This window comes from Antechinus flavipes, chromosome 3 (assembly GCF_016432865.1).
Source record: "Antechinus flavipes isolate AdamAnt ecotype Samford, QLD, Australia chromosome 3, AdamAnt_v2, whole genome shotgun sequence".
Classification (NCBI taxonomy): Eukaryota; Metazoa; Chordata; class Mammalia; order Dasyuromorphia; family Dasyuridae; genus Antechinus; species Antechinus flavipes.
The window spans coordinates 348357865-348934580 of NC_067400.1; the positions used below are offsets into that span (position 1 = coordinate 348357865).

The following is a 576716-nucleotide window of genomic DNA, read 5'->3' on the forward strand; positions in this document are numbered from 1 at the left end:
TTTTCCTTTTTTCTCAGCATTTTCTTGACAAGATCCCAGAGAAATTCAGTGCTTTACCTTGAGAACAATGAGAGAGGAAGAAGAATAGACAAAATTACAGACTTAGAGCTTTTTATGTTGGGAAAGTCTTACTAAATCAAGCCTTCGATCTTGATAAATTGAACTTGATAGTTAAATTTCTAATTTTACAGATAAAGAAACTGAGACCTCGGGAAGTGTAATAACTTGTTCAAAGTCACACTGAAAATTAATGTTAGTCGAGGCTAGTATCCAGGTCTCTTGACTCCTGAACCAGGGTTCATTCTAACTTGCTAGGGACATCATTAATGCATATGTACAATTCAGCATAGCTCAGCTGCAAGGACTCCCATGTGGTACACTTGAATTTTTAATGCCTCTCAGAGTAGACCTGAACAACTTTTAAACATCCAGGGGCTTTCTTTTCTTTTCCTCCATCAGAAAATATTACTCATTTGCTTATTTTTTTCCTTGCCTCTGATCTCTCCTCATTTTAGTCCATCCTACTCACAACTGCCAGACGGATCTTTCTCAGGCACTGCTTTTAATATGCTCCTCTCCTATTCAAGAAATTCCAATGGCTACCTACTACCTACAAAATAATGCACAAACTCCTTAGCCTGGTATTCAAGGTTTGGCCCTAACTTACTTTTCTGGGTATATCATTCATTACTCTTTTTTAAAAAAGGAGTACTATTCTCTAATCTCCAGCTTCTTAAATTATGGATTGCGCTTCCATATGGGGTCTTGTAACTTAAAGGGGGGGGGGAATCATGAAATTGTGATTTATTATCAGTAAATGTTTGCTTTGAAATATCTATTTCAAATACCTATATACCCAGGGCCACATAAACATTTCTTGGGCAATGAGTGGAAAAAGTTTAAGAAATCTTGCTCTAATCAACCCTATCTATTCCCTCTTCCCTCCCCAATTATTTATAAATATTTTAAATTTAACTTTAAAATTTTTTTATGCTTTTAAAACTTTTCTTAATTTACAATCCATCTTTATCAGCAGGTAAAGCTGATACCCTGCTCATCTTTGAAGTCCTAACTCAAATAGTATCTCCTCTTAGACATTTTTACTCACCTTAGGCCACTGTGCTCTTTTCTTTGTCTAAAGGCCTATACTTCCCTGTACTACTTGTGTTATTTATTGCTTGGTATAAAAGATATTGGGCTTCTAGGTGGCACAGTGCTAGGCTAGGCTAGCTAGAATGCTAGGCTTAGAGGTAGGAAGACTCATTTTCCTGAGTTCAAATCCACCCTCAGACACCTTCTAGCTGTGTGATCCCTGGGCAAGTCATATAACCCTGTTTGCCTCAATTTCCTTATCTCTAAAATGAACTGGAGAAGAAAATGGCAAACCTGTATCCTTTCTAAGAAAACCTTAAATAAGGTCACAAAGAGTTGGACACAACTACAACAATGAATATCACATCACATTATAGATTTTTGCTTATATTTTACCTCCTTGACTAGACTTCAAGGTCTTTCAGAGCCTGGATCATGTTTTAGTTTTCTTTACATGTCCTTAAGGGAACACAATAAGTGCTCTGTAAATGCTTGATGAGTACAAGAATGAACATGTCTAGCTCCTAATTGAGAATTTCCTGAGTTTTGTTGTTATAGGAAGACAAGAAACTAGGAGATCCATTTTCTCTCTACACTCCCACTCCCAAGGCAAGAATAGCTGTCCAGGATGTCTTATAGCAGATATAACATCCCCTCTGGAGTAGAGAGTTTATGATGAAACTTCCCTAGAATTCCCAGTTAGATTCAATAGGGGACTTTTAAGAATCCTATGAAGCTCATGTAATAGGAGCAGGGACAGCTCTATGAATAGGCAAAGTAAGTAGTAGGATAATCTCAAAGGCACTGGAAATGCAGAAAGCTGGATAGTGTCCAAAACTGAGAAAAACAACCAGTAAATCTGTTAACTTGTGTTTCTATTTACACTTTTATCCTCAATTGTAATTGTTCATATACATAAAACCCTCTGTAATTTTACTACTATTAATAAATGAAAGGTTTGTCCAAGGCAGCCTCTCTGGTATGAAATACAAGGATTTTGAAATTCAAGCATATCAGACCTATAGAAATGCAAACATATTTTCATTTTAACTGCTAAAGTCAGGAGAGAAAACACAGTTTTAACAGTGTTTTAAAAGATAAATATCTTGGAGAAGTAAGATCATAAACACAATTCATGTGTTTGATGATTTTTCTTCCTTTCTGGGGACGTTAGCTATCATTTGGTCTTTAGTCAGGATTTAGGTGTTTATAATATTTTTTCAGATCATAAAAGATTCTTCTATGTTGTCAACTTCAACCTAATCCTGAATTCATAATTTAAAGACAGTATGATATTGAGGTCACCCTCATTTAAAGCATGAGATGTGTCTCTGTAATAAGTAACTAAGTGGACACGTGAAGTCAACTTTAGCATTCTTAAGGGCTGACTTTTCATCAGACCTCCATAGTCAAAAGAGACCAGATCAGTGTACATAAGGACAGGGGATACACCATGATACAGGAAGGAAGATACACCAGGATACAGGAAGCCAATGTTTCCGGAAGGTTAGTGTCTGCAGTATGAGCTGCCTTAAATGGTAGCTTCTGAATTGAGGGAAGCACTGATGGAACTAAAAATATTACCTGGTGAATTGAGAAATAAAAATCAAATGTCAATGTCTTGGTCAAGCAGATTCTACATAAGGTCAATACGTGTGAAACCTGGTCATACTTATTGATTTTATTAACAGAAGGCTTACGTGAAAAGTCTTGTTGGGTATGCCTTCTACATAGAGTAGAGAATTCATGAATTCAAGGGCACTAGGAAAGTTCTTGCATTTCCCATTCTAGTTTCTTCCCAAATGATATGCCCAATATATTGATACATCTGAAATTCCTTTACCAGGAATAAAGACTTTCTTTTTATAGTGAAAAAGAGATTGTGTAGAAAGCAATTTCCTCTAGGAGCAATATATTCATATTAAGGTAGAAATGAATGATGATAAATCTTTTCTTGATAGTAAGTTTTTTTTTTTTTTTTGAGGCAGGGAAGGGGCTCTATATATTGATAGGGTTTGAGATACTAGAACATGATGAACTGTGAAAATTAATGAAGGATGGAAAGCTTGGATATCAGAAGGCAAACTATTTCCTTTTTTTTAATCAGAAGAAAAGTATTTATTTATTTTAATATCTTTTTATTTACAAAACATATGCATGGGTAATTTTTTTCAACATTGACCCTTACAAAACCTTCTGTTCCAAAATTTCCCCTCCTTCTCTCTACCTCCTCCCCTAGATGTCAGGTAGTCCAATACATGTTAAGTACGTTAAATAATATGGTAAATCCAGTGTGTGTGTGTGTGTGTGTGTGTGTGTGTGTGTGTGTATACATACATACATACATATTTATACAGTTATCTTGCTGCATCAGAAAAATCATATCTAGAAAGAAAAAAACCAGAGAAGCAAAACAAAAATGCAAGCAAACAATAACAGAAGGAGTGAAAATGCTATGTTGTGGTTCATACTCAGTTCCCAAAGTCCTCTCTCTGGGTAAACTACTTCCTTTTCATCTTTGCCAGCATCAGACACTGGTTGTAGAAAACCTTGATCTGCAACACAAAGGATCTAGACATGTGTACATATGGAAGGAAAAGAGTTGGGAGGGGAAAGAAGTCATCAGGGCCCCCTGCCTCCTTATCTATGGCCCTAATCCAATCTACATTTTAGCTTCCATAGAAAAGAGTTCAACTATACCAAGTACCACCCATAGCCAAGTCTTATTATTGAGCTATGCACAGAGCTATTTCTTGGCTCCACAGTCAAGTAAGGATTCATGAAGGAAGTTGTGGTAGAGGTAAAGACTAAATTATGGATGGTACCAAAGAACAGATGAGAATCCTCTCTCTGTTGTCTTTCTCTATTAGAATGTATACTCTCCAATAAATCTTTTGTTAATAAAATCAATAGAGATGGCTAGTTTCACAAACATAGACCTTATATGGAATCTGCTTGACTAAAACACTGACTTTTGAGTTTTATTCCCTAATTCATCTGATGATTTTCTAATTCAATCAGTGCTTCCCTCAGTTCAGGACTATCTTGCTTTTGTTTTTGTTCCCAATTTTGTTCTCAATTATTTAACATAGTGATTTGCCTTGATATGTGTTTAACAAATAATGGAGTAGCTAGGTACCTAGCCTGAAGATAAGAAGATCTGAATTCAAATATGATCCTAGATACTTCTAGCTGTGACCTTAAGTCACTTAATCTCTGTTCATCTCAGCTTCCTCATTTGTGAAATGAAGATCATAACACATATCTTCTAAGGTTGTTATGGAATCAAATGAGATAATAATTGTAAAGCATTTAGCAGACTGTCTGGCACATTGTAATGCTATATAAATGTCTATTATTATTATTATTAGGAGCTAAGAGTGCAAGTAGCTCTATTGCTCTTGTACGTGGTTTTTAGTAGAAAGAACCTGGACTTGGAGATGAGAAGACCTGGGATAGAATGCTTCAGTTTATCTACATGACCTTAAAGAACTCACTTATTGCCCTCGTTCTCTTTAGTCTTTTTACCTGCAAAGTGGACATGTCAATACTAACCCATCTTACCTGCCAGAGCAGCTGTGAGGATCAAATAAAATAATGCATGTGAAAGTGCCTTGTAAACCAAAAAGGCCTGTGTAAAATGTAAACTAACAACAAGCTTTGGTGAGCTCAGAGCAATGATTTATGATCAATAACTCCACTCAACAGGGAGACTTACGAAGAATTTCCACAGTGGAAAAACAGAACCAAACTAAAAAAATGACCCTTTCTAGTGGAAAAAGCAGGATTCAGTCATGGGCAAAATTTAATAGCCCTTATTTAGGTGGTCACTAGGCCCTGAGTGATTCACTTATAATCCTGTGCCAAGGGGTCAGATTGTTAGCTGTATGTCAGCCCAGAGTTCAGAGGTAGAAACTTTGGATATGGCATGTTTGGGCCTGATCTTGCCCTTTGACTTACAACTACATAAAGATTTATAGCACAGCCCCTTTCCTGATGAGGGAAAAGAGGGCCCTTGATGAAGTATTGAAGTTGTATTGAAAGTATAAAGGATTAAACTCCAATTTGTCCATTAGGAAATAATTCTAACTGTAGTGTTTTCTGACCTGTCACTTCTCCAGCATCAGTTTTTATCTGTAAGGTCCCCAGTGAAATTTCTAAGAGCCAGGGAACCCCAAAGCAAAAGTTGCCACCTTGGTTTTTTCTCTTTCCATGAAAAGCATTTCCATTTTGCCCACCTTGGGTGGTAGGATCTGAGGCTCCATCACAAGAGAACATTAAGGTGAGAGCTTGGGAGGCATGTTGTACTCTCATGATGTAATCTAAGCTCTGAATGGCTTCTTTTCTTTGGGTCTTATTTTTACCTTCTCCACATTTTGGAGGCATTGAAGGATAAGGGAAAGCTTGATTTGGAATGTGAGGGTTCAAATCTTGAATCTGCCACTTATTTGTGACCAAGGGCGAATCCTTTCCTCTCGTAGTGACTTAGTCACTTCACCTATAATAAAAGGCATTGGATTATGGCTTACAAGGTCTATTTCAGTTCCAAAACTGTAATCCTATTTTCTTTTTACTCAGTAAAAGATTATTTATTAAATGTAAGCAATCTTTCCATCTATCCTGCTGATGCCCTATTTCCTCTTAACTATACTTCTCCTTTCTACCAGATTTTTAGAAACTATTATTCTAGACCACGGGGGAAATTAATCCACTCAGTTTTGGAGTTCCCTTCCCGGGCTACAGACTGTTGTTCTGTCATTTTTCAGTCATGCTCTACATATACTCTATGACCCCACTTGTGATTTTCTGAAATGGTTTGCCATGTCCTTCTCCAGTTCATTTTACAGATGAGGAAACTGAGAAATTCAAACAGAATTAAGTAACATATTTGGGCCACACAGCTATTAAGTATCTGAGGTCAAATTTAAACTCATGAAAATGTCTTCTTGACTTCGGGCCTGGTACTCTATCTACTTTGCCACCTAGCCGTCATAATTAGTGTGTAAGAGTGTGCCAGATCATCTTCCACATCCCATCTTTTCCTCTTCTCCCCATTTATTTCTCCCTTCTCCTGCCCTATCTCTTGACTTTCTAACATTTGCTCTGGATACGACAATCAAGCTAATATTACCATTAATTTTGGAAAAACCTGTGCACCATCCTTATGACTTCTTTAATCAAAACTTCCTTGGCCACCACTTCTCATATTGTATATGTCATCTCCTCTTATGCGAATATAAGCTTCTCAAGGGCAGGGAATGATATTTTTATGTGAATAGACCTAAGCACAATATTGGGACTTAGTAAGTGCTTAGTCAATATTTTTTCAGTCATTTGACCCTAAAATGGATCAATAAAAAGGATTTTATAGCAAGCTTCCCTTTTCCACAATTTATGCATCTTAAAAATATAATCAAATAGAAAATCCCTACTTAGTAGGTGTGGTGAGCTTTTTCTTCTCAAAAACGCAGCCAGGTGATAAAAGTTCAGATCTTTTATTATCCCAATATAGCCCGGTTAGCTTAGAGGCCTATCTCTCTGCTTGGTTCCAAGAGCTCTCTCCAAATGTCTTTAAATCCAAAGGTCTGGTCCTTCAGCCTCTGCCTCTGCTTTCTTCAGCCTCCAGCCAGCTCCAGTCTTCATGTCATTCCGGTGAAATCTCGACTTGTAGCGTCTTCCTCTGAAGAACACTTCTGCCACCAGCCAGCCAAGTGGAAAATATTCTGCCTTGCCTCGAGAGAGGGCTTCTGGCGTAACTCTACTGAAATCTGACCGAGAGCTTCTGTCTGTTTCTTTTATCCAAGAGGGAGGAATTGTGGGATACGAGAGAGAGGGATTATGGTTTTCTCCCATAGTGCTCTCTGGCCCAACGAGCTTCAAGGGAGGTGTGAACTCATTGAACTCCAATGAGTAAAGGTGTGGACACAAGCCTTGTATTAATTAGTTCTACTTAGTACCTTGTTTCAGGTTCTGCCCAAAACATCTTCTTGTAAGATTAGATCAACTCTAATTCGTTAACAGTTAGTAAGGATTCCAACATCTCCCCCTTTCTTTTGTTTTAAAACATAGGGGGTTTCTGAGGGGGTACACATAAAGCCATCAATATGGGCCAGAACTTTGTAACAGATATATATGGTATACATAAATCCATCAATATGGGAGGCATTATACATAATTTACATAAGCACATAGCAATATAACACAGGCTAGTAGTAATGTAACAAATAACATGAATCAACATGAAAATTAACTACTGCAAAAGTCTCATCAACAATCTTTCATCTCAAGAAATCCAATGATTCTTGCAATTGCTTAAAATACATAAGCACATAGTAATATAACACAGGCTAGTAGTAATGTAACAACATAAATCGACCTGAAAATTTACAAATGTCCATAAGTCCTAGAAATAGTCCATAAGGAATCCATTGTCCATTAGTTCATGTGCCAGGAATCTAATAATTCCTGTAAGCTCTGAAGTACTGCAAAAAGTCTCATCAACAATTTTTCATCTCAGGGAACCCAATGATTTCTGAAGATTTTAAGAATCCTTTTGACAGTCTCATTGTCAGCCATCTGATTCTTTCTTCATCTGTGGAAATATAAGCAGATCCTCTTCCCCAAGCACTTAACCTATCTAATTCTCTTCTATTTACCAAGTTTGGGATTTCTCCTCATCATCTGGTAATTACATTGGAGTTGTTTGCATTGGATATTGTCTTGTTGTCTTAAAAAGCCTGTATTCTTCCCAACTGTAATCCTGATTGCTTTTCTGTTGGTTGATGACATCAGAGTCCTGAATTTCTAAAGTCTCTCTGGGTGTAACCTCAGCTGCTATCATGCCCCACCTGTCCTTTGATTGATACTTTGGAGCTGGGCCTTGCCTCTCATTCCTCTGGGTCAATATACATTTAGAGGCCCAATGAAAGCCTCCGTTACATTTTGGACATGGGGTTTTGGGTTTTCTCTCACCCTGTCTTCTCACTCTATCTCCATATCTACAATGAGCTCTCAAATGTCCAACTTTTCCGCAGTGAAAACATCGACGAGTTTCTCTAGAATTCCTCTGCCAAGAAGGACCTTGTTTTTCCATGTTCATCATAGTCTGGGCATAATAAGCATTTGTGCCTACTGTGGCACAGCGTCTAATGATTTCTTCTAAAGGAGCATTTTTGTCTAGCCCCCATATAATTCTCTTGCAAATCTCATTGGCATTTTCCTTAGCCAAATGTCTAGTCATTATTTCTGTTGCTGCATTGTCTCCAATGGTTCTTATTACAGCTGTTTGTAAACGTCCCACAAAATCTGCAAAAGGTTCATTGGGACCTTGCTCTATTTTTGTGAAAACATTATTTCCATCTTCTGTCCAGGGAGAGAATTCCAAGCTTTTATTGCAGCCTTAGAAATTTGCTCATACATTGTTATGGGATAATAAATCTGTTCTGAACTCTCTGCATACTGACCTTCACCAGCTAGTTGGTCAAAAGCAACTTGTACAATAGCTCCTGTTTGCCTATTGCGTTGGGCTTGAATCCTACATAATTCATGAAACTCTGAAAGCCACAATAAATTTTGTCCTGGTTCAAGACATGTTTTAGTGATGGATTTCCAATCATTCGGGGTTAAGATTTCATAAGACAAATTATCCAGTAACATCTTCACATAAGATGATGTAGCCCCATAAAGAGTGCAACCCTTTTTCAAATCTTTAATTTTTCCCAAATTAAAAGGAGTGTATTTTCTCTCTTTTTGACCTGAGGAGTTGAGCTCTTCAATCACAGGATATGCATTTATAAAATCAGATATATCTTCTCCTTCATTTTTTGCTTTAATTAATGCCTTTTCTAATCTTGTCAAATTCTGCTTTACAGGAGAAGCTGACTGTGTTTCTGTCTCTCTCCCTCCCCCTTGTTCCACCCATGAAGGGTTAATTGTGGGGGGAGGGTCATGAGATGTGGAATCACCTAATTCCTCCTGCTGTGAAGTATCATGCTCAGAATTGTAATTAACTCCATTCTCATCTGATTCATCCTCCTTTTCACCTAGTAAAGTTGGCACTTCTTCCTCCTGTACTTTCCTTTTCATCATTCTATCACTTAAATAACTTCTTATAGCCAATTGTATTACATTATATGTATTAATTATTGAGTTAGGCCCATTTTTATCATAGAATTGACAAAGATCCTCTCCAACCAATTTCCATTCATTTAGATCTAATTCCTTATCAAGAGAGAAACAAGGACATATGTCCTTTACAGTTTGTAAAAGTTCAGTGATTTGCTGTAAACTTATAATTAAACCTTGGCTTTCCATAATTTTGACAATGCTCTCTAAACATTTTCCTTGAACAGAAACAGGCTGTTTTCTAAATATCTGTCCCATCTTAGCTGAAATTCTACTTTAACTCTTCCAACAAAATATCTTTGTTGCACTCACCCTAATTTCTGGGTTGAAGTCTTTTCCACTGGATCAGGATCAGAGGCTTTTCCACTTGAATCAGGATCGGAGCTTTTCCACTTGAATCAGGATCGGAGCTTTTCCACTGAAATCCACTGAGGAGTCTGTTTGTCCCACGTTCAGGGCGCCAAAATGTGGTGAGCTTTTTCTTCTCAAAAACGCAGCCAGGTGATAAAAGTTCAGATCTTTTATTATCCCAATATAGCCCGGTTAGCTTAGAGGCCTATCTCTCTGCTTGGTTCCAAGAGCTCTCTCCAAATGTCTTTAAATCCAAAGGTCTGGTCCTTCAGCCTCTGCCTCTGCTTTCTTCAGCCTCCAGCCAGCTCCAGTCTTCATGTCATTCCAGTGAAATCTCGACTTGTAGCGTCTTCCTCTGAAGAACACTTCTGCCACCAGCCAGCCAAGTGGAAAATATTCTGCCTTGCCTCGGAGAGAGGGCTTCTGGCGTAACTCTACTGAAATCTGACCGAGAGCTTCTGTCTGTTTCTTTTATCCAAGAGGGAGGAATTGTGGGATACGAGAGAGAGGGATTATGGGTTTTCTCCCATAGTGCTCTCTGGCCCAACGAGCTTCAAGGGAGGTGTGAACTCATTGAACTCCAATGAGTAAAGGTGTGGACACAAGCCTTGTATTAATTAGTTCTACTTAGTACCTTGTTTCAGGTTCTGCCCAAAACATCTTCTTGTAAGATTAGATCAACTCTAATTCGTTAACAGTTAGTAAGGATTCCAACAAGTAGGCTTTTGAACTATCAAAAGTTTTTGAGTATTTCAAAATATTCAGAAATCTCATAGTTTCCAGAACAAATCTTAGATCCTATCCAGAAACATGGAGTCATTCCATTAACACATCTTTATGGAGTACCTACTGTATATTAAACTTTTAGGTTAAGAACAGTGATCTAATCAAATCCCTCAAGTATTTAGTTGAGAAGAAAAAATTACAATATAAACAACTTTTAGAGAGTCAATGTGATATGGTAGTTATAAAACTGAGTCCAAGTCTCACTTCTGACACATACTGAATGTGGAATGCTGGCAAATCTTCTTCTCAATGTTTTGATCAACTTCTGTGATTATAAATTGAAGAGAAGGTGCCAACTTCCATTATTGCAAGGTTTTATTATCAATGAAATCCTCATAGCCTCATCATTATAATCTTCCTTATCTTAGCCTTATAACAATAATATCATAGATTTAGTCCCCATTCCATAACAAGTTTAGAATTACACATATGGTATGGATTATCAGTATTATAGTACTTCAGTAGAAAGAGAGATTAATCCAAATTATAGTTAGAGAAGAAAGGCTTCATAGAGAAAATGATATCTTGATAGATAGAAAAGATATGTATAGATGGATATAGTCATATAGGTGAAGGATATAACCCCACTCTGCCCATATAATTTTATCTCCTCTTTCTCTCTAGGTGGGAGTAGTATAGTATAGTTCTAGTTATCATGCTTGCATTGAGAGTCAGAGGATTAATGTTCTTATTCCAGCTTTTCCTAAAGGAAGGCAATCAGAGTTGTAAAGGGTCTGGCAGTCATACCATGTGAAGATCAGATGAGATAATGGGGGTATTTACTCTGGAGAACAGAACACTGAGTGGGATGTGTTAGTTACCTATAAAGGCTTGAAGGCTTGTCATATTGATGGTAAAAGTTATCCTGCTTTGTCTCTGGAGGGAAGAAACCAAAGAAAAAGGTGAAAGTTGCAAAGGGACAGATTTAGGCTTTATATAAGGGAAAAACAAAAATAACATCAACAGAGTTATCCAATAGTGAAATGAGAAGTTAAAAAAATAAAAAACAGCTTGTGAGGAAATTGGTCCCCGTTATTTTTTTACTTTTTTTTTTTATTTTTTAAAGTTTTTTATTTACGAAATATATGCATGGGTAATTTTCAACATTGATCCTTGCAAAACCTTTTGTTCCAAATTTTCCTCTCCTTCTTCCCACCCCATTCTGTAGATGGCAGGTAGTCCAATACATATTAAATATGTTAAAATATATGTTAAATGCAATATAGGTATACATATTTATACAGTTATCTTGCTACACGAGAAAAATCAGATCAAAAAGGAAAAGAAAAAAAAACCTGTGAAAGAAAACAAAATGCAAGCAAACAATAACAGAAAGAGTGAAAATGCTATGTTGTGAACAACATTCAGTTCCCACAGTCCTCTCTCTCTCTCTGGGTATAGATGGCTCTCATCATCACTTAACAATTGGAACCGGTTTGAATCATCTCATTGATCAAGAGAACCATGTGCATCAGAATTGATCATCATATAATCTTGTTGCCATGTATAATGATCTCCTGGTTCTTTCTTAGCATCAGTTCATGTAAGTCTCTCCAGGCCTCTCAGAAATCATCCTGCTGGTCATTTCTTACAGAACAATAATATTCCATAACATTTATATACCATAACTTATTCAACCATTCTCCAATTAATAGGTATCCACTCAGTTACCAGTTTCTGGCCACTACAAAGAGGGGTACCACAAACATTTTTGCACACGTGGGTCCTTTTCCTTCCTTTAAAATCTCTTTGGAATATAAGCCCAGTAGAAACACTGCTGGATCAAAGGGTATGCACAGTTTGATAACTCTTTGGATATAGTTCCAAAGTGCTCTCCAGAATGGTTGGATCTGTTCACAGTTCCACCAACAATGTATGAGTGAAAGTTTTCCCACATCCCCTCTAATATTCGTCATTTCTTTTCCTGTCATCTTAGCCAATCTGACAGGTGTGTAGTGATATCTCAGAGTTGTCATAATTTGCATTTCTCTGATAAATAGTGATTTGGAGCACATTTTCATATAGCTAGAAATAGTTTCAATTTCTTCATCTGAAAATTATCTGTTCATATCCTTTGTGGGTCCCCATTATTAATGTTCTTTAAACAAAAGCTAGATGATCATCTTTCTTTGCTATGATTGATGTAGAAGGGATTTTGATTAGACAGGAATTAGACCTGATTTTCTTTCCAACTCATGAAAGTCTGTGCTTTCTGGGAATGAATTAGTGCCACTATTCAGTGAGTCCTTACTCTGTATTTAGCTCTCTGCTTGATGTTGTAGGGATATAGGGAAGTATAAGACATATTCTCTGCCCTCATGGAAATTACCTTCTTATTGGAGAGAGAATTGGCAGAAAAATTCATAGCACTATATATTTCATTACCCAGCTGAATGCATGGTCTAGATTATAAGGATAATGAGAATCTGGAAAAGAGAAAGGTCAGTGTGGGCAGTCACTCAAAGTAGGAATCATAGAAAAGATGGTACTTGAGCTAGACTTTGAAGTTTGGTATTCTGATAGTGTTCTTTTCCAAATAGTCAGAGAAGGTGATCTGTACATTTCTAGGGTACTTCCACCTCAGACCTCAGAAACAGTTTGAAAAAAGAACAGGAGAAAAATTAAGCAACTTGGGCTATTAGTTCTACAATTCTCCCCTTGTTCATTGTTCATACCCATATCATAGAGGAGAAAACTGAATCTCAGGGATGGTTTGCCCACAGTTTCATAGATTGGAAGTTTCCAAGTCAAGACTGAAATTACTTCTCTGGATATCTAAGCCAGTCCTTTTTCCACAGTACTACATTGCTGCACAGGTCCAGCCTAGTCCTGTGAGAGGCTTGAGAAGTTTCAGGGAAATCTCCCCTCCTCCCAATATAAATTTATTTCCTGATTTTTCCAACAGTCATTCATTTGGGGGACTTTTTTTTAGATGGAAGCAAAGTGAAGTTTCAAGGAAGTTCAGAAACCAACCATTGTGGGCTGAGCCATGTTCTTTCCACTAATAGGCATCTTTCATTATCATTATCCCTATTAGCACTTTATTGTATTAGTTATAGTTAATTTACATTTTACTGAAGCATTGAAAACAGATTGCAGATGTTTGGAAACAGATGTTATTTTAATGTTAAGGCAAAATCATGAATATTTATGGGGATTATTGCCTGGATCAAATTACCTTGCTTAAACAGTGAGGTATGTTCTAACATCTTTAGAAGGAACACTTAAGAGAGGAGACAGAAAAGTATTGATGAACTCTTGGGCTCACTTCAATTTTCCTTCACGTGGAATTCATTTTTTTTTCTTTCCTGTGCTCTTAGAAACAGAGGGTCAGTTGTTACAGAACCAATTTAGGGATTTTCCTGTTGCTCATATTAATTTGGCCAAGGCAGGATTTTCCATCTGGATTTTTCCACCTTCTCCTTCACAAGAATGAGCCTGCCAAAGTCATTGGTACCATACCTTAGGTATGTGGGTGGATAGACCATTCACTTCTGCTTTACTAAAGATGTCCTTTAACAGAGCCCTAGAATATAGAAAGACTGGTTAAATGAGCTAGTCTCATGGGAAGAGGAAATAAGATGTTCTGTAGTTAGGATAATCAGAGGGTCAGAAGACAAAACCTCAAATATGCCTCCAGTCCTTGTGTTTCAATTCTAGCATGAAATATTCATCCTTTTCGATCTTTAAGTATCTGCTACTAACATATGGATATCCTGGAAGGAAATCAGCTTAACTTCTCTCTGTTCAAAGGCAGTTTGGTCGCTCAGAAAAAGCAAGAGTTGCATGCAATCAAAAGCTCTCATTTCGCCCTTGGCTTCTGATATTACTTAGGTGATCTTCATGTCCCATCTCTACTCCCTGGACCTCAGTTTCTTCAACTTTAAAATGAAGGAATTAGGGCTAGAAGTCTTCTGAAGTCCACTTTAGCTCTAGATTTGTGAGTTTAAGTTTTATTTCAATTTAAAAACTTTTTTCAAGTAACAAATAAATTTTCAAAAAATTAATTTGTCCCTTTTACTATCTTCCTATGTTGATCATTTATTCTTCAATTACAAATTCCCACAATAGCTATGTCCAAAAATGTTTGTTTCTTTCTATATTTTAAGCTCATTATTTCTGTCAGAAAATGAGTGGAATGTTTCATTTTCATTCTTTTGGACTCATGATTTATCACTGCATTGATTTAAGTTCTAAAGGTTTTTTAGTTGTTTTTCTTTGTAATTTTATCATTGAATAAATTGCTCTCCTAATTCTATTCACTTTGCTTTGCATCAGTTAATACAGGTCTTCACTGTTTCCCCTAAAAAAAATTCATTTCACAATTTTTTGTGGCAAAGTAATATTTCATTGCATTAATATGTCACAATTTGTTCAGTCATAATCCATAAGAGAGCAGCCTCTTCATTTCCAGTTTTTGACTACCATGGAAAGAGTTGCTATGAGTCTTTGTATTATTTTTCTCTTTCTCGGCATAGGCCTAATGATTCTATAGTTGGGCTAAAGACTATATAAAATTTGTGAACATTCTGAATAGAATTCAAATTTGCTTCTCAAAATGAATGAGTCAATTCACAGTTCTACTATTAAGTATATTAATAATGTCTATTTTCCCACATTTCTTCCAACCTTTTATTATTTTTACCAGTCTGATAGGTATGAGGTAGAACCTCAAAGTCACTTTAATTTAAATTTCTCTAATTGTTAGTGATTCAGAACATTTTTTTCATATGATTGTTAATAGCCTTGTTGTGTTCCTTTCAAAACAGTCTGTTCATTCATATCCTTTATTTGTCTATTGGGAAATGGCTCTTAGTTTTATAAATTTAAATCAGTTCCATATATTTTGAAAATAAGACTTTTATCAGTCACTTATTAAAAAGATTTTTCACAGTGCTGTTTCCCTTCTTATATATCTATATATCTATATCAATATATATATTTTTTTGTTGAGGCAATTGGGATTAAGGGACTTGCCCTGGATCACATAGCTATGAAGTGTTAAGTGTCTGAGGCCACATTTGAACTCAGGTCCTGCTGTTCTAATATTTACTACATTAGCATGTTTGTACAAAACCTTTTAACTTTTATAGGATCAAAATTGGAATCTCCAGTGATCCTCTATCCCTTGTTTATTCATAAATTCTTCATAGCTCCAAAAAGTATGTTCTTCCTTGTCCCTCTAAATTGTCTATGCTGCGACCTTCATATCTCATCCATATTTCCATTTGAGCTTATCTTCGAAGACCTTACATTCTAATGGAAAAGACAACAGAAAAAAGGGAGTGGAGACCCGGGAAGAACATTTCAGTAAGGCAAATGATAAGGGATATTAAGGGAGGTTATAGGAAAGTAGACTCAATTTAATCATGTTTCTTGGTTCCAGAAATGGTCTTCTCCATATCCATGAAGCCTTTCATTGGCCCCTAGAGATGTTCTTGCCCCTTTCTCTCAAAATTTGGTTTGGAGACTTCTGCAAACAGCCTTCATAGCAAATTCAGGTGAATTGGGTAAAATTACACTACTCTAAGCCCTTTTTCCTTTGAATAGTGTAATTAATTCTGAGAAACAGAAGATGTGTCCCCTTGGGTATTTGCTACTCAGTAAACTTGGCCAAAGGGCTGGACTTGAGTTCATTCTAGTCTCTCTTTGGCCTAAGACATCAATAATAGCTTCCATTTACTCATATGTAAATATTTTTAAAGATTTGTGATTTCATCGGTGTGCTTATTTCTTTCCCTAGTGTGAATTGTAACTCCTCCACACCTTAGCAGATGATTTTATGAGTTTCTATGGCCAAAAAAATAATTCATCACCTTATGGTCACCCTTTCACTCACTGATGAGCCTGGCTAGACTTTGTCAGGTTGTCCTCAGAAGACAGAAATAGAGTTTATTCCTGATCTGTGCTTGAATGTTTCCATACTTTCCAGAGTCAACACTCTGCTAAAACAGCCTTCAGAAACTAAGTTCCCCTCCACTTCCAAGTTATTAAAGCATTTAGCCAACTATCCTGCAGCTATAGTGTACTCCAGTGGAAAGAGCCCTGGATTTAAAAATCAAAAAGCCTAAGCCCAAATCTGTGATATGCTGATTACTGACTTGGTGGTATAGTGGAGAAAGTGCTGGGTTTAAAGTCAGAAAGATTTGAGTTCAATTCTAGCTTAAGACAACTATATGACCTTGGGCAAGACAGTCTGCCTTAATTTTTCAGCTGTAAAATAGGGATAGTAATAGTGGCTACCTTGCAGGGTTATTGTAAGGCTCAAATGAGAGAATATCTGTAAAATCCTTAGCACAGTGCCTGGCACATTTTAAGTACTTAATGGATGCTTGTCTCTTTTTTTTCCTCTTTACTACCTGGGTGAATTTAGGCAAGTTGGTTCTTCCCAGGACTTAGTTTTCTGAAAATGTAACTAATTGATCTCTAAGGTTATTTTTGGCTCCAAATGATGCCCCGTGGTGGAGAAATGAGAGAATTTTTTTTTTTTTTTAACATTTCTTTCCTGCTTTAAGTTTAGCTTCTTGCCTTCCAACCAACATTTATTAAACATCTGCAGTGTGCATGCCAAGTACCATATGAGATGCTGAATTTAAAATGACATATACTAAGTAACAACTGGAAAACACATTAGAAGGGAAGTAAAAGAGATATAATTCAATGCTGACAGAGCACCCCAATGTTCCCTGAGCTGGGCTTCAGAGACAGATAGATGGCAGGATGCTAGAATTTACAGCACTTACAGATTTTTCTTTCAAATTGGCAGCTTGAATAGACTAAGACATCCCAATCACTCCATTTCAAGTGTCATGGAACTCATGCGAAGAAAAGTTGCTTGTTCCCTGCTGCTATCCAGACCTAAAGGGTCTGAAATACTCATATATTCATGGAGTAAGAGAATTCTGGGAAGGAGGAATGTGAAGGAGGTTTTGATTATGAGAAAGAATTGTTATTACTATTTAAATTTTTTAAAAGCACCATTTCCTCCTCCTCATATCAGTATGAGTGCAACCCATGAGTGCATGGGGTTGCAGAAATACATGGCAAGGGTCACCAGGGCCAGGTTTGCCAAGAATCTTTTTTTTTTTTTTCCCTGAGGCAGTTGGGGTTAAGTGACTTGCCCTGGGTCACACAGCTAGAAAATGTTAAGTGTCTGAGATCAGATTTGAACTCAGGTCCTCCTGACTTTAGGGCTGGTGCTCTATCCCCTGAGCCTCTCACCAAGAATTTTTTTTGAGGTTCCCTAAAGCTCCAATGTGGTTTGTGTGGTCCCAGAGTCAACCAGGGGGTTTGTGGGAATTGAAAGCCAATTCCTTCACCAATGAGGGGCAGGTGAAATTGTTGGGAAAGGAAGGATGAAGTAAATAAATGAAAACGCATTTAAGCATCATCTACTATGTGTCAGACCCTATATTAGGTACTTAGATAAAAATGCGAAAGTGAGAAAGTTCCTCCTCTAAAGGAGCTTATATTCTAAAGAATAACAAAAATCTTCCTTTGGTAGCCAAGGAAGGGAGATTTGGTCTAAAAATTACAAAGAATGATAGTGGACACATAAGGCAATTGCTTATATTGCTCTTCCCAGTAGTAAATAATAATTATTTGATTACTGTTTGCAAAGCCAGAAGTCAAACATAGGTGAGTCATAACAGGGTGTACAAAACTTGGACAGATAGTAATTTGTCCAACTTAGGCCAGGTTTCCTAGTGCATGGCTGGAAGGGATATGAAGCATGGTCTGAGACTAGATAGATATAATTGGTTAGGCAAATTTGTATGCCCTCACTTACTCACCAAACATGTAATTTAGTCAAGATGAAGAAAGATCTTAATTTGAGATGCTCTTTTCTGTACCAGTTGGGTTTTACTGTCAACCTAATGACTAAAAAAGAATGGAAATGTGTTGATTTAGCTAGACTCACAAAAGAATAGCAATACTTCTTTGTGGAAAAAGTCTGAGAACCAAAGCCAAGCTTCAGAAAATGGCAGAAGTTTGTTTGAGGTAAAATGCAATAATAGAAGCTTATTAGAGAAGCATCCCAGCAGCAGAAAGTAAGTTAAGCAGCAATAGTATAATCTTCAAAATAAAAGCATACCTGACATACTCTTAAGTTGCATTATTAACATTTTTCCATAATTTTCTTAAGCCTAGAACAATAAATCACACCCTGATTTGTAGGATTTGCCAATTTCCAGAGTGTAAATGCCCACGTTGGACATTTAGCAATTAGCTCAAGCAAGGCAGGCTCTAGTTGACTCAAACACATTTCTGAGTTAGAGTGACATCTCACACAATATACCACAATAAGCTTCACATGTATACAGGATTTAGATGAAAAAATAGCATAAACAAATCAGAGAAAGAGATAGATAGCTTTCATAGCAATGGATGAGAGAAGAATTCTTGACCAAACAAGGAATAGGAAAGATCACAGAAAATAAGATGATAATTTTAATTGCATGACATTGGAAAGCTTTTATACAAATAAGATCAATGAAGTTAAGATGAAAAGGGAAACAGTTCAATGGGTGAGGGGAGAGAGAGAAATCTTTGTCACAAATTTCTTTGACAAAGCTCTGATATCCAAGGTACCTAGAAAATTACATAAAAAATATCCAAGATATCTAGGAATTATATATAATACTAAGAGTCATTCTCTAGTAGAAAAAAAAAGGCAAAAGATAGGAATAGATAATCTTCAAAGAATATAAGCTATCAACAATCATTTATTAAATGTTCAAAATCATTAATAAGAGAAATGCAACTTAAAACAATTATAAAGTTTTTACCTTACATCAACTTACCCCCACCATAAAATTATCAAAAATGACAAAAAATGGGAAATAACAATTCCTGAAATATTTCTAGGAGGACAGACATAGTGATACACTATTAGTAGAATTGTGAAATAATCCAACCATTCTGGAAAGCAATTTGGAATTATACTAAAAAAAAAAAAAAAAAAAAAAAACCTCAATTGTGTTTGCCCTTATACTCAGCTATAATATTATAGTGCTTATTTCCCCCCATCCCCAAAGGTCAAAGACAGAAGGAAATAACCACAATTACAAAAATGTTTATAGTAGCACTTTGTTGTTTTTAGCAAAGAACTAGAAACAAAGTAAGTACTTATCATTTGGGAGAATGGCTGAAGAAATTACAGCATATAAATGTAATGGAATATCATTGTACTATAAGAAATAATGATAAAACAAATTTAGAGAACTTAGAAAAACTTCTATGAGCTTAAGCTGAGTGAAAAGATCTAGGAGAAAAATTTATACTTTTACTACTACATTGTAAGGGGCAACAACTTCAAAAATCTTACAAATCTCTGTTTAATGCAGTGACTAATCTTGATTCCAAAAGATTGATGGAAAGTCTCCCTTCTCTTGGTAAAGAGATGATGGATTATAACAGGACCTACATTTTCAGATATGACCAATACAACAGAAATTTATTTTGTTTAGTTAATTTGTTAAAAGGGAGGGCTTTTTGTTGTGGAAGGGTAATGAAGATTGTGCTGATAGTGATAGAAAGGAAGGAAAGAGGAGAGGAAGGAAGGAAGGAAGGAAGGAAGGAAGGAAGGAAGGAAGGAAGGAAGGAAGGAAGGAAAGAAGGAAGGAAGGAAGGAAGGAAGGGAGGGAGGGAGGGAAGGAGGGAGGGAGGAAAGAGGGGAGGAAAGGAGAAAGGAAGGGAAGAAAGGAGGGAGGGAGGGAGGAAGGGAAAGAAGGAAGGAAGGAAGGGAGGAAGGGGAGGAGGGAGGGAGGAAGAAAGGAAGGAAGGATGAAAGGAAGGATGAAGGAAGGAAGGAAAGAGGGGAGGAAGGGAGGGAGGGAGGAAAGAGGGGAGGAAGGGAGGAAGGAAGGGAAGAAAGGAGGAAGGGAGGGAGGAAGGGAAAGAGGGAAGGAAGGAAGGGGAGGAAGGGAGGGAGGGAGGAAGAAAGGAAGGAAGGATGAAAGGAAGGATGAAGGAAGGAAGGAAGAAGGGAGGGAAGGAAGGAAGGAGGAAGGAAGGGAGGGAGGAAGAAAGGAAGGAAGGATGAAAGGAAGGAAGGAAGAAGGGAGGGAAGGAAGTCCTTTCCAAGGACTGCTAGAAAGTAGAGTTAGATGGCAGATTAATACAGATTTGAAAATTAATTGTATCTCTTTGTATATCAAGGGTGTGCAAGATATTTAATTTTGAGGGAAGGGAGGAAGGGAGGGAGCAAAGAAGGGGAAGGAGAAAGGGAGGGAGGGAGGGAGGAAGCTTTTAAACTCTTGTACCAATTTGCAGGTAGAGCAACCCTTTAGCTACTGGAGTAGTTTCTGTTGGTAGGCTTCAATGTTAAGACTTATAATATCAATCTTAAGATTTACTGGCTAGATTTTTTTCTTAAGAACCAGGCCTTAAATCAAAACTAATCTGATTCTAATTGGCCACCAATAGGTCCTAGGCCAAGCCCCATTTGGTCATTGTTTGAGTCCTGATTGACTCAGAGTGAATGTAAATAGCAATGATTTCTGCTTTGACCAGAAACCCTGAGAGTCTTCCCCAATCAGATTCAATCATTCATTCATTCATTCACATTTATTTTTTTATTTAGATTTTTTGGACTAGATAAAGGAGGAGATTCTTTGCCTCAGTTGCTATCTAGCCTTAGTCACCAACTTGGTGCAATTTGAGTCAGACTGAGACCTGTTGAAGGTCTTAACTTAAAAAGTCCAAGGTGGGGAAAATATATATATATATATATATATATATATATATATATATATATATATATATATATATATATATATATATAATGCACATGTTCTCCCACTGCAGCCAGGCCAAGTCCAGTCATCCTGGTCTAAGTCTGGCCTCCGGACCCAGATGGCTCTGTAGGAGAAAGTGAGGCAGGTGACCTTGCCCAACCCTTCCTTACTTAAATCCAATTTACTTGCATGTCATGGCATTACCTCCTTGATGTCTTGGTCCTCTTTGAGAAAGAAGGAAAAATAGTTATTATACTTACAACTTTGCAATAAAATGTCCTATAGGTTTAGGCATAAAATTTTCCATAGAGTCAACTTTCAGCTCCGTTTCCTTGAAAACCTCCTCTTCTGAAATGTTACAACATTGCTTTCCAAGGACTGCCAGAAAGTAGAGTTAGATGGCAGATTATTACTGATTTGAAAATTAATTTTATCTCTTTGTATATCAAGGGTGTGCAAGATATTTAATTTGTAATAAGTGCAATTACAAAAAATGAATGAGCTATCAAAAATTTTAAAGTATGATCTATCAATATTGGCATGATGTGAGTTGCTGGTCATTATGAATAAAATAGGTCTTTGGCAATATGGAATTCAATTTCCTCCACAGTGTGTCTCATTACTTCTTGGCACATGGGTTAACACTAAATTATAATCCTTAATTTCCAAATCAGAGCTTAATTTCTAAATAAGAGGTTAATATAAATAACCTCTCCAGCTGTGGGCCCTTGGGAGACTTGAGGAAGAGAATATCTGATTACAACATCTCTTTCTTTTTTAAATCCTTATTACCAATTTCTTCTTCATGAATTCTATGAGAATGGTTCAACAAAGCACAGGAACCCATTCTTTTGAGATCAGAATCAACAGATATTGATTAAACACTTCTGCATCATGTATTATACTGGACTCTATCAGGAATATCAAGGAATAAAAGACATTCTTTGACCTCCAAGGGACTTATAATCTTGTTGGATCACTACACTTTTATATAAAAGAGATAATTAAAAATACAATATATTATATGTCAAATTAAAATAAGTGCTACAGGAGTTCAGGGTAGAGATGAGAATCATTCAGGTGGTGGTTAGGGAATTTAGGGAACTCTTCCTGAAAAAAGTAGGCTTGAGATGGGCCTCAAAGAAAAGGTAGTACTTAATTAACCTGAATGAGGAAGTATATTATATTCAAAAGAATATAACCATTTATTAAGTACCTATTATGTACCAGACATTGTGATAAAAGCTGGAAATGCAATCACAGTTATTCCTTTTGCATCTCAGGGATTAGGAATGGGGCACCCTACTATCTGGAAAATCTGAGTCAAAATTTTTTGATCCTCCCTTCATACCAGATAAGAAGACTGAATTATTATTATTATGGTATTAAGAGATAAAATATGTTAGCATTACATAATACTATATATATATATTTTATGCATTTGAGAGTTTCTAAACTTTTTCTGTATCATCTGTTGGCCTTTGCATTCACCACCATCAAAATTCCTGTTTAATTTCTTTTTTTCCCCTGTTTAATTTCTTATGCTATCCTGCAATATATTGAAACTATGATGGTAAAGTTGCAATATGGAAGTGATAACTGTACAAACAAATTAAAAAAATATCCCCTGATCTCAAGGAGTTTACATTCTAATGAGGAAAGGCAACACATAAATAGAATCTGAAAAGTTAATGAGTGAGGGGATATAGAGGAGGGGATGAAGATACTTGCCAAGATATTGTGGGAGGAAAAAGTAGAGAAGTCCAGAATATAGCCTGTAGGTGAAAAAATGAAAACATATCTCATTGGCGAATCCTCCTTAAATAGAGTTTCTGGAAGGAGCCTTCCAATCACAGAGGCCAAAGAAGGTATTTCTAAGCGGTGAATTCCCAGGACTGAAGTGATCTTCTAGGATGAAGAGGTTTCTAGGACATGTCCCTGTTCTTATCACTTTATGACTTTTGGCAAATCACTTTATACCTTTATGAAATAAAGGTTAGATTAGATAAATTCTAAGGTTACTTGCAACTCTAAATTCTATAATGCACATGTTCCTTTCAATAAATTCAGAGATGTCCTCCAGAGAGCTCATTTCCCTTTTTATCATGGCAGGAGAGGGAACCTCATATGAGAATACATTTCATCTACTATCAGAAGAGAGGGACATAAGAGTGGTTTGTCTGAAATAGATTTGGGAATTTTAGATGTGTTAAGTTCAATATTAATCAATAGGGTTACATGGTATCCAAAAGATTAATGCTAAGTCAAGTTACCAAGCATTTATTAAACACTTCCTTTGTAGAGGCATTGTATTAAGCACAGGAATTATCAATAAAGGCAAAAACAGTCTCTGATAAAAATGAATTCAAAGTCTAATGGGGGAAGATCTCATGTGTAAGCAAGATCTATACAGAATAAATTGGGAATAATCACAGAGAAAAGACACAAAGACTAAGGAAGAGTGGGAAAGGCTTTTTGAAGAAAGTGGTATTTTAGTGAAATTCGAAGGAAACTAAAGAATACAGGAGGTAGAGATGAGGAAGGAGAGCATTTTAGGCATGAAGGGATAGTTAGTAAAATCACACAGATTCGGTATTTAGGGAATAGCCCAGAGGCCAGAGTCCTCAAATTTCTGAGCACATGAGGGGAGTGAGATGTAATAACACATTAATTATACATTTAGAGAAACTTGGCTTCTAGCAATTGTTTCTAGCAAACAAAGTGATTTTTGCTGTACTCTACCCTGGTTAGATACATTTAAAGTATCGGGTAATGTGTTCAGTTCTGGGCATCTTGAAGACCATTGATAAGCTGAAGAGCACCTGCAGGAGAATAACTATAATGATGAAGAAGCTCAATTTAATGCAATATCGATACACTCAGAAGGAAATACAAAAGAGTGGGATGCAAGTGGGATAGAGATCTTCAAGTTCTGAAGGGCCACCATGTGGAAGAGTCATTACAGGCACATCTTGATTAGTGCAAATAAAGAATTCCATGAAATCGTTGCATTGTTAGAATTCACACTGCCTATCTCCATTGGGTTAGAACTAGTTGCTATAATTTATATAATTATAACTTTGAATAATTTGAATTTGAATATATTCAATTACTTCTTGGAATTTGTTATTTCTATTAATCGGGGCCTATCTATAGACTTGTTCTTTTTGGCCCCCAAAATGGGAAACAAACAAACAAACAAGTTTAATCAATGCAGAGAAAAGCTTCCCAATAATTCTCAAAGCTTCTCATTGCCTGTCTTGAAGTAAAGGTTGTGTGTTCTAAAATGTTTATAATAGCTCTCTTTGTGGTGGCAAAGAACTGGAAATTGTAGAGATGCCTATCAATTGTAGAATGGCTGAATAAGTTGTGGTGTATTGTTATGATGACTATTTTGTTATAAAAATTATGAGGTCAATGATCTTAGAAAAACATGGAAAGACTTACATGCAAAAATGAAGAACAAAATGAGCAGAACTAAGAGAATATCATACACAGTAATATCAATATTTTTTAAGAATGACTTTTAAAGAATAAGTCATTTTGTTTATTATAAGAACTCAAATTAATTATAAAAGATATATGAATAAAGATACTATCTGCATTCAAAAAAAGAACTGACAATAGAAATATGTATAAAATAATTTTACAAATATATACCTATTTATCCTTAATAGTAGTCATCTCTAGGGTGGGCAGATGAGGAAAAAAAAGAAAAAGATCATTATATAGAAATTATATATATATGTTTATTACATATGTAAATGGTCTAGCAAGATGAACATAATAGATTTTCAGTTTTATTTGTAATCATTTTTATTATACTTTATTATAGAAATTCTTGTTTTATCCCATAAATTAAAAATAAATGAAGTGAAGACTGAATGACCACTTTTCTAATCTGTTGAAGTGAAAGTTCTTGTCCAAGTGTGTATTGGAATTCATTGTCAAAGGATCTATCCCTTTCTGAAGTTCTGTGATTTTGTTGTTGTTTGTCCATTCTGGAAGAGAAGGATGATGTCAGGGAGGTGTTGCCATGACATGCAAGTGAATTGGATTTAAGTGAGGAAGGGCTGTGCAGGGTTGCCTGCCTCACTTTCCCCTCTAGAGCCATCTGGGTCTGATGGCAATTTATACTAAACAAGGGCTATGTCAAATCAACTTTTATCCCCCTTCCTCAGAGTGGAAGCAGAAGTGATTAGTTTGGATAGAACAAAAGAGTCTGCATCCAGTCCCTTAAGGCTGCTTAATTTCTCCCTCTTCCTTGGCTTCATTCACACCTCTTAGATTGCTAAAATGGCACTCCTGAATTTTTTATTACTTCTCTTAGCCTTAGTAGTGAGTAATTTAGACAGTAGTCAATGTCTTACATCATATAAGTTTCAAGGACAGCTCGGTGGTTCAGTGAATTGAGCACTAGACAACTACCACCATCCCTGACTATATTCATTTTTACTTTGTATGCTCAGTTTTTATGGATATCCAGTGGTACAGTGGATAGAGCACTGGGCCCAGAGTGCAGAAGACCTGAGTTCAAATCTGACCTCAGATACTTATTAGTTACATGGGCAAGTCATTTTACTTCTGTTTGCCTTAATCCATTGGAGAAGAAAATGGTACACCATTCCAGTAACTTTGCCAGGTAAGTACCATAGAAATTATGGTCCATAGGGTCATGAAAAGTTGGTCCTACCTGACCAAAAAATAACCACTGACAATACTGCTGACCTAAAATTCCTCTATGAGTATCACTATTTTGCATTTGAAGAAAGGCAGTGTGTGGAGTTGGTTGAAAATTGGTCTAGAAGCTAGGGTCTCCAAATTCAAACCCTACTTCTGATGCATTCTTTCTGCTCTGGGCTAATCACCTAATGTCTTAGGGTTCTAGCGTTAACCAGAACAGCAGAAAAGGTGCAAATATAATTATACAGGCATAGAAAATTGCTTAGTGGGCACTCCCTAGACAGGAGAAATTACCAATCTAGTCCCCTGGGACAGAGATATTATTTCCAAAATGGCCCTATGAAGTGATTCCATGACCTTGGAGGGTTCATTTTAAAAAAATTTACATTTATCTATATTTAAAGAAGGCTGAGGGTAGTTCAGTAGAGATGAGCCCTGGGTGTCCTAGAATCCAAAAGAAAGAAACAGCTTCTAATTCCTGTGCTTGGTTTAACGACTTTTCTTCATGGAGCAGAATGGCAGGGATTGTTTTACTGCAGCTATTTATGTAGCCCTAGTGTCTAATATCCATCCATTGTGATCTTTTTTGTTCTCCTTGGTAAATTGTGTTGATGCTCTGGGTGTTCATTCTTTTGGCGGCTTAATCTATTTTATTGAATTTCCAAATTCTTAAATCAATACCGATAATAGCAGGCGGTAGGAATAAAATACAGCTTCAGGCACTTAGCCAAATACAACTTGGTATTTAGATGTTGTGGATTTCATTTGGGGTGCTCTCTGGTAGGAGCAAATCCTAACTCTTGCAATTAGTTATTCAATTAGCAAATATTGCCCGAGTAATTACAGTGTGCTCAGCCCATAAGATCTAATGTCTGCCCTACTGGAACTTACAGTTCAGTTGAGGAGATGAGAACAACACAGGTGAATGAATTAATGTACGAATGAAGAAATTAATGAAAAAGCACTTGTTAAGTACTTACTATGTGCCAAGAACTATGCTGAGCACTGAGAATAAAAATAGAAAAGCAAGATAAGAGGCTTTAAAGTATCTTTGGAAGATCAAATAGCTAGGTGGCCCAGCTCGCAGAGGGCTGGACCTGGAGATAGGACAATCTGAATTTAAATCTGGCCCCAGGTACTTCATAACTATGTGATCCTGGCCAATTCACTTAGCCTTTGCCTCAGTTTCCTCAAATGTAAAATTAATATTTTATAGGTTAATAATAGCACCTGCCTCCCAGGATTATTGTAAGATCAAATGAAATAATATTTGCAAAGCTCTTAATACAGTGCCCGGTACATTTGTTGCTTAGTCATTCTGCTTGTTTGACTCTTTGTAACTCTGTGGATCATAATATCCATGGCATTTTCTTAGCAAGGATACTGGAATGGTTTGCCATTTCCTTCTCCAGTAGTGTCTTGCCCAGATAATCAATGTCTGAGGCTGGATTTGAACTCACAACTTCCCAATTCCAGGCTCAATGTGCTATTTACTGAGTCTAGCTGTTTTTCTTCATATAAAGTAGATGTTTAAGAAATACTTGTTCTCTTCTCTTCCTTTGCCCAGTGTCTAGGGAATCCAACAGAATCTGTTGGAATGGAGATAGCTGGTAAGACCTACTGGACTTAGAATCCAATGGTATGGCCCATAGGAAGGACCTGGTCTCTTTTATTCCATCTTATGAAAGAATTGTATTTGGTAACACTCTGTTCATTCATGGAATTCAAGTAGTTATGCCTATTGGATGAGAAGAGGGACAATAATGCCAATGAATCCCAATTCTAGAGTACTTTATATTTGCAAAGCACTTTCTTCAGAGTAACTCTTAGAGATAGATAGTAAAATAAAAGCATCTCTGTTGTACTAATTATAAAAACAGAAAAACTAGAGATTTAACCCGACCTGCACAAAGTCACACAACTATTCAGGGGGTGGGTAATTGGACCCAAGTCTTCAGATGCCATGCTGTCTCCTTTCAACGAAATAAGGAACAAGATATGGCTATTTTGCATTTTTCAGTTTTGCTCATTCCAGGTTCCCAGATCAAGATCCATGCCTTATTTCTCCTTACCTTGACCCATTCATTTAATCATTTCCATCAATGAGATGGAAGGATTTTTGTCTTTGGACAGTTCACTAATCTGAAGCTTTCATTAACCCATTGGGTGCCATTTATCTTACTGAAACTGTATTGACTAAATTATACCTTTTCTATGGGACAGCACTTCAACTATGTGAAAACAACTCTCTGACTACCAAGTTAAATTTAGCAAACATTTTATGAAGTTCCTTCTGTGTAGAAGATACTGTGGTAGGCTCTGGTAATACAAAAACCAAAATGAAACAGTCCTTTCCCTAAAGGAGCTTATGTTATCTTTGGGGGGAAAAAGCTTTCCTGGGTAAACATTCCATCTTCCTTTACTCATTTCTTATATTGTAAGCACTTCAGAACTATTTACCATTCTGGATATTCTCCTCTAGACACACCACAATTCTTAATGTTCCTTTTAAAATATGAAAATATTATTCCAGGTGTGGTCTGATGAGGGCCATGTACAGCAGTACCTCCCTTCTTCTAGAAATTATACTTTATTTATGCATCAAGTACCACATTAACTTTTCAACAGCCACACAAAACTATTGGCTCACAATGAGTTTGTGGGCTAACAAAACACTCACAGGTTCATATGAATTCTGCCAAATTAAGTCTTTCTCCCTCCATATTTAGGCAACTGATTTTTTTTAACCCCAGGATAATTTCTGCAAAATATTAGTTTTAGGCTCTCATTCCAACAGAATCCTAATTCTGCTATTCAGTGTTTTAGCTACCCCTCTTAGATTTAAATGATCTGCTGATTAAAAAAGCTAGAAGGTAACAAATTGCTGTTATCCATTTATTTGATTCAAAAAATGTGTGGAATCAGCCAGGGATGAAGACAGTCTGGTAGCATAACTAGACTTTTCTTCAGGCTGACATTGATCCATTAATCAGCAATTTTTAAAGTATGAATTGTTTAGCCATTTGTGAACCATCTAACATTTTTACACCTTGCCCACAAGAGCATTATAATGCTGTCCTATGCCTTGCTGAAGACAAGATGTAATATGCTTATGACATTCTACCAGTTTAGTAGTCCTGTCAAAAAAAAAAGGGGGGTGAGAAGAAATGAAGTTAGTTTAACATAATTTTATGTGTGGAATAGAGGAAAGAGTGCTAAAAAAAATTAGGTTGTCGACCCTTAACTATTCAAGTTACTTAATCTCTCTGTGCCTCAGTTTTCTCCCTTGTAAAATGAGGGAGGAAGAGTCCTTTCCAGCTCCAAACTTCTATCAAGATGCTGCTAGATAGCATAACAGAAACACATTACAGAAATAGTCTTATCTTCAGTAGGCAATACAAAGAGAGTTTAGAGGTGTGTGTGAAGGGGGGGAGTATTTTATTTCAATTCATTTCATTTTTATAGCAAACATATTTAAAGTAGCCTTTCCTGGTTTTACACACACTATATATCAGGTGGGTGAAGTCTGGGCTTTGAGTCTCTCTCTCTCTCTCTCTCTCTCTCTCTCTCTCTCTCTCTCTCTCTCTCTCTCTCTCTCTCTCTCTCTCTGTCTCTCTCTCTCTCTCTCTCTCTGTCTCTCTCTCTGTCTCTGTCTCTGTCTCTCTCTCTCTGTCTCTCTCTCTCTCTCTCTCTCTCTCTCTGTCTCTGTCTCTCTCTCTCTGTCTCTCTCTCTCTCTCTCTCTCTCTCTCTCTCTCTCACACACACACACGCACACACACGTTGTTTTGTGGCTTCCAAATTTCTTAAGTGTTAGGTCATTTTCCTTACCAGCTAAATGGCTGTCTGCAGAAGGCCGTGGTTGGTCATAAATTGTCCTGCCCATAATATAAAACACACCACTTATTTACAGCGGGTACTCTCTTCCAAGTAGTTCCAACTGCTCGTAAAGCACTGGGCTCCCGTGTCATTCCCACCGAGGCTGAAGCAATAAAGGGCGCAGGGGAATTACCTTCGCTCTGCCCGACTGAGACAGCACCGCCAAGGCAGCAGCCGATTTAATGGATTTTTTTCCCCCTCAAAAAGCATTAAATGCAGACATAATTCCTCTTCCACCCCCGTCTTCCCTCCACATCCCCACATAACACTTTACTTCGGTGATAGAGGCAACAAGAGAAAAAGGTGAGCGTGGAATCCAGATGTGAATTGGAGCTGTTATTATCCTTGGTTACGTAGCCCACATCTGGAATTTTCATCCTGAATACGCAAGTCAAATAAATAAATAAATAAAGCAGCCCTGGCTCCCCTGCACCTTATAACAGCAACGTATCGTTGGGATTATTATTATTTATGACTGCTTACTGAATCATGTGCATGACGGAGTCCCTGGCCAGGTGCTCTGCAGAACTCTGCCGACTCAGGTCCCGCCATGCTGGAGCCGCCCCCATGAGCAGGGCTATAGGGGGCTACACAAAGACGTACTGTGTAGAAAATGTGTACTGACAATTTGAAAATGTCTTGGAAAACGACAGTTACCTTTCCATTATTCAGGGTTAAGGCTAGCCAAGTTCCAAATTGCTGAGTGGAAGAAGTTTGTTTTCAATTTAGCATCGTGGAAGGAGAGTTGACACTTGGGGTCAGGAGAGTCTTGAGTTCAAAAACTGGTTCTGATGCTTGCAGGGTGGGGTCTTGGGTATGGGTGCATTGCTACACTTCTCTCTGTCTTAGTGTCCTTATCTGTAAAATGGGAGCTATTCTATAGCACTAACTACTTCACATATTAATTTAATTTAATTTTATTTTCATAGCTTTTTATTTACAAGTTATATGCATGGGTAATTTTACAGCATTGACAATTGCCAAACCTTTTGTTACACTTTTTCCCCTCCTTCCCCCCATTCCCTCCCCCCATGGCAGGTTGACCAATACATCACATGTTAATTTTAAGGAAAGCTGCTGTCTTTGTAAATCTTTGTAAATTTGAACTACTATGAATTCTTACCTTTCCTCCTGTAGTTCCCATTGGCTTCTTGGATCTCATCTGTTCTACCCCTCAGTAATCTCTCATTTCCCTTATTATAACATCCTGCCTAGGTGTGCCTTTCCCTAAAAAAGTGACCATGTTTCAGAATCATCAGCTTGCTCTTCCTCCCTCCCTTGTCATTACAAACCCTCTTCTCTCAGGGAATGTGATTCCATGTAGTTGCTATTTGACTAAATTAATTCATGCTAGTGTGTAAATGTCTAATAGTGGTGTCACATGAGATAGCTATGGTGCTGGCAAATAAATTATAAGTTAGGAAAACAGCATTTAAGCCCAGGTTCTGCCACTTAATGTTTGTATATAACTATAGATAACTTGTCTGACCTTCCAACCTCTATTTCCTTCAATATAAAATGGGAATAGTTACTTGCATTACCCATTTACAGAGTACTGTGAGGAAAATATTTTGTAAGCTACATAACGATGAATTGTATGAGTTATTATAGGTCACCTTTTGGAGTACCTACATTTAAAAAATAGTTGATCCAGAGGAATGGCTTTTTCAAGTGGATTCAAAGAAGAAAATTCCTAATAATGGAATTTCATGAGGCATTTGGAGAGAAGATACCAGAAATCATACCATGTAAGTGACTGCCTGATTTGTCTATGGCAAAGACTTTCCTTGTCTATAGTTGTCAAAAATCCTCCAGCTGAAAAATATGAATAGTTTGTATTTACATAACATTCAAGTTTTTAAAAAATGCTTTTTACTTTGTATCTGCTGCCCTGCTTGATTTCAATTCTATAGAACAAGATATTCTTCCAAGGTTGAGCTCACTATTTCTAAACTCACTACTAACCAAAGCCTTGATTGACTCTGATTCCCTACAGGCTCTTCTTTTCTCTGATTGAAGGCAGAATACCAAACTCCTCCTGATGACTTTCTTTGTTGTTTGTCCTTCCTTCTGGAAGAAGACCATGACATCAGGGAGGTGATGCCATGAGATGCAAGTGAATTGGATTTAAGTAAGAAAGGCTGCCTCCCTTTCTCCTTCAGAGACCAGTGGCCAGCTATAGATCAAGACAACTGGAAATGGCCCTGAATGAAATGGGAGACGTTGGTCGTTTTAAACTAAGACATTCAAGTGATCTGTTTGATTGAGGCTGCACCCATTCAGTGATTAAGACTAGATAGCAACTGAGGCAAAGAATCTCCTCTTTCAACTAGGCCAAAAAAAATCTAAATAAACAAATGAATTTGGGAAGGGAAGATCTTCAGGATTTCTGGCCAAAACAAAAATGACTGCTATTTACATTTAATGTGACCTAATCAGGACCCAAACAATGACAAAATGGGGCTTGGCCTAGGACCTATTGGTGGCCAATTAGAATCAGATTGGTTTTGGTTTAAGGCCTAGTTCTTAAGAAAGAAATCTAGCCAGCAAACTCCAAGATATCTTGGGAGGATTCAGAGGTACAAAAGACAAAAAAAGATGCTTTTAAGGGCATTGGAAGGAAGGCAGGAAGGGAGGAAGGCAGGAAGGCAGGAAGGGAGGAAGGCAGGAAGGGAGGGAGGGAGGAAGGAAGGAAGGAAGGAAGGAAGGAAGGAAGGAAGGAAGGAAGGAAGGAAGGAAAGAAGCAGTCTCTTTTTCTTTTTATTACTAGTACTTCCATCACTCAGAACAGTGCCTGTCATATAATAAGCATTTAATAAATATGCATTAGATTGGATTACTTTCTTCACATCCACCTAGTAAGATAAGAGCCTTATATGCCCATTTTACCTGTGAACAAACTGAGACTCAAAGACGCTAAATTCATGGCTCAAAGTTACACAGTTAGTAAATGGCAGAGTTAAAACTTTCTCTCAGGATTTCTGAATGCAGGACAGTACTCTTACAATACTGTTCCAGTAGAATGTAAGATCTTTGAAGATTGGACCTGTTTCATTTCTACTTTTGTGTCCACAGCACAAAATAGACACTAAATAAATGTTTGCTAGTTATTCAATAAATGTTTTCTGAGATTCAACCTGACTCCAAGCTCGGTACTCCTTCCTCAGCAACAAGCTGGAGATAAGTTCCTTCTACTTCATAATTGAATCACTGTTCTAGAAAGAAATGACCAAGTTTACCAGGAATACAGAGCAAGTGGGGGACAGTGTTGGGGAAAGGGAAAGTGCAGAAGCCCTCCTAGATAAGGTGCATTTGGCTCAGGGTATGGTTAGGGGCAAGGGATGTGAGTTGGCAGAGGACTGAAGAGGTTATGGGGCAGGGGAGGGAATTCCAGGAACAATGGAACTACATGTGGGGAAGGGCAAGTGAATGGCTTTGGCAGGAGAGCTGCTAATGATGAGCCAAAGAGGCTGGCTTGAGTTTCAGCATTTTTTCCAGGCCAAGGTGCTAATGAGCAGGGCTAAAATGGCCCAAAGGCAGGCTAAGGAGGAGGCTCAGGGGAAAAGGAGCCCTATTAAGCTATGACTGGATAATAAGTCATGGGGAATTGGTTGTAAAATGCTGTTAGGTCTCAGAGGCTGAAAATTAGATTGGTAACCTAAAGGTAGAATCTCTGTTCCCTCAAGCTCAAAGCACTTTGCTATTAATGGCTTAGATGCTATTAGGTGAGAAAAGTTTCCTGGGGGCAGGAACAATCACAAGGAAAAATCCTCCGATTGGGGAGCAGACAATTTCCTGGGGTAGAGGCCCATTCCTCCTGTGACTGTGGGCAACTCATGGCACCTCTCCATGTACTATATCCTTTCCTTTAAAAGAAGGAGATGCTTTGTAAGGTCATCGCATTAAAGGGCTCCCATTTCCTAATTGCTTCACAGTTGACAAAGTACTTCTGTAGTGATGAGGTTGGTAGGACAGGGATTCAATCAACTGGACTCTTTCTGCCTTGGATTCAACAAACAATTTGTTTCAACCAATATCTACATAGTGCACAATAAATTGGTATAAAGGGGGCTTTCTTAGGGAGTGTCTGTCCAGGATTTCCCTGGAAACTTGCAGAGATTTCAGTGACACAAATGACTCAGCATTTGGTCACAGATTCTTTACCTGCTAGTGCCCTAACCCTGAAAGGACTTTAGTTTTAGTATGATGGGAAAACCCTGACAGATCCCTGGGTTGCAGCAGTGTGGAGTGCTAAGGCCTTAAAAGAAACACAAAATTTATGGCTGGCTCTCTTCCTTTGATTCTCCTGATGGCATCATATAGCTCAAGATTTTAGATGAATCTACTATGATAATGATCCCCCCTGGGTGAATTCAACCAGGCAAGCTTGCACCTGAGCCTCTGGCTTCTTTTTTCTGATTTTGTGTTTGTTCTGTGTGGATTTGGGGATGCAACTTTGTGAGTTCCAGAGAGTTGAGGTCCTGGGTCCAAAGAGTAGAGCAAGGCATACCCTAGGAATCTTCTGCCTCGATGAGGGTAGCTGCTGACAAGAACACTAGCCCACACTAGTTTTACAAACAGGTATGTCTCATGAATTTCTTGCACTGTGTAAAACCAAGGTGAAATGTAAAATACTTGAACAGCAATACCATAAATTGCTTTATATTTTGATCATATTTAAGTATCAGCCTCCCAGAAGACTAGGCCAGCAATTATAAATTAAATTAATGAATCTTAAGATTTAAGTTTGTTTTTGTCAAATTGGGTTGAATGAAAGAGCAGAGAGCCATTGTTACTTTACAGAGCTAAAACACTTATCATCTTAAATTTTCATTGTTGGATCATTAAATATCAGAACTGGATCAGAGGTGATCTGGTCCAATGATCATTTTATAACTGAGAAAACTGTGACTTGTCTAATGTTAGAGAGGAATCAGTGGCAGAAGCTTGACAAAAATACAAACCTTTTGATATCCTAGTCTTATACTTGAATCTCTACCCAACCACCAGAAGCTTGAACCCTTCTCTCCCATCACTCCCATTTTTTGGAGTTTAGGATTGGTTCTTATATGACTCTACCAGAGCATCTGGTTCCCTAAAAATCATTATGCCATGAGATTAGGAATGTTGAGAAGTTATAGGACCACTAGGGATTAGGAAAAAAAAAATAGAAAAATAGAAAAAGTGGAAAGATAAGACATTCTTTAAGTTCTCTTTCGAAGATTTATTTATTCATTTGTTTATTTTCCCTAATGACTTTCAAGTACTAGCTTAATAGTTTATCTTTTGAACGCATTTAAGGTAATTCTCACTTATTCTGGGATGGATTTTACCCTTTGAGGGATATCAGTACAGGATTACCTGGGGCTAACTTTCACAACCCCTATTTACTTATCTCTTCATACTATTTTCTATGGTAGCTCCACCTCTTCCTTAATCCACCAAACTATTGCCACCTATCTTTGTGGGGAAGCAGAAACATATGCTGATTATGCTTGGCCAGTGGGAACTAGCATTTAAGAGGCAATTTCATATATTTGCAAGCCACTCTGGAATGGGTATTTTCCTTGATGGAGAAGGGGATATGCCTGCTGGGAAGCCATCAGCATTTCAGTGCAGATTTCCTGGCTCTTTTTAGGTATTGTCATTGCAAGCCAGATGCAGCTAAAGTCATGCTGGCATTTCAACAGTGAGGGTATTTGCTCTTAGTTTCTATTAATGAGGTTTTTTTTTTTCCTATTAAGAACTTGGTCTGGTACAAGAGATCTATGTAGGAAAGGTAGATGTGAAAAGCAGGAGATGGTATCTGAAAAGGGAATTTGGATTTCTAAACTGTGAATTAAAATGGAACAACAACAAATTCCTGATCAGGAACAAAATGCATCTTACAAATATGTTAAGAATCTATTTATCTGGCATCCTCCAAATATAAAGAAAAGGGATTTAAACTGAAGAAAAAGAAGAGGTAGGGATAGTAATACTACAAAATCCACTAAGCTAGATTCCTTGGACATGACTACAATGTAGGAAGAATAGAAATACCTAGAAAAATGATAGGAGACAAAAGTTCAAGAAAGTAGCCAGCAATTAAAACCCATGGACTCAAATGCCTCTGCACAAATACACAAAATATGAGTAACAAGCAAAATACATTAGAGATCCTAATGTTGGAAGTAAGTGAAATTTCATTGAGACTGGGGAGATGAGATAAGTAGTTGGAATATTCCTCAAAAGGTATATGCCTTATTCAAAAGGAGTTTGCTTATTCAAAAAAGGACTTTCAATCTGTGATGTCTCCAGGGGTGCAGATCACAAGCCATCATGAGCTATTCTTGTTTATATCTGCTAATAGAGGGTCTCATAGGGATCTCCAGAGGGGGTCCAACCAACAAGCTAGGTGACTTCCTCTAAATCTTTTGATACTACATACCAAAATAACACAAATTGTCCATACAGATAGTTCTTAACCTTTCAGAGATAAATTTCAATTGATCAGTGGAGTAAGAAGTCAAGATGAAGAATAAAGTCAATAAAGGCGGGCCTCTAAAGCTATCTTGAAGAAGAAAGGGAGATGAAAGAAAGGATAGAATTACTTCTCAGAATTACTGATGATGGAGAGAAGACAGAAGTATCCAATTCTCATTCTGCTTATTTTTTTTCTTTTTCTTTTTCTTGATGCTAAGAAAAATAGAAAAGATAGACCAAAAATGCCTAATAAGAAGTATAAGGAGACAGTAAGAATAGTTCTTGCTTTCAATGACTTCAATTCACAAACCATAGCTAAACTATGTTACAACATAGTGAAACAACTGGTGGAGGTGACTGCTGAACCACTACCAGCAATTTTTATGAGATTGTGGAGAATAGAATAATTGGGACACAAAACATACCTTTTTTTTTAAAAAAAAGAAGAGTGAGAATCAAGACTGAAAATCACAATCCAGTGTCTTGATTATAATTCCTGCCAAAATTTTACAACTTATGTTTAATGAGCATGTGAGTGAACATTATTTGTAAATGGAAGTAGCACTTAGAAAAGAACCTTAGAAAAAGGTCATCAGGAACAAATGATGATACACTAATGGATTAGATGAGAATACAGTGAATTAGGTGTATTCAGCGGTGGCTGAATGAGTATACCTAAAATGTAATCATTGGCTCAGACAAAGCTTGGAAGGTCTCTACTGGAGTGACCTGTCCATAGTTCTATTGTAATAATTATTTTTAACAATGATTGAGTTAAAAACTTGGCATAATCATCAAATTTGTAGATTATATAAGTAATATATTTGTATTAACTTGCTGAACAATTTTAAAAATCAATAAACATCTGTTAAGTACTTATAATCTGTTAAGCATCATGCTTGGTACTGGGGATGCAAAGACAGAAGTGAATCAGGTGCTGACCTCAAGGAATTTATATTCTATTGGCAGAGACAATATACACACATACACACAGATGTATGTGTGTATGTGTGTGTATATATGTGTGTGTATGTATAAAAGATATAAGATGAAGTTTTATGGAGGTAGAGACTTGTCATTGGGGATCAAGAAGGCTCCATGCAGGTGATGCTTGAGGACAGACTTGACTGAAACTAGGAGTTTTAAGAGACAAGATAGATGATAAATACAAAGGCACATAAACAGAACATAGAATGTCACATACAAAGAACACTATAGAGAAGATTGACTGGATTGCAGAAGAAAGAAATCAATGAATGAAAAAAAATATTAGAAGTAACAAGTTGTATATAATAGATTTACATTTTCATGTGCAATCATCTTTCTTTATTACACCATTATGGAATTGTTTGTTTTATTCCATAAATCAAAAATAAAATAAAGAAAACATTAAAAAAATAAAGAACAAGGGGAAGCAGAAGTATGGTTATGTTCTTGACAGTAATAGGGAAAGTTTATTAAAAGGTTGGATTTTTGGGGAAAGAGACATTGAGTTTAGAATGTCTATACAACATTCAGTTCAGAATATTAAATGGGCAGTTGGTGATGTGGGCTTGGAATTCAGATGAGAGACTAGGTTTAGATATATAGATCTGCAAAGAAATGCAAATTAAGATAACTCTGAGGTATTACTACACACCTCTCAGATTAACTAAGATGACAGGAAAAGACAATGATGAATGTTGGAGGGGATGCGGGAAAACTGGGACACTGATGCATTGTTGGTGGAATTGTGAAGTGATCCAACCATTCTGGAGAGCAATTTGGAACTATGGCCAAAGAGTATCGAACTGTGCATACCCTTTTATCCAGCAGTGTTTCTACTGGGCTTATACCCCAAAGAGATCCTAAAGAAGGGAAAGGGACCTGTATGTGCCAAAATGTTTGTGGCAGCCCTGTTTGTAGTGGCCAGAAACTGGAAACTGAGTGGATGCCCATCAATTGGAGAGTGAGTTATGGTATATGAATGTTATGGAATATTATTGTTCTATAAGAAATGATCAGCAGGATAATTTCAGAAAGGCCTGGAGAGACTTATATGAACTGATGCTAAGTGAAATGAGCAGAACCAGGAGATAATTGCATATGGAATACGATGATCAATTCTGATGGACGTGGCTCTTTTCAACAATGAGATGATTCAGATCAGTTGCAATGGTCTTGTGACGAAGAGAGCCATCTATACCCAGAGAGGACTGTGGGAACTAAGTATGGATCACAACATATCATTTTCACTCTTTTTGTTGTTGTTTGCTTGCATTTTATTTTCTTTCTCATTTCTTTCCTTTTTGATTTGATTTTTATTGTCCAGCAAGATAACTGTATAAATATGTATGCATATATTGGATTTAATATATATTTTACCATGCTTAACATATATTGGGATTACTTGCTATTGAGGTGGGGAGAAAAAGGGAAAATTGGAACGTAAGGTTTTGCAAAGGGTAATGTTTAAAAATTACCCATGCATATCTTTTGAAAATTAAAAATCTTTAATAAAAATAAATAAAAAAGAATATGAGAGTCAGAAAACAGTCACATGGCATAATTGGTAGTAATACTAATAATAAATATTTACATAATGCTTAAAAAATAAAAAATAGATATATAGATCTGTAAATCATTCATATAGAAATCATAATTAAACCCTTGGGAGCTGATGAAATCACCAAATGAGAAAATACATAAAGAGAAAAGAAGGGGAGGCCAGGACAGAAGGGGTATGATTGGATAATAGAATAAGTAGCCTTAACAGTATAGAAGCAATTTGGACCTTAACAGTATAGAAGAAGCTGAATCAAATAAGATGAAATTTATTAACAATAAATGTTTCTTTTGTACTTGAAATTTAAAAATCAACTTCATAATATAAGATATAGTTAGATAGAATCCATCTGAAAAAATTCTTTGGGCTTTTTAGTTGATTGAAAACTCAATACAAGTTATCACTGCACTATGGTAATAGAAATAGAAATATGATCTTAGGCAGCATGGAGTATGGCATAGTGTTTAGAAATAGGATGGTTATTGCCCTATTGTACCTCATCCAGGTTAGTCCACATCTGGAGCATTTTAGGAAAGACATTGATAAGCTGGGAAGTGGCCAGAGGAGAAGCACCAAGAGAATAAGGAATATAATGATTGTGCCATGAGGACCAGTTAGAGGAACAGTGGATGTTAACTCTAGAGAAGAGACGTAGAGGGGAACAGGACAGTTGTGTCCTAGTATTTGAAGATTTGTCACACAGAAAGGGGAGAAAGTTTGTTCTGTCCCTCCCCAAACAGCAAAATTAGAAGCAAAGGGATGAAGGTACAGAGTGACAGATTTAGATTCAATGTACAAAAAAAACAAAAACAAAAACAAAAACAAAAACACAAAAAACACTTACTAACGACTAATTAATTAGTGATTTATAAGCGTGGAATAAACTAAAAATCTTCTAGTAAAGATTGGATGGCTAATGAGTCAGGCAGTCAATTAGTCAGTCAATGAACATACAATTATCAAGCACTTACCATGTGCTAAATATTACGGATACAGAAAAGCAAAAAACAATAAGCTTTGCCCTCAAGGAGTGTACATTTTAGTGAGAGAAAGAACATGTAAGTAATTACACTGAAGATATAGACGGGGTTTATGAAGATAATCTGAAATAGGATGGCATTAATAGCTAGAAAGATTGGAAAATAACTTTTATAGAAGATAGAACTTGAATCTTGAATGAAGTTATGAAGTGGATATGAGTGCAAAGAACAGCAAATGCAAAAGCAGAGAAAGGACAGGAATGTTCTGTTCAGGTAACTGAAAGTAAATTGGGATACCTGGATTGTAGAGTTCATGGTGGTGATGGGGTGTGTGTGTGTGTGTGTGTGTGTGTGTGTGTGTGTGTGTGTGAAGGTGTAAGCAGGCTGAAAGAACAGAAAGAGGTCAGGAGATGAAGAGTTTCAAATATGAAACAGAAGCCCTTCTATTTGATGCTGGTTGATTGGTAGATTATTATCCTTTGTTCTCAAAGAGGACCAAAATGAGATCACTGTTGGATTATGATGTTATATTTTTATATATTATTTGGAATTAAGATATAGTGTGATTGACTATGTCAAATTAGACCAATATGAGCTTGGAAGGTTCTACCCAAAGTTGAGCACATAGTCCCTATGAAAATTTGAGGTAGAGCTGCCTCTAAATTGGTGAATCTCACATTTCTTTTAAGCTGATGTAATGCCGCGAAGTCCTTTGGTGCAGACATACCAAGCTGGGTAGTCCTTTGCCAGCATTTCCCATATCATGCAATTGATTCCCGAGTCTTCAGAGAGAACTTGAGAGTGTATTTGTATCACTTTTCCTGACCAACATGTGAATGCCTGATCCTAGAAGTGATGGAGAATTACTAGAGCTTAATAAACAGAGGATTAGAGGATGGAAGTGGTCTGTGACACGGCCAGACATGAGCTCTAGAAAACTATCATTTGGCAGTTGAGTGGAGGATGAATTGGAGAGAGGAGAGAATTGAAGCTGGGAAATCAGAGAGAAGGTTCTTATTGCATCAGTTCAAAAAGGAAATGATGAGGACCTGCAGCTCTCTGAGCATTGTGTGTGTGGGAACATATGTTGTGAAGGTAGAATGAGGTTTGGCAATAAATTGAATATGTGGGCTGAGAGAGAGAATGGTTGTGAGATAGGAGGGCTTGCAGGATGATATCCTGAATATTAATAGGAATAGGAAAGTTCAGAAGGGAAAGACTGGACAAAGATAATGACCTCTCAGGGGGCATATTATAGAGGAAATTCTCATTCAAGTACAGATTGGATTAGAAGGCCCTGGAATTTTCTTTCAATTCTACATGTCTCAGATTCTGTGAAACCTGTCAGAACTAAATAAAATTGGGGAAAAAGACTCTTTGATAAAAATAAACAAAAAAGTGTTTTAAATCCCAGATGCAAATTATCAAAGATGATAAGTTTGCATTATGATCTCAGATTCAGTTTAATAGCAAAGAATTAGTAAAATTATCAAGATTGATTTTTACAAACGTTTGTAAGCAGACTGTTTTGGAATTGGTTTCTATCCTAAGAGGACTTTTATGAAAAGCTCCATGGGGAGCAGTGTAGTATACTGACTAGCTAGAGAGATCCAAATTCAGGATCTGCCTTTGATATTTTGGAAAATTTACCCTCTCTGATCCTCCATTTCCATATCTATTATGGATATATAAGTAAGTACAGTAAAGTTTATTGTGAGATCCATATCAGATGATGTATGAGAAATACTTTAAGACAGTAAAATGTTCTATCAATGTATATTTTTATTGTTATAATTAGGATCTTGATTTAGAATCAGGGTTACTTTTTGGTACTGATGACTAGTACCTGATACTGATTTTCTTGTCTGACTTTAACTGATTTCTGACCTCTACTTTTTATGCTAGGAAAACTATTGTCTGGCTTGCTTCCTACTCTACCCTCTACCTGTGACCTCTGCCCTGTTGCTATTCAAGTTTATGACAAAAGGGCTTTATTCTATTTCCCAATAATATTTTTTTGGTTTCATCCTGCTTAGCTGTCTGACATATGGTCTTCTGTCTTCCTGCTATCCCTTTTTCTGTCATGGGAAAAGAATAAATCTCCCAGTAGAAATTTTTCCTAAAAGTCTCTGGATGGTCCTACTTGATTGTATCCCAATATTCCTACTTATCATTTGATTTTGAACAATGTTTTTTCCCATGCTGCTTTCAAGAAGCTGTGAATTATCCAGGATCCTGATTTCAAAGTGTCTTCTTTTCTCTGCACAGTTCAGTAGGAGACTGACTGACTTATCTCCTTCCCATCTCTACCTGGGGCTATACAAGTTTCACCAAATGGTAAATCTTTTTATTATTATAGCTCTTTATATACAAAACATTTGCATGGATAATTTTTCAACACTGACCCTTGCAAAAATGTCTGTTCCAACTTTTCTTCTCCTTCCCTCCACCCCCTCCCCTAGACGGCAGGTAATCCAAAGGGTAAATCTTAAATCAGCCAACAGGAGAAGCGTTTGTGGAAGAAGAGGTAATAGGAACATGGAATTTGGAGCTGGAAAAGTAGACCACCTCTCCTTTTCTCACAGAATCATAGCTCTAGAGACAGCAAGGATTTCCAGGTCCATCTGGCCCAGTCTCCTCAGTTTACTACAGAAGAAGATGAAACCTAGAGAAATGAGGTGGTTTGCTCAAGATCATATAGGTATTGATTAGCATGGTCAGGGCCATGAAGGCCTTTCAGCTTAAAGTCACAGAATTTCAGATTAGGCCATGTAGTCCAACCTGTACTTGATGGAGAAATCTAGCTTTTTTACCTCACTCTATTACTTTGTGATGGTCAAAACTATATATAAAAGTGTATGGGGGGAGCTGGCAAAGAGTCTTAAGCATTTTTTCCTTAAGCATTGTAAAGTACAATTCAAATAAATGAGGATCACCTTTAAAATGAAGATATATATTGAAAAGCCCTCCATAGAGGTATTTTAAGAGTGTGACAGCTTCTAATGGGAGAGAAGGCAGGGAATCTTCAGTTTGACTAGGTGGTTGGTTGCTGTCCAAGGAACTAGACTGTAAGGGACTCTAACAGAGCCTTTGGAGAAAACATTAAGACTGGAGGGGAGAAAAAGGAAAATGTGGAATTAAAAAAAAATTTGAGAAAGGATGATAATGAATTGAATTGATGATGGATGTGAAGTTAGAAGCTAAGGAACAGCTCCAACGATCAGTGGTGGGGAACAGAAGTACTTTATTATAGGAGGAAGTATAGCTAGTATCTCAAAACAGAACTTGAAGGTGGACTCAAAAGAAACATAATTTAAAGGTCAGATCTTCGAAGAAAGACCTTCAGACTAATTTTGTTTTTTAAAGATGAGCTATTACCTTTAGTGAGACTTGGTATTGTAACTGAATCATATTAAATTGGAGCTCAGTAATTAGCATCAGAAATAGGATCATAGATTTTGAGATGAAAGAAACCTTAGAAGTCATCCAGCTCAACCCCCTTATTTTACAGACTAGGAAACTGAGACCCAAAGAGCTTAAATGACCTTTTTAAGGTCAGCCAGGATTAAATTTTAGGTCTTATGATTTCAAGTTCAGTGCTGTCCTCTGCACCATGATGATTCTACAGTTCCCTCAATGAAGTAAAATTTAGCTGTGTTAGCTGAGCTGTTGATATCCTTATTCATAATTTTGAGGAAAAGGACACTAGAGAAACCCAGGGTGTGAATGAAAGGCTAAGACCCATGGCATGGATTTTAATGGGCTAAATCTTCCACCACTCCACTTTCTTTTATCATTTATCTTACAACTTGTCAACAGTTACTTGCCGTGAAAATTCTTAAGGAACTAAAAAAGATTTCCTATGGAAGGGAATGGAGCTGGATAACTAGAAACTGGTTCATATCCATAGTGGTTCAGGAAAAACAAATATATAGTCCAGGGATGGCACTGAAGAAAAAGGGGAAATGGGCTATCTCTGGAACTAAGAATCAATTATATGTATGACAGTAATTTGTTGAGGACTAAAAAATTCAAGATTGTATCCCTGGAAAAATATATCCTCAAAGTATTGCACTATTATTTTGTGGCATGATGTAGAAAAAAGATGGGATTCAGTAGACCTTTGATTATAGTTCCTCTATTTAATGACTGTGTGACCCTGGGCAAGGCATCCTTTCAATCTACATTTCTTCACCTGTAAGAGTATTTGTAGAGAGCAAATTACAGAAATCTATATAAAATGTCTTGAAAAAGAAAAGTACTTTAGAAAGGTAAGCTATTTGTTATCATGCTATACTTAAATGTATACTCACATATGTGCATGTATGTATATATACATGTATATATAAATACATATATTTAGTATATACATAAAAATATATATAAACACATGTATAAACATATATATATATACCTACATATTTACACATATCTATGTATTTACACAGTTTCACAGATGTACCATAGAAAGTAAAGTTCCACATCCCTTCCTTTACAAATACTTCTTAAACTTATATGAACTGATGCTGAGTGAAGTGAGCAGAAGCAAGAGAACATTGCACACAGTAACAAGATTATGTGATGATTAACTGTAATGGACTTGGCTCTGTTCTTTCTTCCTTTTTTTTTGGGGGGGGGAGGGCTAAGGTAATTGGGATTAAGTGATTTGCCCAGGATCACACAGCTAAGAAGTGTTAAGTGTCTGAAGTCAGATTAGAACTGGGATCCTCCTGACTTCAGGGCTGGTACTTTATTGACTGAGCCACTTAGCTGCCCCTGGACGTGGCTCTTTTCAACAATGAAGTGATCCAAGGCAATTCCAATAGATTTGGAAGGGAGAATGTCATCTACATTCAGAGAGAGAACTATGGAGCCTGAATGTTGATCAAAACAGTCTTTTCACTTTGTTGTTTCTTGCTTGTTTTTTTTTTTCCCACTTTCTCATGGTTTTTACCTTTTGATCTGATTTTTCTTGCGCAGCATGAATAATAAGAAAATATATTTAAAAGAATTGCACATGTTCAACCTATTTTGGATTGCTTACTATCTTGGGGAGGGAATGAAGGAGGGAGAGATAAAATTTGGAACACAAGGTTTCACAAAGGTGAATGTTGAAAATTATCTTTGCATGTGTTTGGAAAAATAAAATACTATTAAAAGGCTTCTTAAGTGTCTACCTGAGGATGCTTTCTTTGCTGAATTCATTAAACCATTAGAAGACATATTGTGGCAAAGCATGGTTGCCCTCCATGATATCTATCTTTAAAAAGTAGGGACACATTCCAAACATCCCTAGCCTCTCTTAATAATCCAATATCAATGTAAACCATGCATCTTGGACCTGATTCTGTTTTCAGCCTAGCCCACTTTGGGTATCATGAAAGTTCAGTCTTATTTGTTTTATATTAACACTGGTAAACTTGCCCCTTATCGTTTTAAGGGTTCCCCTCCCCTTCCAATTCACATACTTGGGCTTTTGTTTCTTTAGCCCGTGTTCCTCTTTGTTCCTGTGATTCTATACCTGGTAATGCAATAGACAAAGTGTTGGGTCTGGAGGAAAGAACTAAATTCAAATCTGACCTAAGTCACTTATTAGCTGTGTGAACTAGTCATTTAACCTACTACTGCCTCAGTTCCTTGGACTACAAAATGGGGGTGATAATAATAACACTTACTTCCCAGGGTTGTAGTGAGGATCAAATGAGAGAATATTTCCAAAGCATGGAGTACAGTGCTTGGCACTTAGTAGGTGTTATATAAATGCTTATTCTCTTCTCCTTCTATCTCCTTTCAACCAAAATCTTTGTAAATGAATTCTACTGGCAGAGAAAAGTCCCATTCTCAGTCCATGGCCTTAAAGCTCTAGGGATTCTAAATAAGAAGGTGGCACAATTTAGTAGAAATATTAGTCTGGGGGCAGCGAGGTAGCACATTGGATAGAGTACCAGTCCTGAAATCAAGAGGAGCTGAGTTCAAATCTGGTCTCAGACGTTTAACATTTCCTAGCTATGTGACCCCAATTGCTTCAGAAAAAAAAAATATTGGTCTGGAAATGAGGAAACTTGAGTTGATTTTGCTACCTTTCTTGGCTTCTTTAATATCCTCCTCTCTAGAAAGGAGAGTAGATTATCTCCCAGATCTTTTCCAGTTTTAAGAATCTACAAATTGACTCAGTTATAAAAACTGATTATAAAACTACTTAGTGTTTAGAATCATGCCCTGATGAGCCACCAAGCTCTCAGCTGCAGGAACCAAATTGGTTAGCCAACACTCCAATTTAAAATGTTTCTTTGGCTAGAAAGCAATGTCAATATCAAAGAAAAAATATAGTCTCATTTCATTTCAAATGCAAAAATTACTGTCCTGGTTTTCATTAGCTACTGCCTAGGAGTAAGCAGACAGACAAAATAAATTATGAAAAATTATTTTTAATGTACAAAAAGAGTTATTTACAAGTTGAGTGTGTCATCTCAATTTGTAGGATGTAGAAAACAGCTAAAAATGTTTCTGAGATATAAATCTGACCCAACATTCACCTACAGTATTTTTAGTAATGGTGTCTTCTATACAGAATATGTACAAATTCGGTATGGTTATCATAATACTATCTCAGTAAATGAGTGAACACCATTAGGAAGCCAGAGACTCTTCGGGACCTTCGGAACATCCAAGATTTGTGCATTTAGAGCTGACCTTTTAAAAATAAAAAGAGTTCAGGGCACTGTATGATAGATAGTAAAGCACAGGATCTGACTTTATCCACTGATCCCCTCAGCAGTCACAGGGCATAAAAAGGCTTAAGTTATGTCAGAGGATGAGAAAATATCCCATATCACTGATAACGGAGTAGTAGGTTTGATTTTGACTGCTGCAAACCCCATTATAAAAGTTAGGGGACACAAGTGTTACCCCTGGAAATCCAAGCTCCAAATGCATTCTTCATATTCCAAGTTGGGCCAAGCCCCTCTGAGAAGGAGAATTTAGTGACAGTCTCTCAGTGCTCCCAAGGGCTGGTCCAGCCCAGCCTCTGAGCTGGCATACCATGCAATACTCATCATTCCTTTATGAATGAATGGGAGATGGGAGGAGGAAGGGGTATTTTGGAGATACAGCTGGTATAACCCATTTGTAACTCAGCTGAGAGTAATGAGCACTGTCAGAGGATTGGACGCTATCGTTCTGCTGGGAGAATAAGTGCCCTTCAGAGACTTGGGGGGTGGGGTAGGGAGGGGCTGTGAGAAAGCCCTACAGCATTTTTCATAGCAAAGAAAGAGGATAATGTATTAGGAAAAGATAGAAGCTTTTGGTAAATGCATATTTCTCTCTTTCTTGACACCAGATTTTTAAGTAGACTCCTAATATTCTTCTTGAGTAGGATGACAATCCTAGGAAGGAAAAAGAATGGTTTCCCACCAATGGTAGGTATCCTTGCCCCTACCCATCCCCTTTGGCAAGTACAATTCCAATGTGTCATACCAAGTTTGGTCTATTCCTAATATATAGGATCATCATTACCTTAGAGGTATGTAAAAATGAGTGTTCTTCTGGATGGGGTTCATTTTAAATACAATGTCAACTACACTGTAAACACACTGGATACAAGGGAGCCACCATTCTGAACTCAGCCCATGGGTATGTCATTCTAGCAACACTGGAATGTTTCGTTAATGTACACATATCTTACAAAGATTGCAGGCCCTATAATTTGGTGCCTTCCTAACATCAGGCCCTATATTTTGATACTTCCCTACCAGAGCATAGTAAGGCACTTTTGGAGTGGTTGGATGGAATTGATAGTTTCTCCTCTGTGGCAGGGTACTTACTGATCCACTACAGTATTCTTAAAGAAGAATTGGGGAGGGGACTGGGGGGTAAAGAATACTTTACCTCACTGGTACCATAAGGATCACCTAATTTCATAGGAGCTAAATATGCATCATAGCTTTCAAATTCACACCAAAATACAACTTCCTTTCCTCACCACTTCTCCTCCCCAAATTTGCTTGGAAAATAGTTTAGGAAAAAGCTTGTGGCTAATGAGAAGTTTTCATTAGTCAAATAACACAAGGGAGGCAGCCAGAGAATAGTTGTGCATTTACATGGAAGGCTTGAAAATGCTTGTAGGAGTCCCCCAGCCCCTTCTCCATTGTAACATTTCTCAGTGTTCTGTAAAAGAAGTCAAAAAATGACTAGAGACACACCACAGAGGTACAAAAAATGCCTCTAAAAAGTTTATGAAGTCTGTACAGATAATTTGTTAAAATCCCTTTCATGTATTTAATACTTGTTGGGGAAAAAAAATCTCTATTTTCTAGCAAGTGATTATTTTTCAAAAGCACATTCATCAGATTGCTTGGCAAACAGCCCCTCCCTCCTTGCCTCCTTGTGCTTTGTGTTAAGACATCATGTTAAGGAACTTGCTCTCTTCTGCTAATGTTGTTAGCATGGAGCTCATGTCCCCAATAGCCATATTGCTTATCCCTGCTGGGATTGAGGGCAGGGTTAAGGAGTTCCGTGGAGTTGTGAGGCGGGAGGAATTCTGGGAGAGATTCTGAAGAATGCTGGGGCTTAGGGTCCCCGACATTAGGCTTGAATGATCACCATCATCCATGATGGCATCAAAATCGATCTGTGGGGGCTCCAGTAGCTGGGAGTCCACAGTGCTCGAAACCTGATTGGCTCCTGGGGAGGCCATGGCATGTGGCTTGATGCTGTTTAATGGACACTGTTGCTGCTGCTGCTGCTGCTGCTGCTGCTGTTGCTGCTGCTGTTGCTGTTGCTGCTGCTGCATTACCCGGCAGTCCACATGATTCTCAAAATTTCCATTCTGTTCATACATATGGATCTGCCCGTAGTAGTACATCATGCTGTTATCCCGGGGCCCATTGGTATTCTGCTGTGGCAATTGCTGTTGCTGCTGCTGCTGCTGTGGTGGTGAGACCATGTCATTTATTGATTTGGGAATAGCTTCCCCAGTCTCCTGGCCGGGGGTTCCAGTGGCCATAGGATATGCCGTGGTTCTCATGTACCCCAGCTGTTGTGAAGAGCGTACCCCTCGGTGTCTGTTGGCTGGGCTTGGCTCCGGGGGCGGACGTGGCTGTACTAGGCCTGGTCCAAAGCTCTGTCCCACTGACCCCATCATGTTCTGCTGGGGGTCAACAAAATTGGGTTGGTGGGAGCTCAAAAGAGCCGGGGACTGGTGGTAGCCTTCCTGGCTCATGGAGGGTGGCAGGTGATGGCTTTGCTGTGAGTAGTTCTGTGGGGTCACCATATGCATAGCTGGGTTGGGTAATGTGTGCTCCCTCCGGTTATTTACCATTAGGGAAGGGTCAGAGGCAACATCCATTTGCTGAGGGAGGCCCAGGTGCCCTGCCTTGACTCCCATATTGCTACAGGATGGGGAGAGCTGGCTAATGTCTTCCCCCATCGTGTTTGGGCTCAGCATGGGGTGAGGCTGACTATATGCGGTGTTGGGGCTCAAATCTGGGTTCATGTTGGGGCAGGGATTGGCCTGTAGTGGTTGCCGGACCTGCATGTAATTGACCCTGGGCCCAGGAACAACCCCATTTCTTGGAAGGAGGCTGGACTGAGTGCTGTCGAGATCACTGGGGCTTGTCTGCATGACCTGCTGATTGTAGCTCTGGTACTGCCCAAAGGTCTGCTTCTGTTGTACCACAGCTAAGTTGCCCTGAGCGAACTGTTTGGCCTGCTGGTTGGAAAGGACATCCACAGAGCCTGAGCTTACCTCATTCCACTGCACAGGCATATTGTTTTTGTTCAAATTGGTGGGGTTACCATAGCCAAGCTGGCAATCAGCCATCATGGGGGCTGGCTGGCTCCCAGGAGAGTTGGAAGCCACCATCCTGCGTGGGCCGTGTAGACCCGGGCTCGGCAGCTTCAGGCCCCCAGGGAAACTTGGGGCTTCTCCATGGTACGTCAGGGAATTACTCTCTTCAGGGGCACCGGTACTCTGTGACTTGATATACTGTACTACGTCATCAGGCAACATGATGTCATCCTCCCCACTGGGGCCATCTACCTCACCCACCACTGTCTCCATAGCAACATTCTCACTGATGCTTGGAGGGCGGGGTGAATACATGTGGCGAGGCAAGGTTCCATCTGAGCGGGTGTAATTCTGGAGGCTAAAGTTCCTCCGCTCTGCACAGGGTGGCAGATGAGGCGGGTTCATGCTGTTGGTGCTGTTGAAGCGCTGCACCCGGGGGAGGGACAAAGGCTCAGTGGCCAGTCTCCTTACAGGATCGCTTGCTCGCCTCGTCCCATTGCCTGTAACCTCATGGGGGAAGGTGGGGGCGGCACCATACCCGTACGCAGGTCCATCGCTCCCACGCCTTGGCCCCAGTGGACGCTGGAAGGGAGGTGGCAGAGAAGGCTCTGATGGATCAAGGAGAGACATCTTATTCTTGAGGCTCATCCTTTCCATATTTGGGAGGGGAGTAGGTGGGGGACCGCCGGTGGCTGCAGCGTACTTGGCTTTCAGGCTGTACTGCTGAGCCGGCGTGAGGTTCAGCAGCCCCGGAGCTCCGCTGCACTGGCTGGCCTCGCTGGAGCGGCGGGAGGCATCGGTGGAGATGGGGTCGTAAGAGTCGGCCGAGCTGACATTATTGGGGCGGCTTCCAAAGGGAGAAGCCTCGCTGGAGCGGCGGCTAGACAAGTACGGGGAGATGCCGGAGGATCTGCGGCTAACGGTGTAGGCGGAGCTCACCGTGCTGGTGGTGCTGTCCCTTCGCTCATTCAGTTGGTTGAGCATGGTCACCTCGTTCACCGACAGCTCCATGATCCTCGGGTTGGGCAGGGGGGCTGTGGGCCCACTGAAGTTTTCCATGATAGAGCCTGGAGGAAAGAAACAAACCAAAAACCCAAGTTGTAACTTCGTTTATTGCATTACTGGATCCACTAGAAATACTCCTGGACTAAGGCTAAGGAAAACGGTGTCCCCGTTTCTGTTTGGTTCTTAACTCGTGGGAATTTGAGAAGGTCACCTGAGCTCTCTTTCCTTCACTTTCCTTACCTGTCAACTTAGCCACAGTTGCCTCACAGGATTTTTGTGAGACTTTGATGAGATAATTAATGTCAAAGAATTGTGGAAAACATGTTACTTACGGTCCCTTCACTGGAAGTCTTCAAGCAGAGGCTAGATGATTGGCTATTAGGGATGAGGTAGAGTGTATTCTTATTCAAAAATTAGCCAGTTAAAAATTTTTGCAATTCTGAGTTCCCGGCATGCTGAATTAAAATGTCTCTTAATAGATAAAGAACATACTAGAAAACTTAAGAGTTCACTAGGAACTTCCCCTATCTAGGAAGTAAATGAGGGAGGAGACATAGCTTGGCTATGTCAAATCAACAAGCTTTTAAGTGCCTACTATGTACCAGAGTTACAGAGAAAAATAAAGGGGGAAAAAATCCCTGCTCTCAAGGAGCTCACAATATAATGAAGGAAAAAACATGCAAAGAGTTATTTAACAAGATATTTAAGGATAAATCCAAGATAATTTCAGAGGGAAGGCACTAAGGTGAGGAAGGATTAGTGAAGGCTTCTTGCAGAAGGTGGGAGGTCACTGGGACCTGAAGGGAACCAGGAGGTGGAGATAAGGAGGAAGCAGGCTTTCAGATTATGTGGAAGGGAGTAAGGTAGTAGAAAGGTGGGATGTAGTTTTAAGGATAGTAAAGGGTGTTAGAGATCATCTGATACAACCTCTCATTTAAAGAATGAAGGAGCAAACTAAGTCCCCATGATTAGAACTGGATTTAAACTTAAGTGCCTACTATGTACCAGAGTTACAGAGAAAAATAAAGGGGGAAAAAAACAAACTACCTCAAGGACACCAAATTGTCCCTGGATTTCAGATTATGTGGAAGGGAGTAAGGTAGTAGAAAGGTGGGATGTAGTTTTAAGGATAGTAAAGGGCTTTAGAGATCATCTGATACAACCTCTCATTTGAAGAATGAAGGAGCAAACTGAGTCCCCATGATTAGAATTGGATTAAAACTCAGGTTTCCTGATTTCTATTCCTTCTCTATTATGTTATGTCCCTCCCCCTAAGTTGCAAGGAGAATGTGAGTTGACAGCTTACCATTTCCCGGAATAGGAGGCAGCTTGGTGTTTCGGACTTGAGGAGCCGGGTTTGCCCATGAACAGGAATCCTTGACTGTCTTAAGCTTCTCCTTCTTGAGTTGTTCAAGCCTTTGCATGGTTGTCATATGTTTGCGCAGCTGCAGGCTGACCGCTGACGTGCCTGAGGGGACGGTCGAGTCAGCGACAGGAGCGTTGTCATCCAGTGTGGTCAGGTCTCCCAGGCTACCCCCGCTGTGCATGGTCATCTCTACTCCACTGTCATTGTTGTTGGCGCTGCCGAGGGGTGAGGGCTCACTGCTGCAGGATGATTGGCCCCCGGGGCTGGACTGATACAACTGTAGGAAAATAAACCAAAGGATCAGGAGCTAGTCAATCAAGGACCAGTACTTCTCTGCTCCTGGCTTCCTTGTTGTGACCTTGGTACATAATGAATAGAGAGATTAAGCTGGCTTGTGGTTTTAGGACCTTCTGGACTTTGCTTTTGCTTTCTCTTCTGCTAAAAGAGTGATTGCTGAGATGACTAAACTGGATCTGTCAAGTTCACAGGTAGAAGGCATCCTGGTCCAGAAGGGCTATTTACCTACATTCTGCCCATTCTAATTCCTATTCCCCACCTTGTGCATCAGAGGACCTGAACTAACAGGGCAAGATTTCTGAGTCCACTGAATAGAGACCATGATAATTAATTTGGATTAACAACATCTCTTGTATTTGTCTAAGAATCAGCAGTAAGAGATGCAGCTCCTTGCTTTATCAATTGATCAAATGACAAAAATGAATTTATTAAGCACTACAATGTACTAAATTCTGGGGATACAAAGGCAAAGGCTAACCATTCCCTGCCTTGTATACTATCAGGGCTTGTATATTATCAGGGATACACTAGGTACATACATAGATTTATTGAAAATATGTTGAAGATTAATACAAGATGATTTTGGAAGAAAGAACTCTAGCACCTAGGGAGAACAGGAAAGTCTTTGTAGAGAAGACAGCATTTAAGCTAAGTCTTAAAGGAAATGGGGGACTCAGAAGCACAGTTAAAAAGGATAGATATACCAAGCATATAGAGCAGGCAGGTTAAAGGAATGGAGACACTGAAGGGAGTACTGGGTATGAGAAATGATAAAAAGGCTCATTTGACTAGATCATGGCATCAGTGAAGGAAGGCAGATACTCTTCAAGGAATACAAAGTGAAAAAAAATAAGAACTATTATTTACTTGTATTCCTCTCTGCTGCCTCTAATTTTAAGACCTCAAATGGGTTAATCAAATCAATCCTTTGAGATCCCACATGCATACACACACACACACACACACACACACTCACACACACATGATACCAGTTTCTAGTACATCACATCTAAGATACAGACAGTACTTGTACAACAGCCTAACATAAAGTGATACTCTGCTCACCTTAGTACCGACTATCCTTAGAGAGGTATAATAAGAAAAAGAAGAAGAGACAAAGAACAAGTGGTTAGAATTAAGGAGTCACAGCTGAAAGTTAATTATGCAACACATAAAAAAAGGAGATACATAGCTTCTAAAATATTTTAAACTATTTAGATATCATCACATGAAACATGGAGAGACACCTGTCTCAAGATGTTTTGGCTCATGTCTCACTGTGACACTCTCATGGTCTTCTTAGTCTGTTATGGAAAATATAGCAACCAGTTTTTAAATTTTATTTTGTTTTTTAATTAACTGGGTCCTTTGTCCCAGAAAGTAATAATTAGTTGGGTTCTTATATCCCAGGCCCATCATATGAAAATTTGTTAAATAGTTTTATAAGTCAAAATTATAAAAAGAGAAGAAATGGAATTTATTGGCAAGGGCATGGATGAAAATATGGAATTGACTTGAGGTGCTCTTTGACAGATTTTTAACCAAAGCTCATAGGTTTCAGGCCATTCTGTAGAAGCTGAAGACAAAACTTCCTTGAATTATATTGCTTAGCTTTGTGATCTGGCTAGTTAGTGGAATAAATGCATAAGATTTAGGGGTATTAGGATGAAAGGACTATGTTGATACTTACCACCGAGTTCTCGGTCTTGATAGCTTTGACATGCAAGCAGTCCTCCACTGCCTGATTGGTGCTGTTTGCCTCAGCGTTCTCTTCTAGCCCTGCTCTGCCCTGTTTGGCACTTGCTTCGTTATCACCATTCTCCTTGAGTGGAGGTGCCCTTGGGTGGACATCATTGCGTTGCTTCTTGGTGACATGGGCATCAGGACCATGTACTGTCTTCACATGTTTCCTGAGGGAGCTAGGGTCTGTGTATCGCTTTGTACAACCAGGTATCTTGCAGATATAGGGTTTCTGGGGAAAGGGGAATTTGATGTTAATGATACAAGAGATTGTTAAATCCTCATGATATTATTAAAAGAGGCCTTCCTCATATGTCATGCTTATTCCCCATAACAATTTCTTGGAGGTGGTGTTCTCTCTGACTGGATTAGTCTCCCTGCCTCACCTTTTCCAAATTCAAGCCATTCTCTATAAGATAATCATTAATGACTCTGGTTCTCCCATGAAATTTCTGTAGTAAAGTCCAGACCACGCAATTATAACATATGATTGTATAATGCTTTATGTTGTTTTCCTTGTTGTTTTATGCATGTATATATCTTGTTATACCAACTGTGGTATTAGTTTTTCCAACAAAGACTGCATCTCTATTTTCACTTTTTTTTTTCTCAAGGTTTTCTCTCTTTTGTTCTGATTCTTTTTTCACAACATGAGTAATATGGAAATACATTTAATATAATTGTACATGTACATGCACAAGTCTATATCAAACTGCTTGATGTCTTGGGGGGAAGAAGGAAGGAGAAAAATTTGTAACTCAAGTTTACAAAAATGAATATTGAACACTATTTTTTCATGTAATTTGAAAAAATACTATTAAGTGCAGAAAAAAGAAAAACCTGACAAGGACTGTATCTTGTACTTCATTATTACTATACATCTTCCCAGTTACCTCCTCCTGGCTCTCGCCCAAGGATTTAGCACAGTGATGGGCACAAAGACCATTAGCTGAATGGATGAAGGAAGGGAAGGACTATTTTGGTGATCGTCAAATATTCCAGATGTATTCCCATTATTCACAAATGACCAGTATCTCAGCAACAATTGTGATTGATTCCATTCTCTAAATTTTACTATGCACATGTGTAAGCGATCAGCAAGAAGTAAGTTCATTCTATGTGCCAGGCACTGGGCTAGGAACTGGAGACATGCAAACAAGAACAAAACTATCTTCATCCTCTACAAGCCAGTCAAAACCTAAGCCTCAAATCAACACATCTTAGAATTTATCAGACTTGGTAATACTAGGTTCCCAAGGACAAATCACATATTCATTCTAATCCTACCAATATCTTCATTTTATGGATGAGGAAATTCAAGTCAAGCAAAATCACATACCATGACAATGGCAGAGCAATGACTGGGATCATAGCTCCCAGTCTAGTAAGCTTTTCACTGCGCCACAAGTGATTACATTTAAACTGTTACATTTGTTACATTGTTAAGCCTGTTAAATGGTTAGCTACCATTACACCTTTCCTCTTTCTCAAATATTGTATGATATCTGGTGATTTTACAATTTTCAGGAATAATACCACATTTTTTTAATGGTAGACAATTCTGAAACTCACTAATAATACATCCAACAAACTCTTATCAAGTGATGATTTTTTGGGGCAGTGGTATCCAGCTCATGGCCACAGATCACCAACCTCTGAAGTGTGACTTGAACCAGATTAAGATATAACTGAAAAAAGTATAACTGGAAAATGTTTAACAAAAATAAATAAAAATATACTACAACATAGATAATGTTCATTTGTGCTTTTCTAAGTCTATTTTTCTTTCTATTTGAGTTAAACCCTACTGTTCTATATGCTTACATAGGAAGTTTTCAAAATTGAATGTAAGTTTTCCAAACGAACAAATAATAAAGCATGTATTAATAACTTTCTATGCATCAGGTACTGTATTATATACTAGAATACATATATTAAAACTTATATTCTAAGAGGGGAAGATGATAATCTAGGAGATGGGTGACCAGGAAGGGAAGCATGTTTTATTCTTGAGAAATAGAAAGCAGAAGGTAGATATGATGAGGGTAGCAAGCAGATGGTAGAAGGGAAGGAAGGATGATTGAAGATGATGTGGTCTGTTGTCTAAGACTAGCCAGTCAATGTATGCCCTAAGTGGCCCTAGGTTGCATATATTCCTTGAGGGAAGAGACTTTCATTTTTACCTTGAGATCTCTAGCACCTAGAATAGTGTCTGGATCATTTCTCCCCCTCACCTGATTTCCTAATAAAAAGTCCTTAGTGAAGATAGTTCAGTACCTTCTTGGCAACTGAGAATTTTTAAGAGTTTTCTGGGGGCATCTGGGAGGTTAGGTAATTTGGTCAGGGTCACACAGTCAGTAAGTGTCATGGGGAGGACTTGAATCTAGGTCTTAATTCTGAGCTAACTACAACTACTCACTGAAATATACTATGCATAAAGTGGGCACTTAATATTTGCTAAATTGAATGAATTCCTGACCTGGGCTTTTGGGGTGGAGTAGGAGAGGAGGAATGACTTTTTTAAGGTCCACAATAGATTTCACATTATTATATCAACTATTTTCCCTCATTACTTTCTCCAAACACAACCTTGAAAGCTTCAGTATTATGATGAAGTCGCAGGCCTTGAAGGACAGGTAGGATTTACTTCAGTAGGGAGTAAGGGAAAAGGTGATTTGGGGATGGAAACGGGTATGATCCAAAAAACAGATGTTGGAATGTACATGCCAGGTTTGGGGAAACTATAAACATTTTATCATAATTCTTTCTGTTCTGGAACCTCAGGGGATACTCTATCAATTATTAGACCAACATGGCCAGAGTGGATAGCTAATAGAAGGATCATCTGGAAATATGATTAGAAAATGCAGGCTAGGGAGTTAGTAATAGATATAAGCATGAAAGCAGGGGTTCTTAGTTGGTATGACCCAGAGAAAAAGAAGTGTTTGGGGTATGGTAAATGTCAGGAGCTATTTCTTACTACAATTGGTTCTATAGAAGGTGATAACTCATGTTGGTATTTATCATGTGTGAGGATTTCTAGTTAATTGAGAAATTCCATTGTTCTTGCCAGATCCTTTCATTAAAGCCAAAATACAGGTAATGAGCACATCAGAACTGCTTAGAAAAATCATTAAAATATTCCAAGGGGGAAAATAGTGACATGAATTCTCTGACAAGAAAGAAACATTTCTAGGACCAATCACTCCTCTAATTTCTAATTCCTGCTAAAGCTGTGGCTCTTCCTAGTAGGAGTTTGACATAGACTTCTTGGGGTAGTTCATGCAGTGACCTCAGTGTCTTGATATGTTCATAGACAGTTTAATTGAGGGCCTTAGACCCAAAACATGAGCACCCAGGAGGAACTGTAAAATAATCCTTGAGAGTAAAGATCTAAGAGAAAACAACCATGACATTAATGTCACATGGCCATCTGCGGCTGTCATTCCCTGTACCCATCTGCCAACTGCTTTCAGTTTATTTGTCTTTTTTTGTTTGCCTTACAGAAAAATAATAAAAGTCTTGGAGTTGTCTTAGCTTTAAAATTTTCCAAATGCTTTATTTCCTTTGACTCACAACAATGCAGTATTTTGCTTTATACATAAAGCAAATATTATTCCCATTTGATAGATGGGAAAAGTAAGGCACAAGGAGAGGAAGGGATTTGCCTTAATGTACCCAAATAATTAGGGTATGAAAAACTGGCCTCAGAAATGAAAGAAGATCTAGTTTTAAGTAGTCCTTCTGACCAATAAAATTTTTTAAAATTATGATTAACATTTATAATAGCACTCACTGTGTGCCAGACATTGTATGAAGCATTTTTATTATCTCAGTACACTTTCACAACAACCCTGTAAAGTAGGTGCTATTATCAAGCAAACCTGTGGTCATAAATGCAAAGAAAGTGCTGACTTACATTGGTAGAGGGAAATGCCTTTCCCTGGGATTCCCTACACCAATAATCCCACAGGTGCACCTTCATTCCCTATGACTATAAAACACAGATGAAACCTCTGTCAGAATTTACAAAGAACTTTCCCACCCATTACTGCAATATCTTACTTAAGCCTTTGGATTCTAAGTCTAGGATTCCTTCTGTTAAAGGTTTCTAAATGGATTTATATGATCCATACATGCCATCTTTCTTCTCTGATACCTCATCCTGGCATGGGAGTGAACTTCCATTCTGAACAATTAAGCCAGTAGAGGTATAACTATGGTAAGCCCTGAAGCCCAGGAAAGTCTTTGAAATGGGCCATAATGTCTGGCTTCCAAGGATTCGCTTACTAAGAGCTGCAAGGCTTTCCACAACAATCAAGTGAAGAATTATTTGATTCACAGCAAGTAATGAAGATATGGTTCTTTTGCTTGTCTTTATGACCACTGGTTCTGCATCCATAATATACCTTCTCTAATTGTGGGCAGACCCCAAGCCTCTATATTAAACCCTTTCCTCTTCTCTCTCTACTCCTTTTTTCACTTGATCATTTCATCAACTGCCATGGACTTAAGTATAATTTCTATGAAGATGCTACTCATATGTGTATATCCAATCATATTCATTCTCTTGAGGTCTAGTTCAATATCACAAACTGCCTATTAGATATTACAAACTGGATATCCCATAGATATCACAAACTCATTATATCCAAAACAGCTAAATATTCCTTACCAATTCCCACCTCTTACATTTTCCCATTTCAGTTAAGGGCAGCACCATCATTCTAGTCATCTGAATTTGCCACTTAAATAAATCTTGTCATTTCCATATACTTTGCCATATCTTGTCATTTCCTGTCAGTTTTTCTCGATTCATATAGCTTTCCTAGATTATTGTACTAATGTACCATTTGCCATTCCTGCTTCATCTTTCCTCAGTCTAATCCATCCTCCAACCATCTGATAAAAATGAATTATGTAACTACTCTTATTAAAAAAAAAAAAAACAAAATCAAAAAACCCAAAAACTCCAATCACTCCCAATTGCCTCTACAATCAAATACAATTTCTTCTGCTTGGCATTTAAAACCTTTTACAACCTGGCCTCAATATACCAATCCAAATTTTTTTATGCCTGCTATTATATATTATTTCCGTTCCTGCACTTCATGGTTGAACAAAATTTTCCTTTGTGATTCCCCTGATTCATCCTTTGTCTCCATGCCTTTGTTCTGGTCATGTCAAGAATGTACTTCTTCCTCTTCACTTCTACTTATTACAATCCCTTGTTTCTTTACTAGCTCAGTTTAAATTTCAAGTTGTTTTTTTTTTTTTACAGTTTTTTTTTTGTCCTTTCAGCTGATAATGCCTATACTCTTCTTTCATTTGTTACCTTGTATTTAGTTTGCATATTCTATATTTGTACAGTTTGAATAGTTTGTACACTTTAAATATGTATATGTTGTTTCCCTTAATAGAAAGCAAGGAAAGTTTCATTTTTGTGTTGTATCCTCAGGACCTAGCAGAGTGCTCACCACACAGTAGTCACTTAACAAAGATTATTAATCTGTTGATTGACTGCCATGTTCTAATATTTGATTAGGTTTGCAATCTCTATTCAAGGAAAGAGTAGACACAACAATGAAATGATTGAAATACATATCACACATGCAAAGTTTATGTAGCTCCACATTCATATGAATTTAATAGCTATAGTTTAAATTTCTTTCTTGAATGATAAATACCTGTTATAGTCTAATAGCAAATTTTCTAAATGGTCAAAAACATTATTAAACACTAGGAGATTTTCTTTAGTCTGTTAGACTAATGGCAATATAAAATTCAATCCACAGGTATTCACTTGTTGCAGCAGACCATCACATTCATTATAATAAAGCCAATTTTCTGGATTCCCTAAGTACTGGTAGTGGGCTCAAATTAACTGGAGTTAACAAAGCATGTATTGTGCTTCATCATTTTACATCAAAAGGCCAAGGCGTTATTTGCTTTTGTAGAGTGTCACTACCAGGTGCAGAAAGGTTCCATAGAGAAATTAAATATAAAGTTAAATCATTATGACAGTCCATTTTCCTATTATGTAACAATTTGGATCACACCTTCATTGAATAAGCTGATGGTAGCTTTCAGAGTAATAGAATACATTTACAAAGTGCTTAAATAATCTTTGTCTTTACCATAATCTTGTGAAACAAGTTCTGGAAATCCCATTTTATAGATGACATAATTGAGAGTTTAAGTAACTTATTTAATATCATGTAGAAAGTCAGCAGCAAGAGGCTGGCCATGATCTGAAGTCCAGGGACTCTAAGCAAAGTATTTTTTCCATGATTCCATAGTACTTCACTTTATTAATTTGGGTTTCTTCTGAACACCATTATTCCACTTCCCCTTCCCCACTCTGTTCCTTTCAGGATCAGACAGTAAAGTTAAAGGCTCTTGAGTATAGAAACCTCAGAAGTCCATCTGGAGAGATTGCTCTTTAACCTCAGTCGGTGTTCTCCCTACTCTGACTCTACCCACTTTCCAATATATTTTCCAAAGGCCCAAACCTAAAAGAGATACCTCATTGGAATGAGTTCGGTTTTGGTGCTTGGCCCGGTCTGAAGCATTAGAGAAGGCTTTATTGCATCCCTCATGTTCACACACATAAGGTTTCTCGCCTGTGTGGGACCTCAGATGCGTCTTTAGGTTTTCCAGTCGAGAGTAAGCTTTTGAGCATCCTTCAAACTGAAATTGAAAAGATAAAAATTAAATAAATGATGAGGAAATCAATAAACGCATAATTTGAAACTAAACTGAAAAACAGGGACCCTGTTTAAAGAAAGGCAGTATGCTGCAGGTGAAAGGGTCAGAAGTATTTATTGGGTTTTAGCTCTAGGAACTCTCTAGTTTGATCCTTGCATAGGTAATATAGTCTGTTTCTTCAGATATAAAATGAGAAGGGCTGTTTGAAATGACCCATAAGTTGGCTTGTAGCACTAATATTATAGGATTCTAACTGAGAAGATTTTCCCTACTCCTTTCTCTAATGCAAATCTCTTTCAAACTTTTTTTTAAGGTTACATTGGATTGCAAGTTCAAAGTCTTTAAAGCCTAAGACACATTTCCTATTCCTCCATGAATCCTTCATTGATAACCTTGCCTTGAATAACCTTGTTTTCTCTTATGAATGACAATAATGTCGTTATAGTTCCTTTGATAATTAAACTTTCTTTTTGTGTATGTTAGCCTTGTTTTCTCCAGTTGGGTTTTAAGTTCTTTGAATGTATATTTACATGCACTTATCTCATAGTGTCAGAGCTAAAAGCAACCTTAGACAAAAACTGAGGCTTTGTTACATCATGTGTTTTCCATAACATCTAACATAGGGCTTTGCATGCAGGAATAGCCTGATAAATTAGCTATTGCTTGTCATATCTATTATTCTTTGCAAATTTCCCTCAGCTGTTCTGACCATAAACAGTAGCTTTCAGTTTCTTTGGTTATGAGCCTGTTCTACCACTGGGGTTCATTTCCTCATGTGACTGACTAAAAGAATAATTAAAACTGAAGATGGTTAATTCCTTAATCCTAGAAGGGGCAGGGGAGAGAAAGCTGTATATTCTGAGAACAATTGGATAGGACTGAAGAAGTGATCAGATCTCCTATTTTAGCATTTTTCAGATTACTGAATTTAAAGCTGCAAGGGACCTTAGTGGTCAACTTGTTCAAGCTTGTATTTTTAAGGGAAATTTTTACAGGAGAAAACAGGCTTAGTGGGGTAGAGTCCTCTTTTCCCCACCTCTACTTTTCTACACACCCTTAGCACCTAATCTAGTGTCTTGCATTTAGCAGATCCTGGGAAAATTTGAATTTCTGCCAAGGTCCCACAAGCAGAAGTGAAACTAAGCGAGACTAGAACCTGGGTTCTCTTGACTCTCAACAGAGAAAGAGAGGGAAAGAGAGAGAAAAAGAGAGAAGAAGAGACAGACAGAGAGAAAAAGAGACAAGGGAAGAGAGAGAGAGAGAGAGAGAGAAGAGAGAGAGAGAGAGAGAGAGAGAGAGAGAGGAGAAGAAGAAAAAGAAGAAGGAGGAGGAGGAGGAGGAGGAGGAGGAGGAGGAGGAGAAGGGTAAGAGAGGGAGAAAGGGAGGGAGACAGAAAGAGAGGAAGGAAGGAGGGAGAGAAGAGAGAAAGACAAAGACAGACAGAGGGAGAGACTAGACACAGAGGGAGGTAGAAGAGGCGAAAAGGAGAAGAGAAGAGAGGGAAAAGAGGAGAGAGAGAGAGAGAGAGAGAGAGAGAGAGAGAGAGAGAGAGAGAGAGAGAGAGAGAGAGAGAGAGAGATTTTAAAACACAAAAAACTTTATAAGAATTCTCTTCAACCACAATCTTTTTAATTATGTAGCTTAGTCAGGATTCAAGATAAGAGTCAGGAAGGCCTGAGTTCAAATTTAGTTTCAGACATCGTGTGATCCTAGACAAGTCACTTAACCTCTGTTTGCCTCAGTTTTCTCAACTGAAAATGAGGAATCTGAACAAAATAAATACAATCATTAACAGATTATCTTATTTTCCCCCCGTAGTGTCTAGCACTGTGCTGGCCACAGAATGGGAACATAATAAATTTTTGATTTTTTTTTAATGTTTCCCCAGATTGGTGACAATCTGGGTTGCAGCTTCTGCATATGGAGAGTGCTTTGATCTGTTTAAAAACTGTAGAATCTCATTGTCAGAGGTCAGATAACCCCAGAGGTCATCCAGCCCATCCTGCTCTGGAGCACAAATTCCCTTTTATAACATTTGAAACAGCCTCTGCTTAAAGACCTAGAGGGATGAAGAATTCAGTATTTATCAGGGCAGCCTGTTCCACTCTTTGACAGCTCTAATTGTTAGACTACCTCCTCATAGTGAGCCAAAATCTCTACCCCAGTAACTTTTCCTGGGGAAAAACAAGTTTAATTCCCTTTTCATATCACAGCATTTCAAGAGTTTCAAGACAGATAAAACAACTCCTACTAAGTCTTCTGCTCTATAGACTATGTATACCAAGTTGCTTCAGAAAATTTATTCAACAACTATTTAGTAAGCAACTATTGTGTGTCAGATACTACATTAGATACTGGAAATACAAAGACAAATAAATAAAACACTGTCTTCTTCCAGAGCTTATGAACAAAAGGGAGAAACTAATATGAACAAAAAATATCAAATGTGTATGTATGTATGTTACATATAAATTTCTGTATTAGAAATTTGAGGGATTAGAAACTGAGTTTTGAGGTCATTGGTCTTTAAAATGAAGGGGTGGGGAGGGAGAGGTGCCTCCTGGTCATGAAGGAAGGATGGCAGCCTATGCAAAAGCACATATTTCTGAGTCCTTACCACCAACAATTTTCTTTTGGATAACTTCTGGTTTCTTAGTGTCCTTCCCAAAATGTAGTACATCATAGGGTCAGAATGTGGCAAATATAGAATAATCAGGGCTAGGTTTCTAGGAAGGGCATAATTAAACTATGACAGACAGGAGACTCACTCTTCTTTTCAAATATGTCCCTTAAAGAGAATTCTGAAAGCTCTCCTGAACATTTATTCCACATCCCAATGTTCTTTATTAGGAGAAAAAAATCAACTTCTTCACTATTTATGTGCCTATATATAGTACTTCTGGTATACAGGTCACTGGGCTTGTTTCATAAGTCAGATATGAAATTTAGATAAGATATAATCTTTTCTCTCTTTCTAGAAGAATAACACACACACATATTTTAATGAAATATTCCAGGAAACTACCACTTAAAGAAATTGCATGATTGATTTTTTTGGTAAAATGAATTATTTTGGCAGTGTAAATAGAGCTTCCTCTCCATTCTCTCCCCTACCCCAATTTGGTCTATTTAGTAAGTTTGGATTTTTTTGATTCTTCTCATCTCATATAACAGATCCACCAATTCCTGCATCAATCGATTTATCTATCCCCCAGCTCAAGCGTGTGTGTGTGTGTGTGTGTGTGTGTGTGTGTGTGTGAGAGAGAGAGAGAGAGAGAGAGAGAGAGAGAGAGAGAGAAAGAGAAAGAGAGAGTGTCACTTAAAATGCAAGAAACTTCAGAAGAATTGTCTTTAGCCATCTTAATTTGTAATTTAGTTAGGGCTGAAGGTAAGAATTGAGTCAAGAATTGAGTCAAATTAAGTTTCAGAGACTACTGGCTGTGTGATTCTGGGCAAGCAGCTTAACCTCTACTTGTCTCAGTTTCCTCAACTATAAAATAGAAATAATGATAGTATCTTTCTCCTAGGGTTGTTATGAGAATCAAATGAGATAATAAATGAAAAGCACTTAGCACAGTGCTTGATACAAAGCAATCAATATAAAAATGTTTATTATTATTACTGTTATTATAAAATTAAAAATAGAGGTTCCCAACCTATAATAATGCATAACCTTGGGAGGGATGGCATGAGAAGCTTCTCAATGGGGTAGGGAGAATGTCTGATAAATAATTATAGTTCTCAGTGAAATTAATATCTTTTTTTAAATGAACATTTTAACAATAAATTCTAGATTGTATTTCCTTACTTATTTAATAGGGAATATAGGAAGGTTAACTAGAAGCCAAGAGGAACTAGAATGAAAAAGTTGGGAACCCCCACTTTAAAACATAGTCTGTTCTGTCAGTGTCTGACACTAAGAATATTCTTACCTATAGACAGAATAATTAACAACTATGGTGATATTTAAAGGGTTGGGAACCCCTTCTTCAACAGATTCTTCTCATCTACTTGCAATTTCAAAATTAAATATTTATTCCCTCCATTTGATGTCTAGATGCCTAACTTCTATATCTTCTCTAAAGAGATGGGGGCTACTACTTTGTGTGGTGTACTGCATATCAGGAAAGGCTGATGTGTTGGTTAATTTTGCTGATGTATTTTTTCTCTTTCTTTTAAATTTTTAAAATTTTTTTAAAAAAAGGCACAGCTCACTAGGTAAAGGAAGAAAAGATGGTTTCACAAATGAAAGTGATATAAAAACAAAAGATATCAATACAATAAAACAACTAAAGTCTCAGGGCTTCTAGGAAGCATCTTTTAAAATATAATCATTTTTCATTGCGCACAGTAACAGCAAGGTTGTAATAATGATCAACTGTGAAAGTCTTGGCTATACCGATCAATACAATGATCCAAGACAGTCCAAAAGGATTCATGATGAAAGAATGTTATCTACCTCCAAAGTGAGAACTGATGAACACTGAGTACAAATTAAAGTCTTGGTCTTGCTGTTTTTGAAATATAACTAATATGGAAATATGTTTTTGCATGATTTGACATGTATAATTAATACCATACTGCCTTCTTAGTGAGTGATGTGCAGGAAGGGAGGGAGGGAGGGAAAGAATTCAGAACTCAAAATTTAAAAAGAAAAGATTGTTAAAAATAAATAAATTTAAAATCTAATTATTTTTAGAGTGTGAACTCAAGTTGTCCCTCATTAAACCTAAATGTAAATTAATCTGAGATGATTTCCTTAATGATAACTAGGAAATCACAGCCCTGGGCAAGTGGAAATTTTTGATAGGGAGAAAGGTCAATTTGGAACATGAGTTAGTCACCAGAGAGGCAGGCCTTTGGCAGCTAGTGGGGAAGGTGGGAGAGGGGTGAATCTCTCTGGACAGTGGGAGGGGCAGGACAGCATGACGGGGCTGAGCAAACTGCTACTGGGGAAATATGAGAAAGGAGAAGAGGGCAGGGTGAAGGAGGATACCTGGCTAGACTGACAACTTTGGGCTTGATTGACTTCGCTTCTGTTTGTAAGGAAATGACTTTGTGGCACTAACGGCTACCTGTAATGTTTGAGGAGAAGGTAATATCAAGCTAAGAGTCCTTTACCCAGAAGCTTTGGTCAATAGGTCTTCTTAACAATTCACATTTTGCTTCTTTAAAAGGCTATCCATAGAGCCTTAGTTAGGGGAGATAAAAGTAATGGAGTGGAAGAATTTCAGTGACCCAGATACAGGTGGGCTACAAGAAGGTACACTCTAGCTTCCTCTATCACCAGACTGGGGGGATCTTTGGAGGAATTCAAGTCTTCTGAGGGAATGTTGGGAAGTTGGTTGGACTGCAAGAAAATTGTAGACTAATGAAAACCATGAGTCGAGATGTGGGGTGGGCTATATGGGGGTTGTTAAAGAGAGGAATGACATCATTTCTTGTCTCCCCATATACCCACCCCAATATCATCATGCTGGAGCAAAGTCTTGTTTATCCTTGACTTATTTGAGGGTTGGTAGGGAGACCTACGGATGCAAAGGCACCACTGATTTAAGGTAAAATATCTCTGTTTTCTTTTGGGTAGAGAACTTCAACTTGGTTCATTTTTTAAAATTTGCTTGGACTATATTTTCCTATAAGATAGTGTGAAGTCCTCTTATAAAGTAGCACAGCCAGGCCAATCCCATGAGTTGATGATGGCATCAAATAAACAGCCCTCCCCTAGTCTTTTCTTATGCAACCTGCTTCCTCTTTCCTTGTTTTTTTTATTTTTTTTATTTTTAATTTTTTTGTATTAGCTATGCCCCATTTTTAGGAGAATGATACCATTAAATGATGGGATTTTGTGTAAGACAACAGCATGGAATCACTGAGAACACTGAATAATTTCTTAGATGAAATACAATCTACTTTCTTGCTCCTTATTCAGTTCTGTGCCCATCTGGCATGACTGTATAAGGTATGTGTATACTGAAAGATTTATCTTTATTTGCATGGTACAATCTGGGAAATAAATACTTTTCTTCCATTTAGTTTTTTTTGGTGAAGATGATGAGTCTAATCTCAGGGTGAGCATTGATTTCACTGAGGAGGCCCTATCTTATTCTGGGACTACTGTCATCTGCAAACAAGAAAATCTGGAATACCTCATCATCTTAGAAAAATCCCTCTTCCCACTGATAATTTTTGCTAGATATCCTCTGAAGTAGCACTAAGCAGTTTTGGAAAGCACAAGTGTTTTTGTTTTATGCCTCATTTGATATTGTAATCTAAGGTAAGCTTTATCATATGCATGGGATATACAGTTTTACTTTTTTACTTTTAAATTACTTTAAAATTTTTTTACTTTTAATTACTTTAAAATTATTTTTAAATTTTACTTTTAAATTACTTTTAAAAGTATATATATATATATATATACATATATATACATATATATTTTTTTACTTTTACCTTTAATTACTTTTAAACTATATTTTCCTCTAAAGGGTGAAATGCCTCTTTCCTTCCCTCCTACATTCAACAAACAATAAATATAGTGGAATTTCATATTTTCTACATCTTTCAGTCAACTGTAAATTTTGAATCAAAAGAAAATTGTGATCTGCAGCATCTCTCTGTTCTTTTCTCACATTTTCCATCAAGTATTAGGCAGGTAGGTGATACAGTAGATAAGGCACAGGTCCTAGAGCAAGGAAGAACAAATTCAAATACAGCCTCAGACACGAGGAGCTGTGTAATCCTGGGCAAATTACTAAACTTTGGTCTGCTTCAGCTTCCTCAATTGTTAAATAGAGATAATTGCACCTACTTGCCAGGGTTGTTGTGAAGCTTAAATGAGATAATATTTGTAAAGTGCTATGAAAAGAGCTAATAGGTACTTAATAAGTCCCTTCCTTCCTTACTTCCTTTCCTCCTTCCTTCCTTCCTTCCTTCCTTCCTTCCTTCCTTCCTTCCTTCCTTCCTTCCTTCCTTCCTCTATGTGCAGATTATTTTCTTATACATTCTACAGAAGATATCTTGGCCAGATAGAAGCAAAGGAGGACTCATTTTACAACAGTTAACATTCTTTCAATTGTGCCCCGCCTTTTAAAATGACATCTATGATTTTTTTTAATTAAACATTTTCTTCTTTTTGAAACAGCTTGCAAATTGGTCTTACAATACTTCCAAAACTGTGTTGCCTCCAGGGCATATTTCTTTTATGCCTCCTCCTCCTCTTCCTCCTTCTCCTCTCCTCCTCCTCCTCCTCTTTTCCTCCTCCTCCTTCTCTCCTTCTCCTTCTCCTCCTCTTCTTCCTTCTCCTCCTCCTCCTCCTCCTCCTTCTCATTCTTCTTCTTTTAAATTTCATCTTCTTAACCAACATTTCTAGTTCCTTGTGTAATACACCAGAGACTGAAGTTTGGAGCCTAAATGTGTTTTTCTTAAACATTGATTAAGAAAAATATTTCTAAGTTCTTTTTTTCCCTCCCACTCCTCTCCCACCCATTGAGAAGAGAAGCAAGATGCTGGTCTTAAATGTGATGGTTTCACTGTCATGGGTTATGGGAAGGGTTGCTATAAAACCACTGGCAAATGTGCTCCATTTTCCATATATTTATTGCAATGATACACAGTCCATTAGCTATCCTTAAGAGATTAGGATGAGTAATAGGTTCAGTTGGTTCATGGATTGTTGAACATGAGAAAAAGAGAATGATTTGAGCAGCAGCAGGTGAAGACTTAAAAGAAGTGACTCAAGTGGCACTTAGAGTAGGAGAATCAGGGAAACTATAAGGGATTTCTAAGGAAAAAAGTCTAGAAAAGAAAATGTTTTCAAAATACAAAAGCATTCTTAATTTCTAGTTAGTTCTGTTTGCTTAAAAACTCAAAATATTTTGTGTACATAATTTCTGGTAACAAATTTAAAACATTCTAGTGAGGAAAGATCCCTAAATAGTTTAAGACATCTTAGTTACACTATATGACAGCAAAAAGAAAAATTGGCCTATGAAGACCATTAGTTTTACCGTGCATTTATGTGGCTTCTCGCCAGTGTGCCTGCGCATGTGTACCACCAACATATACTGAGCCTTGAACGGCTTCTGCTCCCGGGTACAGTCCTGCCAGCGACAGACAAACTCTTTCTTCTCTCCATGAATATGGTCGTTGTTAATGTGCTGCAAAAAATAAGGAAGATGATTAAGATGACTCAAATCCAGTCTAATAATTTTTTTTGACAAGTTAGAATGATGGGTTGAATAATAAGCTGAAGTTTAATAGGGATAAATTTCAAGTCCTACACTTGTGCTTAAAACAACTCATTAGTTGCACTCATTAAATGCATCAGTTCATGGAGAAAAGACCTGGATATTTTAAAGTACTGTAAACTGAAAATGAATCAACGGATAATATTACAGCCATAAAAGGAACAGTAGTTTTTACCTTAAACTAAATTATGAGCAACATACCAAAACAAAAACAAAAACCAAAAAAGATAAGTTTTATTGTTTGCATTTTAAAAGGTTCAAGAGACATAATTTCTGGGTGATTTAATAATTTTATTAATAATAATTAGTATGTATATTAATAAAAGGATAATCTTTTGGCCATCTCTCTTAAACCAAAGATCCTTTATGGTGGTAGCTCCCAGTTTATAGGCCCTTGAAAGAGTAGGTATTCTTGGGAATGGCAATCAATTCTAACAATTAATGATAGAATGAATATTACAATGAGAGGATAGGTTTATAACAATGAAGGTCTGGAAGTATGTGATTTGGGCCACTCAAATCTTGGTCAAAGAGACATCAGTTTCCATATGACCTGTCTTACAAAAGGGAGATTCAACACTTTCTAGACCTAAGTAAACCCAGTGAGCAGAAATGCATCTATTAGCCCAAACTTAGAATGTATTTTACTGTCTTTGATTAGGCCTTAGCTATCCTGGCTGGGTAAATGTTTTAGAAAGATTTCCCACACTGACTGATTTCTGGATAAGAAAGTTAAAAAGGGGGAAAACATTGGTCCTAATATAATAATTAGTTATTAAATACAAGAGAGGAATAATAATTTCTAACAATTATCTTCTACTTTGGTTGGTACTTTGTTCATTTCTAGGGACTGAATTTCTAGAGATAAACTGGCACAAGTCCAAGAGATGGTGATTAGGCTGATTTGAGCACCTGAGACTATATCACACAAAGTTTAATGGAAAGAATGAGGATATTTATTACATAGAGAAGAGAACACTTGGGGAAATAATAGCTATCTTTATCAGAAGAGCTGTTATGTGTTAAAGGGATTAGATTTTTTTTTTTTTTTTTTTTTGCTTAGCTCCAGAGAGCAGAACAAAGAGCAATGGGTAGAAGTTATATGGAGACTAATTCAGAGTTGACATAAGAGACAGCATCCAAATAAGAAAAGAAACCCCAAAAGAGGATGAACTCCTTCTGTAGTTCACCATCATAATTAATATTTAAAGGAAATCTAGATTATTACTAGTTGAGAAAGTTAGGAGGGGTCTCTGAGATCCCTTTCACCTTGAATATGCTGTAATTCACATAAACATAAAAATTTATTGAATGAATTAATAAGTGTTTGTGATGAGCATGGCACCATTTGTGCACTTATCATCTGTACAGCCTGTGTCAATGTCTTTCTTTGAAGGGGAAAAAAGAAGCTCCCTTTCGCTCAATATCTGGGATACAGATTAGGAAAATATCATCCCCAACATGATCTCCTATACTTGCTGATGCATGACATATCACTGCCCGAACTTTCTATCATTATTTTAAATCCTTTATCCCTTTTCAAATAGATTCATTTAACTTCCCTGGGACTCAATTTCCTTAACTATAAAATGAAAGAGTTGAATCAGAAGACCCCACTCCTAGCTTCTCTTTTCTGTGATTCAATAGTCATTTCAAAGCCAAGACTATACTCAACAGGAAAACCATAAAATACATGAGTGTCTACCCATGTTTCTTTGTTTTACTTTTTTTTTTCATTGTGTGATGAAAGGAAAACTGACTGGACATAAGATTACCTGGGTTCTCATCCTATTTATGATCTTCACTCTTTGTGACTCACTTAAATTCTTTTTTAATGAGGTTGCAGAGTTGGCAAGTGTTGGAGGCCAAATTTGAACTCAGAAAGATGAGGCTTCCTGACTCCATGTCCAGCCCTCTATCTACCAAGCCACCTAGGTGCCCCTAAAATCTCTGGGTCTGAATTTTTCATAAATATTTTATATTTCATAATTTTTATAAATATTTTATAAGATTATTTTATAGGATGATATTAAGGAGACCAAATGAAATGAGATCTGTGAAAGCAATTCTCAAAAAGTAAAGCACCATATCAAATTAAAGTATTATGGAACTTCCCTCCTCCCATCCCAGTTTTTCTCTTCTTTCTCCTCATCTTCCAACTCCTTTATGTATTTTGAGAGAGTCCTACTCCATGTTGTTCTTCTCTCCTCCCCCCCAAAAAAACCAAAAAAAAACAAACCTTCCTAATCTTTTAAAATTCTGTCTTTCTAGAGTTAAAATTTTTTTTTTGTTTCCTATTTAAATATAAATCCCACTGGGAGGTTCACTGCCCAAGAGTGGTTAGTGTGGACGAGTCTGTCAAATCTTTTGACCAGAACAAGTAGAGGAAGGATAAAAGAAAGGGAAGAAGAAGAGAGCAAGAGGAAGGCCCTGAGGCCATGGGCAGACTACTTTGGAGTAGTGGTAAAGGGAAGGGTAAGGGTGCAGAACAGGGAGGTTGGGACCCTGATGACAGACTCAGTCAGCTTCATAATTTTACCACAGACTTACACAACTGAGATGTAAGAAAAGAGAGAAACTTGCTGGCACTGCTGTACCTCTTGCAACAACATTCCGTGATTTTTCTTCCTTGGTGATGAGAGTGGTATCATTGCCACAGCAAATTCCTTTTCCTATTCCCACTTCCTATACCCATTGACAGATGTACACATACCACCAGGAGTTTCACACTGAAAGTTTATTCTTCTGTCATATAAATAATGTTTCTGCTTTCTCATTTTGAATTAAGAATTTATCCATTTAGTATAATAATTCTGGGAAGCAATTTTGAATTATGCAAAATAAAATGATTAAATATCAATATCCTTTGACTCAGAGATTCCACTGCTAGGAAGGTATATATATCCCAAGAAGGTTACTGATAAAAAAAAGAAAGGCCTAATATACTAAATTATTTATTGCAGCATTTTTTTGGTGACATCAAAGAACTGGAAACAAAACAGATGCACATTCATTGGGAAATGAATGGCTAAACTGAAGTATATGACTATGAGGGCATATTGTTCTATAAGAAATGACAAATATGATGAGTACAGAGAAAAGAAGCAAGGAGAGACATAGAAATTGATACAAGTTGAATTAAGCAGAGGCAAGTAAATACATATACAAGGACTACAACAATGTAAATCAAGAGAACAATAATCACAAACAACAAAAATGAATGTTGCAAAATTATAAGAATAAGCTTTGTCCCAAATAAGAGCTATTAGAACACATCTCTCCCCACTCCTTTCCTGATGTTGGGGGAAGGGTTTCCTAGATGTGGAACACTGCACATGTCAGATTTGGTTTTGATGTATTGTTTCATTTTGCTGTTTGTTTTTTCCTCTTTCTCTTAAAAAATTATTTGTATATGAGATGCCTCACTGGGAAATGGCACGGAGAAAGTTTTGTGGGAACTTTAGGCAATTTAAAAACAAAAGATATTAAAAATTTATATTTAAAAAGAAGCTTATTTCTTCATTAAGATGGGGCTTGAGTTGTCAGCTCGATAATGCTTAGATAATAATGATCATAGCTAACATTTATATAATGCTTTAAGGTTTACAAAGTGCTTTACATAGATTGTCTAATTATATTGCTTTGAAATTAAGGAACACTGAATTATTGGCTTTCTAAAATCCTTTCTCCCTCATTCTTATCTCTCCTCCCCCTTTTTAGTTTCTTCTGCCTGTCCCTTGTGTCTCCCTTCCCCCACTTTTTCTCTCTTTTCTTTCCTCTTTCAGCCTTCCATCCTCTCCCTTCAGCCCTCCCCCTTCTACAACTTCTATAACTTTGCAACCCTGAGGATGAATGGAGGACCTGCCCACACTCAGAGCTCCATTATTACCCCACTGAAAGCATAGGCATTGAAAAGTATTATGGTTTCAGTGAAGAGGGAAAAAAAGCAATGAAAAGCAGCCTTGCTTTCTATGGTATAGGACTGAACTTCATGAATATGAATATGGGCATCCCTGGCAAGTGAAATCTACAACACTTTGAACTATGGCAGATAATCTCATCATATTAGCCCCACTTTCCATTTTTAAAGCCTTTCAAATGATAAAAATGCTTCTTGACAACTTTAAACATTTTTTTCTTATTGGTTTACTTAGCAACAAATTGTTAATAATCTGCCCAGCGCCCATGCCTGTTCGCCATGTTCTCACTCTGAACTAGAGTGAACTAAATCACTGTCCATTTTTGAAGCAAAGAAAAATTCAGTTTTGTAAATGGGCCACCATGTTATCATGCAAAGGCTAATACCTGCCCATTAGGAAACCCTGGGGAATTCTGGAGGTCTTGTCATATATCAGGAATGATAGTTCTCGCTTCCTTTTCTTCTCCATAGTCATTTAAAGGCTCTCTGGTGGAAAATTTCTTATATGAGGAGCTAACCTCTAATTCTGATTATCTAAGGCTTTCTATTATTTTATTCTAGCCTATGCTTTCATCTCTATTGGTCCATCAACAAGCAGTTATTAGGAACCTACTATGTGTCAGACATTTATCTAGATACTAGGAATATACAGAGAAAAGCAATCCCTCAAGGTAAGCCCTTTCTATCCTCCCAACTCATCTAGCATTTTCTTACAACTACAACTACATCTTGGCTGTTTGATCACATGGAATTGATTTCTGCTGACTTCCTCTGTTTATTCAAATGTGCCTATTCTTTAAAATGGTCTAAAACCACCTTTTCCATAAAGCCCTTTCTAACCACCTAAGCCAATAAGGTTCTTCTCTCTTTTCTCTTACTATTATCTATGCTACTCATTGGGTGATTATATTATGCATTCCTTATTGTTAATCTCAGGTGCCTTATCTCTCTAACTATGCTTTATACTACCTAAGGGCAGAGACTGCATTTTATACTTCTTGTTTCCCACAGTACCTGAAATATTGCCTTGTATGGGGCAAAAGCCTACTTAATATCTGTAGAAATATTAACCGTCTGTTTCCTATTTTCCCTAGAGACAGACATATTTCTGAAGCATAAAAAAGTACCTTTATAAGTTAATGACACTGAGTTTAGGGGAAAAATCTAGAGCTAAAACATTTTAAAAACTCAGATTAATTCTCACATCCTCCTGGATCATTTTCCTTTGCAGGGAGTAAGGAGGAACTGTCTATATCTCGCTTGGATTTTTCTGCTGACTTTAATAATTTCAAAAGATTCCTTATTTCATCACTGTGGGTATTTCCTTTACCAAATGCATATTACATCTCTTCTACACCTTAGGAGACAATACTGTAGGAACTGTTATGGTCCAAGAAAATCATTAGCTATTGGCCAGTGTTCTGGGGATGATCTTCAAATTTGGCTAGATTACTCTGAATGATAGTGGGTCTCTCCCTACTCAAATATAACTCTGCTGATTAAACCCCCCAAATAGCTGTGATCAGACATGATGCCTTTGGAAAAATTTTAAGTTTGCATTTCTAGATTTCAAGCCCTCACATAGGGAGAAGGCAAGCAAATTCTAGAAAGAGGAGATTGAAAAGTTGGGGAACGGGGGCAACCTTTGAGAATGTATTTTAGGCAAAGAATAGAAAGTCTTACTTAATATAAGACTATATATAATATAGTGGATAAGAAATCTACTGTACAAAAATGTGGGATAAATCCCAAATACATTTAATTTTCAAAAGTTTAGATATAATTTATAGGTATTAGATCCATAATTAATTAACTTTTCTTATATCTCCAAGGAATGGAAAAGATGTCTTTACTGAGAAGTTCTAGTCTTCCTGGGCAAAATTTTCATGAAGTCTTTGTAAAAAAAAAAAAAAGGTAAACAAGCCTAGAGTTTTCATAAGAAGGGAAAGGAGAAAAAACCAAAGGGAATGGATAATTTTGTGAAAAACTTGTAAACTTTGCTATTTAATAGCTTTAAATTACTAGAACTAAAAGTATTAATTATGTCTTCTGGAGATGGTCTGGGGAGAGCAGCCTAGTTTCTTCTAAATGATAACAGAAATCTTCTAAGTGAATATTTCATTCAATATGAATCACTTTAGCCCAGGATTCTTAAAAGCCACACCACACCTGCCTAATAATCGTGATTAATTTCATTTCAAGAGGAATGTCTATTCAAGAACTTATTGAGGTCTAAGTTTTGGGAGCCAGTGATGTTGAATAAGGTGTCATTTCATAAGAATACTGTTTCTACAGTATTTCACCGAAAAATCAGTGAGGAAGGGAAAACCATTTTGGGCTCAATGTTCTCTATCCCCATAGCACTCCTATGGATAAGATAAGATAATCAAATAGGAGGCCAGGTGCTGAATGCTTCCCTCATCCTGTGGCCTTCCTGGAAGCTCAACAGCATCAGGTGATTCAAATCTGTCATCTTCTAATGGCAGGTGCTTTCCTGGGGGTAGGGCAGCCTCTCTCCCTGTTCCAATTATTCTGATACAAACATTCATACATGTGTGTACATGTACATGAAGGTAATTCTATCCCAGCCTGTCACTGAAAATGTTGCTAACATCATGAAATATGAATGTATCAATGTCTCCCCTCTGCAGACAGGTTCATCCCTGCCATGTCATATTGACTCCATGACATAATTCTTTTTTGCATATGTTGAAGTCCCTAGCTCAGACTGGTGCTGTCTGGAGCCTTCTGACAAAGAGCTGACCGGCTGTGGTCGTCCTGATTTATGCCAAGGGCCTTTCTGTGCCATCACTTACATGGACAAGTTGCTCCTGGGTGTCGTATTCCTTCGCGCAGCCTTCCCAGTGACAGTTGGTCTCATAAATAACCTCAGGCTCTTGTTTGCATTCATCTTTATCCAAATCCTCTTTGAGGTCTGTCAGATGCTCCTGGGGGAGGAGGGTAAAAAACACATAAGTGAGCTTGTTTCACCTGGAGACATGAATAATGTTTGTGGAGATGACTTCATCAAAACTTGGTCCACAGCAGGAAAAGAAGGTGTTGACCTGGCCCTCTCCCTTTCCCATTTGGAATATGAAGGTGGGTGGGTGGAAGGATAGGGGATGCATTCTATAGAGTCACTGAACTGCAGAAGAGCCTCTCTGATCCTTATTCCCATTTTCATTTCAGAGTATTTTATATGTTAACACAAAAAGACAAGCAAAATATCAGAATGGATATGAAGCTGGCTTTGTAATCTACAGCATCTGGGCCAAGTCAGTCCTCTCTGATTTAGAATCTCCATGTTACTGTGGGTATCTTATTCTTCAGTATCCCTGGTTACTGCAATCCAGGAGTAACTTATAGTTAAGAAAACTAAATTTAACTCTGAGGTCCATGAACTTTTTTTTTTTAATTTTAATTGTATCAGTACAATTGGTTATTATTCTGAGAAGAGATCTGTATTCTTTAACAGACTGCCAAAAGGGGTTATGACCAAAAGGAAAAAAGAAAAATTAAGAACTCCTAATTTAAGATTGTAAATTGCTGATTTTAAATTACTGTAAATTATTGATTCTTAGTTGCTATAAGTTATAAGCTGCATTGATAGTGAAGTTCTCATACTGAAAGTTCCCATTTAAGATTTAAGACTGTAAATTATTGATTTTAAGTTACTATAGTTACTGATTCTAAATTGCTATAAATTATAATCTGCATTGATAATCTTATACTGAAAGTTCCCAGTACTGACCAAGTGAATAAGTCTAACCTCCTTAAAAATATGACATAACCTATAACTACACTTGTCTCTCTCTATAGATATATGTAAATGCCAAACACACATGTATTATTCTGAGGACCCTGAAACACTCTAAAACAGCATCATAAGGATTTGTATACTTGTTCTAGCAAAGACTCATTTAAATAAGAAAAACAAGGTTCTAAAAGCTAACAGTAAAAATTATGCCACTATGGTTGGAGGTGTTGTAATGTCATCGCTCATTTTAACCATTTATAAATTAGGGATTCTGGAAAAAGACAAAAAAAGCTTAAGAAACTCTAGGCTAACTTTAAACGCTTTTCACAGTCACAATATTAAAGTCTACTTGGGTCTCCATGCATAACCTGATAGATTAGGTAGCACAATGGATAGAGTCCCGGGCCTGGACTCATGAGTTCAGAGATGAACCTCAGACACTTAACGAGCTGTGTGAACACTGGAGAAGTCACTTAATTTATGTCTTCCTTCTTCATTTATAAATTGGGGGATAATAATAGTACCTACCTCCCATTATTGTTATGAGCCTCAAATGAGACTTTGTTTGTAAAGTATTTAGCAATCTTTAAAATGTTATTATTAATCATAAACTTAGAGATAGAAGGGAAGCTCCAATGTCTTATGTTTCAACTCCATCTTTTACAGATGAGGAAATATTCACCCATGAAAGTGATGAGCTTATTATCCAGAGTTGTCTAGAGTCTGGTTAAATATCATGTTTCATTTAGCCTGCATAAGGACAAGTTTGATTGAGATTAGAGGATTCAGTTTTGCTTCAAAGGTAAGAAATGTAACAGCTTAGGAGGCATTATTATCTCTATCTTTGGTTAAGCTCCATTGTAGTGGCAAGTAGGCTACTGGATTATGAAAAATAATCAGGTATAGAAAAATCAAGACACTTGCCTAAAGTCACTAAATAAGTTGATATGAAGTTTTTCTTATCATCGACAACAAATTTTACTTTTCTTAGTAGAAAATTACTTAGGAAAGAAGGGAAGTATAAGATTGGCAGAGATGCAAGGTGGACTGTGTTCTTTAAAGATCTTTAAAAAAACAAATGTCATTAGTAAAAAGAGAAAATAAATTTATTTATTGAAAGAATACAGCAGGAAACAGGTTTTACATGACTCACATGTATAATAGGTATTATATTGCTCATCATCTCCCTGGGTAGGGGAAGAAGGGAGAGAATGTGGAATTTAAAAATTTTTTAAATGAATATCAAAAACAAATGAATCAACCACAAGTGTAAAATAGCATGACATACAAGTGCTTAAAATTTAGACAAGGGCAAGGTAGCTGACGTTCTGTAGTCAATAGAACTGAGCTGTCCAGTCTTATGGCCTAAAACAATACTAGGTTCTAGCCAAGGAAGCCACTCTTTGGGGTGGCTTTGGGGTGGGGTAGACTATATAAAAGATCTTAGAAGTCCCCTCAAAGTCTGTGATTAATATAGTTCTTTAAGGTTCACTAAGTACTTTACAAATGTTATCTCATTTGGGATACCTGGGAGATAAGTGTAATTGCTATCTTCATTCTACAGTTTAAGAAACTGAGGCAGATAGGAGTTATGGATTATAAGCACACAAGGCAGTAATAAGTCTCAAGGTAATCTTGAATGCTTGGTGGAATTGGGTGGAGAAATTGAGAGGCAAAGAGGGCACTTTTACACAAAGAAGGAATTGGTTATGATGTAAAGAACAAAAGGAAAACTGTCATGAGACTAAAAGATGGGGGGGGGGCAGAAAAAATGTACTCCTGAGCTTCTCCCACCCCCAGTTATTCACTGTGATATTAATATTACAATATTATAGTCAATTGTGTCTGACCTTGTCATTTCAAATGTATAAGGAGATTCCAATAAGGGGACTTCATCTTTCAGTGAAAACTGTCAACTGCTTTGCAGTATAATCTTGGATTGTTGCTTAGGGCATTCAGAGCTTAAATTATTGGCAAAAGGTGACAAGTGCAGTATGTGTCAGAGGTGGGATCAGACTGGAATCTACTTTTTTCAGATTCTTTATTCAGTATACTATATACTATATTGCCTCTCATGTAAAAATTAATATTACTTTCCTAGTCCCTAAGTAACTCTAAGAAATATGTTATTAAAAACAAAATGTATATACTTTCCTTTTTCCTATTCCCTTCTTCCCTTCCCAAATTTAATGAAGTAAAAGGTCTGATTTTTGTGATACAAATACAAAAGGGAAAATGTTGCTGTTCTCTTTATAGAATGGAAAATTGATGATATAGCATCTAATGAAAATTCGCTCACCAGATGAATTCAAAGTGGCTGACATATGACAGCTGAAAGACTATAATAAGCATGGAGTAATAATCGATGATGACAAGAGGTATCTACTGTGGTGACCCAGGGGTTGGTGGATAGGTCTACTCCCTCTTATCTTTCTAATTAATGCTATATGGATTGGGGTCAGGTAGAAGATTGCAAATAATATGTTAATGAAACCTGCAAATGATGCAACACTGACTAATGTAAAAAAGGACTGACAAAAGCAATCCTGTGGACTTCAGAAAGGAAAGGACCACAGGTGGGAAGAAAAGGTCCTTACCCTTAGAACAAAGGTTGGGTGTTGAGACGATGGAAAAGTTCGGTGGAAACAAAACTAAAAGGCATGATGAGAAGCAAATTAAAAGCAAAGGTGAAGTGTGTGTGTACATGTGGGAAATCTAGCAGCCTACAAGTGAAAAGAAATCAATAATTCCCCTCTCTGTGGTCTAACTCTGTTTGCTTGTCACTGATAAATAACAGGTTAACCATAAAAGAACTGTCTGGAATGAAAAGGAAGAGCTAAAGGAAATAAAATGAGTCAAGCCATTCCAAGTCACAGCTCCAAGGAAAGAAGCAAGGACCTTTGGACATTTTGTTTATTTTGTTTTTTACTTTTTAAAGCATAGTCCAATGAGGCTAAATATTTCTGTGGAATGGGAGGCAGAGAAGGCAGAAGAGAGATAATTGGAGAAAGAAGCCCATTATGGACTTCAGTATATAAACTATTCACTTTTGCTGATGCTATTCTTTCCTTCTAAAATGTTACCTCCAAATTGTCTCTCCTTAGCCAAGTCTTCCAAGGCCTCATTCAAGTGTCACCTTTTCTTTGGAGCCTTTACTAATCATTCCACAATGCTCTCTTCCATTTCAATCCTCTCACTGTCTGTAACATTGCATTTGGTATTTGGTAATATATTGTTTTATGTTGCTACTATTCTGAATAGATTAGATAAGCAAGCTCTTCTAGGTCAGAGGCTGTGTCTTATATTTATTTTTCAATCCATCATAGCAAATATCTACAGAGTCTCAGACACAGCAGGTACTCAATTTTTGGTCATTTAACTTAGAAGAAAGAGTCATGAATTTGCTTTTTTTTTTTTTTTTTTTAAAGCCACACAATCTTTGGCATGGAGTGCTTTAAGTAAATTTTACTTATGTTATCCCACTTGATCATAGTTATTATACTTCAGAATGAACAACTACTTTTTGGTTACAGAGTTCCTTGTTCTCTTTCCTATATCCATTCATTCACCCACCCACCCATCCACCCATTTTTCCATCCCCTTATGTGCCATTCTTTTTCCACTGATCAGTTAAGTTTAAAAGTAAAGACACTGGATATCCTTTATGGCAGACTCACTGAGACATATGGTCATAGGTCCTTTCTATCAGTCAACTGCCTTTTATATACATATGTAATTATAGAATCAGACTGGAGCCTAACATTCCATTTTAATGTCTAGTTCCCATTATGAAAGAATATTTAAAGATGATTTTTCTTCACTTGCTTGAATACCCATTAAATGAAGGAAGTAGCTATGTTATTTGACTATTTTTACTTTCTTATATGGTCTCTGATTGGAAATGTGATTTTGGATTTGTCTGCAATATTAACAGGAGCATTTTCTATACTGGTCAAGAGGACACCTAAATTTGTCATGTAATCATGAGTTAAGTCATTAGTTCTCTTTGGCCCTCATCTCTTCTTCTGAAAAATGATAGGCTTGATCTACAATCTCTAAGGTTCTTTTTTGACTCTTTCATCCTATAATGTTAACTAGAAAGGAAGCTCGATTCAAACACTCTAATACAGTGACATAAAATTTCCAATCAAGTGTAATGTCAGAGTCTCTCCTAGGCACATGTTTTGATGCAAAGAAGGAGAATAGAACTTAACTTCACTGAGTGGCTGAAGATGGAGGGGGGTGGGGGGGAGAAGGGGAAAAAATCAGAGTAGAGAAAAAGGCACTTCTGCAAGCTAGACCTGCTTTTTTCACTCAAGCCAAGTGAGCTAGCTAGTTTCTGTCCAGAGCACTACAAGGAGCTACCTTCTGCTCTCCAGGGACAGATTTTTTAAAGCTTGTATTAAATTTAAAATGATCTTCAGATGACAACCAGAAAATGTTTTGCTTTTGGAATAGCCTCCTGGGAGAAGCATTTATTTGGGTTTTAAGAGGACAACTCCCAAATGAGATTAAATCCATAACTCCCACTGATTCCACTGGGACCAACAATGGAAGTTAAAGGCAGGATCTGACCACCCAGGATCTTATTTTGCCAAAATTCATTGGCTCACATTTAATGTTCAGATTCTGCTTTCAAAAGGAAAGGATATTGAAATTAAAGTCTCTTTAGTGAGCATTGATTTTAAGCAGAATGATAGAGAAAAACAGATCTTCTAAGATTCATTCCTGTTTAGTTCCTCAAAAGAGCCTGTTTTAGTTGATACATTCTTTCTGAAGTGTCATTATAAAGACAAATGCTGATATGTTAAAAAAACAAAAAGCAAAACCAGAAAAACTCACAGGAAAGTAGAAAGCAAGAAGTGTCATTATAAAGACAAAATGCTGATATGTTACAAAAAACAATACCAGAAAAACTGGCAAGAAAGTAGAAAGCATTGGATCATTATTAAACAGAACTGGTGAGAGGAGAAAGCTCTAGGAGTTTCTTGCTCCAAAGTCTTTAGAAATGGGATCAATGCCCATGTGTTTAGGATGACTTAAGTGCAAGCTGCCTGAGAAAATGACAAGATGTCTTCTAAAAATCCTCTATAGATTTAACTTTATGGATTTCCAAGAAAATTGTAAATAACTTTAAGTATATTTTTTAAAATTCTGAAATGATAGGAAGTAGTTTATAGATTAAAATACAGTTTCAGAAAAGGATATTAGTCCATCTAAAGATAGCAGAGAGAAATAAAAGCACTCGGGCACATGTGTTGAGTTTCCCTAATGCCTCAGTGTTAAAATTGTCCCAGGTTTGTTTGTTTGTTTGGTACCAAAAAAAAAAAAAAAGGAAAATTTTCTTTTACTTTCTTTTTCTCTTTAAGCAAAAAGAATACAAATTTGTCTTCAGAAGCAAAATTTTTACCTGGAACTAAACTCAAGCAAGAATTTGTCACATGAGTTATTGACAAATGCTTAAAATGAAAAGTGACCATTCCTTCTGAGTCCGAGATTTTAGAAGGTTAGATGACAGAGAAGGTTGGGGTTCAGATCTCATTTTGATTATATTTGGTTGGAAGGACCTGGGAGTAGTAAGAAAAGGTCCTGGTAAGGGTATGGCCCCAAGTTGGCTGGATGAATTTGTCAGGTTGTATGGTTTCTGATGTGTTTTGAGATTTCCCTCAGGAGACTTGCCTCCTTCCCCTAATCGTGCTGACTCTAGCATGTTTATCTTTCACTGATACGCTATCTTCATCAATTTTGCCAGCCCCTTGATGATGGCCAGCCTCACTGCACCCATGCATCATGCTGAGACCCACTTTAGATTCCGTGAGGGAAGAGGAATTTGTCACAAACACCTCTGTTCGCCTGACAATAACACAGCCCAATATTTCATGAAAATGAAGTGCCCAGAGCACGCCTGATAGTTTACAGTTGTGATAAAGGATGGTCCAATGGATTCAATTGGCGGCAGAGTAGCTCTCTGTGGTAAAGCAGGGGAAAGAAAGCAGAGGCTAGAGGGGCCTTCTGGGTGTCAAATGTGGTGTCCTTACTGCAAAGGCTGGTGTGACAAACAATCTCAACCTGAGCTGGGAAGGAACCCTGACTAAGAGCTTGGGACCCATGTTTCCTTTCCTCCATGATCTATGTCTGTTTAGAGACACAAGAACTGCTAGCTTTGCAGTCCTGGAAAGTCAAGTCAAGTAGTACACTTTCTGAGGTTACCCACATAAATGTCCCATCCCTCTTCCTTCCTGGGCCACACATCAGGCATCCAAATTCCCAAAGAAACAGCATTTCATTTAATGGATGGAAGCGGGTAAGAGTCTTTGACCAGCATGCTTGTGTGTAATTCCCACTAGGAGCTGGAGCTCTCTTGAAAATCAATATAAAACCAACCCACCAAAAAGGGAGGGGCAGTGTATCTGAGGTGGGAGCGTGCTATTGGTAAAATCTCTATCACTCTGCTACAATCTCAGGAATCTTGTTGGGGGAGGGGGGTAGAAAAAGGGCTTTGTAGCCTGGGAAGAAGGGGTTACCTGTGTCAGTGGGGATGCTGGTGTCAGCCCCTCAGTCTCAGTCTTGACTTTGCTGCGCTTGTTAATTACAGGATTGACCGTGCTGCTCACTGCTGACTCACTGCTTTGCTTGTTCTGGAGAGAGCAGAGGAGAACCCATGTCAGGGTCAAACTCTGAAAAGTCCAGGAAATGCAGCCAGCGACTGTTCGGCTGCAAGAGGTGATTGTCAGCAGTGGATAGAAGTGGGTGAATGGAGGAAGGGACTGGGAGATTTGTGGATCATCAATATTGTTTCTAAATAGGACTGCAGTGTTACAATGTACTTTCTTCAAAACAATCCCCATGAAATGGGAAGTACACATAGTATCAAAATTCCCATTTTACAGAAGAATAAGCTGAGACTCAGACTGGAGAATGACTTGTTCAAGGTCACAGAACTCTTAAGAAGCAGAGAAAATCCATGTCTAACTCTTAAGATGCATGCTCTCATGATAATTGTGGAAATTTGTATAGAAGAATTATACATGTTTAACATATATTGGATTACTTGCCGTCTAAGGGAAGGGGTGGAGGAAAGGGAGGGGAAAAATTTGGAACACAAGATTTTGCAAGGGTGAATATTGAAAATTATCCATGCATATGTTTTAAAAATAAAAAGTTTTAATAATAATTTTTTTTAAATTCATGCTCTGACCTGTGAGCCATGAAATGGGGGGAGGGCCCTTTGAACTCATAAGCAGGATTTTGGAATTGTCCTTTTGATAACCAAGCCCATGCATGCATTTCTCAATCTCTCTCTCTCTTTCTCTCTCTCTCTCTCTCTGTATGTGTGTGTGTGTCCATGTTTGTGCAAGCATGTCCATGAGGGAAGAGAAGAAAAGGGAAAGAGAGAAAGGCAGAGAGACTAGTAAATCAAAGGACAGATGACAAAAAGCCATTCTGTTTTTCTTTTCTTTTTCTTCCTTCCTTCCTTCCTTCCTTCCTTCCTTCCTTCCTTCCTTCCTTCCTTCCTTCCTTCCTTCCTTCCTATTCTCTTTTTAACTAATATACCACCTTTATCTAAAAAGTGACCTCAGAGGTCATCTAGATCACAGTTTTTAAACTATGGTTGGTGACCCTATTTGATTTGTTATCAGTAAATGTTTGCTTTGTATACCTATTTTATATATCTATATATCTAGGGTCTTGTAAAAATTTCTCAGGTGAAAAAGATTTGCAAGTGGCAAAAGTTTAAGAAGCCCTAACTAGACAATCCTGGATATGAACAGAAGTCTCCACTATGACATGCTCAGGAAATGGTTATCCATTTTAAAATGTCAGGTAAGTGGGGACCCACTACTTTTCAAGGTAGCTTAGTCTACCTTTGGACATCTCTGATTGTCAGGAAGCAGTTTTCTGTTTTTAAATTAAATCATGGTATAATCTATCTCTTAATTTTGTTCCTGGGGCAACACTGAACAAGGTATATCCCTCTACCATATAACAGCCCTTTAAATATTTGAAGACAGTGATCATATTTCCCTTCATTCTAGTCTTCCTTAGCTTAATATCCCTAGTTCTTTAAAACCAGTTCTAATGTCATGATGTCCAGTCATCTCACATTTTGATTACCTTTCCTCCAATGAACATATCCCAAAATTCATTTCGGTTGACAGATGAGAAAATTAAGGCAAATGTCTCTGCTCGTGTCCACTCCACATCTCTACTCCAAAGCTTTTTTCTCCCATGACCATGGGAATTTAAAAAATTAATTAAAGGGTAAGTTGTGAAGAGATGATAGTAACTCCTTACAGACATCTTGACAATTTTGCAGAGTTCCTAGAGTGACCTTGAAAGCAAGAGAATAGTCCATCCTGGTCTTTACTCAGTACTGGCTAGGACTGACCAAGAGCCCAGCAGCTTTTTCCCATGTGGCATTCAAACTTATGTGGTATCTTAGATATTGATAGAAATTCACATAATAGAGACAGTCAGATAGACTATTTTGAGTTTCAGAGAGATATTTTTTGAGTTAGCATAGAGAGAGAAAGACTGTCAGAATGAAGGTAAGGAAAATTCTTGTGCAGACTGGGACCTGGACTAAGTACATAAACAAAATTTTCCTTGCTCACTTGAATCCCCCAAATTTTTAATAAGATCAGATTCTGCTTGTTGTTCAACTATTTCAGTCATATCCAGATTTTTCATGACCCCATGTGATGTTTTTTGACAAAGATACTGAAATGGCTTGCCATTTCTTTCTCTAACTCACATATGAGGAAACTGAAGCAAATGGAATTAAGTGACTTACCCGGGTCACACACCATATAATCTTAGGACATCATATATCTTAGGACAGATTTGAACAAAGATGAGCTCCTGACTCTAGATCAGTCACTGTACTGTACCACTTAGCTGCCTCTCAGATCCTATAGACCGTTATCAAAAAAAGTTCCCCAACAATTCATTGGCAAGCTTCATTAGGTTGATCCTAGGGCCAGCTGATAAAGGATAATAAATTTAGATCTGGGAGTGAGTATAGAATCTACCAAGTCTAATTCTCTAATTTTACAGAGAAAGAAACTGAGATAGAGAGAGAATTATTTATTAAGTACCTATCTGCAGATGCTATGCTAAATACTTTACAAATATTATCTCATTTGAGAATGAGTTTCAGTGACTTGATCAAAGTCACACAATGAGAAAATATCTGAGGTGGGATTTGAACTCATATGTTCTTGGCTCAAATTGCCACTTAACTGCCCATTCAAAACCACTTTCCTTCTGCCAGTCAATACCTCTACCACCTCAATAATAAAGTATCAGTATTCTTCTATTTCCTCATCTCCCCACATTGATTTGAAATGCCAAAATACTTTTCCTTCTCTCTTTTCTTTCTCTATAACTAAGAGAATTTTAAGGAATAGCTTGTATTCTTATAAATTTGAGTCAACAGAAGAAAGAGAACATTATACATAGCAACAACAAGATTAGATGATGTTCAATTCTGATGGATATGGTTCTTTTCAAAATCGAAGTGATTCAGGTTAGTCCCAGTAGTCTTGTGTTGGAGAGAGCCATCTGTACTCAGAAAGAGAACTGTGAGGTCTGAGTCTGGATCACAATATAGTATTTTCACTTTTTTATTATTGTTTGCTTGCATTTTTTTTCTTTCTCATTTTTTCCCTTTTTGATCTGATTTTTCTTGTGCAGCACAATAATTGTAGAAGTATATATAAAATTGCACATGTTTAACATATATTGGATTACTGGTTGTCTAAGGGAGAGGTGAGAGGGAGAAAAGGAGAAAAAATTGGAACACAAGGTTTTACAAGGGTGAATATTGAAAACTATGCCTATATTTGAAATTAAAAAAACTTAAAAAATAAAAATAAATTTGAGTCAGTTCTTTATATATTTTAGAAATGAGGCCTTTATCAGAAACACTGGCTGTAAAAAAATTTCCCCCAGATTTCTGCTTTCCTTCTAATCTTAGCTGCATTAATTTTATTTGTTCAAAATTCTAGGAATCCTTCCTCTCAACCTGGTGGGATCTAAACCAATTTTTTATTTATAAAATCAGCAGATCTAGAAGCTGTCTCTTTCCCTATATCTTCCAATTCTATTATCCTCATGACACCTAATGTTCTCAGTTCTAAAAATCTCTTAGTTGAACTAGAGAACATTCAGGTCAGGACCTATGTAGTTGGGCATAAGTTGTACACAACCTTTAATCAGCACTGAGGAAAATGGAAGTGAGCCCTTGGAGTATTATTAGACTTAGAAGGCAAGTAAATCAGAAAGTTTTGGGAATTTTCCCCTAAAATGTATACAAATATGATAAGTGACTGGGGGCAGACTGGCTTATAAATTGGGGGCTATAATTCAGAACATTATAAAATCCTTTCCAGCTCTCATAACAATTCTTTACAGTTGTACAATGCATGTTTTATGTGTTTTAAAGTGTTTTCAGAACAATCATTTTTTTTCATTCTCACAAATTGAACAAAAGTAGAAATTATTTTATCATTGTTTCACAGATAAAGAAACTGAGTTCCAAAGAGATTACATGACTTTTCAAGGAGAACTGGGGCTAGAATTCAGTTTTCCTGATTCTAGTCTAGTATTCTTTCCACACTTTACAAATCATCTATATCAGGAAATTCTAAGTAACTGGCATCCCAAGAAAAAGTCCAAAATAAAGCTTGACTGATTCTATAAGGCTTCTTCTCCTACAGGTAAAAAAAAGACAAAACATTTTTTTTTTCCATTTTAGCCTTGGATACCTTCTCCCTTTCCAGCATCCTACCTGGTTTGAATCAGCTAGGCAGTTGTTGCTGTTGCTGAGCTGTGTTGGTGTGGGGTTGACTGAGATGACCGCCATGTGCTGCCTGCTAGGAAAGGTGGGAGAGGGTTGGATTAAGGGTGGGGTGTGTCCAAAGGCTGAGCTCAGTCCCCTTTGCTGACTCAGGATCTGCTGATAGGCCACTGGATTGATGGGGTGGGGGAAAGTGAAGGCTGGGCTGCAACAAAAAACATGAATTGATCAATTAATTACTGAATCAATTAATCAAATATTAGATTCCTACTATAAGCCAAGTATACAAAATAAAAAACAGCTCAAGACTTATACATTATATTATGAGAGACAACATATATATCTAAGGATATTCAAAATAAATATTTAATACATAATTTGATACAATAATTTAAACATTAAAACAAGATAATTTTGGAGGAGAAAAGCACGAATATCTGGGAATATCCTAAAAGGTGGAAGGCAAAAAGTCCCATGCTTAAGTTAAGTTTTGAAAAAAAACAACTAGGGATACTAAGAAGAAGTGGTGAGGAGGAAATACTTCTTGGTAAGAAGTTATCATTTTGGAACAATGGAGAAAACCTGTAGCTGATCTTATAGCAGCCAGATTATGGCAGAAATATTTCCCTCATGGGAATTATCCTTGAATAAATCCTCCCCAAACCCTGTTTTTATTAGGTCACTTCTCAGATCAACAACCCACAATAACTCCTTATTTTCTACTCAATCAAGTTCCAATCCTTTTGCTTGTCTCTGAAGGTCCTCTATGTTTCTGTTGCTGAACCTATCTATTGCTGTTCTTTTCCTGTCTCTCCCTACCCCTCCTGCAATTGGTTTCCACAACATAGCTTGCATATGCCACCGTTCCTTTGTGTTTTTTGCTCTTTTGTTGCTTCATCTGGAATTTCCTACTTCCTACAATCTTATTTACATCTTCTTTCTAAGGCTCAGCTCAAAACCTTTTTATTCCAGTAAGCCTTCCCCTCCCTTATTGGTTCCAACTTATATTGATCAATCTCTTCCTTTTCTGAAGTCTTATTTTAAAAAGTCCAGTTCTTTTTGCTACACAATTGTTTTCTAAATGTGACTTTCATCTCTTTAGTATATTATTAATGCCTTGAGAATATAGGATGATAGTATCAGATTTAGAATTGGAAGAACTTTAGAAATATGATTTAATTCTCCCCCTCATTTTATAGACAAGGAAACCAAAGCCCAGGGGTTAAATAACTTGACCAAAATTACACAGTTTATAAGTTACATCCTTTATAGCTCTTTGATTATATTACATGCTGGACACATGGTTGATGATAAATAAATACTTGTTGGTTGGTTGACTGACTCATAATGAAGATGCAATTAGTCTCCATAGTTATCAGGCAGTGTACTACTGAAATGTCAAGCTATAAAAATCACATTGCAAATAGAGATTTTCATTGTCCAGGGATTGAGGGGGTCCTTTTCTTTTTCTTTTCTTTTCTTTTCTTTTCTTTTCTTTTCTTTTCTTTTCTTTTCTTTTCCTTCCTTCCCTCCTTTCCTTCTTTCTTTCTTCCTTCCTTCCTTCCTTCCTTCCTTCCTTCCTTCCTTCCTTCCTTCCTTGCTTTCCTTCCTTCCTTCCTTCCTCCCTCCCTCCCTCCCTCCCTTTCTTCTTTCCTTCTTCCTCCCTCCCTTCCTTCCTTCCTTCCTTCCTTCCTTCCTTCCTTCCTTCCTTCCTTCCTTCCTTCCTTCCTTCCTTCCTTCCTTCTTTCCTTCCTTCTTCCTTCCTTCCTTCCTTCCTTCCTTCCTTCCTTCCTCCTTCCTTCCTTCCTCCCTCCCTCCCTCCTCCTTCCTTCCTTCCTTCTTTCTTTCTTTCTGCTGAGGCAACTGGGGTTAAGTGACTTGCCCAGAATCACACAGGAAGTGTTAAGTGTCTAAGACCATATTTGAATTCAGGTCCTCCTGACTTCAGTGCTGGTGCTCTATCCATTGTGCCATCTAGCTGCCCCAAGGGGGTCCTTTTTATGGAATATCACAGAAGACAGAATTATCTTGTGTATTTTATATGAATCACTGAGTTTCAGAGAATTTAGATGCATAAAAAATAAACAAAATACACTCTTAAAATGATCCAGATAACTGGATCTTGCATCACTGAGACACTTCAAGGCTCTTAGAGCCATCACTTTGGATATGTTACCACTGTATGATTCTGCAAAAGTGAAATTGCTGAAGATGAAATTGGGTCTGTGTTGCCTTTGACACCCCCTAAAAGTGGCTTATTTGTACAAATGTTATCAGTTTATTTGCATATTGTTTTCTTTTTCAGAAAAGTCCAGAATAAATACCATAAGTAAGATCATAGTTTCAGAGCTAAAAGGAATCTTAGAAGCCTATAACCTAGTCCAAGCTCCTAATTTTATAGATTTTGAAACTGGTTAAGTAAATTGGACAACTTCACATAACTAGTAAAAAAAAATTTTTTTTAATCCTCAAACATTTGATCATTTGAATTTTTAGCTGCTTGATACATAGTTCTCTGTGCCTGGCTATAAACTGTTGGTACCAGAGGTAGTTGTAAGCATGGAACTTATCTCACACTCTAATTAAAAAGCAAAACAAATAAACAACATAAAAAAAAATCTTTTCAGACTTTTGCATGTTTTGCCCTGGCTGCAAAATCTACTCATTAACCCTTAACCCTTCTCACTTGTCTTCTACCCACAAGCCACATTGGTTCTTCTTTTCGTTTCAGTTCTCTGGGCTAAGAGTATACAAAGGTCTGCTAATACTGAGTACACAAAGTTTTTCATTAAGCCAAACAAAAAAAGAATAAGGAAAGGAGGGATGACTTACTAAATTTAATTTAGTTTTCCCTACCTGGTTTTATTTAAGCCTTACTTCCTAATTTTCCTTAGAATCTGCAATGTGATTTTTTTTTTCTTCTGGATCATACAGGCCAAAGCTAGGTAGGAGGATGTGAAGGTATGGGGACAGAACATTGCATTTCTATCAGTTCCTACCTCAGAGCTCTCACAAATGTCCTTTCCTCTCCCCACCACGTATATGAAACTGAGATAGCCTTTATTTCTCTTCTAAAGCATGAGGTGAGAACAACATAGAGATCTTGACATTCTATATGTGAGAACAGAAAGAGGGGGCTCCAGCCATTTAGCTACTATCATCTTGTTTCCCATATTACAGAAGAACATGTCTGATGGAGATTCTTGCCTACATCACTACTTCAGGTACCATTTATAACAGCTGAGCCGGACTCCCAAGAATAACTGATAATGGATTATAATCGATTTTACCTTCAGGTCAAAGAGCAGAAGTTCATTAAGGTTCCTAGCATTTTTTATTGTCTCCCTGCTCTTCAGACTCTGAAGAATAAGTTGACTTTTTTTTAGTCTAATGTGTTATGAAGTGAGATTCTTAATAAGAGAATGACCAAAGACTACACAGACAGGAAGGGAGGAAGAAAGGCGGATTCTTAATAAAATTTTGTCAATAGGATTTGGACAGGTAGTTTGTTATATAATACAATGGGATATTTGTTATTGGGATAGAGAATTTCTTAGTGTAAATTCTATGGTTACGGTCCAACAGACAACCTGGCAGCTTAATGACCCAGTTAATATTCAGTGGAAATTAAAACACCCACCTGGGGTGTGTACCTTATTTCATAATTGTATCTCTTGTCATGGACTTGGCCAATTTCACCATTCACATTAAAAGGGAAGAGTATAGATTCAAAGGTAGATTTTACCCCTACCCCCACCCCAATAAGTCAGAAGTGAGGATGAATTCCACAAAAGGCTATTGGATTCTTTATCAATAATCTTCAAGGAAACATTAATGGGAAAAGTTACTTTTATGCTGATCTGTAAAAGCATTTGCTGTCCATCTTCCACAGTTCAAAGAACCAATTAAATACCACTCCCACCATATTCCCCCAGACCAAAGCTTCTGATCTCTGAGGTATAGCAGTTAAACTTACTGAATTAGACTGGCACCTGAAAACTTGCTCCCCTGACTCTGGAGATTCCCAAGTTCAAGAGGTACTAGGTATTAATCCCTTAACCAAAGATCAAATATGCGCCATTCTCTCTCTTTTACCTGATTGCCCCTGCAGACAGATGCCCATAAGAACCACTAGCTGCTGAACTGCTTCGGGAGTTATTAATGTAAGCCACCAGAGAGTTCGGAGAGGTCCTAATCATTGTCTGGAGATCAATGCTGGCGTCTGAGAGCGGGGAGATCGACAGAGCCCGCTTGCGACTTAACCTTGGGGTCACCCGGGGACTGGAAAATCTGGACACTGCAGAAGAAAAAGCAAAGGCAGAGCTAGTTAGTCTGAAATGCTTTCTGTGGGGATGAAAGAAGAACCTTTAAAACAAACCACCCAGTCAATTAACTTAAATTCAACAAACATTAAGTGCTTGTTACATGCCAGGTACTGTCTTCAGTGCAAGGCATATAGGGACAAAAACAAAGAAGTCCTTGACCTTATGGAGTTTACTTTATACAAGAAGGCATAAGACCCAGTCCCTGCCAAACAACAGAGACTCTATTAAAAGAATATGTAGTTATAGCTAGTATTTATTTTGTGTTTGAAGGTTCACAAAACAATTTATGAATATTATCTCACTTAAAACTCACAACAACCTTGGAAGAAAAGTGCTACAGTTATCCCCGTTTTAAGATGGGGGACTGAGGCAAACAGGCAAATTCTAGGACTTGCCTAAGGTCACATAGCTATTAAATGTCTGAGGATGAATTTGAAATCAAGCCTTCTTGCTTCTAAGTACAGTGTTGAAGGCACTGCTTCACTCATCTGCAGATGTGCTGGATCATATATAAGCCTGAATTTTTATAATATATGTTATAATAATACTTTCCATTTCCATAGTGTTTAAGGTTTACAAAATGCTTTCCTTTTTTCCCAGTAGTCCTAAGAATTAAGTACAGTTACACATAGGAACCGGAGTCTCAGAGTTTAAACCACTTGCTTATAGTTACAGAGATGTTAAATGGTGGAACAAGTATTGAATTCAAATAAATTGACTGTCAATGTTGAGGTATTTTCATTAAGCAAAGCTCAAACTTGTCTCTCTTCAACTCTGGCTCTTGAAAACTAATAGCATCCTTTGCATCTTCTCAAATCATCATTAGTTCTTGAGGATCCAGAACTATTCTATGCTATCTTTCCTTTTTATTTTAGCAAATAAGATGCACTAATAAGTATCAATTGTTTGAACTCAGGTTCTTCTGATTCCAGGGCTGGTATGATATCCACTGTACTACCTACTTGCCTTAGTACAATACACTTCTAATGCTTATGCTTCCAAATGAAAACTTCACTTTTATAAGTTACAGATTCATAGAGCTGGAAGACACTAGAGAGATCATTCAGTCTAACCTCTTCCCTGTTCCTCCCATTTTACAGGTGAAAAAACTGAGACTTCAGCCTTCTTTAAATCTCAATTAAAATTTCTTCCACCAGGAAACTTCACCATTTTTTTTTTTTTACTAGAATTCTTAAGTCTGGTGCCTTTATTTATTCATTTTTCCTATTTATCCCATCTATTGTTTGCTTTGTATATATTTCTTTGTTGTCTCCCCCCATTAGATTGTGGGAAAGGATTATCTTTGCCTCTTTTTTGTATCCTCAGTGCTTCACAAGGTACCTGACATATATTATGAACTTAATAAATGTTTATTGCTGATTGACTGACTAGAAAGATTCCCAAGGCTATCAAGGTAGTAGAAAAGTTTAGACCAGAACATGGTTCTCCCAAATCTCTATCAAGTACTCTTGCCTTTTCACCACAATTTCTTCTGATGCTTGCTCTGCTTAATAAGGACAGAAAACAGTGTTAAAAGAAGCAAAATAAAATGATTTAGGTTTTCTCTGTTAGAATTTTCCCAATTAGAATTAGAATACTAGGTCTGGAATCAGGAAAAACTGAGTTCAAATTCAAACTTAATCATTTATTAGTTGTAGGACTGGGTAAATTATTTAATCTCTGCCTGCTTCAGCTTTCTCATCTCAGTGTGATGAGAATATTTACTTCCCAGACTTGTGAGGATAAAATGAAAGAATCTTTGCAAAGTGCTTTCCCAATCTTTAAGTACTAATCGTCATCATCCAGCATGAAAATTTCTGGAGGGTAAGGTCCATAACAAATGTTGACTTTTCTGACCCGCTACAACACCCAGCATATACATAATTGATACTCACTAAATCTTTGTCAATTATTAAATTGTGCTTATACAATTTATGTTTTTTAGTCTAACTATCTTTTAAAATATTCTCATATCTAAAAAGACCTAATTGGCAGAGAGTTTATCATATTATTGAACATTTGAAACCTTCTCAATAATTTGAATACCTTTCCTTTATAATAACACTTATTTAATTTAATTATGATTTTGTTGATGCTTGTTTGGAAAAGCAGAAACAACATGGTTTAGTAAAAATCCCTTGGAAATAAGAATCAGGTGACCTTAGTTCTTCAGTTCTATGTATTACTGGGGGCAAGTTAATTCACTTCATATATCAAATAAAGGAATTGATTTCCTCTGGATCTACCATTTTTGGACTTAGCTAACCAAAATTTTTAACTCCTACGGATTTCACCCAAACAGAGGGGAACATAACTTAGTGGCTACTGATGCTATAAATGTTTGATTATACCTTAGAAAAAACTGAGTGAGAGAAGAAATAAAGTGCTTTGCTATTGTTCCATCAGGAGATGGTCAACCTAATATCAGTATAAAATAAACAGTAACCCTGGGAACTGTTACATATAGAAGAAAGTTGAAACAATGATAGGGGTATTGTATAACAGCAACTGCGAACAAAAGAGTTTAGGATTTGCATGGAATTAGAAAAAGGGGATACAAATAGTTAGAATTTCAGAATCACTCTTCCTAAGAGAAAAATATATGCCATACAGCCCACTGACAAATATAGAGATGTGCTTAGCACATTTATCTTTATCGAGAAAAAGGCGGGCTAACCAAGCCAACACCTTAGTTTGATTACTATGATCTTTTATCATTTATATCTCCTTGTTCTGGCTCTTGATCTTTAAGCCACCTTCTGATCTTCATTCAGTTTACCAAAAAGGTTTCTCTCTTCATATTAGTAGTTTATAAATATGGAGGTAAAAGGATTCTTTGAGATCAAGTCCAACTCCTTTTTTATTTAAGAAGAGAAAATTGACAATTTTAATGACTTGCCCATTTAAGTCACATAGGTAGTAAATGTTGAAGGCAGGTTTGAACCCAGGTTCTTTTATGCCATTGTGTGACTGCCTCTGGGAGATAGTTGACTAACTCACATATTCCAATTCCCATGAAAACAGCACCATTTTCCCCTATAAATTAATAAACTGGCATTTTGGTTTATAAATCCATCTCATGTGACTATGGTTATCATGAATCAACTTCCCAGGACCTAATTACCCTTAAATGAACTAATGAAATTTGGTTTCTAAATAGGTTCTTTACTCATAATGACCTTAGGAGATAATTAGTCCAGAAAAAGCCACCCCTTAAACAGGCCAAAGCTAATACTTGGTTCTTCTCTTTCACTGGCTGAACCGCATGCTTAGAATACTCTCATTTCTCCTCTCTGCCTTCTTCCTTTAAGACTCAGCTTCTATCACAAGTCTTTCATGGTCCTCCTTAATACTTTCTCTCACATATCTTATTTTTATATTGTCTTTATATTGCCTTCCCCATTAGAACGTGAGCTCCTTGAGAACAGGGATTCTTTTTTTTTTTCTTTGTGTCCCTAGTACTTTGCACAGTACCTACTATTTAGTAGAAACTTAATAAATGCTTGCTGATTCAATTTGACTTTTATTCATATCCTATGGGGGGGTTATAATATAGCTAATTATGATTTTACGGTAATATATAGGTTCACAGGAATGTTTTAAAGCATGCTATTGGATCCCCTAGTTTTATAAAGAAACTTAAGTCCAGAGAGCCAAGTGCCAACCCAAGTTATACAGTAAGTAAATATTACAACTGATATTCAAATCTAGGTTTTAAAATTCAAGATTTAGCCCTTATTTCTACTACACTATGTTTCTGAACATGTTTTGTGCCTCAGTGCTAGATGACAAACTCAATAAAAGCAGGTATATTTTAATTATCTTTGTAAATTCCCCTGGATATTTAGCAAAGTGCTTTGCTGAAAACAGGGTACTTATATCATTCCTTAATGAAGGAATGTTCAGTGCTACTTGAATAAGTCAGTCTAGAATTATCTTGTAGAGAGAGAGCTTTTCCTTAGCCTGTTGCTCCCACCTCCAGAAATAAAAGTGGGTATGCAGGGCACCCAGGGACAGCAGATGTCACATGGCTCTTAGCATGGCTTCCATTGTTAAAAACACCAGCTAATCAAGAGTCTTGGCTGGCCTCCCGATGCTCTTGGCCAGCAGATTGGGTGAATGGTTGAGGTTTTTAGCCTTTAAACGGTCGGCCCTTTTAGGGATGCAGAGAGAATTAGAAAGACAACAAAAGGCCTTTCCATTGATTATGAATGAGAGGTTGGGAAAGGAAGCCAACTTACACAAGGTGCATTTGGGACTTGCTGAAGACTTGCATGAGCTTGTGTGGGAGGAATAGAAAGGGAAGGAAGTACTTGCACTATGCTGAGTAATCAATTCATGAGAATGTTGAGACTCTGGGAACTTGGAAATAAAAGTATATTTAAACACACACACACACACACACACACACACACAATCTGACAGCTCAGAGTTTAGGCTCTCATCTCTCATCAGCTGCAGTTTGTGGCTTATTATCAATAGTTATTCTGTAGAAAAAAGCTATTGACCCTTCCCCCCCCCCCCCATACTACTCTCCAGCTCTGCTGTGACTCCCATAGTATCATCATGTTATACTTTTGAATAGTTCCTTTCCTTCAAGAGGGGCAAATTTTATTCCTGCTTCTCTCATTTGGAAAACTAAGCAGCCTTGAAATCATTTGTAAGTATAATGCTGACCTTCTCAAACTTTCAACTGGCCCAGTGGATTTTCTTTGTTCTTCTCCCTTTTTCCCTTTCTCTATCCCTAACCTCCCACATTTATGCCTTTATCTCCTTCCTCACAGTTTCCTGTCTACTTTTCACCTCTTTCTCTTTCTCCCAGGATTCCCAGGCTCTCAGGAAAAGTCTCTGCCTCTCTAAAAATTACAGTATATCTTTCACTGAATTCCTAAATATACACTCCATTCCATTAAGAATAAGCTTCTTACTTTCTCTTCTCATCTTTGTACCACTGATACTGATAAAAATTCCTGATTGTGCATAAATGCATGTGTATGCTCACCCCCCACCCCAAGTAAACAACCTCTTTCCTCTTTATGCAATGAAATCCCCCAAATCCTTTCAAGTTCTGCTCAAGTTCTGTGACATCTTCCTCAACTCACCCAACTTATTCCTTTCTCCTTTCAATACACAGAATACTTGTTACTTTTACTATTCTTTGGGCAATAATACCTTACTAGCTTCAATTCTGGGATTGTTATTTGACCCTTCTACTGTCTTGGCTTTCCAAATAGCCTGTAAACTCCTGGAGTCAGGAATAACTGACTGAGTTCAAATATGACCTCAGACACTTAACTAGCTCTGTGATCCTGGGCAAGTAATTTAATCTATAAAATAGAGAATAAAAAGATTAACACCTTCCTCTCAGAGTTATTGGGAGGATCAAATGAGATCCTATTTACAAAGTGCCTTGCAAAACTTAAAGCATTATAAAAACTATATTTTCCCCTCATTTTCTCTCTCTTTCACTGAACCTATCACAGTGGCCCTTTTTACTTTTACATTCATAGTACTTTTTACATTCAAGCTTTCATTTATTATATCTCATTTTCTTCATTTTATAGAAGAGGCAATTGAAGATCAGAGGTGGTCAAATGGATTGCCCACACTACACAGCTAGTTGGCATTTGAGCTGGGTAAAACTCAAACCTTGATCTTCCTGACACTAAGCCCATGTTCTATCCATTAGGCCATACCATTTTTCTAGGATTACAGGCCTAGAACTAAAAAAAGATTTAAAGATCATCTAGTCTAGACTCTTCATTTCACAGAGGACAATGAAACCCAAAGAGATTAAATGACTTATTTGCCTGAGAACACACAATTATTAAGTGGCAGAGGCAGGAATCAAATCCAGTCCTTCTGAAATTTTAAACCTAGTACTTTTTGAACTATGCCTCATTGTTGAATGACAAAATAAATAGTCACAAATAGTCATCATATTATCTTGTACACAGTATGGATTTAGTCACTCACAAGGATTCAACATGGAATCAGAAGGGAAATGGGAAAGAAAGAAAAGAAGGAAGAAAGGAAGGAAGGTAAAAAAAAGACTGATAGAAGAAGGGAGGAAGGGAGGGAGAGAAGAAGGAAGGAAAGAAGGAAGGAAGCAAGCAAAAAAGAAAGGAAGATAGAAAGAAACCAAGAAAATAAAAGAAAGAATATATTAAAGGAGAAATTAGTTCTAAGCAAAAAAAATCGACAAAAGCAAATTTTAAAATCCTCAAAATTCTTAAGGATGCACAAAAATATTTTTAGTATCTTTTTTTGTTATGCCAAAAAATTAGGAATCTGAGGAGTTACCCAATCATCTGGGAAAAGGCTGAGTAGGTTGTGGTAGGTGAGTATAATGGAACACTATTGTGCTTTAAGAAATAATGAAGGGAGTGGTTTTGGAGAAATCTAAAAAGAATTGCATAAATTGATGCAAAAAGAAGTGAACAGAACTAGAACAATAACAGTACTATTGTAAGTACAAGCATACTTTGAAAGACTTAGGAACTCTAATCAACACAATGATAAATTAGTATTCCAGAGAAAAGTTGGAAAAAATGTGGAAAAATTAGGACAAGAATTCATTATTGATAGAACTGTGAACTGATCCAACTATTTTGAAGAGCAATTTGGAACTATGCCCAAAGGACAATCAAACTGTATATGCCAAGGGTATATTTTTATCCAACAATATCACTATCAGATCTGTATTCCTAAGAGATCAAAAAAAAAAAAAAAAAAGGAAAAGAATCTACATTTAAAAAAATATTTGTAGCAACTTTTTTTTGGTAGTGGCATAGAATTGGAAATTGAGGGAATGCCCATCATTGAGAAATGGCTGAACAAGCTGTAATATATGAATGTAATGGAATACTATTGTGCAATAAGGAATGATGAACAGGCAAATTTCAGGGAAAAAAAAAAAACCTGTAAAGACTTATGTGAACTGATGCAAAATGAAATGAGCAGAACCAAGAAAACATTGTGCACAGTAACAGTATCACAAATGATCAACTATGATTATTCAGTCCTTCTCAGTAATAGAATGATCCAAGACACGTGCAAAGGACTCTCAAAGGAAAAGGCTATTTACATCCAGATAAAGAATTTCTGAACCCTCAATGAAAATTGAAGCATACTTTTCCCACTTACTCTATTCTTTTTCATATTTCTTTCTTTTGATCTTTTTCTTCCTTCACAATTGTGACTAATATGGAAATATGTTCTTCATGACAGCATATGTATAACTTATATCAATGTCCACCATTTTTGGAAGAGAGGAAGAAGAGGGAGAAAAATTTGTAACCCAAAATATTGTTAAAATGAATGCTAAAGAACCAGGAGATCATTATACACTGCAACAAGATTATACAATAATCAGTTCTGATAGATGTGGTTCTTTTTAACAATGAGATGATTGAGGCCAGTTCCAATGATCCTGTGATGAAGACAGCCATCTATATCCAGAGAGAGAACTGTGGGAATTGAGTGTGGATCACTTCACATTTTCACTCTTTTTGTTCTTGTTTGCTTCATTTTGTTTTCTTTCTTATTTTTTCCCTTTTTGATCTAGTTTTTCTTGTGTAGCAAGATAATTGTATAAATATGTATACATATATTGGATTTAGCATATATATATATTTTAACACATTTAACATATTTTGGATTATTTGCTATCTAGAGGAAAGGGTGGTGGGAAGGGGAAGAAAATTTGGAACAGAAAGTTTTACAAAGGTCAATGTTGAAAAACTATCCATGCATATATTTTGAAAATAAAAAGCTTTAATAAAAGCTAAAAATTGTATTGGGAAAATAAAATGCCATTTTTTAAAAAAGGGGGACTACTCTGTTTTGGTTTTAAAACCCTTTACATCTATTTTTATAGTCTTTTTTTACTTTCTTCTTCTCCACATACTCTGCTATGCAGTGAAACTGGTCTTTTTACTATTCTTCATATAGGTAATTCTGTCTTGACTTTGTTCCAACTTTTTCATTGTTTATCTTGCATGCTCGGTTATTTTCTCTCCTCAGTTGTCCCTCCTGGCTTTTCTAGCTTTAAGATTCAGTACAAATCTAGTCTTCTACAGGAGTCCTTAATAAGTCATTTTTTAACTTTACATATCTCTTGTATATATACAGTTGTTTGTATGTTGTTTCCTACATTAGAATATGAGTTCCCTAATAACAGGTGTGGTGTTTTGCCTTTCTTTTTTATTTCTAATTCTTAACAGAGTGCCTGACATTCAGTTAACTCTTAATAATGCTTGTTGACTGACTGACTGACATTTGGACAGGAAGAGAGCAGTAGAGAGGTCATTCTACAATATGCTTTATATAGAGAGCAGTGGGAAAAGCCCAAAATGAGTGGAGGGATATATGGTATGTTCACGCACTATAAACAGATTGCCTTGACTAAAGAGAATTCAAGTAAGGGAGCAATAGGAGATAAGACTGGGGTGAATTGTTTGCTGATTCATTCATCCATCCATTCAACAAATATTTGAGTACCTACATAACCTATAGTCTCTGAGTAATTTTAAAATGTTATGAGGAAAAAAAAAAACCTGATAACTTCTACTGATCTTTAATTACCAATTTGCTGAGAAATATGAAAAAGAAGAAAGATTGACACACTCATTCCCCTACTCCATGGCTAGGCATAGTAAGGAAATAAGCACATTTTAAAATCCAAAAACTATTAAGATTTTCTTCCTTGCCTTTGGATTCCCACAGTCTCATGCTCCTTTAACTGGGGGAAACAGGCCAGATCTGACAGTGATATTTATCTCTGTTACTCCCACACCTCAAGGGAAATATGTTTATTAATGTGCCACTTCCCTTGATAAATTACTAAATAGAAAGAAAAGCCTTGTACTCATTTCTCCCTGCTTCTCTCATGATTTATGTCCCCAGGGCTGGCTCAGCCATTGGTCCCTATTAATTTGTGGAGGGAACCCATTTCTAATATCTAACAGCAGCCTGGGTTTTGTTGGTACAACTTCACAGTTTCTTTTCTTTACTAGGTCCTGGCCTGGAAGCTCTTGGACTCCCTGAATATAATGAATAATTTTCATTAGCACTTGAGTTCAATTGTGGATTCTAAGCTTATGTTTATATACTCTTTAAGGTTTATCAAATACTTTCCTCATAAAAACCCTATGAGATAGGTAATACATTTTTTTTTTAATTTTACAGTTGAGAAAGCTGAGGCTTGAAGAGATTAAGTGATTTGTTCCAAACTCATGTTCCTTTAACTGGGGATTTGATGGAGCCAGAATTTTAATCCAGGTCTCTGCCCTCCCAGCCTGTACTCCTTTAATTACAATACTGTTAAGTATTTAGAAAACAGAATGGGAAGTTGTTTTCTGTTTCTGACCTCAAGTTAGTCGATAAAATATTCCTTGAATACCTGTTATATACAAAGAAGGTCCCAACTTGGCAAGGTGAAGAATAATACAAAGAAAAATAAACCCTAGTTCCTGCCCATGAGGAGCATATAGTCTATTTGATGTGAAAGGATGAATATACATGAAAAGTTAAATAACAATGTCTATGCTCTAGAAGTTCAGTGGAAGAAGATGTCAATGCAGGTGAGCAAAATGGGCAGAGAGGCAGGGAGAGGACATTGAGGGTAAACATGCATATTAGGGACTTGATTTCTGACCTTTTTCTCCACAAACAAAGAAAGAGGAAAGAAGACAACTTTAAAAGGAGTCATTTAGCAGGAAACCCTGATACTGGCTGACAAGCAGAAGGAGAGATCCTTTCAGTAGTGATGATTTGTGATATGATCTGTCTGGAGGTAAGGCACATAGTATATGATCAATGAGACCTTTCCAGTCTATAATTCTGACACTGTCCTTTTTATTTGAAGATAGTTCTCATGATTTAACTCCCTGAGTATATGTCTCGATCACTTTTACATTCTGCATAGCAGGGTCTTGTAATTACTTCCTATTTGTCCTGCATATAGCTTTGCAAAGATACTGAAATGGTTTGCCAAATTGATACACTTGCCACTTAAACCTGTTTGTTTCATTTTCCTTATCTGTAAAATGATTTGGAGAAGGAAATGGCAAACCATTTCAGTCTCTTTACCAAGCAAACCCCAAATAGAGTCACAAAGAATTAGACACAACTGAAATAACTGAATAACAAAAATATAAATATAAAACAACCATAAGAATGGGTCAGATTATGGAACCAGGATATCTCTTTAGCTAACCTTCTATGATCCAAGGCAAGTAGTGTTTGTAGGCATTCTGCCAACCTAGCACATAAGTTGTTGCTAAATATGATGCCAACTTACTTTTTTGACATTTTCTTTTTCAAATAAAAATGGTAACAACAACAAAATGCTAGCTAATTGAGCATCCTGATCATTTGGACTCTGATTAATCATAGCTGCATTGGTCTAGTCATTTAACAAATATTTATTTATTTGCTGCTCTCTACTTTCCAGGAACTGTGTGCTAAGTGCTGGCAAAGAAAAGCAAAAATCTCTATCTACCCTCAAGGAGCTCACATTCAAATTAAAGGAACAATATGCAAATAACTATGTACATATATATTTTCTACAAAGTAAATAGAAAGTTATCTCAAGAGGAATGCATGATTGTTGGAAGTGTGGAAGAAACTTTAGCTACTCTCTTTAGTCTAGCTGCCTTTTCACCATTGAGAAAATGGAGACTGAAAAGATAGTGACTTGTTTAACATCATACAGTCAATTACAGCCATTTCATTCTACTGACCAGCTTGCTTTCCTCCTGCTATGTATTTTCCCAGTGACATACTGCAGACTCACCCTGGAGATATAATCTGAAAAATCTGTAACTTACCCTATTTGAATTGGGTCTAGCACCAAATTTAATACCCCAACACATGTACTGTAAATACTCACTCTAACTTATAGCTCTCCATTCCATGTATTGTGTTAATAGAACACAACAGAGATGCTTAATTTGTTCTCCAGCATATTGATTTGTGACCAAATATTGAAAGAATAAGAAAACGAAACTGATTTATGCATGGTAGCACAGAATAATGAATTTAGATTGAAAGGGTGTGGGTTCAAATCCTGCACTTATATCTCACTTTCTTCTTCTGAAAAACGAGATAGACATGATAATCTTCCTAAAGTCCCTTGTAGCTCCAGGTCTTATTATATTCTTTTTCAGATCTGAAATCTAATTTCCTTTAGATCTGGCTTAGAATGATAGAATCATAGAAAATCTTAACAGGGAAGAATCTCAGAATTCAAGTAACTCTTTCAGGTAACAAAGATAGCCTACTTTCTTGTCAGCCAGGATTGTAGCTTGATTTACCTGAGTTGGGATACATAGGTAGCCATTTTCTCTGGCTGTGCAATGCCTCTCTCTACATTGTGATCAATGTAATTGGTTTCTGAAAAATCCTCTGGAACAGCATGCCAAATAAAGAACGGTATTAGTATTGATGTGACATCCTGAGTCGAATTAGTGTCAATATGACAATGAAATATAAGACTTAAAGGAAATATGGGATGTAAACAGACAACATTTCAAATGGAAACATTTCAATCTTATGGATTGGTGGGGGTGGTGAAGTGCTGCTGTGGTTGTTAAAACACCAATATTCAACAGCATAATATAAGGGAATTTCATTTTAAGGCCCCAATGACAAACTGCAAATACTCTGTTCTCCAGAGAACTACTCAGTGAAATTATCACCTTGGATTACCTGTCTGATTATCTATTACCCTTATAATGTAGCTTTACTCCATATTCTTTTTACCATAAATCATGACCTTTTATGGACTAGAGAACATTTGCCTTCTCCAACTACTAAAAAACTAGAGGAACTGGTAGAAAGGTTAGTTTTCAGTCAAGTTATTGTAAATAACTTTTATTATTACACAACTAAAAATTATGGCACAACTAAAATCTTGCCTTCTATGGACTAAGGCAGATTTTTGGGGAGTTTATGTAATATAACAGGATTTTTACCTTCTTTCTCTACTATCCTATGTTTCCCTCAAATCAGGTTTTCTTTATGTCATATCTCTGCTTAAGAATCTGCAATGATTCTACTGCTCATCAGAAAAAAGTCCAAACACTACATAATCAAGACCTTCCATAATTGAGATCCTTCTATAATTGAGGTCCAGTTTACACACACAACATGGTTTCTCACTAATAATTAATCAATCAAGAAATGTTTAATAAGCATAATATACTAGGTCCTGGGAATATAAAGACAGAAATTAGACCCTGATCTCTAGGAACTTTCGTTCTATCAGGGAAGCAACATTTGTATGTATATATACACAGAATGAATGCAGGGTAAATTCAAGATAGTTCAGGAAGGGTGAACATTGAGGGGATCAAGGATGGTTAAAGATAGAGGGTTCTTTAAGATTGATGAAATATTTTTCACAATGCTTTTGTGAGTTAAGCAGTTGTTTACTTTTAGTTGTGTTCAACTCTTCATGCCCCCTTTTTCTTTGGTTTTCTTGGTCAAGAAACTGGGGTGGTTTGTCATTTCCTTCTCCAGCTCTTTTTATAGATGAGGAAACTGAAGCAAACAAGGTTAAGTGATTTGCTCAGGGTCACACTGCTAGTAAGTGCCCAATGGCAGATTTGAACTCTGGGAGATGAGTCTTTGTGGCTCTAAGGCAGATACTCCATCCAGTATGCATTCCAGCTAGTTATGAGTTAAGCAGTAAAAATATTATCTCCATTTTACATATAAGAAGATAAAAGCTCTCTGAATTGAAATAACTTGCCCATAACCACTGGACTAGGAAATAATTGATTCAAAATCAAATTGTAGTTTCATAGGATCTTATGTTTAGATTTAAATGGACCATTTATTGGAAATTTTTCATTTTACAAGTGAGTAAACTGAGGCCCAAAGAGTTACTTGCCCAAAGTTACATAATTATAAATAACAAATTCAGGATTCAAAATCCACTCCCCTCACTCCTTTTGTAACCTCCTTCCATTAAAAAACAGATTTCCAACAATGCTCTACCATCACTATCACCTTAATCTACATGCTCTTCTATGGTTGAGGTATGACCAATAATTCCTGTCTAGCTTTCAAAATTATTTCAAGACTTCCCTAGCTACCCCAAACACTAACTTTTCTCTTTCTTTCACATAATATTTTTTTATTTTTATTTTCCCTACTTACATATAAAACAAATTCTTTTTTGTTATACATGAACATTCATTTTTCATATGTTTCTATATAAGTCATGTTGGGAGAGAAAAATCAGAACAAAAGGGAAAAAACCACAGGGGGGAAAAAACAAAAAATGAACATGGCATGTGTTGATTTACATTCAATCTTCAGAGTTTTCTGTCTAGATGTGGATGGCGATTTCCATCCAAAGTTTATTGGGAATGCCTTGGATCACTGAAGTCCTGAGAAGAATCAAGTCTATCACAGTTGATCATCAGACAATCTTGCGGTAGCTGTATACAATGTTTTCCTGGTTCTACCTGTTTCATTCAGTATCAGTTCATATGAATTTTTCCAGGCTTCTCTAAAATCATCTTGTTAATCAATTTTTATGATCCAGTAATATTCCATTATTTTCATGTACCATAACTTATTCAGCCATTCTGCAATTGATGGGCATCTACTTCCATATAATGTTTTTGTATGTGACAAAGTATAAATCATTGGACCTGGAGTTTAGACCTAGCTCTGAAAGATTTTAGCTATGATCATAGGCAACTCATTTTTTACCTCTCTAGTTCTTAGTTTCTTCACCTAATCCTAGCACCACCTACCTCATAGGGTTATTATGAGGAAAGCATTTATGCTGTACAAAAATGCATATCTGTTTTATTATAAGAATATTTATAGGCTCCTAGGATCAGGATTCAGTGGAAGGGTTATTGACTTTTCTGTGTCATGGGCCCCTTAATTTTTTTTAAATACATAAAATAAAACATAAAAGAATACAAAAAAAACCCAATTTTATTGAAATATAGTTATCTAAGTAGTTTTTAAAGCCAAGTTCATGGGCCCCAGGTACAGAACCCCTCATTTAGTCCAATTTCCTTAATTTATAGATCTTGAAACTGTGGATCAGAAATGCTGCGATTTGTTTAATTTTATACAGCCAGGAAGTGTCAAACTTGAGGTCCTAATTGCCCATCTTCTCTTCTATTAGCTTCTTAAGATAAGGAACCTAGTTTTAAAGTTTCTACACTGAATAGTACAGGGCTGGGCATACATTAGGTGTGTAAGAAAAATCTAATGAATTTCACCAAACTTGGTTTCTCATCCTGCATATGAAAATTTTATAGGTCTGTGCTTTTCTTCATTCATGTTGCTCACCCAAATACTTTTCCATATCATGTCTCTATGACAGCTTATATTATTTTCACTTTGTAAGGCCTCAGGAAAAATTGACTCAGTGGAAAAAAACAGTTCATTTCCTTCAAGTAAGCAGGAGTAAAATTTCCAAGGAGAGAACACCCACAGAGCAGCACAGTTGTGACCAGCAAATAGGACTAAGGAGCACAGCATTACAGAACACTAAAAAATGGATTCTAAATTCTATACATTACCTAATCTAAGTTATTTGATTTAAAGAGGCAGAAAATGATACCAGACAAGAAGGTGTTTGAAGGACTATCTTCTGAGAAGAGCTGAAATAATCTGTGCAGCTTGATAGGACAAAATGGGTACCAATTCATGCTTAGAAATTACAGGGAGGGAAATACGGATTCAAAATAAAAAAGGATGCTCTAGAAGTTAGTAATGTTCAAACTAAGAGAAGTCTGTATTGTATGTGGATAAATTCCCCATCAATAGAGAATATCCAAGCAAAGTTAGCTTATGACAGAAAACTTTCCTGTTTGTTTGGATTGGATTACTCTATATTCTTTTTTTTTTCAATTTGAGAATTTCTGCATTAAGTCTCAAAGTAAAGTGACTCGTCTAACAATTAGAAAGAACTAGAATCCAAGTTCCTAGCTTCCCAGGCTACTAGTTTTATCTCTTCTTGCCTACATATAATCAGTATCTTGGTTTATTTGTGTTTTTCTTGAACATACTCATGAATAACATATAAATGTACAAGTAAAACCAAAACAAAAATGTATCACATATTTTTAAAGCCAAAGGAAGGGTCCTGATCATAATTACAATTTTTAAAATGTATGTTCTCATTAGTACAAATATTTCTCTCTTTTATATTTTTCTGACTTGCAACAAATCAGAAATAAAGGTAAAAAGATTTTGTTTTTGAACAATGAAATGCTTTAAACATTTCAATGAAATGGTTAGGAAAAATAAACCAGTTTTCTAACCTTTGCAAATATATAATGGGAAATACTGAAATTTAGTGAAATTTCATAGTAATTTGATAAGTTTATCTAACAACAGTATGGGAGATAAGGAGGTTGGGAAGGGATGTGAGGCTAAAGCAAACAAAAAGACTGTTGAAAGACCACATGGCAGAGTGGATGGAGAGCTGGATTTGAAGGTAGGAAGACCTAAATTCAATTCCCATCTCTGATATACTTTGTGATTCTGGGTAATCATTTGGGGCTTTAGGTGACTCTAAGACAAAGAAGGTACCAACCTGTATTGTCAGAGGTAATTTATCAGGGAGTTCCCTCTACCATTAAAAACACAGGCTCAGCCTCGATACTTATCCCTTAAACTAAGAGAAGAGAACTGCTCATAAAAAAAAGGGGGGGGGTAAAAAAGGAAGAAAGTAAGCATTGTCCTGAATCCCAAATCCCTCGGGCAGATCAAGCTACTTATTGTATCTCCTCTCTTTGAAGTAGTAACATTGTCAAAAGTGTTATCTACTATTGCCTAGAAAGTCTCTGAATCACCACTAGTATCATTCAAGTCCCACCTGAAACAGACATTTGCTTTTTAATTTTTTAAAATACAATTTTCTTTACTTTTTTATTTTTAAGTACAATTTTCTCCACTTTTTTTATTTTGTTAAACACAGTTTTCTCCCTAGTTTTCATCACTGCAGGCATCTTCTTCATGGACTTTTTCTCTTATAACTGTCTTTTGGTGTTTCCTTACTACATAGAGGATACAGTGTCAGCTTCTTGGTATCATGAAGTCTGTTTCCCACTTCTCCCTTATGAAAGAGACAGGAGGGAGCAAGAAATGTAAGAGTTAGAATATCTGATTTGGATCCTGGCTCTGATACTTAGCAGCTGTGTAATTCTGTGCAAGTCATTGAATACCTTAGTTATTAATCAGCAAAGTGGTAGTCGTGGTAGCCTCCCCCTCCCAGATTATTTATTTACTTATTTAAATCTCTGTCACTGTGTGTCTCCCTCCCTCTCCTTCTCCCTTTTCCCATCTCTCTCCCTCTCGTTCTCTTTCCCCCTTGCCCTCCTCCTTTCCGCTCTCTCTTTAATCTCTCTCCCTTTTCCTTTCTCTCCCTCCTCCCCCCCACCCCCCTCTCTTCTCACTAGGTGAAAGAAGCCTTTTTTTTTTTTTAACCTCAATCCCAACCTATCATTGAATCATTGAATGTGTTTAGCCTCAATAAAACTGAGATCTGTTGAAGACCTTAGGCTTAAAAAGGCCTGTTTCCCCACTACATCCAGGGTCATCCCCAGTTGTCCTGATCTACCTCTGGCCCCTGGACTCAGATGACTGGAGAGGAAAGAGAGGTAGGTGACCTTGCACAGCTTCTCTCACTTAAATCCAATTCACTTGCATGCATGACATCACTTCCCTGATATCATGGACCTCTTCAAGAACAATAATTTGTGGTACTTACCTCATTGGGTTATTGTGAAGAAAGTGCTTTGCAAAATTTGAAGTGCTATTAATATAAATAGCTCTTATTATTATATCCACCTTATTCTCCAGGCAGACTTGTCTACTGACTGTATTATGAATGCCACTCATGAATTCCAGCCTTTTTCTCTTAGTTTCCCCTCTCTGCCACTGTCACCTCTTTTAGAACACCCTTCCAGCTTCTTCACTCTTTTCACATTTATCTAAATTCTATTTTTCAAGGCCTTAGCAAAAACTGTGTCTTCCATGAAACAACTTCTAATCATTCTAAGTCAGGGGTATTCTCTGACCTTTCTGCTCTTCCAAACCTCATTTTTCTCTTTACAGCTTTCTTTCTTTTCTTTTCTTTTTTTTTTTTTTTTTTTTTTTGTCTTTCTATCACTCTTTGGTCACTTGACAAATATTTCTAATCTTTTAGGATCACAAATTTAGATCTGAAAGATCTTAGTCTCCCAGCTGTATTACCATGGGTAGAGCCTTGGACACAGAGTTAAGATCTGAGTTCAAATATGACCTCAGACAGTTACTAACTGTATGACCCTAGGCAAGTCACTTAATCCTGTTTGCCTTAGTTTTCCTCAGCTGCAAATTGGGGATATTAATAGCATCTACTTAAAAGGCTATTGGGAAGATTAAATGAGATAATATTTGTAAAACTTTTAGCAAAGTGCCTGGCACATAATAGGTGCTTAATTAAATGTTTCCTTTCTCTCCCAAGTTCAGCACCCTGTCTCCTGCTTCTCCTATTGCTTTCCATTGCCTTGTATTCCTTATTTTTACATAGATAGCAACCTTCATTTAGGTCTTTATGAGAATGACTTGCCTTACATAGCTGTTTACTCCCACCGGGCTGATTAGATAGTGCTTTGAGTGATGATGGCTCTGAATCCCTCATGCTGCAACAGAGACATAGAAATGCTCTAAAGTCACTCTGATTTGTGTGTTTACATGATCTTGTAAAAAAAAAAAAAACTAGAAAGAGCTAATGTCACTCAAAGAGAACCTACTCTCAGCCAGGAAGAGGCTAAGGTACATCTTCTCTAAAGCTCCTTCAGGGAGAAGAAGGGTTAGACCTTGGATTCTACTGGAACCCCCAGCTGTCACTGCAGATCAGCTACTTGGGAACTGGCAGTTTAGAGAGCCACTTGACACTTTGAGAGAGCAAGTGAATTGCCCAAGATCCCAAAGTCAGAATGCAGAAGAGGCAGGACTTCTTGGTCAGTGGACAGAGCCCTGGGCAAGAAGACAAGAAAAGTCAAATCCAGCCTCAAAAACTCACTAGTTTTGTGATCCTGGGCAAGTAACTTCACCTTTTCTTGCCTCATTTTTCTCATTTGTAAAATGGGATAATAGTAATAACTGCAAAATGGGATAAGAACGCTATCTACATCCCAAGGCTGTTGAGATGATTAAATGGAATAATAATTGTAAAGCACATGCCTGATGCACATTGTGTGCTATTTAAGTATTTGTTGTTGTTGTCTATAAAATGAGGGCAATAATAACACCTACCTCCCAGGTATCAAATGAGAATATCTGTAAAGCATTTTGTACAGTGCCTGGTACATAGTACTCACTATATAAATATTATTAGTAGTAATAACAGTAAAATGGGGATAATAACATAGATCTACCTCTCAGGGTTATTATAAGAATCAAATGAGAATATTTGTAAAGCATTTAGCACAATGCCTAGCACATAGTCACCATATAAATATTGTGTAGTAGTAACAATAGAAGTAGTAAAATGGGGATCTCTTCTCAAGGATATTGTAAGGATCAAATGAGAACATTTGTTCGATGGGGACCCACACACATAATGAGAAGATGGGACTCACTGGCAAAGACCCTGATGTTGGGAAAGATTGAAAAGGAAAGGAAAAGAGAATGGCAGAGGATGAACTAAAAAGACAGTACCAAGGAAGCAAAGAACATGAGATTGGATTCTATGATCCATGGAATCACAAATGAAGGACTGAGAAACAATACATATATACCTATAAAAATACACACATCAAATGACTTTTTGTATGTAGTATTGATTTCTCCCTAGGGTTAGCAGTCCTCAAAAAGATAACGGTTTTTTATTCCTTTTCTAAATCTTTTTAAACTTGTATTTAATTTTTTAATTTATGAAACAAAACAATACTTTCCAAAACACAATACAATAAAAAGATAATCATACATGAAAATGGCAAATCTATTATGTATAACTTGCTGTTCCTTTAAAACACAGTAAAGTTGCCCATTTTTTTCTAAATCTGGAACAAAGCTCAGATCTTTGGAATCTTGGATTTCTTAGGTCCTTTTGCTGGCACACCAATCCCTGGTTCACAAGATGAAGGGTTCATTTGCTTTCCTGGCCCCCAGACAAGTCTCACGAAGCTATAACCCTTAGTGTCAGAGGAGTCACAAAAACCAAATGGTAACTGAAAGGGGTTCTTTAATGAATCCTGGTGTCACATAGAGCAACCACAGGATTTGATTTCTCGGAAATTTGTGCAGGGTTTAAGTGCTAAGGAAATGAATGCTTGATTGGGCCTGGCCAACACCCAATCTCTCCTGGAATGATTTGTATCACTTTCTGTAGGGGATCAGAAACCAGAGCAATACTGCTAATAAGTTTCCTTATTTTCTTTTGGGGGAATCAAGGAGTTTTAATTCTTAAGTCTGAGATCAGAGAAAATCTAGTCCAGCTGAAAACAAACCTGGGGGATCAATGAAGGGACTACTGAACACAAATCTCTTTGGCTGATCTGTGAACAATATCCTCCAGACATGGTAAAAGCAGCCACTGTGTATGTGAAACCAATTAGGAAGGAAACTTTCAGTAGGTCCTTGTCCAAGCAACTAGAATTCAACTGGTTGATAATAGTATAATTTGTGGGGGAAAGCACATGGAATTCTATTACAGAATCTGAGGGCTAGATGCACCTGAGAGGCCCTTTTAACTAGGTTCAAGTAGCTGCCTTTGAACTAGAAGATTATATTTTAATTATTTCAGATCAAGTTTTTCTATTTTATTCCAAATGTCATCAACCTTTTTTTTTTTTTTTTTTTTGGTGGCTTTACTTTAGTGTTTGACTCCTGAGATCTTCTTATGGGTGTCTAACGTGATCCTTTTATCATTTCCCATCATTCCAAACTATATGATTAGCAGACTATTTCTGTGAACTTTGGTAGGATGATATTACTATAATACTAGCACACCTCCATTTCCCATTTTAAAGTTCTTAATGTTTTAGACTACTAAATGATACTCAAGGAGATTGTCAATTGTCAATCACTCATTTATTAAGCATCTACTATGTGTCAGGCACTCTGCTAAGTGCTGGGGACATGAAGAAACTTAATAGTTCCTGCTCATGTTGCTACTGGAAGGATATATCTTCTGATAATTGACTCTGAGATAAAACATACCTCAATTCCTCATACATTGTGTGCTATGAACAGTGATTATAAGTTTCAGCTCATATCTAATTTCTTCCTAGAGAAAGTCTTCTCTGTTTGGGTCCCAAATCTCTAGGGCTCTCTCCTTTCCAGAAATTTCATTGGCACCTATCCTTTTGAATGAATGTATAAATAATATTCTATGAAACAATAATCAATTAGTATTTATTAAGCAATTACAGCTTAATTATTTCATCTCCCATCACAATGCCTTCGAAGAAATTGTCTATTCTCCATGCTTCATTTCCTATTGGAATCCCCAGCTGTCTTCAAGGTTCAGTTTAGATGCCACCTCCTGATTTTCCTAATTGTTACTTCCACTTCATCTTTCCTGAATTTACATGTTTATTTCTCTGACTATATGCCCATATCCTCCAGGAAAATATGTAAGCTCCTTAGAGACAGGAATTGATTTGGTTTTGTCTCTATAACTCTATTACCAAGTACAGAGCATTTAAGTGTTTGTAGAATTGTTTCCGTGTCTAGATCAGAAAAGGACATTCGAGGTCATCTCATCCCCAGCTTCTTAAACTATGGTTCATGATTCCATATGGGGTCTCATAACTAAATGTGGGTGTTGCAAAATTATGATTTATTATTAGTAAATTTTGATTTGTATACTTATTTTATATATCTATACACCTGGGGTCACACACAAATTTCTCAGGCAAAAAGAGGCTATGAATGGAAAAAGTTTAAGAAACCCTGATCTAATCCACAAGCGGTTCAGGAAGAAGTGACTTTCTTGATTTCATATAATAGTCAATAAGTATTTGTTAAATGCCTATTATGTGCTGGCCACTGTACTATATATTGAGAACACAATACAGAGAAAAAACCAATCCCTATTCTAAAGGACTTTACATTCAAGTGCTTATTAGATGATGTTAATTAGTGGGAGAGATTAGTTCCTAGTGTGGGTTCTTTCCTCTATGCTATATAAATCAACTTATCCTGCACTATTACTTTACTATTTTACATGTATATATCATGAATGAATGAATGAATTAAAGACAAAGCATTTACTAAGCTCTTTGCCTTGATCTACTGGAGAAAGAAATGATAAATCACTCCAATACCTTTCCCCCACAAACCCCAATATGAAGTCAAAAAGAGTCAAACATGATTAACAATTGAACAACCACAAAAGCTCTTACTGTGCCAAGCACTATACTAAGTGCCAGAGTTACCAACAAAAGCAAGAGAACAAACTCTGCCTTCGAGGAGCTTACATGCTAAGGAGGAAGACAGACACTAAAGGGGAGCTTCAAGAGGTGGGAGGAGAGGAAATGCACAATAGCATGGCTTGGAAATAGCTGGAATTACCATTAAGGCTTGGTTCTGATAAGGTGAGAGGTCATCTCTCCTGTACAGTGGCCCTAGTGAGATGGAACACTCTTAGAAGGAGTGTGGACTCTGTCTATCCTACAGTATCCTTAAAGTACCTTACCTACTACTATGCATCTAGAAAATGGATCAATTAGTTTACTATGATAGATAAATGAATGAATGTCACTGGTATAGGTGGTAGAATTTCCCAGTAAAACAGAAATTGCATCAGACTATGAATTAAAGGAAACCCACAAACATGACAGGAAAACATTTTACGGAACTATCAATCAATCCATGCCTCCTCACAAAGAAGCAACCAGATGCAAAAAAGCCAAGACCTTCATCTTCTCCCTTTTTTCTAGATAGGACAGGAATCTAGAATAACCATTTAAAGATTCAATTCAGAATGTCATCATTGAGCTTATATAGCATTCTTAGCAATACATAACACACATGAAGGATGCCAGAAAATACTATAACAATTTCTGATCTTTGTATACAGTATGGTTGGGAGGATATATCTCAAATGACAGCTTCTGCCAGAAGGTTTTCACAACATGACACCCCCCACCCCGAATTCTCCTCTAAATTTACATTTTACCTTCTCTGCATATATCTTATGTGTACCTATTGTAAACAGTGTTGCCTCCCTCATTAGAAAGCAAGTTTCAGGAAGCTTAAACAGGAAGTGTTTTTATCTTTCTGTGTAGTTTCAGCTCTTAACACAATGTCTGGCACATGGGAAGTATTTAATAACCCAGAGATTTTTAGCCTCAGTTCCATGAACTTGTTTTTATATTTCAATTATTCTATTCCAATAAAATTAATTTTCCTTGAAATCCTTTTGCATTTTATTTTATACATTTAAAAACACTATTTCTAAGGAGGAATTCATGGGTTTCTCCAAAGAATTACAGTGGTCCATGACACCAACAAAGTAAAGAATCTCTGTAATAAGCACTTGTAGAATAATCAATTGATAATCAGAGAATACAGTATACAAGAAAGTGAATTACATGGCGCAAACTATGAGTGCTATAAAAAAAATCAGAAAAAGGGGGATATAGTGGGAGCTAGAGGAAGAAGGTATTCTAGGTCCAAAGAAAGACATGAGCAAAAATATTGAGAGAAGAATAGACAATGCACGTGTAGGGACTTCAGTGAGTAGAATAGTCAGGCTATATCAAAGGGATCATACAAGGCTTGACAGCCCATAAAACCCTTGTTTCAGACCTCCTGCCGTGGCCCCTGGCTCTTGACCTGGCTACTGTTCAGCAACATGTGTGTAGTAAAGAACAAGCCAAGATTCCCCTACGAGATTTGTTTCACTGCCAGTCCCAACATCTGCACCCTTTATGGTGCCAGGCAGAGGTAGCCAAACTTCCTGGGTCTGATAGTGGGTCAGATTTGATAGAGAAAAGTTTGTCCTATTTCAGGGAGACTTACTGGCTCTCCAGATGACAAGCAGCTTCCTCCCCTAGCTCTGGTTTGGTGGACAATTTCACTACTCTTACCATTGGGAATACTACCCTTATGGAGTCTTTAGATAGAAGGGAATGAAAAGGTTCCACTATAAGGGCAGGGTGTCCTGAAAAGTGTTCTAAGAAGAAAGCAAAAGATTTTGATTTTATGTGCTAACTTCATTACTCACTGGTCAGGGGGCTGGTAGGAAGAGTAGCATTTTTAATTCTAAAATATGTGGAATGTAAAATCAGTCACAATTTTTTTCTTTCAAGCCTCTGTTTCTCTTTAGTTCATCTCATATTGTCAAGCTGTATAATCTACAGGCTCAAACCTTATTTGCCAGTTTATAAGTATAGCCAAAGAGATCAAAATTGAGAAAAATAAATAAAAATACAATACAATGTAGATAATGTTAATTCGTTGTTTTCTAAGTCAATATGTTACCCACAGGGATCCATTTCTGTTTGAGTTTGGTATCATTGGACCACCAGCTGTCAGAGCTGGCTACTTCATTTTTGAATGGTTAGTTCCCTGAGTTACTTTTGCTCATCTACCAGGAGCAGATAGGGTCACAACTGTGCCATAACCACAGAAGCAATGTATACAAAGCTTTGCTTTGCTTCATCTGGAAGTCTTATATATGGGAAGTTGAACAAGATTTTGTCAACAAAACTGAAAAAAAAAGAGGGGCATAGCAGATTCACTACTCCAAGAAAATGGGTTTTTTTTTGGGACAGATAGGTGGTAGAGTGAGTATATTTCTGAAGTCAGGAACACCTGAGTCAAATCCAGCTTTGGACACTTACTAGTTGTGTGATCCTGGGCAAGTCCTCACCTATAAAATGAGGTGAAGAAGGAAATGGCAGAACTCCAGTATCTTTGCCAAGAAAATCCAAAATGGGGACAAAAAGAGTCAGAAAGACTGAAATAATTGAACACCAACAACACTGACAGAAGGGGGCTGTGATGATGTGAATTTTCAATCAGAGGACGAGTTCAAGTTTTACCTTATCACTTATTAGTTATGTAATCTTGGGTAAGTAACTTTATATCTTGAAGTCTCAGTTTTTCACAGAGTGAAATGGGTATGGTAATACTTGTATTATCTATCTCATGAGGCTGTGAGATTCAAACGGAATAATTATGTAAAGCATCATGTGAAAGTCATCTAATAATATTAGGCATCAAATGATGCAAATTCTCTCCTACAGAAACAAGAAATCAGGAGGATTTCTGATAATGTTCCCATATTTACAGGGTTAATTATTTCTTGCTGTTTTTGTTTCATGATTGATTTCCAGAGTATTCCCTTTATCCCCTTAAAAAGCCACTCCACAAGAACAACAGAAGGAGAAGTGAGATTTCAAAGATCTAAATCCTGACTAGAATATCAGGCTAGATCCTGTATTATATGACCAAAAGAAGAACCTCTTGTGGTCTTATTTTCTTCATCTATGAAATGGATGTTCTGAGCCCCTTAATCCATATAACAGGGCAAAGAAAATGGAAGCATCAAATGTGGTTAGTGATTTCTGCTCTGCTCCACACTCTGAGATCTGACTTGAGGTACCAAGCTTCATCTAATTAGAAGATATTCCGTAGGAGTTGCCTTTTATGGATTATTTATAAGGGGTTTACACAATTTATTAATAGCCTTGATGTTTACATCTCCCCACTGGCTGATCTAGTGGTTCTCTTAACAAGGGAAAACAAAATCTCTCTTTTATTTTTCCTTCTAAGGAAAATCATAGAGAGAACTAAAGGCACATAAAGCTGTTCTAAGGAATAATGGGTCAGAACCAGCTCAGATTCCCCTAAACACAATCATATTTGGGGGCAGAAGAATAAGGCAAAAAGACTAAGCTTTCATTTCTATGAAAATGAGTTCAAGTCACTTAAAACTCTTTAGGTTTCTGTTTTCTCACTTGTAAATCACCTAATCCAACATTTTACAAATGAGACTAATTGAGAGATGTTAGGTGATTTATCTAAGGTCCTTTTGATAGTTTGGGGGTAGAGTAGCCACAAATGAATTTTAAAGGCCCAAACATCTCTAATATCCCATAATTCAACAGACTCATAGAAATTAACTGGGAATGTATAGTATCTGAGTCGGCACAGAACAGAAGAAATAAAGGAAATTCCAGAACTGCAAATTCTCCTAAGGTTTATTTTCCAGCTAATGGGTAGGGCACAATAATGCTGGGAAGGTGACCAGATTTAACTAATCAAGTACTCGCCAACTGAGGCTCTGCAGGCCTATAGCCAAAGTCTACATTAGGCCAATTACTCTTTCCTGGATGGTTTAGACATTCCCCTGACTGGAAGCAGGGGTTAGACTGGATGATCTCCAGAGGTACTGTCCAACTCTAGCATCTTGTGACTTGGATCCAAGAAGTCACTCATGTGGCTCTTTTCACCAGCAAGTGGACCCCAGTGCTAACCTGAACTGTTCATTAACGCCTGTGGGAGTGTCCCTAAAAATCACCCTCTCTGAGTGGAGCTGGGCAAAGGAGGCCAAATTTAGTCAAAAATTGTAAATAGCAGTATTAGTTTCCCAGCACAGATAATTCTCTGCATCTTAAGTTTTCTTCTTGAAAATGCACATAAGCAAGATGCAATTTCACAAGGATGTCATGGGTAACCAATCAAATTTATCTCAGAATCATCTACAAGTTTTAGTTTAAAAAAAGATGAACTTTTATTTTAAAAATCATTCAAAATAGGATTATAATACTTGAATCAACAATGGTAAACATGCTTCAGCCCCTTTTCTGCCATAAACATCAAGACATCCTTCCCACCTTCCCCATATCCACGGTATTGTTCTAGTTTTAGTACTTACCATCCACTGGGTTGAGGTAGTCATGGAGATGGGGGGCACCTGTTGCTCCTCCACCTTGCATCAAGAGGTCCCCATAAGGGCCTGGGTGGCTCGCCATGAGTGTCATCTGATGGTAATAATCTGAAGGGTTTGCACCTGGAGGGGGGAGGCCAAAGAGGCCTCTCTCTTTAAGGTGCTCGTGGGCCACTGGGGAAGGGAGAAAGGAGGGGAGGGAGAAAATTAATTAAAATCTGACACCAACCCTAATTTTCCCCCTTGAATAAGGCAAAAAATAATGTCTATGAAACATAGTAGTCTCCATTCAGTTCCCTTCTCTTCTTCCTTTCCTTGAACTCCCCCAGTGCCTTCCTCCCCATCTCAAGCATCCAATTCAGTGCTCTGCTGATGTTCCATATGGGGTGTGTTTCTGTCGATAAAAGAGACCAGGCCTGGCCCTCCACATTCCTCCATTTCCTCAAATTTATAAACAATTTCTCTTTTGCTCCCTGTTCTACCACCCTCAGAAAACCAGGGCTCCAGTAGAAACTGGGAGCTAACGGGCTGTCAGCATCCACATCCTAGCTGATTTGGTTTCTAAAGAAAAAAGAAAAGGAAAAAGAAAGTGCTGTGGACGCCAGACGATTGTAGCCCGGTCAACGATAGCTATGTCTGAAAATTCGAGTAGAGACTTAATGCTTAGTGCTTGTTAAGTTCCTTGGCTAGATAAAACCTCTCAGCTGCCAAAACTCATTATGGACAGCTGAAGTTTTTCAATTCTGCTTTCCCCAGATCCTACAGTCCCTGGCTGATCAGGGAGGAGCAGAAGAGAGCAAAGCTCCGTTTATCAAAGCAGATGATGGAATTCATGTAAAAAATATGGAGTCAGCATGCAAGGGCCCAACCCACCATTCTAACTTCTTCTTTTACTCCCCTAACCAATCACCACTCCAGCGGAGCTTGTCTCCTTACTAACTCAATGGATTGTGAATTAGACAGTAAACTGTTCACTGCCATTTAAAAAGGTATGTGTGTGGGGGAAGCATTTTAACTACTCATGTTCTATCTCAGAAAGAAATAAATATGATTCTATGTTTGCAGGGACTACCCCAAGACCCCTCAATTTGGCCCATTACTCACCCTCAGCTGGGCTGAGGCCTCGTGCTGCTGAAATCATGGATAGGGTAGGACTGCTGTGCATGGAGCGGAGGTAGTGTTCCATGTGAGGGTTCACGTATGGGTGAGGGGGGTTGAAGGGTGACTCTCCAGGACCTGCAGGATGTGGTGAAAGCCGGATGAGGGAGATGTCAGAGATAACAGGGCTGCCACTCAGAGTAGGAGGCCTGTAGGAAGACCAAAAAAATGGATAAGAAAGCTTTGTATTGATATATTGGGTGACATATTAGGGGGTTAGGGAAAAGAGGTATATGTTCTCCCCCCACAACTAAGAATCCTGATGCAGTCATCCAACATCACAAAACTTATAATTGAAAGATTAATTATTTTCACTATAAAGGGATCACGCAGCACTGGAAAGGACCTTCAAAGTCATTGAGAACTTGCATGAACTGATGCAAAATAAAATGAGCAAAGCCAGGAGAGCACTGTATCCAGTAACTGCAATTCTATAGATAATCAACTGTGAATGACTTAGCTATTCTCAGCAGAGGGCAGCTAAGTGGTGAGGTGTCCTCATACACTTCCTTGCTGTGAGACTCAGAGCAAGTCACTTAACCCTATTTGCCTCAGTTTCCTCATCTGTAAAATAAACTGGAGAAGAAAATTACAAACCACTTAACCCTATTTGCCTCAGTTTCCTCATCTGTAAAATAAACTGGAGAAGAAAATTAAAAACCACTTAACCCTATTTGCCTCAGTTTCCTCATCTGTAAAATAAACTGGAGAAGAAAATTACAAGCCACTTAACCCTATTTGCCTCAGTCTCCTCATCTGTAAAATAAACTGGAGAAGAAAATTACAAATACACGCCAGTCAAAATGAGTCAGTATGACTGAAACAACCCAATAACAACAAAAGTTCTCAATTATGTAAAGATCCAAAATGATTCCAAAAGACTTATGAAAAATGCTGTCCACCTCCACAGAAAGAATTCTCAGAGTCTGAATGAACATCGAAGCATACTTTTAAAAAACTTTGTTATTCTTAAGGGTTTTTTTTTGTCTGAATTTTTTTTTTGCAACACAGCTAATTTTCTTTTGCATGACTACAAGTGTAAAATCTAAATTGTATTGTTCATCTCCTCAAGAAATGAAGAGGAGAGGAAGAAAGGGAAATTTAAATTTAAAAATTTAAAAAGAATGATTTGAAAAACTGTTTACAATTAATGAAAAATAAAAATTAAATGGAATATTAAAAAAGCCAAAAGATACCAACTACCTAATTTTACAAATGAGATCACTGAAGTCCAGAGACATTAAGTAACTCATGTAAAGTCAGATAATTCATAGGTATCTAAGACAAACTCTCAATGTTGGTCTTTTTTACTCCAAATCTAGTACTACACCATGCTGCCTCTCAATATAGTCCATGTTTCTGCTTGGTTCTGAACATGAGATGTGAGCAAAGATGACAGTCACTGTAATATTTTACAAAAATATTTTTAAGGGTTCTAATAAATAATAACTAGCTTTCCTTCAACATTGTCCACAGTTGTAGGCCAGACCCAGTGAGTTACTTCTTTCACATTTGCTCACCAAGATTTATCTTTAAGTCTCAAAATATTTTACAACAGTAGAATATTTGCTTCCCAAGACAATTATGTGGAAAGTGCTCTGCAAACCTCAAGGTGATTTATGTAAATATGAGTTATCACTATTGCTTTGTAAATCTTTTGTGCCATAAATTTTCATAAAAAGTTTTCTTCCTAAATTATGACATTACATATGGATTGCATATTTTTAAGTATGAAACATACTATAGTGAGGGGGAAGGAGGGAGGGCCTACAATTATCCTCAAAAATGTTGACATTTACATAGATGATTCTTCTCATATCATATCATCCCACTGTCTTGAATTCTTCAACTTCTATGATTTCTACCTTGACTCAATTTTTTTGCTATCGATCAGGATCCCACACTACATCTCTTGAAACTTTTCTTCCTCCAAGATCCTAAACTCTAAATTACCTTCTCTCCAAAGCTTTTGCCCATGTTTACAACTGTCTGATGAATATTTCCACCTAGATGGACATCTAGACAGAAAACACATAAAACAGAGTAAATCCAAAACTGAACTCGTCATCTTTCCCACAAACTCACCCCTTCTATTTATAGTTCTCTCTTTGCTAATTGTACCATACCCTCCCCATCGCCTTTTAATCTTAGGGTTCTATTTGAATGGGGACTTGAGGAAGAAAGGAAGGGTCATGAAAGGGGAAATAGGCATTGCTAAAGATAAAATTTAATATACATCTTTGCCAAACATGACACCCTCTTTATATAATTTGTTGCAAAGGATAATATTAGCACTAATCAACAGGACATTTATTTTGAAAAGACTTAAAGAGAACAAAATGGCTATCTTCAAACATGTGAAAGGCTTTCATATAGATAGGGAAGTAGATTTACTCTGTGTGGCTTCCAAAGGCAGAAGCACAAACAATGGAATGAGGTTAGATCTCAAAATGGATTGAGATGGTGTAATATAAAGAGGGATAAAGATAAGGCCTGGAAGCGGATCTATGCTTTCATTAGAAAGAGAATTCCTGAGTGAGAAAATTCCATCTACTAATGGTACCTTATCTCTAATTTATGATCTTAAGAAATTGCCTCAAGTTAAAGGTATCACACATACCAGCAACAAGTGACCTGCAGCTCTCCAGAATGCAGCCTGAACCAGATAAAAGTCTATTTTCTGATTTTCATGTGTTGCTGTATTAATAAAAAATATGTATATATAAAAGTGTGGGGATTTTTTATTTACCTATCATATTTATTTGTTTATGATATATCAACCTGGAACCACATTTTAGTTAAAAGTTTTTTTCACTAAATCTCAGTAATAACTATGATAACATATTCATCTTTTTCAATCTGACAGTATAAGCAGTATTCCATATTCATAATTCCCTGCATTAGTAAATATTACAAAATACAAAAAATTATAAAATATTACAAAATACTAAAGCTTGATGTATCAAGTAGCATCATTTTATTATGATTCCAAAGTTCCTTATTACAGTTTTAAAATTTGAACATATTTCTACCACAACCTACTATATAAGAATGCAATATTCTATTCTCTAAGTTTTGGAGCAGTGGAACCAATAGGTTAGTGAGTCAGTTTTCCCAAGAGGTCCCCAAGCCAGAAGACATGGAAAGTTGAAGTACCAACTCCCATGGAATATTGGAAGAGTTGATTTGTATTTTGTAATAATCAGGCTTAGTATTGCCTCATATCAAACTTTATAAGAACCTACAAGATAAGTCTATTTTTTCTTTTCTTCTTTTTGCTTTATGAATCATTTTGGGAGAGAGGGAAAAAGCATGGGAGAAAAAAGAATTGAACATAATATGTATTGATTTACCTTCCATCTCCATAGTTCTTTTTCTGAATGCAGATGACATTTTCTGTCCAAAGTCTATTGGGGTTGCTTTAGATCACTGAACAATTGAGAAGAACCAAGTCTTTCATAGTTGATCATCACATAGTCTTGCTGTTATTGTGTACAATGTGTTGAGTTTGTTTCACTCAGCATCATTTGGTGTAAATCTTCCCAGGCCTTTCTAAAATCAGCTTTTTCATCTTTTTTAATGGAACAATAATATTCCATTACCTTCACATACTACAACTTGTTCAGCCATTCACCAAGTGATGGATCTCATTTTCCAATTCTTTGCTATCACAAAAAGAGTTGCTATAAATATTTTTGCATATGTGGTCCTTTTCATTCCTTTATGATTTCCTTAGATACAGACCCAATAATGGCACTGTTGGGTCAAAAGGTAGGCACAGTTTTATAGTCCTTTGGGCATAGTTCCATATTGCTCCCAGAATGGTTGGATCATTTCACAACTCCACCAACAATGCATTAGTGTCCTAGTTTTCCCACATCCCCTTCAAAAGTATTGTTTTCTAAGTCAATGTGGATTCTGGGTATGTGGCCTGCAGGGATTCCTCTTTCTCCTTTTCTGTTTTGATTTACTTTGATTTTGATGCCACTGACCTAGAACATTGAGAAGTTAAGAGTAGGGGCTCAGAGTAAAACTATCAATATCAGGCATGGGCCTTGAACTCAGGTATTCTTAGCTTGACTCTCTTTATATACCATATTCTCCTCTTAATATGACAAATTTAAATGGTCAGAAATGAGACAAATAATATAATATGATATAATAAATTCCCTTTTACTAGAAGTATTTAAGTAAGGTTAGGTGGTCAACTCTGAGAGGTGTTATCAAGGATATTCCTGAAGAGGATGGGATTTTGGGGTAGATAATCTTCAAATTCTATGGTTCAATCTCCAGTAAAGGGAGAGGGTTTACAGTGATCAATCCCCAATCTCCTGGCTTCCCTTGTGACTATGGTTCTGTGTTTGTGAGACGTTGGCTGGGATCTGGGGTGCAATCTGTGGCTATGGAACAGAGCAGAACTAAGTGGCCCACACAAGAATCAAACCTAAGAATCTTGGCCTCCTTAGCCCAGGGCTCTAACCAATAGCACTCAACAACCACAGAAGAGCTTTCGCATGACAAGCTGATGATTACATGGTGATTTAAAGCCACCTAACCTCAGTCTGTGTTACTCTAAAGCCCTGGAATTTCATAGATGACTCAGGCCCTTCCCAAATGACCCATTTTTAAATGGGATGGCCTGGAATGAAGTGAGTTCATGGCACCACCCTGACTGTAGTTAGGATCCCAGGAATGGGGCCTGCCACTGACAGCAGAACCAGAGACCAGATTTCCTGAAGCTATTTGCTTCTGGGCTTCTGACAAGACTGTATGAAAAGCCATCAATTCATAAGGGGTAGGTGGTAGGTAGAAAGAGGGAGGAAGGGAGGGAAGGAATCAGAGTCTAGATTATAGATTGGTTGGGAATTTTGTTTCTGCATCAACACAGCTCCATGTGGAAAAAATGAAACTGGCCCTTTTCTCTTCCTCTTGCTTCCCCTCCAATGTTGTCATTAAGAAAACAGTTAGCTAATTTTTTTTCTAATGAAGACATTGCAGAAATGCTTTTCTTTCATGAAGCTCCTTGGTCTCAATCCTGCTTGGCCTAAGGACTGTTGTCAGATCTGGCCTTGTGCCTAAAATCACAAAATCACAGAATCTCAGACTAAGGCTATGTAATCCAACCCCCTCCCCAACATCAAGTGAAATGACCAAAATGGTGGAATGGAATGGTAGCGTGGGGAGCAGGCAAAGAAATAAAGAGTCTACATAACTCCCAATTTTGGTAACTGGTTATAGAATAAACAAGCATTGGCTACAGAGGATGACCAGGTTTAAGAAGAAGCTATTTTATACCATGAAGAAAGCTTTGGATTTGGAATTAAGTGGTTATGCTTAGGTTTAGGGTTCATTTGCCTAAGATTCCACAGTGATTTAGTGGCAATACTGGAATGAGAATTAGAGAATCCCAGCTCAGTGTTTTCTCCTACTAAGCCACAGAATTTTTTCCCTCTCTTGAACTTCTAAAACATTTAATTGACTCTATTATTTATTAGCACATATTTACTATTTGTCCTTGTTTTTTTAGGTTTTTTTCTTCTTTCTTTGAAGAGGGATGGATACATTTGTATCATCTTCACAACCAGACTATAAGCTCCTCAAGGACAGGGAATCTACACTGTATCCCCTACCACACCTATTAGTGTTCTTTTATTAACTGAATTCTTGATCTATATAATCTAAGAAGGTCTAAGTGGCTCTGATGGGACACTTGAATAGAGATCAGCTAGAAATCAGGAAGCATATGTTGTCCAAGGCTCCCATTAGAGCTGATATTATTTGTTTCCTTTTAATCAGGAACCAACAATGAGATCCTCATATGTAACATATGTGTTGCCTGAACAAACTCTAAAAATGGTAGCCTTGTTAACTATTAATCAATCAATCCATAGACTAGAGTAATTAGGGCTGTGAGACTAAACATTCAGGGGTAGGATGACACAGAACAGCAAAAGCAAAGGTGGAGATGAAAGACTCAATAAGACATGCTCAGGCCAGTGGGAATATCAGCTTGACTAGAGTGGAATTAAGCTATTTGTAGAACTTCAGCTCTGGAAGGGACCTTACAGGTTCAACCACCAGCCTCTAACTGGCTTATGCATATGATTTATTTACTAGGAAAAAAATCTGTTTCTGGGAGAGTTTTTTGGTTTTTTTTTTTTTTTTAGGATAGAAGCAAGAGGAAGGAAAAAAATGACCATGTTTTTCTATTAGCTGCATGCTGGAACTCCCTGATTTTCCATACTAGTTCCCAGTGGAAAAACAATAATATATTAGAGACTTGCTTCTAAACAGATTCCAAGAGATTCTAAAAAATGTATAAGATGGCTGGGATACCCATATTATTAGCAATCCACACATTTCAGGAAAAAATGAAGTGATTCTTGCATTCTCTTCTCTGTGGATTTCTTTGGAATCAGTTGATATTTCTGAGATCTCATTTCTTGTGCATTTGATCCTTGAGTCAAACACAATTCTCTTAGTCCATAGTTTATGTGTGGCTTTAATGAGGAGGCCATCATTAATCTGAAATCACTCCCCAAACTTGAGAACCCAGTGAGACAAGTAAAATGAGCTTTTTGTCCACTGTCCTTTTCTCTGAAGGGTAATATTTAAACTTCAGTGCAATATGGTACATTGGACTGGCAATCTGAAAACCTGGTTTCCAGCTAGTCCTGGCTCTACCTCTGACCTAGCTATGTGACCTTGGGAAAGATACTTCCCTTTAACAATCCTCATCTTAAAATTAAGGAGCTGGACTGTATGATCTTTCAGATCCATTTTGACTCTATTATTCTATCACCAATTCTCTAATCTGACCTGGTACCCATTGTTGGATATTACCCATAAACAAACAGCAAGAAGGGTAATGGAATTTAGCTCTTCTCAGAAATTAAGGAGGTCCAAAGTCTGATTGTTGAATCCTAGCAGAGGTTTAGGAAATTTGGAGGGTATGAGAAGTGTAGTAAAGAAGAGGGAGAGAATAACAGAACGCTTTTCTTAGAAAAGCTAGTCTTTTTCTTCTGGATCTTTATTTCCATGAGATTCTGACTAGCTCTTACAACAAATCTCAAATTTGTCTATTTCCACTGTCACTGCTCTAGATACATCATTATTATTATATTAACATATAATTCCACTTCTCCATAGCACTTCATTTTTCATGTCTGAACAGAGAATAAAGAATATTGTTCTCCAGTAAACAACAGCAGCGAGTCTCCCCTGGCCCGCCAAATATACTCCTGGATACAGAGTGGGTTGTGTTATGAGGTGAGGAATCTAATTGTAGGGAAACCTCAGAAAGGAAGTTTAAAAGATAACTGAGTTCATGACAAATGTAGAATATGTTTAGAACTGCACCTGTTTAATGTATATTGGATTACTTGCTGTCTAGGGAAGGGACAAAAATTTGGAACACAAGGTTTTGCAAGAGTGTGTTTTGCAAGTATTTTGAAAAAAATAAAAGGCTATTATATGAAAAACAATAACTGATAGGAAAAGATTTGTCAGCAAAGTTAGAGAGAAAGAAATCAGGAATGAGACAGAAGAGAGGAATAGATGAAAAGAAATGTATATGGAGTGGGCCTCCATGGCATAGCATCACCAGGAGGCTTGGTAGAATTCTGATAACCCCAGAACTCATATCAAAAACATCTACAGATGACCATTTACCAGGAGCTGGAACAGAGAATTCTATTCCCTGAGAGAGTGCCATATATCTCCATGAGCCAAATAGAACATGTTTGTTATACTGGGTAGAGAGTCTCAAAGGAGGTTGTGTCCATTCCTTAATACACTATGGCATTAATGAGGCCTTTAAAAAGATTAAATTATAATCTGTTGGGAGACAGTAGTGCATGGGGTAGGATGAAGAATGATTCTATTTTCCAATTATTTCCTCTTGTTATTTACCTTAATTAAATGCTTTACTACAGGATATTTGATTTTTGCCTGCTTCACAGATATAATATATACTGGTATGAGGGTTTAAGCTATATTCTAATAGTAAATTTTACTGCAAACATCTTATATTGCGCTGGGATAGCAAGAATATCCAGAGTAGAGGACCACTCTACCTACAATTGTAATTACTTTAGCTTATTCTCTCTTCTCCAAATTTAGGTAAAGGCCTTAATTCCTTCCTCACATATTCTTTGAACTTTTCCCTTTAAAACCTGTGTTTGGTGCTTATTTTAGCTTATTATTATATTATATTTATATTATTTTTAGGTTTGTTATATAGGAAACATTACATTATATAATATTATAAAGGAAATTAATATTACATAGGAAATATTACAACAATATTTATTATTATATTGTTATTAATTTATTATATAAAATAGAGAGGGGGAAGGAGGGAAAAGAAAGGGGAGCTGGGGAAGAGACAGAGAGAAGAGAGAAGGATGGAGAAAGGAAGGGGAAAAAAGAGATAGACAGAGAGAGAGAGAAGAGAGTAAAGGAGAAAAAGAGAGAGAAGGGAGAGAAGAGAGAGAGAGAAGGAGGAAGAGAAAGAGAGGGAAGGAAGAAGGGAGGGAGGAAGGGAGAGAGAGAGAGAGAGAAAGAGAGAGAGAGAGAGAAAGAGAGAGAGAGAGAGAGAGAGAGAGAGAGAGAGAGAGAGAGAAGAGAGAGAGAGAGAGAGAGAGAGAGAGAGAGAAAGAGAGAGAGAGAGAGAGGAGAAGTTAGGGGGGGAGAGATAGAGACATTGAGGGGAGCAGAGAGAAGGCTCTTGGTTAAAAATTCCTGAAATCCTTAGTGAAATGGCCCAAATTCTAACTTCCATATATCTGACAAGATAGTTCTAGTTTTATCTTTCTAGGACCTCCACTTATGGAGTCTCCCATGTTTAAAACCATTTTGTTGTATATATCTGTTACTCTTTCATTTCCCTCTAGAACATATTATTACCACTTTCCTTGTCAATTAAGATTGCTTCCTAACAGGTTTTCCTAGCTCTATTGTCTCCTCCCTTTTTTCTTCTCTTATCCTTTTTATTGCCACCAAACCTGTCATTCCTATGCATAGTTTTTCTATTGTTCCTTTTCTTGAAAAAACTTTGGCGATTTTTTTTTTTTTTTTTTTTTGCTTATCAAGTAAATTCAAACTCTTCCCTCTGTCTGACATTCAATGCTTTGCCAAGTTTGATGCAGTCCTATATTTTCAAACTTATTTAAGACTCTCCCTTCATGCACTCGATACTCCAGCCAAAATATATTACTCACTGACTCCTGATCAAAATCTGGAAAAGCTTTTCTGCTTCTGTGCCTTTGCTTGCACTACGTCTTCCTTCCTTCTTCTTGTTGGGTCAATAGACAGACAATATCCTTTAAGGTCTAGCTCAGGTGCTCTTTCCTTTACTAAGTATTCCTTGATAGCCTAAATCTTGACTTTCTCCTCTGAATCTTACATGGCCCCTTATTTCACAACTCTCTAATCTACTTATTTAGTATAATCACTTATTATAGTTTTCTATAAGTTTCTCATCCCCTTATATGACTATAAAGTTCCAAGAGTGCAGGTACTACGTCTTACCTAAACTTTTTATCCCTTTCAACTCCTGCCAAAGTTCACTGAACACAGTAGGTGCTTAATCAAGTTTTTGGAACTGAATTTTATTGATAGTCACCTTTGCAAACTTCCCTAATTTGATTTGGAAAAGGGGAGAGGAAGGGGGAAGGAAACAAACATTTAGTAAGAGCTAACTATGTGCCAGCTCATCTGGGACAGCTCGATGGTAGAGCATTAGGCTTGGAGTCAGAAAGATTTGTTCAAATTTGACCTGCAATACTTGCTATCTGTATGATTCCAAACAAATCACTTAACCCCTATTTGCCTCAATTTCTCATCTGTAAAATGGGGACATATTGGAGAAGGAAAGGCATATTACTCCAGTATCTTTGTCAAGAAAAGCCTTTAAATCCATGTAGCATTGGACACAACTAAATGACTTAACAACATATGTCAGCTCTATGATGTGCTTTACAAATATTATCTCATTTGATCCAGGGGCAGGGAACATAGCTTGTGAATGCAAAGACTAAATCCAGTGAGGAGACTGATGTTATCACCCAATAGATAAGGGGCAAACAGAGGATCTGGGTTAGAGAGGGTAACATTTCAATTAATTGAAATCTCAAACTTTAGTCACCCTGCTCTATAAAGAAAGAGATGTGTCTAGTCAACATGACTATGCTCTGAGTGTGTGTATATATAATATATTCATGTTTTAATAAACTGATGGCAACAACTCTGGGAAGAAGCCCAAATTTCCTAAGAGTTGTTTATGATATGAACTGGGAGCCTGGACGTCGGAGTCCGTAGTCAGTTCTGCCTGACTTGCAAGGCCTCAACTCCCTTTGCAAGGGCAGGGGGAGGGAGTGTCACAAAAATGGTCTCAATTTAGGGAACCCAGCACTCTATATTTCTTCTCCTTGTTTGCTTTCAAATGCCTCTCAAGATGACAGCTCATCAACTCAACCCAAATGTGCATGGTTGCCTGTGGGGAAGATGAGATAATCTAGCCAGTCTCTGTGAGGCTGAGAAGAGAAGAGCTAAAATGAGGACAAACAATGGTCTTCCCCATCTTTCACATGGAGGCTCAGGTACCATTAGATACTATTTTACAGGAATTATGTCCTATTCATCTTTGCATCTCTCCCCCCCATCCTCTACCTCTCATTCCCAACACAGGTACTTAATAATATTTGTTGAATGAAAGCTCATCAGTAGAATTATTAAGGATTTACCTGAATTTAGAGCTGTGCTAGGCTCTCTTGAAAGAAAATCAACCTTATCATAATCCCTGCTTTTTAGGACTTTTAACTTAAAAGCAGAGCCACTGGTAGAGATGATCAGTTAAAAGATGTGAGTACAGTGGCAGCTAGGTGTGCAGTAGATAGAACACCAGCCCTGAAGTCAGGAGGACCTGAGTTCAAATCTGGCTTCAGATATTTACCACTTCCTAGCGTTGTGACCCTGGGTAAATCACTTAATCCCAATTGTCTTGGGGCGGGGGTAGGTGGAAGAGGGGGAAAAAGATGTGAGTATGGTAAAGTAAAAGCAGTCATTAGCACTGTAACAGTAAAGTGAATCCATCACATACAATATACATATAAGGAGAGAGTAGAGAAAATAAGCATTTAAATAGTGCCTACTGTGTACCATACTCTCTATAAAGTGCTTTTTACAAATATAATCTCATTTCATTTTGACATCAACTTTAACAGGTGATCCTATTATCTCTATTTTATAAATTAAAGTTAAGGAAATTTGCTCTGGGTCACACAGCTAATAAATATACATGTGTAAATTTGAACTTTAGTCATCCTGACTCAAGAGCTATTTATCCATTGTATCACCAGATGCCTACCTCAATAGAGACACACAGTGTGTTATAGTGGAAAGATATCTGGGCTAAAACTCTGGCAAGTTAGGTTCAATAGCTCAGTCACTAATTAGACTGTGAATCATTTTTCTTCTTTGTGCCTCAGTTTCTTCTTATGTAAAATTATCTCCATGATCCTTTTCAGCTCTAACATTCTATGACACTAAGTATGTTTTGAGATTTGGTAGGAAATGACTAAAGATAAGCACATAATTGTTAAGGTGAAGTTGGGAAGAAACCTTTTGAGTTCTGTATTCAGATAGCATAAGTGGAGAAATTGTCAACTTTATGGAAAACATAAGAACTTGGGAACTTTTTGAAGTGAGCTGGGTTGATGTTTCTAAGGGGGGAGGACATACCAGGCATATGGGACAGTTTGAGAGAAAGCAAAAAGTTGAAATTTGTATGAAATAGAGAGGCACATTTGCTATAGTCTGTGCCCCAGAAGTAGGCAAAGGGATGAAAAAGAACAGCGACAGAAAGAATGGTGACTCATATGTAAAGCCTTCATGTTGGAACTTCCCATCCAGGTGTTAAAACTTGAGATGAAAAAAGCTTAGTGAACAGCAAATGAAACCCAGCAGGGTCTCATTCAGGTGAAATCCAGGGCACTTCCCTTTTTACTGAGGCTGGATAACTGACTACTCCACATGCTTCTGCTAGGGATGAAGAGTATATAATGTCAGCCTCAAAATTACTTAGCATTGCTAATAAAGACATCCCAGCATGCATGAAATCTATAATCAAGTCAGCATAATACCAAATGACCTGGATTTTTAGCCTAAGGCATCAGGTTTTTGTAGGGTTCTATAAAGAGCACTGAACTTGACATCAGGAAATTTGGGTCCTAATCCTGCCACTAATCAGTTGAAGTGACTAGTCATTTCATTTCTCTGTACCCATAACAATAAAAACAGATTTTTAAAAATAGGAATTCTATATCATGTGTGATTCTTATTTTCTTCATCTATAAATGAGGACCATAAACCATAGCATCTCTAAAGTCCCTCCCACTTCTAACAACATAAGTTGTTTCAGATGCCAGTATACAAAAAAATTTGTGACTTTAATTTAGGGAAATCCCTTCACCTTCCTTAAAGTGAGCAAATTAAATTTTAGAGAACTGCCTAAAGCATTCAGAGTTTAAGTGACTTGCCTTGCCACAGAGCTAGTAAGCTTCAAATGTGAAATGTAAACTGCAAGATTTCTGATGCCAAACCCAGCACTCCATCCACTATATCATACTTCTCATAAGAGAGCAAAGAAAGTCAATGTATAACAAAGTGAAAGGCTTTGTGGGACAGAATAGAAATGGTATGACTGTTTAAAGGAGGGAAGAAATTAGTGGGGGCTCAAGGAGCCAGGGAAAGTTTCATGGAAAAAGTGGGACTTTGATTCACTTAACCTCTTGAGGTCTCAATTTATTCATCTGTAAAATAAGAAGGATGGACCAGATGGCTTCTGAAAGCCCTTTCAGCTTTAAAATCTACAGTCCTATGATTCTATAAACTTAAATTAGGTCTTGAAAGATGTATAAGATTAGGATTTGTGAAAAAGTTGAGCAAAAGCTTTCCAATTAAAGAGATCAGCATAAGCAGAGGAATGAAAAAAAATAATTTGTTATCCTAAGATCATTTTTAAGCTATTGAAAAAAGGATAAACTTCAATGAAAATGGGCGGAGTCCAAGGCAGATTTTTTTTTCTGAGGGGTAAAAATATCTATAGATCTGAAGACTTTTTGAGATTCTCATTATCACTACTGGGAAAACAATTCTAAGTGTATTCTCTTTTGAGGATGGATCTGGCAGATTCCCAGATCACATAAATAAAGGGTGGTATATTATCAGTAAGGGTTTGTTTTGGGATTTCTTTAGTGGAGGCAAAGGACATTGTAAGTCCTCACTGATTCTATCTATCTTCCTCTGGAAAAAAAGCTATAGGAGGAGGGTTTCTTGTACCTAAAAGAATCCTGACAAGTGTTTAACAACTGGCTGTGGGACAGAAGGAGAAAGAGGAATACATGACACATTTTTAATTTTAATCTACATTAACATTTTCCCCATAACTTTCTTAACTTTAGGTAACCAACAAAGCAACAAATCAAGTCAGGATTTGTAGTATGCTAATTTCTGAAGTGCAAACTCTTGCACTGAAATCTTAATAATCAGTTTTTGTGAGCCAGTTTCACTTGGCTCCAGCACACTCCTGCTTGTACCCATTTTATAAATGAAGCTCCACAGAGATGAAAAAAATAAGTTCTCTAATCAAGAATATGTGTTAGAAGACAGTAAAAGGGCTGAAAAAAAGCACTGAGCGACAATTTTGTTCAAAATTCTGAGGGGCAGTCTTTTTGGGAACCAGACCATGGTCTTTCCAGACCAATCTCATATTAAGAATTACAAAGCATTTTTCCTCAGTTGCCTTGTGTGGCATACAGTAGAGTTATTAAACTTAGTTTGCAAATCAGAAAATAAACTCAACTATAGACATACAATTAGTGTTAGGGCTGGGATTTGGAGAGCACTTTTCCCACTACACAAATGCTGAGGTCCAGAGAACTTATGGTCTATAAAATCATACAGCAGAACTCAGAATGGAATATAAAAATCTTGTCTTATACTTAGTACATTAAGCAAAGAGGTCTTTTGCATGTGAAACAGAGACTGTAACTTTAAAAATGATATCTCCTTACATCCTCAAAGAAAAATGGGGAGGATTCAATTAGTGGAAGATGTTTAGATTAGATAATTAAGAATCATTTTAGAGGCTGCCATGTCACACTGTTGACTCTGATCTTGTCTAGATGTCTACCAGATGTGCATTTTGATTTTGTAATTCAAACAATATTCTCTTTCCAGCTGCTTTCCAGAGAATAGACAACTGTCACTTTGGGATGTAGATCCGGAAAAGACAGCAGGAAGGATGAGATAGTCCCCAATAGTGTTACAATTCCTAATAGTGTCCTGGTAAAATGTTTACCAATTGACTATCTGGCAAAATAGAGGCAGCTAGATAACTCAGGAAATAGAATACTGAGCCTGTAGTCAGGAAAATCTGAGTTCAAATTCAGGCTGTGTAACTTTGGGCAAATGACTTAATCTCTGCTTGCCTTATCTACTGGAAAAGAAAATGGCAAACTACTTCAATATCTTTGCCAAGAAAATCCCATGGACAGTACAGTATTCAGGATATACTGTCAAATTTAATCTGTATTAATAACATTTTCTTCATCATTTTTTTCAACAATCAACAAAACAATAAACTGATCCCCAATTTACAGAATTTGCTGATTTCTGTGGTGGAAATGCTTACACCAAAAATTTTAATAATCAACTCTTGAGAACCAGTTTAAGGTAGCTCTAGCATATCCTTGGTTTTGGTTCTAGATTTTTGTGATTCCCTTTCTTAGTCCTCTCCCAACCTAGGAACTGGTAATTTTTGTCTTTAATATACCAGAAAAGATGAACATTTTAAGCTTTGGATGTGAAAATATTGAGGGAAGGATATCATTTAGATAGGCTCACAGGGATTAATCCATTCAAACTTCTTATTTTACAAATGAGGAAACTGAGTCCTGAAGAAGTAAAGCATCTTGTCCAAGGTCACTTAGATAGATACTTCAAATTATGTGTATTTGTATTCATTCTGAGTGCCTGCTTCCACAGATGCAGATTACAACTCTTCTGTGCCTATTAACTTTCATAAGTTTCTTTGGTTAAAAAAATAATCATAAGCAATAAGTTTCTCCAAAAATGAGAAATGATACCAAGGGATATGCAAAACCTCATCAGTTTATAGGAATTCTTCCAATATGCTCTACAAAGTTGGCTTCCTAGAAGCTATGGTCACTACCACTCAGTGATAAAGCATCAGAGAAGACTGTCTGTGTAGAGCTCAGACATGGAACAAATCCATAATAGGAAATGGATTTGAATCCAGGTTTCTTGATTCCCAATTTGGTATCCTTTGGATTGTTCAAATAAAAGTGATGTTCAAAATTTTAAGTACTACATAAATATTAGCTAACTATTGTTATGAAGCAGCATATTATTATGAGGCAGTCTCTGAGCCAGAAAGAACTGGGTTCAAATTGGCTCTGATATATAATAGCTCTGTGACCCCAGATGAGTTGCTAGAGTCTCTATAGTCCCTAAGATTATAATTTACAGAGAGGGGGCCGTCTTGCATCCATAAAGAGAGTGTCTTCACTCGGAAGTTAAATTGGAGGTCCATTTCCAATCATCATCATCATCGTTGGTATTTTTTTCCACTATAACACATCACTTCTCTTAAATAGAAGGCAACCAAGAAATTAACTTTTGATTCAAGACTCTACCTAGCTTCCCATTTGGTTGCAGACTTTTGTCAACTCACATTCCAATTACTCCAATTAAATACAGATGCAGTGATCCTCTGGTATTAGGAAAATCTACACCATTGACCTTACAGGGAATGCTTTTTCTTATCTTTGATCATCAGACTTGCTGTTCCTTTTATCCAAAATGATGTGTGTATCATGATGTGGTACAAAAGCCATTAGCCTAGAAAACAGGAAACTACCAAGTTCTAGACAAAACTTGGCTTCTAACTAATCATAAAACTGAAGAAGTTATTCTGAACCTCAGTTTCCTTGCCTCTAAATGAAAGGATGAAGAGATAATGAGCCTAAAGCTGGAAGAGATCACAAAGACCATCTCCCTCATTTTATAGGTGAAGAAACTGAGCCCCAATAAAGTTAAGTGACTTGCCTAAATCTTTTGTTAAGTTATTATATTGAACTTTATGAACTCTATAGTTTTTAATATCCCTTCCATCTTTCAGAATCTATATCATTGAACTCCGACATCATTTATGGTATAGTCTCCAAGCAGTATCACTTAATTATAGATTTGTCTTGTGTTGCTTGATCTGTTCTAATCATCCCAACTAAACTTTCAACTCCTTGAGGGGAGGGCACCATGTCTTTCACTGCCTGGTACTCCACATAGCAGCTACCATAGTGCTTTGATCATGGGAAGAGCTCTCTAAATAAGAACTGGGCAACTCATAGATCATGTTATAAATCCCCTAAAGAGTTATAATATGTTGGGGAGAGCTTCTTGACCAGGTCCTCTAAATGGTCTGATCTGTCCACTTAAACAAAATGTTCATGGTAACAAGGGAAAAGTTTGTTCTTTTTTCGTCTCCTAGCTTTCACACACACACATGTACTCACCCGCCCTCTCTTGGATTACATGGTCATTGACTTTACATAGAGTTGAAGCCATGCTATGGATGATAGCTCTGGCTTAAAATTTTTCTCCCTTCTTGGTGCCAGGAGATTACTTACTGAGGGTGTGTTTTTTTCTACCTTCAGGCAAGATGCCTGCCTCCCACAAGGATCACAGAACCTGGGGAATTTTGACTGTGGCAGGCCATGGGATAGGATATGAGGAGTCATCTGGCATAAACCCAAGTGGAAATTACTTCATCCATCTGAAAAATGATGTTCTTTCTTTTAGAAAATGCTGCCACTGAAGATTTTGCTATCATTACAGATGAACAGTTGTAATAAAGCAGAAAATACATTAGAATAGCAAACTTAGGTTCTGGCCCTAACTCTGTCAATAATTAGTTAATTTTAAACAAATGATTTAATGTCTCTGCACCTTGGTTTCCCAATCTGTGCCATGAAGCACATGAGAACATCTCTCTTATCTATTTCACAAAGTTGTTGGGAGACTCAAAGAAAGCAATGTCACACATAAAATTCATTATCTTCTTTGCCAGAATAATTATTCTCTCTAAATTCCTGATCATAGTTAGTAGCACCAGGTCTTCTCCTTGAGAGAATGTGGATAGTGAAAAGTATTTGAGACCTAACTATGAAACCTGCTTCTCACACTTCTAGTTATGTCATCATGGGCAAACCACTTATTTTTTTGAGGCTCAGTTTTCTCCTCTATACAAGAAAGATATTACACTAATCTATAGTACATAGGTAGTCAAAGTACCCACCTAAAAGGGGATAGGGATCAAATAACTATATTACTTTGTGTGCTTTGCACATAGTAAGTGCTTAATAAATGTTTGTTAAGAGCAGACTGATTTCAGAAAAGCCTGAAAAGATTTACATGAACTAAATGAAGTGAGTAGAACCAAGAGAACACTGCACACAGCAACAAGATTACACAATGATCAACTGGGATGAACTTGGTTCTTTTCAATAATGAGGTGATTCAAAGCAATTCTAATAGACTTGTGATAGAGAAAGTCTTCCATTTCCAGAGAGAACTATGGAAACTGAATATGGATCAAAGCATAGTATTTTCATTTATTTTGGTGGTGATTGTTTGTTTTCTTGTTTGTTTTTTCTTTCTCATTTTTTTCTTTCACTTCATTCCGATTTTTCTAGCACAGCATGACAAATATGAAAATATGTTCAGAAGAATTACACATGTTTAACCTATATTGAATTACTTGCTGTCTATGGAAGAGGAAGGTGGGGAAGGAGAGAGAAAAATTTGGAACACAAGATTTTGTAAAGGTGAATGTTTAAAACTTTTTGTGTATATTTTGAAAAATAAAGTGTTATTAAAATAAATGTCTGTCAAATTATTATTATCTATAGTTTCCTAAACTGTCTCACAAATGTCAAATTGATAATCCTAGAAGACAAATATAGTCACATCATTCCTTTGATTGAAATTCTTTTTTTTTTTTTTTTTTTTGGCTGAGGCAATTGGGGTTAAGTGACTTACCCAGGGTCTCACAACTAGGAACTGTTAAATGTCTGAAACCATATTTGAACTCAGATCCTCTTGAATTCAGAGATGGTGCTCTATACACTGCACCACCTAGCTGCCCCTTTGATTGAAATTCTCTAGTGACTCCACACTACTCAGTAAATGAAGTCCCAATTCCTCATCCTGAAATTCACAAAATCTGGCTCTTTTTCTGTTTTAGGAGCTGAAGATTTCAACTTCCAGCCTGTACCTTCCATTAGAGTACAGCCAAATAGAATGACTCAGTATTCTCTGAACAAGCCAAATTTTCCTTCCTTTTTTGCATATCTACTCATATTACTTCTTTTGCCTAGATCTTGATGATGGTCTCACTATCTTTTAAGGAAAAACTAGTCTAACTTGCCATGAGCGGGAGAGGGAGAAGTATATTGTTCCTACCATAACAGTCAGAAAAATACTGAACTCATGATATCTCCCTTTTTAAACTTTCTTATTTTCATCAATGGTGAAACCATTTTTGTAGTTAGTCTACAACCCTTAGTCATCCTTGACTCTTGCCTTCATTCTCTATAACCACCCAGTCACTCACACTTCTTAATTCTTTCTTTTACATTACTCACCCTTTAGTTATGGCAAAGTTTTGGAAAAGTGATCTGGTCAAATGCTGGGGTCTTAAAATAAAAGAGATGTCCACAATAAATAATCCAGAACCATTAACTAAGTATGCAGGATGGGTTCCAAAATGCATGGTGCAATCAGCAATGAATCTAGGCAGGTTCTCAGTGATGTTCTTAAAGGCAAAGCAAAGGATTTTTGGTCTAGTGTTTTTCCAGAACTGTCTGCACATCTATCCATATAAAGATCTTCACTTCTTAAAGGACTTGGGTCATTATGGCAGCTGAATGCATCAAATTATTCCCATTGCTACCACTAGTCATTGGAAAACTAAATTTCTAAAATAAAACCAATGCAAAACATAGCTACTTCTCAGAAGCTTGTCTTATTTTTGTCTATTCTATGCTATCTACTTCTTCAGCTATTAGTTCCATATCATCGCTCTTCTGTTCAGATCTTCATTAGATCAATCCACAAACATTTATTAAGTACTATTATATGTCAGAGACTATATGAAAAACTGGAAAAAAGTGAGTCTAACAGGGAAGACAATATTCAAACAACTATGTAGAAGCAACACATATACAATATAAATGGGAAGCAATTTCAGAGGTAAGGTGCTAAGTGGGGGTGAGGGGAATGCAGTTGGAGAAGACAGAAAACTAGGAAAGACCTCTTATAGAAGTCAGGACTTGAGTTGATTCTTGAACAAAACGAGGAAATCCAAGAAGTGGAGGTGAGAAAGTAGATGTGCAGACAGAAAGTAGATCATTTTATTGAGGACAGTTAATTAATTATATCAGTTATAAGATAATATCATATAATTAATTAGCAGTATTAGTTAGTTATATTAATATTACATAATATACATAATTGACTTTTCACAGAAAAATACCTGAGTGACATTTGGGGGAATTAAGAATATGGACATTTAAAAGGAAAACAATATTAAAAGGTCTATCTCTTTTCAATATCACCTAGATTCCCATTATGCTGCACTCGTCAGATACCTACTTTATCTACCCTGTTCTCTGCTCTGATGGATGAGTATTTAAGATATATATAGGGAAGAGTTAGTTAATTAGGAATGGGAGTGAAGAAATGCACACATTGGAGAAGATTGGATTTATATGAACTACAATAAGATCTAAATTTGAGGGTAAATGAGTGTTTAAAGGAAATAATAAATTGGCTAATAAAGTGACCATGAATGCTGGTCATATGTAGTTGACGTTGGAAGAGATGGTAAATATTCTGTGGGTTCTCAGATTTCTTTTTCTTTTTCTTTACAGGGCATGGCCAAACTGGGGGCCTTACTTGTCTCAGACGTCTGAGAAAGCTTTCAATACATTTTTTACCTGCTCACTTCACATTTCTAGTCCTTCGCTAGTCAAATAGCTCTGGAGTCCTCTTCCCTTATCTAATGGGCCTATTCCTTATGCAGACACATTTCTGTATACAAAACCAATTATACTTGACCTTGAGTTCACCCTGTTTCCATTACAACCCTGTAGACTCAACCAGACTTGCTGTCAATTCTTGCTCAGTGTAGTAATAAAGAAATCACTGTTTTCAACTGACAAAGGACAGATTTCTTGCTAAGTAAACACTGATGTTTTGGTAGGAAAATTAAGTTATAAAATTGTGCCTACAAAGGAATCCATACAGATGGACTTTGTTAAACTTCTGCAATATAGTCAACAGTGGTTAATTCAATTGCCCACTACTTACGAAGGGCATAGGGAGGGAGGAAAGGGAGGAAAAGATTTATAAAGTTTTTTGTAAATGTGAAACAGAAGAGGGTACAGAAATCGAGGTGTCTCCTGATGTCAAATTGATGTCTTTTTTTGGGAAACATGGGAAGTCTGGTTTTTAAGAATGAATTTTGATCAATTCCTCCTGACAAGTCTGGAATGCAGAATAGTTGGGTGACAAGTAGTCTTAATGGAATGTTCAGAAGGGCTGAAGCCTGTTCCTGATTTTGCTTTTCCATTGTGACCCTAGTTTAGTCAATTGACCTTATCTTGCCTCAGGGAGCCCACCTGTAAAAGCTGTAAAGACTGTGATATTCAGCTCTTTTCTGTAGGCCTTCTGAAAATCCCAGAGACTTATAGTAGAAAAGCAATACATACACAAAGAAAAGCATGACATACTTTGTCAAGAACAGGACAATGGGGTGAAAAGGAGAAAAATTAAGATGAGATAAGCCTGAAAGGAAACTAAGTGCAAATTGCCTTTCTCAAGTCTTAAATGAACACCTAAAAGGGATAAATAGTGGACAAGGATTGCAAAAAGAAGGTATGTAAAATGCAAGAAAAATATCTCAATATTGGGGATTGTGAAACACTTAATAGAAATTGTCAAGCAGTTTATAGAAACTTCCTTTCCTAGAAGACTTTCAAAACCAAGATGCTCATGGAATAGTTCAGAAACAAAATTTCTCTTCCCTTCCCTTTAGGTCTGTTTTTTTTTTTTTTTTTTAAGGGAAGGAAGGTACCTTTTTGATTTTTCTTTCCCCCCTTTTTTTCTCTCCCTCTCTCCCAGTAAAAACAAAACAAACACAAAAGGAATAGAGACCTCTTACTTAATATTTAGAAGAATTCCAAAATGTCATAAAGACCAGAACCACAGAACATCCAAGATTTATTTGTTAGTAATAGATCTCTGTTTTCTCAGTCTTCCTATTATTCCATTTATTCTATCTTTAAGATTTCTGATAATGATGAATGAATATTTTTTGAGCATATCCTTAATCTCAGAGCATTATGTGTGTCACATTGAAGGCAGATTACTATGCATTTCCATCAAGAATCCCTTACCCCTAGTTTCTAAGAACAAATCCTGGGCTGGCTAGATCAATAGTATGAACTACTGAAGCATTTTTTTATGTTCTTACTTTATTTGCATTTATTTAAAAATAATTGACCTTATATTGTGCTTCATGTGAGAGGTAGCTGGGTGGCGCAGTGGACTGAGGGCTGTGTGACCCCAGACACTGATTAGCTCTTAGCAAGATGCTTATCTCTGCCTCAGTTTTCTTACCTGTAAAATTAAGATAATAATGGCACCTATCTCCCAGGATTGTTGTGAGGATCAAATGAGATCATATATGTAAAAGTACTTGGCAAAAAAGTTATTCTATGATCACTTTTAGTATCCTGTGAGGTAGATAGTGCTGGTATTACTCCTCTTTCAACATGTAAGAAAGAGTAACATCTGAGAGCTTAAATTACTATCATTTCTTTTTGCCCACATATAATATATTCCTAATTAAAGTCATTCTGCATTTGATCTTTTCTGTCCACTCCATTTTTCATACCACATGGGCTGGTTGACTAATTTTTTGAATGTACAGAGTAATCATGGCCCTCCTTTACTTAAAAAAAATTAAAAATCAGTGGTTCTCTATTGCCTACCAAGTCTGGCATTTCAAAATCCTGCATAATTTAGCTCCTTAGTTCTTATCATCTGTCATCTAGATTGATCTTCCATCATTTTGCGTCTCACATTCTATGATTGTGAGTCAAACCACCTCAATTCTTTTCTTGTCCTGTCTTCTTTAATCTCTGTAGTTTGGCTCACATCACCTCCCATTTCTAAACTGTTTTAATTGCATTTTTCCTTCAAGTCATGAAATTCCACTTCCTTCACTGCCATCTTTGAAGTATAGATCTTCTTAGCTCTTAATCCTGAAGCTCTCTTCTGTCTTGGAATTTACACAGGGGAAGTACTCTCCACCCTTGTGGCCCTTCCCTGTGATTGGACAGCCATTAGAATGTCCATTTAAGGAAAGTTTCAGAACCAGCCATATCTCTTTCTCTCTACCCTATACTTTGGACTTTCTCTACTATGCTTTATGCTGTGTACCTTTGTCCCATTTCCCTCACTCTTTGGCTAACATTTATTAGACTGCAAGCTCCTTGAGGACAGATGCTGTCTTTCCATATTATGTGTATTCCTGGGTCTAGCATATATGAAGTGCTTAATAAATGCTTGTTATCATCTCTAGTGGTCCAAGTAATGACCTTCTTCTCAAAATTCTCAAAAGACTTTGCTGGGATCTTTCTTTGGCTCCTCATTCTATCTTAAAGAAGTAGCATATTTATTAGTGCACATACTCTTGCTTTTCCTATTAGACTATAAATTCACTAGAAGACTGTCTCTACAATATGTCTTTTCCTTCTCATTGTCTACCATTATACTCAGGATATTGATAGTGACTAGAATTGTGACTTCACCAGTATTCAGAATTCCCATGTGTGGGAACATCCTGTGTCAGTGTATGTGTCTTCTCTTAAACTTATAAAGTCTTAGAGCATTTCCTGGAGCAATGAATAAAGTGAATTGTCTAGTGTCATATAGACCATATATGGCAGAGAAAAGAAGGAAAGAAGAGTTAGTGCATGATTTTTCATTCATTCATTCATCCTTCCACACACTCATTCATCATAAAATCCCGGGTTCTCAGGAGATCATTATATACCTCAACAATGATATTGTATGAGGATATATTCGGACGGAAGTGGATTTCTTTGACAAAGAGACCTAACTCAGTTTCAATTGATCAAAGATGGACAGAAGCAGCTATACCCAAAGAAAGGACACTGGGAAATGAATATAAACTGTTTGCATTTTTGTTTTTCTTCCCGGGTTATTTTTACCTTCTGAATCCAATTCTCCCTGTGCAACAAGAAAACTATTCGGTTCTGCACACATATATTGTATATAGGATATACTGTAACCTATTTAACATGTATAGGACTGCTTGCCATCTGGGGGAGGGGGTGGAGGGAGGGAAGGGAAAAATCGGAACAGAAGCAAGTGCAAGGGATCATGTTGTAAAAAAAATTACCCTGGCATGGGTTCTGTCAATAAAAAGTTATTTAAAAATAAAATTAAATTAAAAAAACAAACAAACATAAATCCCGGGTTCTGTTATAACAAACTTAGATTTAAAGAAAATTTGCACTGATTTTCCAGAAGACATTAAACTATACATTGGGTTTTCACAGTGGTTTTTCAGAATACTAGAGATAAATTTAAGTAACATAATACTAGTTGCCATCTTTGCTATAAACTCATTATTTGACCCTGGGTGCTACACAGTTTCTTTTGTTAATACTATTTCTTTATCTGTATAAGGTCAACAGTAACTTCCGCTCTACTTCCTTAACATGGCAAAGTTCAAAAACAAACTAAACAATAAATGCAAAAATGATTATGCAAAGCTTTAAGTCCTAAATAAAAATTAAGGTTTTATATCAATTTTGGACTTCCTTAATTTTTAGAACCACTTCAGTAACTCCATGAAAGTTTTACTGTTTCTGCCTCATATGCTTTGGAGCTGACCTTAGTTTCTCAAAATTTGGCCATTAGAATTAGAAGTGCTGTAGCAGATGTTACCAGCCAGGAAAAGCTCATTGCATGGGCCCAGGGACTACATGTGCCTGTTGCCTGTACCAACTTCACTCAATTTAGAGGAGCTTATCATTGGTATTTTTCTTTTCTTTTTTAAAATACAAGATTTAATCCCCCAATGATATATATTTCAGCTGTGGTAACTCATGAAACATAGAGGATTGATAAAGGTATATAGGTAAATGGATAGATAGGAAATATCAATACAAATGAAACATAGCAAACTTAGACTTTAGGATCATAAGACCTAAGTTTAGATCTTGGTTTAGACAGTTATTAGCCCAGTGACTTTAGACAAGTCATTTCCCCATTCTGAACATCAGATTCTTCATCTTCAAAATTAGAAATTGAACCATATCTTAATTTCAGTTCTAACATTCTATGCTCCTTTCATAGTATAAAATTATTCATTAGATATAGTTATAATAATTTATTATATACCTATAATAAGATAATCAAAGAGAATACTTTGGATTTATATTATCCTTTATCTATCATCTTCTTTGAAAATACAGATCAGCCTGAAAAAAAGAATAAAATATAATGTTTCTAGTACTTTGAAGCTAAAATTCAGCACAGCCTAGCCAGTAGAAAATAGCCTCAGAGTCAGGAAAAACTGGGTTAAAGTCCAGATTCTGTCATACAGAGTCTATGAGAATCTGGGTAAGTAACTTACTGTCTCACTGTCTCAGAAAATTCTTTAAGATTACAGATGAGTTGCAGATATGCATGGAAGGAAAGTTCCCACAAGGTAGTGGAAGTTTTTACAATGGCCATTCCCCATACCAATCATAGGTCAGGATCAAAGAAGAATCAAACCAAGAAACATATTATCTTTCCCCCAACTCTTCCTTTTAAGATGGGTGGGGAGGTAGTAATGGAAAGAATATTGAATTTAGAAGATTTGGGTTTGGCCCTTTTGACTCTACCTTTTCTGTTTACTCTCTAATATGGTATTGACCTCATTTCCCTCTTTGGGCCTCAGTTTTCTAGATGTAAGATAAAAGGGTTGGATTAGCTGATCTTTCAGATCCCTTTCAACTATAAACCTTATGATTCTGGGATGCCATTTTATTCAGTAAACTCAGTCAGATTTTTATTCTCTTAATCTTTTCCCATCCCTGTATATGAAAGCACCCAGACAGATTTCATTTATTTACTGTTTCATTCTTTCTGTTTTCATTCAGATTTCTTTCTTGTAAGATGCTAAGTCTAATACTCCTCTGCATAAAAGCAACATCATTTAAAAAGAGCTAAGGCAGCCTGGGACAGAAAGATCAAAGACTAGATTGTCTTATCAAACATATCCCAAATTAAACTTTCAAAGTTCCAGTTCCATTATAAATGGCACTCAATGCTACTGTAGATAAATGTACTGTTCTTCCAAAACAAGGAGACTGCTGCCCTATGGCCATTAGCAGGGCACACAGTATATAATCATGGGATCATAGGATTTGGAGCTGGAATTCACAATAGTCTCTAAGGTGATAATAGCCCCAAGTCAAAGATTTACTGGCCATATAGTACAATTACTAAAGACAGCTAAATGTCATGATATTTCAAAATCTAATTATTTTATTTCTGCTTGCCTGAATTTTTTCATCTGTAAAATGGGGAAATAATTACACCTACCTTGCAGAGTTATTATAAGAAGCAAAGGAGGTAATATTTATAAAGTGCTCAGCATAATAGCTAGCATGTGGTAATTGTTTTAGAAAAGTGTATTCCATTTTTTTTTCTTTCTGCCTGTTTCAAAATTAGAGTAACCTCCTCAGTTCACATCCATCTTACCATCTCAAAAATGTGTACATATTGTTAGAAAGGATAATCATAAATGGTTATCATATATCATATATATCATAAAAGGTCATCATAAATAAGGAGCCTGACTTTTAATATAGGAGGAACTGCAGCAATAACATGCCTTGCCCAAGATCACACAACAAATTAGCAGTAGAGTTATTTGGCTCAGTTTAGCTTATGCTATCTTAACTGGGTCCCTGGGAGTCAAGGGCACACATTTTTTGAGATGGTGGGTTGAGGTTGAAATTAAGCAGGAAGGACTTTGTAGATCAGAAACTGAGGGAATCAAATTAAACCATGTGGTATCCAAACTCTTCACCTTTACCCAATCATCACTAAACTCTAGCCAGCCACTTGGGCTCTGTGGCCCAGACTATAACCCCAGGCACAACTGGTTTCCCTCAAATCTCTTTTCCCATGAGTATTCAACTCGACTGTTAATTAGGGTGGGACTTTACAGAACTCAGTACAAAACTGAACACCTAAGTTATAAGCATGGGAGGTAACCCAAAGTTAAAACTATTAACCTTTTGATATTCTAATAATGTGATCTTGGCACTTACTCTTCCCTCAAAAAGCTACAGTTGTTCAATAAAGCAGTCTGAAGTTTCCAGAGGCAATGTTCCAAACAAATCTTCAGATTTAATTGGGAAATAAATAAGCAACATGCAAGTCTGTGTAAGTATCATCGCCCCAACTAGACTCTATGTTCCTTAAGGTTAGGGGTTATGTCATTTCATGGTTGTCTTCATCTTTTTTGACTACTTTGCAGTTTGAGACAGCAATTCATCTCTTCCTCTCCTATTTCCCCTCCTCTCATGAGGCTGGCTCAAACCTGGTTTTCCAACTTATCTGATCCCTCCTCAGTCTCTTCTGCTAGATAATCATATATCTTCTGCCTTATTATGAATGGAAAAGGAGCATTTAAACCTTTACTTTGGGCCAAGTGCTAGCAATACAAACAGGAAAACAAGATAGTACTTGTTCTCAAGAAGCTTTTTATCTAATTGGAAAGAACACATATTAGGAAAATTCCACCACTGGACAAATGGAAAAGTTCACAAGTTCTAAGGATATATGGCATCAGTGTATTGAAGAAAAAGAATTAGAGTAAATGGTAATGTGTTGTTAACCCTAAGGTGCAGTGGCAGAGAAGATGGTACAATCCAATAGTCCTCCATCTTGCTTGAAGGACTATGCTCAGTGATTATCTGCTCATGTATGTTCCATGAACCAGGATGGAAGGGCTCAGCCTATAACTATCAGGAAGGGTTCAGTGGCTGAAAATAGAGCAGGGATTTTAGGTTCTCTTCCTTAGGGTTAGGGATGAAAGCACTGTGTCAAGGAAAGAGGAGAAAAAATAGGGGGATTAGCAAGAAGGTTGAGGGAGAAGTATATCCTCCTGTTCTTGCTCTTCTGGTTCCCTAATTGGGTCTGAGCAGCCAGGATGAGGGAGAAGAGATTGTTCTCTCTATCCTTTCTAGATATTTTTTCTTAATAGTTTAGCAAATGGCCCTAAGTGTGGTTATTTCTTCAGCCCTTTCTTCTAATCTGTGTACACTTTTTCTCTTGGTAATCTTTTATCCTTTCCCTCACCCTTTATATCCAATAAGCTGCCAATTCTTGCTGATTCTATGTACACAATATTTCTTTAATTTGTCCCTTTTTCTCTATTCTCAGTCATCATCCTTGTACAATCCTTTATGACCTCACACCTCAACTACTGTACTAGCCTTCTGAAATATCTCTTTGCTTCATTCTTGAGGTCATAATTCACATAGTTTCCAACATAACCTGACAGTATCCTTCTTGAGTACAGAGATGCCTCATAGAAGCAGCAGAGACTGGAAGCTGCAAAAAGTCTCAAAAGCCATGTAGTACAGTCCTGTCAGGTTACAAATAAGGAAATTGAGGCCCACAGGAGTTAAGAGATTTGCCTCAAATCATACAAATATTAAGTGGCAGAGCTAAGATTGGAACCCATGTTCCCTCACTCCAATCCAGTGTTCTTTTCATAGCACCATATGCTTCCTTTGGCCTCCAGGATAAAAAAAAAAAACAAACTCCATAGCCTGTACTTAAAGCCCTCTATTAATTTGGTTCTAATCTCCCTTCTCAACTTTATTTCATATTATTGCTCTTCATAAGTTCTATATATTCATCAAAATGGACTATTCACTGTTCTCTGACCTCAACACGGAATCTATTTCTTCTCCTATACCTGGAGTGCTCCCTCTTCATCTTCTTATCTTAGGAGTCTTATATTCCTCAAGTGTTCAAGTCAGATGTCATTTCCTATGGTAAGTCTTCCCCCCCCACACACACACACATTGTTAATAATAACAATTACTAACCCACCTAAAATTTCCTTATACTTATTCCTCTATTGTATCTCATGATAGAATTAAGCTCCTTGGAGGCAGAGGCTGTTTTGTCTCATCATTGTATTTCTAATGCCGAGCAGAGTATTACAAGCAGAGTAGATATTAGATAAGCATCTTTTGAAATCATTTCAAATATTATTGATTGTTTTGGAGATTCTTAAATCCTGGGATTTCTGCTTCTCAAATATCATCATTAATCTGGAAAGAGATCTTCCTGGTTTTGGACCTCAAGAGCTTAAAATGCTACTTGGATGACAATTCTAGTTAATGATATTATCTCAGGCATAAATAAAATGGGGGAAATTTTTGGAAATTCTTAGAAGAAAAATACGATGTCAAGAATTAGACAAAGTCCTTTTTTTCCTAGATGATGGGAAGATGAAGGGGACTATTAGCTTATGGACAGTCTTACTCCAAGAAGACTCACTTGAGGAGCAAGAAAGCAGGTGTGTCATGTTACCTGACAGTGAACACTCAATCACATTAAGCCTCAGTTTCTTCATCTAAAAAATGGGGATAATAATCCCTGCAGTGTTTACTTTGAAGATTGCTTGCAAAGGCTAAATGAAATAACAAGAAATCTTAACAAACCTTAAATCCAAAAATACATGTCACCTAGCATCATAATTTTTAGAAGAAATCTTGGAGATTGATTGTAGAATATTGATAAACAGTGACTGGCATAGAGGAGGAACTATAAATGCACATGCTATAAAACTAGCAGGATCAGAAGATCAGAGTTTGAATCAGTCTTTTCCATCTGTAAAATGAGTGATTTGTATTAGATGTTCTCTAATACACAGCTTTTCAAGCTCCTATGATCCTTCCTTCTTTCTGGGGCTGAGGCATGGATGCTATGACCTCATGAAGTCAGCCATGGATTCCACTTTGTAAAATGCGTGTGTGCCAAAGGAGGGGGAAAGGCTTCAAAAACTTTTTTTAAAAGCAAAAACCAAACAAAACCAATCCTTTAAAAGTCCTGACCCCATGTATCAGTGCCAGGAACAAAACAAAATAAAAAGAAAGAGAAAAGAAAACATCCTAAGTTCTTTCTGCTCCCCACGATGATTGGCTCTGGGCAGGGTTGTTAGGAGTATGGAGAACAATGCTCGTGAATCATGGGCTGAGCATCTTAATATGTTTATTAATCTCACGACTTACTGCTGGAGTCTTTATGGTACACTGACCTTGAAATGAGCTTCTTTCAAATCCCCTCAGACTAAAAAGTTTATGTGCTTAGCCCAGAGAGCTCAGAGAAACTACCTCCTTGAGGTAAGGGACACAAATGTTTGGGGTAAAATAGCTCCATTAATATGCAGTCGTTAAGGCAAGGCAGGAAATCTGGACGTTATTAATAGCTCTCTAAAGGGGAATCGGGGTAATTTGCACACCCTGACAAGGTGCAGAGTACGTGCTGATGGTAGTCTAGGTGAGGAGTCCCTTATGTCCACCAGCTGGAGTGCTGACAGCTCTCTTTAAACTGCCTGGGCTACTTTTCCATAGATTACATTTATAGCTTAGACCCACAACCATCTGTCCTTAACAGGAATCCCTTCCCCCAAGTTCTCTTTGTCATCGTGGGATTGTGGGTGGTAGAGGACAGGTAGAAATAGGGAAGGGATCAAGGAGTTGACAAGAGGAAGGAAGGGATGATTTACATAGATGATTAGATGGCATAATAGAGTGCTAGGCTTGGAGTTAGGAAGATTCATCTCCCTAGGTTCAAATCTGCCTTCAGATACTAACTATGTGATTCTGGACAAGTCACTTAATTGTTTGCCTCAATTTCTTTATCTGTCAAATGAGAAGGACATGGCAAACCAATCTACTATCTCTGCCAAGAAAATGGGGTCATGAAATGTCAGATGTGACTAAACTTATTTAGATAATATAAGGAATGTCTGTTCTCCCATAAACCTGTTCCTAGACCTTCTGCAGTCTGGGAATGAAAATAAGTTAAAAGAGAAATTAGATGGCATCTGCTGCAATGGAAAGAACACTGAATTTGGAGTCAGGGACATAAGGTTCGAATCCTATTTCAGCTTACAGACTATGTGATTCTCAAGACCTCAGTTTTCTCCTGTGCTTGTCATTATTCTTAGCAATAATAATTATAATAGCTAGTATTTAAATAATACCTACAAGTATTATCTCATTTTATCATCATAGCAAAGTTAAGAGGTAAATTCTAGACAAAGGCTAAGTGACTTGCCTAAAGTCATACAACTGGTTAGCACCTGAGCTTGATTTTGAACTCAAGCCTTCCTGACACCAGGTCCAGATTTCTCTCTGCCATGCCACCTACCTGTTTAAATGAGAGGGTGATCTCTAAAGTTCATTCCAGATCTAACTATAAGGATTCTTGAATTAAATGAAACCAGTAAGTTTGGTGAATAATAATACCACTCTTTGAATATAATATCAGGCAAAAGAAAGAAATTCTACTACTAACTCACTATGTAACCTTAGACAAGGGCACCCTACTTTATGAGCCTTAGTTTAATCCTTTGAAAATGATTGGTATAAGATTCTAAATTCCTTCATATACCAGGAAGGGACAGGAATACAAGATAAATAGAAGGGATTGCCAATGAGAGGCATCAGATACCAGAGTGGTCAAAAGAGATTAAGGAATGAGCTTTTTATAAAATATTTGGGAACCTATTCATCAAGAGAAAGCCAGGAACTATAAGAAAACAGTTACAAAACACTTTTCACACACAAAAAAGTTAGGTCTAAACACCTGGAAGGATATCAAGTGCTCATTATAAAAATGTCAATTCTACCTAAATTAATCTACCTATTCAGTGCCTTACCAATCAAACTGCTAAAAAATTAGTTTATAGAGGAAGAAAAAATATAACAAAATTCATCTGGAAGAACAAAAGGATAAGAATTTCAAGAGAATTCATGAAAAAATGCAAAGGAAGGTGGCCTAGTTGTACCAGACCTAAAACTGTATTATAAAGTGGCAGTCACTTGGTACTGGCTAAGAAATAGAGTAGTTGATTAGTTGAATAGATTAGGATCACAATTCAGAATAGTCAATGTTTATAGTAATCTAGTGTTTAATAAACCCAAAGATTCCAGTTTTTAGGATAAGAGCTCAGTATTTGATAAATATTGCTGGGAAAACTGGAAAATAGTATGGCAAGACTAGGCAATGACCAACATCTCATACCCTCTACTAAGATATCGTTAATATGGGTTAATGATTTAGACATAAAGGTGATACTATTACCAAATTACATAATATAATTTTGACTACACTAAATTAAAACGTTTTTGCATAAACAAAACCAATTCAGCCAAGATTAGAAAGGAAGCAGAAAGCAGTGGAGGGTGGGGAGGAAGAAAGTGGAGGAGGGAATTTTTATAGCAAATATTTCTGATATAGGCCTCGTTTCTAAAATATATAGAGAATTTTATTCAAATTTATAAGAATACAAGTCATCTCCCAACTGATAAATAGTCAAAGGATATTAACAGACAATGAGAAAAAATACTCTCGATGACTATTGATTAGGGAATACACATTAAGACAACTCCGAGGTACCATTTCACATCTCTCAGACTGACTAAGATGACATAAAAAAGATAATGACAAATATTGGAGAGAATTTGAGAAAACTGGGACACTAATGCATAGTTGGTGGATTTGTAAAATGTTCTAGCCATTCTGGAGAGCAATTTGGAACTATGTAAAAAGGACCCTAAAACTTCATTACCGTTGATCCATCAATGTCTCTCCTGGATCTGTATCCTAAAGAAATCATAAAAAACAGAAAGGACCCATATATTCCAAAAAAAAAAAAAATGTAGCAGCCCTTTTTGTAGTAGCAAGGATCTGGAAATTTAGTGGATGCTCCTCAGTTGGGGAATGGCTGAATAAGTTATGGTATATGAATGTAATGGAATATTATTGTTTTATAAGAAGTGATGAGTCTGTAAGAAAAATCTGGAAAGACATGAACTGATGCTAAGTGAAGTAAGCAGAATCAGAAGAACACTGTACACAGTAACAACGAGATTATGTGATCATCCGCTGTGATGAATTTGGCTCTTTTCAACAAGAGGTGATTCATGGCAATTCCTTGTGATGGAGAGAGCCATCTGCATTCAGAGAAAACTATGAAGATTGAATGTGGATCAAACCATAGTATTTCGTCTTTTGTTATTTTTTGTTTGCTTGTTTTTTTTTCTCTTGTGTTTTTCCCCTTTCTGGCTGATTTTCTTGCATAGCATGATGAATATGGAAATATGTTTTGAAGAATTGCACATGTTTAACCTATAGGTGATTTCTTGCTCTCTTGGGGAAGGATGATGTAGAGAGAGAAAAATTTGGAAGACAAGATTTAGCAAAGATGAATGCTGAAAACTATATTTGCAAGTATTTAGAAACAATAAAGTACTATAAAAAAAGAAAGTTGACTTGTTATGCAACTGAATCATTAAAAAGAAAAGAAAGAAAGAAACGACCTTGTTGCTGAATAAGGAGCATCTGATACACTTTGTAACAAGGTAGCCTGGAGACCCTCATCAGCTACTGTTCCCATTTTAGATATGGGGAGGACAAAACTAGATTTAGAAACTCATTCACTTATGAGGGGTTATCATTATGCTTCAATCAATTGTACGAGTATTGGAGTATACTCTGTGTTTAATATCATACTAGATTGTGTTACTACATCTTTGTTATTAGCAATAAAATAATACTACCTCAATCAGAGATGGTCCCAAACTATTAAAGAAGTTCTAAGACAAAGGAAAGGGAAATTGTTGGTTGAGCTGGTTGAAAAAAAGGAATAAAGGGACAGCAGATAAAATTAAATACTAATACTTGTGTTCTTTACCTCCAATTTTTTGAAAGATCCTGACCCGGCCTCTCTAAGGAAGGGATTAGTTCAAATCTGCTACTCAGCTCATTCCTTCAAATCAATTTTTTAAGGAGTATGGAGTATTGGTTGATTTCATTTATGGAGGAAGCTCTCTCTTCTCTTCTTAGATCATCAGTATGTCAGAACTGGACAATACTTTTATTGAAAAATACAGGAGAAATAAACAAAGATTGACAATTGCAGCTGGTCACACAGATTTCTCAACATTATACTGCAATCTATACACCCATATCCATGAGTGAGAGAGAGAGAGAAACAGACAGACAGATAGACAACGAGAGAAAGAGACAGGCAGAGAGAGACAGAGACAAAGAGAGACACAGAGAAAGACAGAGAAACTAAGAGATAGAGACAGAGAAAGAGGAGAGAAAGAGAGAGATACAGAGACAGAGAAGAAGAGAGAGACGACAGGGAGAAGAAAAGAAGAGGGTGAGGGAGAGGAAAGGGGACAAAAAGAGGAAGGAGGCGAGTGAAAAAAGAGATAGGGAAAAGGGAAAGTGAGAATAGACACCTTTAAGATTTCCTAAAACAAATCTAATCCCCCAGATTCACTTAGTCTTCAGAACTTTTGAAGACATTTATAAGTAGTTCATTTACATTGTGCTGGCTCTGGTGGGGAAAGTGAGACAGGTGACCTTGCACAGCCTTCCCTCATTTAAATCCAATTCACTTGCATGTCATAATCTTCTTTGAGAAGGAAGGACAAACAACAACAATAACACCTGAGGACATGAACCTATTAGCTCTAAAAGAGGACTTGACACTTTGAAGAGATAAGACTCAGATTATTTCCCAGTTTAGGACTAAACAACAAAGCCATATTTGGTTGGAAACCTTCCCATGTCCTTCTCCAAACCTGGAAGCAATCTCTCCTTCAGCACATCATCTCCAGATGTGTAGGAAGGAAACTTCCAAGACTCATTATGAGACACAGAATGGAGATATGTGAGCATGGGCCAGTCAGCCTGGAGATCCTCGTTAACCATTGTCCCATTTCAGATGTGGGGTGGACAAAACTAGATTTGGAAACTCATGAAAAGTTGTCAGGGTTCATAGTTATTGATCAGTCAATCAATTGATATGCATGTGTGTTGGAGTCTGTTGTGTTCAGTACTAGATTAGAAAGTGTTCCTGTTTTATTTTTACTGGTAATAAAATAACAAACTTGATTAGATATGGTGCCAAACTTGCAAAGAAAACTCCAAATGGAGTTAGAAAGAGGAAGACACAAATGAATACACAAGGAGAAATCCTACTTTTATAAGAAAGAAATTGAACAGAAGCCATCTTCTTGATGAAGAATAAGAAGTTAGGCAGTAATAATACCCATGGGAAAGGTCATACATGTCTGTTTTGTATGCTGCTAATGATTTCAAAACTGAAAAATACCCCCAACAATCCAAGGAAGATTCATTTACTGTGGTGGCTGTCTTGCAATGCCAAACCCTTTTGGATGTGAGGAATTTTATTTCCTCTGTTCCTAATAAATGATTGGAAAGGTTGTTGATCTTGCTTTCAATGTGTTAAAAAAAATTGTATCAGTTTCAGCTAATTAGACTAAAATCCCTAGGAGGGAAAGGGCTGGATTGTCCATAGTTCTGTACCACCTCAGTTCTCATTGTGCTGCTTACTAAGGAGTACTTAGCACAGTCAATAAATCAAGTAATCAATTTCTGAAGTTTTGCCTAGAAACTGATTGGTAAAGATGAAAAGGATAGTTATCAAACATCAAACTGTATAAAGATAAATTGTTCTACCTGATCCTTTTGGGGGGCTGCCAATAGATAGAGATTCTAAGCACAGATCATTAATACTATGTTATAGCTGATATACCACTTAGAACTCATTCATTTCTTTTATTCTTTCATTCATACCAAAAAGGGGAACGTATTTTGACTTCCTTCTATGCATCAGCATTAAGGGATACACATAAATATAATACATAGTCCCTATCCTTACAAAATCTGTAAACTATTAAGGGAGACAAGAGAAACAAAAATAATGATACTACAAAATATATTGGGATGAGATTTTTCATCAGTCAAATATAAGGGGGCTAGAATCAATGGCCATTTCTTCTAGCAATATCTAAATCTATCATTCTAAGAGTAGGAATTATATCTCCCATATATTATATTCTATACAGAATAGATAAATGCCCAGAAAAGGAAAATGACAAATAAAAACAAAATTCTACCCATTCTTCAAAAGCTCCCTCAAATTATATTTACTTCATGAGTCTTTCCCTGGCCATCCTAGTCCACTGGGATTTTTCTATCACTGAATATGGGACTCAACAGTCAGTGAGACTTGAGTACAAAGGTGATACCAAATGCTTACTAGCTATGTGATTTTGAGAGAGTTACTTAACTTTACAGCCTCACTTTCCTTATTTGTAAAATGGGGGATAATAATAACACCAATTTCTCAGAGTTGTTTTTTAAAATGTTCATCGTACTTTGCCTGGACCTCTTCCCCATCCTTGTATCACTTTATCTTTATGGTGGTTCTTTACCATGCTCAACCCCCATTCCAGGTCCAATAAGTCATAGGTGCCTTTAAAGCATTTTTTCCAACTGCAGCTTGGCTTGGACCGAACTCCACAACATCAAGATACTTTTCCCAGGATAAGTTGATCACTACAAGTCTCTCCATCATGATTTTTTTTACCTCATCCCCAGATATATTCACCTTCCCAATTGCCTCAATATCCTCTTTCCTTCACTTGGGGAACTAGAGAGTACCAGACTGCCCAGAGTCTTACTGATAGAGAGCAGAATCTGGACTTTGGAGCTCACTCTACTTTCTATCTACTACTCTGCTTGGTCTGATCTCAACAAAAGATACTCCCTGGTGTCCACCCCCTCCTATTTTCCTTCTGTATGCTGTCCTCCCCCATTAGATTTTAAACTCTTTGAGGGCAAGGATTATTTTTTGCCTCTTTTTGTATCCCCAGTGCTTAGCACAGAGTAAGCACTTAATACATGTTTATTGATTTATTTGTTGATTAATCCCAACATGGAAACAAACATACAATAGTCCTCAGCTACTCAATCCTAATATATTTTCCAAAGTGGGGAATCATGAAGGCAAGGTAAAAGGAAAACAATTGACTTTCACTAGAAGCAATGCAATGGGGAAACAAAATTTAGTAATATACACACTGAACTTCTTTTTCCATTCTATCTTTCAAGCAAGTAGTACAGAGCCATCGATCAGAAACTGCCACCAAAAAAATTTTTTTAGAAAAGCAAATAATAACATACACATATGCTTTTTAACAAGTCAGTTGAATCCAGAACTGTCTTAGTATTTTTTTTTAACCTTCAAAAATAAAAAAAAATATTCTCTGAAATTCATTAAAATTGCTTGTGGAACTGAGTTTCCACATGCTAAACTCATGGGAGGAGGTCAAGCAGTACCATGGGAGGATTTAAAATCAGGGGACTTGAATTCCAATCCTGATTCTAAAATTTAGGGGTCCTCAAACTACGCCTGCGGGCCAGATGCAGCAGCTGAGGATGTTTATCACGCTCATCCAGGGCTATGAAGTTTCTTTATTTAAAGGTCCACAAAACAAAGTTTTTGCTTTTACCATAGTCCGGCCCTCCAACAGTTTGAAGTTCAGTGAACTGGCCCCCTATTTAAAAAGTTTGAGGACACTTGATACCCTTCAACAAATCATCACCCCCTCTGAGACTCAGTTTTCTGATCTGTAAAAAGGGAGAGCTGGAATAGATGATTCCAAAGTCTCTTCTAGTTCTAAATCTATGGTCCACGAGGCATTAAACCTTATAATTTATACACACCAATTTGGATAATACAACAGATATTACTTAAAGTGGTATGTTACCCATTCATTGAGTCTAAAATGTTTCTTGAAGAATTGTCCTTGGTATTTATTTCTGAGCTAAGCTCCTGGGCAGATATAGTGGAACTGGATTTAGGGCATTATTAATTTCTGGGAAATGAATTTATTCTGCTTAAAATCTATAAGTAAAAAGGTAACTAACTAGATTTGAGCTCTAAAAATCTAGCTCTCTAGCTATGTACCCAGGAACGAAAGTGTAATTTTAAGACCCATGTTTAAGACCCAAAATCTGTTAGTATCTATCCCAAATGGACAGAGAAACTTAATCCTGTGAATATTCTGGGCAGATATCTCCATCTCTTACATTTCAAGTCTGGCCCCATTCACATGAATATTCTAGATCAACAGGCATAGAATTGATCCTCATTTAATTCCTACCAGACCTGTATCTTAAATGCCTTCTTTTCCATTTTACCTTCTATAAAGTCACTGATGGCATTTCAAGGTAAGGAGAGGAGATGTAAAAGAAGAAAAGAGAAACAGAAGAGAGGGAAGAAGAAGGGAGAGAAAGGTCAGACCCACTAACTTAAGCTTTTTTTCTGGGGACAGATTCTCTTTGAGAACAGAGACAACAAGGCTGAGGGAAAGCAAATAGGTCTGGCAAGTAACAACCTGCCATTTTTGGAGGTGACTCAGGGTCAACAGAGCAAACCACCTCAAAGCCCAGCTTCAGGCTAGAAGCATTCAGGCTGGGGCTGGAGTCAGCCAGGGAAGGGCTACCAGACACCTGCATATTAAAGGGAGGGAAGCAAAGGTGGAAAATGGAGGCCACAAGAATAGACAACTTTTTTTTTTAATCCTGTCCAGGAGAAGAAATAAGATCCTAAGTAGTTTCAGCATGAAATGGGACTAAAAACCTTCCTAATTTTCAATTAACCAAGAGCCAGGGGCTGATCTTCTCAGAGGATTTGAGTTGGGAGCCCAGAATGTACAAACTAGGCCACTGGACAACAACCTTGCTAGTTTCCTCCTGTCAGCAGCAGGGACAGAAAAGCAAGCACACTCATTTTGTGACACCCCAACAGCACTCAAGAAGGATGTGCAGTCGTGTCACTTGGAGCAATCAGAAAACCAACCTTTGACATGAAACAGCAGGCAGATAATAAGACTCAGGCTGACGACAAATGAGACGGCATTTAATTTGCTGTGCAATGTTCATGTAATTAGATACATTTGATACAGACAAGGAAGGAGATAGCTAAAATATGGGCTTGATAAATTGGGGCTCCATCAAGCTCTGATCACATTAATCATAAAGCCAAAGCTCAGCAACTACACTTTTTTTCCCCCCTGAATATTGCTATTTTTTTCAGGAGTGAATGAGTAAGTAAATGTGTGAATGTGTGTGTATGTGTATGTGTGTAAGTGTATTATGGTACATTTCTTTTAACTAAAGCAGGTGACTGTCAGGTACTGTCAAATACTTGTGTCTCCTTTTGGCACACAGATGATACGAGCTCATTGAGGAAGGAAAAATTCTAATTGAAATATGCATTTTGGCAGCAATACAATGACTTGGAGAGAATTTAGGTTTCTTACAAATGTTCATCTATTTTAAGTGGGGAGGTCCAGTTCTTTGGTGTTCTCAGTGTGAAAAGTCCCAGTTCTAATACAGATGATCTAAATTGAAGAGAACTATTAAAAGGTCCATGAGATCACAGGTTTAAGGATGGAAAGGAACAAAGATGTTATATAGTTTTTTTTACTATAAACAATGTATATAATACTACTACTCCTAATAATACATAATATTATCCAAGGGCCAATAACTGGCAGGAAATAATTGAGAGGGCCAGTATTTGAACTAAGGAGTGAATTATGATAAAAATAGCCATTGTGAACAGTAATACTTTGCATGCAAATAACTGTTATGTGAAAAAAAAAAGAGGCTTTACACATTGCTTCACAGAAGATATCTCTAATTTTTCCATAGATAAGAAAAATGCAGCCAAGAAAGGCTAAGCAGATATAAGTGATAGAAGCCATTCATTAAAAAGGCACATACTATCATTAGGGCCTTAAAGATTCTATAGATCAACATTTTCCAACATCTCATTCCTTTGCAAAACCAAAGGTTCAAGAGCAAAGTGACTCTCCTTTACACTTTGGGGCCTGAATGAGATGGACTGCTTACTTAATAGCTGCAACAAGTAGTTTTGAGATTGTGCTACATTTTAAAAGAAACAAGAAACATGATATAATTCAATTCAACAAGTATTATTCAAGTACCAACTATTTGCAGGTGCTGAGCTAGGCAGTGGAGAATATAAAAAATGAAAAAAAAAAGATATAAAATCTTCAAATAAGCTTACAAACTAACAGAGATGATAAGATGCACACATGGAAATTACTATTACATAAGGCAAAATGAGAGCATAATAAGAGAGATCTTGATCATTTCCAGCTAGATTACAGTAGAGTTTCATATAAAAGGTAACACCTGAGATGGACTTTGAAAGAATGAAGGGAATCCAAGAATACTGAAGTTATAAACCAACTTTCAAATAATGTAGTAGAGCTCTCTCATATAATTGAGATAGACAAAAGATGATTTTTCCAAAATCAAAGACCTAAACAAGACTGAAGCTCAAGTCTTTTCTATCATACCATATTACCTTTCTGTATCACTTTCCCTATCTTTAGAAAGATGAACTCCATTCTAGACATAGGGGATAGCATGAGCAAAGCAAAGGAAATGGGAGCAGAAGAGGGGGGAAATGAATCAAGAATGGAGAGTAGTCTCAGTTTGGCTAGAACACAAAGTACCTAAAAGGCACAAAAGCTAGAAAGACAAATTAGATCCAAATTATTTATGGCCTTGAATACCAGGACAGAGAGTTGAAACCTTATGTGGAAGACAACTGGGAGCCACTGATGGTTTCAGAACATAGTAGTGATATGATCAGAGCTTTGAATTAAGCAGATAGCATGAGTAATGATGTAAAAAAAAAAAAAGATTAGAGAAGAGAGAAACAGAGACAGAAGGCCTGATATAAGGGTACAAGTGAGAAGTAATGGGCATAGACTAGGGCATCAGCAATGGAAATAGAAAGGATGCAAAGGATACATGTTCACCAGGTTGAACATCAGGTAATATTGTTCAGGTAGGATCACCAGATCACGGTATCTAAAGCAAGAAGGTATCCCAGAGATGATTTGTTAGAATAGTATTTCCAGAGGGTTTTGGTTCCTGAATTAGCAACACTGAAGTGACTTTAGAATTTGGTCCTGAATATTTCTCTTTGCCAGGGCAATCACTGTTGCAAGTTTCAGTAAGTCCTTGTTTATGACCTTCTGGGAAATAATCTCTAGAATTCAAAGTCCTTCACATTTCCCCTAAACTGTGATCCCGGTATTGTCAATTATTCCCTTTCACAGACACTATGCCTTATTTCAAGACACCAGCCTTATTCTTTTTCATCTATGGCACTCCAAATCTTGATTCCACACCTTTGTGGCCCCCATTCCTGTAGTTCTTTCCTTTCTCACCATTGTCTCTTGAGAACTTGAATTTATTCAAGATTCGGTTTAATCACCATCTCTTCCTATATAAAGCCTTTCCTGAAGATTTCTTTTATACCTACAACTGGGTAGTTGTATATTATCTTACATTTCCCTGGGTTGAATTGTAATATCCTTGCAGTCAGATGCTGTTTTGTTGTCTTTAGATTCCCAACACCTAGTACTGTTTGGCATCTATTAAGCATTTAGGAGGCATCTAGCTAGCACTTTGTTGACCTTAGAATGAGGAAGGCACATTGAAATTCAGCCTCATACACTAGCTATGTAATTCTGGGAAAGCTACCTATTAACATTTCTCACCCTCAGTTTTCTCATCTGTAAAACGGGGGTTATAGTAGTACTTGCCTCCCGAGGCTATTATGGGGAGAAAATGAGATATTTGTAAAAGTGCTTTGCAATCGTTAAAGCACTATAAAAATGCTAGCTAGTCTTATTATTGATTTATTTTTGCAAGCAGTCTAGTGTTCCTAAGTAATAACTAATAGTGTACTGAAGAGAACCAATCATCTTGCTCCTGTTTTTGTTGTTATAGATTTGGGATAAAATAGCAGGGGTTTCTAGACTGACTCAGTGAACATAAGGAAGTGGTTTTCCTAGCTAGTGCTAAAAAAAGATCCAAGATCCATATGCATAAAATTAGCTCATAAACCTTCCAGGCCCTCTCCTGCTTTTCAGGTACCTTCAACCTGAATATTGCCCTGTTTGACTTCTCTTCCTCTTCAAGTATTCCCCAGATACTAGTTTTCATAAGGTTTCATCAACTTGATGGTAGCCTCAAGTGCTTAGCTTTCAGAGAATTTGCAGTTCACTCACATTGAAATTTAGCTCATCCCTTTCAGAGCCTTAGCCAATCAGAGCAATTAAGTTAACCACATTCTGGTATAGAAGACCCATTACATTCTGTTCACAATTTAACCTCTCCTATTAAGCAAAAGTCAAGCTTAAAGTGATGCAAATAATAATCCTTTATGTTCACATGGTACTTTTGGATTTCCAGAAATACTTTTCATTGTCTCGGTTGATCATTAATTTGGTACTAGTGTCCTCCTCTTGAGGGTAGTTAGGTAGGTGCAGTGGATAGAACACCAGACCTAGAATCAGGAAAGCTTGAGTTCAAATCTAACCTCAGACACATACTAGATGTGTGACCCTATGCAAGTCAATAAACCCTATTTTCCTGTTTCCTCATCTGTCAAATGAGCTGGAAAACAAAATAGCAAACTATTCCAGTATCCTTGCCAAGAAAACTCTCAATGGGGTCCAATCATATATGATTCAATAACAAATTCTTCCCTTGCAAATGAGGAAGCTTAGTTATGAAAAGGCTGTGTTTTGCCTAGGAACCCACGGTTAGTTTGTAGTATGTTTGGAATGAGAACTGAGTTCTCCAGATTCTCAAACTTATGCTCAGTCCCCTAGACAATAGCTATATGAATGACATGCAAGTTTAAAGTTTAGATTTACTAACAGTCTGTTGAAAGCAAAGTTTGTGCTTTTACTCTTTTGGTTTATTTAACTGGGATTCATTAAAGATGCTTAGCATCAAAATGGTGTAACTGGACCAAAATAATAATCAATTCATGATTTTGGTCTTTTGTTCCAAGGCTCATTGTTCACTTTTGAAAACACTCATGAAGTATTTAGGTTTTCCCCCTCCTCAAGTCTAATGATGACCATTAACCAGTTTCTAGTTGTTAGGCATACATAAAATCCACAATGATCTCTCCTCTCCTCCATGACTCTTAAAGCACAAGTATTCTTCCTTCTTAAGCTCTTTGGTATAACAAGCCCTATGTTGCCAATTGCCCAATGAACTATAAAAATATTGTTTCTATGATGGATTTCCTGGGAGACCTAAAGCTAAGCTTAAGGAACACATCTAGCATCACATGTATAGGAACCAAAGAAGTTCTCCAAAGCAAAACAAAACAAAACAAAAACCTCCCCCTAAACCCAGATGAGGGCCTCCAGTTACAGCTCTCAGGCTAGAATCCCCAATAAATGCAATCTTGCAGAATCCTGCTTAGCTAGCATGCCAAATCTGCAGAGATGATCACTTAATTACCATGTCCTTGCAGCTGATAAACCCCAACTGAGCTTTTCAAAACCGTGGGAGCTAAGAAGGGTTTAATAGACTGACTCAAAGGTCCACCCTGAAACAAAATGAATTGAGCTCACTTAACAGCCTGAGATTTTCCAGTCTTCCTGAATTAACAACTCTTGGCTAGTACCACTTTTCCTAACCATGACAATCCTTTAGAGGCTTCCCAGGCAGATGTGCAATGATGTCTTCACCTAGAAGAATAACAGGCAGTTAGGTGGCTCAGTGGGTAGAGCACCATGCTTGAGGTGAGGAAAATATGAGTTCAAATCCAGTCTCAGATACTTACAAATTGTGTGGGCTAATTGTTAAATCTCTGATTGCCATAGTTTCCCCAACTATAAAATGAGAATTACAGCTGCACCTGTCTCTCAAGGTTAGATTGTTGTAAGAATAAAATTAAATAATATTACTAAAATTGTTAGCACAGAAGCTATATATATATATATATGTATATATGTATGTATATATATATATGTATATATATGTGTATATATATACATATATATATATAATCACAATAGGTAGCTAGTGACTTGGACCAGTTTCAATATCATAGAACTGAATACTATCCTCAACTAGAGACAAGGTTCCTAGTTCTCTTAAAATATGTTTCTCCCCACCCCATCTCCTTGGAAGGAAATCCTAAATATCAGGAGAAATTGGAAAATGGGCTACATTCTCTACAGGCATCTTAAGTTTTCCAGCAGGACTCCACAAAGTAAAGGGAGACATTTAAGTTAACCTGCTTAGAAACTTTTGCAAGAAGAAGCCAGATAGGATGGACAGGAAGTTCAGAATCTTGGAGTTAAGAAGGGCAAGATAGGAAAAAAACAGGAATCAGATTTGAAAACTAAGCAAAGAGAGTAAGTAGCCAATGTTAGAGAAATTACCTAGGACAGCTATACACTTTTGCACCTATGGTTATAAAAATAGAGAATAATAGCATGTATATAAAACTTTATATGGCTCTGATGAAAGAAATCTCACATCTAAAGCAATCCCATTTCACAGATGGGGAGAAATAGAACTGAAACCTCTAGTGCCCTAGAATAAAAAACACAAGGAAGTTAAGAGACATTGCAAGTAGCTGATTCATAAGAAGGCTACTTGTTTCTTAAACAGTCAGAATACTACAAACATATACACCCACACATATTTATAATATCAATTCAAGAAGGCCAACAGTAGATAGAAACAAATACTTTTAAAAAATTGTTAACTTTGTTTTTTCCTTCAAAGACAGCAAAGAGGGACGTATCCAAAGTCAGCCAACTCTGTCTCAATTCAGGACACCTTAATGACAGCATAGAGAGAGATGGAAAGACCACACTGCAAATTCAGGGTGGGGAGGTTGGGGGTTGGGGTGGCAAGCCGTCCATAGCCAAGATGCAAGACTTACCCATGAATAGCATGGATAGAGTGAGGTTCGTAATGATATCTTCCCTCCTGATGTCGCATGTCAATCGGTAAGGGAGCGTGGAACGCTGGAAGTAGGTGTTGTGGCACTGTGGAAGGGGAGGGGGGAAAAGAGGAAAAGAAAAAAAAAGGAACTTCAAAAACTCTTTTTTTCCCCCTTCCCTTTTAAAGCAATTTTCAAAGGGACTTAAAACTCCTTGAATTTCAGAGCAAGTGCAATACAGGACAAGGGGGCTTCAGGATCCCGGTGCTATCATATACCAGAGAAGTGGAATAAATAAATAATCAAAGACATCCCGAGAAATCCTACATCTTCAACATAAAAGATCTCCAACCATGTTTCTGACAAAGACAAGCAGCTAAGCGCTCTTTGAACTTGGAGAGATTATAGGAAGTACCATGGAACACTAGACTGCCTACGCAAATCAGAGCTGACAGATTCCCATTTCTAGGGACCTCCAACCCAAGCTGGCCTTGGCTGGGAGCAGCTTCTGCAGCACCCTTCTCCAGCATCCGTACACAGCAGAGCGATTAGGCTGGAAATATTTACCTAAGACCATCTGTAATATCAAGCCGCTTGCACATAAATGGCATGCCCATTAGCAGCCGCCAAAAAAAAAAAAAAAAAAAAAAAAAATCTGTGGCTTGGCTTCTGAGAAAGGCTCCTAAATTGCTCCTGCTTGTCAGCATTCGCAGCTCTATTTCTTATTCATCTGAGGAGCTCTCTTCATCTTTGATGGAGAGATAAAGTGGTCTCCAAAGGCCCAGGACACCTACGTTGACTTATGAATTCTGTGAGTTTTAATATTTATTACTGACCCAACATGAGATGTTGGGAACCTGTTGGAGGAAAATGCTAACAGGCTCAGGTGATATTCCAAAGGTTATTCTCTCAAGTGCTTATTTTTGCCCTCACCTTTCCTTCTAATCACAAAGATTATTTGAGAATATCTTTTGCTAAAAAGAAAAATGCTCCCCCTATTTTAATATTTTAAATTTATATATAATCTATATTTTAATATAAAATATTGATGTTAATTTTAATTTTAATCAATATAATAGTTTTGATTTTTAATATAAAAAAGGCATTTGAAAAATAATGGGAAATTTTGTTGTTTTGTTATTTTAAACAGATGGGAAGCTAGATGGACAAAGTATAATTAAAAACCTTATTAAATCTGTGGAAAAAACACTGGAGTAGCAATCTGGGATAATTTTAATTTTTTAATATTCAACCACTGAAGTCTCAGAGCCTCAGTTTCCTCAACAGTAAAAATGACAAGGTTGGACTAAATCAGGCATTTTTAATCTGAGGTGAAGATTTACAAACTCAGATGAGGAAAAAAAATGACATCTTTATTTTCATAATGTTTAGTTAAAAATTAGATTTCCTTTAATTATGAATTTTAAAAAACAACATTATTCTGGGAAGGAGTCCACAGCTTTCACCACACTGGCAAAGACATCCATCATAAACACAGATACACACAAACACACAAATATTAAGAACTCCTGGACAAGAAGGTTTTAAGTTTTTTCTTTTACTTATGACCGGTAACATTATTAACAGACAAAGAACAGCCTGAAGAGTGATAAGTTTTAATTCTTGAAAACATTCAATGACATCCAATTGTTTTACAGAATCCAAAGATTTATATCTGGAAGATATCTTGGGGGGCTGTCTGCTCCACCCCTGCCTATAACAGATATGGAAAACTGAGGACTCAAATGTTTAAGTTATTGCTTAAAAACAGCTCAATGAATAACAGAACTAGGAGTTGGGCCTTGATCTTGTATGACATTGTAGGATTTATCATCTAGGCATCTAGGTGGTTCTGTGGTCCTGAATAGACTCAGGAAGTCCTGAGTTCAAATCTGCCTGAGATACTTTCTAGCAGCATGACCCTGGACAAGTTACTTTACCTTATTTTAAAAGTTCCTCATTTTTTACATATGCCTACACTACAGTATCTTTGTCAAGCAAACTACACACAGAGTCACAAAGAGTCAGATCTGACTGAATGATTGAACAAACAATAAATACCACTGGGAGGAACTTTAGAGATTCTCTATCCAATCCCATCATTTTATAATTGAAAACCTTGAGGTCTAGAAGATAAATAACCTATATAATTTGAAATATAGTATCTAGTGCTCTTTCACAAAAGAAACTACAAAGGAAAATTTCAAAGAAAAATGTTTTTCTGAGTTTGGGACTACAAGGTCTCCTAGAATCTTTTATAATTAGTCACATGCATTTGGGCAAATATAAAGTGTTGATAAAACACATTAAAAATAATTCTAGTTGGCAACTAAACTATTCCCCTTGAAGCCTTACTTGTATTAGTCATTTGATTAATGAATCTTCTGTTAGAGATAATACAGGTGTAAACCTTAGCCATCCAGCTTTAGCTCTCTTAGCAAAAATCCTAAATCTTGATTAATAGTGAGGTTTATCTATAGGCATTTAATGTTGTTGTTCAGTCATTTCAGTTATATCTAACTTTTCATTATCCTATTTGGGATTTTCCTGGCAATGACACTGGATTGGTTTGTCATTTCCTTCTCTAGTTCACTGTACAATTGAGGAAATTGAGGCAAATAGCACTCATTGTCTTGCCTGGGGTCACACAGGTAGTAAGTGTCTGAGGCTCTATTTGAACTCAAATCTTCCGGACTCTAGGCCCAGGGTCCTATTTACTGCACCACCTAGTTGTCTGATGGTATCTATAGGTATCTGACACCAAAATCAGGGAGCAGAAAGGAGCAGGTTAAGCCTCCTAAATTGATCAATCAAACAACTGGCCAAACCCCAGGCAGGTCCACAAATTGCAAATACAAACAAGTATCACTGTGGAGTACAGTAAGAAGAAGCTACTGGATATTAGATTAGTCATTTCGCTTTTCTCATCATCTACAGATGAGTTTCCTCATCTGTAAAATGAGGCAATAAATAAGACTAAACAATCTTGAAGGTAATTAATTCCAATTCTAACATTTCATGATCCTGAAGTCTTTGTTCTTCCTTCCAGAGACCCTCCAATCCCTGGTTGTGTTGGAAACAAAGTTTGGTAACAAAGGTGTTGACATCCACTGCCCTGTTCTCAACTGTCCTCAGAACATATGCAAACAGCTTAAAAGAATATTGCTACCTCTGGAAGAGGCAAGAGTGACTTGTTAAGTCACAGTTTTTTTTTTCACAGAGTCCTTAGCTCTGGCTACAGCCCTAATCCTTTATCCCTTATTCACAAGATCATTAAATCCAAAACAAAATGAAATCAATGAAATAATTTTGGAGGTAGGCTTCCTATTCCTTCCCTAAAACAAAAGGTGAGTCAGTTTTTCCACAAATCATTTTTTCACTCCTGGTTTGTCAGCAGCTCCTGTTGACATAACACACACATTTTCCCCTTTTTTTCCATTGCATTTTTACTATAATTGGAGATTTAGAAAAGCTGCGTTTTCAGTTGCAGGAACATCTCCAGTTCTTTGCTAAGACTTGTTCTTAACCACCTGTCCACATTCCACGGGTTGGCAGGCAGGCATCCCAAACAGAAACTACAATCCTTTCAGCCTTTTGCCATCTGAATAACAACAACAACAAAAAAAAGTCTGTTTTTGCTGTCCGCCTTTTGGAGGAATTCTGAGGTTCAGACCATTTCCCGTGGGCAAATCTAAACTTCGTTGAATTCAATGGAATGAGTAAATCTGGACTGGGTTTTTGATAGTTCTGGCAAGAAAATGCAAAAGAGACTAAAACTCAGCATGGCTCCTTGGATTTAATACTGAGGAGGGAGACTTTTGGTGATATTGGAAGCCTTCTAGGCTCAACAACAGACTGGATCTGTGCTGGCACTCTTGAGTACCTGATGCAATGGAAGAATTTTCAATGCCTGACAAATAATAGGACACAGTACTGACACCGTTCAGCTTCTAAGGAGGAAGACATAATAAATAATGGAATATCATTAACACATATCCTTTAGGGTGTTTCTCCCCTCCTTCTGATGAGAAATGTGTGATTCTTGTTTAATACCACACAACATACACCTATTAAAACAAACAAACAGAAATGCCAGTCATTACTGCTAAATCATGAGGCCTTCCGGGTCTGTGGGAAAGCAGAATGAAATGATGTCTACTTTATTTACTTACATAACAGGTATGCCTTTAAAAACAAATCTTTTACTTCAAAAGTTCATGATTATATGCAGAAATGCATGCACAAAACATATGCATATATGTTTTCCACAGAAATATTCCACATCTTCTTTATGAAAGGTGTGCATCCCGGAGTTGACTATAGACAAAATATGATCTGAAAAGCTTCCCAAGTCTTGTCTCCCTAAAAAGCTCCCCCCTACACACACACACACACACACACACACACACACACACACACACACACAGGCTGACCTAATAATCCCTGAAATTCTACTATTGGGGTTACTGTTTTTGTTATCTTTTAAAACATAACATATTTTGAGCTACATCAAGCCACTTGCATGGATTAGTATCCTGATGTCACATAGGCTATAAATCTGAAGCCCCAAAGGCATAAATCATTTTGATGGTGAGAAGGAAAAATAAAAGTTTAAAGAAGAGGTTCTTAGCTTTCTTTTGTGCCACAGGTCTCATTATCAGTCTGGTAAAGTCTAAAGACCCCTTCTCCGAGAAATATGTAAAACAAAACACATAAGATTACAGAGGAAATATTAAGATAATTATAAAAAAATATATATATTTTAAAGTTCACAGACCTCAGGTTAAAAATCTCTGATCTAGAGCATGAGGTGCTCTCCTTAGAGGGCAGATTTATATGGGGTGCCACAGCAGAGAATCTGATGCCTGAGAGAGCCAACCAGAGAAAACACAGAAAGTGAAAGGATTAAACACCCAACTAAACTTACATGTTATGGGTATCCCCCAGGTCAGTGCTTAGAGCAGCAAATGTTAGTCAACAAAGCAGCATCCATCTGAACTGAACTGCAGGAGATCAAAGAAGTAAGACATATGACCTGATATTGAAAAGCTCATAACCAAGCAGGGAAGACATAAAAGAGCATCATACAATTCAGTCCACTCACACAGCTCTGGGGGAAAACTGCATGCGAATGGCCACCTGCATCCTGGGCTCTCCAGAACTTAAAACTTGAGACATCTTCAAGACCTTCTCCTTAAGGTATTTAGTCTTCCCTGAGTTTTCAGAGTCTACCTCCTCTACACTCACTCTTCACTGTCTGTGTGTCGCTGTCACCTTTAATTTCTATGACAATTCTCAGAATGTGATTTGTAATCAGTTTGTTTAATAATTTTCATACAACATATATGTGACTTGCTTTATTTTTCAAATTAGATTGTAAGCTCCTTGAAGGCAAAGATCATATCTCATATCTTTCTACATCTCTCTACAGCACTGGAATAGTTATATGCATATAGGAAGAATTCAATAAATAATAGATCCTTATTTTTTGGTTATGAGGTTGTTTTTCTCTTCAGCAAGAGTTCTTAATCTTCTTTGTGTCATGGGTCCATTTGACAATACAGGTGAAGCTTATGGACTCTTTTCCAGAATAAATCCTTTTTTAAATAATAGAAGGAAATGCTAAATTTCATTCAGAGGTATTTTGCAAGAAAATATGCAATCTTTTTCCCATTCAAACTTAGAGACTCTCTAAAATCTACTCACAGATCCTTCCATATAATATTCACTTCAAAAATGTTTGCTAAATTTAACTGAATTGAATTAATAGAAAACCTGCCTCTGCATGTATGGAGATTTCCAATAAGGAACTTAAGACAAGAGCTGCAAAACCCATTGCAGAGAAAAACCATTCTCCAAAATGGCTATCTTCATTTATTAAACTAATGGGTTATTATTCAAATCTCTACATAGCCTGAGAAGGTTGTTTAAAAAAAAAAAAAACAACAACAACAAACGAAAAGGATGGAGGTCAGTCCTGGGTCAAAGGAACCCAGACTGCTAAAAAAGATCGTTTCTTGCATAAGACTAAATTCCTGGGGGAAAATTAATAATAATTATTATAATGACCCTTTGCATCTGCAGAACACACTTCTGAGAATGGTTAGAGGTGCCCTGCAGATATTATGTTATTAACTCTTGCTCCAAACCTGGGAGGGATATGAGGGTACATATTATTCTGCCCATTTCAGAGATGAAAAAAACAGATGCTGTGAGTCAGCACCAAAGTTAGCATTCAAAACTTGTTTTCTTTGAATCTATATGATTGGGATACCAGTCTGAACTGTTGTTAATGATAATAATAATAGTTTAATAATTGGGTTTTCAAGAGATAGCATGGCCTAGAGGATTTCATGCCATCTTAAATTTAGAAGACCTGCTTCTGTATGACTATAGGCAAATTACTTAATATCCCAGTGCTTTAGTCAACTTTCTAGAATATTGATGAAGTTACTTATTTAGTAGAAGGAGTATACACATAGAGATTCCCCACATTAATGAAATCACAAGTCTGAACACTAAAAAGTGGGTTGCTTTAAGGTTATTCAGCACTTTCCTATGCATTATCATATGTAACCTTCACAACAATTTTTTCAGGTAGGTAATATAATCAGTCACTAAGCATTTATTAAGTACCTACTATGTATGAGGCTCTGTGCTAAGGGTTAGGAAATATAAGGCAAAGATAGTCCCTGAATTCAAGGAGTTCACAAACTATAGATAATATTTTATTTTACAATATAAAATGACCTTTTTTTTCTAAGAAAAAATGAGTCATTAAAAAAATAAATAATAGAAAGGTATATTGGGGGGGGGATTGGAAAGTGAGTCATTTATTATTGTATGGCTAGTAGGTGACTGTGCCTTGACTCAAACCCTACTCTATTTGATGTCTAACTCAGTGCAAGAGTTTAATTTTTGTTTTTGTAACTCCAGAACCTAGCGTGAAATAGAAGATTAATGTATGTTTGCTGAATTGAATCAAATCTTTTCACCAACTCATTCTGTGTCATCAGTGGTTCTTTTATTTTGGACTTGGAATATTCTTTATTCTCTATTGCCACATTTTAACTATCTCTCTTTGACTATCATTAGTCAGCAATCTCTCCCCTTGTAGGTTTGATTCATCCAAATATATCATTAAATAAAAATTCTTCTTGTTATATCAGTAATATACCAGTACCCTGATCACTGTTCCTTTTTTTATCAAGGCATTTAGTATCTAGAATAGACTTTTCTCCAACCTCTCATCCATATATTTGAGAATTTCAATGTTATACTGTTTTCCCTTCAAACAATGGCTTCCTAGGTTTATTAATCTCCTAATTTCCTTGATTAGAATTTAAGTCGATTAAACCTATCAATCCCTCTGCCCCTCCTCTCCCCTACTCTTTTACTTCTTTCTCTGGAAGCTTAGGTAGTGCAGAGAAGAGACTGCCAGACCAGGAGTCTGAAGAATCATTTTAATAAGTTCAAATCAGGTCCCCAATTCTTACTAGCTGTCTATGACCCTGGCAAGTCACATAACCCTATTTATGTCAATTTCTTCATCTGTAAAATGAGAAGGAAAAGGCAAATTTCAAAGAATACCCCAAACTGGGTCATAGAGAGTCAAGCATGACAAAAAAACAACCAAAAATTCTCCCTCTGAAGAAGTGATTTTTCTCTTTGCCAAGGCTAAACTTTTGCTCTCAACTATATACATGTGACTGTGGTTAAATGAATTTAACCCTTCAAGTCTCAGTTTTCCTCTCATGAAAAATATAGGGATTGTATGAACAAAGTCATCCTCTTTTAATGTGCTCATAGCCCCTTCCATAGCCATCTCCTCTGGTTGCCTCATTGAGCATTCCCTTTCTTTCAACTTTAATCTTTATCTACTAGCTCTTTTGCTGCTATCTGAAGATATATTCATATCTACTCTCAGCCTTTTAAAAACCTTCCCCCGAGCTTTCTATCTCTTTAGATTATCATTGTATTTTTCTCTTTTCTTTCACTTACAAAACTCTAAAAAGACTTTTGTATCTATACTTGCTTCCTACTATCTATTCAACTTTTCAACCCTGTGCAATCTGGCTTTTCTCTCTCTCTTCCCAATTCCTTCTGACATAAAACATCTTTCTCCAAGGTTACTAGTGAGCACAATTGCTAAATTCTGGCCTCTCTTTCCTCTCCCCTGACACCCCTTTCTCCTGCTGCCATATCCAATTAGCTGCAAAGTCTTGTCCTCCCCAGCATTTGCCATATTCATGCCTTTTCTCCTCTCAAAAGTTACTGCCCAAATGTAAGCCATCATCACCTTTGGGGTCCAGCACAATAGCTTCCTGTCTCTATGATATATGTCATTCTCCTCACAAGCCATGATCCACACAACCACCAAAATACAGTTCCTAAAGCAGAGGTATAAAATAATAAAAAGTACTCTGCCTGGTATTTAAAACCCTTCACAATCTAACCACCAGAGGCTTTATGTATGACTTCAGAATGATAGGGCTCATGTAGTACTCACTACAGAGTATTATCCTTACAATATGTGTATCCAGAAGGATTCATCCTAAAGCTATGAAGTTAGTTAGCACTGTTTGCTTTGGAGGATCTTTAGTGTGGTGTGGTGGAAAGAACACTTTTTCTCAATTTAGAGGACCTGTGTTCAAATCCAGCCTCTACCAGCACCTCTATAACCTTGGGCAGGTAATAGCATCTTTCAGAATGTCCATTCTCCTTCCAGCTCTAAATTTATGACCCTACAATGCTTTCCCAACATTTCCTTAATTATTCCCATTTTTGATGAAGCTGTCTATTCAAAAAGGCAACCTCATGGCCATTTCCCCAGGGAATGGCTAGAAGTCAAAAGTTCTGAGTTGAAAGGATCTGATAATTCTTGTTCAGTATTAGTAGACAAAGTATCATTCTCCCTGGGACTACCTGCAGTTGAACACCATGACACAAGGACTGAAAATGATCTATTATACAAAGTACTGAACTATATTGGTGATATTATGGGCACAAGTGGGTAAAGAATATAATTAGGGTGAGGCTTCTTAGAGCCCTTCAATTTATGATTAACTAATGATACCCACCGCAGTTATTCCTAAGGCCATCCCAATCAGATTCGATTTTTTACAAAATTTTTTATTTTCCCCCAATGGAAAGATAATTTTAAATTCTTTGTGTGGCTGTTTATACTTGGTCACGTAAGGTCTCTCCTAAACCTCCAACTTATGATCCTTTGAAATTAAGTGAAAAATAAAGAGACCAGCTAGGTGGGACCATAAATAGAGCACCAACTTTGGAATCAGTAGGATGGGAAGTCAGATCCACTCTCGGATATTTACTGCTGTGTGATACTGGAAAAGTCACTTAACCTCAATTGCTTCTCCAAAAAAGTGAAGGAGCACAGAATAAAGAATAAGAACAACAATGGAGGATAGTCTAGTATAGGGAATAGAGAGCTGGCCCAGGAGTTAGAAGGAGTTCAAAACCTGCCTCTAAAATATTTGGCTAATTGTATATTGTCACAGTGTCCCAGAAAATTCTCTAAGATTGAAAAGTGCAGAGGAGGTCCTGAGAAGCGTTGGTAGAGAAAGTTTCTCTCCAAAAAGTTATCTTCCTACACCAAGGAAATCAAAATCCAGTTTGAAATAATTTATTATAACTGGGAAAACATTTTTTACAGTTAAAGGTTCTGATAAAGGCCTCATTTCTAAAATATGTAGAAAATTTACTCTAATTTATAAGAAATCAAGCCATTCTCCAATTGATAAATGGTCAAAAGATATGAACAATTTTCAGATGATGAAATTGAAACTATTTCTACTCATACAAAAGGGTGTTCCAAATCACTATTGATCAGAGAAATGCAAATTAAGACAACTCTGAGATACCACTACATACCTGTCAGATTGGCTAAGATGACAGGAAAAGAAATAACAAATGTTGGAGAGGATGTAGGAAAACTGGGACACTAATGCATTGTTGGTGGAGTTGTGAACAGATCCTACCATTCTGGAGAGCAATTTGGACCTATGCTCAAAAACTCATCAAATCGTACATATCCTTTTGATCTAGTAATGTTACTACTAGGCTTATATCCTGAAGAGATACTAAAGAAGGGAAAGGGACCTGTATGTGCAAAAACGTTTGTGGCAGCTCTTTTTGTAGTGGCTAGAAACTGGAAATTGAATGGATGCCCATCAATTGGAGAATGGCTGGGTAAATTGTGGTATATGAATGTTATGGAATATTATTGTTCTGTAAGAAATGACCAGCAGGATGAATACAGAGAGGCTTGGAGAGACTTACATGAACTGATCCTAAGTGAAATGAGCAGAACCAAGAGATCATTATATACCTCAACAACGATACTGTATAAGGATGTATTCTGATGGAAGTGGCTATCTTTGACAAAGAGAACTAACTGAGTTTCAATTGATAAATGACGGACAGAAGCAGCTACACCCAAAGAAAGAACACTGGGAAACAAATGTGAACTATCTGCATTTTTGTTTTTCTTCCCGGGTTATTTTTACCTTCAGAATCCAATTCTCCCTGTGCAACAAGAGAACTGTTCGGTTCTGCACACATATATTGTATCTAGGATATACTGCAACATATCTAACATATATAGGACTGTTTGCCATCTAGAGGAGGGAGTGGAGGGAGGGAGGGGAAAAATCGGAACAGAAACAAGTGCAAGGGATAATGTTGTAAAAAAATTACCCTGGCATGGATTCTGTCGATATAAAGTTATTATTAAATAAAATAAAATAAAATATTTTTTAAAAAGGTATTATGCAAAATTATTAAGGCTCTCTCCAAGCTTTAAGTTGCAGAGAAAGGGTTAATTGCATTCTCAAGGCAATATTCTTATGTAGGCCTTTCTTAGACAAAGCAAATCAGAAATCCAATACCTGCCTCTCTGATAGTGGTGACCATGATATGGTAATGTCATCAAATCTATAGAGATGTTGACTCTAGAGGTGGTTTTCTTCAAGGCTTGGCATCCTTTGAGAATGAAGGGATAAATATGTTCCAGGGGAAGAGAAGTGGTCTTGGAATAGCTCATCCATTCTCATAACTAGGTCTATCTGAGAATTTGGGGGATTTTCTGGATTACCACAATAAATATCAATCACTGCCTAATTCACCACATTTTGCCACACTTAGCTTTGGGGGTTTTCTTTCTCATTTAGGATATAGACCACTAATGTATCTGGTCCTGGAAGACTATAATGAATGGGAAAATGGTTTGGCGGCCTTCCAAAAAGAGGAGGGATATTCCCTTCAATGTCTTCTGCTCCCCCCTGCTGGACTCTCAGCTGCTGTCACCATGTCCTCTGACAACAGAAAAATATGCAAACAGTTCTTTTTTGCCCCTCTTCTTCAGCTAAATCCCAAGAGAAGCTTCTAAACATATGTTAGTGATTACTTTGTGGTCTAAATGATTCCTCTTCCCCTGCTCTGGCCCCCTGGTATTTATGGGGTTAGGCAAGTTTGTAAGTAGGTATTGTGACAAAGTTTATAGCACCCTGTCTCCCTGCTGGGGCACAAAGCTTATGAAGTACAAGCTAAGAATTTCTACATTATTAATGACATATTCTAGTACTCTGGGATCTATACATTCTACACAGAATCACAGAATTTCAGAATTGGAATGGTTTCAGTGGCCATCTAATTCACCTCCTACTCAAACGGAATCTTTCCCTGATGACACACCTAACACTGGTCATCCAACTTTGCTCTCAAGACTTCCAATGAGTAAAGGAGCAACTAGTTCTACTTGTGAGCAGTACTAATTGTAAGTTTTTACTGACTTAAGCCAAAATCTGCCTCTTTTCATCTTTTACTCACTGCACTTGCTTCTAAACCCTAGGACAAAAAAACAAAAACAAAACAAACAAACAAAAAAAAACGAGGCTTATCTCTCCTTATAAGCCTATTCTCTGAATATTTCAAGACAGCTATCATGTCTCCTGGATCATCTGTTCTCCAGGTAAAAAATTCTCAGGTTCTTTCAACTAATCTTCACATCCAATCCATAAAATTAAGGCTCTATATTATACTGGTTACCTCTCCCTGGACAAATCCTGGTACTGTGCCACCCTGAAATATGTGTTCAAATGTGAACTGATTTGGACAATATACAAGAAGACTGTTACTTTATTCTTCTTGAAAGCTAGTCCTAGAATAAAGAGATATGCCCACTGTATTCTGACTCAGACTAAATATGAGTATTATAGTAGGTTATTCAGAATTCTATGAATCATTCAAAATAGCGTGGTATCTGTGCTTGTGAGATCTGGAGAATTTATCAGCTTAGGCTAGACCTGAAAGTCAATCAAAATGTCCATGGCTACAATTTTTAGCATGAATTAAGGAAGATTTAGATCATGGATTTAGGGCTGGAAAGAATTTTAGAGGCCAGGAAGTCGATTTTTTTTTTTTTTAGTTTTATTGATGAGGAAAGAGGAGACTGAGACCTATGGAGACAAACTTGCTTGCCCAAGATTGTATGATATGATAGATAAAGCACCAAACTAAAGGCTCTGCCACTAAGTACTCAGTCTTGCACCCTTGGGCAAGACACTTCTCTGGGGGCCTTAGGTGACACATCTTTAATGAGAAATGAAAAGGTCAAATAAAATCACCTCAAACATCCTTGCAGCATTACACATTGAAAATAGAATTCATAGTAAGGGGAGGAGGTTAGTGTCTATAATGTCTTTTAATTCCAAATACTCATAACCATTGCTAGTTAAACATAAGTGAATAAAAGAGAGTGACTTATTAAATCATATAAAATTCAGTAAAAAATCAAGCTGTCTCATTACTAAAACTTAAAAGAGATTTCATAGAAGAATCACTGGAACCAACCTATGATGAAGGTAACAGATCTTTTTGTCTGGCACATTTCATAGGAACTTAGGATCATAAATTTGGAGTTGGAAGTGGTTTGACAGGTCATTAAATCTAAGGCCATCATTTTAAAGGTGAATAAACTGGCTTGTCCAAGTCACATAACTAGTAAGCATCTGAGATGGCATTTGAAGCTTCACTTCAAGTCCTATGAGCTATATAACATATTACATTGCTTCTCCAGGTAATTTAAATCAAAGCATTCAAGGACACAAAGATGTCACGTAAGGAAGATAACCAGAATACTTAGGGGAAAGGGTATTTAGGGTCTAGTCATAGCCACCTGAGGGTCAAGGGTCAACAGACTCCAATAGAGACCTCGGGGTACTAGGATAAATGGAAAGAGCAAGGGTCTGACTGTTGGACTAAATGTATCATTACTGCAAACTCTTTCGACTCTTCACATTACTCATGTATCAGAATAGCTCAGGGATGCTGAAGGAAGAAAGGTGTTTTATATAAGCTAGTGCAGGCTCTCACTGATTGGTTCTCACCTCTAAGGTCAGAAACAGAGAGAAGCCAATTGGGAAGGTTGAAAGAGGGAAGAGTTTCCAAATAGATTCTACAAACAGAAAGGGATGTCAAGTCAGAGAAGGAGAAGGGATAAAGAATAAACAGACAAATAGAGAGAAATTTTTTTCAGCAACTAGAGCTCACCATAAAACTGTAGGTTTAGTTATAGCCCATCCAATTTTAGGACAAGTCACTTGACCTCTCTTGGACTCAATTTACTCATAATAAAATGAGAGCGTTGAACTAGATGACTTTAAAGTCCCTTTTACGTTTAAATCCTATGCTCTATGGTACATCGTACAGTAGATTATATTAAATTCAAATTATACTGAATGCATAAACATTAGCATAAGTCCACCTGAACTCAATCATATCTTTAACAAACAATTTATTTAAAGGTGTGTATTCAACTCATGCTGAAACTTTTGTCTTTCACTTATGTGCTCATAGCAGTCAAGTTAATTAAAGGCTGAGGTAAACAAAGTATCTAGAACCTCAGAAGGGAAAGCTTGGAGACCAAGATTAGCACATCAAGCAGCAGAGAAGGACAGGAATAAGAAGTGAAAAGAGTTGGCTTTATATGAAATGAGAGTCAAACTGATCCATTCACACATTGTTTTCATGATGAGTTTTATGGCTTTTTTTCTTATTTTAAATAAAAAAGAATCCTTACTAAATCATGTGCAGGAAAGGAAACACACACACACACACACACACACAGAGCACCATATGCTATTTCAAAGGAAAAAGCTTTCTTTTCAAGTTTCTGAGGCAGAAACTCTTAAAAAGAGAAATTTCAGGGGATAACCATCCTTTTTCTCCCCTCCTCCCACAAAAATATGCATTTTGTTTTAAGATCCTTCATAGAGAGACTAAGAGATACAGAACAAGAGGTGTTCTTGTGGAAGGTGGAAAGGTGGAAAAAAGAATAGGTCAGGGTAAATATCAGGTTTTTTTTTTTTTTTTTTGCAAAAGGAAAGTAAGAGTTGGGGGAATTTTTACATTGTTATCACGCTCCCGATTTACATGGTAAAATCTCCTGAGAGAGAGGGGCATGTATTTTGAGGGCATGTTTTTGATGGTTTTAGTATAATCATCTCATTGTTTAAATGAGTTGGGATACTGAGAAAATACACAAGAAAAAACATCTTCCTTGAAAGCAGGATTCAAGTTTATATGTCATTAATAATGGCTATGGTAAAATATTGGTGAAGAGAATAAGATTAAGAGTCAGAGAAAGAACCAGGAAAAATGGGTCATGGAAACATGATCAGACAGAACACATCAGAAGCCTATGGAATTCTCCTCAGATGAAGTCATATATTATTACTACAAAGAATAGTAACTGCTCTGTGGGTAGAGTAACTACCAGAACACCAATTGGAATCACTGTCCTCTTAGGCAAAATGGGTGGGATGGGAAAATGTAAAAACAAATGCCTTATTGGAAGCCTAGTTCAAAATTGGCAAAAAGCTTCACTATATTAATATGAGGGTTTATGTGATTTTTTTCTTCAGTTAAAAACAGCAAATACATATATACTTTAAATTTTTGTTTTGACTTATGATTACAAAAGTATAGGTGACTCCATATTTATAAAAATAATTTGAACTTATGCAGAATATTGAAGGAATATAAGTTCTTTGAGGGGAAAATTATTATTATTTTTTTTTTGTCTTTGTAGATGTAGCTTCTGGAATAATGCATGTCACACTATAAGTAGTTAAAATTTTTTAAACTGAATTGGTGTATGGGTCTCTACAAAGAACCTTGCTATTCCACAATGCTGATATAGTCAGGCCTGCTTTACATGTAAATTGAAGATAATTGCCTATTTGGTATGATTTTAGAGAGAGCAAAAAGGATCCCCAAATATCTGAGTGCCTCAAGTATTTAAATTTAAGTACCAGAGATACGTTTGGGGGTTTCTTTGAAATATAAATATTTGAGAAAGGAATTCTGAACATTTTTCTCTCTTCAGATTCCTAATTCATCAAGTCTTTTTCTCAGCAGATAGTCATCCACTGGAAGCTCCCTTACACCTCCTTTATACTTCAAAACTTCTATGTGTCTTCACCCAGTCTCTTTCCTTCCTTCCAGCCTCAGATAAGATGACATTTGTCTTGCAAAAGATTATGTCCTGGATCATACCCATTCCCATAACTCATAGCACCTTGCTCCACAGGTATTTTTTTCTTATCTTAAATCTCTGACTCTTCATTGAATTTTTATTTGTTGTCTGCAAATATTCCTACTTTCCCTCATCCTTCAAAACCTTTCCTTTGACTTTACCAATTTCTCAAGTTACTATCCTATATCTCTCCTCTCCATGCAGAGGTAATTCCCCCTTACTGCTTTAACACTCATTAACTTCATAATTGAGCTTACATGTCTACCACTGGGAAATTGTTCTATCCAAGCTTGCAACTTAGCTAAAAGTCCAATGGCCTTCATTCATTCCTCATCCTCCTTTATCTTTCTGCAACATTTGACACTGTTAGATATACTCCTCTCCCCTTTAAGTAATTGCTTCTTTGGCTTCTGTGACATGGTTCATTCCTAGTTTTTCTCTTATCTAACCCCTCAAATTCAATCTCCCCCTATAATTCGACTTTCTCTTTTCACTCCTCAAATCTCTGCAGTGCTCTGTTACTGTATTCTGTACTTTTCAGCTGGAATTTGTAATCTCATTCATTAGGCAATTCCTAAATCTACATATTAAGACTCAGTAAAATGAGACTTAGATTGGAACATGCCATCTGCATCCAAAGGAAGAACTATGGAGACTGAATGTGGTTCAAAGCACACTATTTTCACCTTTGTTTGTTTGCTTTTTTATTTCTTATGTTTTTTTTAACCTTTTGTTCTGATTTTTCTTACATAACATAACTAATATGGAAATGTTTAAAAGTATTATAATCTATATAAGATTAGTTGCTGTCTTGGGGAGAGAGAAAAAAATTCAGAATTCAAAATCTTACAAAAATGAATGTTGAAAACTATTTTTACATGCAATTGGAAAAATAAAATACTTTTGAGGAGGGGGAAAAAGATCCAGTAAACTCAAGCTCTCTATTTCTAGTCAATGCTAGACATTTCCATTTTGATATCCTGATCATACCTCAAATTCATTCTTTCCCAAATTGAAAGTATTGGCTACCCTTTAAAAATCTGTCTCTCCTACCAACTCAACTTCCCCATTCCTGTTAGAATTCATTCATCTTCCCAGTAACTCAGATTTAAAATTTTAGCCATTCTTGGTTCTTAATACCTTTTGCCTGGACAATTATAACAGTACCTTTTCTATTCTTTTCTCTTATACTTTTCTACCATATTTCATATGTAGTGATAATAGCAAAAATAATAATAACTGACATTCTATTAACAAAATCAAGTTTACAAAGAACTTTACCATAGCTACTTAGCTTGAGCCATATGAGTAAATAGTATAACTGTTATATTTCTGCACATTTTCATTAAAATATAAGTTTTTTAAGCAAAGGGATTATGTCATTCTTTTAAAACAGTATAATGCCTTGTCTCTTATTCTGAAAATTTATTGAATTGAATTGCAAGGTGACATTAAATTAAGTCATATTAGGGATTTTAATGGAATATTTTCTTATTTTGATCCTAATAGGAGCAACTAACCATGGTCACATGAAAAAACAAAGTGTCTTCAAGAAAAGGAAGGCCATTAAAATGGGGAATGAGGTAGGAAGGGAAACTCAACACAAAGGAAGTGGAGAGTCATGATGATGTTATACTTTATATACATTCAAATTAACTGAAAGTTCTGGTGATTCTACTGCAATCTGAATCAGAACTCTCATGAATATAGTAAATTCTACTCTTCATTCTCACCACAAAACTGAGAGTCGATAAGCAGATGCAATCCATTTTTTCTGATACTAGAGTTATCAGGGAATTCTTCTGCATTCTTGTGATGTAAGATGGACACTGGTTACTTTAGAATGAAAGAATAATTTTGCAACAACCAATCTTAGGAGATTCATATCTTGGCTTGTAATATCACAGGAACCATTTGAAGATAAGTGATTAAAATGACGAAAGTACTTCTTTGAACTTAAGAATTCTTTGTAGAAAAAGATTTACATAGGTTTATATGGCCAAAATTATATTTACTGTTATTACTTCATCAGTGTCAATTCAAGGAAATGTATGGCAGAAAAAAATTTCATAACTTGGTAGTCAACTCACTAGTGAGGAATCCCTTGTACCAAGACTGGTTTTCATACAAAAGAAACAGTCTGAAAGGGATCTTAGAGGTACCCTTAGGTTATTCAATTTAGCTTACAACTAAAGAAAATATGGGCCAGAGAGGTCATTTGCCGTAGATCACACAGGTTTGTTGGGGAAAAACTGTAACTTCCATTGCTTGGTTCTCATTTTAGTAATGTTTCATAAGATCACTGGATTCAGAATTGGATGTAACCTTCAAGATCCTCTAGTCCAGGGCTTTGTAACCTTTTTTCTACTTATAACCCCTTTTCACCCAAGAAATTTTTATACAACTCCAGATATGTTGGCATATAAAATAGATATATAAACCACACTTTTGATAATAAATCAAAATTTCATAATCCCCCACATTCAGTTACAATGACCCCATATGAGATGGTGAGTCAATTTAAGAAGTTTTGCTCTAATACAACTCCCACCCCCTTATACAGATGAGGAAACTGAGGTCAGGAAAGATTCTGTGACTAACTCCAGATCCTTTAGATATTAAGTAACAAATCTGGTAGCCAAGCATAAGCCATCTACTTCCAAATCCAGGACTCCTATAATATAATACTATGATCTACCCTAAAAGATTGTCCAATAAATTACCAAAGTAAATCATCCAGAGTTTCTTCAGCCTTCAAGACTCAGCATCCTAATATTCACAATCATTATTTCTAGTCTCCAAAATTTAGACATATGAGAGAGGGATTCTGGGAAGATGGCAGGGTAGGTTAATAAATTTCAAGCTCTCATGATTTCCCCCACAAAACAGAACAAATTTGCACCTCAGGGTGAACATAGACTCTGTGAAAAATTAAAAAGACTTGGGGCAGAACTGGGGTCCTCCCAATACAAGTGAGAAGATCTGAAGAAAGGCCCTGGGCTGGCGATTAACCTGTCTGAAGTACTAATACTTCCAGGCTAGCTCCACAGAAACATCAAATGGGGAGCCCTTGGGCTAACTGGGTGTGGCTGAAGCTCTGCAGGAACCACAGAGACTTTCACCTCCCAGATTGTTTGTGAAGTGGGGGTTTGAGTCTGGGAAGACAGAATGAACCTCTATTGATTGGAAACATCAGGCTCAGCTGTGCTGCAGAGCAGTGGCTCTAGGAGAGAAGGGGCAGCTCTGCACTCAATCAGTGAGTGCAGAAATAGTGAGGCAGGGATCCTGGCTTCAGACACTTGCAGAAGGGTGGAGCTCTTGGTTTGGGGTTCCTAGTCAGAGGGGAGAGCTGAAGGGAAACTAGAGGCACCATCCCCTCCCCCCACACACAATTAAAGGTGCTTACATCAATACCTCTTATTTAAAAAAAAAAAAAAAAAGAACCAGAAAAAGAAGAAAGAGCCCCACCATTGAAACATATGAAACAAATAAGAACAGGATAAACTGGCATTCATCTTCAGAGGAGAACATTTTAGTAAAAAAACAAAAACAAACAAAAAAAAAGCTTCTACACCAAAGGATAATGTGAAATTGCTCCCTGCCCAGAGAGAATCTGTAGAACTCAGAAAAGTATTCAAAAACCAAATGAGAGACATTGAGGAAAAAATAAAGAAAAAAATTAAAGATCATCCAAGAAAAACAAGAAGCTTATGAAAAAAAAATTTTAACCAATTAGAAAAAGAGGTACAGTCTCAAAGATGAAAATAATGCTTTGAAAATTAGAATTGGTCTAATGGACCTGGCCATCTTCAGCAATGAGATGAACCAAATCAGTTCCAATGGTGCAGTAATGAACTGAACCAGCTACACCCAGCAAAAGAACTCTGGAAGATGACTAAGAACCATTACATTGAATTCCCAATCCCTATATTTTTGCCTGCCTGCATTTTGGATTTCCTTCACAGGCTAATTGCACAATATTTCAGAGTCCGATTCTTTTTGTACAACAAAATAACAGTTTGGTCATGTATACTAATTGCGTATCTAATTTATACTCTAATATATTTAACATCTACTGGTCATCCTGCCATCTAGGGGACGGGGTGGGGGGAAGGAGGGGAAAAATTGGAACAAAAGGTTTGGCAATTGTCAATGTTGTAAAATTACCCATACATATAACTTGTAATTAAAAAGCTATGAAATAAAAAAGAAATTAGAATTGGGCAAGGGGAAGACAGTGAAGCTATGAGAGATCAAGAAATAGCAAAACAGATTACAAAGAATGAAAAAATAAAACAGAATGTGAAATATCATATAAGAAAAATGACAGATCCGGACAACAGATCAAGAACAGAAAATGTAAGAATAATTAGACTGCCAGAAAGTTCTGACCAAAAAGAGAAGCTTGACACAATAATGCAGGAAATAATCCAAGAAAATTGTCCTGGAGTGAAAGAACACAAGGGGAAAGTAGAAATAGGAAAAAAAAAATACATGGATCACCACCTCAAAGAGATCCTGTGTGGAAAATGCATAGGAATATTATTGCCAAATTTCAAAGCCCCCAGATTAAAGAGAAAATTTTACAAAAAACAAGAAAAAAAGCAATTCAAATATGCTGGAGCTACAATTAAAATTGTTCAAGCCTTATCTGCAGCTACAATAAAAGACCACAGGTTTTGGAATCATATCTACTGACAATCAAAAGAACTAGGCCTGTAGTCAAAAATATCATATGCAGCAAAATTATCTATGATCCTGAATGAATTAAAATGGACATTCAATGAATTTGCAAATTATCTGGACTTCCTATTAACCAAACACAAACTTAACAGAAAATTTAACATGTAACCATCAATACAAAAGATCAATTTTAAAAAATTTATCATGAGCAAACTGTTTTAATATCGAGAAATTATCTGCATGTATGTATGTGTATATATATACATATATGTTTGTGTGCTTGTACACATATATACACACATGTATGTAGATAAGATTCATATCAGTAGGGTAGCTCAAAAGAAAGACTGACAGAGTTAAGGTAAAAATAACAAACATATTATACACACGAGATACAGAGAAAGAATAGATACAGAGACATTAGAGGGTGGAGAAGGGCTCATAGTTCTGAAAACCTACTCACATCAGAAATGGGTTCAATAGATAATACTACATGTATACCATGAAGGGTATAACATCCTCCAAAATCTATAAAGAAATAAGGAGGGAGGGATGGGTGGATGGAGAAACAAAGGGTGAGAGAAGAAGACAAGGGAGGAATCATTAGGTGGGGGGAGGTTAAGTAATAAGGCAAGTTATGGAGCAGAATTTTATTAAAGAGGCAGCAAGGATAGGAAAGGCATGTGGGGGTGGTGGGGTGAGTGTGGGTATGTATGTATGTATCTATCTATCTATCTATCTTTTCTTAAATGTAGCTTGTTTGGGAATAGTTAAGGGGGATGGGGAGGGGAAGAAAAAAGTAAATAAGATGAGCAGCAGAAAAGCAAAGAACAATTTATAAGAAAGTAAAGAAAAAATGGTCATTCATGAATATAATTTCCTCTACTAATATATATACTTTCTTGATTTGGTAATTTGTTGTTATATATTTTGAATTCTTCCTGATGTTCTGCTGGGCACATGACAATGGTATCTTTGATTTTGTTTCATATTTTTTCTCTTTTCTTTTTTTTTTTTTTTTTTTTACTTTTTTTCAAATAAAAAATAAAAAGGAAAAAAGATTTCAAAAAATTTAATTAAAAAAATTTAAAAACAACAAAATTTAGACTTATTTTTCTTCTTGCTAGCTTTTTATGGTGGTATGTTTTGGTTCAAAGTGAAACCAAGGTTTTGAAAATTCAAGGAAATAAATTAATATCTTTTTTTTTTTTTTTTTTTTTGCTGAGGCAATTGGGTTAAGTGACTTTCCCAGAGAGTCACACAGCTAAGAAGTGTTAAGTGTCTGAGACCAGATTTGAATTCAAGTTCTCCTGACTTCAGGGCTGATGCTCTATCCATATAAATTAATATTCTAAAGATTGTTTGAATCTGATCACATTTCAACTTAAATATCCTAGAAAAGTCTACTAAATGCTATCTAAATTTTTGCTATTCTGTCCCAATCATTTCCATATATCCTACTGTTTACCATTTATTTCACTGTGACCAGACTGAGTAGAAAATTTAAGTGGAATATGATCAGATTCAAATAACCCTTAGAATTTGTCCACTCCAGAATGTAAAATGGTCCCAGTTATAGCCTAATTATTTATTCATCAAAATAATTAATAACTATATTATATAGGTTTTATATAATATAGTGCATTAAGGCTTGCAATATAGTTTATAAATATAATCTCATTTTATCATCACAGCAATCTAAGGAGGTGGGTATTATTATGACCTTTATTTTTACAAATGAGGAAACTGAGACAAGCAGAAATTAAATGACTTGCCAGAATCACACAACTAATGTTACTATATTTATTATTCACAGAACATTTCACATTTTTCATTGAAGTTGGCTAAAATGATTGGAGTTGATTGAACTGATGTAAATTTTATTGAAAGATTTTCCCCTGGGCTTGATTTCTTTACCCTTAGATTCCCCAACATCCAAGAAATAGAAACAATAACAACAGCATCAGCAACAAATAGTCATCCAATAACAATGAAATCAGGGAAGATTTCAAAATAAATGCAGGTTTGAGGGTAAGAGGAAAATGACTTCTTCCAAAGAAAATTAATTTCATATCTGACATTCTCTCAAGTCCCCTCAATTAAGAAACACTGCCATACCCCACTTTATTAAAATTAAATAAAAAACTAGAACTGTAAGGAATATTAAAGAAATTCTAGTTCAATCATTTTCAAACTTTTGGGTATCACAACTCTATTATGCCATTTAAATTACTAAGGAATCTCTTTAGTAAGGAACCCTTTTCCCTCCCCCAATCAAGAACCTTTGCTTATGTGGATTATATCTATTAAAATTAAAACAACGTATAATGATAATGAAAAGAGCTTTAATTGTGTAGATCCCTCTGAAAATGTCTCAGAGAACCCTAGGGGCCCTGGACCATACTTGGTGAATTAGTGTTCTAGTCTAAGCCTTTCATTTTACCTCTCATCAGTCCAGACAAATGAGATAACTTGGTTAACATCAAAAAACATATTCTTTGTCAAAAGTAAAATAAAAATATAGTTGTCTTGTCCTGCATCCGGTACTCCATTCTCTTAAAAATGATCAGGAGTTGGAAGCAATAACACTAAAAGTTTAGTCCAAAGTCCAATAGTGATATACTTAATTTTTCTGTGCCTCAGACAATGAAAGCAGTAATCTATGCCCTTCTTCACTGAGTGAGCCAAGTGATATCAAATAGGTGGGATCCTTTTCAATTCTTTAGAATAATTGGGCTCAAGATTGATACAATGGTCCTCTGATATATACATACTCACATATACATATATGTGTGTGTACATATCCTTATGTGTATATATGTGTGTGTGTGTATGTATATTTAAAAGATATTAACTTACTATCAATGCTTATTCTATACATTCCCAGTGTGCATGCTTCAAAGAAGCGATTTACTAGATTGTGGTAATTTTTACTAATTGTTGGGAGGTAAGAATGAGAAAGGGACTCTGATCCTGACCATCATCAAATTAAATGTGTTTCATGCTCAAGGGTACATAGTTTTGGACTCAGTAAGAGAAAAACATCAGAGGTTTGTTTTTTTTTTTTTTTTAAACTACAATACCAACAGTTCCTCCCCAAATCAAATTACCTTATATCTTTTGTATATGTACTTATGCATGTACACAATGTTTTCCTCAGTTAGAATGTAAGTTCCTTGTGGACAGAGACTTTCATTTTTCTCCAAGTATTCCCAGCACGTAAGAACTTAAGAAATTCTTGTTGATTGATTGATAAATACATACTGTACATCTGCACGGTAATTGGTACTTAAAAATGTATATTTTCCCACCTTTTTCCTACCATAGTCATCACAAATATAAATTATTGAACCATCCAAAAATTGGCAGAGGAAAGCAATCTACCAAAAGCATTCTTACTGTTAACGTGTCCCAACACATTGCTTTTAAAACAATTATATTTGTTCAATATTGGTTCACTAATCCACAGATATCTTATCTATGTGAGATATTTTTTCTCTTTCAGGAAAAGCAATGAAGCCTAACTGCTCTAGCTCTCCCACACACACACATACACACACAAACCACACATACATACATATATATATTTGAGCAAGTCATGAAGTGTTCAACATAGTATGTCTATAACAGTTTTGAGGACATTAAGTCTCCTTTTGGTTATAGGCTAAAGATAATTCTATTATATCTAATCTAGCACTTGCTGTCCCAATCTATTTTGATTAGCTCTCTATAAAACTGCAGTAATAGGGCAATAAACAGCAAGTGATTTCTCTTTAATTTTCAAAGCTCAAATTTTCTTTTGGAAATCAAAGTTTAACTTTTTACAAAATTTTCTTTTTGTTCTATTGGAGAGTGTTTGTGAATTTTAAGAACTCATACAGAAACATAAATTGTCTTTAACTTGCACAAAAATGACTTGTGAGTGATGACATTCTGATCTAGGTGATTTTCTATTCTATCTTATTCTTGACCACGACTGACAGGTATTTCTGATAACTGCCAGACTCCTCCTAAAATCCCAGCTACAAAGTGGGATTTCCAAGGCACCTAAATTTCATTTCTACTTTATGTTCTAAAAGCCAAGCTAAAACCTAGAGTTTGGGGGAGGCCCATAGAAGGCTGCATGCATACTTATCCTAGATCCTACCTGGTCTTGACCCAGAAAGCAAAAGGCCCCATCTTCAGGCATGCTGATGTTGCAGCAGCTGTAATTCCTTTCCCTTTTTCAACACCTCCACAGTACTGGCACTCTCCTGGCACCTTTAAGACTATTGGTATTAAAATATCACATTGTAAAAATGCCTGTAGCACAGTGACCCAAACAGGCCCCCAGAGCCACAGCTTTCAAGCCATAAAATTTTAAAGAGCTAGAAAAACTATTGAATAGCCAGGGTGTCAGGCAAACTTGGATTTTAAGTACAAATTCAAATGCTACAATTATTTCTGAAATAACAAGGCCACAGGCCTACGCTGGAGAGAGAAACCTTCTACCTTCAGCCCATGTGCTTCAGCCTTACAGGAAGTACTTAATAAGAATAATAATATCCTGAAAGACTAACCCACGGCAGTGTAATTAAAAAAGCTTTTCTGTCTCACTTTGAAAAAAAAAAAAGGGGGGGGGTAGGGGGTGGGAAATTAAAAACAGACAGGAAATTCCACAACAACAAGCTGGCTTATATCCTAATAACACAGTCTTGTGCCAACTCTTCCAGAAAGTGGAGCACTACAGCTTGCGCGCGCGCGCACAAACACACACACACACACACACACACACACACACACACTCTCACCCTCAAAGACCAACTCAGAATCTGCTGCAGAGGCAACAGCTACATCCATCTGACTAAAACATCAATGCTACAAACACATAAGAAAGAAGTTTGCTTTTCTAGTAAGGTGTTTTTATAGAAAACAGTTGAATGAAGAGGGGCCACTGGGGCCTTGTCCAGAAAACATCACCCACAAGGCTGAGCTACTCAAAGTAGAAGCCAGACTTTTTGAGATGTTCTTTCAGCAGCTGCTGTGACACAATTGATAGAAAGGGGGGAGGGAGGAAAGATGCTTTCACAGGCTTGCAGAGTTTCTAAACCACATGGTGATATGGAGAGAACTGAAAGACCTGAGACAAATAAATAAATAAATAGGTGGACATGGTTCAGATGCAGGAATATTAAAGAGACAACCTTTCTTTGATAAAATGAGGTGAGCTAGAAAACAAAAAGAACAACTAAAACTAGATCAGTTTAATGAAGGAAGTTTAAATGTTGGCATAAGCAACAGAGACTTCCACCAGCCTGCTGCTCCTATTCTTGATCTTATGCAAAGTAAAAGAGGTATTGGAAAATGTCTCTGAGGAGCACAGACTTTCCAGGAAGTCATTGGGAGAAGGGGAAGAAGCCATCACTTTAAAATACGTTATAAACATAGATTACAAGAGTAAGAGTTAGAAGGATCATGAGATTTGAAGATGGAAAGGATCTTAAAGTAGTCTAACCCAACCACCTCATTTTATAGATTGAAAAAAACTAAAGCTCAAGGAGTACAGGAAAGAGAGATGATTTATTGATGGCAGCTCTGTGACCAGATCTCCATTTACTCTTGTACAGTGATCCTATTACTAAAGACCTTCTAGCATGCAGGTTTGAACACTCATACCCCAAAATTAAAATGTCAATTTTATATACAGGATTTAATCCATTAAGTCAGAGAAGAGCTTATATGAAGAAAACGATGTATCATCCAACTTTCTCCCTGAATTCATCAAATCATGATTACTAGGAAAAGGCACTGGTAAAGTTGGGCTACAAAACAGAAGTCTGGCTCAGTTTATCTTCAGGAAGGTAAAATAACTTTGCTTGCTGTATTAATGTCTAGTCCATTCATGAGAGTAGCAATTCTGTATAGTATTAGAAATGCTATAATCAGGCTACTTTCCCCTTCACTTTTCAATAGCATTTTATCTTTTCAAATATATGTAAAGATAGTTTTCAAAATTCTTTTTTTGTAAGACTTTGCATTTCAATTTTTTTTCTTTTCTCTCCTTACCTTTTCCCTCCCCAAGAGAGCAAGCAACCTGACACAGATTAAACATATGCAATTCTTTAAAAAAATATTTCTGTGTCAAACTTCATTTTAAGACTCCACAAATAATTTGAGAACATCAAAAGAAAGCATGTTTAATTTTATCCATCAAGAAACTCCAACCATTCCTAATCATTATAGTAATCCTACAGTCCTTAGTATACTTTATTTATCCTCAAAGCTTACACAGATCTTATTTTGTAGTTATTAATTTTTTTTTTTTAAGGAAAGGCTTCTCAGTACTTCTTGATCTCAGTTTATTCTCAAGAAGGCAACATAAATAACTTTTTCCTTACTGTATTAGTATTCCTCAGAATAATAGTACCAGATAGTATTAGAAATGCTATAATCAAATCATATGTCAAGATAGCACAAAGTATAAGAAGTGTTGAGACATAAGAATTTATGTTCAACATAATACTATTCAATTATACTTAATTAATTTAAAGGAGGCTCAATAAATAGAGTGCTGGGCCTGGAATCAGGAAGACTTATCTTCCTAAATTCAAATCAGGTCTCATCTACTTATTTGCTGTGTAATCCTGGGCAAGTCATTTAACCCTGATGGCCTTATTTCTTCATTTGTAAAATGAGCTAGAGAAGACAGTGACAAACCATTCCAGTATTTTTGCCAAGAAAAATCCCAATGGGGTCACAACTAAAAACAATTCAACAATTTGAACTTTACTAACTAATTAATATTTTTAATCACTTATGCACTGATTTGGTTCAAGATGACTTTTATGGTCTCTAAGAAAGCAGGGTCAAAAGATCCCTCATTTTATGGGTGTGGATAACTCCCCTCTTTACCTTAGCAGACTATTTCTAAAGATTATTGGTTCTCAAACTATTTTTGTTCTTGACACAGTTTTATTCTTTGTTATGAGGAATTGTAGCATTGTGAACATTTAAATTGGTGACTCATTTGATAATGCTATGGGAGAACCAAGAGACTTGCACACATGTATACAATAGCAAATTTCATATAATTTAGGTACAGAGTGGGAAAAGGGCTAGGATGACCCTTTTATGATCCAATGCAATAGATTGTATGATATGGCAAAAAAAAAAAAAAAATCATCACCTTTTAGCACATCTGCTGCCTCTGAGTCAAATTACAGGTGTGTGTGTGTGTGTGTGTGTGTGTGTGTATACACACGTATGTAAATTATAAAATATATACTCTGTAAAGTAGCCTAGTGTGGTCTTACATGCATGTTCTATCTCTGTCTCTGCCTCTCTGTTTCTGTTTTTCTCTCTGTGTCTCTTCCCCTTTTTCCCTCTCCTTGGACATTCAATAGTCTGATTTTTTTTAGTTTAGAAGAATCTGTCAGATACTACCTTCAAAGACAAGTAGACGAGCATAGCTTTGAAAAACTCAATCCACTTCCATACCCTGTAATCCAAAAAGGTCTTTAGTAGAGAAAAAGCAAGTTAACTGAAGACAACTGAGGATCATAGGATCATGAGAGATAGAAGGGGTTTTAGCAGTAATCTAATCTAACCTCCTCATTGTATTAAAACCTAGAGCTGTTTTAAGTGATTTTTCAAAGTCACAAAGGAAATAAAAAGGTTAGGATTTGAACTCGAATCCTTTGATTTCAGTCCCAGTATTCTCTCTACTTTGCAATACTTCCATACTGTTAAGATAAGGGAAAGTATTTAGAATGAGAAAGCAGATTTTTTTGAGCAACAATTAGCATAAAAAAAACTACCTATTTATCAACAACTCACAAAGTAACTCAGAGATCATTTTTTTTTATCCAAAGTATTTCTTTCAAAGATTCCTACAATTCATTCCACAAAGGAGCTACTTATGCATAGAGCACTGTCCTAAGTACTGGAAGAGATACAAAGTTTAGAAGAGATATGGTTTCTGTCTTCAGTCTAGCAAGGAGACAAGAGATGAATAACACACAATATAATATGATAAGTAAATTAGAGAGATACAAAATAAACTCTTGCATGAGGTCTCAGGGGGAAGACTGTTACCAATCAGGGGGATCTTTTGTTAGTCTGTTTCCAATAACTATGTACTTATTTCTTTACCAAAATTCCACAATTCAAATCTTTCCCACAGCTCCACCTAATTAAAGGAGATTTGACTTGGAATTCTCTGCTCTTAGTATGAACAAAGTGCCAGAGACATACAGAATCCAGTACTGAGGAGAATCTTTCTTTGGAAAATTTTGTGAAGCTTCTAAAGTCAATCATTTATTAAATCTTAATACTGCTGTGAACCTAATGAAGGATCTAAGACGAGTTAAAGATATAAAAACACTATCCATAATAATAGCTAGAATTTATATAACAGTCTAAGTTTTATAAAGTACTTCTAAAATTTTCATTTAATACTAAATACAAAGTAAGAAAAAACAAGAAGAAAATAAAACAATGTTGTGTGCTCAGCAGCATATCAAGAAGGTTCAATATATGAAACAATAAAATTCCATTTCAAGAAAGCATATATAATAATAGAAGAGATTATATTCATGACTGCAAAGTCCTTTTTAAAATATGATCTCATTTGATTCTTATAACCTTGGAAGGCAGGTGCTACGCATTTTCATATTTTACAAATGAAGAATCTGAGGCAGACAGAAATTAATTTACCCAGAGTCATAATTAGTATATGTCTATGGTTGGATCTGACCTCTCATCTTCTGCACTCTTTCCATTATAAAGTCATTTAGCTACCTCTAGAACTAGTAACATATGGCCTAGTTGGTCTGGAACCTAGTAACATTTGGGAGAGAAGATGTACTTGTTTGAAACAACTGTAATGATGATAATTCATTTTTATTTTGCTTTTTGGTTTCCTCAAAGCAACTTTGGAGTACACGGCACAAAAATCCACATTATCCATATTTTATAAATGAACTATAAACTGGAACAGAGTTCAATTCTGGCCTTCCAAATATCTGAAGTCAAATTCAAATTCAGGTCTCTTGATTCCAAGTCCAAACTTCTATCTACTCTTCCACCTGCACCTCTAATTTCATCAATTACAATGCTAAATTATATGGTAGTAATAGTAAGTACATGAAGAATTGAGGGTGAGTCCATCATGAAATGGAAGAGTGGGAAAAAGCCTCCTGAAGAAGGTGAGACATGAAAGGAATAACTGCATCCCATCAGAGCACTTCATTTGGGTGGTCCCCCTTCCAGTCTCACAATGGAATTGCCTTTCTAGTAAGTACATTTGTTACTTAAGGCAACAGATTTTACTGCTTGGAAGTTTAGGTGCATAGCTGTTCTCCAGAAGGCAAACTACCTCAAAATGCCAATCAGTTCATTCAGAGATCTACGATATTTGGTCCACATGCAGCCAAATGGTTTAAACAAATTTTGCACTGGAATTGATTTCTTGATTCTGTAAAATGACTGGCCAGATGCCCTGGAACTATATTTTCCTGAAATGTCATTTCTCTTCTTATCCCATGAACAACTCTATGAAACCAAAGTAGTAAGGGATACAATGTTCTAATCATTTAATGACTTTTAACTTTTAATTTAATAACTTTTAACTTTAAGAGACATTTGATCCTGACATGGTGGTACTGCCACTGTACCAAGCAGCATATACATCCAACATAAAGCACCCATTTTGCATATTTTACAGATGGAGAGACCAGAACATGGAGAAAAGTATTGGTAATCTGACCAGAACTCCAACTCACTCTTGACAACACATAGCATCTTGTTTCTAAGAATAAGACTGTCTGTAAAGCAGGGGGCTGGGTGAGAGTTGAAGGGGGAGTAGGACTCCAAAGGCTTCCTGAACATCAAAAAAGCCCTTGCAAAACAACATTTTGATGAGCTAAGTGTGTGAATTAAAAGCAGATGGATTCTATTTCCTTTAAAATAAACAAGGGAGTTAAAATTAAGGGGAAAACTCCCACACAAAATGTGTTTGGGGTCTGGTGAACATGGAACCACTTACAAATAGTCCAGGCCATTTTAGTAACCCCACTTACAATCTGACCCATTCCTCTTAATTAAAAGGTGTCTTCAGAGAAAGACCTAACTCCCCTCTCCTTCAGGTATACCCAGCAGAATGCCAAACAACTACGGAATGAAAGGACATATTCATTAATGCATGGTTTGAGTGATGCTGCCTTCTTATATCTTTATTTCTGCAAATTAAATCAGAAATATTGAAAATCATGGACCTTGGAATTATGGATCTGAGAGTCTGCATATAACAATATTTTCTGAGCACAATAAAAGGCAACCAGGCCACATACATGGCAAACTTCCTACCTTGAGAGGTAGGACAACCTGAAAGTACAAAGAGATTCTAGGAGGGTTCAAAGAGGACAATTCCATAGTAGTTAATAAAAGGAAGATATATATTCCTGGCATATCACTTATCACTAACCTTTCAGGAAGAGATCATAGCACAAAATCCCCATCTCTCCCCCTTATTCACCTCCCTCAGGCTGACCATTTGCAACTATTCTTTTCCTTTCCTGGCTGCCATTGACATTCATTTTAACCTGATTTCTCCTATATAATTTTTTTTGGGGGGAGGGGCAGGAAGCACAAAGTGTGACTTGCCTCGGGGTTCTAGATGAGGCAAGAAGAGGACAAATATTTCTTAAAAATAAAAAAGGATGAGATTGAGTTTCATTTAACTAATTTTCTTCTGGCCTCTCAAAAGTGATTGCAGCCCATAAAGATTTAGAGGATAGGTGCTAGATATGGTAGTTTTAAAATCCTTTTCAGTAAAATCTGAAATAAAGGTGAAGACTGTACTGGGGGGCAGAAAGGGGGGAGTAGAGTTATCAGTTTTCCCCAGCTGTGTTTCTGGTGGCTGCTAATAACCCCCATGTATCATCCTGTTCAGCTAGGAAAACGGTCTGACTGGTGTTAAAAATGGGCCCCTGCATAGTTTGTGGCTCATTCCCTTTGTAGCATGTGCAGAAAGCTTGTTGTTAGCATGCTGTTTGTGTAATTAGGGTGGTTAAGATTGTATGGGGTCTACCACAGGTCCTGAAGAGTGATTGCAGTTCAGAAAAATCACCCACCTGGCTTTGCGCTGATTTATGGCCTGCTTGGTTAATAGCCCTGCTTAACACAGGAGTTTGTCGAGATTAAGTAATTGCCTTAAACAAAAGTTTATTATCTTTAAGACTCTGCTGATGAATGTTGAGGAAATCAGGTGATAGATGGTCTGTGATTTCCAACCCACTCCACCCTACACATATATTTAAATAAATTAAAATATGCACTTTGATGAGGTTAAGAAGTGACCACGAAATATTATCTTAAGGACACCAAGAGGGATCTGGGCAATTGAAGGCAGAGCTGATTGATAAGTCAGCAATTTGAAACTACTCCACAGCACAAAATGGGCCACTTTTGACAGAAAGACTTGATATCACTTCTCAATACAAATCAGTTCAATTGTTTCTATTGATTCTCTTTATTTAAAGGTGCCATATTTCCTGAGTAATGCTAAATATGAAGAAAAAAGCCTTGGGATAGACTTAGAAAGAGACTTACTAGGCAAATGCTTCCAGTCTCAAATGGTCAATCTTCCATATATCCTCTTGAATGAAAATATGAAGTACAAAAGAATTAGCAATCCTATAAATGACTCCTTTCCTCTAGGGCCTATATAGAAACTGCAGTCACAGAGCAATGCATGGTTAGTTTTTGCATTGAAAGCTTTCCATAAACTTCCTTTTTCTCCTATTTCCAACTCTATATCTATCTAATGAAAACATTATTTCTCTACTTTAGATAATGTAATTCTGTTGTTGCCACTTCTATGCCTAGATTTTCATATAAATTGTTCTTGGTCATTTTCATCACTTCCCTGTTATTCCATATGCATCCATTTCTTCAAAAATTAGGTCAAAAATCAATTCTACAAAACTTCCTTGAGCAACTTTGTCCCTCTCTATAATCATTTTCTTGCTTTGTACACCCTTAATTTATACTTAATTTTCATGAATTTACTTCAGTTTTGGGGTTCTCCAATACACACCAGTTTTGTTTCCCAATTAACTGTGAGATCCTATGAGGAAACCCTAAGTCTTCTACTCCTCTATTTCAAACTACCCACTCATCACTTAACCTCTTGCAAAATGGCTTTCATCTCTACTACTATTGTGAAATTGTTCTCTACAAGATCATCTGTGAGCTCAACAATCATAAACAATGATCTTTACTCAATGTTCATCCTCTTTGATTGTCATAATATTTGAAACTACTGACCATTTTTTCCTTGCTACTCTCTTCCTTTGGCTTCTTTGAAATGCTTCTACCATTGAACTTCTTCCTCTCTAAGCTTCTTTCTTAAGCTTCCTCCACTGCTTCCTCTTCATCCTTATACCCTTTTTGTTCTATTCTTTCCATTCCCTCCCTTGATGAATTCACCCAACACATGGTAAAATATCAGAATTGAAAGAGACCTCCAAGATATTTGAGTCCAAACTATACTTGAAAAAAAATTCCCTCTACAACATTCCCAAGAGGTAGTTGTTAGCCCCCACTTAAAGAACTTTCTATCTTTTCAGGCCGGTTATTCCACGTTTGATCAGGTTCATCTTTTAAGAAGTGATTCTTTATATGTATATTTGCAACCTCTTAGCTCCCAAGTCTTCTCCATTTGAAAAGTATCTTTATACCATTAGTCCTAGCTTAGGCACAGTAGCTTGCATCTGCACAAAATTGGAAACTATTTTTCCAATTTACTATTTAAAAAAAAAAATCTTATTTTAAGCTCAAAGAATCCCTTATCTTAGGAAGACTGGATCTGCATCATCATTCTCATTTAACAGATGGTGAAAATGAGATTCAGAGATGTTTTGTGATTTGCTCAAATCATAGACTGAATGGGTTAGTGGCAATGCCCAGACCTTAATCATTCGTCCCAATCAGGTCTAGCCTCTTGTGCTCTTAGTTAAATCAATGCTGCTTTCTACACAATTACCCTCAGTTCAGTACAATACATATAAACCACTATGCCAGCAATCTATTAGTATATATTAAGCATACTAACAGAGTAGTGGAAATGGCACTGTTAACTCATTCTGAGTGGTGTGTCAACTTTTTTTTTCACAATCTAGCACAACAGGGAAACAACACCCTTGTAACTGATGACTTCAACCATCACTTCTGGAAGAAGACTCCAAAATTTCTATTTCTAAGCACAAATACTTCCTAAGCTGCAGACCTTAAACTTCAAATGCTTGTTAGACAGCTACCCTTCCAACTCAATATGTTCAAAACTAAATACTCTTCCCCAAACTCTGTCTCATCACATATCATACTGCCTCTCAAAAACTTTTAATATCTATAGAATAAAACCTGGCATTCAAAGTCCTTCCCAATGTAGCTTTATTCCTCATTTACCCCAAAGTTGAGCCAAACTACTCATCGCCTTCTCCTGCCTGTATCTAGAAAGGACTCACTCTGTCTCCCTCTATTGACATCCTCTATCTGCTTCTCCTAAAGCACAACTTATTTTCTATTTCCTTCTTTCCTGCTTTTTAGGATTCTCCTAGCTAGAAATTATTCTTCCTTTCTTAAATTCATCATAAATTCAGCATGAATGCCTCTAAGCCAGAAAGTCGTGTTTAAGACATGCTTCTGGCACACCCTAGGCTGTGTGACTCAGGTCTCACTAGGAGCACTAGGCTCAGTGCTCCAGGTAACTTTCTAACACTAAGTATGAGGAGGTGCCAACCTGCAATGGTTGAGGAAGTTTCCTCACCTGAGAATTCCCTATACCAATTCTATTTGTCATTTCACAAGAGCTCTCTGGGTGCTGTAATAGATGAGATTGTATGAATAATTTATATTATCTTCTATAATTACAAAGTTCCTTAGATATGTTGTTCCATTTGATATTATGGATATATACATATACATATTCACATATATGCCTATATATATATATATATATATATATATGTGCATATGTATACATGTGTATGTATACACTATATTATGTGTGTATTGTGAGTAGACACATACATCACACACAGAGAGACACATATCTAGCATTCAGCAATGGGACAGCATATAAACATATTGTCTTACTACTTGGTAGTTCTAGAAATCTGAATTGGGGGAGGGGGGGAATATTATTGGATGGTTTCATAGCTGTGGTCAGATATAACTGCATCAGGGCAATGGCTATGAGGTAGGTGGTTTGGTCTGGGGAGTTATTTTATTTTTTAAAGAGGAGGAAAAAACCACAGAGTTATGGAATACATGATTCTTGATGGAATGTTTTACTGTTTACAAAAACAAAATGCAAACAAGAAGGTTGGTATCATGGTCAGGGTCTCTACTTCCACATTAGTTCTCCTACCCTACCTCACAGCTAGGCTGTCACCTCCTCCCCCTTCCTTTCCTCTCCCCCCCCCCCATTCCAATGCATGTGAGTGCTTCAACAAGTGCTTCCTGAGAATATAACTGCATAGGTGAGTCAATAAGAGGTTTCCCTTGCTTCCTGAATCAGTTAAGTCACCAAAACCCTCATGACTGCAACACTGTTATTATTTAATAACTGCCAGAGATTAAACAAACATATTACTGGTAAGTACAGCCTGAAGAGCATCTCTTCCAGAATCTTTGGCCTCTATAAGGCAGTCTTTATGCTATTTCCTTTGTAATAAAAATCTGAAAATATTGGTATGAAAAAAGCTCTCAATAGATATCCTGTTCAAAGGCCACATTGTATTGACTGGACTAGGTCTGAAATTGCAAAAGATGTGACAACAGAGAATAAATTTCCAACAAGTTCTTCCAAATTGAAAGGGCTTTGAATGTCAGTCCAGAAATGGAGTATGTCTCTAGACCAAGAAACTAGCCTTTCTATGCACACAAAGGGTCATCACCAAGAGCTGGCCACAGGCCCTTTTGCTTTGTTTAGTTTTTTTTGCTGCAGTAGCTCATTAACCCATTTACTCTGGGGTGGAGGAGATTGTGTTAAATATCAATAGACAGAATAACTACATAGATGAAATCACAGATCCTTCAAAATGAAAATTTCCATAGCTGTTTCAATTTCTGCTAACATGATGAGGGGTTTAGTCACCTAAGCCTAAAACCACACCTTAGCATCCCAGAACTTTAGAGCTAGGTCAGTCCTTTAACAGCTATGGAAATTAAGGCCCAGAAAGATTGTATAGTTCATGAGTGGGGGAGATGTAACTAAAAATCAGGTCTTATGATTCTAAGGTCAATGTCTTCAAGGTCATCTAGAGTCTCACTCCAGTTTTAAAATAGAAAATCTTCTCTGGATTAGTACTATGACTACCACCATTACTCATGCAAAGTTCATCCCTGCAGATTCTGTTATAGAAAAAATTTTTTCTCTAGGTTGCAAAGTTTTGCAATAGCCCATGCCCAGTGATAAATACTATTTTTTCTTTTTACTGTTTCCTCATCACTAGGCCCAAAGAATCCAACACAGAGAACACACTTTCAGGAAAACTTAACCAAAATATAACAAGAAGTAGAGTTTAACTTATTTATGTTCGAGTGTATTTCTTTAAAAACAAAGAGAACTAGGAGAAGGCAAAGCAGATATAATGTAACAGGGGAATGAAGAGTTTAACTTGGGGGTGCTTTTTAATGAGAGCCCATTTTGTTTTTCATAAATGCACACATTATACCAGAAAATTACATATTTTTTAATATCATGCTGCATATATAACAATGAAGGCTCTAAACTTCCAGTGGCCAGTAAAACACTAGAAGCACAATTTTCAACCTTGTTTATGGAGCACAAATGCTTTATACATGGGCCCAGAGCCAAGAGGTGCATATATTCATTAGCAGAAGTGAACTACTTACAGAAACCCACATCTGATCACCATTGGTCTGGTCCACACCTTAGCATAGGGTAGAAGAAATCTTGCATTCCCCTCCAGTGTAAGAAGTTCAATCTTCTGATTGAATAGAATTTTAGAGCTAGAAATCCCCAGGCCCAGAGACCTACAAACTCTGGAATGCCTTCCAGATTCCTGCTTTGCACATACAAGGCACTCAATAAATATTCATAAAGCATCTAGCATTGTTTAAGCATGCAATATATAAGTTTTAAATTTTCTTTTTAATTAGTTATGAGAACTGGAAAGATCTTTAAACTGGGAAATTAATTGAATTAATTTCATAAATGCACATACTATTGCATTAAATGCATTAAATTAGCAAACTTATGGGTCCCAATACCTGATTGTTCCATATTTTGATATTAATTCCTTTGTTTTAATATTGAGATTTCAATTGAAATGTGAATAGAAGGCATATCCCCATTGTGGATTAATTTATCAATCAAAGCATATTTATTAAAGGACCATTATATGACAGGCGCTGAACTAGATGATGGGGATAAAAAAGACAAAAATAAAAATATTTTATCCCTCAAGGGGCTATCAGATCCTTTCCAAGGAGCAGTTTTGGGGAAATGGAGAAAACTTAAGAACTAGGTGCCTAGGGAGGCAGAGAGGAGACAATGACATTTGGTAAAGGCTGAGGATGGGTGAGGGTAAGCATAAAAAAGACATCTAGGAGACACCTGTGCTCTACAATATTGCCAAGGCCCAGCCTTCCCTGATTGGGTTCTTTTCCACTGTGATTATAGCAAGTGGCCTAATGCTGCCATTAGCAGCAGGCCTTCTTGAAGTACAGCTTGAGCTTGCTGAGGTTGCAAAACTGAGCTTGTTTCCCTTTTCACAACAGATATTTACCCTAGCTCTCAAGACATGTACTCTTTCAGGAACATCAAAGATGCTGGGATATAACTGAGTCCTACTAGTCCCCCTCATTCCAGAAGCAAAAGAAAAACTGATTTTATTGGCATAGCAGGATTCGTTTATTAAAAACTGCTGCTGTCCAACCATTGTGCTCCTGGGCCAACTGTCCCCTTCTCCCCAGCAACATTTGGGCTAGAGGAACTGATAAACAGTAAGTATATAAAGCTTGGCAAAGAGTTTTAGGGAAAAGAATACTAAATGTGAGGTCAGAGGACTTGTGATTTGCTCTGCCACTTACTAGCTATATGAGTTGACCTGGATGATTTCCAAAGTCTCTCCTAGTTCTAAATGCTGTGATTCTGACATGTTCCATCTGGTAATGGAAACCATGGTGTGTTTCTGACCCCATATCTCCATCATAACTCTTCTTCCTTCAAGATCCCATCAGCCATGAAGTTTACTTTAAGACCCCTATGATTGGAGGCTGGAGTGAAGAGCTCTTCTCCAAAGCTCTACTTAAAGAAGGTTCCCAAGCCAACCTTCAACTTGTATTTGGGGCTAGGTAGCACAATGGATAGAACTAGTCAGGAAAACCTGAGTTCAAATTCAGTTTTAAATACTTATTTAATATGTGATCCTGGGCAAGTCATTTAAACAGTGCTTGCCTCAGTTTCCTTATCTTTAAAATAAGCTGGAGAAGGAAATGACAAACCATTGCAATCAAAAGCTCCAAGCAGGGTCAGGAAGAGGTGGAGACAGCTGAATAATAATAAAATTTGTATTCCCAGCACTTAGCAAAATCCTGATACATTTAATAAATGTTAACAGTCTGCTCCACCCCTATCTATCCACATGCTTGGTCTGACAAGAAGGGAAAATAAATTTTGGTAAAACTTAGCAAAACTGTCTAAAAAAGAAGAAAGGAGGTGGAGAGAAAGGAGGTGAAAAAGAAACAAGCATTTTACAGCACTTTGAGGTTCATAAAACACTCTACATATGTTATTTCACTTGAGCCTTACAATAAAATTATCGAACAGGTACTCTTACTATCCCCATTTTACTGATGAGGGAACTGAGTTAAAGTGACTTGCCTGGAATTACACAGCTCATAAAATATCCAAGTCTTTGTGAACTTGAGTCCCATGTTCTATCCACTCCACCACCTAGCAGCCCCATTCACTTGCCTCTTGCTTATTTTATGCTTCAAGACAACCAAGAAAAGGATCATAAATTCAAGTGTGGTATTATTCAACTCACTGGAGTATTTAAGGATTTGGATTTAGAAGGAGTTGAGAGGTCATCTGGTTTGCTCCCTTCATTTTAGTTGAGGAAACAGTATCCTTTGGGATCCCAACTTAAACTGATAACAATAACAGCAACAACCACAATCACAAAAATCTGTAATAGCACATCTCTGCTGAGCTCAGCTTAGCACAAGACCTTTTATTTGGCGATGGATTAGATCATCCGACAGTAGAAAGGATTGAGGAGGCTGGCTGAAGGGTAAGATCTGTTGGCATTTTAATAAGCAGTCTAACTGGGCTAGCTTCTTAGTAGATTGACAAATGATGGCACTTTTCCTGTCAGATATAAGAGTCATCTTCAAGGCCCAACTGGCATCTCATCTGTGCCTTGGCACTTGGCTAAATGGTTTTAATTAGCACAACAAAAGGAATGTTCACTAGACAGCAAACAACCCCAAAGGGATCAGCTGTATTTAATAACTGTCTTGATGGGAGAGCTTAGACTAGTAGAACAGGAGGTATGGGAGAATATTGGGTTCAACCCTTACTTTTGTTAGGGAGTGATTTACAGCAAAGCTCAGCCAGCGTATCATCTATTTATTAAGTACCAACTGTATGCTCAACTCTGTTTTGGTTACTAAGGGAGAATAAAAAATAAAGAGAAAATAGAAATATAGTCACTGTCCCTGAAGAGCTTATAGTCCTTTTGAGGAGACAAAACATTCCCAGCCAAAATGTCCACTCAAAAGTTAACCCAAGGGGCAGCTAGATGGCACAATGGATAGAGCACTAGCCCTGAAGTCAGGAGGACTTGATTTCAAATCTGATCTCAGACACTTAATACTTCCTAGCTATGTAACCCTGGGCAAGTCATTTAACCCCAATTGCCTCAGAAAAAAAAAAAAGTTAACCCTTTAAGTCTTTGCTGGAAATTACTTATTCTAATTTTATGCATAATTCTAACAAAAAAATCAATGAAATTGAAAACTAAAAGAAAACTTGTAAAATTATCTAACCACATGTTTTTTGTTTTGTTTTGTTTTGTTTTTTTTTTTACAGATGAGGAAATGGAAGTTAACTGGATTACATATGGGGAAGGAAGAATAGAAAGGAAAAGAGAGGCAAATATATTAATAGCATTGAGCTTTTGGCCTACAGTGAAGAAGATGACAGAGAAATTCTAAAAATTAGTTTGAAGAACTCAGAATGTATAGTTTATTGTTGTTCAGTTGTGTCTGACTCTTCACGGCCAGATTTGGGATTTTCTTGGCAAAGATACTAGAGTGGTTTACCACTTCCTTCTCCAATCATTTTATAGATGAGGAAACTGAGGCAAATATGGTTAAGTGACTTGGCAAGGGTTACACAGCTAGTAATCGAATGAGACCAGATATGAACATTTAAAGATGAGTCTTTCTCATTTTAGAGCCAGCACTCTTATCCACTGCACCATCTGCCTGATAGTTGAAAAGACAACCTCCATTTGAAAAGCTCCAGTGAAGTAACTCACTTCTCCCTTGGGCAACCAATTCTATGTCTGCATAACTCTATTATAAAGCTATTCCTTTTATCAGCTTCTCAATAACTCTGTGCATTGATCCTGTGCAAAACTATTCTACATGAAAACTTTTCCCAAACTTAAGGACAACTAAGCCCCTCCTCCACTTTAATTGTTTTCTTCTCCAAACCAAGTAGCCTTGTTTCCAACTGATCCTGGTATATCATGGGCTCCAGTACTCATGGCACTTTCCTGCTTTTCCTTATCTGGTTTCTGAAAGTGTGTCAATGTATGGACTAAAAATATATTGCCAAGAATTGAATATATGAATCCAGATGTGGTCTAAGGCCAGCCACCAAAGAACTATGATGTGCTTTGTTTTTACAATTTCAATTCTACTAGTGAAATCCAAGGTCCTATTACTTTGTTGTTTTAACTGCCACATTAAATTATTGACTAATTCTGGTATGTTAGTCCACTAAATTACTCAGATTTTTATCAAGTAAACTGTTGCTTCAGCAATGCCTTAGCCATTCCACACTTCTGCATCCATTTTCTTTGTATTCATGTAAAATTATCACTACTAAATGCCATCTTGTTAGATTGGGCCCACTGATTTCATCTATAAAAATAATCTAACATATTAGCATTCCAGTCAAGATTCATGGAGTTCAGAAATGTGATAAGCATTGCCATCCATATACTCAAACAAGTTTCTGATAAAAAAATATTCAATAGGAATTGGAGCAAGAACAATCTCCTATGGCAATCCTCCCAGTTTCACATTGATTTATTAATCATTACTCCAAGGGTCTGATTATCAAACCTACTCCCATATCATCTAATCACTTTATATAATATGTATATATTTTGTTTACAAGTCTGTCATGATAGCCTTTGTCAAATGATCTGATGAAATCCAAATATAGCATGTCTTTTGCATTATCATGATCTGCTAGTCTAGCAAGTCCATCATAAAGGAAAATTTGCTTTTTCCTAATATACTTTATCCTTAATAACCCCATACTGGCTTAAAGTGACAACTGCTTCCCTTTTAAAGAAACCAGAATCAGAACCAGAACCAGAACCATGCATTAAAGAATTTTGCCTAGGGATCAAAGTCAAGCCCTCCACTCCCTAGTGCAAAGACTTCACCTTCCCCTTGTTGAAAAGTTAAGCACCATATTTGTTTATCTTAAGTCCTTCACATCTCCATTTTCTTCACATTTTTCAAAAAAATCACCAAGGTGACTCAGTTATCACATCCACAACCTCTTTTAGCACCTTGCAATGTTGTTTATCTAGGCATTATCTAGCATAGTAGAAAGTGGTGTTCATTCTCTTTGAAATTGGAAAAATTGGGGGTAAACAAAAGTGAATTATCAATTTACACACTATAGTGAAAGGACTCTGTATAGAAGCCAGAAGACATGAGTTCATGTCTCACATTTAAGACTACCTACATAAATAACTAAAGGCAAATCACTTAACTTAATCACTTTATCTATCTCAGTTTCTTCTTCAGTGAAATGAGGAGACTGAATTAGAGGTCCCTTCTAGTTCTAAATCTATGACCCTAAGAGGTGAAGAGATTAAAATAGAATTTCAAGGAAGTTTAGAGAAATTATAAATATCTGAACCCCACTAGGCAATTAAAGAAAATATGGAATATCGAGGAAATAGCCTCTAATTTTGAGATATCTTCAGAGAACACAAGCATGGTCTCCCACAACTTGTTGATGCCTTATTAGCCTAGAGAAAAGAGGAATACTGTGGTAGAGATTTAATATGGAAGTTCTAAAGGTTTTTATGTACTAAAAAACAACAAAAGAAAATATCTGTTTAAAACCTGGTCTTGATGCTTCCCTGAAGTCCCTGGGGGTATAATATTAATTCTTTCCTTCAGAGTCTTAAATTCTTCATTCGTAAAATGGCAGGGTGGACTTAGAGTCCCTTTCAGCTTTAAGGTTAATGTCTTATTAAGCTTAAAATCACTGAGTGATTCTCTTGCTCTCTTCTTACTGATCTTGAACTTCAATGCCTTCCTTCTCTCTCTCCTGCTCCCTCAAACTCCCAACACACATATACTCTTAGTCTAATACTCACTCTCTCTGGTAAAGAAAACAGAAACCAAATAGAGGGTAAGTATTCTGCTTTTTATCCAATGTCCATTATCACCACCACATCTATACTAAAAACAAGGGTCCTGCTCCCTACATGATCCCTTATCTTCTCATCAACCTAGCTCAGAACTATCCTTCCTTTGTGAAATATAGGACACTGACTTGGAGTAAGAAAATTTGAATTCAAATTCTGGGTTCTGCCACTATCAGGCCCTATGGGCAAGTCATAGGGTTGGTGTAAAGAACAAATGAAAAAATGAGAAGCAGTTAAAGGTCTAACGAAACATAAGATACATTTATTAATTTTAGTCAGAGGGGTGCTGGCATATTTTTATATATATTCTTATAAAATATCATTGCCAAATCAGAATCCTGAAAGTATTTTTTACATCCAACTCTGTGGTGAACAACATGCTATCAAATGTCTTGTCAAATGATACAACATCTGCCCTCAATCATGGGGCTGAGCCAAGAAAATGAACTTTACCCAGAGTGATGTGCCACAGATTAGTCCAGCTGTGCAGACCATCACAAACACAAAGACAAGAGCAAAAGGAAAAACTATCTCTATAGACATGTGGTCATAAGCTGACACTAACAAAGAAATCTGAATTGGTCTGTTCATGTACAAGAATCATTCATGGAATGATCCTGAAGGTTATGGAATAGATAAGTCGTTCAACAAATATATAGTACCTATTTTTTCATTCTCTTGACTTTTCCACCATGCATCAGCTGACTTCTCCCTTCCATCTCTGATGTTCCTTGCTTTCATTAGTGAATGCTCTTGAAACCACCATTTAAGTAGGGATCCAGACCATGGACTTTGCCATCTTCTTGTTTCTCTTTTAAAACTCTCTTTTATATGATAAAAATTAATTATAATGTAACCTCCTTGAAGGGAGATAAAGTCTTTTCTTTTTATTCATATTTGTATCCCAGCACAATCCCTGGTACATAGCAAGTACTTAACAAATGCTTGTTGACTTGACTGGACTATGTACTAGGCACTAGCTTAAGCATTGTAGTGAATAAAAAGAAATAAAATATAGAACTATTACCTTTAGGAAAACTACAATCTAGTAGAAAAGGAATACTCATAAGATCCAAGGATATATTGCTAAGACCCTTCTAATTGGTAGGTAATAGGAGAATTGTAGAAGAGAAAAACACTCTACAGGAAGACTACAAAAATAGGAGAAATTGAAGGAAAATTTAAGGGGAGAGCTGTGACTAAAATCACCCTAGAAATTTTAATCTTTTTTTGTGTCATGAACCCCTTTGGCAATCTGATGAATCCTATGATTCTCAGAATGTTTAAAAAATGCATAGGATTAGAAAGAAAACCAATTATATTGAAATAAAATTATACTTTCCTCTCATCTATGCTCTCAGATCCTCTGAAATCTATCCACAGATCCTGGCCACAGATTAACAACCACTATCTTAGAGAATATAGAACTGCTATCAATACAGGTGCCAAGGATTCATGGGGCAGATGAGGATATATATTCTTTCATAAGATCAGGGCCCTCTTAATGGCCATAGGATCTTTAATTTCTAAGAAGACTTACTTTCAGGATGGGCCTAAGGACTATCTCAGCTAACAAAAATTTTAAAAAAGCAATAGTTACTCCAAACTCCCTTCCAATAAGCAGGCTTCTCTGGGAGCTATCCCTGGTGCTTGTCTCACACATTGACCCCAATCTGCCTTGTCTGGTCCATCTAGTCCAGATGTCTATTTGTTGAGCAAGTCTTAAATCTGCTTTAGTTTTAGTTTCTGTCAAGATACCAACCCATTTAACCAAAGTTCCACTTCAGTCCTATCAGTAATATTATCTAGGTTTTGGTCTGATTAAACATATTTGCTCATTTAAGTTTGCCAGATCCAGGATTTACATCAACTACACTTTGCCTGGTTTTCTCTGCTCTAGTTCTCAACACCCTATTTTAAGACCACAGAACATAATTATATCCAGCCATTGCAAAGTGACTTCAACATTTGCTGCAATATCTTCTCCAATTTATTAGATGACTACAAGATGTTCATCAATTGGGGAAAGGCTAAATCAGTGTAGTATGTGTTTATGATGGAATATTATTGTTTCATAAGAAATGATGAGCAGGATGCTCTCAGAAAAACCTGGAAAGTCCTCCATGAGCACAATTAAAGGGAAATCTACTATGTAAAAAGTAAGCAATATTATGGGATGATCAGCTGTGAATGACTTTGCTATTCTCAGAAATTCAATGATTCATTTATTTTATGAATTTATGAAGGATTTATGATGAAAAAATATTATCCTATTAGACCACAATACAATCATTTATATAAATCACAGGGTTTTTTTTTTTTTAAACACTTTTGTGTTTTAACTTTTTTGTGTAATGCATCCATTTGATAGTCTAGTGAAATCAGACTAAAGTTTTTAAATGAATAAAAATCAAATGATAAAATAACATTATGTAATAAGTATTAATAAATAAATAAATAAAATTAAAGGGTTACAAAGGAAACCAATCATATTGGGATGCTTATCAAAATATAGTTTTTAAAAGAATTCATGGTTTCAAAGTTAAAACTTTGATCTAGATTATAGTTTTGTTTATTCTTAAAATCCAAGGGTGAAATAATTCATTTTTGCAAAAAACAAAAAAACAGTCCCACTTCTGTAAGTGTCAAATTTATTTTGACATTTTCATGGGACCATCTTGGGAACCATAACATTTCAGAAACAAACAGAATTAAGTCTAAAAGACTTCTCAAAATCCCCTAATTTTATTTATTGAGAGGAGAAAATAGTATTTTATTTTTTCCAATTATAGGTAAAGATAAGATTTTGAGTTTTAATTTTTTTTCTCCTCTCCCTTTCATTTCTCTTCCTCAAGACAGCAAACAATCTGATAGAGGTTACACATGTGAAATCATGTAAACATCTTTCTGCACTAGTCAAGTTGTGAAAAAAGAAATAGAACAAAAGGGAAAAGCCACAACAAAAACAATCCCCAAAGTGAAAATAGTATGCTTTGGTTTGCATTCAGACTCCATAGTTCTTTCTCTGAATATGGATATCATTTTTATTCATGAATCTTTTGGAATTATCTTGGATCATTGTATTGTTGAGAAGAGCTAAGTCACTCACAGTTGTTCATCATATAATATTGTTATTACTATGTACAATATTCTCCTGGTTCTGCTTACTTCACTTAGCATCAGTTCATGTAAGTCCAGTTTTTCTGAAATCCCCAGCCTCTCATTTTTAGGTGAGAAAAGTAGATTTTGAAAAACAAACATTTCATTGACTTTATGCTATCCTCTCTAAGACAAGAAAGAAATGTACAATTAACACTGCAAGTAGCTTTAAAAATCAATCAATCAGCATGCATTTATCAAGAATCTACTATGTGATAAACACTGTGCTAAGGAGGCCAAGGAAATACCAAACTTAGTATTCTTCATTTTTTCTGAGAACTTCCTGAGATTATGGATATTGAAAACACATAAAGAAAATGGCTTTTTAGAGTTGGAAGGGACTTTAGAAATCACATAATCCAATTACCCTTAATTTTATCAATGAGGAAACTGAGGCCCAGAAAATTTAATGAGTGGATTAGTGGCAGAGCTGGGGTTTCCTAAACTAGATCAGGTTTCTTTCCATTGTCCTTGCTAGGAGGTAGGCTAAGAGGTTATGATATACTTTTTTGTAGAAATGTCCTGAATGAGCAAGCACTGGACTAAAAGAGTAAACAAATTATTTTAGCCCAAATACAATATAAATGTTGAAAAGTCATGTACCCTGAGCCTGTATATGCAATAAATATATATATGAATCAGGAAATATGAATCAGGAAAACCTTGGAAACCTTGGTTTGTATTCTATCTCTAAAATATATGGTGTAACAGACCCTCCCAAGTAACTTATTTCCTCAGTGCTCTATGCAAAGTTCTGAGACTCTAAGTTCCATAGCATAGGACCAATATGCATTGGTAAAGAGATGTTCCTTATCAGGAATTCCTTCTCTGTATATATATATATGTCTATACCCATATGTTTAGATGTCATGTATATAGATACATGTGAATCTATGCTGATCTATGTAGATATACATATTATAACTATAACTTGTGCTAAATGATTTATAAAGTCCTTCTGGCTTTACCATCTTAAGACATCTCAGCCTTTGGTATTAGCAAAATTGTGGTCAGTAAAGTTTGCCTTAATTAATGGTAGGCTCTCTTTTCCTAGTAGCATTCTACTCTTTGAAAAGCTTCCTCCCCTTTCCTATTCAGGACCCTAGCATCTTCCTTCTTACAAAACCAATTCTCAGGAAAACATGTGATACCAGTCATTTACATCTCAGCATGAATTTAAGTCACTCCTTCCTCTCTTCTAGGAGTATTTGAATGTTAAACCTTATTCAGCTTTCTATGTTAAATAACGAATTTCCTTCCATGGTCTGAATTTCTGGTATTCTCAAAGAGCAGATGGTGTAGGAATTTGGGAGAGAGGGATATGGGATGAACAGTTTCCTTGAGATCTAAAATCACTTTACTCTGAACTTTCTGTACCCTATCCGTTATTGGTCAAGCTAGAAGGCAGATGTGATCTAATTAAGTTTAGGATAGGAAATTATAAGGTAGGGGTGTGTGTGTGTGTGTGTGTGTGTGTGTGTGTGTGTGTATGTGTGTGTATGTATGTATTCAGGTGAGGGGAAAGGAAGGATGAGTACCTGATATGGAAAATACTTTTCCTCTGTCTTGAATATCATATCCATGAGATCCAAGAGAAGCCCCAAACTCAAAAACAAAAACCACCACCACCAACAACAACAAAAAACCCTGAGATTGATCCAATATTGACAGCTACTCAAAATCAGTTTAGATTTTTATGAATTCAACCAATTCATCCTAATTCAAACTCATAATCCCTAGAATCTCTACACATGAGTGCCTCCACTTTTCAAAGTTAGAACTTCAAGGTAAAGGAGGAAGGTGAGAAAAGACTGAGTATAACCTGCTTTGAAGATCTTATAATGTTGCTTCAACTAAAAAATACTCAAGCCTTTTTACTCCCTCCTACTAAGAACTAAAAAACCCCCTTTTATGGGCCCCATCACTAGAGGCCCTGGGGGGAGTGAAAGGTGACATAAATGACTGCTAATACTTGCAGGCACATTTACTGAAACCTTTTGACACAAAGGATATTTTTATTAGATAAGTGCCCTGTGTCGGTATCAACTGGCAAGTTTCATTGCTCACATTTCAGTCCTGCAAAAAGCCTTTTTCAATCACTGTCTTTGGTGGCGATAAACCTTAATGGCTGAGGGAGAGCTCCAAGCAAAGCACTCAAAGGTGCCATCAGACTTGATAGTAGAAAGGGTAAAAATGCTTTCCTTGCCCAAACCAGCAGAGAAGTTTCCCAGAGAGGATGACGGGCACAAAACAAAAATAAAACAGTTAAGAATATGTTTTAAAGAATCTTTTCCTTACTAAATTATTCCATTCTCTCCTCTTCTCTCTTTGAAGAACAATTTTCTATCCCATTTTAAAGAGTCCAGTATTTCTTCTTCCATTTTCCAAAGGTTCTAGACAATATAGTGGGAGGAGGATGGGCTCAGAGAGGGAGAAAACAAAGAGGAAGATTGTTGGCAGAATATAAGAAACCTTTCCATACTAATAATAGTATTATTACTATAAATAATAATAATTAATAGCATTAATAATTAGAATTAATAAATAATATTTAAAATAATAATACTTAATACCTGCAAATAGATAGTATGGCAGAGCAGTTAAAAGATAGGACTTTGAATTAGGAAGATCTAGGGAATCAAATCTTACCTCTGTGTGACTAGCTGGGCAAAGTACTTAAACTTTTATATTCTCCAGACTTAAATCATAAGAAGGTTTTACTCTGTGATGAAATCACAGATCACTATCTCAGCAAAATCCACACCTACTGAGCTGTTCTTCCAGGCTCCCTTCCTGCTACCATGTTCTTATAACTCTAGCTTACCTTACTCCCTCTGCCTTCCACCCTGAGCTTCTTGGTGTTCACAAATCTTAACAAAGATCCAGACTCACCACTGTAATCAAGTGATATTCACACCATGCCACCAGCTATGCATAATTGGTCTATCTCTCTTACTCATTATTTTGCCTCTAATTATAACTGTCTACCTCTAGTGATGAGAACAGTCATCAAAATAGGGCTACCATTCCTAGAAAGGACATGGACAGCCAACCGCTCTATGATTCTCTGACCAAAACATCTCTCTTTCCTTGGCACCATTAGGATGTCTTTATGATAAAAATGTAAGTTTCTAGAGGGCAGAAATTTTCCTTTTTATATTTGCATTTCCAGTGCTTTACATAATTCCTGATAGACAGTAAATGTTAGATCAATGATTTTTTTTATTTGTTTACTGCTCACCCAAGTAACATCAATCCTCTCTTTCTTTTTTGAAGGTCTTCATATCTCCTAAGAGTCAATTTGGTACTTACTCCTATGCTATTACTACTATTATTACATATGCCTTATGAGAAGAATGTAAATTCCTTTTATGAGAGACATCAAGTAGTATCTTTTTTTAAAATCCCCATAAAATAAAATAATAGAAGAAAATAAAAGAATAGCACTAGGCATGTGGTAGATAGAGGAGGCAGGTCGGAGACTCTATGAATAGAGCACTGGGCCTGGAGTCAATGATTGGGTGGAGTTCAAATCTGACCTTAGATACTTAAGAACTGTGTGATCCTGAGTAAGTTATTTAACCTCTTAATACACTAGAGAAGGAAATGGCAAACTGTCAGCAAATAGTATGGTCCATGCAGTGATAAATCATAAAGAGTTGGATATGATTCTATAACAACATAGATATAGTTGAAGCATAATCTAGCTCTCTCTAGTTTTGAGGTAGCTAGGTGGCACAGTGGATAGAGAAGTAGGGCTAGAGTCAGCAAGACTCATCTCCCTGAGTTCAAATATGGCCCCATACACTTATTAATTGTGTGGTCCTAAGCAAGTCACTTAACCCCATTTATGTCATCTGTAAAATGAGCTGGAAAAGAAAATGTCAAATATTGCCAAGTATCCTTGTCAAGAAAACTCCAAATAGGATCACTAATACGACTGAACACCAACATTACCACCCAATGGTAGATACTTAAGGAACACTTGCTAAATGAATGAACAATGGTTGATGACAGATTGATTTCTCATTGTGTAATCAAAATTTCCCATCATTCTCTAATGAATGAATCAACTTTTCTCTAAATTTTCATCAAAGAGACTTACAGTTAAGGGAAGTAAATAGGTTCTAGGATATTGAAGAATTTTTTTGCTAAGTTTAAAGGATAAAGTCACTGCATTCTTACTGATATCCAGACCCAAATATGAATAGGCTCAAGGAATTTGGAAGATAAGCAACAAGAGCACTCCCTAAGAACAAACCTATCTAGTTAGTTCAATGTTTTAGAAAAGCTTGTGAATTGGGTTAGTTTTGAGCAATAGTCTGAAACGGGTTCTTATTTGAGTTCTTCTGATTAGCTGTCTTCTATCCCCAAAACTGCACCTTATTTGGGCTGTGGGAACCTAGCCCAGGCAAGTTTCCTATTTTCATCTCATCTTATATCCTTCCCTTAAACTTAAAAAATAGTTTTATTATCTCTAGTGTTTTGGATCCATCAAAATGACCATCTTTTGCCACATGCAAATATCCACATAAAATACTGCTCATCCTCCTTTATACAACAAGACCAAAAAAAAAAAAAAATCATTTCTACTTAGGAGATGAAAAGAAGAACAGCATTGGGCATCAATTAAACATTCTCTTTGAAATGCATCTGCATTGTAGATTGCTGAGAATGAACTTCAACCTCTGACAAGATATGAACCAGATGCCAAAACGTTTGATTTGCACAACATCTCCCAATCACAAATTAGTTATCAAGGCAAAATGCCAGAATTCTAAGGCAAAGTAACCTGGAACAAGTCTGTCTGACATTAAAATTAGAAGCTCATGGCATTAGCCACAATTCAGTTTTCAATCCTTACACACACATGTTATGGATTCTACATTAGACTGTATTGTTTCCTGTCTCTACAGCTTTGTTAACAATGCCCATTCTTGTCTGAAATGACTTCTTCTCATTGCTCCCTTCCATTTACCCAAGCGCTATACATTCTCAAGGTTCATCTTAAATTTATAGCCACATCCGCAAAATTTTCTATGACTCTAATTTATTTCTCTCATAGATTTCTATAGTACTTAGAGTCTGTATCACATAATTGAGCACTTAATTATAAACTGGGTTTTTTGGTGTGTGTGTTCATTTGTTTTGACACTGCTTACATTTGTCTGTGTGTTAGTCTTTTTTGTTGGAGTAAGACTATTGTTTCACACTTTGGCATTCCTCAAAACGTTCAACACAATTCACAATAAATGTAAATATATCTACATATTGTGTATATGTATACATATATGTATACTGTGTATATATGCATGTGTATGTGTATATATATTTTCAAAATGTTTCATCTGTAATAACTAACGTCTTCTTTGAAATAAAATGTTTATTTCTATATAAATAGTAGAATGTAAACTCCTTGAAGCCAGGGATTGTTTTGGGTTTTGTTTTTTTGGGGTTTTTTTGCCTTTATATCTCCAGTGTCTAACATGGAGTAGGCATTCAATAAACAAACTGAATAAATGTATTATATTTAATAAATATAAATATTCAATAAATAATCTGACTGATTGGCTGCTTTTCTTCCTAGCTTCCATATCTACAATCCATGTCTTCATTGAATTCTGTATAAAGTTTTAAGCCTTTATACACTAGTCTGCATAGAATCTTTACTCATTTAGAAGACAGAACCAGGACTAAATAGGTGCTAGCCATTTAAGGCAACTGCACACTCTCATCAGCTGCTTCCTTTCATCCATGTCAGAGACTAATAGCAAAATAATTAAGAGAAAACACTCTTGATCCAGACACTCTATATAGTATGTTATATTATTCTGACCCTTTTTTTCCTCCATTCCATCTTCACATTGTGTAAGCAATCTTACATGCTTTTTATTTCAACACTCAATTTATAATGGAATGATTTAATAATCATGTCTAAGTTCAATTATAATTCATATTTTATGTTTTAAAATTCTCTCTTTTTAGGTCTAGATTTGTAATTTCTTTAGTATAGGGAACTCCCAGTATAGAAATTACTTGCACCTGATGCACATATGCCAAGTCCTCTATAACTTATAGTCTTAAAGAAATGTCATTGTAGCCAGTTTATAGAAGGGGCAGAACTAGCAATACTGGGATCTTCCTTATTGGACTAGCCCACCCAACATCATCCCAGCATACTTAATTGCATTAAAAAGGTAATGGGTGACTTCAGTTAATTTACATTAGAACAGGATCAGTAAAATATGGATGGCATTAGGGTTTTCCTACTAGGGATTCAGCTTCTCATTTAGGGAATGTGGTTGGCTTTTTTTTTTTTTTTAAAGAAAATGCAAATGTCAAAGAAGTTACCAAAAAAAGAGATTAAGAGTGTGTGGGACTTTGTGAAGGAAAAAAATCTCCATAACCTGAGATAAACAAATCATATGTCATTTCTGCAACTCAAATGCTGTGCAATGAAGACATCTTAACTTTTCACTTATATGGAAGTACAATTTCAAATTTTATAAAATTCAAAATGAATTGTATGATTTTCTGTTCAAGTCTCTTGTCAATTTCTTTTAATATCAATTGTATATAATTTAACAGAAAGAAATTTGGACAAGAAGTCAAAGGAATTAGGCCACGTTTGGTGACTGAATTATTTAATTCATTTAACTTTGAACTTCATTTGCTTTCTTAAAACAGGAAAGATAATTGCCATCTTCTATGGGTATTTGCTAAGATGTTTCGAGCAGACAAAATTGAGCTAAATGAAATGAATTAAGTTCTTCAAAATTAAAATGTCAATAAGGAAGCAAGATTTTATTGTATTGTTAGTGTGTAAAAAGTTCTCAGTGGAGAGGCTTGGATACAAAAGAACTAGGAATGAAAAGAAATGAGAAAAATGGAAAAGGAGAAGTAACTACAGGTTTTAGGGACTAAGGATTATAGTAGTTAAGCAGAGAAATTTACAGCACCAGGCTACCAACCTTTATCTAACACTAGAGGAGCATTTATGGAATACTAAACTATAATTGACCAAAAAAGATTTTTTAAAGGAAAAACTGTTTAGATAGTGAAATACTGTAATCACAGAATCTTTGAGTTGTAAAAGACCTCAGAAAGCTGGTAGTTTACTCTTCTAGCAGAAAAGATTGTGCTCTACAATATTTAGTGACAGGAAGCTCCCTACCAATAGAGGCAATCCACTCTACTTTGGGACAGCTCTCCTTCCAAAATTTTGTCTTTCTATAGTGCCAAAACCTGCCTCCCCTCCCCCTCGGTGCTTCTTACCTAAAGCCCAATTCAATTATATTTAAAAGAGCACTTATTACCCAACTATGTTAATACAACAACAATGCAACAACAAACTTGTATCAAGCTTTTCATAACTTTTAAACAATTATTTTTTCCCAATCATATTTCATTTTTGTTTTAATAACGATCCCTTGAAGAAAGCTAAATTGTTATCATTCCTATTCAGCAGATAAGGAAAGTAAAGTCCAGAACTAACCCGAGAAACATCAGAAGTTAGTGGCAAAGTATGAAAGAACATGGAGGTCTCCCGAGCCCTAAATTACTGTACTTTCCATTAAAATGTACATAGCCATTCCCACACAATCACTCTCTCAGATCAACATTTACAAGGAAGCGTGTTACTGTATTCTAACAGCAAAGTTGTGGCAACTGAGCATATAGTCACTCACTCCAAGCGGCAAAACACCTTTTTCTCTAGGCCCTGGAAAACAGAAAACAGAGACCCACTTACAAGCCAAAGAACAGTCTTCAAAAGTTGTTTTTAACGTTCCGTCGTTGCATCACTCGCCCTTCTTGGGAAATCTTTTTCAGCAGCTGCAGCCATCGCAAGAGTTGAGACGGAATCAAGAATAGTTCAGCCTGTGTTTTTGTTTTGTTTTGTTTCCAAAAAAGGAAAGTGAACGGAAATGAACCCCTTTAGTCAAATATGTGCCCCCTCCCCAACCTTTCCTGGGGTGCTTCTATATCACAGAGATCTGCAAAAACCATTTCCCACCAAGAGACCTGCTTGTAAAACACAAATGAGGACCAGCTGCAGAGCTTTGCTCACAATACACCCGGTCTCTTTAGGCGCCGCGTGGATCTTCAGGAAAGTAGACAACCTGGCAGGGTGCAGGATGCATGCCTGTCTGGAGGAGATGCCGGCGGAGTTCCCAGTAAAAGACAGCAGTGTTTGTCAGAGAGGTGTAAATGTGCGAGCATAGAGTGTCCAGCCACTGGCTGAAGTGGAGAGAATCTAACGTTTTTACCTTCTCAACATGAGATCCTTTTCCTTTCTCCCCCGGCAAAGAAACACGCCGATTATACTTGCATAGCAGACACTGCCGCTGCACCTAGAATTTGGCTTTGGGGGGAAAAAAAAGGAAATTTTCCCATTGCAAAGACCACATGTGTTTACTTTGCCCTTGTAATGGGCTTGTAAAGAAGGAAGAAAGATACAGCTACACTATGAGTAAATATGGGAAATGGACTGAAAGGGGGGAGGGGGGGGAGAATTGCCCAGATTTTGAAAATCTTCTTTTGAATTTCATTGAAAAATTCTTGATAGATGCAACAGCAGAGATGATTCAGATCAATAATCTTCTGATTATCATTATTTAGCATTGCAAACTCGTGCATGCTTACCAAAGGTGCTTGTTCTGTAATAAAAGAAATTGAGTTCACCATCTAAATGAAAGAAAGATTTCCTATAGATGGTGAGATCCTTCAGCTTCAGTTTGTGGATAATATGATGTTTATTACATTAAACTGAAAAAATATCATAAAGACTTCTGAAGGTAATTCACAACTGCTCAAAAGAGAATATATAGTGTCCAGAATATGGTACCCAGTTGAATGGGCAGCCTATTGAGCTAGTGTATCAATATAAATGTATGTGGATGTCCACATAAATATATATTCTTAAAAAAAATTGTGCATGTGCATATATTTTTATCATTTTTTTTCTCTATAACTGTATCTTGGACAGATATTTAACATAGACAATCAACTGAGCCCAAAATTGAATCAGAGAAAAAGGATGATCTATATTGCATTTGGGCAACTGTGTGATGTTTTCAATGACCTCAAGCTTTTCCTTGAAATTTAAATTCACTCTTTTAAGAATAGTCTTTCAATTTTACTCTCTGGCTACAAATCATAGAATATCATCATCTGAAGAATCAAAAGTACAGCATCACTAAAAAGGGCAAAGGAAAGATGTGGGTGAGTATAAATAAGCTTCCATATATTATCAATAATGAAGAGTGTGCAAGAAATAGTATAAAACTTAACATCAAAAAGATACACAATGCAGAAAGAGATGGGCCAATGATATAGAGAGAATGAGAGATAAAGATGAACGGTTCACTGAGAGCATAGATGTTAAACACCTCTCCACCCATCCTATCCCCATCTCCATTTTTGCTCTAACTTTTATGGAAGTACATGAGCAAGAGTTTCACAGTAGCAAAGGATGAGAGGGTTTAGATGGGTTGCAATCTATACCATTGTAGATTGCACCAATATCAATAAGATCACAGCACTACTGATATATAGATGAAAGAAACATAATAGACTATTAGAACAAGTTAAAAATGTTTGAAGCATATTTCTATTCTTTGGAAATAGTATTATGGAAGATAGCTTGCTCCTTAGGTACATGAGGTTAAATGTCTATCAGAGACAGAATAATATTGAACTGAAATGCTATGGTCTGATCTAGGATAACTGTATATAGACCCTTCTACCCTTAAACCACCTATTCCTCAAGAGCTCAAAAATATGTCATGTACATTAAGGAAACAGCTCACAGAAAGTCAAACAACTTCTTTTAACATCAAGCTTAGTCACAAGTAGAGAAAGAACTAAAAATGAGATCTGGTTTTCTCAATAAATCAGGCTGAATAGTTAATTCTCAATTATTCAGGTGATGATTATCCAGCTTGGGGATTATGCCAATAATCCTACTACTCTAATCCTATGGCTGTAATCCAGCATCAAAGTCCAGATTCCCTAAAGCAGAAGAGGTGCTATTCAAAGTCAATCACTTTAGCTCCTGGCTGGTAACTCTTAAGGTTGGGAGGTGCTGGGATAAGGCAAATAGAGAACTAAGGGGAAAGGATCAGAAAAAGAAATAAGGAAGCATTAGAGGGAGGGGAAAGCAAGAGAGGAAAAGCAAGAAAGGAAAGAAAGGAGGGCCAACTTTTAAGATGTCTGATGATTCCGTTTACCTGTGATGGAACTTACTTCCAACTTGTTTTATATATATATATATATATATATATATATATATATACACACATATATGTATACATATATATGTGACAAAAGTAGTTTGTGTTATTTTGCCAATGATTTTTTTAATCTTGCATTTATGCAACTTTAACATAGTTACCCCTTGCTTCATCTCATTTGATTTGAATTTTCCTAAAAACCTCTGAAGTATTGAGATAGTGATGAATATGTTCATTTCACTGGTAAGGAAAGAGAGAATCAGGTCAAGTGACTGGAAGATGATAAAATAATAGAAAAACCACATCTCTTGACTCCTAATCCAATGTTCTTTCTACCCTGTAGTTTGCCAAAATGGGTATGAGGGGAGTGGCTATCTCAGCTGTAGCTCTTACAGAATACAGAGGAATCTCTGAGACACAATAATATGCAGGTTTGCATAGATTATCTGCAGAGACCACATGCAATTTTGTTTCTTCATGCACAAAATAAGGAAAATAGTAAATAACTCAATATTTTAATTTTAAACAAAGTTTAGAAACTATCAGATTTTGAGCTTTTATTTCACAGATGAAAAAGGTAAAGGTTCAGTTAGGAAATGTCTTCAAAATCATCAAAGTACACCAATTTAGAAGGAAACTTCAATGTGACTTAGTGCATTTTACAGTTAAAGAAACTGAGGCCTAAAGAGATCAGATAATTTCCCTAAAGTCACTCAGGTAAATAACAGAGTCTAGATTTGAACTCGGATGCAGCAGTCTTTCATTGTCATCATAGTATCTCCTAACTGTTTGGCTGATGTATGGTCACCTTGAGCACTCCTAGTTATGACAACTGGCTAATTCATCACAAGATATAGAAAGCATCCCATTCCACATTCAGACACCTTTAATTCATTTTTTAAAAATTCATTTCAACTTTTTAAAAAGCCTATGAGGTGGGATCACAGTGTCATGTGATTAGGCCTTTGGTTTCCCCCTTGGTACTATACCTATCCCCCCAAATTATATATCTCTGTGTGTGTATATATATACATATATATGTATATATATATATGTATATATACACACACTTATATATGTATGTATATGCATATAGTATATGTCTATTTTAGCAATATATGGAAGTAAATGGCCTATGCTTGGCTACCAGATCTGTTACTTAATATCTAAAGGATCTGGAGTTAGTCACAGAATCTTTCCTGACCTCAGTTTCCTCATCTGTATAAGGGGGTGGGAGTTGTATTAGAGCAAAACTTCTTAAATTGACTCACCATCTCATATGGGGTCATTGTAACTGAATGTGGGGGATTATGAAATTTTGATTTATTATCAAAAGTGTGGTTTATATATCTATTTTATATGCCAACATATCTGGAGTTGTGTAAAAATTTCTTGGGTGAAAAGGGGTTATAAGTAGAAAAAAGGTTACAAAGCCCTGGACTAGAGGATCTTGAAGGTTACATCCAATTCTGAATCCAGTGATCTTATGAAACATTACTAAAATGAGAACCAAGCAATGGAAGTTACAGTTTTTCCCCAACAAACCTGTGTGATCTACGGCAAATGACCTCTCTGGTTCATATTTTCTTTAGTTGTAAGCTAAATTGAATAACCTAAGGGTACCTCTAAGATCCCTTTCAGACTGTTTCTTTTGTATGAAAACCAGTCTTGGTACAAGGGATTCCTCACTAGTGAGTTGACTACCAAGTTATGAAATATATATGTATACATGATGCATCTCCTAATTTAAAACATGGATTATTTTCAGTTTTTAAATTTTTTTTCATTTTATCTCTATCACTTAGCACCATTGTATCAAATATAGAAGGCAGTTAACAAAAGCTTCTAGACTGACTGAATATGCAGTACTGGGCACTGAAGATACAAACATGAAACAAAACATAAGCCCTAGCCTGAAGGAATTTGCAATCTAGTAGAGGGGGTGATTTTAAAAGAAGAGCTTCTATATATTGAACTGAAATCGTCCTCCCTAAAAGAAGATACATAACTCATTCAAATACACACAGCAATCTAATGACCCAACTAGGACTTGGACTCAAAATTTCTGAATTCCATTATAGGATAACAAACTTTGCTCACAGTCAGCCCTCACCCAAATTTGCAAGAAATTGTACCATGAAAATAAATCAATCTCAGTTAAACATTTTAGCTGTATGAGAAGGGGAAAGGGTTTTAGGATGAGCCAAAGAACAAAGAATTACAAAGGATCATGAAATATAGAAATGAAGGACCAGGAAGAGAATCACTGAATCAAGAGGAAGAAGGAGGGAGAGAAGTGGGATGATTGAGAATATTTAAAATGTTGTTTTTGTTTTTGTTTTGTTTTTCCTCTAGATTACACTAGTACAGGTAAAGAAATGTTTTATCATTTGACTTCCCCCTCCCCCAAATAACTTCTCCACTCAAATTTTAAAAAATTAAATTCCCCTACCTTTCTCCTATCATCTATCTCACTTCCTTTCACCTATTCCTTCTTGTAGCTTTATCTTCAAGGAAAAAACTTTTGTAGCATTTTTGCACTTATTGCATTTTTATTCTATTGGAGTCTTTGTTCCATCAGGCTCATTTTTCCCACTCACAAAGAGAGAATTAAACTCTAAGTCCCACTTTCTAGGGAAACTGGTAAGGAGGTTATTGATAGATATACACAAATTCTACTGTGATAGGGACCCAAAATTCAGGTACCACTAAAATGGAAAAGTTTTTTTGGGGAAAAGATGAGACAAAATGACTTTTCTTAAACAACTTTGCTCCTCTCTTTCTTTGGAATCAATTTTGCTTATCCTGAAAAAAACAGAAAATGCCTTCCTTTCCTTATCTCCACCACATCTTTAGGCTAGAAGACTGAGCTGTATATAAATACTGATTGTGGTCAATCCTTGTAATATAATCTCATAACATGGGAGAGTAAATGTGGATTGGGGGATAGGAGGAGATATGAGAAGTGAAAAGCCTATAGGTAAAAAGAGCACCATGAAAGTTTCTAATAATCAGGTGTGCCCTACATGACTTACTCCCCATTTTTTCCAAGTATCTTGAGTCTTGCAGGCAAAGTCCAAGCTTCTTGTAATCCAGGCAGTTGTCCCAGCCCCAGCTTTAGGTGGGGAATCTCCTGAAGGCAAATGTAGTGACTTCCATCCAAAAAGTCATTTTTCTGAGAACAAATTTTACTCTTACAGAACCCACAGATCTGAAAGGACAAGTCTTGGAGAAGAGCAAGGAATGTAAAATGGCAAAAAACAATCATAATAAAATCCTTACTGGAAAGCGGGATTTTCACTGGAGCGGTAAAGAAAGGGGCAACATGAAACGTGAGTGGCCCGACCCAGCACGGAGCCGCCACAAAGCTGGGGCAGGCCAGGACCACCCCTTTCAAAACTTCTCCCCTCCACAATGGGCCTATTTCAATCTCCTCTGCTTTTCTTTGAGTGATTAACATGCAGGCCAGGCTTAGAAGAATGAGAATTTATTCTTCGGTTAAGGCTCAAAAGGTGCAGGGAGGTCAGGTGGCTAATCATTAAATCAAACTGCTGTCATCCCCACACAATTCTTCTCCCTTCAGGCCCCGGGTTATTACTTGGGTTTATGCAAAATAAACAGCTTTGCTAAACATTCCCCCTAAAAAGAGGGTCAACAAAGGCACGGACTAGGGAGGCAAATTGCACTGGGCACCCTGCAAACTTGTTTTTTCCCCCCTCCACACTGGACTACTCAGAAGACAAAGTTTGGGAGTTTTTTTATTCCCCTGCCTTTCCCTTTCTTTTTTTCTTCTTAAGGTTTTTTTTTTTTTTCTTCTCCTGTCATGCCACTCAAGACACTGCCATGAATACTGTTAACTTACTCTTGTCTGGTTCTTGCTAATTCCCGTTCAGTTTCTTTCTTGGGCTACGTAAGACTTACAATTCCAAGTTTTCTATAGGGGAACTCAGCCATGATAAATCTCTTATAAACTCCCCCAGAAAGGAATGAGTTCTCAGAAGATTCTTCAAGACTAGCCCCAAAGTCGGGGTTTGCTAGTGTTCGGAAAGAATCTTAATTGTACTGGGCGCCACACACGTATACCCTGGGTGGGGTGGGGGTAGGGTTAAGGGGGTAAAGTGACTATGTTTTGAAAACAACTCTATACCTCAGCTCATGGAGGTGTTAGGCAAAGGAATCCCACTGGTTCCTTAGAGTCAGCTGATTCATTGCAATTTTATTTGGTCAGGTCCCAAAATCTATGTAGATCCCTTTGACCACCCCCTCCAATCATAAAACCCAAACAAAACAAATACATACATATATCTTGTCCTAACCTAAATACGTCAACCACTGAGACCCAGAGTTGGGTGTGGACAGGTGGGAAGACACTAAGGGGCAAAGAATTTAAGGCAATTGGACTAGGCTATTTAAATATCCTAGATGAAACAGAATTACAAGAGTTTTCTTGGAAAAGGCCTTAAAGATGACTTCATATGTATAATGAGTATCGTATTTCTTGCTTTCTCAATGGTTGGGGAGGGAGTGGAGGGAGAGAATTTGAAACTGAATTTTTTAAATTCACAAGAAAAAGAAAATGTTTAAAAGAACTCGCTTCTTAATTTCAAAATGGAAAATTGTCAATATGGCAATTTTCTTAAGAGGGAAGTGGAAAAGTATCCAAAGTACAGTAACTCAAGGCAATATTAAACAATGCCTGCAATTCAACTCTTCTCCAATAGAATGAGAAGTCAACACAGACCTAGCCTTTCTACTTTTCAAAATGCTTTTTTTCAAAAACTGCCTCACTTTAAATTTGTGATAACCCTAGGGAAAGATTTTATTAATTCCATTTAAAAGATTTGTTGCGGAGAAGAAACCTATCTTCATTGACACAGGGAATTACTTTATCAAGAATTTCTTATATTAAAAAAGTCATAATATCCTCCTCCATCCCACTCCCCATTATGAAATTTGCGGCCAGAGAGGAGTCAGGGTGTAGTGGCAAAAGCATTGGATTTAAAACCAAAGGATTTGAGTTCAAATCTAGTCTCTTTTATTTATTGCTGTATGGCTTCGCCATCTATAAAAGGTGGCTCATCTGTAAAATAAAGGATCTCTAAGTTCAGTGGATGAGCTCCAAATGGTAATAACATGAGTTTCATATTTTGGAACTAGTGCTGTCATTAGAATCAGTTAATCTAAATTCAAATTCTAGTTCAAAAAAAAAAGCATGTTATTGTTGTTATTATTATTATCATCATCATTGTTATTGCCTGAGATCACACAGGAAATCAGTGACAAAACTAACTTTTTAAAATGTCTTCACATTAAGCCTAGTGTTCTGTCCACTAACACAATGGCAGATTGCTACTAAATTTAGACCTTTGCCCCATTCTAGGTCTCCAGATTAGCAGAGGCTTCACTATCATTAAAAAAGGTCTCCTAACCCCCGCATCAATCTTTCCTGGGCTGGGGGGTTAAAACAACCACCAAAAAAAAAACAAAAAAAAAACAAAAAAAAAAAAACAAAAAAAAAAACCTCTAGGAAACTTGGGATCATTTTGTAAAATCCTCAAGATTTTAGCCAAAATATTTCCCTTCTCCAGTTCTTCCTTCTTCTGGGGGAGGGGTGTTAAGGGAGTTACTTTTATTTAATACTAGTTCAAATGTCAAGCTTGGCATTTTTTTTTTTTTACGTGAAGTGTCAAATATACAAGCAGTTGAGTAATGTGAGGGCATTCAAATCATTTACATGGCCCAGCTGGAGGTCACAATGTGGGCTTTTGTGTTGGAGCTCCTCCCTCTGCATCCTGGGGCTTCAGATACTGTAACACTACAAAACCCTATCCCCCTCGGGCGCACGTGCAAAGGGGGAGGGGAAGGGCGCTCCTCCCCCGCACGTTGCTTACGTGGCTCCTTTCGGGAGACCAGCAAGGCAGCTAGTTCTCTAAACTCAGTCTGACTGGTCAAAGACCAGCTTTAAAAACACTTCTTTGGTCCCGCATCCTCTAGCTGCTGTTGGAGTCAGATTGCAAAGCGTATTGCAAAGTCGGGGAGGGGAGGGAGAAACGGAAGAAGGGAAAGGGAAAGGAACAACCCCTTTTCTATTCACCGACTTTCCTACTTTCCTATAAGAGAAAAAAATGATTGGCCCCAGGCATTGAAAAGTAGTTTTCACCCATGAGAAAGAATTACCTCAATATAAAGGCAGAAAGAGTTCCCTGTATAGTCCTGGCTAAGCAGGATCACAGAAGAAAATTAAAAGAGGGTGAAGGATCTCTGAAAGAAGAGAAATGATAACAAGAAAGAGCCTATAACACTACCCATCCTACATATCCTTACCTCCCACCCCCAGCCCACCCACATATTCCGACCCTCTCCTCTTTTCACCTTTGCGGGGTTGCCATCTCTAAGAAGACTGGTCACCTGGGGCATTCTGCCCAAAGGGCTGACCCAGACATTGTTCGAGGCCCCTATCTAGCTTGGCAGATAAGTGGATATATCAGGGAATTCACACATCCGTTAGATCTCATCACTGCCCGTTCCTCTCTCCTCTTCTCCTCCCTCTCCCCCAGTGTCTCTGACTTCTTGTTAAAATAGGTACTAATATAAAGAAGTATGATTTAAACCAAATTTTAAAATCATGACAGGAAAATGAAATACAAGCCATTTAACATTTCCCATAGTATTTTTAGGTAATATATCTCAACAACCCCTAAATACTTCAGAATAAATTGGCTTTCTTATATAAAGAGAGGAAGATGGGGATTCTTCTTATATAAATGGCTCCCATTTCTTCCCCCTCCAGACAGAAATCAAATGTTTTTTAGAGTTTCTTGATTTCTAGTGGCAGGTCCAGGGGTTAGTCTGAATTTTCTAAATTGAATCCTATCCTTTCTTCTTCCTCCTTTCCCATTACACTAACTTTCTATTATATCAAATGACCCGAACAGTTGAATATTTGGCTACATAGATACTTTATCTTTGTATCCTTAGCATAGCCTAATGCCTGGCACATAGTAGGTGCTTAATGCTTGTTTGCCTTCCTTCTAGCCAGAATCTCCTGGAAAAGAAAGTAAGGGAGTGAATCATGACGCCATCAATAAACTTCCAAAGGAATGTCTGCTAATTGTCTTGTAAACTTTAAGAAAGACTTGACCAAATTCTCAGGCAACTAGAATTGACCCCAAACTGCTAATTACTCTGAGACTACTACTGGCTCTTAGGAGATGGAATCCATGGAAATACTAATGTTAGGTGCTGACCAAGAGCACTAACAGCCACTCTCCCAAGAGGGCATCTACCTAACCTTTTCTGAGTGTATAATAAATACTGCTTGTTTAAGTTTCCCTATTACAGAGCAGGTCCTCTTATTAGGGTCATGTCTAATTTATGATCTGCCATTAGTGGCTGCAGTTCAATTAGCACAATAATAATAATGAATGGAAATAATACAGAGACTGTGATGAAGGTGACGATGACGAAGTACAAGATAATTTAGAAATCTCTGATTTTTTTAATTTCACAATAGTAACAATTCCTCACCAAGGGAAATGGAATTAAAAAGTCTTATAAATGATACAAAACTGCAAACAAAACAACAGTAAAACACACTTTATAGAAAATGTATTCCCCAGAAATTCAGAAACTTTTCTTTCCAGTTTGCTGATTAATGCTCCCTCTCCAAACTTCCTCTGAAGGATGTTTTCTCTTGGACACATAGCAGAGAAGGCCATTGGTGAGTGGAGATAAGGAACAGAATCGTTTAAATGTTCACATTCTGAGGTGGACTGGTGAAGACCAACATAAAGCAGTTCTGTAAACTTGAACTCAGTAGAGGCAGAGCCATAGCAACTGGCAAGCCGTAACAGAAAAACAATCCTGCATCAGCCCTAGCAGACCCGCCTTAAGCTGCTGGAGTTCTTGAGAAGCGCTCTCCTCTCTGCTACCACCTTCAGACTCTCCGGATAGAATAAGCCAATAAAGAAAGTTTGTGAATGTGTGTCCAAAGCTTCTTAGTCAGCTGTCATATTGATCTAGCACTGCCTAAGGAAGTCTCAAAGCACTCAAGGAGTTTGGGCAAATGCTGGTATTAGTGTTCCCTTCCTCTTAAGAGTTTGCTGAGACGCCACTCCACAGCTTCCCAAGTACTGAACCTCCCGACCCTGGCAATCCATCAAGTGCATGCAAATTGGGGACCAGACAAAACCAGGCAAACAGCACCCTGCTTTGGAATAATGTGCTGCAAGGAAGAAGGGCCTTCCGCAACAATGATTGCTGTGTACACATTTAAACTAAATACCCAAACTTCTTATTAGGCTCATAATGATTTGTGTTCTCCCTCCCTTTGAAATGCTCCAAAGTAAATGGTAGAAGTTGACTCAAGACTAACCTCAAACAGTAGGCTTTCTGAGCTCTACAAACGGAGAGAAGTTGGGCTATATATATAGCTCCCGCTGCTGTTTATTACAAGGCCCTTTTGAAAACGAACACCCAGCCTTGGGAAGCAAAGGACTAGTTTCAGATCTTGATAATCACAGGCTATGAGACCCCACTGGAATTGATCTAATTTGGTGAGTATCAATTCAGGGATCACTGTGGGAAAAATATTCCCAAATGGCCACTGATCTGTATATTTATAGAGAGGGATTAAAAGCAACAAAATACGATGTTCCTTCAAATTGGCACTTAGGATTTAAAGCACTCTCCTCCCCTACCCCCAACTGGAGTCCTTCAAAGCCTGCCATTGGCTGGGGCCAATCCATCTCTCATTGAGTCTGACAGTTAATTCATCGTTTCAATAATCACTACAAAATATAAAATGGTAATGTTTTATTCTTTGTTTTCATTGATCCAGAACCATCAGCTATTCTTTGGGGGAAATAGGCACTTGTTCCATAAACTGTATATACCGGACAATTGTCCAAGTTTTTTCAAGCCACAATAGTACTGGTAAATACTTAAGCAAAGAATCACATTTGTGTTAGGGTCACAGAATCATAGCTCTAGAGCCAAGAGAGGAATCTCAGAGAACATCTAATCACAGAATTTGAGAGTTGGAAGAAACCTCAGTAACAATTCTAAACTATGCCACCTTTCCTCTAGTCCTCCTCCTCCTCTTCCTCCTACAGTAACCTTGGATTCTTCCCCTCGAATCACCCTGGGCTAAGGTGATTATTTTCTAGAACCAGGTAGCCATAATATCCACCCATTTCCAAATCATACCAATGGGATGTGTCAAATCTCTCCATCCCTCAGCTCCCTTTAATGTATTGTCTCCTTCTGTTAGAACGTAAACTCCATGAGTGCAAGAACTATCTTGCTTTCTTGTATTTTGTATTTGTATACTGAATGTTGAGTCAGTGACTAGTACATACTAAATACTTAACAAGTGGCTTTCTATTTATTCATTCATTCATTTAGCCCAATCCTTCCTGACTCTACCTGACTACCCCACTAAAATCTACCTGCCAGGTAGTCATGCAATCTCTGCTTGAAGACCTCCTAAGAACCTACAAGCTGTTTGGGGAGTCCATTCTACCCACTGTTTGTCAGATCTAATTATTAGAAAGCTTTGGTTAACATTGAGCCTAAATTGTCCTTATACAAACTTTTCTACAGGATACTGGGCTCAGTGAACTTTGGGTCTGACAAAATGTGATCTAATGTTCTTATATTTCTTGAAGTTATTTTAAGGATGAAATCATGTATTTAAAGTTAAAGTTAAAAATATCGAATAGCAACAAAGAGGTACAATGGAAAAGAAACTGAAATGAGAATGAGGCAGTATCTTAAAGTGGAAAGAACAATAATGGAAAAAATAAATATAGTATTATAAAGTCAGTAGACTTGGGTTCAAATCCTACCCCAAAAATTATTCTCTGAATGACCTTAGGAAGGTCACTTACATTTCTGTATCTAAGTTTCCTACCTATAAAATGAAAAAAAAAAAATAGAACCAGATGGTAGCTGGAATGCTTTCCAGTTCTCTTACTATGAATATACTACTCCTGGTCTTAGATTTTTAGCCTTATATATAGAATTTAACTTCTCTGGGCTTCAGCCTTCTCCCATATAAAATAAAACAGACTCTGATCCCCAAAGGCAAGCCTAGCCCTAACATTCTATAATTGAATAATTAATGGTAAAGGAAAAGGATTTTACGTTATATGAGACTGGGATACCCATCAAGCCAAGAACAGATTTACTCTGATTATATATAAGTGGCATGATCTATTGTGGGATAGAGTAGGACTAAGAATAAAATGATCATTTATATCAAAATGGTCTGGCCTAGCCCATATCTCTCCAATATAACCCCCTTAACCCTCAGTCTAAGACCTTTCCCTCCCATCCTCCCTAGAGACTGACTTAAACATAAACACAGAAGGTGTTCAACCTATCTTGATAGAAGCTTCTTCTATGGGATCCCCTATCTGCCTAAATTCAGAGCAAATAATAGGTTATTTACTCAGGATTTCTGGACTGAGGGGATTTGCATCAGCTAACAGACTCCTCCTTCTATTTCCCATCTGTCACCAAGTCCAATCAATTCCTCCTTTGGAATGTGTCTTGGATGAGAACCTTTCTTCTCATTTCTTCTTACACTTAAAAATATCCAGATCTCTGTCCCTTGAGAACAATAGTCTCCTCTTTATAGTATTTTTCTATCTCTGTCTCTGTTTATCTCTGCTATGTTCCACTGACAAACAAATCTTTCTAAGACTATTTCTAAGACTTTTTAACTTTTTTTTTTGCACATTACTCTTTTTAGTCAGTTACATTATGTAATAGTTTACATTCCCAAGCTCCAACTCCTCCAAATGACCAGAAACACCTTTATAATAATTTCCTATCCCCATTATCTAAATTTATTTCTCAATAATTTCCTATCCAATCCACTCCACCAGTTTAATGACACTGTTCTCCCCTGAATTGTCCATACTCACTGTTGCCTCTTTCCTCAGATGGAAATCCAGTTAATTTTTAGAGCAAATTGAACATATTCTAGACTCCACTCCCAAATATGTGCTCTCTTTCCCTATTAGATTTTGAAGCTCCTTAAAGGCAGAAATATCTTTGCTGTCTTTTCTACCTTCTGCTTTTCCACTTTCTCCCTTCAAAACCCCAGTTAAAGTCTGACTTTCTTCATGAAGTTATCTCCAACAAATTCAATTCAAAGTGTTCTTTCTCCTTCCTGGAAATGCCTATAAGTAATATTTATAGTCCTTATCATACAATTTAGCACTTAATTATTCTCTGATTGTTTAAGGGTTTTTTTCATCTTGTGTCCACAACTTGAAAGTAGAGACCCCAATCTTATCATTCTCTCTAACTTCCCTCCCCCAATCCTAGCATCTACAGCAGGTCTGGGAACCCTGCAGGTGATTGATCCTTTTGCCTTCTAAGCCAGATAGACCCTGCCGGTTTCCCCAATGTCACTTGGATTATGAGTTGGGTCAGGCTGCTGGAACACAGCCTGGCAGTGCTGAGCCTGATTAAATCCATCGTTTGAACACTGGCCGGTGAGCCGTATATCTCTTCCTTGGTGAGAATGACACCTCACAGCTTGCACACACAGCTTCATTTCAGGAAAGAATGTGTGAGAGAAGGGAGGTCAGAAGACAGGCACAGTCATAAATTTGATGGAAGGTTTAGCTGGAAACTCCATTAAATACACCCACTGCTCTAAGCTGGGCAATGTCCTTACTCTGAGCTTGCTGAAAGGGGCCAGATAGGTGAGGGACTCAACTAAGTAATGTCCTCATTTTTTGGTGTCTCTTATTACTCAGGGGGATAAGAAACTCTGTTAACCACATTAGGTTGAGTAGACTGGTTCCCAGGGCTTTGATATTGTCCTTTAAGTTGAGGCTATATTGGGCCAACAACTCTCTTGCAAGTTCCTAATTTGCTTAGTCTTTAGTTTAGAAGTTTAGAAGTTATAGTATCACATATTTAGATTAGGAAAAAGCTTTAGAAATCATATATTGTTTTGGGGCTTTTTGAGATCTAAATCTTTTCCCCATTCATTGAGAAAAGCAAGAAATATGTTACTCATTACACATATAGAATCATATGAAACATATTTCCACATTAATCATGTTGGAAGAAGAGGAAGAAAAAGGAGGAAAAGGAGGAAGAATACAAAGGAAGGAGGGAAGGAAGGAAGGAAGGAAGGAAGGAAGGAAGGAAGGAAGGAAGGAAGGAAGGAAGGAAGGAAGGAAGGAAGGAAGGAAGGAAGGAAGGAAGGGGAAAAAACTCTATTTTAATCTGCAATCAGAGTCCATCAGTTACCTTTCTGGAAGTAGATAACATTTTTCATCACGAGTCCTTTGGAAATGTAATGGATCCTTATATAGATCAGAGTAGCTATCTAAACAGCTGATCATCATTAAATATTACTGTCATTGTGTATATTGTTTTCCTGTTTCTGTTCATTTCACTTTGCATTAATTCATATAAATCTTCCCAAGTTTTTCTAAAATCATCCTTTTTATCATTTCTTATAGCACAATAGTATTCCAGTTCAATCATTTGTTATAATTTGTTCATCTATTCCCCAACTCTCCTGATCTCCCCATCATTTTCTCATTCTTTACCATAACAAAAAAGAGTTGTGATAAATATTTTTGTACCTATGGATCTTTTTCTTTGTTCTTTGATGTCTTTGGGATATGGACCTGGTAGTGTTACTGCTGGATCAAAGGGCATGTACAGTTTTATAGCCTTTTGGCCATAGTTCCAACATTCTTTTCTAGAATGATTGGAGTAGTTCATAGCTCCAACGACAAGGCATTAGCATAACAGTTTTCCTATATTGCCCTAGCATTTGTCATTTTTTTTTCTTTCATCTTAATCAATCTGATAGGTGTAAAGTGATATGGAAATCATCTTGTACAATTCTCTCATTCTTTTGGTGAGAAAACTGAGACAGACTAGACCCAGATGCTTGAACTTTGATGCTTTTGATAAAGACACCAAATATTAAGTTGGATATAATACTGGACTTGGAGTCAACAAGACCCAAGTTCAAATTTAGCCTTAGATACTAGCTGGGACCCTGGGCAAGCCATTTAAATGTTCTTTGTCTCAGTTTCCTTATTTGTTAAAAAAAAAAAAGAATAATAATATTACCTGCCTCCCAAGATTGTTGTGAGGATCAAATGAGAAAATATTTGTAAAGCACTTTGTAAATCTTAAAGTGACATATATGTATGCATATATGTGCTAATTTGAGTGGTTCTTTGATTGGAGTTAAGGATTACAAGAGATAAGGTAAAGAAAGGGAGCATTCCAACTATAAGGCATAGCCTGGTCATAGACATCAGGGTCAGAGATGTTGTTTCCCATGCAAAGCAAGTCAAGAGATTTATGAAATAGCATGTCAATGATAATGGCTATTTTAGTAGAATCTAGTACACAGAATAAGAAATAATTCTGTAGAGTGCATATTTCTGTTCCAACTACTGTATTTTACTCCCTATTTCCATTTCTCCAAAAAAAAAAATTGTTATTGACAGTTCAGAATATTAGAGAACCATACTAATAAAATTTCTATGCCCATAGAGGCCAGTTAGCTTGACTTGGTTTCATGGCAATAAACAGCAATCCTAACTTTGGAAATGTATGTCATTAGCCACAAAAAGAATCCACTAAAAGAATATGGATGCATCAGTGCAAATTCATCCCTGCTACTAGAAATATAATTCTAAATATCACTCCTACTGACACAGCCAGGAATTTCAACTTTGTTGGGAGAGTTGTGCAGACTTCTTGCGAGCTATTGAGTCAGTTCTTCATATGGTTTTAAAATTTGTTTATGGGCTCTCTAGGTAGTCTTTTGCATTTCCTATGAGGAGTAATAAAGGTCATCTTTTACTCAATAAATACAATGGTATTTCAAGTGTTTTAATGAGATCTTACTTATGTCATTAGAGGTGAGATATTTTCTGAAACTTCCCAAAGTAAACTCTGGGTGAGGACAAAAATCAAGTGATTTTCAGTCAGTCTCTAACATTAACCCTGCTACATGTAAAGCCAGAACTCAAAGTTTTAAAAACAGTTATTTTTAGTGAGGGGAGATGAAGAAAGAAACAATTTCTAGAATCAGGAAAAATTGGCTGTTGATGGCACTGCATTAATGTATCAGAAGTGGAGAATAATGTTATGTCCTCACCCCAATGCACCATTACTTATTCTGCATTTTAGCCAGAAGTACATGCATGAAATGAAATGCATGGGAAACAACATCTTTAACCCCATGCCTAGAAGCAGGCTATATCCCTTAGACTAGAATTCTCTTCCTCTTTACCATTTCTCTTGTATCCTTAACTCCATTAAAGGTAAACTCAAATGCAGCAAAGTCTTTGATAATCCTTATTGTTATTATGCCATCCCCAAATTCCTCTGTGTTCACTATGGATATAATTTATATTTACTTATCTCTGTGTACTTATTTATTGTTACCTCCCACAATCTTTCTTCACTATCACCCCTCCCACCATGGTTGACTACTCAATTTTACTTTGTAGCCCAGCTGCTACGGGAATCCACTGGCATGGTGGATTATAATGGCTGGTCCTATAACTATGTCTCAGACAGACACTAGGGAACACAGAACAAAAGTGAAGCTTATGGTACCTTTTTTCAGATACTTAAACTAGGGACCTTTATTCTTCCCATCTCTAACACCCATATGGTTCTCCGTGATTTAAGAAAACATTCTTATGGCACCATGGTATTGACAATGATTAAGCTATTCACTTCATCCTGCTTTGTCCACTTCCTCCAGGCAGTCTTCTTTCCCACTGGCCAATTGATGATTTGATTTCTTCTTTTCCTGGCTTTCTAGATAATATTTTTGTGTATTCCAAGTGGCTCATGAGTAAATATCGCTTTCTACTTTTTAATTGTTTCATTTCTGAAACAACTTTTCCTTTTATCTGAATTCTTCTTTCTAGAAGACATAATTATCTATTATCTATGATTTATTTAACTACTATTTTTAAGTTTTTTTCAGATATATTTCTTGTCTTTTCAAGTATATTAGCTTCTAAAGGACAGGGTCTGGGTTTTATATGTCTTTGCATCTCCAATATGCTTAGCACATTGATAAGAATATAACAGATATCCAAGAAATATTTGTTGAATAAATCAATCGATTTCACCAATAGCATTATACATTTTTTTGAGATAAAAGAACCTATGTTTTCTTGTAATGCATGCTGTATAATTCCTAGCACAGGGTTGGATGCTCAATAAATATTTATTGATGATTTGATTGCATTGTGGTATAGTGGAAAGAGGATTGAACCTAGAATCAGCATGAGAAGATATGGGTTTGAATTCTAGATTTCCTACTTAACATAGTTGTGTGATTTGAGGCAAATCACAAAATTTCAGGGAATTTTAATTTGCCTATTTGCAAAAATAAGGTTGTTGGCAGCTATTTGGCATAGTACATAAAGTACAGGGCCTGTAATTAGGAAGACCTGAGTTAAAATCTGATCTCAGACACTTAGTAACTGTGTGATTTTGGACAAATCACTTAAGTCTATTTGAGTCTCTCTCAACTTGGGGGGGAGGGGGAAGGCAAACCACTTCAGTATCTCTGCTAAGAAAATCCCAAATGGAGTCATGAAAAGTCAATCATGACTGAACAATCATCAGCAAAATAATATTGTTAGACTAGGGGCTTCTTAACCTTTTTCTACTTATGACCACTTTTCATCTGAGTACAAAAAAGTATACGAATCAAACATTCACTAGTAACAAATCATAATTTTTCAACCCCCACATTCAGTTATAAAATCCCGGATGGGGGCTGTGAAATACAGTTTAAGAATCTGGGGAAAATGACTTCTCTATTCTATGATCCTCTGATTAAGTTATTTTCCAAGATCATTCTAGATAATAATGTTGAACTTTAAATTCCTGATACTACTCACATGCATCTCTACCCAAAGAATACCTGAATCAAAAACTGGAGGGTCAGAAAGAAGAGAAAAGGCAGTAGGAGAGGCAGCTAGGTGGCACAGTGGGTAGAGTACCAGCCCTGAAGTTAGGAGGACCTGAATTCAAATCTGGTCTCAGACACTTAATACTTCCTAGCTGCGTGACCCTGGGCAAGTCGCTTAACCCCAATTGCCTCAGCAAAAATAATAAAATTTAAAAAAGACAGTAGGGATAGAAATTAAGATGTACAAGTCTAATCTAATATCACTAAAATCAGTAGCCAGGAGACAAGCTAGGATTGGGAGCAAAGCATCAAGAGAAGCCATAGGCATTAAGAAAGCTAAGAAAAACCAAATCAAATCAACACCAAAGGTTTTTATTGAGGGATAATTTGCTATGCTCAATGTGAGCTTAAGCTTAAGCTCTTTGAAAGCCCAGCCCTGTAAGACAGGGGTAAGACAACCAGGTCTTGGGGCTTGTGCAACTTGAGTTTTATTGGAGCCTTTCAAAGGAATCCAGGGCTTGTAAATAAGCCAAATATTTCTACTAGTTTATCCTCTCTTCCAGGAGACATATACACAATCCAAGAAATGGAAGCATCATGCTTCATTCTTCTCTAGGTCTTTCCTACACTCTCTGTAATATCAACTTATTACTTATGATTGGGATGCAAAAAGGTCATACAAAAAGGCCTTTTCTGCTTCAACCACCTACCTAGTCAGAATCCAACCTTTTTGAATGAAAATGTTTTTTATTCCCTATAGTTTCATGAAGAAAAGAGTTCCCTATGGTCCCATGCACAAATTGTTTCATTTGTGGGGGAAAAGGAACTAAAGAGTGACAATTTGCCAAATATAAGCAAGGTTTTCATAAGGATCCTGAGTAGTTGTTCTCGGCATCCATGGAGGATAAAATAGTATAAAATTTTGTTTGTTTTTCCTTCTCGAAGAATACCAGACATCAGGGAAGTGATGCCATGACATGAAAGTGAATTGGATTTAAATGAGCGAGGACTGTAAAAGATCAATTGCCCCCCACCCCCTTTTACCCTTCAGAGCTGTCTGGGTCCATTGGTGAGATGTAGATGGACATGGCCCTGGATGTGGTGGGACCTCTTGGCCTTGTTAAGCTAAGGTCTTCAACAAGCCTCAATTTGACTGAGGCTGCCCCCATTTGGTGATTCAGGCTAGGTGGTAATTGAGGTGAAGAATTTATTCTTTCATCATCAGAAAAAAAAATCTAAATAAATAAAATGAGTAAATGAGGGAAGACCTTCAGAGTTTCTGACCAAAGCAGAAATTACTGCTATTTATATTCAATCTGAGTCAATCAGAACCCAAACAATGACCAAATGGGGGTTGGTCTAGGATCTTTTGATGGCCAATGAGAATCAGATTGGTTTCAGTTTAAAGCATAGTCCTTAAGAAAGAAATCTAAAAAAGCTGGATGGGTTTCAGTAATACCTTCTTGACCAGTGAGAAGAAGGCAATACAAATTGCACATAAATGTACAATTGAGTAAAGTTGTAAGCCTCCTATCTCTGGTAATCTTTCAACAGAGGGCACAGATGATCCTCTGTCCTGAATGATTTAAAGGAAGTGGGTTATTGCACCTGAAAACCTTCCAGTTTCCTACCAGTTGCCTGATGCTATGATTTCATTGAATCCTCTGACTGGTTTTCTCCACAGAATCTGTATTTTTCTGGCCTCTGCCATCGAAAAGAATTTTCTTTACTAAATGCTATTTTCAACACCTTTGGCTCTGGGCAACTGAGTCAAAACACACTCAAATTCAACAAACATTTATTAAATGTTCACTGTGTCAAAGGTATTGTGGCAGGGATCACAGATATGGCATAAATATAAGACACTATAGCAGTACATACAAGTCTGTCTATTTTATATACAACAACATTCTGGCATAATCTGTGCTGGTTCACCCATATATTTGTACTTTTTCTGAACTACTTTCTCATTGGTTTGATCTCCCAAATGCCTTAATCTACTACTTATAGACATCAATGCTTCTCACTTACTATGAATTGGAATCCATTTTCCCCTAATTTCCTCTGCTACTACTGTCTCTGTCCTTCCACTAAAACTTCCAAAGGCCTTTTGGAAAGGGACCTTCCAGATGGCCATCATATTGCTTCCAGCAGATTGGGACTTATCTTTCTAGCCTCATCTGCAAGAGGAACTTCCTCTAGTCTGTCCACACTACATCTCCCAGGTACTGTCACAAAGATGTTTGGTTGGTGATCACCTTGTCTCAACTGTCAAGGCAGCAGAAATTCATACACACAGTACTAAGTTTGGAACTCCATATAAAGAAAGCTTGCTTTTTATCTTAGGCAATTGTGTTTGCAGTTACATTTCTTGAAACCATCTAATATGTTGAACAGAGTATAACTTCAAGATCTAAGAATCTTGAGTTTCTTTTCCCCTATTTACTATGTAACTACAGGATCACAGGTTAGAGCTAGATGTCTTAGAAGTCATCTAGTAGAGTCCTAAGGCAGCTGGATGTGAAATGGCTAGAGTGCTAGACCTAGAGTTGGCAATTCTCATCTTCCTGAGTTCCCAATCTGGCTTCAGACACTTATTGGCTGTGTGGATCCTGGGCAAGTCACTTAATCCTGTTAGCTTCAGTTCCTCATCTGTAAAATGAGCTGAAGAAGGAAATGGCAAGCCATTCCAGTATCTGCCAAGAAAACTCCAAATAGAATCATGAATAATCAAATAGGACTGAAAAACAACTCAACAACAAAAAAAGTCTAAATCCTGTAATTTTATAGAAAAGGAAGCTGAGTCCTCCAATTTAATTTTTGTGATTTTTTTTCAAGGTCATAGAGGTAACAAATGACGGAAATAATTGGATTCAGGATTCAAAATCAGCTCAGCACTGGATGTACTGCCTTCAGAATAGGCTTTTGATCATGTTGTTCCTTACTTCTGAACGACCCTCTTGTGACCAACCATTAAGATCTTACTCATCCTGAGTTCAAATGTCATTTCAGAGTTTCTTCCATGACCTTCATTCCCCTTAAATGATTGATCCCTCCCTTAATTCTTGCAATTCATATCTTCCCACTGCAGTTATTTTACATTCTGTTCTCTATTATAGATGTTCATGTAAATACAGAGTTTATTATCTTTCTAGATGATAAGCTCCACAAGGTTTGAAAAACATAGGTCTTATTATCTTTGTATCTCTCTGAGCCTCTGGCATGGCTTTTTGTACAAAGTATAAGATTAGAGATACATTGCTGTAAGGAACCTGGAATATTCATCTAGTTCAAATCTCTTCATTCTACAGATGAGGAAACTAAAATCTAGAGAAATCAAATGATTTTTTTTCCAAAAGCACATGGTTATTAAGTGGTAGGGATGGGACACAAGTTCATATCCTGATTTCAAATATAGCCCTCTTTCTTCTGAACACAAAGCCCATCAACCTTCCTTTAGCCACTCTCCTATCCAGATTGCATGTCTCTGGAAAAAGAAAAAGCTATTAAAATTAAATTGGAAAAAATAAGTTTTGGGGTAGGGTTTATATTGAGTTATTTCTTCTTCTGATTGATAATTAAGATTAGATCCTTATTCTCCAAGATAATAGCCATAAAATTTATTCAGTTAGGTGGCTCAGTGAATAAAGCATTGAGTCTAGAATCAGAAGACCTGAGTTCAGATGTGACCTCAGACACTTACTGGTTGTATGACAGAAGCAAGCCACTTTAAAAAAAAATCTGTTTGCCTTAGTTTCCTCAAATGCAAAATAAAATAAAATAAAATAATAAGGATGATGACACCTAGATCAAAGGGTTGTTGTGAGGATCAAATGAGGTGATATTTGTAAAGCACCACAGTATGAAACACAAAGTATGTGCTATGCAAATCCTTATTCCCTTCCCTTCCCTCCCACTTTTGACTAATGATCAGGAATAGAAATAAATTCAGGCTAGATTCACAAAATTTGTTTTCTCTTCAAAAGAAACAAATGACCTGTAGAGGAATCAAACTCCACAAATATTAGCCTCATTGACCTAATGTGTAAACTATCTAAACTTACTGGTCTTGATGGATGCATCTGCTTAGAAGACAACTAAATAACTTAGGGTCCAATCTTAAATTCAATTGGAGGGTTAGGAATACAAACCTGAAGCTCCAAATTTAAACCCTCTGTTCCAAAAAGAAAATAAGTTTAGCCTCTCAACAAGGCTTTTTAACAATACTGGCTGTTGTAGTAAGTATATGCAGGAGTGGCTAATATCAAGACTAATTTCTTTTTCTCCCCCTAGGGATCTGATTTTTCACCCATGTAAACATTCTGATAAAATAATCTGTACTTTAATGTTTAAAGTTAGTTTGAAGGCCTCTTTTAAAAAAAAGTGTTCCTATAAGACTTTGTTAGGAAGATTAAAATGCTTATTCAAAGCTACAAATTAAGCTCAATTTTACCCCCTACACAGCAAAGCCTTAATTTTCACAACCGGTTCAAATCATGCTTCCCCTTGAGAGCTACATAAATTTGCTATGAGGTACAAATTTAAAATCTTTCTGCTAATATGCAAATAACTTTGCTGTCGCTGTATTTGGAACTTTTCCTGGAAGCTGTCAGAGATGCTGTGAAGAGGGTTTTCCTATACTGAGAGGGAGGTTATTCTAAATGATTTCTAAGGTCCCTTCTAACTCAAAACAGTTTGGTATTCTATGCCTCTTAACCCAGCCAACAAGTGTTTTATTTTATTTTATTTTTTTGTTTTCTGTAGAAGCCAGTACAAAAGAAGGGAAAGAAATCTAACTTAAACTTTACATGTAGCAAAGAAAAAAATGCTTTAAAAAAGACCCATTCAATATAAAATAACTTTATTTTTCTTTTTCCTTTGGAGGTACAGGGCTGGAAAGAAGGCAGGTATGGAAAGAGAGGAAAGAGAGTACTTGTTTGTGTAGGCATAAGAGCTTAATGAAAGATGCCTAGGGATTGAGTTTTAAGACACTGGGCTAAAACCATGAAGATTGGAGCAAGATAAAGAGGCCATGCAAAGACTAGAAAAGACTGGGGAATTAATCAGACCCTTTGCTTTAAACCTGAATAGAAAGTAATTAAGTTCACCCATTCTCTAATTAAAATTCCCACTTGCAAAACTCCAATAGCTCTCACTAGAAATTCATGTAAAACAAAAGTGAAGAAAGTAAGAGAACCCATCACAAATTTAACCCATGCTAATGGATTAAGTGGACATGTTTCCTGATTGCTATTGAGATGTTTATGGACAAAATCAGGTTCTCTTCTTTCACACTCAGTCTCACTTGGGAAAATGAAGGATTTTTCAACTAAATAACCCTTAAACTCTCGTCCAGATTAACTATTCTATGGTTCTATGACTCTATAAGAGGATATGTTAGATATATTTGAGGGTTCTTAAAGATAATGGAAGAGAAACTGCAATCCCCACACCTAGAAACTACAACATTTGTGTTTGTTAAATCATGGGGAAAAAAAGACCTTGATACTGCATTGCTTTCCCAACTCAACCCCTCATATTCACCCACTGTTTGTAGATGTATAGGAATAAATATTCACATATTCTGTAAAAGAACTTAAAAATCCTAAATCCTGAAATCTATCTTACTGTAGAAACACAGCTGGATGCTGAATAAAATTATTGGCTTGATCTGCAGGCTGAGAGTACTGTTTAGCATGATATAATGAGCACAGGCATTTATAGGTTAAAACCTTCTCATTAGAATAGACACATACAAACAAAGTTTAACGCACTGAATTGGCATCTAACGGTTTTCGTCCACACAACTCCTAAGTAGTAATTATGGGTTATTGCAGGGTGACAGCGAGGCAGTTAGTTTACTCTGGGAACGGAATTTGCAGTGAGCACTGCTCTTCATTCTGCAGGCTTAAAATCATCCAGGAATAAAGCATATGTGGCAGAACTCCAACTAAGAGAAATCAGTCAAATAAATGTGCACCACTGGTGATGATCGCTGCTGAACTGCTTTTTGCCCAGGCTGGCACACAGACCACAGACAATCACAGAATGTAAGGAACTCTCATCTCATCCAACCTTATAATTTTGCAAATGAGGAAACAGAGGCTAGAGTAGTGATTTGCCTGTGGTCATACAGTGGGTTAGTGGCAGAGCTAACACTAGAACCCGAATCTCCTGACTTTTACTCTTAATACTCCCCTCTTAATTAGTCCCACTAATAAGAATAATAAATCACAATTTTCATAGCTCCTATGCAAATATTCTAGGCTTAGCTTTGTAAGCTCTTTGAGAAGAGGAGCTGTGTTTTGGTTTATCTTTGCCCCCTTTAACACAGTGCTTTGCACTTTGACAAGCACAAATGCTTGTTGATTAGGATTAGATTAGTTAACGTTAAGATGTACCTACTGAAGATTTTATTATCAATTCTACTTTACAAATAAAAAACCCTCAAAAGTTCTAGAGAAGGTAACCAGGCCATTTATTCATAGTCACAGAGTTTAGAAAGAGGAATTGAAGCCAAATTTCTGACTCATAAAATAATGAAATCAGAATTTCAATTCTTTTTTTTTTAATTATAACTTTTTATTGACAGAACATATGCATGGGTAATTTTTTACAACATTATCCCTTGCACTCACTTCTGTTCCCACTTTTCCCTTCCCTTCCTCCACCCCCTCCCCTAGATGGCAGGAAGTCTTATACCAGAATTTCAATTCTTAAGCACATCCATGATGCATAACCATTCCTTTCCAGCCTTTCAATTCAACCCACTTCAAACCATCAATCATTCCTTATTGATGACACATTATAGGTAATACTACCTAGGTGTTAAGATGAAAATAAAAGAAATAGAAACATGGTCTCTGCCCTCAAAATGTTTATGAACCATTTTAGCAAAAGAAAAACATAAGAGACACTCAACAGTACTAAAGTGGAAAAAATAGAGTACAGCAATTCAAGAGATATCACAGATTATTACCACCAACAATGAAGGCCATTTGGGAGTTTAGAAGAAATGGATTATCAGTCCTAGGACTGGGGAAGGAAAAAAAAATACTGAGGATGAGGGTGAGGCAGTAAGGCAATCTTTAAATGATAGACCAAGTTTGGATAAGTGAAGAGTAAGTGAAAGATTTTTTATATGGCAAATATAAACATAAGGGGACACAGTCTTTGGAAATAAAAGCCTTTAATTTCCATCAAAATATTATTTTTTAAACTTTTAAGTTTTTACCAATATTCCTTATTTTCACAAAACCTTCATTCCTTTATATATCTCTTCCTCCCCTGCACCCATCACCAATCTTTTTTCCTCTAACAAAATAGAAAGAATAGAGAAAAAAAAGCAATTTTTACCAAAATTAATACATCTGCCTAATCTGTCAGTTTATGCCACATTCCAACCCAGTCTCCCCACCTCATGAAAAGGAAAAAAAAATACATTATTTCCACTTTCATTGTTGTAGAAATTGTATATATTCTTTTTCCTAGTACTGCTTACTTAGCTCTCCATCAGTCATCTAAATCGTTTAATGATTCTATATGTACTTCCTGCTCATTGCTTCCTAAGACTATTACATTCATGTACCAATATTTGTTTTGCTAATCAATCAGCATGAGTTGCATTCTAGTTCTTTGTCACAAGGCTCTGACTCTGAACTACTGCCCACATGGGAAAGACTGGAGAGCCTGCTTCCCAAAGAATCTTGATGGTGTCTAATGGACTTTCACTACAGAGATCCTAGAGCATTGAGTAGACATCCAGTAACTCTAACCTCGTGGTTGAAAGAAGCCATTTTTTAAAAAGTTATATGCTACTGCAAAAATAGAACTAAGGGTGCTTTCTGAAAGGTCTTAGCTTCAGACATTCTCCTCTTTAGCCACAAACAGTGAGATCCGATAACAAGACTGTGGACTTTCTAGGAATTAATGCTGATACATGTCCCATAAAAATGAGCTCCAAGGTTTTTGCCTCTGCATTTGCTATTTGTGTTTTAGATAAAGTAATTAAAGTTAGAGACTCGAACCTTGTAAATTTTGAAAAGTTGGGAGAGCAAATCTCCAGATGTCCTGGCATCTCAGGATCTGAGTTTTATAGTCAGCTAAATATCAATGCTCCAAGGAACAAAGAATGAGTTTTGAGAGTGACTTTTGAGATCTAGCTCAGCAATAGTTGAAACAAGTATTCATGCAGAAGCACCCCCTCATTTGAATATGAACTTGGAAGAACCTGAGCTAAGGTTTGAGCTCACTCTCTCCAAAGACCCAGATGAGAGAGGAATGTGAATATGCACCTGAGGTACTAGGAGAAAATATTTGTACATTTTTTTTTCTATATGTTCTACGTAAGTAAATACTCTCTGGTAAAACTTAGTTGTTGCTAAGTAGTTAAATGTAACTAGGATACAAGTTACAGGTGTCTATATATATCTGGTGAAGGCTCAAGTCATTGACTAATATTAGCCCCAAACCTCTAAGGGTATCCCTAGAAATCTGAAAGAAAAGTGTATTAATCTGGTTCTGGGAAAATATGCCAAGTAGTATTCATTATATTATTATTGAAATATTTTAACATATTAACAGTTTTGTTATTATGGGACATTTTGTTATTTATATGGGACTTTTTGTTATTTATTTCTTTGGGGAAATTTAAAACAGGCATCCATTCTATTATTCCTGAAATCTTTCCCTTTTTTATATATTTGAGTCTCCATATCCATCAATGGCCTTTTTCCATCATTGAAATGGGCCCCTCAATAGATATTTACTTTTCATTTCCCCTACACACATGCATGGCTACTATTGAACACTAGCCTACACATCTGCAGGACAGGATATGGTAGTACATTCATCAATTAGTGCAAAGGGTCATTGCTTCTAGAATGAGTCATTTTAAAACAATTCCAAAATATAAGATGTAAGATTGTCAAACAAAGATATTTTTAGGGAATTGAAGAAACCTTAAAACAATTAAAAAAAAAAGTCAAGAACCAAAGAAACAATGTCATTTTCCCAGAGTTATATGCCCCAAATTAGAGTCTAGACATTCTAATTTCTAATCTGTTCCCCTTTCCAATTTACAATGGAGTTTCCTCCATCCTTCAACTTAATCATTTGTTTAAGGGAGATTACTCTGTTTAAGTATACTACTGCCCAGGAGTAATTGACTGCATTGGTTGACTTTTACTTAGCTTCCATTTCACTGCAAAAAACCAGGGCCAATTATCACTTTAATTTACTGATATGATACAAGCTCTATGATATTGTTTATGTTAACAAATGATCATTAGCCTTTACAAAGCATTATAAAGAGCATCCTGATTAATGAGTTTGCTAATTGTTCCTTCCTTCTTACAAAGATTAACAGGCATTAAATCTTTACATACGTTAAAATAATTTTGCAAAGTAAAAAAGTTAAAAACAAAAAAGATGACCCAGCCTAGGAGAAACTGTTGAATATGCTCTATGTTAACTCCACAGGGACTAAAACAAATGACAACTACAGGGATTAAAAACAAATGATATCCATAATCTTTACTACTCACCTGGTCACACCATTAGGCACTCTTATCGACCAATTAATCAATCAACAAACATTTATCAAACAAAAAGCAAATATTATTACCATGTACAAAGCAAAATGAATAGATCCAATAATGAAATAGTAAGGTCTAGAGAAGTGCATCAAAGTCTTGTTATATCTGGGTATTTTGTTGTTAAACTGACTGATTAGCCAACAGTGGAGCATCTGGATTTTCCTCATAGCAACTGATTTGGTTCCAATAAGTCAGAAGCATATATGAAGTTAGTATCTGGGAGTTTCCACCTGAGCAGCAGCCTTGGGGTTTGGCTTTCTTTCAAAAATCCTCTCCAGGCCCCTACTCCCTCCTTTTCCACGGTTGTTTGCAGCTTGCTGGCTCTCTCTGCTCCTCCTCCCTCAAGCCCTCACACAGCTTGGGCCCTCCGACATACTACCACAGTCTTTCTTCTTCTTTGGCCCAAAACACACAACCACCTCACCCATGACCTCAAACAACTCCGCCACTGGGCCCTCATTCATTTTGGGTGCCAGCTCAGAATCTACTTTTCTTGTCCTTAAAAGCCTTCCTGAGACTAGCCTCACAGACCGTTTCCCTCTTTCTCCACCCCTTTCCACTCTCCAGTACTGGCGGGCTTCCTTCTAGCCCTTCATACAGTCACACCACTGTTGCTGAAAGGGGCCTTTTCTCTTTCAGTTTCTACCATCTGGAACGTGTCTGTGCATCTCTCTGTGTTTTGCTGGCTTCTCCATCCATCTTTTAAAACTAACAGGAAAATGAAAATCCCCTCCCACCTTGTTTAGACACCTTGTGTCTGTCACTGCCTGATTCATTTTTAATATCAGGATTTAAATAATATTAAGTGACTGAAAACTTTTCTTCCAACATAATTTTTGTAACCTTTATTTTTAAATGTTAAGCATATCAAATGAATTTTGGCTATAATTGGCAGAGAATATACTGCTATAATATAATAGTAAATCAACTTTTTAAAAAAAATTATTGATTTATTAGTAAGTGATCTCAAGTTTATCTCTATAAGCAACAGATGTTTAGGGCACTGCAAAAAGAGCTTCAGTTATACGTACTGTAACTTTCACCCCAAAGTCCATTTGTATAAGACTATCCTCATTGGTGGAGACTGAGTGTTCAAAGCCCCATGCCTGAGAATCTGAAACCTTGTGTATTCTTTTTGAAGCTTGAAGCTAGAAATTTAGGATGCTTTTTCTCCCATGCTGGAGCTGACTAAGACATGCAACATTGAATGATCAATCTCTACTAATAAGGAAAGTCTTACACAGATAGGCTTTGAGTTAGACTGTTATAATATAAAGACTTCTGGTTGGTAATTTCCTTCTTGAGATAAACTTCTAGAGACATGCTCCAGGACGCGCAGACAGGTTGGTAGAGAAACCATCAGAGGATTCAATTGGAGCTCAGGGACCCAAAGTTCCAACTTTTACGACAACCAATTTCCCCCCTAACTCCCTGGATTCCCCCCCCCCTTTTTTTCTTTTCTGGGCCAACAGCTGCCAAAGTGCAGGGCTGTTGACAAACTAGGCTGAGTGCTACCAAGGCATCTTTCATGAACTGCCTACATTCATCTGAGCAGATAGATACCTCATTAATGTGCTATATTTCAACCCCGAGAAAACAATGCATGCCAAGAGACTATAAACAACAAGTACAAATGATACAGGTCACAGATGATAAATGTTGCCAGCATACATGCAACACAGGCTCTTCTTAAAAAGACAGGAGTGTGTCTGACTTCCCTAGTGTATCGGTCTTTTCCCAAATGCTGACACAGTCAACGAGTGGACATGGCCCGGATTGCACAAGTTGCCTTTGCTCCCCTACATATACAGGTCTGCCTTTTTCTCCAGAGAGAACAAGAGTATTTTTCTTCTTTGCCATTTAACGTGTCCATAGCTTGATGATGCTCCTAGTTACAGGTTCCTTGACTTTATTTATTTTTTTCCCTTTATACTACTCAAAGCTGGGAGTTTGGGGGGGAAGTGAGGAAGAAGGTAATAAATTTTACCATTTGAAAAATAAAATTAAAAAAAAAATCACCACCACAGACAAACAAAGAAAAGGACTGGGCAGTTGATGGAGCAAGTGAGGAAAGCCAAGTCAAATAGGTAACCTGCAGGTTTTGGGAGCTCTCACAAACCAGGGTCTGTTGGTTTCAAGAGGGAGGGGTATTACCAAGAAGAGAGAACTGTAGGGGGAAAAATTCTCTTTGGTTCCTTAATCTTTCACTGAGGGAAAAAGTTGAGACTAACTTGGTGCTGGTTAAGGAATCTGTAACTGAAAGACTATGTATTGATGAGTATTTTTAGGTATATCTGAGTTATTATGAAGGGCTGAACAGAAAGTATATTCTCTTGATTTCAAAAAAGCACCTCCATGACAGGGTAAGGAAAACAGACCTAAGAGCAAAGCAAGTGGTTTTCATTTTTGTATCCCCAGTGTCTTGTATATAATAGGCAATTAATAAATACTTGTTGAACTAAATTGTCAACAGACCATAGAGATTAAGCAACTTTATTTCATTAGTGCAAGTACAGAGGCCTCTGCAAAAGTTCAGTAAACCTTCAGTTAGGAGTCAGATCTGTCTTAGTCTTAGCCATACCTTATGTGCTCTTGGCAAGCATAAAACTTAAAAAATTTAAAACAAAAAACTTAAGGTTTCTTTAATCTTTCAAAGAAGGATGATATAAACTTCCCTATTGATACCAATAGAACTGCTGTCCAGGTTAAATGGGTTTATGGGATACAAAAATGCTTTGGAAAATACACATTATTATAAAAATGTAAGAGATTAAAATTTGGGGTCTCATTGGAGGAAGAAGTCTCTTGAGATACATCATAGATATGATTTTGATTAAGTAGGGAGGAAGGTAGGGTGACACTGTTGCATTGTAGGCTGTTGGATCTCACACTGACTATATATCGATTATAACTAAAGTCAATATGTTATTCTCTGGGACCCAAGTCCATTTACTTCATGGTGGGCTCAATTCTATCACACATAAGAATTCATAACTCAAGGAATACCAGAAGGGGAGCTGAGTACTCTGTATACAATACAATACAATGCTGATTGAATGAATAAATCAATAAATAAAGGAAGTCATCATCCTTCTGCTACCCACTGGCAAATATGAATCTGTTCATCCTTATCATTTGTTGTTCTTTCTATAGCTTTCAACAACCATACTCCTCATTTGGCACTTACATAGTACTTTGTAATATGTTATCTCTAATCCTGCTATTCTTAAATTCTCATAACATAACTTTAATCTTTTATGTGTGTGTTATATCTGCAAGTAGATTATATGCTCTGGAGGTCAGGTGAGATGTGTTAGAGTTCCGTGTATCCCACAGTGCTACATATGAAGCTTTAACTGTTAGTAGACATTCACCCTAATTATGTTTGCTAATTGGCTATTAAAGGATCACCAGTGTCAACAGTGATAGAGGCTAGTGTCAATCAAAGTGGAGGATGGAAAGGCAGTGCCCTGATGTTTCAATCACTTCATCATAGCTTTGGTTCAAGGTTTTATTTCCACGATCTTAATTTTAGAATGGATTAATCAAAGAAGGTACAGACTTGAGATTCAAGTATTTTAGCCATTTTGAAGCTCAGGCATTTCTCTAGGACAATATTTCTCACCTTGGTCCCTTTAACAAGTGTCCCAGAAAGTCAGCATCTTAGACCTAGGGACTAGCTGCTCCCCCTTAAGAGCTCCAGGTGAGGGCCTCTACACCTTGTGACTTCTCTGTCCATTTTCAATTTCCTGAGGTACCTGTCTAAATAAAGTTGCACTTTCTTCTCTCCTTCAAAGACTGTGAAAAGTTACACAGCAGCCAGGTTCTGAGACTACCTTCCTGCTTGCCCTGGAAAAGGCCAGAACACCATAGCTGATTTTTGAACTGGTATGAATGCTGCAAGAGCAGGGAAACATAATAAATGGGCACAGCTCCATTTGCAGCATCTAATTTGCAATAATATTGAAGTCTCCAACAATAACTCATTTACTCTTATAATAAATATATAAAAAAAGACAAATTGCTACATTGAACATGCATTTTCTTCACTGCAAGTAGCTGCTACCCCAGGGAGAAAGCCTTGTGCTGCTAACTAATAGTAAATCCTTTGGAAAATCATGTGTCATAATGATGGACAACCAGGGAAAGGGTATTAAATAGATTTAGAGGTTAGAGACTCTAACAAGAACAAAAGACGCCCTTTGCAAACCAGTACCTATCAGTTGTAGAATGGAGAGCATGATTAGCACCTAACAGTATGACAATCCCAATCAAACAGGAAAAACTTCCTAATACAGGACAAGGTATGGTAAAGTGTCACCCAATCAAAAAAAATAGAGGGCTGGGGTAGGGGATGATAGTGAAAGTAGAAAGAAAAAAACTGATAATGATCAGGTGAGTTGTTATTTAATCAAGTCTGACTCTTCATGACCCCAAATGGGGTTTTCTTGGCAAAGATAATGGAGTTTGCTATTTCCTTCTCCACTCATTTTAAAGATGAGGAAACTGATGCAAACAGGATTAAGCGATTTGCCCAGGGTCACACAACTAATAAGTATCTGAAGGTGGATTCAAATTCATGAAGATGAGTCTTCCATATTCCAAGCCTCACTTCTCCATCCACTGAGCACCTAGAGCTAAGAGTAAAACTTCAGCAGAATCATGTGAGACTAACCCCCCAAAATCTGAATATCACAATGTGTGAGTACGATAGATCGTATTTCTCTTTTATTCCTACTCTTATTTTCTTTAATCAAATTCCAAAAATCCAAGGAGTTTAAAAAATGGCACAATTCAACTATTCCTTAGACAACTTGTTAGGCATCAATTTAACAATAATTATCACTTCACATTTATGTTGGGATTGATGGTTATTATTCATTCATTTGATTCTCACAATGGCCCCATAAGATAGCTAGTTTAGGTAATATGAATCCATTTTGAAAATGAGGGGACTGAGGCTCAGAGAGATATAATGATATATTAAAGTCCTACTACTGCTAAGTGAATGAACCAGGGTTCTATATATAGAGAGAATACAGGTCGACAAACTTAAAAGTACTGTTATATTCTAAATTCCTTACCTCTCAAGATCAGGAGGTACAGGTGAGATAAGGAAGAACATACAGAAATATACTAGCCAGGAAAGGTGGGGACAGGGCTGTAGTACCCACTGACTAGCCACTTGTATAGCTGGGGTAAGAAACATACAGCATTTAGTGGAAAATTCAACTGTTCTGTATGCTAAAAGAAAATCAGCCCATAAAGGAACTGGAAATTGAGTAGATGTTCATTAGTTGGGGAATGGCTGAATAAGTTATGATATGTGAATGGAATTTTATGTAAGAAATGATGAGCAAGATGATTTCAGAAAAGCCTTACAGGAACTGATGCTGAGTGAAATGAGGAGAACTAAGAGAACATTGTACACAGTAAAAACAAAGTTATAGACTTAGCTCTTCTCAACAATGAGATGATTCAAGGCATTTCCAATAGACTTGGGACAGAAAGGACCATCAGCATCCAGAGAATTATGAAGATTGGGTGTTGATCAAAGCATAGTATTTTCACCTTTTGTTGTTGTTATTTGTGTGCTTGTTTGTTTTTCTTTCTTGTGTTTTTTTTTCCCTTTTGATCTGATTTTTCTTGTGAAGCATGATGAATATGGAAATATATTTAGAAGACCAGTATATGTTTGACCTATGTTGGATTGCATGTTGGGGAGGAAAAGAGGAAGGGAGAAAATTTTGGACACAAGTTTTGGAAAAATAAAATACTATCAATAAAAAAGAAAGAAAATCAGCTCATTTATCATCTTTGACACAAATGCCAAATGCTGGCAATTTTTGAGATAAAACACATTTGCACCGCATTATACAGTACAGTCATGTAATATAGAGGTATCTATGCATGTGCATGCAAACTATGGAGCATGTATAAATGTTCTTTATTTTTATTTATTCTTATTGGACAGATACCACAGCTACATCCAAACAATTTAATGTCAGTATTCTACTGAAGACTAGCCTTTACTTAAAACCAAGCAAAGAGATAGTATATTATTAGATTGTGAGTACCTTGAAGGCAGGAACTATCTTTTGCTTTGGGTTTTTTTTTTTTGTTGTTGTTGTTGTTGTTGTTGTTGTTTGTTTGTTTGTTTGTTTGTTTTTTAATTCCTAATGACTGACACAGAGGAAGTGCTTAAGAAATGCTTATCAACTACTTTTATCTATCTAAAATATTTGTTCTTCAATGGTATGATATAAGATGATAAATATTTATTAAACGTCTACAATGTTCCAGGCACTGTAATGCAAATATAAAAAAAGACAGACAACCCAATTGTCAAAGAGCTTAGAGTTCAATACCCTAAGTTGGCTAGCTTTCCCAACATGATTTATCAAGAAACATGTTTTTAAAAATTAATGTACATGTATAACCAGAAAAATAAAACAATATAAAAATACTAATAAAAAGTTATCTAGCTTTGCACTGTAACCCCTAATAAAAAATATGATTGTACCATCTCCCAATATCTTTCATCTGAAAAATACTAATGTGTATTCATAAGATGGACACATTAAGAAATTGTAGAAAATGAGATGTGAAAACTTTCATGAAAAGTCAACTTTCAAGCAATTTTTGCCAACTATGGTTGAAAAATGATATCTGAGAGAGAAAATAGAATACCATTTGACTTTTTGGAATATGTTGGCTATGACTTTTCCTAACTAACTATTGCCAGCTCCTGTGTCCTTTTTTTCAGAATATTTTGTGTGTATATATGTGTGTGCAGACATGTATGCATCTCTTTCTCTCTCCATATGTGTATATCCATATATGTGTATGCATGTGAGTGTGTGTGTGTGTGAGTGTGTGTGTGTGTGTAGGGGAGAATTTCATTGCCTTTGGAGTTGCCAAATTGTTCTCTTACCAACTTATGGCTTTCACTTCTGGAAAGATTTCAATAGTTTAAAGCAACAATGCAAGGTGATTTATGGGTATTCTGCAATTGCTATCAGTTTACTATTTTAACCAATCTATCATAAATCAGGAAGAGGAATGTTAAGCCAAACTTGAGAGTGTAGCTTTCATTCATTACCTGGGAAGATTATAGCCATTTCATAAAATCCATTATCTAAGGAAAGGATCTTATTGGCAAGGGCCAGCAAAATTCATTTCATGCTTCAAAAGTTTGTGATTGGGCTGGCTAGAAAAACTAAATTGTTTGGAAGGTGAAAATCATAATTTGTTTAAAAAAAAGCCACAAATGCCTAAGATGGAGTTGTGTCAATTATAGCAAGTGGCACTTTCTACTCAAATGCACTAAGCACCATACCAATGCTGCCCCTCACTCTTGCATGATTGCTCATGGGCTTATCAGTCACGAATGGTTGGGCTGAAGGCATAAGCTCAAAGGTGCTGTGACCCACAGTTTGCAAGGCATATTGCCCTGATGTGCTAAAATCTGGCATGTTGGGGGAAGGAGAAAGAGGTAGGAAGAAATGACCAAAGGGATATTTGGTTGATTATTTTGAGAACCTCCTAAACATTTAGACCTTTTTATGTTCTTTAGTCAATAGGCACCTAATGTAGAAAGGCTAAGTGAGCCCTCTCCCTCATACCCATAACCCAGAAAAATCTGGTCTCCAAAGGTGTCTGTGGATGTACTGTCCAGTAGGGAACAATTCTTAACTACAAAATGAACAGAATTGGTGCAATAATGGACCCCTTCTAATCTTTAAATGTTAAGATTTTACAATTCATCTTCCTTTTAAATTTTTCCCAAGTGGAGAGTTTAGCCTATGTAAGTAAATTCTGGCCCTAAGCTATGTAATTAGGGCAGTGAATTGGGAGAAGAAGAGTAATAATGACCCTTTTTAGAGAGGTACAATATCAGAATAGAATGTTGTTGTCGAGTCATTCAGTTATGTCCAACTCTTTGTGACATTGTGGGGCTTAGCACACCAATACTATTCATGGGATTTTCTTTGTTTAACGTTTCCTTCTCCAGCTCATTTTGCAAATGAGGAAACTGAGGCAAACAGGGTTAAATGACTTGCCCAGAGTCACACAGCTAATAAGTGTCTGAGGCCAAATTTGGACTAATTCTAGGCTTCTATCCACTGAGCCACCAGCAGCTTTCAACCCCATTTGGGAGCTTTCTGGGTAAAGATACTGGAGTGGTTCGCCATTTCCTTCTCCAGTTTATTCTATAGATGAAGAAACAGAGGCTAACAGAGTTAAATGATTTGACCAGAATCAGCTAGTAAGTGTCTCTGGCCAAATTTGAATTCAGGTCATTTTGATTCCATGCCCCATGTTCTATCTACTGTATCACGTAACAAACCTCAAACTAGAGAACTTAGAAGGTTCTGAGTAACCATATCTTCTTCATCTCTATCAATTGCTGGAAAATAAATATTGAATCATAAAAAAATAAAACAAAACAAAAACTACGAGGGACAGTCAATAGACTGAGTTTTGTTGCTGGTTTTGACACTAAAAACCAGTTGGTCTTAAGAAGGCCTTGTCCCTTTCTGGGATCCTCCCCTTATTTGAAAAATCAAAAGGGAAGAGACAGATGAATACCTCTGTCTCAAAAGTCCTTTATAACTCTGAAATTCTCTGATTCTCTTTTGATCTGTGTAATGAAGGCTTTTGCAAATAGAATAGTTTTTTAAGTCAACATCTTCTCATTGACTTCCATGAGGCATAATTGTTCTCTGCCATATTTTCCACAAATCCTCACCTTCATTAATTCCTGTTTTTCCTTTATGATATTCCTTGATACATAAATTTATTATTTTTTACTTTTACTTTTCCCAATGATAATTCTCAATGATATTTCATCTCTTAGGGTTTATTTCTTTCTGAGAAGGTTTTTTTTTTTTAAATCTCTTATTTCAGACTCAAGCATTGAACTTGGAGAGCAGCACTGTTGGGCTTGGAGGAGAGCCCTCAGGTTGCCAAACTATTCTCCTCATTCTAGTCTTCTTCTAAGCAGCACACAAAGCTTTCGGGACTTGGAGACCTGTCCAGACCTAACTTTTTGTTACAATAGGAGGATGAGGATATCCCCTACCCTGCCAGAATTCTCAATATTTCCCAAATGCCAAAGGGGAAGTGGAGTATGGCTTTTTTTTTTTTTTTTTTTTTTTGGAGGGGGGGAGGTGTGAAACTCTATGTTCTGCCTGGTAAGGACTATTAGGTAACTAAAAGAGGGAGAATTTCAAAAGATGTTAAAAAAGAGAAGAAAAAAGTTTTTTGTTTTTTTTTTTTTAAAGGGCTAGAGAATCAAGTGTCTTCCAGATTTTGCCAAACCCTCGGAACGTTGTTTTTTATTTTAAACTTGTTTCTTTCACTGCTAAACTCAACTTTACTCAAATATGTTCCTCATGTGAAAACAACATTTCCCCCAGGGAAACTTAATTTTAACACACACGTGTTTTTCTAAGTAACTCAGAGCTGGTGGTAGGCAGACAATAAAGATTCTTGTCTTAGAGTCTTCCTTCTTCTGGGACCACCGGGGGAATAGAATAGCAAGAAACACCCAGGGACTCAAAACTCCTTCAAATAGAGGTTTGGGGCTCCCAGTTCTCTTTTTAGGTCACTGCCTCAGAATTTTAAGAGGATATGAGTGTTTAGGGTTGGAGAGGTCCCAAAGAGAGTAATGCAAATAATCTTGCACCCTCCTTCTATCCCCAACCTTTCTCCAATGCACAGAACAATTTGGGGGTAACATTCCTTGGTTTCCCCCATCAAGCTCTCCTTCCCCTTGTCTCCAGGCTCATCCTCTTTCCTCTTTTCTAAGGCATGCTACCAATCTCTGCCTTTGCTTCACCCAGTTATTGGGAGAAGGGAGTAATGCTGCTTACAAACTTGAAGTCCCCCCCCCCCAACCCCCTCAAAAAAAAAAAAGGCAGCTGAAAGTTTGTACTATACAAACAACAGTTCCTAATTTACACTTTAAGCAGCCAGGTAAGAAGGTTTTTTTTTTGTTGTTGTTTTGTTTTGTTTTGTTTTTTCCCCTTCTACTTACCATTTGTTATTTTGGAATGTGTGGCACCCTGTCACCATCACTGGGAGAAAGCTGCAATACTCCAGTCAGAAAACTCAGAAGAGGTGGTTTCTTGATATATCAATATGGACTGAACATCAAGTGGTCCCCTCAGCTACAAAGGCGTGGTTATTATGAATCATTTATTACCCTAGCTAAGGCTTTAGGAACAACACTCACTAATGTAAAGGATGACTTGACTTAGGGAATACTGCTGTCACGGTGGCTGAAGATCCTCCTCCCCCCACTCCCTTCCCCACCTCCTCTCTGGGGGAATAGCTCTCCTTGAGGTTCATCAGTGGTGTTAACCCTTCTTGGGTTATCCTGGTGCTGTAGTCGTTCCCAACTGAATCTTTCAAGGATGAGAATGACAAGCAAGGGGCCCCTCAATCCCTAGGGTCTTCCTCTTTCCTTCCCTCCATACCCCTCCACAGACCACACAGAAGAGGAGGTAAAGGAGATGACTAAGTCATAAACAGAGGATAATCAAAAGAGTTTGTGGGTTCGGGAGTAAGGGTGGGATATACATAAAAGAATCATAAATTTAGGGCTGAAAAAGATATTAAAGATTATGGAGATTATAAAGTGCCCTCATGCCTTCCAAACTATTTCCCTCACCTTTGGCTTTCTTCAGAGCAGCACTTAAGGCCTTAGGGATTTGGGGCACTGTCTGTAGTTGTAACCCTTAGTCAATACAAAAGGATGGGAAGAAAAGATACTGGAAACAGAGAGGAAAACTAACTTGTCCAAGATCATACAGCTAGTCATTTTCCCATGAAAGAGGAAATTCACAGCATATTAGCTAAGATAGCCCTGATATATATGTGAGTAAATGTTACTTCCTTCTCCTTATTCCCCCTCTTAAACTCCCTCTCCACTATTCTAGTTTGGAAAATTAAAAAATATATATATAGTTTCTTCTGCCAAAAAGGCTGAGACAGCTACCCTGGGGAAGGCAGATGGGACACAGAATAAATACATAAGTGTAGGTAAAGGAGATAAAAAGGAGAGGAAAACATTCCAAACTTCTCTATAAACTGGTTGAAAAATAAAAGCATTCCAAGTGTTACTCTAAAAAACCCAAGTCTATTCACTTTCAGTAATTCTCTTTTTATTTTTCTCTGGCCTGGTTCCCTGAGGAGTCAGACTATAATCCCAGGGAAGAAAGAGTGACAGATTTTGGATGCAGTAAACTCGGATTCAAATCTTAGCTCTACCATTTACTGCTTCATGTGACACCAAGCAAGTCATTTCTTTTCTAGTCTTCAGTTTCCTATTTTGTCAAATGAGGGGCTTGGGTGGCCAAAATCTTGGCTTAGCAGACCTGGAGCCTGGATGTCAGGGGTCAAATTCTGCCTTTGACACTTGCCAGCTGTGTAACCAGAGGCAAGTCAAAACCTCTCCTAGACTCAGTTCCTGGAGCACCTATTTCCCCCTGGGGGATTGTGAGACAAAAAAGATATAGGAGATGTTAAAACACATATTAAAAAAAAAAGTCTTTGAACAGCCTTGAAAACATTCCAGGTATGATCTTGACTCTAGAAAAGAGATAAAAAATGTATCTTGTGCCTTTTTTCAGAAAGGTGGATGTCTATGGATGGGAAATATTGCATATTCTTTCAGATGTTGTTAGAATGCAGGGAGTGTGACTGATGGTTTTGTTACACTTAATAAAAATACCCCCCCCCCAAAAAAAAAAACTTACAAATGAATGCTTACTCGGAAGAGGAAGGAATATATTTAGAAAAGTTAAATAAAAACAAAGCATCAATAATTCAAAATAAGATAAAAATAAAAATAGGAAATTGGCCAAGATTGCCTTTGAGGTCCTTTCTAGTTATAAATCTATGTTCTGTTCACCCACCCCATTCTCCATTCCTCATTTTCTCTCATTGAAATTTCCTGCTGCTAAAAATTTACAAACGAGACCCAGAAAGAAAGAAGGTGAAAGGGAAGTAAACTTTTCCACTACAGAATAATCCTGAGAGACTCATTCTTAAACCATAATAATAGTTCACTCTGATATAGCAGCTTGAGGTTTGCAAAGCCTTTTCCTTATAACAATCCAAGGAAACAGGTCCTCAGGAATCATTTGCTTTACCAGCGGGGACCTACAGTTCAAAAGGCTGAAGTTGCTTGCCTACAGTCACAAAACCAAGAAGTCAGGACCTCATCTAAATCTTTTCAGTGGAGGATCATGATTCCATTTTATTATGCTATGAGAGGTTCAGTGAGAAGCCCGGACCCATTCCTTCATCAGATCCTGGTCACAACCTCTCAACCCATGGACAGCTCTTACTTTCACAAGAACTCATTGCCTAATACTCAATAAAATCTCAGATTGAGTATGTTTCACACACACACTTCCTCAGTTGAACCTATCAAATGCTGGGTAAACAGAATCATAGAACTTCAGTGCTGAAAGATACCCTGAACATAATTTAACCCAGTCCTTTCATTCAGTGTGAAGATACTGAGAAAGGATCCATCCCAGAGGATAGATACAGCTAAGCTATAGCCAGAAAGATTAAGATTAGAAACCAGATTTCCTAATGTCAAATCCACAGTTCTTTCTACTTAGATTGTACTGCCCCCAATCAATCACCAACCAGGCAGATCAATCAGGTGATTGGAAGGATAGCTAGAGGGGAGGTGGTGGTGGTTAGAGGTTAAGAAGAGAAGGTGATGGCTAAACCAGATGATGTTTCAGTAGCTCTCCCTTTGGTACTGGTTAACTGCAAAGGGGTCAGAGGTTTGACTCATTGAACCACACAAAAGCCATCCTGAAATCGATGGGGTCAGCAAAATTAGAGAACAGACCCCCTTCTTGGGTGGCATCCTCAGTCTTCCTGCTCTCGGCCAGTACCACAAAAGCAATGAGGCAGCACAAAAATACGACAAGGGAACTTAACTAAACTTCCCCTAAACCTCAAAAAGAGAGAAAAAAAAAAACACATTCACCATATTATTTATATATATATATATATATATATATCCACAAAAGTGAGGCTTGAGTTAAATATTTTAGCAAAACTTTTGACTTGCCATATTTGTGATCAGAACTCATAAAATTTTCTTCCCATGAATTGTTGTCATGCTTATTAAGGGCTCCATGAAGCCTCCCTAATTCACACACCCAATAATTCCAAATTTGTGAACAGAGCCACCATTTACATCAGTTTATATTTCTATGTCTATAGAAAGTTTGCTAGAAAAATTAATCACCAAAATAAAACATGCTGGGGGTGATGGTGAGGGGGTTTAACCCCCTAGGGAGAAGAAATAGTACTCAAACACTTTAAGAGTTTTCATTTACATATAAACAACATGCTAATTACAAGTGATATTTATCTAGTCTCAGGATCAGCTCTGACTGAATCTTCAGTTTTCTTCATTTTGTTAGACTGGATGAGGACAAGACAATGATGGCATATCCCTTTAAAGTTGTTTTAATTCATTCCTCAAAAACAGACTCTGGAACAACCAAGATATAAGGTGGGGAAAACAGACCTAGTAACCTAAAAGCAATTATTATAACCGAGAGATAAACATTTCTGGGGACTGGCTTAGCTGAGCCAGCCAAGGAATGGAGAGTGGATGATCTCAGACAACTGAACAGACAATGATGTTCCAGGACACTATGGTGTGTTTTGCTGATCCTTTATTAATGAACTACAGAACATCCTGTGAATTTAGAAGGAGTATGACTGTAAAAGTTGAATTTCTTTCAAAACATTTTAAAATTCTGAATTCCTAAGTAGGAATTAATTCAGCCCAACCCTTCTCTCACTGATAGACATAACGATTCAAAATCACTGCTCTTAAGAAGCTCAAAGGCAAGGAATACCAAAGATATATGTCCCTGTCATGAAATATCAGAAGTTCTTATTTGGGAAAGACAGTGAGTTTTTCTCTTTTTCAGTTTTCCATACAACTAAAAGGTAATAAGAATTGCCATACCAAGCCAGAAGGCTTTGAAGATCTGTCAGGAAAGGTACACTTTGTGGTAGACTGTGGCAGCTGTTAGCCATAGAATGAACTTCGAATAATTTAGAGATTATCCCCAGCTTGTTAATAAGACTGGTTGCTCTTTATTTTTCATTCAGTTTCTCTCAATCTCTCTCTATGTCTCTGTCTTTTATCACAATATGCTCTCCCACACAAACTCTCAGAGGTTCCAAAAAATCAATTTAACAGAATAACCTTCTTTAAGACTGTTAAATTACCCTGTTAGTTCAATAAAAGGTTAAGTCAGTAGAAAACATTAAGCCCAATAAATAAAATCAAAACCAACTTCTTTTTATGCATCTGAGTCACTTTCTGTTGCAAATGGGACCCAAAGGCCAAGGTATTCTTAAATTTTAAACCTAGACGTCACTTTTTTAAACTATTTGATGTGGATAGGCCACACAGTTCCCCCAATACTATCCCTGACTTCTAGTCACTTCCCATTCAGTCTATTCAGTGCACTATTCTTAGACCGACCTTTTTCAATCATATGCAACCCCTCTGCATATAGTTATTCAATTATGCAACCCCTTTACTCAAACTCTCAGTGTCTACCTGATGAATTACAAACTGTTGATAGTGGCATTCAAGGGCTACTATGATCTGGCCCCAATCTATTTTTCCAATCTAATCACTTATTGCTACAATCAAGGAGGTCAGAGACAATGGAATAAATAACATTACCTATGACTAAGAATACAGTTTGTGCAGATCTTTAATCAGATAGCTAGGTAGTACACTGACTAGAATGCTAGACCAGGAGTCAAGAAGACTAGAATTAAAATCTTTCCTTAGATATTTACTAGCTATATAATCCTGATAAGTCACTTAAACTCCATTTACCTTAGTTTTTCTTTTTAGGGAATATCTACCTCCCTGAGTCATTTTAAGGAAAAATGAGGTTATTTTTGTAAGACTCTTTGCAAACCTTAAAGCATTATATATTTTGTTGTTCTTCTGTTATCTTTCAGTTGTATCCAGCTTTTTGGGATCCTATTTAGGGTTTTCTTGACAGAGATATTAAAGTGGCTTGCCATTTCCTTGTCCAGCGCATTTTACAATTGGGGAAACTGAGGCAGAGTTAAGTGACTTGCTCAGAATACATAACTAGTAAATATCTGAGTCTGGATTTGAATTTGTCTCCCCGATTCTAGGCCCAGCACTTTATCTGCTTCACTCACTAGCTACTCTTATAATTGCTAATCATTAGTATTGTTATTAGTGAATGACTGAAGCTAATATAGAGGAAAGGAAAATGGTAAGAGGTATGAATTTAAAAAGGAAATGAGTAGTGAGTCAGGTCCAAGATGGGCCAAGAAGAAGCTAAAGAGAGCTCCATACTCAGTAGAGAAAGGTGATAATATCTGAGCAGCATAAACATATGCAATCAGAAAATCAGATCCAGATCAGATATCCAAAAGGGAGCAAGTACCACCCACATGAAACTGAAAACATTACTTAACCTGTCTAGTCTTAGTTTCTTCATCTGTAAAATTAAGAGTCTGGATCTAAAGAAACTCAAGAAGATCCTTTAAAATAGAGTGATCCCAAGTTGTGCCAAAGCAGTCTTTTAGGAGTGAATTCAGAGACCTTGAAGCTGTCTTCTCCCTGGCAGGGCAATCTGCCTCAAATTCAGAAGGCTTTGGCCTCTTGGGAGGGTTGAACCCACGCTGGTATATCATTACTGATTGTCTGTAGACCTGAAGATCTCCAAGCTTTAAGAATGTGTAACCATAATCCTCAGCTTCGTTCCTAAAATTAAGAAGCTGTATAGTTTTCATGGCCTCTGAAGTCCTTTCTAATGTCATAATGGTAACCTTTCTTCTCCACTACACAATGCAAACCGTGGTCTTAACCAAGGGGAAGTTATTTACTATAATGAGCAAGAAAGACAGATGAAAAGATTAAAAAAAAAATCAGCCCTTAATATGTGGGGTTACTTATAAAGAATAAAGAATGGATTTCTTATTCTTTTCTCTTCTCTCCAACTAACCTATAAGCTCCTTGAAGACAGGATTCAGGTGTGATACACTATTACAACCCCCTAGTTTTGAGTATATGATGGGTGACTACTCAATGCTTCCTACTTTATATTCCACCAGTTCTTATCCATATGTGCCCATTACCTTCACCTCCTATCAACCAACCTGCTAAATTTTTAATTGAGCAGAGTTTAAGAACTTAATTCCACTCTCACTGCCAATAGGCAAGCAAGGGCAACAAGGAACAGACCGTTGTTTTTCTACAAATCTGTATCTCTGTATGTGGAGGAGGGAGGTGGAGATGTGAGTAGAGGAGTAGGAAGGAATTGTGTGAATAGAGAAACTAAGTTTAACTTTATGCTACAAATGTTTCAAAATCTATCTTTATATAAATGACAACAAGATTAAGAGTAGAGCTTCTTGGCACTGAGTATTTTATTTAGAAGTTCTACTGTTCTAATCAAGTATGGCTCCTTGAGTAAGTACCAAATCTTGTTTTGTTTTTTTTGTTTTGTTTTTTTGTTGTTTGTTTGTTTGTTTGTTTGTTTTTTTGGGGGGGGGTTCATTTCCAATAGACAACGAATCCAATAAGCATTCATTAAGCTCCTACTATGTGCTAGACACTATGCTTAGTGCTAGGGATATACTTAGTAAAAATAAAGTCCCTGCCCTCACAATCTAAAGGGAGAGACAACACACAAAAGAAGACAGAAAAGCAGGAGGGAAGAGGGTAGGGAAAGGACAGGATCCCAGAAAGTATGTTGTCTTACAGAGCTAAAACTAGGCAGGGCAGCATTTGTAAAGCAGATCAAACCAAATTTAGATTCTACCTTCAATATAGAAAGGCATTGGGAGGGGATGGCTATTCCACTTTCCCCTAACCTCAGTACCTTTCACATATGAGATACTTTAGAAACACCTGACAGACTAATTGCATTTGTGTAATGCTTTTCAATTCTTAGTAACATGGTGTAAGTGGAAAAAGGAAAAGCCTCTCTGGATCTCTGTGTCCTTATCTATAAAATGAGGGGATTGGAATAAGAAATCCTTAAGCCTCTTTCTAGTTCTAAACATACTGTTATTATTATTGTTATTGCCTTCAAAGTACTGGGTCACTTAACAAACTTTAATTAAAGTATCCCATAAATCTGGGTCATTATTATTACTATCATTATTAATCTTATTTGAGCTATAAAACCAAATGGGGAAGTACCTAGACATCCCATTTTAGAGATGAGGAAACTGAGGCCCACAACGAAGTGAAATAACCTGGGTAGACAGAGAAAAGACTGGAATAGGAGTCTTCTGATCTAGTATCTCTTGTAAGAGGAAAGATTTCCAATATATTCTTAACAAAGAGAAAAAAGACTGGCTATACAGTCAGAAAACCCACCTCAGGTGAGACCTGTGTTAGGTTGAACAAGTCACCTAACCTCTGGAGGTCTTGGTCTTCTCACTTTTTAAAAGAGAGCTGCTCTACTTGGTCCTGAGGGTCCCTTCTAGCCCTCAGTCTATGAGCCTATGCCCCTATGTATACTCTTCTCAACTCATAAGCCTTTCTCATTAGTAATCTACCCTATGGTTACTCTCTTGTCAAATCTTACAGGCTAGGTTGTGGGAGCTGGCTTTCCATTCACTTTCCCCCTCAAATATAAAGGGAATCACATGTATGATATAAAAAGAGAAAGGATTAGGAGAGGGAAAAAAAGAGAAAAGGAAAAAAAAAAGCTGGAAACAATACCTTCCTAGTATATGCTTACTTGTAATCTACATCTAGATGGAAGATCATCTCATCCATTCTTCTGCCTCCATATCACCATATTTATTGAGCCATGTGGACCAATGTAAAATTTTCTAACTTGTTTCTGTGGGAGGTGGAAGGGTGGGGGACACAGGAGGAAGCACATGGGGGAAAATGGCCCCCTTTCTGGCAGATGCCATGTTTATGTCCCCCTCCCTCCTCCTTTCGGGGTGGTTCACCCCTCAGATGTATAATGAATCAGGCACTCTCTCATTAATAAAAAATGACAAGCTATCATCTCATTGAAATCCTGTGTGCTGGAAGTGCCTGCAGACAAAATCCCTGCCTTGCTCTCCAATTCCTCTGTGGTCAGGCAGTAATGAGGCTTTGGGGTGGACGGGACAAAAGTGAGCTGCTGAATAGAGCTTAACTTGCAGCAGGAGGAAGTAACCTTTTCATTACAGTCACAGGACTTTAATTTTAATGACTTTTTCATCTATATTAACAAAAGGACCCAGATCAGGGGCCTGGCTGGGGCTCACCAACAAGGTCACCAAGTTATAAGAATGTCACGGGGTAGGCGAGAGCTAATCCGGGCCATAGCAATGAGCTATTCACGGCTTCCAAATTCCCAAGATGTCCTGAAAGCCAACTGATTTGGAAACACGACCCATTTGAATATCTCTCTTCTTTTTAATAATTTTCTTTAAGCAAGTGAGAGAAGGAACAGATAGAAAAAGTGGACAAGAGGGAAGTGAAGAATGGATTCAGGCACTGAGTTTGAAGGTCATTCTAAAGTGATGAGTCAGGTTACCTTTGCATTTCTACTCTGTATTTCCACTGCACAGAGATCATTGAGGAATCAAGGCTAGATAATAAAACAAACACGCCTGAAAATCTTTTCACCAGGAAACCTTTTCAACAATAGCAGCCTCTCCCACCCCCTCCCAATGCCACCTAAGATCTCTGTCTTAGTACAATCTATTACACTGAGTGTCTGTATAATGAATTTTGACCATGAATTATACTATGTTTTATTATATTTGCCACTTGATTATATAGTATTGAAGTTCTCTAACATTTCCATGGGTTTCATCATTGTCTCCCCAGCAAAAGTCTAAGTTTCCTGAGGGCAGAGAACATACCTTAATGAATCAGTTTCTTAGATGTTTCCATCTAGTCTTTCCCCAAATGTTCCATCATTCACACCACTGTCAGACTAATCTTCAAAACATCACCTATTCCTCCCCTATTCAAAAATCTTCTCTAGATCTTTTTAGCAATAGAATTCTCGCTCAAGGTGTACTAATATTCCTAACCCACACTCTTTGTTGCTCACTGCATTGATATTGAACTGATTTTCAGGATTTGCAAGATCTGGCCTAAATGGACTGTCTGAACTGGTTTTTTTTTTTTTTATAACTTCCCAATAAGTAATCTCTACTACAATTGAGAAGGCAAATGCATTGCTACTTGTCTCACCCAACAGGAGAGCACATACATGTGAACCTGCATGCATGTATGAACACATACACACTCACACTCCACTCTTTTTTCTTCTCTTCGATTTGTTCTTGATACCTCCTCTCCCCCCCATCACCACATACAATACTAATTTGTCAAATTTACTCATCCCTCAAGTTATAATCCAAATCCCACCTTTTTCCATGAAACCTTCATGGACTTCTTGAGCCCATGCCAAGGCATCGTTTCTCAATGAATTTAGGATTATGGTTGCATTTATAGTCAAGAACTACATAACAATGCACTCAATATTCTCAGATTGTCATTTTTTTTTTGCCTCCTTAATTAGATTGTAAGTATCTTGAGGGCAGGGATTATATATATTTTTAAATTCTTTTCTATTTTAGTGTCAATAATAATGCAAACCCATAAGAGATACTCAATGAAGACGTGCTGAATTCAGTGGAATAACCATATCATGTTACATATTTCCTTAGGTCATATGCTCTTAAATTTAGAACTACTAGAGACCTTCTGGAAAAGGAAATGGCAAACTACTTCAGTATGTTTGCCAAGAAAACCCCAAATGGGGTCACGAAGAGTCAGATACAATTGAAAACTGACAGAACTGAAAAGGAACCTTAGAAATAATATAATCAGGAGCAGCTAGATGATATAGTGAATAGAGAACTAGCCCTGGAGTCAGGAAGTCAAATGTTCAGGAGTTCAAATGTGGCTTCAGACATTTAACATTTCCTAGCTGTGTGACCCTGGGCAAGTCATTTAACCCAACTATCACAAACAGCAGCAGCAACAACAACAACAATGTAGTCCATGTACTAGATGAGAGGAGTGAAGCCCAGAGAGAAGTGACTTGTCCAGTTATACAGATGCTGATAACTCAGCACATTTCTTATTTACACAGATAGCATTTTTATTTGAGTAGGGAAAGGAATACTATTTGGGTCATTCAAACAAGATAGGGTAACATTACAAATGTCAAAATGACCCAGACATCTGGGTGTAATTGGAAGAAGAACTACCTAGGAATTAAAAGATGGGAATTCTATTCCTTAGTCTGCCACTAATTATCTATGTGACACTGAGCAATTTGCTCCATTTCTGCAGGCTTCAGTACCTACTCTAAAAAGTGAAGGTTGAACTAGATTATTTCTACCCAGCTCTAACAGTAGCATGAAGAATCCTGAACTTGGGAGTTGGAGAAGCATGAGTTTGAATCTTTTTGTTTTATTTTATTTTAAGCTTTTTTTTTTTTTTTACATTTTCAAAATATACACATAGTTTTCAATATTCACCCTTGCTAAACCTTATGTTTCAAATTTTTTTCTCCCTCCTTTCCTCTCATCCTCTCCCTTAGATGGCAAGTAATTCAATATTTGTTTAACATGTGCAATTCTTCTATACACATTTCTACATTTATCATACTGTACAAGAAAAATCAGATCAAAAAGAAAAAAAGAGAAAGAAAACAAAATGCAAGCAACCAACCACATAAAAAGTGAAAATACTATATGATCCACACTCAGTCCCTATAGTCCTCTCTCAGTGCATATGGCTGTCTCTATCACAAGACCATTGGAAATGGCCTAAATCACCTCGCTGTTGAAAAGTCATGTTCGTCAGAATTGATCATCATATAATCTTATTGTTGCTGTGTACAATGTTCTTTTAGCTCTTTGAATTTGAATCTTAACTCTAATACTTAGCTGTACAACAAGGAAGTCACTTAACCTCTCTGAGACAGCAGCTTCTTCATCTGCAAAATGGGGATAATAACATTTATACTCCTACAAGGGTCCTAGAAAGCATTATGCAAATGTAAGGTATTATAATTATGATGGCACAATAGATGGGCAGCCAAGGACAAGTGCCCAGTGAAAGCAAGCTAGTCATTTCTGGGACTCCGAGAGCCTGCATGGCCACCCACATACAAGATACTTTATAACAGCTATTAAGAGAGCATTTCTAATGAAGTTATTAGCCAGAACATCACCGGGAAAAGGGAAGGCATCTCTCTCTTTGTGCCTCCCGGTTATTCTGAGCTAGCTCATCCAAAATACTCATGTGGAGGCAAAACCAGGCAATGCAGTTCTTATCCTGCCCAAACCTGGAACAGGAAAACACTCTAATTGCAAAATAGATGGGCCCCCAGGGTGGAGTGAGTTCTATATTATGAAGTACTTTTCAAAAGAGATAATTGTTTAATAAGTAAAAATCGAAGGGGGGAGGAAATTAAATGCAGCTCCTAGCACTCCCATTCCCCTCGCCCAATCTTTGTTTGCCCTCTCCATTTTCTCTCTTCCCTCACTGCTCTGATCTTGCTCTGGCTTGTCTTAACCAACTACCCTTTCCCTCCCAAATAGTCAAATATTGATTTTCCATGATTTACCAGCAAAATCTATGTTGTTGTTTGGTCATTTTTAGTTGAGTCCAATTCTTTGAGATCCCATTTGAGGTTTTCTTGGCAAAGATACTAGAGTGGTTTAAAATTTCCTTCTCCAGCTCCTTTTACAGATAGGGAAACTGAGGCAGGCAAACAGACTTGCCCAGACTTGTCTGGGGCCAGATTTGAACTCAAGAAGATGAGTACAACAAGGAAATCACAACCTCTGAGACAGCAGCTTCTTCATCTTCAAAATGGAGACATACACATTCCCTTAAAAGGTGTTATGCAAACATAAACTGTCATAATGATGATGCTATAACTCATGGAAGTCAAGACTCCAGAGGTTCTATCCACTGTACCACCTAGCTTCCCTCAAATCTACAGGGAAATCTCTACATTTAGTTTGTGCTATTAAGGCATAACACAATGAGAAAGAACTGGATTTAAGACTCCACTATATACTAACCATGAGATTGTGGGCAAGTCAATGGTTTTCTCTGAGTCTCAGCTTACCACTTGTAAAATGAAACTAATAATCCTTGAATTACCTCCCCCTTTCCCTCTGTGCAAGGGCTGTGGTGAAGAAAACACTCTGTGAATTGTGAAGGACAAAAACTCTTTTATCTTCATATCTGCCCCCCCCCCTTCAAAAAAAAAAACAAAAACAAAACCCTTTTAGCAGAGAAACCCAAAAGCAGAAGAATAGACTATATGAGTCATGGATCTCATCTGGTCCCCTGTCTGCTTCTGGGGACTCTCCTAGCCAGCAGCACTGAAAGGTGAAGAGAGGTACAAAGGAAGAAGGCCTAAGGTGGGGGTTTTTAATCTGGGCTCACTCTATGGATCCACAAAGGGTCTGAAGATAGATTTCAAGGGATTCATACATTTGGATGGGGAAAAAATACTACTTTATTTCACTTAACTTTCATCTCCTTTGAAATCCTACTTAATTTATTTTATGCATTTAAAACTACTATTCTGGGGAGTTCATGAGCTTTACCAGACTGCAAAAGGACACCATGAAATAAAAAAAATAGATGAAAAAGCCTTGCTTTAGGTAATCTTCAAATTTTCCCCTTGACTTCAAGTAGAAATAACGATTAAACCAGCCTCAAAAGACTTTATTAGTCAATCCTATTCTGGAGGCCTCTGAAGTCTTCTTCACTAACACCATCAGTCAACCAATAGATATTGACTGTGCCCTTTATTCGGTGCTCCATACAAAGTGCTACAAGGAAAATCCGAAAGTCAGAGCCATGGTACCTACCTCTCAAGGGGTTTATAGTCTTACTTGGGGAAGCACAATGGACACAAATGAAACAATTAGGAAATATGATATGACAGCATATAACCAATCATTTAAGAAGCACTTATTAAATTATTGGCACCATACTAAGTGATAGAGACAAAAATATAGTCTGAATTTTAAGTGTTAAAAAGAGTTTGCAGAAAGGGGAGATCAGTGAGAATCAGAATGGTCAAAGAAGGCTTCATAGAGATGGTGGCACTGGAATGCTGGGTAGGATTTGGATTGAAATGCATGATTCTCAAAATTAAGAACTCTGTCTCTATCTCTGATAGACTGATAGAGATATCTCTGTCTGTTCAGTTTCTCTCTCTCTCTCTCTCTCTCTCTCCCTCTCTCTCTCTCTCTCACTCTGTGTGTGTGTGTGTGTGTGTGTGTGTGTGTGTGTGTGTGATGTGTGTGATGTGTATGTCCTTCCCTTCCTCCCATTTCAGCCCAATAATTCTTGTTCTTTCCTCTGTTTCTGTCCAAGACAGCTGGCCAATATTCTTGATTTAAAGTCATTTCTGACTTTATAACACTCTGGCCACCCTCACTAAAATTAGGAGAGTGCTCAATAAGGATTCATGCATATCATGATGAGAACGATTCCTCTTCTCTCTTCTCTCTCTCTCAATTTTGTGTCCCACTTCAACACATGTTTTTTATTTATTTTGTCTGCTGAGGCAATATTTTGCCTTTTAACTGACTCACAGAAACCATAGGCCTAACCCAGCCCTTCCACAGGAAATCCAGTTCCCAGCCCCACCTAGGAAGGGCTGCAACATTATTTAGGAAACAAGACACGCATGCTAGTGCTGCACGTGTGTGTGTGCGCGCACACACACACACACACACACACACACACACTCATACAAAGTTAGAGATGCTGATATGTTTTTCTGGATTTCATCTCATATTGAGTTTCACTGAAGCTCTCTCAGGGTGGCTCATCAGGAATTCAATGAGCTGGCTTAGGGAAGGTGACCAAATTAAACATGAGTGAGAATAAAATTATTTTTTAAAATAGGAAATGGCAGGTAAAATTATAAGACAGCCCCTTAATTGTAGGCCACCTGAGCTCCCCTCAGTCCCTGCAAATTTCAGACATTTCTGGGACTTCTCCCCAACAAGGGAAATTGCTGACACCACTTTCTTTGTCCTGCTATGCACTCAATCAGAGGAGGCCAGCCTGGGAAGCTGGAGGGATAAACAACAGTGACTTCGAATTTCTTGCATTTGATCAGAACTCATCTTTTTTCAAGCATTAAATGCCCACGTCATCCTTGGCCCCTTCTAGACCCTTTGGATTTTCTTATATCTTCTAGATGGTACAGTGGATAGAATGCCAGGCCTAAAGTTAACAAGATTCATCTTCCTTCCTGAGTTCAAATCTGGTCCCAGGAATTTTCTAGCTATGTGACCCTGGTTAAGTCACTTAACCCTATCTGCCTCAGTTTACTCCTCTGTAAAATGATCTAGAGAAGGAAATGGCAAATCACTCCAGTATTTTTGCCACAAAAACCCCAAACAGCATCACAAAGAATTGGACATGACTGAAAGAACTGATCAATAACATCTTCCTAGAACAAGGTAGCATGGCTGCCTTAGGAGCTGCTTGGGACTACTTTGTTCCTAAGGGAAATTCATTTCCCAAGGTACAAATTTCAAACAGAAAATCCATGAAGTAACATACAACAAAGATTTCTGAGTGAAGAAATAACAGATTAAATGTAACAATCAAAGGTTCAGAAGTCTTTTGGAATGGCCTTCAGAACATATGTCATAGTATTTTGATTATTCCCAGGAGTGGTAAATCTATGCTCCCCAAGGACAGTTTTAAGCTTTGAAAATAGTCAAAAGTTATTTAGAGCTAAGTCTGAAGGAAAAGATGATTGATCAGAGTGGATGAATCTATGAATAAGTACAAGGTGATGATATTAGAGTGTGTGTGTGTGTGTGTGTGTGTGTGTGTGTGTGTGTGTGTGTGTGTGCTTTTAAGGGAATCCATGGGATAATACATTTAGAGCTGAAAGAAAGGGGCATTAGAGATTCTTTAATTGAACACCTTCATTTCACAAACAACAATAAGATCTTCAAAAAATTTAATGATCTATCCAAAGTGAGCAAAATAGGAAACAATAGCAAATTTTGAAATCATGTTCCCTGACTCTAAATCCATGTCTCTTTCTGCTCCACTACCCTGCCTCTTTTTCCAAACAAGAGTTCCAAAAATTATTGTATGAACAGTAATAATATTAGAATATACACATTAGCCTTCCAGGGGAAATATACATATATATATATATGTATGTTAATGTAAAAAAGAAGGGGAAAATCAGTCTCCTTAGTTACAGCACTGTTGTTGGATATTATCATATGTATTCATCTTGTCTTCTCAGACCACCCTGGGAAATTTGAAGAGCTTCTAGCTCCTTGTAATCAGTCCTCTCAGCACCTAACAGAGGGCTGGACACATTGGAAGGTTGACATGCATACTTCTGGATTAAATAGCAGTAGAGATTGAGGCCATGACATGACTCTTAGCTCCCATCATCTGATTCTCATTGGACCTGCTGCCTGGTTTTCATTAGATCATGTTGTCTTGGCCCCAAAGAATAAGGTTCATTTTCCTGGTTGGAGCTCTGGGAAGTATAAGAGGTCAGGGGTCCATAGCTTAATGTCCACAAAGGGTGGCCTAAGAGACAGTTGGACCAATGAGCAGCCCCTTGTTGGGAGAGATGAGTGACGCTCTCAGGAAAAATTTCCTCCAGTTTTGCCTAGAATAAAAACCCAACTTGGGAGGGCATCCATTGCTTCCATAAAAAGGGAAAAGTGCTGACTGGGGGGTTTAGAAGGGATGGATCTGGACCCTCCTCATTTCATTGGCATAGAGATTTCCCAATGGTGAAACTATGGCTGCTCCCACTACCAATGCCAATTAGTACATTCTCTGGAATTTAACAGTGTGGCCTGGGGTACTTGGAAATTAAATGATTTGCTCTGGGTCCCTTAGATAACAGTGTCAGAGAGGACTTGAATCCAGGTTTTTGTGATTCTTAAGTCTGTCTCTCTATCCATTATACAATGCTGCCTTCCAGAGAAATCTGTAGATTTGGATTCAAATCTTGCCTTTCTTTTTTTTTTTTTTTAAACTTACTGCTTGGGCAAATCACTTAACCCCAGGAAAGACCCTGGACCTCAGCTTCTTCATTTGTAAAAAAAGAAAGGTTAGACAAAATAACCTCAGAGGTCCTTGGTTTTTCTATGAAAATCAGGCAGAACAGGCAAACAGTATATATATGCTAATTAGAACAATGTACATGGAAAGAAAAGATATGAGATAACATGTCCCCCTGCTCCTCTGCAGAAGTGAGGGACTATGGGTATTATCCACCATATATCACTTAGATTTTAAAAATACATTATGTAGTTTTGTAGAACTTACTTTTTTCTTTCTTCCCTTATTCATATTTTATCATAAGGGATGGCTTTCAAAGAGGGGACAGGGAAGAAATATGATGGAAAATATAGATGACAAAAATACACTAATAAAAATATTTTTAAAAGAAATAAAAAATTAAGCCAATTCCTACCTATATTCTCCCAACACATCCAAAAATGTCATGCCACATGTCCGCTTTCCCTCTACTCTCATAATTGCCCTTTGGGGAATGCCTAGGTAGTAATAATCAATGCTACAAACTGTCTCACAAGTTATTTAACTGTTTTATGTGTATTAGTATCATCTCCTCAATTATATGATAAGGTCAACAAGACAGGGACTACTCATTATTCTTCACAGTGCCTAGCATAGGGCTGGAAACTTAACTGAGTACTCAGCAAATAATTGTTAACAGAACTGAAAGCTAAGTTAATGCATATAACAATGTTTTTAAGCAAATAACTGTCTGATTTAGAACCATCTACGGGTAGCAGAGATTGGCTCATTTTATCTTTTAATAAAGCACACTCCAGTATGTTTCATATAATAGGCATTCATTAATTTTGGTCAAATGAATAACTAAATTCCATAAAAGGATATGTAAAAAACACAAAGGAAATATGGTCCCTGTCTTCAGGTAGCTTCAACCTAGCAAAAAATCAAATATGAAACTTGTAGAAAACTATGTAACTATATATCAAATTTTAACTTGTATATTTATTTTTGTTTAGTCATTTTTCAGTTGTTCCTCTTTGTAATCATATTTGGGATTTATTTGGCAAAGATATTGGTGTAGTTTCCCATTTCTTTTTCCAACTCATTTTACAGATAAAGAAATGGGCAAACAGGGTCAAATGATTTGCTCAGTCATACAGCTAGTAAGTATCTGAGGCTGCATTTGAATTCAGATCTTTCTGCCTCCAGATCTGGGGTTGTGCCATCTATATGCCCTGTTATATAGTATAGAAAATAAATATTCAGACAAGGGAAGCTTGGGTAGTCCAGGGAAAGCTTTATGGAAAAAGAATGCTGTATGAAATTTGGGTAGGATTTATATAAGAAAGGAAGGAAAAAGGAGTACTCCTTGGGCAAATTTATATAATATCACATCATATTCTTTTTCTCTGTCTCTCTGTCTCTCTCTCTCTGTGTCTCTCTGTGTGTCTCTGTTTCTGTCTCTGTCTCTGTCTCTCTCTCCCTCCCTCTGTCATCTATCATACCTCTCTCCCTGCCTTATATATGCACACAAATGCACATACACACACAATGTTTTAAAAGTTAAGCCATCTCCATGTATAGGACTGCTTGCCATCTGGGGGAGGGGTGGAAGGAGGGAGGGGAAAAATCGGAACAGAAGTGAGTGCAAGGGATAATATTGTAAAAAATTACCCTGGCATGGGTTCTATCAATAAAAAGTTTTTTTTTTAAAAAGTTATGCCATCTCACATCAGCTAAAACCCTATCTTCTCTAGGAATTCTTTCCCAAAATCTTCTTAATTCTAATGCTTCTCTCTGTTAATTATTTCCTATTTACTCTTTATATAGCTTTTTGTACATATTTGATTGTCACCACATTAGACTGTGAACTTCTTGAGGACAGGGGCAATTTTTCCTCTTATTGTGCACATAGCCTAAAACATAAGTAAGCACTTAATAAATATTTGTTGACTGAATAACACCAAACATTTTTAGCTTCAGACAGAGCTGTCTAACTTGTGTATAGGGATTCAAAGTTAGAGATCTTAGCTTGGAAATGCCCTAGGATTCATACATCTCAGGAATGCATTGTCATTTCAAAAGACTATGTCCTCTCTACCACTACACAATTACTGGTAGAGTCAACCATGAACTATTTGGTCTCTTCATCCTGGACTGAGTGCCACCATGAACAATAAAAATACCCACTGTCCATTACTAAAGACAGAATCTCAGGAAGATAAGCAATATGGATCAGAGATGAACAACTCAGGTTTCCCTTGTGATCTGTAAAGACAATGATGGTGTATTTGTTTTGTGGAAAACACGTGTCTTCCCTTTCTTTGGAAGAGAAAAAAAAGACATGTTTTCTTTGTTTTTCTTTCTTTAATATGGAAAAACATGATGGGTTTCTTCTTTCCTTTTTCTTTCCCATGATGGTCAATGGCTCAGTGATTTTGAATTCTTACAACAACTAAGCAGCTGACACTGCAGATAGATCCCCTGTTCCACTGAGACCAAGAAAGATATGCTCTTCCATTCTAAAGACCTCCGCCCTGGAGTGGGGAATGGATAGCTAATGAGACACAATGCCTTTCACTCCTGGCTGGGGAGTAGGGAATTCAGCCCAGCTCTGTAAAGGTCAATTCAGACTGCTTTCTAATGATACATAGTGAACCCCTACTGCACAAGCTAATGGTATTTTCTACTTGCTTCTCATCAGCAGGCTTGTTCTTAGAAGAAATTAAGTAAGGTAAATAAGATCATGAACTCCTTTTGTCCCCTTAAGACTTCTCTCCCTTTCCCAACTCATCTATTTTAGGCAGTCCAGAGTCTTTTCTTACTATAGTTTGGCTATTTAGGACCTCCAACCCCAGAACAAGGTGTGTTTTGTCCTGAATTTAACCTTCTAGCATCTTCTCCTCCAATCCAAACTGCTCTCATGTTAGTTATTTGTCCTATAGGAAAGGATCTGATAAATTATTGCGTATTAAGGTGTTAATGTTTGATCATAGTGGTTATTATTTCCCAGAATATGTACATCTCATTGCAAAACTATGCCTTAATTGAAAAGGAACAATTATTTGCAGTCAGAGGACATGGGTTCAAAATTCTTAGATCTTTTTCTCACTATCAGTCAGATGATATATTCCATAGAGTACTAGATTTAGAATCAGAAAGACCTGAATTCAAATACTACTTCACATTCTTAATAACTATATGATCCTGAATAACTCACTTAACTCTTTTTAGCCTCAGTTTTCCTTTCTTAAAATAGAATAATAAAAGCCTCTCTCTTCTAGAAAGGTAGTGATACTTACATGAGATAAATATGTATTTTGCAAACCTTAAAAATATTATATAAATATTAGCTTTTTTTTGCTATTTTTTTTCTATTATAAGAACTTCAACAAGCCATTTAATTTCAATGGGCCTCAGTTTACTTATCTGTTGAAAAAGATGGTCTTAAAAAACTTTTTCTAGCTTTAAACACACGACACTAAGGAAATGAGTTTCTCTAATAACTGAGTTTTAGCAATTAGTAACAGGCTAGAAGAGCAGGTTATTCCACACATCACAAAACAAAAAAAGGCTGATGAAAAGAGCATTTGCTGTGGAGTCAGAAGATCTGAGCAACAGTACCATTTCTGCCCCTAACTAGCAGTGTGATCTTGGAAAACTCATGTAAATCTATAAATCAAAGGCCTTGAATTAGATTGACAGACACTAAGGATGCCAAGAAAAGAAGACTACTGTTCACCAATCCTGGGGCCAGAGATGCATGTTTTCCTGGGATGTCCATTTATCAATGGACATCAGGTTATCCTCAAAGATAGTAATGTTTTGGGCAGATAGATGGCACCATGAAAAGTGTACCAGTGCTGGAGTTCAGATCCAACCTCAGACACTTGAGTGAAACCCTAGGCAAGTCACTTAATGCCAATTTACAAAATCCCCCCAAAACTGTTACTGTTGCAAAATAGCCTAGGTGTGGTGAAAGGAATATTGATGAAAAACTTTCATTTGATTTGACAATACTTGTAATTCATGAATTGGTACAAAAGGGGAAGAAAGATACAGTGACAACCCAGAAAGAATGAGTTGCTGTGTAGACTATTACAAGGTGTGGTCCTTGAAAAAAAGAGATCTCTTGAAAGAAAGAACTGGTAATGAGAAGATTCAGTGAGAATGTACAGTAGAGAGAATGACAAAGTAAGTGGGTCACTGGGTAAGCATCAGAGCACACCCTGGTTGTGTAATGAAATTTTCATGCAAGGGGATTTTGGATATCTATTTCTTATCCACCCCTTCTCCTATCAACTTTTCTTTTTGAGCATCAAAGAATAGTGATGAGTGGTTGTTCGTCCCATTTTTTTCTCAAAACATTTACCTGAATCCAAAATTTTCTGAGTGTTTTTCTAGTGTGCTAAAAGGATAAGAGGATGGGCTGACCTAGAGCACAGGACATGAGTGACAATGAATAATGCTACATGACACTACCAGTGACTAAAGTCCTTTCTACCTTTAAAGTTCTCCTGGTCTCTTTCACTTTGCCTATTGGCTAGGAAATAAAAATGAATCTCTCAATATACTACTCTTCTAAAAAAAAATCAACCCAGAAATCAATTCTAGGTATTCTTTACAGCAACACAAATTTGTGGGATGGTCAATCCATGTAATTACAATACTTATATTATCTTGTCTTATCTTATTTTCTATCTGTTTCAGGTGTCTTAAGTCTTATCTCCCCACCTAAATCATCAATTCTTTAAGAATTCTTTCATATAATACTTGGTACTGGGCTAGACTCAAAACAAGTCTTCTGTGTAATGAATTCTTATTGCCATGGATATTGTGCTTTCATGGATGTTGTAAATGTTTTATATTTGTATTTAATAACTTCCTCTGATGAACAAATGAATGAATTTAAAAAAAAAAACCATTTATTACGTTTTACTTATTATAGGACAACCATTGCTCAAAGTACTGGAAATACAAAGGAATATAAAAGACAGTTCCTACTCTCAAGGAGCTCCTACTCTAATTAAAGGATCCAATATCACAAAGAAAGTTTAGCTACATGGATGGCAGAAAGGTTTGGAAGGTGTGAAGAGCAATATCAAGGCTAATGGCAAGACTCAGAGATCTTTGGGTTGTATGAGTGATCTTCCATCTCACTGAATTACAATGTCACTCATCTCAATTAAGTTATATGAACAGTCTTATACTCTTCTCAACTGACTGCCCTTGGGACCCCCATCAGAAGTGTGGTATAAATAGAAGGAAAGGCAAGGAGGGGAAAGCACCCTTGGGCTGATGGTAAATCTTCCTGCCCCCCATAACTCTTATTCTATGTTTGTGAGTCAGGGCCCAGAACAAAATAATCATCCCTAGTCAAGTCTGTACACTCATTCCAAAGACACTGATACAGAACCACTAAATCCTCAGAATCATAGATTTTGAGCTAGAAGGAATCTTGGAGGTCAGTCTAACTCCCTTATTTGACAGATAAAGAAACTAAGGTACACAGACCATTTAAGTCATTTTAGCTAGTAAGTGCCTACATAAGGATTTGAACTCAGGTCCTTGCTTGTCAAGCGGAGAACAGCCACTTAAAGAAAGTTACTTCGCACTTTGGTTTTCTCATTTAGTAAAGCTAAATATTTATTTCTGTTTTCCCAATTCTCAGAGGTGCTATGTCACGATCAATATGTGAAAGTGTGTATAAATATAAGGTTTAAAAATTATTCTATAGGTATATAAATAACTTGGATGATTTAAGTTTTCTTTTAATAAATTTGAGAGCTTAGAAGTCAAGTAGTCACCTAATGCAATCTCGTATTTCAACCATCTAAGGAAAATCTAGTTTCAAAGTGGTTCTCATATATATATATATATATATATATATATTATAGCTAAAGATATAAAAGTACTTTTCATGAGCTAATTGGTGTTTGGTATAGTATTAAATTAATAATAGCATTATGCTAATACTAATAACTATTATAGTTAACAGATGCCACCAATAGAGGCACTTTTAATTGGTTAATTGTATAGTTTCATTAATTAATTGGTTAATAGTATAGTTTCATTAGTTAATTGGTTTGATTATCTTTTTCTCTTCTAACTTGTGTCTGGAATATTGATGTTATAGATTATTCATTTGAACATTTTTTTTTCCTCCTGGATGAGTATGAATTCAATTGAATAGCTCAGAGAATAAAATGCTAGAACATATAGGATCAGGGTTGGATTTCGGCTCTGACACTAATAATTAGCGTGAGCCCATATAGTCAAATCACTAATTTTTCTGAGTCTCAGTTTCCACATCTATAAGAGCAGAATCATAGATTCTGTCTCAAAAAGTTGTTGTAAGACTCAAATGAGGTATTTTTCTATTAAGTGCTTTATACTTTAAATCGCTATACAAAATATCACTTATTGTTGCTGAGTTTTTATTGTTGTCTGTCATTGTTATTAAAATATTTCTGTCCTGTCCTTGAAAATTTCCAAAGAATAAGATTCCATAGACATCCTTGGCACTGTGAAGGCACTGACCTTCTTTATTCTAAATTGTAAGATAGTCCTTCCTGTAGCTTAACTGTTACATTTTTTTTTTTGCTAGAATTAATGCCCATTTTGTCTTAAGCCAAATCACATCAATGTTTTTCAGTGGAAGAAAAGAGAAGCACATACCAATAGACCATCAGTATCTTCTACAAGTGGCTGTGCTACCTACAATTTTGCTGAATTTCCAAGATGGTGATACAGAACTACTCTTTGCTCCACTCTATAACTTCTTCCCCAAGTATCGTGTCTCTGTGTTGCCAAGCTGTTCCACAGACTGTGGGTGGGACACAATGGCCCAAATATTCATTTTCCCAAAGCTCCCAAACCATCAGTGTGGGTGGTATTCCTTTTTTGAATATTTTTAGCGGCAAAGAATATTTGCCACCATTTCTGTCAGAAAAAAACTGAAGAGGGCCAAAGAGAATTTTTATACCTCTCCCGCCCATGGGATTCTTTGGGGGAAAAAAATGACCTAAACACAGTGAATAATGGAAAACAGACCTAAAGCACATTTGTCTGGGCCCTTGAATCTTGCCCTCAAACCTAAATTAAAGTGATAATTTTAATCCTAATGATTCAAAACCCATGTAAAGGGTATTGCTTCAAAATGTCCACCACTATGGAGGCGATCTGGATCCTAGTCCTGACTGTACTGCTAACCTGGCCAAATTTCTTGTGACTCTCTGGTTTCTTCATTGGTATAAAATCAGTAGTCGCTAAGGTGAGCCAAAGAGCCTAGGAGTCCTTCTGTGAGACTGTGCCTTGGCAAACAAACCCAGGGAGCTTATTTACAAGACTTTCTGTTGCTTCTGCCGTGCCAAAGATAGTGGCTGTACAAAAACCCAGGCACCCATAACTCGCAGCCTTCCGACTGGGAAAGAATGGCTTTCCACGCTCAGAGGACGGCAAAATTCAAAGCCCTTTCTTCTGTGAGCTCAACCCAGTCTGGGGTTCTGCTCCACAAGGCCCATCAATATGCAGGCCTGTATTATTCATGCCCCTTTTCTCCTTCTCCCCACAGCTTCTGAGGGAGGCCTGCTGTGGCTGCTGCCGCTGCAAACTTGTAAGCTCTGCTCTGAGAGCTGCCCCCATCTAAGTGTCTGCCATAAATAAAAGATAAACAAGAAACATCGCTCTGCTACATCTGCGGCTCCCCCTCCCCCCAATCCCAACACATCCACTGGCAGTCTCCTTCCCCACCCCCACCCCTCACCCCCTCTCTTCTTCTCCTTTTTCAAACCACACAAGGCAAAGAGAAAGAGAGGAGGGGTTTGGGAGGGTATGCAGCTGTAAGCCGAGCCTCCATGCTGGGTCTTGGCTTCAGCTGTATTAAATAAACTCCCTGGCTCTGAACGGGGAACATCCTTCTGAAACACAGCAACTCCAAAAAGACATCTGAGAACCAAAATTCGGCTGCTCAGCACCAGGAGATCCGCGGTTTACAATGCTAACATTCCTCCGACTATTCATCATGCTCATAATCATCATTATATGTTTTGGCAACTGTCAGGAAAAAACACATCCATTGTCTCCTTCCTTTTGCTCTCTTGAAGCTCTGCAGATCTGAGAGATGCCGGAGTTTTCCACGTGGCTTCGTGCTCCTAGCTTTCTTGTCTCCTCCTCCTCTCCTTCCCCTTCTCCTCTCCCCATCTTCATTGCAGGATGAGCAGGGAGTAGCTCATCATCTTTAGAGACCACCATACCTTTAATTACGGAAATGAGGTACCCAAAGGGATGGAGGTTCCCAGAAGTCCTAAAGCCCTAACAGGTAGAGCAGATGTGGATCTTTCCTCTTTCTTCTCCTCACACATTATTCCAATCAGTCTTAAAAGCTCAGGAAATTGAGATTGTTTTTCCTTTTAATATCTAGTGCTGAGTCTCCAAATGCTCTTTATGGATCCTTTTAATTCTGTCCTCCGAACTAAATCAGGAACCAAACCAGCTCAGGTAGCACTGCTTCTTGGCAACACTGACACCATCAAACAAACTAAGAAACATTTATTAAGGGCATACTATGTTTCAGGTACTGTGCTGGGAATTTGAGATACAAAGACAAACCATGAACAGTCCCTCCTACTTTCTGGATGTTTAAAGTCTGGGAAGATAGCATGTAGGAAAGCACATAATTCTAAAATAAGAAGGCCTGCTTTTAAATCCTACCTCTGATGCAGCACCTCAGTCTCTTCAGCTGTAAAATGAGGGGTTTGGACAAGATGGCCTTTGATCTTATGTACATATGTAGATGTAGGCACAATAAATGGAAAGTGACTTAGAGAGGCAGAGTGGAATCAGTAAAGAGCTGTAAAAGGTAATAATGAACATGAGCCTCAAAAGAGACTGAGGTAGAAAGGCAAGGAGGAAATGTATCTTAGGCATGTAGGCAGCAAGTGCTGGAAATCACTTTTACACCTTTATGTAATACCTTAAACTTGATAAGAGCTTTCTTCACAAAAATCCTGCTTTGTGGGTAGCCTTTATAGAATTAGCCTCATTCTACAAACAAAAAAACAGAGATAAGAGTTTAAAGTGACTTGCCTATAATCACATAAATAAATAAATAAAGACAAAGCTGTACCCAAATCTAGGTCTTCTGATGTTAAGAGCATCTTCTTTCAAGTTCAGTGCTCTTTCCTATATACCAAAATGGAAAATGTACTCAAAAAGATTAAGAAGACTATATTGACCATTACATTTTCAACAATCCCTAAAATGGGGGTTGTTTGCCAATATTGGCAGGTGGTAGGACTTTTGGCAAGATTTAAATCTATACTATCTTAGCAACTTCCAGTGTAAAAATGCTCTCTTCTAAAGGCGATCCCGTCTGCTCTATATCTTGAAACCTTTGAATGTTGCTTGGGGCAATGAAGGGTTAATTTATTTAGGATCATATAGCCATTAAATGGAAGCAGTTGAACTTGAAGCCAAATTTTTCTGACTCTGAAAACAGCTTTCTATACATTAGCATGTATTGCCTTCTCAGACTACTACATAAATGATAGAAGGCTAGAGGATATACAGCTAGGGAGCACACATGCACTTTAATAGAAATCTTCTAGAGACATCTTAGTGATTCCAAAGGTGAGAATTTCAGGCCAGTTAGCTGGCCTAAAAGCAAAAATCATGACAGAATGATAGAGGGGAAGTTTGGGGGCTATTATTAGAACTTTGCAGTAGCCTGTAAGTCACAATGAATAGGCAGGGACTCTCCATACAAAGCCATATACCTCTCCTTTGCCTTTAGTTCTCTCTCTCTCTCTTCTAGGTTACTGATGTATATGCTTCTCCCATCAATTTATCCTCTAAAACTGTAAGTTCCTTTAACTTCACAGTCTGTTCGGTATGCTCAGTCTAGCATTGTTCCTTGCACATAGTTGGCATCTGATTTTTGTTGAATGAATAAATGACAGAAGCTTGAAGCCCTACATTAAAAGAAACTCTGGAAGTATGCCAGTTTAAAGAATCAGAATCACAAAATCTCAAACTTAGAACATACTTCAGTATCCCTCTAGATTAATCTGTACATAAAAGAAACCCCCTTTTCAGTCACATTTGACGCTTCATGGAATCCATCTGGGGTTTTCTTGGCAAAGATACTGAAGTAGTTTGCCAATTCTTTTCCCCACTCATTTTATAGATGAGGAAACTGAGGCAAACAGGGTTAAATAATTTACCCAGGGTCACATAGCTAATGAGTGTCTGAGGCCAAAAAGATGAGTCTTCAGGGGCTCATTCTATCCATTGTGCCTACAAGCAATCCTATTATATTACACATCCAACAAGTGAACATTTAGTCACTGATTGAAAAAAGAGGAAACCACCACCTCTCTAAGTAGACCATTCTACTTTTGTACAACTCTAATTGTTAGAAAGGATACTTTTTAAAAAATATATAAAACAAATTTGCCTTTTTGCCACTTTTAGTTATTACTGGTTCTGTCTTTGGGAACCAAGTAGAACGTATCTATTCCCTCTTCAAATACATGTCAGGGCTTCAAAGGCTTAAACACTGCAATTACTTCCCCCTACAATCTTCTCATCTTCAGGTTCAAATTGACCAGTTCCTTCAGCCAGTTCTCATATGACATGAACCCTTCATTAGCCTGATGTCTCTCATCAGAACACTTTTATGATCTTATAATCTCACACTCCTTGAATCATAGCACTCAGAATTGAACAGTGTTCCCATGCTATCTTAATGCATTCTTTTTTTTTTTTTTTTGTCTATTTGCTTTGTCACATTTTACTACTGGCTTATCCTGACTTTTTTTTTTTTTTAAACTAAAACATCTAGATAGTTTTCAGAACAGCTTTTGAAGTAAACCTCTTCATCTTTTATTTGTAAAATAAATCTGTTGTGCCCAACTACAAGACTTAACATTGATCTATATTGGGTTTCATCTTACAGCTCAGCTCTAGATTGTTAATATTACTTTAGATCCTGACTCTATTATCCAACATGTCAGTTATCCCTTTCAGCTTTGTGTCAGTTGAAAGTTCGATAAGTGTGGGATCCCTGTTTTGATACAAGTCATTGATAAAATGTTAAAAAGCACAGGGTTAAGCACAAATCCCTGGTGTGTTCCACTGGAGATTTTATTCCATGTTAACATTGAGTCATTAATAACTCCTCTGAGTCAAGCTATCCAACCAATTCTGAATTCATCTCATTATACTGTCTAATCCATGTCATTCTATCTTCTCCAAAAGAATAGTATGAGATACTTTGTCCCTCCCAAATTGCTAAAAACCTAGGTAAATTATATGCTCAGGATTTCCTTCAAGTATTAGTTTTAAAATCCTGTAAAAACAAACAACAAATGAGTTAATACTAAGTGACCTATTCTTGATGGCACCAAGTTGAGTCTTTATAATCACAACTTTACTTCCAAAATGTTCATCAACCATTACTTTAATGATGTTTTCTAGAATTTTTCCCAGAATCAAAGCCAAGTTTATTAATTTATGGTTTGCAGACAATTCTCTTTCCTTTTTCAAAAATCTGCATGTGCCTTACTTCTATTTTATGGTATGTTTCCTAGTTTCCATTTTTTCCACTTACATTAGTTTTTCTGTTTGCATCCTGGTAACTTTTTTTTTTTTTTTGCCATAAAAGGAATAGTAATTTATGTTAATAACTTGCACTTATTTTAATGTGCAATATATTTTTCAATGTACTTTAACAAAAGTATACTGTTTGAAGTGATCTTTATCTAAAGAGAAAATATGGCAGAGATTATTTCTATTTTAAAGATGGGGAACTAAGGTTCAGAGAAGTTCAGTATTATGTTCAAAGTAATATAGTTAGTGAGTGGCAAAAGCAGGACAAGAACTCAGGTCTTGTAATCTTGAACTGAAAGGGATCAGTCCCCCGTTTTACAAAGAGAACTTTAAACCCAGGAAAATTAAGTTATTTGCCCAAGGTCATACAGGTGGAGACAGAATTTAAATACCTCTCCTGGTTCTGGGGCCACACAAAACTAGGTGGAGTATCTTCAAGAAGAAGACAAGAGGCATGTTTCCACCCTGCCAACTTGTAGCTCTTACATGCCCAGCACCTGACAGGAAGGTCCATCAGTCCCACCTGAGGGAGTTCCCAATTCTTTTCTGTGGGCAGGTGTGTACACCGTTTTCTCTTTTTCTGAGGGAGATGTCTCTACCTGCTACGATGGAATGCCAAATCTACAGAGTTAGAACAGGTCTAATTTATCTGGCCCAGATCAGGGTCTTAGCTTCTTGAAATTGATCATTAAAATTTTTGCTTCTTATGAAGGAACTCACCACCTTCTCCCCTAGAATTTTCTACCAAACTTCCCATCCAGGTGGTTTTTAATTTATGGAGCAAAGAGAGGATTGGTTTCTTTACCAAAAAATAAAAACAAAACCAAAAAACTCATTCTGAAGCTGGGCCTTCCTTGGGCACAGTTCCTGGAAACAAAGAGTCAAATTATAAAAACAAGAAAACCTTAGAGGACATATTTACATGCATTACCTTATTAGATCTTCATCAGAATACTAAGAAATAGAATATTCTCTATTCTAAAGAGATTCAGAGGGTAAAGTAGACTTGGAAATGTTCATACAAGCAATTTATTTTAAAGCATAACTAAACTGAGGCTGGAAGAATTAGTGATTTGACCCCTAGGCAGATAGGATTTAAGAATGTAAGACCTCTGTTTTCCTGACTCTTAGGACTATTTCCTTTTCCTCACAGGAGAGGTTTGGGATATACCCACAGTCTTTTCTCTTTTCCCCACTTTTTAGGATGTCTGAGCCTAGGAAACAAAATAATGTGCATGTCCAGGATTTTTAGAGGTCAAGATTTTGAGGGAGTGATTCACCTGGTCTTGAGCACTACAAATGTGTACTTGAGTAACTGTCTACTCAAAACCAATATCATCCATAGAATCATAGATACAGCATTAGAAAGATCCTTAGAAATTATATAATACAACCAATTTATAATGTACTTGAGCAAATTAAGTTCCAAAGAGGGCAAAGGACTTGCCCAACTCCTTCTCCTGCCCGCCCCCCCAATACAATCGATAGAATGCTCAGACTTAAGTCCAAATCTTCTGATGCTCAATTCTAGGGAAGTTTGCACTCCCATAGTACATTACTGAGCTATCTGGGCAAAAAGAGATGGCCACCCAGGCTGAGCATTTCCTGTCTTTCTCTGTTTCATTACATGCCACACAGACAAGTGAAACAGAGCAGGAAAAATGCTATTTTGGTACAGTATGGTTGGATACACTTGCCTTGTGTAGACATGGCCTGGATCCATTTTCGGCTTACGCACAGGGAAAAAATTCAAAAGCCAAACCATTGAGGAGTATATTTAATTTCAGCATGTGGCAGATTTGGAAGGGATTTTAGAGTCTGTCTAGTCCAACCCCTTCATTTTACAGAAGAGGAAAGCAAGGTGAAGGAAAGTTAAATAAGTTACTGAGTGGCAAACCTGGGATTCAGATAGTTGGGCCTCCCACTTTTTCTCAGTGCAGCCCTCTTTCCATCATAGCATGTTCTCACCATTCTGATGCAAAAGAACAAAAATCACTACCAAACTTTACTTTTAAAGTCCTAGTATACTTTAGCATATATTTAAGATCAAATGAAATAATATTTATAAAGCACTTAATCTGTTACATAGTAAGTGCTATATGAATGTTAGTGATGATACTGATGATGATGATGATGGTGATGATGATGGCAGTAGAATGTAAAGCAACCTCATAACATTGAGTCAAAAAGTTTAAATTGAAATTCTGACAGACAGGCTAGGAGGGGAATTTTAAAATTTCTTTGACTCTGTAGTTTTCCCTTCAATAAAATGGAAATACTAACTCTAGTACTTTGGAGGTCTTCATGAAGATCAATTGAGATAATATTTACAAAGCTCTTTATAATCCTAAAGGGCTATTCAAATATAAGCTATTCTGAGGCAATTGGGGTTAAGTGACTTGCCCAGTCACACAGTTAGGAAGTGCTACATGTCTGAGACCACATTTGAACGCAGGTCCTCCTGACTTCAGGGCTGGTGCTCTATCCACTGCACCACCTAACTGCCCCAGCTATTCTAATTATTACTATAGAAGGCATGTCCAAGTATGCTCTAGGAATTGGATATATTCCTCTCTTCTTAGTGTCTCCTTCCCAAAGGGAAAATTGTTCTTGTCCATTGACTATAAGGTCTTTGTTCTGGTTCAAGTTCAAGTGTACATATCTGAGCTATATTTTGGGGCTTGCCTTTAAAAGGGAGGTCAGATTCCAAAGTTAATGTTTAAAAAATGAGAAAACCATGGTTATTCCAAGATACAGACTCAGTTCTCAGAAGAATGACTATATGTCTTCAAGGGGCCTCAGGGGAATCACATACCCTTCAAAGGCAGTGTACATACAGAGAGCAGTGTAGGAAGAAGGCATAGACCCATCAGAGCTCAACAGCAGAGACACATGAAGACATTCAAAGAAGACATGGATATTCTCTCTGTGTCCCAGAGAGGATAAAGAGCTATCATCAAATGGAGACACAGAAGCAGAGAAGGAACCAATGGCAAACAGAGAAGTGAAGGCAGAATAGGGATTATTAGAGAGTCAGGGTGCAGAACAACCAGGACACCTTTGCTCCTTATTGGGGGTCTTACTGGACCAGTCTATGTCACAGAGACTAGGAATTAGTCTACTTAAAAGAGGAGTGGTTACTTAACTTCTCTTATAAGGTCCCGCCTCCTCTCTCCCTCCCCACTCCCCAAGAGAATTGTACTATTCATCTATTAGATTATATAGGTTGCTCAGGAGACAGAATCACCAGAGGGAAGTGTTGCTCCATACCCTGCCAACCCTCAGTATTTTCCCTTAGGGACTGGTTAGAGAAGCCACCCAAAGTAGTACTATAAGTCAGAATGATGGTATTGATAGGTCCCTGGGGAAAACCAATCAGAACTGGAGAGTTTTCCTAAGTATTCATGGACTTAAATACTTTGGGTATGTTTTTGGATAAAATTTAAAATTGTCTAATATTCAAGATGTTCTTCCCCTAAGTACTTAGATATCAAGGCAAATTCCCATATTCCCAGGAGAAAACCAAGATGGGGACACAAATCTTAGAAACAATTATTAAGCAACCTCTAAAATGAATCTTTCTAAGGTTGGTAATAAGCCATGAAGTAAAGGGCTACAAAAAATTACTAAGCTCATGGACTGGTTTGGAAGACCTGAGTCTAAAATCTGCAGTATGCCCAGAATATATCATTTATTCTAGAATTTCACAGACCTCTCAAGAGATATAAAAATCATTACATCACAAGTTTCTCTGAGTCCCCTCATTCTTCCCTAAGGGATTTTATATAATAATGCCCCAGGAAAAGTCATGAGTATATATCCAGCATTTTCTAACCAGCCCTCTTTTGTGGTATAAAAGTTCAGCAAAGAGTAATACCTCGGTATAGGGCTGCCACATTTTTTCTAACATCAGCATCCTGGGAGAATGCAAAAAGCTAAAAACAGCTGGCTTTAAAACTCAAGGATAGTAATTGAAGGCTTTTTTTTTTTAACACTTAAAACTGAACTCTCAAAACAAAACTGATAAATTTGTCAAGATATAATAATTATTTTCCCAAGGGCTTACTCATCACTGGAAAACTTTTTTCCTATTCACTCTGTAATCTATTCTCACTATTGTTAAAATGATGTCCATTAAGTTACATCTGACCATATCACTCTCTAGCTCAAAGGATACCATTACATGTAAATGGTAAAAATATAATTTCTTATGTTTTCTTACTTGATCCATAATCCAATCAATATTGAGTCCTTACAGCATAGAAAATATTTAACTACTAAACTAAATTTTTATTAAGCTAAAAAAATTTCAGTAGTTAACTCTTACCTCAAGAGTAAAACAAAATTCCTAACCTGGTACTCCAAGTACCCCACAATCTGTGTCCTATCTTTATGATATTGTTTCACTTCTTTCACATAAATGGTCATCTAGTCAGATTGGATGACTAATCTAATTCCATTGTCATTCAATCTCTCACTTATATTCACACATGCTATCTCTCTTCCTGGAATGTATTCCCTCATCAACTCAACTTCTCAGCATCCTTCCAAGTTCAGCCCAGGGACCACATCTTCCAGGAAGTCATCCCTGTTCTCCCCAGCTATCTGTGCTCTCTCTCCTTCCTCAAATAACATTTTCTTCATTTTTCTTGAGTGCAGGTAACATTCTCCCCAGCAGACTTGCTCCTTGAAAAGTTCTTACTTTTACCTCTGCATCTATAGTACCTAGTATCGCATCTTTCACATTCAGCAGTATTCTGTTTGGCTTGAAAGAGCAATAGATGAGGATTGTAAAGACACATGCAAGGAAAAGTTTTTTAAATAATAAAAACTAGGCAGAACTAGGTCTTGGGAGGTAGTCAATTTCCCATTGTGGAGGTCTCCAACTAGAGGCTGGATGACCACTGGCTGGGGATATGGTGAAAGGGACTCTTGCTTAGATAATGATCTATCTTCCAAAAGTCCTATGATTTTTAAGTCAAAGTCAACAAGTATTTATTAAGTACTTACTGTATGCCCAGCTCCATTTTCCTCACTGTAGAGGGTACAACTAAAGATGAAAACCTACTTCTATTCTTTATCATTTAAAGGTATATGGGTATATGAGCATGTATGTATGGAGATATATATATATATATCTCCATACATACATGCTCATATACCCATATACCTTATATATATACACATATATATATATATGTAAGCACACATATGTACATATTATACACAGAAAATTATTAGATAGTATATGATCAAATAATACTGCACCAAAAATTGGAAGATCTTTTTTTAAGTTCTGATAATTGACAGTAGTGAATGAATCATTTAAGTGCTATGGCTTTCAGCTTTCCTAAATGTCAAACACAGATAATAACATGCACCCTAAATAACTCTCAGGAGCATTATTAGTATATATAAAGCATTCTAAATATAAAGTGGTATTTTTATTAATGAAAAGTAGTAAAAGAAATTATTATAGTTACTTAGAGAGAAAAGATATCAAGGTGTATTGGAATGTCCAGAAAAGACTTCTAGAGGAAGTAGAGTTTAATTAGAGCATGTGGGAATAGGAAAGGGAGAAATGTAATAAACCTCTGTATATATTTACCTTAGAACAACTACAATAGCACCTTCAGAGTGATGTGTTTGCAATTATGTTGTTACATCCAAAAATTTAAAATCTAACAAGATTAAGTAACTATTTATTACAAAATAATAACTTATTTACATAATTGAGTGGCCATAACTGGGTAAAAATCTATTTCTCATGGAATATCAAGAAGGTCTCTTCAATGTGAACAAATAGGATATATGTATTCCAAATACATATCTGAATATCAATGTACTAAGAGGGATATAGCTCAGTACGGCTTTTTTAGGTTTTCTCTACTCCCTGGCCTCAAGACAATGTCAACAAGACTACTAAATGTAAATGGTAAGTATGTAATTTCCTCAGGCCTAAAGAAAATAATAACAAAATGAAATCCATGGGGTTGTATACTATAAAAATATTCTGTGAAGAGTATGTTCATCAGATAGGAAAGAAGAAAATAAGCATTTAATAAGCTCCTATTATGTGCCAGGCACCATGTTGAGTATTTTACAAATATTATCTCTTTGATCCATCGATCCAATCAGTACTGAGTGCTAATACTAGGTGAAAAGTATTTAATTAAATACTGGGGGAAGCAGAGATCAATAAGATAGTCACTATCCTCCAAAGAACTTTCAGGCTAGTAAAATACACTTGACAATTCCATTCTGTAAGTATTTATTAAGTGCTTACTATGTATAAGGCACTGTAGTAAGACTGAGGGTTACAAAGAATCCCTATGGTAAAGAAGCTTACATTATATTAAGGATACAATCTTTAACAGATATAAGTACAAGATCATTTGAAGGAAGAGCTAGCAACAATTAAGGAGGATCAGGAAAAGTTTTCATTAGGCATAGATACTGTAAATGAACACTGAAGAAAGATGGGGATAGAGGTAAGAGAGAAGGATGAAGGTAAACTTGTCACCAATGCATAAATTCAGGAAGGAAAATGCTAAGTTTGGTGAAGAGGACAGGAAGTACACAACATAAGGAAGAATATAAATGCTGTTAGAAAGGTTTAAGAAATCTTAAACTATGAAGATTCTGGGAAAGAAAGATCATATAGAAAGATCAGGAAAATTTTTAAAGAGAAAGAGTATATAAGCTGGAGTTTAAAAGGAAAGGTCTTGATGCTCAGGAGACAGAATGTCAGATTTAATACACAAATATTATTAATAAATTAATATACTTAATATACTAAAGAAGCCAGTGATGGTATCTATTGAGCAAGAATTTGCTGAATTATGCAGGTAAAGAAAACATCTCTTTCAACTATAAGTATGGTTTGAGAATATGCCATAGCGAAGCTAAGAAAATATATGTAGACACACATGCAGAAATATGTGAACAATCATAAGCAGAGCCTTATTTCAGATAATTACTTAAGGTAGAATCACAGAATCTGGAAGAAACCTTAGGGACATTCAAAATTATCATCCCATCAATGCCCTTTGAAAGAGGCATGATAATAATGCAAATATCAAACTAATTATACTTGAGCTAGGCAGAATCAATCAAACAGGATGTTTATAATGATATAGATATTTGAAGGGTATATAAACTTCAGGCACTTCACTCAGAGAGCTGTGAAAAGGATAAGAATTAGGAAATAGTTGTTTGTTCTGCTTAGTTTGACCAGAAATAATCTGACATTTAAATTTTGAATAGTTATAAATGACTCTTCAAATTTTGGGCAGCAAGTTGAAAGTGAATAAGTGTGTGTGTCCTTCCTTCCTCCCTCCCTCCCTCCCTTCCTTTTTTCCTCTCTCTCTCTTTCTCTCTCTCCCTTACTTCCTTCCTATCTTCTTTTTCCTTGAAAAGCACTTTTTAAATAAGGTTAAAGAGGTACACTGAAACCAAGTTATAACAGGATTTGCATGCCAAGTGAAGGAATTTATACTTTATGCTATGAGAAACAGGAAGATCCTAGAAGCTTTCTCTTTTCAGTTTGTGCTGATATTACCCTCAGACCATTATGCTAGAGGGAATCTTGTCAGTAGGATATATACGTATAATATAGTAGTAGAGAACCATCAGAACTTTAGATGTGAGCAATTTCATTCAATAAAGCACTATCTTAGGTGTTGGGTGAAGAGATAAAATATAGATAAGACAAAGTGGCATCTTCAGGGAGTTTATAGTCTAGGAAAGTCTTGGTAGTTCAGCCTCTGTCCTAAACATCTAAAAACCTGGATCATTACAGCAGTTATTTATCATGCCTGATTTCCACCCTAATCATCTACCTACTCCTCAAGGAATGGTATTTCCTTTAGCAAAGGAATTTATACATATATAGTCTAAAATATATAGTTGTACTCCTCACACTTTTTTGCCAACAACTGAAAAAAATAATTCTCCTACTTTTTTTTTTCTGTAAAAGTTGCCTCTGGAAAAGGCAGATGCCTTTGTTTCAGTTTCCTCAGTTCTAAAATAGAGGCTAATGATAAAATCTATCTCCCTGGGTTTTTGTGAGGATGAAATGAAATAATATAGTAGACGCTATATAAATGTTTATTTCCTTTCTCTAGATTCAACCCAAACATTTCATTTAGAATAGTTCTATATAATTGAAGTCTGACAAATACAATAGAGTAGATAGACTACCAGAACTGTCTAAGACAGTCCTCATCTTCATCATCTTCTCATTGATGAGGATACTTTTGTTATATCATCACAGCCCTTCTTTCCTGTGGTAGTATCTTGAGTCTTTTTACACTATTGATCAATCTATGTATCAAATATAGACAATAAAGGCATCTATATTCATTGGAATATAGGAAAAATAGGAAAAAGGAAAAAGGAATATAGTTCATTGGAAAAAAAGGAAATTGGCAGGTGGGTTGTGGGTGGGTGGGTAAGTATGTATGTATGTGTGTATACATGTCTGTAGAGAGAAAACTTTTCTAATTCTTGGTTTTGCAATTTGTGGTTTTGAATATTGGCAGTGGACCATGCCAACCCACTCAACCAGGGCAACAGACAGTCCATAGGCATTTATCTTTCTTGTTAACACCTGGTAGTCTGATTTTTAATTGAGAACTTTTCTCAACCCACCAACAGTACACAACAGTTTAAATAAATCTCACTATTCCCCAAAACTTCAGAAATATATCCCAATCAAATATGCACAAACCCACATATCATATATACAACTCTATGTGAATATGCATAAATGCACATTATTCTACTTCAATTTCATTCAAGAACAAACTTGTGCCTGAATACCTAATCATTCAGTTTGAGGTGTGCTGGAAACTGTCTCATTACCCCAAAATATCTCTAATGCTTCTCATGTTATATGACAAAGATAGTGTCAGAGTCAAAATGATAACCCCAGGTCACCTGGGGTGTTTTACAATAAATATATCAAGAAAACAATCATGGATAATCGAGCTTAAGTATTAACAGACATAATTACAAAGTGATTTTCTAATGCTCAGACCAAAGCTCAACATTCTCTTTGACCCCAAAAGAAAATTTAAAATCCCAAGTAATGTAAAGTCATGTCTAATGGGAGTTCAACAGATATATGGCATAGGCAATAGAAGAAAGAGAGAAGAGGAAACTCAAGAGAGTTATGTGAATGAAACCTTGGAAAAGAAGATGCTGCCACATCAGTGCAAGTGCAATGGATGGTGATAAAGTAGACATTTAGCACCAATTCCAATAACCATCAAGCCTGAAATTTGTTTTGTTTCAGTGGACTAATACACAAGAAACTAAGGGCTCTGAGCCTATAGGTGATGACCAGGACATGGTGCTAGTGCTGAACAAAGGGCCAGAAGTACAAGCTTGCTTTCTCCTGTGAAATGACCACCATTAACAAGAACATTTGAGTTGTACTTAGCAGCTTCCTTCAACATATTATCCTCATGAAAAAGCACCAGAAAAATCTCTACATGGCAGATTCAGTACTATCTTCCAGAGCTACAATCTGATTATAGCAAAAGCATCTAGTGGCACAGTGGATAGATCACTGAGCCTAGAGTTGGGAAGTTGTTATTCTTGATTGTTTAAGTTATGTCCAGCTCTTTGTAGCAAAGCCAGAATTTGAATCTGGGTTCTCAGATTTATTGGACTCACTTAACCCTCCTTACCTCAGTTTCCTCATCTGTAAAATGAGCTGGAGAAGGAAATGGAAAACCACTCCAGTATTTTTTCCAAGAAAACCCCAAATGGGATCACAAAGAGTCAAACATGACCGAAATGACTGAACAACAATAACCACTTCTGGTTTTAAATTTGTACTTTTTCTACTATATCACACTGCAAAATATTTCTTTGTTTTACTATCACTGAAAGAATATGCAAAGATGTCAAAGACTTGCCAACTTCTCCTATACTACATTAAGAGTTCGTGGAATCTCAATTTTGAGGAAATGACCTTCTGCTCCAATGGTAGCCTGCCTGGCTGAGTTAATTCTACTTGCCTAGAGGATAATAACATAAGGCAGTTACATGGTACAATTACATCAATTAGATAGAGTTCAAGATCTAGAGTCAGGAAGAATCATCTTCCTGAGTTCAAATCTGGCCTCAGATCCATAATAGCTGTTTGACTCTGGACAAGTCACTTAAACCTTCAGTTTCCTCATCTGTAAAATGAAATGGAAAAGAAAATAGAACACTACTCCAGTTTGTCAAGAAAACTCCAAATGGGGTCATGAAAAATCAAATACAACCAAAATGACTAAACAGCAACAAAAGGAAGATAATAATTTCCACCCGAATCTCCAGAATCCAAGTCCTTTGTTGTAGGAGTCTTACACTTTCTCTTTTCCTTCCTTAATCATTTCTGGACCCTCTTAAACCCAAAATTATTAAGCCATGACTCACATATCCAGGAGACATTTTGTAACTCTACTTCTCTTTGTCCTTCCCCATCAACCTCCAACCTCAATTTTCTTAAAAAAAAAAAAATTCTGGATCTTCAGAGGAAACTGAAAACACTTCTTCCTTTAAGTCTTCTTAGATTAAGCACTGATATTTTTTAAGGGCTTTATGAACAAATGCAAAGTTTATGGGAATACAGTAAAACTCTGTTGGTAAGTGCCTTGCTGGAACAAAAATTTGGTGAAATCAGGCAAGGCATTTCCAGAGCAAAACCCTGAAAACAGAAAATTGAGCCCAAAACCAAATTGTTTTTGCTAAATTATAAACCAAATTAAAACATTAATTTATTTTGCTGATAGAATATAAGCTTCTTGAAGTCAGGAACTACTTTTTTTGGTCCTTGTATCCCCAGAATTTAGCATGTATAAGTATGTAATAAATATTACTGATTGATTGATTGATGAATTCAATATTTTTCTTAGAAACCTATTACATTGTAATGGGATTTCATGCTTCTAACTTCCTCTGAAGGTCTGGGATTCAACTATTCTATGAATAGGTTTAAGTAAAATAGAAATAATGCAAGGAATGTGTATAATTATAATTAATATAATAAAGAAACTTGTTTTTTGACTCTTCTGAGCATTGAAACATCATCACCTTCTTGTATGAGAAAAAAGAAAATTATTAACTTAATCATCAAAAAACTTTCAATATTCAAAAAGAACTAAAAGGAGTATTGCATTTGAAAATATGAATGTTACATGATTCTGGATTTGTTTTTTTAAAGTGCCTATTAAATTTAACAAGATTGTAGCAAAATATTGATTGTGTCCTCTTCTGAACTTCTATTTATTTTATGATGTGCATTTTTCAATGTTTTATTGATTAATGTTTTATTAACTTTCTGAACCTAACCAATATTTCATTCGGTTTGTATTAGACTAGCACAGAAAATTGTAACAGGTATTTCCTTATTCACAACACACCCGCAATATAACAGACTTCTACTATCCCTCATCTCCTACGTTTTCCCTACCACCTTAACCTCTGCCAACCTTCAGGGAGGTCTTATTCTTCTTCAGAGTGAACTCAGAACAGCAGAAGGATTTTGCTCATGAAGAGGGAGAATACCCAATCACACTAAACTCTATGCAAGCCACAGGGGAAATGACTCAGAATAACTTGAAGCATCTTCTAAAAAACATATTTCAACAGACGGGGAGCCTAATACAAAGAAAAGGACATTAAGCCAAGATTTCCACCTCTTCTTTCCCTACCATGAGCTTCCTTCCAACTATTTCTGTAAGTTTGTTTGTAGAATCTTGAGAAAGAAGTTCTTAGATTAGTCCTCTGTGAGGAGAATTTGTTGAAACACTGAGCAAATGTGCTTATGGAATAAACTGAGCCAAATGTTTTCTCTTTTCTTGCTTATGAGATTAGTACCAAATCATTTTATTAGCTGTGTAAGTATGTTGCTTAACCCTGTTTGCCTCAGTTTCCTGATTTGCAAAATGGGCCAGAGAAGGAAATATTAAATTACTCTAATATCCTCACCAAGAAAATGCAAAATGGGGTCACAAAGAGTTGTATACAACTGAAAATGAATGAACAACAACATTTAAAGACTTAAGAAGAGCTCTTAATTTCAAGCTCTGCAAAATTTTGTCAGTTATTATTATTATAGGAATTCATTATTCCCATTTTATAGATGAGAAAATAGGCTCAGAGATTTTTAGCAAAATATACAAGATCACTTAGCAAGAGCTAAAACCCACATTTTACTCAGGATCCAGGCTAGAAGGGAATAAAAAGTCTTCTAATTCATCCCCTTTGTTTTTCAGATGAGTAAATTAGGATTGTAAATAATTTATTGAAGGTTATATAAAGTAATAAGTAAAAGACTGAAGATTTGAACTTAGCTTCTATCACTCCTTATCCAATTTTCTTTCCATTGGACTATGCTTATGTCTATTTAATAAGGGGATCCAAGCTAACAAGGCACTATATCTATGTAGATGAAAACATGCTCTGAACACTATTCAAGACCCAATAAATGAAGGTGTTCATCTAAAAAAAATTTTTCCCTTCTATTATGAGTTCAATCATCCACAAATATTTAAATATTCAAAGAAAAACAAAAGGATTCACATGAAAATAGGAATTGTTCTTATATAATTTTTTTAAATGAATATTAAATTTACCAAGTTAGTAGGAAAATCATGTTCTTTTTGTTTTGTTTTATTGTCGTGTTTTAAACTTTCTACTGTGACTCTTTTCATTCCTTTTTTTAAAAATCTACTAAATCACACCTCTTCCTCCCCCACTCCAATCTCAAGGAAGAGAGAGAGAGAGAGAGAGAGAGAGAGAGAGAGAGAGAGAGAGAGATACAAACCCTCTCTTCTTACAAATAAGCATATTCAAATAAGATAAACCAACACATGTGCCAAGTTTGAAACTGTAGGTCTCATTCTTCAGTTCCATTCAGTCCATTCCTCTCTTTTGATTATATTTGTGTAGCTACATCCACATAATTAATGTGGTTACACACGGGAGCACAGATACATACACAGACATGTTTAGGAGGCAATATAGATACAATGGGAACACCACTGAATACCGAGTGAGAACTGACTTGCTTCTTGCTATGTGATTTTCTGTATGTCACTGAAAATCTCTGAGTCTATTTACTCATCTATAAAATGAGAATTATAACACTAGTGATCTCTACCTAATCAGTTTGATATAGGTTCAAATGACTAAAAATAAATAAAGTGTATGCATGGGACTTTGTAACCATTCATTTTTATTTTTATTTTATTTGAACACAGAATATCCCTAACTTGCTTAGTTGAAAGCACAGTTTTTCCTCTGCTGATCAGCATGGGAGTTTTGACCTACTGGTTCTGGCTTTCTTCTCCCTCCTCCTTCCCTTTTCTAATAGTTGATTGTGGCCAGAAATAACCCAAATCTATATGATTCCAAGATAAAGTGAGGAGAGAGGAGAGAGAAAAAAGAGAGAGAAAGGGGAGAGGGAGGGAAAAAATCCTCTTGGGAGAGAGAGAAGGAATCCTCCTGCGAGGGACTTCAGTGGCCAACTAATCCAACTCTTATTTAAAGTTGAGGAAACTGAAGTGTAGGGATATTAGATGACTTGCCCAGGATCATCTCTGGAAGGAGCATCAGATGCCAGATTTGAAACCAAGACCTGAATCCAGAACCAATGCTCTTTTCATTGTGGTCATGCAAAGCCCTTGTCTTTTCAACTCACGGAAGATTCTTTCTAAACTGAGACTTAAGGAATTCTACAAAGGAAACCTTATCCAAGTTTGAGCTTGGCTCCCAGAATATCCGTTCTTAGATGGCAGCTCCAGCTGTACCTTCTCTGGTGGCCTTTCCATTTCATAGTAATTCCATGTCCTCCTGAAGAGTAACTTCTGGAAAGCAACTGGCAAAATCAGAGCCAAGAAACTAGGTTAACTGTGATTAGAAATACATTCAGAGTATTACTACAGTGTATATACAGTACAAAAAGTAAAATAAAATAAGGGTGTTTTTTTTGTTTAATCTATTTATAGTGTTCTCTCTCTTTCTCTTTTTCTCTTTCTCTTTCTCTCCTCCTCCTCCTCCTCCTCCTTCTCCTTCTCCTCCTCTTCCTCTTCCTCTCTTCTTCCCTCCCTCCCTCTCTGATGTAGGAATTCACCACAAGGAACTGAAATATTATTGTTTAAGAGAATTCTGAGGTAGCATAGAGAGCATAGACTGTGAGCTTCAGGAGCTAGATGTAAAAACCTCTGACTGGGGCCTCTTTTAGTAAGAAGAGAACTGGAATTATTAGGCAAATTACAGTGTCTGACAAAAAAAAATTCCTTTCATTTTGGTCAGAGGGCTGTTTAAAAACCACATCTCTACTCCAATTCACTAAATGTTTGTTGAATAGATTCAGCTGTTATTAATATCTCTCTCTCTCTGTCTCTGTCTCTCTCTCTCTCCCTCTTATCCCACTCTCTCCTTTATTGTTCCCCCAACTTTTGCTTTTCAGTATCTCTCTCTATCTCTTTCTCTTTATATCTCCTTCTCCCTCCTCTTCTCTCCATCTCTTTCTATGTCTCTCTTCTCTATCAATTTCTGCTCTATATTTTTCTCTCTCTCACTCTCCTTTTCTTCTCCCTTATCTGTCTTTATATGTCTTTCTTTTCTATCTCTATCTTTTTCTCTGTTTCTCTCTCTTTCAAAAAAGAAAAAGCAGTATTAGAAAAAGAGGAAAAAATTAAATTCCTCCGAGCTGCAGGTTAGTGTGAAGGTAATGGCTTTACAAACCTATACAAACTCTAGAAGGGCAAAAGGGATTGGGGGGAATCTCTAATTGCTATTTCTAGAAATAACCTCCTCCAGCCCATAATGAACTTATGCTGGAGCATAATTCTTTTTACAGAGAAGAAAAAAATAGTTTGCTCAAAAAAAAAGGTAGGGGAAGAATAACATCTTTTCTTGGGTGTAGCTCTCAAAAGTCAGCCTGAAGCCTGGTGGTAAAAATGAGTGGAAGTAATAGGTAATGTAAGGGAATTAGGGCCATAATTTTCCACTGCTGTTGACAGTCTTACGCTAGTTGGACCAAAAAGAGCCAAAAGGAAAGGAGGAGCTCCTTGCCAAAATAGTAGGGTTCTGTTTTGGATAACAATTGGTTTCAGAGAAATGCCCTGAAGTAGAAAGAGGAGCAAAAGCCTTAAGAGACCTGAGTGCTGGTCCTAACTCTACCACTAACTAGGAAAGCAAACTTCAACCCCTTTACTTATCTGAAGAGCTTCCATTTCTTCACCTGCTAGTTGCAAGAACTGGGACCTGATTATCTCCATCCCTTCCAGCTTCTAAGCAATTGTATAGCTTAAGAGAACATCTGCTTCCTGGAACTTAAGGAACCTAAATCTTTAGTGCTCTGAACCTTCCCCAGAAGACATAATAAAGGCTTAACAAATGCTTATTGATGGATTGGAATGGATTCACTCTTTGGGATCTATTCTCTCAAGCTCTTCCTATCAAATAATAACCATGTCAACTTGACTATATGCATTTCAAATGTCCTTATCATGATAACTTCTAAAAGAGTTTGGACTATCTGACATACAACTAAAATAAACCTTAGACTTCATTAAGGACTTAGTCCACTACTTAGTCCATGACAGCTCAGAGTGAAGTCTAGAGCAGTATTTCCCAGTCCAAACAATCCTCCAGACGAGAAAGATATATAAATTATGGACCGCAGACTCCTCCAACTTCTACTACCTCAAAGATGTGCACTTGTTTATTCAGAGGGTGGAGACTAAGATCCTAAGAGAGGAGGGAGTCTTGACAGGAGAAGCAGACTGTAGGAAGAAGAAGAATGAGAAAGTAAAGGGATTTTAAAAAAAAAAATTAAGTTTATAAATGTTAATAAGCAAGGCTCCTTAACTGGTATAAATTATCTGTACATCAGTATACATTGATTTTTATTTCACACAAATCACCAGCTATAAATTAAAAGCCAAGGGAAGCAGAAAAAAAGGCAAGGAGCAAGAAGACTTTACATGGATGAAGCAGCTAGATAGTGCAAGCGGATTGTGCTAGACCTGGAATCAGGATCACTCTTCCTAAGTTCAACTCTGACACTAGTTATATGATCCTAGATAAGTTACATAATCCTTTTTGCCTCAGTTTCCTCATATGTAGGAATTAGACAAGGAAAAGGCACTATCTTTGCCAAGAAAACTCCAAATGGAAACAGAACTAAAAAATAAAACTGAACAACAACAAAAAGGACACATGAATAGATAAGAAAATGATATGACATGAGAAGCCACTCAGTTCCCATCTCCCTCAAAATGCCATCATTAGCTCCAACCCACTCTTCAAAATGTACTGAAAAGAATATTAGGCTTGGAGTTGGAAAACCAGAACTCGAGAACTGCCACTTAGTAGTTGTATAACCTACAAGAATCAGCTAATTTCTCTGCTCAATTTCCTCCCCTACAGAACATGATCTATTTGTACACATGGTTTTTGTGAGGAAAATGCCTGAATAAGTGAAAAAACATTTAGTAAGTACTTAACATGTACCAAGTACCATATTAAGCAATGGGTATACAAATACAAAAGTACGACATCCCTTGCCTTCAAGAAACATATTCTAACAATGGGAAACTATAATTTAAATACCTATATAACTTAGTTACTATTCACTATCTCTACAGCAGTCGCAACAAATAATTTACCAAGCATATAATGTGATCACAGTGCTCTTCTGTGTTCTTTGGTTGATATATAGAGGTGGAAGACACTGCATCTCCCCTCAAGGACCCCATTAATTTACTTAGAGAGGAAAAAGAAACATTTTTTTAAATGCTACAGATGAGTGACACAGATCCTATTATATTAGCTATTGTATTAAAGTGTATATATATATATATACATATATACACATACATACATATATATATAGTATTTATAATTTAAGATTTATTTGACATTGAATTTTGGTTTTATTGTTTAATTTATTTATTTTTATTAATTTACAATCTAAGGCTTGCAAAGCACTTAGTGTATTTTATCTCATTTGGCCAGAGAAAGGAATTGGGCTGGGGTGATTATAGAAGGCTACAACAGAAACCAGGAGTCAGGAAGACTCTTCCTAAATTCAAATCTGACCTCTGACACTAGTTATATGACCCTGGGAAAATAATTTGACACTATTAGCCTCAGTTTCCTCATCTGTAAAAAGGAGCTAGGGCACCAAAGACACCGACAAGTCAATACTGCTAAAGAACAGCAGAGTACATACCACCTTTGTAAATTTGGGCAAGATATTTGATGCTCCCTGAGTCTCAGTTTCTTCATATATAAAATGAGGAGATTTGATTAGATTGCTGCTAAAATTCCTTCTGGATATGACTTATAATTTTATAATGTTTCATAGGAACTAGAACAATAGAGTATCTACCCAGAAGGTACCTAATAAACATGCCTGATACACTGGCTGATGGGATGACTTTCTGGCCTCTAGAAAGCAGTGACTTTCTCTTCCCAAATTCTAACACCTTGAACAGATGCCCAGAGCATAATCTATCTTCCTAAAAAGAAAGTATTTTAGGTTTTTGTTTTTTTTTGGGGGGGGGCGGAGTTATAGTAGTACTTAATAATGTATTAAATTAGATGAAAGCCACCACCTTAATCATTATCATAATAATTCTCTAAGGTAGTTAGACAAGCATTATTATTTCCATTTTATAGATAAAGATTGAGACTAGGAGAAATCAATGCTATAAGCCAGGATTTGGACCCAGGTCTTCAATTCCATATGGTTCAATGCCATCATACAAATCATGAATGAGAGCAGAGACAAAAACAAAACAAAATCAAGCAAAAAACCCAGAAAACACTGGACTTTGGTACAAGAGCTCTGGATTACAGTTCTGACTCTACCGCTAATTTTCAAACCTGGGGAGTATGTTTCTTTATCCACTAAACTATGGATATTAATGTATGCTTCCTTCACTAAGACTGTCGTGAGAGTTTGATGAGATAATGGATATAAAATTGCTTTGAAAAACTTAACATACTGTACAAACAAATAAAAGGGATGATGTTGATGCTGCCAAATGACTGTCAGCTTTTTGCTTTCTCAGCAAATTTTTTTTTTTTACAAATTAAGGAACCATTTTTTTGGTTCCAAGTCATCAAATATGTGGGCACAAGATATAACTTCATTTAATGTGACCTTTTGACACAGACATAGTACTCCAAAATTTCCTTCCTTACTAAGCCACTAATACTGGTTTGGGTATTTTTGCTGCCCTCAACAAATTGGATTGAGCCCCGCAGTCTCACTGGAGAATAATATCCAATCACTGCTTTGGGCAGCTTTGTCTCTTGCTCAAGAGTTAGGGATGATTGCGGGAGTGGGGGGGGGGGGTAGGGGGTGGGAGGGTGCTCCTTTTCACCTCCACTATTTCCAAAAAAATTCCCTCCTGGTCCATTCTTGGACCACCACAAACAAAGTAACAGTGCTCAGATATAATAGACATGTGCCTGAGAAACATCCGAATCTGATTTTTGAGATTTCCTAGCCTTGATTATACTATGAAAGCCAGCATCCTCCCAGGCAGGATTGCAGATGTGGTTTATTTCAATCAATGGGAATCAAATCACAAACCCCAGAGGCAGGATGTGGGTGAGGAGCCTGGCATCCTCCAACTGATGTTCAGTAATCTCAGAGTGTCAGCCTCATGGGCAGAAATGTCACAGAGATCATGAGTAGCCTTAGAGCTGCCTGATGGGGAAAAATGCCTTAAATTGAGAGCAGAGTTTTAAAGTATTTTGTTGGGGGATAACATGGCAGGGCAAAATAGGCAGATCATAGTAAAATGTAGTAAAATATTATAAAATGGGCCCCACAGAATGAATATTCTTTTCCCCATTTTCAATGGTTCATTGTCAAGCCTAGATATGGAGAGTATCAGAATGTCTGGCTGACAGAAAGATTTCATCTCTTCCCACTCATCTGCTCACCACCTTGGCTAAGTACACTCTTTCACTCTATCCATTCCTCCCACTTAACAACCTTATACCTGCTCAAATGATAACATTCCTAACCCCCACAATGCCTTTGCCATTTCTTCAGTGAACTATTCTCTCATTTATAGTTAAATACATGCCTGCCAACTATATGTACTAGAAAAATGGACAGGAAGATAAAGGCAATGGAATTTTCTGATGGAGCTTAAATCCCAAATGTCTTTCAGTTTAATTTCTAAGGGAAAATCTTTCTCTTTTTTTAATCTTTCAGAAATAACTGAGGTTCTATTCTTTCCTCCATCTCTCAGGTCTAGGAGAATTGGAAGGGAACTTAGAACTCATCCTCTTCAATCTCTTCTGATATCGGTCCATTTCCTTAATTTGCTTCTTTTTGCCAACAGTTGAACAAAAAATTGTTCTGATTGAAGTTCTTGGTTAGTTTTATTCCAATTAATGCAGGTTTCACCATGGCATTTCATTTTATCTCTTAGTATACCAAAGGTAGAGAGACAGAGTTTATTTTAATTCTCTTACTTCTGCAAAAACTGAATCACAGAGAGATTGAAGTGATGAACCAGGACTAGAACAAGCTCTATGAAGTATATCACTGGGCTCCCAGGCCAAAGCTTTGACTTTTTAAAATAGTATTTTATTTTTCCAAGTACATGTAAAGATAGTTTTCAACATTCATTTTTGTAAAACTTTGTATTCTAAATTTTCTTCCTTCTTCCATTACTTTCCCCCTTCTTAAGACAGAAAGCAATCTGATACAAGTTAAATCAATGCAATTCTTTTAAACATAATTCCATATTTGTCATGTGCAAGAAAAATCAGATCAAAAGAAAAAAAACCAAGAGAAAAAAATCAAAAAAGGATGAAAGTACTATAAAACTCCGACTATTACACAAACAAAAAACAGAAAAAAACAATACTTTTAAAGCTTCTCTTTTTTGGCTAACCCATCAACCAATCCCTTAAAACCAAATGTTTTTCAAAAATGGTCAAAACTTGATCACCATATTGGATCATTTTATCCATTCCTCTATGAAACTTATTGTGTGCCTCTTCCCAAAAATCTATTCACTATTATAACATGATATTATTCTTGTCCCTCATTCAACCTTCATTTTTTCATCAGGCAATACTTATTGGTCACCTGCTATGGGCAAAACAGAGAGGGAATTGTTGTTGAGTCACTTTTTAGTTGTTCCCAACTCTTCATGACTGCATTTGAGGCAGTGTTTTGGGCAAAAATATTGAAATGGCTTGCCATTTTTTTCTCCAATTCATTTTACAGATGAGGAAACTGAGGCAAACAGTGCTAAGCAACTTCTCCAGAGCCACACAGCTAGTAAGTATATGAGGCCAAATTTTAACTCAAGATGATGAGTCTTTATGACTCTAAGCATAGCACTTTATCTACTACATCATCTAGCTGCCCTTGACAGGGGAATACAAAAATGTAAAAGTCACAGGTCTTAACATCAAAGAACTTGTAGAGCTGAGACAGCACAAATAACCATGACTGAATACAGGACAAGATAAGTATCAACAAATTATAAGAGCTAAGGAAATTAAGAGGAGGGAGAGATCACTTTTGAGTAAGATAACCTGAGTAAATCTCCTGGAAGAAGTAGCATTTAAGTCAGGGATGGAAAGAATTTCAAAAGGTGGAGATTCCAGAAGAAAAATTCCATAGTTTTAACAATCCAAAGATATTGTCTTCCCTCCCATCTATATTTGTAATATCAACATTCCCTCTATGATATTACATGTCTCTAAATCATGAAACCTCACTATTTCCAAAGAATCAAAATAACTAACAAATTGTAAGTCAAAGGAGAAACACATAATGGATATAAAGACATTCTGGCATAATCCAAATAACCAGCATACAAGAAGTGGAATAAATGATAACATCAAGGAAATGTGTGATTAGAAAAGGATGTCATGATGCAAGATAGAAAGATAACAAATGGAAAGTCCAAGACCTGCACTGCACTTATGGAAGATATCCCATAGAATAGCATCTCCAATATCTCCATGAAAAATTTGTAAAAGGAATAAATTACTCACAAGAATGGATAAAGTCTGCTTGGGTTATAATCAGCACCACTGGAAGTAATACCCACATCAGTAAGATTACAGTTAATTTAAAGTATGAAATGTTACAGCAGCTAGCACTGTTCTGTATGTAGAATAGGCATTCTGAGTAATTTTTTAAATCAATAAACAAAAGATAGGATGAGATATATAGTAACAAAGATGCATTCCATCAATGTTGCTGACCACTGATACTGTTAAATAGTATGTACAAATAATGAATATCCTATATGTTTATACAGGCATATATTTATACATATATCTCATGTTATACTTTAATATCCCTGTGAAGATTCAGTGTTTTATGATGAATACTTACAACCTGATTAGATCAGAAGGGGATATTAAATTATGTATTTGTCTTTTTTCCCCCATAGGCCAGCTTATACCAGAGCTTCCCCCAGAACTAAAAGTCACTTGGTCAGACTTCAGTATTTTTTAGATAAGAAGCATCACTCCTCCTCTCATCCTTTCTTGTTGAGCTCTTACAAAAATCTACCCAGGAATGGGAGAATAATTTAATGATAGGGGAATTTTTTCCTCCCCCCATTCCCTTCCCCCAACACTATGGTTTAATTTATAGATTTGGAATTGCTGTAAATTATAATGTAATTATACTGCTTCACTGGAAGCTTCCCATTGGAGAAATTAAAAAGCAATTCAGGTAAATGATCTTTAGCTACTGTGGTGCTTCCCCACAGAACTCATTAAGTCTGGGGATTAAACGGCATACCAAAGACCATGCGGGCCAAACTGAACGTAAAATACCTCTCCTTGGAACTACACTGGAATCAGGTGGGAATATAATAGTGTCATTGCTAGGATGCCTAGTACCTCTCTTCACCTTGTATTTTATAGCACATATAACATGGGAGTTAAGGTAGCAACGCGCTTTTCATTACAAGCCACTGTTTGCACCTACCCATAACTTTCCCCCCTCCCAAATGTCCTGTCTTACTTTCAATACAAAGGTCATTTTGTGTAGAATAAATTGGGGAATGGAGTATGTGTTTAAGGTAGATTCTGTGAAGCAGCATGGAGAGTGGGGGTAATGGGAAGGGAAATGATGGCTTTGGAATTTAATGAAAAAATTGGAGAAAACAAGCCAAATTTTCAAAAATTTCTCCATCTCCACCTAAGATTTTTTTCCCCTTTTATTAAGCAATATAACAGTTCACTTAATGTCATTAACTGGCCCCTGGAAATGGCAATAGTTGAGCAAAATGACATTAAAGGAGTCGGTTCATTAAGAACAATGTTTAAAAATTGTTATTCAGATAAGGAATGATCTTAACACTAATGCTCTACAACATTACCATTTGATTCTGATGTTTTGATATTGTTCGTCTAAAACATCATTGTTTAGGAACAATGTTGTACAGAATATATTTTTATCTATTTTGTAAGAAGACTACCATCAAGTAACCCATGGTGATCTGCTCAAATATTCAACATCAGCTAGGTGGCTCAGTGGATAGAACCCGTGGCCTATTGTCAGGAAGACTCATCTTCCTGAGTTCAAATTTAGCCTCAGACACTTACTGGCCATATGATCCTGGACAAGTCACTTAACCCTGTTTGCCTTGGGACAAAAAAAAAAAGAGCTGGAGAAGGAAATGGAAAACCATCGCAGTATCTCTCTAAGAAAACCCCAAATGGGTCATAAAGAGTAGGGCATGACTGAACAAGAACAAGGGAAAGATAGGACAACCCCTCATGGAAGAATAAAAAAAGCTTTTGATTTTGAGTCAGCTGACTGGTTCAAATTTCAACTCTGCCACATATTCTTCTGTGATCTCTGGCAAATCAATCAACCTCAGTTTCCTTGTCTATAAAAGAAGGTGTTAGAACTTGATCTCTTAAGGTCATTTCTAATGCTAAAATGAGGATATGAGTTTTTTTAAAAATCATTACTAACTTGGGAGGTATAAAAAAATCTCTGATTCCCCACATCAGTTCAGCACATGTGCATCAGATGATGGGTTATGTTTTTCAGGCTTTAGAAGAACATGTGGTTTTCAGTATCAGCCAGTCAGAGTAAAGTAGACTGGGCAATTTCCCAATGTGCCTTGCAAGATTTGATTTTATCCAAATGCCTCCAGACATTTGAACAGCCAGTTCATGGTCATTCAGATAGGACTATTCATAAAGTCCAGATCTGTAATTCATCACCCACACACACTTACTGAGAGCCTACTACGTATAGGGCATAGTGCCATAAAACAACATCAGAATGGGTTGCAGTCAGAATTGAAGGTTGACTTTCCCCTTAATCGCTCTTTACAGCTACACATCAATGCATGCACGACAGCACAGAGCCAATGAGGAAGAAGCATACTTTTCAAAAGCCATTTCTAACCCCCAGAATGTAAGTTTGGAGGGCACAAAATGCAATCCAATTTAACTCAAGATTCACTCTACAGAGGCAGAAAGGAATAGTAGTGTTATTGGGTGAATTAAAATTGATTGAGATTCAAGAGAAGTCAGGACTCCCAACAAATATTGATTTTTCCTCTGGGTCAAAAATGTGTGAGGTAGAAGTAGAGGAAAAGTTACCTCAAAGCTCCACTCTCCCAAGACACATAATCTGAGCATAAACAATAACCCTTCCCCAACCTTCTTAGTACTAGTCCAGCCCAACTGGTGTCCTCATAGTCCTACAAATGTACCATGCTCATCCTTTGCTCCAAAATTGTGTGTCCCTCACCTGTAATGTCCTCTCCTCCATTTTCCCTTCCTATCCCAATCTCATCTGCTCCATAAAGCTTTTCCCAATATTCTATCCCACATTGACCCCTTCCTTCTTTAAGGACATTTATTGGCCAGACTACAGATTTTATATTTCTTGACAATGTCCTTTATTTTAATCTAACTTCATTTCGCTATTTTGTTGGAATAAGTCTTTATTACTAAATGTTGCTCTTTGTATAGTCTCCTTGAAGACTCCTTTGTTTTACCCATACCACCACAAAGTCATACTGGCTGACTGAGAAATGGATTCACCTTGCCTTACAGTCAATTACAGCCCGAGTCTCATTTGCTTGCACACAAGTATTCCAAATGATTTCACTTGGGGGGAAGTGGGGGGTGTAGACATTTCACTCCATATCTCCAATTTTCTCCTCTCACCATGAGTTCCATTTTCTTTCCAGGGTTCCCATCTCTCTCTGCCCCTTGGCCTCCACCTGGCAGGATCCTGGCAAAATCCTGGCTGAGTCACCGGATCTGCTCAGCAGGGCCCATACAGACAATTTCCTAATTCTTCCATCCTGCTGGACATAACATAGATTTCCAGGTGATTTCCATCACACGCCTATTAAGCCATAAAAGAAGGGGCAAGAAGAGAACGCCAATTCCAACATGCAAGCTGCTAGAGTCATACCCCTGTTGTTTATAAACCTGTCAGCAGGGTTTGGCTGCTCTGTACCAGAGAGAGAGGCCAAACCCCTTTCAAAAAGCTGAAATTTCCTTCTCCCTCCCTCATAAATTTCAGTTTTATCTGCGAGTTTCTTTCACCATGGAAGTTCACTCTTTGTATAACTTTGCTGAAGCACAGGCTCATGTCCTAATTTGGCCATTTCCTCCCCCCTTACCCTCCAAGCATTCAATCAAAATCAGAAAATACACTGCATACCATAGCCTTCTTTCTTCCTATCAAAACACAATCCATTAAGTCCAAGAGGCAATTAAACCCATATTGGAGCATCTTGCTGAGCAAACAGTGGAGGGCTCCCTCATCCTTCCCCCTCCCCACTGGAGACCCCTCCCTCTCTCTTGATCACAGCCAGCGAGCAGCCTCAGACAGGCTTACTCCAAGAGATAACAGGTCAGGAAGGAACATGTCATTTCAGCGGAGGCTTTTTTGGCCCGCGTGCTCACTTTTCAAATTTCCTTAAGGAGAGATCATTTGGTTTTGGCCAAGCATCTGAAACCACTCACAGGCCACACGCAAGTTACCAAGTAAGCAAATGACATCCTCTTTCAAACTCCTTATGGTCACAAACAGCTTTAGGGTAAGATAGTCTTAAAGCACCTAAGCAAATTGTTTCTGCAGGCATTCTGGACTGTAAGTTTGAGGGGCCATCCCCGAAGGGAGTCACCTCACCATCTTCCCTGAAGCCAGAAGTTTTTTCCTACTCTTAACTGTGTTTTTTTTTTTTTTTTCTTTTCTTTAAAGGGAAGTACTAATACTTAAAAAAAGCCAGATTTGTTTTACTTATGGATTCTTTTTTTTTTTTTTTTTTTTGCACAAAGAAAGCTAAAAAGTTAGAGCCCAAGAAAGAGAAGTTTTACCCCCTTAGTCCCCCACCCACATGCTGGGCTGCTTAAAGTTCACAAAGTTGTTTCTGGCCGTGCTCGAGCCTGAACGGGAACTATTTAGTTCCAGCCAGAATGTAACAGAAGGGCAAAAAATATGATATTATCCCTTTGTCCGAGATATCATAGGGACTGCCTCCTGGTTTCCTGAGCCCCTCCAGCCAGCCTACCTTGGCACTTTCTGTGGAGGAGTGGAGGCCAGGGCCAGCAACTGCAGGAGATTAAAGCCGTGAGGGCACCCTGAGGAGATCCTCAAGGCGGCTCCAAACCTTCTCGTGCCACAAACCCTTCTCCTTGCCTTATGCATCATGGTGATGACGTTATCGCCTGCAAAGGGGGGTTGTGAAGGGGGGGAACTAATGCTCACCAGCTGGCTCAGTTGTTTAACCCTCTCCAGCTTTCAGGGCTCTCTGTTTCTTTAACTATAGCAGAAAAGAAGGCTGTCCCTCACCCTTACTTCCCCTTAAAGAGGGGCTTCATAGAACCAAGAAAAGCAATGGATTTTAGGTTGGCAGATATTAAAAAAAAAAAAAAACCAAAGATATTATACAGGACAAGAAATAGGGAAAGGAGGAGATAAAGTAGGAGAGAGCTGGAAAAAGAGAATTCTCAAACTCAACTTATGTTAGAGTTGTCTCCCCATGGTAGAATGGAAACCTTCTGAGGGCAAGAATCATTTCCATCAGTCATTTAAAAAGTTTCTACCATATGCCAGGCTCAATGTAAAGCACTGGTGACTTTGAAGAAAAAATCCCTGACTTTGAAGAGCTCACCTTCTAATGGAGAAAATAATATATAAATATACAAAAATTCTGTTAATATATTCATGTGTATATATATATACTTTGTTTTGTATAATACATACATACTTAAATGCATACATTATAGATGAGACATGAGGAATGAGGGTGGAAGTGGAAGTGGAGGGAGACCAGAGCATGTCTTCTTCAGAAGGTAGGGTTCTTTCAGGGAAGTTAGGAAAAAGTGAAGGTGAAGGTGAGGAGGCAACACAGCATTTCAAGAACATAGCCAACCCCAAAACAGAGATAGGTGATAAAGCATCCTGATTTAAGTTACTAGCAAAAGGCTAGTAACTGGGGATCACAAGTGGGGGGGAATAAAGTATCAGAAGGCAGGAAAGGTAGGAAGGGACCAGGGTACACTCTTTATCCTTGTACGTCCAGAGATTCAACAACTGTTGATCCATAGTAGACACTTAATAGATACTTGTTGATTATTATACTGACGGAATTTTCATACTGAGTTGAAACAAAACCAGTGCCTTGTGGTCATGGTAACATGCCTTGGAAACATCTCTAAGTACAGTCTCAGTGGATATATATTTTTTAAATGATTTGTTCCACCAAAATGCTAAAACATTCTACCAAAATCTGCTCCATCTCCAAAGTTTCCCCCTACTGTTGCTCAAAATTTCATTAGGCAGAGAAAACAACTTGATACATACACACACACACACACACACACACACACACACACACACACACACACTTTTTTTTACATGTGCATCTTTTTTTTTTTTAAGGGAAGAATCATGTCTAATATTTCTTTTTCTTTCTCATGATGAACAGGCAAAAAAAAATATGGTTACATAACTAATATCTGTGAATAAATATACACCCCTGACACAGATTTACATCTTTCCCCCCCTTCAGCACAAAAGAAAAAGAAACAATTCAGAAATGAGCATCAGTTATTTTACATTTGGTCAACTGGATGTATGTTGATTAGTATTCTTGCAAATATACAAATGATGACAATGACACTGAAGTAAGAAGTTATATAGCCACATCAATGTCAAAACCTTAGAAGGAATAAAAAAGATCTTATAATCACACAAAATGTCTGTCAAAAGGTTCACTTGATCAAGTTCAGGAACTTTATTCACAAGACCCTCAGACCTTCATTCAGAAACTATTTACTCATTTTTCATTCTAACATGTTTTGTTATCTAGTCTCTCAGATCTGATAATATCAGAAGTCACAAATTAGAAAAAGTGAAAACTTAGAAACAGTCACTTAAACAGTGGTGAGAAATAAAGTCACACCTTGAAAGTAAGGGAAGAGACAGAATAATTATAAAAACTAGACAGAAGAAATAAAAAACCACAGTAGTATGGAGTCATTCAGTGTTAGGATAAACAGTTTTTTACAAAACAGTAGTTCTAAAAGGTGTCATTATATTATAGCACAGAATAATCATTGATGTTCATAATGGTAAACCTGGGTCACAAAAAGATTTCATTATATTCTGGATTGTCTTTTGAAGAAGGCCACAAAGTTTATGATAAAACAATTCTTTTTTTTTTAAGGTCTTGTACTTAAAAGTAAACTTCAATTATCTGGGAAATCTCTTTTATGGAAATAATTCAGCACTAGTCTTCAGAAATTTTATTAAGTTAATACTATATCTGTGGAAAAGTGTCTTAGAAGAGAAGTGATGAGGAAAACCTAAAGATGAGAGTAATACAGTTCCTGAATGAAAGATAAAAAGAATTCAGCACTTGGAGTCAAAATACTTGACCTTACCACCTGCACCAGTTATGTAAGCCTGGAAAATATGTGTTACTTCTCTGTCCCCCTGTGTCTTTATCTATAAAATTAGGTTATATTACTTTCATACCCAGCAGTGTACTAAAGCTAGTTTGAACGTGTTCACAAGAGCTGATTATTAAGTTTTCAGCTTATTTAAATATATTTGGAAATCAGCGAATGCTATAAACCAAGGCTTTATTTATTGTTTGGTTGATTTCTAAATTAGAAAAGTCTGGAGAAAATATTAATGATGCAGGTTAAACTTGTGTGTTAATATAGATACTTTCCTCCACTCTTCTCCTACTCCCAGAGTTAGTTACTAAATATTTGCCAGCACTCCTCTAATTATATCACTTCTATAACCTACTTTGTAAAAAGGGGATAATCATAGCATCTACCTCTCAAAGTTGTTTTAAATATCAAATGAAATAACTGCAAAATGTTTTGCACAGTGCTTGGAACACATAATAAGTGCAATATAAATGTTAATTATTATTATTATTATTGTTATTTTTACTTACAGATTTGTGAGAATAAAATGAAGTCATGTATAGTTAAGGATATAAGATAAGAATAAGTATAAAATTAAGATATTCCTATTCTTATCAGTGAACACTAGCAAAACTAGCCTTGGAAAAAATTATGAAGCAACTAGTTTGCCATTTCCCTTTTCTCTTCCTCTGTCCTGGGAACTCCAGGTCTGATCTGGGAATTCTAGCTAATAAGTATCTTTTCTGTGCCCCATCTCCAACGACCTTCCTCTCAGAGCTCAGTTTTTTACATTTGTGAAATAGGAAGATTATGCTAAATAATCTCTAAATTTGCTTAAAACTCCAGAAGTTTGTGTTTCTGTGAAAGTGACTAATCTTGAGTTTTATTCATCTCTCCCAATAGTCCCTTGGAATGAGGTGGATCATTAAGAAATATTAATCCATCAAGATTAATTGTCTTCCTGTCCAGCCTGATCTTTTGGAACTTACAGATTTAGTTGGGAGAATGAGACCAAGATAAACAATTCACTGTGATAGTTAGGTAGGGCCATGATCTCATTTAATGTAGTTACTCTCTCCATTGTGGTAGATGGCTGAGCCTTTTCATCCTGACTGAGGCCTGCCATAAATCCTGCAACAGGGAGCTACTCAATGTACTGGAGACCCTCTGGCCGCCATCTTTCAATATTTTATGGATAAAAGAGTAGCACTTATGCAACAGTAAGCCAGAAAGAACAGAAAATGAAACACTGGATTCCCAAACAAGTGTTGATACCCAGTCTCTTTTAGAAGCAAAGGAGACCCATTAATTTTCCCAGTGCCCATCTCACAAATCTGTAAGCATTTAACTAATTTCTACATATAATAAGACAAACCTTTTCTGGCCTGGCCTTAGTCCAGGCTTTGTCTCCACTAAGTGTCTGAGACATTTGGCCTGGAGCAGAGAGAGACAGACTAGTCCTTGCTAGTCGGAAAGGTCAGCCCGGACCATTCATCATAACCATTGCTCACATTAGCTCAGAGGGGCAGGCTGAAAAGGCAAATCATATTTTCTTCTTTAAGAAAGAAGTCTTCATCCAAATGGCAACACCAAATGACAGGCTCGAGACTGGGAGGTTGTTTAAATCCAAATGGCTGCTCATAATTTATGGCTGGTGGAGCTGACTTCTCTCCCACCACACATGTGTTTTGGGGTATTTGCAGCACATCTCTCTTTGCTTCTCAGTCCCACGATCACTGGGTTCCGATTCAATAAACTGCCTGCTCTCTCCCACGATCAGCAGCAGTAAGAGAGAAATTACTTTACCAAAGTGCAACCCTGTCTATGTGTTTGAATTTAACTCAGCCATGTGAATACCTGCATTTTAGAGAGGAGGAAATCCAGGCAAGGAACTACTACAGGACTGGCCTCATATCAGGGACTAATTAGGTCCCTCTGGGGTACCCAGGCACCACAGAATTTTAGTCTTGTCTCACAGCCTGTGCTGTTTAAAAACATTATGTCAAGCTTATTTTTCAAAATTAAAATACTTTGAAAACAGAAAACAGACTATTAATTTGTTCCAAGTTTTTCTTAAGTCTTAACATATTTTAGGTTTGAAATCTAAAATGCTTTTAAAATTATTTTTAGAACATGAGAACTTTCAAAGTTGTAAAAGAAAAAGTTTAGTCAGAAAATAACAAAAGAAATGATTGCAGATTTAATATAATCTTTTTTTGAAAAAGAAAAAGAATTTGAGAAAGGTTGGTAACCACTACGTGAAATTTTAATTTTTGACGAAGTAATATTATTTTTCTCTCAAATAACATGAAATAAAGTAGAGAATTTATAGTCAAATCTGAGTTCAAAACTGAGCTCTGCAACTTACTACCCATGTGACCGTGAGTAAATTGTGGTCTTCAATTAGCTCATCTGCAAAATGGTTGCATTGAAATAGATGCTGTTTTAAAGTCTTTTTCAGCTCTAAATCCCATCAACCAAAAAAGAGGATTGTACTTAGTGGCATTGGACTAATCTGTTCCTTAGGCATTTTTCTGTGTGGGACATAAAATACAGGTGACAGGGTGACAAAAATACAAGGTAACTCTTTAAGATACCTATCCAATGGCCTGGCATTCCAAGAACTCTTCATCCTATTTTGAAACTTAAGATTCTTGCAAATGAAAAACAAGTCCAGGACTTCCTGAAGTCACCTTTTTAACTGAGTAGAATATACTTCTATTTCTCACCCAGCCACACTCCTTTAGATTTTTCCATATGCTCCCTACTCCACCCACTTCACATCTCATCACCAAATCAGCCTTGATATTCAGACTTCTTCAATACTCTCCACTCCTTTGCCTGGAGGATAGAGAGAAGAGCTTCTCCTAAAACCTCCATTTAAGAAGGTAATAAGCCACCTCTATTTTCTGCCAAGCTATCCTCTTTTTGATTTCTTCATCAAGCTTTCTCCATCATGTCTGTACTGGGAACCTTTCCTCTCCTAACCCATTCAGTTTTTCAGCTTCCTTTTATGTGTGTTGTTTCCCCCCGCTAAATTGTATGCTTCTTGAAGGTAAGGAATGTATTTCTTTTTTATATTTGTATCCCCAAGGCTTAGCAAGGTTTTGCCAGGCACCTTGCTAAGGCCCACAATTTACTCAAGGTTACATGGGTAGTAAGTTGCAGAGCTCAGTTTTGAACTCAGACTTGACTATAAATTCTCTACTTATTTCATTCGAGAGAAAAATAATATTACTTTGTCAAAAATTAAAATTTCACATAATGGTTACCAACCTTTCTCAAATTCTTTTTCTTTTTCAAAAAAATATTATATTAAATCTGCATATTATATAGGAGATTTAATGTTTCCTGGCTGACTCACTAACTACTTAGAAATCCAAGGTTTTCCTAACCCTTTCCTTCCAAAACTAGCAGCACTGGTTTGTCAGGAGCTATATGTCAAACAAGACATATAACAGGAAATACTTAGAGAAAAACACAGGATATAGTCCTGTAGCCCAACGGAGACAGACTCTAACTGCTATCACATTCTCCTAGACTGATAGCCAACATTGCTTCCACACAGACTTCAGTTTGGTGAAATGTATAAAATCTCTCCTTACTATCTGATGCAAACTCCAACCACACTAGGGTGAACATACCCCAATCATTCTTAACCTCTATCTAGCCTTTGCTTGAAATGTTCCATCCATTTAGATGTCAGCATTTATTCATTCAACAAGTATTTATTAAGCATCTACAGTATGCAAAGTATCCTTCTTCCTTACCCTTTAAAGCCTAACTGATGTCCCATTTTCTCTTAGTTCAGTGATGGGTCTCTCTTCTGATTTCCCAAAGCAGGTACATCTATATCCTGAGCAGGTTTCATAATCTTTCTGCCTCAGTTACATCATCTATAAAATAAAGGAGCTGAACTCAGTTACTTACCTCTATAGATCCTTTCAGGTCTAATTCTAAGCTCTTAAAACCAATTATTTAGTGCTTGGCACATGATGGCCTTCGTGTGTATCTTCCTTCATGAGTATTCATCTTCTCTCCAAAGCCAGATTATAAAACATTTAAGAGAAGAAACCTGCAGTTTCCCTTACATCCCATACAATGCTTTGCAAGGTAAATAAATATTTCTTGAGCACTTTATTTGGACTATAGAGGATGTGAGGGGCTGGAGCTGAAACAAAAGAGGATCTGGGGGGGTGGAGGTGGGAGGGGTGGACGTACAAGCATTCCCATCCTCAGAAACACCGCACTGCACTGCCACAGTCAGGCTTGGACATCTCAGCGGCTGGTGATTTGCAGCCCAGGTTAAGGACCTGCTGCAGTCCATCTGCTGTAAAAGGCAGAAAACCACCCGTCAATAGGGGATGCTTTTCTCCTCCCCATTCTAAATGTGTTTTTTTATGAGTAAACATTTCTAGATAAAGACTTACTGTCTGCAGAGACCCCTTTTATATCCCAAAGGTAAGGGTTTAAGTGATCTTATAACAGCCGTTACTTATCTTTACAATGGTCAGCACACTTGGGCTCCATGTCTGAGGGTTTCATTTCACTGTATATATTTTTACTGACTGGTTATAAATTAGTCTCGTCCCCAATATCCAGGATTCTGCCACAGCCTCTATCTTCGTAGCCTCCTTCTCCATGCCCCCCACTATCAGAATGACCTTTTATGCTAAGCTGAAGCAAATGAAGTCAAGATGAAAATGAAACCATCTCTATTAAGCATCTTTCTGGGCACAGATTGAGAGTAAGAGCTCTGCTTTCAGGAAGCTCATGAGCAATGCAAACCATCTCTGCCTCCAGAATCAAGGGAAAGTAAAGTCTTCCATTGATTGACTTTTTCAAATAAATGTGGTATAATGGATAGATTACTTGGCCTTAGAATTAGGAAATCTGCATTTGATTTCTACCAAATTTCTCTATGACCCTGAACAAGTCACAAATAACCTAGGCAACTCTTGAAAAGCAGATGTCCATCAGTGGAAGTAGTTTCTCTACCAAGCATTTCTGAAAACAACTGGACTCAAAACTTGGAGGGCTATGTCTTTTAGTGGTAATAACAATAATAGTAGCTAACTTTTGCATAGCACCTATAGGTGCCAAGTATTGTATTAAGAGCTTTGTAGTAATAGCTTCACTTGATTCTCACAATAACTCAAGAAAAGTAGTTAATATTATTTATAGATGATGAAACTGAGGCAAACAGAGTTACTCACCTAAGGTCACATAAGTAGGTAATTTAAGCTTAGATCTGAACTCAAGACTTCCTCCTCCCCTCTCCTCTCCCCCCCCCCCCCCATTTTAGATAGCAATCTTTTTTTTTCTTTTTTCTTCTTCCTTCCTTCCTTCCTTCTTCTTCTTCTTCTTCTTCTTCTTCCTCTTCTTCTTCTTCTTCTTCTTCTTCTTCTTCTTCTTCTTCTTCTTCTTCTTCTTCTTCTTCTTCTTCTTCTTCTTCTTCTTCTTCTTCAACTCAGGTAAATAAATATTTATCATTTATATTATTCATAGCCTGACTTCAAGGTTGGTGCTCTATCCACTGCTCCACCTAGCTGCACAGGGTAGTACTCTTTTTCATTAGAAATTTTGTGTTTATTTGATACCACAAGCTATATGTCCCATAGATATCTTAAACTCAGTACGTTTAAAACTGAATCAATGTTCTTTTCTAAAAATCCTCCTTCCAGACTTTGCTGTTATGTCAAAAGCATTCTCCTAGTTACCCAGTTCCCAATCTAGGGGTCATACTTGACTCCTCATTCACTCTACCCCGGCATATCTGTTGCCATGTCCTATTGATATTACCTACAAAATCTTTCTTTACATCCCCTCCTCTCCTCTGCCACAACCACCACTCTGGTACAGGATTTCAGTTTTGCACGGTCTCAAAACCACTGGATGGTCTCCTGCCACAAGTCTTTTCCTATTCTAGTCCATCTTCTATTCAGCTATCAAATTAAATCTTCCCAAAGCATATGTCTGACTACATCACTCCTATTCAACAAAGGCTAGTGGCTCCCTATTGTCTAAGATTAAGATAAAATCCTCTGACAACATTCAGTACTTCACAACCTGTCCTACGGACCTTTCCAATATTCTTATGCCTCCCTTCCATTCTATTCCCAATATTCTGTGATGCAGTGATATTAGTATCCTTGCTATTTCTCAAATAAATTCCATCTCCTACTTTGGGCATTTTCATTGTGTATTTCCATACTTGGAATACCTTTCCTCCTAATATCCATTTCCTACCTTCCTTGGCTTCCTTCAAGTCCTAGCAAAAAATACATCTTTTAGGACATGCTTTTCCTTATTCTCCTTAATGTGAATACCTTCTCTCTGATGATTGTCTTTAGTTTATCCTGTACAAAATTTTTCTTGCACAAAGTTCTTTACCTGCTGTCTCTTCCATTTCAGTGTGAGCTCATATGAGCATTCTTTTTCTTCTCTTTTTTCTCCTTCTTTTCCTTCTTATTCTTCTTGTTCTTGCTTTTGCTCTTGTTCTTCTTTCTTTCTTTCCTCCTCCTCCTCCTCCTCCTCCTCCTCCTCCTCCTCCTCCTCCTCCTCCTCCTTCTCCTTCTCCTTCTCTTCCTTCTCTTCCTCCTCTTCCTCCTTTACCCCCTCCTCCTCCTCCTCCTCTTCCTCTTCCTCCTTTATATCTCAAGCACTCAGAACAGATACTTAGTAAGCACTTAATAATGTTTGTTGACTGATTACTGAATATACCTTTCTTGACAACATCACAATAACAGTTCACATCTCTATAGTGCACTGGAGTTTACAATATTTTCCTTTCATTAATACTAAGGTAGGTAGTACAAGTTTTAATTTCCATATTTGAGAGATAAGCAAACATTCTCAGAGAAGTGAAATGACTTTTTTAGGATTATTCAATCATTCACATTTGTAAATACTTGACAGTTTACAAAGAATTTTATATATAACATGATTATTGATAAAAAGCTTTATGTTTGGTAGTAAAAGCAGTCTCATTTTTATTTTATAAATTAATAAACTAAAGCTGAGGTAGGAATGGTAAATTGTCCAAGGTGACACAGCAAAGTGGTTGAAGCAGGATTCAAATCCATTTCTTGTAACTTCATATTCCACTCCCTTTTCTACTAAGTCACAATACTACTTATGATGTTCCTAATATGCTGCTGATTGGGAAAGCAAATGACCAAGCTTTTGAGCAATGCATTCAAAATATAGATAATAATATTTCACATTTGTATGTTGCTTTAAGGTTTTCAAATTACCTTCTTCATAATAACCCTGTGAATTAGGTCATACAAATATTATCATCCCTCCTTAGAGAGAATAAAGGGCAGGCCCATGATCACACAGCTGGAAAGTTTCTGAAGTAGAATTTAAACCTTATTTTTTGATTCCAGATTTGCTAAGCCACATTACCGCTCTTGTTCAGTTATTTCACTGATATATGACTCCTTTTGAACCCATTTGGAATTTTCTTGGCAAAGACCCTGGTGGTTTACCATTTCCTTTTCCAGCTCATTTTACATATGAAGAAACTGAGGCAAACAGGGCTCCAGAATGCCATGGCTAATAATTATCTGAAGCCAGATTTAAACTCAGGAAAATGAGTCTTGCTGACTCCAGACCAGGTTTTCTAACCACTGTTCCAATTAGCTTCCTGCATGCTACCTCCTAGGAACTGTTTAAGATCTCAAGTGTTATCTCCTGATAATTAAATGCACAAGCTTTTTGATAGCCTTTTCAAAAGTAGTCTTTTGTGCTGAACATGCGCGTTCCAATCTGTTGTTTCATAGAACTGGGCTGAAGACAGGCAGGCAAGTACAGTGTCATTTTTAAAGTTATTAAAGTACTATGATTTTTTTAAATGCCCAAGATCATCATCCCTAGAGGATATGGAGGAGGATGGAGGGGTCTCATTAGGATGTGTAAGGCCTGTCTCAGAACATATCTCCCCCATCCCTGGGCCTCCTTCTACCATTTTGCTAAGGGTGAAATTGCTAAGGGTTAAAATAACAACCACCAACATAATAATAACGTGTGTCTGGAATCATTAAAGTAGGCAAAGTCAACAAAAAAAGCAGTCAGAAGAGTTCATGGAATTGAGTCCTATACTTTACTCTGGTGAAGATACTCCTTTATGAAACAGCTCTAAAACTAGCTGGTAGAATTTCCTCCATCTCTTCCATTCACTATCTCCCTAAATCACTACCCAGCATCAGTTTGTAGGGAGATTATCTCAATTTATCATAATCTACAGGGCAATCATTTCTTGAACATTAATTCTGTGAAATCATTGAAAAGGAAAATGGCAGACTTAGAAAAGGTTGGGTTAGATTTGATTCTTAACCTGTGGTCTATGAACTTTATATTTATCTATCACAATTTGTTTATTTAGCCATTTTCTAGTTGATGGTCATCTACTTTGCTTCCCTTTCTTTGCTACAACAAAACTGCTACTATAAGTATTTTACTTGTATACGGAACCTTTCTTTTTTGTTAGCGACCTTTGAGGAAATTTGCTTAATAGCAAAAAGTCTGCTTAAAAGTGACAAAAAATAAATCAAAGTTGAATTTTCACATCATTTGCATGACTTTAAATAGTTCTACAGAATGGTTGTCGCCTAGTAATATCAAAATGAATCTGTCTGATCTTGGGAGTTTTAATCAATAAACTCCCTTAAATTGTCCCTCAAAATCTAACAACAACCATTCTTTCATTTCCCATTCTATTCAGGCTAGCTCATCTTGGAAAAGTGATTGTGTTTAACTAAAGTATTAGTTGTGGTCCTACAGGTAATGCTTCCCTGATATCTTTTTCCTTCAAAGGAAAAAGATTCAAAATTCACTGTCTCATGCTGGAATCACTAAAGACAAACTTCATTGACTATCATTTTGCTTATTTATAGAATCATAAATTAAGAATCTGAAGAGATCCTATTTAATAAAAGAATTCTTTTTATGTCATGGACACAAAATAGGCAGTACGATGAAGCCTATGAAACCACTTCTCAGAATATTTTAAATGCATAAAATAAAACACAAAGAACTACAAGGGAAATTAAAATATTGAAATATAGTTATTAAAATATTTGTTGTAAGGGATGCCTCTCTGGGAGGTGGAAGATAAAGATTCAGAGACTAGAAAAACAAAAGATATCAATAAAATTTATTTTTAAATGATATGCAAAACAACTAAGACATTTTCATCTAAGTTAAAGCATCAGGCTTTTTTTTTTTTTTTTTTAACAGAAGCAGTGCTTACGACTTATAAGTATTTTGTTTTTTCTCTTTCATTCTAACAGCTGAGCTGAATAGGATAACAATGTCCCTGACATGGGCAGCTGGGAAGTCTCGAAGAACAGAATGCTCAAGGACACATATGGACGCCATACACGTGAACAGGATATTCTTTTGTTTATCCTGAACACCCTGCACCAACTTCTCATTAAATGCTTCCATTTATGGAAACTCTGCTGGATCAGACTTGTAAAGGTCTTGTCATCCATCCCCCAGTCTACATTAAAAATGAAAGGATCCTTACAGAGAGAGACATTATAGCATCATGACTGCTTTTAAGGGTATTGAGAGATTCTTCTCTGAAGGTCCACCATAATAACATTTAACCATCTTCACTGGCAGGAAATTCTTTCAGGATTGCTGATGCTCAGGCCATGATCAGATGACTTCTAATCCCTTACAATTGTATGGAGCATAATATAGGGAGAACATTAAATTTAGAGTCAGAGAAATAATACCCAAGCCCAGATTTGTGACCAGGAGCAAATCACACAAGTCTAAGATTCTGTTTTTCTATCTGCAAAATGGGAATACATAATATACTACCTGCCACTAGAATATAGTATTCACGAGGTTTTTTTTCTTGCTATCTTACTGATATCCAGGGGAACATCATGATATAGTGGAAAGAGAGCTGGCCTTGAATCCAGGAAGGCCTGGATTTGGTCTCTATTTCTGATGCATATTAACTATGAGAGCATGGCCTAATTCTCTTGGGGTTTAGGCCAGAGGGGTTAAACATGACCCACAACACTCCAGAGAACATCCTGAACCAAAATAAAACATAATTGGGAATTATTTAACAAAACAAAGAAAAATATAATAAAACATAGAAAACATTATACTTTAAAACTAAGTCAAAATGTAGCCTGCTGGGATGCTTATATGTAGTTTAATGGTCCCTGCTTTTATCTGTGTCTGATAGCACTTTCTAAGTAACGCTCTATGATTATGTGTTTTAGATAAGGTGCTGACCTACAATAGTAGAAAGATCTTCCTCACCTGAGAGTTCAATACCAGTGATGTCACAGGCTTAATCCCTACCCCTATCCAAAGTAAGACTGGAATTAGGATCTCAATTCTTAACTGATGTTCCTACTACAATATCCTAATGAATAAAAATTATATAATGTATATTAGAAGTGTTCAAAGTTTTTGTCCAGGTCTACAATTTATTTTTTAAGCAAATAGGGACAATGATGGAGTCTTCAGATGTATTTGGAAAGGAAAAAAAAACTCAACCAGAATAACCTCAAAAGGTTAGGGATTTGGTAAGTCGACCTAAAGGCTGAAAATTCAGACTTACTCTGACTGAACAAGAAAGAGACCCTTACACAGAGAATGATGAACAAGACGGAACAAGAGGAAGTAGGTTTACACAGACAGCATCATGACGAATTTAGGTTAGTAGCCTGTCATGAATCTGTCATCTGCAAATTGATCAAAACCCCTTTTTGAATTTATTTATGTTTTCTGACTATATCACATCTTAGAAGAATACAATTTATTCCCTGGCATGTAAAACACTCTCCCCCTTCTCTTGAGGGTGGCAGCTCCTAAAATTACCTCTTTCATGCTTCATAGGGAGAGGGAAGTTAGTTCTTGTGTCCTTGTATTTGGGGTCAAGTTTTTGTTCATATTCTTCATTATTTTATTTTTCCAGACCAAAGGAACCTGATTTCTTTACTGTTATGCAGAGATGAAATCATTTAAATTGTGCATTTAGGCCAGATATTCTCCATCCTAAATTCATGAGTAGTGCTGGAGGATGTAGTGAAATTCAGGTGGTGTTTCTTAAATAGCATCACAGCACATTGAATTCAAATGCTACACCTACTTTGTCCTACTAATGTGTGGGGCATGATTTCACCTCTTGCTTGCTACCCCAGCTCTCAGAAATGTTATTAGGGGATCCATATGAGTTTGTAGGAGGAAACAAAGAATTTTAAATCAAATATTAACATTATAATTATTGTCATCATCATTGTTAGCATTAGCATTATTACAGTACCACAGCAATTCTGCTGCCTATTTTTGAAATAATAAATGTCATTATGTTTTCACATGTCCCACTTATGTTTGGAACAAAGAGGGGGTTCATGGCTTGTGACCCTAATCAGGGCTTCAGTACATTATACTACTCATCCCATAAGACATTCTCCAATCCTTCTGGTACAGTATTGCCAACATAACTTTCCTCAAGCCCTCTTCAGCTGCAATAACCCACATGTTCTAAAAATCTGCAATATTTCTCTACAAGAAAGAAGACAAACTCCTTCACCTACCACTGGTGGTCCTTCAGAGTCTGGCCCCACTTCTCATCTCTGACCTGATTTTCCGCTTCTCTCCTCCTTCACATCTTCCCTTTTGACAAATTTCTTAAACATATATATATTTAAAACTTGGCCATTTTGTATTCCCTACTTCTTTCAGACACAAACTCCTTCTCTCCATTACTTAAAATACAATGCTCCCTTCAAGAAGTAGATCAAATCTTAACCTTCTTTCCAAAGCCTTCCCTAATTATCTTGACCTCAGTAATAGCTCCTTTTTCTAGGAGGCAACAGGATCTAAAATAGACTTATCATTTTTATGGTATACAGCTTGAACAACCTTGTAATATTAGTTTATTTTTATGTACATGCCCCATACTTTCAAGAAGTCCCTTGTGGACAAGGAGCATGTAGAAACAGTAAACAGAGGAAAGATTTGAATGAACACTAGATTAAGAGGAAGGAAACATTGGTTCTATTGCTGGTCTAGATTCTAATTGGCTTCAAATTCTTGGGCAAGTGATCCTTCATTTCTCTGAATCTCAGTTTCTTCAGCCATAAAACAAAAAAATTGGACTTTGTGATCTCTACTGTCCTTTCCTGCTCTGAAATTTGATGATTCTTCAGCTTTCTGCTTCTTAAAGTTCCCCAGTGACTAGCATAACAAGTGCTTAATAAATGTCTGTTGATTCAATATTCTCTTTATGATTTAAAGATGTATTTTTCTATCATCTAAGGCCCTTGAGAACATATAAAGTATATATTTAACCCTAGATTTATTTTGAAAAGCAAAAACTCATATTCAGTCTTAGAATTGCCTAGTTTAACTATTTTTTCCACTGAACATTTAATACAAATAAATAAAAGAATGTCACTTTGCCCTTTTACTTAGCCAAAGAGATACTATAATGTAATAATATGTATTTAGTAATGTATAATTTTTCAACTTTTAATTATGATAGTATACTGTCTTTCTCCACTAAATCCTACTCTGGAAACTTATCATAGAGCAAAAGTGATCCTGGGTTCTCCAAGGATATCCTAGCAGAAAGCAAACTCTGTGAGGTCCTTCTAAGTTTGAAATGTTTTGAGCATGAGATCATTGAAGGTTTGTATGTCTCTTATTCAAGAACCATCTCATATAAGTTAGGAGAATCTCAAGGTAATGCTGGCTAAAAGATGAGGCAGTACACACTGAAAAGGGCATAGGATATAAAATCAGAGGACAGGAGTTCAGTGCAGCTCTGCAACTCACTGCTGGTTGGTGACCTTGGATAAATTACTTTGCCTATCTCAGTTTCCCTATTTGTAAAATGAAGAGGATGGACTGGATGAGTTCCCTTCTAGTTCTAAATCTGTGTCCTAAAATAGACAAAGGGAACCAAGTTTGGCACTTGTCATATGGTCCAGCAGAATAATCAAGGACTACAAGATATGTGCACATATATACATGCATAATAAATATATGCATATATATGTATATATATTACATATATACATGTGTATATATATGCACATATATATGTGTGTACATATATATATATAATGTCTTCCCCATTAGAGTGTGAATTCATGGAGTATAAGGATTTTGTTTTGTTTTTCTTTCTATGCCTAGCACTTAACACGATACCTGAAGTACGATAGGTTTGCTAATTGCATATTGATATATGACCTGCAGCCCGCTGCTAGTACAGGCTGCAGATTAATTCAGAAACTGCTATGCAAGCCCTTCCCACTGCTCATCAGTTCATTAATAACAAAGAAGCTTGGAAAAAAGCTACAAATGACAGCCTGCTCCTATCATATCACACCTACTCAGAATCTTTTAGTGGTTCCCCAAAGTCTATAGAAAACAGTCCAAAATCTTTAGCTTTCCATAGCCTACTCCTAAAAGGCTTTGAGTCTTATTTATTTCTCTTTCACAGTTCAGTTCAAACTATAGGTAGTGGTGGGAAAACAATCACATTTAGGACAAAAAAAAAAAAAAAAAAACCACACATGGTTTTAAGTTCTTGCTTTGTCATTTACTAGCTATTCACCTAAGCTTATCTTTAGTTTCTTTTTTTTTTTTAATAGAATCAAAGGATTAGGATGATATCTCTAAGGTTTTTCTACCTCTAAACTTGTATTCCTTTTACACAAATTTTCCAACTTGAGTCACTGGGGCTCCCTCTCTTTCTCTCTCTTTCTCTTTTTAAATTTTATTTATTTATTTATTTATTTATTTATTTATTTTAATAACTTTTTATTGACAGAACCCATGCCAGGATTCTGTCAATAAAAAGTTATTTAAATAAATAAATAAATAAAATTTTTTACAACATTACCCCTTGCACTCACTTCTGTTCCGATTTTTCCCCTCCCTCCCTCCCGATCCCTCTCTCCTTTGAACTCATTTGTACATTAAATGTGGCAGTCTTTGCACACATGCATTACCTTGAACAATGATGGAGGTTATACTACTAATGGTAATATTCCTCACCAAAAAAAAAAAAAAAACCACCCTTTGTATTTGAACTTTACTAATAATAATAATTAGAATTTATTAGCTCTTTGAGGTTCACAAAACACTTTATGAAGGTTATCTCATTTTAACCCCATAATAACCCTGGGTAGTACTATTATCTTCATTTTATAGAAAGGAAAACTGCAGCAGACTGAGGTAAGTGAGTAGTGTTGGGTAATACAGTATGGGTGCCTAAGGCTAGATTTGAATTCAGGTATTCCATGACTCCTGGTCTTCTGTCCTTTCCACTACATGATAAATAACTCCTTTCTTTATAGCTAGATTGGACCTGAAAAGTCAGGGTCATATATCACCCATGCTTCTTTGTATTCCTCACGTATGGGGCCATTTAACAAATATGTGCTGACTGATCACAGATAAACTTTCTAACTTGACAATATTGCTAAGGTTCTACTTCTTTTAAAAATTTTAAATAATATTTTATTTTTCCAAATACATACAAAGATAGTTTTCAACATTGACCTTTGCAAAAGCTTGTGTTCCAATTTTTTCTCCTTCTCCCCCACCCCCCCCCCCCAGCCTCCTGAAAACTGAAAGTAATCTGATATAGGTTAAATATGTGCAATTCTTCTAAACATATTTCCATATTCCTCATGCCCAGCACAAGAAAAATATGACCAAAAGGTGAAAAAATAAGAAAGAAAAAATGAAAAAAAATCAAGCAAACAAATAACAACCAAAAAAAGGATGTTTTGATCCACACAGTCTCCATAGCTCTGTTTCTGGATGTGAATAACACTTTCCATCCCAAGTCTTTTGGGATTGTGCTGAATTATCTATTCTCGAAAAGAGCCAAGTCCATCACGTTTGATCATCATATAATCTTGTTGTTGCTTGTGTACAATGTTCTTTTGGTTCTGGTCGCTTCACTTAGCATTAGTTCATGCAAGTCTTTCCAGGCTTTTCTGAAATCAGCCTGTTCATCATTTCTTATAGAATAATAGTATTCCATTACATCCACATAGCATAATTTATTCAGCTATTCCCCAACTGGTAGGCATCCACTCAATTTTCAGTTCTTTTTAAGGTTCCACTTCTGAGTTTTCCATTATCAGGGAAGAAAAAAAAAGACCAAGATTCTCTAAACTTCAGTAACCATTCTCATAACAACTGAAATTTCTCACCCTCCTTCTATTCTGCCTCTTTTACGGTCTTCTCCACTCCTTTCTAGTCTGTATAAAAACAACAAAAACAACAGCAACAAAACCTTTTCCTCCATACTCCCAAGAAAATTCCAATAAGATTCCAAATAAAAGGAATTTGTCAAAGGCACCAATAGTCAAGAGATACCATGTACCATGGTACAGAGGAAAAGAGAGTATTATAAAATCAAGAGCCCTGATTTCTAGTCATATTTTCACTAAGTGACAGATATTAAGCAAGTCACTTCCCCTCTGTGGACCTCCATTTCCATCTCTCTAAAATAAGGATGCTAGAATAAGTGATCTTTATAGTCCTTTTCAAAACTAATATTCTATCTCTTTCTATAGAGGCAACTAGGGGGCATAGTGGATAGAGCATTGGACTTGAAATCAAAAAGAACTTAATTCAAATCCAGCCTCAGATACTTACTTGTCACTTAGCCATGGCTGCCTTAGTTCTTTCAACTGTGAAATGGGAATAATAATAGCACTTCTCTCCCAGGGTTGTTGTGAAGATCAGATGTGATATTTGTTAAGTATTTAAGACAGTGCCTAACACTTAGGCACTTTTAAAATGTGCTTTCTTCCTTCCTTCCTATGGAAGTGGTAGCCATATGAATTACAAGAGCTTTAGATATGGAGTCAGAAGGACTGGGCTCACGGTTCAGATGTGTTCCTATGACCTTATTCCATTTCCTTTACCTTCAGTCTCCTCATCCAACAAAATGAGCATCATGATAAGTAACTAACTAAAAGGGTTCCTGGGATATACAGTTGTGAGATTACATAGATGGAGATTTGAAAGAGCTCTTGGATGTCAGATCCAAGTCATATCATGTATCATATCATCAAGCATATTGCAAAGTAGAAGCCCTGCACAAATGTCATCCACAATGAAAATTACTAAATCTTTGGCAGAAATCATCTAATCCAAGAGTCCTCAAACTTTTTAAATAGGGGGCCAGTTCACTGTCCCTCAGACTGTTGGAGGGCCGGACTATAGTAAAAACAAAAACTTTGTTTTGTGGGCCTTTAAATAAAGAAACTTCATATCTCTGAGTGAGAGGGATAAACGTCCTAAGCTGCAGCATCTGGCCCGTGGGCCGTAGTTTGAGGACCCCTGATATTTCAGCCTTCTTATTTTACAGATGCAGACACTCAGGCTCAAAAAGATTAAGTCAAGGTCACAGAGGTAGAAAAGTGGCAGAAGCAAGAATCTGAATTCAATCCATGACTCTAAAGTTACCGTTTTTCCACTAAACCACTATAACGATGGTGATGAATAATTTCCCATTTTTCCTTACATCCCCTACTACTTTGACAATATCCTTCATGCCTATAGCTTTACCCTTAAAAAAATCAACAGAGTAGTGAAGGCTAAGGGTGGGGGTATGGAACTTCTTGAATTAAAAAAAAGTCAAAACAAAAAGGAGATTTCTACTAACTAGAAAACTGAGTTTTTCATAGGAGGGGGCTCTTGGACTTCATCCTTGGTTGCTCTGATACCCTAAATCCTACTCTTCAGGGGCTGAGCCCAAGGCTTGGGTTAAGGCATTGGCATTCAAGGCCATTTCCCCCCTGCCACCTGCCTGACCTGGAGAGAAGTCCCAGTGTTTTGGCCAGATGCAGCTGCAACGCATTCAGCCGGATTCAATCAATTATTTAGTGTCAAAAAAAAGGCTTAATCTATGTGATAAAAGACTAGATGTTACTAGAGGCTTGTTCCCCTTTAAAGTGATTTACACAATTTGCCTCCAGAACTTGCTTCCCTTAATGTAACTATTTACTTTTTCAGTAATGGCCTTCTACTTTAGCTATTTTTAGGAGCCTTCTGGAACCTGCAGGATCGCCTGGTTTGGATTTTTAGGGGCAAGGGAGAAGGCAGAAGGTAGCTCCCAGTTCCTGGTCCTCTTCAAATAAGTACTGACACTCCCTTTTCAATTTTTCCAAAAGATGGGTGGCCTGCAAAGATTTTTGGGAAAGCAGGAATCAGAAAGGGTTTGGCTGTCCTTGGTCCACCTGCTAGGAAGCAAGAACACAAAAGTCCTGTCCTTATATAGTCAAATCAAAAGAATGGAACAGAAAAAGAATGGGTCTGGCCAGCTGAGTATTTTCTGTACTGTTGTGGTTTGCTGGGAAGCCCAGCTATTGTCTGGCTACCCTGAGACGCAAATTGATGTCACATTCACTCCCTGGAGGTCTTGGGCACATATCAGCTGAAAAATTTCAAGCTTTTTGGAGCATACACATGAGTGGAGCATGGCAGTAAGTTTTAGACCTGGAGGGACCTTAGAGCTCAACTGTTTCAGCTCTCACATTTGCAGATAAGAAAAATAAAACCCAGGAACATCTTTTCCATGTATTTATTCTGTAATCTAACGATCCTGCATTCTGTTTCTCCTCAAACAAGACACCCCATTTTCAGATTTCAAGCACTGTCATTGCCTGGTCTCCATGCCAGGAACTTTGTTTCCCTCATCTATGTCTCCTTCACTCTTACCCTCACCCCTCACCCCAGTTTTCTTCAATTCTCAATAAAAGCCCCACTTGTATCCCCATTATTATTGGGGATTATTATTATTGCTCAGTCACATTTGACTCTTCATAACCCCATTTGGGGTTCTTTTTGGCAAAGACCCTGGAGTTGTTTGCCATTTCCTTCTCCAGCTCATTTTACAGATGAGGAAACTGGAGCAAATAGGGTTAAGTGACTTGTCCAGGATCACACAACTAGTAGATATCTGAGATCAAATTTGAACTCAGGAAGATGAGTTTGATTCCAGTCCTAGCTCTCTATTCACGGAGCCACCTAGCTGCCAACCTGAGACATAGAAGGTACTTAATAAATGCCTAAAGAGTGAATAATTTGCCCAACATCACTAGAGATAAGGGGATTCACTCCAGTGAATTCTCATCTTGGTCAAATTGTACACAAGGCTAGTCAGTGAAAAGACCATGCCTTCCCCAGCAGGAGGAAGAAGGCTTGAGACACAGGTAGGCACAAAGGTATTTGTGGGGCCAGCCTTTGACAAAATAAAACCAACCGTTTATCTTTGGTCCTTTCCATCTCTCTTTTAGGGGCTCTTTCTCATCTTTTTAGTATATCCTTCCTTTCTAGAGTATCTAGAGTATCAAAAAAGGAACCTTAAGAGGCTGTGCTTAAAAAAAAAAGACTTTATTGCCAAATAGTAGCATGGAGACCCCTGAGTGAAGGAGATATTTTGAAGTACAATGGGTTTACCCATAGATGATACCACCTTAGGATCATGGAATATAGAGCTGAAAGGGACCATACAAATCAAAGTCCAATTCCACTTTTTAAAACAAATGAAGAAACCGAGGTTCAAAGCAGAAAGATTTGCTGGCGGTCTCAAGGGAATTGCCCAAGGTTAAGTAAATAAACCAGAATTGTACTGCAGGTATTCCAACTGCAGATTCAATGCTCTCAGCAGCCCATAGGTATAAGGTCAGATCATGGGTCTTCCTGGGTCACTCAAAGGACTTAAGAGGTCTCTTCTAGATCAGATTTTCAAAGGATATGTGGAAAGATTACAGGGACAAAAGACTATGAACTTGAATAAGGAAAAATTATTTCAATATAATTGTTTTTTTTTGATCCTACATGTTATTTTTAAAACTATTCTGAAAAGGGATTCATAGGCTTCATCAGAGTGCTAAAAGGATCCCAGACACAAAAAGGTTAAGAACTCCCATTTCAGATCATTCCTTTTCTTCAAGACAAAATAATACATATATTTTCCCAAAAATAAGAGAAAAAAAAAGGCATTGCAAATGAATCCCTCATCTGATCTAGGAGGTTTAGCTGCCTCTTGTGGTTTCAAAGTTCCAGATTACTCATAAAAACAGAGTTTGAGAAATTCTGCACCTATAGTAAGCAATGGCAAAACCCCAGTTATGTCTGATTAATGCAGAGCTCCAAGAGCCAACTGCTTCATTCCCAAGATAAAAATCCCTTCCCACAAGCCATTTTTGGCAATTCTCTCCTTCCTGTCCCAACCATGACTATACCACCCAGGAGAAAAAGGAAAATTTTCCCTAAGCTGCTGTATTGCTATAGAGGGAGAAAACCCCAATAAACCAGTCAGGGAAATAAGCAAGGAAATAAGAAGAGAACCCAAACAGTATGAGTGCTAGGACCTAATTCTTGGAGATTTCTTTCCAATGATTTCTTCTACAGATAGTGGTGGAACCAGGTCCTAACCTTTCCCTTTCCCTGCCTTCAAGCCAAATCAAATCAAATCAAATCAGTAAGCATTTATTAATTTTCTATTAGGTACTGTGCTGAACTCTGGGGATCCAAAGAAAAACAAAATAAAGCAAACAAGCAAAAAAAAAAAAAATCCCTCCTGCTCTCAGGGAGCTCACAGTCCAAAATGGGAAAGAGCATACAAAAACGATATACAAACAATCTAAACACACAGGATAAACTGAAGATATCTCAGAGGGAAGAGACTGGAAATAAGGAGGATTAACATCTCATACATATACGGATCTGATAGTATCACTCCTCTGCTCACAAAACTGCTTACTTAGTAAAGTTCAAATGTCTTCACCTGGTATTCAAGGTCTTATTCCATATGTCACCACATGACCTTTCCATCTTGATTTCACATCAGTTCCTTCCACATATTCTGTGCTCTATCCAATTGGAATAGTCTCTCCTCTAAAGCTGACCTGAACTTTGCAACCTTCACTCCTTTGTTTTCATTGTTTTCTAAGCCTGCAATATCCTAAATCTTTTTTATGTACTGAATTCCTACACACATATTTTAAAAGCTCATCCACCTGCCTTGTCCTCCTAAGTCTTACCTAATCCCCTAGAGAGGGTCAGTAATGAACTTTCTCTTCCAGGATCTCACCTAGTATATATTTATCTGTGCTTCCCTGATTCACTTATATGGTTTTTTACAAAGTCATCATACTTATCTTTATGTACATTCTATTATACTACCAAACTATATTCTCTTAGAGGGCAAAGACTACATTTTATTAAAATGCTTCCCCTTATACCTAATACAGTGCTTTGCACATAGTATGTACAAAATGAATGTTAGAAACTGAAAAGCATCGAGGGATCACCCTCCTGCAAGAAAATCCAAACACTATAGACTTAAGATTAGAAAGGAACTCAGACGCCATCTATTCCAAACTCTGCATTTGACAGATGAGGGAACTGAAGTTAAGTGTCTTACCTGAGTGCCTCTGTACCTTGGCTCCATGATTTCTCTCCTCTCTGATGCTCTCTGCCCTCCTAGCCAAACTTTAAAGTCAATTCCTCAATGGGAAGCTTTGGCCAAGCTGCTTAACAATTCTAGGCCTCCCTTTTTCCTCCACAAAATTAGAAGCCCCCTTGTGTACCCTTCAGCTCTAAATTTATGATCCTATGACCCTTATGTCAAATCCTATCTCATCTATTAAATTTTTTCTGGTCATCCATCTCACCCTTTCCCAGCTTTCCTTCTTTATATATAGTAAGCATTTCTTGACTGGCTAATTCTCTCTATCCTCCAACACTTCAAAAGAACTAGCAAGGTCTTGACCAAAATGAATTATGGTAGGAGTAAGCAGGATTCACTGAGTCTTATCCCCTGTTATCCCTTGCCCCATTTGTATCTCTCAGTGTCTGCCTCCCAAGGAAATGCTGAACTAAATCAAGCTTTAACCTAAGTCTCATGGATTTTCTATTGCCTCTGTCCAAAGTAGTCCCTTGGCACTGACTCTTGACCCTGACAGGACATCCCAGAACTGTGAAGTTTAGTGCCTTTCATAAAGCCCACCCATTTATGTAGAAAAGATGCTCTAGCCTTGGAATTCCTCTTGGCCTACCTCAGGACTTCCCGCATTCACGCCAAGTGACTTGTTTGACTTCATTATATACAAAGTATTTCCATAGATCAGAGGCAGTGAGACCTGGGCCACTAACATAAAATAAATTACCACCCCATGATAAATGGTTCTATTAGCAATCCAGATTGTTAAACTCCGATATAACAGAACGGAGGGAGCTGGGCCCCATCTATTCTCCCTCCGGCGCATACTGAGTTGTAAATAGGTTATTTTGTGTGTAAATAACACATTAAAACGCAGCATTAGCTGTGTCTTTTGATAGAGAGGAAATTGTTACAAATAAATAATTCCGGACAGGAATGTAAAATAAGCCAGATTTAATAGTGCATGCCTGGTGTAGCCGTGTTAAACATGACTAAAATGATAAACCCCAGAATATACTAATAGTAAACTATGTTCTGACATCAAAGTAATGAGGCTGTATTTTTACCAAGCTTTAGAAATGCTAAAATTAGTTTTGACAGAACCAGACGTCAGAAAAAATGTTTCCAACATAAACACCATCAATTTGGGAAGTTGGTGTTTGGGCTGGAAGGGGTGTCAATGTAGGGGAGCACACCAGTTCTAGTCACCATGGGCAGTTACCATGGGGGAACTAGTAAAAGCAATGGTCTAGGAGTGAGGTTACCTAGGTTTTAGACTGTTTGCTAACAATAAGCTATTTGGCTTTGGGCAAAGTGACTTCACCTGTCCTAACTTTAGTTTTTTCATCTGTATGAATGAGACATTAGTCTACCTGAATGAAGTTTAAGTTAATAGTGGCTCTCTAAAAGTCATTATTTTCCTTAGACTTTTTAAGTCATTGGTATCTTAAGTGTTTGAGATTCTCAAATCTTGCAATCATTTCCATATTCTCGATCTATCACAAAAAAATGTATTTGAATAACGTAGAGGACAGTGGCCAGCATGGTGAGAGAATTAGAAAACAGGGCATCTGGGGATCACTTTATCATGGAGAAAAGAAAACTAATAATAGCTTGCTTTTATACATAGCTTTAAAGTTTGCAAAGCACTTTACAAATATCTGCTTTTATCCTCAAACACTTCTGGAAGGTTGGTGCTATTATCCCAGTCTAGAGAGGTAAGGGATTTCAGGAGGAAAGTAAAACTTGGACTGGATTTTGAAGGATGGGTAAGTATCATTTGGATTGGAAAGGAGAGGCATTCCAGGATCTGGGGGGGAAAGGCATAAGAAACCTGTGAGAGATGAGTCTGGCCAGAGAAGTTAGTGGAAGTCCTGACCAGTAGAGGGACATGAGGGAAGTAGCATGAAGTAACATGAAGACTAGAAGGAGATTGATAAGCTAGGCAATAGTCATTTTAAAACTTTTAAATTATCCACTAAGTTTCCAATCATCCCAGACACAAGAGCTTTTATAATTTCAAACCAAGGCACTCCCTTTGGGATTGTAGTCATGAGGAAAGCACTGATACAATTTTCTGTGGATAGGTGAGACCTTTTTGAAGCAACAGCCCCAATCCTATCAAGAGAGTATAACAGGAATTGGTCATTTGCCAAAGCAAGATTTAAAAAAAATCTTAAGGGAGAAAAATGGTTCCAAGAATAGTTTCCAACCTAATAAAACCTGAAAGAAAGTGTATTTAAAAAAAAAGAAACTTTTAGCTCTAGCAGAAAACACTAAGGAAAGGCTTGGAATCTAGGACTATTCAGGGAAAAGCAAATAGCACAGCAAGTTTTAAACACCCTGGTGGGACAACTTACAGAGCTGGGAATTTGTACATACTTTGGCATCAACTGCAACCCATTGTCATCATCTCACCAGGCGATTTCCACACTGACAAATAAATGATGTACTTGGATCAATAAGCACAGGCCATTATGAAAACAGCATCAGATTCATTTGAGTTATACGTACAAATAACAGACTCACTTCTTGACTCAAACCTAAGCAATTTCCCATGCAACTAATCCTGCCATATAGCAGACCCACAGGTACTAAAATCACTTCAGCTTATACCTTACCACCAACTGCCCAGTGTAAACAATTCTGTTCTAGTGTCTAACCCTAACAATTTTCAGACCTCGCAGACTTAGCTACCACCTGATCAGCATCTTCTGGATCTGGGGACCAAGGAGAATATTTCTCCCCATCAACCATCCACATGGGAGGACCTATCTGAGATCTGTAGGATGTGCTTTCTAAAATTTCATTTGAGATTGGGATTTAAAGTCCCATCTCTCTGCTGGGAGTCTTATTCACAGAGAACAGAGAATGCAGTCTTCATTTTGTCAAGATTCCATCCCCAATTCACAGCCTTAATGTTTTGAATCATCCCTAACCCTGGGAGTTTGGAATAGCTAATTCTCCCTTTCCCAGCTGAGGGACACAGAATTCAATAAAAAAGAGTTTCCAAAATCTCTTTGGCAAGAAGAAACCCCTTTCCAGGGTGAAAGCACGACAGCATTTGGATGGTTTCTATATGAACGAATGGGAAACATCTGAATCAAATTGCCTTTAAAATTACACAATTTTTAAAATTAAAGGGGGAAAGAACCTTGGGTCAAAATGTGTTTTTAAGGATTTATGGAATCCAGAGTGTTGGACCAGCAGCTGAGGAGGCCTGGGGAAATACTTACCATGGAGGGCTTTGTCCAGCTTTCTTCTTAGGAGTTACTTTTAACAGATACTTTAGGATGTGTGGATGTGTGGATGTGTGGATGTGTACATGTATGTTTTAAGTTATAAACTCAATAGCACTTTATTCTTTTAATATTTATTTTCATTACCAGGGAAAATGAACTCTGGTGTGTTTGGCACTTTCAAGTATGTTGGAAACATTAATGATCAGGAGGAGTAAGCCTTTCCTAGGCTTGGGAAAATTAGGTTCTACTCTTAGCACAGGTACTATCTGATTGGCTATGAAACTTTAGGCAAGTCTCTTAACCTTAATCTCTGTACCTCAGTTTCCTCATCTGCATTTGCCAATTAGGCTCTTCAACCTGCTTCACAGTGATATTGTGAGACTCTAAACAGATCACAAATGTAAAGCCATTTAAAAAATACAAGGAAGTGTTGCTATATTTTAAGAGGCACTCTGAGAAAATATGTTACTTAGGTTTTAAGAGAACATAATTGCTTAGACTTTTTGTTTCAAAGTTGAAACCTATATGTAGGAAAATAATGGCTGGCAAGGATCTAAGGATCTTTTGTTCCTTTGAGTTAATAAAGGCAGAATCTATGACTGTAACAAGAACCCACCATAGAGAACACCCCTTCTCCAAATCATCTGCTTTTCTTCTCTATATTAATTAGATCAATCTCATATGGGCATCCTAACTGCACTACGTAGTGGATGAGCTACATGGTCACCTTTGCAATACATTCAACCCTCACCCAAATGATCACACTAAATTTTGAACTAATCCCTGATAAAATCCACCCCACATAGGGGGTATTTTCAATTTAATAGGAGAAAGGAACAAAGGAAAGAACAGTTGAATGTCAGGCTCAATGACAGACAGAGGAGGAAGTTTGTGGGGATAGGATGACCTGGTCCAGTGTTCCTTTAAAGGATGCCATCATGTAGAAAGCCACCTACACAAAAGGTTTATCCTAGTTGTAGGGTCTACTATACTATACCTCTGAGTATTTTAAAGAAGTTTATTAACACATCTCTCCTGCCTGAATTGTAGAATTTGCTCTTTATATCTCATTACATAATACTTTCATCACACCTCTCCTGACATCTTCAAACACTCCCTTTCTGACTTTTAGACTGGTTGATAATAAGACAAGAAATCTTAGGCTTGTAAATCATTCATTCTAAAGCAGACAGCTTGATGCAAATGTAGGAGACAATGTCATACACTTTGAAGAAATCAACTGTGCTACAATGCAGAAACCAGAAGATTTGCGAATCATAGAAAAATTGGACCAAAGGGACACTAAAAGGTTAACATCGAAATCATGGAAATTGATTGGTCCAAGTCTCTGCCTCCAGGCAAACATTATCCACACTCTTGTAGAGAGAGTAGTAATTACTGTATCTTGTTCCGAAATGTTTGAAATCTATGCTCCAACCAAACTAATCTACTCACTATTTCTCAAACACACCTGGCATCTCTCTATTTCCCTGCCTTTGCCCAAAAGGTCTCATCCACCTATAATACACTCCTTGCTGAATCTTTGTGGATTAAAATCTTATTCTTCTTTCATAATCTAGCTCAATCACTTACCTCTTGGGAATCATAGCATCACAGAATAAGAAGGAACCTCAAAGGCTATTTAACCAATGCATCCTCAAACTGGAAACTTCCTTAAACACCCATGACAAGTGGTCATCCAACCTCCCCTTGAAGATCAACAGGAAGGGAGAACCCCCAACATCCCAAGAGAGTCCAACCTATTTGGGGTCTATTTGGAGTTAACTTTCATTGTTAGAAACATTTCCTAAAATGGAATCCAAATCTGCTTCTCTTCAAGTTTTGCTTCCTGCCCTCATTTCTTACCCAAGCAGAAAAAAAATCAAATCCTTTCTCTCCTTAACAAATTGTCTAATTCTTGAAGGCAGACATCAGATTCTCCCTCCCTCCCCCCACCAAAGTCTATTCTTCTCTAAGCTAAACATTCACAATTCCTTCAATTAATCATCAAATACTAAGATCTCAAGAGCTCTTACCTTCCTAGTTGTCCTCTTCTAGTTACACTTCAGCTTGTCTATATTCTTGCATCTGCCCAGGACAGAATTCAGCGGAATTATTACTTCCTTTGTTCTGAACACTATTCCTCCCTCAGAGCTGATTAGTATTACATTATCTTGCTTGGCTGTTAGAGTGACAACATTAGCTCTAACTTGAGCTTGCAGTCCATTCTACAAAAGTTCCTACACCTTCTCCCTACTAATTACTATATAGTCATACTTCCTTCATATTTTATATATTTGTTCACATTCTATATCTTTGAAGCTAATCTACTGAATTAAGTTTACCATGGAATTTTGCATTTTTCCCTGTTAAGTTTCATAGCACTTAGTTAAATATAATATTCTATGATCTTTTTGAACCTGCCATTCAGTGTCTATACATATTAGTTTCTCTTCTTTTCTGATCCCTATCAGAAAAATAAAGATAAGAGTTCTTATCTCTCCAAACTTGAGAAGTTCAGCTTCTTCTACACCCTCCTCAACATCATTGAGAAGAATGTTGTCCTGAAGTCTTTCTGCATCACCCCCAAAAACCTACAAAAGAGACATTTCCTCTGATTTCTAAATTCCATTTTGTACAACTGCAATGACACTTGTTACAATGCAGCTACATGTATGTATACATATCTATCAAACCAGACATATATAGATATAGAGATAGATGTATGTGCATAAATATAGGTATCTATATATGTACACATATGTATATATGAAGTCTGTGTAATTTAATGGTTTCTCATTAGATTACAGTTTCCTAAGACCTTATAATGTCTGGATACAACAAGCACTAAGTAAACTTTTTATTACATGTATAAATATTCCAGTGTATAACCATTCTTTGAACCACTGCCAGCCAAGATACAAGGGCATCAATTGGATTTCCAGAAAGGGAGGAAACACATTTCTCCCCTGGTCAATGATTTAATTCAAGAACTCCTATATATTTTCTATTTTCCATTCCACACTTGGTCCATATTCTACATGTGGCTATGGTGACAATACAGTATCTAGTATCAAAAATGCTTTATTCCCTCCCCCCTTAAAAGTCTTTTGCTTGGGACAGCTAGATAGCACAAAGAATAGACCACCAGTCCTGTAGTCAGGAGGACCTGAGTTCAAATTCAGCCCCAGACACTTAGTATTTTTCAGATGTGTGACCCTGAGCAAATCACTTAACCCCAATTGCTTCACATGCACAAAAAGTCTTTTCCTTGGTTAACCTGAATCCAGCCCAAAGATCTCATGTGTACTTTGACTGTGACTTAAACAGGGATTCAGTCTTATCAGAAATACCCTGATCCAGAGTTAGTTATAAGCAAGGACCACTAATGGATGATGTCAAATGGGAAAACATCAACTTTTCATTGCCTTTATCCTATTTCTGGAGAACTCTAGCACTGTAGGAGGTCTTTATCATCTATAGCACTTAACTTGTATAACCTAAATAAATCTGTTCTGGGTTACAAAGGGGATGCAAGAATATGTAAGCCATGAAGACACAAGTTTTAAGAATCCCCACACCATGATGCATGAAGGAGCATTTCAGGCAAGGGAGAAAACTGTTTTGAGCGAACCCTTTGAGAAGTTTTTCTCTCCAGTTTTGAAATTTTAACTTATATCCCCCTGTCCTGAGTCAGTTATAGCTAACTATCATTTATTGGCATGAGACATTTATCTTAGCGTTTCTTTTCCCTTTTATTTTGAAAGAAAAGAAGGAAAGTGGATCTGTAGCTTCACTTACAGTCAAAGAGCTTTCAGGAGCACCAAGAGGTTAAATAGCTTACTAAGGATCATACAGAATTCAGGAGTCCTCAAACTTTTTAAATAGGGGGCCAGTTCACTGTCCCTCAGACTATTGGAGGGCCGGACTATAGTAAAAACAAAAACTTTGTTTTGTGGGCCTTTAAATAAAGAAACTTCATAGCCCTGGGTGATGGGGATAATCATCCTCAGCTGCTGCATCTGGCCCACGGGTGTAGTTTGAGGATCCCTGATACAGATAATTTGTGTCAGTGACAAGACTTGAAATCAGGTTTTCCTTTCTCCAAAGCTGACTTTCTATAATTGTAGTAGCCTCTTTTCTTCTGCTCATTCTAATAAATAATTAAATAAAAAAATATATATATGTAAACACATTTATTTGTTTATATATAACATATACACATAAAATACACATATACATGTATGCATGTATTCCAACAAGAAAGCTATCACAACTGAGAGCCTCTGAAGGTTTTCCACACACACAAGTCCCCCACAACACCAAGTTCAACTTATTGTTCTTCAAGCAAAGTGTCAGGAAGTAGGGGAGGTGATGGATGAGGGAAGGGAATATTTGTCTGGGACTACTTCACTTTAAAGCATGCAACCTAAATCACGTGACCACTATTTGGTCGTTTTAAAGCAATCTTCTTAATGCATCTCTTCTGTCTCAGCGTGACAAAATGAATGGGAGAGTGGAAGCAATCTAGGTCTTTCCATTCCTGACAGAACAGAAATAGTTTTGTGGCTTCCAGATGGACTTACCCAGAAACAAGGGGAGGTCTCCAAACTGCCGCCAAACTTTCCCAAAGGGATATTGGCACCGACAAGTGGAAACCATAGAGTATTTCTCTTTTAGGCAGTAAAGTAAGAGGCTGTGGTTCTTATAGTCCTTCTGTTATAATTAGCTTGGCCTGAAACTCACCTAAGGATACTGAATCCCATACCTGACCCTTTCATTACAAGTAGGAGACAATTACTTTCCAAAACAGTCAAAGGCTGGCCAGCAAGCACAGAAACATAGATCTCCCTAAAACATCTCAGGAGTAAACTGAACTCTGAGTGTCACACCCAGCCCTCCACCCTCCCAACCTTCTGAGGTCCCAGAGCCCCACTGGGAGTTTGGAACAGCCCAATTCTCTTAGATCACAGATGGGCCTCCTATGAAGGGGGAAAATTCTCAGACTGTCAGTCAGGGTGCTTGGGAATCCCCAGAGCAGAGCCCTCCTCCTCTCTTTCTCTCAATAAAATCAGCATGCTGGCCTGATGACATCTGCCACCATTCTAATTAAATTCTAACAGGCTAATGAAAAACACCCCTGCTGCTCTCCAAGTGTGCAAAGGATAAAGTACCTCCTTGGGCAGTGGATGCTGCTGCTGCTGCCGCCGCTGCCACAGTTAAAGGAGAGGCTTTCTTTCCTGTGCTGGTAAAACCATTCCCCTCCAGAATTGCACTTTTGGCTTCTTTCTTCTCAGCAGCAGTGGTTGAGGTGGAAGTTTCCATCTTAGACACTCATCATATTTCTCTGTGTCAAGACTAAAAGGGGGAAAAGTAATGATTAGCCATGTTGCCTCCAAAACTCCAACCATGAAACCCTAACCCAGATTTATAGCCTCATTGTTTCTAAAGTAACTAACTTCATTCCGTTGTCACTGGGATGATAGCATTAGTTAATTACAATTATTATCACTTCTCAGATCCATTGGGTCTTGAACAACCACCCCAGGAACACCGACTGGATAGGACCATCATTTTTAGCTGAGATTGTAGGACCCAACTACCAAGTTTCTGAGTCTGTGGCACTAGGATACCATGCAGAAGCATCTTCTGAAATTGCCTTTTACTGTTTTGTGTGGTAATTTCATTCACATTTTTCTGTTGTCCTTCTCCATAACATTTTATAAATAAGCTCGTGTCTAAATAAATGTTGAATGTTGCTGCTAAATCTCTCTAATCTTCAAAGAGATCAGCGTTTTGGGTGATACTGTTTTTGAGTTTCTTAGGTTTCCTTGCTGCTTCTTTAGAGAGAAATATATTTAAAGAACCATAAAGTGAATCCTAGGGGTCATAGAAACCACACCTCTTCATTTCACAGATGAAGAAACTGAGGTCTATATAAAGTTTGAAGTCATCATGGCAGAGTAGAAAGAAGACTGGACTTAGGAGTCAGCAAGCCATAGATTCACAAGTGAAAAGGACTTTAGGTATCCAGATCAGAAGTTTTCAAAATTTTTGGTCTAAGGATATTTTTATATTCTTAAAAAAATGAGGACTCCCCAGAGAACTTTAATTTATATGGGATATACCTATCAGTATTTACCATATTAGAAATTAAAGCATCTTTGTGTTGTTATAAAAACTTTTGATCTCTTGGATCCTTCCTGAAAGAGGGGGAGGATCCCCAGGTCATACTAGACCAATATTTTCAACTTTAAAAGAGAGAACTGAGACCCAGAGAAACTAAATTTTTTCTTTGTATCCCCAAATGGCCTAGCATTGTGACAAGCAAATAGTGAGTGCTTAATAAATGTTTGTTGATAAATGGATTGATCTACTGCCCACAGTCACACAACTGATAAATAACAGAACTAGTATTTGGAAGCAAGTCATCCACTTTGAAAGCCAATGTTTTTCCTCCTAGACTCCTGGATATCTTTTGGGATCTGCCACTTACTGGATACATGATCTTAGAAAAAACTTAACTTCTTAGTCTCCATTTCCCTATCTATGAAATAGGAGAATTGACCTATTTGAATATTAAAATTCTTTTCATCCCATAACTTATTGACAAAGCTTATTGTTAGCAGGGTCAGGACTAGAACTCAGGTCCCTTACCTCCTAGCCTTCTTTTTCCCTTCTATTCCTTCTATTCCAAGCTCTATCTTTTTTTTTTTTTTTTTTTTTAAGAATGTAGCTGGAGCTACACCCAGTTACTGAGATGGTATTACTATGAATATTACATTATGGCAGAGTTATATAAATTACCCAGAAGTCTTGTCATATTGCCTGGATAGAAAGGACTTCAAGAAGTCATGTAATCCATTTCTCTGCCCTAGATCACTCAAAATAGTTGAACTTTATTTTAAATTTCTCAAGGACCTCCAAAGAAAAAAAATGAGGAAATATCATAGCCTCCCACAGACACTAGTTCCAATGTTAAAAAGTACTTAATGGTCAGGAAATTCTTTCCTATATCTAATCAAAAAGTAAGCCAATTTCCTCTAATTTTTTTCCCTTTGGGAGAGAAAAAAACAGCTGGTCTCTTTCAGTCCAGAGGTCTTCCCTCAACCATCTCCTCTCTCTACAAAACCATCCCTTGACCCCAATTATTGACAAAGCAAACTTTAGTGGAACAAATTAATTGTAATTCTAAGAGAGAAATTTTACAAATCCAAGATATAGAATCACAAAATTTTAGAGCTGCAAGATCAGTCTCCTAATTTAATATAGATATGAAAATTGAGCCCAAGTGGGATGAAATAAATTCAAGATCCTGCAAGCAAACAGAGATAGGCCCAGTAGTGGAAACCCCAGCTCAAGATTCCCCTAATACTTTTTTCCCACTATTGTGTACTGCATATGTGGTAAGGAAATTGGAGGATAATTAGAAGGGGGAGAGAAAAAGGGGGGGGGGAGGAGGGAAGGAGAAACCATTCTGCTCCTCCATCAATATAATAAATCCAGAAATCACTGGTAGTCACCAGAATTTAGTGTCTTCAAATTCCTGCAATAGACTCAACTCTTTTTAGACTAACCATAGAGGATAAAACAAGGAATTGAGCAAATAGCAAATGAGACTCATGTGACTTATAAAGATACTCAAATATTTCAGATTTCCAGACATGTTATAGACCTCTTGATTCCTTTTGGTTGTATTTTTTTTTCTCTTCGCAGTAACCTACCCTGTCTCCACAAATATTTAAAGTTCTTTCTGTCTAAAGAATGAAAAATTCAAACAAATCAGTGAAACCTAAACCCTGGTGTGACTCTTTAAAGTGAGTTTCTCTTGTTTTCTTTGGTCTAAACTAGAGTTAAAGCTAACCTTTCAAGAATCTGTCTCTCTTTGTCTCTCTATCTCTTATCTCTGTCTGTTCTCACTCTTTATCTTCTCTTTCTTCCTGTCTCTGTGTATCTCCCTGTATGTCTCTCTCTCTCTCTCTGTCTCTGTCTCTTTTGTTTTTCTTTATCTCTCTCTGTCCTTCTCTCTGTCTGTCTCTATGTCTCTCTCTTCTGTCTCTATGTCTCTGTCTCTCTTTTTCCCTTCTTCCTTCCTCCTTTCCCACACACTTTTGCACCTATTCATTGCTGGAGATTTTACAAAAGAGCTTCTTGCTATGGAAACCATGTTTCTGAAAAGTTGAAATAAAGTTCTAATTAATAAACCTTTTTACAATTGACTTATTTCAAGAACTATTTTAGAGGTCAACTATCCCAAAACAATAATTTTACAGATGACTAAACTGAGGTTCACAGAGGTAGGATTAAAATCAGGATCATAATTAGGAATTTCAGCACTGAGCCAAGGAAGTTGGGGAAAGATTGTGCAGAGAAAAGCTTTGCCTCAATCAGGTATAACCATGACAGGCAACTCTCTGGATGGTAAAAGAGGATGTAAAGGACATAGAAGAGGGACAGAAAGATTCAGGCCCTTCATAGTGTAATGTCTGACAGGTAATGGGAGAGGGATGGGGTTCTCAGATGTCTACAGGCATAGGGACCAACAAAGGACCTTAAGATTGGTTCCGATGGCTAGAAGACCATCATGAGAGGAAGTATACTCATAGATGTTGGTACTCAACCATCCCACCCTATTGATGGCTTTGATCAGGTGGATCCCATTTTAAGGAAAATCCAAACCTTCACAAAAATCAAAATAGGAGATAATTATTTGCAGTGAAAAGAATTTTGCAAGTTTCCCAAATAGTCACCATTCCCTGACATATTTAAGAATTTGTTTATGCGGTCCCTTCCAATGTGTATAGCATTCTTCTATACTTTTGACTCACATAAGAAAGGAACATAAAACATGATCTTTATAGAGAATAATAAGTGCAAAACAAAGACAAGAAGAAATTTTATGTGAAAAAAAAACATGTCTGGTTGGAACAAAGAATACAAATTCTGAAAGAGGTGGGGGATACTTTGGAAAGGCAGAATACTTTGCTTTCAAAACTAAAGAATTTAGAGAATTATTCTTTTGTTTTTCAACAAGTGTTTGTTGGACCTCTACTATATGCTTCATACAGTGTACCATGTACTATGGAAAATTTAAAGGAAATGAAAAGCACACTATAGTGGAACAAATAAAAGTTGATTTGGAGTCAGATGCCTTTATTATAGAACGCAGCTCTTTTAGTTATTAGCAACGTGATCACAGGTTAGTCATTTACTTCCTGGCCTCAGCTTCTTTATCTGTAAAAATAAGGAAATGGGCTAGGTAACTTGCACTATGTTTTCAAATTTTAATTTCTACTTTGTATTTCATTATTTTGTATTTATTTGAATTTGTTCATTTTATATTTATGCCATATACATGTTTTTACTTGTATCTCTCTTTGAAATGTAACCCCTTCTATAAAACTGTGTTTACCCTTTGATCCAGCAGTTTCTCTACTAAGTCTCTACTATCCCAAAGAGATCATGAAAAGGGGGGAATGAACTGCTTGTGCAAAAATGTTGGTAGTAGCCCCCTTTTTGTAGTGATAACTTTTTTTTGTTTTGTAGTGAACTGAAAACTGACTGGATGTCCATCAGTTGGGGAGTTGGGGAATGGCTGAATAAGTTATATATGGTATATAAATGTTATGGGAAATTATTGTTCTATAAGAAATGATGAGAAAATGATTTCAGAAAAGCCTGGAAAGACTTATATGAACTGATGTTGAGTAAAATGAGTAGAAGCTAGAGAACATTGTACATAGCAACAAGAAGATTATGTGATCAATTGTCATGGACTTGACTCTTTTCAACAATGAGATGATTCAGGGCAATTCCAATAGATTTGGAATAGAAAGAGTCATCTGCATCCAGAGAGAGAACTATGGAGACTGAATGTGGGTCAAAGCGTAGTATTTTCACCTTTTTGTTGTTTGTTTGCTTAGGATTTTTTTTTTCTTTCTTGTGTTTTCCCTCCTCTTTTGATCTGATTTTTTTTTTTTTTTTTGCTCAGCATGACAAATATGGAAATATGTCTAGAAGAATTGCACATGTTTAGCCATATTGAATTGTTTGTTGCCTAGGGGAGGAAGGAGGGGTTGAGGGAGAGAAAAAAATTTGAAACACAAGATGAATGTTGAAAACTAAAAAATTTTGAAAAAGAAAAGGATTTTTATATAATTATAAAAATGAAATGTAAGATTATTTTATTCTTTTCACTTGTATTTCTAAGCCTAGTTTAGTGTCTGTCATAGTAGGTCCTTATAAATGCTTGTTGATAGACTACTAGAAAATAATCTAACACCATGAGCAATATATGAAAGTATGGCAAAATATAGAACTATCTCGGACTATTTGAAATAGACTCCCAAGTAGCCTCCAAGCCCCAACTACCCCTAGACTCACCTAGGCCCTCCACCATCTTTCATGCTGCTATACAAAACTTTTTTCTTTTTTCTTTTTTTTTTGGAATTCACAGCTCTAGTCACTTCATCCTCTGCTAAAACAAACAAACAAACAAATAAATAAATGAAAATCAATGGCTGTCTACTGCCTTCAGAGCAGTGAAGTGCCTTATCCAAAATGACACAAATAGTAAGAAATACATCCAGGATCTACGGGATCCTTTAGTTCTTCTGACTTCAGAGCCCACTTTTTCATTACACCATGCTACCTGAGCCATATATATATATATTGATGTTGATGACTTATTTTGAATAATTGCATGAATTTTTTCTGAGTCACCCTTCTGATATATGGTGCTTTAGAAAGGATACTACAATGGAAATCAGGGCTCTGACAACTGAAGGCTGTGTGACCTCAGGCAAGTGACTTAGCTTTTCTCTACTTCACCTTTGAAGCGTTTAAAAAAAAAAAAAAAAAAAAAAAAAAAGTTGGCTGGGTGAATCTCTAAGGTGTCAAAGTCACTGCCCCCAGGGCTGCTGCAAACAGAACTAGATTAAAATGTAATTGGAAAGTGATTAACAAAATAAATAAAAAACACTCTACAACTTACATAATGTTAATTTGTGGTTTTAGTCACTATGCAGCCCAAAGACATCCATTTTTATTCTAGTTTAGCATTTGACTCAGTTCTGGGCTAAATGTATGGGTTTATTCAATGGCTAATGAAAGTCATTACAATATTGCACCATATGGGATTCTCTCAGGAATCTTCCCTAGTTGCAATCCAGACTGATCCCTAAACCTCTCACTTTCTCCTTCCTTACCCTTCCCTTTGATTCAACAATTCTTCCAAATCCCAGAGAGGTGAGAAGTGACTGGAGGAGAGACAGTTTAAATTGCAGGAATTAAGGGGATTAACACAATTTCTGGGTAAACAGGGAAGAGGTTCAGGGCCACTTTCACTAGCTGAAGCTTCTTTGACTGAAATTCCTCTATCCCCTAGTAAACAGGGATTTCTCTGTGTCTATTAAGAAGCTATTTGGAGAAGGGGAGAAAGGGAGATATTAAGTCTGGTTCCCTCCAGGGGACACTGTACACCCCAGACCTTTGATGTTAAAGCTAGTTCCCTCCAGGGACATTGTATAGCCTAGGTTTTTAGATTCCTTGAACTGTGATCCAGGTGTGAGTTTATTGTATTTTCATTTCTCACAGGTCCTGCAGATAAGCTTCAAAAGAAGAGAGATTTGGATGTGGACTGTTAATCAGCAGAAGTGACAGAAATAAACAAATTCCACACACACTGGGAAAAGCACTTTACTGGTACTTTTTTTTTTTTAATTGCCAACTGAGGAAAACCTAGAAAAGTAACTGGGGAAGAGGGAAAAAAGAGGAACAGCAACAAATCACCAAGGAAAGAGAAGAAGGAAAAACAGTGCCTACCCTGGCTGGGTGTTATTTTAGTTTTGTGACCTTGAGAATATTATAGAAAATCGATATTGTCAAAGGAAGAGTTGGATTAGCTCAGAAAATTTTAAGGTTCCCCCTTCCAGCTCTAAAATTCTATGATTACAGTTAAAAGAAAGAAATACAGATCTGAGAAGCACAATAGGAATTATCATAGAATTTAAAATCCCAGACACCCAACTATTCTGAATTAATCTAATTAGGGAGTCAAAGGATTAACATACCATTCTCCCAGTTCAATATGTCTTCTTAGATAAGATACCATCTCCCCATCTGAATTTAGTTATTGGTGGCCCATCATGCCATCCTTTCATCTTTTATTTTCCAACCTTGCCTTGCCCATTGCTTGTACATCGACTATTTTCTCTCTGTGTGTCTCCTCCTCTCTCTGTCTCTCTCTTCTGCCTGTCTTTCGCTCTCTATCTCTGTGTCAACTTCTAGATTTGATAAATATACATCTAGGCATCATCACATACAAACACACATGCTTTTTTATGCTTCAATCTGTATTCAAACACAATCAGTTTTTCTCTGGGTATGGAAAGAATTTTTTATTATAAGTCCTTCAGAATAGTTGTGGATCATTGCATTGCTGAGACTAGTCAAGTCATTCACAACTCATCATCTCATAACATTACTATTACTTTGCTTGAGTTCATGGAGGACTTTCCAAGTTTTCCTGAGAACATCGTGCTCATCATTTCCATAGAATAGTAATATTTTATCATAATCACCTACTGCAATTTATTTCCAAATTGATGGCTATTCCTCAGTTTCCATTTTTTTCCTTGAGAACTGCTAAAACTAGTTTTGTACATATAAGTCCTTTTCCTTAAAAAAAAAAAAATCTCTTTTGGGATTCATGCCTAGTATTGGTATTGTTAGGTCAAAGAACATGCATGATTTTATAGCCCTTTGAGCACAGTTCATATCTTTTGATCATTTATCAATTGGGGGCATGGCTTTTACTTTTTTTTTTAATAAATAAATTTGACTCAGTTCCCTTCATAACAAACATACATGCTTAATCTGTTTGCAAGTGAAATATGGATCTTTGAACAATTATGTGTAAAGTAAAAAAAAAAAAGTAAATTCTACTTTGAATGCAATTGAGATACAGTTATTTGAAGGAAATTCTTTGGTGAAGAATCCATTTGTAAAGCAAATACTTGAGGTTTAATATTCAAGTTCTAGATATGAAGTCTGAAGATCTAGGTTTGATTTCTAGATTTAACTATATATGTGATTTTAGGCAAGTAACTTGACTTCCATCTGGGTCTCATCTTTCTTAACTATAAAATGAGGGAGTTGACACCAATGATCTTTAAGTTCTCTTCCAGTTCTAGGATTATGGTTCTATCTGGTTGTATAATCTAGTTTTCATATAACAGGTTGGCTTAAAGTGAGATACAAATATATGGTATACTTCATTCTCTACAAATCTTATGACTCTAAGTTCTATGATTCAATTATCCTTCTACAATGCTATTAATATAGTTCCTATTCCATCTAATTGTTTGTGAGGCTGACAACTTATGTGATTTGTCCAAAGTCAAAAAGTATTAAATATTAAAGGTGGGATTTGAACTCAAGTCCTCTGACTTTAGCAGCTAGGTGACATAGTGGGTAGAATGCTGAGCCTGGAGTCAGGAAGACTCATCTTCCTAAATTCAAATCTGGCCTCAGGTACTTAGTAGCTATGTGACCCTGAGCAAAATTAACTAGAGAAGGGAATAGCAAACCACTTGAATATCTCTGCTATAAAACCCCACTCAGAGTCATACGGAGCTAAACACAATTGAAAATAACCAAACAACAACATTGAACCCCTTCCAATCAAAAACATATGCCATACCAACAAGTGAATAGTGTCTCATCTGTAAAGATGAATGTAGCAACATCTAGCCTAAAATGTAATTCACAGAATCTATGAGAATCAAATTAGAAAGAGCTCTAATTTATCCAATGACCAAGCACAATTCTAGAGGGCAGATGATAACATATATATCTTGAGAACTCAGACCTCAGCTCTAATTGTAATTATAATAAGGATTATAATTATCATTATACTACGTTGCATACTTTACTTACCAAGATGCCCCCCCCCAAAAAAAAGGATTTGTTTTGTTTGATTGTGCATAATTGGTCACTCAGTGATGCAGCAAATACAATCGTAAGACAAGAGTTTGAATCCTGTTTTAACCCCCTTGCTGTGTGACTCTGGGAAAGTTAGTAATTTCTCTCAGATTTACATTCTGTAAAAGGGGGTAATAATAGCTCCAAGGTGGTGGTGAGGAGCAAATGAGATAATATCTTTAAAAGCATTTTGAGAACCTTAAAGCCCTATATGAATGCTAGCTAATATTATCTGTTAAAAGGATTTTTTTCCTTCCCCTCCCCCCCCCCTTTTCCCCAATGATGGGAGAAGGAGATAACATGAAAGGGAAAGAAAATAAATGTTTGTTTAAAACACTTTTTTTAAATGAAAGAAAAGCAAAAGAGATATTAAATGTGAAAATTCTCAGTACATTATAAAGGCAACATATTATAGCATTAATTTTAACCTCTTTATAATTATAATTAGAAGTCTGAGTCCTTAAGACCAGAATGCTTGTTTTATCTCCTTATTTTGTGGTCTTGAGTCAAGTGATTTACTCCTTGGTGACTCAGTTTCTTCATATGTAACAAGAGCATCTTCAAATGCACTTCCAACAAAATTAGAATATTTAAGCAAAGTCTAAGCCTCCTAATATAATACTTTCCATACTTAATAAATGTTTATTGAATTTAACTGAAATGATTGAGATTTTGTGATTATATTCATGTCTAGGAAAATATTTAAGATCAAAAACAGGTTCTATCTTCTTTAGTAGGGACCATATGGAAATAAGTTTCCACATACAATTTTGAACTCCATCTCCCCCACTCTGCACTCACTTTAAAGTCAGAGGTCCTGGCTTCAAATCCTGATTTTGATGCTAACTACTTGTGTGTCCTAGGATAAATCATTTAACTTTTCCAATGGCCTCAGTTTTCTCATTTGTAAAATGATGACATTGGACTTGATGGCTTCTGAGGTCCTTTATGGCTTTAGAGCTAAGAACCTAATATACAGGAAACTATTTCTTGGGCAAATTGTTCCTTTAGCCACATTTCCTGGGGTCGGGAATTGGTTTAGCAGCAGCACATACCCATGGTGAATTTAGATCATGAAAGAGACTAGTGTAGGTTGATCACAGTAAGAACGTTTCTTCTAGAAGGAAATGACAAATCACCTCAAGATCTTTGCCAAGAAAACTCCAAAATGGAGTCACGGTACTACTGAACAACAAAAAACAATGTTCAGGGAGTTTGATGTTTGTGCAAGGTTTTATACATCTTGTTCAAAGTTGTTAGTTTCCTTTGTAATTCTTTCTTCCTGTGAGCTCATATCTTTTCAAAGTATTTTTCCTCTTGTGCTCTGAGTTAATTTATTAAAAACATTTTAACTTTAAAAAAAAAAAAAAAAGGAAGTTTCTCCAAGAAAGAACAGCTAATAGCTGGGGCCTCTCTTCACTCTACAAACAAGGCTCAAAGAACAAATTACTAGTCTTTCACCTATTTATTCATTCTCTCTCTCTCTCTCTCTCTCTCTCTCTCTCTCTCTCTCTCTCTCTCTCTCTCTCTCTCTCCTCTCTCTTTTTCTGTCTTCTCTCTCTCTCACACACATATCTGAATGTTGTATGCATATGTATGTTTGTATATGTATGCATGGATATGTGTGGTATATATGTACGTGTGTGGACATCCTATTAAGGGGGAAAGAAAAAGCTCCAAGCTTGATCCTGTCTTCCTAGGCTTCAGAATTGACAAAGAAAAAGCACCCTAGCCTACTTTCCATAGTAGTTTATATTATGTGTGCCATTTCATGCCCCCATGTCCCTCACTCTCTGCTCTTTTGGGACCCCTTCCCTAATGCACAAGCTCTGTCAGCTCTTCCCAAAGTCCCCTGGCCCTCTTCCACTAGCTTGTGGTTAATGACCTTGTGACTTTGGAGGCAGGATTAGAAGATGGAAAGCCCCCTGGGAGTTGGGAGCCTCAAAGGATATAGCTTTCATACTCTACCATTGACTTGCTTGTTGAACAGTATTAGTTACTTTTCCTCTATTTTCCCTACCTGCTAAATAGGTATAATACATACCTGACTTCTTATCTTAGAGGGCTATATTATAAAAAGAATGGCTTTCAAAGCACTTGAAAAAGAAATGTGATATGGTAGAAGCTACTCGATTATTTTCTTTCACTAGGGATTCCCTGCTTGATTGTACCTTTCTTTTCCTCCAGTATATCCATCCTTTCACAAAATTGCTGGCCACTGCCCCAGAATACTTGAAGCTTACATCTCTTTCTCTCTAGAGTCATACGTTCCCAATTTGCTAGTTCTTAAATAACTATCGTCATCTAATTTCTCTGCTTCTACTTCTGAGGCTGCCAAAATGTGGTCTAAGGTCTAGGAAAGATAAAGTCTGGATAAGACACAGTCCTTGCCCTGGTGGAGCTTACAGTCTCATATCAGGCTATGACATATATACAAATGATAGTGTTAACAAACAAAAAAAGAGCATCTCTAAAGAAAAATCATGGCATGAAAATATTGTCATCTGCCATAAATTTATGGTGTATAACTTCAGTTGAGCCCTCAACTCTAAAATCCTCCTAGTCTACTCTCATTGACACAATTTTTGTTTCTTTTTTTTACAAATCTCTTAACTGTATTCTCACATCTAATTTCCATACTTAGCACCAAAGTTGATTCCTACAACTTTCTAATTCACTAAGAATACCGAAGTCATCTGACTATAGACCTCCCCTACTCAGAAAATTTGGTGTCAGATTTCATTTCCAATTCCTTTACTTATGCACTTGATCTTATATCCACCTATCTCTTGCAAGAACTCATTCTAGCAATCTTTCTTTCTCCTGCACTTTGTCTCCCTCACATTGACTCCTTCCCAGATGCCTACAAATTGACCTCAATTTTCTTCAGTTCTGCAAAAAAGTCTTTCCTATACCCTATGCAAAAATTTACTCTCTCTTTACACCTTGACAATTCTTGGGAAAAAAGGGGCTTAGATTCAATGCTCCACTTCCTCTTCCCTTATTCATCATCAAAGCATTAAAAATTTTATTTCTCTTATCTAACATGCTATTCAAACTGCATTATCAACTTTCTCTTCACAACATTCTTAAAATCTTTTTGAACTCTTCATACTCTGTCAGCTTTCTGCAGTATGTGACACTGTTAACCATGCCCTCCTTTTAAAACCTCTCTTCCCCTGGATTCTGTGAAACCACACACTCAATGCTCCTGGTTGTCCTCATGCCTCTGTACACTCTCTTTCTCAAGCTTATACACTGGTTCTTCATTCACTTTCAGATACTTTAAGGTGTTTTTCAAGCTCCATTCTTAGTCTTCTCTCTCTTTAATATCCTTTGACAATTTCATTAAATCCCATGACTTCAACTATCACTTCTATCTAGATGATTTCTGAATTTCCATCTTCCCTCTTAAGCTCCAGACCAACTAGACCTCTCTCTTGAGACTTACATCAGTGAGGATACTTCAACTTTGATTCTGTCTACAGCTCAAATTCAGTGTCTAAAACAATGTAATAACATTGTTTTACTACAACAGGTATTCTCTTTCTTTCAACTTAGCTTTTTTGTGATACCATTTCTCTAACAATATCTGAGTCTTTTCAATTGGACCTCTGACTCCACTCCCATACCTCCAACTTTCTGCCAGTTATCTTCATGTGGATATCCTACATGTAATTCAACCTCAATATATTCTGAAATGAAGTCATTGTGTTTTACCTAAACATGTTTTTTCCCCAAATTTTTCTTGTTTCTGTTGATTTCCTTCCAGTCACCCAGATGTGAAACTTTGCCTTTTAAATTTCCAAATATCATTCTATTATTTCACTTACCATAACTCTTTCTCTCTACTCATGCTGCCACCACATTAGTTTAAGATCTCATTGCTTTGATTTTTATTCTTTTTAATGAAAAAATTCATCAAATTTTGACAAACATAAACATGTTTTATGTACAACTAATAGTGATGAGAACAGACATCCTTGTTTTATTCCAATCTTATGGGAAAACCTTCTAGAATTTCCCTATTACAAGTACTATTTCTTGTTTTTAGATAAGTACTGCCTACCATATTAAGAAAAGGTTCATTTATTCTTGAATTTTAAAAATATTTTGTATTTCAAATTATTTAGCATTATATATTTTGTCAAAAGATTTTTTAAAAAATCAATTAATATAATCAAATTATTTATATGGGGCTTGTTAATAATATGGTATCTAAACTTTTCCTCCTATTTAATGAACCCTATATACTTGGTTTAAACCCAATTTGATAACAGTCTACAATATTGTTGATACATTACTGTAATCACTTTTAAAATATTTCTGCAATAGCTTTACATGAAATTCATTAAAATTGTTGGTCTACACTTTCTCTATTTCTCTCTAGGGTTTGGCTATTTAAGGCTATTGTTGTTACATAGAAGGAGTTTGGTAGAATGCTTTCTCCCTATTTTTGCAATAAGTTTATGTAATATTAGAGTTTAGTGCTCTTTAAATGTTTGATACAATTAACTTGTAAACTCATCTAGTCCTGGGTTGTTTTGTTTTTCTTTGAAAGACAAATCTTTTTGGCTTATAATATGTCTTTTCCTGTGGTATGGATTATTTAAATCATTTATTGTTAACTGTTAATACTGAGATATTATATTTTGTAAATATTCATGTATTATATTTATTCTTTTTTTGGCATATAATTAAACAAAACAATTTCTAATAATTTTTATTTCATTTGTTGTGAATTCACCTTTTACATCTTTTATTTTGATAATTTAGTTTTGATTTCTTTTTGTCAAATTAGCTAATAGCCTATTTTATAATTCCCTCTCTCCCCTCCAAAATTAAAAGTTTCTAGTTTTATTTGCCAATTCAATAGAATTTTCATTTTTATTTGAGGGGAATCGATTTGTTGATTTTGTAGTTTGGGTTTTGGTGGGGTTTGATTTAGTTTAGTTTTTTGTTTGTTCTTAGTGTCGTACCCAATTCACTGATGTGTTCTTATCTCTTTTAGTAATGACAGTGTTTAAAGATACACACTCTCCTCCCAAAGAATTACTTTGGCTGTATTGAAAGTTGGAAAGATAGTGGAATGATATTGGTGATACACATTGTAACCCAAGCATGTCTGCTCTTTTTTCGCTACTCACTTTTTTTTTTTTTTTTAACCAGGGGGAAAAACACTAAATTAAAACTAAAAGCATGTATGTGTTGAAGGATGCAGCTAACTCACTGGTCACTGCCTTAGAAAACAGTTACTCTGCAATGCTTTACCACAGCCACAAACTAAGATGAGGACCAGAATGTGGGGAGGCTGGATGATAGGGAACACAGCTGTTAAGGATACTGGATTTTAAATGCCCTAAGGGAAGAGGGCAGAATATTTGTGCTGTGACAAGCATACAGTGGGCTATTGGAGGAGAATAAAATACAGATGACCCACTCTCAAACTGATCAAACACCTCTTGAGGTCAGGCCACAACCCACACTTTAAACCAAAAATCTGGAGCACAAAGTTCAAACTCTTTAACCTAATATTTAAGGCCCTCCACAAACTGTGTCTGAATTATTTTTTCATCACTATTTCTCTTTATTTTCCTTCATAAACTTATGTTCCAAACAAATTTAGCTATTAGCTGTTTCCCCATCCAGCCCCTACAAGTTCACACAGACCATTCTGTACACCAAGGGTATACTCTGGTCACATTCCTTCCTATAGAAGTTTTTCTCTTCCTTCTAATCTTAATTGAGACAATTTTTCCAGGAGGCTTTCCTCAGTGGAACATACTCCATGCCTTCTAAGATGTCCTTCTAGTACTTTGTGTGAAACTCTTTTTTTTTTTTTTGGTCCATAGCCCATCCTTCCTCATATTCTATTTGTTGATGCAAATGTGTTAGTATAGTAGAGTGTATCAAGGGCAGAACTCACTCCTTATTTCATCTTTGTATCATTAAAGCACTAGCATAATGACTTACGCAGCACTTGATAAATAAATGTTTGCTGAATTGAATATCATCCTATCCTTCCAAGGCTTCCTCATAATGAATGTTCTCCATATTCTATTCTCAAGCGAATCTAGGCTACCAACTCTCCTACTCATATCTCCCATATTTTCTGTCCCTGTTTTTACTCTCTATGCCTGGACTTTCTATCATCAGGTTGTTTCTTAACAGCACTGAACTCCTAGGCCTGTCTTACTGGAAATGCACTAAGGCCCACCTTATTCTGTTGTACTCCCCCCTACCTCCCCTCCCCACCAAAAAAAAAAAAAAAAACCTAATCGAAAATGAGCAAAATTTCCTTTCTTTCCTCTCCTTTCTTTGCAGTTCTACATTTTGCAGTCCCTGATTACCCCAGGGACATCTGTAAGACATGGGATTGAGAACACAGAAAGATCTCATACTCTAGGCTGAATCTGGGACACAGCTCATTACTACCCAGATTCCCCCAGTGGTGTAACCTGTGTCCAGATTCAAATACAAAATCACAGCCTCACAGAGATAAACCAAAAGAGAAATACAAACTTCCTGTCCAAGCTGTCTCTCCCTGGTCTAAAACACAAACTTTAAGATGAGGAAGAAAATATTCAGGAGCTCCTAACTACAATGACCATGTCACTATCCCAGTCCCAGAAACTTTGGTGGCTTCTGCTTCTGCTCTTTGTCTCCATCTTTATCTCTCTCTCTCTCTAGCCCTCATCTATTCATTTGAAGAGTCTTCAGCCAGTAGTCATCTCCAGTATTTCCTCTTAAATAAACACTCTTCCTGTTCTGGTCCATAGACAGCAAGTTTCAGTGATCTCTAGGGTTTAATGCTACCACAGTCCTTCTCCTTTACACAGTCCATCCCATCTAAGTCCCAATTAATGAAAATAATGAATCTCTTGAAGTAATCAGACTTACACAATTCAAAGTTATAATTATATACACTATGGTTACCAAGCCCAGCCCCTCAGAAATATGCACTGCAAGTTCAAATAATGCAACCACTTCAAGAAAGAATTTATTATTTATACTATTTGGGGACCTATGAGCTTATACTGCCAAATCCAGTCTAGAGATAGTGTGCTATAGTAATGTAAATTCTGGATCCCACTTGGCTTTGTACTTAATAACTCTTTGGGCACATTCAATGAAAGGCAATCTTCACATGGTCAGCAAGACATCAGAGCAGTCTTTCTATCTCCATCTCTATGAATCTTTTTACATAAACAGGAGCGTTGGACTAAACAATATCAAAATTCCTTTCCAGATCTAAATCCCAATGACCCAGACAAAATTGGTTCACCATAAAACCAGGGAGGGGAGATGACATTATCTTCTTTGTTCCCCTTTTAATCCAATCTGGTGGTTGGACATGTTCATGCCACCTAGGACTGTGTGAGACCTGTTTCCTAAGCCAGTCTCCCCTATGCAAAGTCCCAAGCTCTGAATCTTTTTTTCCTGCTGTCTCCCTATTATGAAGGCCTATCATCCAGCTCAGGGAGCTATCACTAGGAAATTATCTGATAAAATACTTCATCTTAAGGTATGGATAAATGATAATGTTCAATAAATTCCATTTCTCAGGAATACTTGACTTTTTAACAGAGATGTAATCAATGCCTTAACCCTAAAGAATAATCTCGAAAGGGGAACATTTTAAGGATCAGTTACTGGCCAAGAAGAAGTATGCCTGGGCAGAGAAGTTACCCCAACACTCTTCTAATCACATTACCCCTACACTGCCTAAACATAAAATTAATACAAATATGAGTATCAGACAAGGCCACCTATGCTATGAAATCCATCCAAAGAGAACTGTACTCCACAGAGTCAAACTGTTAACTATTAAAACAGTCTTCCCACCTTCTTCCCCATGATTTTTTTCCACCTCTCAGTTCTACCTGCTGCTCAGTGTGACCTAAAACAACTTAACAACTTAAGCCTAGCAGAATTTGATGTATGAAAAGAGAAAAAATTTTCTACATGATATTGGAGACTCTTACCCTTTCTTCATCTCAATCACATCCAGTTACTAAGTCTTGAAAATGCTCGTTCTGCAACACTATCCATATCCATCTCTGCTCTCTAGTTCCACAGCTACAACCCTAGTAGAGGCTTTTGTTACTCCTACCTGAACCAACCACATTAGCCTCCCAAAAGAGCTTTCTATCCATTAGTACTCCCTCTAAACTAGTGTGTGTGTGTGTGTGTGTGTGTGTGTGTGTGTGTGTTATTACCAGAATAATCTTTTCTTTGCAAAAATGTGGTCATATCACCACTGGGGGAGAAAAATCTTAATTTGGTCCCTATTGTCTACTGAATAATGTTAATATTCTCTTGAGCAATATTCAGGATTTTCCATGATCTTGTACCCCTTGCCTTGCAATGAGAATTCATACAAATAAGCCCAATGCCTTCTCTCTACTCTTCGTTATCTACCAGGGCTCTATAAAGTTTCCACTGCAGGAAACATGCCTCTCCCTCCTCCCCAGGACAAGCTCATCATCATGCAGATAGATGCAACTTTGATATTCAACACCCTTGCACCCTCAGATGCTTCTTCCCTTTCTTTGAAGGACTGGAGGGCAGAGCAATAAATTCTTTCCAAAATTTTCCTTTAATTTTTCTTCTTTTTAGCTTTTATTTATTTTATTTCATGAAATGAAACAAGAATTTCCATAACATTAGTATAATGAAAAGTAGTAAAAATGATTGCACATGAAACAGCAAATTTATTACCTACACCTTATTTCCTTAGAAGGGTCAGAATTTTCCAAATAACTCCATTTTCCTTCAGGATATGCTTGGTCTTGACTCCATAAATAATCCCTGGGGATCCACGCGTCTGCTTTTCTGCTTTCTTTTGTGTGTTGCTTTCTCCAATTAGATTCTAAACTCTTTGAAGGCAGACACTTTCTTTTTCTTCGCTGTGTCCACTTGGGGATTAGCACAATGCCGGGGACATGCTAGCTACTTATTAGATGTTTATTGATGATTGATTTATTGGCTCTAATCAAACTATCCTGATGTCTGCTTCTCAAAGGATCCACAAGTATTCCCATCACTCCGCCTTGGTTCCTGTTATTGTGGTTCAATAACTGCTATGGACTTGTGAGAAGCACACAAATCCCAAGCATATCGTTGGGCTTTTACCGGAGGTGTTTCCCCTGCTCCAGCAACGATAGAGGGATTAGGTAACTAACTCTGACACTCACACTCAGCCCCAGTCCAAGGAAGGCTGCAATAAAATCTGGCCACAGCACTCCAAGGCAGCCGTCTGCCAGTGGAACAAGGAGCCAGCTATGCGGCCTGCCCCCGCCAGACCCTAGATATTTTAACAGCTGCATTGTATATTAAGGAGGGGGGCTCCTCCCGCCCCCGAGCTTGAAGAAAAACAACAGTCGCCTTTGCCTCGGGGAGGGAAAACAGCCTGCCCTCTGGCTGGGCGCTTAAGTCAAACAATCCCTCCCGCTAAGCGTGAGAGGGGAGGGCACTAATGTGGTCCCCGGGGTGTGTGTGTGTGTCTGGGCTGTTGCCAGACCTAGCGTGGGCACACAGGCTGTAGCTAACTGTCTACAAGGGAAATAACGGCAGAGCACTATGAGGGAGGAGTGAGGCCGGGCACGAGAGGATAGCTGGGTAGCGGGGTGACAAGAAGGTAGAGCAGGCAGTTTTTATTTCTTTGGCTTCCATTCCGGTCTCCTACTCCTGAGTGGATGCCAGTGGCTGCCCCCTTTTTTCCTCTAGTCCTTCTTACTTCCAAGGTAGAGGTGACTAGAGAAAGAGAGGGGGGGTTTCAATTCCTTTTCCCTCTCTCCACATCCCTCCAAATGAAGTTTTACTTCCCATCTCTACCAAGCTCATCATCATCTTGACTCCAAAGGAATGATCTTGGTATTTGCAAAGAGCTCCTAGATAGATGAGAATAAAAAACATTTTCAAATTCAAAATGGAGCAACTAAGTAGTTACCAGATTCCCAGAAGCATTCTGTTTCTACAAGCTGATCATTCCTAGAACTTAAGAACTTCACATGAGAATTGTACTTAAAAGGATCTTTTTTCTTTTCCAAGGATTTTGTGTCTCAGGAAAAGCCCTAAAAGCAGAAAAGTCCAAGTCATTCACTTGCTATCCTCTTGAATTTAAAAAAAAAAAAAAAAAAAAAAAACTTGTGGGCTTTGCAATCAAGGTCCTTCACAGACTGAAGATCTTCACAAGGTCCTTTCCAGTCTTATTGGCATTGTTCCCTTTTATATGCTAGATACTCCATTGAAACTAATTCATTCCTGGAACAATTCTATGCTTTAGTCCTTCTGCACATCTAAGCATACTGTTTCAGTGCCTGGGACATAAGCCTCTACATAGCCACCTGCTGCTCAAGCTTAGCTATCCTTCGGGGGAAAAATAACACCACACCGAAAAAAACATATTTTCCATGAAACCTTCCCTGAGCTCAGTCAGAGCTGATCTTTATGATCTCTGGAATTGTATTTCAGCCAACCAATAAATGTTAATTAAGTGCCTACTATGTACCCAGGCATTGTGCTAAGCTAGGGAATCCCTGCTCTCAAAAAGCTCACAGTTTAATGGGGAAGATAACATGCAAACAACTTTGTACAAGTAAGCTATATAAAGAATAAGTAGGAAATAATCAACAGAGGAAAGACACTTGACACATTTTAATGCTATCATCTTCATTTGTGAGTATACTATCACTCCCCCTAGATTCTAAACTTTTTAAGGCAGGGACAACTTTTAAAATTTCTTGTTATCACAACAGTACAAATTTGAACTCAATAAATGCTTTTTAAATGGTCGAATAAATAACTGATGAATGGATGAAACATTAGAATATTACTCTGGGTGTAAAAAGGAAAAAATAAATGAGATTGTCCTGGAGCTGGAAGGGACCTCCATGGATCTGCTTATGTTGTCCTTGAAACCATGCAGGTTGTACTCAGATAAATATCTAAAACTATGTTTGTTTGTGAACAAAATTGGTGATTTCAACCAGTTCCTTTCCTAATGAAACAGTCCAATGATTGGTAAAGAATGCTAATTTCAATGAATGGATATGCTTTCATTGCATATGGGTGGAAAGCAGCATACTCACAATTACTGGGTATCTTGAGGAGAAAAGAGGCTGGTTATAAAATAAAATAAAACCTGAATTGCATTGGCAGTTTTTTTTTTTTTAAGTTTGAGAGACAATATAAGAGGATGATGAGTGGTTGACATAAATTGCTTGACTATATTTATGTACACTTTGCCCTACTCTGGGCTGGCTCCTTCTCTGACACTCTCAGCCACCCAGGTATTACTCACATTAGTATGTCGCTCACACTAGTATGTGTGTGCTTCTGGGGTGGGTTCTGCCAATTGCTAGAACACCAGCTAGACACCCAGGCCTAGGGCTTCCTTTGGCAAGCCATGAGGTGCTGGCTCTCCTAAGTCTCTCCCAGAATCCAAAACCTCCCAGTAAATAAGAATTTTGCTTCCTCTACCTGCTGCAGATGTATAAACTGATTCCTAAGAAACCAAGTGAAACAGCTCACTTCCCTCTCCTCTCACCAGGAAATTCCACCAGGTAGGTTCCCCCAAGAGATCATAGGCTCACCTTGCAAGGAAATAAGACCACAGTTTAGAAAGGAGTGGTCTACTTCACAGATATACCCATACATACATGTGCAAGCATGATGAGCCTATGCCCTCACCTGGTCATAAACTGTGCAGAATTACATAGCTCTTCTCTGCTTCTGCAAGTGTGAACTTGCTTTCGTGAACAGAGTTAGAGGCAGGTGGGAGAGCACATGCCCTTATGGTTCTTGCTGTTTTTCTGTTTAAGAATCCATTTCAACATATTTGTAATTATCTTGCTCTAATCCCAATTTACAAACCTACTATGTCCCCCACTCTCATCCCTTCATCTCCAGAGTAGATATGTTTTACTTCATGAGCAAAACAGTACTACACAGTACTACAGAGATGTGAAATGCACAAATCTAGAGACATCTTCATGCTCAATCTATGGTAATGCCTTCTGAGATCACATTGGACAGATCATTCTCAATTAAATACACCTTGACCCCAATAATGGTAATGTCATTGGTCCTCTTCAAGTATGAAATATTAAGAACAATTAGCAACTTCAGGACAAAGAAAGGGGGCAGAGGAAGGACAGTATGTTCAGCTAAGGTAAAGAGATCTAGCTGGAATGACAGGTCTAGGCAGACAACTGATAAAGACCAGGGAGGTAAGCTAAGTCAAGAAGATAAACAAGCAGTTACTATAGGTCCAAGAAAGGCAAATAGAGTTCACAGTCTAAGTGCTAAGAGGTTAACAAGATTGGTACTAGTAAGTAGGGTAAATCAATCATGTTTTCTACTTCCTTCTAGGTACAGGTTGTCTTACAAGTTTAGGTACCAATTATGGCCAAAAAGATGTCAGAAACCAGCAAGTGAATTGTTTCCTCAATTGAAGAAGGCATATACACATATAAAAATAATATCTCAAAGAGTATAAAATGCAATCCAGCCTTCTCATTCTGGGTTAAGTAAGATTATTAATTTGGAGTTAGAAGGGATAAGATAGATAAGGATAAGGATAGATAGGATAGATAAGGAAACAGGTCCAGGAAGTTAAGGGGGATTTCTCAATCATATAGGAAGTAAGTGTTAGAAGAGATTTTTAAACTCACAACTTCTTGATTTCAAAGTTTATGCTCTTTCTAATACATTGCTATTCTAATACTTAATATCTCTCAATTTCCCTGGGGACTAATCATAGCCAAACATTTAAGCAGGTGAAGTAGACCATCAATAAACTGTCATAATGTGCTGTTATTTAAAGAGAAATGGCCAGTCTATATCTTGTAGGAAAAAAAAAAAAAAACCCTTCCAATAACTCTGCCATGATACTGCAATTCCTCTATCAGATTTATTCCTTTAGATTATGATTTTTTTTTTGCCTTCAAGAGTACCTAATTAAAATTAAATTTTCTCAAGAGGAGTCCTTCTTTAAGTCATTGACTTAGTAGAAATTACTTTGTTAAAATCCCTTTAGAATTGGGATGTTGCATAGAATTAGCAGAAACAAGTAGGAGTGGGGAAAAGTGATTCAGGTTGATGTGAGACAAACTTTACATAATTCACAATTTTGTTGAGAAATGACTTAATATCTGACTTTCAACACACATTCCCTGGATAAAAAAGAAAATTTTAGCTTATAACTTTATCCTATATAGAAGTACTCAGCATCACATACACACAAAATTCAATAACTTGTGTGTGAGCTTTTTCCTTTTCCCATTCCTCTCAATAAAACTCTCTTATGAGGGCTCAATCAGCCACCTTTTGTTTGCTCAATCTTTTGAAGGCTTCTGGAGAGAGAATAAAAGTGTTCTTTAAACCCAAGTCTACACAGAGCTTCGTAAATCAAAGTCTTCTTTCAAACCATCATAGTCAGCTTGGGTTAATGAATTAGGGTGCCGCAGATGGAAGCTGTTTTTCAGGCCTATCCACTGATCAAAAGTGTCACTTAGAATATCCTTAAGGTGACAGACAACCTTTATGAAGAGGACAAGATGACACTCTTGATTTGATAAGGACCAGTGGGGAAAGTTGGGGTGGGGGAGGACACACAAACTGCAATGTCACTTACTGGGGTATGGCCCAGCTTATAAGATGCCTTCTCCCAAAGAGTAGACTAGTAGATCAAAACAAAATTGATAGGGTACAGATATAGGAGACCAGAGAAGGGTTGTTTCCACCTTTGGGAATATGTAATAATAGAATAATCAATCACAATCACCAGGAAGTATCAGGAGGTCTGATCAGTTCATATCCAGAGAGAGCATATTCAGTTCATTGGATGGCATTCCCCTGTGTTGTTTTCCTTATACTAGAGTCCTGGTTTTCATTTTGTTTAATACTGGTATTTGTTACCATGTGAATTTGGTTTTACATACTGAATTCTCCTTGTCCTTTTCCAGACCTTAAACTTGTAATTATTCAAAAGCAGTGAAAGTAGAGTGGAAATACCATCAAAATGAAAGTCAGAGATAATGTATGTTCCAGCATGGACTCTGAGAGTCACATAGTACTGACATTAGATAAGTCATTTAACTTCTCTGGGTAAAATGATGACATTAAACTAAATGATCTGAGGATTCTTTCCAGCCCTAAAATGCTATGATTCTAATATACGTGTGTAATTATATACAAAATTAATTATATAAAATATTTCCTAATTCTTCTTATCACTTTAATCAATGAAGGGATAGACATGATTCTTGTCCTGCAAAGTTTCCAATCAGATGTAAGAGATACAACCCCTACTAGAAGGGAGGTTCGTTTCAGATGTAGGAGAAACAATCCTATCTGAATCTAATGGGAATTACAGAGAATCATATAGCCTTGGAATTGGAAGTGACCAAGAGATCATGCAGTTCAATTTTGCAATTTATAAGCAATTATTTTTATAGGATCCTTAACCAATACTACAGACCCTGCTTTTACATTAAGTTAACCTGACACCTGGATGCTGTGTGTAGCACAGTACAAGGCTCCCAAGACTAAGAATTAAGTGATCCAAGAGTGATGTGCCCCAATTTTCACTCTAACTTTGTAATATTAAGCAATTTAAAGCAATAATCTCCACTTAAATATTTCTGTGAAGGACAAATGGCTACCTTAGATAGTACTATAGATGACAAACCTTGCTTAGAAACCTACTATAACAATGATGAGGTAACTTCCTCTATCTAGCTTTGTGCTTAACTCTATTCAACATAAAACAAGAGTAAAATTTTAAGCTCTAGTTATTGAGAATTTTATCTCTATAGAGGAAGGAAGGAAGGAAGGAAGGAAGGAAGGAAGGAAGGAAGGAAGGAAGGAAGGAAGGAAGGAAGGAAGGAAGGAAGGAAGGAAGGAAGGAAGAAGGAAGGAAAAAAGGAAGAAGGAAGGAAGGGAGGGAGGGAGGGAGGAAGGGAGGAGGGAGAGAAGCAAGGAGAGAAGGAGGGAAGGAGGAAGGAAGGGAGAAAGGGAGGGAAGGAGGGAGGAGGAGGAAGGAAGAAAGAAAGGGTGGGAGGAAAGAAGGAGGGGCAAGAGAGGGAAGGAGGAAGGAAGGGGGAAGGGGGAAGAAGGGAGGGGAGAAGGGGGAAGAAGGGAAGGGAAAAGAGGGAAGGAGGGAAGGAGGGAGGAAGGAAGGAAGGAAGGAAGGAAGAAAGAAAGGAGGGAGGGAGAGAAGGAGGGAGGGGGAAAGGATGGAGGTTGGGAGGGAAGAAAGAAAGACTCAATTTTGACCTACAAAGAAGTGGAACTGTAAGAAAGGATGAGAGGAGAACCATGTCATTTGAAGTTCTAGATCATGAGGACATGGCACAAAAAAGTTTTCTTTCTTTTTCCTCCAGCCATTCTGTAATTGGTGGGTACACACTTTGTTCCAAGGTCTTTGTTATATAATACGAGTTACTGTTAGTATTTGGTATATGTTAGATCTTTGTGTCTTATTGAATTTCTTGGCATTATTAGATACATGGCTGTGGAATTTTGGGACAGGTTAGGCATTCCAGAACTGGCTATATTGGTTCAATTTATATTTCTACTAATAGTGTATTAGTGTACATAATGGGTCAGTGTGTGTTCTTTCTTACAGACCCTCCAATATTGATCTAATGTTCACTAGACTTCAGGAAATGTGATCTTTCAAAGTACATAGAATAAGTGGTATCTCATAGCCAAAGAACACTCAAATAGAATATATTTCAAGAGTATGAGAAATGCAACCCAACCCAATTTTTCTCTTTCATTCTTATTCCATTTTCTGTCTGGTTACATTATCTTTTCCAAGTTCCCAGGAGGTGGAGGGTGTTAGAAAGGTCTCTTCCAGCTTCTTTTGAGAGCCTAAATATCTATTCTCTGAGGTTTCCAATTTTCTGACTATATTGGAAGGATTTGCCAATTCTTTAGTTATGACCTCTTGCATTCTAAGCCCTGGCTTAGCTTTATTTGCATTTTCTTCCCAACACTGATATTTTTCTGATTCTTCCAAGTTTTCTCATCCATCTTATACTTTTCTTCTCTATCAATAAATTGCCAAGTATTTAAACAGTGGAGAACAGATTGTTGTTGTTGTTCATCCAGAAAGGAATTATTCCTTCTGAATAAAATTCCTCTTCTTGGTGAAATGAGGGGTCACACAGAGTTCCAAGAGGACCAAAAGGTGTGAACTTAAAGATTTTTTCTCAAATCTGCACATTGGCAAATAGGGCAAAAAACAAAATCAGTACTTGTCAATGTAGACAGGTCTGTAAGAAGGAAGACACATTGACATACAATATACAATAAAACACTGTTAATGGAACTATAAATTGAACAGATACAGCCAATTCTGTAGTGCCTAAATTGTCCATCCCTTCAACTCAGAAATTCCCCTTCGGTAGACATGCTAATTCTAAGAAAATCAAAGATAGAAAAAAAGGAACAAAAATAGACCAAATACTATCAGTAACTAACACTATGTAACAATGAACTGGGAACAAAGTAGGCACTCACCAATTACACAAAACAGCTAGAGGGAAAAAAAGAAACAAACTATAAAAATATAATGTATTGTGCAGCTAAAAATAATAAACGATGAAGTTAAAGAGCCGTGGAAAGGTTTGTATGAGTTTATACAGAAACAAAATAAGCAGAATCAAAAAGACAATATGCATATTGACAATAATATAAATGAAAAGACCATTTAAATGTCTTGACCTGGAGAACTAATAATGAAATATTCTTCCCCCTTCTCCCAGCAGAAAGGTGGACTTTTAGAATAGAATGTCAATAGTTATCAAATGAAGTCTCTATGTTGGAAGTTTGTACTTAATTTTCTTTGTCACAAAGGCAGATTTAATCTGATGGAGTGGATGGGTTTTCTGCCCATACCAAAATGGCTGCAATCAGCATCAATAAGATTACTTTGTAAAATGAAAGAAGTGAGTTTAAACAACTATCCAATTGCTTAAAAGAACAGTGGTTAACACTGAGACTAAGAGACAACTTCCTATTAGTTGCTGGAGCCATGTTAAGACATGCACAAGTGGGACAGATAAAGATTTTGCCTATCATTTCCAAGGTACACTTGTTCTTAAGAAAGAAAAGGAGAGAAGAAGGGATCTGGAGGAAGGTGTTGTTGTTGTTGTTTAGTAGTGTTTACTCTGTGACCCCATCTGGGTATTTTTTCCCTGGCAAAGATACTGGAGTGGGTTGCAATTTTTCTCTAGCTTATTTTACAGATGAGGAAACTAAGGGTAATGGGGTTAAGTGACTTGGCCAGGGAACACAGCTAGTAAGTGTCTGAAGCCACATTTGGAATCATGAAGATGAGTCTTCCTAAGCCCAGACCTGGTACTCTATCCATTCCATCACCATTCCCAAAGGAGACTTCATTTTTAAGACTAACAGGTGAATAAAGGAAAGGGAAGGGACTAAGCATTTATATGGTGCTTACTATGTACCAGGCACTGCATTAAGCATTTTTATAAATATTATTTTATTTGATTCTCATAATAATACTACAATATTATTCCCATGTTATAATCGAAAAAACTGAGGCAAAAAGAGGATAGGTGACCTGCCCAGAATTAGTCAGATTTGAATCTAAATTCCCTAATCTAAGTAAGAATCGGAGCAAAATCCCTAAAACTCAAACCCTCCTTTCTCTAAATCAGGTCTTTGACTCCATCTGTGGTTTCTATCCACTGTGCCACCTTGCTGTAGTAGATACCAACCTGTTCTTGAAGTGAGAAATAGATATGAATGGTATCAAATTCTACAACTGGGGAAGTGACAACTTCTCAATGTCTCCAGGAAATTCTCTAAGAACTTTGAAATGAGAAACAACATTAATCTGCCTTGATGGAAAAGGGTCCTCAGCAGGAGCTCCCTATAATGCTGAAATCACAGGGGGGAAATGGAATGAGGTAACCATCTGTAGAAAGAAGAGGTCTGGGTAATTAGGAAGCAACGCAATAACCCTGAGACACTTAATAGGTAAAAAGAGAAGCTGTCACAATTATAATTGAAACTAATAATGTTTCATTATTGTTTTTGTTTAGTACATATAGAGTCTGGTCCATAGTAATCACTTAATATATGCTTCTTGCTGTTGATAACTTCTCGTTTTGCCAAGAAGTTATTCCTGATTTCAGTTGGTGAAGAAAGGAACCCTAGATAACCATGCTTTCCCTACATAACCCTGAAATTATATTTGGAAGGATTCAGAATGATACAGTGAAAAGTATACTGTGCTAAGAGTTAGGAAACCTGGATTACAGCTCTGACTTTACCATCAACTCATTGGGTGACATTGGAGTCACTGCCATTTTCTGTCTCAGTTTCCCCACCAATATATAAGGCACTACTTATTTCATTGTAGAGGGCTGAAACTCTCGAGTCGATGCACTGAGGTCAGGACAGCAGAGCACTTGAGACTAACTACTGATTGGACAATACTCTATGGGCATATGCTTGGAAAATGGCCCTTCCCATTATCCTGTGCTGGCTCGATAATTGGTGTACACAGAGAATTGTAGGAGGGACTAGGGGGGTGGAGTAAGACTAGCCAGAGTCATTTTGGTGATAGACAAGGAAGAAGGCAGTCAGGGAGATTCTGCTTCCATCCTGTTCACTTCTACACCTAAAGACCAAGAATAAAAACTAAGGACTTTTGCTTTATCCTGATTCTGGCTGATTCTAAGATATCCTGAGTGCTAGCGTGGTTGCTACATTTCATAGTCAGTTTGTTGACTGAAAGGAACAGAAAAGGTATTTTTGCATAAAGAAGAAAATAAATCAACTTGAGAGGAAATGTAAGATATCTTATAGATGAGCAGTTTGACTGAAAGGGGGCAGAAAGTAAGCTTTTATTTAATTTTTTAATGCTAAAAATCTATATACAAAAATAGTTTTCAGATTAGATAGGGGCACTTTGGTGCATAAATAAAAAGGATTAAATCACTTTGCAAAAGATGAAAGGTATTCCTTTTTTGGAAGTAAAACATTTAGTAGCTTGAAAGGGTCAGAAAAAATTAACTTTTATGTAGTAAAAACTTTGTACAAGTATAAAGAAAAACAGTTTTCTGGGATATGGAATATTAAAAGGACTGAGGAAAATCTTAGGCATGGGCATTGTGGTCTTTTAGGTTAATTGAATATAACTTCTTATGGTTTAAGAAGTTAAAACACAAAATGATAGATGTTTACTATTGGATGATTAAATAAGTACTATTGGTTTTATAACTAATAGAAATAGAAGGGCAGGTTAGTCATATATTTTTACCTCTAAGGGACCAGAGAATAACTAAGGACCCTTTCTGTTCTAAAATTTTATTTTTCTCCCTACTCATTCTTTTCTCTTTCCCATTGAGGAGCAGCAGTTATTAGTTTGTTTTATTTTTGGAAACAGAGAGAACCAATAGATTTCAGAAAAGTTTAACCCATGAGTCAAGAAATCATTTGAAATTACAGCTTAACCAGATAACCACTGGAAAGAGAAATCAAGGCCATTATTGAGACAATTCTATTAGCCTATACAGGACAAACAGAACTAGATCATCTCAGCTTTCCATCAATCAATAAATAAACATTTATTAATCGCCCACTATATATAGGCCCACTGTATCTATTATTAGATCACATTGTGCTAAGTATTAGGGATACAAAGAAACAAAAGAAAGTCCCTGGCCTTAAGAGGCTCACAATCTAATGGAGGAGACAAGTAGATAGATATTTCAAACAAACTATATACAAGACAAAGAATAAATAATTAACAAAAGGAAAACATTTGAATTATTAGGGGTTGAAAAGGTTTCCACTAAAGATAGGATTTTCAGTGGAATTAAAGAAAGCCAAATGAAACTATCTACCAATCCTGCTTGTCAAATAGTTTGGAGTATTTTACTCATAGTCTGGTTGTGTATGTGTGTGTGTGTGTGTGTGTGTGTGTGTGTGTGTGTGTGTGTATTTCTTTCCACATTAATGAGTTTTACTACATTTATATAGGAGGTTCATATGAAGGCCAGAGATAGGACTACCTTTGAAAGACTTATAAAGTAAGGAAAGTTAATTTCAATGTTCCCCATCTCACCTTCCTAAATTATACACAACCTTTTCTAGTATATTCATATTGCATAGCTTTCTCCTATCTGGAGTCATGGGCACTAAGGGTATTATTAGGGACTGAGTGTTATCTCTCTCAAGAGCATTTACATGTAAGGAAAAGCTATGCTATAATAGTCAGGGGAAATTAATCCCTAAGGTTATAATGTTAAGCACTGGTAGAGAGATATTTTGAAGTAGGTTGCTTTTTTGGCTGTCCTTAAATATTAACATGTAAGTTATGCTATTTTGTCTTCCTTTGGATCAGGGATCATACACCAGCTCTATGAAGACAAATGAATTCAAGATTTTCCTGGCTTAAAAATAATAAGAGAAAGAAAGAATTTGGAGATTACCTAGTTCCAGTTCCTTGCTTTAGATGAGAATATTAGGGCTGAGACTTAGTGACTTGACCATAGAAACACAACAGTAAACACTGGAGCGTGGATTCAAGCCCACCTTTTTAGACTCCATAATCATATTCTTTTCATTACACTACATCATTCCTCTCCCATACCCCCAAGACATTAAACCAGGTAGTCTTGCATGGAGTCTATTTTTAGTTATTCTCAAATATGTACATATAACAGGATAAATGTAAAGATTGCCTGAAAATTTGTTTGGTGATGCATAGGGGTAAAGGTGATTGTCTTTTATTTCCAATAATAAAGAAAGAAATTATCTGATGGATTTCCTTACTAGTCCATCTCCAAAACTTTGCAATTAGAACTTTTTAGATCCAACCTATCTGCCTCACCTGATAAGAGCTCTACCTTCCTATTGCTAAAGCATGGCAGTATGCATATGTATGTGTGTGTATATTTTCTCTTTAAATGATAATTTCTAAGTATGTCCCAAGTAATCAATATCACTCTATACCTTTGATAAATCCAAAGGGATTTATGAATTGAGAGGGAAAGGGAGGAGAGAGAAGGGTAAAAAGGAAGAGTAAGAGGATGAGAGGAAGAGGGATAGATTTTGCCAAGTACACATTCCTTCAACATGTAGTGATGTCTAGTGTTTGGGAAGAAGTGTGGTTTGTTTTTTTGTTGATGTTTTTCTCCTTACTCCAAACAAAGATGTACCTCTTTCCCCCACCCCCACACTTACAGATCTTCTGAGGGCCAAAGAGAGACAAAAGATATTCTGACTATATATTCTGATATATCATCAGAATTGAAACTATGTCCTTCTATCCCTACCAAGTTTAGAAAGCTGGCCAGAGGATGAATGAATGAACCCTCTACAGCTAAACTGTCCTGGTTAGGGCAGAATTCTTGGGACAGAACCATATCTGGCAGTGAGGAAGCAAACAGCCCAATCACAGTCTTTGTTCTTGCTAAATGTTTACCCAGTGTCCACACTAGCAAATCAAGAATGAGGCAGAATACGACATTCACAGAATGTGTGCCTGATCTCTGCTTCACTAGTACCATTCAGAGAAACAGCAGTGAATTTAGGTTTGGATTCTGACTCAGCTAATCATTATCTATGTATCTCTGGGTCTCAGTCTCCTCATCTGTAAAATAAAAGTGCTAGATTTAACAATATTGAAGATCCTTTTCCTTTAGGGTACTAAAACTCAAGATTGTTTGAACAAAGCTGGCTGCAATCAATCAGCAGTAGTGGCACAGGGACCTAAAATTTAAAAACAGAACTAGGTCTAAATCCTGTCTTTTTTTTTTTAACCACTTTACACAATTTATTTCTGTGAGGCTCCATAGGCTTCATTTCCCTTATATGCAAAACAAGTAGATTAGACTAGATGATTTCTGAAGTAACTTTTAATATTAAACTTTACAATCTATTATATCAAACAACTAGTTTGGCTAATTGTTTTTAAATGGGATTAAGCCATTTCTTTGGCAGCTTTATGAAAAAACAGCCTCAGCCAAGAGCAGATATTTTGTCAAAGAATAAAACAATTATCCAGAAAATTTGGCCCATAGAGATAACTTCTCACAATAGTCCAAGCTCAAACTCCTTGTCTTTTTTTCAATAGCAAGTTTTGATTCCCCCCCTACCCCAAATTGCCCAGATAATGTTCTTGGCTTTGCTGAGACATCCTTGGTGTTCAGGCCAAACATGAAATTGAGCCCAAGGGTGATGTCTCCTTTTTTACTTGGGCCGAGGAGGCATTATCCCCGTTAAAGCCAAGCATATTCTTTATAAAGAATCTGGTGTTCCTAACCAGGTTCTCATGGGATCTCTATCAAAGCTTCAAAGAACAGGCCAAGATTTTGCTCTATTGAGCCACTAAGTCTTTGTAGAAAATATCAGACTCTCACGCTGCCTGTTGGGAAAAAAAAACCTATGATTTAAATACATGCATCCCAAATACTTTGTCCTATACCTACTTTAACCATCAGGAAATGTTTAATATTATTTTGTTTACTGGTTAAATCATACTCATAGAACATTGGTAATTAACTAATAACTTCAATTTATTTTGTTTCTTTATATATATGCTGTCATCTCTCCCATTAAGCTGTGAGACCTTAAGAGTAGAAACCATTCCATGCCCTTTTTTTGTATTACTAGAGTTTAGCATTATGTCTGGCACATAGTACAGATATAATAAATGTTTTTTCATTGATTGACTATAAAATTTAAATGAGACATTATGTTACACACCAAGACATTTACCTATCTGGTCATACACCTAGTAGTTACTAAATCCCTGCCCTTTCTATCCATCCCCCCAACTCCATACAATTCTAATTATTTTCTTCTGACTGTGTGGGCTGCTCTTGTGCATTGTGAAGATTAAATCAGGGTTTCAAACAGGAGCATTTGGAGTCATTGGAGAAGAATGATGCTTTAATGTGATAACTAGCAGCTCAGAGATGCCACAAGGGGCAGAGGGAGCCTCACACTGTTGCCAGGAGAGATGGGCTGATGAACTAGCTTAACGAAGTGAGCAGATGCCACCCAGATCAAGGGGAAAATGAACACCAATTAATAGGCAGTCATTCAGTCTTTGATGATAATCAATGTGATCTTTTATTCAATGGTAGGAAAGTCCTCCTTACTGAAGCCTGGAGGGGAAGAATCCATCAGTTACAAATATGCTGAGTTGGAGCATTTGTAATGTTTATGGTTCTAGTTTGTGCCATCACTCCCTCCCTCCCTCCGGGATGCATGTTCAACAGGAGCCTGTGTTGCAGACACGTCTCATCTTGCTCCCTCTTGAAATCTCTCAAAGCCAAACAGACACCTCAGTACAGATTACCCACTCGTTTCCTGGAGCTGCATACAACACTGGGTACCTCATCCTTATGGAGCATTCCAAATCTATCCTGTTGCAAACACGGACTCTATAATCCCTACTTTGTGGGATCTCTTATACTTTGGAATTATAAGCAAGCTCCTTGAGAATAGAGTGATTTTACTCTTTATATTTGTATTTCCACTGCGTGGCATACATACAGTAGGCATTTCAACCAATGCTTGTTAGATGACTGAATTGAGTATAGAATCAGACTATTAAGAGATAGAAGAAATTTTATAAAGTCGTCTGCTCTCTTCACCTTGCTTTATATATGAAAGAAAAGATAACCAAAAAGAAAAAGTTGAAATTAATTCACAAATAGTAATAAAATGCCTACTCTGGGCCAGACCAGAGATGTAAAAATATAAAGGACACATTCCTTACCTTCAGAAGTTTACAGTCTTCTGGGGGAGAGCAATACAACAGAAACATGTATCATTACACCTTTTTGGTATAAGGCTTTAGAAGCAAAAGAGAGAAACATATACAGTGCTCAGGGAAAATTCAGAGATAGGAAAAAACACTTCCAGATGAGAGAATCAGGAAAGATTTTAGGTTATCTTATATGAATCTGAAAGAAAGAAAAGTGATTTGTCCAAGAAGAGGATCCATCTCCTGACTCCTAGTTCAGGATTCTCTCTGCTAAAGAAAGTCTTGTCTTACTTAGCTAAAGATTGGTACTGTTTATTACTGTACCTCTGTTCTCCCTTCCCTCCCCATTAATGATTATATTAGATCATCCTCTCTTTTAAAAGTATCTTTAATCCAACACTCCCTTCAATAGTCTTTATATTGATCTCTGGCTCTTAGGTCCCACAAACATGAATACCAACCTATCAGTCCTCTGTCTACCAGACTTGCTTCTTCTGCAGTTAATAAAACCAGTTGGATGGGAAGTTTGCTTGGAAGTACAAATTTTTACTTATACCAACACTCCCTCCTTTACTTCTCTTTTTTCCCTCCTCATCTCCCTTTCTGTTACCATCCTCATCTCCCTTTCTGTTACCATCATCTTTGTGCTCACAGATGCCTGTTTTTTCACTTCACTTGGCATTAAAAACAAGGTAGTTTGTGTTCCTCCATACTCAAAGATTGTCAGAATTTTTCATCACAAACCCACATTTTTGGAAATTTACCACCCAACCCAGAAGAATGCAGCTTGCTGCCCTCATTCTACCTCTCTAAGGGACAAGGGTGCAAGATGAGACATGTCTCATTGAAAGGTTTCCTCAAATCTAAAACTCTTAGCCATCATGCTGTCTTCTATCAGAGCAACAGAGATGGCCATTTCTTTCAAGCTGACAGATTGGTCAAATCTTCTAAATAGGATTCATTATAGGAGCAATGTCTTAGTTTCTTATTATGATCCATTTCCAGTTGGAATGCTATTCAGATGAGGAAAAGGGGAGCTCGCATGCAGGGATAGGGTATAGTTATGTGATGTTAAGAGAGTATCCCTTTAAGGCTGTGAAACTTTATAGCCCTCTGCGTACTCCTCACTCAGATAAGCCCTTGATTTCCTCATAAAGTAGCCCTGGGAAGCTTGGATTCTTCAAACCTGTTGCAGCACAACTGGAACATCATGCACATTCTTTCATTTGAATTTCAGCCCATCCAGCTCTCCTTGTCTGCCCCTCGCCTCCCCTTCCCTCTGGGAAGAAGGCCTGCCAAGATTCTCCCACCACTTTATTTCACCTCTTCTCTCACAGAACCCCTCCCCAAACCATTCCACTGTCAACAATCTCCTCCCCGACTCCACATTGCAGCATCCATCCTCCCCTCCCACGGAAGCGGGTTGGACATAGCTCCCAGAGGAGTATGATGATAAATCATGAGGCTGGGCCTGGCCTTCTTTCCTCCCTCAGCCCCCACCCACACAACCTCAAAGCCTCCATCAGGGTCACCATGTGTGGCCTCAGTGCTTCTAGCTCCAGGGATGCCTCAGAGGCTCAAATTTGGTCGTCAAAGCTGAGGTTGTCGCTCCCACTGGAACAATTGCATCTGCAGCCAGGGAGAAAGCATAGTATTTGCAGAGTGCAAAAAAAAAATCTGCTGGGAACCATAGAAGGCAGTGAAAAGCAGCTCTTTTCCCTCTTCCCCCAAACTCTAAACATTGCTAAGGAATGTAGGAGGCCATGATTACACCATACTATTTTCTTGCCTGCCTACCTAAGGAAAATCAACTCACAGGCAGGATGTCCAATTAAATACCTGGAATTTTTTCTTACAAATAATCTTCCTAAAATATTACTTGCATCATGTCATCTTCCTATTCTTCAACGTATTACTCTATTGCCTAGTGCATTAAGTCTATGTCCCTCAGTAAGGACTTCCCTAATCTACCCTACTAAACTGATCTTATTTTCTTCCGTTGATTTCTTTATCCAAATTCTATACTCCAATCAAGCTTGTCTCTTCATCATCCCCAAACATATCATGCTTATTTAATCCCCATTTCAACCATTGGCTTCCTTTGAATGAAATAGCACTTCCTCACCAACACACACACACACACACACAAACAACTTTCCACATATTCAAATCTAGTCTACCCTTCAAGGATAAATTAATTATGTTTAAAATTTTTTTTCAAGATAAAGCTTATCTTTTTCCTCCTACATTAGGCCTTATTCAATCATTCCTAGTTCTCAGAACCAGATTTGGTATTTTCCCATCTTTTATGTTGCAAAATTCTCCAATTATGTCAATGTGTGTACTCTTTAATAAGACAAGCTCTTCTTGAACTAAATCTTCTGGCTAAATTCTCCTCAATGTCTACCACCAGGCCAACACTTAATATAAATAATTTCAAATTGACAATCCATGTATAACTATCTGTTGTTCTATGTGTTCTTGGTCTGGAATGATTTTGGATAAAGTAGGATGAATGTTCCATCTCTCCCTTCTAAAAAATTCAACAATCTTTCCCACCCATTACTGGACCAATAGAAAGGAAACTGATGAACATCTTTTACCATTTAATATTTTAGATCAGGGATCCTTAGGTTTTGTGGTATCATACCTCAATATTAGTCTGGGAATGTCTATGGTCTTCTCCTCGGAATAATGTTTTTAAATAATTGAAGGAAATGCTAAATTTCAGTAACAAATTGGTGAAAATAAAGATGTCATTTTTTTCTTCATCCAAAATCTAAATGTTGATACTAACAAAAAAAAAAAAACATTTAATTTGGCCTTAAATTGCTTTACATAAATTATTTCATTTAATCTTCACAAAACCTGTATAAAGAAGTACTAAACGTATTATTCTCCCTATATTAGACTAAGGAACTTGCACAAAATCAAACAACCAGTTAGTGCCAGAGCAGGGCACTAATGAATGAATTTGGGCTTAATGAACAATAAACATTTTTCTTTTGGTTTTTTGTGACTTCACTGGCATAATAGTAAAATTCCTTTCCAAGAGGCAGCTGGGTAGCACTGTAGTAGAGCACTGGTCATGGAGTCATAAAGACCTAAGTTCAAATCCAGATAAGACACTTATTAGCTATGTGACTTGAGGAAAGCCAATAAACCCATGTCCACCTCAGTTTCCTCAACTACAAAATGGGAATAATAATAGCATCTATCTCCTCTGGGTTGTTGTGAAGATCAAATAAGACAACATTTCTAAAGTGTTTAATATAGTACTTGGTACCTAGTAAGTACTTAATAATGATTGTTTCCTTCCTTTCTCCTTTGCCTGTTTCATCATCTATAAAATGAGGATAATAGTGTCACCTATCACATAAGATTGTTTCAAGGCTCAAATGTGTTAACATATATGTAAGTACTTTGCAAACTTTAAAATCCTATTAAATGTTGGCTATAATAATAATGACAATTAGTATTATTATTATTATAAAACTCACTATCAAGAAGTTCTACCCCTGCTTTGTAACTTATAGTCATAAATGATGGCCTGGGACATTGAGAGATAAATGAGTTGTCCAGAATCACATAACCAGTATGTGGGCATTTAACAAATAGTTGAGTGAATGAATAAATAAGACACTAAAAAGTTTTAGTCAGAAGTCAATATGCAAACACCCATACACCACTTATACAATGTATAAAAGGAAAAGAAATACAGAGGAAAGAGGTGGAATGCAAAGGTGAAAAAAAAAAAGGGAATTAATTTGGCCTAGGGTTAGTTATGAACAAACAATGACTAGGTCAAACCAAGAGATTTGGTTATTCTCTTAGTTTCCAGAATCTGGATTGATTGTTGCAATTAGCTCCTCCCTTTCATATAAGCACCTCCCACTCTGATCTTACCCTTTCTTCATCCTCCTGCCATATACAAGATCACTTATTGTCACCTTTCTTTCTTTCTCTTTCTTTTCTTTTCTTTTTTTTTCTTTTCCTGAGGCAATTGGGGTTAAGTTATTTGCCCAGGGTCACACAGCTAGGAAATGTTAAATGTCTGAGGACAGATTTGAACTCAGGTCCCCCTGACTTCTCCAAGTAGACCATTTTAATTAGACCCAAATACCTGCAGGAATTTCATCTTAAGCTTCACTGGGCCATCTTCTTTTCATCCCTCTTTACAGATAAAGCAACTCTTTCCCAGAAAGGCAAAATATCTATTCCACAGTTTTAAAGTCTTGATCCTGTACTTGGATTTAACCAACCATATCTTCTGCAAAAGATTCCTTCAGTTACTATACTGATCATGTCAGGCTGAGAGTTTGGTTCTAGCAAAAAGCTGAAAAGAAGGAGCTTATTAAAGAGTGAGTAGCCAGATCAAACAAATGACAGATGGAATTAAGTAAATGTCATAGTGGCTTTGGAATCAGGAAGTCCCGAATTCAAATTTGGCCTCTGATTTTTATTAGCTGTGTGACAGTGATCATCTCTAGAGGGCTTTGGATACTGTGCCATAGACATTTCTCTGCCCTGGATGCTCACTATACTCCAATGTTACCCTTTCTTCTTCTTGGAAGTATCTTCATTTTAAGGAGGATACCCAGGGCAAACACGTCTCCATTCCTCTCCATAGACTTTGCTCTACTATAATAGATCAATATGTCTACAAGGATAGACCAATGATAGACCCTTTCAGCTTCCCTTTACATATTATCTTACCCCATCAAAACATAAGCTGTTTAAAGAAAAAAGACTTTCCTTCTGCTTTAACATGTATTCCAAGACCTTAATGCAATGCTTGGCTCATAGTAAATATTTAATAAATCTTGATGACTGATCTACTATTAATGTCAATGATAATGATAAATATAAAAGAACAGCACAATCCTATAATGGTGTAAGAACCAAAATAAATTGAGGCAGACTATGAATATTAAGGAAAATGAAAATGGAAATTGGGATTGTTGTTTTGCTTTGTTAGGGGAAATAGGAAGATTAAAAAAGGGATAGAACTGCTTCTGGGGAGCAGGAATTGGAAGAGATTGTTATAATAACAATAAGAAGGCTGGATTAGTCTATTATCATTTTCTTTTTTTTTCTCTTCCAAGGAGAAAGAATAGAAAAGGAAAAAAGTGGTTATCAGAGACTGGAAATTCAAGATAATAAAGGATATGGGGCAGGCAGCTTTCTTCTGTGAACCCAAGTCACCAGACTCAGCTGAGAGCCATGACAGGGTATTGAAAGAAGGAATAGAATGATATTGTGGAACAATTAACTGAAGGTGATGTTGAAAAGGTAGAGGAGAACCAGAACTATAAAGACAGATCTGAAGAAAAGCAAATATTATCCCAATTTTCAAAACAGGAAAAAGAATGGAATCTGCAAATAATGAACAGGTGATCATGAGCCCTATTCCTGGAAAAACTCCAAAATATGTTATTAAAGGTATTATTTGTGAATACCTTGCAGCAATCACTTAAAATTGGTAAGGCTTCATCAAAAACAGGTAATGTCAGACTACATATATACACATGCATGTATATAGTCATGCTGGACTATATACACATGTGAGTGTGTGTGTGTGTGTGTGTGTAAGAGAGAAAGAGAGAGACAGAGACAGAGAGACAGAAACAGAGACAGAGACAGAGACAGAGAGACACACACACAGAGACAGAGGCATTTGAGAGACAGACACATGAAGAGGGAGGAAGAAAAGGAGGGAGAGAAAGACAGAGACAGAGACAGAAACAGACAGACAAAGACAGAGAGAGACAAAGAAAGTCAGAAAGAGAAGGCAGAGTTAACTATAAATACATACTTTTATATAGTGTTTTATGACCTATAAAGAAAGTGTGATTTCATGGATAGAGTCTACAGGGCTGAATCCAGAGCCAAGAAGTCCTAATTTTAACTTTGGTCTCTAGCTTGTTGACTGGGCAAGTCATTTAATCTTTCTTTAGGCAATTGTTTCAAATTCTAAATTGCAAAATTACATAAAAGCATCTGACCTATATATTGATAATTCTCTTATTCAAGTGTTCTCTACACTAATTAAATTACAGATATTAACCACACACCTCTCTTTCACCATAGTCTATATAAAAGTGCTTTACATTCATTGCATGTGAAAGATAATATATGTATTAATATTTACATCCTCCCTATTTTATAGATTTGGAAAGTGAGGCTCAGGAAGGTAAATGAATTATTGAATCACTCAGGCATGCTCAGATCAGGAGTTCTAGCCCAGATCTACTTCCAAGTCTAGTACTCTCTCAGTGAAACTAAAATGTATTTAAAAATATAAAAATACATTAAAAATGTATTCTAGTAAAGTAGCTAGATGGCACAGTGGATACAGCACTAACTCAGGAGTCAGGAGGACCTGAGTTTAAGTTTAGCCTCAGATACTTAACACTTACTAGCTGTGTGATCTAGGCAAGTCACTTAATCCCAATTACCTCACCAAAAAAATGTATTCTAGCAACTCATTGGGCAATCCTTAATATTCCCATTTTGCAGATGAGGAAACTGAATCTTGAACAGATGAAGTGCTTTTGCCCAGAATGCACATTTTCACAGAATCAAGATGTGGTGGGATACTGAAATCCTTGGTCTACACAGCAGTGAAGACACCTTGGTTCAAATGTTTGATATTCCCCCCAATTCCTGTTATACTCTTACTAACTTACTAAGCATAAATGTCCAGTCAACTTTTGAAGCTAATCACAGTTGCCATGCATGAGAACACAGCCAACTACATCTACATTGGATGCGCCTTAAGGAAAAAAAAAAGTTAATACTATATAAATAACACTAGCAACATGCAGTATAATTATTAAATGTTGTCATTTTGGAAGAAAATTAATTAGCAATAGCTGTAGCTGTCTTGTGTCTGCTTAAGCAGCGTGCATCTCAATTAAAATTTAATTGCTACAGCTTCCGACGCAGCAGGTTAAAACCGCTGCAAATGAAGAGATGGCTGATCACTATACAAGACTTAAATTGGTGTCTAACGAAGGAGCTGTTGAAGAAATTGAGGGGGGCATGTGGAGGGAAGTGAAGGGGAAAAAGAGTGGCTTCCAGAATACTGATATACCTTGTGTCCACTGTGATAAGGATGTTCTCAGTTTGAAAGGAAGCCATTCCATTCTCAGGTTTGCCAGACTATGTAACTTAGGTTTGGGAAATATGTTCTTCCTTGGGGAATTGATCTTGTTGGTCACTTTCCTCAAAATCCAACCACGTGTCAGATAAATCTCAGAGGATTTCCAATCCTATCTTTGGGCACAGAGGCCAAGAAATGGTCTTTCTGCCAATATAAGAGAAGAATGGATGGGGTGCTCCCAAGCCTCCCCATTCTTAGATAACGGGTTTCAGAGATCCCAAGTCAACTGCTCAGACAACAAAAACAACATAAAATTCTTCTGAGATTGGGCCTTTTTTTTTTTCTCTAGAGCATTCTTTTTTCTAGAGTTCCTGGAATTCTTCTGATTAGATCTGGGAGACAGTCCCTTTCCAGTGCTGATAGACTTCAAAGTTTCTCTTTTAACACCTGCTAATCTCCTTTAAATAAGAATTTCAGTCTGTACCCAGGAGCAGCAGCAGTCACAGCCACATATAGATATCATAGAGAAGTGATCAGGCTAGGCCTGGAATAGCCCAGGGAACAGAAGGCAGCCAGGATCCTCCCAGACTGAATCCCAAGAATCTAAAGGGCTTTCCTGTCTCTTTCATCTGATGCTTTGAGCCTCAATTCATGCCTGTCACTGGATATAGACTCTTGAGGCCCCATATGATAAATGCATGCTTGTAAGTTTGCTAAAGTGCACCTGGCCCTTTCCTTGATAGCAACAGACCAGAAAAACTTTTCCTTTCTTTCCTTTTTTCCTTCAGAAATGTAAAAACAAAAACTTCATAATGCTACCCAAAATTGTGAATTATGTGCTGTATGAACAATAGAAATTATTTTTGTTTTTTTGAGAATTTCAATAAGATCTGCAACACATCTACCTCCAACCACTTCTTCCCAACAACATGAGATACTCAATTCCACTCCCACCCTCCCTCTTCTCCCCCCCCCCACTCCATCCATTGACCCATAGCTCAGGACCACTCAATGAGTCAGGCATTCTCTAATTAGCTAACCCTAACATTAGCTATGGGGTGCTTTTTAAAGAATACTACTTTAATGTCAAAATATAATGTACTCTCTCCCACTCTTCCCCAAGATTTCAGAGTTATCTTTTTTTTTTTCTGTAGGTGTAACATTACAACAAAATATTTGAAATCCAATGCCATCTTTACCTTATAAGCAAGGCCATCGTGGTCATAAGGCATGGAGAGCTAGTTCCTCTGCTGTAGGTAGCTATGAAGTCATCTGCTTGAAGGGAAAATGGGGGTGGGAAGATACAACCCTGGCGGCAAGTCTTGGCAGGCAGCGAAGGGAGGGGTAGAGTTCCAAATACTTGGTTACAGAAGAATATAAGCTCAAGTACAACTTCTGGCTTATTCTACTTTGCAAATTCTCCTGCATTGTAACTCTAATTGATGAAATTCAGAAGTAACTACTCTTAAAATATAATGAATCTGTCTTCTGCCCAATGGCTAAATCTGCTTCACTGTGAACATTGGTAACACTGACTTGGACATTCCCAGCAGGTTTCTTGTTGATGGAGTGGGCAAGGATACCTATCAGATATCAGGAAATAGACACATTCAACTTCATTTTGGGGAAACAGCCTTTCACAACATAGTGCAAAGGAACTCATAAGTACATTCTTATAGTCTGCACCATATAATTTAACACAACTTTACTTTGCCTTTCTCTGTTTTGTTCTAGAGGTTATCCTGTGTTCTCAAAGGATCCTCAGAGGCCACCATTTCTTCATTTGGAAGAGCAAGAAGTTTGCTTGGAACAGGAGAGTTTGCCTATGATCAAAGTTAACATGAATCAAAGAGAGGATTTGAACTCAAGTCCTTGGACTCTGGAAAGGATTCCATAGCATAGAATTTATAGAAGCATAGATTTAGTTAAAAAAAAAAAAAAAAAAAAAAGGTCCCACTAAGTTGCAAAAGCTTTCAATGGGAATCAGATGTTTATAAAGACCAGTTGGAAAGTTTAGCAGCAAATGATTGGCCACTATTTGTTAAAATTGGACCACATGAAAAACTGCTACAAAGGCAGAGAGATTATAGAGTGGAACTTGGCCTGGGTTAGATGCCCTGGTTCGAATCCCACATTTACTTATCTGTAAAGGAAGGGTACTGAATTAAATGAAGTCCCTTCTATTTTTAGATCAATGAACTTTCTGACTGTATAATTATTGTTTCCTATCATTTTAAATTATATCCAACTTTTTATGATTCCATTTAGGGTACTCAGGAAAGACATGGAGTGCTTTGCCATTTCCTTCTCCTGCTCATTTAGAGATGGGGAAACTGAGGCAAACAGAGTAAAGTGATTTGCCTAGGGTCACACAGTGTCTGAGACTGGATTTCTCAGGAAAATGAGTCTCCTGACTCCAAGCCTAGAACTCTATATGCTGTGCTGCCTAGTTGCCCTTGTGAATAATTATACAAAGTCACGGTACAGTATGTCTGATAGTGTTCACATTTATTTTGTTTTTCTAATTAGACTTCTTTACAATAAAGGCCTTCTTCAGTTTTCTCACTTTGCCTAACATAGAACTCAACACAGTAGTAAGTGCTCAATCAATACTGAATGTTGCTGCCAACATTATCTAGCCAAGTGGTCTAGGCTATGAATTCTGAAGCAGCTCTCTCTGCCCTGTCTATTTCTTTGTACAAAATCATAGAGACTTAAAACCACACACACAGCGAAAAGGTGAGCAAGCCAAGTACATTTAGACAGGCAACTTTTCCCAGATGTTAGGATAAAGTGCTTTTTTTTTTTTAATTGAAGCAGAGTGAAATAGTAGTTAAAGATCTATAGTTGGTATTGAGACCTGGATTTGACTCTTATCCCTGTCACTTAACCTTTCAAAGATTCAGTTTCCTTATTTGCAAATTAGGGATAACAACACTTGTATGACCAAACTTTTGGTGTTAGGAAAACACTTTGAGAAACTTAAAACTCTATATGAATTCTAATATATATTGAATAATAATAATGATATTAATTATAGTTCTAGCTTCCCAGGAGTTCCTGTTTCTCTCCATCCCACTGAATATTATGAGTCCCTGGATATGTCTTAAACATCTTGATTTGGTGATAATTATTGTTAAAGTTTTGGGAAGAGAGATAAAGGGGAAAAAAACAACAGTTAATTTTACCACAGTCTGTCTTGAAAGAATCCTAACCAACCTAGAAACACTAAACATTGAACAACCATTGTATCCAATGGTTCTAGCAAACCCTTTTCAACTCATTACATGTTATTTCCCTCACATACCCCCAATTCTTCACCAGTTGTCCTATTTGCTTTTCCTAGTATACAACAAACTACCTCTTGCATCAAAGACTTTTCTCAGAATGGTCCCTTTCCCAGAATGCACTCTCAACTCATCTACATTTCTTAAAATCTCTAGCTTCTGTATGTCATCTGCATAGTAAAAAGAAAGGAAGATCTGGACTGGATAGTCTCTCAAGGTATTTCCAAAACTAAATCTATAATCCTATAATCTCAAGTGTTAAGATCCTCCAGCATCAAGTGCTGTGCTTACATAGTAATTTATATCTTCTTTGCACAAATTTTATATTTACTTATATGTGTGTATATATTTCCCTCCTGTCCCTTTCCCTTAATTTGTAAGTTCCATGAGGATAAATATTATTTTTCTTTTTTGATTTTGTATATTCAGCACCTGGCACATGATAGGCACTTAAATGCTGATTAACACCTAGTCTAGCACTACAAACATATATACCAAAGGAAGTAGAAGATAAGTTTTTTGCTTTTTGAAAAATAGGCGTTTATAGTTGTGTGCTTGTTACTGTTATCTTCATTCTGTAGTTAAGCAACAACCTCCAGTTAATTCCTGAAAATGCAAACTTCCAGAAATGAGGAAACTGGGGGTCTGAGATGAATGCTAGATGTCAGTGTATGGGTGACAGTGACATAGATTTGAGTATTTGAGAATATATGTTTAGATATATGGATTTAAAGGACAGAAGAGGGTTGCAAATGTAGTGTTTAGAGAGACACCTGAGTTGAGAGAAAGCTTTGGGGATACAGGGATAAAGAGTTGGTGAAGGTTAGAAATTTAGGGATATAGTAATTTGGGAATATGGAAATTTGAGGCAGACAGATCTGAAGGAAATAAGAGAAAGTTCAATGTCATTGGACTGTGTGTGTGATTGAAGGGAATTTTAAAAAGTTTTTCTGCTTCCTTTTGACCAACTTTAGGGTTCACCATTTGACTGCAGAGTTCAGCAGCATTCTAGGCTGCTTTGTATTTGGCTTCTGCTTAAGTCACTATAATTCTCCCGCCTCCACATTCCTGATGGGAGGATTTCAGTCCCAGTACCTTTCAACATTTCTGCCCGTCTACATATACCTCCTCTAGTTTGAGTGATTCTCTGAGTTGAATATGCCTCTGCAAGGGAAGGAAGCGGGCAGTCATACTCCTTTGCTTAGATCAAATATCAAAAGGACTTCAGGCTCAGAGACATTCCCAGACAAACCCCACAAAAATAAAGGTCTCTCCAATGCTTTCAAGACCTAAAAACGATACACACACACAAAACCCCACCACTTCTGCTGGCCGCTAATCGGATTTATGTGGGCTACTCCTTCATTAGGGGCTAAAGATGCCTGGGCAGGAAGTATCCACCAAGGTACTGAGGACACAAAGCCAATTGCAGGTGTGTTTTTAGTGATTTATGAAAACAGACTCCCCCTTTTACCACACATACACATATATACACATGTACACAGACACTTCAGCTATAAATCATCTGTAGTCATCTTATATAACTCTGGAAAATTGGATTTCCTGGAATTCAGCAGTAGTACTAGGATTCCAGAAAGATGTTTACATTTGTTTCTGCAGCAGCAAAACCTAGTATTTAAACTAAGTCAACCAGTGTTGACCCTTGGATGACATGTTCATATGCAGAATACCCTGCTTTGGCATTTGATCCCTGAGTGACTTAGGGGACAGTCAGCTGAATTTCTAATCAGGGAATTCCCCAATTGGGATTTCAGTCTTCCCACTGACAAATTGGAGAGATTATCACTTGATATCAACCTGTTTTCCAAGTCTGAACTAAGTTTGAATGAGGTCAGGCTGCAGTGAAAAATGTTCATAAGTTAGTGCTAGCAAAAGACTTCAGTTCATTTAATTTAGCCCTTTCTTCTGTATAGGCAGGTGACTTGCCTAAAATCCTACAGCTGACAAATAATATAGCAGGAAATCAAATCCAAATCCTGGGCTCACTTCACTACACCATGATGCCAAACTTCCAGAATAGTTATTCAATGGAAAAGGGACTGATGTCTGAGCATCACACAGACACAATTTAACTTTCACAGTATTTCTGTGTATACTGGAGAGAATGGAGAAAGTTCCCTGGTCACCTTCTGGAAACCTATGTGTTTAAAAGAGGCCTCTGCTAACCCTGATTGTGACATCATCAGGACAAATGTGTAAGCTGCAGGCCTGAGCAAGAGGAAGAGCTGAACTAGGTGGGTGGGAATGAGCTCATTCCACCACACAAACTTCTCTGAATTCTGGGAGAACAAATCCAGCAGATATGTTGTCTGTTTATTTCTGCCTTCTTTTTCATCCTCCAGTAATCCAGTTTCTCCAAACACCAACGATTGAGAGAATGCATACTACAATGATACAAATCCAACACCTCTTACTGGTTTTTCTATATAATATTTATATGATGTTTTAAGGTTTGCAAAGTATTTTACGCATGTTGTTTTATTTGATGCTCTGAATAACTTTATGAGGTAGATGTTATTATTACCCCTAATTTTACAAATGAGGAACCTGAAGCACAGACAGGTTAAGGGACTTGCTCAAGGTCATCCAACTTGGGAGTATCTAAAGAAGATCTGAATTCAATTTTCCCTGTACACTATTCAGCTAACTGTCTTATTATTAATTATAAGTCATAACATAGCTGGTCACTTAATGAGTTAGAGAACAGTCCTAATTAGGTCAAAGAAGTTGCTTCATTCTCCATCTTTAGGTAGAACAATTAGCCTGGGTAATAACTATAGCCAGGCAAACTTTGATCAGCTTTCTTCTAAATGTGTGCCATTGGTCAGAGGAATTAGCAAAAGACTAATTCATTTATTAAACAAATATCTATGTGCAACAATGTTTACTTATCATTTACAATGAACATTTGCTTTGGCTGGTCCTGGGCTAAGGGGAGAAGACAGGAATAAATATGATGCATGGCTCCTGCCTTGAAGTAGTTTGCAGTTTAGTTGAGAAGAAAGATAAACACATACAAAGATAAACTGGAGTAGGAGTTTTTTCAACTTATCTAGTCAAGCCAAATGAGCATTGTGTGGACAGTAAGTGTTCTGAGTTTAAAAGGAAAAGATAAGGTAGACTAGATAATGGTGGGATCAGATCAAGGGGGGCCTGGCATGCCCACTGTTGAACTCAACTAGTGTGGCCTGGATTGATCAGGGAAGATTTCATGGAGAAGATAGGGACTTATTTGATACTTTAAAGTATAACATAGAATTTGGATAATAGATGGTTGGACTAATATGATAATGGAACCCAAGAAGATGGGGTGCAATTTCCAAAAAGAGAGAGAGGTAATAGTTCCGCTGTTTTGACAGACCCCACTTGGAATACTATTTTCAGTATGGGACATCATGGTTTAAGAAAGATATTGATAAATTGGAACACATCTAAGGAAGGTCAGCTAGGATCATCTATGACATATAAGGATTTATTGAAGGAACTGGGCATGTTCAGCCTGGAGAAAAGAAGACTGAATTGGAGTGGCAGGGAGAGACAGAAAGATATGATAACTATCATTGACTATTTCACAGGTTGACATGCAGGAGAAGATTAGACTTTGGGCCCCAGGGAGAAGAACAAGGAGCTAGGGGTGGAAGTTATAAGAGGAAAATTTAGGCTTGATGAAAAGAAGGATATTAGGAGCTGTCCAGAAGTAGAGTGGGCTTCATCATGAAGGGATAGGTACCCTCTCTTTGGAGGTTTTCAAATAGAAGCTTGATAAATGTTATAATGGAGATTCCTTATGAGTGTGAGTTGGAAGAAAAGGCCACAGAAGTTCCTTCCAGATCTCAAATTTTATTAATCTGTGATTCTTAGAGAAAGAAGGGATTTCCCAGAAGGGGAAAGGATAGGCCCAGGTGCCAAAGCAGGTTAAAGTGAAGTTTGGTGAAGGACCTGACTAGAAAGGTATCAGCATCAGGGAGTAGGAGCTAAGGTAGACTAGATAGGGTGGGGTCAAATCAAGGAGAGTTTTGCATGCCCATTGTTCATCTCAATCCAGGAAGGAATAGACATGGCAAGTGTGGAGGAGGGGAGACACAATCCATTGTTTCCCCTGCCTCCACACCAATTTGGTGAGAGTATTAAAAAGTTTAATTTCAATTACCTCTTTCTTGAAAATTACTAATAAAGCTTTGACGGAGATGTTATTTAATTTCCCAATTGGCTAGGAAACGAAGGGAACTGTAATTGTTTGACCTCTCTCACCAGGCAGCCAGACATGGGGAAAGGGGGGTTTGCTCATCTGAGTACAAAGAAGAGTTATCATTTTCCCTAGTGAACTTTTTTTTCTCCCCAATCATTAGAAAGCACTACAAAATGAAATAAAACTCTTCTCCATGTTCCACTCTGTGTCTAGTAACAACCAACCACCAGCAAAGCAAGCTCACTCCTCTTGGTAGGTGCTTTGGTAGCTTTAAGAGTCACTCAACATGGCTGTGCCTTCTTCTACTATAGCTAGCACTTAATGAGTCAATAACCTTTTTTCAATAATCTCCTAATTTGTTTCCCTGCCTCAAGTATCCTATCCCTTCTCCTCACAATTGTCAATTCATATTTCTAAAGCACAAGTCCCATCACATCAATCCCTTGATCAATAAAATCAGGTAGCTCCTTATTACACTAGGAGTAATCAGTCAGTCATTTGATAAACACCTTTTTAGGAGATACAGAATATAAAAGATCAAAGACAATCTCCTTGTCCTCAGAGAGCTCTTAATCTAATGGAGGAGATAAACAAATATGAACAAATAAGCTTTCTATAGAATAAATGGGGCAAAATTAAGAGAGGGGAAGCACTAAAATTAAGAGAGAGTGGGGAAAGGCTTTCTGGAGAATATGGAATTATATGAAATATGGAATGTGAAGAGGGGAGAGTATTCTGGACATGGGGATAGTCAGAGAAAATGTCTGATGCTTTGAGATCTTTGTAAAAGAGCAAGGTGGCCAGTATCTCTTGTTCAAAGAGTACATGTTAGGGAAGAAGGTGTAAGAAGATTGGAAAGACCTTTGAATGCCCAAAGAAGATTTTGTATTTAATCTGGGAGGTGATTGGAAGCCACTGAACTTTATTGAGATTACAAACTGCTCTCTGGCATTTGAAACACTTTCCAATCTCACTTTAACCTACCCTTTCAGGCTTATTACACACACACACACACACACACACACACACACACACACACACACACAGTCATGCCTCACTCCTGGAATATAGTACTACCTCACATCCATCTCTTGGAATTCCTTAGTTCTTCTAAAGCTCACCTCTGATGTTTTCTGATCCTGCCTGCTAGTATCTCTCTACCAAAATTATCTTGATTTATTTTATATGTATTTTGTGTATTATGTGAGACAGAATGGTGCAAAGGATAGAGCACTAACCCCTGAATGAGAAAGACCTTAGTTTAAATCTTGCTTCTGCTACAAATTGATCATGTGACCCTGAGCAAATCACTTAATTTCTCCCTATCCTGACTATTCTTCAAGACCCTTTGCAACAGTGGTGTGATCTGTTAAGAGAGAGACTCTTGAGAATCTTTCTACTTAGATGAAATCACTAATCCAGTCCAAAAAGAATGGATATATATTTATTGGTTTCCCTGCCATAAAATGGAAGATCCTTGAGTGTAGAGACCATTTCATGTTCTTCTTTCTGTCTTCATGCATGGACTAGTACAGTATCTAGCACACAGTAGGCCTTAAAAGTAAATACCTCTTGATTGATCAGATATTAAATTTCCTATAACCAGATTCCATTTCTTTGTGAGAGCTAGCAGGTAGAATGATGTGATTTTAAAATCACAAGAGCATAGAAATTGCTCCACTACACTCAAGAGTCCATTTAGCTGTCACTTCTGTCTCTGGTTGTCATCTTTCCTGTAGACCTCAAATGTTAGGAACATGACCCAAACATCCTACTTTTCCTTAATAAGCCATTATGGAATGATCATCCAAGAATTTCATTAGACCTTCTAAAAATCTATACCCTCAATCCAAATCATCTATAAGAAGCACTAAATCATATGTTTTCTATATATAGTGTGAAACAAAACATCCTTCTTTTTTTTCTTTCTTTCTTTCTTTCTTTTTCTTTCTTTCTTTCTTTCTTTTTCTTTCTTTCTTTCTTTCTTTTCTTTCTTTCTTTCTTTCTTTCTTTCTTTCTTTTCTTTCTTTTTCTTTCTTTCTCTTTCTTTCTTTTCTTTCTTTCTTTCTTTCTTTCTTTCTTTCTTTCTTTCTTTCTTTCTTTCTTTCTTTTTTGCTTAAATGTCTCTCCTGTTTCTGGTCCTTCTTGACTTGATAAGTTTCAATAATTTCCCTGCTCAGCATTTGTCTTTGAAGACCAAAATATCCTAATCTCTAGTCTGCCTTCAAAAAACAGCTTCTCCCGTCATTGCCCTTGATCATTTCAATGTCCTACTGGGTACCCTCTCCAACATTGTTCAGTCTTTTTTTAAGTGAAGCAATTATCAAAGCATACTAATTCTATAGTAGTCAGATTAGCAGAGAGTAAGGTTTCAGAGTGGCCTTGAATTGGGACGCACTCCTAAATCTTTGCTTTTCCTAGGAGAGGATTAGTTTAGTGGCTTTTTTTTTTTTTTTTAAAGGTCTGCAGGTGGAGCTGCTCATTAGGCATTCCAGACTGTATGGGGGAGAGAGGCCCATGCCCTGGGGACAGCCAAAAGTCCTCATAGCTCAGGCCCACAGTATTCTGTTTCCTGATTTTATAGAGGCTAAAAGAGCTGCAGCTGGACTGTAGGCTACAAGTTCATCGAGCTTGCTCAGTTCCAGACATACTTAAGAACAACAAGAATAACTCATCAGCAACTCCTTTCCCTCTATGCTGTGAACTTCTGAACTCTCCACATCATGATGCAAAGAAACATCATCCAGAAAAGTTGGGCATTATACTGAAATACACTTAAAACCTTGTCCATACAGGACTTTTGAAAATACAGTAAAAACAGAAATGAATGTTACTTAGAATTTTTGAAAAAGGGATTTTTAAAAATTTGGTATTTAAAATCACAATTTGCTTTTCCAAATAGCTTTTTCAGTGTCATTTTTTAATTCCTTTCTTTTGTTAATATAATTGTGATCTAAAAGAAATTAAGGCATTGCTAAAGGAAATCTACCAATGAATATCAAAACTACAAAGCAATTTTCATAAAAATTGCAATAGACTTTTTTCTCCTTTTGTAGAACACTAAAATTTCAGCGGCAAGATTGGGAGAGGAAATAGGGAGGATTCGAGAGTCTGCCTGTTGTTAGTCTAATCCATTCAATGATAATAATAATGTTTTTAACTTTACAAAACAAAACAAAAAAATAGTATACAAAACACTTTATAAACATGATAACATTTTATCCTCACAAAGTTAGATGCTATTGTTATCCCCATTTTACAGATAAGGACACTGAAATTAAGTAACTTGCCCCTGGTCCTATAACTATTAAGTATCTGAGGTCATATTTCAACTCAAGTCTTCGTGACTCCAAGTCCAGTGCTCTAGCCATCATGACACTATTCAACTTGACAAATATCAAAATTGTATCTATTCTGGGCAAAAAATAAGTATAACCACAAATAGTAACACTGTCTCTACCCTCAAAGGAGTTTCTAGGACAAAACAAAATAAGCATACTTCTTCTTCAGCATGTCTTAAAGACAAATGCCATATCCTTTTTTTTTATGGTATGCTCCAGTTTATTAAAGTCCTTTCTAAAATGTGTAGTCAAGAACAAACACAGTCTTCTCTAGATTTGTCCTAACCGGAGCAAGGAACCAGAGGAGCTTATGGCCTTCCTCATTTTGATAGTTACACTTTATTCATGTTGCCTAACAACCCAATAGTTTTTCTGGTGATCCATAATGGGGATGAACATATGGTCTACTGGAACCCTCAAGGGTTCATCAGAGGTTCTACTGTGTGATTGAGATACCTTCCTTCTTTATCCTAAGGCAGTTTAGTAATTAGCCATTCTGTTTAACTTAGAAGACTGCTGAGTCATTCTGTTGCTAGTTCAATTTCTGTGTGGATCAATTATTTCTGTTCAGTTCTAGGTCATTGTCTGCTTCTTATTATGAATATACTAAGAGCCATTTTACACATATTGGGTCCCAGTAGTGACTCCTGTCACTCTTGTGACACAGGAGTCATAAAAAGCATGGAGAGAAAAAGCGTGTCTAATTGTAGACCATCACCACCAACATCAACAATGCATATCATTGAGACTATGAAAAGTTAAACATTAGGGTCATCTATCCCCTAAAACAAAAAGCTCACTCACAAGAAAAAAAGGAAAAAGTCCAGATCATTTCATCTTCCTTATCATGTAAATAGTTAAGATATAGGGGACAGTTTATTTAAACTGTTTCAAAACTCAAAAATGTACCATATGAAAAAAATGCATAATAAATACTAAGTCAGGTGTCATTACTATTAAGCAATAAAAAAAGTTCCACCAACCCTCACTACCATTAACATAAATGTCGGTGTTGCTGTAATTTTACAATGAATCTACAGGATTTGTAACCTCTATAGGTTGATTTTGTATATATTAATATGTACTAAATTAATATTTATATGGAATTACTAGCATATGTATATGAAATAAATAAAATGCAACCTTCCCACTAGGGAAGATTGCTGATTGGCAGGAAGTCCCATTCCTTCTAGCCAACCAGAAAATTAAGAATTCTGATCCTTCTGAGTGCCACATGTTTGTTAATCAGACAAATTTTCAGGTCATTCATGTTCTAGAAATACTTTCTCAATGTTAGAGATGGAAAGCATCTTGGAGATCATGGGATTAGATACTTAATAGTCAGGAGGGTTAATCGTCTAAACTTCTCATTTTATAGATGGAGAAACTGAAACACCGAGGTAAAGAGACACAGCTAGCAATAGAATGCATGTCTCCTGACTTAATAGTACAGCCCTTTGTACTATGCCACTCGAAAAGAGCTGACCAGGAAATCTATGCAATCATTTCTGGAGTTTAAAAATAAAGAAGAATTATCTGAAGCTATTTAAACTGATGCAGATTGAAAAGAATAGAGTCAGGAGAACAATAAAAATGACCACAATGATGTAAGAAATAATAACTCTGAAAGCCCTCAGAACAATAAACAATGTATCAATCATGACTTCAGAAGACTGATGATGAAACATGCCTCCTAGTTTTTGGCAGAGAGAGGTGATAACTAGAAGTACAGAACTAAATGTTCATTTTTCAGACATGATCAATATGTTGATTTGTTTTACTTGACTATACTTATTTGTTAAAAATGGAAGGCTTGGGGATGAGGTGCAGAGAGGGGAAATAAGGATATTGGCAGGAATTGAGATTTTTAAAAAGAAAAAAAATTTAATAATACATAGAAATAAGTTCAGAAGGGGATACAGGCAAGCAAGGCAGTTTTGATACTATTGTATTGAATTTAAAATACACTTTAAAAGTATAAATAACAGAAGTTCACAATTATTTATGCAATTGTGCAATCCTCTTTTTTGTTCTTTGAATACCAAAATTTAATGTCTGCTAAGTTCATAATGAAAATGAAAATTTAAATGATCATAAATCAACAAATAACTGATGTTTCTATTTTTCTCCAACTGAAATGACAAAAGAAGAACCAGTCCTGCCAAAGTGCTGACTCAATTGGTGCCCATCCCCCTGCTTGGGACAGTTGTGACTCACCAAAAAACACTTCATTGTAATCATTAAAATGTATCTTAAAATTTGTAATTCATCTATATATTAACTGGAAAAACTAAAAATGGGCCCCACGTCCCAAATTCAATTCAATAGAATTTAATTTTATGCTTAACATCAACCAAGGTTCAAAGCCAATATTCAAATGTACTAGAGATCTTCATCTCTTCTCCTAAATCTCTGATACCAAAATGGGCCCAAAGAGGAAAGAATTGTGAGTTTTCACTGAAGTTTTAAAACAGAAGTGTAGAGAGGAAGAAAGAAAATAGAAAATAGAAACTAATAATTTCCTTCCACTGCAATGAATGGTTCCCTCCATTCATTGATTAGGCAAATATTCCCCAAAACTGTAACAAAACAACAAAGAAATATATTAAATAGTCTTTACAGGATACACACACACACACACACACACACACACACACACACACACACTATATATATATATATATATATTATATATATATATATATTATATATATATATATATATATAAAATCAGAGAAGAAAACAAAACAAAATATAAACAAATGCTATATTGGGCGATGCCAATTGTCAGTGCTTTTTGGAGCCAAGTGGGAGAGAAAGAAAAACATGGTGTAATGGAAAGAGGAATGAAATTTTAATCATAGGACTTGGTTTTAAATGAACTTCTACTCTTTACTATCTGTAAATTTAGGCAAATTATTTCATCTGTCTTTGCCTCAGTTTCCTCACAGGTACAATGGACTAGATTCTGTCTATGTACAGAAAGAGACTTTAAAAAATCACAATTTAGATGTTTTTCAACCAAGCCTCCACTTCTAAGTTACTTCTCAGTAACATGCTATCTGAATCTGGTCATTTTCCTCCTTAGTTGTTCAGGCCTTTTCCACTTAAACCTTGGGATTTGTCCCTGGTACACTGGGTTCTAATAGTTAAACTTCCCCATCATTTCCAAACCAATTAGTCCCCTGCATATCTCATCCCCCATTCACCAGTATAGTTACTATTTATGTGTATGCTTCTTCCATTATAAGGTAAGCTCCTTGAGGGCAGGAGTTATCAAGGTTAGTGTTTTGTTTCTCCTGCACTTAATATCCAGGCATATAGTAAGTTAAGAATTCATTATTCATTCATTCGAAATTACTATTTAAAAAAATCAACTCATTCCTTCCATTTACAATGTCTTAGAATCCTTTTTTTTTTTTTTTTTAAAGAAAGAAACAGGGGAAGAAGTTGAATGAAAAGCTGTTAAAAGAAAAATCAGAATGTCCCCAATCCCAAGCAATGAGAATTTAGAGAAATGAATATAATTCTGAAATGATCGATTTATACAATGTCAGAAAATCCTGAAATTCTCATGTTCAATCTGGTCTTCTTTCCACAAAATCCCACCACTCAGATGGATCAGGCAGGCCTTATATCTATAGGGTATGGTTGTGTCTAAGCATGTTCTTTTAACATCAACTGCAATGCATTAGTCTATTGGGTTCAAAATTCTAACTCCAAGTGTTATGGCAAAGGTCGCTTCTTCCCGTGAAAGGTGAGTCACATAGGACAAAGAATGCCAAGTTGAATGGCACCCAAATTAGCATCCCATCATCAAAGTCAACTCATTATAGTTAAATCTGAGCTGCCTCTTCAGGATTTCTCCCAGGAGATTTTCAAGCAACTAAGAATACCTAGCCCAGAGCATTATTTGCATACATTGCCTAGAGGTGAAAGGAATGAAAGGCAGCTTTCATTGTTCTAGAACCAAAAGGCTTCTTTGCTTTTTAATCAAAAATCACTCTAGCCACAGACTGGCAAACACCATAAAAACCAAAGTGTAAACTAGACTTGCAATTAGGTTTGGCCCTGCAAGTAGGGGAAGTGGGTGGCTGCCTAAACACCGATCTGAGGGAAACCGCAAGGCACCTTCTGCCCTGAAATATCTCTCCTACCTCCCTACCCATGGGGACTACCTAACCTCTCCCCATTCCACTCTCACCCCAATTAAAGTCACTAATAATTAGAGTTATTACTAATAACTAAGGTTAGATGGGGCAATCATGAATGGGTTAGAATAGGAAGGCTTCAGTTTAAATACCTATATGTTTTCAGGACACAGACTTCTAGACTTGTGACAGAGCACACAACACTGGATTAACAGAACTGGCTGTCACCTTATATAAAGAGCTGTCATTGCCTTGAGGGTATGAGACACAAAACTGGGAAATTTCAAGGGGGTTGATGCAGAAGAAGGGAGCACATCAGACAGATGCCAAGAGAGGCAGGGATACAATGGAGGTTCCAAACTAAGGGAAACAGAAGAATTACTCAAATGGAGTTGGCTGCTCAAAATTAGGACCTTTCTAAAAAAAACAAATTTTGTCTATGTAATTTTTTTCCTGATTTTTAACACTGCTTACAGTAAAAGTAGACATTGTATCAATCCTTTTCTTCTAAAGAGGCACAAAGTAGAAAAAACAAAGCAATTTCTAAGAAATCAATTTACTTAATCCATTCTACCCAGTTAAGTGCTTCATGCCATATTGCATCATGTATATGCACACAGTATATGTGTATATATGTATATGTATATGCATGTATGCATGTATATGTGTGTGTACATACACTATATATGGTATATTTAATTTAGATCTGTTATTTCACTGATGTATGGAATTCTCAATGGAGGAAAGAGTCCTAATACAGATTAACAATTTATACTGTACAGGTTTAGGGATGGTATTGAGCAGTTCTGTGATTTGCCCAGGATCACTGAACCAGAAAGTGCCAGAGATAGTACTTCTGTCTCATATATTGTTCTTTGAAAGATTTAAAGATAGAAAACTGAGAGGGACCTCAAAGATCCTCAAAGTCCTGAAAGGTTTGGTGAGTTGTCTAAGATAGTAAATAAGTATCAGAATTAAGATTAAAACTCAAGTTTCTTGATCCTTTCATGATTTCAAGTTCAATGGAAAGTTCATTTTTAACTTCGTGTACATGTACATACATACACATACAGTCTATTCTAAACCACACCTAATCATACTGTTTTCCACATCATAGGAATTAATTTTGTTTTGTTTTATTGTATTTTCCAATTGCATTATAAACCCTTCTAAAGTAGGAGCTGTTCCTTCTACTTTTCATTTTCTTACTTCTTCATAGTGCCTTGCACAGGAATGGGGATTCAATAGGTATTCAATAGATGCCTGATGCTCATAATAAGCAAATCCTGCAGAATCTAATAGATCACAAGGGCTGAAAACACTACAGGTTTATAGGAATAGTTGGAGTTCTTTCTGGGAAAGTGATTTAAGTGCCAAGATACTATCATGCAGATAAACTGTTATCTCACCTGACAAACCAGACAGGGGTATGAAAAGCTGGGGCTGGCCAGACCCTCTGGGAGTCTTGGAATTCGCAAAAAGCAATTTTGTTGATGAATCCAACTCTTGGAGTAAGACCTGCTGAAAAGTACCTCTTAAAATGATTTTTTTTTTTTTTGGCCCAGACTTGTCTTTTCTCAGCTCCACCCTACAGACACTTTATTAATAAGCCAAATCTCTGTTCCAACTAACCATAAGCAGCACCAAAAGCATCTGAAGTTCATCAAAACTTCCTCCCAAGTAACAAGATGGCACATGTGTTCCCAAGCCGCCAGGTTGTGTGGTTTGGGGAACAGGGGGAGGGGGGGGTTGGTCATTTTGACTCAAAAGGATATAATTAGAAACCGGCACTCTTTGTCTTCAGAAGAGTTTGCATACATTGAGTTGAAAAGAGTAAATTCCAAACATATACACTGATGCTATTTTGCTCTCCTGAGATTCACAGAGAATCAAAAAAATGTGGAATTTCATTAATGGCAAATAAATAAATGCACAAATAAATACAGTAAAGCATATACCTGGTGCCCAGTCCATTACAGAATCATAGATTTTGAACAGAAGTTCTTAAATTGTTTTTTGTCTTGGACCTCTAATGGAGCAAGCCTATATATTTTCTAAATAATTTTTTTTAATTCATAATTTAAGGAAATGTAAATTTCATTTAGATGCTAGTGAAAATAGAGGCATATTATTTTTCTCTACCCAAGTTCATAAATCCACTGACATTTCTTCAGAGACACTTTGGGAAGTCATGAACCATAAAAATAGGAACCTGGTGCTCTATACTCTTACCTTTTTACATTCATTTGGAGTACTGTCTGTAGTACTGGCTGTCACCATTTAAGAACTGGTCATACCTCCACCACTATTGCCTGGAATCTATTTGAGGAAGAACTAACATCAATCATCTTCACTTCAAACTTGATTTATGACTCTTAGGACTCCTCCTAATTTTCAGCTCCCTTTATGTATTCATTAAAATGTAAGCTTCTTGAGAACCAGGACTGTCCTTTTAATTGTATATGTACTCCTAGTGGACAGTGCATCCAGGGCCATTTCTAGTTGCCACTGAATCCAGATGGTGCTAAATGAAAAAAGTGAGGCTGGTAACCTCCTTCACTTAAATTCAATTCACTGTATGTCATAGTATCACTTCCCTGATGTCCTGGTCCTCAAAGAGTATTGAAAAGAAATGGAAAAGAAAATAACTTTAGATTTGTTCACGAAAAACTTCCCTTACAACTAGAGCTATCCAATAGTCCAAAAGGGTTGTTCAGGAGACAATGGAAATCAGATAATATGCCATAGGAATTTCTTTCATGTACAGATTGGACAAAGTAGACGTTGAAGTCCTTTCAAATTCTCAAATTCTGTGATTCTTTAAAATATGTCCTCAAATTGGTCAAAGATATGAACAGACAATTTTCAGATGAAGAAATTTAAATTATTTCTAATCATATGAGAAGGCGCTCTAAATCACTCTTGATCAAAGAGATGCAAATTAAGACAATTCTGAGATACTACTACATACCTGTCAGATTGGCTATGACGAATGTTGGAGGGGATGTGGGAAAATTGGGACACTAATACGTTGTTGGTGGAAGTGGGAATGGATCCAGCCATTCTGGAGAACAATATGGAACTATGTTCAAAAAGTTATCAAACTGTTCATATCTTTTTTAATATTAAAACTTTTTTATTTACAAAGTATATGCATGGGTAATTTTTCCAACATTGACCCTTGCAAAACCTTTTGTTCCAAATTTTCCCCTCCTTCCCCTCACCCCCTCCCCTAGCTGGCAGGTGGTCCAATACATGTTGAAATACATGTTAAATCCAATGTATGTATACATATTTATACAGTTATCTTGTTGCACAGGAAAAATTAGATCAAGAAGTAAGAAAAAATTGAAAAAGAAAACAAAATGCAAGCAAATAATAACAGAGAGAGTAAGAATGCTATGTTGTGCCCCACACTCTGTTCCCATGATTCTCTCTTTGGGTGTAGATGGCTCTCTTCATCGCAGCATACGTGTAATTGGTTTGAATCATCTCAATGTTGAAGAGAGCCACGTCCATCAGATCATCATCAAATAGTTTTGTTGTTGCCATGTATAAATGATCTCCGGATTGTGCTCATTTCACTTTGCATTAGTTCATGTAGGTCTCTCTAAGTCGCTCTGAAATCATCCTGCTGGTCATTTCTTACAGAATGATAATATTCCATAGCATTCATATACCATAATTTATTAAGCCATTCTCCAATTAATGGACATCCGCTCAGTTTCCAGTTTCTTACCACTACAAAGAGGGCTGTCACAAATATTTTTGCACATGTGGGTCCCTTTCCCTCCTTTAAGATCTCTTTGGGATATAAGCTCAGTAATAACACTGCTGGGTCAAAAGGTATTCACAGTTGGATAACTTTTTGAGGATAGTTCCAAACTGCTCTCCAGAATGGTTGGATCCACTCACAGTTCCACCAACAACGTATCAGTGTCCCAGTTTTCCCACATCCCCTCCAACATTCATCATTATATTTTCCTGTCATTTTAGCCAATCTGACAGGTGTGTAGTGGTATCTCAGAGTTGTCTTAATTTGCATTTCTCTGATCAATAGTGATTTGGAGCACCTTTTCATGTGGTTACAAATAGTTTCAATTTCTTCATCTGAAAGTTTTCTGTTCATATCCTTTGACCATTTATCAATTAGAGAATGGCTTGAATTACCATAAATTTGAATCAAATCTCTATATATTTTAGAAATGAGGTCTTTATTAGATCCTTTGGATGTAAAAAATGTTTTCCTAGTTTATTGTTTCCCTCCTAATCTAGTCTCCATTAGTTTTGTTTCTATAAAACCTTTTTAACTTAATATAATTAAAATTATCTATTTTGTGATCAAAATGATCTCTAGTTCTTTTTTGGTCATAAATCCCTTCCTCCTCCACAAATCTGAGAGGTAAACTATCTTATGTTCTTCTAATTTGTTTATAATATCATTTTTTATGATGATTTTTTTATGAACCCATTTTGACCTTATCTTGGTGTACGGTGTTTAGGTGTGGATCTATTCCTACTTTCTGCCATACTAGTTTCCAATTTTCCCAGCAATTTTTGTGTCAAATAAAAAATTCTTATCCCAAAAGCTGGAGCCTTTAGGTTTGTCAAATACTAGATTGTTATAGTCATTGACCTAATCAATTTCTCTGTTTCTTAGCCAGTACCAAATAGTTTTGATGACCGCTGCTTTATAATATAGATTTACATCTCATATAGCTAGTCCACCTTCATTTGCTTTTCTCTTCACTTTTTTGAAATTCTTGACAATTTTGTTGTTATTTTTTTTCTAGGACAGTAAAATAGTTTCTTGGGGGTTTGATTGGTATAGCACTAAATAAATAGATTAGTTAGGGAGTATTGTCATCTTTATATTTATATTCACACAACCTAACCACTAGCACTTGATATTTTTCCATTTGCTTAGATTTGGCTTTATTTGTGTGGAAAGTGTTTTGTAGTTTTGCTTATATGGTTCCTGACTTTTCCTTGGCAGATAAATTCCCAAATATTTTATACTATTGACAGTTATTTTAAATGGAATTTCTTTTTATATCTCTTGCTGTTGGGTTTTGTTAGTGATTTATAAGAATGCTAATGATTTACATGGATTTATTTTGTACCCTGAAACTGCTAAAGTTATGGATTATTTCTAATAGCTTTTTAGTTGATTCTCTATGGTTCTATAAGTAAATCATCATATCATATGCAAAGAGTGATAATTTGGTTTCCTCATTACCTACTCTAATTCCTTTAATCTCTTTTTCTTCTCTTATCGCCAAAACTTGTGCATACTTTTTGATCCAACAGTGTATCTACTGGGATTATATCCCAAAGAGATCTTAAAGGAGGGAAAGGGACCCACGTGTGCAAAAATGTTTGTGGCAGCCCTTTTTGTAGTGACAAGAAACTGGAAACTGAGTGGATGCCCATCAGTTGGAGAATGGCTGAATAAGTTATGGTATATGAATGTTATGGAATATTATTGTTTTATAAGAAATGATCAGGAGACAATGATTTTAGAGAGGACTGGAGAAACTTACATGAACTGATGCAAAATGAAATGAGCAGAACCAGGAGATCATTGTACATCATTATAATACATCAATGCAACATCAATATAATACAACCATCAATTCTGATGAACATGACTCTTTCCAACAATGAGATGACTGATGCCAGTTCCAATGATCTTATGATGAAGAGAGCCATTCCCATCCACAGAGAGGACTGTGAGAACTGAATGTGGATCACAACATAACATTCATACTCTTTTTGTTGTTGTTCGCTTGCATTTTGTTTGCTTACTCATTTACTTTTTTTTAAGCTGATTTTTCTTGTGCAGCAAGAGAATTGCACAAATATGTTTATACATATTGGATTTAACATATATTTTAACATGTTTAACATATTCTGGATTGCCTGCCAACTAGGGGAGGGGATGGGAAGAAGAGGGAGAAAATCTGAAATACAAGGCTATGCAAGGATCAATGTTGTCAAATTATCCGTGCATATGTTTTGAAAATAAAAAGCTTTATAAAAAATAAAATAAAATACAACCTCACCTCCTCTCAAATTCAATCAACAAGCATTTATTAAACAGTTCCTACTTTCCAGGCACTGTGCTAGGTACTGTGGAAGGGGGAAAAGAGATCTTTTAACATTGTAGCTTTCTTTTAAGGAATACTTAAAGTTACTTGATTGTATATTTGCTGCTGAATATGTCAAAGGCTTTGGCCCAGTTCTGGTCCAAGGGAGAAACAATCCCCAGCTAGAAGCCTGAACAAGGCTGGCGCTCAGTGGGGAAAATCAGACACCCTGCCTGGCTTGGGGAGGGGAAGCCTGGAGTAGGGTGATATACATGGGCTCTTTAAAGGCTATTACACCAGATGGCTTTAGCTATTCCATCTCATTTGTGCTCCAGCACAAAGTGACAGCTTGGAGTTTGCCGCCCTCCATCACCCCCATCCCCCGAATTACCCGAACATGTTAAGTGCCACAATGGCATCAAGCTCCTCTAATTACATGAATCTCTGCCATCCTCTGCAGAGCAGAAGATAAACTGCTGCTTTAGTCAAGACATTGGGCCTTGATTTACTCTGCTATTTTGCCTAATTTTCTAATTTGCCCCTTCGAGATAAAGGAAACAAACACTTTCGAGGAGCTGTTTTCTTTGGCTGGGCAAAGAAATCATCTTCTGAGGATGGAGATTCTCTTGACACCACATTCCATCTCTACCCCCAACTTTTCCTCATAATGAACTATCACATTATGTTCCACTCACACCCCTATTCTTACCCTGTTCTCCCAATTCGATTGAGACAAAACAGAGACAGAGAGACAGAGATTCTTTAGGTTTTAATTTTCATTTGAAGGAAACTGCAGAATAGAGGAAAAGGCAGTTTCTAAGAAACAACCTAAAGGGGGCTATTACTTTCTAAAATGCATCCTTCTCTTTTTGAAACTGGAAGGGGGAGCAGGTTCTTTTATTACATCTCCATCAGGGTGAGTCCACATACAACTTTGATGGAACAAAATCTAAACATACCCTACAAATATAATGATCCTCTTGATGGGATTGCTGGATGGAAAGGGGAAGATAGAGAAAGAGCAGGTGCCCAATTTCCCTCTGACCTTGTCCCAAAACTACAGTTCCAGCCTGAAGGTCCTTGCATTTAAATGGGTAAAAATCACAACCTTCACAGACAACCCCAAGTCACTGGAAGCAAGACAGTAATTTCCACTGGACTCCACCAAGTCCAGGCATATAACTCCTACAACTTTCTCTCCCTATGCTTTCCCCTTAACACAACATAGTTTCTCTGACGATTAAGCTGATTGAACTCATCATTCTGTATGCTCTACCTCAACTCAATAACACAATCTAGTGTTGTTTCCCCTACTCTATTTCAACCTTCTGTATTTTTCCTCTTGCTCACTAATATTCACATTGATAAAGTGAAGTGCTTATTATATGATATCTTCTTCCCCTTTCTGAAGATTACCTTGCTACTAAGTTCTATGCACTTTTTTATTGATTGACTTCATTAACCATGTCCATTTTTGCTCTCTGCCTGCCTTTTTGATACTGGAGTCCCCAATTCCAAGGATACTGATCTTGGCAAATATTATCAAACCCATCTCCACAGTTCTTACATCAACCAATTTTCTCCTCCTTCTCCTCTTCCTCCTTTCTTCTCTCTCTCTCTCTCTCTCGTTTTCTCTCTCTCTCTCTCTCTCTCTCTCCTCTCTCTCTCTCTCCTCTCTCTCTCTCTCTGTTTCTCTATCTCTCTCTCTGTCTCTCTGTTTCTCTATCTCTCTCTCTGTCTCTCTCTTCTCTCTCTCTCTCTCTCCTCTCTCTCTCTCTCTCTCTCTCTCTCTCTCTCTCTCTCCCCCCTTCCTCTCTTACTATCTCTCTTCCTCTCTCACTGTCTCTCTCCCTCCCTCTCTTTCTCTCTCTCATATGGTTATTTTAGATGCTGCTTATATCATGAGTTTAGTTTTGGAGTTTGTTGATTTTTGAGGGGGGGTATTACATTTAAGTCTCTGAATGATGCCAATATTCATCTATAAATTTCACAGGTAGGAACCATATGTGATTAATAGATGATTTGAGGAGTCAAGACAAATATGAGAAACCACAGTAAAAACTAAGGAAATAAGCAGATTCCAGGAAATAGAAGAATAGATTCCAGAATATACACTAGCAAGATCAGGACATTTGGAGTCAGGCAAGTAAAAAATCAATAAATTAAGTATAAGGTGGATAGAAGAGTCTAGCATATATTTAGACCTAAGATGTTATCAGTCATAGGAATACAGGTCAAGAACAAATGTTGAGGCAGATACGAGCACTAAAACTAAATAAACTGAGGCAGTTTACTATCCCAGATACAGAAAATTCGATTCCCCACTTTTGTCCAAAGGAGCCAGCATTAGATTGTGATTAGTCCAAAAGCCTATTCTGTGCTTTATAAGAGAAGAGAGCAACTATACTCCAAGAAATTTAATTCTATTTTCCCAGGGTAAGTAGTACCAGAAAATAAGGGCCAGAAAATACTACCAATGACTGAGTTTTAAAGATAGGAAGGATAATATATAAGTAGGAATTAAAGATTCTAACAGGACTTCATCATTATCTTCCCCTCTCTGTCTGTCTGTCTCTGTCTCTCCTCGCTCTCTGTCTCTGTCTGTCTCTGTCTGTCTCTGTCTTTGTTTCTCTGTCTCTGTCTGTCTGTCTCTGTCTCTCTTTCTGTCTCTGTCTCTGTCTCTCTCTTTGTCTCTCTGTCTCTGTCTCTCTGTGTCTGTCTCTTTCTGTCTCTCTGTTTCTCTATCTCTCTCTCTGTCTCTCTCTCTCTCTCTCTCTCTCTCTCTCTGTTTCTCTTTGTCTGTCTCTTTTTGTCTCTCTGTCTCTCTCTTCTCTCTTTCCTCGCTCTCTCTGTCTCTCTCTTTCACTCTCTCTCTCTCTGTGTCTCAAATGAGTTGGGAGAATAGGGTAAGAATAGGGGTGTGAGTGGAACATAATGTGATAGTTCATGATGAGGAAAGTCGGGGATAGAGATAGAATGTGGTGTCATGAGAATCTCCATCTTAGGCATTGTTAAGCTTCATTGACCCCGTGTTTCTATTAAATGCTACAAGTCAAATTCAAGCAACATAAATAGGGCAAGAATATAAGAATTAAGAAGTAATCTTCCCACCTTCCTTGGCACTTCTTGGGGCTTTAATCTGTTTCTGGAGAGGAATTCCACAGCTTCAGAGAGCTGTGTAGAACTTGGAAAAGATCCTGAGGAGAGCAATAGAAATAATGATGGGGTTAGAAAAGAACACCTAAGGGGAAAGGTTAAAGAAAATGGGATAATTGTCAAAAGACTTGACATTACCTCATATAACCTCAGGACAATTCTCTATAAATCAGGCTTCAAGGGGGAAAATGTGATCTCCTATAAAATAACCTATCAGGTTTAGGAAGAATAAATTCCACTCTGTTCTCAGATGCTGTGAAAGCCACAGCTATGGGAATCATAGCTACCTTTCTGCAGACTGGGACTATTAAGAGTTTTCAAACATTTGTGTCCTAGCTCACAGGTTAGTTATTCCTTTTTCAAGTAGGCCTAGAGGGAACTGCTTCTTGGACTCGCTTCCTTGGTAACAGAATATGGAAAGCCTCTGATGTTCTGCCCATTGGAATAAATGTTTGTTTGAATTAAATTTCATTGAACTGAATTGGCTTGGCATACTGGGATCTGAGCAACCTACCAGGCAGAGGCATTCTGACCCTCCCCTTGAGATGTGCAAAACAACATTCCTGGTAATAAAATGAAAGCTAAAACAAACCCGATATGTATGGACAACTTGAAGATCCAACTGCCCTTTTTCCCCAAAAAAGTTTCAATCTGAACATTTTTCTCTAGAATCCAATCATGATATCAAGAACACTGGCACATGGGCCCTCATGTCCACCTCCCTTTTTTTTTCTTAATGCCCTAGTCTTCCTGCCTCTAGTTTTTCTCACATCTAATCCTTATTATCCATTACTGTTTGATAGTATTTTTAATTATGCTACTTAATTTCCAAAACTTGCAATGACTTCCTATTACCCAACACAGCATGTACAAATTCTTCAATGATTTGTTATTGTTGTTGTTGTTTTTCATCATATTTAACTCTTCATAATCCTATTTGGGATTTTCTTGGCAAAGATACTGGGTTCCTTTGTCATTTCCTCTTCAAGCTTATTTTTAAACACAAGGAAACTGAGACAAGTAGAATGAAATGACTTGCCAGGATTACACAGGAGTCCCAACATTCTATGCATTGCACCACCTAGCTAGCTGTCCTATGATACTTAGGGATGTCCATAAACTTTGTCTCCTAACTTTTAACTTTATTACTCAATTTTCCCCAACTTTCTCTAAAACACAATATATTCATTCTACTTTTTCACACAATGCCCCTCCTCATTGGGGATACACACTCCCTCTTCTTATCCAACTCAAATCTAACATAATCTTTAAGGCTTAGGGTTAGTCCTTTCTTTACATAGCCTCCTTTACCACTCTGCCATCTCTGTTCTCTCCCTTCACTGAACTTCCATAACCTGTATTGTCTGAATCACACCACTGAGTGATGGTTATAGGATGTCTAACATTGATTTATAATTGTTTCATGTGTTTAAATCTAAGCATCCCAGCAAGATTAAAAGATTCTTGAATGAAGAATTCATATTTTCTGTATCTTCCCATGTTTTATTACCTTGTACTTGGGTTTCTGTTATCAACAATAGTAAACAAGACTCACCTTAAAAATCCCAAAACATTTTATGTGTTTATGTATATATACATGTACACATATATACACATATTTGGAGGTAAGCTAGTTGGCTTAGTGGATGGAGCATTCATGTACACATACACACAAATACTTGCACATATGTATATTGTGCATATATGTGGTAATGAATTACATTGATAGCTCATATAATATTAGAAAGATATTAATATAAGGATGGGCTAGTGCTTAGCAAATGGCACATAGTAGATTTTTAATGAATGGCTGTTGAGGGGAGGCTCTTTTGTAACGGAAAAGCTGTGTGCTGAAAAACTCACAAGGCATTGAAAGAACATAGTGTTCATATGATGCTGTAAGGCTCTCACAGCTGAGATGTTTCAGATAGTTTTGGGCTGGGGGTTCCTTTAAAATTGCAAGGTGCTTGTTTTTGGACATATAGTCATCTCATATCAGGGGAATCTCAAGGGCAGGTTTCACGCAAGCCTCTGATTGAACAATCTCACTGGGCTATTTTGTAGGTAAGTTCTTATGGGAGAAGCTAGTGGGTCAAGGATAGAGCCTTGAATCAGAAAGAGCTGAATTTAAATCCAGCCTCTGACATTTAACAGCTGTGTGACTTTGAGCAAATACCTTACTCTCTGTTTGCCTTGGTTTCCTCATCTGTAAATGGGAATAATAATAGCAACTAAATCCCAGGGCAATTGTGAAGCTTAACTGAGATGATAATTGTAAAGCGATTAGTATAGATGCTGTAACATAAAAAGTACTATATAAATGTTAGCTATTGTCATGATTTTCCTGGCTGCCACAATAATACCCAGTTAACCTCTTCAAATAGTGTACTTTATCCATTTGTTAATACAGTTCATGTCTTGCTTATGGAATAGTCTCATTAGAGAATTACAAGTTGGAGTCTAAATGAACTACTGGTAATAGACATTAGCCATTCTTGAGGAGCTTCTTGGCAGAACTTCTCCACTGGTCAAACTGAATATCTGAATGCTACCAGCACTGCAGCAGCAGCAGAAGAAGAATATATGTGATGTTCTTATAACATAGCCAAACCCTTTTTTATTCAACTATCTAATATATATTCCCATAACACTTACCACAGAGATGGGCTCAATAAATATTTGTGGAATTAAATTGAACTGAATATAAAACCTATAAAAAGATTAAAATAAAGTCTTCCTTTCCTAAACCAGAAACCTAACCAGAACTATCTAGCCACTAAGTGTTAAAAAATATACATTAGGAGTCCATAAGTTTGCCAAGGATCTGTGATTTCATAACCAAGGGAATTCCCTCCATGAGTACAAATGGCAATTCATATAAAACAGTTCAGTCATAAGAGAGCTGCCTGAGACTCATAAGATTAAAATTTGCCCACAGACACACAATTATTCTAGTATTGGAAGCCAAGGCTTCTAGATTCCAACTTAATAAACACTATGGCATCCTGCCACCAAGTATTAAATGCAGAAAAAAAATCTAATCTATAATCAATTACCAACTGTGCAATGATCTTTTGCTAATGTAAGACACTGTATTAAAAAATAGAAGAAATTTTAGATATATGGTACCTATTCCTAAAAAGTTTATAATTTAACTAGAGATATAATGGACAGCTAAGTGGCACCGTAAATAGAGTGCTGGGTCTAAAAATAAACTCATCTTCATGAGTTCAAATCTGGGCAAGTCACTTAATCCCAGCCCTATTTGCCTCAGTTTCCTCATCTGTAAAGTGAACTGAAGAAAGAATGGCAAACTACTCCAGTATCTGCCAAGAAAAACCCAAATGGGATCATGAAATTCAGTCACATCTGAAAAACAACTCAATAAGGGACATAATAGGAAGAAAACACTGTCTTTACAGAACCCTTCCAAGAGTACATTTTTGTCCTTTACTCATTCCCTCCTCTTCTCCTTTTCTTCTATTCCTCTCTAACTCCATCTAGAGACTTGTTTGGTTTAATTTTGGGATTTTTTTTTTGATGCAGCTCTATCAGTAACACAGTAATATGACCTTGAGCAAATAATTATTTCTCTCTATATACCTCAGGTTCCCCTACTATAAAATTAGAAGATTAGAATGATGATCTCTGAAGTCCTTTAGAGCTTAAAAAAAAAAGTCCCATGATTTTGAGCTCTTCCTTTTTCTCTACCTTTTAGACTCTTCTTCAAAACACCCCTCTTCTCCTCCTTCTTCCCTTCACTCAAATCTCTTGACTCCTTTCACTCTTTCTCCTTTACCCTGTGCTTCCTTTCCTCCCTCTCTTCTTCTATTCTTTCTTCCCTTCCTGTCTTCTATTCTTTTACCCTCCTCCTGCTCACTTTTCTCCAAGTTTCTCTTCTAAAGCAGTGTTAATATAGGCCCCACCCAGCCTGTGGAAGGATGGGCCCCAAGAGAACCAAGTTTGCATGCTTTGTGTTCTCTTGGCCCTCCCCCATCACTGGGGAGGTCAAGGCCCTGTACAGATTCGGATGCGCAGGCTCTGGAGCTGCAAATGATTTATAATATCCTGGACCCCAATCCTCCCAAGAGCGTTTGTCCAGCAGATGTTTTCCACCAGAACAAAAGAATTCAGAATTTTTAAAAGAGTAATAATGCTGGGTAAGAAGCTAACTCTGGCCCTGGGGCTCCGGGCCAATTTTCTCTTTTCCCTTCTTTTTCCCTACATTCGGGTCTCCATTCTGAGACCCCTCCCATATTGTCCCATCTAGTTTGTCCTCTGTTGAACACTAAAAGATCCTACATTAGGAAGGTCACATTACATTTCTTCTGGAAGAGAGTGGTTCCCCTGCCCACTGAGCCTCTCCATCCCTTTAAGGAGAGGGGGCCTGAATCTGTGCTGACTGTCGATATAAGAAACAAGAATTTGGACAAGGTTCTTTCCCTCTTTCTTTTTTCTTTTTTTCTCTTATGACAATTTCCTGAACAACTTCTTCCCAGGAAATATGGGGAGCCTACTATGATATTTTACAACTAACCAATTTTATTGGTTGATTTTCCTAAGAGTTGGAATAGAACAAGAATAAGTAAATAATTATTTCCTCTCATTTTATACATGAGGATTGGCTAAGTGACTTGCATAGAGTCACATAGCTACTGTCAATCAGAATTTATCTTTCTCACTGAGCCCTATACACCAAGGGATATATGTATGTGCCCCAGAATACAAAGAGACAGACCTGAAGTCAGGAAAACATGAGTCTAAGTCAGACAACAGATAGTCATTTGTTTTCTGCCCCTGGGCAAGCTTCTTAGCCTCTTTCTGCAGCATTATATTCATCTGTGAAATAGGCATAATAATAGTATTTACCTCTCAGCATTGTTATGGAGATAAAATGAGATCATATTTGTAAAATACTAGCTATTATTACTTTCACTCTATCCACTTTGCCCTGTGGAGTAGAGTTGCAGTAGAGTGAACTAGTCAAACTGTGTTAGGGTTGAAAGATGTCTGGGGGGGGGGGGGTGAGACGTGTAAACTATTCTTTCCAAAAGATTGATAAGGAAGGCTAAATCTGTCTCTGAGTAGTTCAGGAGTGTTGAAGCATTATGGAAAGTTCTGTGGGCAAAGGAGATCAGAATATGTTTCTTGGTTGAAGGGAGAATGAAGGGAATGAACCTAGTGTAAATGAGAAAATGAAAATTAAAAAGAGAGAATGAATGAAAGGTTAAGATCTGAAAGAAGTAAGAAGAAATGGGATCAAGACCATAGTTTGAATGATAAGCCTTAGCTACTTCTTATCTGGATAAGAAAGAAGATGGAAAAAGGTAAAAATATTTTGAGAAGGGAGAAGAGGAAATTCTAGTTTAATTTATTTTATTTAGAGCTAATTGGCACAGTAAATAGTGCTGTGTCTAAAAATAAACTCATCTTCATGAGTTCAAATCTGGGCAAGTCACTTAACCCCAGACCTATTTGCCTCAGTTTCCTCATCTGTAAAGTGAACTGAAGAAAGAATGGCAAACTACTCCAGTATCTGCCAAGAAAAACCCAAATGGGATCATGAAATTCAGTCACATCTGAAAAACAACTCAAGAAGGGACATAATAGGAAGAAAACACTGTCTTTACAGCACCCTTCCAAGAGTACATTTTTGTCCTTTATTCATTCCCTCCTCGTCTCCTTTTCTTCTATTCCTCTCTAACTCCACACCATTATCAGTTAATTTTTTTTTATTTTAATAGTATTTTATTTTCTCAAATACATGCAAAGATAATTTTCAACATTCATCTTCGTAAAACCTTATGTTCCATATTTTTGTCCCTCTTCGCATCTCCTCCTCCTCCTCCCCTAGAAAGCAAGCAATTCTATATAGGTTAAAGATGTGCAATTTTTGTAAACACCTTTCCATATTCATCATATCAGTTCAAACATAAGAAGCCCTCTAAGTCTAGGAGTAGAGGAAGCTGGAAGGTCTGAGCATCAGGAGACTCATTTTACTCTGTGATATTAGTGACTTAAGGTGTTACTCTTATTTGCTTCTCCTCTTCCCCCAGTCTCCTCAAGGCTATTTACATTTTGAGAGAACCATTCAAAAAAGTTCATTTTTATCCCCAAGGAACTCAGGTCCTAAACCACGGAATTTAGGCAATGGCCCATGCAGGTATGGAGAGGGCATATGGAGAGGAAGAAGATAGTCTTCCTGAATTGTTCAAATCATAGAGCATTTTGTAACTAAATATTCTGCCTTCAGGAAAGGTGAGATCTGTAGTTGTCTGTGCCTAGGAAATCACTGGAATTCAGAGTTTAGCCCTTGCAGGGACCTTGAGGGTCACCAGATTCAACACCATCATTTTATAGGTGAGCAATACAGAAGCCCAGTAAAGTGGTGATTTGTTTTCATAGCAGAGATAAGACTTAAAACTGGGTCTTCTTAGCACAAATTCACACTTTTTGTACTACACTGTGACACACAAATACCTTTATTTAGATAGAGAAAGAAGTTAACTTATCCTGAGTCAAATTACATGGATCAGAGACATTTAGAGCTGGACAAAATCTTAAAGATAACTTAAAGATGAGCTGATGACCTTAGAGATAGAAATAGAGTTTTACTCTATATAGCTATGCTTTCTCTACTCTATCCCCCACACTACAACATTCCATCTTCACTGTCCAAGATCACATAAGTGTCTTCTAGAGGATCAAGATTACTGGCATTCCTGAAAAATAAACATTTTCTACTTTTTCACTCCCATCCTACCTTAAAGAGAGATCACAAAGGACTCTGGACAGATAACTGTCTTGAGACCCAAAGCAACCAGCCTCCTTTTTCAGGAAGGAAAATCAAATCTTCATGAAGACAAATTAAACATCCAAGTGACGATCAAGATTTATCAGACCAGGAGATAAATGGTAACTAAAGAAACTTAAAATCAGAAGTATTTTGAAGGACATAAATAATACCTCTGGAACCATTTGAGACTGCATATTGTAATTAAATATTCTATTAAAATTAGTTAGATGGTGTTTATAACATAACTTGTCAAGAAAGCCTCTTGCACAGGGCCAGGCTAGCCATCCGCCTATCCACAGCCTTATCCACCATATTGTACATTATATCCAGTCTGTTAAATATGACAATGACGCTCTTTACCTACCAATTCTGGGGCCATGAATGTGAAGCTGTGTTACCTGGGGTAGAGATGAATTCCCTTTGTGGTAACCCTTATTCCTCTCCCCTGGTTTCTCTTGTGGCCCAAACAAGAATGTACAGAATGGTATGGATTAGGGAACGGGTCTGCAACAATAGAACAGAGGAAAGCTAATTGGCCACACAGAATCTAAATAGGGATTTTGGCTTCAATAGCAAAGATTTTACTGACAGAGTTAACTGGCCCTGTTCCCTGTATATATGCATACATGAACAAGTGTTCGTGTGTGTGTGTGTGTGTGTGTGTGTGTGTGTGTGTGTGTGTGCTTACTCAACCATTCTCCCTTTTGTCTTTAACTCTACCCTCCATAAAACCAGTTAAAAACTAGGGAAGCAAGAGTAAAGAAATCTAGGAGATAATATGGTACGGTGGAAAATTTTGAGTTAACAAGTATTTATAAAGCACTTACTATGTGCTAGATATGGCACTAAGTTCTGGGAATACAAAGAAAAGAGAAAAAAGTACTTAATTTGGAGACCATGCACTTTTCTTGTTCAGTCATTTTTCTTATCGTGTCCAACTCTTCTTGGACATTTGGCATTGGGTCTATTTGGCAAAGATATTAGAATGCTTTGCCATTTCCTTCACTAAGTCGTTTTATAGATGAGGAAACTGAGGCAAAGAGGATCATATGACTTGTCCAGGGGTTACACAGCTAGTTAGTGTAGTGTCCAAGATCACATAAGTGTCTTGTCTAGATTTGAACTCAGGAAGTGGAATCTCTCTGACTCACAACCTGGCACTCTATCTGTTGTGCCATCTAACTGTCCTATCGTATTATTATTCATTTTGTGAAATATTTCACAACTTAATCTGGTTGAGTAGTAGCACTGCAGAGGGTTGTCAGAGTGGGTAGTCCTCTGGCCTCAAGTTGGATCTGTGGTCTAGGTAATTCTCTAAGTTTTAGAAAGCATGCCAATATGCTTTGTTAGAAGGAGTTTCCTCACCCAGCAATTTCCTATACTAATTAAATCTCAGCTTTAGTTCCTCCTCCCGTTTATCTAATAGTCTAAAATACATTACAACAATATTACTTAATCTGCCCCTCAAAAAGCTCCATGAGGTAAACTAAATGCATATTCTCTCCATTTTACAGATTAAAACAACCCTCTCCCATCCTACCTTAAAGAGAGATCACAAAGGACTCAGTTTAGGTATATTAAATGACTTGACCTAGACCTTGTTGCCAGTAAACTGCAGAATTGGGACTACAATCCAGATTCATGCTCTCTCTCTTCTATTCTACACTTTGCACTCTGTTTCAATGCCCAGGAGAGAATATAGTGATTTAACAGTTGGGACTACTCATTGTTACAATAGGATCATCACCTATCCTTCCTCTCTCTGTCCTCCTCTTCTCTTGCACCCACACCACCACCAAAACACAAACAATAATACAGCTGCAACTCTGCATTTCTGTACAATCTTTTGAATCTGGCCAAGTGCCACCATGTTCACCACCCATATCTTGATCTCTGATCTAGCCACGTGGAAAGGGGTGGGAGGCATGGGAGGGAAGCAGTAGTGGAGAACGACCCTGCCTCCTTCTTCATATATTCCCAAACTTCATGTGTCAGACAAGCAAGCTAGTCTGAGGTTGGAATTATGACTCCATGCATGACTAAAAGTCAAGAGTCTCCTTTCAAGTTAGCCTTGAAGAGAGGATTGGAAAGTATATTAACCTAATAATACCCTAATTACCCTAGTTAAACTAAAAAGTTAAAAAAATAACAAAAATTAAAGAATGTTTCCAATGTCCATCTTTTCTTACTTTACTATAAACTTTTAAAAACCGAAGCAATTATCTCATGTCTCTCTCCATCCCCAACAATGATGGGCGTAATTATTCAATAAACATTTGCTGAATGAATGGATGAATGACACAGGGATCCATGTAGCAACATTCTCCCACGAGTCATCACTGTTTGCTTGTCATTCGCCTTACTTTTTTTTTCTGGCTAGAGAGGCAGGCAGATAAGCTTCTGTCTCTATTCAATCAAGTAGAGAAAGTATTCTCTAGCTTTCTAGCACAATACTTTGCCAAAAAATGTCATAAAAAGAATCATCATAAAATGGATTTTATTGTCCCATAGGAACAAATGTTATAAGTGGAGGTTATGTTACTGACCAATAACTTGGTATCAACTCAAAGAGATGACCAGCAATAGGTATCATAAACAACGATGTGGTAACAATGAATCTCACAAATCATTTTTAATTATAAAATTAAGGCTCCAAGTCAAAAGATTTTAGGGTTGGAAAGGATCTAAGAAATCAGTCCAAACCTTTCTCTTTTTTTAACACAAATAAAGAAACTGAGGTCTAGAGAAACAAAAGAACTTTTCCAGAGTCATATGGCTGACTAGCAATAGGCAGGGGTTGTTTATTACCTAGGACTCGATCGCAGACTAGTTCCTTCTACATTACATCAAAATCCTTCCCTTATATAAGTTCAAAATTGGATACAAATGTGCTCTACATACTAATTATACAAAGAGCACCACTATATTTTAAAATATAAATATAACATCAGCTAATATATTAGCCATATCTCAAAACTCCATAGAGTTGAGAGGGATTCTTAATTTTAAAGAAAATTGAAACCTTGAGAAATAAAAAATAATTTGACAAAAGTCAATCACACAAGCATTTAAGCAAAACAGACATTTAAATCTAAGTATTCTTCATCTTAATCTCTTGCCTATCTACTAACTTTTATTATAGTGGATTTTTCTTTTACCAATACAAGTCTTAAACCTTTCACTCTTTAACAAAAAATTGTTTATATGACTTAGTGTAGTCAACAAAAACAATTACCTAGTAGCCAACTTTTTGAAGTGGTGAACTTTACTGAACTTATCTAGGCTTGTCCTCAAGATTCAACATTTTTCCAGATTGATATAAACTCTCAGAGCTTATACACTACTTTTGTAACTTTTGAGAACCCAAGCTCTCTCACAACATAAGTTCTACTATTTGTTGGATAGAAAGAGCATCAAAGTAGTCAAAATACATTAACTAAGCATTCAATTTAAATCATTTTGCTTGCCTTCTTAGAATTTATTTTTATTTGTTTATTTATTTATTTATTTGTTTTTGAGATTGGATTTCTCTATCTCACCCAGGCTAGAAGTACAACAGTCACTCAAGGGCTCAACCTCACTACCAACTGGCACAAAAACTTTTGTTGTCTTGCAGGAACAATATTATAAATGGAGTTTATGCTCCCGACCAAAAACTTCATATCACATAAATCACAGAGATGACTAAATACAATTGGCTAGTTGGTTGTAGTTCTATGTTCTCAAAGAAGATCAAAATGACAGCCCTTTATGTTAGGATTGAGTTACAGTGTGTCCAACTGTGACTGATCAGAATATGAGCTCGGAATGCTCTGCCACAGGTTGGACACAAATAGTCATTGGATACAATATATAACAAAAATAAAGATGTTATAACTATAAATGTCACTAATCTTTTCCAAACTGGGCCAATTTGGCCTCTCCTTGAACATTCCATGTGTATATATGTACGTATACATAAAATATATAATCTCTACTATCAAGTATCTCCTATGGAACTGGAGATCTGCTATTCTCTCTGAAGGATAGAAAAGGTTCCTGCCCTGAATTCAACTCAAGAATATTATAATCTAGTTATAGAATTTGTAATTTCACTGAACCTTGAGGTTTTGGTCAAAAGGGCCAACTGAAAGAAAACCAAAACTTCAAAAGCTCAGCCAATTGGCATGAGGTGTGCATATAACAAGGCTGAATACACAAAAGAAACTACCTCAAATAATGGAATGATGAGAGAGAGGAGAGATTTAGGATTGAAGTGCCATTTCTAGGGTTTACATTCTGACTGGCTTCATGACTGCATTTAAGAGAAACCTCAGTGTCCTTCATCCATCTGAGGTCACAATCTCCCTCAAAGACCAAGAACATTCTAGAGAAAAGACCTACTTACTAGAAAGAGAGATATTAGAAAATCTAAAATCTCTAGTTACGAAGATGGTGGTCCATTTACAAGGCTAAGTAAACTGTGTGGCTTTGGAAGCTAAGTCTGAACACAACTTACCAGAAAAAAAAGAAAAGAAAAATATTAAACCCATGCTATCATTTTTTTTTTTTTTGCATAACAGGAGTCCAAATGTCCTTGATTGTGTGTTTTCTTTTATGTTTATTTTTTGTGACCTCCCAATAAAGTGCTAGGTATTTGTAAATTGTCTTTCTAGCCTATAAAGCCAACTAGCTTTCCCCTTCCAAACCTTCTTCTAATCTTACTGCTTCCCAATCTGGCACCCACTTTCCCACTCAAAATTTATTTTATTCTCTCTCTTGAAATTTGTTTGTATTACTAAGTTTGTACTATTGTATCTATCCACCCTACTCCCCAGTAGAATATGATCTCCTTTCAAGCAGAAACTGCTTCCTTTTTGTCTTTTTATCATCCCTGCCTGGGATATAATAAATGATTAATGAATAAATTTCTGATGAAAAAAATGAATTTCTATGGAAGGCCCCACTCCACCATTTTAGACATATCCTCAGCTTAGCTCTCTTTCTCAATGTGAGCTTTTTTTATTCCATCTGCATTTCCTTCTTCCCTTATACCAGCAGATATTTCCCAAAGCACATAGCTCCATATCTCTGCCTCTCCAAATTCAATTCATTTGTAGTTAGAATCAAAGAAATGTAAATTTTTAGGAGATGAAGGGGGTCTCTTCCCCATATTTTACAGGAAGTCCAAGCCTGAGAGGTTAAGTCCCTTGGACCAATCTCACACAGTAAGATTAACAGTCCAAACAATCAATTAACAGGAATTTATTAGTACTTATTATATGGCAGGCTCTATTGTAGGCTGTGGGGATACAATGTCAAGAATGAGACAGACCCACCTAGTAGGAGCTCATACTCTATCAGAATGTAACAACTGGGATTAGAACCAAGCACCTAACAAGATGCCTTGCATGTAGCAGGCCTCAGAATGTCTATAAGGGTTGTTTTAAGGATAAAATAAAAACATAGAGAAGGTGTTTTGCAAACTTTAAGTGTTAAAGATGATGATGATGATGCTACATTGATTGAACTGAAGTGAACTTAAAGCTTATTGCTAGCGTTTTAATTGCCAGTATTATTGCTGTTGTTCTTTGTAACTAACCCATCCCTTTATATTGTGAGGTTTGATGAATCCTCATTGGAAAGGGTAGGAGGAGGTTCTAGAAAGCTTTGTGCAGTTTGAATATTAAGGAATATAAATCTAGAGCCCAAGGAAATACACAATCAAAGCTCAGAAGCTAGAAGGGGCATTAGATATTTCTAGCCTAATCTTCTCTTTCCACAATGGTCATACAAGTAGAAAGTGGCAGGGCCAGGATTTGGATTCATATTTTGTGATTTTGGTAGGTAGCAAAGTGGATCAGGTGCTGAGCCTAGAGTCAGGAAGACTCATGTTCTTGACTTTTTATCTGCTCTTGGTCATTTATTAGCTATGTGACCTGAGCAAGTCACTTAACCCTGTTTACCTCAGTTTCCTCATTTATAAAATGGGCCAGAAAAAAAAATGGCAAGCCCCTCCAGCATTCTTTTGCTATAAAAATCCCAAACAGTGTCTCTAAAAGTCAGACATGACTAAAAAACAACCAAACAAAAACCTCTTACTCCAGTCTCTTTCCATTACACTACATCCTGGTAATCTACTTAAATTTATGGATTATATGGATAGGGGAAAATCCACAGAAAGAAGGCTTTCAAGAAGATATTACTAGCACCATTTTATAACTTTCCTGAAACAGGGAACATTGAATTGTACTGATACCTATGGTTTAGTCAATATATTTCCTTCAGAATTGTTTCCCAACTATCTTCTATTTCACAGGTACAGGCTTTATTTCTCTCAACAAAACTGTAAGCGTCTAGTGGTCAAGGACCATGTTCCTCTAGTAACCAACAAACTCTTTTCACCTCTGTTCTCCTTTTTCTTTCTCTCTCCTAATTACCCAGTGCACCCAATGTACTTAGCACCCCAGTTGTTCCTATAGTAAGGGCTCAGGAAACACTTCCTGGTTAATTGATTGATTGAATGAAAAGACCAAAATCAAAAGAATGATTCCCCAGGGTGGCCTTCTTATTAACAGATTAACAGTGAGGCTTTCTACTATGCCAGATTGTCATTTATTCATATTAAGGTTTCAGTTTCAATAGAGAGGAATTCCTCCTTCCCTAAATCATTGTAGATTAAAAACTTACCTGTCAGCCACAGGCCAGTGGGAACTGAAGTATAATTACATTTTAGATATGCTAATATTTGTCCACATAAGATAATGATATCTGTGAAATGCAGATGTGTCCTTCCCAACAACCCAGATAGACTAGAGATGTCCAGGGAAGCACAGAATTAAAAAAAAAAAATAACTTGAGGTTTTTTTTTTTTAACCTGTGGTTTCAAAAGAACCTGATATATATGATAAAAGTTCTAGACTTGGAATTAGAAGACCTAGTAAGCTTCATGACAATGGACAAGTCACAACTCTCTGAACACTCATTTTTGTATAATATAAGTATATCTTCTCGACAAAAACAAAGATTAATGATCAAACAAGAAAATGGATAGAGATACTACAAATATAAGTATTATTGGTCTCAAAAGGCAGAAACCATTCAAAAGAGCTGAAATCACTTTCCTCATCCCTTTTTGTCCTATCTCCACCAGCTGAGCATGTTCCCCACACTCCGGACCTGGTACTTAGTCAACTGCGTTCTCTTTTCTGAATAGCAACAACTCATACAGTGAAGGTACTCACAATTCTGGTTGTGGGTCACTTCCTCACTAACTGGTAAAGCTGGAAGGCTTTTTATTCCTTTTTTTTTTTTTTTTTTTTTTTTTTTTTAGTATCTCAGATCCCTTTAGCAGTCTGGTGAAGCCTATGGAGTTCTTTTCAGAATGAGTTTTTAAATTAATAAAATATAAGAAGGAAACCTATTCTACTAAAGTACAGGTATCAAACTATGTTTTTTTTAAAGAAAGTTCATAGACCGAAGATTTAGAGTTCCTGATTAGAGAAAGTATCTGGTTCTAGTTCAATTCTCTCATTCTGCAGATGAGGAAATTGAGGCTTCTTTCCTAATGCAAGGAAGAATGAATAGTAAAGCAAAGCAAGCTGGCAAGTAGAAATGAATATTTGGAGCCCACAGTTGAATGGATATTAACATGAATGGTAAGAACCTTACATTATTATTTGTCATCCTGGACAATTTACAAGTCTCAAAAAGGAAATTCCAATCAAGATATTTAGGAAAATTTAAATATGTTGCACTAAGCAGATATTTTGGAAGTCTTGTTAAATTTCAAGTCATTCTGCTCTTAATGACCAAGTTAACAAGGTATGATGGGTAGTATTCTTCAACATTTCCTTAGTTTAGGGTTTATAGCAAGTGTTCAATAAATAATTATTGTTTGATAAATCTACAAATGCAATATTTCTGACTATTTTTGGAATGAGAAGACTAGTTCAAATCTTCTGTAATCTTAGGCAGGTCACTTAAACTTTCTGGGCTCAGTTTTTTCATCTGTATAATAAAGGAATTGAGTTACAGGAACTCCAATTCAGATCTACATCTATGACTCTGTGATCATATTAATGGTGGCTGTTACCAAAGTTTATTATTTAAGATGCAGAAAAATAAAAAAAAAAAAGATTCAAGGAAGAGAAAAAGGAATATAAAGCACTTCTATGTGTCTTTCCATTCCTCAACCTTTTTAACATTCCCCAACACATATCAAACTGTGCATACCCTTTGATCCAGCAGTGTTACTACTGGGTTTATATCCTAAAGAGATCTTAAGGAAGGGAAAGAGACCTGTATGTACAAGAATGTTTGTGGCAGCCCTGTCTGTAGTGGCCAGAAACTGGAAACTGAGTGGATGCCCATCAATTAGAGAATGGCTGAATAAATTGTGGCATACGAATACTATGGAATATTAATGTTTGGTAAGAAATCACCAACAGGAGGATTTCAGAAAGTCCTAGAGAGATTTACATGAACTGATGCTGAGTGAAATGAGCAGGATCAAGAGATCATTATATACTTCAACAACAATACTATACGATGACCAATTCTGATGGTCCTGGCCATCCTCAGCAATTAGATGAACCAAATCAGTTCCAGTGGAGCAGTAATGAACTGAACCAGCTATGCCCAGCAAAAAAGCTCTGGGAGATGAATAAGAACCATTACACTGAATTCCCAATCACTATATTTTTGCCCACCTGCATTTTTGAGTTCCTTCACAGGCTAATTGTACAATATTTCAGAGTCCTATTCTTTTTGTACAGCAAAGTAACGGTTTGGTCATATATACTTATTGTGTATCTAATTTATATTTTAATATATTTAACATCTACTGGTCATCCTGCCATCTGGGGGAGGGAGTGTGGGGGAAGGAAGGGAAAAATTGGAACAAGAGGTTTGGCAATTGTCAATGCTGTAAAGTTACCCATACATATAACCTGTAAATAAAAGGCTATTAAAATTAAAAAAAAAAAACACAGTTCCCAACACATACCCTTAAATCAAGCAATAAATCAGTGAGCAGATATTTAACTCTTACTATGACTCTTAGTAAACTGACATCATATTAAGCCATGGGGTTACAAAAAATACAATAACAGTCCCCAAATTCAAAGACCTTTATTTTCTCTCCATCCCCATCCTTCTTCATCCCTTAAGAGTAAAAACCAAGCCCCAATCAATCTCTTTTCATGCAGTTGTCACTTCCCCCAAAACCTTGCTCTTTCTCTGCACATATCCAACAATCTATCTATTTAAGACAGCAGTGTTAAATTCAACACTGCAGCCCACAACAGTCCAGAATGCAGCCAAACTGAATTAAACTGTAATTGGGGAATATTTAGCAAAATTGATTAAATACAATAGATCAAATATAAATGATTTCTAAGTCAATATGTGGCCTACAGAGATCCTTATGTTCAGTTTAGTAGCCCCTATAATTCTTTGAATTTGACACCACTGCTCCAAGGTATAACTTAATTTTCTGTGCTCCCACACATATCCTTTGAAGCTTTCTCCAACTACTCAAACATACAGATCTACCCTCTTGCCTGGATGTCTACTACACCTAAAATCCACTAAAATCATGGAATCACATTACTCCAGAATCAGAAATCATATATAGTCCAAACTGTACCTAAATTCTTCTTATTCAGAGGCCCTATGTGATATAGCTAACAAGTTTTCACTTAGACCAACTAACTCAGATCTTTCCCAAACCAGGGCTTTATGCAGTTTGTCTTTGTACTCCCAATGATGAGCAGTTTAGTATGTAATAGGTACTTAATATTTATTCATTAATCATGCTATATTCTTCCAATGATACAATCAAATATCGTGGAGCTCAAAGAGACTTTAGTGATCATCTAGTCCAATCAATTAAGTTTCTTGATAAGCAAACTGAGAGCCAGGGAAATTCAATAAACATCCCAAGACAGTTCAGGTATTAAGTGTTAAAGATGAGATTGAAACCCAAGTCTGCTAATTTAAGAATCAATGCTCTTTCCAAAGGTAAATATATCCTCCACATTATAGCAGTGGACACAAAGAAGGAACTCAGTATTATGTGCTAACTGATAGAAGCCAATCTAAAAACACCAAAGATTCAACTGTACTATACCACCCTTCCTCCAAAGTTAAGGATATTCCTCAATTAGGAGTCAAAGGCCACTGGAGATTCTGCTGTCCTTTCACTCATATGAATGGGGAAACATTTAGATGAGGGAGTTGGAACCCTGCATAAAGGTTATCTGCAGGAAAAACAAGCAAGAATTCCCTCCAAAACAGGAACGTAGTACAGTGATGGACCAAGAGATTGGATATGGGCACATTACAGTATCCACCACCTCTAACCTGCCATGTCATAGGAGCCAAATAAAATAAGTTGATTTCATTAAAGCTAATAGGTTGATTGGTTGAGCAGGAGATGTTGGATCTGTAGGGAGGGGATGGGTGGCTGAAGGGCACCACATGGTACATGTTTGGGCTGTTCCAGGGCCTGGGAGGCCCGTCTTTGAGTCTCGCTTATTAGGAGCCTGTGGTCTGGCAGTGGTGCAAAGGCTCTGTTTTTCATTTCTGAAATCATTACAAGCATGTGAACTCTAAACCCACACACTATTTAGGGGACATAAGGAAGGAAAGGGGGTAGAGACCAACAAGGAATATGAATCTCTTTGCTATGTCCCAAACAAGCCTTTGTTCTCATCAGCTTTTATGCCCATCCCAGCTAAATTTCTCTATTTTAATTTAAACAAGGCCAGTGTCTTTAGGGACACAGTCCTGCATGGAAGGCAGCAAATGAGAAAGGTTGGCATCTAAGGAATGGGCCCAGATTCCCTTATTAATAAGGCAATTAGATGCATGGTCTTTGTATTTTGGGCAAGAATGGGGTGCCCCTACCAATGAAGGGTGATACCTATCACCTACTGGTTGAGAAGATACCTATCATAAAAGGGCTGCTGTAAGCAGAGGCTTTGTAGGAGTGAGCACAAAAGTGGGAAAGGAAAAATTTGAAAAAATAGGAACAGTGTGTGAATTTTTTCTTGGGAGTTTAGAACCAAGAATTAGGAGGTGAAAATGGGATTTACATGCCCCATGTCTATTATCCTTACTTCCTACAATTCCCCCAAGCTAATCATTTATATTTTGAAGTTATTAAAGCATAAAGCTGTACTAACACTTTTAGGACATTTTGTATGTGAATGAATGAATGAAGGCATGCCATATTCTTAAATAACACAAAACAGAATGGGATAGGAATTAAGGGAAGATTACTACAGAGAATCTCCAAGGAAATAGGATGAAGAGGAGGTGGAGATCATTTTTCTTCAGGGGAGGCTTAAGGAAAACACAGTAGAAGATATAACAGTTAAATAGAAAATTGAAGGAAGAAAGGGATATTAACAGGCAGAGATGGAGGAAATAGTCTAAACCAATATCCAAAGATGGCAGAGTATGGAATGATAGCAGGGAATAGTTAACTAGTGGTGGTGACTTTAACTGAAATGTAGGATGTGTTCTTAACAATAGCAGGTATATAATAAATGCTTATTGACTGATTGATTATCAAAGGACAAATATATTAAATAAGGTTAGAACCAGATAACTGAGAGTCTTATTTGCCAATTAAAATATTCCATAAACAATGTGCTGTAGGACAAAGAGGTCTGCATTTAGTGACGGAAACCTGACTTCAAATTCTGACTGCATGGCATTAGGCAAAATAGATATCATTTTCCTTATTTATAGAATGAAAACTCTGGACTAGGTGACATTTAAAATACCTTTAGATTCTAAGGGCTATGATCTTATGATCTAAAATTGGGACTTAAAATCTTGATCAGTACTTCTACCTGTTGACTGTCAACTTGGCCAGAAAGAGACTGAAAGGAAAAACATCATCACAGCCTCCAGCAGGGTAAAGTAGAAAACTCCCATCTTGATGCCAGTCTTATCTGTATTGACTTAGCATGCAGTGTAGGAGTTAGTAAAATTTTCATCTCTAACAGTACACAGAATACCACATGCCCTTGAGTAGACAATCAAAGCTATTTCAAGACTAATAAATTAAGCAGCTTTTCCCTGTGGGAGATGAGGATGGGGAGAGAAAAAGCTTAGTACCTTGCTACTCCATCCTTTGAATTCAATAAATCACAGGCTATGTTCTCAACTCCTCCACCCTCCAATATGCAACTTAGTGTGTGCTCTCTCTTTCCCTGTGTATGTGTGTGTGTGTGGGGGGGTATTTATGTACCTATGTATATACTCTATGTATATGTATGAGTTATATGTGTGTGTATATATAGATCTATTCCACACACACATACATGCATACATGTACACATTTGTTGTTCAGTTGTTTATTCTTCTCTGACTCTTCATGACCTTATGGAGTTTTCTTGGCAAAGATACTGCAGTGGCTTGCCATTTCCTTCTCCAGTGTATCTCCATTTTACAGATGAGGAACCGAGTCAAATAGGCCTTAAGTGACTTACAGGGGGAATGGGAAGGAGGATAGGGAAGGGGATGTCAGCTACTAAGTATCGGAGGCTAGATTTGAATTCAGATCTTTTTGACTTCACACCTTGTGCTCTATCTACTGTACCATATACCTTTTTGATACACATGTAGATATACACATATGTATACATGTATATAATTCATACATATACATCTATCTATACACCTATTATATCTCAAATATAATATGAAAAATAAGGTGAAAAAAATTTAACCCTTCCTCAATTCTTATTCTAAAATCTTTCTTTCAATAAAAAATATTAATAATTTTTTATTCATTTTATTCACATGAAGTAGATGCCTATGGATATGGTATCTTGCCAGAGACATAAAATCTTTGCAGTGTAATTTCCCCACATCTCCCATGGTCATTATTCTATACCATTCCCACTATCACTATTCTAGTTCTGACCCTCATTATCTCCAGCTTGAATTACAGCAATAGCCTCTTAATGGATTTCTATGTTGCCATTGTTTCCCCATTCCAAACTATTTTAGTACATGCTGTCAAATTCATATTCCCAAAGTTTATTCTGATTATGCCATTCTAATTAATGTTTTAAAACTGCTTATGTATATACACATTTTGCCCTCCCCCTTTGAATGTAAGCTCTGAGGTCAGGGTCTGCTTTCCTTTTGTCCTCATATCTGTCATGGTGGATAAAGCCTGGAGTCAGCAAGACCTGCTTTAAGTGTTCTGTCTGACAAATGCTAGCTGTGTAATCCTGGGCGAGGCATTTAACTTTCTTGGGCCCCAGGCAACTAGACCTGCATTGGTAGAGCATTTCCTCATATGCAAGTTTCCTAAAGCAAGGAAATCATAGGTTCAATTACTATCCTTTGATCCTGAATGCCAAATGCAGTACTTGCATGCAGTAGTCACTTAATTACCAAATTGAAAATATCTCTAAGTCCCCTTTCCAAGATTAAATTCCATTAGTCTAAGGTAAATTTCTAAATTTGTGACCTAAGGTTCTATACCTGATTCTAATCTTGTAACCCATTATTGTCCTTTAATAATCAATTGATGGATCAATAAGCATTTATTAAGTACCTGCTATGCATTAGGTATACATCCTACATTCCAGTCAACTAACTGTCTCCCAGCCTCATTCCACACTCTACCATCTCTGGATATTGGTGCAGATAATCCCTCCTTCTCTGCTTTTTGAAATTCCTTTCTTCTTTCAAGATTCTATTCAGGGGTTATAGCTTTATTGGGTTTTCCTGAAGCATCCCCTGATGAAGAAATGATCTCCTCTTCTTCCTAGTTCCTTAGAGATTATCTTTTGGTATTTCCCTCTTATTTATATCCTACTTATTCTGTGTTAAATTTATTTATTGCTATGGCCTGCCTTCATTCAACACATTGTCCCAAAAGACTTAGTGCAGCTCTATGCTTTAATAACTGAAAGATATAATTGCTACAAACTTTAGAAAATCAAAAAGTCAACAATGTAAAATTTTAAGATATTAAAATGTTTCTTACTAAGATTTAACATAAGCAATGCCTTTAAAATCCATTATCCTAGTCAGCTTTGAAATTTATAACTTCATGAATTGTTTTTCAGTGACTGAAAGAACAATGTTTGTAATCCTGGTCTTCAGATCATCCAAACAATAAGGTTTAGAAGAATACACAATTGTTCTGATGTGATCTCACAATAAATTAATAAAGTTTGACCAAGAGACTGAAGTGGATAAATGAAGACCTCCTCTAGCAACCTATAGATCTAAGAAAAGGTCACCCAGAAAGTGTCACTCATGTAAGAATTACAAGATTCCCTATCTTGTTGAAATTAAAATAAAAAACTTATTTAGAGTAAAAACCTTAAATAACTGCAAGAAATTTAAAAAATTAAAATTTCAAATGATTTTAAAAGTTTGTTGCATTTATACTTTTGAAGTTATTAAAGCTTATACTGCAGGAAAACTTTTGGGATCCTATATTTATTATTTATTGAAATCTATCATATGTGGTACACTGTGCCAAGTTTTGGGTGACAAAATTTAATCAACATACTATGTTATCTAAATTCTACCCTCATGTCAATTACAAGGGAATATGATATATAATAACTGACATTGATATAGCACTTTAAAGTTTGAAAAGCTTTTATAAACATAACACTTAACCTCAAAATAACCTAGCAAGAAAGTATTATCCCCATTTACAGAGAAGGAAACTGAGACTCTGACTTGTCCAGGGTCACACAGATTCTAAATATCAGAAGTGGGATATGAATTAGGTTTCCCTGGTTCCAAGTTTAACATGCTAACTCTTATACCAGCTGTTCTCAAAGTGAGGTCAGCCCAAAACTCTTTTAAAAAAGTCCATGAAGTCAAGATTATTTTCATTTAAATACAAAAACATTATTTGCCAATTAAAATACTCCTCCCTTTCCCAACTACATATCTATGTGAGGTCAGATTTTCTTCACATATTTCAACCAAAACAATACATTGAAATAGATTCAATCCAGAAGCATAAAAAGAATCCAGTCAACCTCTTTTAAACCAGACATTAAAGAGATTTGCAAAAATTTGTAAAACAATGCCATTCTTCTCACTAAACTCGTTAAGGAAAATAGTTACTTTTCATTAAAAAGTTATTCTCACTAATAAGTAATAGGTTTATTGCTATTATCTTTAAGTTCATTAATAAATATTTTAAAATGTTATCACTTTTAATTTCTAATATGGCAAACATAATCCACATAAACAAAAGCTCTTTGGGATCCTAGATAATTTTCAAGAATGTAAAGAGATGCTGAGGCCACAAAAAGGTTAAGAACTATTACATTATACACTACTGCCGGTAAAGAAAACTTCAGATAATAATAACACCCAACAATTTGCATTTCAGAGTTGAACAAACTACTATAAGAGATCCACAAGGGAAGATGATATCCTCCATATTGGATTTCAGGCAGGAAATGAGTCATTTTTCATCATTACATTCCTAGTCTAGATGTTTTCATTTTTGTCTTAAGCACCCACCACAGTGTCTGACACAAAAAATTTCTTTTAATAAATGCTTGGAGATTGGTTGGCACATAATGTATGTTTTTTAACTCTAGTAAAATTAGTCATAAATTTAGGAAGCTAAAAGACACCTTATAAATCATTTAAAGGCCAAGAATCCCCAAATCTTTTTCAGAGAGACAGAAAGACACACACAGAGAGAAAGACACAGAGAGAGAGAGAGAGAGAGAGAGAGAGAGAGAGAGAGAGAGAGAGAGAGAGAGAGAGAAGAGAAGAGAAGAGAGAGAAGAGAAGAGAGAGAGAGAGGAGAGAGAGAGGAGAGGAGAGGAGAGAGAGGAGAGGAGAGGAGAGGAGAGGAGAGGAGAGGAGAGAGAGGAGAGGAGAGAGAGAGAGAGAGAGAGAGGAGAAATGAAGAGGATGAAAATCTAAATTTTTATCTTAGGAAACTAAGAGCCTGGCCTCCAGTTATTGGTAAGATACAACATCCAGAGACATACAACAAGGAACTGAGACTGATTCAGTGATTCCAAGCTAACTAGCTAAGAACAGGAAGGGCTGCTATTAAAACCCTAGTCCTACAATAGCAAATGGCACCAGTAAACACTGAACTTTGCATGAACTTCTACAATGATGCTCTGGCATTTTAATGGGAAGCAAAGTTACAGGTCTGCTGTCTCTCAGAGGATAACTATTAGCACCCCCCCCCTCCCCAGCATGAACTATCCCCTATGCCTGGGAGCAATATCATTTGGTTAATACATTAAAGGTAGTGGGTGTAGCAAGGAAAAGCCCAAGAGGCTTTAGACTACTGACCTCTGAGTAGAGGGAAAAAATATTTTACCTTTTAATTTTTTCCACAGTACTTTCAAAACTATTATGTCATCTAATCCTCAAAACATCCCTGTGGACCAGATAGAAATTAAGATCCCCAATTGATAGATAAGGAAACTAAGACACAAAAAGATGAATTAACTCATCTAAAACCATAGAGTGAATTAATGGAAAAGCAGGAACCATAGCAGCTTAGCCCAATGCAAAGATCATCGGTTTAGAATCCAAGGTCTCTAGGCTTCAATTTCCTTATTTAAGATGCAACAGTTTAATGTAATTATCACTAATTTTTCTTCCATCTCTGGTGATTCTGTGTCTAGATGACAGGTCCAGCAAATCCTCATGCAAGGCTCCTTCTATGCACCCTGAGCAACTGAAGCCAACAAATTCCTGCAAACAATCCATTCTATGGATTCTCTTATTCTTTTATTTATCTGGTATTCTTGTTAACCCGCATTAATTAATACATACATATTTTAAAATGTGTTATCACATTAAATTTTTAATATGGAAAATATTCAAAGCCATAACCCACATAAACAAAAGCTGACTTTAGTGGAGAAGATCTATTTTTGCTTTAACTTTTGCACACTATTTCTGTGGGTGGGTGAATTTGTGGAAAGGTTCTAGATTTAAATCTGGAAAGGACCTCAGAAAGCCATCAAGTCCAATTTGTTCATTTTATAGATGAAGGAAGAAAAACGTAGAGAGTTTAAGAGACTTAGCCAATCATATAGTTAGTTATCTGAGATAGGATGTGAAGTCATGTCTGACTCCAACCAACCAACTCCTCATAATTTCTGGATACATGACCAGTCCATACCACTATGAAGCTGAGATAAACCCAAACTCTTGTTCATGGAAGAATGTACTACACTTTCTATTATCCAGAATGGTGAGGATATGGTACATTCTGATTCTATAAGAATTGTCACAGATAACAGACATGGATTATGAGTTTTTATAAAGATTCTACTAAGTCCTACTTTGTTCCCTCACCACACTATGGTAATACAGTGGAATGAGCTACATAGGAAGACCTGGGTTAAAATCCTATCTTTGACCTTTACTTAAACTGTGATCCTGAGTGAGGTGTTTAACATCTTTAGGGCTCAATTTCCACATATGGAAAATGAGAGATCCCGTCTAGCACTAAATATGTATTCTATTATCTGATGGTACACAATTATATGCTGAGCTAGAAATTCTTTGAGCACAGACTGCTTCTAGAGACTAACTGTTTAAGCATCAGTTTAGTTAACTCTAGAGAGATTTTCAAATTGAGTGAAGAGAGAGAGGAGGAAACAAGCATTTATGAAATGCCTACTATGACCAGGGACTGTGCTAAATACTTCACAAATATGATCTTATTTGATCATATAGGAATAAATCTTTCAGCCACAACAGCTCTGAAAGACCTCCTAAGTCTTTGAGAAGTCATGATCTACAGTAGTGAAAAGAAAATCCATGCTAATAAAATCAGAGATGATTCAGAGGAGAATAGAATTCAGCAGAGATACTAAATATTGAAGAGAACGGGTTTCCTTTGAAAATTCAAAAGGACTTTGAAAGCAAGGGCCCCAGACTCATAATTATGGGCACTAATTTTCATTGTACTATTGAGCTATAGTCGATAGAAGATTGAGATACATAATATACCCATTTACATCAAATCTAAGAATATCATTGATTTCCAAAAGCTAGAAAGGACTTGTGAGTCTATTGCTCCTAATTCAGATGAGGAAACACCTCCTTATTCTCCTATCTCAGTTCCACCATCCTTTAACAAGTCAGGACACCTGTACCCAGCTTCAAAATCTTTTGTGATGATGTTATATAGAATGACAAAAGCATGAATAGTGAATTCTCCTAGATTGTATGAATTGCACTGAAAATGGCCTTGGTTGTGTGCCATATTGGAAATTGTCCAGAGCACAAAGTATCTAAAGAGAGATGCCAAATGAGAGCTTACTCTACGGGTGAAATGGCTTATCTGGAGAGCCTTCCTCAGAGGGGAAGGCTGAGTGCTGGAGAACAGATAAGGAAATGTACTTTCCTCTTTTTATGGCACAGTGAATAGAACTCTGAACTTAGAATTAGAAGTACTTGAGTTCAAATCCAGGCTCAGACACTTAGTAGCTGTGTGATCCTGGGAAAGTCCTCATCTGTTAAAAAAAAATGATAATAATAGCACCTATCTTCACTAGGGTTTTGTGAGGATAAAATGGGATTATTTTGTGAAGTGCTTCATAAATCTTAAAGCACTCTGTAAGTGCTAGCTATCATTATTATTATATTGTATATAATATTAGTTTTATGTTACATATAATTATTATTCTTATTAAAGAAGTATAGGGTTATGGGTGTACAATATTACAAATACTATCAAATATGATTGTTTTATCCATTGGTTTTAATTACTTTCCCATGTTTTTAAAATTCAGTGGGAGGGGATATAGGGAAGGGGAGCAAGAGGCCTACTGAAGAATGTTTGAAGTGTAAAACAGAAGGCAGCAACAAACTTTTTAAAAAGAGAATATGGGGTTATTCTCACCTTCAGTATCCACAGCCCTCATCTCCTATGTTTTTAAACATAAAAGTCTTGTAATCATGAGGAATCGGGGGGAAAGTGAATTCTCTATTGTTGTTTTTTAAATAAAAGCAATAATAAATTAAAAGCAAAAATAAAAGTAATACATTTTTTTAAAATCTCCCATTTAATGGGCAAGAGCTAGCAGTCAGCAACATTTGTAGGTAAACCCTATCCCTTCTTAAATAGAAAATGAAGCTTCATCTTCTTCATACTCTCCAGCTTTTCAAGTCTCATTTATAGAGTTTTCTCTTTAAAAAAGCTTTGAACTTGTAACGAGGACACAGGTTCTGATTCTGATTCTGACACATAAGAGCTATATGATTGTGCACAAGTTATTTCCCTTTTTCAGTTCTGAGTTAATGATCTTCTGAACCTATGCTAGGAAAAACATACTATGAATCAAAATTCTAAATGAACCATGCTAATTTCCTGACCCTGAACTAAATCAATGATAACCAGATTTCTAGAACCTCACTTATCTAGAACATAGATATATGCTTCAAAGAATCAAAAATTATTCCTTAACAAAAAAAAAAAAAATGGGCGTCAAAAGCCAATGCACTTAACTACGTAGAAAATGTCATTCTTGGATACTCATGAGAGAGTCTAGTGATTTTGTATTCCATGTAAAATGAAGGTACTGATTTAACAAGCTTGTTATCTGCTTTCCTCTGGCAAACTGCCGTCTGGCCTAGGATAGAGCAGTCAACAAGAGTGAAATAGTAGTGAAGGCTACTTCAGTGACAACAGCAAGAAGTGACATCTGAGAACGAGGAGGCAAAAAAATGTCAACTAAAAAAACCCAGCAGTTTTTAGGGCTAATGAATGTAAGTCAGCTATCCCTTCTACATCTGAGCATTGCTGCATTATGTGAAACTACAACAATTGTTCTTAATAATAATTGACATAGGTTTTAAGATTTTCAAAATACTTCCCCACTTCAACAACTCTGTGAAGGAAGAACTAAGTGATTTGCCCACAGTCACACGGGCATTAAACAGAAAGGCAGAGTCTGAATGTAGCTTTTCTAGATATGTCAAGGGCTCTTTCCACTCCTTCCCCTGTCCTGATTCATCAAGGAAAAAAGTTGAATAAGATTAGTTTTTCTGTTTTCAAAGACAGGAAAGTTTCTAATGAATTTTGGAAAGATTTCCACAGAATCCTTTAAGAAAAAAGAGACTAAGTTTTTTTTAAAGAACATAGACTTTTGTTATTCATTTTCATTTTAGTTATTCACTTTCTAAAAATACTTATATTACTTAATGATGAAAGACTATATTCTATGAATTTTAAACCAAATTCATTGTTTAAAAACCATTTTGGTATAATTTGAACCAAACTGTATATTTGAATATTTATATGCATATATATGCACACATATATACATATATGTATACACACATACACAAATAAAACTAAAACAGAATCTTCTCTGAACCAAATCTGAATAACTCATGTTTACATATTTCATATTGCTGATTATAATACTTAATGTAGTTATTTCATTTGATCTTTCACAACTCTGAATTAAATATAGCAAGTACTTATACCCATTTTTACAGATCAGGAAACAAATTCAGAGTTCAAATATTTATCTAAAGTTATATAGCTAATAAGAGGCAGAGCCAACATTCAAAACCAACTTTTAACTTTCAAATGGAATCAGAAAGAAGCAATATTTGGGAGAAAGCATTAAACTCCCTTTCTCCTCTTTAAAATGTGTTGTAGTTGCTGCCATGAAATTAGGAAGCTAAAGTTTAATCAGTGTTTCACCTGAGTCTCATTACTTTATGATCATACCTTCTGTTTTCTTGTGTAATGTGCTCTTGTCTTGGGGACTGGGACAGATCTAGATATGCATAAATGAATAAATGAAAAAGCACTTATTAGAGAAATTATAGACAATTAGGTAGTGCAATGAGTCAGAGCAGTCTGGAGGGTTTGCATTCAAATATTTCCTTAGTCACTTATTATCTATGTGACCTTGAGCAAGTCATTGGCAACCTCCTTCAGCTTCTATTTTCTCATCTGTAAAATTATGATAGCACTGATCTCATAGGATTTTATAAGAATCCAATGAGACAAATCCAATGAGACTACACATGTACAGAATATTGCCAACCTTAAAATGTTCCTACTATCATTATAATTATTAAACCTTACTACATGCCAAACATAATATTAAAGTTCAACAGATGCTAAGGCAAAAGCAAAAACAGTCTCTAATTTCAAACAGTTTACATTCAAAATAGGGGAGACAATACACTTAGGGGAATGGTGCATAGGGATCAGAACTTTGGTGTAAAGGCTTTCTAGACTAGTGAGGTGTCTAAAATAGTAAATATAATAGAGTGATTGACACATTCAATGTTTCTGCTATTTCAGTATAGTGGGCTAGAGTTAGAACCCATTCAGGACAACAGAACCCTAGAGTAGAAGTTCTGGGGATAAGATCTCTGGTTCCAGTGTGCTGTTTGTTGAGAAGATGAGTCATAGAAAGAAGGAAGGAAATAGATGGTAATAAGCACTCCGTTTTCAGTGCAATTCTTGATAGATGTTGTACTGTTATTATCCTTATTTTCCAGTTAAAAATCTGAGACAAACAGGTGACATAATCAAACAGCTACTAAATGCTGTTATATTTGAATTCAGGTTTTCCTTTGCCTGTCACTGTTCAGTGTATTTGATTATCTAAATGTATTGAGTATCTATGTGGCAGTATTTTGTTATATATATTTGAAATTGTACAAGTATATCTGTATATGTATATCCATGAGAATACATGTATGTTTGCCTTGTAGTCATGGTAGTTAAATGAGTGCATAAAGTGAGCCTATACATGAACATAACTATCTGTGGCTTGATATCTGTGTCAATACGAATGAGGCAGAATATGTGTAAATGTAAGCAAAAAGATAAATAAAAAGAAGGGAAGAAGATAAAGGATAAAAAAGAAAAAAAGGGAGAAAAAGGAAATAAACTGTATATTTGTGTGTGTGTGTGAATATGTATTTATATGTATGTGTTTTCAACTCTGTGTTGTGTCTATTTTTTCTAATATTTCTTAACTGTTTCATTTAGATCTCAGTCCCTTCCCTTACCCTCCCTCCCAAACTGTGCCTACCCCTAATTCCATATGAAAGTAGGACTTTCTAGGGAATATGTTTACATTTTTTTCTTCCCCACTCCCACCCACCCCCTTTTTTAACAGCCTTCTTCTTAATCTTTTCTTCACTACTTACTTACTTAACTTACTTACTTACTGCTTTTTTCCTAGCAATATCTGAAGGGGGCAGTACTCATTGGTTTAGAAGCAATCTGACAGCCAGTGAAATGTCATCTCAGAGATTATTCTTAAAATTTATCATATAATACACACACACACACACACACACACACACACACACATATATATAATATACATATATATACACTGTATTATATGAACATTGTATAGATATACTTTAAGTGTAGAAGAGTAAGACACATTTACATGTTCAAATTTACACCTATTCTAAGCAATGTAATATGTGAAAGTGTGCACAATTGCTAGTGAAGCATACACATGCATAGAATAGACCATATATGTGTCTATATACATATTTGTTATGAATATGTATATACACATATATGGATTGTTTATATGTGGTTATATGATGTAAATGCATTCATATATTCATATATATCTAAATATGTGTATCTATCCATCCATCTATTGTTGGTCTTCAGTCATTTCCAACTCCTTTTAGACCCCATTTAGAGTTTTCTTGGCAGATATTGAAGTAGCTCCTACTCCAGCTCATTTTGCAGATGAGGAAAGCAAGGCAAACAGGATGAAAGGACAGGCCCAGGGTCATACAGCTACTAAATGTCTGAGGCCAGATTTGATTCAGGAAAATGAGTCTTCCTGATTCCAGACTTAGGGCTCTATCAACTTCCCCATCTGTACCTATTAGCTGCCCTACATTCATCCATCCATCCATCCATCCAATCATCCATTCATCTCTCCCTCCCTCCATCCATCTATGTATCTATAGGAAAAAAAACTGATAACAATCAAATCTGGATAAAACAATGCTCATGGAATTGGTTAATTGAAAATTCTGGGTACCTGAAAGCTAACCCCAAATTTCTATTTGTTTCAGTCTTTGTAACTAGCAAATTTTTAAAGATCTTTAAAGGCTATTTTCCAGCATTAATGATATTAATGAATATGGTTAGCTTTTTTCTCTCCGATACAGCTCACCTAAGCCACCATAATAATTCTCACTGTCTTCAACTGTTTGTGCAGAGGCAGAAGCTATAAGATACTAGACTAAATATATCTGAAAGTTTTAATGTTGCTTGGGAAAGTATGTATGGGATGTTGAGTTGTGAGGGATGGGGATGATGCTGAAGAACTAATTTCCTACTTTTGAATGTATTCTTATCATTTTCTCCTAAAAGTGTATTATAGCAGTAAATAAATAAACACATCTCATTTCACTGAGGTCCTAATGACTTGGGTTGATTTATTTCTAGTATAAGCACACTGAAAAGCATGAAGAGTGAGCTAACATGGTTTTCTAGAGTTAAACTGCAACTATGATATTTAATCTTTAGTAATCCAATTGTTGATTCTTGCATTTGAAAATTCTGGATTGTATTAATAAGATTAGCTTGGATTTCTCCCCACTCCTGCCCTATTTTAATAATAGGATCCATACATAACATTTGGCCAGTGAAGAACAGACATTTAACCACACCTTGACCCCTGGAGCCAGTAATTGCCAAACCTAAATATACTGTCACTGACTGGACACACACAATGTATCAAACAAGAGCAACTCACATCTATTTGTTGGAAAAATTTGACTGATGTGCCTTCAACCTGTCATCAGACCGCTGTGACCTCAATTTTTTGAGAAATAAAGTCAAAATCCATTCTTATCTTCTGAGATGCAAGACTTATTTATGTGTCAGCCTTCCCCCTCGATTGTCCTTAGCCTTTGGGAAGCCGTCTAAAAACACAATCACACAGTGAAGACCTTCAGTCCATACCGGTTTTTAAACATGTTCCTTAAATCTCTTCTAAGACTTTCCAATTAGTTTGTGAAAGTTACATTGCTTCACTTATCTGGCTAGTATAAGTCCTGGGAGGAGAGAAAGGGGGACAGGTAGTGTTCTAGCAATAAGCTTTCACCATACCTGCCATCAAAGTAGAAGCCAAAGAAAAAGGAAAGAATGAACATAAAAATTGGAGCACTGGATTGAGAAGTGTTATTACCTCTGACAATGATACCAAAGAATGTTTTAACAGAGTATATGAGCTTAGGAGATGGTCCAACTTTCCATTTCACAGATGAGAAAATTGAGGCATGGAGTAGTGAAGTAAGATCCCATAGCTAGTTGGAGGGAAAATTGTTGTCCTTGATTTCATCCTCAAAGGTCAGGGATATTTCCCAAGTTTCCATGAATGAATGAATGAATAAGCATTTACTATCTCTATTCCTCATGGATCTTTAATAAACCATTCATCATAGTTATTCATCCATTAATTTAAACAAATTTTTCGTGAACCTATTCATAATATGTGCCTCCAAATACCCCTCTCAAATCATCTAAATAATAGATATTTAAATTCTCCACCTCCTTTAATACGTCCACTTGCAAAAGTAAGTATGTGATGATCCCTGTTAGCATTTGAGTGTGTCTGACAACCAAAGGGAAGCTGAGAGGCAATAGAAGATAACCAGAAAGATGGGAGAAATAGATGAAACCCTCAGAGTCCCGTGAACTGTTTTCTAGGCATTAAGGTTTGCTTACACAGCAAACACAAGCACACCAATCTCCCATTCCAGGCTTAAAAATATAGACTTGTTTTTTTTTTTTTTTTTTTAACTCCTAACATAATGAATGAGCTTAAATATTAGAAACTTGAAATTATTAAGTAAATCATTGCACCTGCAAAGCTTCTATTTGCATAACATTAATTCATGATGGCAGCTAAAACAAATTCATCACATTCACTATATTAGAGGCTGATTTATGTAGGAATTGGAAAAAAATCATGGGCTTAAAATTATGTTGACATGATGTACGTGTTCAATGGTGAAAGGTTTTTGTTGGTTTTTTTAAAAAATCATCTAAACAACTGAATTATGGGGAAAAGGAAAAGGGTTTGAGGGGGAGGAAGAAGGAAAAGAGGAAGGGGGCGGCAAAGAAATGGCATCTTCAAAAATGAGTAATGCTATTGCTTCACGCGCATGTACTCACACACACTCCAGTTATTAATGTCAAGTATGCCAAAGATACGCTGGAAAATCATTACCATTCATAGCCACTAACAGCCATTAAATTTCAATCAATTCAACTTAACACAAGTGTACTTCAGCGGCCCTTACAGTTCCTTATAAATGTGGCTCAAAAGTCGGCCTGACTTATTGCATTGTCCACCACACAAAGAGGCATTGCTAAGGATCTCTCTGAAAAGGGACTATCTTGGGTCTTCTGAACGGATGCTCTTTTAACATCCCAGTCATCAACAGATCTTTCTTTTCTGAGGAAGCTGAGAGAGGGCCCTAATAGCACCCTCCAGGTCAACATCAACGGAGGAAAATATGCCTTTTTTAGCTGAAATCCTTCTTTTGTGCTTTTGAGGTGGGGAGGTGGGAGGACTGAAAAATGGGTGTCTTCTGGAAGAAACTTAACAAGTTGTCCCTTAAAGAGAAAGTTTCAGACTCAATCAAAAGTTCCCCACAGCTGCAGCTCACCCAACCCACTTGAAATTTGTCATTTAATATGCTTCCTTTAAGCTCTTTGAAAACTAACATTTAATTCCCTTCTCAGTGAAGGGGCCTTGGGGCAGGTCGATTAGAAAGGAGGAAAGACTAGAAGAATACAGCCCAACTGCAGGCAGCAATTGCCTGGGTTAGAAAACCCGCCTTTTCAAAAGCTAATAGTCTTGCAGCCTGGTTTCTTACAGATACTCTTCCAGCCTGGGATGTAGCTGAGTTATGATTTTTTTTTCCCCTTAGAGGCCGGGATTCCAGGCTGAATGGGTCTCAGAATCCCGCTTACACATAGTTTCACAACACCAAGGTAACAAAGACAAGTTAGACTGAATAGATTTTGATCTGGTTGTCTATTCTTTAGTTTCCATGAAACAGGTTTGAGCCATTCCTGCAACTTGCTGAAGGTTGCTGGTGGGCAGCCTATTCTGAAAGCTGCAACAATGCGCGTATTGTTTAGTATACTGTAAAAACAATCTGGGTGTGCAAGTCCCCGTATAACAAGAGGGGAACTCGATGTGTTGCAAATTATGAGGAATGTTGGCACCGGGAGGCTTTACGTCCTTGCTATTAACCCACGGGCTCACCGGCATTTGAGTCGGACGATTAAGTAATTAAATGTTCTATGGAAGGCAATCGATGGTGGAGAAATCTCTTTAGCCCATGTTCTCCCTTGACTTTCTCTTCCTAGCTCCCTCACATCTCAAGACTTCTGTAGGGTGCCTCCCAGAAGCTGAAACGGAAAACCAAGTGGGGGTTGGGAAGGGGGGTGTTGAGAAAAGGAGACAGCAATGCACTAAGTACATACAATAGGATTGTACACCAGACTCAAGCACAATGCCTCCAGCATCAAAAGAGCAAGAGTTCAACTGATTTCATAAAGGTAAATTGCTCTAAACACAGCAATGTCAGCAAAACTTAATCACGCCAGGAGCTTTGCTTAATTACAGGTTTTAAAGCACAGTTTAGAGAAAGGGAGATACTTAAATGTGTCACCTGGAAAGGTCCAGACACTCAAACTATTTGTAAGTTAGAGGAACACAAATATTTGTAACTCCCTCAGCCTCCCTTCCCACCCACCCCCCTCAAAAAAAAAAAAAAAAAAAACCAACACCCTACCAGACCCTCTGTAGCAGCACAGAACCTATCAATCCTGTGGGAATTGGGGGGGGGGGGGTAGAGAACGAACCAAACATATTTACATAGTAAATACAAACTAGTAGGCAGTAATCATTGAGATCTGTCTTTAATTACCAACCTGTAAAAAAAAGTTTCATTTCAGCAGGAGGTGTTATCTCTTAAAGCAGTTTCCCCAGCTACCATCACCAAGATAACCATGTTTAACCCTTTCCAAGTCAACTGAGCACTTCTCCCCACTCATCCCCAACAAAATTGAAGTGGGCCTACTATAAGAACTACTGTAATACTGTAATAACACAACACTGTCCCTCTCTCCCTCTACACAAACACATACATATACATACATACATACAAACACAGGGGAGGTAAGGGGCCCTCTGAAGAAAAATGGGGGAAAAATCAATCTAGTGCTAATGAATAAAAAGTTCCTTTTATTCCACTGTTGTTTTTGGTTCATTAAATTTTCCACAGATTTGCAGAGAAGAAAACGTGATCAATAAACCTTGACAAAAGTGAACGTGTGAAAAAGGCCAGAGAATGGAACAGGAAGATAAAAGTGATATCCCGATCAGAGATTTCAGAGGCAGATGACCAGAGCTCTGGACTGCTGAATAATCTGAATAGACCATCATTTCTTTGCAGCCTTTCACATTCTTTTGCCTGACTGTTGAAACTCTTCATTCAATACAATAGTAAATGCACTAAAACTTTTTTTCTTATGCTAATGGTGAAATCGGGTACTCAGAGTTAAAACACACTTCCCAGTAACTTGTTTTCTTTAAGAAAAAAAAAAAAAACACCCCATAATACATTAACTTATTCAAATTAAAACAAAATGTCAAAAATGGCGTGCAAAAGTATTTGTTCACTCTCCAAAAGTTATCTTTCCTCTCCTACCTCCCCAAGACAGATTTTTTTTTTTAATGTGAGAGTATTTTGCAGTATTTCGTGATGGTTTTGTATAAAAAAGAACACTAGGAAAAAGTATTTCTTTATTTGCAATTTTCTAAGTTCTAAATATAGTTATTGGAAATACTACTTATGCCACTTTACCAAATTTAATATCACTTTTCAAAGACAAGATCCAATGGCCACTTTAAATATTCTCAGTATACTACATGCTTTAAAAAAAATCCATATATTTTGCATCAAATCACTTTTTCTTTATTCCTCAGAGCTAAGCAAATCTGTTGAAACAATTAAAATTTTTTTTCCATTCAATTTTACAAAATATTTTTCTCAGCAGTGTCTGCATGTTCTCCATGCTCTAATCATTGTTCTAAATGTATGCATTCATGATTTTTTTTTGCCTAGATATTTTTTAGAATCTGAAAATATTATTTCTCTAGTTGAAAAATTTCCACATTACATATATGTATTTTATGTCTACAATAAACAATCAAAAGGAAAAAAACAAACTCCTTCAAAACCCAAGCATCCTCCTATAGCTTGTTTCCTAAGAGCTGTGGATCAATCCCCAGGGCAGTAGTCTGAGTGTGCCCCATTCAGACTGTTTATGTAGTCATATAGTAATTTGAACTAAAGTTGTTTTTTTTTTTTTTACAAGTAGAAAATCCATCAACATACTATTGCTTCTTTCATAAAAATTCTTTTGCTCAATTTCCTTAAAGTGCAACAAGATGCATAAATGTACTACCTAAGCGCAAACTTTTGCCCAGGAAAACCCAGGTGTTGCCATCTCTTGCTAAATAAAATTTCAAGGCTATGGTTTTGAGCATTAACAAGCCAGATGGATATGTTCAGGTTGCACTTAAAAAGTATGTATTATAACTTTTAAGACCCATTTAAAGAGAATCTCTTGGTCCATTGAATGGAGATTTTCCTGGGAAGAAACACTGGAAAGGTATTTATTAGGCAAATATCCAGTTTTGTCTGCCTGCCCGTTGAATCCACTGGTTTTACTAATCCAGCATTGGGTGACTTCACTGTGTACAGGGCACTTGTGGGAATACAAAAAGCATGAAGTATTTGTGTATCTTTCAGTCTGCAGTGCAAACAACCCAGCTACAGTACCCAAGACACCAACAATCTGAAGAGCCAATCAATAAGCAACTACCAACAGACCCTTCATGTTCACTCAATCCATTGGGCCCTGAAAAGGATTCTCTTTCCCAAAATGGGACTAAAGGATATATAAGTAAATGGAGTGGCATTCCAGTGCAAAAGAAAATCCACTTTGGAATGAAGCTTCTCCCAACTTCATGCATCGTTTGGATAAACCAAACATTGCACTCTGAGAGCATGTTCAGGTTCAGTGTAATCCAAAAAGGAAGGCTAAAATGACCTTGGACTAAAAAAGATCACTTTTTAAAGTCTCAACCACATCAGCTAGATTTTTAGTATCAAATTTATCCTTCACATGAAAAAATAAACTACAAGTTCCAAAATTCAGGATTGAGAAGCACAGACATGTCTAAACTAACTTCACTTAAAAAAAAATTTTTTTTGGAAGCTTCAGGATAATTGCTTTTAAATTCTTCCTCTGGAAGAAGAAATTATAATTTCCTATTTGAAATCATTTCCCATTGACCTACTTTGAAAAAAAGACCAAACTGGATATCATCATCTTTTAAGTGATGTATTCCACGAGTACAGGAGTAACCTACAACTTAATCACTTCAAAGCTAAATTTGTTGATTGCTCGCATGTGAAATGGGTAGAAGTAAAACACCACTTACTTAGGAATAATCTCTTTGGCTGGAATACATGTCACAACAGACAAGGCATGAATCATGACCCAAAGAGAATAGCATGCTTTAAAAAAAAATTGTACTGAATTACCAGATAACTTTCTGAAATTTTCCTCTTTTTCACTGAGAAAATAATTCCTTTCCCCCTCAAATCTATTCTTAAAATTCATTTGGAAATCATGTGTGGTATCTGGATGAAATTAAAACTCTGAAGATAACATTACATAGAGCAGAGAGAGAGAGAGAGAGAGAGAGAGAGAGAGAGAGAGAGAGAGAGAGAGAGAGAGAGAGAGAGAGTCCTATTGATCTATGCAAATTGATAAAGGAAAGAAGAGAAAGAGAAAGAAATAAAGAGGTGGGGACATTTTTTGTATGGTTTAGAATAATTTATCCAATCATTCAGATATTTCGAAACCTTAAGATCCATACTCTCAAAACTATAGTGTAGTTTCACTTAAACACAAGTCGCCAGTCCTTCCTCTGGCTATATAATACATTTTCCCCAAATGGAATAATTACAGAACTACCAACCCTGCCTACACAGGGATTCTGTCCAAGTCAAAAGGGATAGAGTAAAAGGAAACCCCCAGCAAAGCTAAGTAAATTAGTGCTAGTAAAGGAGGGGTGGGGGAGGAAGAAGAAGAAAACCTTTTTATGTTAGGTAGCTAGAACAAACAGATCAAATCAGTGAGACTTATGACAAATCAGCCTATTCCACTGCCTTTCACTGCTGTATATTTTGGATTTCACGGTTTATTTACTTTACTTTTTTGGCACCAAGCCCCCAGAGCATGCCAATACAATATTTGTTTAAACACTATTTTATGCAGCGAGCGAGGGAAACGTTTACTTTCAAATTCTTGCACACCCCCAAGAGCCTCATCGGCAAACAGTATATGAACGTTTTACAACTGTTCCCTTTATCAGAAGCTGTCAGGATTAAAACTTCACAAACTCAACAGGAGAAAGGGGGGGGGGGGGCGTCTCTTACACAGTGCTGAGCGTAGGTTTTTCAATATCCTTTAGCAGTATGTATATACACTAGGTAAAGTAGGGAGGGGAGAAGGAAATGGGTGCGAGTACAAATATATGCCATATTTAGGTCAATTGTATAGACATGATTTCTGGGAGCCTTAGGGACTATCTGAATGCACATTCTCCACTTTTCCAGCTAGTGTTCGTTTCTATGAAAAGAAAAAAAAAAAAAACATCTTTCTTAAACCTAGGGTTCTAAGAACACTGATTGGTGTTTCAGCACTATCTGCACCTCTAGGGGTAGAGAAGTGGGGTTAAGAAAGTAAGGGGATTCATTCTAATCTCTCTCGCTGTAAAGTCAGGTTTCCTAGGAAATGACAGCAATTACTCGAAGAAAAAAAAAAAAAAGGCGCCCAGTTAGGCTGGCTTTCCTCGCATTTCTTCTCTTTCCCCCTTTCCCCCCCTTCTCTTCCTCCCCCTTTCTTCCCCTCCCCATACATAACCCCTCTCTACACACGCCCCCCCCAAACCACACACACACACACACACACACACACACACACACACACACACACACACACACACACTTTCCTCTCCTCGCAATTGTCTTAAAGCCACAAGGTCCAGGGAAAACTCAATTCTCTAAATCCTTAATAGGATTGGCGCCCAGCTCTCTCCAAGACTCTCCCCATCACACAGAGATCAAGTTGCAGTAGTGGATTTTTCAAATTCCTCAGCAAATATACTTGTTGAAAGACTGCCCCTCCCGGGGGTGGGAAAGGTGGAAGGGGAATGGGGGCAAAAGGGAAGAAAGTGTGGATGGGGGTGGTGATGAGGAGAGCCAGAGCAGGATAGTAGGGAATGGGACTGAGTGGCCAGATTCGTACGGGATTCCTTTGGGAACGAAAAGCAGTCTTAAAGAGAATGAAAGCAAGGAAAACTGCAGGGAGAAAGAGGGGAAGGTCCGAGGGCTGGAAGTTTCTGCGAAAAGTCTGTACACAAGTCTCATGCTCCAGATCTTCCAAACCACCCCCGCCTCATAAGTTCCAAGTTTCTCGGCCCCTCTTTTCTCTCCCCCTCCCCCGCCTCCCGCGACTTCATCACCTCAGAAAGTAAGGGGGAGGAGAAGAAAGAGAGATTTCCCCAAACCTCCAATCCCACCTCCTTCTCCGGGACAAAAACCTCACACGGACATAGCAATGCTTGTGGTTTAAACGGCTGAGGGCTTGAATTTGGGGGTGTCTTCCAAAGAGAGTAAAGGAATGGGACTAGTGATAAATGAAAGCTTCCCCGCCCCGTTTTTCTAATCTCTCAGAAGAGGGCTAAAACAATTGGGGGAGGGGGAAGCAAACCGTCCCGCAAGGAAGAGGGATACAGACCACCCCTGTCATCACTTCGTCCGAGAATTTCAACTCCTTGTTCCCCCTTCCATTTTTCAACTCTCAGACACCCAGCGTAATCTTAGCCCTAAACACGCTGGAACCTCAAAGAACACACAACAAAGTTCCTCCCCCCTCCCTCCAAAGCAATCTCGAGTCCCTTCCTGCCCGTTTCCCCTCCCTCTCTACTCCGGTCCCCTACTGCCCTATACCTGCAGGAGCGCAGCGAGTGAGGACTCAGAGGGCCGGGGCCGTCTACCCCGAGAACCCTTTGGGGAAATGCAGCATCCCTTCCATGCGCTCTTCTGCTCCGCCTCGCCCGGACACAGCCGGGGAAACAGAATAAAAGATTCCTTTTTTTCTTTTTCTTTTCTTTTTTTCTTTAAAAAAAGAAAAAAGGCAAATGTAACTTTACCAAGGAAGAGAAAAGTTTGCTCTATAATGCAGGTGTCTGTTCTGGTGTAGGGCTGCAGCTCCTGCCCCCCATCCCAACTTTGCTGTGCGATCCGAGGCAGGCTGGCTGGCTGGGTGGCTAGAGGGCGGGGGTAGCACTGGGGCGGGGGGCGGGGGGCAGGGGAGGAGGGAACCGGGGAGGGGGCGGGCGTGGAAGATCCTACTGTCTTTCCTTCGCCTTCTCGCAGAGGCTGCCGCGCTACTCCTGCCCTCTTCTGCTCCCTCCTCCTCTTCCTTCTCCTTCTTACTCCCTCCTCCTCCTCTTCCTCCTCCTCCTCCTTCTTTTCCTCGTCTTCCTCCTCCTCTTTCTCCTCCTCCTCCTCCTCTTCTAACCACCTCCCCCTCTTCCTCCTCCCCCCCCCCCCCCCCCGCCTCTCCGAAATCTCATTGATGGGAGTTTTTTCTTTCTTTCTTTCTTTCTTTTTTTTTTTTTTAAGTCTGCTGCTGTTGCTGGCTCACTCCTGTACTTCTGCTATCCATCATCTACATCTAAGATATAAACCGCTCCCTCCCTCCGTTTCTCTCTCTCTCTCTCTCTCTCTCTCTCTCTCTCTCTCTCTCTCTCTCTCTCTCTCTCTCTCACACACACACACACACACACACACTTACACACACACTCACACACACACACATACACACACACATCATTAAGGCGCACGCATACAACAGAGGCACACACTTCCTCGCACAGACATACACTGGCTGAACTTTAGGAGGCCCAGCAGAGCCGGGATGGGAGGTGGAGGAGGAGCGGAGAAGTAAAGAAGCCTTTTCTTTCCAGCACAGAAAAAAATAGAAGATGATATAACACAGAGGAAAAGTTGAAAAAAAAAAGGAAGAGAAAGAAATAAACGAAGGAAAGAAAGAAAAAGGAAAGAAAGAAAGAAAGAAGGAAAGAAAAAGGGTTCTCTCTCCCTCATTTTTTTTAAATGAGGGGGGTGGGGTGTTGTAGCTAACTCAAGTCAGATGATCTCCAGAGCAGAAATCCACCAACTGATCTGTTTTCAATCTAATCCTTCTCCTTCTCCTTCTCCTCCTCCCCTCACCCCCACTCCCCAGTTGCACCATTTGCTATTCCAGATGGGCCCGACTCATTTTTTTTTTTTTAAATACATCGGAATGGAGAAGTAAAAATGGACAACTCTGGGTCATGTAACCCCCTCCCAACCTTTGCTAAGTTTCTGATTTCCTGAGAGCCTTAGGGAGGGGACACTAGAAGGAAGATACAGGTGCCTGGAAGTTTGTTTTATTCTCACCTTTAGGGGTGAGAGCGTCTAAATTTTCTCTTTTCCCCTCCCCCATTTACCAGCTTCCTCTATCAGTATCTTTGACATATTGTCATCTAAAATCTGTTGTGAAGAGAAATCCTTCAAGATTTTGTTTTGTATCTTTTTTAAAGATAGTATACTCTAGTTCTAGTTATGTCAAGCAGATGGAAATAATCAGAAAACAACAACAGAGGAAAAACAAAAAAGAAAAATCTGATTGATTAATATTTTTTTTAAATGGCAGTGGGAAGCAAGCAGGAAAAGAAGGGGACATTTTCAATCAAACTTTGTAATTTGACATTCTATTGAATCCCCATCACACCTAATTTTTTAGTACAAGTATGATTTAAAAAAAAAAAAAAACAGGTTACAAATACTCAACTTGGAAATTCAGGTCATAAAACTGTTTAAAAGTTTGTGCAACTGTGAAGAATTCTCATTTCCATCCAAGTATGCCACCAACCTTTTCCGTGGCCTCTCATGCTTGCCTTTTCTAATTTCATGAAGTTGAATTTATCAGTGACTTCAAAAATAGTGGCAGAAAAAAACTGGTCCAGAGAAATAAAACCTATTATTTCCTTACTTCTGGAAAACCTTTTCAGAATGTGTTGGTTGGTGACTTTCTATTTTTTCTTCTAGTCTTTCTTTCTGCAGTTGTATGTTGTTTTAAATTATAAGTATAATAAAGCCTGACAAATTCAGCTTTCTCATCTATAAATGTGTCCTTCATATACACTTTTTAAAAATGATCCAATTGTTTTTTGTAAGTAGATTTCTACATATTTCATTTCATTTCTTCTCTATCTCTTTCTCTGTTTCTGTCTCTGTCTCTATCATGTGCGCACATGCACACACTCACATACACATATCAGTCCAACCATTTTATTTAAAAAGGAAAACATTTTTAATGACTCCAACTCACAAGAACACAAGAAGAGGGACACAATAGGCTTCCCTGAGCCGAAGAGAAAATGGGTTGTACATTTTTAGAATGATTAGAGGCTAATTATATTTTCCTTAAACACACAATCCAGTTCTGGACCTTGCTAGAATAAATATTTTGTTGTTGGTTCTTCTTGGGGGTGTGTGTGTGTGTGTGTGTGTGTGTGTGTGTGTGTGTGTGTGTGCTGAAGAAAGGTAATGTATTTATTAAGAAGAAAACGTATTTTGAGAAATGGCTTTTAAAAATACATATGATCAAACTCACCACTTTCCAGTGTATTTATTCAAATTCCTTCTGAGCTTTCAGAATACAGACTCCAAGGAGTCAGAAAAAGTAAACTAGAATCTTCATTCTCTGACCCATTCTTTTTTCAGTGACCTGTTTCGTACTTATTCATACACATCTTCCTCTTTGTTGGAATATTAATGAGATAGGCTGATTGTTCCAATTATTTTCCCCATTTGCTTTCTTTACTTAATTTTTTGTGAAGACATTTTTAAAAAACCCCACCATTTGGGATTGATACCTGTTTTTCTCCTATACTTAGTGAAGTTCAACTCCTAATGGAATATTGCCACCCCATATAACTTTTCCTAAAATGGATGTGTTTCCTTTTGGGATTAGGCTATTAGTAAAAAGTTAATGTTAAGAGTTTAAAGGTTTGGTATTAAAAAGTATGTAAGGTTTTGGATGGGTCAAATCACAACATAAAGGAAGAAAAACTCATTAAAGAGAAAAAAAGATTTAAGTTCTGTTTCTTGCTCAATCCACCTTCAGCTCAAATTCTATGTTTGACCTTTGACAAATATTTTCACCTTTCCCTGCCTCTGTTTTCTTTTCTATAAAACTAAGATATCTTCCCTACAAAATTATGAAGATAAAATGAAATGTATGTGAAAATGAAACAGTTTGAATACTCTATAAAGTGTTATATAAGCATGAATGGGTATTATATATGTAACAAAAATCACTTAATGCCTTGGGCTTATTACAAATTCAGGCCAATATCTTTCTTCCCTTTTTGCAGATTTCATATTTAGAACTGATTGCCCTGAGTCACTGATAAATCCTGTCATCAAGGAAAGATTACATTAAATTGCATCAATAACACTAGTCAATATTTATAAAGCATCTTATTGGTTCAAAAAGCTTTATCAAAAGTCCTTAGTTTTAAAAAACTTGTAAGCATTAAAAAAAAAAAAACTGACATCTTCTTCTCCCTTGGCTTCCAGACCTGATCTCCATTCTTTGAACTCCAAGAACATGCCTATGGAGCACTGAGTCATCCTCAGTGGAGAATTTAGACACTTGAGAATTTAGACCCATTGTCTATCCCAATACACATATCTAGACTACTTGTTCTGACCGAAAAATAAGTTTGGATATTGTAGAAGGTATTTTCACTAACAAAGACTGAAAAAAAGAAGTGGAGGATTATTGATGAAAATTATTGCCTATTCCAACAGATGCATTCAATGCATTGATTTGCTGAACTGCTCTTTCCTTGCTTTTTTGTAAAAATCTATTACATGGGTTGGCTCAATGGGTAGGCAAATGAATAAGAATATATTCTGAAATATATATATATATACACACACATAATATGTAATATATATGTATATATATGTACACACAAACACACAATCAAAATGCACCAATTTAAAAAATTAAAAGAAAAAGGTATTTAGTAATTGATCGTCAGTTACTCAGAAATTTCTATTAACCAGAACATGCCATTCCCAAGCGTTAATCAAGATTTGAGTCATAACCATTTTCCTTTTTGTAAACAGCTGCACCTTTCATCTCACAGGATCAAAAAGCACTTTTGTGAACAATAGGCTCGTTTCTCACCTTTCTCTGTTGAGCTTTCTCAAACCAGCATGGAACAAGGTGTTCCAGCATGGAACTGATGTTTGAAGGAAAGAAGTAGTTTCAGCCAGTTCTCCAGCAAGCCTGACAATCCTACCAGGAAGGTAGTTAGTTGAGGTGGGAGGGGGGTTGGAGAGGAACTATCAACATCATTCCCATTACAGGGATAGAGAAACCAAGGTGCTTGAATGTGAGGTGACCAAAATAAATAACATTTTGAAACTTTCTGTGTGTATAACAGAAATGATCAGTCTTTTATTTTTCTCCTGAATTGACAATTTGAATACACTTAGCAAATCAGCTAGCTGTTTTGGTTTCATGTACCACCAATCTTAGTATCACTTTGGCATTAACTAAATGGCAGAAATGAATTGGGTTGGATATTAAAAGCAAAACAATACAATAATCTGACCTTTAAAATCATAGACAGCCTGCCTAAATGAAGTCCCTGCATTTTCAAATGAGCTGAAAGGCAGACAGCTAGCCAGACACCATTTTATTTAGACTGGTCTACATAATGCTGGAGTAACCAGTTGAAAAGTGAAATTCAACTGAAATAGCTACTTGGTATCATGGTACTGGATTTTGTTTTTGGTCTTGAGTCTGTTTTGTTGTTGTTTTGTAACTAAATTCACTGTTGCACACATATACTGTGAGTCTGGCTTTGCTTAACTGCTTTTGCTGATTATAAGGGATGGAGATAGACTGATGTAAAAACAAAAACAAAAAATCCATAAAAATGCAACAAATAAATAAATGGCCATTTGAAATAAAGTTAATTCAGTCAAAAGGCCTTTGAACTCACAGAATCATAGACCTAAGGGCATTTTAGAGGTCACTTAGCCAAGTCATTCATTTTTGAGAGAAAGAAATAAAGACTAGAAGAAAGTGACCTACCCAAGATTACAAAGGTAGCTAGTGGCAGAATCAAGATTGTAAGGTAAATAATGCAGGCTATCAGCTTAATGCCCTTTCCATTACACTATGTTACATAGTCCTGAACCAAGAAGGAAAAAAAGAAATATAGAAAGATTCTCTCTCTAGTCTTAAGGAATTTATACCCCACTTAGGATCCACATTTGTAGTAGAAGAAACAATTAGTGAATATAAGCTGGCTACTGGGGTATTGCCGAGGACAGAGGATGGAATTATCTACAGGTAAAAGTCATGTTTATATAAAGTTTAATAAGCAGATATAATGGAACCAGATATTAGAAGTCTTTGAATTAATTTCAATCTAACAGTGTCATACATTTTATGAGTCGCATGCACAGAGCAATTAGACCAAGAAGGGTTAGTCTGAAGGGTAGATTAGTGACTGCCAATGGCCCACTGTTATGGTGTGATTTTAGTAGTAACAAGAATTATTATGTTCTCCCCACACTCACACTCACACAACGTCTTCCCAAATGACTGACTGATGTCTGAAATTCCATAGAGTCTTTCTTTTGGCTTTAGGCTTCTTCTTCTATTAAAATGTAAATACCCTTGGGAAGGGTAAAACATTAAACTTTATCTTCATGAAAAAGCTTATCATTATTAATGAGTCTATCAGATCCTTTTCTGGTAGCTGATTTTGATGGGAAACCAGATAGAGGAATATGAAGACATAGAGAAGAGGGACTGGGACAAGAAGTAAAGAAAATATATAACTTGAGAACCTGGAAAAACATGGCTGGAGGCACCAAAGATAAACTTTGCATGCTTATAAACTTCTCTTTGCAGCTTGAATCTCTGCTCTGTCACTCATGGCAAGTCCTACAGAGTAGGACTTCTACATGGCTTCTGCAGGGTTTGAACACTGACTTTCCCACTAAAGAAGCCACCAGCAACATGTCTTTGAATGCAGTAATAGAGTGTATAGACAGAGCTTGAGAAAGTCATGCTTAGAACAATAGGATAATGCTTGTTTGAATCTAAATTTCCCCCTTTTCATCCTAGTTCACTTAGAGACTTTTCAATCAAGCAACAAATATTGATTAAGGCTCTACTATGCTGCAGATACCATGCTACAAAGTAGGAAAACAGAAATGAAAATTCTTGCTTTCAAGGATCTTATCCAAACAGATTACATTTTCTTAGCCAAATGAAAAGGGTATTTCCACTCACATATAATCTCAACTTCACATTTAAGATATTATGTATCTGTCTGGCTTGTCTGCCTTTCTCCCTCTCTTTATCCATTACATTTTTCATTGCAGGTTGGATTCAGTGCCCTCATCAGCAAACAGTCAGTACCTAGTGGTAAAACTGTCCAAAGTTTCATAAAAGCGCTTCATATTGTATCTATTCACTGTAAGGGTAGATTCCAGCATTAAAGAGGAATGTATATCTGGACAAGTTCAAAAGATTATTCTCTGTTCTTTAACTTTGTTATAAACTGTCTCTCTTGAACATACCCTCTTCCATTCCCTCCAACTTCATTCCTTTCAGCAATTAAATAGGTAGTAATGGAAGAGGAATCATTATGTTTCCTCACTTTGGCCCCTACTGGTGGAATCAAGAACAATGGGTCAAAGTTGCCAAGAAGAAAATTTAGTCTTGGTGTCAGGGAAAACTTCCAATCAGAATCATCTAAAAGTAGAATGGGTCACTTCAGGAGGTCATAGATTCTCTCCTTCATTGGAGGTTTTCAAAATAATATCAAGTATATATATATATATATATATATATATATATATATATATACACATATATGTATATTTTAATCTTTTTTTTTTATCAAGTATATTATAGTGGGGAATTCCTTTCATTACTGTGTGGTATGGAGGTTCCTTTTTGTTTTGAAATCCTATGGCTGTATTGGCTTAGCTTTATTTTATGTTTTCCAGGGTCATATAATTAAATGTAACAAGCTATAAAATATTTTATTTGCCTCATCTGCAGTTTCTAAGGCAAATCAAGATAAAATTTCAAAACTTCTCATTTTTCTATCATTCTTTTTCATTTAAGTATTGTCAAATATGTTTTAGGGGAAATATATATGTGTATCTATATATTACATGTATATGTGTACAATTTATTAATATACCTGCACATGGCATCATGAGATAGGAGAAATAACCTTCATTTCTGACTGTGATTTCTTTGATTCTCAAGTGGTTCTCCAAGACTTTTCATTATAGTCTGGTTGTCACCTTCATCAATAGAAAGAATTCCCATATCAGGAGAACCACTTATAGCAACTAAACAAATTCCAACTCCTTGATATATATGTATTCATATCAATGCTTAATGAATCCAAAATTTCATTTGTAAAAATAATCTTCCCACTCATACAAATCTTAACCATTCTATGCCTTAGTTTATGATGTTTGTGCATTGTTATCACAGAAAAACTTCACCTAGGGTTATGAGCTTCTTTGTATTTATTGTTGGTTCTCCAATATCAGTTGTACATGTATTTACTAGATTCTTACTTTAAATTGGTTTAGTTTAGAATGACTTGACTGACCTCATTGTTATAGCACTAGAATACATAGGAAATTATTTCCATAACATGATGAAGCATTAAGAACAAGGCTTTGTTGAGGATGTTGTTTACATTCTGTTCTAGAAGAGAACCAATGACATCAAGAGGATAATATCTTGACTTGCAAATGAACTGAATTTAAGTGAGGCAGAGCTGTGCAAAGTCATAAGCATCACTTCCTCCTCCCAGTCATAGGAAACTAGTGATAAGACATAAGTCAGGACAACTGGAGATGGCCCCAGATGCAGGAGATCTTGAGCTTTTTAAGCTAAGGTCTTTTTCAAGTCTTAGTTTATCTGAAGCAATTGAAAGCTAAATAAGAATTGAGGCAAAAGATGGCTTAATTTGACTTCACAAAAGAATCAGTCTGGGAAGGCAAGATGGAGATGTATAGAAAGAACTCTAAAAAAGAATTATGAGACTTAATATGGGGAGAGTAGGTATCCTTGCTTTACTCTTGTATTTTTTTTTTTTTTTGAGAAAGGGTTGAGTATATACTCATTGCATGTGATGCTGCTTTCAGTTTTGATATTTTTTATAATATTAAGAAAAAGACCTACGCTTTGTAAAGTTTTTAAGTGTAAATAAGAGATGCACTTTGTCATAGAGGTTTTTGGTCTGTATCTATTGAGATAATCACCCAGTTTTTAATATTTTTATTTTTATTATGATTACTCATGCTGATTTTTTTCCAATTGTGGAATCATCCTCGAATCCCTGGTATAAATCCACCTTGGCCATGATAAATTATTTTTTGGATGAATCACTATAGTCTGCTTGATATATTTTTTTAAAAAAATTTTAATTTTTTAATTTTAAAATTTTGAATCAATATTCATCTGTTATTTAGATTTCTTCTGTACTTTATTCAATCCTGGTTTAGATATTAGGACTATATTTATCTCAAAAAGTGAATCTGATAAAGTGCTTTCCTCCTCAATCTTTGAGAATTGTTTTTGTATTATTGGTACCAATTCTTCTTTAAAAGCTTGATAGAATTCTTCCATGAATTCATAAGGACCAGAGGTTTTTGTATCTTTATAGCTAGTTTATCTTTTCTTTTCTTGAGACTGGATTATTTAATATCTCTAATTCATGTTCTGTTAGTTTGAGTAAGCCTCTATTTCTTTTGTGCTCTGAGTTTTGTTAGCCTGTAATTGTTTATAGCAGGTCTAATCATTTTTTAAATTCCTTTTTGTTCTTTACCTTGTTCATTTTTGTCCTCTTCTTTTTAATCAGATTAGCTAAAATTTTTATCAACATTATTAGTTTTTTTAAAGAAGTTGTTTTTAGTTTTATCATTTCTTTTCTTTTTTTTAGCTTACCTGTTTCTCTTCTGTTTTAATATCTCCCCTTTTGTGCTTTTTTGGTTTTTATTTGTTACTTCCTAATTTTTAAAATGCAAATTTAATTCACTAATTATACCTCTTTTCTATTTTATTAATTTATTCTTGTAGGGGGATAATTTTTCCCCTGAGGACTGCTTTAGCCACATTCAAGAAATTTTTGTATTTTTTTGTGACTATCACATTCTTTCTTCCCTGAACACTTTTAAGCTCATCAATGCTTTCTCTAAGGTATGGCTCTCATAATTGAATCTCATGCTTGTAGACTTGGTAAAAAGTTAAAAAAAAAAAAAAAGGAGTTGAATCTGACTCAGCTTTGTGGATAGGTATTTCTCATTTTCTTCCCTTTGTGCACCTCTTCCATTATCCATTATTTCATTAACCTTTCGGCTTGTCTTTTTAAATGTTAGGTGTCAGAGGTTTGTTTTGTGCCTGGGTTACAAGGTAAGCTTCATTTTGACTTGGGTCAATTAGGGGAAAGACAATGTCTCAATACAGTTGAATAAATCAGAAGAGAAAAGAGGAGGATGGAACAGCATCATCCCTGAGAAGGATGTGCTGAGAATGCAAAACAGCAAACCCCAAAGAAAGTAGATGGGGGAGGGGTAGTTCACTTTACTCATTGAAGACCCCTGTTGATTGAATAAGTAGAGATTTGGAATTCATCTTTCAAGAGCAAAGAAGGGAGGTAAAACATTATTCAAAATTCAAAATGTAATTGTCTTTGGAGAATAGCTTCCAATCTTTTACTATACATGGGACGGGAGACACACTTTGAGGTAAGAAAATTAGGAAACCAAAATGAGTCCCTGGTCACATCACCCTTAAGCAAGCCACTTTAGTAGTACCTACACCTATACCTATTCATTACTCTGGATTTTCAAAGAAAAAAGAGGACAGAAAAAAGAAATAAAGTCAAACAAGAAGGAAGAAGAATTCTGTCCTCATTTATGAACGAGAAGGTAGAATTAGAAATAATTGACATTTATATTTCATTTTAGAATATCTATATATGCACATACATGTGTGTGTACAAATGTGTACACACATATGCACACACCTACATGTGTTACATCGTACACACACACACATAATCTCATTTGAGCTTCATCACAACCTTGTAAGGCAAGTGCAGCTGGGTAGCTCAGTGAATAAGAGTGTTGGGTTTGAAGTCAAGACAAGTTCAAATTTGTCTTTAGTTACTTACTAGTTGTGTGACCCTTGACAAGTCACTCCCTGCCTCAGTTTCATCATCTATAAAATGGTGATAATAATATCTACCTCTCAGAGTTGTTGGGAGGGTTGAGTGAGATAATAATTATAAAGCATTTAGCACAATGTCTGGCAGGTAGTAAGGACTATGTAAGTGTTAGCTAATATTCACATTTTGCAGATAGGCAAATAGATTCAGAGATATCATCAAAGAATCACATAGATAGTGTCAGAGGCAGCATTTGGACCCAGATCTTCCTAATTCCACATTCAGTACTCCAGTCTTTATAGTCACTACAGTAGAACTTCTATTTTGCTGTCCTCTTCTCTGGATTCCCTTAGGCCATAAGAGCTTGAATTAATTATAATTTACAGGCCAAAGTAGCATTGACTTCTTGGGATCCATTTTTTGAGATGTGCTGTAAAAATCTAGGGAATCTCCTCAATTTCTTAAAAATATTCTTACCTGAATAACAGGATCCTTTTCACTGAGGAGATTCATAGTGGATGGAGGTTAGTAAAAGTTGCTGATTGCAGAGTGTTGCTAAGGCAACTTAACTAGAGGGCCTAATAATGAAATGAATAAGTATTATATGCAAATTAACTCAAACAGCTACAAGAGTGAAAAAAGAGAGAGACAATTTCGCTTGCCTTCTAAAAAGGCCAAAATAGAATGTTACTTCTATCTATTGGGGGGTGGGCAACCTAGTCATGATGCTTTCATTCTCATAGTATATAGGTTCCCTAGGTTACCCACTACTTACTTTTTAACAAAAAAAGAAAAGACTGAAAATTTGTCCAAGATGACACAATCACTGTCCCATCAGGGATTAGAATCCAGATGTGTGATTCTGTTTCTCCTTTACTTCTTATCTCTCTTGGATCAATCTTTTCTCTCCTACTTCCCAATCCTTCATTATTTCTTCTTTTGGTAAATTGAAAAGAAGCCATGGAGGGACTATCTCTGCCAAACTACCTTAAATCATAGGGATTCCATAGAAGTTCCCAATAACAAAGCAATATGGATTAGAAAGGAAACTTCTGTTTCACAAAAATGAGCTCAGAATAATCAGATCTTCAAAAAAGTTTCGTGATAGTAAGAAAGTTAAATTGCACTTTAAGTTATTCTTTTAAAAGTTGCTCTAAAGTAGTATCATTAAAATATTTAATTTCATAAACGTTTATGTTCTTTGATTGTCATGGATAGGGTTTTTTTAGTCATAATTATCATTTCCAGATTAAGAATTTCTTCTTTAGTGAGTTAACCACTTAACATTTATTAAGTGTCCACTATGTGCCAAGCACTATCCTAAGCACTTTGGATACAGAAAACCAAAACAACAATGGCTGCTCTCAAGGAGCTCTCAGAATAATGGGAGACATAGCATGCAAACCAATATGTACACATAAAATATAAAAGGGATAAATTGGGGAGGGGTAGTCTCAGAAGAAAGGCACTAAAATCAGACAGGACTAACAGAAGTTGAGTCTTCAGCTGAAACATGAACAAAGCTAGGGAAGTCAGGAGTCAGAGATTAGAAAGGAGAGGGTTCCAGGCAAAGGGTACAGCAAGTAAAATGTGGAGATTGTAATAAACTATCTCTAAGATCCACCAACTCTGACAATATGCAACATTGTGGCTCTTGTTTTTAAAAAGGAGGAAAATTAGTTTATTGTTGTCTTACTCATACACTTTAGTACACTTATTTTTAATTTGTTTTAAGTTAAGAACAATAATATCCTTGCCTAAAGAATTATTAAGATCAATATTGTAAGTAAGATACTAAACTTTTAATATTTGAATTGATTTGCAATTGCTATTAAGAGGGTAGAGGGTTCCAAAATTTGTTGTTTTTAGAAATATTCTGAAGGACCTTAAGCGGTATAGTGAATAAAGTACTGGGCCTAGAGTTATGAAACCTTGAATTCAAATCAAGTTTCAGACACTATTTGTGTGATTTCATATATAGTACTTAAGTCTCTATGTGCCTCAGTTTCTTCAACTGAAAAACAGAGATGATGATAATAACATCTACCTCCCAGGTTGCAGTAAAGATGGAATGACATAATGTTTGGAAACATTTAGCACAGTATTTATACATAGTTGCTGTTTGACCTTTGATTTAGAAGATCAGTGACATCATGGGGTGGTGTTGACTTGAATTGGATTTAAGTGAAACTGAGCTATACAAAGTCATTAGTCTCACTTTTTCTTCCAGACTCATCAAAGTTAGTGCCAAGACAAAAGTCAATCTGCTGCTGATGGTCTAGGATGAGGTGGATGACCTTGACATCTTCAATGTCTGATCAAGCTTCATGGCTGTTGGAACAAATTGTTCTCATCTTTCTGTAATGGGCTGAGGCTTGAGTTGATGCACTGAGGTCCCAAGCACATGAGGCTAAATAGTAATTGGACCATACTCTATTAGTATATAAGCTTGGAGAAAGAATGGCCCCCGCCCACTCTTTGTGCAAGTCCTGATGTGTTGTATAGGAAATGAAGATTTTGGTGGGTGGAGGCAGGGGGGCAGAGAAGGAAGCGAAAAGAGAGACTGCTGGCTGGTATCTTGTAGCAACTATTTACATTGCTATCGCGATCCCCCTTCACTTCCGACCCTTCTTCACCTCTACTGAGAATAAAGATTTAAGATTTTCCCTTAACCTGAATTCCTGACTCCAGCAGATTTTAAAATACGCGGTCATCACATCTGCCCATTCCTTTGAGGAAAGCCTTTACACCCAAAAGTCCACCTAACCCTAACTTACTGACAGATTTTAAGGCTGCTGGTTACCCTTAACCTGGCTTATCTTGTCTGCCAGGACTATTTTATTGGGGGTGTGGCTATTGTGCATACTACAGCTTTTTGCAACCAGAAGTGAGAGATGGGTGATATTTGAACACCACAGGTAGATGAGTAGCCCTGAAAAGGCCTGATGAACCTTCACAGGTGTGTGAGGGGTCTACAGTGACAACTAGCACCTCCGGCAAATAGTAGTTCTTAATACATTCATGTTTTCTTTCTTTTCTTGCTCTTGTAGGAAACTATATGGTATTCAAAGAATCCAGAGCTTGAAAGGCATCCCTTAGAGATCATCTAGTCTACTCCCCTCATCTGATAGAAGAGGAAATAAGTAATATGATTTTATAAAATTTGTGATTTTATGTGATTTATAAAATAAATAGCAGGGTCAAATTCTGAAACAATTTTCACATTATTTTTTACTTTCTAACATCTTCCTCCCCCAAAATAACACTCTTCTTTAATACAGAAATACATTTAAATAAAACAAGCATAAATATTGACTATGTATGTGTGGCAATATAGGCCTCATCCTATAGTTTACCTCCTATTGATGTGGAGGAGGGAAGGATATTTCATTATAGGACTTCTGGAATTAAGAACCATTGAACTTGCTTCTCCTGATTCCAAAAACAGGGCTTCTTTCCATTAGCTCCATGTTAATTTATGCAATATTAAAATTGTAGAGCTACAAAACCACTATAAAAATGAAGAATTCTATGTGTAAAATTCATTGCTCATGCTAGATGGTTTTGCCATAAAAGGGAAGTTTAAGTGAAAAATTCACCATCCTATTTTTTCCTCCTTATTTCACATAGAACAGAACATAAATTAATTTAAAGAGCATGAAATTTACATTCAGCCCTAACCTGAAGCTGGAGGTAGGACTTACCTCATCTTCCTAAAGAATTCAGGAATCCATGCAGAATTGAGTTTACCCAGATAATGAATCATTCCTATTCTACACTGATTTCCATATTATCAAGAGGTAGATTGGTACATTATCTGGGTTTTTTTGAGGGAGTTAAGTGGTACACTTGATATAGTGCTAGACTTGGAGTCAGGAAGATGTGAGTTCAAATTCATCCTCAGGGACTTATCTGTGTGATCTTGGGCAAGTCAATTACTTTTCCCTACTTCAGTTTCCTCATCTGTAAGTGGGAAAAATAAAAATACCTATCTCAAAGGATTGTGAGGATGAAATGAGATACTTGTAAAATACTTTGCAACTCTTAAAGTTGTTGTTGTTGTTGTTGTTTGGACATAGCATTCCCCTCACCCCTCTACTCATTGGGCCAATCTATAACTATGAAAAAAAAAAAAAAACTTAGCTTCTAAACTCTTGGCTTCTACTAGGAATATCTGATTCAAAATTCTGATGAAATAAACATACATTCACATTTTCTCTTACTTTGATGGTTCTATGATATCATGGATATGACTTCACTGTGCCACTGTCATACAGACAGGGATCAAACCCCTGAAATTCCTAAACCAGGTCACATTGGTCTTTATTTAAATCTTCAGAGTAGAGTAAAAAAATTTTTTTGAAAGATGATTAGAAGAACACCCCCACACACACTTCTTTTAGGTCATACATGTATATTCCTTTTAAACACATTTCCATATTAGTCTTGTTCTGAAAGAAAAATTGGAACAAGAGGGAAAAGCCATGAGGGAAAAAAAAGTAAACAGAAAAAAGGTGAAAATAGTATGCTTCAATCTGCATTCAATTTCCATAGTTCTTTCTGAATGAACATGACATATTCTATCTCAAGGAGTTGTTTTAGATCACTGTATTGCTGAGAAGAAGTAAGTTAGTCATCATATAATTTCACAGTTACTGTGTACAATGTTCTTCTGATTCTACTCACTTCATTCAGAATCATATAAGCCTTTCCAGGCTTTTCTGAAATCTGTCTGTATCAGTTCTTATAGAACAATAATATTCCATTCCATTCATATATCATAACTTTTTAGCCATTCCCCAATTTATGATCATGCATTCAATTTCCAAATTCTTGCCACAAAAAGAGTTGCTACAAACATTTTTGCTCATGTAGGTCCTTTGCCCTCTTTTATGATGTCTTTGGGATAGAGACCCAGTAGTGACACTGCTGGATCAAAAGGAATTCAGTTTTAAATCTCTTTGGACATAGCTTCAAATTGCTCCCCAGAATGACTGGATTAGTTCACAACTCCACCAATTATTCAACTGATATTCCGATTTTCTCCACATTCCTTCCAACATTTATCATTATCTTTTTCTTGTAATTTTTGCCAATCTTATATGGAGTACCCCTCTTTTTTGGATAACTCTGCACAGTATAGATCAGGGGTATGAACGTAAGGCAACCACAGCTTATGGTGAACTGAAAGCTAGGCACAATAACCTCCCGCTACTTGAGTTCTCTAAGTTGATAATTTTGTATGGTACATGAATGATATTATATATATCCAAATGGCCACTGGCAGGAAAAAAGATTTCCCCATCCTGGGTGTAGATATTAATAATATCTACAGTAATATTGTTCTGTCTTCTCATTTATTGGATTCTGTTTTTTATCCTCCTGTAAATCTTCCAGAGAGGAACTACAGCATTTATACTGTCCATCTGTTATTATTTACTTTTTCACTGTGAATGGCTAGTCTCCTTTGCTATGCAAAAGTTCCATTCCAAAGCCTCATCATAGCATGGAGGTGATGGTGAGCTCTTGAAAGGTATACTAACAAAATACAAACTCACCTATTCTTGTGAAGCAGAATTGGCATTGAGAATAGTCCCAGAGATATAATGTATTTGATATCCAAGGACTTGCGTAGCTATGTATAGAGAAATTTATCAACAGCAGGCAAATTTTTTTGGCCACAGAACTCTATCTGATCTCCTCAACAATACCCAAATTTGACTGTTGCATTGGCAATATTGTAAATATTATTTTTTTAGATTTTATTTTTTCAACTACTTAAAAATCATCACCATTAGCCACCAATATTTATTGAACAGCTATAGTGTAGAGGGCACTGTGCTAGCTGCAAGAAACAAAAGAGGGATAGGATGCAGTCTCTATGCTAACAATATGGGGGAAGCAATGCAACTAAGATCCAAAAACATGAAGAATGTGAGTTTGTCGTAATACCACTAACACAAAATAGTTATCTAGAACCTTAGGTGGGCTGTTAAAGAAAGTACAGAAATCATTGCCAGGATTTGCCAGATCAGTCATACAAATGATAGTGCAGTGGGAGAGGCCCTCACCAGAGATGACCATGGTTCTGTCCATATTTCCAATTGTAGCAGCATTATTGCATTCCTTCTGGTTCCAGACTTCATTTTTATTTATATTGACGGAGCATTTGTATGAGACATTGCTGATTTTCTGTCAGAGTGAATTAGTGCTTACACCCTTTGCAATGCACTAGCCTAGAATAATTTACATTTTTGGGAAATTGGTGGGAAGAGAAGGTCTATCTCAGATTGGAAAGTTTTAATGGAAAAAAGGAAACCATCTATTGGAAAACTATGTTCCAAAGCAGAATTTATAGTTCTTAGATATAGCCCAGAGCAATTGAGACCCTACCATTCAGTATTAAATACACACTACTGAGAATGAATGAAATATATGGGGGGATGTGCTGAGGAGAATAAGTAATTTTAAGTGCCCACTATGTGCAAAGCACTTGACAAATATTATCTTATTTGTTGTTGGTGAGCATTATATGCCTTGGGATGAGCAGAAGTGGAGAGGTGTAAGATTTTAGAATGAGGGATATCCCAGATATGTGGTCCAGCCTTTATTTTGTTATTGTTGATGAGGGAATTGAGAGTCAACTGAGATTAAGTAACTTGCCAAAAAGATCATAGGATTAGAGGTTTACAGCTGGAAAAGACCTACATAATCATTTAGTCCAATGCCCTTATTTTTACAGATGAAGAAACTAAGTCCCAGAGAGGTTAAAGTGATTTTTTCATAATATTCCACATAATGTTAAATTCTGGAGGCAGAATTTGAACCCAGATCCTTCAAATCCAGAGTCAGTGGTCTTTTCATTGTGTCATAGTCACAGAGTAAAGGGTCAAATCCAAACTACTGTTCATCTCATTGCATTGGATATCATTGGTCTTCATTTAAATCTTTCAGTATAGTTGTTTAGTCATTTTCAGTTGTGTCTGACTCTTTATGATCCCATTTGGAGTGATTATCCATTTGGCAAAGATATTGGAATAACTCTCCATTTCCCTTTCCAGCTCATTTTACAGATGAGGAAACTGAGGCAAACAGTTAAGTGACTTGCCCAAGCTCATACAGCTAATAAGTGGATGAGACCAGATTTGAATTCAGGTAGATGAAGCTTCCTGACACCAACCTGACACTCTATCCACTGTACCACCCAGCTGCCTTTAAATCATTAGAAGAAGAATAAATAAGAAAAGCTCATTAGAAGAATACCTCTTTTTGGATAACTTAGTGGGGCTAATTAATGACTTTAACATCGTTTCCTCTTATGAATTTGTGAACATTTGAGGAGAAGTCAGATTTGAATTAGAAAGAATAGGGAATAGGGACTCAGAGAAAGAGATATTTGAAGCTGGTAGGAGAGCTTCCAGCTCTAGTTGTAGGATTTGGTTTCTCAGAGCATGATAATCTTAAACAAAGCATAATTACTGGATTTTTTGGTGTGTTTTCCTGTATCATTTCCCAAACATATCGACAAACAACTATAGGAAAGAAAATAATAATCATAATTACTATTAGGTCTAATAGTGCTGACAATAATAAATAGACAAGTGCACTGAGGGTCAGGAAGACCTAAGATACTTACTAGGTATGTGACCCTGAGCAAGTCACTACTTCTCTGTGCCTAAATTTCCTCATCTATAAATGGAGGAAAGTAGACTGATGGCCTCCTAGATCCCGACCAGCTCTAAATCTGTGATCCTATGAATTAATTATGGGAAGGAAATCCCCTAGGGGAAAGGGATACCCTAATGGGGTACCCCAGGGGAGAACTGATAGAATAGAAATTTGGATGCAGGTCATCTTAATCCCAAACACATTGATTTTTACTGTTATGCTTTATAGCCTCTTGTTCAATGTATGTGAACAGTTATGGTGTTTGAGACATAGTTCAAGCCCCTCCTACACTGGAACTCAGGTTGATGTGCCTTCCCCAAATACTACTCAGAATAGACAAGTTCCCCACCCCCACATTTCAAGACTCTGAAGTGGCAGTACTTAATACCACAATGGAGGGTTCATAGAGTTCTGGGATCTATTAAGAAGTTGTATGTAAGGCTGAAGTCAACCAGATCCCCAAACTTCTATTTCTGAAGCAAGTAACAGCTTACAGATGGCAAATTTTGTAGTTGTTTTTGTTTTTGTTTTAAAATTAAGGGCAAAACAATATTTGAGGAGAGGAGAGAGGGAGAGAAACAAGGAAGGAGAGAAAAAAGAGAGGGAAGGAGAGAGGGAAAGGAGAGAAAAGGAGATAGGAGAAACATACATAGTGAGAGAGAGAGAAACAGAAGGAAGGATAGAAAGAGAAAGGAGGGAGAAAGAGAAAGGGGGCACACATACAGAGAAAGACAGAGAGAAAGAGAGACATACTGAGAGGAAGACAGAGAAAGAGAGGTTCAGAGAGACAAAGACAGAGACATAAAGAAAGACAAAGACAGAGGAGGAAGAGGAAAGAGAAGGAGAGGAGAGGGAGGAATAGGGAAAGAGAGGAATAGAGAGAGGGAGAGGGAGAAGAGAGATGATCAGTGTCTTCTGTATTGGAGTCATGTATCCTTTGGTTGGTGATAAAAGGGATATTGATGGGGATATGTAAGTATAAGTGGTTGTGGAGGGTATTAGTAAATAACTAAAAATGAGCTTTGAATCTACAAGAGTTTTCAGGACAGTCCGTATATGAGAGGCCTACCAGTTTTTACAGAAAACCACTGGACTAGAAACCAAGAGTTTTAGTCATTAACTATTACTATCTAGTCTCTGTTATTAACTAGCCAGGTAGATTTTGCATTTTTTTAATCTTTGGGCCTTCTTTTTCTCATCTGTAAAATTATGACTAGTTGATCTCTTCATCCCCTTATAGAGATCTTTTTCTATTCTTTATGTGTCTTGTATGTGTACTATCTTTGACTAGAAATTTGGAAGTAGAATGTTCTTGTTCCAGCAAGCTTTCCAATAATTTAATTTTAATTGGGTACAGTTGATAGTGGGGATCAGGGTAAAAGACATTTGGTCTACAGAAATCAAGTAATGACCTTTTGTGGTTCCAAGATTCAAGAAAACTCTCGATCAAATTGCTAACACAAACGTCTTGCTGGTGGTAACAGAGAGCTCAAGGTCTGAACTCATCATCGATTCATCGCCATCTCCACAATTCAGTTGGCTGCCAAAGACGTTGGATTCAGGGAATGAGTAAAGGCTTGGGATGGGCAGCTTTCCACTTGGCAAGTATACATCATCAAAGAAGGGGCTTAATTACCTCATCAATGCCATAACCCTGTCCTTCCACCCAGATTCCATAGCCCTGCTCAGGATGGCAAGAGAAGAGAAAAGGCAAGTATGAGGAGGGATTTCTTTGCTAGGAAATTTTGCTTGGCTCTCAACCCCCTAAACAAAGACAGCCCCTCTGTTCTGCAGCCCCACATTTGGCATCCACCCATCCCCATTTGCTTTTATCCCATTGCAGGCTGCTGACATGCCCTCTGGTCTTCCCTGTCTGTTCCTGTAAAGATCCCTGAGCCAAAACTGAGTGTGGGAGGCCAACTTTTTTTGGGTTCCCCGCCCTACTCAACTGGAATGAAAGGAAAGACGCACAGGACTGCCTAGGTTTGCAATGGGAGCTTGATCCCTTATCTCAGGAGACTTCTGTCAGAACCCAAGGACTCCTAACAATGCCTGCTCTTATAATTGAAACATGAGGATCCTGTGGGATTTCATGCAGCCATCTCTCTCTCTCTTATCAACTACCCTAAGGGACAGGGGAAAGTAGATGAATGAGAATCCAGAGGTCATTCAGAAATCTTAGCTTAGTTTCTACTTCTCTCCTGGGACTCACTGTGTACCACAACTTCCAAGTCACAGGAGCAACAGAAGCAACAACAATAACAACAAACACAACAAATTAGTCAAACCAAGATTAGAATTAGAAAGGACCTCAGAGACAGGGCAGCATCCATTGCCTCCACCCCACCCCCCTTCTCCTATTCTTCTTCCTCCTCCTCTTCTTCTCCTTCTTTGTCCTTTCTTTCTTTATTCCTTCCTCCTCCTCCTCCTCCTCCTCCTTCTTCTCCTCCTCCTCCTCCTCCTCCTCCTCCTTCTTATTCTTCTTGCATTTAAGTAATAAAAAACATTAACGACACTCTCAAAGGCCAAAGACAACAATTTTTTTTTTTTTATAATTGAGAAAACTAGGTTTTAGAGAGGTGAAATGACTTTCTTAGAATCATGCAGCTACTTAAAGGTGCTTGGACAGCAGTTTTTTTTTGTCTCCTAATACTGTGACTGAACCCTGGTTTCCCTTGGAGGAAGCTTCTATCTATATTAGAAGATTCAAAGTCTAGAACAGGGCTTTTTAAACTTTTTCCACTTAAGATCCCTGTTTGTCCAAGAAATTTTTACATGACCCAAGGGTATACAGATATACAAAATCTGTCACTCAGCTTTCATTTGTGACTCCAAGAAACTGTAGTATTCACAGTGTTCATTCTCTAGTAAAACTTTTCAGCAGGCAGGTTAAACTGGGTTGAGGGTAACCAGTGGGCCTCAAACCGGTCAGTGAATTAGGGGGATGTCTATACCAAGCATTTAAAGACATTCTCCAGTAGAATGAGCACATGAGAAAAATTTAGCTAAGAAGGATCCTGCATCAAGCATTGTGGAGGGCTTACAGCTTGGTCAGAAATCAAAGATGCAAGGTTATTCATTGTTTCCCTGTCCATCATTAGTCATCCTGACTTTTTGTCTTGACACTGAACTTTGATAACTCTGGAAAAGAGAATACAGCTGATGACTTTATGCAACTCTTCTTCACTTAAATCCAGTTTACCTATGATTCAAGAGATCACCTATGATATCACCAGCCCTCTTTGAAAATGAAGGACAAATCATAAAAATAACAACTTTTTTGTTACAAGAGAGGGATCTATTGTTGGAAAATGATAGCTATGTCTTTTTTTTAATTTAAATTTTATTTTATTTAATAATAACTTTGTATTGACAGAATCCATGCCAGGGTAATTTTTTTTAACAACATTATCCCTTGCACTGGCTTATGTTTCGATTTTTTCCCCCTCTCTCCCTTTATCCCCCCCACCCCACGATGGCAAGCAGTCCTATAAATGATGATAGCTATGTCTTAAAGAAGTATTATTGAAACAAATAAAAAGACCTCATAGTTCCCATTCTTAAGGAATTTCAAGTCTGATTGGTTTATGTTGAAAAGGTAAGATTAATGTGCATGAAAAAATACACAAGATTAATAAATATGACACAATTAAAGACAACATATAGTTAAATTAAAAATTACATCAAAAAGGTAGGCTAATTGATACAGAAGTTAAAAAGGAGCAATGATCTTGGTTAACTGGTATCATTAAAGGGCCCTTGGATGGAGGAAGCAAGCAGATCAGGCTTTTAATGATAGATAATTGACTAGATTGAATTTTAATCCACGCTAACCTTGGCCACTATAATTCTCTGCATGTCTTTGGGTAAATCAATCCAACACTTTGGTCTTAGTTTCCTCATCTACAAAATGGTCCCCCAAAGTTGGGCCATATATGTTAGAAGGTTACTTACAGCTGTAACAGCCTTCTCTGATTCTGTCCCTGGGTCATGAACCAAAAAACCCCTGAAGTCCACAGAGCTTTTGGGGAGAGAAAATGGAAATAGAATTGGAATTTCTTTCTTTTCCATCCTCTGAGAAAGGAACTTATTATCAGGCTGAGAGCTCTGTAACATGGGTACCAAAAAGACCAGCCTCCAAAATCAGGATTTAGATTGTTTCTAAACAATGAATCATGATTGGAGAAGGAAATAGTGAATTAATTTGTCATATTTTAATGTCTTGAAGATTCCTCTTCCCTCCCCCCCAGTTTCTTTGATCCCATTTAATCAAAAGTAAATGATTTTTTAAAAGAAACTCTGATAAAATTTTAGGATTACAATATCAAGGTTTAGGAGCTGAAAAGGATCTCAGAGCTCATTTAGTCCAGCTCCCTCATTTTACAAATGAATAATTGAAACCTATGGAGGACAAGACAATCAATCCAGCCATTCTCCTGTTCCTGTTCTTTTGCATTCCAGCTTTCCAACTGATAAACCAAACCAGTGGTCCTTTATCTTTCTTTGATCTGAGAGCACTTGCTTGCTTTTCACATTTATGCTTAAAAAACAACAATTCCTGGAAATTTCTGTCTTTTAAAAATGTTTACTAATATTTTATTTATTTCCTATATCTTTACTCCTCCACTACCAGTATCACCCTTCTTTATAAGGTAAATAGTCAATCAAAACAAATCAGTACATATTAGCTAAAATGCTTTATCTTGACTTCTAGTCCACCCCTTCTCTATTGAGAGATAAAAGTAATCTTTCATCATCAATCTTCTAATATCATGATTGGCTAGAGTTCTGGTGTTTCATTGTTTTCCTTCTTTAAATTATTGTTGTTGTCATGAAAATTGCTCTTCTAGTTGGCCTGACTTCACTCTTTTCAGTTCATAGATGTCTTTCAAAGTTCTCTGAATTCTTCATATTCATAATTACTTAGAGCAAATAATATTTCATTGAATGCATACACAACTATTTGTTCAGCAGCTTCCTAATCAATGAGTTTCCTCAAGGGTAAGCTTAGTGAAATCAATCTTTAAATTCCCGAGTCATATACCTCATGCAGAGGAGCAAAGACCATTAGTGTTATTATGTCCTGAAAGCTGACAGCAAGTAAATGAAACACTTGGCTATTGTATCCCAGGAAGGTCAGGTATCATAGAGCTAAGAGGCAAAGAATTAGTTGTCAGTCTTAACTACCTGGGATTTAGGATTATGGTCCAGATTGATTTTTGCTATTGACAAAATGTGTCCTAGGGCAACTAATTTAGCCTATGGTCTCAGTTTTTATATCTACAAAATGGTCCTTGAGATGCAGAGCATCTTGTGATAAGTGTACAAACTGGCTGGAAGTTTGCAGTCATTGTTGATGATTCAGATGAAAAAATGCTATGTATCTATTTCAATTTCTTAAATCACAGACACAACAGTTTGGAAGATGTTAGTGATCATTACATACAGGTCTTTGCCTCTAGTTTGGACATCATTGTTCACAGAACATGACTTTCATTCTAAATACCCTTTCTTTTTTCTTTTTTTATTATAACTTTTTATTGACAGAACATATGCATGGGTAATTTTTTTTTTTACAACATTATCCCTTGCACTCACTTCTGTTCCAACTTTTCCCTTTCCTTCCTCCACCCCCTCCTTTAGATGGCAGGCAGTCTTATACATGTTAAATATCCACATACCCTTTATTTTGAAAATCTTATGTAGTTATTAACGAGAAAAGAGGTTAGAAATTTTGAAGGAGACTGGACACACTAGTCTGCCACATCTGTTCCATTTCTGAATTGGCAGGTGCTGATCAGACATAACAACTTCTAACCACCTCTTGGTGCTGGAGGCAAAGGAATGATTCTTGGTGGTTTAGGGTGTAGCTTGAAATTCTGCCAGTGTGATTTCTTTCTTATCTCATTATCTGAAAGAAATCAGAAGAGAAAGAGTGAGCTCATTCTAACATAAGCCATTATAGTTTTTAATATTCCTAACATTTAATTCCCTTGTTTTTCTCCCAATTTCAATATTACTCTTAGAGAGCCCTTACTTATAAGAGCTGTATAAGGTCTTGTGTTAGGCACTATTAAGTACAAATTAGGTCTATCAATAAGTATTTTTATTGTGTTCAATTATTGTCCAATGTATAAAGGCAAAGACATTACACCTACTCTTATGAAATTTGTGGCATAGGAGAGGGGACAAGACTAATATATTTGAAACAACTATAGGACAATACAAATAGTGGATAATGTATGTTACATATAGGTGTCATTGGAGTTCAAAGAGGGGAGGACGGAAGATTGAATTTATCAGGAAGATGACCTTTGCTTCTTTGATGTCTGACCAAGTTCTAAGCTCTCCACAATACTTCTTCGAGGTTGTTGGAACAAATTGTTTTCAACTTCCCATTCTATCAGGGAAAATTTTTACATGCTTGGGGTAGATATCCCTCTAATTCACCAACAGGTTTGAGGCCGTAGCTAATTTAGCCCATATTCTGAAAAGGTTTTACTTAGGTATGACCACTAAACATACTACAGCTTCTTGCAGTCATAAGTGAGAAAGGTAGACATCAATAGTGGATAAGCAACCCTGAAAAGGGCTCAGGAAGCCCTCACAGCAAAGGTGCTAGCCCCTTGATCATCCCATACTGTGGTAGCTGTTCAGCATTTAAAGTTCTTCATACCCTGTCCCCTTCCTGCTATAAGTTTTCTCACACTTCACTCCCCTCCACACATTTTGTGATCCAGCTATATTGGTCATCTTGAAGACCATGAACATAATGTTCTAGTTCTGGTCTTTATTGCTTTCACTCACTACTCCCCCTGACTGGAATGCTCTGCCTCCTCATTTCTGCCTTACTCAAAGCCAGCCTTCTGCATGAAGCCTTTTTCTGGTCTCTCTGGCCACTAATGCTTCTTCTATCAAATTACTTTCTATTTGTTCTGTATACAGCTATCCAATGAATGTATAATATGCAACAGGTAATTTACACATTATCTCTCCCATTAAAATATGAATTATTTCAGAATAAAGATTATTTTATCTCTTTCCTTCCCTCCTTCCTTCTCTCCCTCCTTCCTTCTCTCCCTCCCTCCCTCCTTCCTTTTTTCCTTCCTTCTTTCTTTCCTTCCTTCCTTCCTTCCTTCCTTTTTTCCTTCCTTCCTTTTTTCCTTCCTTCCTTCCTTCCTTCCTTCCTTCCTTGCTTTCTTCTTCCCCTCCCAGGAGATAATGTTTTATTTTTCCAATTTATGCAAAGCAATTTTAATATTCATTTTTATATAAAATTTTGAGTTAGAATGAAATGAGACACTAGTAGGATATGTAATATTTAATAAAAGGAAGTTTTTTTCAAAAATTGCATAAAAAGCATAATGAGTTAGCCCATTGCATAGCATTGGTTCAGGAGGATAAAACTTTTTTTCCCTCAGTTGTCAGAAGAGATTGTTGACTCATTGACTAAAGAAAAGTCCACCCAACCTGAGGAAGTCCTACTTCTCATGCACTGATCTTAGTAGTCAGTAAGCTAAATCAATGGTTCAAATCTTAGCCCCTGAAGCAATTAAGTTAAACAACAGTTCCATTGCTTTTTGAAGTACCCCAAGTGATAGGGATCTTCCAGTATTAATAAATATTTCTCCTACTACACAAATGTAAAGCTGTATCCCCATTGAATGTTATTCTACTAGATTTGGCCCAACATCACAGAGTCAAGACTTTTTTTTGGGATTTTGACTGTTATTTACCATGCTAGTGATACCTTCCAACTCTGTGTAATCTATGAAAATTTGATAGACATATTATCAATCCTTTTATCTAACTCATTTATAAAAATATTAAACAACCATGATGATGAGGACAGATCTCTGGAATATTCTTCTAGTGAGTTTTTTCCAGCTTGACTCAATACATCATTGACTATTCTTTAGGTAATTTAACCAGTTCTAAATCTACTAAACAATTATCTACCTCAAATCTATTCATTCCACTCCCCTCTTCCAAAGATAGCAGGAAGAACTTTGTCAAATGCTTTTCTGAAATCCTGGTCTATTATATCTATGGTATTCCTTTGATCTACCAGTCTACTATCCCTATCAAAAAAGGAAATGAAGTTAGTCTGTTTTTGATGAAGCCATACTGGCTTTTAATAATTATCTGTTTCTTATTTCCCTTCCAAATGTTCACAAACCATTCTTTTAACAATATGTTCAAGAATTAAAAATGAGTCCAGAGATCACTGGTATATAGTTTTCAGGGTCTACTTTAAAAAAAAAAGGCATTTTTGTTTATCTCTGTTTTTGTAGTACCTCTCCTGTTCTTCATAAATTTTTGGAGATCATTGATGGTGGCTCAGCAAAGAGACTCTGGGTAATGTATAGACTATCTATGACTTTTAGATAATAAATGTATTTATTTCCTTTGAAAGTTAGCCCATTAGTCTTTTAATCAACCTTTCTTGCTTAGCTGACTTATTGATGGACAAAACAAACAAACAAAAAAAAGGCCAGTCTTTCTGAGAATTGATCTCAAAAACTCTCTTTTGGAGAATTTTAATGGGGTTTTATTATTTTTATTTAAATAGGACATCTCTTGCCTAATGAGTCTAGATATGTATGAATTTAAAACATATAGATATGTAGACAGAATCACTGTCATTATTTTTAAAATTTTTACCTGTGTGATCTTGGGTAAGTAATTTAATTTCTCTGGATCTCAGTTTCCTTATGTATGAAATAAACTAATTGTATTAGATAACATTTGTCACTTTCAGCTGTAATTGTCATTATCCTATTTTCCTAAAGGAAACTAAGTAAATATGTGCAAAATGATGTTGACTTGCATTCCTTTGAATGAATAATGAGAAGAAAGAAAAATCATCATGGCCTAGCATTACTTCAAGTCTCTGCCCTTTAAATGCTCTCATTTTATTCACTTTATATTGTATCCGTTCATAAAGGAAAAGAAAGCATAAACCATAATGCAAATAATGTTTTATACTGAGTAATTCAAAGCAGTTTTAAGGTTACATTATCCAATGAGAAAATTGAGGCCATTTACCTTGAGTTCCTTCATCTTCATTTCTTTTCAACTGAAAGTCCTTTGACATCATCTCCCACTCTCTCCTCCTAAATCCCAGGTAATGAGCTGGCTCTATTCCTTGTTCTGATCTCAGCCTTCTCCTCCAGTGGATATTCCCTTCAATCCATTCTCTCTCTCTCTCTCTCTCTCTCTCTCTCTCTCTCTCATCTCTCTCTCTCTCTCTCTCTCACTCACTCACTTTCTCTCTCTCTCTCTTTCTCTCTCTCCCTTCTTCTCTCCCTTCAAATATTCCCAAAGCAAACAAAAACTTCACCACTACTTCCTCAAGCTATTATTCCATCACTTTCCCTTTCTCAGGGAAATTGAGATTGGCCAAGAAATTTAGATTCTCCCACCTCACCTCCTTATTAAAAAACCTGAGGGGTTAATTCTATCATAATTATCACATCATTTGTGGTAGAGATGACACATTAATGGAAAAAAAAAACCTGTGACTAAGGAAAATGTATAGAGTAGCATACATATAGTGAACAGGTGACCAAGTATCATGTCTTCACAAATTCATAACAAACATATATGTTCAGTGCATTTCAAAGCTCTGAATCTATGGAGCCACATACGTCCTCTAATTGCTAAGTGAACAATGTTTCCACTGAAGGAAACATTCTCCTGATGTCTTCTTCCTGCTGTTGCTATTCTCTTCTGAGGGTTGAGTGTTCTCTATTGAATGGCTTCTTTTCTGTTGGACATCCTTCATGTGGCAATTACTCTCTGCTACCATCTGCTGGTTTTTTATTTATGTTTAACCTTTTTCCAAAGTGAAAGAGTCTGTCAGTTTTTTATAGTCTGATACCTATAAGGATCATTATTAGCTCTTTCATGATTCATGTTCCATTCATACCTAGCCAACTAACTTGAGAAACCATAGGTTAAACAGTTGCTATTTTTTATTACTCCTTTCCTGCTATTGCTCAAGTTTTAAAATGTAATTTTCATTATAGTCTGAAATTCCATTTAACTTCTAACATATTCCTAGTTTTAGGTATTACAGTGGCAATTAGTGGAAATCCATGATCTCCTGGATTCCTATGGATGTAGGTGTGTGAACTTTGGCTACATGGGGTAGTTCCTTGGTTCAGCAAATCAGTGTTTTTGGCAGAGCTGGATATTTCCATCTTTATTACTTTGTTCTATATTGCTATCTTTTTTTACTTAATTCCTATCAGGAACAAAAGTTTTCTTATTCTTATAAGGAAAAAGAGAGAGAGACAAAAACAGAGAGAGAAAGAGACAGAGACACAGACACAAAGACAGAGAGAGACACACACATACACACACAGAAAAAGAGAGAAAGAGAAAGAGAGAGAGAGAGAGCGAGAAACAGAGACAGAGAGTGTCAGAGAGACACAGAGACAGAGAGTGTCAGAGAGAAAAAGAAAGACAGAGACAGAAATAGAGAGACCGAGACAGACAGAGAAGCAGAAACAGAGAAAGGGGAAGAATTAAGGAAGGTATGAATAGAGGAAAATAAAGAGAAGAAGAAAGAGGACAAGAAAGTTAAAATAAGGAAGAGAAATAGATGAAGAGTGAAAAGAGATTCTTCTGGTATACATGGGTCTTTTCCTTGTCTGAATTTCTGTTGAACTTGGTTTAGCATCAGACTGTTGTCTAATGAACAAGCAATAAGTATTTATTATTAAGTGCCTATTATGTAGCAGACAATCTCCTAGGCTCTGGGGATGTAAGGACAAAAATACAACTACTGTCCTAGACAATTTAGATTCTATTAGGAGAAATAAGATAGGCATATACAAATATATATACAAAACAAAATATAGGTACAAAACATAACATAACAAAACAAAACAAAAAATAGATAATTTGGGCAGAGGCAGGGTGGGAGAAATGAGGGAAAGCTTTATTAGCAGTGATATGTGAGCTGAGGGGCAGCTAGTTGGCACAATGGTTAAAGCTCCAGGTCTGTCATCAGGAAAACTTGAGTTTAAATCTGACCTCAGATACTTACTAGCTGTGTGACCCTGGGCAAATCCTATTGGCCTCAGTTTCCTCATCTATAAAATGAGAAGGAAATGGCAAATCACTGCAGTATCTTTACCAAGAAACCCCCGAATGGGTTCATGAAAAGTTGGACACGATTGAAATAACTGAACAAAAGCAACAACATTTGAGGTGAGTTTGGGCAAGAGATAGAGGCGAGGAGGAGTCCATTCCAGAAATGGAGGACAGCCTATGCAAAAACCAAGAGATGGGAGATGGAGTTTCACATGAGAAGTAACTAGAAGACTGGTTTACTTTAGTGGCATATATTGTGTGAAGATAATTAAGATAAAACAAAATGGTAAAGGTAGGTCAGAACCATGTTGTGAAGAATGTTAAATGCCCCAAAGAGGGATTTGTATTTTATCCCCAAAGTAAGAAACCCTTGGATTTTGAGCAGGAGAGTAATGAGCTCTGGGAATATGCTTTCAATTTTGGAAGCTGTGTGGAGGATAGATTGAAGTTAGGAGAGAATTTACAGTAGTTTAGGAATGACAAGAGCCTGGCTCTTGAATGTGGATGAGTGGAAAGAAAGGAGATGGCTATAAGAGATGCTGTGGAAGTACATTACCCCAGCAATGACAATTTGTTGATAAGTTTGAAATATGTGAATTTTGCATCACCATCACTATTTTGTTTCCCTTGTATTTTAGGGGCATAGCTAATGAGCTATATATCCACAATCCTCTACAATCTCTGGCAAATTAGTAAGCACGTAATGCATTCATTAAAGACAAATCAATTAAAGAGTGGAGAAATGACAAGAAATAAAAGTCACAGCAAAAGGAAGGAGAAAAAAGGGAAGGAAAAGAATGGAGAGAGAAGGAAAACCATGAAGGTCAAGAATTCAACAAATATGTATCAAGTGCTTACTATATGCAAGGTTCTATGTTATCTAAAGGTGATAGAGATATAAAGAATATCACCATTCCTCCACTCTCAAAGAGATTTACATCATAACTGGAGAGAGAACAATGACTTATATGAGTATGTATAAAGTAAACAAAAAGAATAAATGCAAATTAAAAGTAGTTATGGAAAGGGGAGACAGCAGTTGGAGTGAAATAGGAAGGGCTGTAAAAGGCTGGTGGTATATAATTGTAACTTGAAGTGAGGGGTTTGGGATTTTTAAGGTCGAAATAAAGAAATAGTAGATTAAAGTTCAGGCAAAGGGACAGAAATGGAAGATGGAATAAGAAGCAGAGAGGATGTCAGTAACTGCATTGAAACACAAAGAAAGGGGAACAATATGCAGAAAGTGGAAAACCAGTTTGGGGCCAAGCTGTGAAGGGTTTTACATGTTAAACTGAGTGGTTTATACAGGGTTTTCTAAAAATTTTGGTGCCATCTTGAACCGTAATACCTTAAGAATGAACTAAAACTTTTGGAACACTTTGATTTTAGAGGAAATAAAATACCATTAGAGTTTATAAAGTAGAAGATCTCTGCTTATGGGAAACCACTTTGGCAGCCATATGGAGGATTAGAGTAAAGTGATAATTGAAGAAGGAAGACTACCATAAACTTAGGTAAGAAGTGATGATGGCATCAACTAATGTAGTGGCTGTTCTAGAGATAGTGGAGGATAGAACAAAAATAGTGGAGTAGAGGAAACTGCGCAGACACATTTTTCCAGAATTCTTCTTTAGCCAACTTTAAAAGTATTTTTCAAATCATTTGAAGTAGCAGAGCCAGCAAAAGGACAGAGACATTTTTCAAACCCAAGGCAACTTGGGAGGTCAGCTGGAAAGCTCTGTGGCACCAGGATTAGGGCAGGCCAGGGGCAGCACATCAGTGGCAACAGCAGCAGCTTTGAGAGCTCTCTGTCCAGAGATAATAAAAGGATTTGACAACAGGTCAGAAAGAGATTACAAGGGATCCTTCACTGGCACTGGATGCTAGTGCTGGTTGGCAACTCTGTTTCCCGTATAGTTTTGAGTTGCAGAGAGAGATAAAATGGGAAGAGTATTTATGAAAAGTCTTGGTTATCCAGAAACAATAGAAGAAAGTAGTTTTCCAGAGAAAAACCAAGTGATAGTCACTGATCCATTCCTTCTCCTTCTCAAGCTCCAATAGCATATACATTATATATATATATAAACTAACACTTGTTATATGTACTATACACACATGTCAATATGAGCAAACATGGTTTAACCAGCATACATGTACACACATGTATACATCTGTGCATACATATTGCTGAGTGTGTGTTGGAAGATTGACAGGTTTTTTCATTTCTTTACAAAATTGGGTTGAACACATGTGACACATTTTTTTGGTCCTTTTTTTTGCCCAGAGACTTTTTTCTTACCAAGAAAGAGTCACAGAACAACAATTGCCCCCATATTTTTAGCCTCTCCAAATCCTTCAGATTCTCAAAGATCACCTTGAATCCAACCTTTACCAGTAAGTCTTCCCTGATCTCCCCAGACAACTCCATTAGCAGTTTTATATATGTGCATATATGTGTATCTGTATATGTGTACACAAACGTGAATTTATGCATACATATATACACATAACATATATACATACAAAATTATATATACATACACATATATTAGCATATATTTTATATCATGTATTTCCAACTAGATTGTAGGTTTGTTGAAAAGAGGATAACACCATAATTTTTTTTGTATTCTTCCACATTCTCTAATGCTTGAAATTGTTTATTGACTAATTAGTTCTAGAAACCTCTTCTTTGGGGCTTGTTAGAAACTACCAATCAAATAATATACTACCTTTCCTCATGCCCTGCTTTTGAGGAACCAGAATAATCTCATTCACCAAGAAGACCTTGGACACCTCATTTACTTTTTTGAGGATTCAATGTTCTCTTCTATAAATGGGGAGGTTGAACTCTATGGTATCTTCCAGCTCTGATGCCCTATGACTCTCCAATTTGAAGTCCATCCTTTGTACTGCTACCAAATTTCTATCCATAGCAGGTACTTAAATGACAGAAAAGACCTGGAAACACCCTGCTATTGTACTTAGACTGAGTCCCTCTGGCTCCATCTAAGTATAAGCCTGGGCAACGAGTAACATTCCCAATCTGATTTTAGATATTTCAGCCTGGATATAGTGCTTATAGATTGCTTATGTCAAAGTGTGTGAATTCTCCAGGGTTCCCGGAGATTTATACATTTCTCCACTGTGCCGGGCTGGCTCTTATTTGCTGTTACCTGCAAAAATATATCTCTTGGACCCAATTCACAGTGGAGCAATGTTAGGTCATTATTCCTTGAATTGTTAGGCTGTAAAGAAGTAATTTCTCACTAACCTGTGACATAGGAAATAGTGATTCGGTTTTCAGGTCATTTTAGGAGTTCCTTTTATGACAATCTGTTTTGGTATCAGCGAATGACATTTCTGTATTTTCAGAAAGTGGACACTTTGGTATTATTTGTGAGCACACATTAAATATTTTTCTTCTGCCCCTGGTTCCCCCTTGGTGCTTTCAATTCTAATATATCATGCAATGGATAACTAAATATGGTTGATGAAAGGGTGTTAGTGCCGGAGATGGGAGCTAGGGCTGGCATTAAGTGCTTTTCTAAAAATTGGAGCTTCTTGGCTTGATGTTTCTTTCATGATGAAGGAAAAAGAATGATGCATGCCCAGGTTCTGGTATATTCTTTTTTTCACCTAAATGCAACATACCATCTGTCATTCATGGTTGGCATACCAGTGGGACTCCAAGCTGTCCTTGCTTTGGCAAACCCAAGGGGTTGATGACACTTTTTCTTTTCAATACAACTGAATTCAATGAAAAAAAAAATTATTATGGATCTTTTCTATATGACACTAGCCCTTTGATTCCAAGATTGGAGATAGAATGTAAACTCCCAAGAACAGAGGCTGCTTCCTTTTTTTCTCCGAATCTCTAGTGTCTGAAAGGATGCTTGTCCCATAATAAGTGCTTACTAAATGCTTGTTGATTGATTGATCCCTTGAATGGAAGGATATGAGTAGCACCAATAAATCAACTCCATAAGTAAGTCCTAGATACAAGTTTTACTATGTTCAACTTCTTCCTACTTAGAATTGGCCCTGGAAAAAATGAGACAGCAGAATTAGTTTTCCTTCTCTTACCTCACAATTCTAGAGCTCAATGGTGTAGGAATACACTTCATTCTTGTCACAGATGCCCTATGTTTATGTACTTCCTCTTTAAAAATGAATTTTTGTGCCCACTGATGACATAAAAAACATGGTGTTTTATTCAAATCAAGATGGATTCAGAATGAGAGAATCTGACTCTAATCTTGAAAAAGTTAATGTCTCATGCTTCAATCATCCTTGTTTTTTAGTCTCTTTCTTTCTGTTCATCTATACTCTATTCAATGGAATGAGATTCATACAACCTGTTGTCTATAATCTTCAAAAAGGCAGAACCAAGTAGCACCAGATTCTAGCAGGAAGGAACATGACTGGTAAAAAAATGATCTTATTAGACCAGAAGTAGTATGCGGGGTTTTAAGATACAGACTTCTGGGATTTCATTTTCTTATTCTTTTCTCTACTTCGTGGAAGGGAGAATGGTACTTTGGAGTTCTTTATTCTGTCATGCTTCTTTTTCTTTTTTTTTCCTCTTTAGGTTAGAGCAGTAAGAGTCATAATGACTCTTTGCATTCTCTTTATGGACAGAAATGAATATGCTGATTTTCTGAAAAGAAGAAAAGTGACCAGAAGTCTTTCTCTCTTTCGCTAGTAGTTGAAAGATCCATGTGCCCTCATGCTAAAGAAAGATAGACTGAGTAGAGGGGCTATATCCTTATCATCTGCCATTTAGAAATAAGTATATAAATACCTCATATTTTAAAGATTTTTTCTAGAATTGTAAATTCATCATATGGTACCCATTTTATGTGCATCTAATGACTTGGGAATTTCTACTAGGAATCCATGACAGTTAATATATTTAATAGTTCCCACTAACTTTTTCCAGACCAAAAAAAATGTTGGTTTATTTATCAGGATTCCATTTATTAGATATTTTATTGGCTAGTAATAAGAAAAATCTTGGCCGTCAACAGACTTTGGGTGTGGGAATTATTACGTGGGAACTTCTTGGATTGTACTCTATATATTATCACACATATTTCCTGGAAAAAGAACATATGAAAAGAATTATTAATCCTATTTACTAATGAATTGGTGAGAAAGGAATAAGTAGATGAGGAGATTTAGGAGACAGAATAAGGTCAAATAGGTAAGTGAATGTAATCAATGTCTTTTCTATATGACAATGAATTCTTAATTCTAAGATTGAAGATATCAGTTATGGATAGGATCCCAGATAATCCTTGGATCTCCATTTTATTAATAAGTTCAATTTATGCCACTTTAGAGTTAGCTCTAATAGAATTATAAAGTTGGGGAACTATGTCTTCTACTCTGCCTCTCTTTTCTGGACTTTGCTGGTTTCCTTCTTTCATGCTTCAGTTGCCAAGTGGACTCATACTCTTTCTTTATAAAGTGGGATTTCTCAATTCCATGTAATTCATAAGCAGGAAAAGACTACTAATATTTTCAGGTGTGTGCCATTCTGTGGAGTGGGTGGCTGGAAATTTGAAATCTAGCAAGTTGGCTTTAAACCAGATCAGGGTTTTTTGTGTCATTAACACCTTTGGCAATTTGATGAAGCATTTGGACTGATTCTTAAAAACAACATTTAATTGCATAAAATAAAATACATGTGATCACAAAGGATGCCAGTTATATTGAAATATTGTCACCAAAATATTGTTTTAAAAGTTCATGAACTCAAGATTAAGAATCTCTGATTCTGAGGGATGAAACTTTAATGAAAACTTTTTGGGAACTTGGAGATTTCCCTTGCCAGTGTTCCTCCTTTGTTACCAAGAAACAAAATTAGCGGAAGTGAATTTTCTCCCTTCCTATTCCCCTGCCCACCTATGGGTAGAACTGCCAAAGAGCAGAAAAAAATACCCAGAATAGGCACAAGGAAAGAGAGAGGGTGAAGAAAAACAAGGGGACTCAAATAACTCACTGATTTAATAATTAAACCTAACCCCTCTTAATTGAACAAAATCATGTAACTAAACAATAAGAGAGGTATAATTTCTTTAACAGTAGAGCTATGGGATAATTATTTATGTGATTAAGGCAAATATATTCATAAAAGCATTATGGCCATGATTCTGGAGAACTGATAAAGAAGCATGCTTCCTGCCTCTTAATGGAGATATGATGCATTCATATGTAGGATATAAAACATATTTATGGATGTGGCCAATTTGGGAAGATGTTTGACTGTGCTTATGTGATATAAGGTTTCTTCTTTTTCTTCCTCCTTTCCTCCCCCACTATCTTCCTCTCTCTTCCATTCCTCTCTCTCTTCCTCTCTTTCTTCCTTCATTCTTTTCTTCTTTTATTCCTCCCTTTGTTCTTCCTTCCCTCCCTCTCTCCCTTCCCCTTCCTTCCTTCTTTCCTTCTTTCTTTCCTTTCTTCCTTCTTTCCTTCCTTCCTTCCTTCTTCCTTCCTTCTTTCTTCCTTCTTTCCTTCTTCCTTCCTTCCTTCTTTTTCTTCCTTCCTTCCTTCCTTCCATCTTTTTGCTTTCCATGACGGGTAGAGAAAAGTGGGAAGGAGGAAAAAATGCTTGGTAACTGAAAACATTTAAATATGACATGTAAACATAACAATATGCCTATAGTGTACATTTCAATAGTATTTTATTAATGAGGCTATACATCCTCTAGTGTAAATTTTTAAATATATATTTTAAATTTAATGTTTTTCAATGCTTTATGATAATATGGAATTTTCCTAGGATTCTTGAAGAGTATTCAAGCACAGCACATATTTTTATAGATTCTATCAACCCAGGAAGGCTTCAAGTATATACCCCTGATTATAGATCTTCTGTCATCTGTGGACAAGCTTTTCTAACTTCAGAGAGGCTCATCATAAAGTTGACTTGCAGAGTATGATTTTTTTGACCATAGCACCTTATGAAGGCACTGGATCTTCTTGGTTAGTTATAGTGCTGATGTAAAAAGATGAGAGGTATCATTTTGTTAAGTTTTGAATGTAACTTTTCTTTGAGCAGGATAATGTAAAAAAAGTTTTGTCTAATATCCTTCCTATTTTGGATTCTCTTTAATTTTTCAATTCCCAAATGAATGAATGAATATACATTTATTTAAATATTTACTATATGCCAAACACTGTGCTAAGTGTGGGAATGGAAGAGGGAAAGAGAGGATAAAAATACAATATAAAGTCTTTGTCCTCATGGTATTTATACTTTAATAGGAGGAAAGATATAGGGTAAATAAAAATAAGGTGGCTTAAGAGGGATATTTTAGTTTGGAAACTGCTACATCCTTTTCTATAACAATGGCAATATTGATTTTTTTTTGTGTGTCTAGAGCTACAAGAATGAGTTCCAGAGCTAGAATGTTAAGTCAGCGTAGCATGGTGTCTGTTCTGGTGTAGCAAGGAGGAAGGCAAGAGGTTGGCCAGACCATAGTCATAGGATCACAGATATAGAGCTTGAAAAGATTTGAGATATCATCCAGCTCATCATCCAATATTTTACAGATGAGGAAACTTAGATCAAAAAGGACCTATCTAGATAACAATCATCAGAAGTGGGATTTGAACTCAAGTCAACAGAGACTTGAAGAAAAAAGAGAAAAATGAAAGATAAAGAATAAATCAAGGTAATCAGCCCCCTCCCCCTATTGTTGTGTCCATTGTGCCTTCAGAACATTTAGTCATAAGAGGCTAAATACACATAATGCAAAACTCAATGATGCAAACCAAACCATGCAATTCAGGGCTTCATTATGATAACATCTTGCCTAGGAGCAGATTGTCAACATCCAGGGTCATGCAGAACTCAGAATCCTGACAGTCAAAAAACAGAAGTGCATTCACTATGGGGAGACCATCACCTTTCATTCTGAATGAAAGAGGAAAGAAAAGTATCCTCTTGATCACATTAATTAAAATAGGGGCCATAAAATGTCCAGCATAATTGAATGTCCTTTCTGGCCTCTGTCACAATAAAGATTTAAAACCTGTTTTATTATGAACTTAATAACTATCAACTAAACAAATAATCAAATAAACATGCAAAATAAGAAGGAAATACACATAAATTCTTACTATACTGTACTATAGATTTTCTTTTTCTCATTAAAAAAATAAACTTTATTGATGACTTTCCTTTTTAGATCATAATTATTTCTGGATATATCCCCTCCAAATGCCTTTCTTGTAGCAAAGCAACATATTTAAACAATAATATCCAACACTATGGTTGACATTTTACACAATATTCTTCCCCGGTAAATCCCTCACCTCTCTAATGGAAGGAGAGAAGCATTTCTTCTTTGGAGTTGAAACTGGTCGTAATAATTACTCAGTATTTGGATTTGCACTTAAGAATGTTGTACCTGACCTCAAATCCTGCCTCATATATTTACTAGCTTAGTGACCCTGAGCAATTAATCTAACCCTGTTTGCCTCAGTTTCTTCTTCTATAAAATGGGAGTATTTACAGTACCTATCTATCAAGGTTCTTGAGAGGATCATTGAAGATAACATGTACAATGCTAACTGTACATAAATACTAACTATGAACACATTATAGTAGTCATTTTGTATATTTTTTCAAGTTTGTTCCTTATCAATTCATACAAGTTATCCCATGTTTCTCTGAATTCTTCACCTTCTTTACTATGCATTTTAACAAAGCAGAACCAAATAAATTAATAAAAAAAAATTTCCTGAAATGGCACATGATCTTTATCATTTTTTAGTTTATTTACTTAACTTCTTTTATATATGTATGTAGGGATGTGTGTATGTGTGCTTGTATATCTCCTTTTACATTTCTTAATATCAAGCTTACCATAACTGTATAGATTTTAAAAAATATTTCAAATTATAATCTTCAGTAATTCCTTGTTGCCTCCATTGTTAAAATATAAAATGTTCAGCCTATCATTTGAAGCTCACCTCAATTTGGATTTCACCTACTTGATGTTGTATTTCATTAAACCCTTTCATTACCTCTTAATTGTTCCCTGTCAAAGACATTCCATCTTCCACTTTTACCTTCAGCATCTACCCAAGTCCAGCTCAGGTGCCACCTCCCACACATTTTCTGATCTCTCTTTCCCTGCCTTAGTATAATTGCTTTTTTCCTCTTAAATTACTTTGTGTACAACTTTGAATATATTTTGTATTTATTTGTCTGAGTCCATTTTGTACTTTCCCCCCTTAGCTCCTACCTGTAAATCCCCTGAGGACATGGATTACTTCATTTTTTTTTCTTTCTTTTTCTAAGACTTAGCATAGTGCTACAGTACCATGAGGGTAAATAAAAAATGAGACATCAGAGCATTAATGAACTTCCTCCTGGATGTAGTAAAATCAGAATTGTGATGAAATCCTCGAGCTATTCCACATGAAGATATTTTGGACATTAAATCAAGAAAAGGTTTCAAAGAAATTGGAAGTATTTTTATTGTTTTTATATTTTTTTTTCTCTGCTAAAATGCTACTCAGTGTCTCATTGTGACATGTAGGCAACCATGGGTTCTTAAAAGAATGCATGGTTTAACCAAAAACCAAAAACAAAGCATTTACTGAGTGTTTACTTTGTGCCAAATGCTGTATTAATTTCTGGAGATACAAAGAATGGCAAAAAACATCATCCCTTCCATTAAGGACCATGGAAGAGACAACATGCAAATAATTATATTCAGAAAGCAGCTGAGTGACATGATTGCTTATGTTAGCCTTAGAAAGACCTCAGTTCAAATAGTATACTTAAAAATTTTGTTAACTGTGTGATTCTGGGCAAGTCACTTTCAACCTCAATTTCTTCACCTCTAAAATGGGAATAATAATAATAATACCTATCTCCCAGGATTATTGTGAGGAACAAATGAGATTATATTTGCCAAGTACTTTACAAATCTTAAAGCACTATATAAATGGTAGTTATTATATACTATATGTACATATGTATACACATACACATATACACACAAAATATTTATCTATTTATCTGCCTACCTATATCTGTCTCTCTGTTTCTCTGTCCATTTGTCTATCTGTGTCTGTCTGTCTCTCTATCTTATCTATCTGTCTAACTATAGCTGTCTATTTGCCTCTCTGCCTATTTACTTATATTTATTTATCAATATCTATCACTCTGTTTATCTATTTCCCTGTCTACATAGCTCTCTCTGTCTACCTATATCTATCTCTCTGTTTATCTCTCTCTACATTTATCTATCTATTTATCTATATTAGAGGAAAGATAATCACTAGATATCTATTGTTGAATCCTGATTTAAACAATTAGTAATTCTGTGGCCACAGGAACGTCAAGGAATTTCTCTGAGTCTCAAGTTTCTCTTCTCTGAAAGAGGGAGAATTCCCACAGTACACAACATTATGAGAATGCACTGAGATGATGTCCATACAGCACTTTAAGTTGTAAACTTTAAAGTGCTATGAAAATGTTCACCGTAATTACTGCCAGTTGAGTGTAGCTCTGGCCACTTCTGTTCAGCTACAAGAATTGAGCTGATGCTTGGGATAGTGGAAAGAACTTTGGCTTTGGAATCAGAGGATTTAGGACTGAGTTTTATTTCGCCACATATTACTATTTCATTTGGGGCAAGTTACTTAAACTTTTTGAGGCCTCAGTTTCCTCATCTATAAAAGAAGGGGATTAAATTAGATGATCTCTAAGGTCCCTTGCAGAACTCTCTCTATGATTTATGATGTGGTGATTTTTTTTTTTTTGCTTTACAAAATGATTCTTTGCTTCTTTAAAATTTTATTATTATTTTTTTTTACATTCTTCTGGTTTTTTACAGTATCTCTCTCACTCCCCAAGTCATCCCACATAACAAGTAAAGCAAAAGAAAAAAAGAAAAAAAATGAGCACAATTGATCAGTGCATTGAAAAGCCAGAAAATACATGCAATGTATAACAACTGTAGACCTTCCATCTTTGGGAAGGAGTGCATTGGAAGTGTCATCTTATATCTCTTATTTCAAATCTTGCTTGATTTTTATCATTTTACTATATTTTAAATTGATTCTCTGCTTTTTTAAAAGAACTCACCAAAGATTCCCTTAAATAGGCAGCTCCCCAGGGTGCAAAATAATTAACTATTTGACAAAGAATCACAAAATCATTAACTGAGATATAAGAAATCTCAGAGGTCATTTTCTATAACCCCTATTAAATTATTAATCCTGTGTACAGCATCTTGGACAAGTATTCGCTAAGTTTATCTTTGGTGACCTCCAGTGATGGGGAACTCACTTCACTCACCAAAGTATCCCATTTTATTTTTAGACAGCTTTAAGTGTTTTTAAAAAAAAGAATCCCCTTATGCTGAACTGAAATTTGTCTCTTTTACCTTTACACCCAAGTATAAAACTTGTATTTATCTCAATTAAATGTTCTCATTTGCCTCAGTCCAATGTTTCAGACTGTCAAAATCCTTGTGAATTTTGATTTTTCATGTAATATATTAATTCTCCTTCTCAGTTTTGTATCATTTGTGAATTTGATAAGCATACTATCTTTATCTTTATCCAAATCATTAGTAAAAATATTTAAAAGCCTGCAGCCAAATACAGTCCCAGGGCAACTATATGGTACGATGGATAGAATGTTGGATTTGGAATCTGAAAGAGCTGAGTTCAAATGTGGCCTTAGACACTTAATAGTTTTGTAATCTTGTACAAATTAATTAACCCCGTTTGCATCAGTTTCTTTGTCTATAAAATGAGCATACCGTGTAAATGGGGTCAAAAGCACTGAAACATAGCTGAAATGACTGAACAACAATAGCAACAAGAAACAGGGCCCTAGTGGACTCCACTGGAGACCTCTCAAGTAGACATCAAACTATTAATGATTTTTCCTTGGGTCCTATCATTCACTCTGTTGGGAACCCACCTATTGTCTAGTCCAAGGATCAGCAAACCTCAGCTTTCAAGAAAAATCTAGCTCTCTGATTTTTCTCATATAGTCCTCAAAGTAAGGCAGCTGTGACTCAGGAAATAGAGTACTGAGCCTGGAGTTGGGAAGTTCTGAGTTCAAATACAGCCTCAGTTATATATCCTAGTTATGTGCCCCTGGACAAGTCACTTAATCTCTGATGTTGGATCCATTGGAGAAGGAAATGGACAACCATTCTGGTGTCCTTGCCAAGAACCCTATGCACAGCTATAGTCCATGGGCTCGCAAAGATTCAGACATGACTGACTAAGCAACAATAAATTAAGAATAGTTTTGCTCATGTATTATTAAAAACAGAGTTTGTCTGAAGTCTGTAGTTTTCTAACCCCAGGTCCATACTTCTCCATCTTTTCTATAGAAATATCATGAGAAACTTTATCAAATGCTTTGATAAAATCTAAGTTAAACCAATGTATAACATTTTCCTAATTTTTCAGCTTAGTAATCTAGTCAAAAAAGGACAATGTGGTTAGTTTGGTATGATCTGTTTTTGATGAATCCATGTTGGCTCTTTGTAATTGTGTGTATATGTGTGCATGCATGTGTGTGCATGTGTGCATTTTAGACATTTTTAAGCCATCCATTTGATAATGTGTTCTAAATTTTTCCAAGAATCAAAAGCAAGCTTACTAGACCATTGTTTTCTAATTGCATTTTCTCTTTTTGGAAACTTGACTTTCTTTAAATCCAGGCTACCTTTCCTGTTTTTCCTTAAACTTTCAAAGATCACTAATAGTGACATTAGTTCAGCTCTGATGTCTTTTTCTTTCAGCTGTAGCCTATACTACTATTCATTAATATCCCCAGTAGCCACTCTTCATTTAGCAAGGAGGAAAGAGTAAAATGTTAGAACTTCCCACTTGTTAAAGATTAATCAAAAAGTGAAGAATACATAGCTAGAATTTTTGTCTATGGGAGATGATGATTTGATTCATGGAAATTGGAAGCTGCCAACCACCATTTAAGGGATATGTGTATTACATATAGTAAATTCTCCTGATATTTTTCAAATTTGAAATTTGAAAAATAATTTGAAAAATTATAGATTAGTGAATGTTTTATCTTGCTGGGGGGTAGTTGGATGGCACTGTGGATACAATGCTAGGCCTGGAGTCTGGAAGCCTCATCTCCCTGAATTCAAATCTAGTCTTATTTACTTACTAGCTGTGTGACCCTCGGCAAGTCACTTAACCATGTCTGCTTCAGTTTCCTCATCTGTCAAATGAACTGGAGAAGGAAACTCCATTATCTTTGCCAAGAAAATTCTAAAAGGAATTATGAAGAGTTGGACAAGACTGAAAAAAAAAAACTGCACAGCAATGAATATTTCAGAAAAGAGGAATTCCATAATCTTTTTTAGTGGTTCAATTTGGTATCATTCTGAGAATGTCTCCTTTATTTTACTCTCTGACTTCTTCCAGAAGGTTGGGGGGATGGGGATAAAGAGCTGAGTGAATAAGGAGAGAAAAATGCTTGTAGGCTTATCCAATTTCTGGATCCATTTATAAGCCAGGCTTAAATACAGAGGAAGAGCAAATGAAACTTGAATCATGTCATTGGTGATTAGTTTAAAATAAGTAAATAATGGACTGCCTGGGCACCAGCAGCCATCTAAAGAGTTTGCAGAAAATGAAAAAAAATAAAAAAATAAAGAGCTTGCCGGCATTTAGGGAAAGGCTGCCACATGTTCTCTATTCTTTTGCTAGTTTATATTGAGCAGCTGGAAAGCCACACTTCTCATTCACTTCTATTTTCTTTCTCTTGTCTTCCATATTGCTTCAGTGCTTAATGACTGCAGAAATCTCCAAGTTTCTCATGAAACCAAGGCCTTTCTCTGTTTGTTTTGGAGATAAGTATACCTAGCTTTTGTGATAGTTGGATTGGGAATTATGGAGAATTAGAGAGTTGGGTAGAAAATAGACTTTCACTTTGGAGTAGGGGGCTAGTCCAGGTTTGAAGAGAGGGAAATAGAGTGATGGGAACCATTCCACAGCAAATCCTACTCATCCATTTTCTGACCCATTCTTTCTAGTCAAATATTTCTGGAAATAGGTTGTCAAAAGGAAGCTGTGAGGAACTTCTGACAAAGTCAGAAATATAAGCAATCATAAAACTTCATTCCAGGTAATAGATTGGGAAAATGGTGGCATATCAAGCTTTAGTTTAGAGTTGGAGATTGGATGTGTAGTAGAAAGTTTCTTTCAGAGAGAAATATAGATTCATATACCTCACTTGGAAATAATTAGATTTGTATGTGCTCTGTTGATTGCTTTGGGCTTATTTATTTCTTCATTTTCTTTTTGTTTATTCAAGAATATGCAGAAAGTCTGAGAAAGAATCAGATGGAGTTTGGGTAGGAACATGTGGCTCTGAGAAAATTTCTTTTGAATAGGGAACTGAGAAACCTTGAAACCAGGGGCCAGATGAGGAGAATGAAGAGAAAGTCGCATTTGTCATCCTTCTGGCAAAATAGAATCAATGTCCTCAGTGATGTTTTATTTCCCTACAAATTAGTCAGAGGTGGTTTTAGGACAAATAAGAAAAAGCCAGTGTGCTATAGTGGAAACAGCATCGGGTCTGGAGACCTGGGTTTAATCCTAGTTGAGTTCCTTCCTACTACTTATTTGCATAACCATAGTCAAGTTGTTTAACTTCTCTTTTGTTTCCTCATGTGAAGTGAGGGGCTGCCCCAGATAATTTTTAAGGGTCCTTAGAGTCCTATGAAATCCTCCATCACACTACAGGAAAGCAACTCACCCCACTCTCCCACTTCACAGAGAAACAGGTTGAGAATGCAAATAACTTTCATAAAGGCATGGCTAAATTCACAAACAGGAGACTTGGGAACAGGGGCAGTTATTGTATGAAAGATGATTGGTTACAGTTTCAAAAGAAATATCCCTCTTATAAGAATTTTCTGTAAGAACTATAGAAAATCTCTAGTTCTCCCTTGAATTTCCAGCAAGGGAAGGAAGGAAATCCTCTTTCCCCCCAAAGCAATGGTGGTTACAAGTTGGGCATATGACAGAGAGAATGTTCAGAGAACAAAGTTGTACTTATCTCCAGGGAGAGTATAAATGTGATAGGTTATTTTGTTTTAACAATTTGTTAAAAGCATGCTTAGAAATCTTTTGGCTAAGACTAGGGAGACCTTAAATGTGAGCCATAATTAAGTTTTGTTGTAGAGATTTCCCCCAGTTTTCTACTCTGGCGTATGGGCATAACAATTCAGAGAGTATGAGAAAAAGCCTGGCTCCCTCTATTTGAATTCAATATACCCTCAGAATAAAACTGAGTCTATAACTCAATTATATTCTAGGAGAGTTATTGTTATCTGATGAATTCCCTCAATTTCTCAAGGGAAAGCTGATGACATTTTTGTTCTGAGAGAGATGGTAAAAAGAGAGATGCCTCAAAGAGAAAGAGGATAAACATTTTCTATAACTCTTCTAACTTATGAAGGGGGACATTCTTTTTGACTTCATGAACAATCATCCAAACAATCTACCAATTATGGAGATATATGAAGACCAATCAAGAGTTGCTGCATCATTTTAGCAAAGTAAGGTCAGTGGGTCTGTTTGTTCATTCCCAAGGATTCAGAGTACACATTCCATGAAATCATTTCTGATAAAAGTCCAAACCACAAAGTGGTTTGAGGAAGGAGATCTCCTTAACAAGTGTGTTGGGGTGAGTGGAATAAAGGTAAGTTTTGTGGAAGAGAAAGTATATGAATTCTAATAGACTACAGTGAATTCTAACAGACCAAAGTGAGGAAGAAATTCATTTCAGGGAAGGAAGTTGACCTTTGAATTGTTTAAATCTGTTCCTTTTCAATGACAAAAAAGAGAGGATGAAAGAAAAGAAAGCAGGGAAGTAGGGAAGGAGGAGAAGTGAGGGAGACAGAGATTGACAGAGGAAGTAGGCAAAAAAGGGAAAGAAAATGAAAATTAAGGAGCAAAAGAAAATGCTTTAGAAATCATCAGCTCTTCATTATTTCATGCAAATCTTCCATAGTTTTCTAAGATCACTGAACTCATCATTTCTTTCTTTTTATTTTTTATTGAGACTTTTTATTTTGAAAACATATGCAAAGACAATTTTTCAACATTGACTCTTTTTTTTAAAATTTAATAATTACTTTATATTGACAGAATCCATGCCAGGGTAATTTTTTTTTTTTACATTATCCTTTGCACTCATTTCTGTTCCAATTTTTTCCCCTCCCTCCCTCCACCCCCTCCCCTAGATGGCAAGCAGTCCTTTATATGTTGGATATGTTGCAGTATATCCTAGATACAATATATGTTTGCAGAACCGAACAGTTCTCTTGTTGCATAGGGAGAATTGGATTCAGAAGGTATAAGTATCCCGGGAAGAAAAACAAAAATTAAGATAGTTCACATTCGTTTCCCAGTGTTCTTTCTTTGGGTGTAGCTGCTTTTGTCTGTCATTTATCAATTGAAACTCAGTTAGGTCTCTTTGTCAAAGAAATCCACTTCCATCAAAATATGTCCTCATACAATATCGTTGTCGAAGTGTATAATGATCTCCTGGTTCTGCTCATTTCACTTAGCATCAGTTCATGTAAGTCTCGCCAGTCCTCTCTGTATTCATCCTGCTGGTCATTTCTTACAGAACAATAATATTCCATAACATTCATATACCACAATTTATCCAGCCATTCTCCAATTGATGGGCATCCATTCATTTTCCAGTTTCTAGCCACTACAAATAGGGCTGCTACAAACATTTTGGCACATACAGGTCCCTTTCCCTTCTTTAGTATTTCTTTGGGATATAAGCCCAATAGAAACACTGCTGGATCAAAGGGTATGCACAATTTGATAATTTTTGGGGCATAATTCCAGATTGCTCTCCAGAATGTCAACATTGACTCTTGCAAAACCTTGTGTTCCAATTTTCCTCTCCTTTTCCCCCACCCCTCCCCCAGATGGCAAATAATCCAATATATGTTAAATATGGTAATATATATATATATGTATATATATATATAAATCCAATATAGGCATATATATTTATACAATTATCTTACTGCACAAGAAAAATCCGATCAAAAAGGAAAAAGTGAGAAAATAAAATTCAAGCAAACAACAAAAGAAATGAAAATGCTATCCACACTCAGTTCTCTTAGTCCTCTCTCTGGGTATAGATGGTTCTCATCACCACAAAATCATTGGAACTGGGCTGAATCATCTCATTATTGAGAACAGCCACGTCCATCAGAATTGATCATTGTGTAATCTTGCTGTTGCCATGTACAATGATCTCTTGGTTCTGATCATTTCACTTAGCATCAGTTCATGTAAATCTCTCCAGGTCTCTCTGAAATCATCTTGCTAATCATTTCTTATAGAACAATACTATTTCATAACATTCATATACCATAACTTAATTCAGTCATTCTCCAACTGATAGACATCCATTCAGTTTCCAGTTTCTTGTCACTACAAAGGCGGCTACCACAAACATTTTTACACATGTGAGTCCCTTTTCCTCCTTTAAGATCTCTTTGGGATATACAACCAGGAGAAACACTGCTGGATCAAAGGTATGCACAGTTTGATAACTTTTTGAGGATAGTTCCAAACTGCTCTCCAGATAATTAGATCCATTTACAATTCCACCAACAATGTATTAATGTCCCAGTTTTCCCACACTTCCTCCAACATTTGGCTTTATCTTTTCTTATCATCTTAGCCAATCTGACAGGTATGTAGTGGTATCTCAGAGTTGTCTTAATTTGCATTTCTCTGATCAATAGTGATTTGGAGCACCTTTTCATGTTTTACTACATATAGTTTTAATTTCTTCATTTGAAAATTGTCTGTTCTTATCTTTTGACCATTTATCAATTGGAGAATGGCTTGAACTATTATAAATTTGAGGCAATTCTCTATATATTTTAGAAATGAGGCCTTTATCAGATCCTTTGGATGTAAAAGTATTTTCCCAATTTATTGCTTCCCTTCTAATCTTGTCTGCATTAGTTTTGTTTGTACAAAACCTGCTTAACTTAATATAATCAAAATTATCTATTTTGTGTCAATAATGATCTGTAGTTCTTCTTTGGTCACAAATTCCTTCCTCCTTTACAAATCTGAGAGGTAAACTATTCTATTGTTCTTCTAATTTGTTTATAATATCATTCTTTATGTCTAGATCATGAACCCATTTCAACTTTATCTTGGTATAGGATGTTAGGTGTGGGTCTGTGCCTCTTTCTATCATACTAGCTTCCAATTTTCCCAGCAGTTTTTGTCAAATAGTGAATTATTATCTCCAAAGCTGGGGCCTTTAGGTTTGTCCAATACTAGATTGCTATAGTCATTGACTATTTTGTTCTATGAACCTAACCCATTTCACTTATCAACTTCTCTATTTCTTAGCCAGTATCAAATGCTTTTGATGACCACTGCTTTATAAAGTGAAATTTTAGATCATTTGTGTTTCTCTTCATTAAGTCCTTTGAAATTCTTGACCTTTTGTTCTTCCAGATGAATTTGTTATTTTTTTCTAGGTCATAAAATAGTTTCTTGGGAGTTTGATTGGTATAACACTAAATAAATAGATAAGTTTAGAGAGTATTGTCATCTTTATTATATTCACTCAACCTATCCAAGAGCACTTGATATTTTTCCAATTGCTTAGATCTGACTTTGTCAGTTTTGTAGTTTTGCTCATATAGTTCCTGACTTTCTCTTGGCAGATGGATTCCCAAATATTTTATACTATTGACAATTAGTTTAAATGGAATTTCTTTTTGTATCTCTTGCTGTTGGATTTTGTTAGCTTACGCTTTATGGGAGAGTTCATCCTATTCACATTTACAGTTAAAATTACTAATTCTGTATTTCCTGCCATCTTAACTCCAAATTACTTTTCTTTTTCCTTTTCCCCTTTCCCTCCTCCCCTGTATTTTACTTATGAGCACTACTTGACTCAAGCAGCGCCCCCCTTTAGAGACCCTCCCCTTTTCTTATACCTTCCTCCTACTATTTCTGTTTTTCCTTCTAGTTAGCCTACCCTTCCCTTTTTTGCCTTTTTCCTTCCCCTTTTCTATAATGTGAGAGATGTTTCTTGGTGAACCCAAATATATCTAATATTATTTTTTTGAGCCAAATCTGATGAGAGTAAGATTCACACAATATTCGTCACTCTCTCTTCTTTCCCTCAATTATAATAGGTTTTCTTTGTCTCTTCCTGACATGTAATTTCCCTCATTTCACCTCCACTTCCCTCTTTTTCTTTTTCTGTTACAATCCCCTTTCCACCTCTAGTTTCTTTTTTATATTATAACAGTAAAATCAGATCATACATGTATTTTCTATGTATACCCATAACAGAAACAGTTCTCAAGAGGTTTTTTTTTCCCTTTTTCCCTTTTTATGCTTCTCTTGAATTCTATATTTGGAGGTCAATTTTTTTGTTTAATTTTGGTCTTTTCATCAAAAATAAATGGAATTCACCAGTTTCATTGAATGTCCATCTTTTTCCCTGAAAGAAAATGCTCAGTTTAGCAGGGTAATTTTTTTCTTGGGTACATTCCAAGTTCCTTCACCATTTGGAATATCAGATTTCAGGCCCTTCCATCCTTTAAAGTGGAAGCTGCTAAGTCCCGAGTAATCTTTATTGTGGTTCTTCAGTATTTGAATTGTTTCTTTCTGGCTGCTTGTAATATTTTTACTTTAGTCTGATAGTTCTGAAATTTAGCCACAATATTCCTTAGGGTTTTAATTTTGGGGTCTCTTCCAGGAGACATTTGGTGAATTCTTTCAATGGTCATTTTACCTTCTGATTCCGTAACATCCAGTTCTTTGATGATTTCCTGAAAAATAGTGTCTAGGCTCTTCTTCTTTTCATCATAGATTTCAGGTTGTCCAATAATCCTTACATTGTCTCTCCTAGATCTATTTTCCAGGTCAGTTGTTTTCCCAATTAGGTATTTTACATTTTTTCTATTTTTTCATTTTTTTGGTTTTGCTTAACTAATTCTTGTTGTCTCATTGAGTCATTCATTTCCATTTGTTAAGTTCTGAATTTTAGTGAATTATATTCTTCATTTACTTTTTAAAACTTCTTTTTGTAATTGTCCAATTGAATTTTTAAATGAGTTATTTTGTTCTATGGAATTATTTTACCATTTCACAAATTCTTTTTTTAAGGAGTTATTTTCTTTTTCTGTTTCACAAATTCTCTTTTTCTGGCAGTTATTTTCTTTTTCCATTTTATCAAATCTATCTTTTAATGAGTTATATGCTTTTTCCAAACCTTCTGTCAAATTTTTCATTTCCTTTCCTCATTTTTCTTCTAGCTTTCTTTTAAATTCCTTTTTAATTTCTTTTAGGAGAGCCTTTTGTGATAGGGAACAGATTATATCACTTTTTGGGGCTTCATCTGGGGACAATATGTCTTTAGTCTCCTCAGGGCTTGATATCTGTTCTTCTCTTTCACCACAGAAGCTGTCTATTGTCAAGAGTTCTCTTTATTTTTTTTACTCGTTTTTTTTTTTTAATTTTTTTGTTATAGCTTTTTATTTACAAGATATATGCATGGGTAATTTTTCAGCATTGACAGTTGCAAAACCTTTTATTCCAATTTTTCTCCTTTCCCTCCCACCCCCTTCCCCAAGATGGCAGGTTGACCAATACATGCTAAATATATTAAAGTATATATTAAATATAATATATGTATGTATGTCCATACAGTTATTTTGCTGCACAAGAAGAATCAGACTTTGAAATAGTGTACAATTATCTGTTAAGGAAATAAAAAATGCAGGCAGACAAAAATAGAGGGATTGGGAATTCTATTTAGTGGTTCACACTCATTTCCCTGAGTTCTTTTGCTGGGTGTAGCTGGTTCAATTCATTACTGCTGTATTGAAACTGATTTGTTTCATCTCATTGTTGAAAAGGGCCATGTCCATCAGAATTGATCATCATATAGTATTGTTATTGAAGTATATAATGATCTTCTGGTCCTGCTCATTTCACTTTTGCTCATTTTTTAAAAAAAAAGTTAGACCTTAACTCAAGCTTCCTCTATAAGCAGTGGATTTCTCTATAAGTGGCTGTGCTGTGCTGGGTCAATGCTGATTCACAACTGGTGCTGGGTGGGCGTGGCCAGGTCCCCTGAGACTCAGGCATTTCAGGGTTCACTGTTAACCTTTGTGTTTTTGTTGGATGTTTTCTCTCTACTTACCTACTGACTTGGCAGGGAAGAGTAGCCAATACTGGTGTAGATTCCCCCCCATAGAGTCTCTGCCATGAAGAGTCTGAACTGCCCTGTGGAGTCTGCACCACCCTGGGACTCTGTGTTGTCTGAGCTGGCATTTGTACTCTGCAGCTTGTGCTGGCTGCCTCCCTCCCGGTTCCAATTGAAACAAATCTTCTGGTGATCTTCAAAATTATCTTCTGCTGGTAATTTGTTGCACTACCAATATCTATGGGTTCTGCCAATCCAGAGCTAATTCAGAGGCTGAATTTACTTAATTAGTCTTAGGGCAGTAGGAGAAGGTCAGAGAGAAATGTGTGTCATCTCCCCCATCTTGGCTGCCCCCCAAAAAAGTCTATTTTGACAATTTTAAATGCCCAAATTAAGTATAAAGGTCATATAAAGAAAAAGCATATTCATATGCAGAGAAAGAACTGATAATTAAAAGTATATATAGAGCAATTTTATAAATATATACCTATTTGTATCTAATGGTAACCATCTCTAAGGGCAAGGGGAAGGAAGGGAAAGAAAAAAAAGCAAAAAATTTATATGATTATTATATATTTAAAAGGAATAGGAAGTTATACATAATAGATTTGCAGTTTCATATACAATCATATTTTTATTATACTACATTATGGAAATGCTTGCTTTATTTTATAAATTAAAAAGAAAAAGAAATTATTCTAATTCCCTCATTTTGTTGAGAAGGAAACTAAAAGAGATGGTATAATTTGCTGAAGGTTATATGACCAAAAAATAACAAAACTGGGATTTGAACCTCACTAGTTGTTCTGTGCTCATATCACCATATATATGAGGGGAAAAAATGAACCACTGCAGTCCCATTGCAGAGAAACATTATTAAGGACAATTGGAAATCAAGCATTGTCATCTTGAATGTACATTTTTCACCAGTTTTGGTCCCTATGGGAGAAATGACCTTTCATAACCACAAAATTATCCTTTCTCACAGCTTAGGGTCTATGATTCTCTGTTTCCTTCCCATTTCTTCCTTGTCTTCTCTATGAGAGAGTTAAGGAAAAGGACAGAATGGGAAATGGGAGGCATGGAATTATGGAAAAGGAAGTAGTGATTTTCAATTAATTAAATTCAGTAAACATGTATGGATTGATTACTGTGTGCAAACTTCTGGGGATGCAAAGAAAAAAAGAAATCAGACTGTTCTTAAGGAACTTCTATTTTGGATGGGGAGGACAGGTATGACATTTGACATTTGGGTAAATGCAAAGCAATTTGAAGAAGGAGGAGTTCAGCCGAATGAGGGAATATAGCTTTGAAAGAAAGCAAGGGTTTGATAGGAGGTGAGAAGAAAGGATATTTCTGTCATGGAAAATCACCTGTATAAAGATGGAGAAGAGAGATGGATTTCAGAGTTCAGAGCTTAAGATGGCCATTTTTAGCTAAAGGGCTGTATTTTATCTGTATTTTATTCTCAAGGCAATAGGGAACTATTGAAAAATTTTGAGTAGAGTGATATAAAACCTGAGAATAGGATTCTGGAACCAGTTCATACTTGTTTCCAAGAATTAATTTTAAAAATTTCAGCATGGGTATTTATATTTCTGAAATTGGCAAATGTTATAACCCAGGGTTTAAATTATTGTTTTGTTGATTGTCTAGACTTAAGAAAGTGATGATGAAATTTTCAGTAATGTATATCAAACTTAAAAGTGTGTTATGTACCCCGCCTCTCTCCAACCCAGTTGTTAAAGACACTCACAATGGATTAGAAAACTGAGAGACTAAAAGCAGAGGTAACACTTAGGAGGCTTTCTGGGAGAAAGATGCTGAAGATTTATTTGAGCAAGGACAGCCACCTCATAAGCAGAGAGAAGGAGACTGACATAGAGATTCTTCAATAGGTGGTGTGACAAATTATTTCACTTCTCCCTGGGTCTCAGTTTCTTTACTTGTAAACTGAGGATTATGGAGCAGTTGATCTATGTTTTCTTTTGGCAACATCCTTTTGGCTTTCACTTTCTTAGAAGACTTACTTCCTTAATACAATACAGTGTAACTAACATTTATTAAGCACCTACTACATACCAGGCATTGGACCAAAAACTGGGGATATAAATTTTAAAAAGAGAGTTCTTGGCTGTGGAGAGTTTACAGTCTAATTGGGGAAAGCTGCACACAAAAAGAAAGTTTTATAAAAGGGAACAGTAAGTGAGGATGTTGGGAGAAGACACCTAGCATGGGGGCATGGTGATGGTGCAGTGGCTTCTAAAGAGTGTAGTTGATGGGGAATGGAGAGTTGGTTGGGCTTCTGAGCCCTCTTTTATGGAGACTGGACATTTTTTACTTCCTTTACTAATCCTTCAACCAGAGGGACAGAAGTTACTGAGTTCTGATGAGGTGTGAGCCAATCTCCAGGATGAAGAGTTTCCGGGGTAATGAGCTTTTCCTAGGGGGCAGGGAGTAGGCAGGGGGTAATTATGGTAGAATGGAATCCAAAGTGTGCAGCTAATGAGAAATTGCCCTTAAGACAGAGAAATGAATAAAAATTTGACAACCTGATTGGAAAAACTAGAGAACCAAAGTCTCTATTTGTTTAAAAAAGTCAAAACAATATTGAATTGGTCACTAGAAATGAAGATGACTAGCTAATGGAGATGGAAGAGGAGAAAGAACTGACTTTTTCTAGTTGGATCATTAGTCAATGCTGCCACCTAACGGCTGTCTTTAAATATCACCACAGATCCATTTGAAAGAGAACAGGATCCTAGATTTAAAGCTAGAAAGGACCTGAAGGTCAACTAATGACATTACTCCCTCATAACATGGATAAAGAAAGTAGGATCTGGAGAAATGAAGTGCTTTTTCAAGGTCACACAGTACAGAAGTAGCAGATCCAGATTCAAACTCAGATTCCTTAACTCCTGCAATAGTGGGCTTTCCAAAGCATCATATTACACCAACAGCATTCAAAAATGCCACAAACAGATCAGTTTATTAATATAAAGAACCCAAATAGGGGTGGGGCATACTTTTAAATGAAAGTACTAAGTAATGAATAGTTTGAGACAGGGTAAAATGTTCATAAGTCTATATACAGCATTTAATCATGTCTTAACTAAACATTTATTCTCTATAAATAGATAGCAACATGACCTTAGATTTAAAGGCCACTTTTGAGTTTATGTAATCTAGTTTCCTCCCAAAATAGGGAGTAGTAGAATCCATGCTCTGGTCATTTTAATACCATGGTTGTTTTCCTCTAAACATGCTCTCTTTTGTCAGTGCTCATCTTAATAGGATCATAAGATTTAGCATTGAAAGAAAGCCTGGAGATTATGGAGATCAACTCTCTCATTGTATAGATAAAGAAGTGGACACCTAGAGAGGTTAGGTGATTTGACCTGATTAGACAACAAGACTTAATTAAACTTTAGAAGACTTAATTTCTTAATTTTTTTAAATGTAAGAAGCTAATGTTTGTTTTCCATGAATTGCTGAATTGGGTGATGATAGGAAGGACCTCAGCACTGAGACAGCGGTGCTGGCTAGCAATACAGGACTTGGATAGAGTGGTACCCACTTCAATACTCTGGTTCAATTCTCCATTTTTCCTAAAAGACCACAGAGCAATATTCATCCTAGCTGTGAACTCAGTTTTTAAGGAATCCATGTCAAATCACCCTCAAATTACCAAGCATCCACAACTGATACCCCTCAAATTGCCTGCGATTCCATCCCACAAAAACATACAGATTGATCCAGAGTCTTTTAGCTTCTACATAATAATGTCCTTCTTTAGTTTATCTCTTGCCATAGACTCATGCTCTCCATAGCATTCACTCTCCTTCCTTGGTCCATTCTCTGTACATTGTAGCATACAAGTGTACCCACAGCACAGAATACAGTGAGTCTATCATCTTGCTTGATCTAGACTTTAAGGACATTTTAATTAGACCTGGTGAGACAAGTAATAGTTCCAGATGAAAAAGCGTGATATAATGGAAAGAAGACTAAGAATTAAGGATTCTGGATTGGGATACTGTTTCTGGTCAGGAAGACCTTGGAAGAATTTTTTCCATTCTTTTTCTCTCAGTTTCCTCACCTATAAAATGAGATAATTTCTAAAGTTCCTTACAGCTCTAATATACAAACTATGTAAGTGCTGGGGAACTTAGAAAAAAGGATTAATACTGGAGGGAGGAGCAGAAATGTGGAAGGGCCTAATTTGGGCAGACTTCAATTGAGAAGCGGGTTTTGAGATGGATCCCAAACGCTCCAAATGAGCATAAATTGAGAGAAAATAAAAAGGATTTCCAGGGAACGGCATAAACACGTACTCAAAGGTAAAGTTGAAACACCTATGAATGGGGCAAATGGATTTTTGTTCATTTTTTTCTCTCAAAGAAGAGGTAATTCTGGAATTTTAAAAATGTTGTCTGGAGAGAAAATATAAATTAGTTCTTGACCTAATATTTTTAGTTGAAATGTACAAAATAATCTGAGGATTATAGGAGTAATTTTCAGGAATCATGTAGAAGTATCTAGCTGAAGCATTGATTTTGAGGAGTAATCTGAGATGTCTCCATTAACTAATATGTTCTTGTAACTACATCAGAAGTTAGAGAGAAAAAAGAAAAGGAGCAAAAAATATAAACAATTCATTCAATTGAATGCTGAAATAATATAGAGTTGAATACATTGACTGATTACTTGCAGCCCATACTATGTCTGTCTATCTGGGCCTCTGTCTGTCACCTACATGACCATGTTCAGGGTCATTCCTTTTTCCCATTGAGAGATCAAAGCAAAAAAGGAAGTTATCTGTATGCAAATACTAGTCTATGGATGTTATTTAACAGCTGGGAGAGCATCTGCTCAGGGTCAACCCTGCTCAGAAGGGCAGAGGCTGAGTGTCATGTCTGACATGACATGTGACAGAACAGTCACAGGACAGAGAGTTACCAGGAGAATCAGACCTCAACAATGTGTGTTTTGTCTCTGAATCAAGGTTAGCTCCCAAGATAAGGCATCTTTCTGAGCTGTATGTAAGTCCAAGAGACCTGCCCACTTTAGAATGACAAAATGAGTCTCCCAAGTCTCACGAGGATGGAACTATAAAGCCAAAATCTATTAAGGACTGCTTCTTACCTCCAGACAAATGCATCCAAACTATCTGAGGCTCATGACTATAGAGTTCAATTAAAACACACACACACACACACACACACACACACCCCAAAGATACTATCCGTAAATTCAGAGATTCTGGTATTTTTCAGAAATGTTTTCCAATATTTATGTATTATAGGAAAAGTAGAATAGATTTAGATCTGGAAGGGACTCATCTACTCAACTTCCTTCATTTTACAAATGGGGAAACTGAGGCCTAGAGGTATAAAGACTAGATAATTAAAGCAGCAGAGCCAAGTATTGAACAGCTCAAGAGAATAACATGCTACAGGAGAGACAGGAGTTTAAGAAAAAGGAGTCAATATGATTCAGAGAGAAGAATATTAGACCCAGAACCAAAAAAGTCTTAGATCCAAATTTTAATTCTATCTATAGACAAGTAATTTATTTTCTTTCTGAGCCTTAGTGTCTTCACCTGTAAAACAGGGGTAATAGAAATGTTAGTAACTCTTTTGTTATTTATCTCCCAATGTTGTACTGTATAAATATGAATTTTAAAAATTAGATCCCAGTCCCTGTTTAGGTAGCAAGAATAACTAATGTTACTTTAAACAGCTCACATCACTTATTTGTCTCTTAATTTTCTGTCCTATAATATGATGAAAATCATAGATATAACTTTTTAGGAGTAAAGTGCTAATAAAATAAATATATTAGCATACTCTGAAAAACAAAGCAAAAATGAATCTCCTCCAAGGCTCATATATTATAGTAATATAGCTCTTCAAAAAAATAGCTTTAATGAATAACAACACCACCACATGATACTTCTGGGATGCCATTTTATCAACATTATACTTTTTGGAAGTACTTTCTAATAGTAAACCTGAACTTGTTCAATTGCAATTTTGGCCAATTTTCTACAGAGTAAATTTAGAACCTGGGGCCCCCATAGAATATAAACCATTTAAAATTTTTATAATAGCTTTTTATTTTTCAAAATATATGCAAAAATAGGTTTCAACATTCACTCCTGCAAAACCTTGTGTTCCAAATTTTTCTTCCCCACCATCCCCCGTCCCCCTAGACAGCAAGCAATCCAATACAAGTTAAGCATGTGCAATTTTTCTAAACATATTTTCATATTTATCATGCTAAACAATAAAAATCACATCAAAAAGGAAAAAATGAGAAAGATAAAACAAACAAACAACAACAAAAAGGTGAAAATATTACATTATGATTCATATTCAGTCCCCACAGTCCTTTCTCTGAATGCAGATGGCTTTCTCCATCAGAAGTCTATTGAAACTGGTCTGAATAAGCTTTTTTGTTGAAAAAAGCCAGGTCTATCAGAGTTGATCATCACATAATCTTATTGTTGCTATCTACAGTGTTCTTTTGATTCTGCTCACTTCTCTTAGTATCAACTCATGTAAGTCTCTCTAGGTCTTTCTGAAATCAGCCTGTTGATCCTTTCTTAAAATATAAAATAATAAAATAATAAAGACTTTTAATATTTTCCTACCATCATTTCTTAGAATGTAACTATCAAAATATTTTTGACTTGTATTTTGTATTTGACTTGTATTTGTATGAGAATATTTGATTTTAAAAGTTGCTATTTATCTCCTTTTTAAACAGAAACATAAGTATTTAATTGCAGCAAGGAAAGATAAAAGCCATTTAATATTTCTCCACCATCACCGCTGTATGTCTGTGTGAATATAGATTCTTTTAATTAAACAAAAACAAATATAATTTCATAAACTGAAGCTACCATTTATTTCAAACATTATTAGCAAGGTTTATTTATCTTTTAGGACAAAAATATTTTTCAGTTATGAATAAATGACTAAATTTAGAAGAAGATGTAAAAATACTGATGACAAAGAGAGTTTTCTCTACCAAGTTATAGTATACTATATTGACAAGAAAAACCAAATGTTTTTAATCATTTTTGTAATGTAGATTTATTTCTAACAATGATGATGGCATGGAAAAATCTCTTTGCTTAATTTGTAATGAAGTTTTGGCTATGGAATGCATGAAATCAGTCAAACTAAAACGATATCTTAATACCTGCCATACAGCAATAAACCAAAGGGAGATTTTGAATGGCTTTTAAAATCTTCAAATAAAGAAAAACAAAGTTTTGAGAAATTTGTAACTTTCAAGAAAAAGGATTTACTAGAATCTTGATGAAACTCTTAATTAATTGCAAAAACTAAAAAGCCCGATGCAATAGGTTACAATGTCTTTGTAACCCTCCATTACTGGACTATTATTAAAATGTCAGATATAGTTTATGGGGAAAATATGGGGCTGAAATTGATAAAATATCTTTATCAAATGATATTGCTTCCAAAAGAATTTCTGAAATTAATAATGACCAATCCCAGCAGCTTATTTACCACCTTAGGGCAGCCCAAAGTTTGAGATTCAGTTAGATGAAATAACTGGTATTTCTAATATAGCACAGTTATTATTTTACGTAGATATGTTTTATGAGGGAAGGACACATGAGAAATTATTGTTTTCTTGCCCTTTGGAAGGGCACACAAGAGAGGAAGACATATATTTTATAGCTGATGAATTTTTTACAAAGGAAAGGTTAGACTGGAAAAACTGCACTGGAGTCTGTACTGATAGTCCTGGAGCTGTGATGGGTGAAAAAGTTGGATTTGTAGCAAAAATTAAAGCTGGCTTCAATGAACATATCAGTTTTACTCACTGCATGGTCCAACAAGAGGAACTTGTAGCCAAAAAAATCACCAGAGTTAGATGTTGTGCTTTATCAAAATCATTAATTTCATTAAAAGTAGTATCCTTGACAGTCATATGTTTTCAAATCTTTGCAAGGACATGGACTCTGATTTAAAAAGCTTATTATTCCATGCAGAGGCATTGTGGATCTCAAGAGGACAAATTTTTATTGATTGAAATTGTTGATTATTGATTTGAAATTTGAAATTTATTATTGAAATTGAAAGATAAAGTATTTTTGATTAAACAGAAATGTTATTGTTAATATTTTCATAACTTATGTTTTTCAAAACTGTGTTATTCAAAACTCTGGATATTAAAAAACTCAATGATTTAAATATGTTGCTTAGAAAAAATGTAATATATTTTTGTTAAAAGATAAAATTGAAAGTTTTACTAAAAAAATTAACATATGGAAGAATAGGGTGGAAAATGGTTCTTTAGAAATGTTTATGGCTACAGGTGATTTTGTAATTGAAAATAACTTTTCCAAAGACTTAATTGTAAAAGTTATAATTGATCATCTGAAGTGTCTGGAGACACAGTTTCAAGTTTTGAATTTAAGCTTTCTTCAACTTTAAGTTTTGATTAAAAAAAACTAAGTGGGGTTTATAAATCATACTCAATTGAAATAAAAAAATGTCAATCATCTGCCATTAAAAATTCAAGAAGAATTTGCCAAATTATCTAGCGACACATGTTTAAAACTTGAGCTTCCTAAAAAAAATTGTTAAATGAAGTTTAATTTAGCATTAGAACAGAATTTCCAGCAGTTTCTGAAATGGCCTTAAACATACTTCTGCTGTTTTGTTCTACATATTTATGTCAAGCATTTTCAGCATTGACAATTATAAAATCAAAATATCTATCAATTCTGAAAAACGTTGAAGATGCTCTATGTCCATATTCCAAATAAGATTAATTCTTTATTTAAAAAGAAACAAACACATTCATCTCAGTGTGAAAATTTGCTTTTGCTTTTAATAAATGGTAAAATCATCTGTACACTAAAGAATTGTTTTAAAATAAATTTCTTTATGATTTATTATCAGTAAACTTTTGATTTATATACCTATATGCTCAGAGTTGTGTAAAAAATTTCTCAGGCAAAAAGGGTTCATCAGTGTTGAAAACGTTTAAGAAGATCTGTCCTAACTCACAATTGAGAATGTATGTATTTAAATAAACTTGGTTAGCTTTATTTAACTTTTTATTTGTTAACATATTTTCTTTTGACCTCACAGATACTTTCCCAACAAATCCTCAAACTAACATCTTTACAATTCTGTCTTCCTTTGATTGGTTATTCATAGGGTTTGAAGGGACCTCTGCTGACATAAGCCTGTATCCCTTCTGTTTTTTTTTTTTTTTTCCCAGTCATTTGGTCATGTCAGATTCTTTTGACCCCATTTGATATTTTCTTGGCAAAGATACTGGAGGTTTGCTTTTTCCTTCTCCATTGAATTAGGCAAACAGAGATTAAGGGTCTGGGTCACTTGCCCAGAGTCACATAACTAGTGAGCGTCTGAAGTCAAATTTGAACTGAATTCTTCTTGACTCTAGCCCCAGAATTGTATCCCAGTGTACCATCTGGCTGCCTCCAATCCCTTCTACATTGTGCATCCCCCTCCCAAAAAAAAGCACCAAGTATTTCCCTCTCTGATATATTTACTTTGAATATATTTGTATTTATTTATATGTGTATCTGTTGTTTCAACTAAATTTAAACTATATGAAGATAGAGTTGTTTTCATTTTTGTCTTTGTAACCCTCCATTACTGGACACTAGGCTTACCACACAAAAGGCACTTAAATTTATTGAGTAAGTGTATATACCAAAGCACATTCAGGGTATTGCTATTGTATGTGTGTGTGTGTGTGTAAACTGACAAGACTATTGTTAAAAAATTATTTTAAATAATATTTTATTTTTCCCACTTATGCAGAGATATTTTCTAAAACTCTGTGTTCCAAATCTTTTTCTCCCTTCAACCCCCAAGACAGCAAGCAATCCTATTCAGGTTAAACATGTGCGATTCTTCTAACCACATTTCCATATTCGTGAAAAGACAATTAATAGAAGAAACAGATGGACTTTAAATCAGATATGATGCTAACATGAGAAAAAATTTCTACTTTTTTATTGAATTAATTTATATTTTTATATTCATGGTGTATGTGTGTGTATGTGTATATGTGTGTGTGTGTGTCTTTCTTTAGGTTCTACTCTCTTCACAATGTGTTATTTCCATAAAAGAATCCCTAAATTTCTCCTAATTTTCATATTCGCCATTCTTAATAAAAATGCACAGTAACACAGAAATATTTCATTATTCTCATATGCCATAATTTTTTCAGCATTACATAATCTTTGACTATATATTGTGTTGCCTATGTTCTGTTATAAGTTACAAATACTGTCATTTTATGATTATAGGAAAAAAACAAAAAGCAAACAAAAACAAAACCCATTAATATATTGCAAAAACTAAAAGTGTTCTTTTAAAGGAGACACTTGAAATTGCTTCTCCAAGAATTTTAGTGAGAACCATTTTACTTCTGTCAAGTTTCTTCACAGAAACTTTGTTTCTGTCAAGTTCTGTCACGTTGTTAATTTGGAGGCTACTGAACATTTCAATTCCTAATTCTGTCCTGCCACCTTGTGGTGGATAAAACTAGAGCCATCACACAATCTTGTAGATATCTCACAGGAAAATTCCATGTACCCAGCATAAATTCAACTAGTATATCCTTCCCAAACTCTTTCTCCTCCTATTCTGGCCCCTTTCAATTCCCTCACAAAATACACACACACACACACACACACACACACACACACACACACACTCCTAAAATCATAGCATTATGTAACCTTACCTAGTTCAAGCTTCTCATTTAACTTATGGGGAAACAAGTTCAGAAGTGTTATACCCAAGGACACATTCGTTAACAGAGCTGGTATTTGAACCTAGGTATTCAGCATCTAGTCAGAATGCTTATAGATTCTTTGGTGTCATTTCTTTGGTATTACTTTACATATTATAAAGTTTCAAAAAGAATTGGTATAAGGATTATTGTTATTGTTCATTTGTTTTTCAGTTGTATCCAACTCTTTATGACCTCATATAGGGTTTGTTTTTTGTTTTTTTTTGGCAAAGATATTAGATTGGTTTGCCATTTCTTTCTCAAGCTATTTTTACAGATGAGGAACTGAAACAAACAGTTTTAAGTGACTTGCCCAGAATCACATAGCTAGTAAATGACCGAGACCAGATTTGAATTCAGGGAGATGAGTCTTCTTGACTCCAAAGTCCAGTGTTCTATCCATTGCATCACCTAGTGCAATCCAAGAGTTACTGCTAAAGAGAGCAAGACTAGGAGTTCAACTCTTGTCTTGAATGAGTTGGCTTTCAAAAGATAAAAATTTCCTGCCAGAATAAAAGAATGAATCAATAGCTTTTGTTGACTTCTTCAAAGGCATATATCACTGGTCATCAGGAGCACTAAATAAAAGCACAGTTTTATACAACTCCTCCAACCAATACAAAGATTGCATTTTATGTTTTGGGTGACCAAATGTGCATGACTAACATTTTCCCCAACACTTTCTTAAGCCTGAAAGGTCAACAAAACCTTAAATCAGGACCAACTTGTAACAATCATTTCTGAAGCATAAGTAATCAGCTCTGATGAGCAGGTGTAAGCTGGCTTCAGCATAATATTAATCATGTACATTAAATTTAAGTGTTTCATAATGACACTTTTTTAATTTTGGAAAACAAATATTAAACATTCATCAGTATACTGCTGGTTACAAACAACTCTTGATAATTCAAACTTTGTTATCCATTTTCTAGATTATTACACAAATCTTGACTTGTTGCAACAGCATTGTACCACTGAAAGAGCTGGAATAAAAAATTCTTTATTCAAATCCTATGTTTTTCTATTTTTATCTTTATTACTTTGGGCAAGTCATTTAGTACGTCTATGACATAATATCCTCATCTATAAAATAAGATTAATAAAATCCTAGCTATCTATTTCATAGGAGTATTGTAAAGAAAATTTACTTTATAAGCTTTCTGTTATTTGGGATTTTCTTGGTTAAAATACTGGAGTGGTTTGCCATTTCTTCTCCAACTCATTTTACAAATGGGGAACTGGGACAAACAGGGGCAACTTATTTGCCCAGAGTCATATAACTACTAAGTGACTGAAGCCAAATTTGAATTCAAGAAGATTATGTATATAGTAGAATGCCTTCCTGAACACCAGCCCATTAACCTATTCACTGTGCACCCTATCCACCCCTCCTAATGCATACAATGTTATGCAAGTGTGAATAATAACAATAATAATTTTTTCCTTCCTGTCTTTGACAACTTTTCTGTTGAAAATCCCTTCCATCCCTTGTATGAGGACCATAAGGTCCTTTTCTGATATACTAAATATGTGATCATTCATTTTCTCCTTGAATTTCTCTGGTGGCAGGAAATATAATATGCCACAAGGCAGCTTGTTCACTTGTTATTCTAATTACTCTTAGGAAATTTTTATTGACATTTAGTCAAAAGCTTCCGTTCTGCAATTTCTAGCCAATAGTCCTATTTCTGTTATCTGGAGTAAAGAAGAGTATTTTTAATCTTCTTAATTTTTTTTCAATTAACATGCATTTATTTGTCACTTATGTAATCAAGACATACAGAAATTATATGAATACAACTATAAAATACTTTTTATAGAAATTGGAGAAATATTAATTGTTCATGGGTAGGCCAATCCAATATTAAAAGAATGACAATCCCATTTAAATTTATTTACTTATTTGGTGACAAACCTATCAAAATACCGAAAGGACTATTTTATGGATCTAGAAAAAATAATTGAAAAATTCACTTGAAAAAATAAAAGGTCAAAAATTCTTACATATATAATGAAAAAAGTGAAAAAGCCCTCACATTTATAAAAAAAAGAAAAAATAAAACCATGAAATAGATGTATATAATCAAGTAAGACAAATAGATTCTATACAAAAGAATAACTGATGTTATGACATGACTATATTACCTCTTTGTCATGGTTGGTCACTGTATTCATCAGAGTTCTTAAATCTTTTCAAGTTGTTTGTTTTTATTTGTTATTATATAATTTTTTTTCCTGCTTATGCTTACCTCACCCTATATCAGTTCATATGTGTCTTTTTAGGCTTCTTTGAAACTATTCCTTTTGTTATCTCTAGTATTTATTAGTATTCCATTTCATCATTCAGTCATTTGAAGGCTACCCCAATTGGTTTGTAGTTTTTTGTCACTACAAAAGAACTGCTATGAGCATTTTTGTATATATAAGTCTTTTTCTTATTACTTTGATTTTTTAAAAAGTATATTCAACCTGTCTTGATATTTCTGGGTCAAAGTAACTTTTTTACATAATTTAAAATTGCTTTCCAAATGTTGGACCAATTTATAGCTTCAACAACAATGTATGAAAGCAAATACTTTGCCACAGCTCCTTTAACTTATGTAGTTTTTCTGTTAACTTTGCCAGTTTGATGTACGTGAGGTGGAATCTTAAGAGTTGCAATATTTTGTACGTCTATAATTTTTAGTTATTTAGAGCACTTTTCTTTCACATGCCTAGTTATGGCTTGGAGTTCTTTCTTTAAAACCTATTTGTCCATATCCTTTTACCACTTAACAATTGGAAAGTGCCTCTTAATTTTATAATTAGTTCATTGTGATCTTTATAAATGAAACATCTATCAGAGAAATTTGTTATGCAGATTTTTCTTTGTTAGCTTTTTCATTTCTAATTTTATCTGTATTATTTTGCAAAAACATCTAAATTTTATTTAACCAAAAATTGTCATTTTTATCTTATGTAGCATTTTTTATCCCTTGTTTAATCATGAACTCTTCTTCTATCCTTAGATCTAAAAAGTGTTTTGTCTCTTGTTTCGATCATTTTTTAAAATGATGTGACCTTTTCATGTATCCATTTGGAACTTATCTTAGTCTAACATATGTTGTTCTCACTCTAATTTATGTTAGAATGCTTTCTAGATTTCCAAGAAATTCTTGTCAGATAGTATGTCCTCATTTCAGTAGATGATCTCTTTGGGATAATCAAACATTAGGCTACTATATTAATTTGCTTCTGTCCTATTAATTTTTTAAACTAATCCCAAACTGTTTGTTGATGATTGTTTTGTAGATAATTTGAGATCTGGTATGCTAGGCCTCTTTTCCCAAAGAATAAGGGGATGGTGAGAGAAAAGTATGATCATCCTTAATGCTTTGTGCTTTTATTCAATATGCTTCTGTTACTCTGCCTTTTTCCCTTCTCTACTAGATCATAAGCACAGATTCTTATTCATTTTTCTTTTTAGAAACTTTCTTCATAATTCACTCCTTGAGGTTAAAAAAAACCTTTTTTTTTTGTACTTTCAACCTCTCTGACTTTCTTCTCTCTCTTATTTCCTCTCAATTCTTTTCATTCCCTCCTCTTTTTCTGTTGGGTTGAATATATTTCAACTCCAAAGTGAGAGAGTGAGTGAGAGAGAGAGAGAGAGAGTATGTGTGTGTGTGTGTGTGTGTGTGTGTGTGTGTGTGTTTGTGTGTGTGTGTGTGTGTGTGTGCGTTTGTGGTCTACCTTCTTTTGGCTGGTTCAGATCAAAGTGAGGTTCCCTAACTTCTTCCCTCTGGTTTGTGTATTCTTTTATTTATGCATTTTGATTACATGAGATAAGTGCCCCCTTTTCCTATAGTGTATAACTTTCTCCTTACTTTCTTTTCTTCCTAAGATTATAAAAACATAATAAAACTATTTCTAATCCCTCAGTCAGCCATCTTAGTTCCCTAGTCTGTCTGTCTGATTCTATATCTCTGTCTGTATCTCTTTCTCTCCCTACTCTGTCTCTCTGTATCTCTCTTTCTGTGTGTCTCTCTGTCTCCGTCTCATTTCTGAGGATATGAAGATTCTGAGGAAAAACTTGTGCCTTCTCCTATTATAACAAAATATAACCTCCTCTCACAATGTCTTCTGATTTCTCACTAGTATTTTTTTTTATCTTTCTCTTGGCCTCTGTTTATATTTCAAGTTTCAACGCAGCTTTTGTTTTTTTTTTTTTTTTTTTTTTTTTTGGTAATACTTGGAAGTTCTGTATTTCATGAAAGGTCTATTTTCTCCCTCTGTGAAATAATACTCAGTTTTTCTGGGTAAGTTATTCTTGATTGTACATGTAAAGCTTTGACCTTTAGGAATGTTATCTTATACATTCAGTTATCATTGTAGTTTTCAAATCTTATATGATCCTGGTCGTGGTTTCTTGACATTGAACACATGCTTTTTGGGCTGCATATAGTATTTTTTTTAATTGATCCAGAAACACTGAATTTTGGTTATGGAATACTCAGTGTAATAAAACATAGAAAAAGCCCCCAAGAATATTGGCTGGAACCTCTATAGAAGACACATAGATGAACAATGTAGAAAATGATATAGGATAAGAAGATATGAATGTGTAGTTATCAGGATTGATAGAAGTTATAGGCAGATTGATGCCACTGAAGAACTAAAGAAATATAAATTCATATGAAGAAACCGACCTACTTTCACACTGAAATTTAAGCCTTTCTCCAGGCTTTTGTATTTCTACAAAATACAAAGTTCTATTAATTTATCTAATATCAGAAAGACAATTCTATCATTATTTTTGAGAATAAAAATCATGCTAGAGAAAAGATGAGTTCAAACCACCTTAATTGTTACTTAAGTCTTTATAGATGTATACCTTTTGCCATGAGCATTAGGCAATTTGGTAAACAAAATGGTTCATGTCATCACATTTAGATGCTAATGCCATAATATATACATTATGTTGGAAGTTTGCTTATTTTTTGTTTTTATTTCTTAAGTGAAACCTATTAAAAACATGTATAAATTAATACTTGAAAGTGTCATAAATGATGCTATTAGGTGAATAAAAACTTTAAATATCCATGAATTAACAATGAGTTGCTTTAAAGTATTTTAAACAAGAATAATACTAACTTTAGTCATTAAAATGTCAAATGGACTAGTATATTAAAAGTTGATTGAAATTATGTGCTCTATGCAATGAAGAATAAATCTGTATAGCCAAAGGTTAAAAAACAAAAAACCTCCAAAAAACAAAACCCAAAAAACTCTCCAACCTTTCCATGATTTTATCTTTGTATATAGACTGTAGGTTATTTTGAATACTAATCATATTTCTAATTATCATAGTCATATGATACTATTTTTCAAGTGCATCATAATTTCAAAGAACAAATCTGCTTTTATAGTACTGAAAAAAATAAATTACTGGCCTCAGGTATTTCCTCTAAAGCACCAGTTAAAAAGTGATGAGTGTATGTCTTCACTTACCTATAAGTATGGCTGACACAGCAGGGCTGGTTGTAACAAGTTCGGTTAGCTTCCAGAAAACCCAACCCAGGAGATTCTGTTTGTGTTCTAGCACTGAGAGTCTGTAGAGTTGAGAATGAAAACTTGCAAATATTATCACAATTAGTATGTAGGAAATAATTAGACAAAAATATAAGGAAATAATTAGACATATATATAAGACATAGTAGATAGAAGCACCATGAGCTGGATAAGAAGCTAATTTTTAAAACTACAAAAGCAATATGTTCAAAAGCAATCATAGTAAAATAGTCTTACTCTTTTTTTTTGTAAATTGATGGAATTTTAGATTTATTTTAACTGTTGTTAAATGGTTGTTAACTCAGTACTTTTTTAAAGCTTATTTTTCTTTCAACAAGCCATTTTAAAAATTTTATTAAGAACTTTAATAATAATTTAAAAAATAAGTTTTCTAGAGGCAATGCAATGTAGTAGAAAGAGCCCTGGAATTGGAATCAGGAGATAATATGGTTCTGTTACTTGATCTATATATAGATTCTTCTCCTTTCTGAACCTTAACTTTCTTATTTGTAAATATATATATGATTTATATTTATTCCATTTTTGTACTAAATATGGCAATTTTATTGATGATAAACAATATAGGTCTCTGGTGCTTCTCCCCCTACTATAAGGGCATAGGTTGTGTGTGGGGGTCTCCAGTCATGGAACTCCCTTATTGGGGATGAAGATCTATGATTGTTAAAGCCAAAGATAACATTGTTAAAGCCACAGGATACAATCTGGTCCTCTAGGTAGCCCAAGATATCCTTCAAGGGTCCTTCTGGTGCTTGCTTCATCACTTTCTTGATTTTATTATAGTTAACAGATTCCTCCAGACAGCAGGTCAGATCCACAATAGATACACTAGTAATAGGAACATGGCATGGAAGGCCATGCCTACAAGCTTCCCATTCAGCTCAAGTATGACCTTAACTATACCCTTAAAAGCATAAGTGGAAATAGGGACAATGTTTTGGGCAGCATATGCTCATCATACCACAACCTGCCAAAGATGCATTTTATTATCTTCATAAGTCTTTCCATAATGTCCAAATTGTCACAAAGTTGACCAAGGAGGCCAAGCTGTTGGCAGTTCAGGAGTCATTACTGATAATCTTAAAGGAGTTATCCTTTTTATCATGATTTATTCCCATCAAGAACATTAGGGCATCAGCAGAAAGAACAGAGATAATTATGCCAATGACTCCAATTTTTAAGTGAGTCCTGGCCTTTTCCATAATGGTAAAAACACCAGTGTATTCCACCACATACTTGGCTTCAGCATCTCCTCATTTAATATTTGTGGGATCTTGCTCCTGGAAGATGGTAATGGCATTTCCACTGATCACCACCTTTTCATTCTCAGACTTGACAGTACCCTTGAACCTGCCATGGGTAGAATCATATTGAAATATATAAACCATATATTAGTGGTCAATGAAGGGGCAATATGTCTTCCACCTGAGTTGAATGCAGCACTGGTCACCAGGCACCCAGTTTAGCTAAATCCATTAATTCTCACGTTTACCATCTTGTTTCAGGAATGTGACTGCAGCAATAAATCCTGGCTAAATAAGATAATTTATTCATTAGAGCAGTTGGTGGAGAATATTAACAAAGCATTGGATTTTGGGAAAAAATACAAATACAGAACACAAAATATATAGGAGAAAAATATTAGAGCAAAATCAAAAGATACCTAAACTAGAAGGACAAAAGGTATCTGGTATCTGTAATTCAAAACAACAGTTCTTGAATATAAAACTTGCTATAACAATTTAAAAATTATTAAAGTCCCAGAGAAACATGATGAAACAAAGAGTCTTAATACCATGTCATTGGGAATCATGTATGAAATTTTTTTTTAATATTGAAAATGTAGGATAAAGAGAATCCATGAAGTTTTAGATGAATAAAATCTATGGGATGCCAGCAGAGAAAAACCTTAAGTTAAACCAACGCAAATGTATAGTTATCAAGTCCCAGGACTTCTATTTCAAAGAGAAACTCTTGCAAGCATCCAGAAGGAAACAGTTTGCTAGCTAAAATGTATCAGTTAGAATAATTTATTATTATTAATCCATGATGAAGTATGAAAAAATGGAAAATGATGTAATTCCTCCCCTAAAAGGAAAATCATCTAGCACATAAAAAAATATACACAGTTTTATGAGAAAATATTAATCTTCCACAAAGAATATATGTATTAGTGAGATGATGTGAAAATTCAGCAAATCAAAGAAACTTTTCAAGTCCAGATAAGATAAGATAAATGGCAATTCACTGTTTACATGGTCTAAGGAGGAGACAAGATGATTGTCCCTTAGAAATATTATATTTTCTTTTTTTTTAAATAACTTTTTATTGACAGAACCCATGGCAGGGTAATTTTTTACAACATTATCCCTTGTACTCTCTTCTGTTCCAATTTTTCCCTTTCCTCCCTCCACCCCCTCCCCCAGATGGCAAGCAGTTCTATACATGTTAAATAGGTTACAGTATATCCTAGATACACTATATGTATGCAGAACCGAACAGTTCTCTTGTTGCACAGAGAGAATTGGATTCAGAAGGTATAAATAACCCGGGAAGAAAAACAAAATGCAAGCAGTTTATTTTCATTTCCCAGTATTCTTTCTTTGGGTGTAGCTGCTTCTGTCCATCCTTGATCAATTGAAACTGAGTTAGATCTTCTCTTTGTCAAAGAAATCCACTTCCATGAATTCCTCATACAGTATCGTTGTTGAGGTATTTAATGATCTCCTGGTTCTGCTCATTTCTTTTCTTTTTTTTTTAATAACTTTTTATTGACAGAACCCATGCCAGGGTAATTTTTTACGATATTATCCCTTGCACTTACTTCTGTTCCGATTTTTTCCCTCCCTCCCTCCACCCCCTTCCCCAGATGGCAAGCAGTCCTATATATGTTAAATAGGTTACAGTATATCCTAGATACAATATACGAACAGTTCTCTTGTTGCACAGGAATATGTTGCACATATTCAGAAGGTATAAATAACCCGGGAAGAAAAATAAAAATGCAAGCAGTTTATATTCATTTCCCAGTGTTCTTTCTTTGGGTGTAGCTGCTTCTGTCCATTTTTGATCAGTTGAAACTGAATTAGCTCTCTTTATCAAAGAGATCTACTTCCATCAGAATACATCCTCATACAGTATCATTGTTGAGGTATATAATAATCTCCTGGTTCTGCTCATTTCACTTAGCATCAGTTCATGTGAGTCTCACCAGTCCTCTCTGTATTCATTCTGCTGGTCATTTCTTACAGAACAATAATATTCCATAACATTTATATACCACAATTTACTCAACCATTCTCCAATTGATGGGCATCCATTCATTTTCCAGTTTCTAGCCACTACGAACAAGGCTGCTACAAACATTTTGGCACATACAGGTCCCTTTCCCTTCTTTAGTATCTTTTTGGGGTATAAGCCCAGTAGAAACTGCTAGATCAAAGGGTATACAGAGTTTGATAACTTTTTGAGCATAGTTCCAAATTGCTCTCCAGAATGGCTGGATGTGTTCACAATTCCACCAACAATGTATCAGTGTCCCTGTTTTCCAACATCTCCTCCAACATTCTGCATTATTTTTCCCTGTCATTCTAGCCAATCTGAGAAATATTATATTTTCTGAAGTTCGTTGAGAGAATACAGATTGGAACTTTGGGGGACTACTCTCATTGAAGGAGATCACACTGATGTAAAATACTGAAAGGGAAGGACTGGAAGAGAGCAAATTGGTATTTCTGATATTTATTTTGTATCTACCAATATCGATACATGTTATCTCACTTCAAGAAATATAAGTTCTTTAAGGATAGAAACTATTTCACATTCAATCTTTGTATCCGGAATAACTAGTAGAGTGCCTGGCACATAGTAAATGTTTAGTAAGTAAGTGTTTGTTCATTGTTTGATTGATTAATAAGAATCATTCAAAAAAAAGATGGAAGAGTAGTATCTGAACAATATCTTTATATGTTCTAGGTAAGATATGTACTAGGTATTCAAAAAGACTATTGAAAATCAGCCCTGTTTGGTAGATATTTAAGGGGAGGTGGGTTAAATGTCTGCAGTTCTTCCTGCTGATCATGAGATTCCCCTCCAGCAATATGAACAGGGAATAAATTTCCATGCAGACAACTCTGGTTGGTTTTCTCCTTCACAAATTGGGATCGAAATGAAGAAATAAAGGAGAAAAGCCTCAATCCCAAATTAAAAATTGGTTATTAATATAATAGTAAAATAGTTTCTCTCACTAGGAAGGAAATAAAGAGCCAAATTATTAAGGATTTTAAAGATCAAACAGAATTTTATATTTGGTCCTGAAGATAATAAGGGCTCACTAGAATTTAGTGAATAGGGTAATGACCTGGTCATTCTTGTGTTTTAGAAAGGTCATTTTGATAGCTAAATGGAAGATGCACTGGGGTGAGGAGAGACTGGAGGCAAGATCAGCCAGAGGCTATTGTAATAGTGTAAGCATAGAGATAAAGAGCTCTTGCATCAGGGAGGTAGCAGTCTCAAAGGATAGTAGAGGATTTATTTGAAAATGTTGCAAAGGTAGAAATTGATAGGATTTTAGGAATAGTTTGGATATGGAGAGGGAGAAAGTTAAAGAGTAAAGAGTTGAAGGGAAGTGAAGGGGAAACCCTGATAGAATAGTATTACTCTTATTAAGCAATAGGGAAATTAGAATCAGACAAAGTTTGGGGAGAAAAAATAAGTTTAGTTTTGGTCATGATCTTTTAGCTTTTATTTTCAAAATGTATGCATGGTTTTCAACATTTTCCCTTGCAAAACTTTGTAATTTTTCCCTTCCCTTCCCTCAACTCCTCCCTTAGACAGCAAGCAATCCAATATATATTAAACATGTGCAATTCTTCTTTACATATTTGCACAATTAGGTCATAATCACTTTTAAATACAATAGGCAGTTGGATCTCTTCTTATTAAATCCTGAGACTAGCAAGGATGAACCAGATGGGATTTTCTGAATTGTATTGCTTGAGAAGATATCTTGAAGATTCCCAAAGAATCCCCGGAAAGGTTAAGAAAGAAAGCATTATGAGAACTTAGAAAGAAGTCCCCCAAAGTGAAGCACATTTTAAGAGACTACAAAAAACTAAAAAAAAAAAAAAAAAAGCTATTATTTCTTAACATTGGGGAATGTTACTGGGGACTAGACTAGAAACAAGTTCAAAAATTTTCTCTGGGTTTGAATTATGATGAGACTCAAGCATCTGACTCTCTAAAGGATTATAACTCAGTCTCTTCTATCAGCTGGAAATCTTTTGGGGGATGGACAGCAATATAATAGAGAATTCAATGGCAATGTAAAAAAGTATGATGTCATATAAAACCACACTTGGGGGTCACATTCCTTAGGTTCAAATGCTACACTTGGTATTTTTTTTTTTTTTTGAAAAGGAATGCTCTTGAGATCTGGACCCCAGCACGACTACTAAAAACAGGAGTGCTGGCTAACAGAGGCAAAGAAAAAAACTAATACTAATACTTGAGCTCATACTTTCCTGTTCAAATGGATGTGCTTCCAGTCAGGAGTCTTTTCTTAATTCCCAGATTTGGATCATCCTTGACCACTGATCACTTTTCCATGACCATCTGAGTCCCCAGTCTTGCCTTAGTTATACTAGCCTGAACACCTGGCCCAGGACTTGGTGGTCTGCTGTAGTTCTGTGGTAGTAATGTTCATATGAGCGAATAGTATTTCTGGAAATGTAAATTTGTTTATTCATTCATTCTACCCAGCAAGCAACATTAAGCACCTACTGTATGTAGAGCACTATGCTAGATATTGAGAGATATAGAAATTTTAGATAAAACTTTATATAAAATGATTTTGTCTTCATGAAGTTTATAGTCTTGTAGCTTGTGCAAAGGCAAGGCATTGGAAAAGTTAAGGATGTGCCCAGAGGTGGAATTTTACTTGGGATACAATACCAAGTGGTGGAAGATTTTTTTGAGCAAAAGACTGACATAAATATGAATCTACTAACATGGTATGAAGGTTAAACTTGAGAAAGTAGGGAATGGTAGAAAAACATGTTAGGTGGCCATTGAATGTAAATGTAGCTAGAAAGGGTTAGTGGAATCAAAAATTCAGAAAGAGCATTAAGAATAGAAGAAAAATTGGGGGTGAAGGATAAATCCTTGAGCTCAGCCTTTAATAAAGAAATTTGTCCTTAAGTAATGAGAGTATGGAACTAAGATCTAGCTAAGCTAAGATCTAGATCTACCAAAGAGGACTGAGTATATGGTATAGTAGAGCACTGTACTAGAGCCAGGAAGGCCTGGATTCAAATTTTGCCTCAGATCACATGAGACAACATTTGTAAAACACTTGATACAGTGCCTGGCACATAGTAGGTGCTTATCAAATATTGTTCCCTTCCCTAACTCTAGATACTTATTATATCCAGGAAAGCCTAAATTCAAATTTTGCCTCAAATCAAATGAGACAATATTTGTAAAGCACTAAGCACAGTGAGTGCCAAATAGCAGATGCTTACCAAATATTTGTTTCTTAACCCGAGATTGTGACTCTGTGATTTAGCTTCTCTGGGCCTTAGTTTCCTTATCTATAAAATGAAGTGGTAAGATAATGACTTGACTTCTATCTCTAAGTCCATTTTATGAATTTATTATATATTCTATAATATTTCCATATTAATTTCATTTGGTGTTATTACCTTTATTAGGCAATAAGTTCCTTGAGGGCACAATTCCTGTCCTGTTCCTGTCCTCAAAGAGCTTACATTTAGAATTGTGTCCCACCCCCTTAGAAGCTGCTTACGTCAAAGCCTTGTGGGAAATATGGTTCAGAGAAATATTATCTTTATCTGGATATAGCCTTAGCTGGACATACCCTTACAAAATTCCAATATTTTAGAGCTAAAATGAACTTCAGAGATCATTTAGTCCAGGTATTCTTAAGCTGGGGTCCATAAATTTGTTTTTAAAAGATATTTTGATAATTGTATTTCAATAAACTTGATCTTCTTTGTAACCCTATTTATTTTATTTTATGCATTTGAAAACATGATTCAAAAAAGGGGTTTATAGACTTCACCAGATTTTCACAGAAGTTTATGACATAAAAAAAGGGTAAGAATCCTTGCTCTATCTAGTCCAACTCTTGTTAGGAAAGAGAAAAGTCACTTGGATAAGGTCATACAATCAATGTGTCAGAGAAATGTCTTGGATCCATTAAGGGGAATAAGTATAGTATCTTATACTTTGTAGGTATTCGTTAAGTGCTAAATTGAATTGAATATAAAACAAGGTGGCATTTGCAAATGGAATAGGAGCAGAGAACCACAGGGCCTAGCTGAACTAAAGAGAACAAAAAATGAAAGTTTTAAAACATTTTAAAGTCAAGAGACCAAACTTTGTGCCATTACTAAATGGAAAAGATTGATTCCCTAGCTAGTCAATGAATTAGAAAAAAGAATACCAACTGTGATTCCTGAGGGAAGGGTATAAAGGATTAGATAAAACCACTGGGGATAGGGTTTGGGCAAAAAAAATATTTATGTAAAGAAAACCAAGAAGTAAAAGCTCAAGGATGGAAAAGAAAAATAAAGATTTTTAAAACAGGAAATATAATGAAGTACACAGGAAAACATTTAAATTAGTAATGCACCACATTTCTATAACTCTTATAGATTACAAAGTATCTTTGTCTCAACAACTCTATGAGGCAAAGGTAGAACATTTTTTTTTTAAGAAACTGAGACATAGAGAAGTAAAATGACTGACCTAGAGTTAGCAAACAAGAATCAGATGCCAAACCTAGCTTCCAACTCCAAATACAGAGCTTCTTTCCATTACACCAGGTTTTTAAAATCCCAAATTCATTTTTGCCAGAAAGTTAATGTCAGCAAGTGAAATAGGGACAAGGCTGGCATATTTGGTCAGAGTTGAATTGTGCTAAATGAAAAGAGGCATTGGAGGAAAAGGAGAGAAAGAAAAGATAGGAGAATAAAAAAACTAGCTACAGAATTTGAGATAAAAGTATAAACTTAGATATCATAGAATCATGAAGCTGGAAGGGATCTTAAAACAACTATTCAGTTGAGCAGAACAAGACATTTTTTAGACATAAAAAGCAGGAATTTGTTTTTCTAGACTATGAATACTTATTACAAAGGTTTTCTCTGTGTGTTTCTGTCTCTGTTTCTGTCTCTGTCTTTCTCTGTGTGGGAATGTCTCTGTCTTCCTCTCTCTCTCTCTCTCTCTCCTCTCTCTCTCTCTCTCTCTCTTTCTCTCTCTCTCTCTCCCTCCCTCCTTCATAATGGGATAATAATGGGAAAGAGATTTTTCTTAATTAAAAAATTTAAATTAAAAGGCTTTTTAAAAAAGAGCTAATATAAGTGAAATGAGCAGAACCAGGAAATCATTATACATGGCAACAACAAGACTATATAATAATCAATTCTGATGGACTTGGCTCTCTTCAACAACGAGATGATTCAAATCAGTTCCAATTGTTCAGTGATGAAGAGAGCCATCTATAACCAAAGAGAGGACTGTGGGAATTGAGTATGGACCACAACATAGCATTTTCATTCTTTCTGTTGTTGTTTGCTTGCATTTTGTTTTTTTCTTCAGGTTTTTTTCCCCCTTCTTGATCTGATTTTTATTGTGCCACAAGATAACTGTATAAATATGTTTACATATATTGGATTTAACATATATTTTAAAGTATTTAACATGTATTGGACTACCTGCAATCTAGGGGAGGGGTTGGAGGGAAGAAAGGGAAAACTTGGAACAAAAGGTTTTGCAAGGGTCAATGTCGAAAAATTACATATACATATGTTTTGTAAATAAAAAGTTTTAATTTAAAAAAAGTTATCTACCACTAAAAAAAAAGAGCTAACATAATCTAATCCCCCTTATTTTATAGAGGAAGTTGAAGAGGATGAAGGAACTAAACATGTGACACATGGCATCCATTCTAATCAGATATGGTAAGTTGTTCCACTGGCTTTGCTTAAATGCTTTTCTTCATTAAAAGGAGTATAACTCTTAGCATTCTTGGTAAAAAACAGCACCTAATCCTACATTCTTCTCTTTCTCTCAAAATTCTAGAAGCATTTTGAATATGTATATTCTCATGCTTTGCTGAAAACCACATTGGCATTCTTTTTTAGTGTACTGAAGATGAGATGTGTATAAATCACTTTAGAAACTTTAAAGACTATGTAAATGTCAATAGTAATGATAATAATAATACTTTCCCATTGAGGCTAGAGCATCACTGAATATAGAATAGGCATTCCTTAAATTCTTCATTAGAATCTTTAAATTTAATGGGAATCTTTCTTTTTTTTTTTTCCCTCTATAAAGCCATGAAAGTCTGGTCCAGGGAATTTTAAAAACAGAGAAATTGAAAACCTAGTTCTAACCTCTGGATCCAAACCTCTTATGATTGGGGCTTGTGATAACTGTTTTTCCTTTAAATTATTACTATCTGGAGGACAGCTCCCAATTGCTCTTGAAGGGCAGGAATTTAGAAATCAATGAATCCTCAATTTCAAAAAATAATCTTTTAATTTACTCTTTGAAAATAGAACACACTTTAAAACCATAAAGAATGAGCTTAGAGCTATTCACAGCAATATTTGTTTTAATAGCACTTAGACAAAGTGAATGTCCATTAGTGTGTTATAAGAAATATATATTTGTTATATAATCAAACAAGCAAAACCATGAAAACAATGGATACAATAACTAAAATTAAGTACATGAAAAAAAACCACAGCTAAAATGATGACCTAATGTCCTACTTTCTTTAAGAGGCCTTCTCCACTCCATCTTCCCTTTGAAATTCACTTCCATTTGCATTATACGGATTTTGTATGTAAATACTTTTTTACATATTATCATTCATCAGAATGAACTTCCTGAGAGTAAAAACTAGTTTTGCCCTTTATTTCTATTCTCAGCGCCTAGTACAGAGTAAGGGCTTAATATATATTTGTTGATTCATTAACTGTAATGATAAAGATTAGAATAATAGAAGACATTGGAACTCAAGAACCATGTCCCTCTAGAAGAGATGATCTCCTATCCTCCTTTCAAGAGGTAAAGAAAAATTGCAAATTCATCTGATACAGTCCTTCTGTTATTTGGTTTTACTGAACTTTTTCCTTTGTTTCAAGGGAAGGCTTTATCAATCAATAAAGATTTGTTGAACACTTACTTTGGGCCAGACATTGAGTTAAATGTTGTGTAAACAAAAAGAAGGATAAGATGGTTTCTGCTTTTAAGTAACTTACAATCTATTGGAGGAAGATAACATGCAAATAAATATATACACAGTAGCTGTAGTAGTATACAGGATAAATAGGGAATAATTCACAGAGGAAAGGCATTAGAATTAAGAAAACCTGGAGAAGTCTTCCTATAGCAAGTAGGATGTTAGGTAGGATTTGAAGGAAGTCAAAAAGTTCAGTAATTGACATGAAAGGGAAAAAACTTTCCATGCATGAGGGACAGCCATAGAAAATACTCATTGCCCAAGAGATGTAGTGTCTTGTTTTAGAATAGCCAGGATGTAAGTGTCACTGGATTGAAAAGTTTGTTTCAGAGAGTAAAGTGTGAAAAGGTTGGAAAGGTAGGAGGAAGTTAGGTTAAGAAGAGTTTTGAATGCTGAATAAAGCACTTTGTATTTGCTTGTGGAGGCCAGAGGAAGCCCTTGGAGTTTCTCCAGAAGGGAGGGTATGTATGATATGATCTGTATCTGTGCTGTGGAAAATCCTTTGGTAGCTTCATGGAGTACAAGGAGACACAGTATGTCTGGGAATGGCTGTGAGGCAAAATTAAAAGGCATCAACAAAACTTTTTTGTTAAAAAAAATCAGCTTGTTCTGCTCCCCTTTTTTTGCCTCCTTTATTGGAACCCATTTAGTCATCTCTTATGAGATTTTGAAAGTCTTTGTAAATTGGAGAAAGTCCCTGGAGATAGTGCAGATGCTGCTCAAGAAGAAACTAGGATGCTTGGGGCACTTCAGTTTGTAATAACAAAGGATGGGGAAAGAAGAAGGGGCTTCAATTTGGAGAAGGACTGAGAAGTGGGAACACCAAAGATTTATTCAACAATCCCCAAGGTATTGGAAGAAGGAGACATCCTCGAACCTGGAAGAAATAGTTGGAGGGAGAGACACAATAGAGGATGTCAGAACAGATCAATGCAATGATGCATCTGAATTCTAGAAAACTGAGAGTATGCAGTGGAAAGAGTGATGGATCTGGTGCCGGAGCATCTAGTTTCAAATTGTGCACTCTGATTTATTACCAGTGTGACCTGGGGAAAAAATCACTCAAATCCTGAGGTCACAGTGTCTTCAGTTTAATATGAAAAGATATGCAATAGATAAGTGGACCAGTGGATAGAGCACAGGTCTGGAGTCAAGAGGACCAGCAATCAAATATGGCTTTAGACACTTACTAGTTGTGTGATCCTGGGTAAGCCACTTAATCCTCATCAACCTCTTATCTTCCCCTCCCATAATAATAAGGTGAAGAGGTGGGACTTGATGACCTCTGAGCTACCTTTGAGTTCTAAATCTTTTGGTGCTTGATTAAAGGACAGAAAGACCTGAGACATTTATTCTCTGCTAATTCTGAACAAGTCTCTTATTAACCTCCCAGCCTCAGTTGTGGGTATAAAAAACAACCGCAAAACACTTTAAGTTTAATCTGCATTATTAACATTTTCTCCATCACTTTCTCAAGTCTAGACAGTCAACAAAACAATAAATCAAACTGATTTGTAGTGTTTGCCAATTTCTGGGGTGCAAATGTTCACAATGAAAATTAAACAAGTTTGTGCAGGCTACAACATAGGTCAGTTTCCTCATCTGTTTAATGGAGATAATAATAGTACTTATCTCTCAGGGTAATTGTAAAGATAAAATGAGATAATAAATGTAAAGTGCTCTGTAAACCCTAAAGCATTACATAAATTTTAGTTATTATTATCATCATTCTTCTTATTATTCTTATTTGGAGGAGGTGATGGAAAAAGAGGAAAAGAAAAAGAAAAGAAAGGAGAAAGATTGACTATAGTCAATGAAAAATGACTACATCTACTCCAGATATTCCTGATGAGGGCAAAATACAGTAGGACCTGCATTTATATTTTCTAACCCAAGATTATTTGGACAGTATCTGGGCACCCAACATCTATGAAATCTTTGTTACATTGAAGTTGGATAGAGAATATCGCGATCTTTTTCCTCAGGTGATTTCCTGAAAGGCAAATACTCTTCAGAGCTGGATGAAAGTCTTCATTCTTGATTAATCAAAGAATTATACAATGATAAAATAAATTTATTTATACATTTATATACATTATATACACTATATATACATTATATACAATACATTTATACAACAGTTCACAAAGTAAATTCCTCACAACAATTCTACAAGACAGTTTTTTTTTGTACATACCTTGGTTTTATCGGGACTATGTCATTTTCCACCTTCTTTAACATTATCTAATACAGTGTCCTTTAGGAAGTAGGTACTTAATGAATGTCTAACAGTTGGATTGAGTACAAAGAAGTGGCCAACATGATCCTTGGAAACAGTAAAGACAATAGTGTAGTATTACTACACTAACCCAACAGGAGTTAATTTAGTTGGGGAAACAAGACATTGGACCAGAGGATGTGGGATGGCAAGGGACCTAAAGAGTCACCTATACAACTTTTATTTTTTTAGGTAGAGAGGAAGGAATGCTTGCCCACACCACTGGGAATTAAACTTGTAGTCTATTAAATTATTAGCTTTTGACTCCCAGTCCCGGTCCCAGAAAAATAACAAATGGCATGTGCTGGATGGTTAAGAGCAAAATGAGTGGGAGAGAGGAGACAGAATTAAGTACCGGAGATAAATCCGTTTTCCATAAGGGGGAGATTACAGAAGGCTGGTGGATGGAGTTTGGAAAAGGCTTCAATGATGGACAGCGACCATTCCATGAATGTTATCCAAGTCAAACATGTAAAGAAGTTTGGGAACACATACATTTATATGGATCGGCACAAATGTATTCCTGATGTTTTACATGCAAAACCTGCCCTGAATTATGACGGCATTATGCAAATGAGCCAGCAGATGGCGCCATGATGTCATATTTAGTCAGCCAAGGGATCAAACCAAAAGCCTTCGCTTACCTCTAAAGTTTGGAGCCTTCCAAGTGTGGGAATGGGAACAAGTTGATTCAGCTCTGAGCCTGGCTGCTCTGTTTAGGATTCATTTCACTTGGATCAGTCCAGATTTGGGCAACGAAGCCAGAATTGAACTCATCACCTAGGGCTAGACACAAAGAAATGTTCTATAAACCTTACCCTGTGATGCACTGGAAATAATTCTGGATTTGTTATCTGCCATTTTTGCCTGTGTGATCTTAGACAGGGGGCTTCATTTCTTTCCATGTCTTAGAGCATTTATCCGCAAAATGAAGGGTTTGTTCTAGATGACCTTTAATGCTTTTTTCAGATTTAAATCTGTGATGCATTTCAGGAATACCAAAAAAACAAAAAACAAAAAACCCCAAAAGCAAACAAACAAAAACTATTAAATGCTTACTATATATCAGCTAGTGGGCTAAGATCTGGAGGATAAAAATATAAACAAAAAGAAAGACAGTACCTGCCCCTAAAGAATTTACATTCTATTGGGGGAATACAACACATAAAAGCTAGAACCAAGTGGAAAGAACCCTATGGGGTGTGGTGGAGAAAGAAGTATAGAAAATCAAGAATGAATCCCAGAAAGGAATGAAGGAGTGAATTTGCCTGGATTGGCCCTTTTCTTGAGATTGGGGTGGTGGTGGGGTTTTCTAGGAGAAATTTACCAGTCAGAGGAAGGGGCCATAGGAGTGGAGTGATCTTTCAGGATGAGCAAAGTACTAGGTTAAATGGTTAAAGAAGCCCATAGAGTCAGGATTGAAGCCCCAGGGGGAATGAAAGATACTGAACAAAGATCTTAACTCTTAAGAAAGGGTCGTCAGAGTGTCTCACTCCTCCCATTCCCTCTCTCCTGCCTGTGAACTGGAGACCCTTCCAAGCAACTTATCATAAATCTAGATGTAGAATTGTCCTTAGAAGTCTCTCATTTTTGTACTGAGGAAATTGAAGACCATAAAAGTTTAAGAGCTCTAGACCTTAGAGATATTAAATGGAAAAACTGGGATTCAAATCAATATCTTCTGACATTAAAACCAAATACTCTTCCCACCACTTTGATACATTGCCCTCATAGCCCTAAAAGAAAAAAGCCCTCATTTGTGCCCATTCTCTGTCTCCTTTGAAGCCATCATTGGTGAATACAAATAGGTTGAAAACTATAAGTACAGGTCCTACTATACTCTGCTCCTGCCAAATATATCTAGAGTAAATGGGGTCAGTTCCCCAAATTTAAAGGACAACTGAAAAATTAGAAAATATTAGAATAGTGACTAGGAAGACAAGGGGATACTATATGAAGATCATACTAACAGAATGATGTCAGTCAGTCAGTTTATTAAGCATTAGTACCAAGAACTATGCTAAAAACTAGGGCTACAGGGGAAAAAATTAGAGTTAAAGATTAGCCAAAAATAGGGTCCCTGCCAGCCAGAAGCTCACATTCTAATGGAAGACACAACATAAAAAAATATACATGAAATATATTTGCAGCATAAATGGAAGGCAATCACAGATGGAAGTCACCATCAGGGGAGGGTGGGAGGAGGGAAGAGGAAAGGCCTCCTGAAAAAGCTGGGATGTGTTTAAGAAGTGAGGAACATTAAGATCAGTATTGCTAGATGATGGAGTATATGAAGAGGAATACAGAAAAGGCAAAAGGGGTCAGGTTAGGAATAATTTTAATTGTCACATTAAGGATTTTGTATTTGAGCCTGAAGATAATAGGCTACCACTGACATTTAGTCTTGTTTAATATTTTATTTTTCCAATTACATATAAAAAAACTTAAACTTTTATTTTTATTTTTATTTTTTTTAGATTTTGAGTTATAAATTCTCTTTCGTTCTCTCCTCTTCCCATAAAGAACTCCCAAGGAAAATAAAGAAAGCAAAGAAAAAAGTATCTTTAATATGAATTCAGGCTCTACCAATTCTTTCTCTAGAAATGGACAGAACCTTTTATCATATGTCATACAGATCATCTTGGAACATTGGATAGTTGAGAATAATCTATTTATAGTATATCATCCTACAATATTGCTATTGCTGTATATCATGTTCTCTTGGTTCTGCTCATTTCACTTTGCATCAGTTCACATAAGTCTTTTCAGATTTTTCTGAGAGCATCCTGCTTATTTCTTAAATCACATTTCTTAAAGCATATTTCATCACAATCATATACGACAACTTGTTCAGCCATTCCCTAATTGACCTCAATTTTCAATTCTTTGCTACAACTAAGAGATGTTATAAATATTTTTGTACATATAGGTCTTTTTTCTTTTAATTTCTTTGGAATATAAACTTAGTAGTGGTTCTGCTTGGTCAAAAGGTATACATAGTTTTTATAGTTCTTTGGATATAGTTCTAAATCGCTCTCCTGATTGGTTGACTTGGTGTACAACTTCACCAATAGTACATTAGTGTTTTACTTTTCCCACACCTCCCCAATCCATATCATTTACCTTTCCTGTCATAGTGTCCAATATGATAGATGTGAAGAACTAGTTAAGTTGTTTCAATTTGTATTCCTCTCATTAATAATGATTTAGAGCATTTCTTTTTCATATGACATAGATATCTTTGATTACCTTGAAAACTGTCTTTGACCATTAATCATTTGAGGAATGGCTCTCATTTCTATAATTTGACTCCATTTGAGAAATGAAGTTATTATTAAAGAAACTCATGGTAAATTTTTTCATAGTAATGATTATTAACTACATATTTTCCTCCTTTCTATTTTCTCTCATTTATCCGACTCTTTCTCTATTTACCCTGTCCTAATCAAAAGTGTTTTGCTTCTAACTTTTGCCTCCCCCAAACTGTCCTTCCTTTTATTGACTCCCCACCCTTATTCCCTTCCTGCTTACTTTCCTGTATGTTAAGATAAATTTCTACACTCAATTCAGTGTCTATATCATTCTCTCTTTGAGACAATTTTGATGAGAGTTAAGTTCATTATTTTCTCTTACCATTTCCCCCATATTTTTGTACATATAGGTCTTTTTTCTTTTAATTTCTTTGGGATACAGACTTAGTAGTGGTTCTGCTTGGTCAAAAGGTATACATAGTTTTTATAGTTCTTTGGATATAGTTCTAAATTGCTCTCCTGATTGGTTGACTTGGTGTACAACCTCCACTGTTAGTTGTGTGAAACTCCACTGTAAAATCTCTTTCAGGCCTCTTTTATTTCAGATAATTTATCCCATTCTACTTCTCTCTTTCCTTTTCTCCCAAAGTATTCTTTTTTTTCTCATCCCTAAATTTTTTTTTTAGATAATCATACTATCACATTCAACTCACACTTGTGCTTTCTGTCTACATATACCCCTAACAACCCTAAAAATGTTAAAGTTTTTAGGAGTAATTAATATCATTTTCTCATGTAGGAATATAAACAGTTAACCTAATTGAATCCCTTATGATTTTTCTCTCCAGTTTACATTTTTATGCTTCCTTTGTATTTTGTATTTAAAAGTCAAATTGTTTATTCAGTTCTGGCCTTTTTATCAGGAATGCTTGGAAGTCCTCTATTTCATTGGATGTTCAGTTTTCTTCCTGAAGGATTATATACTTAGTTTGGCAGAATAGGTAATTCTTGGCTGTAATCTTCTAGGTATTTTGTCCTCTGAAAATCATATTACAAATCTACTGATTCTTTTATGGAAAAGTTACTAAATCATGTGTATTCTGATTGAGATTCTATGATGTTTTAATTATTTCTTTTTGGCTGCTTGCAGTATTTTCTCCTTGGTTTGGAAGTTCTGAAATTTGGCTATAATATTCCTGGGATTTTTCATTTTGACATCTCTTTCAGGAGGTGATCAGTGAATTCTTTAAATTTGTTTTTCCCTCTGATTCTATAATATCAGGAAAGTTTTCCTTGATAATTTTTTGATCATGACTTTCAGGTAATCCAGTAATTTCTGAATATCCCTCCTTGATCTATTTTCCAGATCAATTATTTTTTTAATGAGAAATTTCATATTTTTTCTATTTTTTTCATTCTTTTGATTTTGTTTGTTTCTTGATGTCTCATAAAGTCATTAGCTTCCACTTGCCCAATTTTCTTCAGTGAGCTTTTCGATTTGGCCAATTCTATTTTTTAATAGAGTTCTTCTCTTCAGTGAATTTCTGAATATATTTTTCCATTTGTCCAATTCTTCTTTTCAAGGTATTCTTTTCTGTTGGACTCCAGCTCTAATGAAAACCGAGAGTATTAATCTGAAATGAATATCCAAGGCCCGGTGGAAGATATGCTTTGCAACCTCTCTTTATTAATCTGAGAGCCAAGTTTCTATTACTTGATTTTTAAAATCTTTTTTTGACCTTGTCCACAGCAAGAAACTGTTATATTTTTTTTTTTTTGAGATTTTGGATGTAGAATGCAGGAAATTTGTTGTCTTCTTCTCCAGTGTATCTTTTGATCTTTCTTATAACCATAATAACTTTCCATGGCAATATTTTTTTTTTCTGTTTGGTCATTTCTCAGTCTATCTTTTAACTTTGAACTCTCTGGTAAAGTGGAGCTCTGTTTCCCAATTGGGTGTTTATGTCCCAAATCTCAGGGATTTTTGTGCAGAATTTCAGAGGTAATTCTGGGAACTCAAGTTTTTGACTCTTCCAACATGATATAATCTAAGAAGAGATGTGTTTACTACTCTCTTGTACTGTGCACTGCTTTTGTGAGCAACTACAAAAACTCTTTCCAACTCTGGAACTGTAACCAGCAGTTCTGCTTTTTTACAGCTGCAAACTCTGCTGTACTATTGCTCTTCCTCTCACTAGGACTGAGACCCAAGACTGTGATCCAAATCCAAATATAGGCAATGCAGCAGAGTCCTGCACCTTGGACAAGCAAAGGAGATCCTCGAAATTTCCTTCTGACCTACTGTCAATTACCCTTACCATCTAGGCTAAGATATATATGGAAACTGCCCACTGATTCAATCAACCTATGGCCTATTCCTGATTTCTTGGGGCTCAATATGTACCTATGTGGTTTGCAATTAAACTGTGCTCCTCTCTCACCATGGTACAATAGACCTTTCCTGTCAATCTTCTACATTGTCTTGGGTTTGAAAATTGTTTCCCTCCATCTTTTTGTGGGTTCTGTCACTCTAGAATTTATTTGGAGTCATTATTTAAAGGTATTTGGAGGAATTGGGAGAGAGTTCAGGTGAGTCCTTATTTTTCCTCCACCATCTTGGTTCTTGACATTTGCTGAGTAGGAAGATGACATGGTCAGAACTGAGCCTTAGGAAAATCATTTTGGCAGTTGAGTGGAGAATGGGTTGGAATGGAGTGAGATTTGAAATAGGAAGCTCAATCAGAAGGCTATTGTGATAACTTAGACATGGGGTGAATGAGGGTCTGGACCAGAATAATGACTTTTAATAGAGAGAAAGAGAGACTTCCTTACATAAAAGGAAAAATGAGAAGTTTTAGTAAGGGATAATATATGTGGAGTAAATGAGAATAATGACTTAAGAATGACACTATGATTGTAAAGCTGGTTGAAAGGGAGGATGGTGGTGTTCCATAAATATTAGGAAGTCTACAAAGTTTAGAGGAAAAAAAAATGGTTTCTATTATGGACATGTTGGTTTTGAGATGTTCAAGAAATTGTGATATGAGTTCATAGCTCAGAAGATAAACTGGGACTGGATGCTTAGATTCGGAAGTTATTTGCATAGGAATCATAAGCAAACTCATAGGAGCTAATGAGATGCTAAATAAGATAGTATGGAGAATAATGCTATAGCTTTGGGGGCATCCATGTTAGTGGTTTGAAGATCCAGCAAAGGATACTGAGAAGTGGAGTCAGAGGACAGAGACGTAAGAGGAAAACTAGGAGTAAATAGAGGAAATTCTTGGTGAATATTATTATTATTAATATTTTGGTGAAGTATAAGGCAAGGTCCTCAGCTGAGGGGGTAGGGAAAAGGGTGCCATGATGAAGTTAGAGAAGAAATTAAAAAGTATGGAATACTTTTTATAATGAGTAGGATAGTGAATGGATATAAAAGGATTCTCTTGCTATAGGAGAGATACACTTGAGATTAGGTAACTAAATTTGTAGTAGACTCAGGAAACATGACTTCATAATTGTTCCCTAACTTCATGAGCAGCATACAAATGAGTGTGAAAAAGGGCCATGGTGGGATTCATCCAAAGGTGGAATTTATTAAGGCCTAATTGGCACTCAGACAAAGGGAAAAGGGATCAAGTACAGATGAAGTGCTTTGGAGAGCTGACATCCTACAGAGTCAAGATAGGGAAGGGAGGAGGATATAGCCAATTCAGGTGTGATACCTTGAAAAAAACTGAGGATTTGAAGGAATGGAGGTCATTAGAAAACAAGGGACAAGTTTAGGGATTGTAAAGCATAAGGAAGATGGAATAATAAAATATTGTCAGATAAATTTATAAACATGGAAATGGAGTACTTAAGGGTATATAACAATCTTTCTGTAAAGTTGAGCTGGAATGGAAGAGTAGATCACTGGAATCGAGTAGATTAAAGAATTTGAAAGTTAGAGTGTTTGAGGAACATCAATATACAAGCTGAAATGCCCTAGTTGAAAACAAGATTTGAGGTAAAGAAATAGACTATGATATTGCTTGCTTTCTCAATGAGTGGAGAAAGAATGGGGTGGGGAGGAAGAGAATTGGAAATCAAAAATGCAAAAAAAAAAAACAACAACAACAACAACCCAACATTAAAAAATAAATAGATATGAACCGAACAATGAATTCATTAAGGAAGCAAAGAAAATGTCCTGGAGGTCAGTAGATAACAGCTAGTAGAATCTTGATTGGATGACAAATTATGAATTAAATGAATATTAAAATAGTAGAGATTGTTATGTGATAGTGGTAGAGTGAGAATCTGAAAGTAACAATAGGGAGCAAGGGGAAGTCCAGCTTCCCCAGTATGAACTATGAATCAATCGAGGATAGTAGTAAAAGTGTAGCCAGCACTGGAAAGGGTGGCCATGAATCAGCATCAACAGGAAGTCTCAGAGACAGACAGAAGATGAATGGAGAAGTTTTGAAAATGGAAAAAGGTTTAAAACAATAGTTGCTAATTATGGACCTATTATTTCCAAGAACACAGAGATAGCCCCTTGACTAGTAGATCCGCACTGGATGAAGTACTAGATTCAGAATGGGAGGGCCTGAGTTCAAATTCTTGTAAGTCACTTAACACCTATGAGACTTTAATTAAGTCATTTAAGGTTTCAGAAGCATCTGTTTCCTTATTCATAAAATGAGAGTATTAAAACTTGTTCTACCTGCCTCACAAAACTTCTGAGAAGAAAATGTTATATAAACCTTTAGGCACTGTATAAATGCAAACTGTCATTATAATAGTAATCCCTTGCATTCATAGAATACTTCATACTTTTCCAAGAGCTTTCATACATATATACATTATCCCATTTAATCATCTTAGTAATCCTATGAAACGGCAAGAATAGGCATTATTATGTCCCTTGACAGCTGGGGAAACAATTTCAAAGAGGTTAAATGATTTGCCAAAGCCCATGCAGCAATTTAGGGGTGAACTAAAATCCAGCTGGATTTATTTCTTTTTTGAATGCTCCTTCTACTGTTATACTATCTATGATTTATTGTCCATTTATTCTTTTGTTTATTATTGATTCATTCATTCATTGAAAAAGTACTCAACGAGTGCTTTCTAGGTGTACAGTCCAGTGCTAGGTACTATGTGAGGAATGTCAGCCTTATTTCTATCCTCCATGAGCTTTCTTTTTTCTTTTCTTTTTTTTTTCTAAAAATGTATTTATTTGGAACCGAAAAAATTAAAAAAGCATTTCTATAACAGAGTAGTACAGGAAAAAAGGTGATTGCACATGAAACTGCAACTCTATTGTGCTATTTCTTTAAAATATATAATAGTCATCCTATAATATTTTTCCTGTTTTTTCTTCCTTCCCCCACTCTAGAGATAGTGACCATTAGACATAAATATGTCTTTGTATAAAACCATTGTATATATCTATTTATCAGTTCTTTCTCTGGATGCAAATAGTATCTTCCTTCATAAGTATTTTGTAGGCTCTTCCACAAACTTTCAATTTATCTGTGGGAAATGACAAACAAAAATAAGACTGTAAAGAGATATATGAGTAATAACAGAAGTGAGTAACATTATGGGAGATAATAACTAACATTTATATAGTGCTTTATGGCTTACAAAGATCTCATGTCATCCTCAATCCTGAGAAGCAGATGCTATTATCACCCTTAATTTAAGAATGATGAAACTAAGACAGTCTAGAGTCACATAACCAGAAAGCATTTGAAGCAGAATTTGAATTCAGGTCTTCCTGATTCATGATTGACTATCTTCCAAAAGACAGTATGATCTCATGGACTGGGATCTAGTGTGCTTCACTCCTAGTTCTGACTCCACTGAAAACCTACTATATTATTTTAAGCAGGTTACTGTAACTTTACAGTCTTAGTTTCATCATCTCTAAAATAAAAAAAAAAAAATTGGACTATATCTTCAATATTCCTTCAAACTTTTAGTCCTATTATCTATGATCATTCACTTTGTGCCTTAGTTTCTAAATCTGTAAAAATGAAGAGTTTGAAGAAATGACCTTGGTTTTTCTAGCTCTAACATATTCAATAATATCAATTTATAAAGGAAACACCAATGTGGGTGGTACGGTAGATAGAGCATTTGGACTGGAATCAGGAGACTTCTGTTTTTGAGTTCAAATCTGGGCACAGACCCGTATTAGTCATATAATCCTGAGCAAGTCATTTACCTCTTTTGGCCTCAGTTTCCTCATCAGTAAAAAGAACTAGAAAAATAAATGGCAAATCACTCTAGAGTCTTTGCCAAGAAAACTCCAAATGTAATCATGAAGATTCAGACATAAACAACTAAACAAGAAGAAGAGTAAGAAAATTGTTTCAAGGCAGGACTTGAACTGAACCATGAAGGATGTGAAATATTTGGATAAGCAAATGGGAGAGAATCATTTTAAGCCTTTGTGATGACACAATTTGTACTAACCCAACTTTGTTGGCTACTGAGTGCCCATGGGCATTTCTGAGTCATTTTTTCTCCTTCCCTGTAATCACCTTCACTTTCCAATCAAGTCAGGTTGACTTCATACATTTGAATTCCAGAGATCAGGCTTATCCAGGGGGATAAATCAGCTGGACTCAAAGAGCAGAATCTTCAGTTCAGAAGAAATAGGATTTCTTTCGAGCTGTGGGATTTCCCAAGCCTCACCAGAGCTCTAGGAAAGGTATTTGAATTCTTGCTCTACATGAATAACCAATGCTATGAAACTCCATGAAATTTAAGGATAAGCTCTGTGAGGTTGTGCACCAATTGTGCTACATGAGCCAGGGGATAGCTCCTGAGATATTAGGAATATCTCATGGGAGGAGAAATGGGGTAGGAGAAAGAATTATGGGGATCAAGCCTAAGAGATCACCTTTTAGACTTATGGAATCATATTTAATTAGTTCCAAGAGGGATTTCAATTTCTAATTTTTTAGTACTTCATTAACCTTTTATTTTCCCACTTCCCTCTTTCACTCTATTGATAATATAGTAGATAGATTTAGAACTAGTTAAATAATTGGAGTAAAAAAATGTTGATTAATGGATCAATGTCAACTTAGAGAGATATCTCGAGTGGAGTGAACCAGGGATCAACCAATAGCCCTGGACTATTCAACTCTTTTTTTATTAGTTATTTAGGTAAAATCATATATGACATGCTAATCAAGGGCACAGATGAAGCTGGATAATAGAATTAGCATTCAAAAAACATCTTGTCATGATTTGAATAATATTGTGACTCTAAAGATAAAAATTACATAGGGATAAATATAAAATCATGCACCTATGTTTTTAAAAAATTAACCATAGTGCGGCATGAGATACTAGCCATAGTTTATGATGAAAAAGACCTGGAAAACTTAGTTTGTTCATGTTGTTCAGTAGTTTTTCATTCATGTCTGACTCTACTTGACCTCTTTTGGGATCTTTCTTTTTTTCTTTATTTCTTTCTCTTCTTCCTGCCTTCCTTCCTTCCTTCCTCTTTTTCTTTTTCTCCCTTCCTTTCTTTTTATCTTTCTTTTCTTTTCTGTTAGTGTTTGTGTTTTTTATTCTTTTTAATTTATTTATTTGTTTTTTTGCTGAAGCAATTGGCATTAAGTGACTTGTCCAGGGTCACACAGCCAGGAAGTGTTAAGTGTCTCAGCCCAGATTTGAACTTAGGTCCTCCTGACTTCAGGGCTGGTACTTGTTTTTAAATTTTTAATAGAATTTTATTTTTTTCTAAATTCATGTAAAAACAACTTTCAACATTCATTTTTGTAAAACTTTGTGTTCCAAATTTTTTTGTTCCCTCCCCATTCTCCAAGACAGCAAGTAATGTGATATAGGTTAAATATGTGCAATTCTATTTGGGATTTTATTGGCAAAGATACTTGAATGGTTTGACATTTCCTTCTTCAGCTCATTTTACCAATAAGGAAACTGTATATGACTTGACCAAGATCACATAGCTAGTAAGTATTTGTGGCTAGATTTGAACTCAGAAAGATGAGTCTTCCTGACTTGAAGGCCAGCACTCTATCCAATGTATCATCTATAGTTTATAGTTTACTATAAATTCTTTATGAGTCAATAGTGTGACATGGGAGCCAAAAAATCTGATACTCTTTTATTATCATTTTTAGATTAAGAACCACATGGTTCTGTGGTCCTCAGTTCTGGTTATAGTATACCTAGAATATTACGATCCATTCTGGTTTCCACATTTTAGGAAGGAAATTGACAAACTAGAGGACATCTCCATGAGGGGGACCAGAATGATGAATGAACTTCAAAATTCACCTTAGTAGGTGAGTTGAAAGAACTTGAAAGAACTGGGAAAACTTACCCCTTAAAGAAGATTGGGGAGAGACACAGTAGCTGCTTTCAAATATTTGAAAGAATTTCAAATGAAAGAAGATAGATTTTTTTTTTTGGCAGGGGAATGGGGGTGGAGAAGGTATTGGTCCTAAAGAGCAAGAACCAGGATAGTGAGCAGAAATTTCAGAGTCAAATTTTGACTAATGAAATAAAAGTCCAAATTTTTCCAAAAATTTAGCATGGAATTATAGTTGGAAGTAGAACTGCCTGCTTTAGAAGAGAATGAGTTTTCTATCACTGGAGCTCTTCAAGCTGAAATTGGATGAGAATTGGCTGTGAGGAATTGAATTGTAAGCCTGTTTCCAACATTTACTAAATAAGTGATCTTAGGTGAGTCAGTTCATCTCTATGAGCCTGCTTCCTCATCTCTAAGTGGGAATTATGACACCCGAGATATTTACTTCATGGGATTGTTATGATATCAAATGATACACTGTATTAAAGCACTTTGAAAAACTTAGAAGTACTAGATTATTATCAGTTTATGATGATGATATTGATGATATTGAAAGATTGCTGCTCAGATATCTATTGGACTATGGGACTTCTGAGCTCCCTTCTGTTATAATTTCTCCTTTTCCTCAGTCTTTTCTATAAGACTTTATTTGAACTTAAAAATTGTAGAGTTACTCCCTTCTGGGTATATCCCTTGAGTTTCTCCAATTCCAGGTAGTATTATTTCAATGTGTTGAGAATTTTCTTTTGTTTACAACTCATAGTTACTGGAATGGGATATGTGCTTAGGTTGAGGTCTGCTCCTATACTCCTGGGATGGTATGGTCAACTCCTACTGTATCCTGGCTTCTGTGGCAAAGATTATGTGCTGTCTTTTGTAGGGAACATCTGGCCCTATCTCCTGCTATAGGACTTGGCTGTTTATTACCTTGTTTTCCATCTCCCCTGGTTTGCCTCTGCTCAGGGGTTCTGCAGGATTCTAGCAGTTTTTTGATCAGTCCCAAAGTGGATGGAATTTCTACCTGATTGTCTTGGTTTTGTTTTGATTGTCTACTGGTTCATTTTTATGATGCCTGTCAAGCACCATGATAAGAGTTTTACGAGGGTATTTTTATGGGATTTGAGCTTCTGATGTCCTACAAGCTACCATCTTCATACAATCCTCTTAATTCTGAGGTATTTTCTAAGATTTTTCTGAGATCAGTCTCAAATCAAAGTGAACTTCTGATCAACTAATCAATTAATAAGCATTTGTTATGTGACTGCTAAGTGCCATTAAAGATACAAAATAATAATGTGATAGTGAATAATTATGGCTTAAACTATCTAAAAAAGGTAAAGACCATAGAGTATTTGGTTTAATCCCCTAATTTTATAAATGAGTAAATCAAGATCTAGAGAGATGAGGAAATTTAATTCAGAGAAATAGCACTCTGCCAAGAAACTAGTTACCCTGGCATCTTTTCTAATGCCCCACCTACTACTATTATGCATCATGCATTTTCAATTTAACTGGAAATTTAAACTTCTTGACTTAATGGAGTGATAATACTTGTGTGAATTTTAGACATAGTGTTACTAAAGAGGAAACTGGGGTAAGTAAAATCAGCAAGCATTTAATGAGCATTAACCAAGTGCTAGGTACTATACTAAGTGTTAGATAAATGTAATTTTACATACACAGAGCTTTATAAACTACTATACAAATACCTTATAATAAACATCAAATGAGACATTAAGCATAGATGAATTCTGAAAATATAATGTACTTTACATATGCAAGATTAGGCTCTTTTGAGCAAAACAAAACAAAATATGTGCATGAGTGGCTGAACATTTCACAGAGGTGAACATTTGGACTGTTGACACCCGAATGCCAGTGATACTTTTGTAGTGTGATTTCTGTATTATTGAAGAATTCAGATAATCCATCACTTCATTATTCTCATAGTCTCCCAAAGGAATGTGCTCTTAACCATATTTAGCTATGCCCAAAACTTACATTTGCAGCACTCTTTTGTTAAACAGATTCTGAGGTGCTGATAGGATGAGTAGAATCTGTTTCATTTTTGCCCCAGGTTCTAGGACAGGGTTTGACAAATGGTAGGTATTGAATAATTGTATCCTTCCAGTCACCAGGATTTGCAGTTTTGATGCTTTTCTCACCTCTTCATTTGTATTCAACTCACATATATGATCCATTAGAGAAATAATCCATTTTGGATCCCTATTCTATTTCTATCAATATTATTCAACTTGATGAATCAAACCAGAGTTCTGTATATAAAGCCCCAGAGCTATGGGCTGTAGATTCTAAGTTCACTGAATTAATCATAGGAAGTTAAAGGCTCTCCATCCTTGTTTTGTCTTGTGATGATGACCAAGCCCAGCTGGGCAGAGGTGGCAACTACATGGAAAGTCCCCCAAAATATTTTTGTACCTCAGGACCAATCACTTGTCCAATAGGAGCAGATGATCATCTTATGACCATTTAGGGCATTGACTGTGATAACTTGTACCATTTCCTCCTGTCCAAATTAAGAAGAAGCCTGTCCATCTTACGTGGAGATCTTCCTTGCTTCATCCAACTTGTGACCCTGCTGACATATTTTGCTTATTCAGTGGAATTACTCTATATTTGGTATAGCTGTTCCAGAATGACTGGACATCTATCCCTATAACCCTAGAAGGAGCTTATGAAGAAGATATGAGGTCCATTTCATTAGAGGGGACCATGAATCCTTTAACAAAATGCGATTGGGTCAGACCTCTGCCCCAGTCTCTCTTATTTTAGGTGTGATAATTTTAATCTCCACATCCATTGCTCAATCTTGTAATTTATACTTTACAACATTTTATATATATATATATATAGTCCTTTATGATCACTCACAGCCATAACTCTACTTCAGTCTTTTACCACTTCCATGCAAGACTATTTTTATAACCTTTTTATTGATCTTCCTGCCTCAGGTTTCCCTATACTCCACAGTTTACAGGATGATTTTTAAAAACTTAATTTAACTTTAATAATATGTTATTTTCCCAGTTATATGTAAAATAATTCCCAACATTTATTTTTGTAAGATTTTGAGTTCCATTTTTTTTCCTTCTCTTCCTTCCCTTGCTCTCCCCAAGATAGCAAATAATCTGATACCGGTTATACATGTACACAAGTTTTTAAATACATTGCCATATATGTCATGTTGAGAGAGAAAAATCAAAACAAAAAGGAAAAACCATGAGAAAGAAAAAACCCAACAAGAAAAAAAAGATGAAAATATTATTTATTCAGCCTCTGTATTTTTTCTATGGATGTAGATGGCATTTTCTTCCAAAGTCTATTGGAATTATTTTGGATCACTATATTACTGAGAAGAGCTAAGTCTATTATAGTTGAACCTCACATAATCTTGCTGTTGCTGTGTAGACAGTTTTCCTGATTCTGTTCACTTCACTCAGCCTCAGTTCATATAAATCTTTCCAGGTTTTTCTGAAATCAGCCTGTTCATCATTTTTTATACAACAATAGTATTCCTTTACTTTCATATGTACCATAACTTATTCAGCCATTCCCCAACTCTCCAGAGTGGCTGCATCAGTTCAAAACTCCACCAGGAACAATATCAGCAAGTTGGGCAGAATGTCCTGGTGAAGCAACCTTGATTAGAACAACATCTAATGCACCTGAAATGGATGGCTTAGGCTGCTCATCTTGATCAGCTTTGTCTTGTATGGGTCTGTATTGTATGGGTCAACTCCATATTATGAATCAGCAGGCCCTGACCCTTTATTCCTCCAGGCAGGAATCAGTGTCCCTTGGAGAGAAATGGGCAAAATTTCAAAGCTATCTAACTATATCTCCCAGTGAACTTCATTTAGATAACCCATGTGGGCACTTGCATCTTACTGGGGCAGTACACATGTATTGCTTCGCCTATTAAAATGTAAGCTTTCTGAGAGCAAAGGCAGTTTTGTTTTTATATTTCCAGAGCCTTCAGAGCCAGCAGCTGAAATTTAGTAGACACATAATATGTGCTTAGTATTTAAGCTGAGTCTAAACTCATCAAATTTACATAGCATTAATTTGTATTATAAGACTAAGTGATTACTGTATGTTTTTATAAAATATTTGTAGAATGACTTTAAAATTTACAAAGCAACTTTCATTAGAACTGGGGCAAATGGGGTGGGTAGGAAGACTAGAATCTCTGGTGGGAGAGCTTGCCAAGCTCTTTTCAGGGTTGGTCATGCCCTTTGGTGACCACCTGATTTATCCAACTCTCACCCATGACTCCAAAAACTATAGTATGTGCAGCAATCACATTCCAACCAATTGTTTCTGCAGACAAGCTAAACATGGCTGAGGGTAATTAATAGACTTCAAATCTGTCGGTAAGTTAAGGGGTATTTACCCCAAGCATGACAAGACTTCCTGATGGAATTGGTGGGTGAGAACATTTTGTGTCAATGACCATGAAGGCGGCTGAAGTGGGAGCTATGAAGCATTTGGGGCTTGGTCAGATCTCAAAGATGCAAAATTATCTACTGCCTCCTAGGTCATTAGTGGCCATCAGAACCAAGGCTGATGACTTTGCCAGTGCCTAAATTAATCCAAATACATGCACAAGTCAAGATGTCATCTGTGTTATCATTGGTTCTTTTCAAAAATAAAGGAAAAACATCAGAACTACATTGTGAGCTAGGTTATGAAGTTTTCTTACCCTCATTTCATAAAGAAAAATGATAGTTAGTGAGATAAAGTGATTTATCTAAGTTTGCACAACTAACTAATGAAGAAGCCAGGCCTTAAACTTCAATACTCTGGATTCTTTTTCCATTACACAATGCTGTCTCCCATTTACTAAGTGAAAAGCACAGACAAGCTCCCTGTTCTTCTCTGCAATGACTCCATGTTACCTTACTATGTTCATATTATATATACAAAGTGTTCTAAAAATCTTTATTCAGTTTTAAGCTGTGTATTAAATTTACACATGTGACATAGTTTGGAGGGGGCCAGTAAAGACTGTGAACCTTCAAATATCTTCTAGATCATCTGTTGTCATGCTTTATATTCTATTATAAACTCTGGTTTCAATGGATTCTCATCCTGATAGAAATAAAGGACTCACACAACTCCAGAGTTCATCAGTTGGTGATTCCTTTGGAAGTCATATTTCTGGGATTATGTTTTTGGATGCTTCTGGGAGAGAGAAATCAGAAGCTTGAATATGCAACCTTATTTATTCCTTACCACATGGAAAGAAGGCAGGCAGGATTGTGCAGCCTGCCGTCTGACTGCTAGCTTTCCTGCACCTGTTTCCACAAACTGAAAATCTCAAGCTCCAGACAATGGTAAATGCAAGCTAAGAAGTGAACTCTCTTCTTTACCATTCATACAAGAACTGATGGGAGTGTGCCTGGTGAGACTGTGGAGGGACCAGAAGGAACTTGTGTTGCTCCCCAATTACCTGCTAAAATAGGACAAATGGAAAGTTCATGTCTTGGCTTCTTCTGGTTGTTCTATCATTTCACCATGCAATGTGAACATCCCTCTCTCTCTCTCTCTCTCTCTCTCTCTCTCTCTCTCTCTCTCTCTCTCTCTCTCTCTCTCATCTATCATTTATCTATGTGAGTTTATGCATATCTACATGTGTGTATATTCAGCTTAAGAGATCTGTATGACTCATGGGTACCAAACCACTAAACCTCTTATTGCAGGGAATACATTCATTAAATTTCTCACATGCCCCATTCCTGGAGTAGGAGCTCTGACATCCAACTTTTCTTCTGTCTGCCCCCCTTCTCTGAGTTCTCTATCCCATAACTCCTGACATGCCACAAGTAGATACTAACAATCTGCCCATGTAAATTTTATGCTTAAGAATCCACCCTCTTCAATGTTACATTATCATTGGAATTTTAATTATCATTTAGAATCTTTAAGAGTTCCCATTTCAGTACATATGGCATAATTTTTTTTTAATAGGGATGAGTTTAGAGATTTAGAATGGTAGTGGGGGAAAAAAAAGGTGGGAGGGGAAATCTGAAAGTAGAGGAGGCAGAAGTACCTGAAAGTAGCTTGGTCCAAGGCACAAATCTGCTGTGGTGCATTCTTGCCTCTGCTACCATAACCCTATGTACACCTATGTAGAAAAAATTAGTTTCAAGAATTCATTCTTGCTAGTGTCAGCATTTCAAGATTATGCCCACTGGAGGGCAGGAGAGATCTTTATCAGGTTTTGCCTGGTCACTATTGGTCTCTATGTCAGAAATGGAAAGGAATTCTGAGATCGTTTAGTTCAATATTCCCATTTTATAGCTTTTTATAGATATAGGACATTTAGCCCAAAGGGGGATGAATTATATAAGATCACAAGGCAAGTTAGGGGCAGTACTGGGACTGGAACCAGGAGCATCTCCTGAAGCCAGCAGAATAGCATTACATAATTGAAAGATCTCTGGATTGAGAATCACAAGAACTTAGTCTCTAAGGCTCAGTTTTCTCTTTCCTGGTAAGATGAATGGGTTAGACTAGATCACTAGTTTTCAAAATCTGATCTGGGTACCCTAAGTCTTCAAGGTCAAAACTATTTTTTACATGTAACACCAAAACATTTTCATTTCTAAAGTTGCAAATATTGATAGCTCTAATCCAAATAAACAATTGTAAGAGATTGTAGGGATTGTAGGGATGGGAAGGAGCTATTTCAAACTGACTGTAGAGTTTATTGTTAAATTTTCAGTAAGAGGACTTAGACTTCAAAAATTGGCAAATGGTACAAATCAGGCAAAAGGTACAAAAAAGGTACAAATCTTGATTAATTTTTAGAAAGTGATGAGAAAATTCTGATAATCTAGATTAAACTTAAAAGTGTGTCATAGATACATTTTTCCTCCCAGAAAGTTAGTTATTAAATATTTTGCTGGCATACTCCTGAGTATAGAGGTCCAGTGACCAAAAATTTTGAGAATTGCTGGACTAACTAATCTGTGAGATCCTTTCAAACTCTAACATTCCATGATTTCATTAATTTTTGGAATTTTATTTTATTTTAAATATATGGAATAAAATAAGAATTTTCATAACAGTATAGTAAAAACATGATTGCACATGAAACTGCAAATCAATTATGTACAATTTCCTTTTAAATAACTAATAAAGTTATGAAACACATTTCTTTTTTCTTTTTTTTTCTTCCTTCATGATTTTTCTTAAGAAGCAACTAAAAAAATATACGATAGAATAAAGTGCCAAAAGATGGTATAGATTGTTTAATGTGCTGTAGGATTTCAGAGGAAGGAGGAATTGATGTGGTCAGGTACCTCAGGAAAAGCTGTGTAGAAGATGTGGGTTTTGGGCTGGGTCCTTCAGGATGGGCAGGATATGAGTAGATAGAGGTGAGAGAGAAAAGATGTACAAGTATTTCTATTGAGAGTGGGGAGTATGAACCTTAGATTATGCATGGTATATTACATCTAATGGTAGTTATAACAGTGAGAGACTTCTCTGGGAATTAGGAAAACAGGGGGTTAAGTCCATCTTTGGTACTACTGACTGTGTGATCTTGGGTAAGTCAACTTGGCAGTGGCAAATCTCTAAGACTATAAATTGCAAAGAAGTGCTGATCTTGCCAGGTGTTTCCTATAAAAATGAAATCAGTGATCTGGAGAATGATGTTAATAACTGATATTTTTGTTGTGTCTTAAAGTTTGCAGAGCATTTCACAAATATCATCTCATTTGGACCTCACCAATGTGTAAAGAGATGCTGAAATAATTATGATCCAGGTTTTACAAATGATGAGATAGAAATTCAGGGGTCTGCCATGTTCACACAGCTAGTGTCATGGGTGGGATTGGAATCCTGGTTTTCCTATCTTCAGGTCCAAAAATTATCATTTACTGATAAATGATTTTGACCTGTGGCAACTTCATTTTCAGGGCATCCCCTGAAACCTGCACTTATACAATGGATATTCATTATGTGCCCAGCCTCTAGCTAGGCGCTACAGAGGAAAAAGAGGAGGGGAAATACAGAGTATGGGTCCCTGTGATCTGAGTGGATGTCGTAGAGGAGGAGGTGGGAAGGGAGATGGACCTGGGAAAAGAAAATAACTTACATAAGAGGGGAGGAGATGGGCATAGTGGCCAGTGCCTATAGTCTCTGGGGCTGAAGCTTGTGGATCACTTAGGTTCAGGAGTTTTGAGCTAAAGTTAGACTAAAGTCATTTGGATGTTTGCACTAAATCTGGCATCAATATTGTAAGTGTGTCCCACCCCCCATCCCCAGGGGGAAGCCACTAAGCTGCCTAAGGAAGGACAACCTGGCCCAGGCTGGAAATGGAGCAGGTCAAAGCTTCTGTACCATTTAGCAATGGGATTGGGCTGTGTGGAGCCACTGGCTTCCATCATAAGCAAAATAATGAGATCCAGTCTCAAAAGAGATAGAAACAGAGAGACAGAGACAGAGATAAAACAGAGAGAGAAATGGACAGAGACAGAGAGAGAAAAAGAGAAAGAGACAGAGAGACAGACACAAAGGGAAACAGTGACAGAATGTCCTCAGGTTGCCTTCTAGTTTCCCAGATGCCCCTCTTCCATTTCATTCCCCCCACAAATTGTGCTCCATCGGTGCTCCCTATACCAGATTTTCCCTATTCTCTCCTTTCAAAATTTGTTTTCTATTTCCTCCAATAATGACAGCCAACACAGATGGTGCTTTAAGCTTTGCAAAGCATTTCACACAGGTAACTGTGTTTGATCTCTCTAATCATCAGGAAGCTTTTCATTTCAAGCCAGAATCTGCCTCTCGGTAGCTTAAGCAATTCCAGTGCAAAACGAATTTGTTTTGCTTGAGTATAGATACGTCTTACAACAGAGGGTTTAATGTGGATGAGGAAACTAGGGAAGCTATGATAATAATGAAATTCATCCTTCCCCCCCCCAAAAAAAAAAGAAAGAAAAGAACATGAAAACGATATTTCATTCTGTACCTACAATCTTCCATCTCTCCACCAAATGGCAGGAAGCATAATTGATCAACAGGTGTTTGTCACCATAATTGGTTATTGAATTGATCAGACTGGTTTTTAAATCTTTCAAATTTGTTTCATCTTACAATGCTTTTGTTATTGTTTAACTTCTGCTGTTCACTTCACTGTAGTTCGTTCAACTAACCCCATGTTTCTTTGTATTCACCTCTTATTTTTTTTGACACAATAATATTCCTTTACACATTATATTCAAATACCATGATTTGTTCTCCAATTGACAGGAACCACTTTATTTCCAGTTCTTTTCTGTAACAAGAAAATGCTGCTATGAATATTTTTGTACAGATAGGCCTTTTCCCTACATCTTTGATGTTTTGGGGATATATTTCTGTTAGTGGATACTACTGGGGAAAAGAGTACATAGAGTTTAGTGACTTTTTGGGTATAGTTCAAAAGTGCTTTCCAGAATGAAAATTGGATGACTTCATATTTCTATCAACAGCGAATTAGTGTGTTGTCTTCCCATAACCTCTCCATCAATTGGTTTTTTTGCTTTGCCATACTGATGGGAACCTCAGAGTTGTTTTAAGTTTGAATTTCTTTTATTATTACTGATTTGGAACATTTTATGTAGTTTTAACAGCTTGGACTGCTTTCCTTGAGAACTGACTATTCCTTTGACCATTCATATGACATTACATATATGCTTACATTCCACAGAGAGTGGGATTTTCTGATGTTTAAAATATGTGCATCTGTAAAAAATAATAGCAAAAAAAAATATCCCTCTGTGTATAATTGCATGTTGAGTCCTGGACAGCTGCTTAACATGCTCTTCTGGGCACTCCAAAATGGTATGAATAGAAAGGAATAAATTAAAATGAGTTGAACTAAGCTAGAGAGGAAAGGGTAAATGAGCCAATCTTCAAGGTCCAGTTGAAGTCTCATTTCTTCCATAAAACTTTCCTGAAGAAGCATGAATTTGAATCTTACTTCTTATATTTCCAAGCAGTGGAACTATGAGAAGGTTGCTTAATTTCTCTAAGTCTCAGTGTTTGCATCTATTAAATGGGTATTATAATATATGAAGTATACAGCATTGTTGTAATGAGATAATATGTTTAAATGGAATAATGTATTTAAATCAGTTTGCTAAATCTTAAAGTTCTACATACTGTACCCTCCCCCAAGTGTTGCTTAAAACTGCACTAAGACTTTTGGAATATCCTATATAAATGACAAACAGTTCCTGTCATTATAGAAGCAACATCGCATAGTAGATAGAATACTAGACCTGGAATGAAGATGATGAGAGTTCAAACATTGTTCATGACAAGCTTTCTGATCTTATATAACTTCTATGTGTCTTGGACAACTCCTTAGAATTTTTCTACTAAGTGATCTTTAGGTTGCCATCTGTGTGGTTGGAGGGAGTTAAAATGCCAGGAGTTCTCCAGGTTTATAAAATGATCAATATCTTTAAAGTGTCCTAATTATTCCAGTCCAAGACCTTTTTTCCCCCTTCTCTGAGCTCTCATTAGCACTTGTTTCCACCTCTCTTTTGTCCTTTAAATATAGACTGCCATCTGTTATATTATGTAATTATTATATAAAACCTTATATAACAATATAGAAAGTCTTACATAATCCAGTTTCTTTAAACTGTGGTTGTGACCCCATATGGGATCTTGTAACTGAATGTAGGGGTCACAAAATTATGATTTATTATCAGTAACTGTTTTATTGTATATCTATTTTATATACCTGTATACCTAGAGTCATGTAAAAAAATTTTCAAGTGACAAGGGGTCACAAGAGGAAAAAGTTTAAGAAGCCCTGTTTAATAATATAATAATAACTTAGCCTTTCAGTTATAATGCTATTGTATCTCTAGCTAGAGACAAAGCTCCAGGATTAGGAATCAAAAACCAGAGGTTCTATAGCTGATCATCCTGCTAACCTAGGTGACCTTGGACAAATCAATCTCTCTGGGCCTCTCTTGACTTATTTGTCAAATAAAGAGTTTCAATTAGATGTTTAAAGTTCTTTCTACTTCCTAGATGCTGTGATTCTATTAATTGTACAGTGGGAAAGTGATTTGGAACCAGTTCAAACTTGTTCTAGAGAGCAGGTTGTTAAATTCTCAGTGTGAGCATTTACATTTTGGATATCTGCCAGTGCTACAACTCAAGGTTTGATTGATTGTTTTGTTGATTTTCCAGACTTATAAAATGATAACAATGAAGATTTAAACTTAAAAGTGTGTGCTGTGAACATCTCCCTCCATTTAGAGCTGATTGTTAAATATTTACCAGCACCCCATGGTTAGTGCTCCATCCATTACAATAACTTACACAAGGGAGAGACTCAGAAAGCATTATTTAATGAATGATCTAGCACTCCAGTTGGCTTCTCCTTTCTGAGCCTGTTTTTTTTCTTTTTCATTTTAAAAATAAGTACTTGTCATAACTACCCAATTTCATCTTGTTTCAGGGTTTGATTAGATAAATTTATTCGTATTAAGATGTTGGGAACTTAATGTGCTTTCCTCCCAAACTCATTTCAATCCATCAACTAGCATTTATTAAATGTAGGAAAAGCTAGAAAATTGGTATGCAAAGACAAAAATAAAGTGTCCTCAGGGAGCTTATATTTTCTCAACAAATACAATTATATTTAAGATAAATACAAAATGAAAAAAAAAGTGACATTTGCAGAGAAGACACGAGCAGATAGCCCCGGTTGGGGGGAGGGAGTCAGGAAAGATTTTATGAAGAAGATGGCTCGTGAATGAAGTTGGGATGGAAACTAGAGATTCTCAGAGTTAGAAGAAAGAAAGGTTGATATTTCAGGCATGAGAAATTTCTAGTGCATCAGTATGGTGATGGGAGATTCAGTATTATAAACTATTTCCCAGATGACAATGCTTAAAAATAATGAATCACTAATGACTACATTTCAGATATCAGTGATATGCTTGATGAGACCTCAGCTCCCTCAAATCACTTCATTTAGACAACTACCACCCCTGCGTATTCAAAATGTCTTCATCTGGCTGGCTACCTCTGTCCAAACCAATAGAAAAATTTAGTATCATCCAGGAAACTAAGTAAAGCCTCTGCTGCTACTCTGTCTTCCTCCTTTTAATCCTTCCCATTCATTCAAATAGCATTGTGCTAAGTTCTGGAAACAAAATAACTAAAAGATTGATGAATGAATAAATGGCAATAAGACATTTATTATCACATGACAACCACTGTGCTGATTGCTGCGGATACAAACAGAAAATTTAGGTGGTCTGGGCTCTCAAGGAGCTCACATTCAAATAGGGGAAGGCAGCAGGTTTCAGCTGCAAGTCAGAGGAAGGTCCCATGGGAAACCTTCGTGGGAAAGCTTCAGAAGTAATGGAATGAATCTTCAGTAATATCATTTTCTTTGACAAAAAGTTTTGTCCATTTCTGAAGCATAATCATTTGACAGAGTCAAGGACCTTTGTGTAGGGAACTTTCTTTTTCATGACTTAAATAACTATGGCAAACAAGGGGACAAGGGGCACAGCATCCACAGATGGCTTGGTTGGAGGAAGGGGAGATAGAACCAAGAAATGATTTGGGGCATATGCTGTTCCTGATACTTTTGGGCTTTAAATCCTGGGTTACCTCCATATAGACTGAGGGACCCACCTGACATCTGTCTTTCTCATAGGGTGCTTTGTTGCTTCAGGTAAGCTGACTCATCTGCTCAGTCACTGGTAACTGGTCATCAAATGATATGTGGTAGAAGCTGTTTTAGGAGGATTAATCTGGCAGCAATATATAGGAAGATTTAAGGAGAAAAAGAATGAAGGAAATAGATTCAGCTAGGAGGTGATGGCAGTAATCCAGGGATAAGGATGGTAGCAATGGGAATACCCAGGAAAGAACAGACTCAGGGATTTCATCAAGACAGAATTCACAGGATTTTAGCCTTAGAAGGGATTTCAGAAGTCATCTATTCTGGCCTCCAAATTTTATGGAAACTAAAATCATGAGAGAGAACTTGTTCAAGAACAAATGGTAGGGACAGTGGGTACATTCACTAATACTACTGATTAGATAGGAAAGGTAGACCCAAATAGACACATAGGAAAGGTAGACCCAAATAGAAACAACTTGAACAATCATGGAAATGGGTGATCTACTTTATGAAAGAAAAAATTACAATTCAGGCTGAAAAGACAAAAATTGAGAGATATAATATGGTTAAAATCCATAAGTTCATGAAAAAGTTGGAAAAGTATCAATCAATCAACAAATATTTATTTTTTATTATAGCTTTTTATTTACAAGTTATATGCATGGGTAATTTTTCAGCATTGACCCTTGCAAAACCTTTTGTTCCAATTTTTACCCTCCTTCCCTCCACCACCCTCTCCCCCAGTTGGCAGGTTGACCAATACATGTAAAATATGTTAAAGTATAACTTAAATACAATATATGTATACATATGCATAGAGTTATTTTGCTGTATAAAAAGAATTGGACTTTGAAATAGTGTACAATTAACCTGTGAAGGAAATCAAAAATGCAGGCAGACAAAAATAGAAGGATTGGGAATTCTATGTAGTGATTCATAGTCATCTCCCAGACATCTTTCACTGGGTGTAGCTGGTTCAATTCATTACTATTCTATTGGAACTGATTTGGTTCATCACATTGTTGAAGATGGCCAGGTCCATCAGAATTGATCATTATAGTATTTCAACAAACATTTATTAAAGGCTTATTATGTGCCAGGTACATGCACTAAGTGCTTAGCAAAAAAGAGGCAAAAGCCAGTTCTTGCCCTCAAAGAGTTTATAATAGGAGAAACAACAAACAAATATATGCAAGGCAAGGTACATACAGAATAAATAGGAAATAATTAGAAAGGAAAAGCCCTGGAATTTTGATTGAGTGGCATATGTGAAAAGTGTGAACCTCAAAGGAAGAGAGATTATTGAGTGATGGAAAAGAGGCAGAAATTCTAAATGGTAATAGGGAGCAAAGAGTTCTCCAACTCCCTTGTTTTAACCAGTGAGATAGTTTTCAATATTAGGTAAGTCCAGTATTACAAAGAGTGGCTATGGAGGAGGCTGTATCATAAGGGGAAAGCAGTTTTTCATTAAGAAGTAGTAGATAGAAGGAATGAGAGAGGAATAGAGGCAAGATCAGGGGAAATTTGTTGCTTGTGGAAGAGGCATTCCAGTGGGCACAATGGAAGAGCTAGATATGCACCTAATCTGATAATATTAAGAATAATTACACCCCTCATCCTACATCCAGAACTCATAGGAAAAATTTTTGGACATATGCAGAATCCTATAGCATGGATACTCAGGAGAGTTAGAGGGGGATAAGTCTCTGGAACAATGTAATGGCATTGAATACTGAGAGTTTTAGGGGCTTTGGAAGAAAAGAGTAGAATGGGGCTGAAGAAGTCAAAGTGAACCCAGTATGACTATAAAAAGTAATGGACTAGTCATAGGGATGAATACCCTGCTTTATGACAGAGTTTTAAAAATTATAACTCATTATGATGTAAAGATCAAAGTTGAGAGATGATGTATTTGTTGTATGAGTTTGCAAAAATGATGAAAAGAAGAGATGTGGACTTGTTCACTTAACTTAATCTCAAAATAATATTTTTCTCTCTTCCTATCCCTCAGAGTTTAAAGGAATATTCATAGGGGTTCTTAATAGGGTGTCTATGAGCTTGTTTTTAAATATACAAACACACACACATAGATATACATAAATGTATCCATAGACATGTATATATGTATGCATATGTTGTGTGCATATGTATATATATGCATATTTGTAAACTATTTCACTATTATGAGTTTCCTTTGTAATCTTATGTATTTTATTTTATTTATTTTTTTAAATCACTATTCTGAGAAAGGATACAGACTGCCAAAGGGATCTATAACACTAAAAGGTTAACCTGTGTTTTAAAATGCATACTTATAGTGTGGACACCTGGAACAATCTGGCAATAATTAAAGAGAACAAATGGTCAGTTAAGGTAGTATCTTGGTATTCCTTGGTTAGGAAAACAACCAGAAGAAGGCTTCAAGTGTTTTGAGTAAATACTTTATGGAAGACTTATGGAATAGCATGGATGATAATTGCACAGGATGAGAAGGTGTGGAGAGGTCACAATTTACATTGGTTGAGGGAGAACCCACCTTGAGGAAATCATGGATCCATCAAAGTGTCATGGAGGGAAAAGGAAGTTCTATTTTAAACAGCTGATGGTAAACTTATGGAACTCATTACACCCCCCCCCCAAACAGTGCAGACTGAAAATACAGATAGCTTCAGGAAGGATTTAAATAAATTCATGTGTGACAGTTCCATAACAGGTTATTTAGGGAAGTTAGGGATGTTTGGGGGCCCATCCCTAACCTCTGAGGTTATTCACGTACTGACTGCAGGGAAGGAGCTATAAAGTAGACTCATGGTGAGAACATATCTCGGATGATTTATTACACCTGGAGTAAGTGAATAATTTCATTCCAGAGTTTGGCTATAATTGAATATCCACTTTAAATATCTATTCTAGCTGATGCACATAATAGTGATTTATGCATTATTTAAGCAATAGTTGCCTCAGATTCTTTTTTGGAAGCTACAAGAGGCATAAATCCTGACTAAATAAATAAAACATTTTAAGTGTTCAAGGTTTTTCCTCTCGTTGCTTTATTTCTCATAGGAAGCCTTAGTTGCCTCTAAGATTTCCATCCTGTCATAAGATTTAGAATTGGTAGATACTCTAAAGATCATTTCATCAGATATCTTATTTTATCAATGTGGAAACTGAGGCTAAGAAATGACTGATGACTTCAGGCAAGTTTCTAGTTCTAAATCCACAGCTATTTCCACCACACCTTAATGCTGGAGTCATAGACAGTTTAATGTGTCTGATACTTTCTATAACAAAAAAAGAGAAAAGATGAAGTATTTAAGTTTAGAGTTGGATCCTGGAATTCTATCTGTTCACTTCCTTCATATTTCTCTGGGATAGACTGTCTTCTTCAGATCATGGCTTTCATTCTATTTCTTCTACTAGACTACTCTCTATCCCTGGTCATATAACAGAGCCTTTTGCCCACTTTTTGAGATCTTAACTTTGAAACTGTTCTTCCTCATTAATCTGCTCTGGGTAACTTTTTTTTCCTCCAGCTGAGAATATAATCTTGACAGAGCATGGATAGGACAGCCTGTAATTTAGTTTATGCTCCTCGGAATTCATCAAGTATTTTTGTCTGGGATAGCCAGACTGGGAAGTGGGAAATATTTGTGGAACTTAATATCCTTTTATAATGACATATTTGTTTGGGTGCTTTGGATGGCTATGACTCCAGTGGTTCTCAAACTCTTTTTCTCAGTATCTTTACAGTATTAACAACTATTGAGAATATGTCCAAAGAGTTTTTGTTTATATGGGTTACATAATAGATATTTATCATAAACAGAAAAAAACTAATTTTGAATTTGTAGACCTTCTGAAAGGATTTCAGAGACCCTCCAGGATTCACTACACCACACTTTGAGAACCACTGCTAAGCAGTCTCAGAGATGAAGGACCAGGAAACCCAATGATGTTGATGGGAGTATGACAGAAGTGTATGATTGGTTCTGTCAGGTGTTATAATGGACAAAGTACTAAAAACATTAGATTTTGATCAGACATATACATGAGATGTTCTGCCAAAATTCAGATCAAGAAGATCCTGGTCTGAAATTATCTAGCTTGGGGAGATCATGAAAGAGTCATCTGTCCCTTATAAGTATCCTTAAGTCTAGAGGCATCATAGAGACCCCTTAATCTATGTGAATTGGTCATTTGAAAACACATGGTATTGATGACTTTTGTGTTTACCTCACAGTGTAAAAGACAGAAGCTTTGGTACAATGTTTACCCTCAGAAATGAAAGAAGTGGGCTCTTTTTGTATATGAATTAAGAATTACAAAGATGTCACTGGAGGACCGACATAAATAGTAGGTGATAAAAATCAATATAAGTACTCATAGGTGCTGGCAGAGCTTCAGGAAATCTGTAGATTTTCCAATTTAGTTCTTGGCTTGGACAAACAATTTAGAAGTCTCCATTTGCCAATAGGTATCCTGCCAGCAATCTCAGGTCATGAAACACAAGGTCTCTATTAGGCTGAAATGGCCAGAATACAGCATATCAAGACATGGTAGTAGAACCTGAGAATAAGTGCTCATCATTAGGATGTAGTAGCTGGATGTCAGTTAGGTAGCCTGGGTGGGAATGCCAAAGGGAATTTAGACCAACCAATACATAGGTATAATAGTCAACTACTGATAGAAATGATCCCTCCATTCTGGGATCCATGGAAGGAACATACAGTCTTCTAGGTCTAAAGTTGTTCATGCTACAATTGCTATACTTGTTACTTTTCTCCCCAAAGAGGCATCACTAATCACTAATGATAAAATCATAGTCTTGTGCTTTATAGAAGAAACCAAACAACTTCTTTTAAGATATGTCCTCAAACTTCAAATAGTGGAAGTATCCAGTCTAATTGTATTAGAGCAGAGCAGTCACCCAGGAAAGTAGTGTAAGATAAAGCTTAAAAGGGTAGCTTTGGATTATATTGTGGAGGGTATCAAATGCCAAACTATGGAGTTTTGTCTCTCACTACTGCTGAGGAGGATCTCCTAAAGGCTTTGGAGCAGGGGAATGCTACTTAACTCAGCTTTGGGACGATTAACTTGGGAGTATTCTGATGGATGAGTCGGTGGGTGGTTGTGATAATGCAGGAGAATGGGAATGGACACAAGATGACCTATTAGAAGGCTCATAAAGAAATGCAGGCATGAGAAAATTAAGGCCTAAACTAGGATGATGGCAGTAGAAAGTGGAGAAGCAAGGAATATTACAAAAGAAAATTTTTGTGGGAGGGAAAAAGGGAGTGGAAGAAGCCAGATATGACTCTAAGATTTCAAGCCTGGGGTGTCTAGGGAAATAATAGTGCCATTGACAAAGACAGCAATAAAGAAACCTGTCCCATATATTTCAAAGGGTTATTGTGAAGGTCTAATGACATAATAATAAATGCAGAAGTGCTCTGAAAAGTTTGAAGAACCTTATAAGTGAGGGATGATTATCATTAATAATGAGGCCATCAGCTCAACCCTAAATCTTTTCAAACTGACCCACCCTTTTCCTTCATCATGGCTTCTCTAAGAGAACCTTGTAGATGTAATTATTGGCTCGAACCCCAAAGATGACAAAGAGAGTATTTTTTGGGTGGCTGACCCACTGTAGCTATAAAATCAGTCATTCCTTCTGACCTCTCCTGTACCCTTTTTATTCTTCCTCTTTTTCAAAAACCAACATTAGCCAGAACTGAGCCTCTTAGGACATAAGCTGGGCCCAATCATCCAGTCAGGGGATCAGGGAATTCTTGGACACCTCTGCAGGCCTCATGCCTGTGGCTGTAATTGCTTCATTAAATGACGAAGGGTTGTAACCCAGCCATGAGGCATGATCCGAGGCTACTGAGGCCAATAAAAATAATGGCTGGACTGGATCACCTCCATGTAGTTTCCTTCTTTGGGAAAGGGCTCAGTAGGTATGTAGTATGTATTTGGCTAGGGAAAAATTAATTCTATTTTCCCACCTCTTTTATTGACTCAAGTAGGTCCCCATGCAGATGAGCCCATATTGGAACATCATGAAGCCCTCTGAGATGAACATTCTCATCTGCTCTACTCTAGATCTTGTATTTATCCATTCTCCTGTTCTTCTCTCCTTGTCAGTTAAGCTAACCCTTCTTTTTGTGCTCTTGGTTCCATACCATCACCTCCCCATCACATATACTTTACTCCAATTATCATGCTTTCTTATCTTTGATGTCTTCTTCTACTGGCACCAAACATTCTAACCTACGATAAATATATTTCTCCTTGAATCTTGTTGTCATAGTGACACTATCAAGTTTGCACGGACACTTCTCTGTCTTTCCTCTGAGAGCATCACAGATATTCCGGGGGGGTTGAATAGCCCAGTGAGCCAAAGCTTTAGCCAAAACTAAAACCCTTCCTTCATTGATTCAGCTTCTTGGTAGCTTCTGACCATAAGAAAGGGAGAGGAGCTGTGAGTTGTGTAGTATCCTTGTTAAGAATGCTTATAATACTAAGGATAAGGAAATCTCCTTTTGTTAACTGAGGAATAGCTTATGAGTATCTCATTTTGTTTCATATTGAACCCAATGCTGTATGCAACTCTCTCAATATATAAGGCAACTTCTCTGACTTGCAGAGAAGAGGTTGCCAACTTACATTGATAGGGAGAGTTTCCTCATTCAAGAGTTCCCTAAGCCAATGATATCACGGGTTATGTATTTTCCCTTGTGATAAAAACCAGGTGTCCAGAGGTTGGAGGATTGCACAAATTATGTTTTAAAAAATGGAATAATTATTGTACCATTAGAAATGACAAACATGAAGGATCAAAAGAAATATGGGAAGATATATGAAATGGTACAAAAATTATGAGAGCAGAATTAAAAGAACAATGTGCACTCTTATTACAACCATGTAAACAAAGTTAATAAAAACAAATGAATGTACAATATACAGATAACTATTTCAGAAGAGACCAAGAGGGTAATTTCTTAGGGCCATGTCGAAATCAACATGCACATATTTTATTAATTATTGGTAAACAATGGATGTTTATGGCTTGTGCAATCACTATATTTATAATTATCTTTAATTTTAAAAAATAAACTTAATAACAGAAACAGCAAACATAGAATAAGGGGGGAAATCTTATCCAAGTTCCCCAGCCTTGGAAGAGATAGGCTCAAAGTATTAACAAAAAAAGAATGAGCAAAAGGAAGTTTTTGAGGAAGGTCCCCACCATCTTTTTTTCTTCCCTTCTTTCCTTCTCTACTAAAAAACAATTCTAACTAACTAAAAGACCAGGTATTAATTCTTGCATGTATGTAGCTTTGATTCTATCTATTTCATTTCCTAAACCTTCACAGTGTTCCACAACTTTTTACATATTATTATATACTTAATTTAATGACAAGATAATATAGTATACTAATGTAATAATTTATTCAGCAATTTGGGAGCATACAAGTTCTTTTCTTTTTTTGCTATTAAAAATGGTATAATTATGGATATTTATATACATATCAGTCCTTTTGTTTCCTTTATGATATCTTGGGATGGAGTCTGAACAGCAAAGAAAATGATTGGGCCAATCACTCAGTCAGGCATTTATTAAACAGTGTTAGTCTATGTTCCTGGTATCTTTGATGTCTGACCAAGTTCTAAATTTTCCACAGTGACTGCTTCAGCTACTTTTATGACTTTTGAAACAAACTGTTCTCATCTGTCCATTCTTCTGGGCAAAGTCTTCACATGTTTGGAGTAAACATCTCCCTAGCTCACCAACATTTGAGGGGCTACCTCAATCCGATTTAGTCTGTCTGCTTGCATAGCTTTACCGGGGTGTGGCTATTGAGCATGCTATAGCTTTTTGGAGTCACAGGTAAAAGTTAGGTGACAGGTAGACACCACAAGTAGATGAGCAGCCCTGAAAGGGGCTCAGCAAACCCACATGCCAGAGAGTTCCATTAGCACCCCATATACCTCAGGTAGGATTTTGGCTGAGACCTGAAGGAAGCTAGGAAAGCTGGGGAGCAGGCACAAGGAAAAATTTTAGGTAAAGGGACAATTAAAAGGTATAATCAGTTTTGTGACACCTTGAATATTGCAATATTGGTCTCTCAAAGTCAGCTCTCCTAAATATCTACAGGTCCATCAATAATATATTAGAATGCTTGTTTCCCCAGAGTTTCCACAACCTCAGACTCATTCTTTTAAAACTGTTTTTGTTATTCTCATGGATAAAATATATCAAGGTTGCCTTGATTGTAGGTCTCTATTATTATGAAGTTTGAGCTTTTTTCCATGTGGTTTGTAACAATTTCATAAATTTGTCTGTTCATTTCCTTTAAGCCTTGCTTCATTTGAGAGTATATACATCAGCCCTGTGGGAAACTCAAGAATGGAATTTTAAAGATATAAGCACAAAGGTTTCAACTAGAAGAAAATATAGAACTGCCTTAAGAAACTTAAGCTGCTCAAAATAACTGTATGGACATGTATACATATTTATATTTAACATATACTTTAACATATTTAACATGTATTGGTCAATCTGCCATCTGGGGGAGGGGGAAAAGAGGGGAAAAGTTGGAACAGAAGGTTTTCCAAGAGTCAATGCTGAAAAATTACCCATGCATATATCTTGTAAATAAAAAGCTATAAAAAAAAAAAGAAACTGAAGCTGCTGATATACATTGACCAGATTCCATTTTCAAAAGATGAGTATTGAAGATGAAAGAATGGACAGCAACAAAAGATCAATGTAAATGAGTATTATGGTTCCAGAAGAATAGTGTCAGAGATACTAAGCTTCAGAATGATCTGAAGCCGGCGGCAAATGCTAAGGACAATAAAAAGAACTTTGGCTTTGTTTTTGCTTTTGTTCATTTTCCATAAGGACAAAAGAAGGCTCAAAAGAAGAACAGTATCTTGAAAACAGATGACTTGTTATTGTACTTCAGTTTTTACTTCCAAGGAGAATGATCTTTTGGATTGGGAAGGATACACACCCTTTTACACACACATACATAAATAGGCACACACACACACACACATACACACACAGAACAAACACAGATATATAGAAACACACACATGTACATATATACAAACACATGCATATGTATAACATGTACATATATTGTTGGAGTCTGCTCCATAGAATTTTGGTTCACAATAGTTCTTGGTGTTATGGAAGTGTAAGTCAAACTAGAGCCCTGATCCACAGAAAAGTCCAAATGCTGGCAAAGGCAAATATGGGGAAAAGCCTTTATGATTGCAACAGGGCTATATCAATGATCCAAAGTTTGACATTAGCAGAAGGGAAAGAAAAAGCCTCAGAGTCAGCAGACCTTGGTGGCATGAGACATTTATGGAGGAGTTTTGTGAATATTTCATTCTTCCCATTTTTTTCTTTTTTTCTCTTTTCTTTTCTTTCCTTTTGTTTTTTTTCTTCCTTCCTTTTCTTCTCTTTTTAATTTTTCTTTCCTTCTTTTTCTTTCTTTCTTTTCTTTCTTTCTCTTTCTTCCTTTCCTTTCTTTCTTTCCTTCTTTCTCTTCCTTCTTTCTTCCTTCCTTTCCTTTCTTTTTTCCTTCTTTCTTTTTTTTCTTTTCTCTTTCTTTTTCTGTCTTTCTCTTTCTACCTTTCTATCCTTTCTTTTTCTTCCTCCTTTCCTTCTTTCCTTTTTCCTTCCCTCCTTCCCTCCCTCCCTTCCTCCTTCTTTCCCTTCTTCCTTCCTTCCTTCCTTCCTTCCTTCCTTCCTTCCTTCCTTCCTTCCTTCCTTTTCTTCCTTCTTTCCTGTCTTCCTTTCTCAACCAGGTTGCTACTCACAGGCCAGACCTCACTTTTGAGCAATACATAATTTTAGATGTGCCGCATTTCCATTTGGACATATTGACTCTTCCTTAGACAGCCTGGTGGCCCCTTTACCCACAGAGTTCATTATATTGGTACTAGGCAGTACAAATGCCCAATGAGCTAAGCCCACTGCATTCTTTTGCAGCACAAAAAGCTGAGCTTAAATGACCCACCTGCCTCAGCTTCCCCAGGAGCAGAGACTACAGGTGTGTCCCACAATGCACCCTCCCCAGCCCTACCTCTTTTCTTCTCTCATCAGCCTTTGCATTTAGCATTAGAATCATAGATTTAGAACTGGGAGGGATCTTAGAGGTCATTTCATCCATTCTCCTCATTTTTCTGAGGCCAAGAGAAGTTAAATGATTTGTCTAAGATCACATAGCTAATGTCTAATTCCAGTATTTCATGCTTCTCCTCTCCCTTGCCTCCTGAACCTTTCTAGGTGATGTCATCTCCTTCTGCATGCTCATACAGAATTCTGGAGTAGAGAGTTTCCAAAGAAACATAGAAACACGTTATAAACATGATATAATATCCCTTATATAGAGAGAATAAATATGGTTAACAGAGAGTTGAAAGTGAAGATGATTTAAGAGATGGTACGAGAGTATTTATCTATACTATCTAAGTTCAAATCATTAGGCCCATTGGACCACATTACAATCTTCTAGAAAACAAGCCCCAACTGGCTGAGTCCCTGTTGATGATCTCTGAAAGATCATAGAGAATAGAAAAGGACTGTTCCTTTAGTTTCAGGTCAGGAGAAGGGCAAATGTCATCTTGATTTTTTTTTAAAAAGAGAAGTTAGAGTCTGTAAACTATAGGTCAATGAGCTTGATTTCTATGGCAAAATCTAGAATAAATTTTTGAAAGGAGAGTTTAGGAGCTTTTAGGAAAGGAAATAGTGATTAAAAGCCAGCATTGTTTAAACAAACATTGTTTCTCATTTTGGCGCAGTGTAAACTGCTTCATCACTAGCCTGGTTACATCAAAGAATGTTGTCAATGTAGTATACTCAGATTTCAATGAATTATTTGAGAAAAATTCTCATGTTTTCCTTTTTGACAAAAGGGAGAGATTTGGAGTGGATGACTGATTGATAGTACAATTCAGTGACTACAAAGCTACTTGAATGGCCAGTCACTAATGGGACCTTGCCAATTTAGAGGAAGGTCTCTAGTGGAATGTTTTATTGACCTGACTTTGTCCCTGTGATATTTAATGTTCTAATCAACTATTTGGATGAAGTAATAGAGGGTTTGCTTGTCAGATTTTCAGATGACTAAGCTGGAAAAGATGATTAATACATTGGGAGACTGAATCAGGATGCAAAGAGAATTTGATGGCACAGTGCAATGGACCAAATATAACTGCAAAACTTGGCCAATGAAGTGGAAGAGCAGTTAGTGTTGAGCCTGAAGTTATGAAATTCTGAGTTCAAATCCAGCCTCAAACCTTCCTGACTGACCCTCGGAAAATTCCTTGACCACTGTCTATTTCCTCCTCTATAAAATGAAGATTATCATAGCACGCATTTCATGGTATTGTTATGAGAATTAAATGGGACAATATTTGTAAAAAGAGGGAAAGGAGAAAGGTATGATAACTATCTTTAAGTATTTTAAATATGGACCTATGATTAAGGGATTAGAATTAAAGCTGCTTGACTCCAGAGGGCAGAAGCAATGCATAGTACTTCTAATGAGGCAAATTTAAATTAATATAAATAATATCTTTTTAAAAAATAATCAGAACTGTCCAAAAGTAGAACAGCTTTCTTCCAAAAATTGTAGATGTCTCCTTGTTGAAGGGTTTTGCCCAGAAGCTGGATAATACTTTTATCAATGGAATTCTTGCTTAGATATGGATAGAGCTAGGTAACTCCTCAATTCTTAGCTTCTATGACCTGGTTTTGAAAGCTGGCTCTACTTTTCTATTTCTTGTGAGACCTTGAAGTAGGTACCTGCATCTCTTGGGCCTCAGGTTCTTCAACTATTAAACAGGGGGGTTAATCTTTAGTGATCTCTGAGATTTCTTCTTTTTTTTTCAGGCAATTGGGATGAAGTGACTTGCCCAGAATCACACAGCTATAAGTGTCTAGGGTCTGAAGCTGAAACCAAACTAAGGTCCTCCTGTCTTCAGGGCTAATGCTCACTTTATCCATTGAGCCACATAGCTACCCCACTGAGATTTGTTCTAACTTGGAAGCCAATGATTTTATAATCTTTTTAGAGCACTCAGAGGCAGATAGAACTGCCTTACCTGCCCCTCCAGGGTTATTCTGAGGATTGAATAAGATGTTTGTCAAGTGCTTTAGCACAACACTTGGCATGGAACAAGCACTTCATAAGTTGGACTATGTGATCTTTGAGGCCCTTTCCAGCTTTAACATCATATGTTTCAATGATTCAATAATTCTGAACTCCTTCAAGGCCGTGCTGCAGAATGATGAGGGACTCGGGGGCCTGAAGAGATGCGTTCTCCATCTTTTAGATAAGGACCACTAATCCCACAGCCTCAGATTTCTTACTAGAATGAACAAGTAGCCATATGCAGGTGAACTTCATGTAGTAGAGGGAAAGTGTACTACGCTAATTGTGAAACCTGCATTTTAACTCCTGTTTGGCTACTATGTGACTTTGACCAAGTCATTTTACCTCATACCATATCCTTATTTGAAAATAAGGATAATACCATGTTTTCTATCTTTGTGTGAGTAGCAAATAGAGTAAAAAATATAAGATGTTTTGAAATGTATAAAGCAAATCGTTTAGTATATGTAAGTCTTGGTCAGAAAAGGTTGCATGTAGATGGATTTTTTTGGTAATTTATAAATATGACTAAAAATTCTGAAGGGGAGCTCACAGGGAGTCATTTTACAAAACTAAAAGCTACCCTTTGACTTTCTTGTATAGATCTGGATGGTCATATTTTGGGTTTACTTAAAGTGGAGTCTACCTGTGGCATTAAAAATATTATTTGACTTTGGGGCTAAGGAAGTGTTACATACCAAGCAGCCAAGGGAAAGAACAGTAATTCCCTGAGGCACTAAACTGACCTGGTACTGCTTGTTCCTTCCAGAAGATCAATGAGATCACATGTATATTCAACTGGCCTGTCTCTCCACGGGTGAGCATTCAGGCCTAGGAATAACCTCTGGGATCCTGAAATTGAAATCACATCTTTGGTGGGACTCTTCCCCATTGAGCTAGTAAGAGTCATCACATCTCTTCTTGGGAGCCTGGGTCTCTTTCACTGGGTTACAGAGGTTGGGCTATCCCTTGGTCTCTTACACTGCTTCCTGGAGCACCAACTAGACATGTGACTTTGGGGACATTATTAATCTCTCGGGCCCTAACCTGTTCAACATAAAGGAAAACATCCTAAACTGGGAGTCTGAAATCTGAGTTTAAATTCCAACTCAGTCAGTTGTCAGCTGTATAACAAATCACTTAGCCCCTCTGAACCTTAGCTTCTCATTGGTAAACAGAAATAATGATACTTATAGTACTTACTTCATGGAATTGCATTACATTACTATACATATATAGTAAAAACTTAAAAATATTCAAAAATTAATTATTGCTATTATTCTCAGGCTTCCTTTTTTTTTTTTTTTTTTTTTTGAGAAGATAGATGTAGGGAGAATTCTTACCTGTGATGTCACTAGCATTAAGAACACTTGATAAGGAAATTCCCTCCATGGACAAATGCTGTCCCTTCCTCCCGCCCTCCCTCCCTTCCTCTCTCCTTCCCTTCGTTTCTTCTTTCTTTTCCTCCTTCTCTCCTTTCTTCCTTCCTTTCCTCCCTCCCTCCTCCCCTCTTTTCTTTCCTCTTCCCCTCCTTCATTCCCTCCTCCTTTCCCTCTCCTTTTCCTCCCTTCCTTCTTCCCTTTCTTCCCTCTCTTCCCTTCCCTCCCTTTCCTTCCTTCCTTCACTTCCTTCCTTCCCTTTCCTTCCCTCACTCCCTTCCTCCTTCTTCCTTCCTTCCTTCCTTTCTTTCTTCCTTCCTCATTTATTTATTCAGTCATCCATTCATTTATTTTGTTGTCATTTTTGTTTTCCCCTTGCTTAACCAAGCAAAACAGAACTGGTGTGTGTATATGTGCGTGTAATTGGTTGTATTTATTGAATAGATGTTTCCCATTTTTACTTTAGCTAAGTGAATGATTTAATATTTTTGCCTTTTAAAGAAAGTTTAAGTACCTTTTTTTGTGGTCTCAGTTGACTTTCTTGAGGATCATTGTCCCTTGAGAAATTCCTGACTCCTGTTCTCACCTCTTAGATGCTCTTGCTATGACTCTGTGCTTGTGAAATCCTGGCTTGTTCTGATCCTGAATGATTTTGTTCTAACACTTAGTTGCTCCCAAACAGGTGTGAAGCTGGACCAGACAGCCTCCAGTGGGTAAGAGGACAGAGCCAATTTCATTCCTCCCCCCTTTCCTCCTTTGCTCCATTACAACTTTCAGCTGCTTGTTAGTCATATTATAGCTTCTGGCTCTCCTCCGATGACTTATGACTCTTAAAAAACTCCTGTCATTACTTCTTCCTCTCTCAATGGAGTGAGTATTGATAGAACAAATGCAGATCCCCATTTATAAACTCAACACCTCATCTCTTTGCTTCTGTTGATGATAACTTTTGTAAGACAGAACTGATTTGGACCAACTCTGGAAAACCAATAATACCTGTCAAGATATAATTTAAGTTTGATTTGTTCTTAAGTCTGCCATCTTGAAAGAAAATGGTGGCCAATACATTTCCAAATGGAAGTTTCTCTTGTAATTTGGACATATATATTTCAATTCTGTAGCTAGAAATCACAAAGAAATTGAATCTTAAGATCTTGACTCTAAAGCCAAATGGAACTTCTGAGGTCAGATAGCTTTACCCCCTCATTTTTAATATGAGCAACCTAAAGTCCTAAAAGTGTCACAGATAGTAAGTATCATGGCTAGGAGTTGAACCCAGAACCCCTGTTTCTAGGGCCTGTACTGTTTTCATTCTACCACACTGTCTTTCCACTTATATACACCAAATATTTACGTGCCTACTAGGTATGTAAAAAGTATCTATGCTGGGGACTAAAGAGACAAAGACAGAAACAAAACAGCCCTTCCCTTCAAGGAGTTTACATTAAGGGTTCCCAGATACACCATGTACATTGCACATCTTCTGATAATACTGATTTCAAAAACTCTGTCTTATTCATAAATCAGAAAGAAAAAAACCAGACAGACAAACTTTATCAGACCATCCTGTTTTTGTTCTGAAAGCAGGAATTCTCTTATATGTGTAAGTCTTTTATGTCTGTCATCTGAAAACCAGCCTAAGAGATTCACCAGGTCAACTACAAGGAGATAGATTTTTCAGTCACAGAAACTCAAAGACCATCTACTAAGTTATGAAATTATATTTATGAGAGAAGGCAGCATCCATAGTAGAAAATTACAGGTTGAAATACTGAAGAGACTTAGTCATTTAGTGTCAAGCAGCTTACAAAATACTCCCACAACTATAATCTTATTTGAGAAATAATTAAGATAGGTATTATTACCTCTGTTTTACATTCAAGGAAACTGAGGCTCAAAGAGGTGAAAGTGATTTGGCTTGGTTTACCTAGCAAATGGAAGAAGCAGGGGCAGCATGGAACTTCTCAACTTCAGGGCCTTTTGTTTTTCCATAAGGATAGATCCTGCAGTCTCTTCTTCTCTGGTCAGACTTTATCTCACATTCTGTCAATCTGGATCTCAAAACATCTCTTTAGTGTGTTGGACAAAATAGGAGAGAGGGAGTTAATTGACTGTGGAGAGGAGAATACTGAAGGGAATCATTACAGTGTCTTGGACATTATAAGAAGTTGTACAAAGGCTGACTGGAAGAGTGGGGTTTTACAATTCAGCAGCAAGAGAGGCTTAAATCAGAGGATTTCCTAAATTGGGACTTCCTAGGAATGCGATCTCTACCTAAGTTTTGAAAACTTGGACTCTATCCCCAGGTGAAATTGTTGAAACTCTCCTATGTGTTTTTAGTAAGTATAGACATCTGTCTACCTTTAGGAACTTAGACTATATCCTGCTGGGACATAGAAATGTCTATTGGATCAGTTATGAAAATAAGCAAGTCTATTTGCTAAAAGCCTAAATGAAATCAGACGGTAGTATTTACCCTAAGGTAATGATTACTGTTTCTGTAACCTCCTCAAGTATAGGGCTTCTGGTGAATGAGGAAGAAAGAAAATGGGGAGAAAGGTGAAGATATTCAGGAATTCATAGAGCAGAGAAGAAGTCTCATCATAAAGTTTAGTTTCAGAGCCTAGAATTCAAATTTGTATGCTGCAAGACTCTCCCTAGCATACATCATTGCCCATTCCTATGTGAACAGTTTGATTATAGAAAGGGGCAGGGCAGAAAAAAGGAACACATGTAAAATTGAGAAAAATCAACTCGCGAAGAAACACAGCCTGTTCTTAGAGGAATATACAGAGAGGACCTGTTTATTAGGCAACCAGGGGTTCTGTTTTGAATATATGCAGCAACAATCAAATTCTAAGGCTGCAAGAGATAAGAAGACTGATTTCAAATGTCCAATCAGGATTTTACCATTTTGAGAATAAGCCTCAAGGTATGTCTGGAGCACCTGCTACTTTTTTGTATCTGATGGAGAATGTACTTGCTGACATGAATTACATGGTTGGGCTGGTGTATCTGGATGATATTGTTCTCTTTGAAAAAACAGAGAACACAAGGAGAGTGTTAGGTGAGAAGAGGAAATTGGTTGGATGTTATCAATTGGGAAGTGCCTGTTTTGTAGAAAATCTATTGAACAAATGGGTCATACTGTATCTTGGCAAGAAGTGGATATTGATGTGGAGAAGATAGAAATAGCCCCCAGTTGGCTTAAATTCAAAGAACTAGACCCAGTCAGGATCAGCACAGTCCACTTTCTGTCCAGTCTCTATCAGTTTCTGCCTCCCATCAGGAAGCATGGAAGACCCGCCAGGGGTCCTCAAACTTTTTAAATAGGGGGCCAGTTCACTGAGAATGGGCTCTCTTCTCTCTCTAAACTATCTTATTTGATCTTTAGTTCTCATGAGTTTAATTATCATCTCTAAAGAGATGATTCCTAAATCTAAATATATATTTAACTCCAGTTTCTATCCTGAACTGCAGTTACAAATCATAGACACCCTCTGGACATTTCAGACTGGCTATCCATAGGCATCTCAAATTTACCATGTCCAAAAGAGAATTCCATATCCTTTCCCCCAAACCCTCCCCTCTTTCCAAATTCTTTATTACTTCTAGGAGCACCACCACCCTCCCAGTCCCACAGGCTGAAAGCTTCAGGATCATCTTTAACCCCTCACCTCACATATCTAAACCATGGTCAAGTCTTCTCATTTTCTCCTCCATATTTCTCACGTCTTTTTTCCCCCTTTGACATTATCACCATTCTGTACACACCCTGATAGCTCCATGCCTGGACATGCAATAGCTTTTCAGTTATTCTCCCTGTCTCAAGTTTCTCTCCCCTTTACTTTCATCTGTCCTTCATTCAGTACCAAAGGGATTTTGAAAGTGCAGACCTGACAGATCCTCCCTCCTTCCTTGCCAGTAAATTCAATAAAACACAGTAGCGTCCTATTGTTTTTAAGATGAGATATAAAATTCTTTTATTCTTATATCATATCTATGTACTCTACAATAGGGCTTTTTAAACTTTTTTCACTTGTGACCCCTTTTCACCTGAAAAACTTTTACATGATCCCAGGTATATAAATATATAAAATAGGTATACAAATAAAACATTTACTGATAATCAGTCATAATTTCACAATCCCACACTCAATTACATAGCCTCATCTGGGGTTGCAACCCACCATTTAAGAAGTTTTGCTCTGTTATATAGCTAAGCTGACCTTGAGGTTCCTCACACACAATATGCCTGATCCCTGAACATTACACTGTCCATCCCCCATGACTGAAATGCTTTCCCTCCTCATTCTTGACCCTCCCTAGCCTCCTTTAAGATTCAGTCTATCTCCTTTCCTCAAGAAGCCTTTCCCAATAAGAAAAACCAAGAGAACATTGTACAGTAATAGCAATATTGTTTTAAGAATGACTTTGAAAAAATAAGTTATTTTGACTATTATAAACACACAAATTAACTATACAGGACATATGAAAAAAGAAGCTATCTGTATCCAGAGAAAGAACTGATAAATAGAAATATGTATAGAATAATTTTATATGTGTATGTATATGTATATGTGTATGTATGTATGTGTCTCTCCATATAGACAAATACCTATTTGTGTCTAATGATGGCCATCTTTGGGAAGTGAGGGGAGGGAAGAAAAAGAAATTTACATGATAATTTTGTTGTATATAAAAAAATGAGTATTTATTTAGCAAGTTGTGCATAGTCAATTTGTAGTTTCATGTACAATCATATATATGTGTGTATATATATAATGCATATATCCATTATATACGTATATCCATGTATGTACATATACAATATATACATATATACATATAGATGGGGTCAGAGACAACATGCAAATAAATATATCCATTATGTATATATTTATTTGCGTGCTGTCTCTGAGCCTATCTCCTTGAGACCTGAGATTGCGTTTTTAATTTTCCTTTTGTTCCCAGTCATTATCACAATGCCTGATATACAATAAACCTTAATAAAATGCCTGGTAACTCACTGACTGCTTAATTCAAAGAAATGAATAACAAATGGTGGAAGTTCAAGCTGTGATAGAAATATTTAAGGGAATGACTTTTCCAGGACTCCTCAAATCACAAGTGTAAGGTCAGTCTTGATCTTGGCCCTTAAGCTATTTACAGGCTAAAATGTTTAGGTGGAAGTTTTGGTTTTACTCAGGTTACAAACACTGCCTCTTCTTTCTGTTCCCTCTTCTGAACCCCCTTCCCCCTTCCAATTGCTCATATTTTTTCCAGGAACAGGGGAGGCCGGCAATCAAAGGGATCCCTCTGTGGCCTGACCACCTGTTTCTCTGCCAGAGAAAAATGAAGTGGAAAAGAACTGTGGGCCGAATTCCCTAGAGAGGGCATTTTCCCAAACCTGTGTTCTTGACAATCATGTTAGTTCCACTTAACGAGGAGCGTATGCTGGTCCATGGCTCCCAGGAGGGAGGCCTCACCTGGAATTTGGAATTCTGGCTTTCATTCCAAGTTTCCAGAGGAACCGTGGTTCTAATCCAATGGCTACTTCTCAGACACCGTGGAGTGAGACTGAACTGCAGCAATCTGAGGCAGCCCTGTGTTCAGAACAGCATTCCTGGAGGGGTTCTCCTTCCTTATACAGGTAGCAGAAAGGCTCTGGTGAGCTGTGCCCAAGCCCACCAATAATATCTCTATCCACTGACTTGTCATAGGGCTTGAAATGCTCACTATTGTCAATATTCTCAATATATAAAGCCAAAAGAAATGCTGGTAAATATTTAACCACCAGCTCTCTGGAAAACATATGTAAAAGATGCTTTTAAGTTAAATCTATGTTATTAACATTCTCTTTATCACTTAAGTGATAAAGTAAGCCATGATTTATAGTTTATCTATTTCTAATATATAAATGCTCACACTGAAAATTTAACAATCAGCTCTCTATAGGTAGTTATATCTCATCCCAATACACCTCCTGAAAGCATTATGTCCACAAGACATTTTTTTAAAAAGTCTATTGAGTGAAGGAGCAGTTAAGTTTAAGATATTAAGAGTTTTTAAACATCATTTTTGAATGTTGGGATTTTTTTTTCAGTGAGGGGGAGGTGATAGAAGTGAGAGAAAAATAAATGCTGGTTATTTGAAAAAAGTAATTAACACTTCAGCACCAATTAGCTTGTCAGGTTATCATAGCATGGCCTTGAAGGAGTGGTACATAGACTAGTTAAATAAGAGTAGGCACAGGAAGAACAATGGTTACAGGGGGCGTTAAGAGAGAAATGGGTATTTTTTGGAGAACTGAGATGTCAGGAGGCAATATGGGTTAAGGAAAGTTAGTTGGATCTAGAATCAGAAATTGGGTTCAAGTATCACCTGTATTACTTAGTACCTGAGCAACAGACCTGAACACACACACATACACACACACACACACCCACGTGTGTGTGTACCTGTACATATATACTATGTATACATAACATAAATATAGTATATCTATATGGTGCATACATACATATACACATTATACATATACTGTGTATGTATTCATGTGTGTCTCTGTGTACATGTATATATTCACATATAATCTACATGTATACTAGGAATACATAGTATATATGTAGTATATCTATATCATATATATATATACACATTATATATACACCATATCTATACAGTGTATGTATATACATTACATATAACTATTATATATACAGACATATACAGTATATGAATGTATGTACATACATGTATATATACAGATATATTTACACAATACATATATATTTACACACAACCTACATATATACCATGTATACCTTGTATGTATATACATCATAATCTATATAGTGTATATACTCATACACATATATAGTGTATATACACATACATATGTACATATTTCTTATTTAATCTTTTTCTGTCTTGTCCAACTCATGACCCTGTTTGTGGGGTTTTCCTGGCAAAGATTGGTTTACTATTTCTTTCTCCAGTTCTTTTTACAGAGGAAAAAACTGAGGCAAATAGGGCTAAATGACTTGACAAGAGTCACATAACTAGTAAATGTCTGGGCCAGATTTGAACTCAGGTTTTCCTGACTACAGGACTGATGCGCTATTCACTTTGCCACCTAGCTATCCATACACAAACATATATACCTATATACATAAATATGTATAGGTATGTATGTATATACATAAACATACCTGCACAGCTACATATACATGACCTAATTTAAAGTTTATATTTGCATTATTAGTATTTTATTTCCTTATGTTTAGACAATGAACAAACAATAAATTAAATCGAGCCCTGAGATGCAGATTTCCTAGGTGTAAATGCTCACAGTAAAAATTAACAGTTGGCTGACTCCAACACAGCCTTGGGACTAGCTCACCTTTGAGGTCATCTCCCATCTTAAATCTTTGATACTACAGATTTAGTTATTGCCAAGGATCAGTTCCTTTCCTATTTTAGGACTATATGATTTAGTAACCTTCTTACAGTCTGTTGTCCCCATACAAAAAAAAAATTTCATTTGGGCATGTATTTATCACTTGCATTAAATTAAAACTTTGTGGCTAGTAAATTTTGTGATGCCTCTGGAAATCCTGTATTCTGAGTTACTATCCCAGCAGCTTCCCTCCATAAGCTGTCTCAGCACATTCCATGGGGTCCTTCACTCGTATATCCAATGGCTACTATGAAAGGAGCAATGCTGTCAGTAGCTGAAGGAGATACAAGAGAAGTCAGGATTCCTGATCTCAAAACATGTGATTTGAGTAAGATGTCCCTGGTTCCAAGCCTTGGTTCTGCTGCCTCTGTCTGAACTTGGGCATATCACTTAATCTCTTTGGGATACACAGTTCATTTATCTGCATAATGAGGATGTTGGATTAGATAACCTTGGTTATTTTTACTACTTCTATATCAGATATATCCTTCCATGTATATGAATATATTAATTTTGGGTGAGGGACTGATCTTAATTTCATAAGTTTGAGAAGCTCTCACTGAGAAACTTCTACCCTTGTACATTATAGACATTTTCTTCCATTTAGAGGTTCAATTGACTTAGCCAGCGCCACAGAGCCAGTATGTGTCAGAAGCAGGGCTTGAAGCCAAATCTTTCCAACAGAGACCACTTCTCTATTCATTATGTTATGTGTTGTTGTTTAGTCATTTCAGCTATGTCCAACTCTGTGACCCCATGTGGGGTTTTCTTGGAGTGGTTTTCTATTTCCTTCTCCAGTTCATTTTACAGATAAGGAAACTGAGGTAAATAGGATTAAGTGGGTTTCCTGGGGGGGGGGTGACACAGCTAATAAGCATCTGAAGCTGGACTTGAACTTACAAAGCTAAGTCTTTTTGATTCCAAGCCCAGTATTCTATCCATTGCATCATTTAGCTGCCCTCGTTATGCTGTACTACTTCTCATAATAATATACTGCTTTTCAAATAGTTATATAATAATTTAAATACAAATTAGGCCCTTAGAACACAGGATGTCAGAGGAGGGACAAGCTCTATGTGAGTTTTAAGAAGGAATAATTTTCCACTAGTGGAGGATGAGGAGAGGCTTAAAATTCCTTTAAGCTGTGTTTAGAATGATGGCTAAGATATCAACAAGTGTGTAGTTGAGTTGCAGGCACAGGGAAAAGTGTGAGCTGAGCTGGTGCAGAGTTTGGAAAATACTGGATCCATCCAAGAGATCAAGTAGTCTAATTTAGCTTGAGTACATCAAGGCAGTAGTGACAGATAAACCTAGAAAAAAAAAAGGAAGCATCAGATTGTGGAGAGCCATGAATAGAAGATTAAGGAGTCTGTACTTTATGTACAATGGGGAGCCATTGGAACCAGTGCCATCCTACACCACTATTATAATAAAGATGGATGTAAAGGAAAATTAGTTGGGGTGGAGAAGTGAATGATAGTAGAGTGCCATCCCTAGAAACTTGGGTAGGGAGGGAATCAGTTAATAAATAATTTTGAATGTCTGTGCTCAGAAATAAGATGAACAGCATAGGGCATTCAAGAGAAGAGATGGCTTTTTATTCAAGCTTGCAATGTAGTTGGGAGGATGAGAAATGGATGTATAAAGTCATATGACAATGCAAGACATACATAGTGATTCACCAAAGGTTAAAGACCCATCACAAAATGTTACTAAATATTGTAGAGGGCTGGAACTCTGGAGAAGTATACTTGAAACAAGATGTTAACTCAGTGGAATTGATGAGATGATGTGCTAGTTCATATATATACTTAGTACTTAGTATGGTAACTCAATAAATATTTATATCCTACTGTATCAAGATTGTTGTTCTAAACTCTAAGGGAGAAAACACAACTAAATAGGACATTGGCTAATTTAGCATTTAAGTTCTTTTTACATTTTTATTTATTTTGTTTTATTTTAAAATTATTATTATTATTATAGCTTTTTATTTACAAAACATATGCACGGGTAATTTTTCAACACTGACCCTTGCAAAACCTTCTGTTCCAACTTTTCCCCTCCTTCCCCCCACCCTCTCCCCTTGATGGCAAGTAGTCCAATACATGTTAAATCTGTTAAAGTTTATGTTAAATATGATATATGTATACATATTTATATAGTTATCTTACTGCAAAAGAAAAATCGAATTTAGAAAGAAGATAAAAATAATCTGAGAAGGAAAACAAGAAAGCATTTAAATTCTAAATGAATGATGTCTTTATAAAGGGAAGTCCCATGAAGGATTCAGGAAGGAGAAATCATGGGTCTTGAATAGTCAGTTGGGAAGAATTCACAGAGAAGGCTTCATTTAAGCCTTAACGAGTAGGTAGGATTTGAATAGGCAGAGAGATGGAAGGAGGGCATTCCAGGTTGTGTGTGGAGGACAAAAAGAGAACGTAAAAAGAAGGGATTTAGAAACAGTGAGTAGGGATAGGTATTTCAGGTGGTTAGCTGGAGGGCAGCATGAGCCCCAAAGGTATGGAAAGGACACTTTTTTCTCATTTTCTTCCATCCTTGAGACATTATAAGTCCCATGCTCTATAAAGCTAAATTCCTTTGCAAATTCACTTTTTCCTTCTGATTTTCATGCCGTATCAACAGATATTTATCAACTACTTACTGTGTACAAAGCATTGTGGGAAAGATATGACAGCATTCATCTCAATACATAATAGGATAGTTTACTGGCAGGACAGAAGAAAAAAGACTAAAATATATTTTCCTGATTTATCTTTTTTCCTGGTCATGAGTAGTGTACTATATTTAGCCTCAGAAAGATATTTCAATCCCACCTTTGATACTAGCAGTGTGCCCCTAAGCAAGACATTTAGACTCTCTGAACCTTAATTTGTTCATCTATAAAATGGGGATACTATCTGTAGTGCCTATCTCACCAGGTTGTAAGGGATATAAAATACTTAGCAAAAATTAAAATGATCTCTATTCAGGGAGTCTTATTTATGAAAAAAAAATCTAAACATCAACCAAGAATAAGGCCTTGACAAAGCATTGCTCCATCTTTTAAGAAGCCTCAAAGTAAAAGTTATCAATCCAGATTTAGAAGGAAACAATAAAGTTCTTGATTAATACTTCCTCCCCATATCCCCCCCCTCTTTTTTTTTTCTGTTTCCCCATTGCTTCCTTAGTCCATTTAGTATCAAGGGAACACCTATCTGATGCAGCTGTGAAGTTTGTAGATCAAATCTCTCCTTCCTCTCTCTTCTCCTGTCTCTGTGATATAATAAATAATAATCTTTATAAGGATGGGTTGTCAGGCCTTCCACAATCAAGGTGACATTTGACATATTCTCAGTTTGGTATTAATGGGCTGCTTTCTCACTTGACTAACAAGCAATTAATTATGATTATTATCCTTTACAAGCTCTTTGGGCCTTCATAGATCATTGGGAATTTGCTCGCTTTCTCCTCTCCTTAGAAGAAGGGGTGATAGAGCATGGACCCATTTCACTGGTGTAGGAAACTCCTGGGTGAGGATACTACCTTTCCCAATGTAAATCGTCACCTTCTTGGCAAATTAATATCTTAGAGGGTTGACTAGTGCATTGAACAATTAAATGACTTACCCAGGGTCATATGCTGTATGTGTGGCAGACTTGGGTTTTAAACTTAACCCTTCCTGATTCCAAAGCCATCTCTCTCTCCACTACTCCACAATACCTGTGAGAAAGCTTACAGTAATTATCTGTAGAACAGCAAGGCTAGAATCATCAAACCTCAAAGTTCTGGACACCTTTGCACAAAACTAAATTTAAATCCTGACATAGAAGCTTGGGTTTTCCCTAGGCTACTTAAGCTTGGATAACCTCAGAGGTGGAGAGAAGGCTGGGCCGTTATTAGGACCACTGGCAACAGATGATAGCTCAAAGATCCCACCCTTCCAAATGGGACAGAAGTTAAGCTTCCTGAGTAGCTAAAAGTCCACCTTGCCAATCCATGCTTACTTCCTACCTGCTACTCCAGGGGAATTTTTTTCTTATCATCCCAGCCCTCAGAAGTCTCTCTCCCTTCAGCTATAAGGACTTGTTCCAGGAAAATGTTCCTTCAAAAGGCATGGTCCTACTTCAAACAATTAAATTCCTAGAGATCTTGGACTCCATCTAGATTTTTGTCTCAATGGTCTGATCTAACTACTGGACCCAGAAAAACACTCCTTTGAACAGGATTAGTACGGATACCTTCTTACCATTTCTTGGATGGTGGGGCCTCTGGGTCAAGGGACTGAGATCCCTATACTAGAAATACCTGCCCTGGTGAACCCAGGCCATATTCTAAAAGACTGACGGCTCTGATCTTCCTTCCTGTGTTCAGTGTCAATGGGCCTATTCAAACTAAGTGAACATAACCACCTGCTGTTCTTACATCAAAGATCCCCAGCATGGTAATTATGTACAATTTGTGGTATGTCTACCCAAGACAACCAAAACTTCTGATGTATCATCTGAAGGAGTATTTCAGTGATCCAGAGAAAGTATCCAATCCAGGGCAGCACTCCTTCCCTGCCCCAGCATCAGTCCGAAATAAAACAATTTTTGCTAGGTTGATTGAATAGTCTAATGATTTAGTTTGCAAAGAACTGTGATTTGGCATCATCTTCCTGAAAAACAATCTAGTATTATATCATACAAGGTACAAAACTGTAGATACTTTTTGACCCAGTGATCTGACTGCTAAAACTATGCCTTGTGGAGATTATTGAAAATAAAAAACCTTCTTGCGGCTTTTCCTTTTTCTTCTGATTTTTCTATCACAACATGACTAATATGGAACAATGTTTAACATGACTGTACATGTATAACATGTATCAGATGGCTTGCTATCTTGGGGAGGGGTAAAAAAGAAAGGGAAGGAGAAAAATCTGAAACTCAAATATGAAAAAATGAATGTTGGAAACTATCTTTAAATGTAACTGGGAAAAATATACTATTAAGTGAAAAAGTTAAAACAAATACAGTGCTGATACCTTCAAACCTAAAAGCATCTATCTAAAAATGAAAATTTTTATTATGTAAAATTTTAAAAGATTTCATAAAACAAAACTAATGTAGTTAAAAACAGGTAATTGGGTAGAATCATTGAGGGTATTTTCTCTGATAAGAATCTCCTTTCTAAGACATAGAAAGAATTGATTCAAATTCATAACTAAGGATTATTCCTCAGTAGACAAATAATTCAAATTCACAAAACTAATTCCCCAGTAGATACAGGGCATGAACATCTGTTTTCAAAGTAAAAAAAATTAAAATCAACCACCATTTGAAAAAATGCTCCAAATCACAAATAATTAGAGATAAGGTTCCACCTCACATCTCTTAGTTGGGCAAATATGACAAAAAAATGAAAATGACCTGTGTTGGAGGAACCCTTGGTGATTACATTTGGGGTTTTCTTGAGAAAAACACAGAAATGATTTGCTATTTCTTTCTCTTCAAGGAAAACCTATGAACCATTCTTCTGTTTAGCTATAATAATAATAATAATTTTTGACAAGGCAATTGAGGTTAAGTGACTTTCCCAGGATCACACAGCTAGTAGGGTCAAATATTTGAGGCTGGATTTGAACTCACATCCTCCTGACTTCAGGTCTGATGCTCTATCCATTGCACCACTTAGCAGTTTCATTCATTTTTTTAAATGCATAAAATAAATACTTGGGGTTACTAAGACAACTATTTATATTGAAATACAGTGATATGTATGTGTGTATATTTAAGTTTGCAGATCCTAGGTTAAGAAGTCCTGATCTATTCAAAGGAAGAGACCCCAGCTATCAAAAACAATATGTTCCAAATCCTTAATATTTAAATAAATGAATATTTAAACAACTCTTAATAATTGAATAAATAAGTGGGTATGTAAACAATTCTACCTCAGACCTATAATATTGGCAAAAATGACAGAATGAAATGATAAATATTAAAAGAGAAAAAATCAGGCATACTTATATATTATAAGGATATTAGTATGCCCAATCCATTTTGTCTCCAATCCACTCAACCACCGCAGGTTTTTTTCCAAAACATAGGTCTAATCATTTCAAACTTTCCGCTATCCCCACCCCACAATCACTCCAGGAACATAAAAACACATTCAATTTTATAGTATATGCCCCTCCTAACTTCCCTGTCTTCTATCATTTTATTCCTCATTGCATATTCTTCAATACAGTTACACTCAGTTTCTTTACTCTGGATGTTATCTCCACTTGTCCTCCAAACCTGGAGCAGTCTCTTCACTTCTGTTCCAATTACTGATCTCTCTGGCTTTCTTTTAAATCCCAAATTAAATCCCATCTCCTACAGGAAGCATTCTTTAACCCCCATTAAGTCCAGTACTTTTCCTCTTTTAATTATTTCCCACTTATCTATATATAACTTTCTCTGTTTATGTACTTTCCCCCATTAGATTATAAGCTCTTTGAGAATTGGCATTGTATTTTGTTGGTCTGGATAAATGTTTATTGATTGATTGATTGATATGAATTGGTCCAGGTATTCTGGAAATCAATTTCAAACTCTATCCAAAAAGTTTGTAAACTGCGCTTACCCTTTGACCCAGTGATATCATTCACAGGTCTATATACCCAAAGAGATTAAATATAAAGGAAGAGAACCCATATGAACAAAAGTATTCATAGTGTTTCTTTTTGTAGTAGCACAAAATGGGGAACTAAAAAGGGTAAACATTCATTGGTAAATGGCTAAACAAATCGCCATATATAAATAGAAGGAAATAGTATTATTCCATAAGAAATTATAAAACAGATAGTTTTTGAGGAAATTGGAAAAATAAATTCTTAGGAGAGTAAAGTGAATGGAACTAGGAGAATAATATATATTACAATATTATAGAGAAAAATAACTTGGAAACACTTTAGAACGTTAATGGATACAATGATAAAACCATGAGTCCAGAGGATAGAAGACAAATAATGCCATCTACTTCTGCCAGGAAGACAAGGACTTAAAATCCCAAATGAGTTGTATTTATCTGGACATGACTAATGGGGAAATTTGTTTTGCTAGATCATCAGTACTTATTGTGAGAGATTTTATTTTGTCGTTCCCTTGGAGAGGAGAGGTTAGTGAGAGAGAGAAATAAATGGTTGTACAAATAAGTTTAGTTTAAAAAACAGCTTTTAAAAGAAGAACAAGAACAAGAAACTCTACTCTGTCTTACATCCCAATTTTATAGTTGAGAAGAAGAGACTTGTCCAATACGTCTAAAACCTCAGCAATGAAGTTGGCAGGGAAACTTGGGAGAGGAGAAATACTCCTTCCTTCTTTTTTCCCTAATATTTTGTGCAATTACATGTAAAAATAATTTTTAACATTAAAAAAAAGCATTTTTGAGTTCTTAGTTTTCTCCCTCTCTCCTTCTTCTCTCCCTTCCCCAATACAATAAGCAATCTGATATAGGTTATACAATGTATGCAATGTAATCATGTAAACCTATTTTCCTATTAGTCATTTTGTGGAAGAAAATTTGAACAAGAGACATATATACAGAAAGAGAAAGGGAGAGGGAGGGAGGAAGGAAGAGAAGGAAGGAAAGATGGGAAGGAAAAAAGAAAGGAAGGAAGAAGGGAAGGAAGGTATGAATGGAAGGAAGGAAGGAAGGAAAGAGGGAAAGAAAGAAAGGAAAGAAGGGAGGAAAGAAAGAAAGAAACAGAAAAAAAGAAAAATAATAAAAGTTTTCACAATAAGTACTGATGATCTAGCAAAACAAATTTTTACATTAGTCATGTTGAAATATGTATATCTCATTTGGGATTTTAAATTTCTCCCCTTCATGGCCATGCTATTTTCCAGGCATATCTGACTCTCCGTGATACCATTTGGAATTGTCATGGTCATTTCTGGAAAGGTTTCCTATTTCCTTTTCCACCTCATTTTACAGATCAGGAACCAAGACAAACGGGGTTAAGTGACTTGTTAGGGTCACACAGCTAGTAAGTACCTGAACTCAAAAAGATTATTCAGGCTCTGTATCCTACCCACTGTGGATATCCAACCGCTCTCCAAGCTCTCCTGGTCTGGGAAACCTCTTCAATATTCCAAAACTTATTTTGAGGCATTATTCTGAGGTTATTAGGAAGAGAATTTTGGAGAATTCAGGTGAGTTTCTGTCTCACTCCACCATCTTGGCTCTGGAAATCCATCTTCCTTCCTTTTTTAGGAGAGAACATATATTTGCACCACTGATTTCTATTTGCCATCTGTTTGGATGATGAATTTACTCATTATTTGTAATGATTTTGCTTAATTGGCATTTTGGGGGCAGAGGGGCAGGAATGGGAAGGAACAAAAAGGACCAAACTTTTAAGTACAAAATAGCCCTACTTTGTCCTTTAAGGGATAGTGACTAAGAAAGTAACATGATCTTATAAAATAATTTCCCCCAAACTAGTGATATTTATGGAGATAAATGGATATAATTCTAGTCCTATTTCTACTCTCTGAGGAGAGCAGAGTAGCCAGGCTTGTCCCCCTTTCTTCAACCACTTTTCAGCAGGATTAAAGTTTATCTTGAAAAGAGGCAGATGAGATTCCAGAGATCTCTGTAAATGTCTTCCTTTAGGAAGCATTTATATAAGTCTGGGTGGAAATAGATATAATCTATATGGGAACACACACATACTTCTTTCCTTTCATGCCATTTTCAAATGAGGAGAAGGAGATACAATGCAAAGAATATAATCTATATCTATTAGGTTCTTCTGATTTTCAATGAAAACTCTTTACTCTTAAAATAACATTCACTGGTTTCTCTTTGATTGCACCATCACTGCCTTCCTCTCTCTATTCTAAGATCAGCTATAATATCCAACACATGCCACAGGTGAACAAGTTTCCAACTTCTGGGACCCCTAACATTCCTGCAGAAAGTAATCAATGTTTCCCCTTATGCACTGTTCTGATGATAGCAAGAGCCTTGGGGATGTCCTTTCCACTTTTGGATAGCTCTAATCATCAGGAAATGTTTCCTTCCATGAAGTCTAAATCTGACTTTGTGAAGCTTCCACCCACTGGTGGAAGTCCTGCCCTCTGAGACCAACCTGACCAAGTTCAATCTCTTTGCCACATGATTGCTGTTGTGAAAGGAAATTGGAAAACTGGAGATTTAATATTTATTCAAAGATCAATGTTTCTCATAGTGTGTGTGTGTGTGTGTGTGTGTGTGTGTATGTGTGTGTGTGTGTGTAGGGGGCGAATGCCCTCCACCATATGGATTGCAGTCCTTAAACATGTTAATATATATTCTTCAGAATTTTTGATTGAAAAAATACATCATATATTCTGATGATAAGAAAGTTATAATAAAATAATAAAAAACAAAATGGAGCATGACATTGGGATGGCAAAAGAACAAAGGAATCATACAATGTAGAGTCTCCCTAGGTCATTTTTCTGAGTCTAACTGTAAGTTGCCAGTAAGGATAGAATTTTTTTTCTTATAATGGTGAAGTGCAAGCTTCTTGAAGGCAGTGACTACTTTGTTTTTGTCTTTGTATCTTGATCACCTAGTACATAGTATGTTATATATAATAGATGTTGTAAAAATATTTTTAATTGGACTGAACTTTATATAGCATTTTAGACTTTCCAGAGATATATAATACCCATTATTATAATGTTCGATTCTCACAATTAATTAGGGAATATATTATTATAATCTCTATTCTATAGGTGAGGAAACAAATTTGGTTTATTCTGAGGTCTAGTTTATTGCCCAAAGTCACAGAGATATTTTTTCCAGTATTTAATACCTGGGAGTACTGTCCTTCCAGAGTTTAATAAACCCAAACTATGACTTTTGGCCTGTGGCTACTATGGGTCTTGTCACTGACTGAATTGATTGGTTATACATTATTTTTTACTGGTAATATATGTCTATATTTACACATATACATACATGTGTATAACTATATGTACACAGATATACATATATGCACATACCCTTATAAGTATATATCTACATATCTCATATACATATAGATATTAATATGCATATCTATATCTATATATCTATATATCTACCCACATATATTCACATACATATGTATGGATGCATATATACATATATTTAGGTCTCTATGTACACTTACATATTTTAAATATTGAAAAGAGAGGTGACATATCCTTTTGTGAGAAGTCTATTTGAATTTTACTTAGAGAAGATCCATGGAAACTGGAGGATCAGATGAATTATATTGTGGATAACTGCTGCCATGAGAGAGGAGAATTAGCTGGCCATTTAAGAAAGATAGAAACTGATAGCAAGGAGATAATTAAGCCACAAGACATTTCTTCATTCCTTCCAAGAATTTCCAAAGGGAGAAAAGGAAAACCCTAATCAGTTTAGATTGGGGCAGAAGGGTGAAAGGAGAAAAGTGAAAGGAGAAGATATGCTGAAGAGGATTGGGTTTGAGCAAGAATGAAGAAGACCCTAGAGGAAGAGGAAATAGGAGTGATTGATTACAGAAAGGGACTTCCTGTGATTACTGCATAGTTTCCCCATGTGCTGAGTATATGTCCTTTGGTGAGAGAAGAAGTCAGTTCCTAAGGCCATGTGCAATTTAAATTCTGTGCCATTACAGAATCAACAGGAATCCTATTTTTGAATGCTATTCAGGGTAAAATATGGAGAATACTATTTCAAAACTGCCTCCTGAAAGCATGAGAATCAAGCAACCATCACTAGAAAGAAGATAAAGATGTCCAAAAGGAAGTGCTTAGAAAAAGCTTTCGAACTAGGAGTTAGTGACCATTAATGAGGCCCTAAACCCTGGGACTGATTAGTAGTCCTGTAATATAGTGAAAAGGAGTCAGAAGACTTGCATTCAAATCCTAGCTTTTTTCATTTAGCTAACTATGTTAACTTATACAATTTATTTAACTTTCCTGGGTCTCAAGTTCCTCATCTATAACATGAAACAGTTTGTGACTTCTATCTATACTTCTAACCTCCAGGGATTAGGAAAGGCATGGCTACAATATCTGGGTCTCCTAGGAAGTTTTCTTGACATGGCATATCACTAAATGTTCTCATTGGTGTGCTAACTGGTGGGGAGGCAGCTGTGAAG

At 36.6% G+C, this 576716-nt stretch overlaps 1 protein-coding gene and 1 pseudogene across 3 annotated transcripts; both read right to left on the reverse strand.

The window, feature by feature from the left end:
* Nucleotides 1-46054: 46054 nt before the first annotated feature.
* On the reverse strand, nt 46055-441452 carry GLI2 (GLI family zinc finger 2). 3 transcript variants are annotated; one of them, XM_051985726.1, is made up of 14 exons: nt 440982-441452; nt 338165-338348; nt 162756-162861; nt 118580-118782; nt 117464-117649; nt 91370-91571; nt 87266-87479; nt 82998-83111; nt 75533-75664; nt 68558-68707; nt 60363-60527; nt 53788-54069; nt 51741-52077; nt 46055-50496 (listed from the first exon to the last, which is right to left on the reverse strand). In XM_051985726.1, the coding sequence occupies exons 2-14, from the start codon at nt 338313-338315 to the stop codon at nt 48038-48040; spliced, it is 4701 nt and encodes a 1566-aa protein (XP_051841686.1). In that variant the 5' UTR covers nt 338316-338348; nt 440982-441452; the 3' UTR covers nt 46055-48037. The 3 variants fall into 3 exon arrangements, with proteins under 3 accessions (XP_051841686.1, XP_051841685.1, XP_051841687.1); XM_051985725.1 differs by lacking the exon at nt 440982-441452 and adding an exon at nt 343374-343837; XM_051985727.1 differs by lacking the exons at nt 162756-162861; nt 440982-441452 and having other exon boundaries at nt 338165-338247.
* A 66818-nt stretch (nt 441453-508270) lies between these two features.
* Nucleotides 508271-520736, reverse strand: LOC127557232 (glyceraldehyde-3-phosphate dehydrogenase-like; annotated as a pseudogene).
* Between the last annotated feature and the right edge of the window lie 55980 nt (nt 520737-576716).

Bases quoted from the DNA above. Each gene is read 5' to 3' on its own strand.
- GLI2 (XM_051985726.1), bottom strand. From the start codon at position 338,315: ATGGAAACTTCCACCTCAACCACTGCTGCTGAGAAGAAAGAAGCCAAA. The intron at 83,112-87,265 runs GTAGGATGCTGG...TGCTCTCTCCAG, and splicing joins GCCTAGCTGATTCAAACCAG to AACAAGCAAAGCAGTGAGTC. The intron at 50,497-51,740 runs GTAAGCTGTCAA...TCTTTCCTCCAG, and splicing joins GCCTCCTATTCCGGGAAATG to GCTCTATCATGGAAAACTTC.